This window comes from Peromyscus leucopus, chromosome 16_21 (genome assembly GCF_004664715.2).
Source record: "Peromyscus leucopus breed LL Stock chromosome 16_21, UCI_PerLeu_2.1, whole genome shotgun sequence".
Lineage (NCBI taxonomy): Eukaryota > Metazoa > Chordata > Mammalia > Rodentia > Cricetidae > Peromyscus > Peromyscus leucopus.
In genome coordinates, this window is record NC_051084.1 from 25,603,030 (window position 1) to 26,179,745 (window position 576,716).

Sequence of the window (576,716 nt, forward strand, 5' to 3'; positions counted from 1 at the left end):
ATTCAAAACCACTTTTGCTTACAAAGAAAGTTCAAGGCCAGCCTGGGCTACATGAGACCCGCCTTTGAATGAATGAAAAGCTATTTGGCCCCTTACTGAGGATGCTTGTCAGGATCCACTCTCTAATTTTTGTTTTAGGAAACAGGGCACCAATGAAAATAAAGACGCCACGCCGTTTGTCTCTTATTAAACGGACTTTTAAAAAAATGCCTCAGATACCAACCTTGGAAATGTTGACTTCTCAATGATTTAACCATCTGTTCATGTCAGAGAAGCAATGCCACATGGTTAGGAAATGGTACATCTTTTAATATGCCAGGGCCCGGCCAACAAGACAAATACCCAGATTCACCTGGAGGAGGCATGAGATTCTACGCTGTGGCTCTGCCAGGGGCTGTCAGCAGTTGCTAGTCCTGTAGCTTCCATCTGGGCTCTGCACAGTCAAATGTGAGCTGGTGCTTTGAATAAAAGGCGAGCAAACCACATTTTCCTTTGCTGTTTATTTACCATGGAGAGAAACTTCCAGTGAATCACCCCCAAGGTGATGCTAAAAAGAACACGGTGGAATGCTGGAATTACCAAGACAGCGGCTGCTTGAGTGGCCAGTGAGGAGAATCCCTCCTAGAAGCAACCCATCACTTGGTAATGCACTCAGTAACACCTTTCAGGTTAACAAACGTAAGAGTTTGGTAAAAATATAAAAAAAAAAAAAGAAAACTGGCCCATCTCAGGATTTTATCAGTCACAGTTCATGTTTTTTCCCCTCTTCCTTTTTACAGAAATGTCAAAAGAAAAACTTAAATACATTTGAATGAGCTGGCAGGTCAGACTATACTAGAAATACAAACATATGCTCCACTCAGTGCATGTCAATACATAAGTTAGAGATGCAAATAAAATCTATCATCGTTTCAGAGGCTTCTGAGTCACTTCATGGCTTTGGCATCATATGAACCCCTCTACCTGTTTCTGCAGTCAGGTTTCCAAGCATGTACCCTAATTCCTTCTTCTCTAGTAAGTTTCTAGATCAGAAAAATCTCTAGCAAGGCCAGGGGGCAAGAATTCATAGCTCTTAAATGCTAGATTAAGATTCTTACATCCTGATTTTAGTTTTACAGGAGCTTTGAGGGCAGTTTTAAAAACCTTTCGGGAGTGGCAGCCTGTCTGTAAAGATGATTCTGATAAGGGGAGGGGACATCATACAAATGACATGCAAATGTACTCTCCGCTTCCTTGTCTGGAGTGGCTTCTCTAGACCAAACAGACTCTCTGCAAACCTGCCTGGTACCGCATCCGTTCTGGAGAGCATTCACCCACTTGACAGCCACCTTCAATGGACAGACACTGATAGCCTTGAATGGCATTAAGCACTCACTTAATTCTAAATGGTGCCTGTGACGATCAAACTTAGTACCTGACTCACACAGTGGTTGTAAGAGCTGAGTCAATGAATGGAATGTATTTAGAAGTTACATAGTGTGTACCTGAAATTTAAGGATGGTGACGGATGCCACCCCTACTGCACCGTGCCAGGCTGCGGGCTGGGGTAAAAGTTGGAATGGCATGGCATCTTTCCCTATGGAACTCAGAATCATGAAGTGAATGGGCCCCAAATTCCAAGTGCCTATCAGGCTAAAGTAAGACATGGGGCTGGTACATGGGGGACCACACATCTGGCTGGGGAGAGCAGGGATCACGGCTTCAGTGTCTTTTGGAATAGAGGCCCGCTGCCGCCAAATGTGGCTTCTCAAGAGAAGTCATGTCCAGCCGAGGGGCACAGGCCTGTTCGTTGGTAAGCAGAAGGCTGGCCAGGTCAAGGCCAGCTGGGACACGTTAGCGAGGCCCTGTCTCAAAAATATCAACGGGCGGCAGATGGCACCGCCCCGTGGTAGTTCACTCATTTAGTGTGCAAGAGGCCTTAGGGTCACTGTCCAGTACCAAATAAAATAAAACTTCTCAATTTGTAAGCTCCGACAACAGATGTCACTTAAACTAAACAGACATTTGAGATTTTTATCTCAAATACAACAACAAAAACCCAAACCACCAAAAAACCCAAAAGCAGTGGACACAAAAACTAAACAAATGTTTTCTGGGCTAAAAGCCCGTGCAGGTGGATGCTTCCTGAGAGCGTGGATCAACGACTTCTCGACACATTGGCTGTATAAACCCCAACTTCTTTTGTGGGGTGGGGCAGCCTGAAGAGATGTGAACAGAGATGACTCCATCTTTAATTTTTGGCTCCCCCACAAAATGAACAGTTTATGCAGCACAGTTTATCCAAAGGTGGGTGTTCTCGGGGCGAGAACAGAATGGTCCAGACTATTGCTTTAGTGACCAGGGGCACAGACAGGGCCCCTGTGACTAGGGAGGAGACAGCTGCGCTTTGCCAGAGGACACAAGGACACTGTAGAGCCCAGGTAGTTGAAGAGTTGAACACAATTTATTTTATGCTTAAATTATTGTCTAGGGTATCCAGCGTCTGCTTCTCTCATACATGTCATTTAGAGCTAGGTGTCCATCGAGGCCGATTTCAAGTGAAGATAATGAATGTAGGAACCTCACCGAAACCCAAAGAAAAATGCCCTATAAAACGCAGCCTTACTAACCTAATAGGACACTGCTGGGTGGTTACAAGTGATCGGCTTACTGAAAGGGATCTACATCTCAGAGCCAGTACACAATACAGTGATTTTTTTTTTTTTTTTTTACAGTGTGCTGCCATTCTCCTAGATACAGGTTTCCGGTCAGTCCATTTTTAAATACCCACAGCTGGGGCCTCTTGTGAGCACCATCCACCTCTACAGTGGCAAGCATTCCCCCTGTAAGCACTAACAGCTCCCCACCTCCCACCCCCAAGCAACTACTGTATAGTTTTATGTGGTGGTTTTTTTTTTTTTTCTTTTTTTTTTTTCTTTTTTGGTCATTTCATTGAAAAATTGGCAATAGCAACAAATATTAGATGAAGGGCTTTGTGTTTACAGATAAAATCTCCTGTGTTGCAGGAGACTGTAGTGTTTGCAAAATTGGAAAAGGTTTAATCAAAATAAGGTGATATGCATGCATCAAAATATTAGTATTCTGAAGAAAAAAAATTTTTTTTTCACAGAACTACAGAATTCCTCATTTTGGGAATTATTTAAATTTGCAGCAGTTTTTTTTTTTTTAAAGATTTGCATTTTCTTTTTAAAATCAAGCTAGCAGTTTTGCGTGTACAAACATTGTAATTGCTAATATACAAGAATCAGTGAAGAGTCCTCCCACACCCCAGAACCTCCTCCTTGTCCAGGGTGAAGTCACTTGGGACTCCTATTGTTAGATGCATTTTGTGATACCTTGTTTGTGTTCTATGAGGCAGGTACCTATCAACATTTATTCTATTTTTTTCTGTTAGAATTTACAGTGTTATTATTTACAGCAAAACTATTGATGTTTTTTTTTTCTTCAATTTTTTTTCTTTAAAAAAAGAAACAAATAGTGTTTATACCCTGACAGTTTGGGTCCAAGAAAAATAAGGCGAGCTGTTGTGGATTTAGTAATTTTAGAGTTTCTTCCTGGTTTGATCATCCCATCTTCTGTCCTTCCTGGTGCACAGTTTTTTTTTCTTCTTCCTTGAAAATGACACCAAATTACTCGAGATCAAGTCTGAACAACATGGCTTCTTGTATCTTACAGTACACATGTGTCAATCCTGGGAATGAGAGTGAGTTTCCATGCTCTGTAAAATGGCTCATGCTAAATAAAAAATGTGAGTAATTTTCTTCTTCTTCTTTTTTCCTTTTGCATTAAAAAAAATCATGTCCTTGATGTGTGGAAGCAGCAGACCCCCACTCCCTTCTTGGTAAATATTTTCCTTCCGGCTGATTCTCTGGTGAATTTCTCAATACTGGCAGTACGAACACGTGGTCCTGTGGAAAGTGAAACGGCAGGCAGTGAGTTTAGTTTTCATTTCATTTTTTTTTTTGTTGTTTTATTTGAGACAGGGTCTCATGCAGCCTAGGTTGGCCTTGAACTTGCTAAGTAACCTAGGATGACCTTGAACTCTTGATCATCCTGCCCCATCCTCTCCTAATCACAGTACCTACGTTATGTGGTGTGGGGTCTGAAACCTGAGCCTACCTGCATGGTAGGCAAGTCCATCACCAACGGAGACACATTCCTCACTTTATTTTTGTATATAGAGGAGAACTCATCTAGGACTTCCTTGCTGTCCATCATAAAGGGTTCAGAAAACAAGGGCGCAGTTCCTGTTCGTAGGGTGGGCTTAAGCTGCCTGGACAACAACTCAGAGGACCAGACTCTAGACCATAGGTTCCCAAACTGCTGCAACCCACACAGGGGTCGAATATCAAGTATTTACATTACGGTTCATAACAGTAGCAAAATTACAGTTCTGAAGTAACAACAAAATGGTTGGGGCCAGGGTGGGGTGGTCACCACAACATGAGGAACTGTATTAAAGGGCCGCAGCGTTAGGAAGGTTGAGAGCCACAGTCCAAGGGTATCTCAGGAAACACTCGGAAGTCAAGGTGAGAAGCTGACAGGCTGGAATTCCAGCACCAGGTAGTAAGGAGTGGAAGCAAAAACCTGTTTGCTCACAAAAACCAGCCAACTCTCTTCTGTGGCTCACAGAGAGCCTTTAGAATCTATCTGCCTTCTGCCAGGAACAGAGGTGTCCTGGTGACCTTGAGCTTGTTTACCCAGACTTGTTTCTTTCTCTCTGGGTGGATCACCCATGACATCCTGCCCTGTGTAAACACCCTCAACAACTCTTCCCCGGCTGTCTCCCTTCTGGGTCTGGCTGCCTTTTTCGTGTGCCTTGGCTACTGACCTCCCTGGCCCAGGTCACCCGAGATCAGAGCCAAGAACACCAAAGTACCCACTCCTCTGAGATTTCAACGCTTGCCCTGATCCGGGAAGGAAAGTGACTGGCTTCAGTAGCTCCGATTACAGACGGTAGGCAAACCCTGTCCATCAGGATTCTCACACCTTGGTTTCTGTCATTAAATCCGTATCTTCCAGGCACCAGGCTGCTTACATGGCTCTGGGATCACATCACCCTCTTCACCCAGGGAGAGGGAGTTCCCAGCACTATTCTGTAAACTTGCCCTTGTGTGTCCCAGCTTCATCAGTATGGAAAGTTTTAACGTACCATACTTCTATGACGTAGAGTTTAATAATCTCTAGTAAGTGTCTATAAACAAGAGACCACTAAAAAACTGAGTGAACTCCCATCTGTTTGCTTTACATTTTTTAATAACCAACTTATCTTCCCAAGTTAATTTTGGATTAAAAATACAAAACAAAGCCTTTGTCTTCTCAATATAAGCCAACATTGTCTCTCTAGATAGAGTGGGTTTGTTTTTACTACTTTTTAAAGTTCAGTTAATTATGTCCTTCTGTACTGTGGGTATTTTTTTTTTTTAAAGCAGTAGTTAACCTTCAAGTCTTTCTGGTTCTCAGGCAGCCAGAATGTGGGTTCCAACCCCATGGCTATAGGAATGCTAGTGGATGGATAACCCTGTATATAAACATCTTATACCAAGGGCAGTGTCAAAGAGGATGAGAACCCTGGCTAAGCAATTAGAAAATGAACTGTGGTGAGAGCGCCCTCTAGTGGCTGGGATGTTGTGAGGCCAGAGGCCATGGTGATGACAGCAGAAATAGAATTGGGAATCCCCACCTCCTCCAACCCCCCCTTCTCCCCCCTCCCTCGTGTAGAAAACGAAGGGAAAGGACTTAAGACACATTCAGAGGAGGGGCATTTCCATGGGTTTGGCCTATCCTTTCATATGTGAACGTGGGAGAAATTTGCAGCCATGCCCATGCTTTTAGATTAATTTATTTTCATTGTAAGAAACATTTTAGCAGATGCTTAGAGACCACAGCTCCAGGTCCAGTATAGGCTTGGGGGTAGAACTCAGAGTCCCTTTAGAGGCCTCTGGAAATACTCAGGTTTTTTATTTATTTTTTTATTTTTTCCACACCTGTAGCCCTCATCAATCCAGCCCAGTGCACAACTGGGAACTTATTTCCCAATATCCTCCACTGAAGTCACATTCTCCCCCAGTTCTCAAACTGGGCTGTGCGGTGGGATTTAATAAGTCCCAGTGCCCAGTCCACACCTACAGGGGACGGGGTTGAAAACACCCCCCCAACAGTATTGGATCAAGCCTGAGTGTCAACGATGGGTCCTGGAGGCGGGCTTCCTAAGGTTTAATGTGCACATGGCCGTCTGGGGTGACCTACACTCGAGGCTTCTGGTTTTCAAGATCAAGGGTAAGCCTAGACATTGGTTTCTGAGGCCACAGGTGCTGCTGGCACTGCTCCTTGCCTCTAGTCCTACTTAGAGAATGCAGGCAGCATGTCCATCAGCTACGCGCAGCATTGCACACGACCTTCGGTTGCCCCTCAGTTTCTATCCACTTGGACGTTCCTTCTCTAGTCAACATGGATGGAATTCCTCTCCATCCCTCCTTTTAAATCCGTCTCTTTCAAAGTGCAGACTCCAGGGCTCTAAAGAGACAGATCCTCCTTTGCAGGTGACCTCTCACCTGACAGCTTCCACGGGCTCTGCTCTGGGCACACAGAGAACTGCTCGGATCTTCTGTTCACTCCCCACCTATCTCCCCCACCCCTCCTCCTTTTCTCATATGGCTAAGAATGTTTTCCCTTTTAATCTTTTCTTTTTTTTTCTTTTTATTATTAAGAGATTTTCTATTCATTTTACATACCAACCACAGGCCCCCCTTTCCTCCCTCCTCCCGCCCCTTTGTGTTATGTTTTAGTTTAACCTGTGTGTGCATATGCATGTAGTACCTTGTACACCATATGTGTGGAGGTCAGAAGTCAACTTGTGGGAGCCGATTCTGCCCTTCTATCATGTGGGGCCTGAGGACTGAAATTCAGGTTATCAGGTGTCTTAAATTGCTGCGCTAAGACACCGTGACCAAAGCAATTTATAGAGGAGTTTATTGGGGCTTCAAGCTTCAGAGGGTGAGCCCAAGACCATCATGGCAGGGAGCATGGCAACAGGCAGGCTCTCAGATAGACTGAGAGCTTACATCTTGATCAAGAGCATGAGGCAGAGAGCTAAGTGGGAATGGTGTGGGTTTTGAAGTATGACACACTTCCTCTGACAAGGCCACACCTCCTAATCCTTCCTAAACAGTTCTATCAATGGGGGACCAAGCCTCCAAATACGAGCCTACAAGGCCATTCTCATTCACGCCTCCACATAGGGAGTGGTGGCAGGCACCTTTTCTTGTGGGCCACCTTGCTGGCTCATATTTCTTTTTTAAAAGCAGTAATTTTCACTATAAAAGGCAACTATAATCTAAAATTAAGGTTTGCTTTTCCTTTAGTTTTTGTTTGGTTTCTTTTTGGAGACTGAGTCTCGCGTAGCCAAGGCTGGCCTTGAACTCTTGATCTTCCTGCCTCTGTCTTCCCAAGTGCTAGAATTAATAGACGTGCACTAGCACACTTGGCTGAGAACTTAGTTTAAAACAGCTCCCAACTCAGAACAGATTTCCTCTTCAACTAATAGCAATAAATAAGGCCTTTTTGCATTGGCTCTTTCCTAGCGGCTTGAGGTAAAAACAGCCAAAGCTTCAGAGCCGGCAGGAAAAAGCAAACACACCAGGAACAGACCGGTGCATATTTTTAAAGCAAAAGAAAATGCATTTCTTTCGTTTTTACTGAGTGGTTATTACCTATCTGGCACTGTCCTGAAGTGAGTTGCATCAATCCTAATAACGGGGCAGTATTATGTCCCCTCCAGCACAGGTAATTAAAACAACAAGGGCGTCAGGAAGGGCCAACAGCCACACTCCCTGGCTTCAATTCTGTCTCCGCCATGTATCAGGAAAACAGACAGAAAACTGTCTGTACCTTGGACACATTCTGGGAAAAGGTCCCAGAGACAGGGGCCGGAGTGGGATGAACTGCCTCAGTCTGTGAAAGGGAGAGGGGTGGCCATCACCTCCTCTGGCTTTGTCTGGGTCTCTGCTTCATTCCTTGGTAAAAAAGGAACAGGCACCCGAGGCTTTACTCACGGCCTCAGTTTACTGTGGGAACCACTGATAGTGAATGTAGTAAACCACCTTCACCTGGGGAGGGGGCTGGGTGGCTCGGCGGCTGCTGTGACTTCTGCTGGCTGCCGCCGTTATGCCTGCCTTGGCAAGCTGCTCGTCTTGTTTCCTGCCTGCTTCTCCTAATACTTTTATAACAGTGCCTTCTAACGGGGGCTTCTAGGGGCTCAGCAGCCATGGCTATGAAGCAGTTTACACGTCTGAACGGACTGGATTCTAAAACAGCTCTGAGACCTGTTACCCTTATCCTTCTGCAGGGGGTTATTGTCGCTCCTCCAGGCTTCATTTCAACCACTCCCTGTTCCACCAAGGAAATGACAACATGCATTAGGTAGCTTGACCAAACCCATATAGTTGGTAAAAAACTTGGTGCCCCTATTTATTCCCACCCCCTGTGCCACCAACGGCCACAATGAACGACTGCCATTGGGAATCACTGATCGCCACTGTCCCCTAAACCTTGCGATAGTCCTGCCTCAGCTGCTAAAGAACTAGGGTGACCTGCATGCACTTCCCAGCTCTCAGGGAAGGATACATGAGTATGTGAGTATGTTGCTGGGGACCGAATCCAGACAGAGCCTCGTGCATGCTGGGTAAGTACTCTACCACTGAGCCTAGCGCTGAGTGGTTAGGCTCTTGCAAGGTTTGGGTTAGCCTGGACTACAAAATAAGAGCTCTCCAAAGGCCATGGGCTATGCAAGTCAGCTCAGCGGTGGAGCTGTTGCCTTGCACATCGAATCACTTCCTTTTGGCTTTAGGGTGAAGACCAGAATCCCCACAAATGAGTAACTCGGGCTCATTAAAGCTCAGCTGACTTGAGTCTTTGGGGACCCTCCCATCCCTGCCAGGTCAGGTCTACAGTGAGCCCCAAGGATGAGCATCCGTGGTAGCCTGTTAGGGTTCTTTCCTAGTTCTACCGCTTTTATAGGACTGTGGGCAATCTTCTTAACCTCTTAGGGCCTGTTCCTTATGTTAACTAGGGATGCCAATGGCACTGATCCAAGAGGAGAGGCTGTGAGAACTGAAGAGCCACACAGAAACACACAGAGAATTCTGTTTCCAGAACATCTGGGGCTCCTCTTCTTCTTTTTCAACCTCATCAATGGTCACAACATGACGACGGGCTCCCACCCAGAGTCCACAGCATGAGTTTAGTGCAGCAGGCATCATGGGATTGCTAAATCCACTGTGCACCTCACAGAAGGCCAAGGAAAGATACTGTAGAGCAAATACTGAGAGGACATTTGTCGGGCAGAATGAAGGATCTACCTGGGAGGGTGGAGATGGAGCTCAGACATAAATCGCTTCTCTGACATGCATGAAGCCCTGGGTTTGATTCCCAATACTGCATAAACTGCGCATGGCATGCTGCTGGACTGGAATCTAAGCAGTCCGGAGGGGAGGCAGGAGGATCAGGAGTTTAGGGTCATCCTCAGGTACATAGGAAGTACAAGTCCTGCCTAGGCTCCAAAAGACCCCATCTCAAAAATAAAATTCTATCTGAGCCTTAGATACCTTAAATGAGATTATTTCCCAATTCCTTATTTCTGCACGCAAATATCAGGGTTCCTTGTTGGCAGGGGAGGACAGATAAGAAAATGAGACTAGAATTCCCACTCTTTGTCAATTTGACCCAGGGGACTGAAAGGACAGAGAGAAGACGCCCCGAGGACACAACTTTCCAAAACTGTTTTCTCAGACCCAAATTATCTTTCTGATTGTATCTGTATTAAAAAAAAGAACAATGTGAAATCCAGAAATATAATGTTAAGGGAAACAAAGTCCAAACAAATATAAACACAGCTCACTTATTAAATATTTAACTTCTAAAAAGCCCATATGACTCAACCTCTTAATTGTGTTTAGGTTTACAAAAAAAGTTGATGTATCAGATTCTATTTATTTAACTCAGACTTGGTGACAGTTCTGTATTGACCCAAACTCCTGGGGTTGAACACAGTCCATTGGAACTGGCTTGACAATCTTCCCACTGGAAATGGCTGCTGCCTGTTAATGGGGAGCCTCATGGTAAGAGAACAGGAGACTTGAATATATTTTTATCTGTTCCTGCAGATGCCATGTACACATGGAGGATTTTTGTAGACCCGGTGTGCATATGTGAATGTACATATACATGTGTAGATACACACACACACATACATATATACACATACACATAGACATCTATATTCATATGCAGAAAAAGAGCAGGGATGACTTCATAGTTTGTCCCAGTGGAAAAAAAAAGAGAAAGATGTGCGTCACCTATTTAGGGAATCTAGAAAATTCTTGAGACTTTTAAGTTTCACTGTTGACATAAGTACATCTCCCACCTGGACTGACGTCACTGTCACTAGTGGGTCTTTTTCTCCACATTCCGAATTTCTTTCTTCGTCTTCACTTTATAGCCTTCCCCCTGCTAAAGGAGAGCACACGTTACATTTCTGCGGAGGAAGAGTTTGGGAGCAGTTCCCACGCTGGACCCCGGAGGCTGCAGGAGGAAGGAGAAGTGGTGAGGCCCACGGGACATCCTCGGACACAGACGATCTGCTTGGCTCGCCTGCACAGACCAGCTCACCACGGCCACAGCATGCCACAGCACATTCAAGGTAACCACAACAAAATGAGGCGTCATAGCACAGAGGGTTAATGATTCCAGAGAGCCGCCAGCCCGTTTCCTAAGGGCTGGAAGAAATCGTCCTTGATATTCACAAGGCACCTGAACCCCAACTGTTAGAATCGTGATCGATGATTTTTGTCAGCCAGCAAAACCATAACTAGTCTGTTGTAGTATGACGGGGACTTCTTAAACAAGCACCAAGCCAGAATTAAATGCCAGGGCTGGTCCGACTGCTTCTCTTTATTTAGTTTATGGAATTACCAACACTGTCCCCTCTCCACCATGGTCCAAGACAGCACCAGTTTCTACAGATTGGGACTGTCTTTCCTGGCTATCAGGTACACACTTCTCTGAGACTGAGGCACATTTAGTTTTTCCTTCAACAGAAAGCGTGGTGGGGAGGGGAAGGGGTCTGGTCTTTATTCTTTTCTCACCTGGTCCTCAGTACTTTTCAGTTTGCTTTTTTTTGTATGTAAACATAATATTTAATACTTAACTTCCTACCTTTAAATATGATAAAGATTTGGGAAACAGCAAAGCGTAATAGCAAGAGTTTGTCTTTGGCAGGAAAGGGTTCATTGGGTCAGTCACACTCACAGTTCCAAGTTGGTTCTGTGTTAGCACGTTGGACATGGGGCTACACAAAGCATGATGTGACGGCGAAGTTTAGATTTTTCTACAGAATATGATGGGCAGGAAAGTTGTGAGCCAAACTCTGTTACCCTAACAGTGTCCTCCTCCCTCAGTGTCCTAGACAGGCACCGACTGAATGCCAAGTGTGGGCCCTCTCAAGGGGGCTGTTGATGGTCACGGATTCTACCTTCTCTTTCTCCTTCCAGCTGGAACATTTTGTCTCTAACAAATGAACTTATCTCTGTGATGATTCTGACCGCAGTAAGTACGTCACATTCAGATGTGGCATGAAGAAACGTGGTTGGTTGGACCCTGTACAAAGCCTACGTCAGAAGACGCCAACCCAGCATTCCAAGCTTCCACACTGTAGCAGTCACTCTGTTAGTAAGGCTTCCCAGGGGACTCACAGAAGATGCTACCCTCTACTTCCTCCTTGGCAACCACGCTACATTACCACTTCATCCTGCTTTCTCTCCTGTGGGCCAATCCGTCTTATTACTTTCCGAGTGATCTGTTGGAAGCAACAGAGAGATGTAGGGACTATTCTGTGTCACGAGGGGGCGCTATAACCTATCGCAAACAATGGTGCTTCTCATGCAGAGCATTTCAACTCCAGAAGCATGAAATCTCAATGGTGATTACTTTTCTGGTGATGAGGTTGCCTTCTTCATCAGTAAACTGTTCTTCTGTGACAGATTCACCAGGGATGGTTTTGGCTTCCTCCCCCTAAAGGATGTGGCAGAGAGATGAGAGAGGGGAGTGTGGGTGGGTATCGATCCAGGTCCACAGCACACCACACGGCATACCGCACAGGCTCTGGAACTGCAGAGAAGTCACAGACTGCGTTTCCCTCTCCAGAGAAAGCGAAGATTGACTTCATAGCTGGTTAGCGAACGGTTCACAACCCTCGATCTTACACCTCAAGCATGTATTCAGGCATGTATGGTAGTTGGCAGCAAATTCCAAAAAAATCCATAAGTTTAAGATGCAGTTAGCCACAGAGAAGCCAAGAGGCTTCATTGGTTGAAACAAATATTAGTCAATCATTAGTAGTAAGAATAGAGAACTCACTCAAGCACAGCACTACGTCATCAGTCACACCGTAGGTTGAGGGATTTTATGGAGCGAGCTCTATCTAATTTGAGTAAAGACAGTTTCTGAGCTGAGAAGATACTTAAGAAATCATGTACTAAGGGCAAAACACTTTAAAAAATGATGATGAGCAAAGTTCAGGGTAGAGAAAGTCTTATTTGCAGGGGAGGGGAGGGGAAGGGGTGCTGACGTTTTCACAGATTGTACGTGAGAGTAACTGGGGTGGTGTGCCTGACCACCCTCACTACCATCGGCCAACCGGGTGGAAAGCTCAGCCGACGTTTCTGGAAACTGCCACAGGTCTTCTGAGTTCGCCCTTAGTCCCGCCCACTTCTGTCCAGTTTCTGTTGACTCAAATGGGGAGGAAAGGGTATAGAGGTTGCACATCCCAACACTCTGAAATGTGCAGCAAGTGTTTCACAGGGGAGCTAGTCTTATTTCCTATGTTTGGTTTCACATATTTTGCAAAAATCCCATTTTATTTTAAAGATAAAGGCATAGAGACAGCAAAAGTATCAATAAAAGGTGATGGGAGGTTTTTCCTGTAGTTAGGGCGTGAATGATGTATTTGAGGTAATTCTTCTGAGCACCCAGCTTTCTGAGTGGTACACAAGGAAAGACCTTAGGAGACTCCAGCAAGACAGAAATCCATTTACTGTGCTCTGAGTAAGCCCTTCTGTGTGAAGATGCTAATTGTGAAATTGTTTAAAGAACCCTGGGAAGGAATGGGAGAAGTAGGCATGGACGTAAGCACAAGGGACATATATATACAAGTGAATTGCTGACTTAGATTAATACCTTCAGAAGACTCAAAGCCCTACTTATCAATAACGAGCCACATTGCTTCTTGCAAATGTTCCGGAAGGTGAGCCCTTCCTTTGTCCCATTACTGAAATGTACTCTTTACATGCAGTCAATGCAGATGGCTCTCTTTAAGACCAAAACAAGTTGTCTAATGATGGAGCTCCTCACTACACTAAAGGAGTAGATTGTACTAGAAGGTCAGTAAAGATTTATGGACTAGGTACTTTAAAAATCTGTCTCTTTACCTCTCTGTCAATTATGTTAGAGGTCAAATGTTTTCAAGGAAAGATCTCTGGAACCTCTCTAATGGGAGCGAGACAATCATTAATTAGCTTTTGAAGACTACTGTACTTTTACATAAACAAAACCCCCTCTCCAGTCTTCCTTACAACAGAATTTCTGGCACCCCCCTATTTCAAAGGGACATCATGGTGCTTATGTTTTGGGGGTCTTCATCTCTGGTAGTCTCTTTAAGGATGGCACAATGGAATTTCCTCTTGCACCTCTTTGAGAGCATTACTTTTTCTTTCCTTTCCTAGACTTCTCTGAGTATCAGGAATGACAGTATAAGGTGTGCTGGTTTGCTTTGATGTACATGATAAAATATGAACTTCCCAGACCAGATGGATGTTACATATTTTGCAAACATCAACAACCTGTCTAGGTGGCAACCGATTGTGCTGGTTAGTTTTATGTCAACTTGACACAAGCTATAGTCATCTGAGAGGAGGGAATCTTAATTGAGAAATTGTCTCCGTAAGATTGGGCTGTAGACCTTGTGTAGAGCCTTTTCTTAATTAGTGATTGATGTGGGGGTGCAGTACATTATGGGTGGCACCACCCTGGGCCAGTGGTCCTGGGTTCTATAAGAATGCAGGTCGAACAAGCCAGGAAGCAGCACCCTCCATAGCTTCTACATCAGCTCCTGCCTTGCCTGAGCTCCTGCGCTGACTGCCTTCAGGACTGGACTGTAATCTGGAATTATAAGCAAGACACCCTTTCCTTTCCAAGTGGTTTTTGGTTATGATGTTTCACCACAGCAATAGAAACCTTAAGACATATACTCTAAAAGACCTGTTATACATCTCTGTGTGTGCAAGTGTGCATATATAATCTGTGTTGAAACAGTCTGAAATTTGTGAAGCAGAAGTGATGGACATAATTTTACATTGTTTTGAATTCCTTGGTTATGGGGAAGCATATACACAAACTCTTTGAATTCCACCAAAAATGGTGAAAATGAATACATTTGTATTGCACAGATAGGCCAGGCTTACCAAACTTGATGACAGTTTGGCTGTGAGTTGATTTAAAGATTTTACCTTTGTAGTCACTGGATTTGCTAAGCAAATATACTCACAGAACTGAACAACCCAGCTGAGCCCCTGTGGGCATTTGAGACTGCGCGATTATCAAACTATATACAAAAGAATGAATATGGGGATAAATCTTCACTTACAAATGGAAGGGTCCCCATGTGGACATGAAGAGGCCAATCCCTAAATCATACTGGCAATGGATTGACTGTGTGAGCGGAGCTGCTTACACTGTGCCGTGGAATCCTGAACACAGCAATTCCATATGGAGATGCTTCCCAGGCAAAGCTACCAGGTGGGGCTAGAACAGCCCTGCATGGCTCCCAGTGCTGACATGAGGACCCGAGGGCTTCCCGTGGCCCGCAGTGTAACAGGCCAGTGCAGTCCCGTGCTGCTCAGCCTCTGGGTAGCAGGTCAGATTCCCACCCTCTTCTGTGTCACGGGGAAGCCTGAATGGCCAAATGCCTGACTTAGTTTAGCAAAAGACCCTCTTGTATGTCTTCTGTGGGACAAACCCTTCACCACCAGGTCAAGGGCTGCGCTCTGCTCCCAGAGCTGTTGCTGCCTAGCCGCCTGGTTTTAAAATACATCAGTTCATCTCCAAGCATCCCTCGGGTCATCTGCACAGTGCAGTGGCTTCTGGGTCAATGACCTTTTAGGTCTGAGCAGTCTCACTTTACGGTTTGGATGGCGAAGATTCTCATGCTATGTCTGCCACACACTGCCACCATCCCTGGACTCTGCTAGACACCCACACACAAACTAAAGAGAAAACAGAGGCGGGACCCTTCCCGCCTGCCGTTGCTATCCCAACAGAAAAATACTGACCAGAAAGCATCCTCTGTATGTCGGGTTTGTGGAGCTGTAATATCCCGTACAGTTCAGGCTACTTAGCTTTTGGTTTCTCTGTCATAGCGAAAGGCATCGCTCAAAACTGCTCTGTAGTGATTTCACTCTGAGGACGATGCCTCTTCCCAGCTCCAAGACCATCCATCCTCTGATGCTGCTGCTTATTCACTTTCTCTAAGTGGAGCCCAACTTCAAGGGGGTGGGCATTTGGGTAGATTGTAGATTCACGTCTCACAAAACCTACAGCCTTCGAGTTTATTTTAGGGTTGTCAACATACGCTCTTAAAAATACATGAAAGCTGTGTATCGTTATTCCTATGTTAAGCTCAAATGCCCATGTTACTCACTCTAATAAAACTACTTAGAGGCTGACCTGCTGATACATGTCCAGAAGGTCAGGGGACCAAAGGAAGAATCTTCATCAGCCCAGAGGTGTGGCTATTGCTGTGTGAGTCCTTTGTTCACTCCCGCGGGCCTTGTTGTGTCTGTATTTTTAGGAGGGTTCAGCTAGCCCTTATATGAGGCAGCTGTGGACAAGATTGGGGTGAAGCAAGAGAAGCCTTGCTGCACGTGCAGCATGGAAAACAAGTTGCCTCACGGTACCTTCAATGTTTCTCTAGATGTTTCACTGTATCATTCATGGGCGTGAGCAACGAGACTAGATAAACCCGAGTCCTTGCTCTGCCATCTCGGAGAGCATGTGAGCAGTGACTGACTGTGCCGATTTTACAGACAGCACACCAGAAAATACTCTGTCGACATCACTAAATGGGCGTGCCCGTTAGGATTTCCACAGAAGTGACTCATGGTGTGAACAGCATCTGAGGCACTCACTCGCTGTCCAGTTGGGGGAGAGCTCACAACGCAGAAAACCACTTAATGGCAAATGTTTTTAGAATCTTTGAAAATTTGTATTTGAGCAGATCTGACGGTCCCCCTCCCCCCTTTCATCTAGTCTTCATGAAAAAGTACAAAGAAGAGGATTAAGAAATGTAGGGAGCTGGGCAGTGGTAGTGCATGCCTTTAATTCGGGTGGATCTCTAAGTTCGAGGGCAGCCTGGTCTATAGAGCTAGTTCCAGGGTGGCCAAAACTTATACAAAGAAACCCTGTCTCAAAAAAATAAAACAAACAAAACTAAAAACAAACAAGAAAGAAGAAGAAGAAGAAGAAGAAGAAGAAGAAGAAGAAGAAGAAGAAGAAGAAGAAGAAGAAGAAGAAGAAGAAGAAGAAGAAATGTAGGGAACCTAGTTAAGGAGCTTCTTAGCTCTTGGCCAAGTCTTGTGACATTGGGATTGTACACCATTCTCATGTCAAGAATTGAAGGTGAGTGGTGGGCTGCAGGGAGGTTCATGTGGACTTTGCCATGCAGAGGTGAGTACTCGCACAGACCATCCTGGGGGAGGTAATGCAGATGGACAGTGTTTTCAGCTAGCTGTCTGAAGGTGGAATTTTCATTTCTAGCAAAAACTGCTTCCTAGACTTTGAAATTCAGCTCCATTTTTGGCACGTGTTAGTATAATTAGAACCCGTTTCTAAAGTTTTCCTCTGACACACATATCCATGCCAGGTGTGACCTAAAATTCTCAGTCACTGCCTAATAATGAGAAATGTGTTTTCATTTCCAAGACTAGGCAGCGGGATTCTCCTTGGTGTTCCTCTCTCTTCCTCAGTTAGATTCTGGGGTATTAACTGAGCACTGTGTTCACTACGAACTACCTTCTCACCATACAGAATCCTTGCTTTCCGAGAAAGGCAAGCTACAAATGCCAAGAGTTCTCAGACAGAATCGCAGCTGTCTCGTGGCCAACAGGCCTGCGCAGAACTCACACTAACATACAACACGGCTTTCTTTGGGGCGGTTCTTTGACAAGCTTCCAAACAGAGCGCCAGCTGGTTATCAAACATGCTGAACTTCCCAGAGTGCGCCGCAGCCTCTAGACACAGCAGCAACCCGCCGCTTCTACCTGCTGGTACCTTTATAATCACACGCCGGCGGATGACTCGGGTCGTGACCCTCCGCTCCTCCTCGGAACTTGAACCACTCCCGCTGGAGCTCAAGTCCTGATAAATGCATTTTTAGTATAATTTTATCATCATATTGAAAACAAAAGACATTCTGAGAAGGGAAATCAAGAAAGAATTATATTTACTTATTTTCTTCCCCCCTAAGGAATAGCAAGATACATATTTAAGAGAATCCTGAAAAGGGAGAGGGAGCTCTGTGTGTGTGTGTGTGTGTGTGTGTGTGTGTGTGTGTGTGTGTGTGAGAGAGAGAGAGAGTGAGTATGTCTCTGCATGTTCATGAATGTATGTGTGTATACAGGCATGAACACACATGTTCATGTGGATATGTATGACTGGGTGTGTTTGTGTGTGTGCATGTGTGTGCATATGTGGTGTCTGTGTGTACAGTGAAACAATAAGGTAATTAACTGGATGCTGGTGGCACACCACTTTGATCCCAGCATTCAGGAGGCAGAGACAGGTGGATCTCTGTGAGTTCAAGGCCAGCAGCCTGGTCTACAGAGTGAGTTCCGAGGCAACCAAAGCTACACGGAGAAACCCTGTCTCGAAAAACCAAGAAAATAAAGGTAATTATAATCCGTTAATAATACAGCATTTTGGCTTTAAAAACTAAATGTTAATAGCTTGATGAGGTCTTTGTATTCCTGTTTAAAATAGTTTTTAAATCTGCCTTTGTTTGATTTGAACTTAGGATCTTATCATTTAGGCCATATTTGACTTGCTCTCTACAGAAAGAGGCATATGCAACTTTTGTGGAATTTTGATTGAATTTGTTAACTTTATTGAAAGCTGTCTTTGAGGTGGACACACCAGACTTGTCTGTACCAGGAGATTATCGTCCACACAAGGTGTTCAGTAAGAGCTTTTGCCAATGAGTGAGGGGGTAAAGACGTGTGAGCACCTGAGGGCTTTTTAAGGACCCAGAATGAAATGACCATGTAATATGGAACATTGCTGGGACTACAGGATCATAAGTTCAAGGCCAGCCTGGGCAACTTAATGAGACCCTGTCTCAAAATTGTGTGTGTATGTGTGTGTATGGTAGACACAGCTCAGTAGTAGAGAACTTGCATGTGTAAGGCTTAATAGTTTACTCCCCAGGTCCCGAGAGAGACAGACAGATGAACAGAGAAAGAGAGACACAGTAATTCAGCAATTCAGGAGTCTGAAGAAACTATATGGTGGCAAATAGTTTATCATTCAAGTGGGAAAATACTGTTACTCAGTAAACATTCTTCATCACCATGGTTAATTGCAATGATAAAATTATACAAATGAACTCTAATGGTCAGGAAGCCAGGGACTGTGTAGTTAATACCATTAGAAAAAGTTATGTCTGTACTGTGAAAATAGTGTGTGTGGGTGGAGTCGGGAGACTAGTGAAATCCCTACAGGAGGAACAGGCAGTAGGTAAAATGAGTGTAAAACGGTAGCTGAGTGGGTAACACACTAGGTTACAGTGTTCACCAACAGTCCACTGACAAGTAGTTGAAGTGTTAAAGGTCATGTTAATCTTGAGTTCATATGAAGTCCCACTGGAGAACACGGTTCTCAAAGTAAATCCCAGCCAGTATCTGTGCAAGGAACAGAACTTAAATCACATTCCCTATTGTATTCTTCAAGTTTCACAACAGGACAGCGAGTGAAAATGATTTAAGGAACATATTAGAAAAGTACGCAAAGTTAAGAGAAAGTCAAATTCACAAGAGGACAGAATCACCCAGCACGAGTCCAGGATGAACAGCCTGGGGGAGGCGGAAGGGGAAGTCTGAGTTATTCATACACGGACTGTAAGCCGGCAGAGTCAGAAGCAGGGCACAGGTTAATGCGAACACTAACCGAGGGCTCACATGCCCGTCAGACAGGTGACCCTTGCAAGACCCCCAGAGCGCCCTCACAGACAGAGGTGGCTGGTGGGACCAGTGTTTCAGCGTCCCCTCTCTCCCCCGAGACTCAATCTGCTTAGCCTTAGGTGAAGGGGGAGAGCAGTGTAGAACCCCAGGCTTCCTTTTAAGAGAGTTCTCTGGAAACCAGGAGAGGACCGAGCTTTGGGAGAACATGTGGGATTTTCCCAGCATTCCTTGCTTCACGGGAAGAGGAAAGAGCAGGGCTTTACCTTGTAACAGCAGGCGGTCATCCGCGTCAACGCCGCACCTGGACTTTTGACCTGCTTTTTCAGGGGACAAAAAGGGGTCTGTGGTCTGAAGTAGACATCAGATGGCCTTGCTGGTTGCTACTGTCCTTAGGCTGGGCCACTGAAGACATGACCGGGGCATCTTGGGATGTCCTGTGAGATCTAACTCACACTCCCCAGAAACTGTGACTGTCCACGGACATTCATGGACAGGAAGTCTTTATGCATTGGGTGACTCAATGAGAGGTTTGGTTTCCACTCAGCTGAGATCTACTGAGGCTTACAACCACTGCGGCCTTCTTCATGTCCACATCTGAGTGGCTCTCCAGTGACCCACAACTACACACCCATCTACACACACAGTGTGTCACATGTCTATGCTGGTTTCTAATAACTGGTTGGTTTTCTTCTTCAGGATAAACCTTCCTAGGTAAAAACGTCACCGTGTTACTGCTTCTCCCTGTTTTTTTTTTTTTTTGTTTTTTTTAGATTTGTTTTAAAAGGAACATACTTAACTGTATGGCATTTTAAAAGGCAAGATTCCACTCAAACTCATCCTGCTTAAATATACCGAGGAACAAATGAAAAGCAAAAATATGGAACATGACACTTTCTGAGAAGTGTGTGGGGGGATCCTCAGAATAGCGTACGAGAAAAAGGAAAGAATCGTTTCAAGTCTTAGTTATTGGTGATGGTAATCATTTGCATAAATGGTCATCTATTGAAATTGTATTTCCTCTCTTTCCCCTTCCTAACACTTCAGAAAATGACCAAAAGAGTATGAACAGCGGAAGACAGGTACAGGGTTTGTTGATGGCAGTGGTTAGCTTCTGAGTGCCTGGGCGTTTTTGTAAACTTAAAGCATTGCTTTATAAAATACTGTGTCTTCTCCAAAATGCTGGTCTTAAGTGAACGAGGCATGTCTCAGGGCAGGCCACAGAGCCTGCACGTCAAAGGCAGAGAACTGTTGTTTACTACGTAGTGGACAGAAAGACAGAAGGATAGAGAGAAGACAACAGTTTTTTTTAAAAAAAAAGCTGGCAGTGGTGACATACAACTTTAATCCCGGCAGAGGCAGAGGCAGGTGGATCTCTGTGAGTTTGAAGCCAGCTCCTATATCAAAAAGCAGGAACAATGCATTTTAATTTTATTTCATTGGTGAAAGATAATTTCATTAAAAAATACTTTTGTTTTAGATGTTAAAGATAAAAAATCTATTAGGTGGTATACAAAAACATATCGTTATAAAGAGCAAACCATTGATTCTATTACATTCAGAGTCTACATGCCGATGATCAACTGAAATATAAAAAGGCTGTTTCTAAGTACAAACTTAAGCCTGCCGTTGAGTTGCCTTATCTTGGAAATTGCATCTTTTCAATTTTTCAACTACACTGAGACGTAAGTCGCTACAGAATAGTATGTATTGATGGGTCCGATACTATAGTTTTAAACTCTATGAAAGAACCAGAAAGTGTGTAAATTACTCCCCTTTCTCCTAAGAACGAAGGCTGGATTTGCAATCAGGGAACCTTAATCGCAGGCAGAATTGGTACTGGACCCAAAAACCTAATGTCTCTTTGCTTCTTTTCATCCTTGGCGATGGCCGGAGATACTTTTATTTCCTTGATGACTGAAGGTGCTAACCCACGGTGTACATCCTCCCCAGGGCTTTCTTTGGTGGCCACCCCCATCCCCATCATCATTTAGAAATCATAAAGAACCTTGTGTCCAATGCTACAGGACTAGTAGTAACCGCGGGTGTTTGTAATAATGAGAGCATGCTGATTGTGTGGATGACCTACCTTAGGCTCGGACCCGCTGGACCCCTCTTCTTCGTGGAGGTTGAGCCTGGCCTTGCCGTCAGCAGAAGTCCTAGTCATCTTTTTCATGCTGACAGGCACGCAGGGTTTAGGTGCATCTTCTATGACAAACTTGCTGGTGTCTTCCAGAGATTTCTGATAGGCTGCGAGGGGTGACGCTGGTTCCTCAGTGCGACCAGAGCCGTGTAGTTTTGGTTTCAGGTTCTCCTTAATGCTCTGTTTTCCTATATCATTTTGGGATTCCGGAAAGTAGGACTTTGCCTTTGCTTCTGGAGTGACTTCTGCGTGATTTCCATTTGCTTCAAATTTCCCAGGCTCTCCTTTGAGATATGAGGTAATGGAATCTCGAACCTGATCAGAGCTGTAAAAGACACAATATGCAAAATCACCATGGCGATACGTGACTGCACATGGCTTCAGGATGTGGTTTCAGGGCCCAGGTTGCCAAACTACTTCTTTTTAAAAAATTTTTAAATTTATTTTTATTTTATTGGTGTTTTGCCTGTATGCATGTATGTATGAGAGTGTTGGATCCTGGAGTTACAGACATTCGTGAGTTGCCATGTGGGTGCTGGGAATTGAACCTGGGTCCCCTGAAAGAGCAGTCAGAGCTCTTAACCATTGAGTCATCTCTCCATCCCTGCCAAACTACTTCTAAAGGCATAAAATAGGCATGAAAATGTTAGTGAGTGAGTGGATTTAAAATGTGAGGGCCTATCACAGGTGGGCCAGTGAGGTATGCCAGGCTGTAGGCATCCCCAATACCCCAGCTCTCAACATGGCTATGTAGACTGTCACTTTAAAAATAATCATTTTCCATAGCTATATTTTACACCTTAAAAAAATGTTGATGGACATATAGTTCCAACCTCACCAATTTTAAAGGGAAGGCTAGTGTGAGACACTATTATGTCTATTAGTAGAGACACACTAATTAAAAACAAACTCCAGGCCTGGTGGTGCATGCCTTTAATCCCAGCACTCAGGAGGCAGAGGCAAGCAAATCTCTGAGTTGGAGGCCAGCTTTGAGTTCCAGGACTGTTATACAGAGAAACTCTCTGTTGAAAAACAAACAAAAGAATTAAAAAAAACCAAACAAAAAAAAAAAAAACAAAAAACAAACAAACCAACAAACAAACAAAAAAAAAAAACTACAACCAAAACCAATTACTTCCTGAAAAAAATAAAAAGGAATTTCTGAGTGGAAGTTGCATTTTCAGGAATCCTGACTTGAATTCTTTTTAAGTTTTCATCTGTGTGTATGTTCGCCACACTTTGTCAACCAAGATGCCCTTATTGAACCCCTCTGTCCACTCCAGCCTCCACTACCTTCACTGACCAACATGGCTTCTGTTTACCACGGGGACACCCTTCATAACTGAGTCTTTTTTGAATGACTTTTAATCTTTTACTAGGTTCAACATAAACCACTGGTTTTATTTTGTAGCTTACACTACCAACTTTTAGTCATTTTTAGTGTTGTGCTCATGTCCCAGAAAAGGCAGTGACTAGGACATTACCCTTCATGTTAATGTGGAAGAGTGGACACAGATGCTCGCTTATCCTGTGTGTACAAGAATAATCTACTGGAGGCTGAAGAGATGGCTCAGCAATTAAGAGCACTGGCTGCTCTTCCAAAGGACCAGGATTCAATTCCCAGCACCCACATGGCTGCTCACAATTGTCTATAACTCCAGTCACAGGGGAATCTGCATCCTCACACAGACATGCATGCAGGCAAAACCCTAGTGTACATTAAGGGGGGAAAAAGAATCTACTACTGTTAAGATCCGACAACACAGTGTGTATGTCCTACTCCACATGGTTTATCTATCTCACTTTCCTTGCTCCTGATGCTTACACCAGGGGTATCACTATATAAGGTCCCTGGAGGTCACTATTATTTTCTTACTTTCCAGGCGCAGGTAGATGCAGTATATTTTCTGTATATCCAAGGGCAGGGTCTCTATTCAACAAGTCTGGCCAGTTCAATAGCAATGCACAGCTTTCCTAGACTATGTGTTTTCTGATGATCAGCTGTAGACTCTGCCATCCTAGGGGAACATGGGGTTGGATGTGGATGTGCTCTGTCTTCTCTGCAGTCGCTAATAGAGACAAGTTATTGATGCTTTCAAGAGAGGTTTTGTGATCTCTGATATGCCTCGTTTTGGAGTTGTGATTGAAACACAAAGTTGAACAGCAAAATGAAACACATGTGGTTAGGAAGTTAAGATTGTCTTGTGTGCAACTGGGGTTTATCACCAGTTACCATTAAAGTAAATTTATTTCTATTTCAGTCTGACGTGTTACTAGAGGTTACTGTCTATCTCAGTATCTGGTAGGGAAGCAGCTTTTCTTGTTTGGTCTACAAACCTGCTTGAGAGCCACAGTATTATAAAGATGATAAAAACAACCTTCTTAGAATTTAGAAATTCAACCAAGTGGTGAGGAGTGTCCCATGTCCAGGGGCTCTAGACTTACTTTCTAGAGCAGGACTAGCATAAAGAACCAAACACACACCAACAGAATTACCGTAGTTATACATTGATGCCTGTTTTGGTTGTATAGAAGTGTCTATCATATTTCTGCATAAAAGCCTATGTATATAAATATGGAAGAAGAAGGCTGGGTGTTGGGGTGCATGCCCAGCACTTGGGAGGCAGAGGCAGGTGGATCTCTGAGTTCAGGAACATCTTGATCTACAGAGTGAGTTCCAGAATAGCCAGGACAACAAAGATAAACCCTGTCTCCAAAAAGAAAAAAAGAAAAATGGAAGAATAATGTGTGTTTTTCTGAGTATAGTGAGTGCGTTTTCTTTGTTTCTGCTTTCCTAGATGAAGACAGAAAATGTACACCTGCCTCATTCCTCTTTTGGGGGTGGGGTGCTGGAGATGACATGCAGAGCCATGCGTATTTGGCTTTCATTTATTCTGCCTGCCGCTAAAGCACACCTCCAAATCTCAGAATTTTCCTGGTGATTATTGCTAGATGGCAGGACTGGGTCGAGTTTTTAATTCTTAATATCTTGTATCATCTATGTCTGTAGTTATGAAATAAGACAAATGGTAATAATATTCATAAAAGATGTGGGCTTTCACATATGAAATGACTTCAACTGAACACTGCTGACTTTGAAGACAGACTAATAGAGGAAACCAGCCAAGTGTCTTCTAATTAAACCAACTTCTACATCTTTGGCATGTAAGTGTGCTTTGGTTTTTTACTTCAGTGCTTTTGAGAATTATAGTTGGATTGAAATTCACCTTTCTCTAGGGAGTCTAACATACTGAACCAATCTATAAGCAAGGTCTATCCCAGAACAGGTCTAACCACTGAGACAAGGAGTCACTGCCCCAAAGCATCCGTTTAAAAAGAAGTGTGGGTAGGACACCCGCTTTTCACGTGTATTTCTGGGGATGGAGTCGTACCTGTCATCCAGGCGGTCTAGTAACCCACCAGTTAATCTTCGGGCTTGGGCCGGGGACTCTAGGCTTCCACTTGACGTCTCGTTCTGCCAACCTGCAAGTGAAGACATTGCCAGTTCTGCTCGCTGAACACGACTAAGAATAGCCTGCACCTTTTCTTCTGTCATCTCCTCAGACTCTACTCCTTCTTCAAGCTGAATGTCCTCAAACAGAGATTTGAGCTTTTCTTCCGCCATCTCCTCACCAGGACCAGACGTTCCTTTCTCCTGCTGCTCAGAGCTCATGCCTACTTTTCTAGTCTGTGGTTTCGGTGGATCTGCCGGCGTACCATCTTTTGGGACCCCAGCCACACTTCCGAGGTACTGAGGACACTCCCTCAGACACGTGTCCTTCAACTGGCTCTTGTCTACATCCCGTGGGTTGGCCATTTCTGTGACAGTGACTGAATCTTCCAGCTTGCTGTCTTCTAAGGAAGTGTCTTCTGCAGTTACCACTGGAGGTCCACCTGCTGAATGCTCTATATTTCCCTGGGAAGGCATTAGCCCATCACTCAGTCTACTGGGGGTTCTAAAGGGAGAATCTATGCTAGATATATCACTAAAATGGTCATCTTGCTGGAAAGGGGTAGGTGGTGTGCAGTACAACCCCATGGGGGTCTCCAGCTCCACTTGAAGGGAAGGGTGACCTATGGAAGACAGTACATTTGGACTGACTGGAATGAGCTAGAACACATTGGACACAAACACATGGGATGACACAAATTATATCAGGGATGACAATGCATGATGGATTACAGAACAATGTACACGATTTCATGGTTTAGTTCATGTCATTTAATGAAATAAAACAACGGCATTCTGTCAGCTTTAATACGGCATCCTAACTCTGCAGATGAAATTAATGCAGTATAAAGTTAGTTGTCATATCCAGAAGACATGTGACTCATGGCTAATGCATCTTTCTCATCTTAGCATGCAAAAACCTCTACTGTGGTAGACTGAATATAACAAGCCGGCCATAAGAAGCCCATTCTGTAATTAATTCCCTCTTGCTCTGGTTACAAACACAATCCAACTCTAATTCTTACTCATTTACGTGAAATTTGCGGGAGGAAATAAGGAATGAATTTACACTCTGGAAAGATGATCAATGGATTTTGAGAGCTATGGTAGTGATGGCTGATGTTAGATGGGATAAATGACTCAGTGTGTATGATTAGGTGATTTAATGTCACAGAGATGAGAGAGTTAGGGTGTGTATGGAGGTCTGGGTGAAGCTGGTGGATGGGAATCAGCTTAGAATCATGAGGCAAATAAAGAGGGAAGATAAATGATACACAATGGAGCCAGGAGGAGGGTCTAAGGCCAGAGTATCCGGGTCTTAGGACAGTGCTGTGCTAGCTTGCTCAGTAGGGGAGGAGGGGGCTGACCCCTGATTCTGAGCACTCTATGTGGACTCCAGAAGAATTTCCTTGACCTAACAGTGAGAAAGTCAATAGTGGTCTGGTCGTGGTGAGGGAAGGGGGTTTTCCCAAAGCTCAACAAAGAGGAAAGACATTTAAAAAAAAACAGCAATGCATTCTCTCAATTCATTGGTCTGCAGAACCAAAGACTGGTTTTTCCATCAGTTCAAGGCAAACAGCTATGGTTATAGGTTCAAATTGCCATTGGTTTGTGGACACTTGTTGGTTACAGCTGCCTGTAAATGAGCCTCTTGCTAAAATCTGGCTACGATACGATTTATAGTTTGCATAAGTAAACATATTTCATGCTTAAATTTCCCTGTAGAAATTGTAATAAAAAGAACTACACAATACTGAGATGACAAAAAGCCCTGGTGAGCTTATTTTAATGATATTCAAAATTTACAATGTTAAAACAAATGAACCAAGAATACCACACTTGTGATTTCTTTTCCCAATAAAGAGCAGAACAAGCTATAGCTGTAACTTGCCAGTAATCCTTAATTTGTTCTATTTCTCCAGTACAAAAGGAATTTATCGAGACACAGCCTCCCACCTAAGACAAGGTGCACAAGAGTGCGTGTGTTCCAAGGATCCATGGTATTGATGCTCTGTGGATTACAGGTGCACTTTACCTTTAGTAAATAGGCACTTTCTAAGAGTCTATAACCTTTTCCAATGTGACACATGCAGAAGTTTAAAAGTTCCTGACTCTTGTTAGTTTAAGTTTGCCAGTTAAAAAACGGAAGGAGAAAATGACCCTATTTCTTGATCTTTGAATTAACAGGACAATATCCCTGACTACTCTTATCCATGGCAGGTCAGTATTTTCCATTCACTGTGGGGATGGATTTCCACTTGTTAAGTAAGGCAGGAGTAGCTTTGAAAGCCTGGCTGTCTGTTTTGTTTTATTCTGATGCTCTGATGAGATGGACTATTAATGAATGGGGGAGGGGACTGTTAAATTAAGCTAAACGAAAAGCTTATCAGTGATTTTGTGTGTGTGTGTGTGTGTGTGTGTGTGTGTGTGTGTGTGTGTGTGTGTGTGTGCGCGCACGCTCACCGAATTAGAAAGAATGCTGTCTTTTATGCACAACACACCAAATACTGCCCTCCACCCCAGGAATTACTGGCAGAATGTTGGTTCCTATGTTAAGTAACTAAACCACTTGGAATGATGGGGGATTCTCCAGTACACTTCCACATGCTTGGTCCCACAACAGTGATTCACTGTTCACCCCAGCCACTGTTTACTGCAAACTGGGCTCAGCACATCACCTGCTTGGCTAAAACTGGGCTCACGGTTTTATTTCACTTACATATGAAAAGAGATCACCAGTTTTTAAGTTTAAAAAAAAAAACAATTAATTTTAAATGCCAAAGCATTGCATTTTGTGGGTATTAAGTTTTCTTCCATTTGGGTGCACAGAATGCTAGAAGTAACAGCTCTTTCAGATAATGTGCTTTCACATTTCATCCTCTGTGTTGCAGAGAGACATTTACCGAGTCTGCTCTGATATTAGCGTGCTCATTTGCAGACTCGGGCAGAACAAAAATGCTGTGAAAACGAGAAGGTAAGTCAAGCAGATCATGGTGCCCGTGGTGATGAGTGGTTGCCTTGATTGACAGCACTTTCAGATTCTATCGAACAATCAAATATGAACACTAAATGCAATTACCATCAACTGGGTCATGGAAAACATTGTTTTCATCTGCAAAGCTTCTGGTGCCTGAAATATTCCCATAATCGAAAATTGGTCCTTCTAGCAGAGTCACTATGTCTATTCGATTAATTTTTGTCAAGACCGAAGTTAAGGCATCAGCTGAAAAGGAGAGAAAAAAGGTTGAGAACCCAGTGGCATTATTTCCTGCAAGTCAGCACAACATCCAACAAAAAAGCATGGCTTCTGCAGCTTGGCTAGCATTCCAGCTCCCCACTGCAGCCCCGCCAGATTCACGTCCAGGACTCAGCTGCCCCAGGGAAGAAGCCTACTTTAAAGCTATCTGTGGCGGTCACGGTATTCGCTCCACTGTGACAGGGCAGATGGTCTCCAAACACCTGGACTCCTGTAGGGGGCCTAATACAGCTTCAAGCTTCCTTGACTCTCAGAATGTCAATGTCCTTCTACTCGATGCCTAACATTTTATAAACTACCAAAGTCAGGTTGACCAGGCAAACCGACAATAACGTACCCCACATTGCAGTGGGTGAGTGCTGGGTCCTTTGAACTTATCACCGCCACCGACCCAAATCCAGTCACAGCAGAGGAATCTCCACTGCCCCAGATGGGATACAACTGGCTGGCTCCCCTAATCATATCTCACCCTCCTCTGTACTTCCCTCCACACCTGCCCCTGGATGCAGTGGTAATTTCAAAGCATTTTTGATGACCCTCCCATGATGGAAGAGTTAGTATTATTTTTTCTTCCATTTTGAGTAGATATATGAAGAAGGCCTTCCTTACAAAATACAAACTATTTTCTGCCACTTGCTTTCCAGAAAGCTTAAGCACAGGACTCTAGGACAGCAGCACTTATAAACAAGCATCACTCTAGATTCTCACTAACTCCTTCCTGCTGCTACATAAAATTACAGAACACTGAAAATCTTCCAATGAGCCCACTAGCTGATTTCTCTAAGATATTGACCCTGTGTGGTTTTGAAAATTAAAAAAAAAATAATTTTAAGCATACTTGTGGCATTCTTTCCGTCTCTGGTAACCCACTTTTTTAATAACATGAAGCTTTGAGAGATTAAAGAATTGGGATTTTCCACACGTATCTGATTGATTTCATCCACTGAAAAATTCAGTTCCCTTGCCAGCTCTGTGAAAAGAAAGAGAGTTAGAAAGTGTATATTTCATTTTACACACACTTCATCAAAGTCATATTCAACTCCGAACATCCCACTCAAAAAAAAAACAACAACAACAACAACAAAAACCCAGAAAAAGGAAATGAATTGTAAAGAAAAGCTTTTTGTCTAGAGTTGGACATTCTGGTGCTTGATTTTATACACAGGCTGTGACCAGGCTTTCCTTAGATAACTACTTACAATCAAATTCCCATTAAAAATCTTTTGTTTTTCTGAGACAGAGTTTCTCAGCCTTGGCTGTCCTAGAACTAGCTCGGTTGACCAGGCTGGTCTTGAACTCACAGAGATCCACCTGCCTCTGTCTTCTGAGTGCTGGGATTAAAGGTGTGTTGCCACCACATCTGACTACAAATCATTTTTAAAGATTCTTGGGATTTACAGAGAGGATGTTGCTGGTTTCTTTAGATTCAGCCTCATCTCTGCAGATTGAACACGAGATAGGGAGGAGCATACCACTCCTGAGCATGCGCAGGGACAGCATGAGGGTTGCTCTGAGCAGTCCCATTGAAGCACACCTCTTACTCATTTGCTAATGTAGTGACTAAGCCTTTGAGTTTTGTGATCTCTATGTGAGAGGTTAAGTGTTAACTCGAGGGAAAATCATACATGTGATATGCAGGCAGCCATTTGTGTGAAAAAAAAAAAAAGGAGTGCTTTATGCCCAAGTATATACTCAATCTTATAAACACAGAGGTGTCTCTGCAAAGATTAAGGATGAACTCATCATGGGGCCATCAAGATGGCTTGGCATGAAAAGACACCTGCTGCCAAGGCTGATGACCTGGGTTCAACCCCTGGGACCCACCTGGTAGGAGAAAATCAAATGAACTCAGTGTGAATGGAGACCTTGAGAAAGGAGACATCTTCTCATCACCTATCTCTCTAAAAAATATGTATCAAGTATGTGTTACCTTAATTACTCTAAAGTAAGAAATATGAAGAATTGCTTCCATGGAAAAGTGATTGGCCAAGATTCTGTTCCTGTCAAACATTTCCAAAAACTCAGCAAAATGAATTCAAGATATCGTCATGTTTTGAGCAAGTATGGTGCTTCTACAAGTCTCTCTTGTGGTACACAGGGGTTTATAAAAATGATTTGCACACACCTGAGTGTCCACTGTAGACTTGAACTTCTGTAAACTTGACAATTGTTCCTTTGTCGATGTGATATTGAGTTTTTAGTCTTGGGATCATGGTGGACATTTAGAAGGATATTGTATAAAACAGTGTTTATTTATGTGAACCAGCTTACCTCAGCACAAAATTTAGCCTTAATATGTGTGTACACAGACACTTTCTTTTCCATTCCATTTAACAAGACCAAAAGGTTACATTCACTTCCTGACTCTTAAGCATTTTGGGTTAGGAAAAAACACCATCCCAAATATAGACTTGTTACCCATCAAAGCCAAGATCAGCAAATCCTCATTTTGTAGGGAACTACACAGTTTGTATTAGTTGCAAACAAAACAAGAATATTTTAAAAACCAAAGCTCCTTAATGATGGGTTCAAGAGACACATGCACATTTTGTATGATTAAATATTGAAATTTTTCTAATAGTCTTCATTGATCACACAGGAGTTCTAATTCCAGAGGTTAATTCCAGTTTGAATTCTTCCATCTGTATACATTTTGGATGACAACAATCCTACCATCCAAGAAATCCTTGAGAACGAACATTTATTGCTTGGAAGACCTGGAGAAAAGCACATTGACCCTGAAGAATTGAGAGCTGGAAAACCTCACTCCATTTCTTCTTTTCTAGTCCTAGGGATGAACTGAGGGGCTGAGCATGCCAAGCCACTGACTCTGTGCCCAGCTCATCTCCTGTGCCACATCTCCAAACACCTACTCTGGGAAAGTAAGGACTGCCTATGTTAGGGGAATGAAAATCTGCTTGTTAGTCACTAATAATGTAAAAAATCAGCATACATTCGGTGTATTTTTCAGGGAAATGACCTATGTTAAAACAGAACTGGTGTTAAGATAGACTTTGAAGGGAACTATTTTCCCATGTAAACCACCACTAACTCCTCTCAACCTGCAGGGTGTCACTGAGACACCAGACATACCAGAGTTCCAGGAAGCCCCTGGCCATTAGCAGGTCACCTAGAGCAGAGGTTAGAGACCAGGGAAGGAGGGCTTTGTAATTGGTGGCTCTGAGGCGTACAAAGGAAAAATATAGATGAATTTGTTTCCTATGGCCTAGTTTTCCCTTTTCCCTTGAACAGATAATGGGATGGCATGAGAATGGATGCACTAACTAATATACAAGATGATTTCAGAGAGGTGATAATGAATACTTATTTTTTTTCTACTAGTTATGTACGGTCTACAGTCATAAAAGAAATCAAGCATTTGCTCTAGTGTTCCAGTATATTTTCAGAGGAATGTCCAAAGTCTTTAGATGAGCATTTAAAAAGGTATATTCAACCTGGGAAACATCACATTTCTTATAGTGGCACGTGTCGGGACATGGGGGCCTTGTAAGGATCAACACTACAAAGCTAAATTGTCTGGGTGACACATTTGACTTTACTGATGTAAAACAAAGCTGGACATTTCCTTTCCATCACCCTGGCTGTGAAGGGTTTCAGAGAACTCAAGTACCTTTGTTAACTGAATCTATTTTATTTACTTACATCCTTTTCCAAAAATTAACTTACGATCAAAGCTTTCACTCCCTTTTCTCGGTCACAGAAATATTAAAATAATTTTTTGTTCTTTATTGTCAAAGTAAGACAAGATTTTCCATTTAAAATAATCCTAAGGCATAACAGTAAGTTCATTTAAAAGCATTAGTCCAATAGGGTAAATAATGTAATCTTGGAAGGCTAAGTATCATGTGTCTATTGGCTATTGCAGGACATGGGGCAATTAAACCACTGGCTAAGAGTGCTGTTTTAACAACAGAGTTCATGTCAATCATGTACTCATAGTCTTAGATGTTTTTTTTTTTTTTTTTTTTTTTTTTTTATGCTCCTAAGGCATGTGCCCTCAGATACAAGACTACTACTCCCTTATAGAAAAGGCTGTATGAAGAAAGCATTTAAAGTAATATAAGGTCTAACTTTGTTTATATACAGAGAAAACTAAGGGTGTAGAGTTGCTACCAGTAATGATCAGGGTAGGTAGAATTATGGATAACGGTTTAGTGTTTGCTTGTTTGCGTGTTTAAAGATGTACAGGATGGTTTTTGCACATGACGAAGACAAGGACACTGGGGAAGGATACCTGCTTCATTCAGGAGCACATGTACTTACCTGTCCAACTCAGTCCCAGGTGATCGGCTACTATTGCCATCCTGATATCTGTCCGCTCACAAGGACTCTGTGGACCTACGATTTACAATTTCTCAATTAAAACAATCGCCAAGGAAGCCACGACACTGGAAAATTGCTTTTCGCAGTACTCAGATTTTACAGAGACTGACACTAGCACTGTGTACTTAGATGTGTCCTAGTCACCTACACAAATACTCCTTGTCTGTCACCCGCATCAGGCCAAATGCCAGATTACATGGATGCTCGGAATGTAATGAGATTGAACATGCTGGCGAGCTGGCCACTTCACAACGGTCACAGAGTCGCGTGGGTGGCCAACAGCCTGGGATGGAATCTGAACATCTGTGCCTCGGCTCTGACAAGAGTCATCTCCACGAGCACATTAGAAAAAAAAGAAAACCGTTCACGTCTTGAATGACACCGGTGTAGCATGCTTTCCCTAGCTCTCTACAGTGTAGCTGGATTAGAAGAGGAGAGAAGAGCGTCTAGGACAGCACACACAGATGACAATGACAGAATGAGAAGCTACGGTTAGACCACTCCACAAGCAATCACGACAGGTCATGCACTAGGGTCTACGCGTCGGAAAGTGTTTACGGACTATGCTGTGTCTCCAGGTCGGGAGCAGAGAGCGCTCGAGAAACCTGACTGCCTTTGGTTCTCACCAGTCCTCCTACTGCCGGCCTTTCCACTCTTTGATTTTAAAGGCGCTGCCTCTGTTCTCTTATCTCTAGCGGACTTCGTGGGAACTGAAGGCTGGCCACCCCGCGAAGTCTCGGACAACGACGTGTTTCTGGAGGTACTCTCTTCCTCATCAGACAACTCCGACTGCATCTTTTTGTCTTCTTCAGTGAGGCGGTCCACAAGCTTTAGGGTCTCACCACTAATGGCCTTAAAATATTCAATGGGATGTTTACATACCGCCTTAAGCTGACTTTCTCTAACTTTAACGGTGGTGGTGGTGGTGGTATTGGTGGTGGTGGTGGTATTGGTGGTGGTATTGGTGGTGGTGACGGTGACACAGGTGGATCTTACCTTTACTGGCAACTTGGATGGAGGCGGTTTGGCCTTGCCTTTCTCTGGCTGCCCTCGCTTTTGTGTGGCGCATGCTTTTCTGACTGCAACTAGGTTCTCCCTGTGTGTGTTTTTGACTGGAATTCGGGACTTGGCGTCTACACATGAAGAAGTAGGGAGGGTTTTGTTTTTTTCAGATGGACCAACCTGCCTCAGTTTACCTGCTTTACTGTCTGGCTTATGGTTTGGCGGGAAGACATCTTTTGGTGCAGTGGCCTTTATGGGAAGCTTGGATTTCCGCCTAACCCCTATTGGATCCTTCCGCGAATCTCTGGTGCAGGGTCCTTGTGTCCCTGGACTCTTTCCTGAGCCTTTCACTGGATTTGCTTTCTCTGTGGTACAAGTGGGTGCGGCGCATCCTGTCAGAACTACGTGATTTGTGGTGTTATCTGTCTGCATGGTGGAGGAATCCAGATTATTGTTGTTATTGAAGTTATCTTTTTGAAAATCGTGTTTCTCCTGGGGCCTATCGCCCACCTGGCTATGGGGTGCACTTGAGATTGCTGTCAATGTTTCGTTTTCTAACCCCTGGCAACTGGTCACCACAGCCTCTATCTTATCTGTCACTTCTCCAGAGCCTTCTTTCTTCATGGTCATGGTAGATGCGGAAATTCCCATTTTTATAGGCGTGCGTGACTTGGGGTCAACTTTTGAGGCATTAGCCGCGGCTGCTGACTTCTCCAGAGGGCCGCTGCAGCCCGTGCCTTCCTGACCCTCTCCGCTGGTCGGGATGCTGGGGTTGGGTTCGGCTGCTGGTGCCTCTACATCTCTCTCTAGATGGGTGTCTACCGAGGTGTCCCCTGACTGTGGCTGTGGGGTGTCAGTGACCATCCTGCTATCCCCTTCCCCCTGGGCCCCTGACTTCCCTTCAGGAGTATGCTCACCAATCTGGAAAAATTGTAGCCTCTCTTCCACAAAATCTCTCTTGCTCATGTCAATTGCACCACTGCGGGTCATCTCAAACATTTTTCCTTCGTGAAATGGGAAGGGGTTAGGCTCACTAGTTGGGGTACTTTCATCGGTTGGCGTTCTGGCTGGCGTTGTGTCAGGGGTGGTGGCCGGAGAGCGGTCGTCCACCGCCAGACCAAAGGGCTTAGTGTCATCTTCCCGAGATTTCCCATCAAAGACTTCATTGTCCCCTCGGTTATTGGGCCACGGGTCAAAATCTAGACCTTTGGTCGCTACGGTTTTAAAAGGAGTGGCGAACTCTTCATCCACTTTGTAACTGAAGTAAGTATCTGGAAACACCGATCGGTCTGGGTGTCTGCCTTCCAGGGTGAAAAACTGGGCCCCTGACTTGGGATCCGTCTTCTCCGGGGTTCTGTCGGATGAAGAGCTTTTGGAAGAGGATGGCTTCTCGTCCTCCAGTCCCACTTTCCCCTCCTCCTCAATGACTTCCAGTTTACTCTGGCTGAAAGAGCGGTCGGCCGGCTTCAGGATGCCCTCCGTCCAGACATCCTTCTTGGGGTCCACGGTCTGACTGGGGAGTTTAGAGTCACTCTCCGTGAGGCCATCGTCCTCATCCTGCAGGTCATAGCCGTCCAGGGAGTCAATCTCGGTGGCATCTGTGTCATGGGAAAACTCGGCCGTGGTTGCGATGGAACACTCGGTGACAGACTGGTCATTGTTTCCGTTCTGAGCTGTCTCGTTCTGAGGTGAGTCAAGGCCGGACTCACTCTCTCTCCCGTTACTCTCCACCTCTTTCTGGGTGGAAGCCTTCGTGGCAGCAGTTTTGGATTTGGCCACATCTTTCTGTCCTTCATCAACTTCCTTCAGCTTGAAGGTGTATTTTTTAACCGGGACCGGTTGATACATGGACTCATCATCGCTGGAGTCGCTGGCCTCGGCGCCAGGGGGGACCGGTGATGGGGGCTGCACTCGGATGACAGGTTCAGCCAACTGGTACTTGTCACACTCATCCTGAAGGTTGACCTCAATCATGTCAACCTCCCTTTCGGGGCGATACTGATGCTTCTTATCAGATTCCATCTGGTCGGCATCCAGGGGGGGAGGAGGGGGAAATTCAATATAGGCAACTCTGTTACATTTGGGTCTTTGGATAGAGTCTTTGCTCACATCACGCTCTGTTTCCGGCTCCACAGTCACCTGCTTCAGGGGGGCTGATTTGGGCTCCTCCGACTCAGACTCCTCAGAAACCTCGGGAATCGGGCTGGGTTGTCCTGGGATAAAAGCTATGAGGGAGTCTGGTGTCTTAGACGTGAACTCGTAACTCACTTCCTCTGAGCTGGGAGTTTCCGGGGTCAAAGGGCTCTTCCCAGAGCTATCTAGAAAGGACACTTGCTCTAGAGTATCATCTTCTGGACTGCCCTGGGGAGAAGGAGGCTGCTTTTGCTGTCTAGCTGTATAGAAGGTCCCCCTGGCTTCCTGCACCGTCTTACACTCCTGACTGATGATTTTTTTTACGCTTCCTTGTTGGAGCTCCTTTTCATACTGTTTTCCCACTTGTACGAAGCTGACATACACGGGTAGGGTTTTGATTTCCTTCCCCCCCTCTGTCTGGGCTAGTGGAGCAAGCTTCTCCAAGCCCTCCATGGAACCGTGGTCAAACACATCACTAGAGGGAGAGTCCTTTCCTGGGCTAAACTCTAACGAATCAGGAGATCTGGTGGGAGAGGTCTCGGTTTCATCGAGAGCTGGGCATAGGCCTACGTAACTCTGCTTGGAAACTTTGCTGATTTCGGAATAGGTAACTTTTTCATCATCTATGGAATTAAAGTGCTGGCTCTCAACTATCTCTTTGCTCATACTTGACCGGGACACTTTTTGGGATAGTTCATGTTTTGGAAATGTTGACTGCTCACAAAACCCATCAGGCATGTTAGAAGATGGCGTCTTCCTCTCGTCTGTGACCCTGATGGGAATATGGGATAGCGCTGAGCTCTCGCTTCTCCTGGGGGGATGCTCGAGAGCGCCGCTGGGGTGGTCCCCTTCTTTAACAATATACTCCCTGTATAACACTTTCTTGGAGGGAGATTTTACACTCATTTCCTTAATTTCTGAGAGAGAGCCGTTCGTTAACAATTTGTGTTCTCTCTCAGTCACACACATAAATTCATTCTTTGGATCGGCATTCTCGCTCCCATCAGGGCGACCGGCGTGATTATCTCGGATATCGTGAACAAGCACATGCGAGACTTTCTCTTTCTGAGCCTTGTTGTTATTGGCCCCAGAACTTTCCCACGTTCTAAAGACCTTTCTGTCCCACGGTCCCTTGGCCGCTAGGTCTGATGTCATGGGGCAGGCTGAGTCTTCTTCAGCCTGCTGCTCAGGAAAGAAGTCGGCCACTGCCCTACTTAACATCTCAGTTCGGGGTCTTTTGGCATCATCAGAGCCCGATTCGTTCACAACGACGTCGTTGCTTTTGGCACGCTCAGCTTTGAACATCGTGACATCGTTTTGTACCGGTGCTCCCTCCTCCGAGAGGTCTACAGCCTTCTGCTGTTTTTCTCTAGGAAAACCTGGGTGTGTGGGCAGCTTGTTGTCTTGAGCTTTCTTAACTGGGATTCGGGATGGGCCGTCCAGATTTTTCTCTTCTTGAGACGGGTCCTTACTTTTTGCGCGTGCGCCTTGTTCAAATTTTAATCGGATGGAACTGAGTTTAGATTGTTTGAGCTGGAATCCAGACTGGGGCCCTTCTGGTCCCCTGCTCTGAGCAGTGACAGTTCTTTTGGCTTCCTCTGTAGGCTGGCCATCCTCACTCTGTTGGGAAGGGACCCTCTTCTCTGGGCTGCTGGACCCACCGGGTATCTTCCTGTCCTCAGCCTGAGGGACACCTTGTCCATCTGGGCCACGCTGCCTGGACTTAACCCATTCGTCATTGGATGCCAATAGCTCTGTTAAGACCTTCTCGGGACTGCTGCTGGTGGAACTCTGGGAAGAGTATTCTTTGCCATTTTTGGGGCGTGGCTTTTTCTCCGGGGACTGCAGTTCATCATTTAGCTTCTCGGTTTTGTCACGAAAGAACTGTGACACTTGGGTCAATTTCTCTTCAGCCTCCTTCACGGTCCTGTCCACCCTGTCTTCATATATCAACTTCTCTCTACCCCTCTCTAGTCTGTCCTCGGACAAGTGCATCCACATGGCATGTTTTGGACCACTGACATTACCCGCATAGTGCAACACCGTCACTTTATCAAAATGCTCATCTTTAGACACTCTCCCTACCCCATTTTCAGACACATCTTTATAGACTTTGGAGAGGATTTCTTTTGGGGGGGCAGTGGCTACTTTATCTCTGGAGCGCTTATCAGACCTCTGTAACTCTGAGCTAGGGGCTCCTGTAGGGTCTGTCACCGATTCCTCGGTATCAGAGTGAGAAACATCTAGCTTCTCGGACAGAAGCATTTTCTCAGCAAACCTGTAAGACTCCCCTCTCAGGTCTGACAGCTCGTCATCATGGTACTCTACGGAGTGCTGACTCAAGAGCTTCAGGGTTTTATAAGAGTCATCGGACAGGAGCTGTGCGGAGCTAGGACGGCTATCTTCTTCTTGGGACACTGGAGTGTTTACTCTGGAAGATTCCAGATAGGAAGGCAAGGACTCTTCCGCGGCAAGCTCTTCTTCTTCCTGCTGACCCTGCTCCTCGGGGCAGGGAAAGGCATCGTGTTTCTCTGGCAGAAAATCTTTTAAGTTAATATTTCCCCGGGATAAGTCTCTCTGACACACAGATACTTCCTTCTCGGGATGCTTTTTGGTCTCTCTAATAATGACTTCAGTGGGCTCAGCTTGGTTACCTTTTTCGATGTGGACTTCTATTATACGCTCCAGTTTGGGTTTCAATTGGTTGTCCTCTGCGTGCTGGGCTGAGGTCTCAGCAGCAGACTTGGCAACGTCTGGAGACATGGCCGACTTGTGTTCAAACAGCCCTGCCAGCTCTTTGGAAGGGTCTCGCCCGGACTGAAAGGCTTTCATGATGTCGTGGACTGACATGGTCTCCTCAATTCTTTCTGAGGCACACTCGCTGCCGGGAGGGGAGTGATACACCATCCTGGTGGTCGTGGTGATATGAGTCTCTTCTTTGACACGCATGCCTTTACTTAAGACCCGGCTATGGTCCTCTTCCTCGCTACTGGCTTTCATTTGAAATGCTTTTACTTTTTCCTTAATGCTACAGGTGGTAGGCTTTGGCTCCAACTCCATAAATGTAGGCGAAGGCTTGGGGGACATGGGGTCTTCCGGCTGGGACTGGGGGATCTCCCCAGCAGAGGGCTCATAGCTCCTGATCACATGGACCACTTCAGTTCTTGTCTCTGTGATGACAGGAGGGATGGGGACTTCATGGAAAAGGGGCTTCGGGCCAGTGCTCTCGGCACTCTGTGGGGCTGATGGCGTCTTCTCGCTTCTGGTCTCAAAGCCACTGTCAGACAAGGGACTTTTATCTTGGTCATGTTGAGAAAAGTCATCAGGGGACTCTAAGATGGCATCCGATCCGAAAAAAGAGTCCGCCATCTTGCACAGTTCCTTCTCAGAGGTGGAAGGCCTCATGGAGGCCGGTGGCATCTTGAGTTTGTGCTCCTGCAAGGCCATGGCTGGCTTTAAAATCCTCTTCTGCCTCTCCTCTCCGTCCTTCTTTACATCTTCGAACTTGTACTTTAAGTTGGTCAATGTACTGCTGCCGCCAATGTCGTTCGTCAGGTAGTCTATGACTCTCGTCAGGTTGGCCTTCCCATGCACTTTCTCGGGCAGAGATGGGGTGTGGCTGGCCGCAGCCTGCCTGGCTTCTCGTATTTCCTCGGAGCTAAATTCTGTCCAGTCATCCTCTGGGGAATGTCCTTTGTCACTCTTGGGGGATTTGGGGGGCCCTTTACTGTCGACGCATACGTCCTTTTTGAGGATCTCGCTGACTTTGACCAGGTCTTCCTTCACTTTCTCGACGATCTTGAAAGGCTCTTCGTCGTCTATCCTCCCTTCTTTGGGAAGGTCGGGTTGGAATGGCTTCTCCTCAGGCACGTCTGTCTGCAGTATGGCGGTCATTCTCATGAGGTCCTCCTTCATTTCAGCCACGTCCTTTAAGATCTCCTGACTGGAGGACAGAGAGGATGGCGCCGACAGCTTAAGGGCCGAGGGCGTGAGGAACAGAGATGACTTAACGGGAGATGATGACGTGCGATTGAAATGGGGCTGGGGGCGTGGCTCCGTCGTCAACGTTTTAATGGGTGACAGCAAAGCGGCTGCCGATTTGGTGAGCGAATTAGAGTCCGGAAGCTTCTTCAATGCTGGTTCGGACAAAACGTTGACTACCGAGTACACTGGCACTGTGATGACTGATGAAGTTACGGATGAGGTAGTAGCAGATATTGAAGACCCGAGGGAGGTGTAGAGTGCACTTGCGGAGGGAGTTCTAAGAGACTGAAAAGCCGAGGGGGCTGAGGGGGCTGCAGGAATGTACGACCTGAGTGGGGAAAAGGGCATGGCTGTGGCGGTCGAGAGCGCTTTCTCCACCGTGTCAGTGGCCGCGCTCACCACCGAGCTCACCGCATTGGTGGCTGTGGAAACTTTGTCCTGGAACGTGGCAGTGGCTTTGCATCCGTTAATTAAAGCTAAGGAGGAAGGGTACTTCAGAGGAGAAACAGACCCATTGACTAGCGCTACCTCTGCATGTCCAGACATCTGCTTTAAGGGGGAGGAGAGGGATGATGCCATCGTAGCTTTAGCTGATGACATGACATCAGCGGCAGACTTGGCTGGAGACACCACTGACTTTAAAGGTGAAGAGCTCAGGGGTGCTGCTGATGTGATAATCGACTTAAACGGCAAGCTGGAGGAATACATAGTAATGTTTGATTTGGGGGAGGCAGGAGGAGTCATAGTAATGGATGACCTCTCCAAAAGAGACCCTGCGGTCGTCACAGGGGAAGTTCGAGAGGAAAAGGTCGAGTTGGGTGCCAGCCCCTTTAAGGGCGTAGCAGCCTCGGTAACTGGGGGAGCTCTCCCCAGGGTACCGGAGGCCACTTGGATATTGTATGGAGATGGTGACACCACTGTTTTTATTGGCGAGGAAATTGTCCGAAAAGACCTAATAGGAGATGCCACGTCACTAATGGATTTGACTGAAGATGTAGTTGATGCGCCTAACGTGGATTTGATTGGAGAAGGAGTCGAAACGGACCATATGGATTTTAACGGAGAAGCTGATGGTGTGTTAGAGGAAGAGCTGGATAAGGAGGCGAAGCCTGACTTGACCGGCCCGGGCACTGTGATTGGAGCTGTGGTCCAGGACTGGTATGGTCTTGTAGAAAAGAATGGCTTGTATGAGTAAGTGGTGGGGAGGGATCTTGCTGTTCCTGAACTCCGTTCAACTGTTTCTTAAATTTTAAAATGAAAATCAAACACAAAAAAAAAATCAACGAAAATGGTTGAGAAACAGAGAAGAGACCAGAGAAAAAAAATTGGTCAGTAAACTTGGAAATATTGCAGAAGCAAGTACAACTGTTTGCATGATTTGGGATGGGAGAGGCAAAAAAAGAGGAATGATTTGAAGCAAAAGAGGAAAAATAAACGTGAATGAACACGAAAAATCTGAAGTTTAAAAAAAAAAAAGGTAACGGAGGAGGTGACTAGAACCAGCGGACATGGGAGGAAGCATGAGGGAAACACACACAGCAGCCACAGAGGTCAATGATGAAATGGAGACACACAGGCAAAGGAGACAAGGACGAAAATGGACACCATGGAAAACGGCCTCCTTACTTCCTATTGACTTTCTCGTGTGCTGGGTTAGAAATAGCAGCAGCCATTCTGCTTTGCCTGCATACATACATATGTCTGTTTTGTGCAACCACAGAAAGTGTCTTAAGACTCTCGAGTGTTTCCTCTGCTACAGCTTGTCCACCATAAATTGCACCTAGTTAGAACCATTTCAATATGTGAATCCACACATTAAATAATATTTGAAACTCTTTTTTTTTTCTCCTTTTCAGAAAAACCACTCAAGCTTGATCATGCAGAGTCCAAAATAACTAGTAAAAGACAGGCAACTGGTGTGCAAACTGTGAAGCCACTGGATTTTTAAGTCTGTTTCTTCCATGCAGGATTGGTTATATCTCACACCCATAAAAAGCCAATAAGAGCAAGAAATTGCCTGAATCAGAGCTGTCAACCAAAAACTTAAAAACAAGGAAGAGGAATGTTTGCATCGATCCTTTTTCCATGCAGTATATTCCTTTTGATGAGGGGGAAAAGAAAAGGTGATATGAAATGATTTAAAAAAATGCATGTGTACATACACACATACAAAAGGGGGAGGGAACAGAAAATACGGTTCATGGTTACCAGAGCAAGCAAAGCAACTGAAAACATTTGATCATGCGGCGGCGGTTTATCATGGCAAACAAGCCAATGAGGTAATAGTTTCAAAGCAGTATTATGCATGGTATATATAATCTTTAAAAATACTTTCTCAAGAACATTTGCAAAGAAGAGTACACTTTTTCCATGAGATGTGAAGTCTTGGTACCTTTTGAGATTTTAGGAAGCTTTGAGACACATTATTAAATATATCTGCAAGAAAAGAACTCCATATCTAGAGCTTGCTTCATTATAGGGAGAACATAATTTGTATCTTTCCCCCCATAATCTGGCCTACTTTTAACTCTCAAAAGGTATCGTGGGGGAAATCCAAAAGCACAAATATATTTTGAAGACCCCATATATCAAGTACCTACAGCGGCATATGGTACAAACATATATGTTTATCAAATGCAAAGGTACCAATTCTGGTACCTTTCTAGAATATTCCTCATACTTTTGGTTACTCCAAACACTGCAATGGCCCATGAGGAAAGATGGGTCCAATAATACCAACATTCTTCTCAAAACAGGCAAGAAACCCCTCACATGAGGCGGGTACATATTGAGGACAACAAATCCAAGCATAGCATCTCTGCTTCCATAACTCTTAAAGCCAACTGGTCACGAGTTGGGAATACCCGCCAAGGGCTCACTAATGTCCCACGCCAGAGATGAGTACAGTCTTGGTCCAAAATGGCAACAGTTTACAGTAACAATGAGATGTGCAGAGGACATGAGGACCTCCTTCGTCGTTTATGCTCTCTCTCACACTGTGCCCAGGCCCCTGTGTCAATCCTCTCGGTGGGTTAGCAGCTGCTCTCACAAGGGTGAAGATTTCCATTCCTAGTGTGCATTTAAAGGCAGATATTTAGAGCGTGCCTTTTTTCCAGCGCTATGCATTAGCCTTACTAAAGTGGAAGAGGAGCTAAGGAAACGTCACTCAGACACAACTCCATCTGGGCATTAGTGCTTAACCTGTGGGAAAGGCCATACTGTAGACACATGGCTTGGAGATTCCTTTGATTCAATGATTTGGGCTCAGTGTGTGTTTTGAGAGTTAGTCTTTTATTTTATTTTATTTATTTACTTATTTTAAACTACCAGAAACTGGGAAGGCCTCTAGTGTTTGGGTTGATAAAGAAAATAAGTATTGTTTTTAAGATTTATTTATTTATTTATGTGTGTGTGTGTGTGTGTGTGTGTGTGTATACACATGCATGTGCACGTGCACATGAATGCAGGTGCTGTGGAGGCCAGAAAAGGATGTTGGATTTCCCTGGAGCTGGAGTCATAGGCTATTGTGAACTGCCTGACGTTGAGTACTGGGAGCTGAACTGGGGTCCTTTGTAAGCCGTAATCACTCTTAATTACTCAGTCATCTCTCTAACCCTTCACAAAAATGTCCTTTGAGGTACACCTATGATTTCTAACTTTGAAAGGAGCCACCACATTACCGCTTGGCTATGTATCTTCTGTTTTAGGGACACCCACTTCATGACACCCTTTGTGAGCATGGCCAGTTCTTGACGTTGGGCAGTTAACAACAGACAGACACCCTGGGCAGCAGAGGAGTAGGGGAAGTATAATTTATTTGGAGTCTAACACCTTCAGGGGCTTGGGACACTTCCCTTGTGTTCTTAGTCCCTTCTCCTTCTTCTGTTGGACATGCCTATGTGCCTTGTCACAAAACAGACAGGAAGAAAAAAACAAAACACAAACCAAAGGACCCTTTCCTTCTGCCGAAAGTCAATGACAAGCTGAATAGATCCAGATCCAGCCCAACAGCCACACTTTAGTGCGAAAGGAAAACTCACTCGGCACACCGGGCCTTTGATTTCAGGTGGCCCCAACAACTAACACCTTGGAGACAGAGTAAGGGAAATCTGCCCAGTGTCATGGTGTCTCTGATCTAAAGCAGTTGCCCCAGCAAGGCTTTCCAAAGTCTAACATTGCTGCCGCAAGGATCCCAACAATGATCTAGTGAGAGTCTCAAAAGAAAAAGAACACCTGAGAGTTACGCCCAATTAATTTGACCGAAAAACCAAATAGCCACAGGCACGTCCCACTTCCCTGTGCCATCACGACAATAATTAGCTTCAGACCTCTGGTTCCGGAAGGCTAGAGCTGTGTCTGGCAGAGGAGAAAAGTCAGGTCTGAGGGAATGTTTAAGGACACGGTAGGTTTGCTATCTATATCCCTCTAACAAAGTTAGTCAGATGTACTGTGCTATACGTAGTGGGGCCATTTCCTGCTAGTGTGTCTTATGTGTGCTCAGAAGAGGTGGGGGAAAAAGACCCAGGGCTTTTACTGTGATCTCTCCAGGCCTCTGGGAACCGAAGTGTGAACAGCAAGGAATCAATGACCAAGTCTTTTCATCTACATTTGCTTTAAGCTACGGCTCTCCACTGGTGATGGTGACGGGACCCAGTGGTGATCAAACAGGATCAAGAACTGCATTCTGTACTCACAGTTACCTTTGGGGTTGGGGCTCGCTCTAGGGCTATGGTGAGCATGGGATAGGATCACTGCAACCACGAGGGAAGAGAAGGTAGTCAGTGAGAGAGAAAGACAGAATCTGACCAGAGAAACTTAACAACCACATTGCAAGCCAATTATGACCTAACGCATCCGCCAGGACCAAAGAGCTTTGCCAGTGTAGTTCAAGAACAGCCTTAGAACTGAGATCTTGACGAAAGTCAGAAGAGATGGGAGATGGGATGAGAAATCCACACACTAGTGTTACCCCCAGAGAGGGTGTATGTGTCTTACAAAGGGAAAAGACCCGGAAACACGTGCCACAGTGTAGCTCTATTAAGACAGCTGAGATGACAAAGTGACCTAGCCGTCCCTTGTGCCACCATAAATATCCATAAGTAAATACACACCTTCCCTTTTACAAACAGATTTAAAGGAACACCACTGGTACTTCTCTCCGAGCATATTAACAACCACCAAAGTAAAACCAAGGCTTTAAGAGGGAAAAAAAAAACAGCTTATAAATAAAATAATTAGTGACTAGCTTCAAGAACAGCAATCTTTTTCAGCTATGACCTGGATATCTATGTCTTCAACGATGTATGGAACATTAAATTTCATAATAGGGTTATGAAATTTCTCTGTAGGCAATTGTTTCAGGTTATTCATTTTCCAAATGACATCAAAATTTAGTGTGTATAGAAAAAATGTCTCTTCTTCTAAAAACCGACATCGATTAGTGAATGCGTTAGGAGACTCACTCATGGCAGGCTCAGTCAGGTAGCTGTAGCGCTTACGTAAAGCTAGAGATGCAAAGCTCTGACGTCTGTCTGCCTTCTCAGCCTGAAAAAGAAGAGAAGAAACCATTTCCACCTTCCCTGGGACACCTTTCCACTTTGAAACATTTCACTGGATGGGAGGGTCATGTCTTGTCCACCCTTGGGCATTATTTCCCCTTTGGGAGTCTATGACCCCTGCCCTCAACTCTCAACATAACCATGATGTAGCAGGCAAAAAAATCGCACCCACACAAGCAGACTTACAGGGGACTCGAAAGGTTGAACGGTGAGTTTTCCACCCGTACATTATACTGAAAGCACACGTCACAAAATACGCTATGTGCATACATTCAAGGGGAAATGGGACAAAAAGCATCATCCCAGGATCCCACCGTGGGTACATAGTAGAGATGAGATTACAAATAGGTGGATGGACTCATCAGTGGTTCTGTGGCTTGGGCTGCCATTGTTATTATTGACAATTAGTGTGGGTTCTTAAAAATCCAATTATCACAAAGCTTACAGAAATACATAGAACTTAGGAAAAACTCTTGCAAAACTGCACAGTGGCATTCTTAAAAAATGGCCAAGATAGGGCTGGATCCATGGGGCAGATTCAGTGTGGACACTGCTCTTGCAAAGGACCTGAGTTTAGGTTCCAGCCGCCACATCAGGAAGCTCACAATCCCCCAGGGGGATCTCATGTTCTTTTCTGGCCTCCAGGGGCACTGCATTCAGGTATACACACCCACACAGAAACACATATACACATAAGTTAAAAAAAAAAAAAAGAATCTTCTTAAAAATGTCCAAGATCAAGTCTTTAGCTGGAATGGCAAACATTTCTCAGCAGTCGGTGAGAAAATACTTTACATTACATACAACATAGTTGATTGTACAACACAACTCCATACAATAACCAAGGTCTTGAGTTAGAAGTGATAGCACGTCAGATAGGCAGAGGGCCGTGGGGAGTAAAATACACCTGTGAAACTTAGGGTTAAGTTTATGCAAGGCAATCTGTCACGTTGAAAGATGCTTACGTGACTCCGGGTCTTTCATTGACTAGTTTATTGTTTTTGCAGAATGCACTGAAGCACTCCTATGTTGATGGGAAGAGTGAGCCACTTTAAGGAAAAACAGCTAACTCTACCTCCCACAGGCTAAGACGTACAATAGCATTTAGACTGTTCCCCGCTGCAGGCTTTTTCACACAATATCCAATATCTATTTTACCTCGGGTAGAATAAAAACAGAAGTGTTCATATTACCTCATCATCTTGATCTGACTCTGTCTCCTTTTGGTCCCAAGATGCATTGCAGAGACAAGGAATATTATAATGGACAAGCAGGGAAAAGAGTTGTCAGGATATGAAAAGGACTGAGTAGGGCGCACACAATGCAAGCTGGTTTAGAAAGCAAAGCAAATCAAAAGAAGCCAATAAAAACAGTATCACGGACCATACATCCACGGCAAATTAAACGTGTGACAATCATTTGGAAGCATCAAGATCTACAAACTACCAGCGGAAGCAATCAACAGAGGACTTCACCATACAGACTTGTCAGCACAGGACACCACGGGAACAGGACGTCATCTACACACGGAGACTAACACAACTCAAGTTTCAGGGGCTTTCAGAGAGTCACAAAGCATTCCTTCATTACATACCAAGGACCCATTGCCTCAAGACCAGGTCGGGGTGTGTGTGTGGAAATAAACCAGGTTTAAAAGATACCTTTTTATGTGCAGGTAGAGTAATGTTTAAGTTGCAAACGGCTGTTTGGGGTAATCCCTTTGTTGTCTTGGGCTCTTTCAGGAAAGACAGACGTCCGCAGGGCTCTTGGCTGGTATCTCTAACCTAGAAGAATTTAGGTAATGGATGAATACACAAAGAGACAGATTCCTTTCCATGAAAAGGTAAGACATGTTTGTTTTATCAAGTGCCCAGAGAGGGAAAGGATGGTAACCCAGGATGAACATGGGGATGAACCTGGCAAGGTACCAGAAGCTCAGCTCCTGGCTTAAACAATGGGATGGCCACCACCCACTTGTCTCATGTGATAAGCCATTCTGGGCTATGTGCATTATCTGTCTTCCTACTAATTTAAAGTTTCAGGCTTTGAAACATGGACCAGCAGACAGTGTGAGCCTCCCTACTGTGCCTGAACTCCCGTGGAAACACAAATCAGAGTTAACTAAAAATGGTCCATTCTGCCCTAGGTTGTTTCATTTTATCAACACTTCCTTGAATTATTTAATGTTTCATTTGGTATATTTTGAGACAGGGTCTCACTACGTAGACTTGACTTGGCCTGGAACTCACTACTGTAGAGCAGGCTGGCAAACTCACAGAGATCTATTTGCCTCTGCCTCTGCCTTTGCCTCCTCAAGTGTTGGGATAAAAAGTGTACAACTCTATAAATGGGTTCCATTTCCTTACATTTAAATAACACATATATGAATGTTCATTTACCAATAATAAAGTTTTATTAGCTTGAAAATTTACCCTGGTAGAATTAGAACAAAATCTGACTTTGTTCTTAAGTCATACTGGGTGGGATAATTCAAACTAAATAAGCCATTTAATATTTTTTTTTATTCTCTCAGAACTTTAAAAATAATTGCAGAGTGGATGTTAAAGATGATTTACCTTGATGGAAAATGGCAGTCTGTTTTCTTTAAAAGAATAGAAGTTAAAAACAAGCTGCTGAACTCCTTTGGTAAGAGGGGCCAGGTTTCCATAGCAATCAACGAATATGGGCTTTCCTTCCAGGACCTTCCAGAATAAAAAAAATACACAATTTAATGTTAACTTGACCTAAAAGAATATTGAGAGTTTTAAGTCAAATAACATCAAAAGACCAACATAATGACATCACTATGAGATAATTATTTTATGGAGTTGTTTGCTTTAAAAATACTTCTGGGTGCTTACAATTCAACAGCCATAATTAGTAGCTATTATTACAGACAGGTATACAACAGAATTATGTTTCTCTTCCAACAATTTTAAATATGTCAGATAAAATGCCTGATATCATTTCCTTAAGTAAACTGAGAACTTTCATTTCTTGGCTGGCTGATATTCACATGATGTCTGGGTTTGAAACATGAAAATCACGATAATGTGTGGGGAAAGTGACTACACACACACACACACACACACACACACACACACACACACAAATTCAGACGGCCACAGGACAATGGAGACTAGTTTAGATTCATTTGCATTCTATTGCAAAGCCCTTCAATGATTTGATGTTGAACCCATTTCAAAGTTTTAAAATAAAACATGAATGCCCTTGATATTTCTGTATAGTATGTGCTGCTATGATCCCCAAATAGGTCCCTGTCTGGGGAATGCGGTGACAGATACTCATTCTTGTGACCCCAGTACCTCAATGTCTTTGCTCCGGGCCACCTCCTCGAAGTTCTCCTGCTGCTCCAGGGTTTTGTCCACCCTGTCGTCCGTCATGCAGAAGCATCGCAGGGAAGACTCCACCGGGTCATTTGTTTTGGCAAAAACAACAAACTTGGCCATGTAGGGGACACATATCAACTCTCTGTACAGTTGTGAGGCTAGCCCTACGGTTTCTAAAACCTGATGGCAGTCTGCAAGCCAAAATCTGAGAAAAACAAAACACATAATGAAAAAAAAAAAAAAACAACAGAAAAACAAAACCCAATAATAGCAAAAGATGCAAAAATAAACCCAAAAGAACTCACAACGAAGAAAATCTGGGACTAAGGGTATGACCCCCAGGTAGAGCAAATATTTTTAGCATGTTTATCCCCGACATCAAAAAAAAAAAAAAAATCAAATTATGAAATACAATGAAAAAAAATCAGAGTCTAACAGATCCCAAATCAAGCATTATAAACTTGTTCATTTAAATGGCAAAGGTATTTATTCAAGCAAAAAGCAGTTTATTCCCCAATAATAATTTCTTTCTGGAAATAACATTAAGGGCCTTCTATTCTCTCCCATGAATTTAAAAGTAGTTATACTGTATTGACAATAACATTTTTTTACTTCCCCAAAAAGTGAGACAATGAATTCCATGGCGCTCTTCGAACTTTCACTTCCATACCTGGCTGAAACATTGGTTGTGAAAGACACACAATCCTTTATGAAGGTCAGAGGGGTGGTTCCTGTGATGTCTTCCCATTGAGCCGGCGAGGTGCCCCCTGGGGACAGCACAGACAGAGTGACTTTATCATAAAGTGGCTCCCTGCAGACTAACTGCCCATCACCTGGCTGTTCTTCCGGCAGCCACTAAGAGGCTGGCTACAGCGCTTCCGGTTCAGCGCTTCCGGTTCTGCGGTGCAGTACAGGCGACTGCCTCTGCTCGCCTTCATCCTCTTACCTGCTAACGGGGCGTTCACTGGAATTCACAAGTACATATATTATTTCCTCTTTGTCTGGATCACAAGGGATAGTTTCAACTTGGGATAATTTGTTAAATGTATCATCTTTGCAGTTTTCAGAGGTGTGTGTGTGTGTGTGTGTGTGTGTGTGTGTGTGTGTGTGTATGTGTATGTGTGTGTGCGCGCGCGTGCACATATGTATATGGATGCGGGTGCCTGAATGTCCACATGTGTTCACAGGCCAGAGATTTACATTGGGTATCTTCCTTCATTGTCTACCTTATTCTTTGAAACAAAGTCTCTCACTGAATCTGGAGCACACTGATTCAGCTAGGCTGGTCTGCTAATGAGCTCAGAGATCGCCTGCCTTCCTCCCCAACCCCCTGGGCTGGCGTTGTAGACAAGTGGATCCTGTGTGTGGATCATGCTTAAGCAGCAGGCGCGTCAACTGAGCCCTTTCCCTAGCCTCCCAAGTAGGCTTTTGGTTTTGGTTTTTTAAAGTGGGGTGGGGAATCATCAGGAAAGTTTGGGTAGCTGCTCATTTTGTCCTTGGCTGAAATACCACTTTTCTGGGCTAAAAGGAAGAATTGGACATCAAAGAACAGGGTGAAACCTTGACTTGGTTCATCTTTGACTTGAGCTCAGTGACCAATCAGGGAAAAAAATCAAAGGGTCAACTGAAGTCTGGATTCTAAAGTTCTTTTTGCATTTGTGTGTGTCTCTGTGTGTGTGTGTGTTTAGGTCAGAATTTACTGGACTCAGTTCTTCCACCACGTGAGTTCTGGGTATTGAACTCGGGCTTGCCCGCAAATGCCATTTCTTGCTGAGCTGTCTTCTGGGCCTGAGGTCTGGATGCTAGGTACTTAAAACGAAATGTGTTCTCGGGCCTGGGTGACGCTGATGAGCACAGCTGGGTGGCACCGAAGGCATCATCCTCAACACTTCCCATTCAGGCCCTGGGAGATCTTCCCCCCCAGAGCTCATTCATTTCCCTTGTCCAAAAGATGCTACTTGGTTGCTTACCTCTGTCATGGTTCCCTAAGCACTTCAGTTGAGTCAGTAACACCTCAACAACGCTAAAAGGGCTTGATTTCTAATATGCGTATTTTAAAAAAACCTGAATTTTAAATATACCAGGAGCCTTGTTCCTGGTGGAAATTTTCCCATTGAGAGGATTGAAGAGAACGAATACAGGACTCATTCCTTGTTTTCTACTCTTTGTACCTCCACACACAGTCGAGGCAGACAGACAGGAGTCACTATGGGGGGGATCCATACCTGTAATGCTGCAGAGGAGCCGAAGGTTGGGCGTGGTGTCCCCCTTATACCCATTGGACACGCCTTCTCCTGAGGGTGGGGGCACCGGAATGGTCATGGTGATTGGCTTATGGAATTTCCTCCTCCTTGGTTCCACAGTCACAATGGGGCTAAATGTTGCTTTGTTTCCAAGGATCTTTTTCACAATCTCCTCTGGAACAGGCTGAGCCTACAGCAGAGGGAAACACACAAAAACAAAACCTTAAATAAAAGTAGACTTAAATAAATCTTTTTTAAAAAAAAGCTTTAAAAAATTTAGTTAGTATGTATACAGTGTCCCGTCTGAATATATGCCTGCAGGCCAGAAGAGGGCACCAGATCTCATTACGGATGCTTGTGAGCCACCAGGTGGTTGCTGGGAATTAAACTCAGGCCCTCTGGAAGAGCAGCCAGTGCCCTTAACTGCTGAGCCATCGCTCCAGCCCCCCCCCCCTTTTTTTTAATCTGAAGATGTAGTTTTTAATAGAGAATGGTGGGAGGATACTGATAACAAAATCCATGTCTATCTTTACCCCTTTTCCTCACTGCTTTGGGAAGGCAGAGAAATGAAATGACCCTAACCCAAGCAGAGCGGTTTTCTCAGGGGGAGCAGACCATACTGGCTTGCTGGGAGGGGAGGGAGCCAAATCTCAGAGCAAAGAGGAGGTAAGCAAGCACAACCTCAGTATATGTTAACCCTGTGCAGGACGCGCCCTGAAGCCTCACAAAATTACCCTCTACAAGAAATAAGCTGTGAGGCTCTCGGAGGCAAGGAGCAACCTCTAATTTAGAAGGGATGAGTTATAGTCAGCCAGGCCTAACTTACTGCTTTTGGTGTCTCTACTGTCTGGAGAAGTGCTTCAATATGAGGGGGCAGATGAAGGGAACCCCACTAACACATAGGGTCTGCCTATCACCCCTCTCCCCAACAACGCCTCAGAATGAGAGTCGAGCCTCACAAAGAAAAGCTGGTGGTCAGTTCAACTTTTAATCACTGGATTAACAACAAAAAATGATCATTACATCATTTTCTATTTTTCCTTCTGCAATAAAGAAAAATAAAGAGCTCAAGACTAAACTAATTGGAGTGAATAAATATAAGAAAGATCATTTTTGCCAAGATTTCCAGTCAGCCTTCTAAACCCAACCAAGTTCCAACTGGATTGGACAAAGCCCAGCATTTATGAAGTCCTATAAGCCCAAATGTGAGCGCTTGCAAAATTTGGCAACATGTTATAGACTAAGCTCTAGTATGCTGCTCTATACAGAGGCCAAGGACCCACAATGAGAAGGGTATTTTCTAAAGGAAACCAATGGAGATGATGCATATCACTCTATACAGAGGCCAGAGGTCATGAGGTATCTTTCTCAAATGCTCTCCGCCTTATTTTCTGAGACAAGGTCTTCCATGGAACTTGGAACTACCAGTTTGTCAAGACTGGCTGGGATCCTCCTACTCTGCTCTTCCCCCACCCCCAGCGCATGCTGCCACATCTGGCTCTTTTAAAATGCGACTCTTTTTAAATCGAACTTTTGGTTCTCATGCTTGCTTAGAATGCATTTGCCAACTGAGCCACCTCCCCAGCCCCAGCTGAGTCTTTTAAACAGAAAACTGCTAAAAATACATAACCATGTTTGACCAGTCAGTAAGCTAGCTTTACACTTAAACACTCTCCATTTGAGATTAATTCCCCAAACGCTCTAATTATCAATAGCCCAAAGGATGAATGACTATAATGCTTCCGGAGCAAGATGGGCTCATGAGTTCTTCACATGTACAGAGGACTTGCAAAGTCCAGGCTTTGTGATCAGTACCTGGAGACCCACTCGGATCCTTTTGGTTAAGGCACCCTCTGGGAAAGCCGCCTGAACGAGGGGCACTGTAGTGCTGCTCAGAATCCCACCTTCAGGACCAATCTGGTTGCTTTCCTGCTTAATCCGGGAAACTACCGCAAAATACTGGGGGAAGTCCTTCGTGATGATCCTGCAAATGCGCTTCGTCCCCAGCTCTTCTGGGCTGTCAAGTTCTGGAAGACAGCAAGGATGAGAAGCCATGAACAGGTGCCTTTGCACAAAGCACCTTGACACCAATTGGTATTTAAGACAATTTTAAAAATTATTATTATTTTTTTTGATACAAGTTCTCATGTAGCCCAGGCTGGCCACAAACTCACTAGATAGCCAAGGATGAACTTGAATTTTTGATCCTTCTGGTCCTCCTAACTACCTCTCAGGTGCTAAGATTATAGGCATGTGCCATCCATTACATCTAGTTTTCTGGGGTGCTGAGGATTGAACCCAGGACTCTATGCATTCTGCACAAGCACTCTGATAGCTGAGTCATAGCCCCAACCCAGGAAGGTAATTTTTTTTTTAATTTGAATTGATACTCTAAAACATGCTAATTGAACGTCCAAGGTCCCATGAGATATTTCAGCTCATATATACCATGTAATGCATGAACCAGTTTCCATACAACGATCTTCTCAAATATTTCCTTTGTAGCTTTTTGAAATGTACAGTATATCCCTGTCATTGCGCTCACCCACCTTACTGTATAGCAGAACACTTTGCTCCTATCCACAGTAACTTTGAACCAATGTTCAACCTCTCCCCAGCCTTTCCTACCCACCATTCTACCTTCAATTAGTATAAGACCAACTGCGTTACTCCATGCCTGTAAGATCATGCAGTATTTGTCTTTTGTGCCTGCTTCAACTCCCAATCTTATACAGTTGGTCATCTTTCTATTTAGTAGCTATAACACACACACACACACACACACACACACACACACACACACACACACACGTAGAGAAAACTACAGGGATCATAAAATATCAAGCTTTGCAAAGATACTGTAAAGCTATTAATAAATTCTGCTTGGGAGGAACAAACATCTTTAAACACTGGAATCTTAGTGGGCTGTGGTGGCACACCTCTAGTTGGGGTTTAGGGCAAACCTTCCTGTCCAAGATTGGAAACCCAGAGCTTTAGTAAAAGGCTGGGGGTAGGGGCTGGAGAGATGACTCCATGGTTAAAAGTGTTTCTTGCTCATCCAGAGGATACCAGTCCAGTTCCTAGGACCCAGGTTGGGTAGCTCACAACTACCTATAACTCCAGGTCTAGAAGATCCAACACCTTCTTCTGGCCTGTGTGGGTACCCATATGCACAACACACACACATGCACACACACAACAAACTTAAATTTTAAATAAATGGGCAGTGGTTTTGCACGTCTTTAATCTTAGCACTCGGGAGGCAGAGGCAGGCAGATCTCTGTGATTTCGAGGCCAGCCTGGTCTACAGAGTGAGTTCCAGGACAGCCAGAGCTGTTACATAGAAAAACCATGTCTGGGGTGGTGGTGGGGGGCATCTTGTTGGTCTGGGGGTAATTTTTAGATTATTTATTTATATGTGCATGGGTGTATGTGTGTGTGAACACATATGGAGGTCAGAGAGCAACTGTGGGATCAAACTCAGGTTATCAGGCTTGGCGGCAAGTGTCTTTAACCACTCCATCATCTTGGTGACCCCCAAAGACTATTTTATGGATAAAAGTGTGATGCTTTCCATGACAAAACAGTAAACTTGAGAGAGGTACGGCTGGAAGGTTAACAGTCTCAGCTGACACGAGCACCTGCTGATGTGCTGGACACGCATGCAGGCTGTGATGTGACAAGAGACACATGAGGAGGTCACAGAAAAATGTTAAGATGTTTCCCTGAAGCTGGAAAATGGTCAGTCGACATACAATGTTCAAATCCAACACTTTACAGGGAAATCATAAAAAACAATAATAATCTCCGCCTCCCCGTCCACCTCTTCAGGCAGCTAAGAGTAAGTTCCCCATTTTTGAAGAATCAGGAAATGATGAGAAAAGGTGTGTGCTCCTAGTAACCACAGCTAGGTGTCAATGGGAATGATCTCCTGAGAATGACATTGACGTCCTGTGAGATGGCTCAGCAGGGGAAGGTGTGCGCTGCTGATGGACCTGAGTGTGACCCCAGGAACCCACAGAGGAAGGAGAACCAACTCCTGAAAGTTGTCCTTTGAACGCCACATGTGTGCCACAGCACCCACAATCTTCCTCCAATAATAAATAAAATTGAAATCGAAGAGAATTGGGGACCACCCATTCAAAATGAAATTCCTTGGACCTAGAAATCCTATTTCCTTACAGTTTTTTTTTTTTTTCCCATGAACCCATGCAAAGCTTTGTTGACCGACAGATGAGCACTGGACAACCAAGTGCCCATCAATAAGACATGCCCCACACCCACATTCCACACAGCCCTGTGGGTGCACAGAAAGCTTTGGATTCATTCATCTACCAAGTGTTTACTGAAGGCCAGCCGTATACATCCCTTAGTTATTGGGTATACGCAGGAGTTAATGTTACCACATACACGGAACTTACAGTCTAATAGAGAGGTTGGGGGTGGGGGTGTGCAGCAGAAACCACACTGAGAAGAAAGTAGAACCAAGAGAGGAATCGGAGGTGACCAGAGAACGGGGGCAGGGAGGAAGGTCTCACTTAGATGTAGTGTCTGGAAAAAGAGATATTAGAAGAGGCAACATGGAAGGAGGGAGCCCAAGGAGTGACCCACGGAGCAGAGAAGATGTGAGCCACGTGCTAAGCAGAAACCCTTCTAGGAACACCATGTCATCGGAACGTGTTTGTGCATCTATGAGCGAGTCGTAGAAGGAACCTTCAAGTCGAGCAATGGTTACTTCACAGGAACAAGGGATGCTCCTGGGGGTGGGAAGGAGTGGGAGGACATCATCCAGGGATAAAGGAACAACTCCCAAACTTCAGGGGGGTGGACCACTGCTATTTTCAGGGTTTACTGTTCATTGGAGCCTCACCCTCTCCACACATCTCACTGCCCATCCATGAGGACAATTTTTGCCTCGGGCTGAAATCAGGACTCATCCCAAATAAAAAATATACTGAATGGCGAAACGGGTCATGGCAGCGGCGCGTTTTACAGATCAACCCCTGAACACGGAGTTGGGGAAATCAAACCAGTTGTCCACGAGGGGAAATTAAAACTGGCCTCACCCGGGACAGAAAGTGGAGTTGGAAGTTTGCTCTTGTCTGTTTCAGCGGCATTGACTCTCAAAACCTAAACACTGGAGGAAAAAGGTAGGGCGATGGTGCCCAGAACATCGACAAAGTAAGGATTCAGGAAAAATACTGCAAGGGAGTTTGCAACTGAGAGCCAAGTTCCCCGGCAGGGGTCGTTTAGTTTACACAGGAGAGTAAATTCCCAGAGTTCATAGCGCCTGTGGCCACCGGAGAAAGTCCAGATCATCTGTGTCAATGGCTGTATCACATCACCACCAACTAAATGGGTATCTTCTGCTGTGACCACCAATTTGTCACTAGGTGGTCCTGCAAAGTGGCTCAGCTGTTCATGCAGACTGTCATGAAATGGCATTCGAATAGGTGAGTTTTCCCTAATTCTGCTAGAAGGACCTGTGTCCTGAGAGTATGAGACTGCTCAAGGGCATTCTGGACCGACTGACCACATTTTTATATAACCACGTACCTATCCATGTAATGTGTGTAGAAACAGAGAGAGGGGGAAGAGACCAACTATAAGATGTCGCACCAAGAGTGTATGTAGGGAGGCAGGGGGCTGGGGAGAGGGCTCTGCTCAAGAGCGTTCTCTGCTCTTGCAGAGGACCTGGGTGCTGTGCCGAGGATCCTCATCAGGTGGCTCACGATCACCTGTAATTCCAGCTGCATGGTATACGATGCCCACTTCCAGGACACCCCCCCAATAAAACTTATAAAAACAAAATACCTAATGAATATTTATGGGCTACTACATGCGTAACAGTAAATATATAACTATGTAATAAATAATAATAATAATAAAACTACATTTTGCTACAGATTGCTCTTTAAAAAGGAGCTGAAATAACAATAAAATGATGTAGATGAATGTTTGAAAACAGGTAACTCGCCGGGCGGTGGTGGCGCACGCCTTTAATCCCAGCACTCGGGAGGCAGAGCCAGGCGGATCTCCGTGAGTTCGAGGCCAGCCTGGGCTACCAAGTGAGTTCCAGGAAAGGCGCAAAGCTACACAGAGAAACCCTGTCTCGAAAAAAAAAAAAAAAAAAAAAAAAAAAAAAAAAAAAAAGAAAAAAAAAACAGGTAACTTCTCAGTGAATTGTTTGAAAAAGAGGGAAAAAAAGGCATTAAGTTAGGACAAGGTGGGAGGTAGGGGGTAGATCTAGAAAGAATTTGAGGGAGGAGCTATATGAAATTCTCAAAGAACTAATTAAAATATTATATTAAAAAGAAAAAGAAAATCAGATAGTGAAGACCCAGCTGCGGGGGGGTGGGGGTGGGGATGGAGGGGAGGAGGTGGGGGGAGGCTACGAGTGGGAATAAAACGAACTCTCGATGCTTGGCTTCAACTTGGGCCACAACCACTAGCCCAAGTAGCTTCTCTCAACGCTTTTGACTCTGAAGTTGGTATGCACTAAGAGTTAGGTTGTCTTTTCCCAAAAGATGAAGTAACCGTGAAATCACGTTAAAACAAGCATTGTTTGGCACTGACGGGCTGGCATATTTTAGTTGCTTAACCAAGAATTCAATCAGCAATGATTGAAGTGTGAACGATTTCCGCTCTGGAGAACCGGCAAGCCTTTAGATCACACTTTGATAATATAGGTAGCAGGAAGTTGCTGTTGTGTGCTCTTTTTTAAAATAATTTTTATAAAGAGTTCCATGTGAGGGCCAGTGAGATGGCTTATTAGTGAATACCAGTGATTGCTGTACAAGTCCGATGACCCAAGTTAGGTCCATGGAACCCACTTTTGAAAGTTGTCTTCTGGTCTCTACAGACATGCCCACAGTCACGCAAAAATTAAAAAAGATTTTTAAAACATTTCTGTATGAAAAAGTGGTTTTAGTCTTCCTGGTTCTTAAATCCCCAGTGAGGTCTGTTCCTGCCATGTGTTTTAAATTCAAGTTACTGTTTAGGGGATGGTCTAAGGGAATTAAAAACTCATGAGAATATACAACCCCTCTCAACATTTTGTATTGCAGAATATAAAAAATCCATTAGATGAGTCAGACGGCCAGACAACCAGTAATAAGCCTGACAATACTGGTATCTTTTGGGGGAAATGCATTTATATACATTGAGATTTTTAAATGGTCCACTATTTAGAACAGAGAAGTAGGAATATATGACCAAGAATTTTTGCTTAGCTTTCCTTCCTGGCACAGAGAAAATGCCCAGAAGGTAATCCATACCATAAATGAGGTGCCTGCATGGAGTCCCTAGTACAGTGGTTCTCAACCTTCCTTATGTTGGGACTCTTTAATACAATTCCTCAGGTTGTAGTGACTCCCAACCATAGAATGGTTTCATTGCTACTTCGTAATTGTAATTGTGCTACTGTTATGGATTGGTGTTGCTTGTTAACAGTATAGACCCCCAGTTCCACACTGGGTACTTGGACCTGACTGTCCCAGACTGCTTCTCCCACAATTAGCTCAGAAGACCTTAGACTTGCCATGTCTTAGTGCACTCATCCTGTCTATAGCTGGCCTTCCAAATGGAGAACTCAGGAGCTGGAGAGATGGCTCAGGAGTTAAGAGCACTTCCTGCTCTTCCAGAGGACCCGTGTTCAGTTCCCAGCAACCATGTTCATCTAATGCCTTTGTTCTCAAAGGCTGTTTACAACTTGGTTGGTATGAGTGTGACCAGGTCAGTGTGAATGTGAAGTCTAAGGAAAGAAATACAGATGCCTCAACATTCCACAAATGACAATTTCTGTGCTAGGGTTTAATTTCTGCTCAATTACATGCTCTGCTCAGCCTGCTTACCCATTGTGCAGATAGAAACACCGTTTTTGGGGGAAATGATCCCATCATGCCTCTCTTTAAACCTTTACACCACTACCACTACATTTGAGGAGAAAAACAATCAATATAATCCTATCTCGAAACCAGATCATGGAAAATGCCTTGAAGTTAAATGCCATCCACCAGGTGCCCATCATATGCATCACATCCAGGAGTTAAAGCATAGACCTGCTATGCTGGGCACACTGGCCTCTGCAGGCATGCCACACTGAAGGTGGTTAATTTGATGCCCAGCTTGGGCTAATGTGCTGTGTCTGACCCATGGAGCAACATATCTGAGGTCCTTACTCTGACCCACTGATGGTCATAACATCTACTTGCTGGCAAATCCATATACACAGAACATATGAAAGTAGGAATGATTGGGCTGGAGAGGTGGCTCAGAGGTTAAGAGCACTGGCTGTTTTTCTCAGAGGACCTGGGTTCAGTTCTCAGCAGCCACATGGTGGTTCACAACCATTTATAATGAGATCTGGTGCCCTCTTCTGGCCTGCAGGCAGAACACTGTATACATGAGAGAGAGAGAGAGAGAGAGAGAGAGAGAGAGAGAGAGAGAGAGAGAGAGAGAGAGAGAGAGAGAGAGAGACACGGAGAGACGGAGAGAGGGAGAGAGGGAGGGAGGGAGGAGGGGAGGGAGGAAGGGAGGAAGGAAGGGAGGGAGGGAGGGAGGGAGGAAGGAAGGAAGGAAGGAAGGAAGGAAGGAAGGAAGGAAGGAATTTGCTTTGGCTCAATTTTCGTTTTCAAAGTCTCTGGTTTCAGAGACTATTTTGAAGCATTTTTCCTTTTGACATGCAGCAGTCTTCCTTCAGCTGGTTTAAAATACCAGTTTATGGGAACAGATTGAAAATACGTAAACATTTTGTTGTTATTTGTTTTGAGATTTTGAAGCAAACTGTTATTTATTTATTGGGTGCTTCAAATGCCATCTTGAGTTAGGAAGCTGGAAAGTTGGAAAAATTTTCAAAATGGTCACTACCAGATGATTCCAGCAGGTGGTGCTGATGTACCATGTACATAATGTAAAGCGCCATATTTTGTCCCTGCTCATCAATGACGTGGCACTTTTAAAATTACTATTTGTCTCAAGCTTGATGACGTTAAAATACCTGGAACTGAAGTGCCAATTTTGAACCTAGAAATTTACTTCTAATATACCATTGACACAAATATAGTTAGAAGTGGGTGTATTCTCTCTAGCATGGGTTACATTTGTATCACATTTTCTTTTTTATCAGGCACTTGCATCCACTGGCTACTGCAGTGAAGAACCCACAGCCCTCTGAGTTGATTTGTACGTCAGGGACCACTGAGGAGGCAGGGGCCTTTTAGCGCAGGCTCCCAGGTTTGACAGAACTACAAACAGCCCTTAGGACTTTGGAGGCTCTGCGTTTAATTAAGGTTTTCATTAAACTGACAGCATGGATTCAGTTTGGTGCACTGCTTGGTGATGGTATGCGTGCCTGTGAATTTTGTTAACTCATCTGCAGCGTGTTTCCTTCTGCAAGGACATAGATAAAATCTCTGTCTGCTGCCAGAGATTTAAAAACTGCCTTTGCCACCTGAAACCTGAGTTGGTAAGGGCAGGTTCTTCACACCCAGACAAACACTGTGTTATCCCAGCAGTATACCTCGGCCCAGCTTGGCTAACACGCTTGCCTAACTAACTGGCCTAACCACTGATGCTCTGGCTTGTTTAACAATAACAGGAGTGGGAGCCGGGGAAGGCGGCTTGGTGCAAACAGGACCACCTGAACTGGGATCCCCGATACCCACTTACAAAGCCTGGCATGGCCAGGCTTGCCTGTGTAATCCCAGTACTGGAGTCAGGAGGTGGGGTGGGGTGGGGGTGGAGACAGGAGAGGAGTTGGGGATTGCTGGTCACTTAGCCAAGGGGAAAAAAGCGAGAGAGACCCTGTCTCAAGGCAATAAGGTGTAGAGTAATAGAGCTGCACAACCAAAGGCCTTGTCTGAGATGAAAACACACACACACACACACACACACACACACACACACACACACACACACACACGGGTTTATTTTGGTTTACAGTTTCAGGGTAGAGGTTATCATAAGGGTAGAGTAAATTCATAGTAACAGGAGCTTAAGGCAGCCTTATCCACCCAGGAAGCTGGAATGGTGAATATTTATGCTCAGCTAGCTTCCTCCCTTGTTACAATCCAAGACCCCAATCCAGGCAATGCTGCCACTCACTTGGAGGGCACCTCAGTTAACCTCAGGGGGTGGGGGTTGGTTCTCTCACAGGCAAGCCCAAAGCCTAAAAATAATAATATTTCCCAGGTGTGCCTGAGTGCTCATCTCCTTGGGTGAGTCCCAGTCCTCTCAGGACAAGAATTCATAGCGGCCATCACAAGGAGCATGCTTCATTTGAGACTATACAGAGGTGAATGTGTACAATACAGAAGGCAACCGGTGTTTGGAAATCCACATCTGTTTACCACTTCTTGACTGGGTAGTGGTGTGTGCTTGACCTTGTCTGCGTATCTGGAACTGGGGCTCACTTGGAAGATAGACAGAAAGAACTCCCACAGGCAGATCGCGCGACCTGCAAATGGTAGCGCCGAGCAAACGGGGGAAATGCCCCTTTGTCCTTAGGCCAGTGCCAGACTGCAGTTAGTTGTCTATATATAGCTTGTGCAGTGGCTGTGACCATGAGCATGATCACATGAGTGAGTGGTTCTGTGCAGCAGGCATTTCTGTAGGAACTCTACATGTACTAGCTCACCCATTGCCCGGGAGCTACCCGCAAGGCATCCTCGCAAGGTGCACTCAGATGAATGTTAAAGAGATCGGTTCCAGCCACATAACAGTAAGTGTGAGGCCCGGATGGGAATTCTGGCCTCGATGACTTCTACAGACCATGATGCCAATGTCAGTATCACACTGGGAAAATTGTCCCCTTACTTGGACCTGTGGCTCCTTGAAGTTGTTCTAGCAATTAACTTTTGTATGCATGGAAAAACTCTGCATATGTTAAAACAATAAAGCCTATCTGATCCTTACAACTCTTTTATTTTTCTTTTGGCATGTGTATGTGTTTGCCACATGTTTGTGCATGTAGAGGCCTGAAGTTGAGGCCAGGTATCCTCCTTGAAGGAAGGGTTTCTTGAAGGAGGAGGGTGTCTTGCTAAATCTGGAGCTAGCCAATTCTGGCTAGTCGAGCTAGCCATTTTGCCCCTGGGACTCCCTCTCTTTGCCTCTTGAGTGCTGGGATTGCGGGCAGCTTTTCGGGAGCTCTAGGGATCCCAACACTGGCCCTTATGTTTACATGGCAAGCGCTTCATCCACTGAGCATCCCCTCAGCCCCAACACCTGCCTTGCTTAGTAAAAACTGGAGACCGGAATATTATTGACTAAGATGGTATTAAACATGTGGGTATTAATAGTTTTAGACAATTGCATGGAGGTAGACTGATTATTGAAATATAGACTAAAATACTACATGAAATGCACTTATGGAGAAGGGATTAAAAGAAGACATTTAAAGTAAGCATGTGTTAGGGGGTAGCAGATGTCACTTGCCATAGACAATGTATGACACCTAATTGTTATGAGAGAAACTCTCAGGTTGAGTACAGTAACAGTAGACTGATTTAGTTCTTGAAGGAAATCTTGAGTGATTGGTCTGTTTCATGGGTTGCTTTTTTAGCTATCTAACAAGAATTGGGAGGAACACAGGGTGAAGCCTTGCTTTTGACTCTTGAGTGTGGGGCCCTGAGGATATTTCTCTCTCACCAGGGGAATCACCTGGCTCATGCCAGGTACCCAGTATCTAATTATGCAGCATTGCTTTCTCAGGAGGGTTTGGATGAGGTTTTTTCTGAACATGGACCTCCTGCCATGGCCTGGCTCCCCTTCCTGGGAGAACTTAGTCTACAGTTGAATATTCAAGGAAAAGAACTTGTGGCTTTTAAAAAAACAAAAAACCAGAATGATTTCCACTTTTAAGTAGCTTTGGGTATAGGGATGTTCTAGAGATAACGAAGTATCTTTGGGGATCAGGACAGCGGTGGGAAGTGGGACTTGAGGTTGGTATGAAATCAGATTAACTGATAACTGAGCCTCAGTTATAAATATGTTGTTCTCCCTTCATTCTTTGTTTTTTGGTTTTTTCGAGACGGGGTTTCTCTGTGTAGCTTTGTGCCTTTCCTGGAACCCACTCTGTAGCCCAGGCTGGCTTCGAACTCGCAGAGATCCACCTGCCTGCCTCCCAAATGCTGGGATTAAAGGCATGTGCCACCACCGCCCGGCTCACTCCCTTCATTCTTATTAACTGTTATATTTAATGTGTGACCAAAACATTTTGCTCTAATGGGCTCTAGTACTGGACTCATTAAACGTGGAAGTATCTACACTTCCTTTTCATCGTGTAAAATGGAACCAAAGTTTTACCTGGTCTTTAAAAACATAGTTAAGAAACTATTTTCCCAGCAGCATTTGCACACACCTTGGATAATCTATACTCACTGAATGTATCACTCACAAGGACTATTTTGGATTTAATCTTGACCAAATCTCATCTGGACCAAATGTAGAGGTTTCTAGAATTTTCCACCTGTCTTCTTTCTCATAGGACATGCATTTCGAAAACAAGTGGGATATAGCTGTAACTCTTTGAAAACAGGCACAATTAGATTGCAGCCCTATCCCTTCCACTTCGCAAGGCAAGCTGCATAAGTCACTTGGGTTCAATGAAATGTCTGCTTTGTGGTCTGTTAAGTAAGAATAAGACTTGGCTGAAGAGTTGGCTCAGTAGTTAAGGGCACTTGTTGCCATTGTGAAAGACCCGGGTTCGATTCCCAGCACCCACTGGAGGCTCACCAACTCCTCAGACACCAAGCACACATGTGATGCACAGACGCATATGCAAGCAAGATACTCATATACATAAAATGATAATAATATTAAAGAATAAGATTCCTGAGCTTATGAGCTATGCTTTCTTTTCGAACTTCCACATGAAAAGGAATTTTTTTTTCAGTGCAGATGAGACAGTTTCTTTCTGCCTTAGTGTATAGGCATCTTGAAATTGCATGGTTGATGGTGACTCCAGCCTATACCAAATTTTTGGTATGGCACTTTTTTTTCCTATAGATGAAAACAATTGTGACAATAACTGGTATTCAATTAAAAACTTAAGGAGTCTATTTCCTAAGGGCTTCACATAATTACTTATTCATCTTAATGGTAACCCTGTACAAATAAAGAGAACAATTTCTATTTCTAGGCTCACAGGGGTTCAGGGACTTGCTCATTCATTCTTTAAACATCCCAAATCTGTCTACCCCCATAATCCACAGTCTGAACCCACAAGAGGCCCCGGTAGATGAATTCCAAACACAGTGAATAAAACGATAAAAGAACCGATTCCATGGAACAGATCGCCACTGTGACATAAAACAGCTGTGAATCTACACCAGTTAGGAGGGAGAGTCGCTGTCACAGTCAGCTGGGATTCCTTTCCACAGCACCATTTCACGAGCCAGGTTTCTAACTTGCCTTGTGTTGCATCTCAAGGAAGATGGCATTACATGTGTACTCTTCAAGCCGGTTGGTACCCACCATTTACTAAGAAAAACTGATACAGTTCTAAGCATCACACAACCACAAGGAGTGTGAACTGGGCACAGGCAGCACACAACTGTAATCTTAGCTCTGAGACATCAAAGGCAGGAGGATCACGTGTTCAAGGTCATCCGCTACTACCTGGGCTACGTGAAATCCTATCTTAACACCTCCAGACACCCACGCCCCCCCAAAAGGAATGTATGTGAAAGAGACCTGTAGTCACACACTAGCTTCACTAGCTCAAAGAATAAGATATCAAAACACACAGACTCCAATAAGTTTTGACAGTTATTTTAAAAAAAAAAAAATTGTGGCTCAAGAGACAGTAAAAAATCATGAAAGATGTTGAAATAAGTTAAGAGAAAAATGGAATGAAAATTCCAAAAACATATTGTAAATGCTCATGCTGTAGGTAAATACTATATACTCCCATTGGATCCCCCACCCGCACCCCCTCATGTTACTCTTTTAACTAAAAAAAAGCCTTCTCGGGTCTTGGAAAGACTGATGAATTTGATCAAAAAATGACAGAACAATGAGGGTGTTTGTCCATATGAACTGCGCTGGTGCTGGGAGCGTAGGCATGGAAAACAGCAGTACATGTGCGAGGCCCTGGATTCTGCATCAGGGAATGTTCGAGGAGCACGTCACTCACTCTGCACAGTCCCCTGCATTCTGCCTGTCCGCACCCACAGACTCGAGGGGCATCATTACCTTCATCCATGCCGTTCAGGAGCTCGGTGAGGTCTTCGTTTTTGCTGTCAAACTGATGCTCCTTCCAGGTCTCACCATTTTCACTGCGGAGAACAATAAGTTCCCTCTCCTTTCCTCTCATGGACCCGAAATGAGGGATCTCCACGATGACAGGGCTAGAAAACAAAAAGCCACATGATTTTTGGACCAAATTAAATGTATCAATGGTAGAATTAAAAAAAAAAAAAAGGTCTCATTAACAGTACTGAGTTGGAAATCAGAGGTGCCATTTGGGTTGGGTCTCAAAGCTGCAGAATCATTGCTAAGTAAATAATACTTCAAGCCCAATAACATGCCATCATTCATTCACAAATAGTTCTTGAAGGCCTACTGTGTGTTAGGCGTCAAACTGAATGGGAGGGGAATTAAACACATATAAATAGGCAATCTCAGTGAAGGAATTAAGCATGACTAAAATAGGCCCTAAAGAAAGAAAGCTGGTCCATTTTTTAAAAAATAAAAAAACATAATAGGTACATTATATATACAAGATGCTAATGAGTTAAAAGGACACAGTCATCTCTTTAACAAAGAAATTTACTCCAATTGTGAAGAACATTTCTCTATTTTTTTCCTCTCAGGAATAAAGCAGACGCCGTCATAATCTAGTCCCTTCAACAGTTTGCATGATTTTGCAGTTAAACCGGTTTCTCTGATTGTTCCATTTGTGAATAGGTGACGGGGAGCTTCTCTGCCTGACCTGACCACCACCTATCCGGGGATACTGGAACGTTCTGGAAGAGCACACATCAGCTTGAAATTGTCACAGGAAGACGTTAACTTTTGACAGTGACAGTGTCCTTTCACAAATGAATGAAGGAGAATGGCTGCGTATTGAAGATTGCCAATCCAATCGTGGGAAATTGTTTTGCTAACTTTTACAGAATCATGGATAAAAAGATGGATGGAAGTAAGCAGACCACAATCACACACAGTTTATGTAGTTGGATTGTGCAGCTTTATCGGGTGATGCTTAATAGACAGTATCATTGTTCTCTAGAGAGGTTGTATGTAACCTGTCTTAACCTAGCTGTTTCTATACACATGATAGCAACAAATATAGGCTTTAGTAGGCAGAGCATAAAGAGAGATTGTTGTAAAGATCAAAACCACAAATAACATGAGTATCCGACTACTTATAAAAGCATTCATTTTGAAATGAGACTGATTAAATAATCATGATTTTACTTTTGGCCAAAATCATTATAAATTTTTATAATGCCTTTATTCTTTAACAAGCAAAAATAAGAGCAATTATTCCTATCAGTGTTATTAAGAAATTTCCCATAATTTTAAACCATACTTCAGACATTAGGCATCATTTTATTTTTTGAGAACAAGATACGATCTTTGCAGGTCAATGTGTCCAATACTGTCTCTGTGGCTTTGTGTAGGACACTCGACAATGCTGGAGAGAAGGTATGAGCAGGGTCTTTGACCAAAGGGACAGCCAAGCAGGACAATTCATAACAGGCTTTTCATGCAAACTGCCAAGGCAGACACAGTCAGACAAGCAAACGAGGACACATTTCAGCTTAAACAGGACAAAAGACTTCGGACAACTCAACAGAACATCCCGGCTGCCCCCAGTCCCATTTCTTTAGACATCTTGTGTTCTTGACACATTCAAAGTTATCTTACTCATTGGTTGATTTCTTTTGCTTCCCAAAGCTCATAAAGATTACACCATGCCATAAGTGCTTTCTAAGTCTAATCATACACACAAACAGACACACGCGCGCGCGCGCGCACACACACACATACACAGCATTTGTGGCAAACATTGATCCAAAGCCTGCAAATACCTTCTCTTACACTGGTTAAAATGAGACGGTCAGTCTAGCTTTAATAAGTACACAGAGAAGAAACATTTCAAATTAAAGGTGGGTCGACGGATGCACAACGTCAGCGGAATGCTTGCAGTGAATCCCACATGCTTCGAAAGCACAAGGAGCGGGTGATGCCAAACTAAGTCAAGCCACTATGGGTGTGTTCTTTCAGCGACACACATCGACTGAAAGCGTGTAAAAAAGAAAACCAGTAAAAGAAGAACAAACTGAAGACAAGAAGACGACCATGGGTGTGACAGAAAAAAAAATTGAAAATGGAAAGGAAAAAAAAATTGTAGACATTCTGATCTTGTCTATGAAGATCCTACCCAATAAATTTTGTTCCTTGAGGCCCAAGCTGCAGGATTCGGCTAACCAAGCTCTCGCCCTCATTTACAGGGGGAGGATGGGTAGGAAGGTGCAGTTTACTGAGTAACATCCATGCAGCAGGAAGAAAAACAAGAAGGGGAGATGGTGAACACACTGTCCATCACGACAGAGCCTGCCTGCCTTGCCAAGTGCCACCTCAGACAACGGAGCAAAATTCAGTTTTCCTTCTTGTAAAATACCCTACACCCCAGTGGGTTATGTCTCTCAGAGTTATTTTGAAAGAGACGTGCCCGCAAGGTAGCCATTTATGCAGTGAGGTGCTATCATCCCACCTGTAATATTTTCTAAGGATGGTGCCTTGACTTCCGTGGGTGGCCGCAGGGATCCAACGCACCCGTGGTGGGGGTGGGGGTGGGGCAGAAAGCATGCTTCTTGGTTAGTAAGTGCCTTGGCCAGTAACTGAGTTAAGAACCCACGGCCTATTAATGCAGCTCGGTGACCTGTGACACCACACCCAAGTCCCCAGTGAGGTTCATGAAGCCGTTTTCAGAGGTAATGTCTTGAGTGAGCAAGGAAGGACTAAAGGAAAAAAATCAAAGACGCGGTGAGAGGGCCAAAGTAAAAACTGGAGAAACTTACCCTAAAAATTGTGCCCCCGCGGGACCCATTTCTACCAGCCTACTGGCTAATCCCTCTCCTTCCACCATGGGGGGTGGGTTGGCCAGTTTATGTCTCTTTACCAGGCGGCAGGTGATGCGGGTGGGGGCCGTACACTTGCGTGGAGGGATGATGATGCGCATCCCGTGGTGGCGGCTGCCTCGCATGGAGCCCCCTCTCGCGTCTACCATAAAGCTAACCAGAAACCTGCGGGAAGAAGATCAGATGCCGTCAAGGACAGAAGTAACCCCAGCACGGGGTTCGAAACGCAAACGTAAAATGTACAGTAGGAGAAGGCAGCTGCCGTGCCTTCTCGAAAACAACGGTTGGAAGTCACTACTGTGGAGTCACATCAGACATGCACGGAACTCAGACTCGGGGCAAAGATGGAAAGACGACCGGGTTTCGGTGGGAGGAAGCGCCCTCCCAGGAGGCAAGCAAGTCACCATAGGCACAAAGAAGGAACAGTGATATTCTTCCATTGGAATTAAAATTATCTATGAAAGGGATGCAGATTAAAAAAAAAAGGTCCCCACCATTTTCTGTAGCCTTTGAGGATGGCTTAGGGGACAGTCGAGGGTCATTTTCATTCTCTCTAGTTTCTCCCCTAACCTGTCTATGGGACCTCACTCCAGTACACATAAGATGAGACTCCACAGCATAGTATAAAACACACAACTTGTGACACAAAGGGACAATTCACTCATACCCACACTCAATTTTTACTAAGATGAAATAGAAAAATAAAAGCAGGTAGCTAGATTTGCTAAGATTTTGATGGAAAGGGATTAAATCTTGCAATAACCATTTAAACAATAGAGGCTAAAAAGCTATTAAAATCCCCTATATTTGAATATGCCCTGTGGTAATGAAGTAGAACCGAAACATTATTTCTGAGAGTGTCTGTTAGTCAACAGGCTTTTTTTTGTGGGTTTTTTTTTGTTTTTTTTTTTTTTTTTTTATTTTTCGAGACAGGGTTTCTCTGTGTAGCTTTGCGCCTTTCCTGGGACTCACTTGGTAGCCCAGGCTGGCCTCGAACTCACAGAGATCCACCTGGCTCTGCCTCCCGAGTGCTGGGATTAAAGGCGTGCGCCACCACCGCCTGGCTGTCATCAGGCTTTATTGTCAAAGCTAATAAGGAAAATAGTTTTCCTGTATGTAGCTAGATCGGTGGAAAGCCTTCTCCGTCAGCGATGGGCGCTTCGGTAAACGCAAAACCAATAGACAGATGGCAACACAAACATATCCTTACATGATGATTTTTAGAGCTGAAATAGACACATGATTCAAGTAGCACCAGAGAGTGATCCTCTGCAAATGTTATGGCTCCCTATAGTATTAAGAAAATAATCCTATCCATCAAAATTCCTTTCTATGTAATTATCTAAGCATGGCGCTAACATCCTGCCAAAAGGTCTGAAGCCCCTATGTAGCAGTGGGTTTCCTGGCAAGGAAGACTTCCTCAGCAAACTGGCCTGCCATCTCCCACAGAGCGCCCCAGCGGGGTGGAGAGAGCCCTTCAGCTGAGCATGTTTCCATTATCAACTGCTCACCAGTGAAGGGGACTCACCTTTTGCTTAGGGTTTGGATTTAACTAGTTTTCTCTCTCTGTTGCTTCGTATGCTTGCTAGGATGCTATCTTGAGAGACTTTTGCCTCTAGAATATGCAAGTCAGGAAAGGGAAAAGCTGTCTTAAAAGTAAGGAGACAATAAAAGAAAAGTCTCCCTTCTCCACCAAAGAAAATGGGTATCTGCTTCCATTCACCAACATGAATTGTGTCAAATGCAGAATGGCCTGCAGCTCCTATGAAAGTGTTCTGAAGTGCTGAGTTTTCTTAGATACACATGTATTATATAGTGTGTGCGTGCACACATGAGCATCATTGGCTGATGTCGTTCAATAACAAAGGCACTACTATAGCAAGGTAATAGGACAAAAGTCTCAGTTTTCTCTGTAATTAGTGGTGAAGTGCGATTATCACTAGGTGTGCGAAGAAGGACCCAGCACAAACCCTGGACTTGAAATCGTGGTTGTGCTAGTGCAAATGCACACTGGAGTGTGTGCCTGGGCAACAGGTGAGCCTCAACGATACAGGCAGCATTTCAGATTGGGTTGGCATATTCACCACCTGACCCGCACGGCCCAGCAGAGTCCCCATACAGCAAACACATGGCCAGTGTCAGCTGAATCAATCTATGAGCAAAATTTTGCTTCGTGAGCTCAGAAACGGCACAGGTGAGATTTGGCTACTAAGCCTAACACGTGGACGGGCAAACAGAGATGTAGGGTGACGTTAGCTGAGTGGTCTGAAGGTAGCATAGGGAGGTTTTGGGGGGCAGCAATCTAAGACTGTGCCAGCTACAAAGACTATCAGAATCGATGGAGCGAATAAGAGGATGTGCATGACAATCTGGAAGAACCTCCTCCTGGACGCTCTACAGAGTACATGGCACATGGTCGGTGCTTGCAGCCATTTATCGTTCCAAAATCTTTAATTTCATAGAGCTAACAGAAGGAGGAAAGGTATGAGTGGGTTAGGTAGGCCATGGGTGTGAAACACAGTGATTTGTTTTCCAAACTCATTCTGTACAAGACCTGAGCAAAAACCCAAAGGACATGCAGCACGGGTTGCAGAAACAACGAGAAACACACAAAGGTGATCCTTCAAAATCTCTATCATGTTGCCGTTCAGATTGCATCATGAGTGCCACGCACGACCCTATAACTGCTAGGCGGAGGCGTCTCGTTTCACAAACGGCCGGGTGACGAGTGCGGACATTGTACAGACACTGACGCCATCTAACTGAGGGATGTCACATAAATGAAAAAAAAAAATACACAGAGGACACGGTTATCACCTTGAGTCATACTGAGGCAGCGGAGACGAGTAGCTGCAAAATAATTTAGAAAGCAAATGGGAGAAATTAATGTACGGTCATTAGAAGCAAGCAACAGACAATGTCAATGACAAGCAAAAGGAAAAACTCAGAAAATGAAACCACGGCACTGAGCATTTGTGGGACAGCCTGGAATACACGTTTGCCCTAGCTGCTCTGGAGCACAGTCCTCAGACCTGGTATCAGTGCTTTGAACTCCAAGTGGGACTTCTCTGACTGTCCTGACATTGGCTGTGTTCGAGAGAAATTAAAGAAATATACCCTGATACATTTATTATTTTAATGTGTGTACATGCTGTGCCTGTGTATAGCATACATATATGGTTCCTCTGTGTGTGCATGTGCGTGCGCGCCTGTGCCACAGTGCACATATAGAAGTCAGAGGACAGTCTTAGCTGCTGGTCCTCAGTTTCCACCTGGTTGAAGTCTGTTGTTACTGCTGCAAACAGGAGGCGAGCTGGCCAGCTGGCTTCCAGCGATTCTAGCTCTGCCCCATCTCTCTTTAGGAATGCTGGGAATATAGTTGCTGCCGCCGCATCAGGCTTTAGGGTCGGGTGGATATTTGCCCAAGTGTTTTATCCACTCACTGGCCTAGTATTTATTATCTTAGCAAACATTTTCCCTCCCATTTATATGGCGATCAGGGATCTCATCAGTGAATTACCTACTAAAGGATCCAGCATCTGAAAGCACACTGGTGACCATTTCAATGACTGCAGCAGGTCACTGTTCAGTTTTCTGCCATGAGACAGGGACGAGGAACCCTTTAATGTGGTTCTTATCAGCACTTCGGGGGTACATGCATTGGTATTGTGTCATTTTAAAGGGAGATTTCTATTTTCTTTCAAGATTCATTTCTTTTTTTTTTTTTTCCTAATTATAACTTCATTGGCAATTTTATTTCAGGAATGTAGAAGGTGCCAAAGTCAATTGGAAGTGTTCAAGTTTACAGCTTCTTTTGGAAAACGGCAACTGCACAAAACAAATCATCAATTAAAATGACCTGATATCAAATGAGGGAACTGAAGACAGAGTGCGCTGCTTACAGGGACACTGGCTCAGTGAGTGAAGCGAATCAATAATACATTTGATGTTTGTGTGCACATATGTGCACATTTGTGTGTGTGTAGACGAATGTGGTCATAGGTGGCTGGGCATGCTCCTCTGTGTATGTACATGTGGCTGGGCATGCTCCTCTGTGTATATACATGTGGTTAGGGGTGCTCCTGTGTGTATTTACATGTGGTTAGGGGTGCTCCTGTGTACATGTGCATGTGGTTAGGGGTGCTCCTGTGTACATGTGCATGTGGAAACTAGAGGTCAACTTGGGGTGCTGTTCCTCAGGCCATGTTTACCTTGCTTTTTGAGACAGCGTCTCTCATTGACTCGGAACTCAGCCATCAGGCGAGGGCAGTGAGGCCTGCAGATCCCAGTGGTCTGCCTGTCTCCAGTGTCTCTCCCTCCCTGGGAGGACAGATGGGAGCCACCATGCCAAGTTTCTTATGGGGGTTCTGGGGAGTCAAACCCAGGGCCTCATACTCGTGTGGCAGGCCCTTTGTTGACTGAACTGTCGCCCAGCTCTATACTTCATATTTTTATAGGGTAGAATGATCAGATATATATATATATATATTTAAAAAGCTTCATTTTAGAAAAAAAAATTTAAGAAAAATAACTTGGTTTTAAATCTTTTTCATTGAAAAGGAATTTTAAAGATTTCTAGAAGACCATAATGGTCAGGAAATTTTGCTCTATCAATAATCGATTTTTTTTTTGATACTCTGCTTTTAGGAATAAACACAGACAGACTTGTCCCCCAAAGTACTTATTAAATGATTTACAAATGCAAACCACACACTCTCACGAATGAGCATGTATTTCAAAGGTGAATATATCCACAGATATGGAGGTTTTCAATATGCATGGGTAACGCTAAATAATAAATGCAATGTGAGTGTAATGGAATAAGGAGAGATGACATGCGGGCACTTACCCAGAATGCACGGGGCTCGAGACCAGGTTCACATTGTCTAAGGTGTCTGCTGCCCAGCTATAGTGTCTGAGAGAATCTGAATCAAACTCCCTTGTGAATGTCAGGTGCTGAAAAATAAAACAGAGAGCGCCATCAACCACCCACATGAGACACCAGCTTTTTCTCTACATACAAAATATAGCTATATTTCTTTAGAAGCCTGGAGAAGCTAACATTCAATATAGAGAATTTGCAAATCCTGTTCATAGGGTCTACATTAGGGTCTGTATAGAAGAACGTTTAAAAAATAAATAAAGTGTAATGACAAAATATATTTCATGTGGAAATCCTAAGAAAGCACCCTGGCATTATCTGTATGGTAACTGAGAAATTAATTTGCATGCTTTTCAGCAGTTCACGTCTGGTCCAAATGAATCCTACAACTTTAAAAAAAATCTCTCCCCATTGTCAAAATACAGATTCAATCCTGATGACTCTAATACCCATGGGTCACTGTGGCCGACAACAGTCTTGTCTCCCACCAAGAAAGCCTGATGAAAATATAGGAATTCGGAAGTAGCAGAGGGCAAGTTGAAATGCCTGAGAGTGGAACATCTGGAAGCCAGGGGTTCACTTTCTGTCATTTCTAAATTGGGAACGTTTGTCCATGGTCAACATAGATAGAATAGGTGTTTGTGTCTACAAAGATGGCTGTTGAAGAAGAAGAAGCCCAAGAAGGTTCTGATGGAGAGCTGGCTAGCCTCAAGCATGCTATAGTCTTGTCAGGACATGAGCTAAACGGTGGGGCTATGAAAACATACCAAGGAAAATCCCACCAAGCATGTGAGCGTTCGTCAGCAGTTTCATGAGAAAGTAGATGGAGACGTAGAACTTATAAAGGAAATGGACCCAAAGATCACACCAGGGCTGCAAAACTAAGGATTCAGGAGGCTCCAAAGTACTTGCCTCATTGTAACGAAGACTTGATTGAATTAAAGTGGCCACCCAGGGCAGAAGGGATAACTTAGCAGGAAAAGTACTTCTATGAAAACCTGCTGAGCTGGGTTCAACCTCTGGAAGCCACATTAAAAGCCAGATGTAGTACAAGTATCTGCAATGCCAGCACTCCCACAGAGATGGGAAGCGGAGACAGGAGACTTGAGCACACACACAGTCAGTCTCTCTCTCTCTCTCTCTCTCTCTCTCTCTCTCTCTCTCTCTCTCTCTATTAAATTAAAAGGGGGAGAAAATGTAAGAAATCAAAGAACACCACAAGAGGTTCAAATCCTCCTCCACAAATGGGTCATCAGACTGTTCTGGAAGCAGAAAGAGTGAAAGAACAGATTACGTGGGAACTCCAGGCTCTTCCCCAATCTGAAGCCTGTGTTCTCAGAGGATCCACTGTGTGCCAGTGGGAGTGTGGGAGAGGGAAGACACCACTGTGCCCACTCGGGTGCATCAGCATGAAATTTCAGAACCCAGAGCCGGAGATGACCACAGACTTCAAACCTCCACCCTGCTGCAAACAGCAAAAACATGGCCAAGATGATGGAGCCATCCCTCAAGTGTTCTAAGAGGAAATGAGTTTTCAGCTCCCAGCTCCCTGACTAGGCAAACCAAGTTCATAAACAGGTATGTCCGGATACTTAAAAACCTAAAAAAAAAAATAAATGGATGAATCATATAGTCCCCAAGGGTAATACTGCAAAGCATACTCCAACCAAATGGAGGACTAAGTCAAAATTTAGAGAAAAGACTAACAGCACAGGGACAAGGCATGGACACACTCAGAGAAGGTTTGGACCATGTGGGGAAGCCCTATGGGATGGGTGACCGGAATGTACAGAAAAAAAGTAAATACAAATTCTAGGGAATTTTCTTTAAAGAGTGAAATTGAAATTCAAGTTTAATAAACAACACATTTAAGGTAGTACTTTTTTTTTTTTTTTTTTTTTTTTTTGAGACAGGGTTTGTTTGTAACCCTGGCTGTCTTGGAACTAGCTCTACAGACCAGGCTGGCCTTGAACTCACAGAGATCTGTCTACCTCTGCCTCCTGAGTGCTGGGATTAAGGGCGTACACCACCACTGCCTGGCTTTCAAGGGTAGTTCTTTAAGAGGTATAAAAATATAAATACTAGCCGGGTAGGGTGGCATCTGCCTGTAATCCTAGCACTTGGGAGACAGAAAGCAAGATGACCTAGACAAGCTGGGAATGACATGAGATTCTATATTCAAAAAACAAAACTTATTTTGTCCATACGAAATACATGTCTACATATGAAATACAGACAGAACCCCACATGAAGTACAACTCCTTGGGAAAGAGCAGGTCAGAAGCACACACGGTTGAGGAAGGGAGACAGACACAAACATTAAAGCTTCCTTTCCAATTGGGGAAACCAATAAAGTCATTTCCCCAATGGAGAAAATCTACCAAGAAATAACACACATTTCTTATTTGAAGACCTGGAAGCAAATACAAAAAGTGCAACCAGAAAAGTACAACCAGCAAAGTACAACCAGCAACAGTCCCTGGGAGGAAAAATCAGGGCGCAACATACATGCAGAGGCTGCCTTTTCTCCCAACGAGTCTAGCTTGTACGACAGCCTGATGTTGGACTTCAGTTGTACGGCTTTGGCAATACAGTCAGAATTCGCCAGGGATGCAGGTCAGTTGGCCGAGGGATTGCCTAGCATGTAGGAGGCCCTATGCTGGATCAGTGCTCAGTGGGGTGCATCTGTAATCCTGGGACTCTAGAGGATGGGTGGCGGCTCAAGGTCATCTTTTGCTATATAGCGAGCGATTTGTAGTCTAGCCTAGGCTACACGAGAACATGTCTCAAAAAACAAAACAAACTAAACCAACCAGCCAACAAACAACAACAAAAAAACCCTGAACTTGCAAATACACCCCGAATGACTCAGATTATTTATTTTGTGTGTGTACATGTAGGTGCATAGTTTATGAGTGTGTGTGTGTGTGTGTGTGTGTGTGTGTGTGTGTGTGTGTGATGGGTATCATACTTCAAGAGTTGTTTATACCTTGGGTTTTGAGAGAAAAGGTCTCTCACTGGCTTGGAGTTTACCAATTGGTTAGGCTGGCTGGTCAGCAAGCCTTAGGGATCGTCCGACTTCCTCAGCACTGGGATTATAGCATGCTGCCAAACCTTACTTTTTACAAGGGTCTGGGGCCAGGAATCATGTCTTCACACTTGCGTGGCAAGTCCTTCAACGATTGAACTATCTCCTCAGCCTTAAAAACATAACAGCTCTGACATTTGAAAAATAATCTGTAGAACAATTATATGTAGGTTACTGTCTAGGTCTTAGGAACATTAAAAAATGAATGAGAAATGGGTATCACTGCATTCAACAAAGAGAAAATGTAGTCAGAGTGTGTGTGTGTGTGTGTGTGTGTGTGGTGTGTGCATGTGGGGAGTGTGTATGGTGTGTGTGTGTGGTATGTGTGCATGTGGTGTGTGTGTGTGTGTGTGTGTGTGTGTGTGTGTGTGTGTAATTAAGAATTTAGTGCTGGGACTACAGCGATGGCTCAGTGGTTCAGAGCACTGGCTGTTCACGCAGAGGACCCATGTTTGGTTCCTAACACCCATACAGCAGCTTACGACTATCTGTAACTCCAGTTCCAGAGGATCCAACACCCTCTTCTGGCCTCCACAGACTCTGTTTACACTTGGTGCAGATATATACACGCAGGAACATACACCTAACAGAAACTTCACAAACAAACAACAAAAAGAATCTAATACCATTGGGTAGAACCTGGATCTTAACCTTAGACAGCAGCAAACCACCTCAGAAACTCACCCTCAGCCTGGCCAGATCTACTAACTACTTAGACCAGCTCTTATCGATGTCAGCAGCCAGCTGTCAGGGTAGGGTCCGGGACTGAACGCAAAGCTACTCAATATTTTTGGTGGTGGTGGTTGGGGGTTGTGGGGACAAATTACAATTTGAATGTGTGAGGCCCTGGGGTTATTTTCCACTTGGACCATTATTTTTTGTTTTTTAAGTCTGATAAATTAATAATCTTCCACCTCTTTGTTAATTACAGTAAATTATTTACCTCCAGCACTCCGAGAAACGTCCTGGTGACATGAATTATTGAAACCATGAGTTGTACCACACAGAAAGGTATCCTGCCATTATGTAATATTTACTAGAGAGGATGTGCCAACTTGCCAGGATCCCACACCCCTCCTTAGATTTGCTTCCTCTCCTCATCTCTTGTAGCTCTTGGCCACCCTCAGAGCCCAGTCACAACACAGCTGAGCAGCTGGTAGACCTGACCACACTAGGGAGCTAGAATGTTCTGATGTACCCCCAAAAGGCAGCATTTCAATCCAATATTAGGTGCTGGAGTAATCTCTCCTCGGAGTTCGTTTTTCTCTTTCCTGGAGGTTGGTTCAGGTTTACGAGTGGCCCTAAATGAGTCTGAAGAACTTAAATATGAGCTACCAGAGTGTTCTTCCTACAGGCAAGCTTTCTAAAACAAAATAAGGGCAACTCAATGGGACCTACAGTTCTCCAGGCAGACCATGAATTGGTAATTTCCTTTCCCACTGTCTCCGGATACACTGTACAGTCTAGAGTTCAGGTAAAACCGAACTGTGGCATACCAGCATCTACTTAACTTTAGAAAACAATATTAATTTCGAAATGTCCCGACCGCCACTGCACAAGCCACCTGGCTCCAAAGCTTAGCCTTAGCTCTACCAATAACCATTCAAAAGGGTAAGCATGGCACTCTGTTGGATGACCATGGGTCTGATCTTCAGCACCACATACTTGGGGAGAGTAGCACACACCCATAATCTCAGCATTTGGAATGTGAAGGCAGGAGGGGCAGGAGTTCAAGGTCACCCTCAGGTAGGTAGTGAGTTCCAGGCCAGCATGGGCTACGTGAGACCCAGCTCCCAGGTCTCACGGCGTGAAAGTAGAGCCTAGTGAAGACGTTCAGCTTTGGGGCCGAGACGCATAGCTGAACCGGGCAACTCCTTTTCTCACTTCCTATGGGTGACCCTTGCTGCGGGTTACTGACTGGAGCCCATGCAAAGGTGATGGTGGGCCTCTCCATGCCCAATTTTCCCATCAACTCTAGAAATGTGGGGCAATCATTTGAGCCGTTGATTCAGGGAAGCAGCTAGAAGGGCTGGCCGAGGTCCAACATCCATGTTCCTGTGTCAAGGCCTGCTCCTGGGCATAGTGACAGCCAACAGCTTTTCTCTCCCCAGCTTCTATGGCTACAAGTGTGCTGACTACCCTCCAGACTCTTCTGGCCATGGGTAAGGGAGTGCGTGTATTTAGGGGATTAGTTCGAAGACCCATTTGGTACAGACAAAGACAACTTTCAACAACTGGCTTCCCCATGGAAGCTTGGCTCTACTACTGTTTCCCTGGTAACATCTGCCGGCCTGTGATCCTTGGCATGTTTCACAGCGTCTTTGTCTTTCGCTCATTGATAAAAGTATTGCTGAGACTGTAGAGAACATCCTGGCACCAAAGCCATATTGGCGAGAAGTTGTAATACTGTATCTTTAAATGGAAAAAGACTTCCACACTCTCCAGAGAACTCTGGCTTAGGTTAGGTTATTTGTTAAAATAAGATGATTTTATTGGGGGAAAGAGCAAACCCCCAAATGTTCCAGTGTCAGGCCAAACCCTGGGACTTCACAGATAGTCACACAGGATGCTTGTATCAACTGACCACTCCCATTCAATTACAACATGACAGCTTACAAAAACCTAAGTCCGATTTATTCACTCAAAAAGAGCTTAATCCTTTGAAATTTTATTTTGTGCTTGAGACAGGTGCCTGACTGCTGTTCAGCTCTGCTACTTTGTCTCGAATTTACTGTGGAGTCCAAGGTGCTGGGGTAACCCGGGTGGGGTGTGGGGGTGTGGGGGTGTGGGGTGGGTTGGTGACCGCCTTGGCTTTCAATTCCTCTTAACAGTGCAAAAACAATCTACAGTGTAGTAATTCAGTGGTAAAGACTGCCTTAGGTTCTCGGAGTCACCAGAACCTTTTAGATCTCGGAGTGAGATTACACCCACTTTACAGTTAAGGAAATGGAGGCCCAGAAAGACTTACAAAATCTGGCAACGCAAAGACACCAGCTGGCACACAGTGGCTTCAACGCGACAGTATATTAAAAACGGTTCACACTGACTTCCTAGGGTCTTTCACTCCCATGTCAAAGGGAATATCGACATTCTTATCGTTTTCATCATGGAAGTGACAGCGGCGGCTGGGGTGGGGGGGCGCATTATTACAATCAAACTGCACACTAGTTAGCGGAGCCCAAAGCCTGACTAATGATGAGGTCACTGTCTCCAAGAGCTTAATATTTTCCCAAAATAGCATCTTAGCGGCTCTACGCATCGGAGGAAAGGAGAGAGTAAGAACACACTGGCCTCATTAAGCGGGACACACCCTGAAGTCCAGGTCTGGAAATAAATAGAACACATTGGTCTTACAAACCAGGGCACGCCCAGGAGCCCAGATCTGGGAATAAACACTTAAGTGCAGAAGAAGCGGTCAGGAAGGGAGAGGGGAATGGAGAGAGGGAAGAAAGGAAGACATGAGTGAAGAGGAGGAGGGAAGGGAGAGAGGGAGAGAACAAGAAAGGAAAGTGGAGAACGGGAGAGAGATCTAGCTGGCGCTATTGTTGGGTCACTCTGGACTGCTGTTAGCCCCTCAGTGCCAAAAGTTAGGGTCAAGACCCAGGGTGGATCTGGAGCCCCCCACCTCTCCTAGACTGTCCGCTCTGCTGCCCTGGAGAGACTGGGGAGTGTGGACCTGCCACCTGTGCCCAACAGGTCACCTAGCAACAGGTTACGCACAAAAACCTCAGGGCATCTAGTCTGAAGAAAAGCAAATGTGATTTTCTGGAGCAGCCGCTGGATGGGGCGACCAAACCAATGTGTCAAGTGAGAACTTCATCCCCAAAGCAGACAGGACAGGGCAAGCTACGTGCTTGTCCCTTTCCTCAGTCAACAAACCTGAGGAGGAGGCCTTGAGTGAGGCCATATACTCCACTGCACAGAGAGATCCAAGTCGAAATCTCGCTGGGCCTCTGAGTGTACGGTAGGGTGGGGAGTAGGTAATATTAACATCCCAACGCCCTGTGGTCACGGGATGACACCAGTAATGCTTGCAGGAGTCTGTCTTGCAAACTGTGAACAAAGCTCGTCCTGGAGTTGGCTCTCAGAGGCTGGGCCTAGGTTAGTCAGCTCTCTCTTCATCCCGTCTAGTGCCTTCCCAAAGTTGCCAAGCTCCTAGGATGTAACCGATCCAAGGCAGGTAGGCAGTAGGATTAGTGTCCTACATTACGGTCTGATATCTTGTCTAGTACCTTCACTAATCTGCTGAGACCCTTTCTCCCTATGCTTGGGAGTGGAGGGTAGGGGTGAAGGGTGGAGGGGCGGGAGGGAGTGCTACCCTCTCAAGCAGTGGTTCTCCCCCTTCCTAATCACTACAACCCTTCCACACAGTTCCTCATGTTCCGGTGACCCTCAAGCATGAAGTTATTTTCCTTGCTACTTCACAGCTGTAATTTTGCTACTGTTGTGAATCATCAGATAAATATCTGATATGCAGGATATCGGATATGTGACTCGCGAAGGGGTTGGGACTTACAGGTTGAGAACCACTGCCCTCAAAAGGCTGCAAATGTAAGGATTTTTTTTTTCCTGTGCTACAGGCTGCTCCTAAGATCTCCACCTCCTTTCAGGCTTCCTGCTTCCAGGAGCTGGCCCTTGATTACAGAACCTGATGGGGCTGCAGAGATAGCTCAGAGGCCAAGCGTGAGTGCTGCTCTTGGAGGGGACCCGAGTTCAGTTCCCAGCACCCACATGGGTGGCACACAACTGCCTGTAGCACCAATTTTAGGGAATCAGAGGCCTATAGCCTCTGTAGGTGCCTACATGCATGCCCATATACTTCCAGAGAGAGAGAGACTGAATTAAAAAATAAACCTTTAAAGGCCCAGATTGATTACCTGCTATCTGTTTCAGCTCATCTCCCTTTTAAACTTGGAACGAATCTTCACCACATTAAATACATGGTAGCCTAATTCATCAAGGCAAAAACAGCTGAAGGGCAAGGCTTCTTACATTCCTTGCGTCTCTCCATGCACTCTTCAGACCATGGGGAGAAGAAGAGGGAGCAACCACTGGATTGAAAGACATCAACTGAGCTGAATTTGAGAGTGCCAAGAGTGCTCGGCATAGAGCACTTGCCTTCCAAGGAACAAGATGACCGGGGGACACACCAAAGTACGCACACCAAAGCGAGCGAGTCAGTAAATGACGGTACCGAGTCATAGGGGGTGTAAGGCTTTGAATGAGAAATGTCCCCTATGGGCTCAGGTATCTGAACACTTGGTCTCCAGGCATCAGGGCTGTTTGGGCAGGGTGGAGAGTCGGGGGATGGGGATACATCTTTGCTGGAAAAGTACAACACTGGGGGTGGGCTTTGAGAGGTGACGGCCTGTATCACTTCCGGTTTGCTCTTTTATGTTTGTGGCTAGAGATGTGATCTCTCAGCTTTTAGTTCCTGCCAACGTGCCTGCTGCTTGTGGCCATGTCTTCTCTATGCTCACTGCTTGTGGCCATGTCTTCTCTATGCTCACTGCTTGTGGCCATGTCTTCTCTATGCTCACTGCTTGTGGCCATGTCTTCTCTATGCTCACAGCTTGTGGCCATGTCTTCCCCAATGCCCGATGCTTGTGGCCATGTCTTCCCCTGCCACAGTGGACTCTTAGTCTCTGAAACTGTGGGAAAGCCAAAATAATCTCTTCCATATCTTGCTTTTGGTCACTGTGTTTTATCACAGCAACTGAAAAGACACTACCATGGGTGGCTTGGAGGCATCCAAGGAGACAGCAAGTACAAATGGCGTGAAATCTTTTAAGAAATAGAATCCATTAGGGATGGTGGAACATGCTATAATGCCAGTCCTTGAAAGGTTGAGGCAGGAGGATCAGAAGTTCAAGGTCACCCTTGGCTACGTAGTGAGTTTATCTCGGCTATGTAAGATCCTCCTTTTAAAAACCAAACCAAGCCAATGCCCCCCCGCCCCCCCCCAAAAAAAAAACCTGGAAAAATGGACTCCATAAAAGTAGACCTGATTCAAGCCAAGTATGGTGGTATATTTCTCTTACCCCAGCCTCAGGAGGCAGAGGCAGGAGGATTTGAAATTCAAGGCCATGCTCAGGTACCCAGTGATTTTGAGCCCAGCCCGCACCACGTGAGAAACAAGAATCGACTCAAGCAGTAACGTAACAATCAAAGCAGGCCTTCCCTTCCCCCTCAAGTACTACTTTTCTTGAGACTGACCACTAGTGCCTCAGAAGGCATTTTGTTTCTTCCTCCCTTCTCTGGTATCGACATTGAACGTAGGGTCTCACACATGCTAGGGAAATCCTTTATCATTGAGCTAAACCTCCAGCCTCTTTTTCCTTGTGGTTTTAAAGGGCATGCTGGCCTCGAACTCCTAATCCTCCTGCCTCAGCCTCCCTAGTAGTTGGGGTGGCAAGTGTGCACTACCACACACAGTGAAAACGTACGTCGAGATTAGGATTTAAGCTATAATGAAGCATAGTTCTTTACGATTTCTCAATTTGATTGATTTACATCTAATTTAGCTCTGTTCGATGGAAGGTTAACTGAGGCTGAGCCTGTGGGCACATCACCACCAACTAACCCCCACGACTTAAGAAACTCACAATAACCAGCTTCTCTGCCTTCACACAGACCCGGAATCTTGCTGAGCCATCTTTGTGAGGTGTTGAATGAATTCCCCGAGGTCTGCTGGCCAAGCACTTCCAGGAGGAAGGCAACATATTAAATGTCACCAGGCCAGGTGCTTATCTCCCGGGGGACTGTCCAGCAAATCGCTCATGTGAAGCTGGCTGTCTTCTGCCACTGCGCTCCTTTCTGGGCCCTGCTTCACGAGTTGCATGAGCAGGAGGAACAGCAAAGTTAGCAGAGTGGGGAGTCAGTGCAGTGAGACTCGGAAGAGGGAAGCCTATCAGCATAGGGACCTTCTGCATTACACAAGCTTTCCCTCTTATTGCTGAGATGATCGGCAATGCTAAGATCTTGAGAAAGCACGCATACAGATTCTGCTGAAGGACCCTCCAGTGTGCATTTTATGGGCTAAGGCCTGTGGAATAATCCTTCTGTACACTGGGAATATGTATTACTCTCATTGGTTAATAAAGAATGGACTGGTCTACAGCTGGGCAGGAAGAGATTGGGTGGGAAAGCCAGACTAGGAAGATGCTGGGAAGAAGGAGGGCGGAGTCCAGACTAGGGTTCAGATGCAGAGAGAAGCAACGTGGGCATGGCATACTTAGAGAAGGTACCAAGCCACATGGCAAAGCATAGGCAAGAAATTTGGGCTGATTTAAAATGTTATCAGTTAGCTAGTAGCAAGCCTGAGCTATTGGCTGAGCATTTATATTTAATATTAAGCCTCTGTGTTGGCTATTTGGGAGTGACTGGTGGGACAGAAACTTCTGCCTACAGCTAAGATATCAAATAGGCTAACAGCTCACAGCACATTGCATGATCACAAACACACAAAGTCATAATAGCCCCTAAAAGGACCAAGTTTAATTCAAAGGAACTAGAATCTTAGGCTGTAACTCTCCCTGAGGAAAGTGACAGGTCTGAAGATGTGACCAATGCCTGCACATCTGTGATAGCCTCCAACAATGTCTGCCAAATTATCTCCACAGTCAGCCTTTGGGCAGACAGATTTAAAAACACTTTAGTTAGACCTGGAAAATAGGTCACTATTGGAAGTCCTGCCTTGCAACCTCAGGCAAAAATCATGAGGGCAAAACTCGGACTAAAAGGAAGTCTGCAATAGGTTCACAATGTCCCTAAGTGAGCGGAAGTGCAAGGAACGCAGGCCACTGTTCATCTTCTAGTTGGAAGGGGCAAGAGATTCCTTTTAAAAAACAAATGGGGTATGTGTGTGCTTGGGAACACCGAGGTTTATAGCTATATTCTTGAAGGATTGGTAGGTCATCTTACTTTTATTATTTTGTTGGGGATAGATTAGTCTATTCCTAGATAGAGAGCCGGAAATAATAGAGTCTAGCCCTTCAAGATGCCGGAAGCCTTCTAGTGTGGCTGTGAACATCACATTCCACCTGCAGCTAGAACGTTAGTAAAGACAGAGACCCAGGTTCAACTGGGACAGGGGAAGGTTGGAATTAGATTACTGGTTTAAATATAAGTCTCAGTGGTGCTGGCTGCAGGGGCAGCTCCCCGGGCCGCACGTTCTACCCCCAGAAACATCAGTGCTAGTCATCTTTATGGGTTAGCTTCTTTCCCCAAAGATGTGATGTGTAAGATGGTTCAGTGGGTAAAGACACTCGCAACCACGCCTCCTGACAACCTGAGTTGCTCTGTGCATGCCCACAACACACATACACACACACACACACACACACACACACACACACACACACACACATACACACACACACACTTCTGTTTGTTTTTTAAAAGTCTAGGCTAATTTGAGTCTTACAAGGTTGTCTCCAATTTGCTTTGTTGTTGTTGTTAAGACTTTGTTGTGATCCCTGCAGGAGGAGGAATGCCCTAAATAGCCACATTCGGGTCTCATCCTTGGAGGAGAGGAGGGGATTCCACCCTCTATAAAGTGATCGGACGGAAAAGTGAGTCGGGCAGGCAGAACCTGCCCATCAGATACTGGCTCTGCCGCTCATGGGTGTGTAAGCAGAAAGCCAGGCAAAGGTCAAATACTTCCATTCCTTTCGAAACAATGCACGTGACCTACATCTTGGCTCTTCATATTTCGTGGCTGAGTGTTATAAGCTTATTCATTGTCAATGCACTAAGCTAAAAATCGTGAGAAATAAGAATCATGACAATTACTGTGTCTAAATATAATAATCTTGTATGCTGCAAAACAGTGCACCAGAGACACACGCACTACAATCATGAAAATGACGGCCAGGTATAAGACTTGGAGACCAGGTGTCAAATCCCTGGGCTCCTTACCGGCTCCCCCCACCCCCCCCCACCCCCGCACTGAGCAAAACTGATGGATAGATACTGCAGCCACTAAATGGAGGCAGTCTGGAAACTGGATAGCCAATGATTCTGCCACTTCAAGCTGTGCCTTCCACCCCCCATGTGGAATGATTTAGTCCAGTCTTGTGGACTTCGCCTTTAAAGAGGCCAGGAAATCATCTCCTAAGGTTGATGTGAAGTAATGCTAGAGAGATGCTTGGATTAAGTCCAGGTACTCCAGTGTGCCACGTTTACCGTCGCTGTAAGCATCCTTACCGCTTAAGGCACACAATGAATGCCATTCTTTGTACGAGTCAGGGACTTGCTGCTGTGGACCATGCACTGTCATTTCATAAGCCACACTAGAGCGCTGCTCTCAATAATTCTATCAGAAGACATAGTGCTACCTATTGATGTCACTCAAGACAGCCAGCCTTCCCTTGAGATCTTCCTCCCTTCTTTTCATTAATATCTATCTAGAAAGGTAGGATTCCAAATATAGTTGATAGTCTTTTATTTTTCTTTCTTTTTTTGGTTTTTCAAGATTTCTCTGTGTAGTTTTGGTGCTTGTCCTGAATCTGGCTCTACAGACCAGGCTGGCCTCAAACTCACAGAGATCCGCCTGCCTCCGCCTCCCAAGTGCTGGGATTAAAGGCGTGCGCCACCACCGCCTGGCCAGTTGATAGTCTTTTTTAAAAATTACATTTTAGGGGCTGGAGAGATGGGTCAGTGGTTAGGAGCACTTACTGCTCCCCGAAGGGCCAAGGGTTTCAATCCCTAGCACCCATGTGATGGCTCACAACCAGCCGTAACTACTGTTCCCGAGGATCTGACACTCTCTTCTGGCTTTGTAGCAAAACACCCATATACATAAAATAAATTAAAAATAAATAAAATTTCTAAATTACATTTAAATTTGTGTGTGTGTGTGTATGTACATGTACATGTATGAGCACATATGCCAAGTGGTATGTGTGGAGGCCAGAAGGCAACTTGTAGGAGGAGCCCATTTTCTACTTCTGAGGGACTGAACTCAGGTCGGCAGACCTGGCGGCAAGAGCTTTTAGCTCTTCCTCTTTGGCTGGTTTGAGATAGGCTGTCATGGACCAGGCTGGCCTCGAACTCCCTATTGTAGTAAAGGATGTCCTTGAATTCCTGCCTCCACCTCTCAGGGGTTTTGCCACCATGTCTGGGTTTATGTAGTACTGGGGACCAAACCCCTGGCTTCATGTATGCTAGCCAGGCAAGAATTCAACCAACTGAGCTGCATCCCTAGCCTGGAACACAGACGACCCTCTAAAAGACAACCTGACACACAGACATCTGAACTTAAAAAAAAAACAAATACATTAGATGATGACTGATGGGTATATAGCTGTCCATAGGAGATATTCCAGGATCCCCACCCCGGCCAATATTCTCATCTTCAGGTGCCCAAGTCCATTACATAAGATTGTAGAATTATCATAAAATCTCTACACGGTATGTATAATACCTACTGCGATGTAATTGTTATGGTTACATTGCCTTGCATAGGGAGTAATGACAGAAGTCTGTACACGCAAACGTCCTGATGTAATCTGAGTCAGTGGGTGTGGAGGAGCTGGGGGCAGAAACACAGAATGCAGTCAAAGATGTCATGACCAGTGTTTCCTAGCTGGACAGACATGTGACAATCACCTTTGACGCTTCAGAAACCACCCGCATCTAGAATCCAGACACAGAGTGTCTCTCTGTAGGCATCGTGTTTTGAAAAGCGGCACAAGGGACTCCCTTGTGCACCTGCAGTTAAGAGCTCTGAGTCAGCAGTACTCAACTCCTTCAGCCTGGAGGGATGCTGAAATTCCTGGGCCTGGTCCCTTCCAGGCCAACTGAGTCAGGGCCTGAGCAATCGTGGTGTTAAAAGTTCTCTTGACGATTCTCATGGGCAGGGACATTATCTAGGATGTGCTGACAGATGAATCCATCATTCGACTCCCACGTCCAAAGCAGGACTCATGGATGGCATGGCTGAAAGGAACTACTCCTCTGGAGAAGGAATGAGCTGGTTCACAGACTAGCCAGGACTGAGGCCTAAGAGAGATAAGGGATGCTTACCTCTCTCCTGCCCCCTCGGGCTCTGGCATTCACACCTGTCTTTAGCCAGCATGAGATCCTGGGATGGCACAGTGCGATTGTCAGTGTTAAATGTCAGCCCGACAGATCTAGAGTCATCGGGAAGATGAGTCTCTAGGAAGGACTGGGAGGCAAAGTGTATCTTGATTCAATTAATTGATGTGGGAAGATGCATCTTAATTGTGGCGAGGACCACTTCACAGAGCAGGGATCCAAGACTGTCTGTGGAGAACGTGAGCCGAGTGCTAGCATGCACCCATTCGTGGCTTTCTCTTACTGACTGTGGAAGCAACGTGACCAGCTGCTTCAGAAGCCTTGACTGTCCCACTAGGACAGACAGACTATACCCTGAACTGTGAGATACAATTGACCCTTAAGTTGCTGTTGTCAAGAGTATTTCATGAAAGCAACAGGAAGAGAAGCTAAAATCCTGGGGTTTTGGGGGTGGTCACTTTGTATCTCAACTGTACTTTAACTGTGGTTAATGTGCAAACATGTTAGTCAGCGGGATGATTAGGACGGAGGCTGTTCTCAGCCTGGGCAGGGCCTGTTCTTCAGGAGAAAGTTCACACAGAGTTAATTTGTGTCCATTCTCTGCCCTGACCTGACAGACAAATTCTAACTAGATAGTGCTATGTAGCTTTGAACCTGGAAGGAAGCCAGGGATCTGTGGTTTGGGAATGCTAAGTGTTTCAAACTTGCATCATGCTTCCCGGCTCCACAGTACCCTAGAGAAGCAGAGCTAGAGGCGAGAGACAGACCACTCCTTTTCTCTTCTATAATCTATGTGTACGGGTGTTTTAGCTGCATACACGGGCACCACGGGTGTGGCACAGGCACCACAGGTGTGGCAAGTGCCTGTGGAAGGCCTGAAGAGGGTGATGGATGCCCTGGAACTGGAGTTACAGGGGGTTGGGATGCCCTGTGGGTGCTAGAAATTGAACCTGGGTCCTCTGGAAAAGTAGTCAGTACCCTTAACCTCTGAGCCTCCTTTCCAACTCCAAACTATTCATTTCTGATCATTTGGTTTTGATTCAAATGCACCCCCTGAATGTAAACATCGTTGTAAGACTTGCACAGTGCAATAGCAGTTTTCTTTCTGACAGTAATTCCTCCCAGAACCAGCCATTTCCTATCGTCCACAGTTAACACACCTCTTTCAGAATTATCCACCCCTCTTAAAGGTTATTTTGAAGATGTCCATACAAATAAAGTTAAAAAAAAAAAAAAAAGCTACAAAGAATATCTTCATGCCCTTGCACCCAAATCCAGCACTTAGCATTTGAAAAACATAAAAAGAGGGGGAAGGGGTTAGGTATAGGGCTCTGCGGATAAATACTTGCTGTAGAAGTGTGAGGACCAGAGTTCAGATCCCCAGTCAGGCAGGCTTGTGACGCCCTGCAATGCCAGCACGAAGAAGGCAGAGACAAGGGTCCCTGGAGCAAGTAGACAAGCCAGACTCGTCATATCAAAGCACTCTGGTTCAGTGAGAGACTCTGCCTCAAGGAATAAGGAGGAGAGCAATCACGGAGGAGACCCGATAGCATCAGCTCCCGGCTTCAGCAAGCACGCGTACATACACACTGTGGAGAATGGAGCGAGAATGCCCCTCGTAGGCTCATATATTTGAATGCTTGGTCCACAGACGGTGACTGGGGTTGGGCTCTGAGGTTTCAAAAGCCCATGCCAGGCCCAGTCACTCTCTCTGCCACCTGTTTGTGGATCAGAGTCAAGCTCTCAGTTACTTCTCCAGCACCATGCCTGCCTGCCTGCCTGCCTCCATGCTCCCTACCATGATGGGCATGGACTCACCCCTTGAAACTGTAAGCAAATCTCCATTTAAATACTTTCTTTTGTAAGTTGCCTTGGTCATGGTGTCTCTTCTAGTACACATGCATCCACACCCACAAAAAACACTCCACACATACTCTGTCAAATTTGTTTCACTTGCCCTAGAGATGAACCATTGGGAAATAAGTAGCCGGCTTAGTTCATTCCTGAAAACTTGATGACACATTCCTCCCCCTCCCCAACACAGACTCTGCTGCATAACCTTAACCCCAAGACCACAGTGATCAAACTAATGTCTTTGTGCACATCTCTATCCAATACCTTTACAGGTGTTCCCAAGCATTCCTAAAATATTTTTATGACTCACATCCCTCCCCCCCCCCATATTGGTTATGAACTTGAGTGGTCCTCACTGAACAAGGCTGGTCAGTAAAGAAATCAACTTGTGGTTTCTACAATTCTTGAGATTTTGTTGGCTTTTTTTCCCCTTAAAGTCTCCTGGTGGGCTGTGGTCTCTTTGGCTGATTGGAGAATGATAGGGATGGCCATAAAGGTGAGCGGTTCTCAACCTGTGGGTCACGACCTTCTAAAGACCCTTCCACAGGGGTTGCCTTAGACCACTGGAAAACATAGATATTTATAATATGATTTATAATGATAACAAAATGACAGTCATGAAAGCAGCAACAGAAATAACTTCATGGTTGGAGGTCACCACAGCATGAGGAACTGTATTAAAGGGTCACAGCGTTAGGAAGGTTGAGGACCCTGACACAGCTGTTTCTGAGACTGAAGCTGCCAGCCGATTCCAAGAGCACCAGCTTCATCCTGAAGCTTCTGACCTTGCCTTTCTTTTCACAGATCCTTAGTTCCGAGTCTACGCTGCCCCTCCATCCTACCTGAGCGCATCTTGGAAGCAGCAACCCTCAGAAGCGAGGAGCATGGGGAGCATTGATTTTGGCTTTATAGTTGGATTCTGACGTGGTCGGCAGTAATAGTGGCGCTGGTGCTGATGGGGGAAAACCAGCTGGGTTTCAGACTCTCGCTCTGAAACCAATAGCCAGCGAGAAATGTAGGCCATGGCTCTATTCAACGAGACGTCCACTTTGTGTCTTGTATGAGTGGGAAGCGGTCTGGTCCCTCTACAGTGTTTCCTATAAGCTGTAATACTGAACCGTTTTGTGGGGTTCCCTAAAGGCACTGAGAATAATATCAATATATTTAACACCTCCTTTAACAGGGAATAGCAGGATGAGACTAAGTTCCTCAGAAAATCCCTACCAACATCTGGCAACACCAGGCACCCAAGAGCCTAGCTTTATTACTGAGACAAGGACTCTCTCTTGAATTTACACCCACCTAAAACCCATGACCTATGCTGCACCTACAATCATTTTACAAAGGTTATTTTTCTTTAAGATCTGACACTGCCTGCCTCTCTATTTTCCTCTGTAAGGCCAGCTCCTTGAGAATGTTCTAGATAACGTAATAACATTCCCCGCAGGTCATCGTGAAGTACAATGCACATCTGTGGGCCTGACGTCAGCATCTCCAGACACGTGGGAGTTCCAAAGGGCTGACCACCTATCACTGAACTCTAGCTTGGGTGTGTCATTCATCACCTTGCGCAATGAGTAGGTGTGGCAAACTTTCACCAATGAGTCACAGTGTTCAAATATCATAAGCTACCTTTAGGTTCATTTATAGTCTATTCAGATTCATCCATCACTGGGTCCCTACTGTGAACATTCAAAATCAGGCACAGGTATGTAGCTGTATATTTTTCTAGAACCATCCAATCTTGGTCCGTGTGCAGCAGGACTGTGCTCCTAGGCCTTCTCACATCATACACTGTCTAACTGACCATAAGCACCAGAGAGAAGAAACGGCACACACATTGGATGAATCCAACAGAGATTCTGGGGAAATAGAAAATGGCACTATGCCTCAGGGAACCCTGAAAAGAACAGATCAAAAGCACGTCCGAGCTGATCTATAAATGCCTGTTACACACTTTCAATAGACACACACACTTCACTTAGAAAACGTTCATGTGAATAATGTCAGCAAATTGAACAGCAAATACTTTTGACCCAGACACAAGAAAGGTATAGGTGCCCTATCTAGAATGCCCCAAGTCCCCCTCTGTGGGATATGGGGGTGGGGGTGGGGAGGAATTGCTTCGAAAAGAGAGAGACATTTCTGACTATGGTATAGTTGACGCTTTTCTTTAATGGGCGAGTCCCCCCTGATTTACAAATACAACATCAAATATTCCTTACATAGGTAGGTCTGCTATCGTTATGGGATCAAGAGCTCGCTGGGGCAAAGCGCGGGAAGAGGGCGACTGAATGAGCGAAGGACAATGAGGACACATACCTGCTCTTTGGAGGGTCCGAGAAGTTCCTCGATCATCATGCTGTCCCGCGCATAGGAGCTTCTGTTCAAGGTGTATGACCTATCCGAACTGAAGGAGCGGAGGCTGTTGTGTTTACAGTTACCCATTCAACAGTGGGAGATGGCGGTGGGATGGATGGGATGGAAGAAAATAAACGCATGCAACTTTAAGAACAGGCAAGATGGCTAAAAATACCAACAAATGTGCTTTTCTTTTTTCTTTTTTTCTTTTTTTAAGATACCCAAAATTAAATTTTTTAGACGTACTCAATTTCATGACTGAGATTTTTGAATTTGGCCAATTTTGCGTCAGTTCTGTGAGAGGAGATGCATGGTGACTTTTGATACTCCACTATGGCGCTGAACCAGCATGGCATTGAAAAGAACCCTCTACCTGATAATGCAAGTGTTTCTTTTTCCTTTTTTGTTTTAAAAAAATTGTTTATTTATTTATTTATCTAATGTGCATTGGTGTTTTGCCTGCATGTATATCTGTGTGAGGATGATGGATCTCTTGGAACTGGAGTTACAGACAGTTGTGAGCTGCCACGTGAGTGCTGGGAATTGAACTCAGGTCCTCTGGAAGAGCAGCCAGTGCTCTTAACCACTGAGTCATCGCTCCAGCCCCAGCACAAGTGTTTCCTAAGAGGAAGACTTGATGTTCGAGGTACCTCTTTCAGTCCAACTGCACTGCCTTTCACGCTTGGATGGAACTGTGTCTGCTGTGGCGGGGTCTTTGGGCGAATCTTTGGACACCAGCTATGGGTTTGCATACTAAGAGCTCTGGTGAGGAGCTGACCCTCAGGGACATTTCAGGAAGGAAAATGGAAACACAGCTATGTGCACCTCTTGGTCACGTTTCTAGGAGACATTCACATGCTCTATCTTCAAATCCTGTTTTTCCTAGGCTCTTTTTTCTTCCTTCTTCTTAACTCTTATCCTTTCTAGACTCTCCCATAGACGACCCCTGAATATTTCCAGGTGCCCCCACACTCTGCCTATATGGACTCTTAAACTACAAGCCAGTAGATTAAGGGACAGTGGGAAGATGATTCTAAAAGGTTACCTTGGCGAAGGCTGCATCTATCCATGTAAGTCATGTGATGACCAGGGTTATCAGTAATCTGAGTCTTGAGTTAATGGCTTTGTTATGATCCTCTGGGGACAAGGAGGATGGTGGCTGTGAAGAACCACTCCCGTGTCATTTTCCACTCACCCCCCCACCCTTACTTAACTGGCAGGCTGTCAGAAAAGAGTGTTCTGTCACCTCATTGTGACGAGATTTCCCATCTGACCTTTCTTGAAGCAGAGCTTCAAGATGGGAAAGAGCTGAGGGGAAGCCTAGACATGACTCCCCAGCCATGAAAACATCTCTAACTAGCATTATATGGACTGACTCCTTTTATCTCGGAGTCCTCATGGGTATAGGGAATCCTCATGCGTACCATGGAAAGTTAGTGTTTTTCTTTGTAATATGTCCACTTAACTGATAAAGCGGGTCTAAGTAGGACTTACGGTATTGCCACCAGTTGAATCAGTCAGATGGTGGCAATTGTCGTGTGCGTGTGCGTGTGCGTGTGTGTGTATGGGAGGAAAGCAAAGAAGAGAACAAGGAACACGTGCCCCTTTGCACAGAGGGATTTCTCTCCCCACTGTCTACTAGCTGAAACATTACCTGCTTTTGCACACATTAGTCAAAAAGTGCAGGGCACGGGAGGGGGGTCAGTCGTACTTTTCGGACTGGAGGAGTCTCAGCTTTCTCCGAATCTCCTGCTCATCGCTCTGACTCAGAACTACCCTTCATCCCAAGGTCACTATCAAACATGCTCAGCAAATATTTACTGACTGTGACGAGCGTGATCCAGGCACATCGGTGCCTCCCAGCGAGCCATAGGGCTGCAGAGTCAGGCCAGTCATGTGATCCTCAGGCTTCCTTTCTCCCTGTTGCAGTTGCATGTCCTCCCTTCCTCCTCTTTCTAGGCCCTTACCTCCTCTTTGACACAGCCAAAGCTTCCTTGACCGCTCTCTTTCAACACTGTCCAGTTCTGTCCAGGGATGGTAACGGGCTGGGGCAGGATCGGTGGCCCCTGGCCACATGCAATGCCTGACCACTTGGGCTGTGGCCAGCCCAGCTGAAGATCAGGTCTTTAACTTGGACCACATGTAACACATTTGAATTGAAAGAGCCCCAGGTAACAGGTGGCTACAATATTTGCGAGTGTCTTTTCTGGACACACGGCTTCACTGACATGATTTGAGAAGCCCTGGGAGGCCCCATTCCCTTACACTTTCTAAGCCACACATTTCCTCACATCAGGACCGGCATTGCATGATACGTTAAAGTTAAGCTGTAATCGGACTGTATATAGGCAGACAATGAAAAGCTTTCGGAGAGAGGCTACATATCCGTGATCCTCTCGGTTTTCAAATCTAAGATGTGTGGATCCTTCTCAGCATCTCCTCCTTCTTGTTTGTCTGTGAGTGACAGCTGCCCAACAGAGCTCAGACCTGGTGCTAGCCGCAGAAATGCTTAAAGCTGTGACTGCTAAGGACCGTTCCAGACCAGACCGGCCTCCATTAGACAGACAGACAGACGAACCCAGGAAATCTCCCGGGCATCACTTCGACTCCCTGGTTCATTGCAGTCCACTCAGGACCAGAGAGTGTTGATTATTTACCTAAGGGAGTCTAGAAAGCCTTAAGCTGGCTTTCCGCTAAGGTCGGAGAGATTATTTGTAGCCATCATTGAAACCTAAGCGTTAGAGGCAGGGCCTGTTAGGAAAACATGCTTCCTTGCGCTAACTCATTACTAGGGTGTCTAGGTCAGCTCAAACACGTAGCCGCCAGCAAACAAACCAGACTGCTTCTTTAGATCCAACAAAACCTTTCCAGTTTTGCCATGCAGCTCTACAAAATTGGTTAAGAGAGAGGAATTCCTTAAGTATCCATATAGGTAAGTATCCATATAGGTAAGGTTCCTTTTCATAGATTTTTTTCCCCTTTCCGTATTATGATTGATTTACTAAAGCTAAGCAGGAAAATGAAATAAAAATTCTTTTTTAAAAAAGCACATTGCAGGCCAGCACAGCACAGCACAGCACAAATGCTGAGGAAAATAAAAATGGGGACATGGGTCAGGGACAGGCAGAGGAACACCACAAAAGCGCCACATCTTCTTACCTTATCTTGGGACTATTTTAAAGTATTTTTAGAAAAAAGGTAAAATCAAGAGAAACAGAATGTAAAAGGAAAAAAAAATCAGACAGGGAAAAAAAGAAAAAAACAAATGTTATGGTTGAATGAGTCATACACTGAATGTCCCTTTAAATGTTACACTCAGAATAACTGACTTGATAAGACTCTAATGATACGCTGCAGAAACATTAAAATATTAGTTATTTTAAAATATAGCTATAAAGTATGCCTTGAGAAATATTTGCCTCTGAGCATAACATCAGTCTCCAATATGGGAAAGATGACTTACACAGAACAGCAACATATAACGGCATAGTCAAAATCAGAGACAAGAAATCCTTAAAATTATCTTAAGACAAAAAAAAAAAAATCACAAGAGGTGATACTTAGATTTCACAGCTTACTGGAAGCAAGTGGCTAGAATTTTCTACAAAGGATATATTCATAAACTGTGAGGAAGGAGAAAGCAGCTCACCGTGAGAGGATAACTAACTCTACAAAAGACAAAATCAAGACCCTTGAAGGGCCCAGACATTTTAGTTTTAACTTCTTAGAATCTGTGATGGAAATAGTGCACATTTTAAAAGTCTCTCTTCTTCTTGCTGACACCTGCTCCTATCAGGTTTGTAAGCCTTTTAGGGACTGTTTATAAAGAAAAAAGGTCTACTAAGTTATCTGAGGTTCTATTTTTAAAAGGCGGACTCGAAGACAAGGCAACGCAGTGTCCAAACTGTTCTCACGAACCACACTGGGAACAAAACCCCAAGGTTTACACTGTGGGAAGTGCCATTTACTATTAGACAATGAAACTTTTTACAGCGGATTCCTACACTATAGGAAAATGTCCTCGGGGCTCTCACTTAGAAGGTTTAATTATTAGCTTTAAAATAACTTGACAGTCAGCAAACACGCCACTGAGCCACACCAGGGGAAAAGAATTCCCAGCCTTCTGGACAAGGTCCTGCTTCCTTCACACAGTGAGTGACTTGGGAGTCCAGGCTTCCCCCCTTCGGCGGTAAGGACTGAATTAGCTGTCTGTGACTTTTGGTAAGTCACTGTTCTGTTCCCAATAGGCCCCTTGACCAACATACTCATGGCCTATGCATGCAGACAGTTTTAATAGCTTTTTTTTTTTTAAATCATCAAGGGTGCTGCCGATCAACCGTCAATTAATTTTTCACTAACAAAGTCTAGCAAATAATCCACCTACAATTTTTTTTTTACATATGCATTAACTAGCCATTTCTTCCAGGATGGAGCAAAACTCCTTCTGAAACATGACCCCCCCTTCCCCCCGCCCAGACTGATTTTCCCATTTATCAGGGCGCTCCTCCGGTAGCATGCTGGCCGCAGGCTGCTAAGTGCCAGGAGGAGAGGGCAAACGTGTTCTGCCACACGAGACTAAAGCACAGCAAACGACAAGGAAATAGCAGAGCAGGTGTGTGTGTGGTGTGCATCGAGAACATTCCACGACATCCACACTGCGTCCCAAGAGCGTGTTCTGGAATCATGAGGAAGATGGAAATGATGCTGGCTCGTGATAGATCATGGTTGTCATACGTGAACTCCGGAAAATAAATAAATAAATAAAAGGAATAATAAAGTACCTGGCAGAGCGGGCTCCGAGACTGAAACCCACATAACCCTCCGCTGGCAGGGAGTCATCGCCCAGTTCCTTAAGGTCCTGCGGCCCCAGATACTTGTCAGTGTCCCCTGTGATGGCATCTTCACCTGCAGGGGGAGAGCAAGGCACAGTCAGAAGCCCTCCCTCTTGACTAGGTAGCAGTTATGGAGAAAACCACTGCTCATTATCTGATCACCTTCCCGGGTGCCCCTGGAGGTTTTCGTTTTTGTTTGTTTGTTTGTTGTTTGTTTTTAATGCCACCCAGAAAGAAAGAGTGGGGAAAGAAGTTAGTTCACCCGGCTAGTGTTAATGATCAATGGTAAGCATGACCCCTGACCGCCCCCCACCCCGCCCCCCACCCCGGTTCAGTTAATTACAGACACGGAGCTTATCGATCAGGTGAGTTTTCCTCATACCACCCATGATGATTAGCAGCTTGTTTGAATGGACACCGTGTGCAAAATAAGGCCGCGTCTCTAAGACTGTCCTTCAAAATGAGAGAAGGAAATGGCTGTATTTAGTTATTTCTTCATTTGCTTAGTGTATTTGGTACACACAGGCCACCGTGCACCTGTGGAGTTCAGAGGACAACCTGTGGGAGTGAGTTCTTTCCTTCTACTATGTGGGTTCTGGGGATCAGACTCAGCCAGGCTTGGCAAGTGTTTTCACCAGCTGAGTTACCTCGCCTGCCTGGGAAAGAGGTTGTTGTTGTTGTTGTTGTTGTTGTTGAAACCAGTTTCCTCTCGGGATTTCGATTTGGGGCATATCTACTCTGAGTTTTGTGAGTTCATGGTGGAGGCTGTAGCTGCTTGCCTGGGAGGCCTCGGAGCCCATTCATTTTGAACTGTTTCTAAACCTATCAGATTAACAAATCAGCCCAGCTTTTCCCACCCCTGGAAGGCTACTTGCAAAGCAACTGCTGCCTTCTTTACAGAGGTGAGGTTGGCGGGGCTCCTGCAGGCGGAAAGGGGGACCCTAGGAACTGCACTCTGACGAGCCACACAAAGGGTTAATGCATGCAAACTGCTCCTACAAGCTGTGTGTGCCTAGTGAGCTCACACGGAAAACCACATTCCAAGAGCAACAGGGCAGGTTTTTCAATGGTCTTTTTGCCCTCTGGGATGTTTCCCATCCCTCCCAAAGCATAGCCCAGGCGGCAGAAAGTTCCCTCTACGTGGGTAAACCCAGTCTCTTTTTAAAATCACTTCCCTTTCATGATACAAGCTGGCCGGCCCAAAGAAATTCCAAATGTGTATATACTAGGTTTTCTCAAAGGTAAGCGATTCACCGCCCCGATTCTTCATTCAATACTTCTTACAATTTCCATTCATTTCAACTACAGGAGCTCAACTTTTTAGCAACCAATCAGGTCTTGAAACACACTGGCAATGATTTTTTTTTTTCTCAAACGTGAAAACTAAACAGATCGTCTTTCTGCTGCTACTCAATGCCACACTCCTTTTAAGTAAATATTCGCAGGGGGATATTTGCAATATTTCTCCGTCAGAAACAAAACCAGCACGCGCCAAACACGTATTAAAGAAAGAGCTTACTGTGTGGCAAAGCCATTTCCACCACGCTGGGTTGAGGAGTACTCTCCTGAGGCTTCCAGGAATTCCTTAAGCAGAAGTTTAGCGTGAGCCGTCCACACCAGCCCCAAATCCACACCAGTCTGAACAAACCCTTCCCTGGTCAGATCTGTCTTCACCGGGACCTCGGAGTTCCCCTCAGCATGTCCGTCTCCTCACAGGCGACTGAGCAACTGTACATCTTTCCTCACTTTTTAGACTCCGAAGATATTTTTTTAAAAAAAAAATATCAGAAACATTCAAAAAATTTCGTGTGGCAACACTTCATAGCGACGAACATCCTTCTGATCACTCTGCAGACATCCTTTCAAAGTGCCTTCTGATTGGATTAAGAACGCGCTGGCAAGCCTCTGGCAGGACCCAATAGTGACAGCAAAGCGAGCCCAGGAGTTATTTGTATGTAAATACGAGGACTGCCCGGGTGTAGACTTTCAGTAACTTGATACCAGAGCCGGCCCAGAGTGACTGGGACCCTCACAAGAGGTTGAGGGAGCGAGCCCAGGACACTCTGTGTAACTGGGAGAGTCGGAGATGGTTCTCCTTAAATATGAATGAAGAAACAGCCAAGCCAGGTACAGAGAAAAACAAACACTGGAGGAAAACAAAAGCCTGGGGCCGGAGCAGGAGTGGCTGGGAGCTGCAGGCAAACTTTCAACTTTGTTCTCTCTCAGCTGGGAACACGGGAGCCTCTGTTATTTATGGTCCCTGTCAGGTGGAAGGAGGGCAGGAAAGAAGGGAGGGCCGGCCGGCCTGCCCTTGGGTGGAGGTTGGGAAACTGTGGGGCCGGGGAAGCAGCTGTGACCCCAGGGTTCGCAGGGACACCACAGATCAAACACACGGACACAGATCAACAGGGCAGCGCCCAGAGAGAGAACGAGACAGAGAAGGGGCTGCGGGGGGGGGGGGGGATCAGGCTGGGGAAGCAACTGCGATCCTGCGGAGTTCCTGCAGTTCTTGAATACATTCAGAGGGTCTCGGTTTACTGGTTCTCACTCCTGGGGGGGGGGTCCCAGGAGAGCACGGTGTGAGTGTGTGTGTGTGTGTGTGTGTGTGAGAGAGAGAGAGAGAGAGAGAGAGAGAGAGAGAGAAGAGAAGTCTATGCAATCAGGAGGAGAAGACTGAGCCCAGGAGGCGACTACCACCTTCCTAAGAAGATGTCTCTCCTTTGATATGCAGGGTCTCTCTCCTAGGGGGAAGCATCCTGTTTATGTGGTCGGTGAGAAGACAGCCAGGCCTCTGCAGCTTCCACTGGGGTACGCAGCTGGAGAAGGCCATTTCAATGGCACCCCCTAACACACACCCCAGAATAGCTAGTTAGTCTAGGAAGTTAGCAGTGGTCTTTGAAACCTGAGCCAGCTGTGCTGAGCACGCCTTTATTCATTTATGTAAGGTTTATTTATTTATTTCTTAAGGATTTTATACACGTGTCCAATGCAATATGATCATATCCACCGCCACACACACCCCCCATTCCGGCACCTCCCTGTCCTGCTCACAGCTTTGTGTCTTCCCTTTTTTTCTTTCAATCCACCGAGTCCCATCAGAGCTGCCCATAGCCACAAGGGTATGCAACCACCCAGTGGGGCAAGAGCAGCCTACCTGTGGCCACACCCCCAGAGGCTCTCCCTCCACCCGCTGTTATCTCCGGCCAATAGTTCCTCAGTTAGGGGTGGGGCCTCACGAGCCCGCCCCCATCCGTGCAGCCACCCTCTTAGCCTGTAACCTAAAGACAGATAGGAATCTGCAGGGGTGGTAGTGGTGGTGGGGGCGGGGGGGGGAAGAGTGAGGAAGAAAGCTCTCTCGGGATCTTGACCGAGCCAAAGAATATGACTCGTCAATGTTAAGATGATTTGTTCTAATCTGTTCAGCCCGGTTGCAATCAACGCGGTACCTACGGAAGGGGGGGGGGGGGGAAGCCATTTACAGTGTCCACATGCTGAAAACGGGAGGAGAGAAGAGGCTTTGGGATGAGAGGTGTCTGAATGCCAGGCTGTTTTTTCTTTTTTCTTTTCTTTTTTCTTTTCTTTTCTTTTCTTTTCTTTTCTGTCTTTCTTTCCTTTCTTTTTGTTTTTGTTTTTTCCGAGAGGGGTTTCTCTGTGTTGTTTTGGGGCCTGTCCTGGAGCTTGCTCTGTAGCCCAGGCTGGCCTCGAACTCACAGAGATCCGTCTGCCTCTGCCTCCCAAGTGCTGGGATTAAAGGTGTAAGCTACCACCACTCAGTGTAAAACTATTATTTTATATCAGTTTGTACAGTAGGTGTTCTGGGTACAGATTCAAACTCCAGCATTTATGAACAGAAAGCCTTTACAATGTCATTCAATTGCTCTGAGTCACAGTTTGAGCCATCACAAAAGGTGACTCTACCTAGAGCTTTGTTACAACTTCCTGGACAGCTGGCTAAAAGTCTGGGTGAAGTGAGTGCTGAACCTGCTGGGATTTGTGTCTTTAATAGGTTCTTCCCCGGGACCCAGATATCTGTGCCCATGATTTTATAAAGTTATCATTTAAATAGCTCCTATTTACACTGGTCCAGGCAAAATCAACAGGCTCAGCACAGGCGTGACATGTGCACCACATGGAATAAATGATTAAACAATAACAACAAAATGAATCCTCCCACCTTTCCATGCCAAACATTCTATAGTAATCTGGCACAGCGCACCGTTATACTGAGGTTAGGATGAGATGCAGTGCGTTAAATGATGTGACTGATTCTAATCCTCTTTATGATCAAAGAAAATTGGTTATCAGCGGCTGCTTACCAACAGGTCCAAGTATTTATAAGCCAGCAGAGGTCATGGATGATGTGGTGGTATTGTGTTCCCCAAAATATTGTGTACTCTAATAAATTTATCTGGGGTCAGAGAACAGACAGCCACTAGATACAAAGGCTAGAAAATGGTGGCACTCACACCTTTAATCCTAGCATTCCAGAGATAGAAATCCATCTGGATCTCTGTGAGTTCAAGGCCACATTGGAAATAGCCAAGCATGGTGACACACGCCTTTAATCCCAGAAAGCCAGTCTTTAATCCCAGGGAGTGGTGGTAGAAAGCAAAAAGATATATAAGGCGTGAGGACGAGAAACTAGGAGCATTTTGGCTGGTTAAGCATTCAGGCTTCTAGCAGCAATCAGCTGAGAGCCATTGGGATGAGGACACAGAAGCTTCCAGTCTGAGGAAACAGGACCAGCTGAGGAATTGGCAAGGTGAGATAGCTGTGGCTTGTTCTGTCTCTCTGATCTACCAGCATGGACCCCAATAACTTGCCTCGGGTTTCATTTTATTAATAAGAACTTTTAAGATTCCTGCTACAGGATGATACTCTTAGTTTGATATTTACGTATTATCATCAGTATTTATATGCTATAAAAACTAAATATTTCTGACATGAAAACACTGTTGTAAATATGTATAAAACACCAAGGGCCCTAAATGTTCACTTCCCAAGAAGTAAAACGTGCATGGGTCCACAATGATTGATAGCTTGATAGTGGTGGACAGATAGGTTGGATGGTTGGGCAGTCCTGTTAGTGTCTTGACTATGTTTTGGCAGGGAGGCTGTTCGTCTCTCCAGATGCCCTCCCTACCCGACCTTCAGTAAACTCTGCTGTCCTCCGTCCAAGCCCATGTGTAGGGCCCTTACTTGAATCTGATTGGCTCGCGCTTTGAATAGCAAAGTCCAGGGAAAGCGATTTTCCAGGGTCTCCAGGTTGTAGGTGAAGAAACCCTATAGGTTCTCAGTGAGCCTCTTGGAAATGCTTCTCTGTCCCTGGCCAGTCTGGTGTAAGAAATGTGGTTGACTCTAAGCCAACATAGTATAAAGAGGCTTGAGGTTTATGTATAGCGAGACAGGGCTTGTGGGGAGGGAGGGACGGAGAAGGGAGGGGCAGAGAAAGGAAGAGAGAAAAGGAGAGAGGCAGAGAAGGAGAATGAGAGGGAGAGAGACAAAGACAAGGAAGGAGAGAGAAGAAGGCAGGGAGGCGGAGCTTGCAATCTTGCTGGTGTTCTAGATATCCTCGCTGAAGAACCAGACTCTGAATGACACAGCCTCGCACACCTGGTCATGTGACTCCAGCTTCAGGCTGCTCTCTGATGCCACCCCATAAAAGTTGGCAAACCCCCAGAACGATTGAGATCATGCGTTAAGACACTGAGTGTAGAGATAGATGATTTATTCTGTAATAGGTGACCAAAATGGAAACAAGAGTCAAGGTCCAGAGGTCACATGCTGCTTGCCCAACGTGGCCCTGGCCAGCTCCATAGTTCTGTGTCTCAGCAGTGCTCACAGGATGAGAACAGACAAAGATCTCAAACAAGTGAGGTGGCCGATTGCATCGGGTGAGCTCCCATCATGGACTACAGGCTCTACGCCTTTCTAAGCTTTGATATTTGGGCGCCATTGTATTTACTGCTAATCCCTTTGTGTTGGTAATCTACCAGAACCCAGGGAATGTTTTCAATACAACCCAAACCTCAAAGCAACTGTAATCCCTCAAGTCACCGCGCCACAGAATAAAAAAGTCACTGGGCGGCATTTCACTAGATTCCCAGCTATCCCCCCATCTCACTGTGCCTGAACGGAGAGTAGATTCCTCATGCTACAGAGGACCACACTTAGAGTCGTGAACCTCTGTCTACCTGGAAAACAAGACAGACTAGCTTCAGCGACAGGGAGAGAAAGAAAACAGATGTGTTAGATGATATTCAGGGCTGCGCAGGAACAACCAGACACATCCTTATCTCCTGGGGTTTCCGGTCGGTGGTCCGCGCTTAGCCTAACCTCCATCCTGTCTTCATCATGCCTTCAGTGCCCGTCTCTACACCACAGACAGAAACAGTTCTTGGCCTAATGTGGGAATGAATTTTCTCGCCCTAGGCTTGGCCTCTGCTCCCCCTTCCCCTCCCTTTTCGTCTCTTCTTTCTTCTCCTTTCCTCTCTTTCCCCTCCCCCTTCTCCTCTCCTCTCCCCCTGCCCCCCATCCCCTCCCCTCCTCTCTTTTTTCTTTTTTCTCCTCTCCCCCACCACCCCCTCCCCTCCCCTCCTCTCCTCTTTTTTCTTTCCTCTCCTCTTCCCCCCACCCCTTCCCCTCCTCTCCTCTCCTTTTTTCTTTCCTCTCCTCTCCCCTCCCTCCCTCTCCTCTCCTCTCCTCTCCTCCTCTCCTCTCCTCTCCTCTCTCCTCTCCTCCCTTTGGCTTTCCTTTCTCTTCCCTCTTCTTCCCTGTCCTCTTCCCAGGCTTCCCTCTGTATGTAACTTTCTTGTAATCTTAAGCTCACCACCACAAAACCCATTTGTTGCTTTTCTAGGGACTCAGAGTTCTTTTTCTATCTGCTTAGAGACCCAAATCCTGGAGATACTGACTCACGGTAGCTAAACCAAACTATAGGTAGATATTTTGCTCACATAGACTTACTTCTTGTCCTGCGAAGTGTAGAATGCCCCACCCCTCACATACACACACAAGAGGATGTGTTTTGTAACATTAAAAGGTGAAATAGCACAAAACCCCTCCAAGTAAATAATAGGCCCCAGCCTCCAAATGACACGAGATTGAAAGCAGCCAGATGAGAAATCAAGAGGGGTGTAATTTGCACAGCCCACTGATTAGCCAGGAGCGGACTGCTCTACACACAGGCACTTCCCAGTCAACCTTGGACAGCTTCAGTTGACTGGAAGGCTTTAAAATGTGTTTTTCCATCACAGCCAAGAGAGACAATGAAAACTGCTGAACAGTGAACCTTTCACCATTATCAGTCTTCACCGCAGGCTGGAAGGGTACAGTTGGATCACTAGAATCAACACTTCTATTTATTGAGCATTGACTGTGTTCTGGGCTCAGGGTTTGGTGCTTTGTATATTATCTCATTTAATTCTCTCTGCCTACTATCTCTTCTTCAGGGTCAAGGACAGCAATAAGTAATCCAAGGCCACTGAGGACTTGAGAAAGATGGGGTATCACAGGCTGGAGACTGGGCTGGGGAGCCTTTGTTCCGACTGCTCCAGTGTGCTGTGGAAACTCAAAGTCCACTGAGAACGGACTGCTGACGGTGGTGATGAGCCGAGCTCGCTGAGGGCAGTGGGTGTCTGCCGGGTTCCCTCTGAGGTTCCCAGAACCCTGCCCAGCACGGCATGGGTGCTCAATAAATGTCTGGAATGACTGAGAGATAGATCACTTATAACCTCGGAAGAAGGCACTACCAGAGTGAAGAGGGAGGAGACTTACTTTTCACCAAAAACGCCTGTACTTTGGGAATTTTGAACCATGTGCATTTACCACCTAGTCAAAGAAATGAACAAAGTCAACAAGATGAAACAGAACCCAGGGAATGCAGGTCAATCCTATAGGCTCCATGGTCCATCCATCACAAACACATACATGACATACACAAGCCTGCCAGATGGGCATCAGGGTGGACCCTCATGGGGACCATGTAGTTACCACCCAGTAAACATGGAGAGGAAGCTCCTTTCCTTACTCGCTTCTGTAAGAAATGGGACACACAGAGGAAGAACAACACAGGAAGAAGGAGACGCACATCCACATGCCACTTTGAAAGCAGCGGCTTTCCACATGCAGCGTGCGTCACGGGGATTTGAAGGTTTACGCTGGTAGCAAACCTCAAGTGACTCTGATGTGGTGGGCCCAGAACTCAAGGTGTGAACCATTAAGGAATTTTACCAGTAAATATAGCCATTTGCCAGGCCTGCGGACTATACAAAATTAAGTCTCTTTCCTAGGTGGGGATTCTAGAATCACAGTCATACTAACTTCAGAAACAGCGTTCACACAAGCGCAGCGTTTCTTACTGTTTAGACACCAAGTTTCCGCATATATATATACAGCAGGCTCTTTGGACTGGCTGCAGTGTTGCTGGTCTGAGAACCACACTGAATCTCCAGGTGGCAGGGCCAACTGTTGTCTCCAATAGTCAGTCTCCAATAAGAAAGGACCAAGACACGAATCATGGTACAAATATCACACTCTAGTGTTTAGTGTTGTCCACCTGACAAAACCGAACACACTTCACATCATGTGTGCTTCATCTAATCCCCTACCCCTTTCTAATAAAAAGACTTGTCTTTATTTACATGTGTATGTCACAGGCATTGAGGATTTTTTTGGAATCAAAAAGAAGGCACTAGATCCCCCAAAATTGGCAAATCAGGTGGGTGTGAGACACATGATGTGAGTGGTGGGAACTGAATTCAGGTCCTGTGGTGGTCCGAAAGAAAATGGCCCCCAAAGTGAGCAGCACTCTAAGGAGGTGTGGCTTTGTTGGAGTAGGTGTGGTCTTGTTGGAGGAAGTGTGTCACTGTGGGGGTGGGATTTGAGGTCTCCTTTGCTCAAGCTTTGCTCAGTTTGATACTCGGACCACTTCCTGTTGCCTGCGAGTCAGGACATAAGAACTCTCAGCTCCTTCTCCAGCACCATGTCTGTCTGCATGCTGCCTTGCTTCCCACCATGATGATAATGGACTGACCCTCTGAACTGAAGGCGAGCCACCCCAGTGAAATGTTTTCCTTTATAAAAGTTGCCCTGGTCATGGTGTCTCTTCACAGCAAAGAAACATTAATTAACACAGGTCCTTTGGAAGAGCAGAAAGCATTCTTAATCATGGAGCCATCTCTCCAGCCCCAGCCCCTCCCCTTTTATAGGTGACATACAAAAATATTAGCTTACTCCCTAAAACTCTCTTGTCAAGTCGGGGGCAGGGTCTATGCTGGTACATACAATTATCCAATCCTTAACACAATACCATGGTGACGGAAAGTGAACAAGAGAATTGCAGATTAACCCCAGATGCTCAAAGGGAGGGCCACCTTTCCCTGACAGAATTTCCAGGGTTAAATAGAGGGTGTATGCATGAAGATGGTAATGAGGAGGGCGATAAGATGGGGAAGTCGAGGACTCCTTGCTAGAGAACCTGGCGCAGAAGGGTAAGGGAAGTATGGGAATGTCCTGAGGACCTTGGGCTGCAAGCCTGATGGAAGCCACAGGCAACTGGACAGGAAAACACTGCTTGAGACATAGTTTAGGGTCCCCGGAATTAGGCTTTAGAGTAAATATTGCCAGCAAGCATCCTCTGTCCTGCTCTTTTGGACCAATTCTAACCTTAAGGCAGAAGCAGGATGGATGCTGCTGAGGCTATTTGACAGGAAGAGGACCGGAAGTACCACACGTTGGGAAGTTGCTCAGTGCTAGCATGTTCTATCACTACATGAGATGTTAGTAAGCTCTCAGACATAAGGTCTGTTGGCCAGTGAGAAGGCTCAGTGGGTAATGGTACTTGCCACCAAGCCTGACCACCTGAGTTCCATCTCACAGACCCTCATGGTGGGAAGAGAGAACTGACTTCTGCAAGTTGTCCTCTGATATCCACACTTGTACATGCATGCACACGTGTGTGCCACACACACACATACACATACACACAATTTTTAAAAAATGGGACAAGAAATAAGATCTGCTATATGCTTTTTTAGCTGAAGATTTAAATAAGGGGCATAAAATATAATTATTTTTAACATTTTTTAAAAATCAAATCAAGCCTCGTCTAAGAGATTTACGATCTCATCTAACTTTTAGAGAGGGCATTTCAGCCTAGGGATCAGGATGCAGTTCAGTTAGTGTAGTGCTTTCTTCGTATACATGAAACCCTGAGGTCCGTCCCCCACCTCCCTGCACCACATAAACTGGGTGTCATAGCACAAGGCTGTAATTGCAGAACTCAGTGGGCTAAGGCAGGAGGATCAGAAGTTCCAAGTCATCCTTAACTACACAGTGAGTTCAAAACTGGCCTGGAGGGAGGGGCTGGAGAGATGGGCCCAGCAGTAAAGAGCACTGGCTGCTTTTCCAGAGGGCCTGGGTTTGATTCCTAGCATCCACATAGTAGCTGACAACCATCTGTAACTCCAGTTTCAGGGGATCTTATGCCCCCTCCTAGAACACCAGGCATGCATGTGCACAGACATACATGCAGGGAAAAACACCCATATATGTAAAATAAAAATAAATCTATCTCAAAAAAAAAATTGGGCTGGGTTACATAAGACCCTGTCTCAATATTTAAATGTGAGTAATTAATTTATTGCCTAGACAATAGATGCTCATGTGATGCTTCCCTTTATCCTCTGTTACTTTCATTCTTAATAATCAAGAAAGTAAGAGTAGGAAAGAAGCCTAGTGTGTTGGGACACACCTTTAATCCCAGCACTCGAAGGCAGAGGTAGGCAGATCTCTGTGAGTTCAACATCAGCCTGATCTATAAAGTTCCAGACCAACCAAATAGATATAGCAAGATCTTGTTGCAAAACAAAACAAGCAAGCAAATAAACCCAAACATACACACACAGAGAGAGAGAGAGAGAGAGAGAGAGAGAGAGAGAGAGAGAGAGAGAGAGAGAGGGAGAGGGGGGGAGAGAGAGAGAGAGAGAGAGAGAGAGAGAGAGAGAGAGAGAGAGAGAGAGAGAGAACAGGAAATGGAAGATAGGAAAACAGGACCCGGATGCATCCAATTCTATTGTAGCTATGTGACAGCAAATGAGAAGTTACTTAGACTCCAGCTCCATCTTTCCCTTTTTGTTCTTCAGTTGGAAGCTAGAACCCATGTTCACTCATGCAAGGTTACTGCATTCAGAGAGGAGGGAAAGAACAGGAGGTGAAGGGGGGGTGGGTGGAGTTCGTACTTCCTGCTTTAGGTGGTGTCTGTGTGTTCCAAACCCTTCTGGAAGTCGATGCCACAAGCACACTATTTGAGGACCCTGTGACAAAGGTCAGAGGCACAGCTAGAAGCTGCAGGTGGGGAGCCTGAGTGTCTCTGCCTGCCTCTGTTTCCTCAATTGTCCCCTCTAATACAGATGAGCAAATGGTAGGGACTTTCTTTGAATCCATGGCTTCCATCCTCTCTTAGCAGCCAGACTCGGCCATTGAAAGCATAAACCAAGCAATGGAATACAGTACTCTCTCACTGTCTGTCCCAGAACAGGGGACAATTATTGGCTGAATGAGTGGTGGACTTAATAGGTGATTTCAGAAGCTTGAAGAACTGTGTCATCATTAGGGATTCCTGGACCCTTGGAGGGAAGGCCATCTGTTACACTTTTCCCTGGAACTTGGCTTAAGATTCTGGCTTAGCAGGTGGCCAGAGAGGAAGAATGGGGTTTGACTGGCCAAGTTCACACCCCTCTGAAACAATAAATTGCCATTACCTCATGGAACAAATGATTCTGTTCAGGTGATCATTTTTTTTAAGAGCTCAAAGTCAACTCAATTCTTTGCTTGTAAGAATTCTGTTCCTTGTAGCTGGGGTGTGTTTCTTTAAAAAAAAAAAAAAAAAAAAAAAAACCACACACACACACACACAACCATGCAGCAGTCCACTGTTCCCTAATCCAGGCCGTAGAGTGTCTAAAGTCAGCACACATGACTCAGCCCTGGAAGCTTTCCAGGTGGAGCAGTGAGAATGTCCCTGTGATCTTGCTTGGGTTAATAAACAAACCTATCCCAGAAGGGAAAAAAAGGACTCAGTGTCTCTCCTACAGAGACATCGAGAGAGAAAGTGGAGGCAGACGCTGTCGTTTTCTCATGGTTTCAATGCTTAAGCTTGATGTAGAAATTCCCCCTTGGTTACCTTAGTCAGGACTAGATGTTACACACTGACTGGGGCATAAATTCCTAAGTTGAAGATAGAACGCAGATAGCAGGGAGTATGAGGTCACTTCCCCACTCCCATGACGTCAAATCTCTGCCACTCGTAAAGATGACTGGACAATGAGGTAGCTGCCAGCTACAAATTCACTCTTCAACATCAGGACCGGAATGCTGCCTGTTACTTGCTAAATTACACATAGCAGCATCATGCCAACTCGTGTGTGTGTGTGTGTGTGTGTGTGTGTGTGTGTGTGTGTGTGTGTGTGTGTATCCTCAAGAGTACAAGTGCCTGTTTGTGTGCAGGTGTACAGACAACCCAGAAGACAGGTGCCGGTATCATTCCTCAGATGCTGTCCACCATTTTTTTCCTTTTCCTGTTAGGATGAAGGGTCTGTCACTGACCCAAAACTTACTGATTCAGCTCGATTGGCTGGCCAGCAAGCCCTAAGGAGCGATCTTGTCCCTGCCTACACAATGTGATTTCAAGTACAACACCATCATGTCTGGGTGGGTTTTTTTTTTTTTTTCCTTTTTTTTTTAAATATGGCTTCTGGGTATCAAACACAGGTCCGCTTTAAGTGAGTGATCTCTCCAACCTTGTGTCCGTGTGTGTTCTTTCTTAGCCATTCATTCCACATCAAACCCAGTCTAGCTCTCCTTCACCTCAGCTCTTCATTATCTGGGTGCCTAAAGACTGTGTATAGAGCATTGGAACTCTTCGCCCAGTAAGGGAGTGCCAGGCATACTGCCCACAAAGTACCTATTGTGTGGCCAAAACCTGTGATCTCTTCTTGTGCCTAACCAGTCACCACCAAACCAGGTGAAAACCACTCATCTGTCGGTTTGTGTCTAGCATATTCCTCGAAGGCGTATACATACAGGGCCACACCATGTGGGGCCTCTTCTCATTCTTACCTATGCCCAGCCCAGGGGAAGTCAGAGTGCCCTCTCTATTAGCAACATCACTGTCTGGTTTCTCGCACTGGTCCTTGCTTTCAGATGCTCACCACTCTGGTCTCCCCTGGCCCATTCATTCATGCTGTTCCCTGTGTTCACAGTCCAACAGCTCTGTCATAAGGATGCTAACAGTGGAAGAGGCTAAGAGTGGCCAGCCTGGGCCCTGCTATGGTAGGAGTCATTGGGACAGGATGCTCAGGCAGACAGGCAGTGAAGGAGAAATAAAAATGGAGAAGGAAAAAAGAGTGTCTAAAGTTAGAGTCGATTTGGGTCAATAATTAACTGTATGGAGTGTGCAAGCACACGTAGCTCCGGGCTATCTGTCTATCAGATGGTGGGTGCATGGGTGGCTCCAGCTCCTCATTCTAACTCGCTTCACAGGGAGAAACACGCTGTGTGGCTTTCCTCTCCTACATTACAGCTCTGTGCTCAGTTCTACACCTCTCTCCTCAGCATCGTGGGTGGGTGTGGCTGCTGCTGAGCTAGCTCCCCATTACTTGTGCTCATCTGACTTGTGTTTTCAGAGAAAGTTTCTCCAAGGGCTTCTACCAGAACCCGGCTCTTTCTAGGTTCTTCCCTCCATCCCTCACCACACCCTAGCATTCTTCTTCCTCTCTAAGTCAGTATGCATAGAATGTTCAAGAATCGAGTTTCTCTCTGCGCGCTGTCCTGAGGACCTCATCTGGCATCACCACCATGCTGCCATTTCTGGATGCCGGCCTCTCAGCACAGTGGAAAGTAATTTGGGGACTTGGAATATCTGTCTCCTATCCCTCTCCTTGCACATCCCCCATAACCTCTGCTTGTCCAAATTCTGTTCATTCTTTGACATGTTTTTCAAGGTCCTTTGGAGGCTGTTAGCAATCTCTAGAATTTCCTCACCAACCCTGTGATCTCCTCTTCTATGACACCTATGACCACGAAGTCTCGACCAAGAGACCTCAGTTCAAATGCCAGCTTTCTGGACCGTGTGGAGCTGCAGGAATATCATACACCTTCTGAGCGAGATGCTGAAGAGAAATTAGAAGTCATAACACTTTCCGTGCAGGCTCTAATTGTGACTAAATATAACTTGGGAGAATAACAGTAATAAGAATCATACCCTGAAGTTACTTTGAGAGAATGAAACATGATAAAGTCAGTAACGGACACTCAAAGAGATTTTATTACTTGTAAATTCTAGCCTACAACCCTTGGTTTGCGATTGCATTGAAAACCTAAGTGATCTATGCACTCCTCAGGGGGCTCTAGATATATGACCACAGCAGAGCCACATTGGAGGCGGAGTGCAAAGGCTTTGGATATCAGCCAGACTTGTGTGCTTTTAATCAAAGTGTCTCTCAATTGGAGCCTGGACAGGGGCTGACACACAGCCATGTGAAGCTAAGGCAGCCGATGCCTTTCATCACAAACACGGGCAGCTGTGATGAGGCCCTCAGACAGCGACAGTGGCCAGCACAGGTCTACTCCTGTAGAGTAGGCTGTCCAGTTAAAAAGAAATAAACAAAACAGATCACATGTTAGAAAATGACAGGCTGTGGGTGAAATCTAGCCTCTTGCCTATTTCTATAAATACTTTCAGTCACACTGCCACGCCTGGGTGTGCGGGCTAAGTTTCAGGCTGTTTGTGTGCATGGAGGTAAATGGGATGGAGCCCAGACAGCCGAACTCTGAAAATATTTATCACTGACCGCTGACAGAACTACTCTACTGTGCCCCAGAAACAAATGACTGATAACAGGAGATTAGAACCACGAAGGGCCCAAAAGACACAACATGTAGGAGGGCACGTAGAGAGATGCCTCTGTAGACCATGGTTAGGGACTGGGGTGAGTCTGAGCACAAGGGAGTGCTGGGAAGCTTGTGTTATCTGTTGGTGTCTGCATTCTCTTTGGGGATACGTCTGCATTATGAGGAAGGTACAGCACCGTACAGGTGGGTTCATAAGACACAAAAGTGTGTATCAGCACACTGCTGTAAAATCAAACCACCCGGGTGAAGAAACAATCCTTAATCTCTCCTTCCTTCTTCCACCCCCACCCACACCCCTCACCCGATCCCAGCCCATCCTCCCTCGTCATGGAGACCATCTGCTTCAAAACAGCCTCTCCCTTGGTTGTTTTCTTTTTTGTGGTTGTTTTGACTTTTAATTTGAGATAGGATTTTGCTAGGTAGCCCAGGCTGGCCAGGAACTCAGGGTCCTCCTGCCCCTGTCTTCTGAGCGCCGGAATTATAGCTGTATAAGTGTGTATTGCCATATTTAGCATTTTCTTGCCTTCTTTTTTTAATTATTATTATCTCACTGTGTAATTTTTTTTTACAATACTAGCATATTGCCGGGCGATGGTGGCACACGCCTTTAATCCCAGCACTTGGGAGGCAGAGGCAGGCGGATCTCTGTGAGTTCGAGGCCAGCCTGGGCTACCAAGTGAGTTCCAGGAAAGGCGCAAAGCTACACAGAGAAACCCTGTCTCGAAAAACAAAAACAAAAACAAAAACAAAAACAAAAACAAAAAAAAACAATACTAGCATATTGTCACCTGTTTGTTTTTTTGTTTTGTTTGTGAATTCCATTACCTTTGTATAGCCTACAACTCCACAGCTGTAACCATAGATCTATACTCTACTGTGGTATATACACATGGATACACCTTCACAGAAACTTTCTCTGCAATAGCTTCAAGCTGGGAAGAATCCACATTGCCGTCAACAGGAGAGCAGAGAACTTCGCTGTGGTGATGATAAGTACTTTGTGGAGTATTACACAAGCATGAAAATGAACAAACTACAATTATCCAACAACAGGAATGGAGGCAAAGCCCACTGTAAGCACAGGAGTGTGCGGGTGGGGGCAGGGCAATGGAATGAATGATGTGAAGTTGTAAGGACTTTTCTAGAAGCTGGGCAGACAGCTGAGTCTCAGGGGTAAGAATGCAAATGGACAGCTACACAAGAGACCCTGCTGGATCCCACCAGAGAGATGCTAGTGGGATGGTGATGACGGAGAGGAGAAGACGGACTCGAGCGGCACCATGGATGCGGAAGTAGAGCTGGTGTTGAGTTGCTGGTGGATTGGGTATGCTGAGAAAAGGGAGCCGACACGCAACTCACAAGCTTCGGTGTGGGTGAGGGGCGATCTGGTAGGTGGAGAAGGGTAGAAGAGATGCTGTTCTGGGGGTGGGTACACTGAGGGTGTGATGGATTAAATTATCTGTGAGGGTCTAAGTGGGAACGGACAGAGTTGGAAGAACAGATAGGATAGGTAAAAGTCAACCAACCATTCTAGTTCTAAGACAGGACTCTGGGGCTGGAGAGCTGGCTCGGAGGGTAAGGGTACTGGCTGCTCTTGCACAGGACCCAGCTTTGGTTTCCAGCACCCACAGTAGGCAGTCTACAGTCTCCTGTAACTCCAGCTCCAGGGGATCAAAGCTCTCTTATGGCCACTGTGGGTTCATGCTCTCTTTCTGTCTCTGTCTCTGTCTGTCTGTCTGTCTGTCTGTCTCTCTCTCTCTCTCTCACACACACACACACACATATAAAATAAAACTAAATAAATCTTTAAAAGAATGGCGAACAGCTGAGCACTGGTATGCTTGTGTGCACTGCACTGTTCTGACTTCTGAAGTCATGGGGCCAGCTGCTTCAGGCTCCCGATGGCTTGACCTAGTGGACTGGCACCCGGAACGGCCAGCTAAAGAAAACCTTCTCACCCTTAAGGTGCTTTTATCAGAATGTTTTTTACCACAGCCACAGAAATGAAGCCAAGACAGGATCTTTCCTTCCAGCATGTCAAAGTTACCATTCTGAGCTTATCTCCGGGAGATGCAAGCAGCTAATGAATTGCCTGTTTGAAAGGTAAGCAGAGAACCCCAGGAAAAGGGCTGAGAGACACTACCCACAAGGTATCCTAAAAGGCTTCCATTCTGGGTAGGAACAGCTCCTGCTGCTCCTCTCGACGGTGACATCATAACCACCACCACCTTGCTTCCCTGCAGCTAGCTAATCTTCACGGCTTCCTCCCAGGCTCAGAAAGCCACTCACATTATAGTTCTGTGTCTTCATCAGGATTTTCAGGAAGATTAGGCAAGCATGACCATTCCCAGTAGGCTTCTGAGGGCCAGCTTCACACTCCCCAGACCGATTCTCTGAATTCCCTTTGATTTTTGGTTATGCCAAGTCAAATTATATTTACTCTCCCCTAACTGAGACTACTAGGGTAGGTTTATGAAACTTCCTTGCTCTGAGGGCCAGAAATATGGCTCGGTGGGTAAAGGAGCTTGTTGCCAAGCTCCAAGGACCTGAGTTCAATCCCTGATATACACATGGAAGGAAAGAACTGGCTTCCAAAAGTTGTCCTCTGGCCTACACATACATGCATACATACATACATACACATACACACACACACTCTCTCTCTCTCTTATATAATTTTTTAAAAATTCCTTGCTTGAGTTCTTAAAATCTATCTAAAACTAAGTCTATACTTATGGTTATTGACCATGTACCTTGGTCTGCATGGTTCTTATACTAATACAGTTTCAAGGAGGTTTATTTCTATAGTAATGTCATTACATTTTTTAAGAATATGATTGCCTTGTGATATTATGACCTTTGTCACAGGTGTGTATGGGAGGTGTGTGGATGTGTGTGTGAAGGAGGAGGCACTCAGGAGTCTTCCTGCTCACTGTCCACTTACTCACTGATGTAAGTTGGCTCTTTTGAACCCAGAGCTCACCAGTACGGTTAGTCCAGCTGTCCAGTTGACTCAGGGAATCCCTTGTCTGCTTTCTAGGAATTACAAGTGGGCCATCATACCTACTTGGCATTTCTGTGGGCTCTGGATATCTAAACTTGGCACATTCTTAGGCACAGGGGTGAGTGATCTAACTGATAAGCCATCTCCCTGGTCCATATTATTCCCACCTTTTGAAGAGCCTGATTTGTTCTTTTTCTTAAATACATACTTGGTTTAGCACAAATTTGTGTGTGTGATGTGTGTTCCCAAAAAAGTGTGTGAGCGTGAGGGGTTCACATGTGCGTATGTAGATCTGAGGATGACATTAGAAGTCTTCTGGGTTGGTCTCTACCTTATTCACCAAGGCAAGGTCTCTCAACAGAAACGCGAGGTCTTTGCCATGTCTGGTATAGCTAGGCAGATAATACCCTGTCTTTGACTCCTTAGCCAGGGCTGGAATTATAGGGAACTACCATGCCCACCTGGCATTTACAGGGTTCCAGGTCCTCACGTTTACACGCCCTGGATTTAGCTCTGGCTGTCCTGGAAGTCTATATAGACCAGGCTGGCCTCAAATTTGAATTCACAGAGATCCACCTGCCTGTGCCTCTTAAGTATTGCAATTAGCTTAATTGTACCTTAATCTTGGTAACTACTTCTACCACATATGCACTTAACTTTTAATTTTTTTCTTTCAATATTTAATGTCTGCATTCAATCCTGGCAGAGATTTGATAGCTCACTCAAAAAAATTTTTTTTCTGTTTTTTTTTTGTTGTTGTTGTTGTTTGTTTGTTTGTTTTGAGTCAGGATTTCTCTGTATAGCCTTGACTGTCCTGGAACTCTCTCTGTAGACCAGGCTGGCCATAAACTCACAGAGATCCGCCTGCCTCTGCTTCCTGAGTGCTAGGATCAAAGGTGTGCACCACCACCGCCCAGCTAGCTCACTCGAAATTTAAGGGACTTCAGGTCAGATCATCTTCCCTCACAGGGCTGTGGCCTCCTGACCTGGATCCGTCCCTCTGCACACTGCTGTCTGGTTTCTGTTTTGCACGGCTTCATTCCATTCCCCCATTGTGTGCCGTCTATTGTTCTCTAAATGTCAGGAGACTCCAACCCACTAGAATTCTGCAAGCTAAAATAACATTTGCACTTTGTTCTTCCAATTTATAAAAATACCCACATTAAAGGGATTTACAATTAGGGTCCAAGCTGAGCCAGAACACTACGGAGTTCCACCCCAACCCCACATCACCCCCTGTGACCACTCCACCCCCACCCAAGCTAGAAAGCACCTTGGACCTTGATCTTGACCTCAACTCTTTTTCCTTCCTTCTACCCTGCCCCCATCTCCCTGTCCTCCTCCCTCCCTGCCATTCCCTTCTGCTTTTCCCCAGATAGTTCTTTTTTTCTCTTCCTCTGGTCTCTTTCTCTCCTCATGCCTTTCTTTTCAATTACAGACTCATTTGTAAAATGTAAGCATCCGAGGAGCAATAGAATAAAGATTGTGATTTGTGTGCACACGAAGAGTCTATGTACACAATAGATTTGGGGGAGGGGTGTAGAGCGCAGGTGACCACTGCCATGTCCATGGCCCCTTTGAGCCTCTGCAGGGCTCACTGAGGTCTCATTGCTCTGGTTAAGGCCACCCTGGCTCCTGCTTAGCGATGGTTCTGCTCATGCTTCCGTCTTTGCTCTCTGCATCTCTGCCCCACTGTTCTCCTGGGACACTACAGCCCTGTCTAGACTTCTTTTCTTTTTCTCTCTTTCTTGAGGAATCAACTGAGCATTAAGCAAACATGTCTCACCTATAATTAATTTCTCAAAGGAGACCAAAAGGAAGAGAAGGGAGAAGCAAAGTAGAAAATTGTGGAGAGAGAGAGAGACTTCCTGGCATTGACCAGTTACTATCTATTCTTTCCTAATTTAGTGTTTCTGCTATTTCCCGTTTTACAGACTCATCCTTTTCTTTCTTGAGGTAGGCTGCCCTTATGTGTTGCTTATAGATGATGGTGCTGAGAATTCTCAACAGCCCAGAGTGGGCTGTCAGTCATTTCCTCTCTCCCCTCCCCTGCCTCCCCTTCCCCTCTCCCCTTCTCTCGTCACACAGACAGACTGTCATGCAGTCCAGGCCCACCTAGCCCTAACTCACTGTGCTGCTTTACCTCTGCCTCCTCCTCCCTCCACATCCTGACACCACAGCACACACGTGTCTGGCGCTTGCTAATTCCGGTACAGCGATGCATTCACAAGCCTTTCGGTTCACAGAAATGAACACTTGCCACCGCCACAGAACTCACTCAAACGTGCAGGCCCAAAGCCAACTATAGAGACAATTAAAGGACTGGAGAGACTATCAGAAAAGTGAGTTAGAAGTCAACATTATCATTCAAGTTGGAGGGGATATTTTAAAATGAAAATTTCATAGCAACTCATTTTAGGATAATTTTTGGTAATACAAAAATGCTATTTTATATAATAGAGAAGACTATACATACTTGATTGGGAAAATGGTGGTTGGCAGAGCTCAAGTTAGGAAAATTTAGGGACCTTCACCAACAGTAATATTTATTTATTTATTTTTGGTTTTTCAAGGCAGGGTTTCTCTGTGTAGCTCTGGCTGTCCTGGAACTTGGCTCTGTAGAGCAGTCTGGCCTTGAACTCAAAGATCCACCTGCCTCTGCCTCCCAAGTGCTGGGATTAAAGGTGTGCACCGCCACAATCTGGCTAACAGTAATATTTATATAAATCGACTTAGATGGTAACTGCACACAAAGCTGAATCGTCTTTGGTTTGCTTTTATTTTGAAACAGGGTCTACTGTGTGTCTTGCCTAGCCTGGAACTCTGAAACTCACTATGTAGACCAGGCTGGCCTCAAACTCCCAGAGACTGAAGTCAGGCATACTATACCCAGCAATAGCTGAATCATCAACAACACATTTTCTTCTTTTTGTTTTTTTCTTCTCTCTTCCTTTTTTTTTTTTTTTTTTTTTTTTCTTGTTTTGAGACAGGGGTAGTTTCTCTATATAACAGCTCTAGCTGTCCTGGAACTATCTTTGTAAACCAGGCTGGCCTTGAACTCACAGAGATCCGCCTGGCTCTGCCTCCCGAGTGCTAGCCTGACTCAATGACACATTCTCAATGTCTTCCAGGGAGAAAGCAATCACACTGCTTTGTTATATGGTTCTGTGTGGATCAGACTACAACTCCAGCCTTTGGGCTCCATTTTAGACACTTGAATTCTCGGCAGACATATAAGACTGGAAATGGACCCAGGAGAAAGACCATGCTGAGTCGGGGAGCAGGAAGAGGAAGTGACTGGGATGGGCCTGAAGTGGAATTGAAGATGACAGAGCAGGAGAAACACATTCAAACACCCAAAGAAAAGAAGCCTTGGTAAGTGAAGATGCCTGCTACCAAACCTGGTGCCTGAGTTTGATCCCCTGGGCCCTACAAGGTGGAAGGACAGAACTGACTGACAGATCGTCCTCTGACCCCTGTACACCCTCAATGGCATGTGTGCAGTCACCCCCCCCCCCACATACAATAAGTGAATATAATTTTAAAAATATTTAAAATACTTGAAAGACTGGGACATGGGAGAGTAGATTCTATTCTAAATTATCATTGGAACCTGAATGCTCATCATTCTGGCCCAAATAGATCAGAACCCAAATCACCAGCTAGAAGTGAGAAGGAGTTCAAGGAGGTAGGGGACTTTTGAAGATTATTCAAACTGGATCAGACAATTTGAGGCATTTGGGCAAAGAATGTTCTAGCAAAAGAGATTCCAGCTCTAGGGGTGTTCAAGTGGACTGACCTTCAGGACCTACCCTACCCGCTACCCCGGTATCTAATTCTATGACATTATAAAATCATAAGCCAAATGACTCTGATAGCCCATTAACACACCCACAGAGGAAAAAACAAAACTCAATGAACGACAAAAATGATAACTATAAGCCACTCTGAATTTCAGGTTTGCAAATATAAAGAAGTGATTGCCATTTCCACTTCATTAAGTGAATTCGACTCAAGTTTAAAGATTCAATTTTCTCTTGTTTTGAAATCATTTGATAACTGATCCACATAAACAAAGCTATTACACAGTCCATTCAAACCTGGCCTCTCATCAGGGTGGTAGCCTTGGCTATTATGTTAAAAGGGCAGAAAAATGGCTGGTAGTGACTGTCCTACTGTATTTCATGCTAACTTAACTTGGAAAACAGTCTTTGAATCCTGGTTTGTTTATGCACACACAGGGAAGCACATCACCTTTTTAAATAAAAACATGTGCACACGAGAAATTGCTCTGGAGTGTGGCAAGAGAATGCGCTGTATTAGCAGATGACAGTGAGACACATGACCTCTCACGAGGATGCGACCAAAATCCAGTGGGAGATAAAAGAGAGGTGGACACACAACTGATGGAAGAGCCTGTATCAAAAAGTATTAAATCCAGCCGGGTGGCAGCAGTGGCACACGCCTTTAATCTCAGCACTCGGGAGGCAGAGCCAGGCGGATTTCCGTGAGTTCGAGGCCAGCCTGGGCTACAGAGTGAACTCCAGGACAGGCACCAAAACTACACAGAGAAACCCTGTCTCAAAAAAAACAAAACAAAACAAAACAAAAAACCAAAAACAAACAAAAAGTATTAAATTCAATAATCATAGACAATCAAGACAACCAACTTCAGGGTTGCATTCCCGTGAGTGTGCCATCCAGCCACCGGCCTCTCTGTGTGTCAGTCTAAACAACCAAAGGTGACAGCCACTTTGTGTCAGGTAGATTTTCCCACTACTTATGCTCCCAGTGAATTTGAATTAAAATATGTAAAGGGGTGGGGTCAGGGAGCAGTAAGGAAGAAAGTGATTTGGAGGATAAACTGATTCAAGGAAAAAAAAAAAGAAAGTCAGGGGAATGGTGGCGCACGCCTTTAGCCCCAGCACGCGGGAGGCAGAGGCAGGTTGATCTCTTTGAGTTGAGGCCAGCCTGGTCCACATAGAGAGTTCAAGGACAGCCAAGGCTATATAGTGATCCTGTCTCAAATTAAAAAAAATAATAATAAATATACATCCAATACAGTAAATATTTCATTATTTCAGTGAAGTTCCAAAATGTGCCACCTTTACAATATTTATTTACTTAGACAATGGTGCTTTTCCAACAGACCTTTCAAACATGTCATGTATATGTATACCGACACACATATATATGTATGTGAATGACATGGTCAAGAGTATCGTTCTTTTAAGTAAAGCAGAAAACGAGTAGCTGTATTGAGCACACGAAATACAGCCTTAATATATCTCAATCTTCTTATCAAGCCACTGTTGAATGTCTACAGTTCAAAAGTGGTTTTACTCAGGTTGAGTTTCCAGGCTAAGTCCCAAGTCCAAAGGTGATTTTTCCTGCAGAACTGCAGAGGATACTGCAGACCGGACATTCGGCCTGGGACCTGTAAGGATGCCATTTACACTAAGGGAAAAAAACAACTAAAAACAGTTAAGTTGCCCCTTTTCAGATTTCAGACACAAACAATAAAACTATCCGTTTTCTGCTTGACGGAAAGGACAGAAAGAGAGGAATCCTGATCAGTAGTGACATTTTTTTTTTCTACTTAAAGGCGGGAAATGGGCTCGAGAAATCAAGTCTGAAAAGGGATAGGACGAAGGCAAGGCTTTAAAGGACCCCAAGATTAATTCTCAAAATTTCCGTGAGAAGTTAGTAACGTGAGGGAGTGTTACTGTTGAGAGCCAAGAAATGAAAGCTGAGGTTGGGGGTTAAGTCTCATCACAGGAGAGAGGTGTAAATACCTTCTTCAACATCTGAGATATACTCCCCATCACTGAGCTTTTCGGGGGCGTTGGCTTTACGAACTGCATGATTTAAGTGATAATAGAAGTGTATGAAAATACTCATTCCCAACACCGAGACCCACCATTTAAACATCCCCCCAAACACGTTGGTAAAGGCCTTTCTCCCGGAAGCAACAGATACCCAGCTACTCATTACCATGACGACTCCCCCTGCCCCCAGACATTGCCATACCTTCATCATCTGACATATCTAGAACTTCATTCATCGTTTCTGGAACATTCATTTTGTGCTTCTCAGTGATGGTCTAGGAACAAAAAAAGAAGCTGCTTCAGTATGAATGGACTTGGCATTTCTACGGAGACGATTTCTTTCTTTCTGAATTGATTGATTGATATCCTATGGGACTTCAAGGTCGAGGACCTAGAATACTTTACACACAACATGCTCTCTCCCTTGAGCAGCACGTGGGTGGGGGTGGGGGTGGGATCCTTAGAAATGCCCCTCAGAAGAGCACAAGGTGGAAGTCGTCCAGGGACATAGCAGATGACAGATTGTGGTCCCCAATAAGGCTTTTTCAGAGGAAGCAAAGAAAGCATTGCTGTGCTTGTCCCTGCCAGAAGAGCCAAATCTCACATCCCACTCCAGGTCATGGAAGGAGATGGCCCAGAATAACAGCAAGGAATTTGTCATTATCATTCTCACCAAGCCTCTTACTTCCTTTGTGTTCCTCACTACGCGTCCATTTCATGGATAGGATACAGCAAAAATACTAACGTTATATAAGTTATGCATATTTTATAATGATGTGCATTAAAGCCATTTCAGAGGCAACACATTTGCAGGATCCTTTTAGCTTCCAAAAAACTTCACCAAGAACACCAAGGGACGGGTGCGCGCCCTTCTGACTCTTGCTTACTCTTTCGGTAACGTTCTAACTTCATAATCTATATCCATTCAAAAGACAGCAGCAGCAGCAGCATGTCAGTTAAAAAACTGAAAGCAGGGGCTGGAGGGATGGCTCAGTGGTTAAGAGCACTGGCTGCTCTGGCAGAGGACCTGGGTTAGGTTCACAGCACCCAAATGGCAGCTAGCAACAATCTGTAACTCCAGTTCCAGGGGATCAGAAGCTCTCCTGACTTCTGAATTCATGTTGTACACAGATATGCATTCAGGTAAAGCACCTATACACATAAAATAAAAATAAATAAATCTTAAGCTGGGTGGTGGTGGCTCATGCCTTTAATCCCAGCACTCAGGAGGCAGAGGCAGGAGGATCTCTGAGTTCAAGGCCAGCCTGGTCAACAGAGTGAGTTCCAGGACAGCCAAGGCTGCACAGAGAAACCCTGTCTCGAAAAACAAAAACAACAACAAATTTTGAGAAATGAAAACCGAGGGCTGGGAGAGATGGCTCAGCAGTTAATAGCTCTGGCTGCTCTTCCAGAGGTCCTGAGTTCAATCCCCAGCAACCACATAATGGCTCACAACCATCTGCAAGGGGATCAGATTCCTTCTTCTGGTATACATGAAGATGGAGCACTCATATACATAAAATATATGAATAAATAATTCTTTAAAAAAAGAAAATGGAAAAGCACCCACAAGTTGAAACTGAGGAAGGCTATCAATTCAGTTTCTTATTGATTTTTTTTTTTTTTGGTAAATTATTCTCCTATGCTCAAATGTTATATGGAAACAAAATTGTGCCTCTTTCAGTATACAATACTGAAATTGATCACTTCTTTAAAATAAATTTTCAATTAGTTTTATAGTCTCTGAAATTGTATAGAAAATTCCTATATGCTCCATACTAAGTCCTTCATCATAAACTCTTACGTTAGTACAGTGCATTTGTCATAGCATACCAATATTGACACATCACCATCAAAGTTTGTGTTACACTGGCATTTCCTTGATTCTGGTCCCACATTGCACACATTTGATGTAGCTGCAATGGCTCTCTGGACTTTTCTTGACTTACAATTCTCAACTTTCTTTGGTGCTGAGTACCTTGAGAGTCTTGAGCTGTATCAGTCAGTTGTTTAAAGAAACATCTGTCTCATTTGTTTGTTTTCTTTTGTGATTAATCTAGAGAAGGAAGACTACAGAGGTAACAGATCTTTATCTTCTTTATATCATCCCATGTCATAGCAAATGTGGTCTTTGAGTTTCTAGCTGAGGCAGTATTTGTCAGAGTTCTCGCCTGTAAAACTTATTCTGTTCTCTTTTGCTTGTATACTGATCTTGTTTGTTTGTGTTTTAGAAGGAGAACACTATGTTCAGCCCATATTTAGGCTGTAGGTAATTATGTTTGATGCTTCCTTGAGAGTGAAGGATTTTCACAAGTTATTTGGAATCCTTTGCCAGGGGATATTTTTCAGCCACATTTTTCAAGACTGAAGAAAGCCTTGAGGCCAGTATTCTGACAATGAACAGAATGCCCTGTACTTTTTGTAATTCTTTTCCCTCAGGTACCTGCACATTCTTTCCCACACATTTAGTTCTTCGCTTACACCAGTACGGGCTCAGATATATTTGCTTCATGCTTTGAACTATGCTCTAATATTGTTTTATTTATATTGTTTCGGTTAAAGTGTTCTGGCCTTGGTCATCATGATTTCTATTGATTTGTGTATGACTGCCCACATCATTGTATTCACGTATTTTATTTAACTTTGGTAGTGATGGCAGTGTGCTTCCTTGATGCGCTGGTTAATTTTTGTCAACCTGATACAAACTAGGGTCACCTGGAAAGAGGGATTAACTAGAGAATTACCTCTATCAGCTTAGCCTATAGGTAGGTATGTGTGTAAGGAACTCCTGATCAATGATTGATGTGGGAGGGCCCAGCCCACTGCAGAAGGTGCCACTCCATGCAGGTGGTTCAGGGTTGTGCAAAAGTAATACCTGAGCAAGCCATGGGGAGCGAGCCAATAGGCAGTGTTCCTCCACGGCCCGTGTTTCAGTCCCTGGCTCCAGGCTCCTGCTGTAATTTCCTGTCCTGGCTTTTCTCAGTGATGGACTGTAGCCTGTCCATAGAATAACCTGTAAGTGTAGATAACTGGCCCTGCTTCCAAAGCTGCTTCTGGTCAGCGTTTTACCACCACAGCAGAAAGCAAAGTCAGTACAGGTACTTTGGAGCAATCCTTCTCTAGTCCTACAGCTAGCTCTTTCTCCCAGGAGTCCTGGCTCCTTTATGCCGTGAACGGTGTTAGCAACTCACAGCTGGATGCTAGATGTTCTCTGATCGTGGCTTCTGGAGGAAAAAAAGGAAGAGTCTTTCCTCTGAAGCTCGGCATTTGGTTCCTCATGCTGCCGTGACAATGAAGGCATTTACTAACTTTCCTTCTCAGGATTTCCACATCACACACTGTCTCTATGTGGCAGAGTTTGTTAGTAGAAAGAACAGCTGCTGAGGGAGATCCCAGGAACTTGCTAGGGCAAGGTGGTCAGTGTGGTGGGGGCCGAGCTATGCTAATTAATTTAAGATGACAGATACCAACTCAAAATCACATCACTGCCATCTAAGGGAATTCATACACAGGCACCACAGCAGAACTGAGAAGGTGGTGTCTGAGTTTATGACAGTCTCAAGTGCCAGAAGGGTGGAATAATTCCTCAGGACGGGCTTTCTTGCTGGCCACCATGAGCGCTTACAGTATTTGGAGGCCATATTCTCTTTGGGGGGGGGGGCAGTCTGGACCTTGCTTTTAGCGTGCATTATCTTCCTCCCTTTGGAAGAAAGTCGCCACCCAAGCTTAATAATGTCATACATGTGGAATGGCTCTACTGCCATAGACTCAGGTGGGAGCCTGGTCCTGTCCCGAAGATGCAGTATTGCTTTCTCATTTCTGTAACTGCAGACTGGTAGTTACTGTGATGTATTGAAAATCCAACTCAGAGCCTTGTCCATGCTTTACCAATCAACAGTCAGCCTTCTAGTGTATATTAATGCTTTTCGTGTTTCACTTTTAAAAAATATTTTATTTATATGCCTGTGTGTTTTCATGCGTGCATGCGTGCGTGCATGTGTGTGTGTGTGCGCACATGCACAGGTAGCTATGGAGGCCAGAAGAGGGCACTAAATCCCCTAAGACAAAGTTACCAGCTCTTGTGAGCCACCAGTGTGGGTTCTGGGAACGGAACATGAGTCTTCTGGAAGAGTAGCTGGAGTGCCCAACTGCTGAGTTGTCTCTCTAGGCCAAGGCTTTTATTTTTATTTCATATAAACATTGTGAAATTGCCCAATGGGTGAAGAATTCAACTGTGACTTGTATTTTGAACTAGACAAGGTTTGTCCTGTAACACTAAAGTAGCCATCTGATGTATTAACTATAATGACTCAAACAGCTGTAGCATCATGACCCTTGGTTACTGTTAAATAGCTTGTTTCTCTCCTTCTCCTTCCTCCCCTAGAGAGAGCTATATGGGAAATCCAGAACATTAAGGCTAGAAAATGTTATTTGCTTAACTTTTCTCTCAGACTTTAATAATAGTCAGGCATGGTAGTGCACGCCTGTACTCTAGGGTCAGAAGCAGGCTACTCTCTGTGGGTTTGATGCCGACCCAGTCCACATAGGGTGACTCTGTCTCGAAACAAAACAAAACACACACTAACAAAAACATCCAAAAGAACTCAGTAACAGATTTTAGATTTTTTTAAAAGCTGTATGAATTGATGGATGCAATTTCTGTCCTAACCTCTATGGTGATGACAGAAATAGATCCTGGTTAGTGAGCATTTTCTGTCTTGTAAATCATACAGTTTCTCTCTTCTACTCAGCAGATTCATTTTCTGGTTTCGAAAGCCTGCGAATTGCCAAATAACTCAGCTGGCAGGTAGCTGCAGACGGCCTTAGCCCACGGTTTTCTATATAAAGCACTGCGTAGACAGAGTAAGTTACACACTGTAGTCATGTCTACCTTCGGATTGAGAGGCAGTGAAAGGAAAAACAATGGCAATAACCCCAAATTCCACTCTCCTAACTGCCCTTCATCCCAAAGTTGCCAAACCTAGTTCAAAGGCATTAGACAGGATTAAAATGATTTATTAATTTTTTTCCTTTTTTTGTGTGTTCAGTGCTGGGAAGGTGGCTCAGTGTGGAAGGACACTCACTACCAAGCCTGAGAGATGACCCCGGTTTAATCCCCAGAGCCTCCATAGTGGGAAGAGAAAACTGACTCCCATAAGTTATCCTCTGACTTCTACACACGTCATGGCTTGTGTATAGTCCCAACGCACACAAAAAATGTAATAAAAAATTTAAATGTATCTAATGCAATAGAGTCATTTAGTAAATGTTTACTTTAAAATTTAAGAAAAACATTGGTTTCCCTATGAAAACCCCAACAGGTATTCCAAAAAATAAGGTTGACAATTAAAGCCAATTTTTATCTACCCATAACTCTAATAAAACATTATTTTGCAAAAATGACAAACATTTTAAAGAGCTTATATGAAATTTTCAAAGTCTTTACAATGCCAAGATTAAAACAAGCAAACAAAAACTTATTTGGTAGCATATGGAATCAAAAACTCGTTATCCACTTAAATAACTAATTTTTTCTAAGATTTATTAGTTATTTGTGTGTCTGTGTATCTGTGTCTGAGCATGTGAGTACAGTGCTCACAGAGGCCAGAGGAGGGCGCTGGATCCCCTGGAGCTGGAGTTACTGGCGTTGAGCACTGCCCGAGGCAGGTGCTGGGCAGGTCCTCACACTGAGCCATCTTTTTAGCTCCATAGGCAACTTTATATATATATATATATATATATATATATATATATATATATATATATATATATATATATATATTGTTTCAAATTTTGTTCATATCAGAAATGAGGGTTTTGCTACACTGACTGCCAACAATAAGGTGACAATATTTCAAAATATGGCACTTAGTCTATGAATGGAGGAAGAAGGAACATTCTAGAAAAGCCTAGGAAACTGCCACCTGGGAACTGGGCTTTCAGAGTAAGAGAGTTCTATATCCATTACTCACAGTGGTGGTCATAGTTTCCTCCGTCACGACCTTCAGCGTGTCAACCACTGAGATGTAGCCAAGGCGCCGGGCAATGGCCAGGGCTGTGTTCCCATTCTGGAAACAGGAAAATGTGGACAAGGTTACTCAGCCTGGTATGGAATATTCCTTTACACTGTGTGAATATATGTCGCTGTGATTGGTTTAATAAAGAAGCTGACTGGCCAATATCTGAACAGGATAAGGTTAGGCAGGAGAACCATACTAAGGACACTGGGAAGAAGAAGGGCAGAATCTGAGGAGTCGTGAGAGATGCAGAGAGAAGCAAGATGTGCCATGTTGAAAGAAGTTACTGCCACGTGGCAGAGGGTAGATAAGAAATTTGGGTTAATTTAAAATGTAAGAGTGAGCTAGTAACAAGCCTGAGCTATGGCCAAACATTTATAATTAATAATGAGTCTCTGAGGGGTTATTTGGGAGCGGTTGCCAGGATGCAGAGAAACTCTCTCTACAGCCTGCAACCAATGCAAGACCAGTGTCTCATCCTACCAACTCAACTGTCATATAAAAAAAATGTAAATGTTACATTGGAGATACAATTTTATAGTTTGGATCCTAAATATCATAAAGGCCATGTATTTGAAGATGATAGTGCTACTGGCATGTTGGGAGTCATGGAGGGAAATTATGCCGTTTGGGGTGTGTCCCTATAGGGTGTATTGGAGCTCCAGACTCCCTTTTTCTCTCTGTGCTTCCTGGTGGCCACGATAGGAGTTTCAGCAAGCACTCCCTGCCATAATGTCCAATCTCACTACAGACTCACTATGATGAGGACAAGTGATCATGATTGACATCTGTGCAACTGCCAGCCAAAGAAAGACTTTCCTTCTATTAAGTTGCTTGCCTCAGGGATTTTGTCATAGTGATAGAAAGATAACTAACAAACTTTGTAAAAGCCCAGCTCACCTCTTCCTACCCATGCATCAAAGTCTGGGTAGCTACACCTGGTTCCATGTCAACAATCAATGGGGCATAAACACCATTTTTCTTTAATATGTGCTTCTATAAGTGGCGATGATGTGAGCATTTTTTAGAGTGGGAAACACTGGTCTACTGCTCTTTGGACAGCTCATGACCTGGTCCCCACTGAGGGCTTTGTGTAACTTACCACTGAGATTTAGAAAAGCAACCAGTGTATGAGCAAAATTTGAGAAGATTTCAGAGCCCCTCTGTCTCCTCCAGCCCCACGGCGTTGGTCCCACGGCTTACCACAGTGAGTTCATTGGGGGAGGCATTGTTCTGAAGCAAGACGTTGATGATGTGTGTGTGGCCCTGCTGAGCTGCCTGGTGCAAAGGTGTGTATCCGTTCTGCAGAAGGAAGAACGAGAAATGACATGAGCTTCCTTGAATATGAAACCCAGGATTTTGCTGGAAAGAAAGGGGGAAGGCGCCTACCTTTGTTTTGGCATTAACTTTTGCAGAATGCTGCAGCAGAAAATTGACTATTTTGATGTTTCCATAGTGACAGCCCACATGGAGTGGCGTGTAGCCCATCTGTAATTATATTTTATAAAAAGAGAAACATTGTAAGTACACTTTTAGTAACAGCAATCCTAAACGGAAGTAAAAGTTATTATTCAACCTTCCATTTGAGCTGGAAAATAGATTTTTTTTTTTAGATTCTTCCCGATAACAAAAATTGCCCTTTTCAGAGTTAGTCTTAATATATCTGATTGAACATAAAAATAGGTATTTAACTTTCCCTTACGTCAGCTCTTTACTCTCTAGATACTGTTGAGGACAGGCAGGAAACATGGACCAATCAGCCCCTAGACAGGTGGACTCTTAACTGGTTGGTGGCATTAGAGAGTGTTGTAGGGACAGACTAGACTAGGGTTGACTGAATGCTCTGTCCTCTAACAAAATGGCTAAGTGATAAGCTTGGGGGGCCAGGGCAGGGGTGGTGGTGGCACATTCCTTTAATCCCAGGACTCCGGAGGCAGAGGCAGGCGGATCTCTGTGAGTTCGAGGACGGCCAGGTTTGCACAGTGAGAGCCTGAAAGAGTAAACAACTTAGAGCCCACTGTAGGTAGGCAGGGACACGGACACAGTCAAGTGTCAGTTCTTGCTGTCTAAGTATGAACTTGACCTTGATAGAGATGCTCTAGTTCAGGGAGGTTCTCAACCTGTGAGTCACGACCCCTGGGGGTGGGGGTCAAACGACCCTTTCACAAGGGTTCACCTAACACTATCAGCAAACCCAGCTACTTGCGTTACCATTCATAACAGCAGCAAAATAACAGTTATGAAGTAGCAACCAAAACAGTGTCATGGCTGGGGATCACCGCAGCATGTGGACCGGGATTAAAGGGTCGTACACTAGAAAAGTCGAGAACCACTGCTCTAATTAAAGAACGCCTACCCACTTCTTCGCCGGAGCCCATGACTGACACAAAGCGACCCATCTTTTCTTGGACTGGCAGCCAGTGACTCTCAGGGGCTGTCCACTCGTTCTTATTTTGTTTTGTTTTGTCCCCCACCCCCATCTATTCTTCTCTCTAAATATATATATATATATATATATATATATATATATATATATATGTATAAATATATATATACACACACATATATATATGCATATGTATATATATATACATAAAATTTATATTATTACTCTGGAGATGGCAGATGGCTCAGCCAATAAAAGGGTTGCTTTGCAAACAGGAGGACTTGAATTTAATCCCTGAAAGTGTACCAAACATACACACAAACTAGGTGGCAGCAGCACACACCTTTAATCCAAGCACCCAGAGACAGGAAGATCTTTGAGTTCAAGGCCAGCCTGGGCTACACATAGATACCCAGTCTCAAAAAACCAAAACCAACCAAACAACCCCCACAAAAAATAAATCTCTCTCTCTCTCTCTCTCTCTCTCTCTCTCTCTCTCTCTCTCTCTCTCTCTCTCTCACACACACACACACACACACACACACACACACACACACACACACACAAAGTACACCTGAATAAACACAAATATGCAACACACACAGAATACTGTAGATCTTTCTTAAGAAGGTGACCACTTTCAGGGGCTCTGTCCTGTCTCTGTTGATGACAACCCAGGCATTTACGAGGCAGACAGCACTGACCCAATTCACAGTGTCTCTAGAGAGACACGGAAGAGACTCCCCCTGTTCGTCAGGGTCGGATTCTCCCGCCGAAGACATGCACGTGTCATTAGGGTGGCCCCAGCACACTGTCTTCTTTCATTTTGAAAAGGGGGTGCCCAATGGCCACAGAGATGGCGCAGAGGAGAAAAGAGCTAGCTGCTCTTCTAGAGCACCCACATGGTAGCTCCCCCCTGTCTGTAACGCTCCCTCATGGGGGATCTGATGCTCTCCTCTGGCCTCCACTGGCACCAGGTACATGCACAGACATACATATAAGCAAAACACCCGTACATATGAAAAGGGAATGCCTAGGCCACAGTTGACAGTGGATGGTGGAAACATATTTTGATGGACGTACCGACTGGCTCTGGTCACACTTTGCTCCACAAACTGTCAGAGACCCCAGCCACACTGATGAGACTCTCTTGGCACAGTTACTAGAATCATTGACCTTCTGCTAGCTCTGGACCCCTTCCTGAGTGATGGTAGATCTTCCTACGTGGTACTCAGAATATATTGACCTGCTTGATGGGGTTCCTCCTCCTTAGTGCTGGCACCCATGGTCAGAATGTTGTATGTACGGGAGGCTTGAGTGTAGAGTACACTCAGTTCTTATCACCGTCGATTTAGCTGTCTAAAAAAACCTTTATTCCAAGTTCGGTGGTAAAGAGGTCAAGATGGTATAGGTATTTCACTAATATTCATATTAAAATGTTCTTCATGGTTTTGTTTTTGAAGACAGGGTTTGTTTAGTGTTGGCTATCTTAGAACTGGCTCTGTAGACCAGGCTGGCCTCAACTCAGAGATCCACCTGCTTCTGCTTCTGAATGCTGGAATTAAAGACGTGTGCTGCCCCCACCACCTGGCTTGTTCTTTGTGTTTTTAGCTTGCATAACAACACAACATTCTCCAGTGGCTCTTGTGCCAAATGTAGTAGGTTTAGAGAGTGAGTCACTTTGAATAATCAAACATGCCATTTAAATGTTTAGTTTTCCACCCACTCTGGGTGAGATGCTAAGCTGTCATAATGGACTGATGAGCTTATGTGACTGTGGTCTTTCCCTGCCGTCTACAAACTGAGGTCATCTCTACTATTCTGTCCTCTGAGACACTAGCCTTCTCGCTGTCCCAAGGCATTTGTTAAAAATACATGTGCATGGGGGCCAGTGAGAGGGTTCACCAGGTGTGTGAATGGTTGCTGCCAAGCCTGATGACCTGAGTTCAAGTTGCATCTCTGGAATTCCTGATAGAAGGAGAAAACTGACTCCCAAAAGCCTTCTGATGTCCACACGTGTGCCGTGGCAAGTGTCTTGCACTCACGCATACATCACACGCACAGTAATAATAAATAATATTTTAACGCGTGCACAGCCAAGAAGAGTCACATTGTACCCACAGAGATGGGCTCTTTCATTCCCAGGATGCCCAGACAAAATGGCATCATGCAAAGACATGCCTAGAGACAGGCAACTTGAGAAAGTCTTCCCAGCTAGTAGTAAGAAACCGTGGGAAGTGCTCGGCGCACAGTGCTCGCTATCATCATCCCATGCACATCACAGGTGCTCAGGAAATACTTGAAATCTTTGGTAAATAAGGGGTTGGAAGAGGAAAGTAAGAAACAAGAGAGGGTTGGCTGTCATACTCGCGAAACTGGACAGATGTCTTTGTATAAGAAGAGGTGACAGAAGCCAGGCATGGCCACCTGTGCTTGGAATCCCAGTGTTAGGTGGCAGGGAAAGGTAGATCCTGGGAAATTGCTGACCAGCCAGTCTAGCCGAGAGGGCAAGCTTCACGTTTAGGGTGAGACCCCTTCTCAGAAACGAAATAAGGTGGGGAGCAGGTAGAGAAGATCCCTGACCTTCTCCTTGGCCTCCACACATGTACACATACGCATGCCCACCCACGCGCAGGCATACACCACACACGAACACACCTCCCAAATACACGCACGGGGGAGAAGTGACAGGCTCAGGTGGAAGGCTCTGGCTGGCATTTCTGAGGTACTTCATCCAAGATTTTCTTTTAATATAACCATGCGCCTTCTGTGTGGCATGACTCAATCACAGAATGAAACCTTCACTTTCTCTTCCACATCTTAAGATCAGCGGCTCTCCAGCTCAATCCTAGGCTTCGTTAGCACTGAGCACAGTCTTCCTCAGGGACACCTCCACCCAAAGCTACAGCCTCTGCCCCGCTCAAGGACTATTTGCTTGCAAAGAACGTTTGCTAATTTACTAGGTGTTGAAGGGTCTTTTAATATTCACATGACTAGCTGCTTATAATACTATTACTCAAGGGGCTAGTTCCATGGTAGTGTGCTTACCTAGCATGTATAAGGTACTGGGTTTGATTCTCAGCACTCCAAAATAAATAAATGAATAAGTAAAAGAATGTTATTAGGTAATATGGTTCATAAAGATCCATAGAATACTGAAAAATATTTTTATAAATAGCCTTTTAAATAAAAAATTACATTTATTTATTTACTTATTTAGTGTGTGTGTGTGTGTGTGTGTGTGTGTGTGTGTGTTTGCCAACACTGTGTACAGGGCAGTGAGCTGCTCTTACCTCAGATCTACCCCTGATCCTCTTCAGAACTAATCCATGTATGTACAGGAATGTTTGTATGCAGAACATGACATTTAACAGGCATTCGTGTCTTTGAAATGGGGCTTTACATGCTGAAAACTCAGCATACAACTCACTATACAGTGCAGGCCATCCTTGACTGTGTGGCAACTCTCCTGCCTCAGCTTACCAAGTGCTGAGATTCCAGGGATGAGCTACCATGCCGAGCTCAGCCTTGTTTCCTCGTAGTAAACTGACACGTATTAGGAAAGAATGGTGTAGTAGAGCACATCTTTAATCCTAGCCTTTGGGAAGGAGAGGCAGGTGGATCTCTGTGAGTTTGAGGCCAGCCTGGTCTACACAGTGAGTTTCAGGCAGCCAGAGCAACATAGAGAGACCCTTTCTCAAATGTTCAGAGAAAAGAGATACACATGAAATTCTATCTTTTATGGTAACACCGAATACCCGTTTTCTTATCTGTGCTTGTCCTGTGGCATTGTATGATACTAGTCAGCATTTCACTTCTTTTTGGAAACAGCATTTTACCAGAGGGGAAGGGAGGAAAACAGAGAGAGGAAATTAAAAAGAGAGAAATCACGGGAACAATGCACAGACAATAAGGGATTCATAAAGTGAACAAATGAATATTCCTGCATCGCTCTTTCATGAATCACACAGAATAAACTTCAATTGCCACCAAGTTTTCCTTTTTCTGTCTTTTTTTTTAAAGTCACTCACAAAACCTACAGCATTTGCACACTGCCCCTAAAGCATATTTGTGACAGGATTCCCGGTAATAATATAGAATCTTGACATGCAGCCAAAGAAGAACTCGGGCCAATAAAGTTGAGAGTGTCTGAAATGCCATGACCAGAGATTGGCCCTTGAACAGAAGTCTACGGCTGCCAGGGTCAGGGCAGCTTCCTGTCCAGGCCATGGCTGCAGCTTTCCTGCTGAGGTCGGTCACTCCAGGGCACTTGGTAGGGCTCCTTCCTTGCTGAATGGGAAAGGAGATTACCTTTGTCTGTGCATCCACGTGGGCCCCTTGGTTGACGAGAACTTCAGCCACATTCACTCTGTCTTCTTGCGCAGCCAGATGGAGTGGGGTGAGGCCATTCTGCAAGAGATTCCAAGGGTGTGGTTGTCAGTCAGAGAGAGGGGTGAGTGCATGCATGTGGCTGGGTTTGAGATTTGGCATGTGAATTCTAGGAGAGTAGCCTTGACTCTTAAAAATAAAAGTATCGGGCTGGAGAGATGGTTCAGAGGATAAGAGCATTGACTGTTCTTCCAGAGGTCCTGAATTCAATTCCCAGCAACCACATGGTGGCTCACAACCATCTGTAATGAGATCTGGTGCCCTCTTCTGGCCTGCAGTCATACATGCAGTATACATAATAAACAAATAAATCTAAAAAGAAAAAAAAAAGTATCTACAGAGGAAGGACGTGGACCACTGTGTTTATGAATCCCATGTCAGCAATGCAGATCATAGGCTTTATACAAAATTATCAGGGTACCCCAGAGTGGCAGAGGATGCCCCCCACAGACTCAATATTGCTTAGGGCTGTGACATTGATCCATCTGGGGCCCCCCTTCCTTCTCATTCACTTCTCTGTAGTGGTATTTTTAAAGCAAAGATAAGCGAGCATACTGCCTTCCTCCAATGTATGTGGGTGCTCACCACTACACATCAGAGACTCTTAAAAACAAAACCACACTGGAGTTTTAACACATGATCAGTGGTGTTAACATCAGCAAAACGTCAATGGTCCTTATTAAAATACTGTATTATTCCATAAGGTATGGTGTTACGTGATGGTAATGTTCTTGCTCTATTAACGAACCTGTGTGAGTCGATTCTCTCCTTCCACCGTGTAGGTTCCGGGATCGAACTCAGGTCATCAGGCTTGTCAACACATGTCTTACCCTGCTGAGCCATCTTGCCAGCCTTGCAAATTCTATCTGACTCCAACATTTTGATCAACCTTTAGACTTTTCTGAGGACTTAATTTCTATTGTGTTGTATGCTTTGTGGAAGGACAAGAAGAGAGTTACCTTATTGCTCAGGTTCACGTTCGCGTTGCGACTGAGGAGCAGCGATACCATGTCCACATGTCCTTCCTGAGCTGCGAGATGGACGGAAGCAATCCCTTGCCGGGTAACGGCATTCGCATCAGCGCCATACTCCAGCAGAGAAGTCGCAATGTCCATCTGGTTCTTCTTGGCAGCGATGTGCAGCGGTGTATAACCATTCTGTCAAAACCAACCACTCGTCATGTCTACTACCAACCAAGAAAAAAAATGCACGCGGTCCATTTTCAAACACTATGCTTCCTTGTCTAGTGCCTCTCTCCAACACTCTGACCAAGTAAAGAAATGGCGCTAAACCAAACAGTATCATGAGTGCAGTTTTGAGTAGGGAAAACTGCCATTTAAAATAACAGAGTTGGCACACTATTAGTTTTCAGAAAGGAAATCTATAGTAGTAGGTGCTCAATAAATATTACTGTGTTTCAACTGGGGTTAGAGGAGCAAGTCATATGCTATCACGGGGCATGCGCAGATCCATTCAAAGTTCTGTTCTTCAAATCAGCTTAGTGTCTACTGTGGTTTGAAAGGTGTCCCTTGCATTCATGTGGTGGAAACCCTGCACTCAATGCAATGGTTCTGGGAGGTGGAACCTGTGGGAGGTGGCGAGGCTGCAGGATGCCCTTGAAGCTGAGATGGAGAAAGGGGGCTATGGGGAGTGTGGTTTGTCAAGGGTGTGGCCTATGGGGTGAGTGGTTTATGGAGGGGGGCGGGCTGTAGAGAGACTAATCTTCTCAGAAGATGAGGTTAGCTCCCTGCCACTCTCTCTCTCTCTCTGCCCTTCCACTTTGTGCCGCGGAATGACCCAGCAACAAGCCCCGTGCTGGATGGATGAGAACGCCTCAGTCTTGGCCTTCCCAGCCTCCAGGACAGTGAGAAATCCCTGCTCTTTATCAGTGTGATGCCAGAGCCGCCCCCAAAGGACGAAGACACCATGTACTGCCCTCAAACTTGCAGTCTTTAATCTTCAAGGGAGTTGTTTTTTCTCGTTGATTTCTGGTGGTCTGTCTGTCTATGCTTGATAGCCAGACCTGTCACCCTGCGGGTGTCCAGAGATGTTATCGTTTCAGGTTTTCCTGGCTTGCCTCACTCTCCCAAGAATGCTTTGCCACAGCCTGTCTATGAAGATGGCATGTAGCAGTTGGAAATTCAACTCAGCGGCCACACCCTCAGTGAAGCAGGCTGCCTCTTTTCTGCGATCAACTTCCAACACTCAGAAACCACTCTGTCTTTAACCCCAGCACTGGACATTTAGTGGCGTGCTCTTATTTACGTATTTATTACTTCTCACTGTACTCTGAAGCTATTGAGGGCACCGGCTGTGGGGCCCTTACAGCACAATGTTTCAATGTAATAGGCACAAGTAGATTACACGAAGAAAGGAGCCTTCAGAGTCAGACTCAGATGCACTAACCCTATCAGAATACTTGGCTGTTCTTCCCTCAGTTGGCCCCGGATGCTCAGCTATAGACAAAGTTCCCTGTTGATCAGTTGGGCCTCAGGAGCCTGGAGTGTCTGACCTGAGAAAGTGCCTTCTGGGACTTTGTCATGCATAAGAAGTGCAAGACTGCCCTAGGATACAGACATGAACTTGACCATAGCAAGTGGAAGTGCAGAGTGGAAATGTCACCTCTAGAGTCCTCAAGCTGGCGGAGCCAGGGCAGGAGGAGGTTTTATATTCCTATTTTTAGTCTTGACCTATGCCATGTGGAAACACCAGCTACCCTGAGAAACACTTGGCCCTCTGACCGAATGCTCTGACACACCCTTCAGAGATTTATGCCTCCGCAGCCCAGCAGAGCACTGGACTGTGTCCAAGGCTACAGTGTAAGACGTGAGAGCGGGAGACAGCTAGCTACCTTCCATCCCTCTATAAAAGAGAAAACTCACAAAGCAGTACTAACAGAGGAAGCAGGATCAGTCAATATGCTTAACACTAACAGTACGGGAGGTAAAGGCATGTCCTTATCAGCTATGGTCTGTGGCTTTACTTTTACAAGGGACAGAACATTCAGCTGAGCTGGGTATGGTGTTGCATGCCTACAATTCCAGCCTTTGGGAAGCTGAGGCCAGCCTGGGCTACATGGTGAAACCCTGTCTCAAAAACAAACAAACAAACAAACAAACAAACAAACAGCATCAATAAGAGAGGAAAGAAAAGATCATGAATCAGTCACTTTCCAGCTCCAACTAGTGTAGGGTAGTTTGCTATCCTTTCAGACATGACAATCTTGCTATCTTCTAACACAACCCACAAATTCCAGGTCCTAAGAAACAACTCTCTAAAGAGCTCTAGCAATTCTGTATAACGTGTGCCAGGTCTAGACAAGATACACTTTTGTTTGCTTGTTTGTTGAGACAGGGTTTCTCTGTGTAGCCCTGGCTGTCCTGGAACTTGCTCTGTAGACCAGGCTGGCCCCTGTCTCCCAAGTGCTGGAATTAAAGGTGTGTGCCACCATTGCCTGGTTGATACATATTATTCTTTATGGTTCTCAACCTTCCCAATGCTGCGACCTTTAATACAGTCCCGTATGTTATGCTGACCCCCAACCATACAATTACTTTAATACAACTATACAATTACTTTAATACAGTCCCGTATGTTATGCTGACCCCCAACCATACAATTACTTTCGCTGCTGCTGCTTCGTAACTGCGATTTTGGTACTGTTATGAATTTTAATGTAAATACCTGTGTTTTCAGATGGTCTTAGGCAACCATGTGAAAGGGTCATTCAGCACTCCCTCCTCCCCCCAAAAGGGGTCATGACCCACAGATAAAGAACCACTTCTTTAGAGGCTCATCCTGGCTCCTTCTGAGGTACAAATGATAGTCTAAAGTAAGAAAACCAAGATCTCAGACACTCTCGGGAAATACTTTGAATCAGAGGTAAAGAATTTATCCAGAGACTCACAATACAATTCTAAGTTTCCTAAGCTCGATTTTGAAGAAAGCAAAATGATACTCGAGGAAGATGTATCTATTTGATAAACCAATCAGGGGGAGTCAATTATCTTTTCAAATAGAATAATCTTTTCAAAGATTTTTTCTTTTCAAAAAAGATTTTAGTTATGTGTCTGTGTGAGTGAAGGTACCCACAGAGACGAGAGGGTGTCTTAGGATCTGCTGGTACTAGAGTTACAAGGGGTTGTGAGCTTCCTGGTGTGGGTGCCGGGACCCAAACTCTGGCCTCTGCGAGAGCAGCATGCTTTTAACCATTGAGGTATCTCTCCAGCCCAGTCATAGGATAATCTTACATCTTGCCCTTCTCACACTATTTTTATTTTATTTCTCACATATTTATTTTTATTTTACGTGTATCAATGTTTTCTAGCACGTATGTATGTGTACCATGTGCATGCCTGGTGCCTTCAGAGGCCAGAAGAGGGCATCAATCCCTGAAACCAGTTATGGATAGCTGTAAGCTGCCATGTGGGTGCTGGGAGTTGAACCCAGGTCCTCAGCAAGAGAACAAAGTGTTCCAGATTGCTAAGCTATCTCTAGTTCTACCTCCCCATATTCTTGCTGAAGACAAAATATCTGTCATGTGAACCTATGCACACCACACTAAAAACAGTTATCAAAAACAATGGATGGTATTTATATCCCAATGACATCGTCCCCTCCCCAAAGCCTGTATACACACATGCACACACACACACACACACACACACACACACACACACACACACACACACACTGATATATATAAAGTAAGGAGGATGCTTTACACTTTACAGAAGCATGACCAGTTAGTCCAGGCTCAGTGTTGCTTTCTAGTCAGCATCTTGAGTTTGTCAGCAACCAAGCCAAGCTCCTTTTTAGCAAAGCACCCTGTCTTGGGGGAAAAAAAATCTGGTAAAAATGGATCTTAGTATTCCATTATCCCTTAGCATATGTACTTTTTAGCAACCCAGTCACCTAAAGTCATACATCATTATTCTAGGATGTGTGTTTCTGTGCTGGCTATTTTGAAATGGGGTCAAGAAGAAGGGTGTGCCTAGAGGGTGCAGCTGTGGCACTAATGGCGTCCTCTGAAGCTCTGCTGACTGGAATTCAGGAACTGAACTTCCAGGAGCAAAAACAGTAGAGGGTGGTGTATGCATTCTTTTTATTGAAAGAATACCGTGTCCGGTTGAAAACTACATTTCCCAGCATCACTTGCGCTTAAAAGTAGCCAATGAGGTATCAAGAGCAGAGGTGGGTGGAGCTTCTGGGACTTGATACTTTAAAGAGGCACAAGCTCTATGTTCACTGTCTGGGGGGCTGGAGAAAGAGTTCAGCTATTCAAACCACTGTATGGAGGATTGTTTCCATAGCAGATAAAGCCAGCCTGTAACTGAGATAACTGGTCTGCTCAGGATCAAAGTGTACAAAGTCCCTGTTCTGAAGATGGTGTTACCAGGATATCAGGACCCAAGCACTGGCTTAGGCAATGTGCCGCGATACTGAGGATCAACGTCCCATTAGAAAAGTTGGGGCTTAATTGACTGTGGCCTCAGGCTAAGGGGACATAACAGAGTTATTACTTACTGGGCCTGCTCTTTAACTCCTGTTCAATGATACTTTGTAAATTTGGAAACATTCATCCTAAATGTTGTTTGGTAGATGCAAGGCTGGATACCGACTGCCCGTTTGTTTATTTATTTTATTGAAATAGGGTCTCAGGTAGTCCAGGCTTGTACCCAAGGGGAGGGGAACCTTGAACTCATCCTCCTGCCTCCAACTCCAGAGTGACGGGATTACGGGTGTACACTACTGCACTTGGTTTATGCAGTGCTTGATACCGAACCCAGGGCTGTGTGCGTACTAGGCAAGAACTCTACGCAGAGCCACACCCTGAGTCTCTGACGTGTTTGTTTATGAATAAAGGTGGTGGCACACGCCTTTAATCCCAGCACTGGGGAGGCAGAGGCAGGCAGATCTCTGTGAGTTGGAGGCCAGCCTGGTCTACAGGGCAAATTCCAGGACAGGATCCAAAGCTACACATGGAAACCCTGCCTCAAAAAAGAAACACAAACAAACAAAAATGGACCAGGCTCTTTTTTCCATACATAATCCATTCCATAACTACTGTTACTTCTAGCTTGCAATCAAGCTAGGTGCCAGCATTCTTACATCCATGTAAGAACAACTCGATCACCTATTCACTGTGCACTCATTGCCTACCTACCAAGACTCTGGGACTACTTAGAAACACAACCCTGGGGGGCTGGAGAGATGGCTCAGTGGCTAAATGCACTGACGGCTCTTCCAGAGGACCTGGGTTCCCCCCTACTACCACCTACATGGCAGCTCACAACTGTCTGTAACTCCAGTTTCAGGGGGCCTGACACCCATGGCAAAACACCAATGCACATAAAATATAAACAAACAAACAAACAAACAAATAAATAAATAGCTGACAGGTATGGTGGCCCAAGCCTTTAGAAGACAAGCAAACAAACACAGGACTATGAGTACAAGGACAGTGTCTTAGTTATTTTTCTATTGCTGTGAAGAGACACCACGGCGAAGGCAACTTAGAATAGAAAACATTTAATTGGGGCCTTGCTTACAGGTTCAGTGGGTTAGAGATCATGGTTATCATGGGGGGGGGGGATGGCATCAGGCCAGCAGATAGACTTGTCACCAGAGCAGTAGCTAAGAGCTTCCATCTTATCAGCAAGTTGAAGGCAGAGAGAGAGAGAAAAGAAAGACACTGGTCCTGCATGGACTTTTGAAACTTCAAAGCCTACCTCCAGTGACACACCTCCTCCACACCGAGACCACACCTCCTAATCTGTCCCAAAACAGTTCCACCAACCAGGAACCAAGCATTTAAATATATGAGCCTATGGAGCCATTCGCCTTCAGTCTACTATAGATATTAACATGCAACAAAGTGAAAACGGATGGACATTAATTTCCACTACTTTTGTGGTGGTTTGAAAGAAAATGGTCCCAAAGGGTGTGGCACTATTAGGAGGTGTGGCCTTGTTGGAGTAGGTATGGCCTTGTTGGAGGAAGTGTGTCATGGTGGGGATGGGCTTTGAGGTCTCCCATGCTCAAGCTATACCCAGTGTCACAGTCCATTGCCTGTTGCCTGCAGATTAAGATGTAAGCACTCTCAGCTCCTTCTCCTGCACCACGCCTGTCTGCATGCTCCCATGCTCCCTGCCATGATGACAATGGACTAAACCTCTGAAACTGTAAGCTAGCCACCAAAATTAAATGCTTTCCTTTATAAAAGTTGCTATGGCCACGGTGTCTCTTCACAGAAATTGAAACCCTAACCAAGACAACCATGCAGTAAAATATACACTAGACTTTCCTATTTCAAGTGTTTTTTTAAGGGTGATGGTCAACAGCATGAAGTCAGCCACACGTTGCCCAAATGTCACCATCTCCCATCCCTGCCAGCGCCTCCTCTTCCTCAGCTGAACCCTGTGCCCATTAACCTAGTTCTCCACTTCTCTCCACCCCTAATCCCTTCTTTACCCATCTCTGAAGATGATGTCATCATTCTACGTGGGTAGTGCATGTTTGTCTGTGACTGGCTGATGACGGTCAGCATACAGCCTTAAGCATCTTCCATGCAGGAAGTGTCAGAATCTCTCTCCTTAAAGTGCAGTAGGACTGACAGACTCAGAAAGACGGATATCCCAAGATCAATATGAAGGGGACTGTGGTATTGTGTTCCCCCGAATATTGTGCATGCTAATAAACTTATCTGGGGTCAGAGACAGAGCAGCCATAATATTAAACATAAAGGATAGGCAGTGGTAGCACATGCCTTTAATACTAGCATTCCAGAGGCAGAAATCCATGTGTTCAAGGATACAGCCAGGCATGGTGACTCATCACGCCTTTAAGCCCAGAAAGCAAGCCTTTAATCCCAAGGAGTGAGGCAGAAAGCAGAAAGGTATATAAGGCGTGAGGACCAGAAACTAGCAGCATTTGGCTGCTTAAACTTCAGGCTTTTGAGCAGCAGTTCAGCTGAGATTCATTCTGGATGAGGACTCAGAGGCTTCCAGTCTGAGGAAGCAAGACCAGCTGAGGAATTGGCAAGGTGAGATAGCTGTGGCTTGTTCTGTCTCTCTGATCTACCAGCATTGACCTCAATAACTGGCCTCAGGTTTGATTTTATTAATAAGAACTGTTAAGATTCCTGCTACAGGGGACAGAGGATAAAAAAGAGTCATGGGCAAGTGACTCTGGCCAAAGTTCTTATATACATGTATAGAAACTTCGTAATTGTTACAAGCACAGGCTTGTACCTGTAGGACAGATTCCACAGCCTGAATCAGGCCACACCTCTCTGCAGCTCTCTCTGGGACAGAGTTAAGAAGGTGTTGGTGCTGTGGACTAATTGCTGCCCACGCCTGATTTAGGACCCTATCCTGTACCCGCTCCTCTCTGCGCCTTGTCATATACACGGTGCCGAACCAAATCACAGGATGGGAAACTTCCTGCCGCCCCAAAAAGGTTACAAACAGTCAGATGTTTCCTTTGCTCTTGGGAATGCTCTGGAGGCTCCGACTGGAGATTTTGCTGAGAAATCTCTCTGAAGAAGCTCCCCTGGTTCCCTTCATCATCCCTCTCATGTCTGCTCTCTCTCTCTCTCTCTCCTTCTTCTTCTCTCTTTCATTTTTTGTTTTTGTTTTTGTTGTTGTTTTGTTTTCCAAGGCAGGATTTCTCGGTGTAGCTCTGCTGTCCTGGAACTTGATCAGTAGACCAGGCTGGCCTCGAACTCAGAGATCCGCCTGCCAAGTGCTGGGATTAAAGGCGTGCGCCACCACTGCCTGGCCATTCTCTGTCTTAATGAAGCTTCTTTCCAGGTTGTAAAAAGATCCTCTCCTTGCCCGTTAAGGCCTCATCATGTTCAGCTCTCCATGTAATATCCTGTCCCTCCTACCTCAGTGCCCAATCACTTGTCCTCTAATAAACATCATTGCCTTAAAGGGAACTATGTGTCCCTGGTCAGCTCCCTTTCTATATCAACTTCTTCTGTTTTTCAGGCAGGACAGCACCAACACTGGTTATTTTGTATAATTTATGTGTAAAAAATTGCAATAAAGCCGGGCGGCGGTGGCACACGCCTTTAATCCCAGCACTTGGGAGGCAGAGGCAGGTGGATCTCTGTGAGTTTGAGGCCAGCTTGGTCTACAGAGTGAATCCCAGGACAGCCAGGACTACACAGAGAAATCCTGCCTTGGAAAACAAACAAACAAACAAAAACAAAAAATTGCAATAAAAAAAGGCTACCTTTCCTTTTCAAGGCTGAACAACCCTCCCTGCATGCATACAGCTTACGTTTTCTTTAATCATGCATACATTGATAGATACTGGACGGCTTCACTCTTTGGGGCTGTCCTGACTAGTGGTCCTTTCTATTCTTGAATTTTTTTTCTTCTAAAGTCTTCTTTTCTTCTAAAAGGTTTTTACTTTATTTTATTTTATTTTTCTTGTTAGAACATGGTCCAAGAATGGAGTCCTGTGAGGGGAATTCTAAGTGCATCTGAGAAAACTCCAAGAAAACAAAAGTCTGGTGACCTCAGTTCCTCCAGAAACATGTAATTGTTCTTGGAATGTGCTTTCATGTCCCTCCCAGGTATAGCAAATAGGAGTGAGTTTGCTTTAGATTATTCATTACAACCGGCTATTGTTAATACTTCATATGCCTCTATGGAAAAGCGTGTTCTTGCCCTATGAGGCTTGTCTAGCACATGGGGCTGATCCTTGTGATACTCATGTGACTCTTAGCCCTCAAAGTATAAATCGTCTGAGGTGCTGCATAGAGTCGGCTCTTGCATGCAATTTAGTCTGCCTCACTTTTAGCTTCCGATCTCCCAGGGTCACACTGCCAACTAAAGCAGTAAACAGTGCTGCTGTTGTTTGCCAAAGGCTTAGGTGCGACAGCTTTCCTCATGACAGAGCCAATGCCGAGGTGGACACTCTCGGCTAAAGTGTTTAGAATTTGATTTTTGAGCATATTTCACTGAGCAGAAGAAATGGATTAAGAATACAGAAGGGAGGTTCTGTGGATGAACCTGCACCCTTGGGTGAGGAGAGATAATGTCAGGTAAAGACATTGGGTGCCGAACCTATGACTCTGGAACCTTCATGGAAGGAAGAGAAAACCAACTCCTGCAAGTTTTCCTCTGACTACCACATGTGTATACACACACACACATATACACACACACACACACATACATACATACACAAACAAACAACAAACAATCAACAATAACAACAAAAACCTACCATAACAATAGCAACATCCTCTCTAATGGAAGAAGTATCCAGAACCTTCTCTCTTACAATATTGCCACCTAGAACAGACCAGGCTCATTGACCTGAGATGTGATGGGCATAAAAATGAAGAACACTCAAGGCACGGCTCAAAAGCATTCGGGACCCAGAGGGTCCTTCAACCAATTAAACACATTAAACGAATTTAAAAAAAAGTTTCAGAATCTGGTTTGTACTGGTTCAGCATCATGTCACAGGCACCTAGTCAGCGATCAAACACACCTTCAGCCAGCAGCTGTCTTAAGAATGCATCCTTAAGGAAGCTGCATTATGGCATGCCAGGTCAGAATAATGAGGCAACACAAGAGCGGAATACACTACATTTTGTGTTTTCTTCCCAGAAGTCTAAGATATCTATTAATCAAAAATCTCCTAACAAGACAACTAACAGTCCCCTCAACAGTAATAAAAATCTGCATAGAAACTCTTTATGCTGTTCTGTGAAACACCAAGCACATGCAGGCAGTGTTTTTCTGGCCAGGAAAATGCAATGTGTGTTTTTATAAATTTTGATAAGTCAGAACTTTGTGTGTGTGTGTGTGTGTGTGTGTGTGTGTGTGTGTGTGTGTGTGTGCCAGAGACTGATGCTGGGTATCTTCCTCAATTGCTTTTCCACTTGATTCTTTTGAACCAGGGTCTCTCACTGACTCTGCAGCCTGATGATTGGACTAGATGCCAGCCAACCCCACTGGTCCTTTGGTCTGTCTCCACAGCTCTGGGACTGCAGGCTGTGTGCCTCCATGCCCGGCTTCTTACATGGATGCTGGGGATCTGGACTCAGGTACCTAAGAGCATGGAGTAAGCACTTTTGCTGTGGGATGGTCTGTATGTCAAATTATTCTGATTGGTCAATAAATAAAATACTGATTGGCCAGTGGCTAGGCAGGAAGTATAGGCGAGACTAACAGAGAGGAGAATTGAGAGAACAGGAAGGTGGGAGGAGACACTGCCAGCCACCGCCATGACAAACAGGATGTGAAGATGCTGGTAAGCCACGAGCCATGTGGCAAGGTATAGATTTATGGAAATGGATTAATTTAAGCTATAAGAACAGTTAGCAAGAAGCCTGCCATGGTCATATAATTTGTAAGCAATATAAGTTTCTGTGTTTACTTGGTTGGGTCTGAGTGGCTGTGGGACTGGCGGGTGACAAAGATTTGTCCTGACTGTGGGCAAGGCAGAAAAACTCTAGCTACACACTTTACCAAACTCAGACATCTCTCGTTCTCACAAGTCAGAGTCTCTTATTCCCTTAGGCTCTGCTTATGTTTTCAAGCTGGCTGAGGAGTATTCCAGCTCTCTTCTTATCCCATGTTCCAGGATGTCCTGGATAGCCCAAAGAAAAAATCAACTGATACATATTTATTGAGCATCTACCACATGAGGTGACTACATAGTGTAAGGCATATAGATTCCTGGCAATTCTGTCTGCAAATTTTATAAGCCAGGTCTAAACAATGGGGACACTACAGAATTCGTAAGAGGAGATCCTTGTATAGAGACAGATGGATGATGCACACTCAGTTCTTAGGCTGTGAATTACAAGTACCTTTGCAGCTGCGTGAGGTGAGGCTCCCTGGTCCAAAAGCAGAAGGGCCACTTTCTGATTATCATAATGCGCTGCTACGTGCAGTGGAGTTAGCCCGCTCTGAAAACACGTGCAGAGACAACAACCAGGGTCAAAAGGGTCTTAGTAGGAGATTCCTAGATGTAGGAAGTGGGATTAGACTGCATACAACAGACAACAGCATTCACATTCAGGTTCCATTGTATGCGGACCTGGCGTTCACCTGATCCCAAGTATAGTCTTCACCCTAGTGAGACTTCAATATGACTTAGGTACCATCAAAGAGGCTGGGAGGGTGGGTGGGGTTATTATCAAGTGTTGGTTTGTTAGGGTGGAAGTGGCCTGCTACAGGGTGGTTGATGACATCATACCTTCCCAGCAGCATCTGGAGATGCACTCTTCTGAAGCAGGAGATTGGCTACTTCAAGCTTTCCATATTTCGCAGCCACGTGGAGAGGAGTGAATCCCTTCTGAGGAAAGAAATGGAAGAACATCCTGAATGGAGGTGACACTGGGCAGGACTTCTTGGGGCTGATGGCTTATTCTAGCAATGAAGATGAGTTCTGCGTATGTGTAAAGACCCAGTTAGCAGATAACAACTGAAGGCTCCTCTTGTCCATAGGGACGAACAAGCAGACTAGACCTATGGGTGTGTCTAACCTGCAACCTGTGGGGCCATAGATGTCTCAAGATAGCTGTGATTGTTGCCTAGCACAGTTGTAGACATCAGGGCTGTGTAACAGTGTCAAAAGGTTGGACACCTCTGAAGACAAAGAGAATATTTCCCCCTCTGCTGACTGAATTATGACATTCGCTGATGTGGGAACTCATCAGGTGTGTCTGAGAAGCCGGATCTGGTAATTATTCCAGGGCTCTTTGGGGATGTCATACTATGGGAAGAAAGGCTTACACAGGCCCCCACTTCAGGCCCATGTTGGTGTCCTTGGGAAACCCCATATTAAGTCTGGAACCTTTGCGGGCTCACATCAGCAGAGGGCACATCCCTGTCCCCTTTCCCTGCTTCCCCATGAATACACACAAGGTCTTCATGTATGCTCCTGCCTCCAGGAGCAGTTAGAAGACCTTTCTTCTTTGCTCCCTGAGGTGGAATGAGTAAGGACATGTGCAAGAGTTGGACACTCCCAGTTCCTAGCTGTTCTCCCACGATTCCAGACCCCCGCAAGGACCTAGACATCAACTAGTCAGTCAACACACAACATTAGAGAGGATTTCATCAGAGATGGGAACATGACCAACATAGACCATCTTATAAGACTACTGCTAACTAGAGCCAGTGAACAGCTGGGATGGAGAAGGGCCGGGGGAGGGGGGTGCCCTGGGACGTCCATCAGCCATTATTCTGCTACACATTTTAAGGACATCCAGGAACCTGTGATGTGTGACTCAACTTTCCTAAAGAGCCCAGGGAATCATGGGAGATGAAGTTTGGGTAGTCACTATTTATTCAAGTGTTTCTCCTGTAAGTATTTATAATCATGCTTATATCAATTATACACTGGTCCCTCTGTAGCCATAAAAGAGACCACAGGACCCATCCCTCTCCTCTCAGGACATGTCATAGACCATGCAGTTATGCCCATACAATTCTCATCAATATCATATAAATAAACAAACCAAACCAATTTTGCATTCTGTGTGCAATTACAGCCATAGGAAGATATTACTTGAAGACACCATGATGCCCAAACATAAGTCAAACAACTATAACAAAATAGAGGCATTAACAAACAGAAACAAAGCCGGGCGTTGGTGGCGCACGCCTTTAATCCCAGCACTCGGGAGGCAGAGCCAGGCGGATCTCTGTGAGTTCGAGGCCAGCCTGGGCTACCAAGTGAGCTCCAGGAAAGGCGCAAAGCTACACAGAGAAACCCTGTCTCAAAAAAAAAAAAAAAAAAAAAAAAAAAAAAAAAAAAAAAAAAAAAAAAAAAAAAAAACAAACAGAAACAAGAGAAACCTCTCCCTGTTTGAAAGTCGTATAGAAGCCAGGTGATGGTGATGATGTGCACCTGTAATCCCAGCGCTCAAGAGGCAGAGGCAGGTGGATCTCTGTGAGTTTGAGGCCAGCTTCCTTGATCTACAGCCAGAGCTACACAGAGAAACCCTGTCTCAAAAACAAAACAAAACAAAACAAAACAAAAACAATAACCAAAACAAAGGAAAGGAAGTTGTAAAAAAGCACCAATGGACTGAGTTTGTAGTGGTTTTGATCCCAGCGAAGGAAATCGGCAGGTGGGTTCCAAACTGCCATTTAAACCTCTCAAGTAATTTGCAAACCAAAATGAAACAAACAAACAAAAAAAATCCGCTCTGATTCTAGAGGTCATTAAGGTATCCTTAGAAGATGACATATTGAGAAACTTAAGAACTACAGAAAATTCCTCCAACCATGAAGAACTGCTTCCCTGCTATTCAAAGCTTCCCTGGCCATGTCCATGACTAGTCTAGGGGATCCACCGTAGACCTGGAACTACAACCACTTAACCCATCACTGTTCAGGAGACCCCAAGAAGGGTGTGCTTCGGGAGCCAAGTCCTCATACCTTTGTGGTTATGGATAAAGACGCTCCGTGGTCCAGAAGGAACGCAGCGACGTCCTCATGCCCCTCTCGGGCCGAAAGGTGAAGGGGGGTGTACCCGGAAGTTGTTGCGGCATTGGGCGATGCCCCCTGCTGTAACAGTTGCTGCACTATATCCGCCTTCCCCAGTCGGGCCGAAATGTGGAGTGGCGTCTGGTCATCCTAAAAGCAAGGTAGACACAGAAGGTTTGTGAGCTCGCAAGGCAATGGTGAGGTGTGAAAACTGCAGGGCACGTTAGCTGCCCCGTGTCTGAGGTACACACAACTCCAATTCAATGCTAAGAGGAACGTCATTTCTTCTTTTCTACAAGATGCGAGGATGGAGGATCTTAAAGGCCCTCGGACTTTCTGTATGAGAGTATGAAAGGTGGTTCTACCTGTACGTTATCTCTTCACTACCTGCCACAAAACATCGGTTTTAATCTAGAGTGACTCTTTTTGGGGGTGGAGTGGGGGGCAGGGGGGGATGAGAACAAATCTGAATAAAACTCGCATGCCTGGGAGTTATACCTACTTCTGCAAGCCATCTCAACATGACTTTAGTGCTTTATTGCCTGATTGGTGCCACCCTTTGCCCACAAGTCCAAAGCTAAGGAAGGCAAAATAGGGCCATGCAGGGGTCCTGCTTCTGGGGTTTGTCCAGTTGTGCATTCTGGCCGCAAGGGCTGCGTCTGCCTACAAGGAAGGGCTAGCTTATTATAGTTCACCCAAAGGCATGAAGCATGCACTGAGTCCTACACCCAAGGGGACTTGAGACATGTGGGAGAGCCCTCTCTTCCTAATCTGTCCAGATTAAGTACCCCCTAAATGTCCCATATCATTTCTCCAAGTGAAATACCCACTGAAACAGAGCAGTTTCTTTAGGCCTCTCTGGCAGGAGAGGCAGAGAGAAGAGTAGAACTGACTATGGGTACTTCTTTGCATGAAGGTAGCGAGCAATGACAGAGAGACCACACAACCAGTAGAAAGCAGAGGAGGACAGTTGTGGGTTGGCTGTGAAGTGTCCCCTACAGGCTCACGGGCTTCAGCACTTGCTCCTTGGCTGGTGGCACTGTCTGGGAAGGTTATGGGACCCTGAGGAACTAAAGCCTCATGGGGGAGAAGTGGGCCACTGAGGTTGGGCCCTGAGGTTTGATGGCCCAGCCCCATTTCCTCTTCATTTTCTGCTTTCCTGCCGGCAGATGTGTGACCAGCTGACCTTCAGCTGACAGGCTGTGTCTTTTCCATCAATAAGGAATGGCCCCCCTTGAACCGTATGTCAGAATAAACTATTGCTTCCTTAAATGGTTTCTTTTCAAATATCTGGGTACAGCAACGAGGAAGGTAACTAATACAACCAATAAGAGGGGACACCAAGACGCCACGACAAGCAGGAGGCATCCTGAGGACAGAAAAACCAAAGGAGAAGTTCACAGCCCTCTGTCATGGCTGCCTCAGCCCCGGAACTTTGCTGCCATCCATTTCTCGGGCTTTGTTTGGAGTATTCCACCTGTATTTCTCAGCTGTCTTCACAGAAGTCATTACTCTATGTTTCTTTTTCCAGAACTTTTGACGGTGCGTCACATCCTCATATGAGGTTACTAACTCAACGCGGGGCCACGGATCGATAGTAACCAAAAATTAATTCAAAACCCACACGTCTATGAAGGGTTTCTGTCAGCGCTTGCCCGTGTCTCTTTTAGAGCTTTATTGCATCTTTGGTTCTGGATTCGAAACATGAGCACTTTGTACTGCCCGTGTGGCCCCGCCATGCATCGCCCAACAAACACTGCTTAAATACTCTGGTTCAGTTTCCACGCTCTTGTACGATATGAACCACAGCGCTTCTCACCACACATACAATGTTTCCTGCTCTTACAAAAAACATCATAGTTTAATTGCTGAGTGCAAAGACTTTTAACATTTTCCTTTTGACATTCCTAAGCATGTAAGTATCCTATTAATAAATCTATGGATTGGAAGGTGACAGAGTGTTGGTTTTTAAAATTACTGTTTGAGTTGCTGATTTGAGTTTCACAAACAATCATTAAATTGTTTTGGCTCCGTTAGGATGGAATGTCTAACAATTTCTGAAATGGCCCTCAACATCCTATAGCATGTATTTATGCAAAGCAGTGGACTCAAGCATTGACAATTATGAAATCAAAGTATGGGTGAACTCTGAAAAGCTTTGAAGATGTTCTACATCCTGGAATAGCAACTATTCAGGCAAGATTTAATTATTTATGAAAAAATAAACTAGCACATCCATCATTAGTATGCAAAATCACTTTCAACTTTAATAAATGCTAAGGTTCTATGTGTATCACAGAGTTGATATAAAGAACATTTATGATTTATGGTTAGTAAAGACTGGTTTTATGTCCTACTTTATATAACTTTATATCTAGGATAACAAGAAGGAACATTTAAAAAGTTCTATTCTAGATTAAAAAAAAAAATGCAACACAGAGACATCAATTAACTTGCCCAGTGTAACTCAGCCGCTCAATGGTGGATCAAGATTCAACTTCAGGCAGTCAGCTGAGGAGATTGGTCTTAGCCATCATACCTCCCTCATGACATTCAGAGTATGAACGTCATCTGCAATATCAACTAGACATGCTGTTTGTAGTCAACACGCATGAATACAAGGCTCTTACTATCAGTAAGAGGATACTGCCTCCCTGGTCATTCCATTTTACTAAATTGGAAGCACGGCTGTGATCTTCTAGACCAGGGTCTTCAAGCTATGCTTCAGGAACCCCACCCGGCTGCCACCGAAGGAAAATCAAAAAGTTAAGAAATTATTCCACTGGGTGTGGTAGTTCAGAATGCTTGGACTTCTGGTATGAACCAGTCTTTCTCAGCCCTCATCGACGTCTAGGGCACTATGGTCTCATTTTTATAGAAGGGGAAGAAAACCACATCCCTTTTCCTCTTGAGGCTGTGCCAACTGACATATAAGTCAACCCAAAATGTGGACTCATGTTTACAGGCTGTGATTCTTCTAGAAACTTCCTCCCTAGGATCGTCTCAGTATGAAGAGCTCTGGACCTGCCTAGATCCGGTTCCTACCCCGTTAGGGGTTTGTAACGTGCCCGGGGCAGCTCCTTATTTTGCGTAGCTGTGCCACACAGCTGAATGGCTATGGCGGCAGATAATTTTTTATATGATTCTTCACACAGGAAGGTCTTATGAATAGAACCTGTTTGTGAGAGGCAGCAAGCATTCACCCGGGGGCTTACTGAACCCCAGGCTTCCGCCTCCGTTTCAGTTTCAAGGGTCTGCGTCTCGCCTTACCTTAGCTTTCGCTTCTACCTGAGCTCCGTCTTGTACCAGATACCGCACCACTTCGGCTTGGCCCGACCGGGCCGCCATGTGCAATGCTGTTTCTCCTCTCTGGGGAAGAGAAGCCAAAGTCAATGAATGGCGACTCTCAAAATGAAGGCTTTGTTGACATGAAGTTATAGTGACTGTTTATTATACACACACACACACACACACACACACACACACACACACACACACATGCCCCAGCACTTCCTTGCTGGAGATACAGGAAAATAAACACATAAAAAATTTCCCAGGAAGCTGTGCCAGGATGTCCAAGACATGGTGTGACCTCGAGGAGCCCAGCCGCTGATGCTGTCAGAAGCACAGCTCAGGGGTCCACAGCAGGGCCTCCTTAAGGTAGAAAAGGTACCAAGGCTCACAGCATGAGGAAGAGGCACACGCAACCAAGTACGGCAGGTGAGCAAGCTTATGGGGAGAGGCCCATGCCTACCTAATCTGCACTCACAGTCAAACTGTGCCGGATGCCAGCCTCCCTGTGGCACGACATCCTATTTTCAAAGAACTGGCAGTCTGGATATCAGTGTCAATTTATCAGTTCTTAAATTCTGTCTCTCGGGATTAAACATAAACACTGTACAGGGGCACCAAAACCACACTGAGGGTCAGATATGGCCTGCCTCCAGTGACCTAAAGAGATAAAAATCGCCTGTTTCTCTCCTGTCTGCCGGTTTCCAAATAACCGACTCAGGGGCATTTCTTGGTACCACCACGAGGGGCATTGGCCCACGCCTACCCTACCCTTTCACTCCATAGTCTCTAACTCAGATTATTCATTCAACAAAAATGACAATATGACACAGAGCATACCCCGACACATAAACAATAATAAAAAACCAAACACATTTGCTCACATGAGCAAAACCCACACTGAACTGACTTTGATAAGATAAGCTTTGCTCAACAGGTCATCTTTCTGAATGGACAGACAGGAAGGTGTCCTCACAGGAGACATGCCATGTGCTAACTGGAAAGGAGCTGAGGATGTTGTTTGCTTTGTTACACACTGTTCTTTATGAAGGAAAATAACATCTGGACTTAACCCTACACAAGTGTGTGTCCAAGACCTCTGTGATGACTATTGCTTATTTTCACTTCTTTATTGCTTGTGAGTTAAATGGGTGGCCCTGTGCCTGCAGTCCATTGTGCTAAAAGGATGATGCTAAATTTGAAAGCCTGTAAAACAACGTCGGATGGTGCAGCATGCTCAGGGTGGGCAGTTACTGCTCAGGTAATGACTCCAAATCATCTCATGGGTTTGATGGTGATGCCCAGTGTGGGGAAACATTGCCTGTTCACTCAGATTTCCATGGGATTGCTACAATATGGTAGAACCCTTCTAAAGCAAATTGACTTTGAAGTTATGTGTAATTATGTCTTCACATGTATGATGACACTGTGTGAATCATACCCTCAACGTGCAGTACTTTGATGGATTCTCTCAAAGAATACTACAGTACTGCAATTCTGCTCTACTATCCAGTAGTAATGCCCTTGCAATGTTAATGGACACATTTCTTAAATCTTCACAATTTTTAGTCAAGTGAATATTAACAGGATCTTGCCTTTAAAGTTAAGGAAATCAAAGATGTTTTCAAACTCTATATCTGAAGTAATAAGTTCATTATTACTAAATAATTATTACTAAATAATAATGAACTTACTTATAGTAAATATATAAGTACATAAAAGCCACTTTTTTTTAGCATCTTAAAAACTCACAACTGAACTTCTTTGTTAAGGGTACTTACCACATTGGTGGTGTTTGGGGAGGCTCCATGATGCATTAGCTGTGATACAATATTTACATGTCCCATGAAGGCAGCAACATGGATTGGGGTAAGGCCCGACTAGAGGAAGGAAGACAAAGGTGGTTGTTGGCTTATCATGTAAGGGGCTTGATCATGTGCTTGCCTGCCTGTTTGCCTGCTTCCATCCACCTACCTATACATTTACCCACATGTCCACTCATCCATTTATCCATCTATCTACCCACTCATCCATCCATCCATCCATCCATCCATCCATCCATCCATCCATCCATCCATCCATCCACTCATTCACTCCATCTACCCATTCATTCCTTCATCCACTCACCCACAATCCATGCATCCATCTTAACCAGCACAGGGGGCAAATGGAAAGACATTAAGATAGTCACTGTATGTCACAGGTTCTATGAGGTGAATATATCAGCACAACTGTCGCTTCCCTAAAGTAAGATCTGTGATTATGAAAGACTTAACATCGTCTCTATTAAAGAAAGAAACATTTATTTTATAATTTTGATAGAGACTTAAGAAAAAGTCTAAAGAGAAATAAAATTTCTTACTATAGAACTTTTATTGTCCATATGTGTGTTTGTATGTGGGGCATGGTGATAACATACACATTAGTAAAATGGTGGCTACTAATTCAATACTATTCTGAACTTGGAATTCCCATGAACTCTGAATAAATGGAGCCTATGATACATAAAGTAGCCAATGTAAACCATCCCTCTAACAAAGAGAAAACCAATGGCGGGCCTCCCTATCATTCGATATGTTAACTCTACAAGCAAGTGAATGAAAGGCTCATGGAGAGCAACAGGATGCTTGCTTCAAACTCTGTGGACATACACACCTCCTCCCCCGAACACTTGTCAATATATAGCAGAACTGACTGATTGTCGGGGTTTTTCTAGTGAATATGTCCACGGATAAGAAGGTATAAATAGAGAAATTAAGACAAGAATTAAAGTCTCGCGATAAGAATCACGAGAAGCACTCCGCTTTCCTTGTGCTGCTCATATAACTTGGTTCCATTTTTAATTTTCAGAATTTAATTAGCTTATAACATGAAACTGATACAAATAATCTGAATGGAAAAATTGGCTTCTATTTTTAAAGAGAGAGAAAGTATAGATAATCTCTCTAGAAATTTGAGATATGTCAAAAATATGTGACAGGGCTGGTTCTGAAGTGCAGTGGGAGAGTATTGCCTAGCATGGGTAAGGCTGTAGGTTCAAATATCTCTCTCTCTCTCTCTCTCTCTCTCTCTCTCTCTCTCTCTCTCCATATATATATAGTATATTAGTATATAACACTGATATATATGCATGCAATATACATACACACATATATACAATACACATATATACATGTACATATAAAAGTAAATGATGAAAGAAGGTAAAGTCTGCCTGCCTAGCCTCCAAATATCAAGGGCTTAAGAAGAGGAGGACAGGGGAGTTTTTGTTATAGTTTGGCATTCTTTTCCTGCAACAGGGGAGTCAGGTGTCAGGGAACTGCCCTCTCAAGTTCTCAGGCAGCTGGAGTCTGGTAGAGACTTCTCAGCACTAGCCAGCATCTCTGGACGCTAACACAACTCCAATCCAAGGTTTGTCTCGGAGTCAGTTCTGACCTCTAAAGGGTTTCCCTGCACTGAGATACAATCACTGTTGTGTACAAAAAAAAAAAAAAAAAAAAAAAAAAAAAAAAAAAAAAAAAAAAACCAGGGTACCTAACAAGCAGACACAAGTCTCATGAAAGTGTAGATTTGCACAGGGTTTTCCAACCACTGTGTGCTGAGAATTTAGAAGAATTTTCAAGGCAAGGTAAAAATGCCACATACAAGCAGCAGTTACAGGAGGTTCGTGTCCGGTCTCAAGCATTCAACAAGACTTTCTGAACTGTGGGCTTGTGAGGACAGGAAGGCTTGGTCTGAAGGCTCTGGAGTCATGGGGGCCACGGGGTCACACATGTGACAAATGGATAAGAAACAGGCACATGACTGTCCCACAGAGAGCACCCAGGGCTAGGCAGGCAGTAAGGGCAGATTTCCTGGGAAAAGTGGCCCAGAGAGGCAGGACCAGCCTGGCAAATGAGTGTTATACACAGACCCGCTGTAGGAGAAAAGCCAAGGCTAGAATTTGCAGCTGAGTTCCTTGGAGATGGGAAGCTGGAGAGGTGGGGTGGGGGTGGGGCAGTTCTGGAGAGGGCGACACAGGCCTGTTTGCCATGTGGAGATAGAGGCAGTGCTGACTCACAAAGGACGGGGCCTCTGGGTGGGTTCAGAGGAAAGACACACAGGGCTTCTCCGCTCCCAACGGCAGCACTTCCGTCCTCCATTCACTGTAAACCTCCACACAGAACTATCTTTCCGCTCTCACAGCACAGGAACGGGTTTCTCAGCCTAGGTACACTGACATTTTCAGCCAGCCAGCTGCAGGCAAGGGTGCATCATTGGTGGCACAGCCAGCCTCTACCCAAGAGGTGACGATTGAGATGCCCCTTAGGAGACAAACCGGCCTCCACTAGAGAAATAGTGTGCGCCAGATTGATCTCAGATCACATGTGCACAGTGGAGCCCGCACTTTGTGTGTTCTGAACTACACTTCTGTCCTGGGGTACATTGACATCATCTCCTTACACACTCACTCACACCCGTGTCTCTTCCTGCCTCAATCTTGAGAGCCTTCCCAGCGAAGAGTAAAGAATGTGGCTTGTGACAGGTAACACAAGCAGAACTAGGTACTTCCCTGAAGGGGACACTCTCCGCTCACTGCTGAAGCGATACCCTCTTGTCCCCTGAACCCCCCAAAACGCCCACCTCTCACCTCGGTTACAGCTTGTATAGATGCACCGTGCTTCAAAAGGAGTTCCATCACTCTGATCCGGTTCTTTTTGCAGGCGATGTGGAGAGGGGTGAAGCCGTTCTGTAAAGGGACAAACGCAGAGATCTACTTAGCTCCATTCCGCGGAAGTCAGTTCCACTGTGGGCAGCAAAAGGCATCAAGGAAAATGAGGTGCCCTGCAGACTTCAAAACCACAAGAGGTTAGACACATGGCTCTTCTTTCCTGGGAGGAAAAGGAGTCTGGACTGGTTCCTATTAAGGTTCCCAGGTGGTCATAGGCGGGAAGTATAAGTTGGTGATAAGTTCCTGGTAGGAAAAGGCAAACCATTGATACACTTCCTTATTTTGGAGTTCACTGTTTCAAATGATTTTTTTAAATCTTTTTTAATTTTTTAAAAATATATATTAATGATTTATTTATTTTTATTTCATGTTCATTGAAGTTTTGCCTATATGAGGGTATTGAATCCCCTGGAACTGGAGTTACAGACAGTTGTGAATTGTCACGTGGGTGCCGAGAATTGAACCCGGGTCCTTTGGAAGAGCAGTCAGTGCTCTTAACCACTGAGCCATCTCTCCAGCCCCTTACTTGGATTTTTGACTCAGAGTCTCATGATGTAGGCCAGGCTAGATTCAGACCTATGTCTTCTGATTGTTTTCATTTTTACATTATTATTTTATGTGTATGGGTGCTGCATGTATGTTTGTGTACCGGGTGCACACAATGCCCTGTGGAGGCCAGAGTCCCCTGGAACTGGAGCTACAAACAGTTCTAAGCTGCTGTGTGGCTGCTGGGAATTGAACCTGAGTCCTCTGGAAGAGCAGCTAGTATTCTTAACCAATGAACCATCATCTCTCCAGCCCTCCTACTTTCTTCAGATGGTTGGGATTTTAACCATGTGCCATCACACTAGCTAATGTCCTTTTGTCTTGCTCTTTTTTTTTTTTTTGGCGGGGGGGGGGGGGGCAGGGGGCGGAGGGGTGTCTTTAATTGCCCATGCCACACCTGAACGGCCTGGCCTCACTCTAGCCAGTTAGTCCTTCATATTAACCTTGATTGACTTTACTATGACTCTCAAGTGTCCACTCTCTTCCTCCCTGTGGGCAACTCTCCAAGAATCCCAAGCCTTACAAAAATCACCACTGCCCAGATTTGTAAACTTAGACCATCAAAATCATATATTCTGGGAGGATGGATTTGTCTCTGAGAGAGACATTAGTGTCCTGCCTCTTACCTGGACCCCACAAGCGTTAGATCTGAAGTTGGACCTCCTGAGACTCAGTAGCTAGGGACCAGGGTATGTTCACTGAGCACTTGTTATTCTTCTATTGAGTTATGGAGCTAATGGTTCCCTCTTCTGCCTCAGTACAAATACAAAACCAGCTTGGAAAAAACACCAGCACAATGAGCAGAAGTTTGTTTGCACAGCCAGGCTTTGCCAGGGCCTGTTCTGACTTGTCCCCTGGGTGACAGGACATTGCTATTTGCCAGAGTTTCGTTTATTCTGCTGCCTTAAGACGCAAGCACAAGGCTGGTCTGCGGTGGGGCAGCCTTTAATCCCAGCACGCAGGAGGCAGAGACAGGGGGATTTCTGAGTTTGAAGCCAACATGGTCTACAGGGTGAGCTGCAGGATAGCCAGGGCCATAGAGAGAGACCCTGTCTTGAAAAACAAAACAAAACTTGAGCACAAGCTTACTCTAAAGACACCGGAACTTAGATGACTCAATAATACTTAGCTCATTTGCTCGAATGTTTCATCTCATAAAAGAATTGGCTTCTCAACAAATTACCCACCAGACTGTTCTGCCCAACAGCTGGGACAGGGCCGCCCATTTCAGCTGTTGGTAAGGAAGTGTACAATACCAAGGTCCACCAGACAGGCTGAGGTCAAAGCCACAGCAGGTGCCGCCACGGAGGTTCCTGGGACCATTTCTTTGGCCACAGTTCATCCCAGGGTAACTGTCTACAATGCCACTGTGTTGGGAAAAGTTTAGTCATCGGAAAATGAGAGTGAGGCACACGCCCTGCTTTAAGGGTCCCCTCTTTTTTTTCTCATATGGAAAAATGAGTGAGTCATGGTCACTCAGGGCTCCCCTCCCTTCTCAGAATGCAGAGGCTTTTGACACACCGGGCAGGTCAAACAGCTCCCGGGGTGGTTGAGATTATAATACAAAGGAGCTGCCTGCTGTGTATGGAATTCCAACCTCCCCCTTCCCTACCCTGAATTTCAGGCACCTGAAGGAGGGCAGAGGCCAGAGTCTCTAGAGCTCTGAAGGACAATACAGCATTGGAGGGAAGCAGAAACCTGCCTGCAAGGGTTAGGCCAGATGCAGTTACAACTTTTACCTCAAAATTACCAGTAAATTCATGGTTTCTCTAACGCTGGGCATTTTCATCCTTTCCCTGAGCACAAAGTGCTCATTCTGAATGAAATATCAACACCTTACTAAGGATTATTTATTTTAATAATAACATTGTCTTACTGAGAAAAATCGAAGGTTAACACCATTTCAGCTCACAAATTCTTAGACAAATATTATTATTATTTTTAAGACAGGGTCTCACTGTGTAGCTCTTGCTGGCCTGGAACTTACTATATAGACCTGGTTGTCCTTAAACTCAGATCTCTTCTGCTATTATATATATATATATATATACATATATACATATATATAATATATAATGTAATATTATATATATAATATATAATGTATATTGTATAATGTAATATATATATATACACACACACACACACACATACATATTTTCCCCCCAAAACAAAGTCTCACTCTATAAATCAGGCTGGTTTTGAACTCACAGTAATCCTCCTGCCTCAGCCTTACAAGTGCTGGGATAAGAGGTTTAAGCCTGGTTTGCTTAAAGATTTTATGTGTCAGAAAAGCAACAACAAAATCACTCAGTGTCTAACTCTGGTAACTTTTCCACGGTGAGGTCATGTCAGTCTTTTTGCAACTGTGTAGCGTCAGGCTTTCACGAGTGAGGAACACGAGTGAGGAACAGGAGTGAGACCCTGAAGAGCTCGGTAGGCTTTGTTCCTGTCGGCACAGGAGGCTCTGTCCACTCCCAAGGACATTTGCAAAGACGAACAAGTACACCGATTCCAGGCACACTGTCTTATCTTTATCTCTGGAAGGGCGATCCCTCCACATGCAAGGCGCCATGTGCCCTCAGTGAGGCACTCGGGCTGGACGGCTGGACAACTCACCAGGGCTTTGGCGTTGGGGTTAGCTTTCTTATCCAAAAGAACCTTGGCAACTTTGTAATGGCCACAGTGGGCCGCCACGTGGAGGGCTGTCAGGTAGTCGTTGGTGACATCGTCCACGGGCACATTGTGCTGCAGGAGGAGTTGGACGCAGTTTAAATGGTCTCCTTGTGTGGCCATGTGCAATGGAGACAGTCCATTCTGGAACACATAAGGAAAAGAGGACTCAATTGTTTTGCCTTTTTAACTCAAAGGAGCCAAACACAGAACAAACATGAACATGTTAAAAACTCTAATTGTTCAGTTTTAACAGGGGTTGACAATTGCTTTGAATGGCACCTGCTTTGAAAAATCTTCCCTTTTTTATATTTTTGGTTGTGAGCCTAGCCTTTAACGCTGAGCCATCTCTCCAGCCCAAATCTTCCCTTTCTTACATCAATGAAAAGCAAACGGTCAAGGGTAATTTCTTTCCCCAATTTAAAACGTATATGGGATTGTACTGGAGCCCAGAAAGTCACTGCATTCTTAGTAGGATTTTTTACCCTTTGAAACTACAAATCAATCAATCAATCAATCAATCAATCAGTCAGTCAATCAAAGGGAGATCTGATCAGCAGCCACTGGTTTATTATTGGTTTTACCCTTGCAGATGTCTAGAAAAGTACAGCGCTCCAGATATAACAGCTCATTATTTCATCTCACAGGCCAGCAGGGAAACCCTCATCCATTTCTAGCAATCTGGTGCCCCCGTGTGTCAACAGTGAGTAAAAGGAGGCCACTGACCACAGGCCCAGCAATGTGACCTCAGCTTAAATCAACTCGGCTTTAGTCACAGTCACGTGCTGGGTGAAGACGCTGAAGATTTATTTCAAGAAGAAACGAAGAGAGGCGGCCTTAGGTTCAGTCCACAGAACCAAAGGGGAAAATGTCTGGAATGCCATTCACTGTCCAGTGGATGTTTTTCCAAAGAAAGGGAAGCAAGGAGGGTGTTGGGTCAATGTCAAGTCTTTAAAGCTTCAGGTGAGTAGAGAAGCGAAGTGGGCCAGCCTGGGAGCTTTTCAGCAGGCCCATTTACCACGAGGAGTTCTAAAACTACTAATAATATAATTTAGCACATCAACTAAGCCGAACAAACTCATTCCTCTCTCATAACAGCAAATACAGTTGAAAAAAATAAGTTATCAATAGTTTTTAAAGACGTGGTAAGCATCCCTGGGGAACCAGGTACATCTGAATTCTCCGAGATCAGTTATTAACTCTGCATTTTATTGCATTTATGAAAAACTTCAAGACAAAGCAATGTGAAATCACTTAGCCATCCCCACACTACTAGGTATTTGTACTCCTTATAGGCAAGAAATGTATGATAATATTTTCCCAAACTGCCTAGCAGAGAGTTCTGTGGATTAAAAAAAAAAAAGGCTCAATAAATATTGATATGACTTCAAATACTTGGGCCACTACTGGGGAATTAGGATGTTCTGGCCTCAAGTATTCCCCTCCAACATTCTGAACCGAAGTAGACACTAAAGGTGTCGCCCAGGCCTGGGACATTTCCCATCTGACACTGCCACCCACAGACATCTGTGCTCCCTCACGGCTGCCAAATCCTCCTTTGCTGTATGTTTTCTGTCGTCTTCGAGGGAGGGCTGAGTAAACAAATCGGAGAGAACACGTGACTTCCTGGAGACTGTGAGTGGGAAGCAGTGTCAGAAACAGACAGAGGGCTCTATCCCAGGGAGATTTAACCACTGACTCAACATACTTAGAGTCTCCTGGGCGGCAAGTCTCAATTGTGGGAGTGCCCAAATCAGACCAGCCTGGGGCCTGTCTACAGGGGCTTGTATTGACTGGCAACCGATGTAGGAAGGACCAGCCTGGGCAGCAAGTATGTGCCAACTGCACCGGAGAGGTTCTTTCTAAACAGTGTAAAGAGTGCCAGCAGGAAAAGGAAGCCTGCTCAGATGATACTGACTGTCTGACCGATGAGCACAGGTAGGTCAGACGGTCAAAAAGGTCTCTTTGGTGGGTCAGGGAGATGGCACAGTTGGCCAAATGCTTGCTGCACCATGCTGAGGCTCTGAGTTCGATCCCCTGGAAGCCACATAAAAAGCCAGGCATGGCAGCACGCGCCTGTTACTGCAGTACTAGGGCAGACAAGGGGCTCCCCAAAGCCTGCTTGCTAGCCTAGCCTCAGTGACCAGCTTTTCTCGCTGAGAGATCCTGAGCATGCTCACACCTGCACATGGACGTGCTGGCCAAGGCTTAGCAGCCAGCCCTCTAAAACGACGGAGCTCTCAACGCCTCCCAGGTCCCAAAGACTAGGGTGGGTAGGTTCCCTGCTGTGACCAATTTCAAGTGGCCCTCATGATTGCCAAACACGGAAACAGGGAGAGAGGTGCACATTTGGTTTTGTGAGGTGACATGGGGGTTCCAGTAGACTGCTGGGAATGAAAAGGGCAGGCAGGCTTACTGGTCAAATCCCACACAGTGTGTATGCGTGTGGGGGGTGGACAAATAGAATTTTAATGTTTTTAATGTGCATGGAACTGAGGACCCAGTATATGACAGGCAAAGGCTCTGAATCCCCCAGCCCCAGCCTATAAACTCTCAAGAAATAAACTGGGGGGTGGGGATGTATAAAAAGACTCAAAACCCAGCCAGAAAGTAGATCTTTGAGTCTGTTTAAAGCAGCAGTCAGCCAAGCTCTGAAAGTCTCATTGTGTAACATGAAGTAGTAAGCATAACAGACCAAAAATAACAAATGAAAAAAAAAATGGCTTTGCTGTAGAACACATTATACAGAAAGGCTTCATAAGCCTAAACATATTTGTGTGTGTGTGTGTGTGTGTGTGTGTGTGTGTGTGTGTGTGTGTGTGTGTGTAGGTATGTATGCCCTTGTGCATGCATGTAGATGCCTGGGGTCGACTGTAGACAGTCTGCCTCGATCAATCACCTTCCACTTGGTTTGTGGAGAGAGTGTCTCTTGCTGAACCCAATTCATACCAGTTCTGGCTAGTCTAGCTAGCAAGCTTGCAGGGAGGTTTTTCTGTCTCTGCCCTCTTGAATGCTGGGATGGCAGGTGGCCCACACACCTGACTGGTTTATGTAGCTTTTCCGTGGGTGCTGGTGACCTGAAGCATAGTCCTCATGATGGCAGGGCAAGCCTTTGTCCTCTGAGCCATCTCCCCAGTCCCCAAACTGATTTCGAGCTCCTCTAAAAATCTGGCGAACTTACACTCTATTTAATAGTTACTGTACCCATGCTTTCCTCTCATTCCAAAGGCTCAGGTAAAAAGAATCAGATCCGAGTACAGTACTGTTCAGAAACCGAAGACCTTACCTTGGTTTTTGAAAGGATGGGCGCGGCCCTGTCAAGCAACATCTCTACCACCTGCTCATGGCCACTTCGTGCCCCACAGTGCAGCGGCGTCAGACCGTCCTGTGGAACAAAGGCAAACACCACGTTAATGTCCTCAAGGACGCCTCAGAGACGCAGTGTATTGTGTATGACCCGTCACGGTATAAACCATTTAGGATGCTGTAGGCCATGGGTATCAAAGATTAGCCCATGGATTCCATACACTCATTTTCTATTTAAAACTGAGAATTACACTTTCGTAAATTTAAGCCCCAGAGATTGGACTATTGCCACCTTCCCATGGCAGGGGTTACAAGTGTAAGTCCTGTGTTTTCCGTGGGTTCTGGGGACTGGAATCAGGCCCTGCCAACTGAGTGTCCCCCCAGGACCTAAACGTTCAAAGAGGGTTCATAAGAGGAATTTTATACTGTTCAGCCTTCCTCTGAGATATCTGTGCACCCCACTCCCGGGATACTTTTTCTTGATGTAATTGTGCTGGAGTATGTACTAATCACTGTATCATATCCTCTAGCATGGACATAAGTAAACTTAATTTTAAGATAGCTTCATTGATTTTTTTTGAGAACACGGCCTCTGAATATCAAAAATAGATCTGATTAAGATGATTAATTCAACTGTTCAAACATGACTGATCAAAATACAAAAAAAACCTATACCAACAATGTTGTGCCTATTAAACGACTTGTTAAAAATCCTTTTAATGAATTGTGTGTCCTCACGATCAGTTCATATATCGCTGCTAAGTGTGGCATTGTTAGGAGACAGGCTGCAGACTATAAAATCCATCTCTAATTTTTGCTTCTACAGATGGTGGTGATAAATTTTGTTTTTGGAGTAGACTGATTTGCAACAGCTGCCGAACAAGCTTTCGGAATGCACATCTAAGCACACTCAATATTTGACTCAAAATTGTTTGTTTCATGGGCTCCTTTTTCTTTCCTTTTTGTTTTTCACAATTTATTTTATTTTTATTTATGTGTCTGTGTGCGTGTTCGCCATGTGTATATGGGTGCCCTTGGAGGCCAGCAGAGGATGTCGTAGTTCCTGGAATCAGAGTTACAGGAGGTTGTGAGCCCTCCAACATGTGTGCTGGGACTCAAAGGTGAGTTCTTTTCTTAGCTTCTGAGCCCTCCCCTCTAGGGCTCAACCTGTGGGTCATGACTTTTTGGGGGTCAAATCACCCTTTCACAGGGATCACCTAAGACCATCTGAAAACACAGATATTTACATTAAGATTCATAATACTAGCAAAATTACAGCTATGAAGTAGTAATGAAAATAATTTTAGGCTTGGGGGGGGTCACACCCTGAAGAACTGTACTAAAGGGTCGCAGCATGAGGAAGGCTGAGAACCACTGCTCTAGCTCCTCCGTCTGTCATTGTCATTTTTATCAGCAGCAATGGATTTATGACCCATTTTGGCGACTCTTCTGGTAGGCATAAGAATTTATTTTCCATCCATGTGAGTTACACAGCTCTCAACAGGACACTGCTACATCATCATCTTCCCTTCATCTCTCCCCTCTCAGAGCTTTGCACCCCTGGACCTGTGGACCTTCCTTCAATTCTCACAGCAAGGACCAGCTGCTAAGGGATAATTAGGAACGAAGACTCAGCAGGGAGCTGGGTGAGTAGAAAGTCACTCAGCTAAAGTTGTCCCAGTGTCCCCAATCTCCTGGAGAAGTTTTCATAGACAAGCTGGCTTCTGTGCTCTTCAGACAATAAACCCACCTAAAGGTAATCGTGTCTACCAATACACCAGTGTCTGATTCAGCATGCCGGATTCACTTTCTAACTGGCTGGGCTGCTCTGAGAAGCAAGGCTGATTACTAGTATGCACAAGCAAGCAGGTACCACCATATGTATAAACGACTACAACTCTAAGTGGCATCGATGTTCATTCATTTTGGTTTTTCGAGACAGGGTTTCTCTGTGTAACAGCCCTGGCTGTCCTGGAACTCACTTTGTAGACCAGGCTGGCCTCAAATTCAGAGATCTACCTGCCTCTGCTTCCCGAGTGCTGGGATTAAAGGCATGTGCCACCACCACCCGGCTTGTGGTCATTTTTTTTTTTTTTTTTTTGAGTCTACCTTAAAAAATAACTTTTTATTCTGAAACAGTGTGAAAGTATTTCAGACTTCAGGAAGCCAGTATTTTTTGCCTCACAGTCAAGTACAATTCATCTCTATGTAGACCTTTCCCACCTCTGTAGATTTTTCTGAAGATGCCATATAACTTTATTCTCACAATCATTCCTACAAGGAAAATATAATCTTCGCTGAAAAAATGAAAACTCTAGGGAGGGCCAGAGTGATGGTACACAGTGAATAAAGGTACTTTCCATGTAAACACAGAGATGTGAGGTTAATCCCCAGAACCCATGCATGGGTGGGAGGAGACAAGTGACCCCACAAAATTGTCCTTTGATACGTGCACTGTGACATGAGCACCCACATGTATATCATATACACACCCAAAACAATTAATTAAAAAAATTAAACCCTCATGGTTTAAAGAGGTTTAAAGATTGCTCTCCCAAGGATGCACACACAGGCTGAATTCAGAAGGAGGCCAGAGGAATGTGGGCACAGCTCAGGCCCTGAGCCTGGTAGCCGTGAGGCCCTGGGTTTATCCCCAGCACTACAAGGCATTTGCCAGGCCAAGCTCGGGTTATTAGTGATGACTTAGGCATGACAACCAAGGGGCAATGAAGACCAAGTCCCCAAGCTCAGATTTCAATCTCTGTCACCCTTCTTTCTGCTACAGTCTTACGCTTGGATCTCTGCTGTCTACTGCACAGAGGTGGAGCTGACGGACAAAGGATTTGAAGATTCTCTCATCAGTGGGAGAGGCCTGCTCCGCCACTGTTACAGCCTCTGTTCGCTCAATCACTTTGCTTCAATGGTACATACAGTCAGCTGTTTCCAAGGTCAGATTCATCAGTTCCCCCTAAACTTCAAAAAACAACCGACAGGAGAGTCCTTGTAATGCTTTTAATGCGGCTTCTTCACATCAGCTCCAAATGTGATCTGGCACTTTTCGAATCACTTGACTCTTCAAGGAGAGTCCCAGCAGGAGAGTCACCCCACAAGGAAGCTGGGCAGCCTGTCATGAAGGCCAGCTGTACAGGTGGGGCTGGCAGAGCTTTGGGGACGTTGGTAGGTCATCTGTACAGTGGTCGCTAGCAGCCCAGTTTTTTTTTAATAATCAAGGACACTGAGGTTGCCCAGCTCCTCGGAAGACTTAAAGTGTGTACACTCCAAAAGCCCTACTTGATTCAGTCAAAAGGGGTATGGAAAATTAGGACTCACTATATTTTATATCTTTTGGACAAAAATAAAATAAACAGCATGAACTTTGAACTTCTTTGGCTTTAAAGCTCCATGGCAGCTTACCTTTCCCAGCACAGATCTCTGTTTAGGAGGGATTCTGCTAACTGCCATTGACTTCTCTGCGAAAGTATAAATTCTTTAGGGTGGTGCTGGGGAGGAGGCTGAGTGAGTCGGAGTACTGGTGAGCAAGTATGAGGACCTTAGTTCGGATACCCGGCACCCAAGTTAAAACAACAACAACAACAACAACAAAAACTGGTCACAGTCAAGCCTAGTGCCTCAGCACAGCTGCTGGTGAGAAAGGCATGCTGGGATGTGGGTCAGGAAGACGGCCGGAGCCTGCAGCCTAGTCTAAAATCAGCAAGCTCTGAGTTCAGGGAGAGACCCCATCTCAAGAGAACATGGCGGAGACTAATGGAGGATCACACTTGACCATCCACTGGCCTCCACACGGGAACACACTCCCGCACATGCCAACACATACATGCACAAAATTAAGCTAATTCTTCAGGGTGGCATTCCAGGTCTTTTAACATCTATCCTGGCTTCACCCTAGCTTTCTCTGTTTCCTTCCCTTTCCAGTGAACACACTTCTGGCTGCCCCTGCCCAACACGAGTACTCTTTTGAGAGACACTTATTCTGGGACCCAAATCCTTGCTGTTTAACACTACAGCATCTCAGCATCTCTCTCTCTCTCTCTCTCTCTCTCTCTCTCTCTCTCTCTCTCTCTCTCTCTCTCTCTCTCTCTCTCTGCTGCAAGCCGCAGATACATGAAGTAGGAATTCAGCTGACAGCGGCAAAAGCTTTTACCTGGAAGAGTCAAGAACTCTTCCAGAGGATAAAGCCAAAAACTCAAGGAGTCTTGGTGATCTGAGGGTCCAGGGTTCGTGTCCCTGTTCAGGTGCCAGGTTTTGAAATCTCCCCAGGTACCTGCCCTGAGAGGAATACTCCCAGAGTTCCAGAAGAGATGCTACCAGCAGCAAAGAATTAATCTGAGGAATGTCGAATGATGCTAAGTACCCTGAGCTCTTTGGTCCATACTTTATTCTTCTCAGTCAAATTCCACCAGTGCTGTGGGGGTACTGGTATTATATACGCTTACAAGCAGTAATACTCTGACAACGCAATGAGAGGCTTTCAGGGTCATAAACAAGAGGTGATAAGATTGAGACAAAGAGCAGTGATTGTCAGCTTCATTTATAACCCCCCAAAAGGGTTGATTAAAGGAGATGGGGTCAACTAAGGGCTGAAATGGGTGAAGAGGGAATTGATGTGCTCAAACTATATTCTTAGAAGTGGTTAGGTAAAATGTTAGGAGTCTATAAGTCACTATAAGTCATGAGTAAACTAACACTGCCTTTGTTTTCTTTTGGCACTGTATCTGTCTCAGCTTATCTCAGCTGTGCCGTTTTCTGGCTGGGTGAGGGAAGTGTACTCGGTAGCTAGGTAGCCCGCAGCACATCTTGATGCACCTGGTCTGTGAAAGCCCTTTTGTTCTGAGTTAAGTGTTAAAGGGGAAATCTTTTAGAACTAGAGATACCATTTGGGCTATGGAAGAAAGAGTTTAAGCTTAATTTGCACAAGAAACAAATCTTTGTACCTAACATCTGCCTGGCCTTGGCGGTTGTCTCAGTATGGATATTACTGTATTTCAGGAAACTAGCAGGATATTTACCTTATCTGCAGTCTGTCCTTAGATGTTTGAGAAATATCTCAGATAAAAATGCTTTTGTCTGGAGATGGCCCTGGCGGGATACTTGCTAATGGAGATAATTACAGAAAGGCAGACTTCTGAGTCTAATGCTAAAAAAGGAACAAAAGCCTGATAAAAAGAGGTCTTGACTGTGTGACTGTTGTCAACACAGTTGGGGGATGTTATCCAAATACCCCAATCATATAGGGGAAACTGTGCCCAATGGATGATCAACCACACTGTTAGAAGTTGTTGGGAAAAGAATCAAACAGGAAAGCTACACAAGAAATTTGCTGCAGGAAACAGCTAATACATTCAAAAGCCGGTGTCACCAAGACTCCTTGAGTTTTGGCTTTATCCTCTGGAAGAGTTCTTGACTCTTCCAGGTAAAAGCTTTTGCCGCTGTCAGCTGAATTCCTGCTTCATATATCTGCAGCTCACAGCATCTCTCTGTCTCTGTCTCTATCTCTGTGTCTCTCCTCCCTGTCTCCCCATCTCTCTTTCTTCCTTGAGACATCATTTTATGTAGGCCAGGCCTTCCTCAAACTCACTGTATAGCCCTAGGATGATCTTGAACCCCCCAATTCTCCTGCCTTTACCTTCTGCGTGCTGGGACCACAGTGCAGGTGTGCATCCCCCTAACTACCTTACCCACTGCTAGTGACTGAACCCAGCTTCCTGCTACATCATCAGAAACCACCCACGCTTATTCATAACTGTCATTTGGCTGCTGTTATGAATCGTAGCGTAAATATCTAAAATGCAGACCCAAAGGAGTCGCACCCCACATGTTGAGAACCACTTCACTAGAGTTTATCTTTGAAGACTCTCCAAAAATGACACGTAACTTTCTTACCCTCCCACATTTTTGTCTTTTTTTTTTTCTGCACCTCCCTTGGGGAATGGGTACCTTGTACTCTCCCCTACAGCTGACTTCTATCGGGATCCTAACTTTGGGGCTTCCGCTGTTCATTTCTGCTTCCTTTGGTATGGGAACCTTGCGAGGTCAGCTTAGATAGATGACCCAGCCCATGATTGATCCAATCCCTTATGCCCACCACCATCTTAGGACCCGAGTCTACCTGCAGAAATGATTCTGTCATGTCACTCTGGCCGCAGTTCCTCTAACCCACGACGACACTCCCTCTGAGTAATTTTCCCAGCTCTGCCCCACATTTACACCTTTGCTTTCCTTGTTGTATTCTGATGTGAGTTGGGGTCTCTCTTGCCTTGGGGCTGTACGGTGAGGATTTGTAGTAGAAAAGTCTGCTTACCTCATCAACTTTTTTTTTTTTTTTTTTTTTTTTTGAGACGGAGTTTCTCTGTGTAGCTTTGTGCCTTTCCAGGATCTCACTCTGTAGACCAGGCTGGCCTTGAACTCACAGAGATCCGCCTGGCTCTGCCTCCCGAGAGCTGCTATTAAAGGCGTGCGCCACCACCACCCGGCCCTCATCAACTTTTTAAAGGCTTATTATTATTTTTTTTATTGTTACATGTGTGAGTGTGTGCTACATGTGTGCAGGTATTCATGGAGGCCAGAAGAGAATGTCAGGTCCCCTGTACCTGTAGATTTAGGTGGTTATGGGTGCTGGGAATCAAGCATGGGTCCTCTGGAAGAGCAGCAAGTGCTCTTAGCCACTGAGCCATCTCTCGATTCCCTGCCTTATCATTCTTTGATAAGTTTCATAAATAATTTTTTTCTTCAACAATGGTCTAGCCTTCCCTAATCATAAAGATAATGTAAATGATGAAGGGGTATCTGAATCTAACAAGGAATGATCGGACCCTCTGCTTGTTACCAGGGAGACTGAAGCAGGGGGGGAGCCTGAACTACAATTCCAGTTTGAGGCTATCCTGGACTACACAGTAAGACCCTATATCAGAAAAACAAAAGGAAAAACAATTACTAAGTTAATTAACAGAGTGGGTGAACGTCTTTTAAAGCTTGTTTGTTTGTTTTTGAGACGGAGTATTGGATAGCCCAACCTGGCTTCTAATTTGGGATGAGGCCAAGGAATGACTTTGAACTTCTAATATTCATATCCCCCCTGTCTCAGTACTGGGGTTATCATGTCACTATGCCCCATTCATCTGATGCTGGGGATCAAACTTAGGGCTTCATAAATGCTAGGCAAGCATTCTATCAACTGAGCTATATCCCCAAACCTTGAGCTAATCTTAAAACAAGTATTTTCTAGTTCAATGATTAAAAAGAAAAATCCTGTTGTAGTTTTTTTTAGTAAAAAAATTTTTATACACTTTTCATTCATTCATTTATTTGTGTGTGCATGCATGCTTGTGTTATGGCAGATGTGTGGAGGTCAGAAGACAACTTCAGAGGTCAATTTCCTCCTACTCTGTGGGTCCTGGGACCCAAGTACAGGTTGCTGGGCTTGGTAGTAAGCCCCTCCACCTGATGAACCATCTTGCTGGTCCTGTTGTCTTTCTTGTTTTGAACTCACTGTATCTATCGCCAGAGCACTATTGAAATATCTCATCTCTAAAAACAAACAAACAAACAAAACCCAGAAAACAAAGCAAAAGCTAAACCCCGAAATTCTCATGAGAGTGAGCTATTTGTCAAGGGCAATTAGATTGAGCATGCCTCAACCCCTTAACTCTCAGAATTTGTTCTAATAAGATTTTCCTTTCTTGTAAATCAGGATATTGCAAGCTTATAAAAGAGTTTTTTATGGATATTGTGCTTGGCAATGTAATACTGACAGGCATATTACTGTCTCTCAAATTACACAAATGTTTGGGGTTTTTTTTTTGAAACTTAACAAGATTTTTTTTTTTGTTACCAACACCACCACATGCAAACTTACAATGTATGTACAATGTCACTGACAATGAACAGGTCCTGGACCAAAAAAAGCTGTTCTTCAACCTTATATAACATTAACTCCCAGCTGAAAATTTCTTGGCAAAGGCTATTTTGGGGGAGGCAAGGGAGCCTGCTTCAATACCACAATGTATGTAGTTGACTACAGAGGATCGAGAGGGATGCTGAGTTGCCATGACGACGTTATGGGAGGGAAATGGAATTGCAAGCGGTTGGCAATTTTCTTTCCAATCCCTGAGATTTTTTTAAAGCACTCCCATAATGAATGGGTTTCCCTTGGGCAGACTTTTGAATTGCCCACACTGGCTGGTCTAGGGCTTATATTTCATTTCTGTGACAGTAATCTTATTAGTGAGGTGAGAACTGTGTGCTGCCAGCTGAACAGAATGCTCTCTTCTGTTAGCCAGAGAGCCAACCCCTATCTGCACAAAGGCTAAAAAGACCTTCCTTCAGTCTGACGTTTGTGAGGAGCACAGAACAGAACCTGGACCAGAAAGCTGGGGACAGTAGGGTGTCACACTGTAGAATATTACATGGAACAGATCCTTGCCATGAGGGACACACATTCATGACTGGGAGAGGCTTTTCTAGAAGTAGCATGTTTATTTTAGTTTGTGTCTTCTAGGTTCGTCTCTTTCTTTCCGTCCTAAGCAAAAACCCCTCATTCTAGAGATGGAGAAGGAAGCCAGGCCATGAGAACTCTGTGGGATACTGTGACTGTAAAGTAGAACGTGATCTTGAAAGACTGGAAAACAATAAAGTAATATGCAGTAGTGCACCCGAGAATCAGGACAGCAGTCGAGACAAACCAGTGACTAGCGACCAGCGTTTAACAGAAAACCCCATCTTCTGCTGGAATTTCCACCCACTCAAAATTTGTCTGACTCATATTTAAATGTTAGGCAGTTGTAGAGTTAATCTAAGAGAAAACGGAGTGTCATTTTTAATGTCCTCTGTTACAGGAACTTTATACTTGGGGTCTTATTTTGACAACTGCTCCATGGGAAAGGCATTAGGGGTACTATTTATAGACCAGAAAGCTGTTCCAGGGCCTTGATGTAACTATCCAAGGTCACACAAGAAGCCAAGGGTTGCAATGAGAGTTCACGCGCAGACTTGCCTCTGAAACACCGGGTTTCTTCTGCTATGTCAAATATTAGTACGAGCATCCAGTATTCTCTCCTAATCAAGAATTCATTTCTGCCATTTATGTATGGACACAGAGACTCTGAATTCTCTTCCTTATTGACATGCTATTCATTCTGTATGCTTAACATGAAAACTGGGGCTGATGAGATGTCTCAACATGTAAAGGTGCACTTGTTCTCTGACCTCACACACATGCTGTATGTAGCACGTGTGTCAGAGAGAACACAACACCCTATATAATTCGTGTTTCTACCCTGTTTTTGTGGGTGTTGTGTCTCTTGTCTGGATTTAGGTTGAGTGTTATTTGGAATGCTAAGCCATAAGTATGCTCATCTGTCCATCCATCATTATCTACCTTTCAGCCATCTCTATATTCTTTCTCTCTCTCTTTAGTCTTCTCCCATGGCCTTTTAGCTAAATCTTTGCATGGTTTACCTGCACACGCATATATACAATGTGCCCACATTGACTGGAAGAAGGTGTTCATTCTCTTGGAACAGGGGTCATAGGTAGAGACTCCCCTAGAGATTATAAGATACATTCTACATGACCATGATCCAAGTATCATTGTGCTACACAGCACTATTAATCTTATGAATGTCATGTGTTGAAGTAATATTATATATCCCTAACTTCATATATGAGAATTCTGTATGTAATTCCATTTATACTATTTGGGTTTATTTGGGGGTTATAAATATGACATGATTTTCATATATTATAAATCTCACAATGAATTGATTTGTTAAGTGCTGACTCGAGGAGAATGTTATGTATGATTATAAATTTCAAAAAATTAGACATTTGATACATGCAAATACTTCTCAAGAGAACGCTCTATGTTTAAAATTCACATTAAGGCTCAGCATGAAATCCAGCAGTGGGTTATTTGTTTGCTGTAACTTTGTTTTAAGAAAAGTGACACAATCAAGATGATTATAGTAGATGACTGGGGAGTACTTCGGTGTCTAATTTGTTTGAGTGACTTCAAAGAAGTTGGACATCGGTGTCGACAAGATACACGAGGGGAAACAGAAGTGGATGAGTGGGTAAAGTGGAGTGCCCGTACCTGTGAATGAACAGCAATGAGCTAAAACAGTAACTAGCCTGAGCAGGCTCTTTAGATTCTTCCGGAGAACCAGGCACGTGATATTTACCCATGACATTGCATTCCCTCTGGAGTAAGGCAAATGGTCTTTCCAGTGTGGCATCAAAATGTCAGGAGAAAGAAAGAGATTCCCCTGTCTCCTGTGGCCTCTTCTGCAGCTGTGGAATTCTTTCCTCCCAAGTGAAGTCCCCAGGGCCTTTCATCATTACATCTCTGCATTTATTCATTTATTTATTTATTTATTGGTTTTTTTGAGACCTGGTTTCTCTGTGTAGCTTTGCACCTTTCCTGGAACACACTCTGTTCCCTGCCCAGCTACATCTCTGAATAAAAACAAATGCTCCCAAGGTTTCATACTTAAGATTCATTTTATGTGTATGAGTGTTTTGCCTGCATGCACATATATATGACATATATATGGGCTGACAATGTGGGCTGGTTCCCACATTGATTAGAAGAGGGTGTTCGCTCCTTTGGAACTGGAGTTGTAGGTAGTTGAGCCGCCATATTGGAGCTGGAAATGAACTAGGGTCCACAGCATGCATTCTTAACCACTGCGACATATGTCCAGCTCCCATCAATATTTGGGTTTTTGTTGCTGTTCCTGGTCTGTTGTGATGAGAAGGTGGGTGGGGTCTCATGTAGCCCAGTCTGACCAGAACTCACTGACCTTGAACTCCTGACCTTCCTCTCTCTTCTTCCCAAGCGCTGAGATTAGAGGTGTGCATCATCGCACTGGCCTAAGTTCCCAATATTTGTGACAGAAAATGAAAGCCATCAGTACATTCTGTATGGCATGAAGAAATACTTTCAGTTAGTCCTGATTTATGTGTAGACCTGGAACCTTTTGGCTGCCTAATGTTTGTGTCAACCATCTGAACTCTGAAGAGGAAGTTGTATTTTAAAATCTCTCTAAGAGAGGCCGTTCTATGACTTTGCTTCTGGCAAGAATTTGTTTTTAAGGAGGACAACCACACTCCTGAGAATGTATGGGAAAGCAGAAATTTGGCTTTCTTTTTCTTAGTTTTAAACTGAGAAATGCAACCAGTTACATTCTGGGGTGGGGGTGGAGTGTAGGGTAAATATATAAGGTTCTCTGGCAGACATCTCAGGGTAGTAGGTTAGGAAATATCAAGACACCCCTCTTCCCAATCTATCTGTGCACAAATATCTTCTCATTCTTACATGAGAGCTGGATCCATCAATGAAGGACCAGTCCCCAGGCTAGTCTGTGAAGGCCTTTTGACAATGAAACATTAGGAGTCGAATTTCAGTTCTGGTGAGTCCTTTTGTAGTGTATGCAAAGTGCTATGGTTACTGAGAGGATGCGTGTGTCCTCCCTGGCCAGGCGTGGCTCTGAGTGCAATGCGGCACAATGAGGTGTGTGAGGATCTGGTGCTGGGCGCCTTGCTCGGGAGGCTGGATGGGCAGGGCAGGCTTACAGGGTTGGAACCAGCATTCCAGGAACCAACACATCGCCTCAGGGACTGCAAGCCTGCAGCCTGATGATTTTTCATTTTTGTTCTTCTAAACAGGGTTTCTCTGCATAGCCCTAGCTGTCCTGGAACTTACTATGCACACCAGGCTGGCCCTGAACTCAGAGATCCACCTGCCTCTGCCTCCTGAGTGCTGGGATTAAAAGCGTGCGCCACCACGGCTCAGCTCAGCCTTATTATGAAATGGTGAGGAGTTAGTGAAGAGAGGAAACTCGACATTTAGAACTGTTCTAGAATAAGGACTATATTGAGTTTCTGACTGGGCTGGGAACTGACGCAAGAGAAATAAAAATGGTATGAGACCATCTGTCACAGAGTGTCTTCCCTCAACAAGTACCAAACATTCATGCTGGCTTGGGAGAGAGTGAGACTTCAGTGCAGAGAACAGCAGGTGGTCCCCAGCAAAGTATCGTAGGCTATAAAGAAAACAAAGCCGTGAAGATCTTGTTGGAAAATAGCAACTGCCATAAAGCCCTTGAATCAAGAGCCGCGTGTAGACTGGGTCTAAAATGCTGCCTTGGTGAGTGCTCACCCCACCCCCCCCATCATCACAGAAGCACTCTGCATGCCCCGTCGCCAGGTCAGCAAGAGATAGAATGAGCCACAGACGAGGCGATATCAGTTCAGCATGATGGCACTGGAGATTTGGGAAAAAGCTTTCTGGCAATCAAATAAACAGAGACCTAAAGACTCGGGAATATCAGGTCCTCCTAAACTCCAGCATATTGAATCTTCTCGTAAACCTTTTCTTTTTATATTCCTATAGTGCTGGAGACTGAATCCAGAAACTGTTGCTGGGCAACAGTTCTATCATTGAGTTATATTTCAGCCCTAATTACTCTTTGAGTGTGTGTGTGTGTGTGTGTGTGTGTGGGTTCATGTGTGTGGGGATACATGTGTATGTGTGTTGTGGAGGGAGAGGTTGATGCTGAGTGTATTCTCAGATCACTCTTCATCTTTTGCATTGAGGCAGGGCTTCTCAGTTGAACCCAGAGGTCACGGATTCGGTGAGTATAGTTAGCGAGCATGCGCTAAGGTTCCCTGCCTCTGCCTTCATGTTCTGGAATTACAGGAGAGATGCTATGTCCATCTGTCCATATGTACATGGGGACTGGGGTACCGTCCCATTTCCTGACCACACTCAGCTTCCTGTGCTTTCAAGATCTCACACTTGTGTGATAAGGGCTCTACCCACTGAGTCAACATCCCCAGCCCTAATTATTAAAGTTACAGTATCTACAGCTCTTCTTGCTGAGGAGTGTGTAAGATGGTAAGGAAGGTTACTGTCTGTACTTTGTAAGAAAGGAGGTAGCTCACAAATTTGGGGGGTCTACTTCACTGCCTTCCAATCTTTTAGGCAGGAATTGGTCTGCACAGAACTAGAGTTGTCCCTCAACCCATTCAAAAGTGGAAAACAAGAAAGCCAAGACATGCTTTTCTATCCTGAGTCCTCCTATTCAGTTGTTCTCAGCCAGTGCGTTGTGACACTTTGTGTGTGTGTGTGTCACACATCATATCTCCTGCATATCAGATATTGTCATTATGATGTAAATTACAGTAGCAAAATTACAGTTATGAAGTAGCAATGGAAATAATGTTATGGTTGGGGGGGGGGTCACCGCAACGTGAGGAACTGTACTAAAGGGTCACAGCATGAGGAAGGTTGAGAACCACTGCTCTAGCTCCTCGGTCTGTCATTGTCATTTTTATCAGCAGCAATGGATTTATGACCCATTTTGGTGACTCTTCTGGAATTTATTTCCCATCCGTGTTAGGAAGGCTGAGAACCACTGCTCTAGCTCCTCCTACATAGCCACACGTCTTCTCAACAGAACTGAAGGCATGCACATCTGAGTTAACACCGAACAGGAAGTAATGAGGGGTTCTCCTTTATTGACAGAAGCCAGGCGGCCAGGGGCATGGAAATAAGCTGCCTACCATGCTGTCCCCATGTCACTTTGTTCAGCTGCTGTTGTTCATCTGAACTCTGACGTTTGTCTCCAGGTCCTTCCCGTGAATGACACTCTGCATCCCTCATTGTTGTTTGAATGTACAATGTCCCCAGGGGCTCATGTGTTCCAATCCTTGGTCCCCACGGAGTGGTGCTGTTTGGGAAGGTTGGGGAGCCTTTAGGAAGAGGAGGAGCCTCCCTTAAGGAAGCGGGTCACTGGGAGAGGAATTGAAGTTTTGGGGTACCGTCCCATTTCCTGACCACACTCAGCTTCCTGTGCTTTCAAGGTCAGAGGAAGTGTGAAGTCTCAGTCACATACCCTCCCCTCACACAATGGAGCCACTACAATCATGCATTCCCTGCCATGATACAACTTGAGGTTGTATCCCCTCAAATCTAAATGAACTCTTTGTAGTGATATATTGTGTACCCCCATTAAAGCTTGTCTGGGGATCAGAGGATAGAGCCAGCCACCAGATTAGACATAGAGGTCAGGCAATGGTAGCACACATCCTTAATCCTATCACCTGGGAGGCAGAGATTCGTCTGGATCTCTGTGAGTTCAAGGCCACCCTGGAAACAGAGGCAGGCAGTGGCGGCACATGCCTTTAATCCCAGGAAGTGATGTCTGGGCAGAGAAAGGTATATAAGGCCTGAGAAAATAGGAAGTCACTCTCCTGAGGCTGAAGATTTCGTAGAGGTAAGAACTAGTGGCTGGCTGTTCTGCTTCTCTGATCTTCAGACAAGTTTGTTAGGGTACACAATATAGCACCACAGCTCTTCCTCCACGTAGCTGCTGCTTGTCAGACATTTGGTCACAGTAATGAGAAAACGGATTGTCCCTCTATCTGAACTCCCTCTGGGTTTGAATAGGATGCAAAATAAAAAACAATTTATCCTTTTGGTGACCGCAGACTGCATCAAAAGAGAGAGAGAGAGAGAGAGAGAGAGAGAGAGAGAGAGAGATAGGTCATCTTCAACCAACTGAAGTCCCAGAGGATGGCCAGGCACCGTCATGATCTTTCTCTGTGTGTCTCCTGCTCTCTTGATTTCCCCCTCTCACAGATGCCTGGCACCCACAAACGATCCCCCACCCGCCTCTGACCCAATGGCAAGAACAGTCAATGCCCCGCCATTGTCCTCTGCAACTCCATCCCGCAGCTCAGGCTTAGCAGAGACACTGTGGTTGACAGCGATGGCTCTGGCACTCTTGGCATGCTGACAGTTTCTTAGTGGAATGTGGAACAGTCAACTCGTAAGATCCAGCACAATTGTTCTCTACTGAGAAGGTCCTTCGGGGGTACCCCTTCTCATTCTTCATCTCTCTCTCTCTACTATGATTGTTCCTTGTAGGATACAGCTGTTCCTTCCAGGTTCAAGAGTCAGTATGTCAGTCTACTAACCACAAGGCTGGGCTGGATTAGACACAGAGCACAGAAAACAAATGAGCCCATGGCCTCACGGTGTTAGGAAAAGCGCCGTCTATTTTCCTCTCTCGCCACTTCTCTGCGCTGAGCAGATGCTCAGTGGTCACTTATTTGAGTGAATAAATGTCACTAATAGTAAGGTAAAGCAGTAGATTGAAGCAGGGCAGGAATACGCTTAGTTTGCCAGGCTGGGTTTAGATACATGGCGAGAAGGATTCTTGGAAGTTGGGGCCTGGGCTATGATTACAAGCCAGGGAGCCCATCTGAAAGGCTTTAGTAGACAAGTGACGACACTGTTTTTTATTAGACTGTCTCTGGTCCAGATCTTGCAATAAACATGTGAAACTCAGAAAAAGAAAAGTCTTGGTTTGGGATTTTTTTTTTTTTTTAAAGCTAAGACTTCTAAGTTTATTTGGTCAGTTCTTCCCCCTCCCCCCAATACAGTATATTCTGATCATGGTTCCTCTCCTCCAACGTCTCCCAGATCCTCCTCACCTTCCTGCCCATCCAACTCCAGGCCTTCTTTCCCACTTTCTTTAGAAAATAAACAAATAAGCAAACAAATAATAATAATAACAAAATAAAGAAAAGTAACAAAGAGAAGGCACGAGAAACACCTAGACACAAACCCATAAAAGCACAAAATCGGAAACCATAATATACGAGCAAAAGACCAGGAAGACAGAAAATGCCCACACAAAGTGATATGAGACCAAAGGTCTACAAAATCCCACTGAGTTCATTCTGTGTTGGCCATTGATAGCTGTCATGGGGTCTGCCCTTAGCTGTGGTTAATATGCTCAGGGAGACTCCACTTTTTCCTTTGTAAGCAGATGACAATTGGAGATGGCTTTTTGGTTAGGAGTGGCAGCTCCTGTCCACTTCTTGCTCTCAGCAACAGGATTTCTGGCCTATGTGAGGCTGGCACAGTTGACAAACACTGGGTCACTGTGGGCACTTAGTTCTTTTATTTTTGTTGTTGTTGTTTTTTTCAAGACAGGGTTTTTCTGTGCAACTTGCTTTGTAGGCCAGGCTGGTCTTGAACTCACAAAGATCTGCCTGCCTCTGCCTCCTGAGTGCTGGGATTAAGGTGTGCACTACTGCACCTGGCTTGTTCTTTTAATTTTAGATGACAAAGGTCTAAAGAGAAAGGTTGACTAGCCTACCTAAGTCAAGGGCTAATTGAGAAGCTCTCACACTGTGTGTTATACCCATAAACAGCACAAGATGGCATACACAATGGCTGGGCTCAGTCTCCACCACCAGTCCCATTTCCACAAAAACAAAAACAACATATCATATGCATCATTCTAGACATATTGATGCATTTTGAAAACTTTTAATAAACATTTTAACTGTGATAAGATACATACGTTATACCCTCAAAGTCATCTTTAAAACTGTATTAATAACTATATTTGCATTGTGGTCCGACGGGTCCTTGGGCCTTTTGTTATCTTGATTTTGTTTCTTAATCTGATACTCCATTTCCAAGCAACACTTCATTTTCCTCTCTGCCCTGGCAACTGCCACTCTATTTTCTATTCCTATGGTCCATTTTCCTTGGTGCTGGGGTTGAACCCAGACATTCAGGCAGGCCAAGGCCGTACTTCAGCAGGGAACTACACGGCCAGTCCCTTAGAATCATATGTATTTGTCCTTTAGTAACTGGTTGATTTTATTCAATGTTATGACCTCAAGGCTCAGCTATGTTGTAGTAAATTGCTCTCTCTCTCCGTGTGTGTGTGTGTGTGTGTGTGTGTGTGTGTGTGTGTGTGTGTGTCTGTATGTCTGTGTGTACTTGTTTATAGAGGCCAAAGGCTGGCATTGTGTCTTCAAGTCACTCTCCACCTTATTTTATGAGACAAGATTTCTCACTGAACCTGAAGGTCATCCATTTGACTAGTCTGGCTGAGCACAAGCTCCAAGGAGCCTCCTGTCTTTACCTCCACAGCAGGAGATTACAGGCAGGTGACACCATGCTCAGGTTTGGGGGCTGGGGATCTGAACTCAGGTCTTTATGTTTTCCTGACCGGGCCATCTTCATCTATCAGTAGACACTTGGGTTGCCTCTAGATCTTGACAATTATAAAACTAGTTCAGCAAGCACAAGAGTGGAGATGCCTTTGGATTCCTCTCCATGTATACCTAGAAGTGCCCATCCTGTTTTTAATTTCTGGTGGGAAGTCCATGCTATATGCCATTTTAGATTTCCATCAAGTATCAGAGAAGTCCAAATAAAATTTTCAGCAGAAAAGCTGTCAGATTTCACATCAAACGGACAAGAGTTCAACTTTGAATGTCGAGTAATTCTTGAAGGTTTAACTCGGTGAAACCAATAGACTTGAGCCCTCGCTCTTTAGTTAAAGCCAGAGGCCATGGGAACACACACAAGCAGTATATAAATGGGAATCATTTTCTAAGAGATGACAACAACAAATCAATCAGAAATAAAGCATTATCATCCCCCCCCCCCCCCCCCACAGTGCAGGCACCAGCTGAAGATCTCTCCTTCCGGAAGAGTCACACAGGCCTGTGCCAGGCAGGACGCTTACCCTGGTCTTGGCATCGATCTTCGCACCCCGGTCCAGCAACAGCTTCACCATATTCGCGTTTCCTCGTTTCGAGGCCACATGTAAAGGAGTGATGTCATTCTGCGGGGGAGCAGAGAAGAGGTCACCTGGCTGGACACACACAGCTTAAGCAGAACACTGATTCCCGAGTCTCACCAACGCTAGCCTTGTTCTGTTCCCCTTTCTCCTTTCTCCGAGTATAGATAGTCTACTTTCCAACCTTTCTCACTAACAGCATTCCCCTCCCGCCAGATGAGACTCAAGAATTGGAAGGGAGGCAGTCTATGAGATGAGGTGAAACTTTATTCATTTCATTGCTGGTGGTGACTGACGGGTGAAGTGAAATTTTGTCTACCCAAATAGTATTTATTTATTGTTCTATTATATTCCATTTCCTTTTAATTGAGACAGGGTCTCGCCACATAGCTTTGGCTAACCTCAAACTTGCAGAGATCTGCCTGCCTTGGCCTTCTGGGTGCTGGGATTAAAGACATGCACCACCACGCCCGGTCCAAATCTTACATCTTTCAATCAATATGTTTTCTTATGTTTTTTTTTTTTTTTTTTTTTTTTTTTTTTTTTTTGCATTGCTGAGCAGAATGATAATAGTGAGTTTGCCATAGATTGAGCTGAAGGGATGTCCAGGGACTCATAGCTTTCTCAGAGTCTTGGGTTGTAAATGAGAGACCATATTCATTGAGATGGAGACACCTGTCCCCTGCTTTGGCCTCCCATGCTCCTGGTGCCTATGTGTTTTACACACATTGTCAGCAATTCCTTTACCCATGCATTGACTGTTGTTTCCAAACCACCAAGGAAGCATACGCGTACACTGGAAACAATCCCCAATGTCGGTTTCTTATTCCTGGGTGACTGCAGTACGAGCTTACAGCCTGCTGTTCATAAGGATCCCATGAGATCACATGTTAACCAGGCTCACAGCAATGCCATGGCTACCAGGTACTGACCACTTCCTGTTCATGAGGAACTGGACTGATCCCCTCTTGGTTTGGTTGGCGATGTAGACTCCAGGCCTTGTGCTGGGCAAGGCAGTCATGACTCCAGGCTCCAAATTCTTTTAGTGTAGAATCTCAGTCAGTTTTCACAATGCTACTTACAACCTGCCTTGCAGTTCTTACAAGCAGAAATGCCTGCCAGAACCAGGGTTTAATTTCTTCACATTTTTATTTTTCCCTTAAAAATTTTTATTTTTTTACAATTTTAAGCTTGTGTGTGTGTGTGTGTGTGTGTGTGCGCGCGTGCGCGCGCGCACACACACACACACACACACACACACACACACACACACACACACGCACACAATGCATTTTGATCATATTCGTCACCCCCCCAATCCCTGTTCTATTTCCTGTGAATCCTTCTTCCTAACAAGGCCCCCTCTACTTTCAGGTCTTTTTTGTGTAACCCATGCATTTATTTGTGACCCAAGGGTTTCTTGCATGAACATGAGTGGAGGATATATAAATGATGGGGGAAAAGGGTAGACGATTGAATCCACTTTAATCCGAAAAACAACTGTTAATCTCAAAATATTTTACATTGGTATGGATTTTAGTTTATTGCTTCAAATTTAAAGTTAACTTCATTATACTGTATGTATATTTCTATTCTTGCTTAAGGTATTGTGTTTATACTTTCTAAGGAGAGACAGAAAGGCCGTGGATGAGGATGGGCAGAGAGGTGGGGAGGAACTGGGAGGAGTGGAGGGAGGGGGAACCATAATCAGAACACACTGTGTGAAAAAAATTCTATTTGCAATAAAGGAAAAAATACCTTTGGAAAAAAAGAAGCAGGTAAAACTGGTGTGTGTGTGTGTGTGTGTGTGTGTGTGTGTGTGTGTGTGTGTGTGTGATATTAATTCCAAGGCCTTGTACATGCCTGGTAAGCAGTCTATTACTGGTCTACACCCCAAATCCCCACAAGGTAAACAGTCTATTACTGGTCTACACCCCAAATACCCACAAGGTAAGCAGTCTATTACTGGTCTACACCCCAAATACCCACAAGGTAAACAGTCTATTACTGGTCTACACCCCAAATACCCACAAGGTAAGCAGTCTATTACTGGTCTACACCCCAAATCCCAAGGTATGCAGTCTATTACTCGTCTACACCCCAAATCCCCATAAGGTATGCAGTCTATTAGTGGTCTACACCCCAAATCCCCACAAGGTAAGCAGTCTGTTACTGGTCTATACCCCAAATCCCCCCAAGGTATGCAGTCTATTACTCATCTACACCCCAAATCCCCATAAGGTATGCAGTCTATTACTGGTCTACACCCCAAATCCCCATAAGGTATGCAGTCTATTACTGGTCTACACCCCAAATCCCCACAAGGTAAACAGTCTATTACTGGTCTACACCCCAAATCCCCCCAAGGTATGCAGTTTATTACTGGTCTACACCCCCAGTTCCCAGGTGCAGAGCCAGATGGCAGAATCTTGTACTTTGCAGGCTACACCACACCTCACCTGAAGTACCTGCTCACCTCTGCCACTACAGCACAAAGCAGCCACACACAATTTACAAACAAGAATGGCTGGGTTTTTTTATTTTTTTATTTTTATTTTTTTTCTTTTTTTTTTTTTTTTTTTTTTTTTTTTTTTGGTTTTTTTCGAGACAGGGTTTCTCTGTGTAGCTTTGCGCCTTTCCTGGAGCTCACTTGGTAGCCCAGGCTGACCTCGAACTCACAGAGATCCGCCTGGCTCTGCCTCCCGAGTGCTGGGATTAAAGGCGTGCGCCACCAACGCCCGGCCATTTTTTTATTTTTTTAAGTTATTTGCAAAAGCAGCATCAGTTTTGATATGGCCGAGGGCGTTCATTCGCTTGGCTCGGTAGTAGATCTATGGCTTGGGATTGAAGGTTCCTGCTGGGAGGGAGGGATGGGTTGTAGGAGGATGGGAAGCTGTGTCACAAGCCTGGGGTAGGCTTTGGTCTTGGCTGAGAGCGACAGCAGGGAGAGGGAAGTATGCCCTGCTGATGTGTAGACTCCTCTGGTCTGTCTGCTGAGTCCAGCCAGCGGCACCAAGTGAATGAGTCTAGTACTGAGCCAGCAAGAGGAGCACTGAGCTAGTAGCAATCCATGAACTAGTTAAACTGGGCTCAGTGAGTCCCCGCCCCGACTCCAACTCTGGTGCTACCGTTGGAACGGGCTTTCCCAGGGTCGAGGCTTTCATTAGCCTTTGTCACACAGGCTGATTGGCAGGGTGAAGACCCGAATCTTTTTCCCATACTCTCTTCCGTATTCTGTTTTCCCCTGCACAGATGAGTAGATGGCAGAAGGGGACTTGAATCCTAATGCCCTGGACTTTTGCTAGAGGCAGGCTTTACGTTTCTAAAACTCTTCAAAGGTATTTATTATAAAGGGAACCAAGGACCTAGCTCAGGTGCTTGCAAGAGGACCCGAACCCCTGTAAAAAAGCTGGGTGCAGTGGCACACACTTTAATCCCAGCACTGGGAGGCAGAGACAGACAGACTTGGGGCTAGCTGGCCAGCCAGTCTAGCCCAATTTGCAATTCTCAGGTCTCAGTGAGAGACTCTGCCTCAAACAAACAAGGAGGATGAAACTTGAGGTTGACCTCTGGCCTTGAGATTGTTCGGCACAGTGCACATGTACACTGTATGTGCACATACACAAACACACATCAAATGCATGCATGTGCATGGACACACACACACACACACACACTCACACACAGCTTGCAAATCTATAGCTCCATTTTAATCCTTGCCACAATCTGCTGGATAGCACAAAAGTAACTCCACTCAGGTAAAGATGAGACAAGGACCTGCACGGTCATTTGCCAATTAAGAAATAGTTCACTGGTGGCAGGGTTGGGAATTAACAATTCTTTCCACAGATCCTTTTTCTGTGGAATTCTGAGGTAGGGATCAGAATGCTTCTGCTTCTCAAGTGTCAAAAACCTCCCAGTTGACAGGCACCAGGTCACTTGTTATTCCTAGATCCTATAGTAGCTGCTCCTGAAAACCGGACAAATCAAGAGGGAAGGAACTCCCATGGAGGAGTCAATGGGCATTTGCCTATCGATTCTTCAGTTGAGGAGGTCTCACACCTTCCCATGAGCAGGGCAGGAACTGTGTTTCTACTGTGAACCAACAGCAACACACTGAAAGAACCAGATGATGTCTGAGGCTGAAAGCCTTGTTTCTAGGAGCCCATGCTTGCTACCGGGGCACAAGTCCTGGGGGCAGTTGGTACAAGCTTGCTGGGATGCGAGCCGGCATGAAGAGCCGCCATACTGCTGCTGATAGAAGGAGAGTTTGAATGCTGTAGTAGAAAAACCCCAGATGTGCCAGCCTCGAGGCAGGACATCCTCCTGACCACAGCCTGGACCACAGGGAATGACCCCCCACCTCGGTCTCAGCAGAGCGTAGCACAGAGCGACAAGCAACAGCAGCCAACAGAGTGAGAGAATTCTACTGCACTGCTGGTGTCCCGAGACAGTTGAGCCGGAGGGCTGACCACAAGTGGAGTGCTTTTGAGTCTAAGCAAAAGGCAAATAAAGTCTCCATTGGAGGAATCTGAGGACCAGGTCAAGTGGAAGCTCTGCTCCATCCCTGAGGACCTGGCTGTTTCTCCCATCTGCTCTTAAACTCTGGAGTCATCTCTCCAGCTCCGTGTTCAACATTCTTAGCCCAGCAGGGAAAATTCAAACTGCTTTGAGACTCTATCTCAACCCATTCAGACGGGCTGTCTTTACTGAATGAATAACAATGAACACCAGGAAGGAAGAGGAACCCTTATGTACTGTTAGGGGGAGTGTAAGGTTGTCTATCAACTATGGAAATCAGTTTGGAGGTTTCTCGAAAATCAAAAGCCAGAACTACCATATGGTCCAGGTGCCCCATGTGGGATTCAGCCAAAGGACTGAAGTCAACACACCACAGAGATGCTTGCACAGCTCTGTTCATAGCTGCCCTCACGACAGCCACATTGAGGAATAAGCCCAGGTGTCCATCAGCAGAGGAAGAGCTTAAGAGAATGAAGTACAGGCACACAGTGGAATCTGTGTGTGTCTGTGAGTGTGCGGTGTGCGCTTGTTCATCTCTGTGGATTCAAGAGTGCGTTACCGCATAGGTGCACGCACATGTGTGTGTGTGTGTGTGTGTGTGTGTGTGTGCAAGTGCATGCATGTATGTGTGTTGTGTGTGCATTCAAGCATGTGTGTGTATGCTCGTGTGTGTGTGTGTGTGTGTGTGTGTGTGTGCGCGCGCGCGCATGTGGTTGTTTAAAGGACAACATTCAGGTATTGGGCCTCTCCCTTTCTGCCTTGTTTGAGATAGTTCCCCCCCCCCCTCCGTGTGAGCTCACACATAGCCTGTGAGCTTCTGGGGAGTCTTCTGCTTCTGTCTCTGTCTCCCTGTAGGGGTACACTAGATTAGAGATGCAGGAGTACTGTGTCTGGCTTTTAGGTAGGTACTGAGGATCAAAAGTCAGCACTTTTACCCCCTGACATCTCCTCAACCCCCACAATGGAATTTTATACAGCAATTAAAAAAAAATAAAAAAAAAGGAAATCAGGGCAATTTCAGGAAAATGAATGCAACTTGCTAAACAAAAGAAGCCAGATTCAGAAAGACAAACACCTCACGTTCTCTGATGCTCAGGACCTAAATTTAAAAATGTGCATATGTGTCTACTGTATACGTGTAGTTCATGAACTCAGAAGGGGGATCATCGAAGGTGGGGGAGAGACCTTAGTGGAGTGGACAATAGAGAAGGTCGTGGCATACAGGCAATAGGAAAGTGGAAGCAGGGACCATAAGAAAGGGAACCAGCTGGAGAGGAGAGGATACGTGGGGAGGGGCTAGAGGAAAACAGATGAAAACAAGGTATAAAGACACATACGTACGAAGATGTCATGACGAAACCCAACACCTGGTACGCTAACTTAAAACATTAATTAAGGGAGACAGATGGGATTTCAGCCAAGAGATGGAAATATTTGATAAGCAAAATACCATCTCAGAAATGAAAAATGCCTTTGATTAAGCTCATGAGGAGATGTCATACAGCAGGGCAGAGAACCAGGGAAGTTAAAAGATGTGTCAATTAATAAAATTTTCACATTAAACTATAATGAGAAGGGAGTGCCAGGAGCCACAGAAGAAGAGGCAGGGTCAGACGCAAGAAATGTAAGAAAACTCAAAGGCGGAGAACGTGCCCATAGTCACAAGAAATGAAACCACAAACTCTAGAAGCACAAGGGCCACTGAGCACCCCAACAACAACAGATTGTAGGGTGAGACCCAGTCAGAGTGCTGAAAATGAAAGTGAATTGTGGGCCATCAGAGAGCAAAGGACATCACTATTACTAACAGACCTCAAACAGGGAAACAGAAGAGGATGTCTCCAAGACAATAAGAGCATGGGTACCCCCACGGAAAATTAGACCCCTATGAAGTGAGGAGGGGCTCTGGAAATGGCAAGAATGGAGGTAAATGCAAGAAGCATGTTATCATAGAAAGTAAAAACAACAAGAGTGATTGTGGGCTTTATGGTGTACACAAGAATGTAGGACACAAACCCACAGAGTCAGAGGCATCAGCGCTAACCTGCTATTGGACTCTTACATCCTATGGAAAGTGATAAGATATTTGAAAGGATACCGAGAAACTGATAACATGGGAAGTAGGCTACATAATTACATAATATGTAAGATATAGAAGGAGTACAAAAAGCCCCTGTACATGTGTATATGCACATACATGCATTTCCAAAGGGCCCCACACATGCTGGCCCAAGGATTTACTTGTCACTCAGGTAAAGACTGCAAATGCCTTATGCACCCTTTCTAAAAATAGCCTTGGGCATTGGCACAGGGCACAGCGGAAAAGCAGGGACATTTTAATACACCCTAATCTGCCCCACCAACACCCCCTCTGTCTCAGCTGCCACCATCTGTGTTCTTTACTCGGTCGGGCATACTTCAGTTTTACCTGGTCAGCAACATCCTTCATACCTGAGCTTTGAGGGAAACTGCTAGCCCAGGAATCTACTGAACCTGAATGTGTATTGCTATTTTTTTCCTTTAATGCATAAAATTCACAGTGGCTGAAGATCTATGTTACCTATGGTAAGAAATCTAGACGGAAATACAGAGAAACAAACTCAAGAGAGCTAGAGTTTTTGATCTGATGGGATTTGTCTTTGAGACAGTGATTTCCCATGTAGCTGAGGATGACTTTGAACTCTTTAACCTCCTACCCAAGTGCTGCGATTACAGGAGTGGCCTGCAAAGCCAGCTTGATAGGAATTTTGTACAAACCAAAGCAGATTTTGCTTAAGTGTGAATTAGCATATTAATAGAATGCTTTTTGGCTTTTACCAAGGAATCTTTTTTTTTTTTTTTTTTTTTGTAGATTCAAAATGTTACAGAATACATTAGCATTTGACAATGTGTTTTAACAGACAAGGGCATCAGAATTCATTCCGTCTAATGGCCAGGTGAGAAAAAACTTAGGGTGGTTAAGTCATTTACGGAACTCTGTCCTGGCCAAGATCTACATCTCCCAATTCTCAGTATTGCCCTTTCCATCGCCAAAACCCTCTGGGCTTCCTTAAAAGACATACTTTCATCACTAGCACAATAGTACCTTATTATTTAACTTTTCCATGTCATTATTCAATGTAATCACTACTCAACCTGAAAAGGAAAGCATAAAGAACCCTATCTAATGCCTCCCTTTCTCTGTCATTTACTTCCCAATCATTTCTACATATGGTGGCTACATACACACACAAAAAAATCAAACTCATATACACACACAGGCCTTACACACAATCAAGAGAATTGGCTATATAAATATTTAAAATACTAACAGGATCTGGATGACTTATGGTATGAGCAAGCTTCATTATTTCAAATTTCTGGGTCTATTATCTGGCCAAATGCTTAACAAAACACAGAGCATGCCCATTGCCCTGTTGGGAAGGTCTGCAGTTGATGATGGAGGAAATGTACCTTGTCCTGTGGGACCTTATGTGCACATCCATGTGACAGACAGATACCTCTCCTATCTCCATCACAGGGCTGGCAAGAAGATACAATTTGTGGAGGTGCATACCTTTAATTCTGGCACTTGGGAGGGAAAGGAAGGCAGGCCTCTATGGCCCAAGAATAGCTTTGTTTATAGAATGAATTTAGGCTACAGAGTGAAACACTGCCTGCCCCCCCGCCCCCGCCCAAATAAAAAGGAAGGAAGGAAGAAAGAAAAAGGAGATTCATGTAAAAAAGGAGGAAGGAAATGAAAAGACATTCATTTTTTTGTCTGATTTAATACAAGATGACCATAAAAAGAGATATACCAAGTTTATCCTCATTTTGTAAATGATCTCTTAAACTCAGACTAATTTGTCAGTTTGCCTGACCCCAGGTTCATACTTCCTTCACTAGACCACAAATTGTCTTCTGACTTCCACATGTGCCTGCAGCATGCATGAGCGCATGAGCACATGCACAGGCGAGCACGTGCATACACACACTACACACATACACACAGGTATGCATGCGCTTGCAAACATGCACACAATTAAATGTAATAAAAGAAATAAAAAAGAATGGTGCTTGGCATTTAAGAAGCATACAAGTGCTAGGTAGGGCACTTTTCATTATTTTCTAGACAGTAAACAAAGCATATGAAATTGTTGTTCCTCTCAAGGATGTTATGAAATATTTTGGATAGAAAAACTTCAGGTAATGCAGGCATGAAGTCACCTGGTAAAATCAGAAGGTTCTAGATGAGGTAGCTCTCAAGATGAATGCGGAAGTATTGGAAAAGAATGTTTAGGGTCACAGCAAGACTCTGCTGTTGTGAACGAAGCAGAGAAGCCTGGGACACCCGGGCTGAGGGGTGACAGACACCACACCCGGAGACACATATGGTAACCAATGGAATGCACGTGCTGTTCCTTGGTAGCAAGGTGTGGTATCCAGGCTGTTGATATCAGAGATCGGCAAGAAAGAGCCCCCTTTGCTGAGGAATGCCTAGCTACTTCTCTCTCAACTTTCCCACAAAAACCCAATGGAGGAGGCAGCTAAACCCATTTCAGAGCATCTCCAAGCAAGTTCCTTTCTACCTATCCTTAGAGCAAGAGCAGGTGATTTCCAACCTTGCCATGACAATACAGAATTTACATATAATTTAAATTAAAATGGATGAGGATTGATGACTGGGGGATGAAAATGCATGAGACAGGTTATCACTAAGGGAGATGATGCTATTGTCATTCCAAGTCCCCCTCCTCCCTAACTTCACCGCCTGCTGGACTTCTGTGTCGCTAGCTGAGTGACTTTCAATATACTCATAGTGGTAAATTACATAGTTGAGCAGCCTTAGGTGGTTCCCACCGTGGTACAATCAATCTCCAGAACTCTTTGCATCTTGAAAAGCGGAGCTGTACCTAAGAAGAAACCCTTCATGGTTCATTCTGCCCCTGCCTCTGTATCTGTTCTAGGGATTTCATGGAAGTGATGGCTCAGTGCTTGCTTTACTCGGACGGCTCATTTCACTGAGCGGAGGTGCTCCCCTGTATTACATCTAGGGTGTAGTTAAGTTTTTTTTTTAAACTTTTTTTTTTGAGGCTGAGTGACAGTCTAAATGCACATATGTATCACCTCATGCTGATCCACCTACCTGTCGCTAGACACCAGGGTCTTCAGCCTCTGGGTTTTCCTGAATAATGTTGCTAGAAATCCAGGTGGACAATCTCCCCTGATAATGCTTTCCTTTGCAGGGTGGGGGTAGACATATACCCAGAAGTGGAATTAACGGTGCCTACAATAATTCTGCTAAGCAAACACTGCTGTGGGATGTTCTGTATGGCAAATGTGTTGCTCTGATTGGTTAGTAAATAAAACACTGATTGGCTAGTAGTCAGGCAGGAGGAAGTATAGGTGGGACAAGGAAGAGAAGAATTCTGGGAAGTGGAAGACTAAGTCAGAGACACTGCCAGCCGCCACCATGACAAGCCGCATGTGAAGATGCCAGTAAGCCACGAGCCACGTGGCAAGGTATAGATTTATAGAAATGGGTTAATTTAAGATATAAGAACAGTTAGCTAGAAGCCTGCCACAGCCATACAGTTTGTAAGCAATATAAGTCTCCGTGTTTACTTGGTTGGGTCTGAGCGGCTGTGGGACTGGTGGGTGAGAGAGATTTGTCCTGACTGTGGGCTAGGCAGGAAAACTCTAGCTATAAAACACTCTTTTATAGCCAGATGATTTTACTTTCCTATTGTGTATACAAGAGCTCACTGGTCTCCAAACGTGTACAAACACGTGTCTTATCTAACAGCTGCCACTTTAATAGACATTCAACACACAATTTCAAGTCTTTGTCATTCTTGTTGTTTTGAGTAGTGGTTCCCAACCTTTCTAATGCTGTGACCTTTGAATACAGTTCCTCATGCTGTGGTGACCCTCCCCAAACTATAAAGTTATTTTCATTGCTACTTAGTAACTGTAATTTTGATACTGTTATGAATTGTAAACATCTGATATATGGGATATCTGATATACAATCCCTGTGAAAGGGTCATTTGACTCCCAAAGAGGTTGAAAACCACTGTTTTAGAGGCAGGCTCCCATTCTCTGTAGACTAAGCTGGCCTGGAACTCATGGTGATTTTCTTATCTTCCTTCCAGGTGCTAGGATTACAGGTGCCAGCCACCCTGCCTCCCTCGATGCTTTTTAAATGTATATAGTTCAAACTGCATTTCCAGTTATTCTATAAAAAATGAGCAATTGGGGGGAGAGGGGCTCATGAGTTCTTACCCCCAGCTAAGAGCTATTGGCAGTTAGTGGTTGCTAGGGAGGGAGTGTTCATTTTCTTCAGGGGTGTGGACTCTTATAGGTTGCCCATGCTCCAGTGGGTGCCCCTATGCCCATGCACACACAGGCAGCTTTAACTGGACTCAGTGTGGTAGGAGAAGAAACAAACAAAACAAACAAATGAGGATGTGAAACTGGAGTTGGGAGGAGGATGTGGGGGCACAGTATGGGGGAAACTGGAGGGGATGGGGAGCATACAGTCAAAATACATTGTACGATTATAAAGGAACCTAAGGAACAGAGACATGAAGGCTTTTAACTCAGGAAAACGTGAGGTCGGGAGGACGCTGAAGAATGAAACAGTAGAGTGGGGCTGGAGAGATAGCCCGGCATTTCTGAACGCTGGCTGCTCTCCCAGAGGACCCAGGCTTGAGTCCCAGTTTCCCCATAGCGGCTCACAACCATTTCTAACGCCAGTTCTAGAGGATCTGACGCTCTCTTCTGGTTTCCATAGACACTAGGCACACAGGTGGTACAGACATGTACGTGGGCACCACACTCACGCACATAAAATAGTAAAATTTAAAAAGTTTAAAACTCCATTAAAATCAATTTGCTTTCTGTATATTGAAGAAAGTCATCTCAGAATTTAAGTGAAGTTGCCTAAAGATGTTAGATTTCCAGTGATGCTCCTCATAAACACAGTGGTTTCAATAAAGCATTTAACCTACTTTTCTAACATTGGGCCACTCCAGCTGGAAAAACAAAACACAGAGGGCCATCAGAATGGTAAAGTTTTCTTACTACTCAGTCAACATTAATAAATCTGGAGCTTATTTCCATGTGGGATTTTTTTGCTTCCTTTCTCCCTACAAAGTAAATCATCTCTTGCAGATTTCCAGGATCCCAGCTCATTGGAAACTTAGTGGGTTTTTTTTTTTGGGGGGGGCGGGAGGTAATTTACCTCCATCAGTCTTTGGATAAATGGGACACTTGCTAATGTCTTCGATACATGCAGGAATGAAAATGGTGCCTCTGAGGCTCCTACCGAAACATGGCTAGGAAAAGATGCCTCTGCAAGTTTGCAGAGTCCTCCCCATCCTAAGGACTTCATCCTCCTCATCCTGCAAGTGTGTAGAGCCCTCCTCATCCTTAGGAGCTGATATGTTCTCCTAAGGACCAAGATGCAGTTACCGCCAATAGCCAGACCCTCCTCCTCAGCTTCCAGGCATGGCTGCAGCACACTGTGTCCTGTGCTGACTCTCCTCCAGCCCAAAGGATGCCCTAGCTCTGATGGTCCAGAACTGAGGTCATGTGACTTGAGAAAGACAGCGTGAGTTCAGATCCCCGCCCTGCCACTTTACTCTTGGTAGGAAATAGGATCAGCGACTCATTGGTGACTTCAATTGGTTCCTCAGTAAAAATGTTTGTTCTTGTGGATTTCAAAGGGGATGCTACATATGCACGCCCTTTGTAAGCTGTAAAATACAGTATAAGCCGGGCGGTGGTGGCGCACGCCTTTAATCCCAGCACTCGGGAGGCAGAGGCAGGCGGATCTCTGTGAGTTTGAGGCCAGCCTGGGCTACCAAGTGAGTTCCAGGAAAGGCGCAAAGCTACACAGAGAAACCCTGTCTCGAAAAACCAAAAAAACAAAACAAAACAAAAAAAAAACCAGTATAAACCTAGGTTGCTATTAAAGTGCTATAAGCATTAAGGTAATGGTTAAGAGCCAGTAGTTTTTGTTTTGTTTTTTTTTAAAGGAGATCTTAAAAGATTTCTATGATGCAATTTTGGGCAACTTGTAGATAAAGACTCTACCAGCCTGACCCTGGTAAATATTTCCTAATCCTGCCTTATCAGAAGAGTCGTGGGACATGTTTATTAAAAATGTGGATGGCGAAGTGCCCGCTGCAGCCTTCGTGAATCAGCGAGAGACCTTTAATTATGAACTATGGGGAAATTCAATTTCACTCTCAAGACTTACTGGGCCTCTCCCCTTGTAGCGACAGGCTCGTCTTGTATGTCTTGCCAAAAATGTGTGTTCCATGTCTTTGTTATGAGGTCATCAGATTTCTGGTTATGGAGAGTTCATTCCGAAACATGATTTACCAAAGAATAAGGGATGGATTTAATTCATCTGGCAGAGAACAAACTGCCAGTCATCAGGAGAGAATGCTTTCTTTGGGATGGCCTGAAGCATGCATCAAGTCTATACTCAGGCACACATGGGGTCTCTAGTGTCAGAATCTTCCAAGTTCATTGCTACCTCTGTGTGTGTGTGTGTGTGTGTGTGTGTGTGTGTGTGTGTGTGTGTACACATGCAGAGGCTGGAGGTTGACATCAGGTATCTTCCTCAATTGTTTTCCAATTTACTTTTGAGCCAGGGTCTTTTCCTGAATATAGATTTGGATCAGATTTCACTGATTCGGCTAGGCTGGCTGGTTGGCTATTGAGTTCCTAAGCTCTTCCGATTTCTCCAGTGTCAGGGCTGTAGATAAGTGTTGCCATGCCTGGCTTTTTATATGTGTTCTGGGATCCAAACTCATGTCCTCAGGCTTGCACATCAGGCACTTTCCTGGCTAAGTCATCTCCCCAGCCCCCTAGTTTACTGTTTCTTATCCCAAAGAACTTCAGCATCATTCGCCCACAGTTACTTCCTAGCTTCCTGGTGTAAATTGGAAATCATCGTCATCACTCACGGCTTCATGAAGAGCTGTAAGTGGAGTACTATGTGGCACACTCACTACTGCACCTGCTTTTCAACAACAGAGGAACTGAGATGGTTAGAATTCAGTATGAGTTTCTTCCACCTCTTGGTAAAGTCCCTGTAGTGGGAGAACTTAGAGATGCTCTCGGGGGCTGTTTGGTGTCCCAAAAGGAGCAATCTCATGGTGAGCACCAACTTCTAGACCCTCCCTCTGCCCATCCTGGGATGTGGCCCCACTCCACGGCATGGCTGTACATAGGTGGTTGGCGCAGTGTGTTGGAGCAGTTGTGTTGTGGATACTGGACTGCTGGGTGTGTCATCTGTAGGGGACCCTCCTATGCACAGAGGCTGAGCCACTCAGGAGCTCTGTCATCACACGCTAGGCATTATGAAAACCAAAACTGCCTCCAGGGTGCAAAAGATCAGAGTACATTATACATAAATATGGAAATGCCATAACGAAGCCCCTTGTTTTGTATAATATATAGTATAATAATTTGCTAATAATGAACAAAAGTCCTAACCTTCCGAGGAGAATGGTGCTCCCTCATCCCTTGAGAGGCTCTGGGAGGATTGCAGAGAGGAAAATGCACCCAGCGTCAGTCATGCCTCACCCACAACCCTTTTCCACAGGTGACCGGGGACAGCAAGAGCTCCCATCCAAGCCTAGCATCCCTTCCGCACACCTTACAATGCTCAAGAACATGTCTATCGTAGCTTCTCCATACAGACCAGCAATGCCCCCCTTCCATCTGTGGGCCCCAGGCCAGTGCCCTCAGGCTGGCCGCCACTGCTCTGATTGGCCCTACCACTCTTCTCCAGCCTCATTCACACTTGCGTCTGAGCTGCAGACTCCACTGCTTTTCCCCTTTAGGTTTTGAATCCTGTGTGCTGCTGTGCCTCCAACTGTCTATGCTAGAATGTGCTCCACCTCAGAGCTCTTTCATATCCTGGCTGACTCCAATAACGGTGTTTCTACTGGAGTGTCACATCACCAGGCTCTCCTACTATATTAATCTGTGCAGATCTCCCTCCTGAACCTGTCTTCATAGATCCTCTTGCTTCAAAGTGGGAGAGCCGAGTCAATGACCATGCATGGGCCCAGAGACACTTACCCTGTGATTCAGGCTTTTGCAACGTGCTAACGTATTCCCTTTATGGGCCTCTCTGCCCGTCTATATTCCTCAAATCACTAAAGGAAGGGTCCATTTCCCCCCAATTTCCAGGGGGTCACCTGTAGTAGCAGAGAAGAGGATGAGGGCACATCTGAGCAAAAGTACGATCTGAGGACAGCCAGTGTGGAAAATGTGCTGGAATGTTCAGCAGGAGGTCAGGCCAGGGCATGGCAGCCCAGTACAGCTCCTCGAGCTAACTGGTAGGAAGGAAATTTCTATAGCTAGAGAATAATTCTTTTTTTTTTTTTTTAAGTGCAAATGAGGAAAGCTAAGCTCTGCTGACTCCGACCTTAATAGAATTTTTGATTTGCAGGATTTCAAAATAGGATTTATTCAGGTCATCGAGAAACACTCTCCACAAATGGACTGAACTTCTAGGGGAAATGGGAGAGGAATGCCTTTCAATTTCTGTCACTTTTTTTGTTCATTATTGGAGTTCTTCCTTCCCCAAGCTATGACATATGACTAACTTTTTTTTTTTATTGAAGATTTGTTTTATTTTTTTTATCACGTGTGCATCTCTGTATATGTGGGTGCTGGGGCCAGAAGGGGGCATCAGATCCCCTGGAGCCTCAGTCGTGAGCTGCCTGACTTGGGTATTCTCCAGGTCCTCTGTTAGAGCAGCAAGTGTGCTACACTGTTGAGCCATCTCTCCCGCTCCCTGAATCACCTCTTGGAGGTTGACCTTGTATTGACCTAGGCCACAGCAAACTGTACCCTAGTACATTCTGGAAGTGACATTTCTGACTATTAGAAGTGCTTTCAGAGAGCTGCCACCAGGCTACCTACTGGACATGTGCCATGCTCTTGAGGGAAGTCTATGTTAGAACGAGTGCATTCTCCCCTGATGACAGAGACGGCCACCACCACCAAGCTGTGAGGAGCTCCTGTCGTGGTGCTGGCCACACATCTCAAGCATGATGAACATGGACATGTCATGACGTCACCATGTATTACGAACTCTTAGTGAACTCACTGTGTGTATGACAATGTTGCCACTGGCAAGAGCACCAAGGGTAAACTGCAAGGCCTTATGGGAATCTAGCAGTGCGACTTCAGTCGGCTTAGTCTTGAAACTCTATGCTCTGTGGTGAAAGGAGGAAGGGAAGCCCAAAGCCATCTCCATCAGTGCCAGACAAGATGGCTGGCAGTGTGGAAGGGGCTATGTTTGATAGACAAGTTCTCTATTAGTTGTTTAGAAAAACTAATTAGCTGGATATGGTGGTGCATGCCTTTAATCCCAGCATTTGGGAGAAAAAGATGGGCAGATCTCTGTGAGTTTAAGGCCAGTCTGATCTGTATAGTGAGATCCAGGCTAGCCAGAACTCCACAGTAAGACCCTGTCTCAAAACAAAGCGCAATATAACAAACAAACAAAAACAAAACAAAACCCCCAAAATTGTAGGTCAGGCGAGGAAGAGTGGTACATGTCATTGATTCAACTTCTTGGGAAGCTGAGACAGGAGAATCACAAGTTTGAGGGCAGCCTGGAACATGCAGGGAATCCTTGTCTCCAAAAATAAAAAAGGCCTGGTGATGAAGGGACCCACCCCAGACTATAACAGTGACCAATGGCACAGTGAAGGGCAATCTGCCCAAGGTTACATGTTTCCTCTTTCTGCTTCACATTGCCTGCTAAGAAACTCACCTCTTGGGGTGAGGAGCAAATAAATCCTACACCATATGGAAAGATAGCAAAAGTGTGAATAAATCTACAATCAATATATTTCTAAAAAGAAAGCATGCAGAGATTCTCCAAGGATATGGGACTTAGAAAGGTTGAGATGGCGTGCAAGTTTTAAGAATAATCTACACAAGGGTAGATTCCTCGGCCTGCCTGGCAAAAATTCACTTATTTTGTCCCTTCCAAAATAGAAATGCTAACACAACCATGGCAACAAGGGTATGGTGGATGTAGGGACTATGTGCAGTGGCCATGTTCCTATAACTCACATTCTTTTACTAATGTTCTCAAATCCTCATTTCCATTTTAATGTTTTTCAACATTTTGATGTAGTAGAGCCTACATTTGGAGATAAATCTATTTTAAGAACAGGCATGTCTATGAGGATAAACATGCAAATAAGTAGAAGTTACAGGTGGCTTTTTACTTCCTTTTATTTGATCACAAAATGAACTCTTATTTTGAGGGAAACACATGCATGTAAAGATTCTGTTCAAAGTCCAGTCTCCTTAATCCTGAACCCCTAAAACAAACATTAGGGGTTCAGCTACACTCCTAATTGGGGTATGCTGATGTCCCTTTACACACCCTCTGGAAGTTGTCTAAACTGTGCCCTTACATCCTGAGTCTGAGGTCCTGATGCCAGCACCCATGGCTTGGTAGTCCGATCTTCCAAGGTCATCTATTGTGTGATGCTCAGAGAACCTCGTCTTTCACCAATCCCATTCTTGGGGGGATTCCACTGACTCTCATGGCATCCTTTCTCCCTCAGTGCAGCTGACCTTGGTTGGGGAGCAGCTCCTAAGTCTAAACATGTTTCAGGCTGAAGCAATGGGAGTTTGGTGAGCTGGGAAAGAACAGGGCTTGAGAACAAGATCCACCCAGATGTAACGGGTAAGGAAACTCAGAAGTAATGTCTTCATTCTTTCTGGAATTTTCTAAGTTTATCCTGGTGCTGAGTTATCAACTCCATAGACTCCACGATGTATAAACAAGACATAGACTTGACCTTGAGGAATTCAAAATCTCACATGTGTACAGCAGGGCATGGGAGGGTGCTCTCCATGTATTTTTACTACACTTCAGTCCTCCCGTATTTTTTGAGATATTAAGCATACAAGCCTAATGTGGAAGAAGGAATTTAGTACATGCTTAATTAATTATAGCTTTAAAATCATTGTTGCCATAAATTCTACCTGAGAGGAAAGGAAGGAAATGGAGGATTTCTTGATGCTGCTCACACTTATAGCCTGCCCTCGGTTGAACGGAATGCTGCAGAACCTTCTGGTGACTCCACTGGTATGCTGGTATGCCAAAGGTGCCTTGTCACAGCGGGGAGACAAAGGGCTCTCTGGCCACAGAAAGATCCTGCCTTCTTGTTTCCAGAACAGTGAGGAATGGTTTGTGGGAACAAATGGCTTTTCATCTCCGAAAAGCTGCAGCCATAAGCAGCACACTCCCTGTGCACAGTGAGTTCTGCCCTGGAAGGCGGAGAGGGTGAAACTCTTGCCAAAGTCAACGGCATGGAGGCCAGTGTGGAGAGAAGTCTGGGAAGCCAAGAGAAGCTCCGGACAGCGCCGTGGAAGCTAAGCACAGGGCTGTAGATAACGCACAGCGTAGACAGCCAGCAGAATGTGCAAAATGGACAAAATCACGGTTAACATGACTTTCCAAGACTAGTGAAGAGTGGAAACCTACACGTCAGGGAGCAAACACCTTCCTGGAGAGGCAGGTGACATTCAGAGATCACTGTGTCACAGTAGGGAAGGCAGGCCTCTGATGTGGGGGTGAGGGGTGGGCGTGGGGGTGGGGGCTTTGCCCTCATCTTTTCTGTCAGCCCCAAAGTGTTACATATCTGTTCTGGGTACTATTACACAAGCCTCTTGGCCTAGGCAAGTGTTGAACACCTGGAATGTTCTTGAGAAGCAGGACATGAAATGTTAAGAGAAGGTCTCGCACTGTAGCCCCGACTGGCTGGAACTGGTTACATACATCACCCTGACTTCAAACTCGCAGAGATCTGCCTGGCTCTTCCTGCTGCGTGTAGTACCATGCTCAGCCCAAGGGATATGCATTTTAACTTCAGTTTAAATTATAATCAGCCATACTCATGAATGGCTCTGGCAGTCCAGGTGTGGAGTAAACAGCTCTGGATTCTTGCTTGGGCTCCAAGGGTCTTCAAAATATGAAAAGTAGATCTATCACATGACCCAGCTATACCACTGCTGGTATTTATGAGCAGGACTCAGCATATCAGAGAGATCCTTACATACCAATGTTTACTGCCAATATTTACAATATATTATATACATGTATATATATATGTGTGTGTATATGTATGAAATTGTCCAATAACTGAATTAGTAAAATGTGTAAAATGAAAGTACTTATGTATTTATATATCCATATTCCATGTACAAACCTGCGTATATTAAAGGTTTGACGTCTACCTTTGTTATATTATATTATTCCCCAATTCATCGCAGTCACCTGGCAACAAACACGTTCCTTTTCTATTGCATCCCTCTAGAGCTACTCTGTCTGTTTTAATCTGTAAACCACATGGAATCTTCTAGAGCCAATCTCTAACCCTTTCAGGGGTCAGACCAGGAAGTGCTCCTTCAATCAATGGGAGGGACTTGACAACTATCCACTTAATGCGAATTGCCCTTTCATCATCACCCCAGGGCGTAAGTGTCCCTTCCTGGAATGACAATCAGTGGGGCCTCTGGAGTGGCTCAGTTACCATCTCTTCCCCAAGAGAGGGAGGATTTGCTACAAGAGCAAGGGTCACGCATCAATTCCAATGGGTGTCAAAGCTGTCATAGCTGACTCAGTTCAGGCTGCAGAAGGCTGATGCTGCGCTGCAGCGGTTAGCAGTCAACCCGTGGAGGACCCAGGGGTGGTGTGGGTGAGCTGCGTAGATAATATCAGAAGAAGTGCTGATGGCGTCACAGTTTATAAACACAGGGCAAAGGCACAGTGCAGAAATCAAAACTGATAAAACGCAAGTCTGGGGAACGTGATGCTGGAATATGGGCACGTCCTGCCTGTGAGTTGTCGGAACTGCTGCTGGGGTGGACATTTGCTTCTCCTTGGTCATACTGCTTTGTTTCTGTCCTTCGTCTGTTTCAGAAACATCTACACCTGCAGGTGCCGCCTGGCTCCTATTTGGCAGCATTTTTACTAGGTTACATCTGCTCTCTGTGTCCCTCCCTAGCCTACGGTGCTGCCAATGGGTTCCAGCCTAAATCTTCAACAGTTCAAGCCTCTACCATGCTCAGTCACAGTAAGAAAACAGAACCCTAATCTCCTCCCCAAAGGACAAAGGGAGCTTTCTGTGGTTTGGTATTTTACCTCTAAATATCTCCTACACCACCATCCACACCTGCTTCTCAATCTGTGATCTTTGGTTATAATTCGCAGCCAGTTCCTAGCCAATGAAACCAAAATCTTCCCCTTTACCACTCTGAGCAGAGTGGAGGTAACCCTAATTGCCACTTTTACCTGCTCCGTTCCAGAGGGAGCCATGACGGAAGACACCTCTGAATTTAGGCAGGGAGAGACCTTAGTAAAAATGACAGTCTGCTAATGATGCCGTCACGAGGAACTTGGGATGTAAGATGGGCAAGCTCTTTCTAAAGAGGCTTCTCTGGCACTACAAAGCCAGTCATCCATCACAGCCAACAAAGAGAATCAGAGGCTGCCGGGAGTAAGCAAGAGTGCAGGGCTCCTAACATAATATACAGCCCAACTTCATCACAGCCTTTTCCATGTGGTGTTGGGAAGCCTCATCAATTGGGATAGGCTACGGAGGATGGTTTTTGGATTCAGCAAAAAGCAGCAGGTGTGGCCTATTTTACACCAACGCAAGTGTAATTATTTTACATCACTTCGGGGATGCTTGTGAGGCTAACACACAGGTCTGAGGTTTCCATGCATCTTTAATCAATAAAGGATCATGGCTCATAATGAGCACAGCCATTGCTGGGAGGGGAATGGATACACTGGAGTTGCCTAAAGGGGTGTGACAATACTGCCATTTTTCTCTTCATTTGCTTAAGCATTCCCTCACATCTAAACTTATTTTCAGCAGCAGTGGACAATTTCTCAATGATTGCAGAGGCCAACTTCAAAGCCATTCTGACTTGGATTTTCTAAATGTCCTAATTAGAAGATGTGGCTTAATGAGGTTTTGACTATGCTGTGAATTATGCAAATAAAAGCAGAAATGGTCTTTGGTGTTAGCTTTGGCTGAAGGAAGTACTCGGAAGTCCTTCAGAGAGTCGAAGTTGGCCTTGGAGCAAAATGGGGGCACTAGCAGGACTCCAAGTGACAAGTGGCAACTTTCTCCAACCACTCAAACCAACAGAGATTTTCAATAAATGGATGGCCAGAGTGGAAATCTATGTTGGCACCACCTGAATGCTCATGAATTTTTCTGAAACTAATGAACCATAAGAAGACTGGCCAACTGTTGGGGGTGGTGCTGCACGCCTTTAATCCCAGCACTTGGGAGGCAGAGGCAGAGAACTCACTTTGTGAGTTCAAGGCCAGCCTGGTCTACAAATTGAGTTCTAGGACAGCCAAGGCTGTTACACAAAAAAAATCCTGCCTTAAGTTAGATGAGGGAGACGAAGTAAGCGATTTAGTTTTCTGGGTCTGAAGTCCTGCCTGCTCTAAACACTAGCTCAAGGATCAGGGCTAAGCCTACCTGGCCTGTAAAACAGGGATGAATTAAGCTTTTCTTCTTGAGGTCTAAGGCTTGGCCTGGCACTGCTTACCTAGAACTCTTTCAAAGGTAATTTTACTTTTAGTGCTATACAGCTAGTACTGGCCTTACATTCCCATCTCACCTCACCCCATCCTTCTAGAAGATGAGCTCACTGCAAAGAAAATGCCTCAGATGTGGTGTGCTGCTACGTGGCCGTGTTCTGGCCAGAACTTTCTATGACTCCACAGTGAGCTGATATCACTTTATTATGGCTCTTACTTCATGATTTCATTGAATTCATCTTACAGATAGTAAACTTACAACAAACACAGGGAATTTCATTCATGTATACAATATATTATGATCAGAACCACCCTCTCACTTCCCCCTCCAACTTATTTGAACCACCCTAACACACCCCTCCACCAACTTCATACACCCTTTAAGGATATTGCATTCAGTTGAATTAGTGCTACCTGCGCGCATGGGTTTGAGGCCATCCACTGGAACATGGGTAACCCTACAGTGGCCCCAGTCTCAGAGAAAAATGTCTCTCCTTCCCCCAGTCACCATCAACTGCCAATAGCAATCCCCTCAGGGGACTAGTGGGCCTAGGGAGTTCCTCCCATATCCACACAATTGCACAGTTTCTAACACTTCTAGAATATTTCACATGGAGAACTGCCCATAGTTCTCAGCTGTGGGAATTTCAATTATATGTATTTCCTCTGTCAGAGTTCATTATTTGTGACCCATCCCATCGACATATACTCCCATTCTTTGTATATCTTCCCTCCAGGAAACAAGCATGTCTATGTAATAACAAGAAATACGTTAGGTGAGGTAATAAGTCCAATTTCTCAACGATGGGCGGGCCATGCCCCCGCCTACTCCCGAGCCTGGGAAATGAGACGTCAATGTCCTTTGAGATGCTCTGAAGATGCGGTACTCTGCCATGTACTCACCCTCGCGGTGAAGTCCACAGCAGCCGCTCGGTTTAACAGCAACGTGGCCACGTTAATGTTCCCATAGTGAGCAGCTATGTGGAGCGGGGTGAAGCCACTCTGCGAAGAAAACACAACAAATGGTCAGTTGATCCCTTCCAGCTCCTCTTTTGCTCAAATAAAAATGAGGGAACAAAATATGCTGGGTCCACATTCCATTCTGCGCTAGGCTTCCGTCAGGGTCAATGGCTCATCGGGTTTCTAAGGAAACCCAAATTCACTGGCAGAGGGAGAGCCAGGGAAAACCCAGGGATGGAGACTGATCAGTTTAAGGGATCTGCTAGCAGAATTGTGCAGAAGCCAACATCTCAAAAACCCTCATAGTTCACAGCTATGTGGCTTCACTACTACCGCTGTTTTAGGGAGGTAAGAGAATTGGCCATGGAAACTCATGAAAACAAATTCTATTAGTTTTACACAACATAAATGCAGATTAACCAATAGTAAAGGTCAGTTTTAAGGACTAAAGCAATTTGGGGGTGGGCAGAGGTATTATACCATCGAGGTGATTCTTAAACTGAGGAAGAGCACGTTCTACAGAGAATTGAGATGCTCATCTGTTCCTTAGCATGGGCCTCCTCAGCAACACAATTTTATGGATGCTTTTCTACCAAGTTATTTTACTTCCTTAAAAAATGCCAAACATGCAGCGATTCACTTATTTTCCCTCCCCCCAAAAAACTGTAACCTTAGAAGAGGTGATGCGTGTCTAGATTGTTAGCAAGCTTCTTAGCCATGCTAGCCGTCATTGCCTCTCATGGGAGGTGGGGTCGGATTGCACCATTCTGAGTAACTCTCCTGTTGCTGACACCATGGAGGGTAAGTGTCATGCAGAACCCTAACGACTGAGTCCCGGAGGAGTGGAGCGACAGGGGTGTCTGCAGCTTCAAGTACAGCCGATAAGCATCAAAAGTATCAGAGGGCTTCATCTCTGTTACAATACTCATAAGGTATTTCGAGGATTCCTACGATCTTCCTTCCCAATGCCACGTTCAGCTGCAGAAAGCCCTGGCAATTAACCTGCTGTCTGCTCTGGCACATGCTCCTTTCGAGGGGTAGGGGGTGGGTGAAGCGGGAATCTAGCCTACAAAAGGCAATGCAGAGAAGGAGGGGGGTGGGGGGGGAGGGGATGAGGCAGCAAACCTAGGAAATGGAAAGCAATGAAGCAGATCCCGATTACACAGATACGGAGACAGATACATATATATACCTCGGTTGCTCTATTCACCACCATCTAGGTTAACACATTGGGAGGCAAAGAGGAGGAAAAAATGAACGGTTAGTTCACTCGGTGACATGGACTGCAGAAAGCTCATGGCGGCTACGGGATGAAGATGGAAGCTAGGATGGAAGGGAATTGGGTGCGGGAGGAAAGCTGGACTCAACGAAGGACGGCCACACAGAGACCTCGTCCACTGCCCCGTTGCCCCCATAAAGACTTCCAAGCAAGACAGTTCGGAGTCTTCGGCTGCAGCTCTTTCCCTGCGGCATGCTTTCCACAGCTCATCATCTCTCCTGACTGTGCAGCCCGCCTATCACCGGAAAGGTCCACCCCTCAGGTTCGCACACATTATCACTCGCATTTTGTAACTTGGCCCCGACGGTCGAGCTGCACTGTTCAATACATTGCTTTGTGATATGAAAAGGAAGGAAACTGTAAATGCATGGAAATCCTTTTCTTTGGAGGTGGCCTCCCCTTTCAGCATGCATAAGGCGACATGAACAGCATTCTCTGGTTTCTCAGGTTGAGGCAGGGGAGTAACTGCATTGGCTGGCACGGACACACGTTCTCATTCTTTTTAATGACATCCTATTTTTTTTTTTTTTTGGCACAAGCTTGCCAAACGGGAGACCACGTGTTCCTGGAGGTCGCCCGTCTGACTCAGGACAGGGCTGTGAAAGGCTGGGGCGACCCGGGCCCTACCTTTGACTCCACGTCCGCGTTGTTGTCGTTCTGCAGGAGCAGAGCCGCCGCCTTGGTGTCATCCTTCCGGGCCGCGATGTGGAGGGCTGGGAGACGCACTTTTCCCTTCGTGTCATTTTCCAGCAGGAGGGACACAACCTGGTCATGACCTTGTTGCAGAGCTACAGCCAATGGTGTGAAGCCGTCCTGTGAACACAAGGACGGGTCAAGGTCGGCCAAGTAGCTACTACTGCTCTGTGATTCAAATGACCAAATCAGGGGGCAATGAAAGGGATGACTGAGGATCAGCTTTTGTTTAGGATTTTTGACGCTAACATAGATTTAAGAGCACATAAGCATGCACCATTTACTTATATACTTCTATAATTACATATGTATATATATTCAAATTAAAAAAAACAAGAGATTTCTGTTTGTGAATTTTTCTTCTAAATGGCTACTAATCATACATTCATTGGAAAACATTGAAAGTATGTAAAAGTGCTACATAAAAAAAATGATGCCCAAATGTCAGTACACACAAAACAATCTTTATGAAACAATATTGTCAAGTGGAATCTAGGCAAAATTTCCAACGGAGATTTTAAATGGGTTGTAAGCTTTCTCACTGGTACTTTAAAGATGGGGTAAGTACTCATTATGACTTAGTCTATGTCTGGGGAGGGACAGTGAATGGAGCATAGTCATTACCACTCAAGAAAAGCCTACACTATAGGCTCCTGGCTTCTCCAACCAGTGAGGGGAAATAACACAGCAATCATGCAGAATCGGACCTCATGGTTAGTTATCCCAACTGTGTGTATTTATAGGGACAATATGATGTCGTGATTTATGAACACAATGGAATGATGAAGTTACTAAGCATCACCCCATCTCAAATGCCTGATATTTTTATGATGAGAATAGAAATTTATTCTTCCAGCAATTACGATTAACTACAGTCACCATGCTATGCGACAGATCCCCACGAGCCTTAATCCTTCAGTGTGACACCTTGACCCTTTGCCCAACACTTCCCAGTGCTCCCCACTGCTGAGCTGAGGGTGCCTCTGCTTCCAGGAGTTCAGTGAAATGGAATTTCAGAATACATCTGGATGTGTGCGTACATTCTACACATTGCGTGTCCGCCCTTGGGAGTTCCCTGGGATGTAACAAAGAGGAGTCAGCTATAAACTCCACAGAGGTTCATTAAATCATGTCTGGTGTAGTGTTGCTTACTGGAGAATAAACAACACAAGACAAAACACCCAAGATTGGAGCACACGGCACTTCTACCATGGTCTCATTCCTGTATACCCAAAGGAAGACTAAAAATGATGGTTCCTAGTGAATAGACAGACAAGTTTCTCATCATTTTTACTGCGGTCATGATTAGTTCTGTAGTCCTCTGGTACAAACATTTCAATAAAGCATCAGTGAGGCTGAGGAGGAGACTAGGTACTTGAATGCTAATGGCCTGTTTGGTTTTCCAAAGAGATTGCTTTCATCATTTACTCCTTTGCTGGAAAATTGAGAAATGCCTCCTTCACTGCCAGACTGAGTACAAATCACCACATTCATATTCAAGGATGTGCAAAATATTGGACAAAGCCTGTGAGAGACAATTCTGCCCTGTTTGTTCCTATAGGGATCCCATCCACCAGTTTCCCCACTGTCTGTGGGTGTATATAGGAATTTTTACTATGACATCTCCCTTCCTGAGATGACCTCTCTCTCTCTTCTCTGCTTTCAAGTCTCATCTATGCTCCCTTCTATGGGATCTGGCTGGCTGTTTCTCTCAACTTTACTGTCTGAGAAAATAGGAAAGGAAAGGACACTCCTATCACTTTTAGTGAGACAACAAGCAAGACAGAAGCAAGATATAAGCAAGATGAAATCACAGCTTTATCCTTAGGCATATGGAGTATAGAATACAATACAATGTAATATAATTAAAAAAGATTACTTCCTGTATACATGAGTGCCAATGCAAGATTTGTTTTCATAAAGACGAACATTCGAGCACACTCATGTATACAAGGATATGATGAATGAACCAAGTATTATCTGTAGAGAAATTTTAGTGTTTTTTTTCTCTTTTCATTGTATTTTGTGATTGAAACAGCACAGGTGAATTAAACTTGAGGCCAGTGCAAGAAAAGCAAGGACCCTACCACTTAGTTCTCCATCAAAAACCCCATGCACTTTTTGAAGATGAGAGTGATAACAGGGAATCTATATGAAGACTCAACTTTGCACCTCACTTAAAAACCTTCAGGCAGCCGGGGGGTGGTGGTGCACGCCTTTAATCCCAGCACTCGGGAGGCAGAACCAGGCCTCTGTGAGTTCGAGGCCAGCTTGGTCTCCAAAGCGAGTTCCAGGAAAGGCGCAAAGCTACACCGAGAAACCCTGTCTCGGAAAAACCAAAACAAACAAACCAAAAACAAAAAACCTTCAGGCAACAGGGTAAGGGCAGATATTGATCGTCTAGATCTGTTTGGAGTCATAACAAACCGCTCCATCTTCACTGCTACCAACAGTAAACTGCTGAGCCCATGCATCAAGAAGTACTTAGCACGAGAAAACTCATAGCAGATAATCGGATTAGTACCATTAAGAACATGCTCCCAGACTAAGCCAGTTAAGGATCCATTGACCCCGCTTTGAGTTGTTAATGTGGTCATGGTTTTATTCTTACGAGAAGTCAAGTCAGAAAGGAAATGTGGCCAAACTTCTTGAGAGAAGGGCTTGGCCCTGGTGGGTGCTGGGCACAGCATCACTGTCCTGTGGCAGAGGTGACGCACACCAGGGGTTTAAGGATTGTGGTAATCAATAAATTACCTTAAACAAATTTAACCTCATGCTCCAGAGAGGCAAAACACGAAAGGGAGCAATAACTGCAAAAAATACCGTACACAGAGCGTAGAAACGGGCACAAGGTTTTACAAGCCCAAGCCCAAGGCCTTGCTACAAGTGTGTCCTGCTTATTGAACACATACAGTGAGAGAAATGTGGCCCTGGGCATAGCTCAGCAGCAGAATGCATGTTTGACATGGAATCGGGCCCTGAGTTTCATCCTTAGCAACACCGAGAAGAGAGAAGAGAAAAAGACATTTGGCAGATCACTTAGTAATTTAAAAATCCTATTTAAAAATCTGCAATTTAACACATCCTTCAACTGACCTCCCTACATAGTCCTCAGTCTAAAGGACACCAGTAAGGTTGGCTAACAGACAATGCTGCCTTTTGGATAGCTTACCAACAAAATATTTTAATTTTTTAAGATTGATTTATTTATCTACTATGTATACAGTGTTCTGTCTGTGTACCAGGAGAGAGCACCAGATCTCATTACAGATAGTGTGAGCTGCCATGTGGGTGCTGGGAATTGAACTCAAGACCTCTGGAAGACCAGTCAGTGCTCTTAACTGCTGAGCCAGCCTCTTACCAGCCCCCAAAATATTTTATTTGTGTTGATTTTCTTTTGGTCTTTAATACTAAAATAAAAAAGTATAGAGAGAAACAATTCACCTGAAGAATCAACTATCTGTGGGGAATCAGATCTTATCTACGTAAAGTGTGATAGCGACCCACATAAAGACACAGTGTGATGTATTAAAAGATAGTGTCTCCCCCTCCCCACCTCTACTGACTATTCTACAAAACTAAAACATGGTAACATAAAATTTGTGCTGGTGTCTTTTTTTTTTTTTTTTAACTTGACATAAGCTATGATCGTCTGGGAAAAGGAGCTTCAGTTGAGAAATGCCTTCATCAGGCTGGCCTATAGGCGATTCTGTGAGAGCGTTTTCTTGATTAATGACTGATATGGGAAGATCCAGCCAACTGTGGGTGGTACTACTCCTGGGCAGGTGGGCCTGGGCTGTATAAGGAAGGTAGCTGAGCAAGCCATGGGGAGTAAGCCAGTAATTGGCTTCCCTCTGTGGCCTCTGATTCAGCTCCTGCCTCCAGGTTCCTGCCATGACTTCCCTCAAGGATGGATTGTAACCTGTGAGGTGAAATAAATCCTCTCCTTCCCACTTTGCTTTTGGCCATGGTCTTTATCACAGAAAGGAAAAAAATAACCAAAAACTAAAACAAAGTTAAATTACTAAAAGATAATACTTACTACCCCTTTATTGTTTCTTTTAAAAAGATTTATTTATTTATTTTTATATTCCCTGCTTTGTCTGCATATATGTATTATGTACCGTGTGCATACCATGCCCACAAAGGCCAGAGGAGGGCATCAGATCCCCTGAAACTGGAGTTACAGACAATGGTGAGCCACCATGTAGGTGCTGGGAACACAACGGTGGTCCTTTGAAAGAGCAGCCAGGTATATTGACTGCTCAGCCATCTCTCCAGTTCTCAGTAACTACTTCTTAACTAGACTTGAGAATATTCTCAGAGAGACAATAAATTCCCATGATGTCACCCCCAGCTGTACGGAAGGGAGCGAGACCGTGATGAGAATGCACCTTGGACACATTGCTCCATCAGTCCATGTCGTCTCACTCACTTTTCAATAATGTTGGGTAGCATGTTGTCAGATAGGCACACCGAGACTTACCGATGGGTGCTCCATCCGTTCCTGTTTAGGCACTGTTCAGTCTTTAGAAACCGTTACTACTAATTACACTAACAGTCCTGCACACTATTTTTATATTCTCCAATCTATCTGTAGCATAAAGTCTTACCAGCAAAAGACATAGCATTAACTTTCAAGAGGCCACCGGGTGCTGAGCACCCGTGTTGTGGTATTTATCAATTTCAACAATGTTGTAGGAAAATTCTGGTTTCTTCTCCCCAACAGTTTTAACTTTGAACTCAAGGCCTAAAGATTGGATTTTCTTCACCTGATTAAAAAGTTCACGCCCCATTGGTTATTGTCTGTCTTTCTGAATGAACTGTCTTTTCATTCATTTGCTGGGTCTTTCATTCATTGTGTCAGGAGGACATAATCTCAACAGCTGGGTGAGGACATAGCCTCCTACACTTCCTGTGCTACTGAACAGCCACACCAGCCTCCCCCTGGAGTGGTGGCTTGGTGCTGAGCTAGACAGACCAGCCACTAAAATTCATTGCTGAATTGAAAGTGAAGAATTTGCAAGTGTCCGTCCTTTAGTATTAGCAGCAGATTTCAAGTGGCATGCTTAAATGGCGGTGCTCATGGGCAGATCAAACAGCTCCATTTCCTAAGACAGCACCAAAGCTTAAATCACTTTTTGAAAGTAATTTTTCTATTCAAGAATGTAGAAGATATCCCCCCCCACAAACACCACTGTTATTTGGTATCTCAATGTGTATAATAGTTTTATTTGGAAGTATGGATTAAATCTAATTAGTTAACATATATATGTTCAACCATTGTAATTAGCCTAACACTAATTTGGGAAAAAAAAAACACATTTACCGTTAATGTTCACCAAAATGATATTTCAAAACAATGGTTGCCTTGGAGGCAAGATTATTAAGAGGCAAAATTTTTATTACTAAAATATATTAAAAATTAAAATGATAGCTTAATTACAGGGTAGACCAGGCACTTGAGCAGATAAAGAATATCTGTGCGCAATGAGAGAATTTTCAAGGATTAAAAATAGTTTCTAGGGAATCTTGTTAAAGAGTCCCCATGTTAAGTACACCACAGGCCTTGAAATCCTAGTGAGAACATTCTTAGCTCTAGGCTTACAAAAAGCCTTTTGAACCCATGAACTCAAGAAGAATGGCGAGTGTCTCACCTCTGTGGCCAGGCTTTGGCTGGCACCGTTGTCCAGAAGAAATCTGACCACTTCCAGGTGGTTCTCTTGGGCCGCCATATACAATGGTGTGAAGCCATTCTGCAAAAGAAGAAGCAAGAGTTGTGTGGACTGCTATGCCAAGCTGGTACTGAACATGTACATTCTGAGCAGTGCTCACATAAAATGACTTCTATAGTCCTTTATTGTAAATGTTCACAGTCATTAGAGACCAGCAGCCTACCATGTTCATAATTTAAGTGTAATTCATGATCATAACCGCAATTAGACTTCTGATCACACAAATGTAGAGTTAGTATTCATAGTTAGTAGTCTTAAACTTACAGCAATTAATGCACTGTAGGTAAACAAGCATATTCGTTTATCATTAACTATGTATGAGGTACTACCATGAATAAAATATTTTATTACAGAGAAAAATGCACTCAGTTGTCACATCTCTCAAGCATCAATAACTATTTCAAATAAAGATGTATTATTTTCATATAAAAGTAGGCATTTCAAATAGTTCCAGCTTGGGAAGGAAATTATTTTAACCTCAAATTACTTCAAATACATGACAGACATGAATACACAGATCAAAGGAAGGAAGACCCACATGCAAAATGGGATGGCTGAGTATAACTGCTTCCTGCCAGAGGCAAGGTCTCATGTACCCCAGGTTGGCCTAGATTCTACTACATAGCCAAGGCTAGCCTTAAACTACTGATCCTCTATCTCCTGAGTGCTGGGGGTCACAGGTGTGTAATCCCACCATTACAGGATCCCTCTTTTGTTGAGGGCTTACCTTCCTAGCATTAATACCCGAGACACTGGTCTTTTCCAAAAGTCACATTCCTGTTGACTTTCTGGTTCCTAAAAATGTTTATTGACACTTAATTCTCATTCCATAAAACTCACCTTTATATAATATACAGTTCAGTGGGGTTTGTGTACTCACAGAATTGGGACAATAGCCTTGCCAGACAAGAACCGATACAAGGAGCAATCCCACTAATCCACATCATCCCCTCACCCTGCACCTGTTGGTACCAATTTTCAGCATCTGCCTTTTTCTGTAACCTTGGTAACCACGCATCTCTGTTCTGCTTTTTTGGCTTTGTTTCCTTTGGACATTTCATACAAATGAGATCACACAGTGCGTAGCCCTGTAGGGTCTTATGATCTTCCTGCTATTCATGCTGACAAAACATATTTTGTGCCCCTTCTACCACAAGAATATTACAGTGTCAATACCAAATGTCCCCTCAGGGACTGTGGTTGAAGACTTGGTTCCATTTTAAATGTTCAGAGGGCTTTGGGAAGTGATTGGATCATGAGAGCTCTAATGTAATCAATGGATGAATCCATTACAGATCTGTATTTGATGGCATTCTTGGGAGGTGGTGGAAAGTACGAGGGTGGGGTGCCGGTGGGGGGGAGGAAGCAGATACTTATATTTATATTTTTATATTCATATTTAGCTCTTTCTAATTCCTTTCTGTTTTCTGACTACCTGGAGGTGAGCAGCTGGGTTCAGCCACACGTTGTCTTTCATGAGGCTTTGCCTAGTCTCAGGGCCCCTAAACAATACTCAAGTAATCCTGAGCCCAACCAAAAATCTCTGTTTTTCTCACACACAACATCATGGTAATGAAAATGGTAGTATCCTACCCAACGTGCATTTTGTTTTTAAAGTGAGCATTTTAGTATATGCATTTTAGTTCACTTTAGTGATGGTCAATAGCACCCACATCCATGTTTTCCCTCATCTGACAATGTCTTGTTCATTTTGTCCTGGGGAATTACTCTTCCCTGCTCTACAGGAAGGATTTGTCTTTGGCTGGATACTGAGAAAGATATGCCTGCTCCTCTCTGAGGACGGTGTAGATGTGTGGACAAGCTATTTTTGTTTGCCTTTTAGTCTTTTCTCCTGAGTCGAGTTCTCTCCAGTCTCTATCCCCAACCTCAAGCGATGTCATCAAAGGGCTCTCTTACTCTTTGGTTCTAGCTAGGTTTTCCTGCCCTCCACTCATCTATTTTCTAGAACTTTCTGACTCCTCTTTAGCCTCTTGTTCTCAGTGACCCCAATCCAAAGAAAATAAACTCTTTAGAAATTTCTTTTGTTGAAATCCATTTTTGCTCCTTCGACCCACATAACTCCAATTAATATACATATTATCTATCAATAAAGGATCTACAGGTATCTTTTGAAGAGACTGACTAAAAATCTTGCCACTAGACTAGAGCCTATAGCTATCCACTTGTTGGTGAAAAGACACTTGGACTCAGGATGGCCAGATTTGAGAAAGATGTTCCTTCTCCATTTTCATGTTCATTTCAAAACTTAGGAAATTTTCAAAACAAAGCTGGTTTAAGAAAAAAACAAAGGAACATGCTGGAGTCCAATTTACATTTTCTTCTCTATGGCAACAATAGATTTAAGTTCCCAGGGGAAGGGCTGCTAAAGATGCAGTCAGTGAGCTATTTAAAATCTGACTTTATCCACTATCTCCAATATCTTCTGCTCTCAATGTATACAGTGAGGCTATTATATGCATGCAACTCTGTAGACTAATCATTTCACAGAGCATGGAAGCATGCTCCATCATACTCAACCTGGCAGAGTTAAAAAAAAAAAAAAAAAAAAAAAAAACAAAAACCAAAGACCAAAAACCAAACCCCGTGACTGAGGTGACATCCCTTTCACCGATGGAGACCTCCTATGCATTCTTCATCATAGTCAACTACTACACACGATCAAGTATTTTGCTGAATCCTGTAAGGCACTAAGGCCTATGAAAGTCAGTTTATAGGTCAAAAGGCAGGGGGTATCTAGCCCAGACACCTACATGTCTGACTGTGAGGATCTGGCCCCTCTAACACAGAGGGCATCTGGATGTGGGGAAACCTTCAAGGGTACACAAGAATACAATTGACTTGAGATATTCTGCCTTTGTTAACACTAGTAAAAAAGAACATGTTCAGAAAAATATACATATACATTCATACATACACACACATACACACAGACAGACAGACAGACAAAATACTAGCAGAGACAGACCCTGCCTGAACAAACACAGTTAGCGATGCCTCTGGATGCAGCCATGGAGGGAGGGGAGCATTTTCACTGTCTTTGGTGGTAATCACTGTGTATTACTGTTCTATTGAGTGCCATAATGACAATTCAGTTAGCCAATGGGGGCTGTGTTGTTAGGCTAGTCCAGTTAACCAGCTTACGCTGGGCATTGGATGCCACCCTCCCCTGTGCTGGCACTCCAGGTAGGCTGCCATGTGGGTGCTGAGAATGTGAACTCTTTCCCTGCTGAGCCATGTCCCCAGCCTAGTTCCTTTCCTAAGGTATAGCAAAGAGGTTACAGGAATGTAAAGCCACTCAAGGAAGAGTTAAACGATTGTAAAGACAGGAGATCAAAGCAATGACCAAAACTCATCTAAAGTAAAACCCCCTAGACTTAGTTATAGCACCCAAATGCACAGGAACAGAATTCCAGTGCTGGGCTATGTCATTTTTATTAGGTTAAAGATGATTGTTATGTTCAAGGAAGGGAGTCTCAATGATTTCTTTTTTAAGATTTTAAGGATACATGCATTTATTATTATTATTATTATTATTATTATTATTATTAGCGTGTGTGTGTGCATGTGCGTGTGTGTGCGTGTGCGTGTGCGTGTGCGTGTGTGTGTGTGTGTGTGTCTGTATAAATGTTGGAGGACAACGTCTAAGAGTCAAGTTCTTTCCTTCTACCATGCGGGTCCTGGGGTTGAACAGAGTTCATCAGCTCAGTAGCAGTTGTCTTAATGAATCACCTCACTGGCCCACTCTTAACTATTTCTTACATTTTTAAGAAATGGCTTGTAGCTGAAATTTCTCTTAGAGACCCACATCCTCCCTCCTCAACCTAGAACTCGTGATCTTCTGGCTCACCTTTCAAGTGCTGAGATTATGGCTATGTGCCTGCACACCTGGCCCGTCTTCCTCGACTGTGAACATCTTCATGTTTTATGTGTTAGTGCATGGATAAAATCTCTGTTCAAAGAAACACTTATTTTTAAGACAGAGTTTTATGTAGCACAGACTGGCCTTGTACTTGCTGTATAGCCAAAGATGACCTTGAACTCTTGACCCTTCTGCCTCCATTTCCCAAATCATGATCAGAACCATGAACCATATGCAGTTTATGTGGTGCTGGGATCGAACACGGGGCTTCCTGTGTGCTAAACAAACACTCTACCCACTAAGCTACAGTGGCAGCTTGAATGTAATCTTTTTTTTTTTACAGCAGCGTTACCTTTGGATCTTTGTAAAGCTCCTACTCAAGGGCTGCCACAGGAAGTTGTCACACAAACATCTGGCTCTCCAGCAAGGCCACCTCACTGCCCCCTTGTAGCCACAGCATGGTGTAGTCGGGAGGCAAACAAGGCCAGGTTTTTGATGGAGGGGGAAGGAATTCTGTTGTGCAGTATGTGACGGTGATCCCTGAGCACAGCTGTGAGGAGCGGGAATTCACAGGCTGCGTTCTTCCCCTCATGGCCTCATCAGTGTGGAACGTGTACAAATTCAAATTTCAAACGGATTCGGGCATAGTGCTCCCACTTACGGCATAGCAGGTTTATAGCTGTGGCTGCCCTCGGACATAATCAGGAATGTGTGCAAGATCTGAAGGCGATGATGCTCTAATTGGAAATGGATTAAAAACTTTCCCCATGATCTCATAGCTCACTGCTCACCACTAGTTATTTCTCAGTAGACAAAATTACAGCAGTATTTTTTTGGGGGGGATATCAGTTTAAAAGTATGATGTAAGCCATTGAGATGGCTCAGCAGGTAAGTGTGTTTGCTGATAAGCCTGACTACCTGAGTTGGATCCCCGGGACCCACGTGGTGGGAGGAAAGAACTGACTTTGCCAGTTGTCCTCTGAGTTCCACATGTGTGCCCTAGCTCACACATGTCCCCGTCCCCCACATAAATAAATGTAACTTAACCATTTTAAAGCACACTGTTTTTCTTTTTCTTTTGTAGTTCACTTGTTCATACCTGAAAGTGTATTGGCTAAACTTGAATTTTCTATCATTACTTTCTGGAAAGGCAATACCATTCAAAGTGAACTCTCATAGACAATGTAACAAAAGGTCCAAGCCCAGGGAATTAGAAAGAAAGGAGTGCAAACGACCGAGGGACCCTGCGGCTGTCACTTCCCTGACACTGATGGTCACTAGGGCCGAAGCTCTCATAGTGATGTCATAAGTCATTGTAATTCTGCAGCTGTCCCAAGTAGAAGAGATTCATCAGCCAAAGATATCCAAAGTCAATGAACCAAGCAGAGTTAACACAGAGAGCAAAAGACCACAGAATAACTATTAAAAAAAAGTGTGCTTTGGGTCACTGTGATAACTCAGCGAGTAAAGACAATTGCCTTCAGGTCTGACAACCAGAGTTCAATCCTCAGGACCCACATGGTGGAAGTAGAGAACTGATTCCCCCAAGTTGTCCTCTGACCTCTCCCAGAGGGCACACGCGTGCGCACGTGCACACACAATAAATAAGTGTAATAAATTTGTTTTTAAGTGTGTTGACACTTTTTCTCAAAGGTCAAAGACAGACTTGTAAAAGTAAGCTTATGTGAATTGTCTAAAGGAAGGTAACAATAATCATGAGGGGTTTTCAGAATGCAAAAATGAAAGGCTGGGGTCATAGTTCATTGGCAGAGTACTTGCCAGGCATGCACAGGGTTTAATCCTCAAATACTAAATGAATGTGACTGTGTGGATAAAAAATTACCAAGTTTAACTTTTCCAATAAAATGTTGGTACCTTTATTTCCCTCACTTGCAAGAAACACATGAGAACTCAAAATCTCACCCTTTCCACTTCATCTTTTGATTTTCAGATTATTCTCACATCAAACACCCAACAGGAACCCAACCTAATTCTTCCCATGCTTCTGATCCCAAGGCTGAGAAATCCCATCTTCACAGCAAGAACCATAGGCCACATAATCTCCTACTATCACTAAATCCTGGGTTATAGGCAAAATGACAGGCTTGTTCTGTGATCAATATGCTCAATGCCCTTCACTCTGGTGGCACCACTGACAAGCGACAGATGCTGTAACTAGGAACAGGGCAAATAAGGCTACGTCCTCTGTGGATGCTGCTGCCTCAGGAGATGGTCGCTTTGCTACATGACCTCTGACGGAAGCTGTGCACGGATGCCGATGATTGGATGACGAGCACCCGTAATTTGAAACCAGTCAAGTAGAAACGCTAATTCTTTTAGATCCAAAGACAGAGATTAAGATGCTAGGCAATCTATGGTGCTCTTTGGAGGACATCTTATGAGTGTTTTCAGAAATGACATGGGGGCTTCTATTCAGCACAAATAGCCTGAACATTTTAAAGACTGGAGACGTTTAAAGTTTCTGGGTTGTTTTTATTTTATTTGTTTCAGTTAGCAACAATGCTGCCTTTATTCGCATAGAGGGAGGGATTAAGTAGTTTCCTCCAGTGTCCAACTAATAAAGCACCATGAGCTCTGAAAAATCCTGAAGCTTTTTCTGTAAAGTTTCTTCATTTTCCATGTAAAGTAGCAACACTGAGACTGGATTGAGGCTTGACAGCATCATAAAACAGTGTAAAGGACCCCATCTCGAAGATCTGCTGAGCGTTTGTATGTGACTGTCAACCACAGCCGTTCATAGGTGGATCTGTCAGTCATGGCCTTTCTGAGGTTGACCATGGTTGAAAATTCTACCCCTCACAACACAGATTGTAAATAAAGATACATATAAGTTCAATGAACTCTGATAACTACTTGAAAACAATTGAGCTTGCAAGTGATGTGCCCTTAGCCAATGTGCAACTCAAGCAAGTGCTTGATCTAGAAGCCATACAGGTAAGTGATGTTCAAAGTCCTTTGCAATACAGTTGTAGGTTTACCTGAGATTGTGCGTTGACGTTTGCTCCATTCGTAACCAAGACCTTGACCACCTCCGCTTGCCCAGCCAGAGATGCGATGTGTAAGGCTGTGTTTCCTTTCTGTGGAACGAGAGGCATGGTACATGAGTTCACAGCCTGCTCAATGCCTCTGTGATGCACAGACAACGGAGCTGATGAACAGCTCATGAGAGTGATAACCTTATTCTTGCTGAGGGTTGACCCTCTATAGAACTAGGCAGGTGACAAAAAGCTACGAGCCCATGACACTGACCTTTGTGGCCGCATCGACGTTGGCTTCCCTCTGTAGCAGCTCGGAGACCACTTCCACATGGCCTTCTTTGGAAGCAAGATGGAGTGCGTTCAACCCATTCTGATGGAAAGTGAAGGGAAAGCGAACTGAAAGCTGAGTACTCAACAGTCCACAGCCCACTGCATGCTCTTCAGATGACCCCCTACCAATGTCCCCTACATGTGTGCCACGTGGGAATGTGGAGCAGGAGTAAAATATGAAAACTAGGAAGAGGGGGCCATTACTTACTAAATATTGGGAATCATTAGTTGCTATATTCCTGCCTCTTCTGGCATCCCTTTGACAGGGCCTAATAATCTGACAACATCAGGTGGACAAAATTTAACATCTACGAAACCAGCCTCCTGACAAACAGAGAAAAATCTTGCCAGTATTTCAGGAGAGCTCTAAGGAACCGGAGAGTTTTGACTCAAATACCAAATGACAACCACAACCACAGCTGACCTGGTTGCAGATGTTGATGTCCACTCCATTTTTGATGTAGTCGAGGGCCTTTTCCAGGTGCCCCGCCCGAGCTGCTCTCAAGTAACTTGCATTGGCATCAGACTGAGGAGAAAGAAGAAAAAGCATTGTGGTGACCAAGGAGGCTAACACACCTATGGACGAGCACCCAGCTAGTGCCACAAAGCTGGAGGGAAGCCACTGGACTGTTCTATTGCCGGCATGGAAACACTGACAACATTCTCTAACAAGTCCAGAGAAATAGGGCGAACTCTTAGCCCAGAAGTCAAGCACACTGGCTACTCCTGCAGAGGACCCAGGCTCAATTGCCAGTACCTACACATAGTGACTCACAACCATCTTTGACTCTAGTTTCAGGGGATCCAATGCCCTTTTCGGGCCTCAGTGGGCACAGACTGACATGCAGGCAAACGCTCACACACATTAGTAAGAAAGTTCCAAGCACACAGATTTATTGCTTTTGAGATATCCAAACTTACTCTCAATCGAGAGAGATAATTTCCCAAGAAATGTGGCCATCCTAAAGCAATACACAATCTCCAGGGAAAATCCTACACTGTCTTGGGTACCACAGCTGCTCTGTACCAGAAGCTCACCGATTCCATTTCCTGTGTTTATCACAGCCGATTTTTCACCTGACGGCTTCCCAAAGCAAGACCTTTCTGTTGCTGCACGGCCTCAAGTAGGTATTTTCAGTTGCTAACTTCCCACTGTGGTGCTTAGGGGGACCCTTCCTGCATTAAGAACATGTTTTTCTACGTGAAGAGCATGCCGCAATACAATAAAATAAAAAGGAAAATAAAGAAAGAAAAGCATGCAGCGAAGACACAAAGTATGGAGTGAATTGTCGATGTTTCCAATCTGGCCGAAGCCACAGCCTGGAGTGCTCTCTGGGGAACAGCGTATGACATCTAAACACAAGAAAACGAGGCAGCCAGTTCACTCTCCGAATGCTGCTCATCTCTGACACCAACAAAGGCAGGGGAAACCCCTTCAGTGGAAGAGGACAATACACAATGGAAAGAGACCCCTGCAAAGATGGGCCCGCACACTGTAGGAAGGAGGCTGTTGGGCGCATCTCAACTCCAGAGCAGCATTTCCTGAGACTGGATCCAGAAACATCTCCCTGCCAGTTAGAAATGCATCATGCAGGGAAAGGCTTCTAAGAGGAGTATGTCCACTATCTGCCTCCTTGAAAGCCCCCTTGAATGTCTCTCCATCTTTAAAGCCCAGTTAATGCTCTTGCAGCTCCCAACACATCCATTCCATCTAGTGCTGGGCAGTTTACCACACGAAGACATAGGTGTAAAAACACCTGTTCTTCTCCCACAAGGAACCGTAAGCCTTCAGAACAAGCAAGGGTAGATCAGGAAGCACCTGTCTGGGAAGCCACCCAGATAATGGGAAGCCACCTAGATGGCAGTCTTTGAGGAACACCCATTCAGGCCTGGCCCCTTAGCCAAGATGAAGGAAGTTCTGGTCTGCCAAAAGGTCTTTGGTTCTATGGTGTAAATATAAGTGAGCACTGACTTGCGAGGGCCCTCCCAAGAGAGACCACTGCCCCCGGGATCCCTGTCACCTCCTCTGTGTCACATGGTGGAATATCCCTTATTCCTCACTACGATTAGCATTTTGATTTGAGTGGTCCTTCTCTGGGGCCCACTCTGCTCACTGTCCAATGCATACCACCTTCCGTGCCCAGTACCACTCACACCCCTTGGTGACAACTAAACATGTTCTCAGAATTGCCATCTGTCCGGAGGGCCAACTCTTCTCAGCAAAAGCAGCGGCCAATGCATAAAACTTCTTACTTCCAGACTATATAAGCTTAAGGAGGCATCAATCTCGGGCCTGGTTGGGTTGCCATATGCCTTGACCTAGTACAGGGAAGAGACCCTGTGTGTGGCACCCATCTTTCTATTTCCCTTGAACTAGGAGCAACCTTGATATATGGCAGGTGCCTGTGACGGTTTTGTGACTGAATCAATAACTACACACATTGGATAGAAATAACTAATAATCACATTTAGTTTGAGAACAATAGAGGAGCCTTCCATGGTAGTAACAGCTGCAGCCATACAATTTAGCTTGAGAATTTGCTTTGACTCAAAGATGAAGGCCAGAAATCAAACACTGTGTGTCAGAACCAGGGCATTCGGAGAATACTACAGTACTATCAGAGGGCTGGTTTCTCAAATGATGAGTGAAAGTTATAAGCTAATTTTCTTCTTTTAACTACCACACATAGTTGACCCTGATCATCCCAAGATATTTGGATCTGTCCTGTTTATCCACATATATAGACTCACTTAACTAGGAATCAAGAATACTTTAAAAAAATGTGGGGCCTGTACAGGTACACCAGGGTGGGCTTATTTATTTATTTTGTGCTGTCTTTATTTTTAAATAATACTATATAACAATTACTTCCATAGCATTTACTTGATACTAGTTGCTCTGTGACTAAAATCAAATCAAATCAGAATTTGCATTAGGCATGTAAGCCATTTATACAGGGTAGATAATGAGGGGTAGGCATGGAGAGAATATGTGTGTGTGTTAGAGTTCCCAGCAGTCAGTTTGCAGGAATTCAAGGAAAAACTGCAGTGTGTAAAGAGGCCTTCTCCTGAGGGAAGGTGGGTTTTTCAAGTTCAGACAGAGGGGTTGGGGATTTAGCTCAGTGGTAGAGCGCTTGCCTAGCAAGCGCAAAGTTCAATCCTCAGCACCGGCGTGGGGGGGGGGGCGGGGACGACAAACAAAATCAAGTTCAGATAGGGCCAGCTGTGCAAGGAGGGCTCACTGTGTGCTCACATATGACCCTTAGTCCTACTTGACTGTGGTTCAGTGCCTGTGCATGGAAAGGCTGTGTTGCTGTCCTGCAAACAGAGTGCTGCCAGTTTGTCTGCACATCTCCGAGGCCAGAGGCAGGAACTGTGAGCTGCACACACGGATTCTGACTCGGGTACCTAAAAACTGCAGCTAAGGAGGCTAAAAGGAGGTGTGATAATTCAAGGAAAAGAGCCTCTGAACTGCTTCCAGATTTAAAAAAGATCTGGCAGTTCTGTATGTGGCCCATTTTCCTCAAAAAAAAAAAGTCCTATCCAAGACTCTAAAAGCAAAACACACACAACTAGTTTGAGCTTGCATTTCTTCTTTCTTGTTTATTTTAACCTATCTAAGGCATGGGTCCTCATTAGAATAGTGAAAGTTACCAACTATGTTCTTTCCTTCAATTACTGCACGTGGTCAGCCTTTATCCTCGGGTTCCACACTACTTTAAACTATGTGTGCTGAATAGATACAGTGTTTGTGTTTTTCACGTATCATGACTTCCTAATATAAAACTTACACAGCATTTATGTGACCATAAGTAGTCTAAATAGAGCCATGTGTGTTCAATGCATGGGTTCTATGAAAATACTACACCATTTTATTTTATTTTATTTAAGATTTATTTATTTATTATGTATACAGTAATCTGCCTGCATGTGTCCCTGCATGCCAGAAGAGGGCACCAGATCTCATTACAGTTGGTTGTGAGCCACCATGTGGTTGCTGGGAATTGAACTCAGGACCTCTGGAAGAGCAGTCAGTGCTCTTAGCCACCGAGCCATCTCTCCAGCCCACTACACCATTTTATATAAGGCACTTGAGTACCCGTGGATCTTGGAATAGGTGGGGCTAGGGTATCCTGGAATTAATGTCTTTTAGACACCATGAAAGGGTTCCACATGCATGTACACCCCAAATCTGCATACATATGTGTTGTACATGCTGCACATGTATATGTAATTTGCACCCCATTTTAAGTATCTCAGGAGGCTAAGGTTTTGTTTTGATTTAAAAACTCCTGCTGCGTTGCTGACATACTCTCTAACAGGGCTGGTGAGATGGCTCAGTGGGTAAGGACGCTTTGCCTTCAAACCTGACAACATGAGTTCAATACCAGCTCCCTGGAGTTGTCCTCTGACTCCCACACATCAACAGTGGCATGTGCAATTCCACCTCAAATAGATACGTCAATAAATATAAAGCAAGCTTTTCTAGAGTACATCATCCAACTGCTTTTTTTTTTTTTTTTTTTTTTTTATCTAGAGACCCTGGTACTGAGTGGTTCCTTGAGGTCACTGATTTGCAGCCTCAGAACGTCAGGATCAGGAAGGGACGAGTTATCTTCACTGGCCTCAGCCCTTGGTCACTCACACACCATTGCCACTGTCACAGGAGAGCAAACCTGCTTCTGGATATTCTACCAGAAAATGGCGGAGGGGCTGGGTAACAAGAGAAAAAGCCAGAAAACATGAGCAAAGCCAGGCCTGTAGAAAAATGATAACTCCGAACATGATTTATTTAAGTTCAAGGAGTTGCTCATTTCCCCTGCTCAACCATCTGAAAGCAACGCAGTACATCGTCCTGTCTTGCTTACGTAGTAAGCACTGACTGCATCTGAGTGGCCACAGCACTACCCATGATGTACAAAGGAGGCTCCATCTACCTTCATCTCGGTATCTTTTGCTCTCTTCCAACTCTCCTGTGTACAGCAGGGCAAAAGAGCTGACCCTTAACCTGATGCCACAGCCCCATAAGCCCATCATGAGCTGCAAATAGTCTAAGTTGGAAATGATATATGTAGTCTACCATCCATCCTGGGTTTAGCAGCATGGTATCCTAGCAACACAGTATCCTAGCAACACAGTGTCCTAGAGAATACCAGTGGTTCACCCTTGTGATCAAGTGGCTGAGTGGGAGCTGTGGTTCATTGCCATTGTGTTATAAAAGTGCTACAGTGCAAGCGGCCAGCCCAGAAAAAGACCCCGACTCAACACTGTAACCATCATTTCTGCTGACTGCAGGCAGTTTTATCTACCCTCATAGACCTGAAAAATGTCATTAAGCTATTGTTAAGCCTGGGATCCTCTGACACACCTACATTTTATTATTTTCTTAACATTAAAAAGCTCTATAAAACACTCTGTAGTAGGCACACTATTCTATTTAAGCTCTTACCTCCTCAAATAACTAGGCTTATCTTTAACACGGGCTACACACTATTCCTTCCTTCCTTCCTTCCTTCCTTCCTTCCTTCCTTCCTTCCTTCCTTCCCCTCCTCTTTCTTTCTTTAAATCTTGGACATTCTATCTGAACAATGCCCCATTCACATGTTGTATTTAAATAGGCATCTAAAGATGGCAGCTGACAATGTCCATGGAGGGAAGTCAGGCACAAAGAGAAGCTGAAGTCTCTTGCACACTTAGCCACACAGAGGAGGCCACTGCTTATAGATACAGGGCTCAGGGATGAATGCAAACTGGCAGGCAGCATTGGCTTTCCCTCAGCCGCCCAAATCTAAGGGACAACGTAAATCTGAAAATCTCTTTTGACATAGTTGATGTCTTGTTTCCTTGGCCATCCTTTTAGCCAGGAAAGGAAGAGGAATCATGTGCCTTTTGTCAAGGAAACAGCTTCGGGGATAGAGCCACACACTAGTATGAATTAGTCTCACAGTTAGGCCTCGTCACCTGCGCCAGAATATTGATGGCATTGAGCAGAGTTCAGTGTCTGCAAAGAATAATCATTTGCTGAGTGGCAAGTCTCAGGACTGAGTGACACTTCCTATCTCTGATGATATGCTAAGCATTTGCAAGGGTTTATGCTAACTCAATTACATCACTGTAACTTACTGTAATATGCACTACTTGTATAAATAAGCACTTAATAATTGACCCAGCTCTTGTAATACTTCTGAGGTGTAAAGAAGCTAGAATGATGTCCTTCTAAGATTCAGGTCCATGTGTGTCCTCAGCATATGACCTTATTTGGAAGTAGGCTCTTTGGGGGTATGTCTGGTTTGATAAAGACACATCCAAAATGAGTCCTGCATCTTATTAGTGTCCTTGTACTATGACAGCACTCATGGATGAACAAGAAAGAGAGAGCCATGCAAGGACAGGGGCAGAAACGAGAGCCATGTGGCCTCTGGCAGAGGCCACCAGCAGTCCCCAGAAACTGGAAGAATCAAGGAAAACATCTTTCCTAACATCCTTCAGGAGAGGTCCAACTGTGCTAGCCCCTTGATGTCATAGAGATCGATTGTTGGTACCCTTGATTTTGGCCTTTGAACCCTCAGAACTTTGGGAGAACAAAGCCATATTTCTTTAAGCCACTCACTTAAAAATTTTATTTTGTCCATCCCGAAAGATGAGCACAGTAGGTACAATGACTAGTCCCACTTTACAGAGGCACTCAAGGGCCAAGGTAAGGACAGGTGACTTCTCATGGCATGTACTGTGTGAATGATGGGGGTGAAAGCCACTTAGATAATGTAGTCTAGGCTGTGGATCACTGTCCTAAGAATGGACTTCAAAATTATGAACGAAGTTACCAGTTTTGTGTGGTGGTTCATGCCATAGTCCCAGCACTTGGGAGGTAGAGATAGGAGGAACGTTGGGATTCTGAGTCAAGCTAAGGCTAAAGAGTGAGTCCTGTTGGCCAGTGGTGGTGCACGCCTTTAATCCTAGCACTCAGGAGACAGAGGCAAGCGGATCTCTGTGAGTTCGAGGCCAGCCTGGGCTACAGAGTTCCAGGAAAGGCGCAAAGCTACACAAAGAAACCATGTCTCGAAAAACCAAAAACCAAAAACCAAAAACCAAAACCAAAACAAAACAAAACAAAACAAAACAAAACAAAAAAAACAACTACAAGAGTGAGTACTTATTTCAAGGGGGAAAAAAAAGGAAAAGAAAGTCCAACAAAACAAAATTAAACAAACAAACAAGGCAAATATACCAATTTACAATTCTATGATTTGAGATCACTGACTGTGAGCCCATATTCTTTAGAAATGGCTCCTGGTGATGTTTCACCATCTCTAATGCTGCCCATAGTCCAAGAGGAACCTGAGCTCTTTTCTGCCAGGTTCGACCAACCCAAGGGTAGTTAGAAAACAAATGCTTGTCTTTGAGGACTGTTCACCTTCTGGGCTACACAGGTGAATTTCTGTCTCACACTGGCAATGCTCTGAGAGATTCCTGAGGGTTACAATCCTCAGGGGAGACTTCCTTTCCCCTGGGGCTTGTGTAAAATGGAGCCAGGAAGGCTCTTCTTGTATTTGCTCTTTGACAAGTTTATTTCCTGTCCACCTCGGCATTGCCATTCCGTATAAGAGCTGTGGGGCTCCACAATGGAGCAGGAGCCCTGGGCATCTCCTAGGCTTCACCCTTTGCATTCATAGTTGTTGTTTCCACGTTACCTTTGACCTCTGCAGTTCCTCTGCCTCAAAAGGCTGACCTTTGTTGTCTCCCCCAATGTCTGAGCCTGCTCTACAGCTGAAAACATACCCATCTCCTTCCTATCCTGCATTTACTCTGTTCCTTGGCTAGTTCAGGCCTTAGGTCTGGCCTTTTGACCAGCTCAAAAACCACCGCCACCACCACCGAACTAACAAAACACCAGTTGTCAATAATTTAATTTGTCAGAGGTGTGGAATAATCCTGGGCAGAAGTTTCATAAGTAGAGGTCTTGTCCAAGGAAACACAGCCAGGATCATAGGCCCATACTCTCCACACCAGTGGCTTTCAAACTGGGATCCCCATGGCTCTGAGTTTGGGAACTCGGTGCAACCAAGGCTCAGTAAGGCACTCTAAGTGCTCACCTTCAGTTTCATTCCAAGTGTGTGTGCCTCTATCTGCTTCAACATCAGGGCTGGAGGATACATTTCCTTTGAAAAAGGGTCTCTGCTTCTAACTCAGTATCTTCTAGCCATTTGCTTCTAACTCAGTGTCTCCTACCCATTTGCTGGAATGATTTCAAAGGTCCTTAAAAACCTGCTCAAACACATACTTCCAATCTGAGTTAAGACAGGGACACTCTTATTGAAGGCAATCTAGACAACTTATCATTCCTGGACTGGCCTTCACAGTCCCCTAACACTGTGGCCTCACCCACAACCATAACTCTGTTACTGGTGCTCATCAGTCCCCTGCATGCACCCTTCACAAGATGATCCTCCAACAGACTCACAATGAAAGCCTAGGTCCAGCTCAAAGAGTCCACATTTGTTATTTGATTAGATCCCTTCTCTTTCTGGGCCCCTACACAATTTTCTCTATTCTGTTTATGTACTAGTTGCTCCATAAGGAGAGATTGTAATCTTACTGAAGGCTGATCTTTACCCTCTAGCTTGAGGGTGCAGTCACCCACACAATGAGAATTCACAGATAAACCCACAGCAATGAATCAAGAAATTCATCGGGAAGAGCTATTTCCACAACTTGGGGGAGCAGCTAGGGAAAGTGGAGGAAGAAGCAGGACTTTGGAGGGATACTTGGTGAAGAGAGAAAAGAAAGGAGGACTATGGAGGGTCCAGAAGTAGAAAGGACAATCTTTCTGGAAAAGAAGAAATCCCTAGAGAGATGAAGAGCCGAGGGAGCTGTAGGGAAGAGCTTTGCCCCGGATACAGCAGATACAGCCTCGTCTCAAAGCTAGGAAGCCATGAGGGGCTCCGGGTCAGCACATAGCCTGTGTGTTATCCGAATTAACAGTATAAACAACAGAAGCCTTGCCACCAACCTTCCATGCTTCAAGAGCTGCCCCTCACCCCGAGTTCTCACCCCAGAGATGGAGACTCCATTTTTCTGAGATGGAATGTTCTGATGAAGACAGCTTAGGTGAGTCTAATACACATCCTAGGACAAGGGACCCTGAGTCAGGTTATCATTCAAATACTGCTTTGTCAATATTCTCAGTAGCCAAGAAATTAAAATCAACCTGAGTGTCCCTCGGTGGAGAAACCAATTAACATACACAATGGAATCCTACTCAACCATAAAAAGAAATGCAATGTAGGGACCTGGGTGAATCTGGGAGATGTTAAATGAAATATGACAGGCAGGGAAAAGCATATGCCATATGACCTCACTCACACATAGATTTGTTCAAAGGCGATCTTACCGAAGTTGGAAGCAAAATGCTCGTTAGGGGCAGGTGTCGAGTGTCGGAGGGTGACTGCACACAGAGAGGCTAACCAGTAGGTGCTATTTTAGCAGTTAGGAATATGTTAGCTACTGCACAGGCAGGTAACTGCAGCTAACAACACGGAACTGTGTGCCCCAAAAGGTTGAAGGAGAGGTCAGGGTGTGCTTTCACCACAGAGGTAATGAACGGTTAAGATGGTATCTATGACAGTGACCTTGACATATCATTGAGCACCAAATACATACACACAGACCTTAGACAAAAGTGTAAACCACGAGCCTACCAACAATTAAATAAAAATGTGGTTAGGTGTGCTAGCATGAACTGCAATTTTGGGAGAAAGCACCCAAATGGAAAAGTGAGGAATGTGAGAGGCGTTTTGAAGGTGTTTTAATTGATATAAAAGAACGTTAAGGTCTTAGCTAGATAGAGTAGCACACACTTCTAATCTCAGCACTTAGGCTCTGCCTCAACACACACACACACACACACACACACACACACACACACACACACACACACACATGAACGGGGATTAAATATTAAAGCCCAAATTAAAAATCTGGCTTTCAATAATCTTTCAATTTTTACATGCCACCACTTTCTCCCACTCTTTCATGCCCCACTTTCCAAAGACAAAATTTATATCCAGACACTGAGGATATGGGCCTTCCTTAGAGTGCCAAACTTTATTGATGAATACATTAACAGGTGTATAAATTATTCTCATTCAAGAAAAGCCTAACAGAGCAAGGCAGCCGACTTATCAACACTTCGTGTGTCATTTACGGCTTTGAAACATAACCAGAGCTGCTTGGCAGAGTTTTTCAAGATAACTAATGTGATCCAGGACTAAGTCACTAACGCCACTTAGAATGTGATGTCCTTCACCCAAAATAAGCTGAGTACCCCGAGACCTTGCTCTTCTGTGACCAAGGTTTTGGGGGTCAGGTATAGATCTGTGTCTCCTGACAAGCACATCAAACAAAGAATGGATTCCTCCCCTCCCCTTTTGCGGTGCCTGGCAACATACAATCTTATATTGTTGCATATAATTTTATATGATACCACCTATAACCTTATAGCCCCAGCACTTGGGAGACTGAAGCATGGTGCTTGGAAATTCAAGACTAGCCTGGGCTACATGGTGAGGTCTAAGACTCAAAAGAGCAAGAGCGACACCCAAATTCAACAATTATATTTTCCCCCCTGCTGGATGGGAGCTGAATCACACACTGGAAGACACAACCAGACAAAGTGACCACTCAGAGTCCCTAGAGGTCTGAGAGTAAATCACTGTATGCCGTTTTCCAGTTATTTCTCACAGTGGTCTCACTTTCCACCAAGCTCAAAAGAAGGCTGACACTGGTACCATCTCAACCAAGTGGGGCATGCGTGCTACAGTATGCTGCCTGTCAACAAAGCTCTGGTTTTCCAGCCTTTTGTTGGCCTTTCTGGTTGTTGTCCAACTCAAGGAGTCGACTCAATTGGCCTAGTTACGCATAGGTCAATTCTTCGTATGGCTTGTGTTTGGAAGCATGGCGGAGGTCTTCGGCACAAGAGGACGTTCTAAGCATCTGTACAGGCAAGGACTTGATGGAAACTTGAATGATCAGAGACACTTTCGCTCCTTCTGTTTAACTGCTATCTAGTAACTGGAAACAAGCCAGCGTTTTCTACCCATCAATCAGTCGGAAGTGGAAGGGAAGGAAGCGGGCAGTGACTTAATGAGTGTGAGCAAGGCTACCGAAGGGTCTCTATATCCTCAAGCGGTTCAAATCCAATGCTGCCTCCATGCATTTCCTCTGACAGCCACACGGCTGCCTAGAAATAACCTCAGTTCCTCCCCAAAATGAGGCCAGTGTCCCTGAACACATGTTAGGCATGGCTAGTATCCTCTCCCTGGGACCTCTGCCAGGCTGGCCCTGCTGTTGTATTTTCCAAACCTGCTGGGCGTCTGCACAGAGTGCCTCCCCTGAAACTGAATGCAAAACAACACCCCACCGTTATCTTTAAACGCAGGAGGCAGGGGTGGGGAACAGCTCAGAAACACACATGGCACTGCTAGGTTTCTGTTTTTTGCAAAGGCGGTGTTTTAAAGAGATTGCCCATGCAGCATTCTGATCAACTCCACTGTCCTTTGTCTGCCATGATCTGGTTTACCTCAGAGGAGGACCCAGAATCTCAGCCTGATGGGGGAGGTCTTGCCTCACCCAGCTTGCTGACATCTGAGCTTTTAACTGGAACCAGATTAGAAATAAAAATATAGGCATGATTTTTATTTTTTTTTCTACCATAGGAGTGTTGGTGGGGGTGGGTATTGGTGCAGGATGAGTTATTTCCAACGTTAAGTTGACACTGGCTAACAGAACAGGATACAAATTGATCTTAAAATTTCTGAGGCATTAAGAGCCAGTTTCAGCCTGGGCAGGAAGGCTCATACCTGTGATCACAGCTCTTTGAAGCTGAGGCAGGAGAATTACCCCAAGGTCAAGGTCAGAACATAGTGAGACCATGCCTCAAAACCAACAAATAATAATACATTTTTAAAAAAGGGGGTGGTTTGCTTACATTGCAAAGGAGAGGAAATTTAAAGGGAAAGAGTTGTGTATGTCTTAATCCTATGAGGTCAATACAGTGGCATTTTGTCTTGATTTAGGCTGGTGGAATTTCAAAGCATTTTGACTTAAAGCTTCTATCATCCTCATAATACAGAGGTTGTAAGACGCTGCAGTGGCCTTTTGCACAGTGGGCTTTATGTTAGTCAGATCCTTAAATAACATTTAGGAATTGATACAATGATGTGATTACACAACCAGATACCATCCTATGACTAAAGATGAGCTGTGACTTCCCCAAATTATCAAAGGCAGGAACAATGTTAACTAAAGTTCTATTGTGGCTAGGGTACTCAACATACATGAAAATGGGTGCAGCTATTCACCTAAGGTATCTGTGAACTCTTGCAAACAAAGTTCAACATTCACTTTATTCCATTCAAGGGGATTTTTGTACAGGACAAGCTTGCTTGTACTCGTGTAAGCATAACGGTCCTACAAAAGGGATGCACTAATCTTAAATCTCACACTCGATCTTTGGTCATTCTGATATGTAATGGGTTGTATCAATAGCCTGAAAAATAACCGCAGGCACAGAAATAATTTTTTGAGAAATATATTTGGTAGACATATTTATTATCTGACTTGTTTGAAACACCTGCTGCATTTGGGCATGTTTTATCTCCAGGGACAAAGAGCAGTGTTAACACACAGCCATGGGAGAGACACATCTTCCACAGACTTGTCACAGCTCAGCAGCCCTGACCTGTGGACAGTGCTGGTGTTCCATGTTACTTTCCCATTGCTGTGATAAGATACCCCATAAAAGCAACTTAAGGGACAAAGGATTTATTTTGGCTTAACATTTGAAGGGAAAGTCCATCACGGCGGGTGTCCTGGTTAACTCAGTCTACTTGATACAACTTAGAATTATCTGAAGAAAATCTCAGTTGGAGAACTGCCTGGGTCCCATTGGCTTATGGGTTAGATTGGTCTGTGGGGGATTGACTTGATGGTTAATTGAGGTTGGAGGGCCCACTGTAGGTGGTATAAGCCCTAGGCAGGTGGTGCTTCACTGAGAATAAGACAGCCTGTGAGCCAGCATCCTCCATGGTTTCTGCCATGCTTCTTTGCTGTGGGTTCCTCCATCAGAGGTAATGCTGTGTGGATGGCAAGCAGGGCTGCCTCCAGGTTCCTGCCTTGACTTCCCTCAATGATAGACGGTAACCTGGAATTTCAAGCTGGAAATTTTTTGTTGTTACGAAACTAGAACCCAGGGGAAGTCATGAACTTGAGGCAGCCGGTCAAATTGCATCCACCATCAGACAGCAGAGTAAAATGGATATTAGTCCTCAGCTCACTTTTTCCCTTTTATTCAGTCTAGGATCGCAGCCTATGGGATGGTGCTGCCCACAGTTGTGGTGGCTCTGTTCATCTCTATTCCCCCAGATCTGGGTAATCCCGTCATTGACCTGCCCAGAGCCTTGCCTCCTGCCTGATGCTAGATCCCTAGAGTTGACAGTTGATAGTAATGATCACAGATGGAGAATTTCCTTATCTAAACATGCAGATTAAGGAAAATGCAGTTCTTTTGGAAATTACGACCACATTTATTTCAGGTAATTTCTTTTCCCAAGTAAGAACAGAGTGGAAGTTGGAATGAGAAAGCGGCTCACATTGACATAGTCCATACATGAGGTGGATGATAGGTGTCCCCAGTTAATGTCAGACCCAAATTCTTTCCTGTCTGTTGGGAAGAGGGTGGGAGCACATCAAAACAGCAGAGCCACGGGACCTTCACCTTTCTCAGGGTCAGTCGCTTGATGCTTAATTCTTGCCATGCTTATCTGTTTGCCCCATCTCTGGTTTTCCTCACACAAACATGCCCTGTTCTCCTGTGAGTCAGGAGGCCTGAGAAATATTTAATACAGAATCTCTCCTTTCTTCGTCACCAGGAAATGGGGCCCCCTGGAGTAACCAGGCCCTGCCATCCCCGAAGGAACATTTGGCGTATCGCATGAAGCCTTCATTTACCATGTGACTATGGTACCAGGTACTTGTGTACCTGCCTTGACTCACCTTCATAATATTTATTAAATAGTCTCAAAGTTTAAAATTCGTAGATTCCACACACCAATGATTCCATATCAGCTAATAGCCTGCTGTTATTTGTTTTAACATATTTCATTTCTGGAGGTGAGTAAGGGTCACTGTGTCTCGTCTTTTGTATGAACAGAAAACCGAAGCAAAGGAAAACCACTGAAAACAGCCCTTGGGTTTCACGACACCACGATTTAAACAGGAAATGTCCCCTGTAGCCTTGTGTGTGACCTCTTAGTTCCCAGCCGGTGGTACTGTTCTGGAAGGTCACGGAACCCTTAGGAGGCAGAGTCTTGCTGAAGGAAGCGGGTATCTATGGGAGGAGGGCTGACCACACTGCTCCCACTGCTTCTGGACTACAGCTGCAGGGTGTGAGGCCACCTCAGACTCCTGCCACATCACATGCCTTTCCCAGCAAGTGTTTAGTCACAACAACAGGAAAGTAACTGGTAAACACAGGTTTATCTCTTATTGATGCTTGTATCCATCCCTCATGCTCTAAGAAGGCAACGTTACAGTGTGAGTTAGTGGGATGACTTGGCTGAACATTTTTTTTTTTTTTTTTCTGCTTTGGCCTGTAATTTGAATGCACTTTCCAAATTCCACTGATCCAACCTCCCTTTCCCCAAAGGACCATCCATGTGATGGTCATGTGGCCCACAGAAGACGGTCACTTCTCTAAATATGATCTACTTCTCACATGACAGTATGGCCATGGCCGACAGATCTTTGAAAGAGAAAATGAAATGGGATCGTATTACGTGATCAAAGCTTGGAAATTTTTATTAACAAAACAAATACGAATTCATTCCATGGATTAACTAAACAACAACAGAGGCCTCAGAAACACCCGTTATACTACTGAGATACTGCAGCCACCTAGGATCCATGTGGAAGCAACTTCTGGTGTTTTGTGTAGGGGATTACATAAATATGTCCACTGCTCGGGACTTTTCCATTTATTAGCATATTGTAAATCACAACCAGGATGAAAGCTAAAGCCTCAGGATCCTTATTATGTGGGAGGTTTTGGCGTTTGTCCTAAAATATTTAATCCAGGGAACAATTTGCATTTTAAATGTAGGAACTCAAAACAGTGATGAGCTAAATTTGGGCTAGGTAGGAGAAAAAAAAAACATTTCCTTGAGTAGATAAACACTTTCTTGGGTTCTTTAAAAATTTTTTTAGATCAGGGAATAACTTTGTTCCTGCATGTGGACAGGCTTAATATTGTGAACAAAAATACTGTCTTGCACTCCACAAATAACACTCTTTGTGGCAAGATCAGCCAGGAAATGACAGTATGCCGGACTTGGATTCCTAGTCAGATAATTAAAGGCCTGGAGAGCAAAGGCCAGGAGGAATTGAAGGGTGAGACACTCGGCACCAGAGGGTGGGGAAGCATTCGCCAGTGAGGGGAAGGGTTCTTGAATTGGTCATACTAAATTGCGCCCACCAGCTGGTGCAGCTGGAGTCTTACTGGAGTTGCTGGTAATGAAACCATGTACTTTTTCTGAGATTCTGGAAAGGATCACAAAAATGTGGCAGTTGTTCCGAGTTTGAATCATGTATGTATCAGGGGGATTAATATGATAATTCAACACACCTGCATGATGTCTAGTGATCAACTCAGGACATCTACAACACTTTCTGTTTCTATATCAGCCCAGGGTTGATAAGAGGATTCTGAAAGCTTGTGCTAAAACCCCATTGAATAAGTGGGGTTCTGTAGTTGTTTCAGCAGTGATGAGAATTGAACTCAGGACCTTGCCCGTGCCAGGAAAGCACTGGACTCCTGGGTTACATCTGCAGCCCTCAATCAATTCTCATTGGATGAGAATGTACTGAGTAAGGACTGCCAGGAAAAATGTATTCTAAAAAGTGATTAGTGAAGTCAGGCGAGAGTCTGACAGAGAGATGCAATGATTTGGGTACCTTAACTCATCTTCAAATGACATCCATGCTTTCCACGGTCAAAATTTGAAAAGGAAACATTACCAGGTTTACATTGCATACAATAACAAAACTAAAGAACATGAGGAATATATGGCTGATCAAGCTCTTTTTTAAGTCTAAGGAAAACATGGAGTAAAGATAGGTTGATGCTATTTATGTTTTGCTACAGAAAGTAAAACATTTAAGAGCAGACTTCATCCCATACTCAAGGTAACTGGAAAGGTGGTTGGAATCTGTAAGTATGGACAGTGGATGGGAGGTGACTTTGGGGTTACTGTAGTTTTTACAGTTAGTATGCTACAAACGGTACTTGGAGCCAAGACTAACATTCAGGAGTTGCGCTTGCATGAAAACAAATGTTCAGAGCTACACTATCGTATAGGGGAAGTTCTTGGTCAATCGGTCATTGACTTGCTTAGTCATTTTGGACTTTGCTCTCTGCACCCGTGATGCCTCAGTTCAAACCTGGCTCTGCAACTCACAAACGATGCGATCGTCAAAGACCCGGGTATTCACACAGTAACAGTTCCTCACTGTAATATGGAAGCAGCTGTAAGTTTCACCTCACAGGACTGCTAGCATCCAAGGATCTAGTACACGCGGCACAGTGAGTAAGGGCCCTCAATTACCATGACTCATTGAGCATTACTGTCCAGATGTCTCTTACAGTTAGTATTCTAAATGGTTTGGCAGTGACCATTCCAGTAAGTAGACAGCACTGTCCACACAGGGACTGAATCCACAACTTGACTTTATTTGCACAGCATGTTTTAGCAAGTAGGCTGAGCATCCAACCAGCCAATGCTGACCAGGCAATACGTCTATAACAGCACCTCTTGATTTTACTTGTCTCACAGAGCCCTGTCTGTTCTTAACTACCATTCCTGAAACCCAGGAGAATACAATGGAAAAAACTTTAATTATTTTTAAATAACAAAAGCAACTTTATTACATGGAACATAAGATGCATATTATAGGAAAATAATAATTATATTTTTCCTATTTTTCTGAAATAAAGAAGGCAAGAAGACTACTATTTTAAGGGTTTGTAAATGTCTTGTAGGAGAAGACAGCCGGATCCTCACACCTGCCTGGATATTCAATGCTCTGTGTTGTGTTGCTTTGGCAGAAGTATGAGAAGGATGAAGCTGTTGCCTCAAGTAGGAAAGGAGGGCCTTCCTCTTGAAGGGTCTTGGGGTCATCCATGGGTTCCAGGACCACATTTTGAAAGCTGTGGGGTCTACAGCACTGTTTCTCTAGGACTGACCTTACGATATCAAGCAGAACACCTCCTAAGGGAGCAGCTGTGGCAGCAGCCATGGCTGAGCGGGGAGCTGAAGCTTAAGCAGGAGTCACCATAGCTATCTCTGCACAGGGCAGACTACTACTTTCTGAATCCTTGCTCAAACGGGGCTTGTCTTTCTCCTTGATAGCCCATCCCTGTTCACATAGTCCCCATATTTGAACACGACCCATTTCCCCGGGAAGAACACTGTCTTCAGAATGTCGACTCAAAAGTTCCTGGAAAGGACATGGGAATAAACTCCAACCCTCACGTCATGAGAGCTGTGTCTGCAGAGGAACACATGGCAATTCTTCATGGACAATGCCATACCATGGCTGTGGAAACACAACTGTGATCACTAATCCCCCAGTTGGAAACTTCTAGACTGGAACTAACAGTCTGGCTTTGGTCACTGAGGTGGACCATTTTTCCTCGTCAAAGTATTTAAAAATATTTAAGTCTAGTCTCTTGTACTTGAAATGACAAGAGCGTGTGCTCTTCAAAGATGAGGCTGTGTTCAAATCCCAACAAGCATTTCCTGAGAACTTAATGTGAGTCTGCTGTGGCGATCAAGAGATGACCAAGATATAGTCTGTGTTTAACATTTATCTTAATAATCTATCCAAGTGTTCTCAGGACATAACAGGATTATAGAAATGTGCAAATCAATAAGATACTTGAATAATGAGCTCAAAATGCAAAACAATCTAGAATTCTAACCTGAATTTGAAAGCACATTCCAGTTTTGACTTTAATACTACTGACTGGCACTTTTCAAAGGCTACCACTACCCACGTATCTCTTGGCTAAAGGAAAAACAAAACAACTCCAAAATCGTGACATGACCAACAACCCAACATTATCCCCCCAAAACGAATTCGTCCACAGGTCCTTATCTCATACACGGGACTTATTCTCTATAAATTCTTATGCTTCATTGGTAGCTGTAGATATTTGCTTGCTAAACACTGAAATTGATGTTATATAATCTCATGACATCTGTTTATCCACCGTCTAATTAGATGGCATAGTTTAATGTTGATTTCCAGCTCTTGCTGGTAAGAAGAAAATATAAACATGAATATTTTGCATTTTAATAAAACGTTTGCAAGTGTATCTTTTGCCTTGTGACCAAAAATTAAAAAAAAAAAACTGTATAGAGAGGGTTCAAAATATATCATTTCAAATTCTTTTATTTTACAAATATTAGTTTAACTTGATTACTAAGCAAATCTATATCACCACCATAATGTCATAAAAATAAAAATAAACTTACTTGATAAATAAATAAATGTTGGACCTACTATGTAACTAAATGCTTTCATTTCAAAACAAGAAATTCTAGTCTCAGCAGCAAAAAGACAAGTTTTAGGTTCCTTCCTTGAAATGGGTCAAGGAAGGTCCTTGAAGACCTTATATGACTATATACATTATCCTATGAGTCTCTACTTTCCTGAAGTAAAAATCATTAACAATAAATTAAGAGATTCTCCCACGAGTTGAATGTGCATTTATTATTCTATGGATGACTGAAAATCAGACAAAAAACAGGAAAAAAAGTTGAAGACATGAAACCAAATAATCCTAAAACTTCCATTTGATACTAAAGGGTACCTCCCTAGGGTTTTGAAAGAATTCCTAAAAGGATTTTTACCGGCAGCTGCTTCAAAAGTCCCCACTACAAGTGATTTCCACTTGGGATTCCTTTCTTGCAGTTGGATTTCTTCTCGAGCCTTATTTGAGGTCTCAAGTTTAAGACTTCTTCCCATCAGTCTTTTATGGCAAAGCTAATTCTTCCACACGGATGTGATTAGAAGCAAGCCAGGAGAGGCTGTTTCTGAAGTTAGCAAGAGTGCTCACGTCTCCCTTCCTATGCCTGTGCCGGAAATGTCTCAATAAACATGTTATGAAATCACCCTCAGTATCTCCCCAACATAAACTCCATCCTGTTGGAGAAAACCCTCTCCCCACAGTGGAGGTCACATACCAAACAGAAGCAGAGATGAGCATCATCACAAACACCAAGTGTAATCATCTACTATACCCTCTTAGCAAGGACCTTCTCCATAGTTCAGCTCACGCCGACCAACTGCTCACACTTCCATTCCTATCAGACAAGAAGCCAGCCGGGAGAGGAAGGATTCCTTCTCATTTTCCAGCCGATCCGGGTCCAGCATCATCTGTGCTTTGCTGTGACAGGACTCCTCTGTGATCTGTGTCGGGTCAGTACCCTTCCAGAGACAACCGCTCAGGGCATGGTAACTGCAAATCCAACCTGTCATTTTATTATACATTTTTTAAAACAGCCAGCCTACCGAAACAGAAAACTCTGAGTACACAGGCTGGGGTCGAATGCTTTCAACGCTAACTTGATACCGTCTGACTCAAAACAGAACAGAGACGCTCCACTTTGACACAGCTTTCCTTTTGGATCTCAGATCTTTAAACTTCTAATGAACTCATAAAAGAGCAGGGTTTTTCAGCTCTGTTATTTGACAGTTGTGATATTTGTGCTTGACTCGAATATTTCATAGCATTTAGCTTTTCTCAAAGCCAGTGCTAAGTAACTTTTGATTGTACGTAAAGTTTTTGTTCCATAAATCACAGAGCAGAATATACATCGGAATTTAACAATATAGTTCATAATTTTTGATGAGTAAGATGATGACTCTTAGAGTCACGTGGTTTTGAGAACACTTGTCAATATGTCCCTGTTCCCAGGACATTACAATGTGCACAGCTATATAATAAATTTCAAAGCTTCCTTTGAAAAGGCCTTTTGTCTGGGGCACACGGAATGTTGGCGAAATCCCTCTGGGGTTAAAATTCCATCCATTAGCTGTAATGTAGTCACACTTCCCAAAGGTCACAGAGGGTTAATAATGAAAGAAAGAGAACCCAGATTTTAAGCCTATCAAGATGACACCTGAAGCCGCTCAATACTGGGGCAGAATTCTCTAGATTGCTTTTTTGAAACTTTGAAATGACAGTTCCTTTCTCAACACCACAGCATGCCTGGCTACCAGAGTTAGTAGCAATGTTCTCATTTTTATAATGTTTTTTTAATATAGTTGTTGTAACCAGCATGTCAGCCTGTGCCCAGGATGTGATGTGTTCATAATAAAGCACATTCCCTATGTTCAGAGCATGTATGTTCTTGAGTAAACTATTATGACCAGAAGGAACAGGTAGACACAAGACATCACGCACAGCCCAGAACCACATTGCTATTTAGCAATATTAGAAATCTCCCAGAAGCAAACACCTCAAAGTGGTATTCACATAAACCAAACATTCACTCCCCTCCCCCTTTTCAGAATAGCAACCTAAAAGGAGAAAATGGCTTAGATCCATTCTTGAAAGTCAGTCCACAACATGACTTACGTATATCTAGGTATTTATCAACGGGATTAGGGATGAAATACATCTCCAGCCTTCAATGCCGTCCTCCCCTTGCATTTATTTGGGTCCCACAGCTAAACTTTTATTCTCCAATGTTCTTTCCCCTAACCACAAAGTTTCAGAGTCCCCCCTTATTATTGTGGTAACACAAAAGCTGCATTCAAATGCCTTCGGGTTTATTTGGAGAGAAGTGTGACTTAAGGGGTCTTCTCACACTTGGCCTTCACCAGCTTTGCCCCGTCCGCCCACCACCCATCATCTTCTTACATCTTATGAGGTCCTCTAAAGTCGGAATCTCTCTGGAACATACTCCAAATTCCATTACAGCCAAAACATACCTCAAGTCCAGATCCCAGCAACACAGAACAGGCGTCTTACATGTCCTGAGCTCATGGCTGGTAGTAACAGGCCCATTTCTGTCCTCCCCAGTCACATACATATATTTTTCAGGACACAATCATTTAGAGCAAAGCAGCATTTCCATAAGGGGAAAAAAAAATCCCACCACTAATTTAGAAGTACTTAAATGCTTACTTCTTCTGGGAAGCCCTCTGGGTCTTCCACTGCCATTCTCTGAGGCCAAACACGAAATCCGATAACTCAATTAGTTAACACGGTCGTCGGGCAGAACATCCCATCTAAAAATATCTGCCTCGGGAAATGTAAAGATGTCTCCCAACCTCCTAGTAAGGAGACGGGAGCTGGTGAGGAGCGCTACTTAAATGGAGGGCGGGGTCGGACAAGAGCAGGGAGCTTTGCTAGCAGAGTAGTATCTCCCAGAATTCACTGAGGACTTACCCTATCTGTGGCCTCCCGCCAAGCCCTGAGTCCTTGGTCCTGATATGTGAAATTCTGAAAATAGCCGAGTAATCAGCTGGGGCCTGTGCCCTGGCCGCCTGGAGTCACTCAGGGAGCCAGCTTCTGTGGCCTGTTTATCTCCAGTTCTCTCTCTGCACTCAGCCTGCTCCGATGTCCCCTCCAGAGACAATGTCACCACGTTCTGTGGCTCCGGAATCCGGTTAGCCTGCATTGTATTATCAGCCCTCTTGAATTTCTGTTTTCTTTCCCTACACTAGCTGTACTGATGAGGGTTTTGTATGTGTATATGTGTACCAAAGGCTAAGAGTAAGGTTTTGATCATTTTTTTTTTGCGGGGGTGGGGGGTGGGTGGGTGGGGAACTTTGTCAACTACTGAATTCAGCTTTTTAGGTTTGGGGACACAATATGTGGGCAATGTTTTACTATTCACGCGCTTTGGTTCAAGAGGAACTCAAAAGTCTATTGTGATAGAGTGGCATTCATGTTTTATTTAGTTATAATTTGTTCCCCCCTGCCATCTTTGAGGCATGAAAAAAGAAAGGAAAGAAGGAAGGAAGGAAGAAAAGAAGAGAGGAAGAAAGGAAAGAAAGGAAGGAAAAGAAAGAAAGAAAGGAAGGAAGGAAGGAAGAAAGAAAGAAAGAAAGAAAGAAAGAAAGAAAGAAAGAAAGAAAGAAAGAAAGAAAGAAAGAAAGAAAGAAAGGAAAAAAATTCAGTTCGGTCAACGCCACTTGGTGGAGAGACTTCTCTCTTCTGCCAAATTAGTTGCCCAAAGATAAGAAGTTTATTTTGGGGTCTTCTGTTTTACTGTTTGCTGGTGATCTCCAATTCTGGGAATGCTCAGTGTAAACCTACCCATGAGAAACATTTTTACAAAGACCCTACTAAGTGCTGTCTAGACACTATTCCAGGTGGGTTAGAAGGAGATGGGAACAAAATAAAATGCACCTTGATGAAGCTCTCATATTAGTTGAACTCTGGGCAGGGTAATAATCACGGACTTACAGTTAATCAACGACTGTTCAATGCGACATACGCTATGCCAGAAAAGGTGCCAGAGAAGGGGTCCACAAGTGTGTGTTTAGAGGGAGGATCAACAGGTTTGAGGATTAATAGTGTTAAGTAATAGTACACCTAATAATCACATCAGTATCCATTAATATTAATGTTAGTTATTAATGAACAATTTAAACAAAATGGGATTTTATATTAAAAATATTACATGGAAACTGACATTTCCCCTTTTGTTTTTTCAAGACAAGGTCTTGCTGCGTAGCCCAGGCTGGCCTAAACCCTCCTACTCCCCTCCTGCTTCAGCTTCTCCAGGTAGTCGGGACTATAGGTAAATGCCACTATGCCCAGCGTGTTTCACATTTTTATAGGCTCCAACCAGGGCCTATAGTCTAGCAGCTTCATACGGTCCAACCTGACAAAGCCATAGTTATTAATTACCAAGACTCATCAGGCATGCAGAGTACTACACTAATTTCTTCTTGGCCGTTAAAACATTCTTTCCTTGTTTACCAATGTGAGGAGGGGGGGGGCACACATGGCACGGTGCACATGTGGAGGCCACAGGAGAGCCGGCAGGAGCCAATTTTCTCCTTCCACTACGTGGGTCTCAGAGGTCAAAGCTAGTCCATCTGTCTGGGCTGAAGTTTTTTTTTTTTTTTTCTTTCGAGACAGGGTTTCTCTGTGTAGCTTTGTGCCTGTCCTGGATCTCACTCTGTAGACCAGGCTGACCTCGAACTCACAGAGATCTGCCTGCCTCTGCCTCCCCAGTGCTGGGATTAAAGGTGTGCGCCACCACCGCCCGGTGCTCAAGATTCTTTACCCCCTGGTCCTCACTAGTCCTCTATTAATTTCTTCACATGCGCTGCATTAGCTTTCAAAGAAACTCTATGAAGAACTTCTTTCTGTATTTGCAGGTAAAACCAGAGATGAGAGAAGTTAGATGAGGCTCGAAGGTCAACAGCTACGAGTAAGGACCTGAATCTTGTTTTACGTGACTTTAAAGGTATAGTATTAGCACATACTTCTTAATTTTTCTTTTCTTTCTTTTTTTGGAAAAGGAAACATCAAGAGACTCGAGTGACATGAGCAAGGCTGAAGCCACAACAGTATTTGACCTCAGAAGTTGTTACAAAGCCACAATCATCAAAACAATATGACACCCGAATAAAAATAGTCTTGTTGACAAAACAGCAAAACAGAAGGCCCCAAACAAACCTTCTTATCTGCAGGCCACTAATTTGGCAGAAGAGAGAAGTCTCTCCACTGAATGGTGTTGACAGAACTGAATATCCACAGGAGGCTCAGGGCCTTGGGTATTCATACCTGAAAACTACTTCAAAAATGAACCCAAGTCTATAAAACGGAAGGAAGACAGCAGAGGACAAGCACATTGGATATTAATATTAATATATGTAGCTAGGCCAACCCTAGTTCAGGACACAAGTGCAAATATGAATAAATCAAAGGGACCATCCCAAACTTAACAGCTTCTACACAGTAAGAGAAACAATCATTGTAATGCCCTTGCAGTCAATGAGGCAACAGAAAAGTATTTTCAAGCCGGGCAGTGGTGGCGCAGCCTTAATCCCAGCACTCGGGAGGCAGAGGCAGGCAGATCTCTGCGAGTTCGAGGCCAGCCTGGGCTCCAAAGTGAGTTCCAGGAAAGGTGCAAAGCTACACAGAGAAACCTTGACTCGAAAAACTAAAAAAAAAAAAAAAGTATTTTCAAGTTCTACAGCTGTTAAGGAACAAACATCCAAAGCGCTTAAATGCATTTCATTGAATATAGTAGAAAACAAAACAATCCACCTAAAAAATGGGCAAAGGCTCTCAACAGGAATATCTCAAAAGAAGATATGCGAACGGTCCACAACAGCACTGAAAGGTACCGGCCATCACTAATCATCTGGAGGATGGAAATAAAGGCATGAGGTCCCTCGCATCTGTTAACGTAGTCTGTACCAAAAGGACAAAAGGTGACAGTGTTGGTGAAGACACAGAGAAGAGAGAACCTTGGTGCAACATTGGCAGAAATGTAGTCACTTATGAGTAGGCATGTGGAAGTCCCCCAGATAATTAAAAACAGGACCACTTGATTATCCAGCCATAGAAATGAAAGTCATATCTGGTTGATGTGTGCGCATATTCCGGCTCACTACAGCACTTTTCATAAGAGCCAAGTTATGGAGACAGCTGGAAGTTTTGTGGACAGATGAATGAATAAGTAAAATATGGTATACAGACTCATCAGCCACTAGCGGGAACCGCCTTCTCCCGTTTGACAACACGTGAAATCAAAAGGCAAATCCTGTATCAATCGTTCCTGGGTAAAACTTAGAAGGCTGAGCTCACTGAAATAGACATGCAGAGTTTAGAGGCTGAAGGGACTTCAGAGAGAGGTGCTCAAGGGGTACAAAGCTCCAGTTATACAAGATGGGTTCTGGGGACCTGGTAGTCAACACGCACGCGTGCGTGCGCACACACAGCTTACTGTACAGTTGGACTGTGCAAGAGGGTCAATGTGAAGTGTTCTTAGTGTGTGCACACATGGAGAAAAGAAAAATTACTGCTATGAAAAGTGGTAGATATGTTAATTAGCTAGGCTGAGAAGATCATTTTCTTTTTCACATTTTTTTTTTCAAGATTTATTTATTTATTATGCATACATTGTTCTGTCTGCACATATCCCTGCAGGCCAGCAGAGGGCACCAGATCTAATTACAGATGGTTGTGAGCCACCATGTGGTTGCTGGGAATTGAACTCAGGACCTTTGGAAGAGCAAGCAGTGCTCTTAACCTCTGAGCCATCTCTCCAGCCCGAGAAGATCATTTTCTTAATGCATACACACATTAAAGCATTAAATATCTACATTATAAATATATACAAATTTATTTGTCCAATTATACCTCAGTACAGACAGAGAATATTTTAATTAGCTGCCACCATGTGAAAATTGGGAGATTTTTATTCAATCTAGAGTTCAAGTTCCGGATTCCTTGTATATTGCTTCTTTCCCTGTGTCTTTCCCGGCCCCATTCATTAATTTATAAACCACTACACTAAAGTGAGCACACCACATGCTAGGAACAGTGGGAATACACCATCCTGTTTATTCTGAGTCTGCTTAAGAATTGGCACCCAAGCCAGCAGCCTCTATGGCAGTGGTCCTCAACCCCTTCGGGGATTGAATGACCCTTTCTCAGGGGTTGCCTAAGACCATCAGAAAACACAGGTATTTATATTACAATTCATATAAGTAGCAAAATTACAGTTATGAAGCAGCAGCGAAAATAATTTTGCAGTTGGGGGCAGCCACGACATGAGGAACTGTATTAAAGGGTCCCAACATTAGGAAAGTTGAGCATCACTACTCTGGGATACAGGAGACCTGACCTGCCAGCAGCTGGGATGAAGCTGGTAGGGAAGGGAGCTGAAAAGGGCTGATAGTGTCCTCTGTGGATGTTTAAGAAAGTTGAGTCTGGCCCAAAACTCCTCTGTATCCCCAGACTGGGCTCCTTCAATTGAGGATGGACTGCTTTTTTTTTTTTTTTTTTTTTTTTTTTTTTTTTAATTAAATCCCAGGACACACGCCCAAGCCCTGGGTTTGCCTACTGCTGCATTTTGTACTAATTACATCTTTGCTGCATGCTTCTGTCTTCTTCCCAGCTGTCCTTCACCTTTGTTCTAACTACCTACTTTAAATGTGGAGTCTAGGGGGTGACAGTGCTCGGGAATCCAGGCCTGGGGATTCCATTATAAACAGTCTTTAGTACCTGCAGTGGATATCTCCGAGTGAGAGGCAGGACACCCAAGCTCTATCCACAGAACGTTTCCTGGGGGGAACTCCCTCTGGAGGCCAGTGGAATGATCTGTAGCATCATCAAGCCTCTTAGCAGGTCATTGTTCTGCATTTCTCAGACCTCGCCTACCTGTGTCTTCATCTTCCATCTTCAGTGGAAGAAATGAGACAGGTTTTCATCCCCTAAACACTCAACATGGTTGTCCTCCTTCCTAACCTCCCACCCTCTCCTCCAGGCTTCTCTTCTCCAGGGTAAATAACTCCAACTGATTCAACCTTTCTCTGGAGCTCTGCAGAGAGAAGCACTCTGTAATTATTCTAAATAAGAGAAATAATAATTCCTATAATTGTGCCTTTAAACCCACACCCCTGACCGGGACGTTTTGTTTCCCAAACTCTGGTGGCTCATCGCGCAGATCTTGCAGCTGGAGAGCAAGAGTATGGGCAGAGAGGCTGATGTCCTTTAATGGTTGAGGTTTAGGCAGACCTTGGGGTTCTAGTCGAACACTGAGCACTCCACCACTGGTATAATAGTGACTTTTCTACCTCAATTTATGAGAATAAGTATTTCCCACCTGAGAAGGAAGTCCAAGACATAAAGTAATGCGGAAGAGAAATGCAAGTTCATCTTCCCACAATGCAATCTCTGATCGTGTCATTGAACCCCATCATTTTAATGATAAAGAAATGGAAGCCCCGGAACACTTCCATGATCAGTACTACTCCTGCGCCTAGAATGCAAAATGAGGTTCCTTATGTGAGCACAAAGAAACAAAGTCATTACAAAGAGATCGAATCTTCAAAATGAGATCCCTGTGGGATACTCAAAATCCACCCAGGCTGTTCAATAATGGGACATAATACACATAAAGAATGATGGCTCCATGAAAACTGTTTGGTGTCCTGAGTCACTCTAGCTTGAAAAGGGCAGGGACCTCATTTGATCAAGCAGAGGATGAGGTGTAGGTGGTGCTGAGGGCTGGTGCTGGGGACATAACAAACTGTCTCCCCTTCATAGCATCTGCTGGTCCAGAGCATTCTCTTCCACTCTTGTGTGTGTGTGTGTGTGTGTGTGTGTGTGTGTGTGTGTGTACTGACAGGTTTTGAGCATGCATGCACTGCCCTTGAATTCTTACCATTGACCTTTAACCAAGAGCATCCTATGCTGTACACTCATAAATGTTTCAGGAAGAGAGGAGGCGGTGGCAGAAGACCACAGGAGAGCTCATATACCAAATAGTTCCCTGGGTGTTGTCCAATGGCAGATATCACTTTAGGGGAGGGGAAGAGTGTTCTTCTCTATGTTCCTCCTGGACTTACACATCCCTAAGACCCAACCTGACAAATATCTAGAGCACTGTTCATATTTCCCTGCTGTCTATCCCAAGAAGGAACTCCGTTAGACCAACCTTTAACAACTGGAGGCTACCTTTTCTCAAGATGTCTGCCAACATCCAGCTCAAGCATTAGCCACCTGTGACCTCTGGAACAAGCTCAATCATCTGCTAGTTTTATTCTGTGCTGTGGGGTCTCACACGGTCTAGGTTGTCCTCAAACTTGCTACATAGCTCAGATAATCTTGAACTCCTGGTTCCTCTGTCTCTACCTTCCAAGTTCTGGAACTATAGGTATACACCATCACGCCAACCTTAGATTTTTACGTTTTTAATTAGTTGGGGGGGGAAACCCCCCACAAAAGAACAATGTTGTGGCCCCCGGAAATCTACATACTTTAAATGTCAATTCTACTTGGTCAAAAGTAGACTTTGACTGAATACCACTTTGGTCCTGTATCTTGGAATTGTCTGTGTCTGCTTTCACCCCATGTGGCAGTCAGTGCTTGGGAGAGATCACAAGGCCAACAGAATGCAAATCATGAGTTCCTATGTGTCCCTATCCAGCGAGACTTATTTGGGGGTGGCTGCTGTGTCTCCAGGAGGCACTTTTAAATGAAAGGTTGTGGATTCCTGATAATTCCAATATGTAAAAAAATAGCAGAAACCCCACATCCTTCCAGTAGGCTCTATCCATCTATGCATATTACATGGTAAAAAATTAAAAATAAAGATTTTAAAGGTCACTGTCTTCCCACACAATCATGCAAAATATTAATCTATTCTCTATCCTCTCAAACTGTTATCACAAACCAGGCTTTTTGCATGGGGTCTTACACACCACAGAATTTTCTTTGTTCATCATTCGGCCAAAACATGACATGTTTTTCCTAAAGTAGGAAAGAAAATTCCAGCAGCCTTCGCCTCACTGATGTGGCAACTGAAAAGTCCAGCAACAGAATGTGCTCTTTTCTGTGTTTTTTTCCTGGTTTCAGATAGAGGCTGTGGCTCGGGCATTACTCACAGGAACACATGGAAAAATCAGCTCACTGAACTTCATGTGGGCAGATGACTGCCTTCTACAAGGGAGCTTTTCAAATGGCACACAAAGCCAGACTGGCTGTCTTCAGACTGTTCCACAAGTTTCCTTCCAGCATATTCTAGTCTCCTTTAGCCACAGAAATCAGACAAAGTCAGAAATAAAAGCAGACTCCAGAAACCAAGTCTCATAGGAGACTCCTGACAGGAGACTCCCGACTCCAGAGGATTGGAAATGTCACCTATGGGAATGGTGGGGTCAGAGAGAGGAGAGGCAGGGAGACTATTTCCAGATGTTTCTGTCTAGTTTTTCATGTCCTCAGTCTCCCCTGTTCAAAACCTGCTGATACCCTGCCTGGGTGTGAGCACATGGGGTCATTTTTTTCTAATCTAATAAGGAACTACCTTTTCCAGGCTTGAAGGTAGAGCAGTCCTCAGGAAGCCTGGAATGCTGTGAACACAAGTCTCGTGGACCTGCTCCTATAAGTGCTGTTCCTGTTAGGGTCAGAGTTTCCTGTCCTCTGCATCAGCAGTCCTGACCTGGCTCTGCTCCTATGTCTTCTCTCTCTCTCTCTCTTTAAAAGCTTTTCATTTTTTACTTGTGTGTCTCTGTGTGGGGATGCACACATGTGTACAGAAAAGGAGGTTGGATGCTCTGGAGCTGGAGGCACAGATGCTTCTGAGCTGCCCTACCCAGATGCTGAGAACCGAAGTCAGGTCCTCCTAAGGAGCAGCGAATGCTCTCAACCACTGGGCCATCACCGCTCCAGCCTCTACCACAGAATTGAAAACTGTAGAGTCGACCCACCATGTTTCTTCCTGACTGCCATAAACCATCTACATGCGAGTGAGCTGACAGACAGAGACAGCACAAACATACAAATGGCCGGAAGGATAAAATCTGTAAGATTTCACATATGTGCCTTGTCAGCAACTGCACCTGTATTCTCACAGCTACCAAAAATATCAGATGTATGTTCCGCTCAGCATGATGTCACATGGCTTTTTTTTTTTATTAGCGTAGACAGCATCAGGAGAGGTGGGACATTTCTGAACTGCCAGGGCCAGTGTCAAACCGGAATGTCTAGTAGTTTCTCCCTCATTTCCCAGGCATAATTCAGAACTGATTACAAAGTGATCACTTCCCCCGTTTCCCGAGGGTCTCCAGTGAACGATGAGATCCTTAGCTGGCTGACATTGGCTCTGCTTCTGCTGGAGGGCCTAATCAGGGCTTGAGGGTTTCGAGGTGATGCTCTGGGGCTTTGATTAGGCCTACCACATGCTTTGACAGATGATGAGCTCAGCTCACTCACAGTTGTGTTTCTTACATCAACACGTGACTGCGGGAGAACAGCCTGAAAAACCACACCACCACCCATCTCTGAAGATGACTAGGAAGGCTGCAAAGACTTGTACCAGGTAACCCTGTCCACACCCGGAGTGCTAACACTCTGCCCTATGGTTACAGAAAAGGAAAGTCCACTGAGGATTCAATACCCATGTCTCTTAAAACTTTCTCTGCACTTCCAGCATCAGAGAGGATGAAGCCAGAGGGGAGGGAAAAGGGGAGGGAGTATAAAAGCAGAAGAGAAAGGGAAGAAAGATACCCCACAACTTTATTTTTTTTTTAAAAAAATCAATTCATTATCAACATCTGTAAGCAAAGCATAGAAAAATCTGAGCTTCTGCTTACTTTTTTCTTAGAAAAACAAAAACAGATGCCCATCATTTCTATGCAGCAGCAAAGGCTACTGTTGAGCCAAAGCTGTGACCCTGAGCCCAGCAAGACCTCTCTCCTCAGCTCACTTCTCCAGCCTGCCCTTGGAGATAGTGACTTCACAGCCTCCCCATCATCATCATCACCAGGAAAAGGTCTTACAGGTGGGTCCTTCCTAGGGGCAGGTCAGACGGGGAGGGTCAAGGTCAAGTTGGGAAGGTCACTCAGGTAACTATGTCCCATGCACCTTGGTACCTCCTTCACTCATCAGGATGCATTAGAGATGTCTGTTCAAGTGAGCAGAAGAGGACTGAATGTCTCTTGTTGGGCAATGGCCCTTACTTCCAGGATGCTGGCAACATCCCCGAAGCTTCCCCGGGGTCAAAACTGCACTTGAAGACGTGCCCTCAAGAGACTGGAGGTTCTGAGTCACAGTTACAGGAAGTCAGTGACTTCAGAGCAACCTGAGTCACAAGGAAAGGAGCAAGCATGGCCAGTGAAATGGCCATAGGCATTTGGTCCTGAAAGCTATAATAGGGATAAAAACTAATAAGCCTCCTGTTAGTCAGGTGGACAACTGTGTGGAGTAAGGGGCAAGTGGTGGCTGGCTTCATCAGCGTGTCTTCACCGTAGAGGAGGAGAATGTGAGCAGGAAGACAGCTTGCTCCACCGTGCTCAGCTTATCTCCACCTGTTTCCAGGTCCATTCATTTCTTCCTGAACATCGCCATCCATCACTACACTTCTTCAAGTGGTCTTTTTCTGACTTTGAGTCTTTCCCCAATGACCAGCACTTCCAGAAACTGTCCCTTCTTCCAGCTTAGAACCAGCCTCTTGATGTGTTCGCTATTTACAGGAAGGATTTAGCAAATAGAAAGAAGTCTCCAATGAAACCAAAAGAATAAATAATGTTACAGGTGACACTGGACGAAATTCACGTTTGACCAGAGCCTCTTAGATGTTACTCTGAGTCTTTTGATCTTTCTCGTGTGTGTGTGTGTGTGTGTGTGTGTGTGTGTGTGTGTGTGTGTGTGTGTGTAAGGAGAGGGAGGGAAGAAGGCAGGGGAGAGAGGGAGTAGAGGGAGAGAGAGAGAGAGGCTAGAGCATCTAGCAGGATTTGCCCTTTCAGCCTCTGACTCTGTTTCCCCTTCTGCAGTAGCTCTCTATCTGGGGTGATACTTATTTCAGTTATGTTAGTTCTATTTGCCTGCTCTGGAATGAGTCCTCTCAGGTCAACTTCCTGTTAGTGATAGGCGTGTCCCTTGTGTCTAAAAGAGTGTTCAATATGCTGTGAATATTTTTTGAGTGACTGAATAAGTAGCACTACAGCAGATTCTAACTAGGATGCTTTCAGAAAACCAAGTTTAAAATCCTCCAATTTTAAATGACACTCCTTCCATCTGTTGGTACCCACCTACCACGTTCAATATAAATGAAACTGTATAATATTGGTGATAGTAACTGGATACTGATAAGATTTTTCCAGTCACTCAGAAAAGCATGTTGCATTCTTTTCTCTAGTCAGTTTTCACAATACTATAAGAATTTGCTGTCATTCATTTTACAAGCAAACTGCCCAAGGCCTTGTTAGTATGCCATTACGTTTTCCTAAGAGAACCTATCAAACATTAACCCTCACAGAGGCTGACCAGATTTCCCCTCAATGGCAACCTTACACTTGTAGTATGTAAATAGAGCTAGATCTGGTCTAGGCAGGAAATGCAGATGAGGCACACTCCTGAGACTATGCATCTCAGAGTAAGCCTTTGATACTGGAAAAAGAGAAAGCATGTCCCCAAGGAACCGTATAAGATCCTTGGGATCAAAAACCTGAACCCTCCTCTTCAGGGCCCAAGACAATTTTATATAGAAGTGTAGCCTTGCAGAGTCTGAGCTGGCCAGGGTCTACCTGCACAAGGTGCACAAGGTGACAGCTGTAAGAAGGTAGATCTCCCAGTAGTTCAGAAGCGTAATACCCCACTCCATTAAAAAAAAAAAGTGTTGCCAACTCATTAGCAAACTGCCACTGTTTTAAGAAGAACAACCTCAAGGCAATACAGTAGGAATCAGGGGCCAGGGTCAAAATCAACACGACTTTGAATCTACAGTTCTTAGGCTCGACTTTCCCATAGGTACAGACAGATGCAGGGACAGTGACAGAATTCACCTTCACGGGATTTTGAATTAGCCAAGGGCTTTCTAGTTAACGACATCCATTTTGTACATGATCTGTCACTGTACAGTATGCTAGGTGGTTGGGGGAGATTTCGGAAACCTTCAGGATGGGGTGGGGGATGGGGTACTGGGTGAGTGCACACACACAGAAATTAATAGCAGCAAGGAGTTGTTATTATTATTATTATTTGAGATGGGGCCTTTCTTAGTTGAGTTTTTATTGCTGTGAAGAGACAGCATGAAGAGACACATGACAACTCTTATAAAGCAGGAAAACATTTAATTGGGTCTGGCTTATAGTTTCAGAGGTTTAGTCCATTGTCATAAGGATGGGACATGATGGTGTGCGGACAGAGGTGGTGCTGGAGAAGGAGCTGAGAGTTTTACGTTTGGATCCACAGGCAGCAGAAGGAAAAACTGCTACATTGGCCAGACTTGAACTTAAAAAACCTCAAAGCCCATCTCCACAGTGACACACTTCCTCCAACAAGGCCACACCTACTCCAACAAGGCCACACCTCCTAATAGTGCCACTCTCCATGGTCAAGCATTCACACACGAGTCTATGGGGACCATACCTATTCAGATCACCACAGGGCATTGCTATGTAGCCCTGGTTATCCTGAAACTCCCTATGTAGACCAAGATAACCTTAAACTTGTAGAAATTCTCCTGCCTCTGCCCAAGTTCAGGTATTATAAGCATGCACCATGATGCCCACTCTTGAGTTTTTGGTCTGAAACACAGAATGGACTTCCAACTTAACATTTTTGTTTTGGGCCCCCTTCCCACAAACAAATGCTATGTGTGCTCTGTTTCCTATATGGATTTAGAATTGCCCAATGACAAGGTCACTCCATCCATGTCCACAGGTTGAACTTTGCTGGATACTCAATACATGTCATTTCTGGTGCAGAGTCAGCGTGCTATCTTGCCTTTCTTCAGTCAACACTCCACTAGGGCACCCATCAATCACCTTCTACCATAAGGCATAACTCACATGTTGGTGCACAGTGCCTTTCAATGAACAGATGAAGTCTCCCTCAATACTGCCTTTCTAGGAAGTACCTCACTTGGGTCTTGGATGCCTCCCTGAAAGCCATCTGTTGAAGACTTGGTTAGCCTGTGTGCTGTTGTGAAGTGATCAGGAGGTGAGACATGAGGGAAGGAAACTGAGGCATTGACGATGTGGCCTTGAAGGGATGGTTGGGACCCCCTCCACCATGCCATGAGGCTCTGCTCTGCCAAGAAGCCCCATGAGCAGGGACGGAAACTCTGTCGTGAACAAAACCGAACTGTTCTTTCATTTCTTTATCTGCTCTGGGTATAGCATCGTAATGTCAGAAAGCTGATATAAAATAGGTTTTATAACTCCATCTGACAATGGAGTAAAGCGAAACCAGAAAAACGGTACGAAACACATCCTCAGCCACATGGCGACTCAAAGCCGTAAAACAACACACAAATGCTTCTCCATGTGCTGTTTACAGGAATATTTGTACTCATTTCATACTTTTAAATACTATTTTTTCATGTTATGTATTGAACACTCAATTTTTAAAAGCATTCACGAAAACACCTTTCTTTAAGTTCACATGGGATTTTTTTCTTAGGTTACAGTTCCTGCAGTATTTCCTCAGAGACATTTGACAGCTTGAATGTGCACTGCCCAGGTCTGTCTGACCCTCCGACCAATGGCTGGGAATGAGACTGACTTTGTTTTCTGAGCTAAAAGTGTCACAGCTTCGAGTCACTTTGGGCAAAACAACACTCAAACCAACTCAAAGAAAAACAGTCTAAAATATACCTGAGTATGACATTTCCAACCCTAGGTCTTCATGTATCTCTGAACACAGGACAAGGACTACAAATTATTATGTGTGTGCATGGCAGCCTGAGATACAGAAGCAGGACTCACCACTCCAAAAATCCAGACCTGAAACTCTTGAACCCCGGCCACTTTTTCCCACGCTAACGCCTTTCAAAACTGTTTTTTAAATGCTAATCCTGATCAGATATTTAAATGTACAGTTTTGAAATTTACCCACTACCAGGATAGGTTAGAGAAAACAGTGCCCATCCATCTAAAAACCTCGCTGATTACCCCCAGGACCTGTGGCATTTCAGGTCAGCATGAGTCCGGGTAGGAAGCCATGTGACGTCACTGTATTCTGAAGAACAATTCACTGATCAGCAGCCTGGTCCCACGTGTGTGGTAATCAGGGCTTCCCCCTGTCTTCACAGGGGACAGGTAGGTTGGCGAGCTGGCATTCTTAATGCAAATGATTGCCAGTGGCTGCAGATTGTCACGGGATTGTGTGGCCCATTATTTTTCTTTAGCAAACACGGCACAGATACTTAACTATGGGCGGATGTCTGCAAGGGGGTGGGGGGGTTGTGGTTACTAGGGCCCTGTCGCTTTATTACTTAATTTGACCACTGAAGACTTTAAACACCACAGCACACACTGTTCTAACTGGCAGGCGTTGGCAAGGAGACGGGCCTAGTTTCTGGGGCTGCTCTGCTTTGTTGAATGTGAATGTCAGGACAATACCATCACTCCCGTCTGGGATGCAGGAGTTCTCTGTGTACTGTCATGTTCCTTTAACAGATAGGTAAACCCAAGTTCAGAGAGCATGAAGGTCTTTCCCCCGTCAGTGGACGGATGAGAACAGCAAAGATGTTTGATCTGGGAAAAAGTACACTCTATGCTCTCTGCCATTTTGCATACTGCTCTATCATCCCTAACATTTCCATTAACTAGATGATACTCATTTGTGCACCTATTCAACTCCTTTAGTGAGGGCTCCCTGAGAGCTTACTGTGTGCAGAGTATCTTGTAAGGGTAAGCTTGTTGACAGGCAAATTTCCCTGTCCCGGCTTGCTGCTGGCTCTCTTCTCTGGCCTAGAAGTGTACACAGTAGGGGCTTCATAAATATTCAGTGTATTTTGAAAGGAGGCTCTTCCCAGCAGCCCCTCAGCCCAGATGGATGGTTTTGTTATTTAAGGGAGAACCCCTGGGCTGCTTTGTTCACAGTATCCCAATTTTCTTTTAGTTTAACCTTCGTCCCAGGATAACAGAAGGCATTTGAACCTAAGTGGACTCATCGCCACCAGGCTCCCGTGTACTGGAATGGGAGGACAGGGGTGGGTGGACGCTCTGAGTGTGGTGTGGCTTCATCTCTCCCAGCAGAAATGCCCACAGGAGACCATGCATAATGGTTCTCTTTCAATGCACACAGACTTGTATCACTTCTGAATGCTTATCCACACGTCCGTTTTTCCGCTTTCTGTCCTAGTTGGAAGATTAGAGATCCCTGTGGCTTGGAGTAGACAAATGAACAATTTTTGGCCAGTGGCTCAACGATGAAAGATGTCATTTCCCAGGTAGAAGCATTTGCTTGCTGGTGTACAACCCTGCAGGTGTGTGCCCAACTGGTGGCCCTGGGCTACACTGGCTTTATAAAGCTGAGAACTATGAGCCTAGACCAACATAAAGTCATAAATTACTAAAAACAAACAAACAAACAAACAAAAACACAAACCTCCAGTTTCGTCTCCTAACTCACCTGCAGTTCTTGAGTTTGAGTGTTTTAGGTGACACCTATGGAATATCACAATGTCAGGAGGTGGTGCACACCTACAAGAAGTCAAGGGCTTTCTTGTCCTGCAGAATGGCCACAGCGGTAACAACAGAGATCAAACTATGAGGAGTGTTTCAGGCACTCATCCACCTCTGATAAGCCTATGAGCAATATACACTTCGACACTCTCCGCTGCTTTCCAAACCTGGTTTCCTGTTTCCTCTTAGAAGCTCCTGCTGTGTCTTTTAGTTTGCTTAAGAAAGATAAAGTTGACGTGACCTGAGGACACAAAAGATTAGGGGTAAATTTCCAAAGAACTGTCTTAAAACGTTGCCGGCAGAAGCCTACACTTTTTAACTTCCGCTTATGTGTGTGTCTGGGCTCTGACATTGATGTCCGCTCTCATTTGATCCCCCTCTCTACATCTAAGTGTGCAGTTTTCCAGACATACCCACTCTGGAGTCAACTCTCTCTCTCCTTTAGGTCACGAACCAGTTTGCCCTGGAAGTGTTTCCTGACCATCATGCCAGCAGCGCAAGTCGGCAACATAACCACATTTCCTCTCCAGGCTCACCTACTAGTGTAGTTCAGCTATATGGAATGCTAGCTAGATACGGACTTCAGGACCCTTCTCCTTTTAGAGAGTAGCCTAACAAGGTGGGGAACGTGTTCATTAACCAGCTGAACATTTATTTTTATCTGAGCGTTCAGCTTTGAGTCCAATATTCATGGGGGGGGGTAGACAATGGGGAAGAGTGAGTGGATCTATTCAATGACAATTCTGATGGAATGAGGTATCAACTGTGATCACTCTGCCTTCTATGCCTGTCCTTCAGAAGGTTCTAGAACTGCCAAAACTCAGACCGTATTGTGGGACGAGGCAGATACAATTTTTCTGCTTTGTTAATATAGCAGGCTTAGCTTTTGTTTCTTTTCTAAGTAGACAGATACAATACGTATTAGTGTGTAAATTTAGAACAAGATGCTGCTGCTAAATACTGCCTTATGCAAGCTTTCTACCCTTCTGCACCGACTCCCACATTCTACTAATCTTTCCCTTTCCTTACACCAAAGCAAAACAGTCCATAACAATGACATCATCTTCCAGATCCAAAGTCCCTCATTATCCCCTTTGATGATCTGTGAAAGAATGAGGATGGGCAGATGAGGCAGTGCTGTGGGGATACTTGAACCCCAAGAAAAGAACTTAAGTGTTGTGTAGCCTGAACTGATAAAGTCCGTCGGCCCCTCCACACCCTCTCAGTATCACAGGATAAAAGTATAGAGACTCCTGGAGCTCTCCAGTCCCCAACTGAAGGATCATGGTAATCAACCAGATGGATGAAAACCCATCAGCTTTCTAGGAGCAGGCCTTTAGGGTTCTGACTTCCAGGGTCTTCTAAAGTGTATTTTAAGACAGGACAATCACCAATCTAACTCTTCATTGAATCTTTCCTGTGGAGGAATCCATCTTAAAAGGGCTGAAAATTAAAAAAAAAAAAAAAAGGGACTAAAAAATCATCATCAAATATGTCTTGTTCTATTTACTCAAATTTAAGGTTGAGTCACCTAAAGACACAAGGACCTAGAACCTATTAGTGGTAACTGTCCCTAGAGGGAACTGAAAAACTAATACAACCAGAAAGGGGAGCTTTACTGTATTGTCTATCAAGTCTATAGAATTATGGAGGTTCATGACATCTTTTTATGTGGTTGAGTGTGTGTGTGTGTGTGCCTGAGTGAATATATGTACACTATGTGCTTGCAGTGCCTGTGCAGGCCAGAAGAGGGCATCAGATCTCCTGGGACTGGAGTTACAGACAGTTGTGAGCTTTCACCTGGGTACTAGGGCCCATTCCAGGGTCCTGTGCAAGAGCAGCAAGTGCTCTTAACCCCCGAGTCATCTCTCCAGCCCCTAATCTTTTATACAGTGAATGTTGATATTAGGTGATGAACAAATACGAAGTTACAGGTGCTGATGCTAAAGACATGTTGAGCGTGGACAAAAGTTTCCCAGAGAATGCTCACCGCATGTTTATTATTGGAGGGAGGTAACACTAGCAGAACAGAGGATAAAAGCAACTCTGCCCCTAAGGTAGAATTCCCTGCAGGCATTATGTCAATATTTATATATTTTTTAAAAGATTGCATGTTCTCACAAAACACTTAAATGCAACGTTAAGTAAACAAAAAGATCTGAATTAATATTACAGATTTGTGTGTCTCATTATTATGCACAGAAAGCAAAAGATTAAACAGCACAGCAAATGAAATTCTGCTTGGCCAGCAGATCATGCGTGTGTGGTGTGTGCGCGTGCGTGCGTGCGTGCGTGCGTGCGTGCGTGCGTGCGTGTGTGTGTGTGTGTGTGTATGTGTGTGTGTGTGTGTGTGTGTATGCAGGTGCATGCACCTGTGCATCTGCTTGTGTGTGGGAAGGCCAGAGCTTGAGGGCAGCTGTCTTCCTCTATCTCTGTCCATTTTAGTTCTGAACCACTTTCCCTCCCTGAACCCAGAGCTTACTGACTCAGCCAGTCTAGCTGGTCAGCAAGCCCCAAGGATTGATCTGCCTTTGCACGGCCTCCCCAGGTCTAGGATTACAGGTGGGTGACAAAATGCCCAGCATGGAAATGTGGTGTGGGTGGAGGGGATCCAAGCTCAGCCCTCATGCTGTGCAGCAAACCCTTGACTGCAGGAACCCCAGATGACTTTGTTTATTTTAAAATCTCCTCAATGAGAGCAACTGGTTTTACAACATTTTTTCAAAGTTAGGAAGGAAATAAGGAGGCAGAAAACACTCCAACATGAAATGACGTGTATTAAAAACACAGAGACCTAAAGCACGGCCTTGGTAGCCTACATGCTTATCACTTGTCAACATTGCATGGGGATCAGAATCTACTCTCTGCCCCTCCCTCTGCACCGCAAACCCAACAATCAGCCTCCCCTCCACACATTCGCCTCTCCTCCTGCTAAACTCTGGCAACAAACCAAGCTGATTTTTCCAGATTTAAAAATATGAAGAGCCGCCTTTTCACACTAAGGCACACAATTTACACCAAGTAGCAATCAGTTAGTTAGGACTGAGGACCTAGCTTCATTCATAAAGAATATCAGGTATCATTTACTGCTTCAGAGAAACCATTTGAAAGATCAAAACCACTGTTTTCCTCTCCCTTTCCAGCAGGGAGGGTCACTACTTCTTTTTTCTCTCTCTCAATTTAAGCACAGACTTAGCATCTTATGTGTGTGTACGCAGGGATGCTCACATTGCATATGTGTGCCCCTGCACACAGGGGCCAGAGGTCATCAAGGAGGCTTGGTTGACTGACCAGCCAGCCCTAAGGATCTCCTCCTCTCGCCTCTTAGTACCTAGCCTTCAGTACCTCACAGCATCAGGAAATGTACCCATGTGGGGAACTCAATTTCTTTTTGTTCACTTTATACTTGCTTTGCATTGTGCTGAGCTCAGCACACGGGAACACCAGTGAGTTACCATTCTCCTCCTGATTAAAACCAATTAAGATATCCCCCATTACCAGCACACATAAACGAGCACATTTCCTTTAATGTTCTGTTTTTAAATTGAGAAGGGTAGAAAGAAGCCATTCCGGGCTTTCCTCGGAATGATATTTCCTGCTGAAAACACATGCAGCTTATTTATATGCAAAATATCTGAATCCGATATATAGAGAAAAAAATGGGACCAGACGTTCAAGTTCATGCTCATCCAGGGCGGTGTGAGCTCCGCCAGGGCTGAGCTCGGATGCATTATCTCCCTTGGTCTCATGTCAGCACCAATCACATAGATATCCTCTTCAATATTTCTTAATTTCTGGTAGTTGTCACCCTTGGAAGTCACCTCACAGTTGGCCCCGTTTGGGGACACATGGAGGGGACAGCAGGGGCTGCTTCTGCACAGCAACTGTCAGTATGACGACACATTGGCTTGGCAGTCGCTACCAAAAGAGACAAAATGGAACAAAGGCAGACGCGCAGGGAAGGCCAAAATCAACACATGTGCTAGCACTAGGCTCAGAGATCCAAGCCCTACAGAAAACAAAGGCACCGGGATACCTTGATAGCTGTCTCCAGTGACAAGCTCTGGCAGATGCTCTGGGCCACCGCTGGGGTTTCTAAGACTGACTTCATTTTGACCATTCAAAGACTCAAACCTTTCAGATGGGACCAGAGATCCCGTGAACGGGGGTGCGTGGCTGTAACACAGAGGGAGTGGCTAGGAGGATCACGGAGGAGAGAAGCATGCGACAACAGTCACAAACTACGTGACCCCAGGCAGATGGAACTCGGGTAAAAATAAATTCTCTCTCAGGATACAAAATGTACAACTTTAGACACGGTTTTATTTTGATATACAGTGTAGACGTATTTATCTTTTGGATTGCCGGCTCCCCAATAATGACACAGAGACTTATTATTAAAGATGAAAGCCTGGCTTTAGCTGTTATAACTTAATCCATTTCTATTCACCTATGTGTTGCCATATGGCTCGTGCCTTTACCTCTCCTCGCTTCTGTTTCCTCTGCATCCATCGGTGTGGCCGCCCTTCTTCTTCCCAGCATCCTCTCTGCTTGGAAATCCTGCCTGGCTATGGGCTGTTCAGCTTTTTATTAAACCAATCAGAGTGACACATCTTCACAGTGTACAAAAAGATGATTCCACAACAATAGAGTCTCGTGTATCCTAGGCTGGCCCCGAACACCTGGTATTCCTGCCTCCACCTCCAGGGTGCTAGGACTACACATGCACGGCACCATACGCCTTTATGCCATGCTGAAGATGGAACCCAGGGCTTCGAGCATGGGAAGAAAGTACTCTACTTACTCAGTTACATCTCTACCCCTAACTTCATAGGTGTTTAAATAAGGTTCCTTGAAACTTCTAAATTCTGATTAAGAATTTTAAAATTGGACTTAGGGATATGTATCTGATGTCCCCAAATTTCCATAGTGATTTTAAAGTAAATTTTCTTTCTTTCTTTCTTTCTTTCTTTCTTTCTTTCTTTCTTTCTTTCTTTTCTTTTTTTTTTTTTTTTACAAAAGGCTCCATTAAACCACACATTATGCTATCTTTGACTGTGACTATTGTTTTATTTATTTATTTATTTATTTATTTATTTATTTATTTATTTATTTATTATGTGTAGTGTTCTGTCTGCCTGTATGCCTGCACACCAGAAGAGGGCACCAGATCTCATTACGGATGGTTGTGAGCCACCATGTGGTTGCTGGGAATTGAACTCAGGACCTCTGGAAGAGCAGCAAGTGCTCTTAACCTCTGAGCCATCTCTCCAGCCCCGTGACTATTGTTTAATAATATTATTCTGTCTATTTCTGTCAGCTGTCCAAAAAGGACACATACATCCATTGTTTAGTAATGTTTCTTAGTGCTCACAGGCTTTTCACAGGGGAGAAATTAACAATAAAGAATAAAGGTTAAACAAGAGCAGGTGACGGCAATTCCAGCAATTTTGGTTAGTGTTTGTGACTGATGTATTGTCTTAGAAGTCTTGGATATGTTGGGCACTAATTACCCCATATTTTTTTCAGCTAATAAAGATTTACACTCAACACAATTAACATGGGCTTCATGCGTTTATAGCTTGGCCACACTTAATACTTTTTCCCTGTTTATTTAATTTGAAAGCAGACTTACGGAAAATACACTTCCTCCGATCAACACGGTCCAGGCTAGTAGCACACAAACCCCACGACAGCCCTCTCCTCCCCCTGCACTTCCGAAAGCATTTACTACTGTAGTTAAACTTTTTCTTCTTAGCTATCCCATCACCCACCTCCACACCGTTAGATGTAGACGGTCACGATGAGGAGCAGCTCAGCCAGCATCACCAAGTAGACAGCCACAGGGTTTGCTGCTAAGTTTTCTAGCTTGTTCAAAGTTGTAGGGAGGTGCTAAAGGAAGCCTTGGGTAACTTAGCAACAGCTTACATTTTTATACTGATTTGTGTGTGCACGTGTGTGCAGAGGCACCTGAGTCGAGGTCAGAAGACAACTTTGTGGAGTCAGTCCTTTCCTTCTCCATGTGGGTGCAAGGAACTGAATGCAGGTCAGGCTTGGGGGCAAGCTCCAGCTGAGCAATTTCACTGGCCCATTTCTTTAATATGAAAGAGTCCTTATTGTCATTGGCACGCGTGTCTACATATCTGTGTGAGTGCATGCCACATGTATGCCAGTACCCGAGGAGGCCAGAAGAGGGTGTCAGATTCCATGGAGCCAGGGTTACAAGCAATTACCTTGAGTGCTTAGCTGAGAGCTGCAAACTGCTCCCAGGGCCTTTGTAAGATCAGAAAGGGTTCCTGAATGCCGAACCATCTCTCCAGCTTCCTGGCTCATGTTTGTATGCAAGATGAAGGGTGTCTGGGGTCTTCTTCAATGGGGTAAACTTTTACTGCACTAAGGACAGTGGGAGCTGCTTTATTCTAAAGTGAGATTAAAAGCCAAGGATAGACCCTTTTAACGTGAAGAATCTCCACATAATAGGCATAGGTGTTGTGGGACATTGTTTTAAGGTGTGTTACATTTGTCTATGCTGTGGAACATTTGTTTAATGATGCAAAGATGTGTGGCATTCTTTCATGTTGCATTTGTTTAACTCTGTGAAGCTGTGTTACTGTGTCTGTCTAAAACACCTGATGATCTAATAAAGAACTGAATGGCCAATAGCAAGGCAGGAGAAAGGACAGGCCAGGCTGGCATGTAGAGAGAATAAATAGAAGAACTCTGGGAGAAAAAGAAGACAGAGCAAGAGAACAAGGAGATGGGGACTCTAGGGGCCACACAGGCAGCCACAGAGTAAGAGTGAAAGTGAGATATACAGAATTAAGAGAACGGAAAAAGCCCAGAGACGAAAGGTAGACGGAATCATTTAAAGATAAGGAAAGCTGGCTAGAAACAAACCAAGCTAAGGCTGGACATTTATAATTAAGAATAAGCCTCCATGTCTGATTTATCTGGGAGCTGGGTGGCAGGCCCAAAAAAGCAAAGAGCAAAAACAACCAACAACACATAGGAAGAGTCATTTGAACCCAGCCGGACGCATTAGTTTGAACTTGATGGACCAAATCCAAGAGATCCCAGAAATGCCCATCCCTTTGATGTACCTCTGTCTCCCTGGGGCTATAGTTTTGGAGTGAATAGTTTCATATTTTCAGGGTATGATGTTTTGGCTTTATGTGGCATTAAATTCATATTACCACAGCCTGGGGCACAGTGTCTCTCAAAAGCCAGTGAGAGTGTCTGGGTGGCCAGGGATGAGTTTCTGTAGGGAGAATTACAAATAGGCCTTTCAAGGTAAACTCTGATACTTTGAATTCATCATCTCAGAGCTCAGAAAACGGCTTGTCATTTCAAAGAAATAATGGCACTCCAGGACACGGCAATTCGATGTAACACACACACGCACTTACACATGCATACACACATGCACACTCATATACATACACATATGCACATGCACACATACACATATGCATGTACACATACACTGCATAATAAATTCTTATTTTATAGATATGCATGCATATATGCACTGCATAATAAATTTTTATTTTATAACAGATAGGCTGAAACTATTCTTTCCCAGACCAGCTACACAAGTCCTGCCATCCTCAAACCAGACATACCAGTCTAGACATTGTGGCTGTTGGTAGAGTGAAAAAAGCACGCCCGCCTGCATTTCAGCCATGATATATAACTAGAGAACAGCAAGAAAGTGCCAAGGACCAAGCTACAGACCCACAGTGAAGGTATTTCTTCAAAGTTGGAATTTTGCACAACTGAAGCAGGAGTGAACAGGTCAGATTTTTAATGAGCGTATCAAACACATCACAGAAAGAGTGTGACACTGTCCACAGCTGCACAGCTGCTCGGGTGGCCACGAGAGAACCAATCTTGGCTTACAGGAATTGCAGAACTAGAATTTTTTTTTTTTTTAAGGTTCAATAACAGTTAATGGCCAATGACAATGAAAAGCCAAGTAAGAAAAGCCAACAACCAAAGTAGGATCTTTGGGTTTTGAAGTGTTGTGGTCACTGGCGGTTTACTGAAAACATTTTAAATCCAGTTGTCGGGGAGGGGAGCCCCATAGTGTGGAAGACAAAAGCCACCCTAGGGGCAAGTTAAACAGGAAAGGCTGAAACTAAGATATTCCTTAATTTTGGATGTGTGTGTGTGTGTGTGTGTGTGTGTGTGTGTGTGTGTGTGTGTGTGTACACATGCCACAGTGCACATGTAGCAGTCAGAGACAACCCTGGAGAGTGTGTTTCTCTCCTTCGACCTTTTACATGTGTTCCAGGGATCCAACACTGGTTGCCAGGTTTACACAGGCTGTAAGGTTTTTTGCAAAGAGCAAAAGCAGAGCGCAATCTCCAGTGGGGAGCCTGGGCCACCAAGACTGTGACGGGGCTGGCTGAGAAGCAAGCGTGCTTGCAGCAGAACATGAAAAGGTTGGGAAGGAGCAAGAGCTTAAGAGACAAGTGTGAGCCGGGCGGTGGCGGCGCACGCCTTTAATCCCAGCACTCGGGAGGCAGAGGCAGGCGGATCTCTGTGAGTTCGAGGCCAGCCTGGTCTACAGAGCGAGATCCAGGAACCAAAACTACACAGAGAAACCCTGTCTCAAAAAGACAAACAAACAACAAAAAAAAACCAGAGGCAAGTGGGAGCGAATGATGAGATTCAGGCCTCCTACACTCCCGAAGCCTCTGTCCACTCAACAAATCATAGCACTCCATTGCTCCACCCCAGGGATGTGTGGGTGGGCTGTGGGTGGGTTCTAAGTTCTAAGCCCACCTTGCCAACCTTCCAAAACATTAATGTTGAAGGAATCTGTCTCCTGGGAGGGCATAGGCACTACCACAGGCCACATAAAGACATCTTGGTTCATGCTGGACCTATGTGTGATAGAGGTTCCAGAACATTCTACTTCCTAGTGACATCCTGGCATTGTGGTTTACCTCTGTCTGTGGTGTTCTCACGATGACCTCACCTAACCATGCCTCTCTTAGAACCTATCCCTGGTATTCCTGACTCCTGAAGATGTCCACACACTGGAAAGGAAACTGGCGATAAGATTTATCTCCCGCCAGGTGGGATGTGGAGATTTTTTTTTTTTTATGTTGCCTGTTTTAGTTTGCTGACTTCTATTTTCCTAAGGGTTTGAGAGAAAAATGGTTTTATTAGTGAAGAAGTTAAAATGCATTTCACTTAATGGCTGTGTGATTTTATTACATTTTGTATATAATATGTATATTGTATATTTAGACAGCACCTGTGCCTTTGACCCTTTGACCCCAGAGCTCATGCCCAGCTGGACCGGCCGACAGCAGGGCCGGAGCACAGGACCCCAGGCTGCAACAGAGAAGCTCCATTCCTGGCAGGTTTCTGCTGTACACCATCAGCTCCTTTCCGGGGTCGGGTGGGTGAGGGCTGGCCAAGGCATGGTCAGCTAACCCAGGAGGCCCCTGACCTCTCTCGCCCTTCAGGCTGTAGAAGGAACAGATGCTCAGCAGCTATCATCAGAGAGGAGGCCTGGAGACCCAGTGGCAGAGGACAGAAAGTGTGGCCAAGGACCAAAACAGGCAGCGGTGGCTCTCGGAGAAGGAGGGGTGTGTGTGTGTGTGTGCTTCTGAAGACACAAAGCTAGTCACTGTAGTCAGAACTTTTCTTTGATGCTAAAATGATAACACAACAATGGGCCTTAGAGCCCTTCCATCCAGCCAATCAAATCAAATGTTAGGTGCCGCCCCACCCCCTGGGCCTTAGAGCCCTTCCATCCAGCCAATCAAATCAAATGTTAGGTGCCGCCCCACCCCCTTCTTTTTATATTATCTCCCAGCCCACGGCATTCTCTTTCATTCTGTCTTTGTTGGCCCTGTCTTGATCCTCCAGTCCTGTTGAACCCTACAATTGATGCTCTCCTCTTTTATACACGGCCCTTTTTGTCTTCTTCCACACACCCATCCCTCATTCCCACCATTTCCTTTCTCCCTTCAGCCACAGCGTTTTTCTCACTGAGCATTTGCCCTCCTAAATTCCGGGCTTTCTCCCAGCCCCGCCATCTCCTCGGCTTTTCGTGAGTGGGTCCTCTCTGTGTAGCTCCCTTCACCCTCGGGGATAGCCCTGTTACCTTTTTAAGTGGCAAGGCCAACAGGTACCCCCAAACCAGAAGTGTGGAATTTGGCAAACGGGTGCATGGGCCGCTCTGAAGTGCTGGGTGTGAACTAAAGCATCCTGAAAGTGGGTGAAGTGTGGACTCCCTGCAACCAGAGAGGGATGAGTGCAAGCCAGTAGATGGCCTTTGTGCGTCATGGTGAGGGACACCACCCAAGTCTCTATCTTGGACTGATGTGTTAGAAGTTGATTGCGGCCCTGGTTTACTCCATCATTTAACTTTTACATTTGCCTTTCCAACATTTTGTCTAACCCCATTTTTAACTACATCCCTTTAGTTAAAATAACAACAACAACAACAACCCACATGAAATGCGAATCAGGAAGCAATCTGAGGCCTGAGTGTCTCACCTGTACTGAGACCACACACCTAGACTCTTATTTCTTGCTTTCTCTTTGATTTCCTTCTGAGTCATGGGCCCCATTTCTCTGTCCACACAGAGGTTCAGCACAGCGGGAGCTGGAGCATAGGGTGACTTAAAGTGAAATAGGGGACCAGCAGAGAGGGTGAGCAGTGTACTACGAGGAACCTCAATATCCAGGATACAAAACTGATCAGAGTTGATTCGATATCTAGTCCGGTACCTAGACTAGTGGTCATTAACAGGTATCAGCAACAGGGCTTGTTTCATCCACAGGTTGCTGGGCTCCACCTGCAGAGGTGGGTATGCCTTGGGGCCACAGCATGTACCATTCTAACAAGTACTCAGAAGTTGTGGCTCTCCCCCAAGGACCTCACCTACAGAACAGCTATGGATAGAACAATCGTGCAATACAAGGGTTCATTTCTCATGCCTAAGTTCTAATCATGCCCAACTCTGCTTAGCTTCCAAGGTTGGATGTTCAGGGCGGTATGGCCACAAACAAAAGCTCATTTCTCAAGATGGACAGAATAGAGACTCTCGGGTACACCAGTGCCTACCTGTGATCACAGACAATAGTAACAACAACAACAACAACACAACCCAGAATCTTTTCCCCCGTTTTCAGCAGAATGTGGCCCTGGATGGCCTGGAACCCACTTAAGTAGACCAAGTTGGCCTCAAACTCATAGAGATCTACTTGCCTCTGTTTCCTAAGTACTGGGATTAAAGATGTGTGCCACCATGCCTGGTTAGAATGTCTGTCAAACAACTATTGTTTTATAATGTCCGTAACACACTCACGACATGTTAACACAGGCCAAGCAATAGGAACACAATAGGGTGTATGACAGACAGTTATAGCCAATGTGGAGATTATGCAACTCTGGGTAGCTAACGTGTAGGTAAGGCTTATAAGATGGCCACCCATTTCTAAGAGGAGGCTGCCTGTCCCAGGCACTGTGAAAGCTATTGCCACTTCCATTCTTTCCTATGCTGACTAAGACGGAGAGGAGGGGATGTGGAAGAAACAGCCCCTTAGTCTCCTAAAATCATTGTTTACTTTCTAAATAAATGCCCGATAGTCTTACTTGAATTTAGAGAAAAAAAATTCATCCTAGAATTATGATCTTCTTCATTAAAGATAAATGAAAACTTTTATTTCCTTGAAGGTTTTGCTCAGTTTTTCCCCCCCCATCCAGCAAGTGGGAGCCACATTTGAGTTGAGAAGCCATCGGGTGCAAAGGAAGCCCTTACAGATATTTGGTGGATGTCCAAAAACAGGATCTGAATATACTCTAGAAGCTGAGTAAAGCAGAATGGGTGCTTGTTGATTTCTTTGTTAGTCCCAAAATAGATCTGTGTTTATTCGCTTAAAAAAAAAAGTTCTAGCATGATTCAAAGGCTCAGACACTAAGTGGTACATTTTCAAAGCGCTGTGGAGATCCATGGCTTCCATTAACATCTGTGGGAGTTTAACCCTTCACACTGCTAGGAAAATACCATCTGCTCAGAGGCCAGGACTATTTTGGCATTGTGGGATAAAATGGAAACACCAGCACAGAGACAAAGAGCACTGAGTCTTTTTAGGCTCTCCTCTGAGGAGGGGAAGAATGCCTTGCCATCCCTACTGATAAGTGCTAATGGGAATTTCTCGGTGGCTCCAATTACTCATGAACACGCCATTAACCGTAAACTGCCCCCCCCCCAACTTGGCCTGTGAGTCAGTTCTCCCTGTCATTTGAAACAATAGTGGACATTTTGTCTGATGAACTGTACGTATTGATTTTAAGAAAAATTGGATCACCGGGTGGTGGCCACATAGGCCTGGAACCACAGAGCTGTTGGGGCAGAGCCAGGAGGGCTGTTGTGTCTTATTGACCATCAGCCCAGCTCTGGATTCAGTGAGAGACCCTGCTCAATGGAAGAAGGAAAGTGATGGAGTAAGGGACCAAATGTCCTCTGACACACAGGCACATACACAAGTACATGCACCTGTACACAAGCATGTATATATACTATACTATACTATACTATACATACACACACACACACACACACACACACAATATTCTGTGTGTCTATCTAATCTATCTCTCTGTCTATATTTATATTTCATCACTCAGGCCAAGTGCTGAGTCTTTTCTCTCACAGATACAAAGCACATTATTTATCTTACAGCATTTTTGATAATATAAAATGAATAATAGCAGACTAGGTCTCCCGACTTACACAGAAAACTCTCTCCTTGCAGAGCTGGCCTGAGGCCTTTGGGCATGGGTAAAAAAGGAACAGAGGGAAAGTCCAAGGAGTCCAGAAGGGTCAGAGTGGTGTAAACATCCTACTTACTACTGAGGTGCTTAGAGTAACATAGATCCCATGACTAGATATGGTGACATGCCCTGCCCCCCAAGGCAGTGTTTCTCATGACTATGACTGGGAGAGGATTGATGCCCACCTGGAAATGTCCAAGACTTAAGAATTACATAGTAATTAAGGCAACCTTTTTGAATGCTTTCTTTCATTTAATTCCTACAAAAAAAAAAAAAAGGCCAGCAGAGGTATTGTTTTTCCATTTCTGGATCAGAGAAAAGGCGATGGACACAATTTTGAATGGCTAGCTTATACAGCCTTAATCTCCATAAGCCTTTCCCTAAGGACCTCACACGCATAATTCCACTTGTCTTCATAATCCTACAAAATCGACAGTGATTCCCCTTTGACTGGTGAGAACACTGAAGGTTATAGAGATAAGGAAAGTTCTGTATCACATAGTCAACACGATGCACTAGACCTGAAACTTACACCCAGGGTTTTTCGGCTAGAAAGCAGAAAACCTCAGCTCTTACCCTGCATTGTCCCCCTTTCATCCCTTCTCACACTGCTCTTGTTTCATTCTGTTGCCATGTCAAGCACCATGACTCAAAGCAACTCAGGTGAGGAGAGTATTTATTTAGCTTATGCTTCCAAGTCACTGACCATCACTGAGGGAAGTCTGGAGCAAGACCTTGAAGCAGACACCATGGAGGAATGCTAACTGCTGGCTCATTATTAGGATCATGCTTAGCCTTCTTATATAGCCCAAGACCTCTGCCTAGGGACGGTGCTGCCCGCAGTGGGCTGGGCCCTCCTACGTCAATTAACCATCAAGACCGTCTCTTACAGACATGTCCACGGGCCAATCTAATGCAGGTGGTCCCTCAAGTGAGACTTCTCCTCTCAAATGACTTCATCAAGTTGACAATGAGACTACCAAAGACATGGACCCGCTCATCCAGGTCACCAAAACTCTTCCTTAGATACCAGGGCTGCAGCTGAGAACTGGGACCTCCCTCTTCTCTCCAGCCTCAACATGGGCTGCTCAGCTCCGTATCCTGTCACTGACATTCAGGACATTTCTACTTCTTGATGAAGTCTAAGACATCAGGGGATGCCATTAGGAAGGATGTGTTTTAGAAATGACAATATAATTATCTGGTGATAGTCACATTCTGCCCTGTGATGGTGCATATATCTCTTGCTTAGAACTTTTGCATTTTTTTTTTTTTCGAGACAGGGTTTCTCTGTGTAGCTTTGCGCCTTTCCTGGAACTCACTTGGTAGCCCAGGCTGGCCTCGAACTCACAGAGATCCGCCTGGCTCTGCCTCCCGAGTGCTGGGATTAAAGGCGTGCGCTACCACCGCCCGGCAACTTTTGCATCTTTTAATATAATCTGAATATTTTTACTCATGTCTGTAGCAGGGATCTTAGAGAGTCTTATTAATAAAATCAAACCTGAGGCCAGTTATTGAGGTGAACTCTGGAAGATCAGAGAGATAGAACAAGTCACAGCTAACCTCACCTGGTCAACTTCTCAGCTGGTCTTGTTTCCTAAGACTGGAAGCCTCTGTGTCCTCATATCCAAATGGCTCTCAGCTGAACTGTGTTGCTCAAAACCTAAAAGCTTAACCAGCCAAATGCTGCTAGTTCCTGGTCCTCCTGCCTTATATATCTTTCTGCCTTCTACCATCACTCCCTAGGATTAAAGGCTCGCTCTCTGGGATTAAAGGTGTGTGTCACCATGCCTGGCTGTTTCCAATGTGGCCTTGAACTCACAGAAATCCCAGATGGATTTCTGCCTCTGGAATGCTAGGATTAAAGGTGTGAGTGCCACCATTTTCTAGCCTTTGTATCTAGTGGCTGTTCTGTCTCTGACCCCAGATAAGTTTATTAGGGTACACAATATTTTGGGGAACACAATACCACCACACATGTCTAGCATCATGTTCAGGATTTCAAGGGCACATGCCAGGTATCACAGATCCCAGAATCTACCAATTAGAATTCACAATTACAGGCATGTGTAGATACTATCAGAGGTTCCATTTGAATAATCCAAACACCATTATTTTTATTTAGAGGACTCCAAAATAATTATATTCTTAGCTCCGTCATGGGCATGATGGTCTTTGTACCTTACACACTTCATGCTACCAACATGTTACATTCTCCCAAAGAGTGGGCACGTAGGTGTGGTTACACCATGTTCCTTCCTGTGCTTTCTGAGCATCACAGAGTACTTTAAATAGACAAGGCTCTAATTGGCTGTGACCAGGGTGGGGTGGGGTTACAGTGTGCATGTGTGCGTCGGTGCACACACACTCTGAATGTGCATGGTAGTGAAGACCCAGCAACCCTTCTCTCTTTATCCCCCACAGCACTGGGGTTATAGGCACACAAGTGTGGCCGCAGTCAGCTTTTTACATAGGTGCCAGGAATCTGAACCCAGGTCCTCATGCCTGCCCAGCAAACTGTCTTACATACTGCTAAGACTGCGCCATCTTTCCCACTCCAGGGCTGGATTTTGAGTAAATGATTACACAAAAACATGATTTAGTTCAAGGAAACAGGAAGTTCTAATTTTAAGTTTGTAGTATCTAGGTTGGTTTACGTGTCCCATGAGTGCATCTATCCACATGAGACACAGGTTTCGTTTCAAGGTCACACTATTGGTGTGGTGGCCATTCTTATAAACGAGAGTGTCTCAGAGGTGGCTCAGGTGGGAATAATGTCCAGAAAGGTAAATGTGGACCTGTTTCCTTCAAGCTGCCAAATCAAAGATTCCTGAGACAGGGAGGGAGGGGCAGGAGCAGGAAGCACAATTTTGAGGATGAAAGGAAGGTAATTTTCCCTTTCTCAAAATGAACTAATAAATATTTTTGTTAGTCTTTGTCTCTATGTTCATATACAGAGCCTGCTACATTCTGTACTAGGTTGTGATATGATACTTCATCCTTAAGAATGCAATGTTTAGGCTGGGGTGTAGCGTGAGACCCTGGGTTCAGTCTCTAGCCCAAAGAAGAGGGTACAGGTGGAGCATAATTGATTTCTAAGAAATAGCCATCACAGTGAAATCAAACATTTCTCTACAATATAGTATTTCAAAGCCAATTACCTCCAAATGGGCTTTTTATTTCGGCAGATACAGATCTGGATGCTAAATCATGAGTTGTAATGATCAGGAGTGTATTTCTGGTGTTTTCTCTCATTATTAAAAGAGTCTGTATTTTAAAAATATTAGACAGCTTATTTTTTTTTCTGAACGAAAGTATCATCAGATACTACATTAGCTAAGGTCATGAAGTCAGAACAGTGAGCCAGATCACTTAAGGAACCGGCTAGGAGCAGAATGGAGGTAGGCTGAGGTCATCTGGGACCCCACAGGATGGCATTCCCCAACGTTGTGTTCTGTGTATGACAAACTCTGAGAAAGATCTTATGTGACGGAAGTCTCCTGGCCCAGTGCCCCAGAAAACCCTGGGTCCTCATCCTTCAGTTGGAGAGCAATGTCTTTCAGGACATGAAGCATCCCATAGCGTCTTAGATTCCAGCGACCCCAGAATTTCCATCACCACATGTCCCCTTAACACAAACATAAAAATTCTTCGGAGAACTCATCATGCAACATTGAGACCATGGACCAAGCCCAGACAAGCAATCATGGTTTGGGATAAACATCATGGCAGCCATTGAGGCACACGTCAGTCACGTCCTTCATCAACAACTACCCTGTTAGAGTCTGCATCCAACATTAAGAGGCAACATGTTATCATGTGACTTATCAGAGGACAGCGACAACATTGATGATCCAAATTTGGGGGAGAGGGGTGAAATACAAATGCTCAAGGAATTAAAATACACATTTAAAAGGTAGGAATAACTACTTTCAGGGTGTGTGTGTGCGTGGGGAGGGGGGCTGGCGGGGTGAGAGAAACAGAGTCTTACTATGTAGCCCTGGCTGACCTGGAGCTCACAATGAAGACAAGGCTAGTTCCTGATTCATACAGATTCATCTGCCTCTGCCTCCCAGAACCTGGAATTAAAGCTGCACTTCTTGAATATTTTGCCTGTATATATGTCTGTGTACCACATGTGTGCTTGGTACCCATGGAAGCCAGAGCCAGTGTCTGGTAGTTACAATTGGCTGTGAGCCGCCATGTGGGTGCTGGGAATTGGACCTGGGTCCTCTGGAAGAATAGCCAGTGCTGTTAACCATCTCTCCAGCTCTCTCTGATAAATATTTTTAGAGGAGGGAATAGCTACCAATGTATCTAAAACCAGAAATGCTTCTAAATCTAAAATTGAGTTTATGCATCATGCAGAGAGAGAAAGGGGGGGAGAGAATAATGTTCACACACGTGTAAGTATCATATAATCACAAAGGAGGGAGATGATGCTGATGCTGGCACCTGTCCTTCTAAATACAGATATACAAATGCTCTCCGTTGATGTTAATGCAGCCATCCCAAGGACCCCATTGTGAGACCCCCTCATTCTAGTCAGCATTAAACCTGCTCTGCACAGGCAGATGCTGAGTGGCCATCACTGCCATTTCTACCTAAATCACATGTTTCCAACATCCAAATCCAATAGGTAACAAGGAAGACGAGGCATTGAAAGTCACCTGAGATCTAATTAGGGGCATTTAATGTCTACAGACACTTCCCGTCCAGCAAGGAAGCCAAGACAAATGCCGTCTAGAAAGATATTTTCATTGCTCCAGAAAACTCCAAGACTGTGATTAAGCCAGTTTATTAAGTGCCAGAGGTCCAGACAGTACCAAGACTATTATTATATTAATATTTTAGACAGGGTCTTGCTTCTAAATATATCCCAGGCTGGCTTCAACCTCACTAAGTAGCTGAGGATGACCATGAACTTCTGATCATCTGTTTTGCTTCTCTCAAGTGCTGGGGACTGGTGGGTGGCATCTCACTCTCCTAACCATGCTGTATCCCCAGCCCAAGCATTCCTAGATGTCAGGTGAGCTAGAGGAACAAAGACTTACAGAACTATAAAGAGAGACAAAGGACTCCACACCCCATCAGATCCCCATGGATATAGTTCACTCTAAAGAATGCTTCCCTCAGATGCTGCCACTAACCACCCTGAAAACATCTTTCAGCAAAATCGGAGAACCTTAAAAAAGCCTTAAAAATTTCAATAACGAATATGTTGCTACAAAATTGCATTTAACAATACTGAAAACGGAGCTATGAATGAACATATTTTCATGGCAGGGCCATGGCGAAACCCATGGCTTTGGATGCTAACTTAAATAATCAATGAAAAACACTTTGAAAGCAACGCTCATATTGCTCCTCATTTTGCTGACATAGAAGGACCCACAGACAGACACTTGATGAACTGGAAGAGGGGGAAAGGAATTCAAGAAATGGGTCATGTTTGCTCAAAGAGACTAGAAAATAGACACAGGTGTGGATTTTCTCTTTCTCCAAGGCCAGCAGAACCTCTGAGGCCTTTGAAGGCCTCTGCTACAAAGCAGCCTGCTGATGTCACTGTTTTGTCCCCTCCCTGCATGGTGCTCAAAATACTGACTCAGCAGCCGATCCCAGGACACAGTTCTCCCATCAGGGCTGCTCTGCACAAACCTGCCTCAAAGCGGGTATTACATTAGATTTATGGTGTGATTTATTTTATTATCACAGAAGCAGAAAGCTATCATAACCAACAACCCAAAAAGAAGAATCCAAAAACATCCCAGCTCAGCTTTTCTTTCATGCAATTTATTCTGTTTTTTTCTCCCCAAGAATGTACACACATAGATGGACATGGACACACACACACACACACACACACACACACACACACACACACACACACACGTTGACATACAGCATTACTAATTCCTGTATTTTCCTTGTAAGTTGCTTTCTAGCAATTCATCTTCCTGGTTCTTAATGTTACTTGTCACTGACATCTCACTGATGCATACGTGCTATAACTGGAATGTTTACACACTCGACGTTCCCTCTTTTGCTTAGTTTCCTTGGGTAGATTCTTAGGGCTTGACTTAGGTTTTATTTTGAATCTCTCACTTCAAAATAGTTGCCTTATATACACTTATGTGTATGACTTCCTTATTTGAATAAGATATATTAACATTTTTGAGACTGAAAAGCCATAATATATGAATGAATTCATCTAATCCATATTTACTAGTAACTTCTCTTCCCTAGTCCCCTATAGAATTTAAACACTTTGTGAATGCATCATTGAAAGCAACAAATGATATACACAGAATAAATGCATATCTGCACACATACTATATGGCACGTGATATATTGTGTTCATATATGTCACATATATGTGCAGTTTTGCGTATTGGAGACTTTTGATTTGTTTGTTTTCTGTTTTGTTTTGAGACAGGGTCTTACTCTGGGCTGGCTTGGAACTCACTATGTAAACCTAGCTGGCTTCAAAACCACAGTGATGCCCCTGCCTCTGCCCCTGCCCATCCCCAGAGTGTTGGGATTAAAGGGCTGTACTATCATATGCTGCCCTGTGCTGAGGATGGAATCCAGGTCCTTGAGCTTGCAAGTCAAACCCTCCCCCTCTGAGCTCTCTCCCAGATCACCTCCTGTTCTTGACAAAATATCTTTCCCAGATGAATTTCACACCTTCCCTATAAAGAGTGCAATAGTTGTTGTTCATGGGCAGATGTTTTGAGAAACAGTAATCTCTTACTGCGTGAACTGATCAGGGGAAATGGCAAGAGGTCTAATCCTTAGTTGAGAAACAACTGAATCACCAAATTGAGAGTTTATTAGGTGACAGAACTAGCATTTGTAGTCAGAGGGATGAGAGGAGTCACCAGCAAACCTTGTGCCTGTAATGTGTGACTGCCTGTGGCCACCCCACATGAGGAAGGAAGCTATGTGGGGGACCGGTGAGACAGCCCAGTGGGGAAAGGCACTTACCACCCAATCTACAGACCTGAGTTTGATTCCCAGGGTCCATAAGAAAGAGAGAGTGAACTCCACAGAATTATCACTTAACTTCCACACACATGCTGTAGCATGTGTGGGTACACACACATCATGCATACACACAATGACACAAATAATTAATTTTTAAGAATTGAGTACAAAATAAAACCAGAAATCCTATTCATGAAGACAAGGATGGACATTTCCATAGTTTTGAATTAGGGAATTCTTTTTTGTTTTTAACTCATTTATTTTTACTTTAGGTGCATTGGTGTTTTGCCTTCATGTGTGTCTTTGTGAGGGTGTTAGATCTCCTGGAACTGGAGCCACAGATAATTCTGAACTGCCGTGTAGGTGCCTGGCATTGAACCTGGGTCCTCTGGAAGAGCAGCCAGGGCTCTAAACCACTAAGCCATCTCTCCAGCCCTGAATCAGGGAATTCTAATGGGGGCCAAATCCTAAATTCATACGGAATACAGTTATAGTTTTGTGTATGTAAAAATATGATATTCTTATATAGCTTACAGAAAAGGTTAAGAGAGAACAGACAGGAAAAAAAATACATGCAACGCATAACAAAAGGCTGCAATCTACACAGTACAGTATCTTCTCACAAACAGATCATTCAAGGCAAAGTAACAGGGGAAGGATGGAAATGAGTGAGGCGTGAAATTTTTCTTATATATGAAATGGTTAAATCAAAACCTATGGGATAGTTTCCCCCAGTGGACTAGTAGAGGTTAATATATTGATAATCACCAAGAAAGAGATGACTGTGTCTTATTATAAGAAATATGAACCTATCTGCTAAGCAATTATGACCAAAAATTCACATGCACTGAACAACTCACAATTTGGAAATATGTACATAAAGATGTGTACACGTGCGTGCATGTGCACACACACACACACACACACACACACACGCACGCACGCACGCACGCACGCACGCACGCACGCACGCACAGAGTGAGCTGAGTCTCATGTTTCTTGCTCTAGGCCAGAGGAACTAACTCCACTTACTTGTTATAGAGGCTTATTCACCTGGAAAATGCTGAGGAGTGTAATTGCAGAGAATTTATCCTCTGACCCTCAGGGGCCTCCCCCTCGACTCCGTCCCTACTGCATCAAGCTCCTTAGCCCTGCTGCCCAGCTTCTCTTGTTTTCTCATAGTTTCACAATGACTGTTCTTTTGAACAACATGAGACCATCTATTATTTTTTGCTTCCTCCCAACAACAAATGCAGCACTCCGCACACATGACAAATATGGTTCCCAAGTTCCCTGCGCGCGAACAGGTGCTCAAATGTCTCATGGATTTCAGGTAGAGCCACTAATGCGCTGTCCCATGGCCACCACTCTGCACAGGATACATGTTTAGTCTCTGCAACTGCCTCCAGTATAGAAAGGTTTGTGTAAATACTTCTCAAAGGAAATGTCAGTTTGGTTGAGTTTTCATGAAGATAAGTATGAACATAGGCAGGAGGAGGGGTATTCAATTTAGAGAGGAAAAATTAAATTTGCCTGAAAAGAAGGCTGTGTTCTCTTTGCTTGGTTAACTGTCCTCATTGACCGTGAGCAGTGTTTTGGGACTGGATATCTTGTCTAATTCTTAGAGTGTGTCCCCCGAAACATGGATCAGACCCTAAGGGAGGTGTGATGGTTCCTTTTTTTGTCAACTTGACACAGCTTGAGTCTCAGTAGGAGGGATTCTCAATTGAGAAAAACGCCTCCATCATATTGCTTGTGCGCAAGCCAGTGAGGACATTTTCTTAATTAATGATGGATGCGGGAGGGCTCAGTCCACTGGGGGTGGTGCTACCCCCTACGCAGGTGGTCCAGGTATATATAAAACAGCAAGGTGAGCAAGCTACAAAGAACAAGCTAGTCAGTAGTATTCTTTTCATGGTCTCTGCTTCATCCTTGCATCCAGGGTCCTGCCTTGAGGATCTGTCCTGACTTCTCTCAATGAAGGTCAGGAGTTGTCAGCCTAACATTCCATTCTTCCTCAAGTTGCTTCGGTCCTAGTGTTTTATTACCGTCAGTAGAAACCCTAACTAGAACAATAGGTATTCATTCTGCATTGTTAGAGGAGCCACCAACAGCTCCTGGACTTCTCTTCCTGTGTCTATGAAAGGACGACAAGATTATCCTGCACAATTCTGGTATTCATGAGATAGATGAAAGCCATAACCCTCAGTAAATGCTGAATGAATAGACAGTTTATTCAGTTTCAGAAAGGTGAGTTGGTACAAGCATAAACTGGCTGCTTTTGCTTGTCTCTCTCCATCTGTTAGTAATTCCTAAATAATGATGGTGTTCCCTAAACCAGTGGCTGTCATCCTTTCCCACACACTGGGGTTCCCTCGGTAAAACATGGATTGGGCATTTTTATTCCCAGGTGGTGGCGACCTGCTGGTGAGGTGCTGTCAGGAACTACCACCGTAAGCATTTGGCAAGGTTCACCTCCTTCCAACTACAGCTTCTTTTCAGGCATCCTGAGCGTGTCCAGGTGGGTTCTGAGGTGGCTGAGGTGGCCTCGAACACCACCACGTTTTCCTTTGCTTCTTTGCCCTGTGCTAGAAAGGCCGCCTGGGGCACAGCCATGTTTCCCACTTGGATTTAGGGGTCAATATTCTCTCCAGCCTCCTTCACATTGGGCTGAAGATGTATTACAACATCTCGGAGGAGCTGAAGGAGGCTCTTCCATCTTGCTTGCACGGATTCCCAAGCAAACTCAAACATGAGTCTCACATCTTACATTCCACGAAGCGCATTACAAGTCCGGGTCATGGGGTGAGTTTGAAACAAAGATGTGGCGGAAACCTGGGGCCCTGGCTGGCAGTTTATTCTTGCTCCTGTTTTACCTGTTACCCGAAACAAAAACCCAGAAGTAATTTTTAAAAGTCATTAACTGGGGGCTGGAGAGAGAGCTCACTGGGAGAATAGTACTGGTTGCTTTTCCATAGGACCTGGGTTCAATTCCCAGCATCCACACGGCAGCTCAACCATCTGCAACTCCAGTAACAGGGACTCCAGTGTCATCTTCTGGTCTCCATGTGCAACAGGCATACATGTGGTGCACAGATATATGTGCAGGCAAGATATCCAGACACATAATTGTGTGTATGTGTGTGTGAGAGAGAGACTTTTTGACACAGGATTTCGCTGTATAGCCTTGGCTGTCCTGGAACTCACTCTGCAGGGCAAGCTAGCCTCCAACTTATAGAGATCTACCTGCCCCTGTCTCCTGAGTACTGGGATTAAAGGAGTGCACCACAATGCCTGGCCATACACACACACACACACACACACACACACACACACACACACGTCATTAAGTGGGCTGGAAGATGGCTAGGTGGGTAGAGGTGTTTGATATAGCAGTGTGAGAACCTGAGTTTGAATCCTGAGAGCCCATATACAAAGGCAGGACATTAACAAGAGAGTCGAGAATCTCTCTCTCTCTCTCTCTCTCTCTCTCTCTCTCTCTCTCTCTGTGTGTGTGTGTGTGTGTGTCTGTCTGTCTGTCTGTCTGTCTGTCTGTCTCTCCGTGTCTCTCACACACACAGGAAAAAAGTTATTAACTGTCTGTTTCTGGAAGTACTGGCATTTGCCAGCCAAGGGAGAAAGTGAGGAAGGACACCCTGGATCCAGACAGCCATGGGTTCGCACTCTAGTGTAGAAACACATTAACAAATTACTCAGGACTAGGGATTTCATGTTTCAGAGCCTCAGGCTTTTCAACAGTTGCACATATTTCTTCCGGTTTGTTCTTTTTTTAACCTTACTTTTTGGTCTGCCATGTAGAAGTGCTACATTTGATGTTAAATAAGAACATGTTACTCACGTCAGAGGGCTGAGTCACTTCCATAGGATGTTATGCTCAAAGGGCTTCGTACAGAACAGAGACCCTGCATCTAGAAGCTTCCAGGCCACAGCAGAAAGGGACTGGTGTAAAATTTTTTACCCACAGGAGATGTTATCTTTTTTATTTTACAAGAAAGTTACTTCATAAAGAAGATGGGCAGACTTCAAAAGCCACACAAGAAACTAATCCACATCAGACTCATCCAGGGCACACAGACGCAATGTGCCTGGTCCACAGACAGGCATAGGACGGGTCCATAGTGATGAGAGCGGAAAGTGAGATATTCATTACCTGTGAAAGATGGCAAATTGGTGGACACTAGCTTAAAAAGACAGGAGGGCTGGAGAGGTGGCTCAGGGGGTAAGAGCACTTGCTGTGCAAGCCTGAGGACCCCGGTTCAAAGCCCCAGCATCTACACCAAAAGCTGGGTGTGGCTGCGCATTTGGTTATGTGAGCTGGAGACAAGAGGATCACTGGGCCTTGCTCCCAACCAGCCTGGCCAAAAGACCTGTAAATTTCAGGTACAGTGAAAGACAAGGTTATCAAAGGAATAAGGCCTAAATGAAGTGATTATAAAGCAGGACACCCAATGTCTCATGCCCATACAACTAATTCTCTCTCTCTCTCTCTCTCTCTCTCTCTCTCTCTCTCTCTCTCTCTCTCTCTCTCTCTCTCTCACACACACACACACACAGACACAAAGAGAGAAACACACATACAAACACACACACACATATACAGACATACACACACTCGTGCACTTATACACACACACAGACATACATACAGACAAACACACAAAGACACACACACACATACACACACACAGACACATACACACTCAGGCACTGTACACATCTCCCCCATAGATTCCCATCTCTCTCCTGCCCCAGCATAAACTTGAACTTGTGGAAGGCATGCTCTGGGACCACTGAGCAAGTGCTAAGAAGATGCCTCATGAGAGAAGCACATGAGCAGGGTAAACAGCGCCCCTCACAGCTGAGCCTCGCAATCGCTTCCTGAAGGCAAGAAGAGCAGGGCATGATGGGTACAGATTGCTCACTGTTCCACAGGGCTTCTCACTTCTACTTGAACTTCGCCCTTTCCTTCAAGCCGTGATCTCATGAACTCAACCAGAAAAACTGGAAAAACAGATTGCATTCTGCAAGATGTCTATCCATGCAGACAGACTTGATCCCATCAACTCTGGGAGGGGTACAAAGGCCTCCAGTGTTGGGGCTCTGGCAGGCAGCTCTTGACTGAAAGAAATACTCACGATAGTAATGAGCAAAGGTTAATCAGGGAGAGCTGTTTGACGTCCTAAAGACAACAGCCCAGGAAACACATCCACGGGGGAGAGCATCTACAACCACCGTTTTTTGCAGCACCGAAAAAATCCTTCACGTTACATAAAATCTCAGCCCTTATCTCTTGGCTCACCATCAGTGCTTCTCATAAAGACAGACTCAAAATAACTCCTCTCTGAATGCCAGTGGCTGCTAAAAAGCCACCTTCATTCTTCCCAAATACAGAGAAATAGAGGAAAAGCTATAAAAATAGCTGGAGTGGGGACGAGGGTAGAAGTGGAATGCTTACCAATACTGTTCCGCCTCCGATTGCACTGATATTATATGAGGAACTTCCGAACAGCGAGGGTCTCTAGACAAGCCTCATGTTCAGAGCTAAGTGGAGAATTGGAGGGTAAAGGGAGCAAGAAAACACCAGGTAAGAAAGAGGAAGAGGGAAAGAGGCGTGGTCTAGTCCCAGAGCATCTTCCTAGGAATGAATGGAAGAGAACACCACAGTGCGGAGACTACGCGGTTGACAGCTAAGAGATTTACTATTGACGTGTTTCAAATGTGAGCGGCACCCAAAGGGCTAGATGTAGGGTTCACTACAAAAGTATTTCATATACAAAATACTATGGTAAAGAGGGTCAAAGGTGGCTTATGCTTTGTCATTGATGATTAGGAATGGACAAGGCAAGAGGGGGATGGTGTACATACCTAGCTATATATGCAAACAGGGAACATGTCAACATGTGTGACTGTAGGCTGTTAACGCTGGGCTCAGAGGATGGCTGGATGCAGGCTTGTGAGAATGGCCCCATGATCTGGGTGCAGTGTGCTGGTAGATTGTCAGCTTGACACAAGCCAGAGTCATCTGGGAAGAGGACACCTCAATTGAGAGATTGCCTCTGGGGAAATGTGTGGAGCATTTTCTTGACTAAGGGCATCACCCTGGGCAGATGGTCCAGGGTGGTGTAAGTAAGCAAGCCGAGTAAGCCACGGAGAGCAAACCAGTAAGCCGGGTTCCTCCATGGTCTCTGCTTCAGTGCCTGCCTCCAGGTTCCTGCCCTGCTTGAGTTCCTGCCTTGGCCTCCCCTCCATGATGGACTGTGACCCTTTTCTCCAAATGTTGCTTTTGTCATGGTCTTTATCATAGCAACAGACTAGAAACAGAAATAGAAAGCGAGCTAGGACAAGCAGGGACAGGGTGTATGAGACCAAGACCAACAGAAGGAAGGACAACCACATGGCCATGAACAGCCATGGCTTCCCAGGACTGAGCTGTAGCCTCCAGACCATGCACAGCTGCTCACGGCTCCCTGCACCAGCAACATGGGAGACACCTGGTATTATGAATGAGGGGCGATGGGAAGGAAGGTGGTGTGACCACATGTCGGTCTTTTGTTTGTTTGTTTGTTTGTTTTAGGTCCCCCCCCCCCCCGCCAGACAGAGTTTCTCTGTGTAGTTTTGGTGCCTGTCCTGGATCTCGCTCTGTAGACCAGGCTGGTCTTGAACTCACAGAGATCCGCCTGCCTCTGCCTCCTAAGAGCTGGGATTAAAGGCGTGCACCACCACTGCCCGGCCACACGTCAGTCTAACTATGATCAAAGATACAGAAAGGCAGGCACAAAGGAAGGGAAACTTCAGTGTGAGCTATCCAGGTGAGGTACAAGCATGGTCTCCAGAGTGGCCATGGCAGACAAGAGACATGGACTTCTGCAGTTTCCTGAGGTCTAAGCGGTCCCCTTTTTCACCATCCAGACAAGCATAAGGATGATGATGATGATATGGTATCCCAACCCCCATTTGGGTTCCCTGTGCCCTTCCATGCTTACCAGGGCTATTGACCTGGCTGGGTTCCAGGAAGAATAATTTAGCTCCAATTTCTTAAGCTGCTTTCTGTGTTTCAGAGAGAAAAATCCCCAAAGTCACCTGTATAAAACCAGACAATGCCACACAGAGGGCACAGAAGCCTGACCTCAACCATGTTCCTACAAGCCTTTTGAATTTCTATAATGGTTAAGGCAGAGTCCACATCTCCTGGCTCAGATGAAAAGCAGGACCACAAACATTTCTATCTGGAAGATCCACAGAAGGGTTCACATTGAGAAGGTTCTGTCCCGGGACAATCGTCAGAAAGAGAAACAGAAGAAGAGCCCTTGGCTGCCCAATCTTCACCATTCCCCTTCGCCAAATCTGCCAATAACCAGTAACTAACTCCCCAGATGCACACTGGTGGCAGCCACCCAGAATGTACATCTGCTGTGTTCATGGGACTCGTTTTGACATAGGATTGCCAAATATAGAATTATTCACCCCGGTGCAGTCATACAGCGCTCCATCCAGGGGCAGAAGTGTGTGGGAAGGTCCCTCTGTGAGGTGCAAAAATAAAAAAGCACTTTGTTTGCATATTCGAGTCCAGGTTCCCTTACCAAGACACGAAACACTACAAGTCAGGGCAAAGTGCTCAGCTCAGTTCTGGGTGACCCTCAATGCCTCAGGCTCCAGGAAGAAACTGAATGCTGAGATCAGGGGGATGGCTACTGACCACTGAAGTCCTGAAAGGAGATGGATGAGACCCAGGGAACTTAAAGGGGACTGAGTAGCCACAGAGGGCAGAGGACAAGCTGTTAGGGTACCCAGGGTCACACAGGATGGTCCTGGAGTGTGGGTGGATGTGTGGAAAGGCATGTTTCTAGCCTTTTAAAAGTTTCTGATAAGGGTTAGGAAACCAAAAACCCAATTAACAACACATTAAAGATCTTCCAAAAATGCATCTAGAATGCAAAGTGTACCATTTAAAGGTAAAATATAGGTACATAGGAGCATTTCCCCGCCTCCTGCTCGTTTGAATTGTGAATTAAAATTAGTAGCATGTTTTAAAAGTAGTCTGAAAAAGACATTTCTCATAATAATGTTCCACCTAAAGCTTTGGTTTTGGAAGGAATAAAGGAGCAGAGAGGAAGGAACAGGAGTGGAGAGAACAAAGATGGGAAGGGAGAGGGAGGAATGGAAAGAAAGAGGAAAAGTCAAAGGCGGAAGACAGAGACGATGTGCCAAGTGGCACCCCTGGACCGGGTAAGGAAGATTTCACATGTGGGTGAAAGTCTAGGCCGAGTTCTCAGTAAGGACAGGACTCCGAGGTCATTAGTGAGCGGCACACTGATGAGGTGACTCCACTCTTGGAGGGTGCCTTCTTCCTCTCCTCATCATAGCTCCAAAAGAAGAGCACGTGGGACTGATTGACAAGCAGGATGCATAAGCCAACGAACCATTTACTTTTCTGAGTCTAGTGAGATCTCTAAGACCCCAGGATGGTCAGGACTGTGCTGTTCTGTGCATACGTGAATGGCGAGTTAAACCGTGCTTTTGTTAGAGTAATCCTACTGGGCTCTCTTGGTAGAGAAAGAAGGAAAGATGGGGGAAGGGGAGGGGAGAGAAAAAGAATATGAACAAATGAGTCAAACATGGTAACTTCCCGTCTCAGATCTTAAGTCCATGGTCCTGTATCTCTTAGACAATTTGCTTTAAGAAGCACGAGTAAAGTTCCTTGCCCATATCATTGTCTTTCTTTGGATTCTGATATTACTTAGTATCCAGAAGACCTCGTGACAGAGCATCATCCCGTCATTTTGTTAAGCGACTGATACACACGGAGGCCACTGGGTTGTCTGAGAGTCTGTGTGGGACAAAGATCTGTGGCCCATTGCACCAGTCTGGCAGACTGAGATGAGAATCATACCTCTCAGAAGATGGGGTGGTGGTGAGGAGCAGTCAGCAACCACTGAACATAAAGGTCAGGGAGACAGAGATTCAGAAGGAAGTTAACTTCAGAAACCGGGGGTCCCACCCCATGAACCTCTGCTCTAGCACTGAAGCCGTGTTCCCAACGTGGGTGAGTAAAGCAGGCATAGTCATTGTCCCCTATAGGTAGGTATCAGCCATCACACCAGGAAAGCTATGTGGATAGAAACCACCCTGCGTTCTGCTGGTGACCGGCACCAAAGAGCTGTGCTTGGCTTCTGTGGCTCCATGGCCACGTGCAGCCCATGATGTCATGGAGGCAGGGTTGTCTCCACAGAGCACGGTCACCATGTAGCAAGGTCTGGAACAGCCGCTTTTACAGCCCCATCCACCTCCTATGATACAGTCAGTTCATATGCGTCCCCAGCGTGTGCTGTCAATTGTTAATTGTCCCATGACTATTAAAACACAGGCTCGAGGGTGGAGCTCTTCTCGCTTCCCCCAAGACAGAGGATGTGCTTGTTGCAAGAAATGAGAGAGAAGAATGGAGAATTCTGGAGGGCTGAGGACTTCAGGCCCCGTGGATAACTCCCTGGAATTGTAGCTGTCTCGAAAAGACACACGATAGATCTTTTTATTCTCCCTTGCTCTTCTGGGTAGCAAATTGTTTTTTTTTTTTTTTTTTTTTTTTTTTTTTTTTTTTTTTTTTAATCACCATGAAACTCCAATGGTATTACCTTCAAACACAAATCTTTGTGAGATTGGATTTATTTGATACGATTTGATAAGTTCTTAAAAGGAAATAACTAGAATCAATATTATTTTTTCGCACCACTTTCCAAATCAAGTAGAATTAACAACCGCGGCAGGAAAATCTTCGCACCATTTTGCTTGCAAATCCCCCAAATAAAGAACTTAAAATATGCCTTAAAAATAGCCCTTGCCCTAGTTTTCTTGGCTCTTGCCTAGACACTGCTTAAAGAAGAGGCCTGGAATACAAGCAGAGTGTCTCATGTTATTTTCTTGCTCTTATCCTAGCTAAAAAGAGGCCCCTCAGCATGGCCTCGAAAATGTGGTAGTATAAAAAAAAAGTAGGAATTTGTGGCCATGAATAATCTTAGTTTATGGATCTGAGTTATAACCTAGTATGCTGATAGTTTTTGTGTTTTCTGAAAAAAAAAATTCCACCTTCAATATCTCTATTAAGGAAAGAGGCCTGAATCTGAAATTCTTCATGACTGATTCTAGAAGAATAGCTCTTCTGGCTTCATGTGCAGAGAATTCAGCAGCAGTGCAGGGGGCTGCAGTCATGGTCAAGGCCATGGAGCTAGCAGAGGCTTCAGGGCATGTGGAGATAAAGCTGAAATTGGAGTGGATCCCCATCACCAAGCTGGGCCACCTGGCCAACAACATGAAGATCAAGTCCCTGGAGGAGATCTATCTGTTCTCTCTGTCCAATAAATAATTCTAGATTGTTGACATTTCCCTAGGAGCATCCCTAAAGGATGAGGTTCTAAAGACCTTGCCAGTGCACAAGCAGACTCAGGCTGACCAACAGATCAAGTTCAAGGCTTTTGTCACTACTGGGAACTGCTGTTAAGTGCTCCATGGAGGTAGCCACTGCCGTCCTGCAGGCCATCATCTTGACAAAGCTTCCCATCATCCCTGTGTAGAGAAGCTACTGGGAGAAAAAGATTGGCAAGCCCCACACTGTTCCATGAAAGGTGGCAGGTTGCTATGACTCTGTGATAGTGAATCGTCTCTGCTCCTGTACTCAAGATGCTGGTGCTGATGGCCAGTACTGATGACTGCTATACATCAGCCAGGGTCTGCACTACCACCCTGGGCAACTTTGCCAAGGCTACCTTTGATGCTATCTCCAAGCCCTACAGCTACTTGACTTCTGACCTCTGGAAAGAGACCATGTTCACCAAGCCTCCTTGTTAGGGACTCACTGACTAACCGTCTCATAAAAACCCACAGCAAGAGTCCCAGTTCAGAGGACACAGGCTCCAGCTGTAGCTACCACATAAGGGTTTTTAAAACTGAAAAATAAAATGATGGAATTTCTTTTATCACGTGTAATGCTCATAATTCTTAAAGGAACATGATTTTCAAGGAATTATAGAAGTGAAAACCAAATGCTCTACGCAAGAAGTTCAGTTGAAGAAGAATCTTGACAAGAAGTCGACATCACGGGCTTCTCTCCACAACTCAGTGGTAGAGCATTTGCCTGACATGGAGGCCTTCACTTCTGACCCCACCAGCACAAATAGACAGCTATTTTTATTTTTAAAAATATTTATTTTAAATTATGCATAGGGGGAGTTATGTGCCCATGAGTGCAGAGGTCCACAGATGCCAGAAGAGGGTATCAGATCCCCTGGAACTTGATTGCTGAGCCGCCAGGTGGATAACCCTTGCCTGGTTTTCAGGAAGGACGCAGGGTAGGACGGAGCGTGGGCGTGAGTACCACAGGGCCCTTTCCACAGCCTCTTTATTTTTTTAGTCTCTGGGAGGGACCTGAAGTCAAGACCATAGTGAGGATAAGACAAGTGGCTAAAACACTGAAGGCTCCATCCTCAACATTTCTGAACACATTAAAGCCCTAGACCACTACCAAGGTGCACATGCAACATTCCTCTGAGCACGGATGACAGGGATGCTCCAAACCACTCCAGACACCTGCCTCTCCACTCCTTTCTGAATGTGACTAAACTTCGCACCTCCTTGTTGTCTGGAAACCTCAAAGAAAGTCTTACATTTCAGACAGAAGCATCAAAATGAGGACAGTGTAGTTCCCTTCCTCGTCCTCTTTTTTCCCTTCGTCTTCTCCTACTTCTCCCCAAAGGGACATGGAACACACAGAAACCAGCATTTCAAGATGCTTTTCAGAATAACTTAAAGTGGACGTTGAGACAGGACCTGGACATAGCCCAGCCTTTAAAGATTTCATAACCCAATGTCCAGCAATATTGACAGAAAAAACTAAAAATTAAGAAGAGGGAAACATGCTTGGCCTCTAGTGTGGAAGCCCATGAAGGAGAAGTGAGAGGCATACACTGCCAACAGAAATTGTCAGAAGGATGATACAGACCACAGTCTCTGCTGACTTTTGGGTCATCCATTGTCACGTGCACTTTCCAGACAAAATGTTGCTGTTTCCAAACCATTTAGCATTCATCCCTCTTTAAAAAGCAGCAGACCACCACTCATTACTATTTTTTATTTGGTTCATTCATAGGCATCTTCATTCCCACCATTGGTAACTGGTGATGGCAGCCCTTGGAGCAAAGTCTTTCTTTAGGTCATGGCTGATGTCTTCAAGGGTCCTTCCTCTTACGTCTTTGACTTCTTTCACTTCTACACTTTCCCCGATCCACTTCAGTCACACAATCCAAGAGTTATCTCAGCACCTCAAAGGTAGACATTATGAGCCTATTAGATAGCAACCCCAATTTCTATCTCTTGGTTCATGTGTTATCATTCTTTACACAGATCTTCAAGCATATAGTCACCCCCGTCATTTCACTTCTATTATATCTTCAGTTTCCTCCTTGTTGGACCTCTGTTCTACCTTCTAGCACATCACTCCTTTTATATAGTTTCCCCTTAGTCATTAATCATACCACCTTGGGGAAAAAATCTCCTGAATATGTTCAAGCAAATCTACTTGGATCTGGCCAGTTGGAAAATCTCAGAGAAAAGTAGGTGGTCAAAGACACTTCCAATTATTTACCATAAATCTTGAATGGGCACTCAACAGTGTTAGAAGGTTTTATGAAAATTCCCCAGTGAACTTGCCTTCCAGTGCAAAGAAGACAATGTTATCATGTCCAACTCCCTCTTCACTCTCCACAGCCTCCATCACTCACTGTCATCTGCCTCCCACTCATCATGGGAGAGACACATGGGATGGGATGAGTTCTACTTCATCTCCTGACCAGTCAACAACTCCTAGAATCTGCTTTCGGGACTCTGCTCTTTCTTCAATGGAAGGCATGTCCCTGCTTTCACTGACAATCACTCTTCCGTGTAAGCATCAGTTGCTTGCACCATCCAGACTTCTCCTACCTCAGGAACTTCCTTCTCCCATTATCCTTTCTCTCCTTCACATCATCAATTTCTCTATCTTTAAATACCTTTCCCATCAAAGAGATGCCTTACCCATCTTTGTTCTGCTTAGAAAACATCTCTCAAGTGAATCCTCTTTCTTGACATCACTGCAGTTCCTTGCTCATTCATCTGTTCTCCTTTGTCATAAAATGTTGCAGCATGGGTCTGTAGAGATGGCTCAGCAGTTAAGAACATCAGCTGCTCTCTTTTGCAGAAGACCCAGGTTCAGCTCCCCACATCCATATGGCAGTTCACAACCATTTAAACTCCAGTTCCAAGGGATACAACACTCTATCTAGGCCCCCTATGGGCACTGGGCATGTATGTGGTGCACAGATAGAGAGCTGGAGAAAACAGTCACATACAGAAAATAGGAAAAGAATGCCATCATGCTGTCTTGTAATTCTTTCCCACTCTCTTCTCTCACAGCAGGCCAGTAAGATCTCTAGCAACCCATGATTTCTAAACTCAGTATTTGACATTTTATTGATACCACAGAGCATTGCATGAAACTACACATACCCCTTCTTCCCCACACCCATCCCTTCCTCCCTAAAAAAAAAAAGTCCTCCTTCTCCATCACAGTATGATGCCTCCCTTTGGCTAGGTTACATTTAGCAATACCACTCCCCTCCTAGACCCCTGGGTCCTTCTGAGCCTAGGGCATTCTTGTCTCAACCCATCCCAAGGGTCTTTGCCCTGACTACTCCCTCTGCTTGATAAGATGTTAGAAATACTGTCCTCCAGTTAGTAACCCAGATCACAATGGAAATGCCATCTCTTCTGGAAGGAAAGCTGTTCTCCTGGTCAAACTCTCCTCACCTTAGGCACACAGGGCCACCTCCACAACACTCATTTGTTCCCAGATGTATCTCATTGGCTTGTTGTTCTCCACTAGAAGTAAGTCTCATCCTTACAGGCCTCAGTCTATTGCTCACTGCTGCATCTTTGGGCCTCTGACAAGGAAGGTGCTTAACAAAATATCTGATGATTGAAGGCTTGTTGGATCAACGTGATTGGTCATGAGGAGGGACACTGGTTACTAGCGCTCTTCAGACTACTCTTGTTTTTTTCACAAGCACCATCTGCTTGTCAAGTTTGATGGAGCCATGGTAACATCAGAAGCCTCAGCAGTTGGAAAGCTTGGACAACCTCTAACGAGAACAATGGTCAGAATGACTCCTGTGTGACAAGCTCTAACTGCAAATATGTACCAAACCACATCTTGGCCTGTATTCTTTCTTCTTTTTTCTGAGGGAGGGAGGGAGACAGAGACAGAGAGAAAGAGAGAGAGACAGATACACACACACACACACACACACACACACACACACACACACACACACAGAGAGAGAGAGAGAGAGAGAGAGAGAGAGAGAGAGAGAGAGAGAGAGAGAATTTTCTTGTGTGTGGGTATGCATATGTGCTTATGTGGAGACCCAAGGTTGCTGTTGGGAATTTTCCTCAGCTTCTCTTCCACCTTCCACTTTATTCAATGAAGCAGGGCCTATCAAACCCAGATGTCACCAATATAGCTAGTGTTTCTAGCCAACCCCAGGGATCTTGTCTCCTCATCCCAGGCTGGAATTGTGGGTTAGCTGCCACTTCCACCCAGAATTTACATGGGTGGTAGAGAGTCTAACTCCAGTCCTTTGGCTTGTGCTGAGCCATCTCCCCAGACAACGACCTGCATTCTTAACCTCTGGGTTTCATTTTATTATGCTTTCCTGGCTCTGGAGTTAAATAGGACTTGAGTACTTTTTTCTAAAACTCTGATCTAACATCAGTAATTCATTCCAAACTTTTTAGCTCTGACAATGGAATAATAAATTGGCTACTTCTGAAAAAGTCAAAGATTCCTAAGTTGTCCAACCCAAGAAGTAGCTCAGACAGAGGGCTTTGACATCACAGTTTCAAATCTCAGTGCACCACTTTCTGCATGCATGCATGTGTGGGAGGGGAATATGACTGTTGCATTCATGTTCTGACGAAGATCTTAAGGGATTTAATGTTGGTCCAACTTCACCCACAACTACTGCTTTATTCTAGAGCGCTGGATGAACCAGAGTACTCTACTAAGGCAGTGAGAAACTTAACTAAGGCTGTGACGTTTGTTTCATTCTGTTTATAATAAAATAGGTGTGAAATACATCTCACCATGTGGGGGGAAAAATGAAGCATTCTACCTACAATATCCTTGACTCCTTTTTTTAGCGGCAAGAGATCCAAGGAGACAAGACCCAGAGTTACTGCAAGTTCAATAGAACTGCCTTTCGAATGGAAACCACTTCAATATTCCAGTCTACTATGGCAGGGCCTTTATCTAAAAAGAAATTAATTATGTTTTGCAGTTTCTAGGTATGATATATCCATTTCTCAGAAGCTGGGATTTGTATAAAATTATCAATGGTTCTTTCTAGGCAAGATTAGTGAGAATGGAAAATGTTCCCATATAAACTAGTAAGAACTAGAGCCCAGACAGATCTAACTTTTGCACTAACACATATCTAAATCTTTATTTAAGTCTGAAAACTCCTTTACCTGAGGCTTCTATCAACAGGATGAGTGATATGGGCATATTTGACAGGCAAACCACAAGGCTGATTTGGTGTTTTACAATCTTCCTTGTGGGGCCCTCTTTACCTATATAGGAAGCTATGCAGTATTTCGTAGAACTGGGGTCTGACCTTATGTTTTCTGATATATTTTGCGCTTGAGTCCATTAGAATTGCACTACTCACAATCATGTTACCCACAGGAAAACAGAGCAAAACCCCATGTCATGACTGTCTCTCCAGGGTATACCCATATCTGTGTCTGTCATACTCATTCTTTGAAATCAGAAATTCAAAGAAGAATTTTTTTTTTCTTCTTTTTTTTTTTTTTCCCTTGAGACAGGGTTTCTCTGTGTAGCTTTGGCTATCCTGGAGCATGTTCTATAGACCAGGCTGGCCTTGAACTCTTAAAAAAAAATCAATTCTTCCAGATTTCTGTACTAAATGCTTTATTCACTAGACTGTTCAGGGAATCGACTTGTGAATTCAATTTTTAGTTACACTCAAGACTTTGCAGAAAATACCTTTTGCTTAGCCTTTGAGGTTGAAAGCATTTCCTAAACACATCTATCAGCCTGCGGACCACACAGCTCCCTTTACTCAGTAGGAAGAAGGGTGCCAGGAGTTCACACTCTTGACTGTCATTCACTGTAGTGGGCTAAGGTTTCAGGGAACAATGAGACACACACTGGAGCGTAAGTCTGAAGATTGTTAGTTACAATTCGTTCCCCACTACCGTTTATCCTTCTGATTTCTCACTCCCTTGAACACAATGTCAGGAGGACAAGGCAGATCACTCAGGTTCTAGTAGCTGAGGTTTCACACGGGATTCCCCATTCTATTCTCCCATGAGCCCAAAGCATACATCTGTACAACCGATCTCATGAAAATGGTTTTTCTTCTGAATATAAAATGAATATACACACATGGGTTAAAACATCAAACAACATCGAGAAATGAGGAAAGAAAAGAATCAAGTGATAGCCACGCTCTACTATTTTGGTAAGCATTTCTGTGCACATGCATCATTCCATCTTTGCCAACCGGAAGGTAGCAAAGAGGACCCATGCAGGGTCCCCCTGACACCCCAATAACATTTCTGTGCCAACATGATGTCTGGTGTGATCATTTTTTGTGCTCCCATAGTGTCCTGTTCCCTTATTCAACCCAACTCCTAGGAAAGAGTAGAATTTTTTTTTAAATGAAACATGGCTCTTAAAGTTTCCCATATACCTCTTCTCATACTCATTTAAATGTCTTCTTAGGCTAAAGCCCCGGAAGTATGAGTTGTGTTTTAAATTGAGTTTTCAGCCATGCACAACCAAGAAAAATGCCTCTGAAGGAATGCTTTGCTTGCTCTAAGAATTGCATATATTAAGATGGGTGGTAGTGGTGGCGGTGGCGGCGGTGGTACACACCTTTAATCCCAGCACTTGGGAGACAGAGGCAGGTGGATCTCTGATTTTGAGGCCAGCCTGGTCTACAGTGTGCTTTCCAGGACAGCCAGGGCTACATAGAGAAACCCTGTCTCAAAATAAAATAAAATGAAATGAAATAAAATGAAAGAGAGAGAGAGAGAGAGAGAAAGAGAGAGAAAAGAATTATACATATTATTATACTGAGCTGAGAGCGGCAGCAATAATGACCGAATGGTTGTGACTATTCAAAAGTACACATGCCAATCTTAAGAAGACAGAAAGCCAAGCACCCCAAACCCACATCTTCCTAGCACAGGTGAGACAGCAGGGCTTTGGCACAAAGCTCCCCACTGTGCTTTAATGAATCCAAGTGGTCAGGGCTGTGGTTTCACATTTCACCAGGGGAATGCCCCTGGATGGGAACAGGGTGCCAGGTGGACAGGAGACTGCCTCGTTCAGCACTCTCCACTTCCCTCCAGCAGCTGGCTTCTGGCAATCTTCACAAGAGGCACAGCCACACATCCATTCATCCTTTCAGCAAGCCCGAACTGACCCATGTGCCTTGGGTACGGAGGCACGTGTCTAGTTGACTGTGACTCCATGATCATTATGGTCCCGATGGAGAACTCCATGTAAACTTTTTCAGAAGGTTCCACAGAAGGGTTATCAAACTGGTCCCGGGAAGGCAGGATGAAAGGGGCATCTTGGACCTAACCTCTAATGATGCACTGGTTATTCCCGATACCCAATAGGAAATTTTTGCACGAAAGGATGACTTATTACTAAATTTTTCCAGTTTCTCTTGTGGTGGGGATGAGTTATCAGATACAGTTCTGGCCAGTGGAACAAAAACACAGCAGATTGGCTATTAGCTTCTGGGAGGCCTCCCCACCTTTGGATAAAGGCAATGAGGTAGAGAGTCCTGGGCTTTACTTCTATCTGAAATGTAGATTGAGACATGGAGCCAGACAACTAAGGGATGATGTCAGCTTCAAGGAACTCCCTCCCCTTGGTCAGCAGCTGTCTACCTTCACTCTGCCTGCTTGCTGGGAAAAAGACGTGCCTTGGTTTACCCCCTGTCAGCCCAATGTACTACCTCACATATAGCCAAAGACATGCCTCATAGGGCACCACTTTTCTGACCAAGGTGGGGCCTGAAGAAAGGTAAGAAAATGAGAAGGGAGTAAGAGACCAAGGCAGGGGGTGCGGGGGGGAAGGATTGCTCTAGAGTTCCAACTGCCAGCCTAAATATCTATTGCATACTCTCACCATATGGCAAGGTCAAGGGTATAAGGAAGTCTTTATTCCTGGTGTGAAAGCTTAAAGGACCTATGAGTAAATTTATAGTAGAAAGAAATGTGTTGACCCTGACCAGTAATGAATAGGAGACAGTATCATTCCTTAAGATGTAACCACCTCAAGAGAGCCCAACCCCGAACAACTGAAAACATAACATGAATCATATGATTAAAGAGTGAGTATAACATAGGTGTCACAAACGACAGTCATGCAGGCAGAAAGACCACACGAAGGGGATGGAGAGTTTATGTGAAAATAACAGATCCGTTTCTAAAACTGTTACTAACCTACTAGATCCAAAGGAAAGGGAAGCATTCCCTTTGAGAGAGGGATTAGAAAACAGGTGTCTCCAACCTGTGTCCAGAGGGCCACATGCACCGTAGGATAGAGATGAATGTGACCCAATATAAAACAGTAAACTTCCCAACCCATTTTGAGGGCTGGGAGAATGGCTCCATGGGTAAAAGCACTTACTATACAAATGTGAGGATCTGAGTTGGAAGCCACTGAAGCCATGCCAAAGCTGGATGCAGCACCTCTGGAGAGCAGAGGCTGAGACAGGAAGTCGTTCTTGAAAGCTTGTGAGCAAGCCAGCCTGGAATTGCAGTGGCAAACAGCAAGAGACCCTGTCTCGGACAAGGTGGCAGGTAAGGACCAATGCCATTTTAGGTTGTTTCTCCACCAGTCGGCCTTCCAACAACGTGTAATGTGTGATGAGTGTTATGTGTGTCACCTAATATATTTATACACAGCACGAGTCACACCAAAGCCACGGTAGACAGCCTATTCAAGCTTCTTCACCTCTTCGTTCTCTCTCGTCTGCTCTGCGTAAATTAATATGCTATAGCGGCGAGTCTATCTTTACGCTGTGGGAAATAGAATTGCACTAGTTTATACGCACCACGATGATGATCGTGTTAGCAATTGTTGCACAAGTGCTGTCTCTATCCATACTACTGTGTGATATGCACGACATGTCACTAGTATTTATTCTCTAGTGTGGTAAAGCTTGCACGTGAATTGGATGACTGTCTGTGTATAGATGAACAGAACTTCCTCACAGACCTTACTCCAGTTATGACTACAAATTATTCTCCAACGATGCCTTTCACTCTCAAATTTTAACTGTTATGTATCATGGGGTCTTCGGATCCCGTGTTTGATTGCCTCTGTCTCGACTCTTAATGAATTGTCTCTCATGCCTCTTGATTTTTTCTAAAATATTATTGAGGCAACCATATGTATTACATGTTTCTCCCCTTTCTTCCCACTGGGCCTCCCTATTTTTTGATTCTATCCCACCTTCTTTCTTTACCTAGTAGTCACTGGTTAAGTATTGAGCTGATATTTTTAGTATTTGGAACCGAGAGAACAATTAGGTCCTTGTTACAGTTTATTGAATGGTCTGGTTTGTATACTTCATATAACCAATTACTAAGGTAAACAACTGTCTTCTTTGGGAACAGTATTTTCAGGGATGGATTTTATGGAGACATTAGCAATTACTTAGGTTATATCTCCATGTTCGAACCCATTGAGTGGCTACACAAGCCAGTGGCTGATTAAGAACATGCCACCACGATAATCTAGGGAAGGAATTTGATTAGTGATGCTACACTATTCTATTAAGCACCTATGGCTCGACGTCACGTTGGACACTCATAAGCGCATAGGTTCACTATAGATTGATCGGCAGCCATGTCTTTACGCTATGGACGAAATACAACATGGAGATGAATTACATGAGAAATAATAAGAGTTGTGTACGCAACTAAGTGGTTAGGGACCACATAAGCAAGCAGTCCCACGAGGGTGACCATTGCAAGACAAGTGATACTAAAAACCTCTAAAACACATAGAGCAGCGAGGAGTAGGATGGTAGCCACTCTTACACAGACCATATAACAATACGCGACACGAAGCAAGACCAAGTCCTGTGGCAGTTATCCAGACGACGTAGTTTTGGGGCACAACAGAATCAGTACAGCTGTTGCAGGTTATGCCTCATAGCCATGATGAGCTGGAAAGAGCCTGAACAGACCTTCTCCGTGTTCAGCAAGTGGTCGTGCTTAAAATAGATACAACAGCCGACATAAGACGCAAATTGGTTGAACAAACTTTGAGACTCAGCTCACTGGTATTGAGATTTAGTCAACTCAAGGTGACGCAAGATGAGCAGGTTCTTCGTGTATAAACTGCCAAGATGGGAGGACTACAGTGGGAATGAACTCTGCCACACTGAAGCTAGCTCCCTCATCCCTAATCATTCTCGACTGGTCGCCCATAATCCAGGAAGGTGTCGGACAATGGAGGTGGTCTGGCTTACAGAAGGCGATGAACGCTAAAAACACGAGTTTGCTTGAGAAGACTGTAAGGATCACAAAGTGGAAAGAAATGGATCGTGTTTCTACATTCGTGAGCCATACCATTTTCCATTCAGAAAAAGAGACCCCAGACTGAGCTTCTAGACACTGATCACCGTTGAATAGGCATATATGTAAATTAACCTCCATCATTACGTTTTGTAAAATTGTGCCCAGGAAGCCTTAAGTGATGTTATAAGTATATATTCGCTTGATATACTCAATGAAGAGATGACGTACTAACGCTGATAGGAGTTCGGTTTCCACATAAATTGTCTGTTAGAAAGGATGCCACATCCTCTTACATCCTATGTATGATGATTGTACGTGAGTTCTAAAGACACTTTAGTAAAAAACACCACACATGCACTAGTTTCAACCGAGTACTCAACTGGGTTCCGAAAACAGTAAATTATTCTGTTGCAAGAAAATGTCACTCTTCTCGAGCAGCAAATGAGGCAGGATATGATCAATATACTTGAAGAGCAAAACCAACTAGCTTGGTCAAGTAAAATTGTTAATAAGGTTACACCACAGTAAATATGTACACTCTTGTGTCCCTTACAATCATTCTTTTATGTCATGCTTGCACCTCAAAATTTTAACATTATTTTCTCTTTGAACTAGTGCTCCTTTGTATCATTCCGTTACTGTCATTTCTCTCCTTCTTACTCCACTTGGCATGTCCAGCGTCAGGTCGCAGAATCCATCTCTTTTTGCGTTAAAGTCCAACAAAGCTTCCGAGTCTTTAACTTGTAATGCTTAGTGTCGGCAGTCACATGATTCTTCTGCTGTTCCAAAATACCAGAAACCACAACAATACCCAAACACCTAATACCCAACACAGCATCAATCTTCAAACATAAATAATATTAGAACTTTCAGCTATGAACCTCTCAGGGTTAGTAAAGAAAGTATTCAGCCGGGCGGTGGTGGCGCACGCCGTTTAATCCCATCACTCGGGAGCAGAGCCAGGCGGGAGTCGTCATGTGAGAGTTGCGGGAGCGCCAGCTGCCGCTACCTAAGTGCAGTCCCAGGAAAAAAAGAGAACAGGATAGAATATAAAAAAGAACAAAAGAAAAAAGTAAGAAAAAGAATCCACAACAAAAAAAAATACAAAAAAACAAAAAAAAAAAAAACGGCAATAAAATAAAAACAAAACACTGTTAATAAAAATCAATAACAAAAAAATCAAAACCGTATTATTAAGATGAAAAAGAGTATACACCACATTGAATGAAATATACGGAAAAAAATAAAATAAAAGGAAAGACCGGATAAACAAAAAGAAAAAAAAAAAAGCAAAAAATGAATGAAAAAATAAAAAACAAAATAAACAAAAAAACAAAGAAAAAAAATGATTAAAAAAAAAAAGAAAAAAAATATATAAAAAACCACATAGAAGGGATAACAAAATAAACACAAAAGAATAACATGATGACCAAAAAGAAATCAGGAAGAAGATTTAGTTTCCCATAGAAATTCTATAATAGCTTGTGGGATAAAAAAAAAAACAAGAATCAAAACATAGTGAACAATAGTGTAGTAAACTGCCAAATTTATAAACATGATTCAGAAGAAACAAGTTAAATTTAAAATAAATAATTATAAAGATATAATATATATAGATAAGAAAAAAACAATAGAAATTAAAAAACAACAAATTAAACGAAAGAAGAAAACATAGATAGAGAAACAAAAAAGGAAGAGAAAAACACCATCAAACAATATGTAGTGATTAATAGAGTTAGTGTGTTGTGATAAAAAAAAAAAAAAAAAAAAAAAAAAAAAAAAAAAAAAATAAGTGTGTGAATGATATAAGGATAGTAAATAGGAAAAATACAAGGATATATGAAAAAATAAGAAACACACCCGGACATATGGAAGCGGAAATGAGGCACCTCTTCAAATGTGCTCTGACAGGCTTTTATGCTGTGACACACCCTGTCTGTGAAGACACGGAAAAAGAAAAAAATATGATAAGCACACTCTTTGCAAAAGACTTAGCAGCCACAGTAGGAACTTCTGGGAATACTTTTCATCATAGTCCTTTTGCTATCACACATTCGCTTGCTGCTACCGACGCCAACTGAATACAGTTGACCAAATAGACACTCTCCGAACATATGCTCTTTTGCATGGTGACAATCAGAGATCAACTTTCCAAGTCCTTTATTACGTGGCTCTGGAGCCGATTTCATGAACTCAAGACTCGGGCCCCGAGTCATTGAGGTACGAGGCGGTTGAAAGAATTATGATGTTTATATCGTTGGCTTGATAATATGCAGTACCGCTTGGACTGGGCAATACTCTCTAGCCCCCGTAGTCTTTTCTGAAACATAGAACAGAGGAGTAGTCCACCCGTATATGATCTATTGCGTAGAGAACAGTGGACTGGTGAACGTATTTGCATGCTCGAGAAGGGTCAGGAGACCTTGACCCAAACCAACTGACCCTGCGAGAACCTAGTGACGATTTCAATTGACCTACTCTCAACAACGCCTTAGGACCTGATGATTTTAGATAAGCGTAAACTTGATGTCTCACTTAGGTAACAGTACTTTCGTGAGTTACTATATTTAAAGAAACACGGCACACAAAGATGCACTAGGCGAAGACATGGCTTGATGTGTGTTTGTTCTACGTGTCAAGGTGAGACAAACACGGACTTACTCGTGGAAAGGCAGGACTTGTCCTTGACTTTCGCAGAGCCGACTTGGTGTTTCCACGACTGTTATTAAGCAAACTAGGTTCGCTGGCCACTTCGGTGTCGAGATTCTGTCGAGGGGAGCTAGAATCTCCTACATCGTTAGACCACAGTGTTGTGTGCCTGCGCACTTCATTACATGGAGAAAGCGTGGCAGGAGTGCACTCGGGCGGTCAGGACATCAGCTTTCAGCTAGTGGCTTGCTGCTCAGTGTGTGATCATTTGCCATGAATCACACGTTACCCAGACATGATATTTACTATTTCAGCAAACAACGGCACACTAACACGACCCCACACAATGTTTACCACTACACCAGAAAACAAATGTGCCATTAACGACCATCTCTGCTCTGTCGATTAATTATCAGCTAAAATAAGTGGGTACTACATCACTGTACTTGACTATTGAACATATACATTTCCTAATGTACCAGATATGCCCTCTGGACAGAGAAACTCTAGTACACTGCTACAAGAGAGATAGATTGCTTGAGTACCATAACTATTTCTGACTAGCATACTTGAAATGCTAGTTTTTTTTAAATCAAAGAGTTGTGAAATTTTATATCGCCAGAGCTGCTCCCTTACCGTTCCTCCCCTGCCTAAGAGGGCGACATTTAGCATTTTCTTGGCCGTTGATAATTGGGACATAAGTATGAGAATTAATCATTGAATTGACCCAGGGTGTTTAGTAGACCACTAGCACTGTCGCACACAGACCATGCCCAAGTTTCTCATCTTTGTTTCTCAACCCTCTCCACTTAAACGTGTGGTCCCTTGTCTATACACCTCACCCTCTGCACAGGTAGCGGAGCTCGCAAGTGTGGGAGCTCTCCTCTGCTCCCTCCCCACTGGGGAAGGACTCAGGCTCGAGTTTCTGTAGGATCTGAGCGTTCACTTTAGAATGATATATGTTGCCTCCCAGAAGAGATTGGTTTTAAATTGCTCACAGCTGACGGTAGGATCACACTTAGGCCTTGCTGCCTGGAGCAAGGAGCTTTGGATTTTAAGAGGAATACATAAGGTTTCAGAAGTACTGAACCTTTTCACGAGGGTTGACTGATTGGTTAATGGAGCGTCAGGAGCGAATTTCATACTGATGGATCGAAGTTTGATCCCTAGAAGGCTTGCTTCAAGCGAAAAAGCTAGGTGCAGAGGAGGAGAGAAAGACCACCCAGATTGCAGGCAGCATGAGCAGTAACTGACCTGAGCTAGAAGTGTTTAACTTCTGATGAGAGTCTGAAAGATCCTACCGTACAGGTTATAAGACCCAATTGTATAGTATACCCCAACGTCCTCTTGTATTGTAACTGTTAGGTGTTTACCATCTCTCATTAGCGAAACTAATTATACTCCATTGTGAAGCTTTTTATTTTGCCACACCCCACAAGGGCACCCATTTCATTCTTCCTCAGTGATTCAAAAGGTAACATCGGCCTAACATTTCATATCACTCTTAAGTTATTCTGTCAGAAAAAAAATTCACCAACAGGGAAGTTCTCACAGAGAAGGAGTATGTAAGGACTGCTTATGAACAGATGAGCACACAGGACCTTACATTAACTTCCTACTAAAGCAGACCTCACATTGACATTCTACAGAAGACTGCTCTAAAAGAGTTGTTTAAATTTTTATCAGACGCCTTTATAAAAAAAATAAACACAGAATAGTATTTCTCAAGTAGAGGAATAGCTTATAAAAATGAGCCAAGGACTTTGCAATTACTTCTGAAGCATCTTTATGGAACTAGGTGCTAATTGATTCTACTCCTCACTCAGCATCGTTCTCCTAGACATACCAAAACAAAGAGTAGGTTTAGTGTGAGAATGGACGCGGGAGAAGGGAGAGAGCGCAGTCGAATTCTTTCTGTGTACTGTGACGAGTCTGGGTTAGTTCTATAGTCTAAACCAAATCACTTTCAGGGAGTGCATATTCAGATGAGTTACCCTGTTCAACAAAATAAGATGATAAAATGTATCACGTGATTGAAGAACCTCATTTGTGATTTAGAGATATGTGATTAGAGAAAATGTCAGCACGGAATTGCTACCTGTTTTGGCAATGAGCCTTCATGACATTTACAATCTGTTCTGTAACTGTACCATACATTATGCAAAAAATGGGGCTACTTTGTTTCCTATATCAACAATAGCGTGAACCATCAGTTTCTGAGAACACACAGGTATGACAAACGCGTAATACTTAAGAAAAGATCAGTCATGGATGTCAGTTTCATTTCACATGAGCATGCAGGAAATCTGACTATTCCTTCCTCCACTAAAGTGCCCAGTGTTACTGCACCAAGGTTGCGCTCAAGACACGCCACGCACTCTCTTCGTGTTTTCACCGTACCTTCGCTTACCCACTTTAAAAAAACTAAGAGGCAGGCCTGGCCTTGCCCCCATTCCAGCCTTCGGTACCTGGCAATCCTCGAAAAGATTCCCAGCCATCACGGAGCAGGTGAGAGCAGCGTCAGATCGCTGTTGTCAAATTGTCAAACTCACTCTTTACACATATTCCAGATAGTACACGGAGGTTCTCCCTGTGCCTCCAGATTGCGCATGCCCATAGAATACATCAGGATGATAGAACAGCTCCTTCTGGTGTATTTACTCATGGAGACACAGGAGGCGCACTGAAGTGTGTCTAGTCCTTGCTTCTCTGCACATGTGCACGAGTGTTGTGCGCGAGTACAGTTAGTAGAATTGATATGCTTTTTTCCTTCTTTGCTTAAGCTGTGTGTAGTTAGACCCCTTAAGCTGGAGCCACACAATGCCAGAGGGAGCCCCGGAAGACTCCACGTTTATTTCAACTTGAGCACATTGGGATGGGATGAAATCACATGCTGTTGTAATTATTTTTTCATTAAATAGAAAAAGCATTCGACAAGCCATTAAATCATCTGTCTCCCGGCAGCTCTTCACCATCTGCAAGCACACAGGGGCCTTCCCTCCTTGCCTGAAAACCCGAGGTATCATTTTAGGTTATTTATGGGTGGCAGATCCTAATTAGTTTAGAATTTGCAAAACATGGCCTTCTTCACGCCTCGTGAGTGGCTCTTCTACCGACCGAACGACGGAGATATAGAAATGCTTTTCTATTTTAATGAAGAGAATAAATTACAACAGCAGTGTGATTTCATTCCCTATCCCATGTGCTGCAGTAATGAAATCAACGGAGCCCTCTGTCCCGGGCTCCCCTCTCTGCATTGTGTGGCTGACTCCAAGCTTAATGGTGGTTTCTCAAGAACATCACACCAGCTCTAAAGCAAGAAGGGAAAAGTCTCTAACTGCAAACATGGAATGCAGAGAGAAGAGAGACACAGTGTCCTCTGGTTATCATGAGTTCAAGGACAGAGTCTACCGTTTTCTGCAGCAGTCTGGAGGCACAGGGAGACCTCCGTGTACTTGGATATGTAAAGAGGGTTTGACTGATGTCCGTTACCCCAGGGAGGCTGATGGGGGCCCAGGCAGGCCCTGCTCCTCTGACCTTGGGAGAGTCCTAAGACATGGCTTTAGCCATGACTGTTATTGATCATTCTTATTAAACTGACATTAACTGATTCTTTTCTAAATATACTTTTATGTGTGTATGAATGTGTAGTACGTGTATATACATGTTTGTATGTGCACATCTACATACGTGTAGGTTTGAGGCTCATGCTAGATGTCTTCAATCTCTTTTCATGTTTTAGTGTTTTATTTATTTGTTGAGACAGGGTAACTCATTGAATATGGCACTCACTGATTGGCTAGACTGGCTAACCAGCAAACTGGAAAGCCCCTCCTGTCTCCGTCTCCTACCTCCTCCTAAGAGTGCTGGGTTATAGATGCATGCCACCGCACCTAGCTTTTGTGAGCAGGTTCTAGGGATCAAACTTCGATCATCAGATTGACACATTCGCCTCCTGAGCCATCTCACAGCCTCCATGTGTACTTCTGAATTATTCTTAATATCCTTCACAGGGATACCCAGATGTAAACATCCTTCTGGGAGGCGGCTTTCCAACATATCATCACTTCTAAGAGTGAACGCTCAGATCCTAACTAAAGCTGAAACCCTCGACGGCTGCTTCCCATCGAGGCGAGACTCCACACTGGCAGGGAGGGAAAAGGAAACTTTAAGGGGGTTGAGACATTATGCAGTGTGTTCTGGTGGCACATCTGTCACCACTGATTAATTTCACATTTAGAACCAGCCTATTGGAGAGCACGTAAATTACTCTTTGATTTAAAAAAAAACTCTCCACATTAATAATACTCTAAGGACAGTCCTGGTCCAGGCCTTCTGGACATGGAAATGTAAGTCAAGCAAGCACAGGAAAGGAGCCCACTTTTAGCTGAACACCACACAGAGCAGAGAGGTCCTTAATGGCACATTTTCTAGAACATTGGGCTGTATTCTTGTGAAAGTAAATATTGCTGGGATGTGATTAGCAAAGTAGTAGACTGCAAGTTCAAGCTGAAAGCACCTAGCTAGGCATTCCTGCCACGCTCTTCTCCATGGCGCACCAGGGGACAGGGGACTTCCCTCACATCTGAAGCTCAGGGCCTAGCTGTTGTCTACGGTGGAAAAGGCTGAGTCAAGAAATCCTGCTTTCCAGAGAATCCGTGTTTGTCTCCTGAAGGACAACAGAACATCTGGCCTCGATTGTATAAAATCCACAATAGTTATAATTGAAATAATTTATTTAAATCATCAGGTGCCATCTTAATATGTCATAATCCTTCCACCTGCAGGACTTCCTCCCCAACCAAACTATGTTCTGCAATACGTGGTACTTCTCTGTCTTAAAAATGAACTACGGGGCTAGAGAGATGGCTCAGCAGATAAAGCGTTCACCGCGCATGCGACTCTGAGTTCAAATCCGCAGAACCCATGTATAGCCAGATGTGGTCATGGGTCTCTGTATTCCCAGTGTGCTGTTACAGAGCGATGGGAGGCAGGAGGATTCCCAGAAGTTCTAGGGCCTGCAAGCCTGGCACAGGAAGTGGGGAACATCCTGTCTCAAACAGGGTGGAAGCAAAACCCAGCACATGAAGTTGTCATCCGGCTTCCACGTATGCCGTGGCATGCACATACCTGTACTTTCCTATAACACACACACACACACACACACACACACACACACACACACACACACACATTGTGAGTGTGTTCTCTCATTTGTGTCCACTATGACTCTCTCCGTTAAGTGTTTTTACCAGGCCACAGAACTATTAACTACAAATGATACTGAAAACAGTTCTCATGTCAATGGATTAAATCGTGGGCAGACACACAAGCACATGTATGACAGACCCACAGCAGGAAGAACTGGGAAAGCAATCAGTCTCCTGAAGTCTGGGTCACAGCATTCCTTACTGAGGATTAGGACCTCAGTGGTATATATTACTTCAACTTTTTTTTCTTGTTGGTTAAAGTACTAGGGATACTTGCCTAAAAATGTTTTATATAAATGTCTACTAAGCATATATTAATATTTTTGGTTGGAATCCCTAAAGTGCAGCTTTGAACTTAAAATAGTCTTTCCGAATGCACAGTGAATTTCACAAGAGCTTGGTGTGATGAGGATGATTGACAGTGGCCTTGGTGAATTCTCAGAGCACGGGCTATCTCTTGTGTGCTCACACCCACTTCTGTCAACAGATTTATAAGGGACTCTGTACTATTAAATTGTTTTTCTAACTCTTATCCTTTCTTTTCACCTCTGTCAGCTTTGGAAAAATAAGCAACACTGCTAAAAGAGTAGAAATTGTGTGTGGTGGTGCACACCTTCGATCCCAGCTCTTGGGAGGCAACATTGGTGAGTCTCTGGGAGTACCAGGTTAACTGGGTCTATATATGGCAAAGTCCAGGCCAGCCAAAGTTACAAGTAAGAAGTGAGACCTTGTTTCAAAGAAAAAGAGGAGGATGAGGACGAGGAAGAAGAAGGAGAAGAAAGAGAAGAAAGAAGAAGAAAGAAGGGCAAGATGAAGAGGAGGAAGAAGGAGGAGGAGAAAGATGGTGGACAATGGACTGACCAATGATGCAATTTCTGTGGATTGTTTGTTACTTGTGTGTTCTTTAATAAGTTCAGGCATACTGCTCTCCAAGTGGACAGTACACTGGCACTGTCTCAATGGATTTATGGTAAATACAGTCCTTAACTACATGGAGAACGTGAACATGTTTTGAAGAATATCATAACCAGACTTTGAATCAGCCTTATCATGTCATTCGTTCATCATGCCCAATGAGTGATAGCTGAGTCAAACATGGATGGGTTGAATATGCCTCAGATCAACTGAGTCATTGCTCTTTAGGTTACTAGTTAACTACTTGGAAAGACTTCTGGTCGTTATTCCAACTGCCAAGCACTGGCTGGCATCTGAGAAGTAACAAAACTGAAAAGTTAACTGTCACCACTTAGAACCACAGAGTACTTCCTTCTTACTTTCCAAAACCTTACTTGTAACTGCCACAAACAGGAGAGAGCAGAAAGATGGCCAGCCAAACCTCTGCAGTTCTTCCCCATGCAGGGTCTGGTCCTCTGACCCCCAATCCATCCCCTGACCTTTCTCCTCCTCCTCACATACAGGGAGCTGGAATGCCAACCACTTTCTATCCCTGTTCTCTATGACTCTGTCCCACACTTCTAGCCTGGAGGGTCCCTTCAGTCTCTAAGCAGTCCTCTGTCCTGCTACATGCCTACCATGGGCCCTCCTCTGACTTCCTCTACGTGTTGTTAATCACAAACGCTGCCTTTGGTTTTCTACACTTGTCTGACTCCCTTCCAGAGCTGCCAGTTCTCAAATGACTGCACACATTTCATTTCTCTCTGAATCCCCAGGGCACAGAAAGATCTGCCTCGATGAAATGTTGCAGAGTCAAAGCAGCATGTGTTTCATATTAGCTTCATCTCAGCAAATTATTCCTTTCTGTCCCTGTCATCCCTGCTTGTTTTGTCAAAAATAGTCCCCTACACATGCTAGTTCCTAAAGATTCATCCCTAGAATCTTGTTCCCAAGAAGACAGTTGTTTACCTAGTAAATTGGTTAGTATGAAGTATATCACAACCAGCCTTCATAAACTGTAACACAGGACCTAATCTGTTCCTCTCTGGTATCCAACAGATACTAAAATATGCCCATCTGTTCCAGTGACTACTCCTATGGTAAAGAAGGCAAGGGGTGGGAATGAATCAAAAATGGGAGGCCCAGTGGGAAGAGAAAGGGGGAGAACAATGTAATACATATGGCTTGCCTCAATAATTGTTTAGAAAAATCATTTCTACAAGTGAGAAAAAAAAAGGGAGACATAACAACAGAAAATGAGATGACAAGGCACTTGGATAGAGTAAAGCTTTCACACAGGGATAACTGTGCAAGCTTTCCCACAGGGATAACTGTGCAAGCTTTCACACAGGGGGATAACTGTGCAAGCTTTCACACAGGGGGATAACTGTGCAAGCTTTCCCACAGGGATAACTGTGCAAGCTTTCCCACAGGGATAACTGTGCAAGCTTTCACACGGGGGATAACTGTGCAAGCTTTCACACAGGGGGATAACTGTGCAAGCTTTCCCACAGGGATAACTGTGCAAGCTTTCACACAGGGATAACTGTGCAAGCTTTCACACGGGGGGATAACTGTGCAAGCTTTCACACAGGGATAACTGTGCAAGCTTTCACACAGGGATAACTGTGCAAGCTTTCACACAGGGATAACTGTGCAAGCTTTCACACGGGGGATAACTGTGCAAGCTTTCACACGGGGGATAACTGTGCAAGCTTTCACACAGGGATAACTGTGCAAGCTTTCACACAGGGATAACTGTGCAAGCTTTCACACAGGGGGATAACTGTGCAAGCTTTCCCACAGGGATAACTGTGCAAGCTTTCACACAGGGATAACTGTGCAAGCTTTCACACGGGGGGATAACTGTGCAAGCTTTCACACAGGGATAACTGTGCAAGCTTTCACACAGGGATAACTGTGCAAGCTTTCACACAGGGATAACTGAGCAAGCTTTCACACAGGGATAACTGTGCAAGCTTTCCCACAGGGATAACTGTGCAAGCTTTCACACGGGGGGATAACTGTGCAAGCTTTCACACGGGGGATAACTGTGCAAGCTTTCCCACAGGGATAACTGTGCAAGCTTTCCCACAGGGATAACTGTGCAAGCTTTCACACAGGGATAACTGTGCAAGCTTTCACACGGGGATAACTGTGCAAGCTTTCCCACAGGGATAACTGTGCAAGCTTTCACACAGGGGGATAACTGTGCAAGCTTTCACACAGGGATAACTGTGCAAGCTTTCACACAGGGATAACTGTGCAAGCTTTCACACAGGGATAACTGAGCAAGCTTTCACACAGGGATAACTGTGCAAGCTTTCACACAGGGATAACTGTGCAAGCTTTCCCACAGGGATAACTGTGCAAGCTTTCCCACAGGGATAACTGAGCAAGCTTTCACACAGGGATAACTGTGCAAGCTTTCCCACAGGGATAACTGTGCAAGCTTTCACACAGGGGGATAACTGTGCAAGCTTTCACACAGGGGGATAACTGTGCAAGCTTTCACACAGGGGGATAACTGTGCAAGCTTTCACACAGGGGGGGGGAACTGTGCTGGCAAATGTTCCTGTCTAGTCACAAAGGTATGACTGTCAACACCAAATGTAGGATAAATTTAAACTTTAAAGGGGGGGTAAAACCCACATGCCAAACAGAAACATTATTTCATGCGAAAGTGGACTGAATGGGCTCTTGATTGTCTTTCCCACAAAGGACTGGGTCCTTGGGTCCCCTTTATCCAAATCAGCCATCACGAAGACAGTCCAGCCCCAATATATCATAGGGTGTACAATTGCATGCGAACTATTCAGTTCGATGGATTACACAATGGCTGGACAGGGTTACAGAGGAAGGAAGGGTCTTGTGACTATGTCTAAAGAAGTGAGGAATGTTCAGCTTGGAGAGGCAGCGGCACCCATATATTTCTGCCTTGCGCTATATGCGTAGGAGCATATGGGTGGACATAATTAAGTCCTTGGTTTAGTCTTTAGTAAGAGAGCATGCTAGACCAATGAATTGCTCAGAGGTGAATTGTGTTAGAGGTGGGACACTTCCGTACACGGAAAATTCAGATGCAGAAACTGATGAGAGATTGCCCCAGCCTTTGTCCAGGAACAGCTCTGGTTGTGTGACCCTGAAGTTCTCTCCCCTCTGCCACTCTTTGACTGCAGAGACTGGGGAATTTTCCATGCAATTCTGCCCTTCACAGCAGATGCATCTGTCCTTTGTGTGACTCCCGTACAATTAATTCTACGCTATCCCCTTTCCTCCACATAAAATAAAGGAAATTATTCATTTGCTCACACTAATGAAGTAACTGAACAATAGATTGTAATCTGCAGTCCATGGAAACCATCAGGAATACATTAAATAGCATTTGAGGGATGCCTGCTGTGGAGATTTAAAACCCAGTATTCGCTGTAAAAACAGGCTGGATTCATGTTTGTTGTCTCCGGATGTAAATGTTATTCACTTTCACATATAACACTGAAGTCACAGAACACAGTGGTGATCCCAGCACAGGACTTCCCCAATGGTCAGCAGTCAATGCTCTCTGGCTAGACTTAAAAAAATTAAAGCAGAAGTATATGGAAAAGTATTGACCACTCAGGATTTGATCACCTATCAAGGGGTTCATCCCTGGCATGAAACTCTGGGGGGGGGGGAAAGAAAAAAAAACAAGTCAAAACAAATTTAAATTCACCCTTTCCCAATAATTAAATCTGAAAGTGCCAATGAATCAATTTACCTCATGGATGAGTAGAAAGTGCCAGCCAGGCCTTGGATCGCTAAGGCTGTGAGTTTAGGAGGTTTAAGTGTCCTTCTAGTAGCTTAGGTGAGGTTGGTAGGAGGAAGGCCAAAGTTCAAAACAATCAAAATGGGAGGGCAGGAGAGTCAGACACCTGACCCGAGGAGATGCAGAGTCGGGGTAAAAGCAAAGGCAGAGAGGGTCGGGGAGGATCGTTTGTGTATGAAAGATCGAGGGTTGGTAGAAAATTTAGGAAGAAGAAATAATACTCAGTGTCAACACTAGGGATTTGAAAACAAGAACTAGACTCCCAAAGGGGAGGGGGGACAGCAGCCTGTGTCACAGACAGAAGTGGAGGCTGTCACCGGGGCAGAGCCGAGAGGGATGCAGCGGCAGGCAGCTGGGTACCTGCCACTCGGCTCTGTAGCTCATCCCCGTGTATCTGGCAGGTCTGGTCTTTGCACTTCCCGTTGCCTGTCGTCAGTCACAAGCCAAAGTAACACTAAATGGGAAACTGCAGAAATAAACATCCCATATACTGTAAATTGAGAGCAGCTCTGAGTAGTGTGAGGACATCTCAGATTGCCCTGCTCCAGATGAGGACCATGCCAGGTGCTGCTTGGCTGGAGAGGAGACTCATTCCTGGTGGATCATGCACACACTGTATAAACTACCTGCTGTGGTCACAACCCCCTTCTCAGGCATCAGGACAACTGCTGCGCTCTTAGCTCCTGCAGTGTTTGTGTTTAAGGAGCCCTTGTTTTAATTAAAAATGGCTCCAAAGTGCAAGGGTGGGGATACTGACCCACTTACATTGTGGCATTCTGTTACATTTGCTATCCGTTGTTAGTCTTACTATACTTAAACTACGAATTAAATCTTATTATAGGTATGTGTATATTGGAACACCATGGTACACATGTGGTTGAATATCATTTATGGTTTTAGCCATCCACTGCGGATCTTGGAATATCCCCTCCCCAGACAAGGGGGACTGCTATATATTCTTGGGAGGAAGGCATGGCCATCATGGTATTGTCACAAATTCCTATAGCATGGGAAAGTTAGTCCTGGGCAGGCCAGGCTAGGCTGTCACACCCCTTCAGGAAGTGCAGCCTCTTCTGTCTCCAGCAGAGTCACTGTTTTTAAGGATCCTACCTGAGCTGATGAGAACAGGAGGGTAACCCCAGCCTCTGGCAAACAGCAATGACACTCCATCCTTTAGCCACTCAACCTGATCGTGCCAGGTAGGTTTTGGAAAGGGCCATGGCCCTGCCCAAGGCATGTGTAGTACACCATGGAGATGTGGCCCATTGGAACTGGTTAAGGATGCTGGGACCATTGGGCCTGGGTCCTCAATGTTAAGTTGGTAAGGAAAAAGGGCTCCGGGCACACTGAGGGGCCTCGCCAAGATTCGAAACGAAGGGAGGAGTTTTTCATTGAGGCGTCTTCTCAGAAAACTGTAATTCCTTAAAGAATATCCTAAGTTTCCTGGGAAACATGAACAATCGTATAACAGCTAAGGTGAAGATAAGTACTGACAGATGTATAAAGTCCATTTCGGAAGATGGGATTCTAGATGGATGCCAAGACCTGGAACAGTGAACACACAGAGCGTGGGGAAGGAGGGGGGCTGCGGCGAAGCATATGGGGCAGCTGGGGGCGTTCGGACCATTGGTGGATGTGTGGAGATGAGGCCATCAGTGCCAGGTCTGGCTTCAGAATTCAGCCTTGACCATCCGCAAAGTATCGGCAGGAAGCCAGGAAAGTAGCGTGATAGGGCCCCTGACTTAAGGAAAAGATGAAATGGTATTGTCCTGGCTGGTATATTTCGTACTTACAAAAATAGAATCTGTTAAGTACAGAGGAGGAGGAGGAGGAGAAGGAGGAAGAGGTGGGAGAGAAGGAGGAGGAAGAGGAGGGAGAGAAGGAAAAGGAAGAGGAGGAAGAGGAAGTGAACTGGATACATTTTTGTACATTAGTAAAGTGGGATGCTATAGATCCATTAACAATTTAGAGAAAAGCATTCACTGAAATGAATATATGTTCACGGAATCTGTTCAAGAGAGATTCTCAGCAGAAACAGAACGCCGGATGCCAGTGTTACTGCACCCCAAGTTAGTTGAGTCGGGAGAGGGAAGATGAAGAAAGGGAGGGGCAGAGCTTGGGCAGGGATGCACTGACAGTACACACTTGCCACATAAGCGTCAAGACTTGAGTTCCATCCTGGAACCCACATTTTAAAAAGCCAGGAATAACAGCGCCTGCGTCCAATCCCAGCACTGGGGAGCCCAAGGAAGGAGAACCTCTGGGCTTCACTGGCCACCCAGGCTAGCTCAATCAGCAAGCTTCAGGCCAATGAGAGAGACCCTGTCTCAAAACACAAGGTGGACAATACCTAAGAAGGAAAGCAAGGTTGACTTCCAGTCTCCGTGTGCATGTACTTGTACCCACGCACAAGCACGCGCACACACACACACACCCACAAGATATTCACATTGATAATAATTAACAGCCATGTTCCTGTTACTTCTCCATTGCATATCTGATACCTGTCGAGAATAAATGAGATAGAAGAACACAAAGAAAGATCTCACAAATCATCATGAATTGAGCAGAAAAAAAAAAAAATGGCCCAACAGGTATTAGAGACTGTTAAGCATTCCACAGAAGTTTTCTTTGAGGATTGCATTTGTCTCTTGAATGGTCCCTGGAAGCTGCATATGAGATACAAGCTCTAAAGCTCCACTGGGAAATAATAGATCTAAACAGGTGCTGATGCATTTCCTGCAAGCGGATTTTACTGAGTCCTGTCACAGTGGACATGGGGAGGGCTTCGAGGACGAGGCCCACAGTAACCCCCAGTGGTCTGCAGAAGACAAGGGGCATTGGGACGATCCACCAAGCTGGGGGAGGTACCTCTGATGAAGGCTGGCATTGCAGAAGGAGCCACAGCTGTGCTTGAGGTCGTGGAGTCAATAACCTCTTTGGAACCAGAGTAGACATCTCCACAATGCCACCCTGCTTCTACTGCTTAAACTGCTCAATGTGGAATAGTCCCCCAACGGTGACACACACAGGTTCTTCTCAGTTACTATTTATTGGCCTCCTGCTCTAATTCTCTCCAGAAAATGTACTCTCCCACTCTAACAGATAACCCCCACTAAATATGCTTAGTAGAAAACAAGATCTCATCTCTTTGATGCTCATCAGGGGGAAAAAAGGCAAGAGTGGACGTGGGAGGGATTAGCATTCGGTGAGTCACCACCTTGTGCTGGCCACTTCAGGTTCAACTTTGTTTAGTCTTCTCTAACATCTCTGTGTGGTAGGTGTTAGGTTGGCAGAGGGCACAGAGGCTGAGAAAGGTTAACTGCTGACCTCAGATGTCACAGAGGAGGGACGGGAATAAGTTGAAATTCCAGGACTAGATCCCTAAGTCCTCTCAGGCCCCTTTCTCATCCCACACAGCCTCCAAAAATTACTTCTCTTATTATTACAGAGATTCTCAGCAGCACTTAAAAAAAAAAAAAAAAAAAAACAGGGCAGATTAAGCCGTCTGAACAGGCACAGCCCAGATCGTATTAATAATTTAGGTTCCACTAAAGCTGAAATGAAGCTTCAGGAAAACAGGTCAGAGCCGAGAATGCCAAATGGATGCAAGAGTACTCTACCCGTCTCTGACACAAGCCAAATCCTGACTAATCCACCAGAAAGGAAATAAAAACAGAACGCCCATCACACGCCAGGCAGATGTGTGCATCGTTATTCCATCTTATTGTGTGGGAAATGCACGGGGCGGTGTTGTAGAAAATCTAATCATCAGCCTCTGAAAGACAAGGCCTTCCACAGGAAGCTTGACAATGACAAAGATCTGGGCTAACACACCTGGCAGCGGGAGGAAGTCACGCTGAGTTTGTGGCAGGATTGTGAGAAATGAAGACCATGGCTCCTGTTGGTCCTCACACAGTAACACAGACAGCAGGGAGTCAAGGGACACACACACACACACACACACACACACACACACACACACAGAGAGAGAGAGAGAGAGAGAGAGAGAGAGAGAGAGAGAGAGAGAGAGAGAGTTCATGGGATCAAACCCAGGGCCTTGTGCATGGTAAGCACGTGTTCTACCATTGAACCACATCTCTAGCCCAAAACACATCTTAAAGATGTATTCCTGATCCAAGATCCAATTTCAGACAAGGCAAGGCACATTCAAAGCCCTTTGAACTGAATTACTGAGCAGAACCGAGGGAGATTATCCGGATCACCAATTCTCCAGTAATGAAGACAAGTAACTATATGAACCTCGTGAGCCCAGGTTCCCGGCATTAACATATCAGCGCTATTTGGAATAAATGTGCATAACGGGAGCATTTATTTTATGATACCAGAGGGTGACTCCAGCTGAACGGGCATGGTAAGTAGGGGTCCTTAATGAAGGTCATGCTTCAAAGGACAGGTATTAATTACATTCAGCAATTTCCAACATTGATATGGCTCTCCTCCTGCTCTTTAAAGGCAGGCAACTGTGTGGACCGCGTTAAGCCGATACACTCACAGTGTTATTGAATCAGACTGCGGTGGCTGGGCCACTGCACCTGGGAGCAGTAGGGGAGGTCCTCACGGAGAAGCCCGGAGTACTGCACACTGAGGAGGCTCAGTGACTTCTGAAGCTGTGCTCACTTCTAGCACATTCCATCTCCTCACCTCTGACCCAGTAATGAGATGATGTGGCCAAAAGGAGAAAGAATAGAAATCCAGGAATTTATTAAGAACCACCTGCTTTCTTTGAAGGTATGGATTTACTCACGGTGTCTCCTCGACCGGGAATTCACAGTTCTGACTTCAACTGGCATTTTTATGGTCCCTGATTCAAATTGCTCTGTGTTTTGCAATAATGCTTAATGTCCCTCGCACATCTGCTGCGGATTGAAAACCGAAAGCTCAAGCCATGCACCATTACTTAAAAAGCACCTTTTAAGCTATTTACTGGGTAATGAGTATCACTGATGCTAAGAGGCATATGAATGACATGGAATTGATTAGAAAATAAAATGCTGAACACCAAAGTGAATGATTTCTCCGGGTGTAAAGCCCCCTATGTTGGTGAGGACCTTGTCACCAGAATTATGACATAGAGCTGGGAGGGAAGCCCTTTAGTCTCATGGTCATGGGTTTGAATTCGGCCACGGTTTTTGTCTACCACTGATAAATTCAGTATCCAAGTCTTAGGTCCCTCCCCCCCTTTCTCATCCATTGGTAAAATGGGAATAGCTCCAGCTTTCTCAGAAGATTTAGTCAAGCATTAATGGAAACAACAGCCTTTGGTACCTGTCAATCATATCACTGTAAATGGAACCTCACATTTGCTAGTGGGTTTCCTAAGATTTCAAACTGAGTTCGCTAACAAAACGTAAAAACATTTAATTTTGAATATTTACATATACTGTTTTAGCTAATCTCCTCCCTCAAATTAAACATTGTGTCCACTGTCCTCACAACTAAGGGGAAGTTAAGGCCCAGGAGATGTTTCTGCGCTGAAAATCTGGAATGATTCTGGCAAACCCCACTGGGACTATTGGAACATTCTGTCATTATCTCAAATAGCTTTCTGAAGCTGAAGTCGGCTTCTTACCTTTCCATACATTGCATTTTGATTCCCACTCTCTGAAAAAAATCGCCTGTGTTGAGTGAGCTATTAAAAGTCAGATTCTTCTACAGTCTTTTCATCAAATGATTAGGATAAAATGGAAGACTGTGGAAAACACGGAAATAGACTTACTAAGAAAGAACTAGAAAAGTCAATCAACTACAAAAAAAATTACTACTCTTCTTAAAAACTACAAACATTTTAGGAATTTATTATATGCTTAGTTCTTTATCGTTGACAGGAATATGGTCTTCTTAAGGTAAGATGGATTTCAATAAAATAAAGTGAAAATGATTGACAGCAAATCAGCTTGTCACCCTTCATAGCGTTTCGGTCTGTCATGTTCTTCCAGGAGAAGGGGAGAAAAGGCAAGCGGAGTCCCAGGCAAGGGTCCCCAGCATGGCACTCCACAGCACTTCTGTATTCTGGGAAGATGTTCTAAGGGGTGATTCGGAGGCTACTTGAGGTGCATAATGTTGGGAAAGTCAAACAATGGGAGAAGGGGCTGACCTGGGTTTGAATTTTCCCTTTACACCAACAAATTATGGCACATTAGGTAATATGCCAGAACTTTCTGAGCACAATTTTCCTAGCCAGGAAATTGTAAACATCATACCCTTGCATGGGAACTCAACACATGGATCCGCTTCACACATTCAACTGAGTGGCTGGTCCCCTTAGTTCGATGGCTTAGGGCTCACCTAATAAAGGAGTGGGCAAATCCTGCTCTACACATTCTTGCTGGGCTCTTTATAAATACAAACAAAAGGGTGTGTGGTGAAAAGATTATGCTGAGATGTCCGACTCTGTTCTGTTGGGTTTAAGGCAAATGGGGACATAGGAACACTGGCCAGTCTAGGTGGCAATAATGAGCATGAGGCAGGGTGAGCAGGTGTACAGCATGATAACTTGCTGTGTGGAGCGGGAACCTTTTTAGTCTATGCTGGTTGTTTTTTTTGTCAACTAGATACAAACCTACACATATCTGGCAAGAGAGATTCTTGATTCTTAACTGATAAAGTGTCTACATAAGACTGACCTGTCATCAAATCTTTGGGGCATTGTCTTGATTAACGATTGATATGGGAGGGCCCAAGCCACTGTGAGTGGCACCACTCCTGGGCAGGTAGTCCCTGGTTGTATCAGGAAGATGGCTAAGAAAGCCATGAGGAGCAAGCCAGTAGGCAGTATTCCTCCAGGGCCTCTGCTTCAGTTCCTGCCTCCAGCTTCCTACCCTGACTTCCCTCACTGATAGACTGTGACCTGAGAGTTGTAAGAAGAAATAAACCTTTTCTTCCTTGGGTTGCTTTTGGCTATGTAGCAGCAGAAACTTAACTAAAACAGAGGTACTAGAATACAGTATCTTAGACATTCATGATTAGGGATTGTGCCAGTGAAAATAGCCAATGGATCACGGTGAGTTCTGGGGGTAGGCATGATATATTGGTTACATCATTCATTCCCCCGTAAGTTCCCAGTGAGCACAAAACTGTTACATTACCTCTATTGTAGCCAATGTACAGGGGGTGAAAAACATGTATGTACACACACACACACACACACACACACACACACACACACACACACACACACACATGCATGACATCTTGTAGACAGTGAAAGGTCACAGAGCCCAAGGAACTACCTTTTGCCCAATAAATACTTCAAGATTTCTGGCACAATTTTCAAAATGAAATTACTTGCCTGCGAACATGGTTCTTAAAATTTTGTTATGTTTACCTACTTCTGTGTAGGGAGTGTGCCACGGCACATGTATATAGGTCAAAGGGCAACTTGAGGGAGTCGGTTTTCTCTTCCTCCATCATGTAGGCCCCAAGGATTGAACCTAAGCTGTCAGGCTTGGAGGCAAGTGCCTTCCTCTGCTGATCCATCTTGGCAGTCCCTATGAACATGGTTCTTGAGCACTCTTGAATATCTGTGTAGGTGATCATCCAGAAATCGAGAAACTAATTAACAATGGTGTTAATGAGTGCAAAGTGTAGTTAACACAGGAGTCTTGGAGAGCAGTTCTCAGAGTGATGGATTTAATTCCTCAAGGGCTGAGGGAAAGTGGCCGAAGAGCTAAAGCGTGGGACTCGAATGCTATGGGGGGTCAGTGATGTAGTCCTAAGATTTCTTTCATCAGTCAGTTCAGTGAGTAATGACTAGTGCCCATGAGCCGCAAAAGTGGTCAAAAATATTCTCCAGTTTTCTTATAGCTCCTCACCTCCTTTCTGGCTGTAGCTGTTCCAGTCCATTTGAGACCATGTGACAGGAAAGGGGGCCGGGAACCTTGCTAAGTAACTCCCTGGATTCCAGGAAGCTGGCAAGATGAGCCGCTTTACCGCGTCTCTACTAAACAATAAATATCCCTGTTGATCAATATGGGAGCTGACACCCAAAGAAATGCATCTCGAGGCTCCCTCCCCAATCAATAGCCGCTTCGCTGTGAGCTGACACCCGGCCTCTGTCACAGACTCTGATACTCTTCCCCAGCCCCACACCTTTCTCCACACCACCTGCTTACCTGCCTTATTGATGTCTTGGTCCTCTTAAAATTTACCATGCTTTTATACTTCCTTCAACTGGACAGGCTTCTTTATCTTTGCGTGTGATGTGTATGGTGTGTGTGTGTGTGTGTGTGTATGTATGATGTGTGTGTGTATGTATGATGTGTGTGTGTGTGTGTGTGTGTGTGTATGTGTGAAAGAGAGTATGTAGCCCCTCGCTCTAGCGAGGTAAACACTTTGCTCACTAAGCCATCCCCCCAGCCCTGTATAGACTTTTTACAAAACTGTATTTCACTAGGCTATTACTGTTTGTGTGACTGAAGTCACGAGGGTCTGTAGAGATATCTCCACATGGATGACACATATGTCCGTATCGCTACCTTCAGTACCAAGTGTACCCTGGACTAACTTCCTTCCTAATCCCCCCATCTCTCTCCCATTCTTTACTATGTGGTCCACACACGAGAAAGGAGAGCTACATATGGGTCAGATGAGAATGGTAGAACCTGATCCACCCTGATTATTTAGAAGGACACTGGTGATTGAGAAGTACTAGACAAGGACCAGTTAAATCAAAGCAGAAACTGCACATATGACAGGCAGGTCCTGTTCTGGATGCTGATGACTGTCCTCTTTCATGATGCTTCTGTTCCTCGACAGCCCAGCATCTTCAGAGAATCCGACAGGGGCCAGAGTGTTGTTGAACCCTGACTGTGCGTTAAACATTCATACTGGGTTTCCACTGCTTTGTTCTCTTTTAATTTATACAAACCAGAACACTAATTTGGGCGAAACTACAGGGGGCTGTTGGTCTTCAGGTGTGTGTCTCTACACAAATATTTCTTTAGAATACAATTAGGATGGTACCACAACGTATACAGCATTTGCCTTCAGTGTTAAATCTATATATCAATATCTATAAATAAGCACTTTTCAGTGACTGGATTCCACTTAAAAAACTATTTGAAAGCCGGGCGTTGGTGGCGCACGCCTTTAATCCCAGCACTTGGGAGGCAGAGCCAGGCGGATCTCTGTGAGTTCGAGGCCAGCCTGGGCTACCAAGTGAGCTCCAGGAAAGGCGCAAAGCTACACAGAGAAACCCTGTCTCGAAAAACCAAAAAAAAAAAAAAAAAAAAAAAAAAAACTATTTGAAATGTATAACTACATTATCTGAAGTGCAATTATTTACACTATTTTAGGCTTTTGCATCCAAACATAAACGACTAATAAAAACTCCAACTCTGAAGTCATTTAACTTTAAAGATCTCAAAAAAAGGGATCATTCTTCTCTTGACATAAGGTTGACCATGGGCACCCATTAATAAAGACCCTAAGAAAACCTCACAGAGATTGTGACTGACTTAACTTAGGGTGTGAGAATGGCCCAGGCCCAAGGCAGACTTCTGCCAATGGAGCCTGAGACGTGCTGATCTCTGAACACTCTGGATCCCACTGTGTTCTTGCAGCATGACACAGACATGGAGACTATGAAAAATGCAAAAAGGCCCCCAGCACACAGGAAATCCACCAAAATAGTGATTTGTTTGTTTGCTTATATATCTTTTATCCATCTGTGTAGAGCAAGGCACCCTCTATCTAAATGGGGCCAGGGGAGGGCCCTATGAGTCCCTCCTTTGTATTACCAATACCAAACCCAAGGTATCACTATGTAGCCCTGGCTGCCCTGGAACTCACTATAGAGACTAGGGTGGCTTTTAACTCACGGATTGGACTCACAGACATCTGCCTGCCTCTGCCTCCTGAGTGTGGGTGTTAAAGAAGTAGGCCACCATATCCCACTGATAAGGTTTTGTTAACGTGGATAGACGCAGGTAGAATGCAATAAGGTCGAAACACACCTTACCTACTGCTGAACTCTGCTTTCTTTTTCCTAAGAAAATTTATGAAAAGTGGATAGACATTTTCTGCGTTGAGATTCCAGAAAACAAACTACACAGATCATAGATGCATCATCTTGTAAAAGTAAAATTAGCCTACAAAAAAGATCCTGGGCCTGAAGAGTAATGAAGATGAAGTTTACTCTTTAGAGGAGCAGTTATCAACAACTACAGTAGGACCCAACAACTACAATAACACTGGCCTTGGCAAGACACACCCACTGGCGCAATATTGGCATGAACATCTTGGGAGTAACCAACCACTTTCTGATTGGACTTAGGTCCCATTCCACAGGATGAAACCCATACCTGGCACCATTGTTGGGCCAGGAATCCATAGCTAAATAAGCCTTAGGTCCTAGGGAGAACCTATTAGCATTATTCTAAGGAGACATAGTATTAAAATTACTCCTAATGACTCATTGTTATACCCATAGATGAATGTATCACTCCATCAGAGAAGCCTCTTTTTGCTGTAGATGGTAATTAACACAAAGATCCAAAGCTGGCAAAGGTGCAGAGAATAAGAGACATCAGATTGCTCAGCCCCAACTTAACCATTTATGCTGTACCCCCTAAGACTCAGAGATCATTGCAAAAAGGGGTGGGGGTGGGGGGCGGCAGGCAGAAAGACTGTAAGAGGCAGAGGCAGTGAATACACACAAGGAAACAGTGTTCTCAGGACACAACAGGGCAGCTACACATTATTTCTTACAAAATCACAACCATGTGCAAGCTCAAGCCGGACCAAATCCCAGCATGGAGAGGGGAGGTCCCACCCCTAGCCAAGGAGCTATTGGCAATTGAGAGCCGCTGAGAAGGGAGAGTCAGTTTTCTTTAAGAGTGTGGCCAATGGTGGGTCGACCACATTCCAGTGGAAGGCCACACATCCATGAAAGTATGGGCAGCACACATTGGACTTGATGGGTAGAGAGGAAAAAAAAAAGAAGATACCAAGTTGGGCAGATGGAGAGAGTAGATAGGGGAGAAGTTGGGGGAGAGGGTGAATGGTCAACACTCAAATTCCCAAAGAACTAATGAGAAGTATCTTAATAAAAATAACTATGATACAGAGGGACCTAAACCTCTAAATTTAATTAACACATTCCAACACTAATAAATCTATCATTTATATCTAATATGATTTTGTATTGTTCACCATATTAACTGGTCAATAGCAAAAAAGGACTTGGTATTTTTAATGAACAGGTGAGAAAATTATGGAAGAAAAACAGTAGCAGGCCAGGAAGAGAAAGGTGGGCAAGTGGCCTGCTGCCAAGTCTTATTCAAATGCCTTCCCTGTCCCTGCAGTTAATGGTGGGACAGTCAAGGGCAAAGGCTTGCAGGCTCTCTACGTGTGAACTAAGCACTCTTCCGCCCTCTGGAAGGCTGCATCGAGATGTTCCTCAGGAGCTGACCTGTGGGGTTCTGGAAGTTAATTGGTCTAATTCCTGAAGGTGCAGGGAAAGCTACATTCTTCATTTTGCTCTTCATTCTCAACAGTAGCAACCGTCAACGCTATCTGGTTCTTCCTCTGTGCCAACCTTCTCTGCAAGGAGTTCACTGAATCTCGCCATGGCTTATGACTAAACACACACTGCAATGACAGTCTTGCTGCAGATGAAGAGGCCGAGGGACACAAGGGTCACATAACTCTCCCAAGATCATGCCGTCAAGTGATAATGCCAGCATTCAATCTCAGACAACCTTACCCTCCATTCCATATCATAATCATTACACAGGACTACCTTTCATCTACCTACTCAGCCCTCCATCTGCCCATGAAGCCCATCCTCTGATGCAGCAAGATTGAGTTCATGTTTAGCCAATAATTATGACCTGGCCTCAGGGAGCTTAGTCTCCTAGATGAACCAGGCATGAAAATATATCAGTACAGCTCAGCCTTTCGAGGACGGTAGTAGAGAGAACAGGCTCCCAGAGACCCGAGATCACTCTTCTTGATACACAAGGAAACAGAACAAGGGTCTGAAAAACAATTACACTCCATAAAAGCCCATGGGCAGTCTGCATGCACAGCCTGGCATCTTATGACATAAATACCTGGGTGACTAGGTATGAGCAAAACCTGCAAAATGTCAAGACACATGAAACACCACAGCCAGAGCCACGGTCAGAGTTCGTGTCTTCTCAGTTCTGCTCTCAGCCCTACATTGCTTTGACCTTAAACAAGACTGCTAGACTTTCAATGAACTCAGGGCTCACATAGATCTCAAGGCCCTACCACCCAAGCAGAAGTTTACATCCATCACTGACGAGTTACAGGACGCTAGGCCAGTTCTTTCCTGTACACCTTTGTTTTCTCTATTGAAAAAAAAATGAAGATGAAAATAATCCTCATGCCACAGAGAAGAGAGAGAAAGCAATAGCCTCTTGGAATTCCTCTGACTTATTAGCAGACAGCCACACACTCCTGAGATACCACTGTCCTAGCTTGTCTTTGAAGTCCTAGTGAGAATAATTTTCTTTTTTTTTTTTCTTTGAGACAGGGTTTCTCTGTGTAGCTTTGTGCCTTTCCTGGGACTCACTTGGTAGCCCAGGCTGGCCTCAAACTCACAGAGATCCGCCTGGCTCTGCCTCTCGAGTGCTGGGATTGAAGGCGTGTGCCACCACCGCCCGGCGAGAATAATTTTCATTTGTAGCATTCAAAACTTTTTAAGGACACAGAACTTGGGGCTCAGCAGGTATGAGGCCTGGCTGCTCTTCCACAGGACGCTGACTTGATTCTCAGCACCTACGTGGCAGCTTACAACTTTCCATAACTCCAGTTACAGGGGACCCAAGGCCGTCTTTTGACCTCAGTTGTGGGATGCGGACATACATGCAGGCCAAACATCCATGCACCTCAAAGTTAACACTGGAAGACAGAACTTTGAAGTAAAACCTTACAATACATTTACACAGAGGATGAGAAAGACAGACACACCGCGATACAGAATTGCTCTGAGAAGCCAACGGTATGAACTGCAATTTCTGATGGAAAAGGAAAAATTCTCCCGTACAAAACATTCTAAAAGAAGTCCAGTTGTGATTTTTTTAAAAAATTTTCTCTGTTGTGTTTGTATGTGTTCATATGGGTGTACATGTGTATATATACACACACATGTATATGTATATATACATATATATACATATACACACACATATATGTATGTATGTATGTATGTATGTATGTCAGAGGTCAACCTTTGGCTTCTTTTGTTCTTTTCAAAGTCTCTCCCTAGTATGGAAGGCACCTTCAACTAGGCTAGCCGGCCAGTGAACCCTAGGGATCTGCCTGGCCCCACCTTGCCAGCATTAGGGTTACAGGTGCACTCTACCATGTTCATTTTTTTTTTTTTATGCCGGCGTTGGGGATCTAATTTGGGTTATCACACTTACACAACAGGCACTTTCCCAAGGGAGCCACCTCCCAGTTCAACAAGTCTATTGGGTATAGGGCAGCAACAGAACAGATGTCATTCTACCCATGAAGTAGGACATGAAGAATGCAGTCAAGAGAGCTGGACAGCCCAGTCCATACGGGACCTTCATGAGCTCCAGCCATGGGAACTCCAGAAATCAGTTTACTGCCTCATGACTCAGTTTCTTCAGTTGCGATATGGGGATACTAAAAATACACTCTGACCGGCTATTGTGAATGTTAGATGAGCCTGCACCCACAAGGCAATGCAAAGAAAGCCCCGCCTGGTGCACGGTACCTGGTCAGCAAATAGATCTGGAAGAGGAGACTAGAATCCAGGAAATGGGATTCTTTACTTCTCCCTTCGAGCCAGGAACTTGGCAGCCTCCCTAGAATCTGATTTCTTCTCACTTCCCACCTACAATCCATTGCCAAGTTCCACTGCATCTTCCCTTAAATATCTTCCCTACGCCACACCCCCTCTCCGTTGGCAGATCCCCACCCTCCCCCAGTTTGGGCTCCCAGCATCTCCTGCCTGGATCACCATCCGGGCTTCCTGACTGCTCTGCTGCTGCTGCTGTCTACAACGCTGACGAGCAATGCATTGCTCCCAAACAGGCATCCTGCCACCCTGGAGCAGGAACCTTGCCAATCCCTGTAGAATGGCACGCACAGGTCTTCATATTCTGGTCCCTCCTGACTTTTCCTGCCGTGTGCTCAGACTTCCTTCCCCCAAAGCATTCCAAATGACCATCTGCTCTCCATGCAGCCCAGTGGTTTCTTCTGCTGTCTCCATTCCAGCCATGCGGGTCCTGTCATTCCTGTCTTCTTCGTCCCTGCCTTGTCCTCCGAGGCTCAGATCCTTTTCTAAACCCATTCTAACCAACTAGGGTGGTGGGGGAGGGGGGATCTCTGTACAGGCTCTTGGAATGGCTTTTTCTGCCCTGTTGGAGGATAATGGAGGCGGGTTTATCTTTCTCCTCATCTCTCTTGGGAGTTATCTTTCCGTTACACTATTTGTTTATGTTTGTTTATATCCAACATCCGATAGGAAAGCTGGTTGTAGAACCCACCTCACACATGATTATTGAATGAATGCATGCATATACAAATGAAACAATGAGGATTTACTCCTGCTTTGTTATTGATCATTCAGATTCAATGGCAGTAATCAGAAATAATTTTACTCACAGAATGGAATTACTCTTAGGATTTCCAGTGTATTTCAGGACCCAGCACCAGGTCAGCGATGCACAGAGAGATAAAGGAACTCCATAGTGCCCGAGTGTGGGGTTGCCTCAGGCAGTCTTCAAGGTTTTTTATGGTTTATATTATTATTATTATTATTTACCAGAGATTACAAATATAAGCAAACAGATATTCATACATCTAAAGACAATTTACTGTTTAAAATAGATTTGATGTTCTTGATATTTCTCAGTGCAGAAATGCATTAACGTGCATTTCATGGGGGAAAGGGCTGAACATGCAGAGAGCATGAATCCATGGATAATGGCAGCAAGGGGCATGCAGGGACCACAGAGGCACTGCCAGAAGGTAGCGCGTGCCTCCCTGGGTCTGTGGCAGGTTGAGCTATCTACTGACACACACCTATGGGCTGGTGACATAGTTTCTCTCTGCAAGCTGCCAAGAACAGAGACCTAGCATCACTTAGCCAGGGCATTGTGCCCACCTTGGCTTGCTGTCCTTTGCTGTAAAGCTAAGCAGCCTATTAGGAAAGGAGTGTGTGGAGGGGCATGGAACTATGACAGGAAGGTCCATGGGGAAGCGTGGGATGAACTATCGGTCTTTAATGCAATATCCATTGAAGCCTTGCTTGTACCCCCTTCCAACAGAACCAAGGGCCTGGAGAGATCTCAGCAGGAGAGTATGAACTGAACATGTGCAGGGACCTGGGGTCCTTCTCCTGTAGCTCTCACTTTGAACCCCCATGAAAGCCTTTAACCAGTTCTTAGATGCATTTCTTTCTTAACCCACTTAAAACTACTTAAGGTATGCCAAGAATAAAACATCTTTGTTAAAATTCAACATATTAAAAATCCATTAGCATTTTTGGTTTGTGTGTGTGACAGGCAGTCCATGCTCCTAGTTAACATATCTAAAATAGAATTAAGGCGCAGCTCACTGGCCTTCAGGAAACCTGGTGGAGTGGCAGCCTGGTATTCCAGTTCCTATGCATCCTGTAATATATACTATACTGTTTAGTCATAGTCCAGGATGCTTGCTGCTGTGTCATAGAGTCAAGACAGGGTCATCTCAGGCTTGCTTAAACCTGCACTGCAAAGTCTCCCATGTATAAGTCACAGGCTCTTTTACGTAATGGCAGCTCAGATATTTCCTAAGCTTCTCGACATGGGTTGTCTGAGAGTATTCGCTATTACTTTTATGTAATTAGGAGATCCTAAGGGATAATTCTGCCTTATGAACAACTATCCCACAAATACCCACAAAGCAATGTTTAAAAGCAGCTCTCCCCCACCTCATTGGCATAGGGTCTGTCTTATAGAACAAAGTAGTCCACTCGCCTTGATCAGGATTCTAGAAAAAGGTTGAGAAGAGGCTCAAAGTCAAACAATTCAGGGGACAAAAGTTACATTTGCCATATGAAATGGATGGAGAGTATGTCTTCAAAGTAACTGAACCTTAACTCCATACATTAAGAGCCATCCATGGAAAGTATGACCATGGGGACTATCTTCCACAGTACATTGTCCTTTCGGTAATACATCTGAGATGCTGGGACAGTGTCAGTCCTCAGCCACTTTCTGCAGCTCCCCTCCGAGTGTCCTGAGAACAATGTATATACATCAGCTTGTCTGTCCACAATGGCGGTATTGATATTGCGCTATGTGGCCCTCTGGTTGCTAAGAGATTTACATGGGGCGGACTGTCGCACTTCTAACAAAGCATTCTGGTCCACAAAGCTTTTGCTTCAGCTCAGTGAATCCTGAAGCAGCTCTACCTCACCCTTCCCTGTGTGGTTACCTAGTCAAACAGGGACCCAGGTCAGTGACTGCTGCTACAAGGTCCTGCCTGTCATCAACCTTCAGGAGGACACTGGGCCTTCACAAAAATGTATGTCCCTGCACCCCTGTGTCTTGGAAGCCCATTTAGCATCAGGGAATGGAGGCAGGGATATTTGGCAAGGGGCCATCCATAGTGACCTTCTCCGAGCCAGAGCTCATGTAATAAAACAAGACTAGAACCTTGTAAAATACCATCATTTCCTAACTCTGCTATATAAGGTTTTGAAACAAGCCAAGGCAGAAGTCCTCACCCCAAGTTTTTGCTTTTATGAAAAGAGATCCAAGGAGTTTATTTACAAGAATACCCAAAGGAGAGGTATGCACATGCAACATCTTGCCGCAAAATTGCCGTAACCCTCCAAATGCCATCTCCTTCGGCAAAAGGCAGAGGGCCTACTCTTGCAGAGTCTAACCCTGAAGGAACCTGGGGAGGTACCCAAAATAGCCACCTCCCTCTTGAAGAAAGGTAGATTCCATGGATGGAATTGGCATGTCATTTGCAAAGCAGATACATCAAGGCTGAGAATTCATGAAGAACCTTTTCCCCTTGGGGCATTCCCAGACACATCAAAAATGTTTTATGACTGGCTTCCATATTCAGATGGCAGGTTTTTAGTCTAAATGTTCTTAATTGTCACGCAGGGAAAGTCCTTTGGACCATCCGGTCCCCAGGAGTCATCTTAAAGGGCAAAGCCATCAAATAGTAAGAACTCTCGAGCTTCAAGGAAACACCACTGGCCTAGAATCTCTCTCTTGTGTGTCCTCTCCAGCCCTGGACATCAGAATTGGGTACCTAGTGCCGCATCGGGCTTTGATCTCAGGCTATCAGTGCTGAAGGCTGCAGGGCTCTCTCCTCCATCCCCCAGGCCACAGGAATTCCTGTGTTTAGGATCACTCTCACCCAGCAGGTAAGACTCAAACGTCTGCGATCTCAGCTCTATTTAACCACAAAAAGTTATTTCTAGTAGCTGATTTCCATTGCAGAATCCTAGCTCAAAAATACCTCCTAGAGCTAAGAGACCCAAGGACAGCAAGAAGGCAGAGCAGGAGCCGGCTTGAGGTCACAAAGCTGCCCAAGACAGGCACACATGTGACACACTTCCAACCCCAAAGCGGCTTTTCCACACACCAGACCTCTAAGAAGTACAAAGGCCGGCCCTCCGGCACACCAGAGTCACCTGCAGTCTATTTAACCTTGACCCAGCTGCAAAGAAAGTAACTTTAACTCCTTGGCAACACCCTTGCGTGTTGTGCAAACGTGCCGGTAGCCCCTGGAAAGTGAGGCGCACCTTCTGCAGAGCCCCGCAATCACCCTCCCCAGACTCAGGAGGAAGCCTTCCCTGGCCCAAGCCCAGCCTGTGACCATGCTTTACCAGCAGCCCCCCATCTCCACTCCCAATTTCCACTCCATGCTGCACGTGAAAAAAAAAAAAAAAAAAGCCCTCCATGCTTGTCTCGGATGCCGGGAGGAAATCCAGACACAAAGATGAGAGCCCCGTGGCACACATAGCTACTACCTTCTTCTTGCGATCCCGGGACCGTTTGCGGTGCTTCTTTTTTTTCTCAGTCTCTTCCTCAGCATTGATTTCTAAATCCCGGTTCTTCTTTAACTGGGAGGCGGCATGAGCCATAATGCATCGAAAAAGACCCTGTCGAGCACGCCAAGCTTTCTCCGCGAAAAGGTGATCTCCTTGGGCACCTCTAATTAGGCAGGGAGAGCAGCATAGCCCTCGCCCGGAAAGGAGCCTGGGCTGAAAGGCAGGGAAGCATCCAAGAGGCAGAGAGGCAGAGAGATGCTAAAGAGACTGCAGCTTTCAAAACCCACCACAGCGGGGTCCGGATTTCACCCTACACCTTGCTGCGCCTGCCCCTCTCCCGGAAAGCGCAGCCATCCTGCTGCAGAGGCTGTAGTGGAGGCAGCTGGGACCAAGGAGCTGTGTTATGGCCGCATCCCCTGCCACCAGCTGGAAGTGTCTAAGTGATTCCTCCGAAGGGGGAACGCTGCTGCAAAGGGTGCTCTTCCGAAGGGGAAGGATCCGGAGTCACCACACAGGCGGCGGCGGCGGCGGCGGCAGCCGAAAGCCAGCACGGATCCTGAAAAAAACCGACTTCAGAATCCTCCACCACACGAGAAAGGGCTGCAATTTATCCATCAGCCTAGGTCTGCACCAAGTGGAAATTAACCCATCGGAGAACGGAGCCGCTTGAGTTCAACTGCTGATGGCGGCAAAATATATAAAATAAATTAGCTGCATTTTCCCAGGGAGATGCTGACTCCATTTTCAGGCAAACAATGCGTGCATTGCTGGGCTCAACAGGGCATCCTTTATGCCCAGTTAGTCCTGATGCATTTGGTGGAGAGGACTAAAGAAGGGTCTGTTGTCTTTTTAAAACAACACGCTCATGACAACACATTATCCAGGAAGGCGTGAGCCCACTGTTGGGAGGGACAGATGCCCGATTCAGAGGTTCCCCAGGACTCTCCTCTCATGTGCTGTGGGGGTGCAGAGGAGAGGGCAGCAGGACTCTCAGCAGTGTTGCAGAGTGGCTTTCGTTCTAGGGTTCATTGTAATCACGCTACTATGTGCACCACCTGAGTCCTCCGCGACTGCAGCCTCTGAATATTCATTAGGAGAAGTGAAGCAGCGTGGCTCAAAGATGCCGGCATCTTCTGGGAGCGTGCCCTGGAAGAGAGCTAAGCAGGGAATCTCACCCACCACCACCACCACCACCACCACCACCACCACCACCACCACCACCACCACCACCACCACCGACATTGACAGCTTTAGCAAGAAGTCCCTGACATGCTAGACTGGGCCCAAAGCCTGTGGGCTCCAGCTAACACCTCTCAATTTCACCAAGAAAATCAAATAAAGGAATCAAAAGGAGAGGCTCATGTGGCCTGAGCACCGTGGGCCTTAACTTGGGAGGTGGACATCCTGGGCTCTGCAGAGGGAGCTTCCTAAAGGATGGATCCCAACGCCCAGGGCATTGTGGGGATTGGGTTGTGGATCTACAGAGCAGTTTCTCATCTGGTGTATGTCTAGAGCACTGAGTGGGATTCTTACCAGCAACATCTACAGACTGATTCTGCTGTGGCTATCAAAGGTCCCCTCTCTCCCACTGAAGGTCTTCCAGTGATAAAGGTCAGCAGTGATAAAGAATTGAAAGATGCAAGGCCCCCAGCCTGTCGTTCTTATTATATGCAGATGGCACATGTCACTGAGACCAAATGAAAAGCACGCTGATCACACAGTTGATGAGGGTCTACTATGTGTACCCATTCACACGGGCTCGCTTTCCACAGAAGTACCCTCGCAAGGAAATGGCGTGTCCTAAGAACTTGGTTATGGTCTCTGAAAACAAAATGCATAGGTGTGATGGCTTGCACTTGCACGTGCTGGGGAGGCAGAGAGCAGATCCCAGAGGCTCATTGGCCAACCAGCTCAGTGTCCTTGGTCAGCTCCAGGCCAGTGAGACACACCGCCCCACAAAAGGGTAGAGGTAGTGCCTAAGGAATGACAGATGAGATCGTCAGGTGGGCGCCACAGGCACGCGCGCGCACACACACACACGTACACGAATGTCCTCATGTGCACCCGCATACCCACATGTGTACATGTGCACACACACACACATGCACATGTGTGTATGTGTGTCTGTTATTAGACTGTCTTATCTAACAAGAAGCAGGCAAAGGTCATGGAGGTATAGACCGTTCTAACTCAAATTCAAAAGCAGACGAGCTCTAATGGGATTGGTAGGGAAAATGAGTGGCTTTATGCTTTCCCACCAGGATTTTTCCCCCATAAGACGTAAGTGGGACAGAGGAAAGGATGACATGTGACACTTTCGTATGGCATCTAAGTCCTACACTTTTGAGGAATATTCGCACAGTTTCAGCCAGCTGAAGAGGGCAGCCAGCTACAGAACTGGCAACTTTCCCACTGGCTTCGGAATCTTTTTCTCCTCCCTTTGTAGACACTAATGATACTTCCAAATGCAGCACATTTATAAGCACCCTTGATCAAGGCAAAGGCTGGCAAAGCAATCCACTTCCATTGATCGCCACCAGTAATAATTAGGAAAAACAAAAAACAAGCCACAGGTACTCCTCTCTAGAAGTTGTTGCTGCTCCAAAATGGCCAGAACTTGAGAATGTAGAATGACTTTCATAACAATCGTAATGAGAAAAATTCTATCCATTGGCTACTTCCTTGTATTAGTAAGTCAGGAACACATTGAAAATAAATTCTAAGGCACAGCCTACTGAGTTTCTTTCTTAGAAGAAATGTGCAGGTTTCTTCTTAGCCTTTAGACCTGAACTCCAAACCGTGACTCTACCAAGGAAGGCATCCCTATAGGTCCTACATTTTTATTGTTTTACTGAAGAGTTAGCCTCTTGCTCGACTAAAACTTGACTGAACTATTTTCTGCTCCCATGGAGGTTAGAGATGACCGGTCGGGTTGGCCAAGATGACATACTTCTGGAGCGTGCAGTGGGTCCCCAACAGGAACAAAAATGGGATGCAGATGCAGGATGCTACGGAGAAAGGTGGAGCATCCCAAAGCCAGCTCCGTGGCCATTCACATCTAGAGCAACCTCTCCAGTCCCGCTCCTAACAGACAGGGTCGTGGCCAGGGTGAAGAATGCCAAAGCTATGAAAAAGTACAACATCCCAACCCTCAAAGGACTTCCCTACAAGGATTCCTAGATCGTCCTTTCAACATATAGGGCAAGAGTGATTGTTCAAACGTTCACTAACCGATGAGGCTTTTGTTTTCACTAAGTCCAATGGAGGTGTCATGGGTGCAAAACTCGAGGAACTTGGCAGATTTCAGAGAGGAGGCAGGGAGCACCATCCCCTGAGTCCCCTCCACCACCCTCTGGAAGTCAGAATTGATGTGCTGCCCCCAAAGCAAGCATGCTGCGGCCAAGCATCCTGCTCTTTCCCTTGCATGGAACATGTCACCACACCTGAGGTCGGGGAGTGGCTCCTACTAACGAGGTAACTCTTGATTTCTTACCAGAGTGAACGGGCTTCCTTCAGAATAATTCCTCTATGTGCAGCCTTAGACCATGAGGCGGCGACTAAATAAAAGTGCTAATTGCTTTCTTCATTGGTAAATGGAGCAATCGTTCTTCCTTAAGTAATATTCAACTAGGACTCAAAACAATTGTGAGTAAATATTCTCCTAAAAGAGACCAAGTCAATTCATACCAGGATTTCCAGACTTGAGATATCATGGCCAAGGACTTTCCCCTCTTCTTCCCACTCTGGTCTACCTTCACCATTATCTCAAGGCAAGCTCTGATTATCTTATTAGTTCAGCCAATTGACAATTTGCCTACTCTCAGTTGGCCTTCATTCCATACTCTGTCTGCATCGCTGAGCTGAGGTGACAGAGAGATGACGATGTATGTGATTTCTATGGAGATGACATGGCCACTTGGGTGACTGAAGGTAGAATAGCTCTGTGTTCCCCTCCCCCCCATTTTAAAATCATTTCTTTGAGAATTTCATACAATGTATTTTGATCACAACCACTTCCCCAATTCCTCCCAGATCCACCCACGAATGAGATATTACACGGTGGAGGTACGGAAGCTGGGCAGTGTGTGGACTCTCTACACTACTCTATCCTATAGAGTAGTGGAAAAAGCAACAGACCAAATTCAAAACATAGCACTGCTTGGAAGCTGTGTTGTCCTGGCTTCATGTCAGGTTGTCAGCAGTGAGTGAAGTGTCTACTCCGATGGCATGAAAACTATTTCCTGATACCTCCACTTCCCTCCTCTCAGAACACCAGGACAGTCTCACCAGGACAGAGTCAAAACATTTTTCCCCTCACAAGGAAAAATGGATCCATTTTTGTCTCATTAATTTTAGCATCCCAGATAGAGACACCATCACGGGTTCCTGAGCAATCTCCCAACGATGTAGATAAAGAAGAAAGACAATAAGCATTGAGGAAGCACCCTGGCAAATTTCAAACAGAGTCACGCTCATTCTTCATTTTCAGATGCTTTAAAAGGGCTTGGGAGGCGTGGCTGGCTATCCCTGAAGGACTCTGCGGCCGCGTCCCTCCTGGGGTGTGACACCTGTGGTCCATGAGCACTGGCCTTGGTGCCATCTGTCTTAGCCCTGGCTCTGCCCTCCTTCCCTTGAGAAGACCGTCCATTCAACTAACTGGGCTGACCTCAGCGCTGCAGAGAGAGCCAGCTGTCCCAAGCACGCCAGCTGCGTCAGTGACCTCACACTTTGAGCAGATGGGGACAGACACACGGGGATGGCTTCCCCAGAGTCTGCCCATCAAAGCCACACAGGCCAGCATAGAGATGGGAGATCTTATCGCAGGAAGAAGGCACCACAGCCACACCCCTGGTGTCTGCCTGCTTGAAAGGGGACACTGGTAGTGCCAGGCAGAGCCATGAATGCGCAGCGGGTGAGCGGGATGGTGTGCAAACAAAGCCGACCTGACAGCCTTTTCTTCTCTGGGTTCCCACAGGAGAAGGAAGTAGACCAGATGACTTCAAAGACACCCTCTCACTACTCCTGTATGCTCTGTATTTAGGTGACAGAAGTCACTGGGTGAAATAAAGAAAGCTATCTAGGGATGGTCTATTTAAGCAGACGTTATCATCTGTACTCATCAGCTGCTGCACTCATAGGTGGCTGTTGGGCCTGAAATGCGGCTAATGCAGCCAGAGAAGGCAAATTTTAACTGAATTGAAAAGTGCAAATTGACAACCAATTCTCAACTGAGATACTAGAACACAGTCAAGCGTACTTGGAACAATTTTTACATGTCAACCTACTCTGTTCAAGTTTCATGAACTAAAATATAAATTCATATTTTAAGACAAATTTAATAAAGCGTAAATCATCAAAATAATTTTCCCCACTGATTTATGCTGCCACCACAATACTTTGAGTTAGTCCAGTTAAATCAAGTGTAGTTTCCTCCTTTAAAAATGCATCATTAAGAAATGACATGTATGGGATAATCTATTTCTGTTGACAGGAGTAGTTTACATAAACCGTTCATTTGTATTTACAAAGAGAGGATCCGATTTGTCACAAATTGTCCTCCTAAAAGTAGATATTACCCCAAACAAGCATCAAAGGACACACCCAGCTGCCATAATTCACTCTGTCTCTCAAGAAAGGAAACTTAAGGCTCACCCTATAGAATGGTATTATTCCAGCACTCAGGAGGCAGAGGTAGGAGGGTCCTGAGTATGATGCAGCCTCTTCTAAAACACAAATAAGCATCAGTGCACCTTGAGGAATAGCAAAGGACGCGAAGGTGGATACTATGAAGGTCTTGAGTCAAATGTATGCACTGGTTTTCAGGCACTCGGCTAAAAGTAGCAACCACGTTCTACTCACACACTGGTCACGTGCTCTCCCAGTCACAGTCTGTGCTGGCCCTGGTTCCTGGGTCATGTATACAAATGAGACTTGGTCCCCCAGTGGGAGAGAAAGATGAAGTAAATAAATAGGAATTAGCAAAGGTAGCACACAGTGGAAGCAGAGGAAGGGTGGGTAGGACAGAGCCACAGGTCAGACCCCAGGAAAATACTTTCTAGGTCAGGAATGTAGGCTCTCCCCCATTCACAACGCTATGAGTTAACCCTTCACACTCCAGTCAACTTAGCCAAAGCACTCACGGGCTAAACAGGTGACAGGAAGCATCATTTATGCCCTCCATGAAGATGTTACAATGGTGGATAAGATAGATAAAGTCCACCCTTAGAACATTCCAGTCTTGAGAGTAAGGGGTAGGGGTGGGGGCCATAAACAAGTAAGTGATGAGACAATGTTAGATAGATAGTAAAAAAATGTGCTGAAGAAATGCGGCACCGGAAGTGCTCAGGCAGAGGACTGTTCATAGACCCGCCTTTTGCCTTCTTTAGATTCCCAACAGAAATAAATCAAGGTGGCGAGAGCCAATTTACCAAGGCATTCTACTCCACTCCGGTGGTAATTCACCAGAAAATCATCCCACCGAGAAAATTATTTGATAGTTACTCGATGGCTTCTCAGGTCACGGGTTCAATCCTGATGCAATTACAGAAGATGGACATCCGACATGCTTTTCCATCTCTTGTCTGCTAACCCCCCTGAACAGTAGGAGCCCGTCGCTCTCATTCACTGATGCTTTAGTGACAATTTCAAGGACATTGACAGAGTAGGACCATCGAGTCATGCAATAGATTCCCTGTGTCCTTGTGGAAATGTGTCTCCTTTTTAAGCCAAATGTGACATAGTCTGGGATTTCTTTGTTTGTTTGTTTTTTCCCTAAGTTCTTGTTCTTTAATGTTTAACCTATCCAAGGTGGCCCAAAGGAAAGGTCATGCATATAACCAGCACAACACACCTCCTCACTTCGTTCCTAGTGACTATGAGAAGTAAGGGAACCCTCTGCACACCTTACTTCCTGCCTTAGCTGTTAAATGGAAGGCACAGTGAAGTTTCTTAACCATCATGCACTTGGTGATGATGAAATGGAGTTGGAAGGAAGATTCGAAAATTGACTGTGTGTCCTTTCCCGGTTGTTTTCGGATCAAGAAGCAGGCAAGCTGAGCTGACTTTCAAAGGACTTATTTAGAGAAGTGGCTGACAGCGGAGGTGTGAAGGGACAAATGTGAAGAGTCAGAAAGCTGGTGGCCTGCCAGGTGTATTGGCCTGTGCCTTTAAGCCCAGCACTGGGGTGGCAGAGGCAGAAGGATGTGAGTGTAAGGCCGGCCTGGACAAAACAGGGAAATCTTGTATTGAAACAAAAACAAACCAATGATCATTTCCCAACCCTGTATAGGAGAGAGGGTGACATACTACAAGAAAGGAGTTCTGCTTTCAGACAGTAAAATGTTGAATCATTTGATTGACAAGGCCATAGGTATAGTGCTAGGTGAGAGCGAGCAAGAGAGAGAAAGAGAGAGAGAGAGAGAGAGAGAGAGAGAGAGAGAGAGAGAGAGAGAGAGAGAGAGACTATGCCAGATCATATAAAGACAGTCAGTCAAATGTCACACTAAAACCCAGGCACAAGCTTTTATCAAAATATGGGACACATGCACTTGTGTCTTATAAAAATGCTGAGGTTGGGGATGTAGTTAGGTTGGTAGAGTGCTTGCCTCGCATTCATAAGGTCCTGGGTTTGATCCCCAGCACCACACAAACTAAATGTGGTGGCATATACCCGCCATCCCAGTACTCAGGGGGTGAAGGTCAGAGGATCAGGAGTTCAAAGCCATCCCTAGCTATATAACACATTTCAGGTCAGCCTGTAGCACGTAAGACTCTCTCTAAACCAACAAACAAATCTTCCTGTTTTCTTTATTATCACACTCATGGCCATAGGAAGCACTATCCACAGAATTTAGAGCTTTGTCTTTCTACAGTGTGGAAACTCATGTCTTTCCTCTCCTACCGGCATGCTTCAGTAGCTGATGTCTAGAAACACGAGTATCATAGAAAGCAAAGACGGCACAGAGAAGCATGGGCTGATGCTGATACAGACTGGCACTTGGGTCCCTAGCAAACTTGGAGTACCCCTTGGCTCCTATGCATCTTGTGAACTAGTAAATCTCAGAAGGCTTTTTATCCCATGTTACTTCAGGAGGCTCATCGTCAACCAGTGCAATGAAGACTCATATGATGGGGCTAGACATGGCTCCCTGGTTAAGAACACTGGTTGCTCTTGCAGAGGACCAGAGTTCAGTTCCCAGCATCCATGTGGCAACTCACAACCTCTTGTACTCCAGATCCAGGGAATCTGATGCTATCTTTTGAACACTCTCTCTCTCTCTCTCTCTCTCTCTCTCTCTCTCTCTCTCTCTCTCTCTCTCTCACACACACACACACACACACACACAATTAAAAAATAATAAAAATAGATATTTAAGATTCATATGACATGTTCTATGGCTTTATAACTTTTTCCTTGCCTTTCTGTGACATCATGTCAGCACAGAGCTACAAATTCCTAAAGTTTGAATATTCAAAACATCTTGGAGTTGGACATTAGATTATGTGGTCTGAGAGGAAAAAGTTATGAAGACAATTATTAGAGACCTTTCCTTGAGGCAGGATTTCACGTAGCCGAAGACACTTGCTCTCTAGCTGGGAACGACTCTGAACTCCTGCTCTCCCTGCCTGGGATTACAGACATGCACCACCAGGCTTGGTGTATGAAAGATAAAATTTAAGATGGAGTTCCTCGTTCTTAATTTCTCTGTGAAGAGTTCAAATGAAAGGAACCCCTCCTTTTCAACCAGGAGGGGCCCTTGCCTGGTTCCAGCAGATTTTTGTAGTATTTAATGTTCGACTTTTTTTTTTTTTTATTAAAGGAGAGGGTCAGCAAACACATTTTCAAAGGGGCAGGCAGCAAACATCCTCAGCCCTGCTGGCCAGATGGACTTGGAGCCCCTGCTGGACTTTGCTGTCGACGCCAAAGTAGCCGGAGATGGTAAGCCATGGATGTGACCCTGACCCAATAAAATCCCATGAACACAAATTAAAGTTTCATGGGCCACCACTCTTGTCGTCTGTTCTTAACCATTGATAAATACGAGTCTTATTCTTCCTGTTCAGATTATATTGAAAAAATAAAAAAGGCAGAAGTTGGCTCAGGGCCCATAGCCTACTGAGCTCTCAGCCTTCTCGAGGTTACTGACAAACCATTCTCTGAGAAAGGAGGAAGGGACATTAAGGTCTAACCTGATGTATGCAGTATTTCTACATACATAAATGTTTATCTATGTACATATGATAAGGCACAGGTATGCATATGTGTAAGTATACATATATGTGGCCATACGTGGGCACGACACACAGAATTTAACTATGGATTTAAGTATGAAAATTGCTGTGGAGTAATAGAAAAATACGTGTGTTTTCTAAGCTATATACACACAGAGATAAAATCTCACAACTTCTTTGCTAAATGTACATTTATTAGACACGTCCTTTGATAAAGCAGAACAATTCATGTGTGTGTTGAAGATACCCACATTCACCAAATGCTCAGGGCCCCTGTATTACTATGATATTCTGTACATGCCTTATTAGGTGACTTCAATTACTTGGTGTGGAGTAAGGTAAGCAATATTAAGAAGAGTCTTTCCCATGTGATACTGCATTAAACAAAATAGAAAATTAAAGAAAAACACATTTTAAAAATCATAATTATGCTCCTTTGGAACATTATTTTAATAAGGGAACTAATGCTGGAAACATGCCCACGCTTCCCTAACAGGGCAAGCTCCAAGCAAATATCTTGCAACAAAAGACAAAACTATGGAAAGAACAAACTTAGGCTTATATTCGAAGTCTAATTGTCTCCAAACCACTTCCAACACCAGTGGATTGCCCTTTAGGACGTGTGGGCAGGTCTGCTTGCCCAGCCCCAGCCAGCGCCCCTTCCATACGTGCACTAGAGTGTATTCAGAGAAAAGAGGCCAGATGGTTTTGTGGATTAGCTACGGGGAAAGGACAGAGTTTCACCTCAAGGTTGATATTAAACTCTGGTGCAGACTGGCAGAGACACAGAAGCAGGGCCATCTGAGAGCCCTTGGGAGTCTTGGTCCAGTTCCTAATGAGCAGGTGTTGACGTGGAAAAAGCTGCCTGCACCATGGAGTTACAGGCAGGAGCTCCTAAGGGGTGTAGATGTGCTAAACCTGCCCCAGGAAAGCACAGTTCAGCTCTATGCACCTAACTGTCATGTTCTATGTGCTATTCTAGGGCAAAGAAAATTAAATGCAAATTTAAAATTGAGGGGCTATTCTGCATGCATGACCATTTCATCACATGCTCTTCTGCTTTAATTGTGATCTGTACAGGGTTCTAACTTCACACTCCGTCTGATGTGTGGTCCCACATGCATAGGTACCCACATGTAGGCTTTCAGCACACTGGACACTGTGTTATTCATTTACTGTACAGAACATGGTTGGGACAACAGAGCCAATAAGAGTAAACTAGATATGTTAAAATCTGCAGTTTGGTTTGGTTGGTTTGGGTAGTACCACTGCCTAATAGGTTTGGCTAAAGTTCTACAGTCTACCAACAAGAGCAGTGGAACTACCAGGCAGAAGAATCACTTTAGTACAGACTAAAACGAGAGACTCTGTCCATGTGTATGCCCCTTAGACTAGGTAGATAAGCCCCAAGAATCACATCCAACACTGCATCAACTTGTAAGGATAATTTTTCAGCCAACTCAATTTCATAGACTTCGGACTCTGTGACTACTGAGCTACAACATAAAATTAATTGTGTGTGTGTGTGTGTGTGTGTGTGTGTAACGCCGTATGTATATGAGAGTGCAGTGCTGGAAGAAGCCAGAAGATGGCACCAGATACCCTTGAAGCTAACGTTACAGGTGGTTGAGAGGTACCAGACATGGTGCTAGGAACAGAACTCAGATGCTTCAGAAGATAGCTATCTCTCCAGACCCGCGACAATGGCTTTTTAAAACATAAAAACATTACACTTGTTAGGTAGGAGTTGTGTTGATCTTTTCAAGTAATTGTGAGTATTAACAGCAAATATGAAAGCCCTACATGAAGCACTGGGTTCCACTAAACAGTAATCGGTGCCCTATATCGGTACTGCATGAGTGACTCTGGAGGCTTGACAAGACTCAAGAAATCTCATCTGGAGAATGGCAACTGAAAGTACCAACAATCCTGGAAAACAGGACTGTGTAAGCTTTTTTTTTTGTAAAAAAAAAAAAATTTCAAAAGCATTCTTGTCTTTAACACACGTTAACTCTAAGAATTTCAATGAGTGGATAAATTCAGAAAAATCTCATGAGGGCTGAGAAGACGGCTCCATGAGTATAGGGTTTACTGCACAGCCATGAGGACCTGGGTTTAAATCCTCAGAGCACAGGTAAAGTCAGATACAGAAGCTCACATCTGTCATCTCAGTGCTTCCAAGAGAGACAGGAGGTAGAGAAAGTGAATCCTCGGGAGCTCCGTGGCTACTGCTCTGGAGTACACAGTGGTGATCAACAAAACAGAGACCATCTCAAACTATGAGGAAGGTGAGGACCAACACCCAACATTGGCCTCTGGCCTCTGTGCATGCTTATGCTCATACATACATTATACCTGCACACATAAACCGAATTAAAAAAACATACACTACATAAAATAATTCTGCACGAGTCACCATATAAAGTATCTACAACAATGAACTTCAAAGACCCGAAGAGTAGAATTGTGGTTGCCTAGGACCAGGGGACGTAGAAATGATTGCTTACTAGTCAAGTAAGAAGTCTGTAGTCAATAATAACAATGTGGTATGCATTTTAAATTTTATTCATAGGGTAGATGTCATATTAGTTATCATAAGAAAATAAATAAACAAGGGAAAATTGCCATTCAAGAGACATAAGATAAACACAAATTTCAAATAGAAGGGAATTAAAAATAAAACCATACCATCACCGTTCAGAAACAGCCACCATTACCAGTGTGTGGATTCTCTCAAGCCTTTGCATTAAATGTAATTAATGTATGTAATTGCTTTGCCAAAATATAATCACATGAATAGTTGTACATTATTATTTCTTAACATTTATCTACCTGAAATTATGTTTATTATGTGTATATGTGTGTGTCTGTCTGAGGGTATGCACATGAGTGCAGTGCCTGTAGAGGCCAGAAGGGGGTGCCAGATTCCTTGAAGGTAGATACATAGGCTTTTTTGAGTAGCCTGACAGAGCTGCGGGGATTTTAACTCAGATCCTCTGCAAGACCAACAAGTACTCTTTAACTGCTATGCCATCTCTCTATCCTCTCTCCTGTAACTTTTAAGTGGTTATTCCACATGAATGTGCAGTATTTCTAGCCAGCCTCCTATGTGTTGTTCAGATTGCCTCCAAGTTTTTCTCAAAAAGCTCAGTGCTACAACCAGTGACACCTCACCCGATGACTTCACATGCCTGTAAAGTAACAGGACATTTCTAAATTCAAATCCTGAAAAGCGAAGCCGACTGAGTAGTCATTGGCCATATATGGAGGAAATCAGTGAGATTTAACTGCATCTCTATCATCGCGTTCCCAACGCCATATGCTTATTTTTTGCGTACATATGTAGTTCTTGTAGTGCTGAGGCTTGAGCCTAGAGTGTTGCTTCTGCCATGAAAGCCCTCTGCTACGAAGTCACATCCCAGCCTGCATCACTACCTGCATTTTCTGGGTAAAAAAAAAGGCTCATTTGGGAAACGGAACCAGAATCTAGTTGGATCTACAACCTGTGCGGAGGTTGATTGCTCATTTTCTATGTTGCCTACAGTTTATCAACAGTTCTAAATCATTAAAGTCCTGAATGTAGGGTCTGGAGATCTATCTCAGCAGTGAAGAGCACTTTTGTTCTTGCAGAAGACCCGGGTTCAGTTCCCAGACCCAACATGGTGGTTCTCAACCGTCCATATAATTCCAGTCCTTGAGGACCATCTTCTGGCCTCTATGTGGTGCACATGCGTACATGCAAGAAAAACAGCTGTACACATAAAATAAATCTTTAAAAAAATTTAAAGCCCTAAACTCTAAATTATTTTTTGTTTTGTTTTAAGCCCAAGGTCAGTATTTTCATGACCACAGCTGCCAATGCTGCATTCTGGATTTTTTTTTTTTTGGTAGGTATCATAGAGGGTAAACAGACCAAAAACTTCCTTGGAATTTGACTAATGAGGTTGCATGGATATTTGGAACATGTAATGATTTATAAAACAAAAACTTTGACAACTAAAGTTTCTTCATAGATTAGGGGGTGATGGCTCCTTTTGAAGAGATGCCATAGAGTCTCATACTCAATAAATATTGGGACCCACATGGTAGACAGAGACAGAGACAGACAGAGACAGAGAGAACTGAATCCCACAAGTTGGCCTCTCCCCTCCATATGTCTGCTGTGGCAGGTGTAGTGAGCAAATGCATACACACATACACACACACACATGCACACGCACACACACACACACACACACACACACACACATGCACACGCGCGCACGCACACATACACACTAAACAAACAAATATAATAAAAATTATTTCATCAAAATTTAAAGTTTCTGCTTTTCAAAAGTTTGAATTACTATCCAAAGTATATATGGAACTCAACTCTACAGAAAGCTAATAACCTAAAGAAGTGGATAAGAGATTCCACTAAGCATTTCCTATGCAGAATTTACAACCGAGTCATAGCGGCAGAGACTATGGCGGGCAGTGAGGGGACAAAGGTGAGACAGTGTATTAGCGACTTTCCTCCTCGCTGTGAGGTGATGCCTGAGTACAACAACGTAAGCGAGAGAAGATGGATTCGGGTTCCTGGTTTGAACAGACAAAGCCCATCGTGGAGGGATGGCATGGTGCAGGAGCATGTGGTGGCCGCTCTGTCTGTGCCTGCAGGAAGGAAGCAGGGTGGTTTGGATGCTCTTGTTCACCCAGATCTCTCTTTTCCCCCATTTTAATTCAGTCTGTATTCCCAGCCCATGGAACGGTGCAACCTGCATTAAGGGCGGGTCTTCCCTTCTCATTAAACCTCCGGAATCTCCCTTGAAGACACACTCAGAGATGACTCTCTCTCCTGGGTGACGGCAAGCCCAGCCAAGCTGGCAAGCTGGCGGTGAAGAAGAATGTCGCTGACAGTCGGAGGGTTTAAAGTGTCAGATGGGAGCAGCCACTTCACTGTTTCACTTTGTTTTTCTTTTTACTTTTAATTTTTAAGATCAACTATACAGCCAGTGAATATGGGACACAATTCAGAATCATATATTCACTTTTGATAAGAGTGGGGGCTGGGGCTGGAGTTCAGTGGGACACTTTCATGAACGCCAAGGCCCTAGATCTAAGCCCCAGCGCCTCAGAAGAAAGAGAGGAAGAAATAAAGGAAGGAGGAAAGGAAGATTTTAAAAGACATACACAGAGGCTAGCAAGACAGCTCAGTCAATCAGGTCCTGAACATGTAAACACGAGGACCCGAGTTCAGGTCCCCAGCACTTGTATTAGATGCCAGGCATCTTGTAGCCAAGCACACAGCAATTCTAGTCCTGGGGATGGGCAGAAAGAACAGGGGCACCCTTGGGGCTCACTGGACCGGTCTAGCTGAACGGGTGATCTCCAGGTTCAGTGAGAGAACCCATGCCATTTGAGAGTGAACAAATGAAGACACTTGACATGAACTTCTGTCCTCTACATGCACGTGCACATATGTGCACATACACATGAACATGTGCCCAGACGCATGAACATGTCCACACACACATAAGCCACACAAACACAAAGTTAAGAAACATGCATGAACAAAACACGCTAAGGGACTAAATTTGAAACGTTCACGGTAAGTATTAAAAACCTGCAGTTATGGATATAATTATAATAATTAGCTTCATCCAATTGGTTTCTATTACATCAAACTGATACTACTTCATATCCTATAACTCAGGATAACTGTAGTTAATAAAAGATGCGGTTGAAAGCGCACAGGCCACAACTGTGAAAGAATATTTCCAAAGCTCCACCAGACAAATGATCAGTGTCAATAAAATACAAATGAGTCCAATAAAGCAAACACGTCCAGGGTAAGGAACTCAATGGAAATGGTGCAGGGCAGGGGGGGCGGAGGGGGGGGGATTGAGGCAGGGTTTGCACACATGCACAGAGGCCTCAGCTGCATCCCAGCACTGCAGAGACAAAAGCTGCTTGGACACCTGCAAACTGCCAATGCATGAAAGTCTGCCCCTCGTTACTAGTGATAAGGGCGAATGCAAGTGATATGACGAAATATCACCATGCACCAGAAAGATAAGGATAAATAGTGAGGATAGGAGAACAGAGAGATGGCTCAGGGGTAAGAGTGCTCAGTGCTCTTCTAGAGTACCTGAGTTTGGTTCCTGGCACATACCTCGGGCAGCTCACAACTGCCTGTCACTTTAGCCTCAGGGAATTTGATGCCTTTGGCCTCTGAAGGCACTTGGACTCAAGCACACATACCCCCACACAGACACATAGTTAAAAATAAAATCTGCTGGGCGGTGGTGGCGCACGCCTTTAATCCCAGCACTCGGGAGGCAGAGCCAGGCGGATCTCTGTGAGTTCGAGGCCAGCTTAGGCTACCAAGTGAGTTCCAGGAAAAGGCGCAAAGCTACACAGAGAAACCTTGTCTCGAAAAACCAAAAAAAAAAAAATAAATGTCAGACTTCTCTTCAGGTTCTGTAGCCTGGGAGCCAGCAGAGAGCAGGTGAAAAAATGCTTGTGGAAAACAATTATGTTTCCTGAATGTGTGCTGACTGAATATGTATAAGTGTGGGACTGCCTGTCTCTGCGATGTTAGAGTGGGTGTTGGGGATCTGAACTCAGGTCCTCATGTTTGAGGGGCAGCCTGGAACCATTTATTGGTCGATTTACAAGGGTAATCCCCCGTTTTAGTTTACAAGACAAAAGGCATTACTGATCTTCCTGAATGGCTTCAAAACCAATACCACAACAAAAGACATCTTTAGTGAGCAGCTACTAGGTGGCAGGCACTAGGCTAGGTAATTCACACATCTGGCTCACTCACTCATTAATATGGAATATCTGCTAAGCACTGGGATTTACATAAATTATCCTTTGAATGTGTGCCCAAATCCTGTGAGGTAGGCATTAGAAATCCTGTCTTACAGTGCATAAATTGAGACTCAGACGTGATTAAACGCCTGCAAAGGTCATATTGCTCAGAAGTGGCACACTAGATCGAGAAAATTACCCTGAAGACTTTGAATAAATGTGGGGTATGCATATGTCACCTTTGAAAATCATTTCTGCGTGGCTTTGCTTTCATAGGTACACTGGCCCTGCCTCTGTCACCTGGTTATTGCTGGTGAAGGAGAGGACCAGGAGGCGCTCTCCCTCAGACCGCCCCTCATGCTGCATTGCAGAGGCAAACCGATGGCTTTGCCTGCTTGTTCTTGCCCCTACCCCCACGGCCATCTGTTCAGGCAACTTAGATCTTAGCACATCCAGCCACACGATGTTTCCCATTTTATTCCTGGGTTCTCTGGAATAAATCTGTGGGAGGCAATAAAATCAGGCACTCCCTGTCCTTGGAAACACCCTCTCCACTTTGGACCTGGGAACCATGCATTAACAGTTCTGCTCTCCGCTGCTGATGGCTTCTGTGACTTCAAGATAAATGACGACAAGAGACGCAGAGAGAAAATAGAAAGCACCAACCGCTCAACTCCATGGGGAAATAACATGCAATGTGAGGGAGAGACACATATTCCCAGTATGTTTATCACACACACACACACACACACACACACACACACACACACACACACACACGGCACCCACTGGACGCATTCTACAGCAATCCCTTCCCTGCCAGCACCCCCTCCCCACCCCGCTTCTGTGTATTCCGAACTAACTCACATCCTCCCAATAAAGACGAGCATCTGAGATGGGCTAATAACACTGGCGCGTTAACTAATTAGTGAGAGTAAGGCATTCAGAAAACAAACAGGCACGCCACTACGCTATCATTACGTGGCTTCTGCCTGACTGGGCTGTCCTCAGCAGTACTGCGGATGCATCCAGAGACTGCAGGGAGCGGACCCTGTGGGGAGCCACCTGCTGAGGTGGATTGACTCCCACAGAGAAGGTGAATCCTGGTTTCTATTTTTTTATTTGCTTAAAACACAAGAATCTTCTTGCAGAGTTCTTACACGGCATCCTTCGGCAGCACTTGAGAGTTTGGTCAGTGAAACTTGCCTCCTGAGCCAACCATTAACTTTTTCCTATTGAGACACACAGAAAGGAATAGCGGCTTTATCATGATTTTTCTCATCACTCGTCATCAGTGGTTCTATTCTGAAATGAGGATGCTGAGGGATTCCTGTCATCTTCCACAGTGGACAGCATCAATGGACCTTGCGTGCTGGTTTTTCTGTGAAGGCGAAGAGCTTTCCTGGGAAATCAAATGTCAATGTTTTTTTATTTGTACAGGAACTGAAGTGAGAAGACTGGGGTTTTGGCTCAGCTTTAGATGCTTTCAAAGCATGACAAGGCCATATAAACCAGGCACGGGGCACACTCCTGTGATCCCAGCATCGGGGAAGTGTAGGCAGTAGGATCAGTTCAAGGTCATCCGTGACTATACATCAATATAGAGACCAGCCTGGGACATGTGGGACCTCTGCTATAACACAAAACAGGACCAAAGCAAACAAGTGAAGCAGAACCACAACAGCAAAAATAAAAAACAAAAACAAATAAACAGAGTTCAGAAAGCAGCGTCGCTGAGGACCTGGCCGAGGAAGTCGCTGAGGGCCCCACTGAGGACTCCACCTGGACAGAGGTTGGCGAGTATCATCTACTTCTTTCCCAGATGCAGCCTGCCATCGCATGGACCGCAAAAAGCCAGTCTCCATCTTGAGCCTTTTCTTCCCACCCAGTTCTCTCCAAGCTGAAGCCACCTCATCCACACCCACAGTGTCAATTATCACCCACTTGGGATGACTCACAGCCCGGACCCCTCTTCTGAGCTCCTGACCTAGAAATTCGACTGCCTGTTTGATGTCTCCTTTTGGATAGATCAAACTCAGTATCCAAAAATATTCAGAAGACATACCTCCTACTCGTCTACCACTGTCCCCCGACTCCGGGGAAACATCTCCTGCTACCTCCCTTTCACTATGAGCCCTGTGATGTGACCCCAGCGTCCTTCAGGGTCACCCAGCATACAATCACCTGTCCACACATGCTCCAGCCACCCTGGTCTGTGCTAGAGCCTCCCTCCTGCCTCCACAGGACGTCACTGCAACCTTCGAGAGCTAGCTCAAGGACTGTACTTGGGTACCCTGCTTTGGTAACTTGGTAACTCTCGATGCTGTGGATTCTGCCAAATCACATCATGTCTTTGAAAGCACAAGACAGGGTTGCAGTCCTCCATGGCTCATACCCCACTCTTCAGCACCTGATTTCCTTGCAGGATTTCAGGTCCCAGGTAGAAGGCGCTTCATGTTTGGATTTGTTCTCAAATATACCCCATAGAACTTAGACGACACTTAACAAATGGTTCTTACTAAACACAAGATGGCAACCATCCACAGAGACAGTGAAACCCAGGTTTGTTTGTTTGTTTTCCTAAAATATGAGTCTGCCTTCAGAACTCTAACCACACAACATCCTTTTGCAATGCTTGAGAGTTTGATCAGTGAAACTCCTGACCCAAATATCAACTTTTCCAGTTTGAGTCACACAGATAGGAAATAACATCTTTATTGTAATTTTCTCATCACTTATTATTAATGTCTCATCACAGGGCTTCCAGGAAAGGAAGGAGTAGAGGACGAAAGACATTAGTAGGCAAACTACATAGGTATTCTCCATGCACCATCCCCATGCCTATTGGGTGCACACCTTCATGGCCTTTCCCTGCCTCCTCGTTTGTGGCTGAAGCCATGTGACTGAGGATGGAAAGGTAGGTAGGTGGATATGATGTGTGACATCCCAAGGGTTGGCCCTTAGGCCCCCCTCCTTCCCCTCTTTCCTCCTGTTGACCAGCTACCAAAGATCAACTAGGTACTGGTGCTATCCTAAAGTAGAAGGGCCATGGTCTCCAAATATGTGCCCAACCTCCCCCGCCACGCCATACCAGACTGTGAAGTAAACTAGTTATAAACCATCTGGGGTTAGATTTACTTGTTTTTACATTTAGTATATACTCAAAGAACTGGGACAATAAAGGATAAATCATTTATGGTCCTCTGTGAATATTTTTATATGGAATATTTTCTTTTTCTCAGTTGGAATACAGAAATAGAAATTATGCTGGCTAATAAGTATGTTCCCATCTGAAAGCTGTAATGGGCAGGTAGTTGCCATGTTTTCTGATCAAAAATCCTAAGCTGCTGGGTGGTGGTGGCGGCGGCGGCGGCGGCGGCGGCGGCGGCGGCGGCGGCGGCGGCGGCGGCGGCGGCGCACGCCTTTAATCCCAACACTTGGGAGGCAGAGCCAGGCGGAACTCTGTGAGTTTGAGGCAAGCCTGGTCCACAGAGCAAGATTCAGGACAGACACCAAAGCTACACAGAGAAACACTGTCTTGAAAAACCAAAAAATAAATAAATAAATAAATAAATAAATAAATAAAGAAAGAAAGAAAGAAAGAAAGAAAGAAAGAAAGAAAGAAAGAAACCTAAGCTAATAAATGCTAAACATCTCTAAGTTAGATGAATTATTCTGTTGTGATATTTAAGCAGCTCCTGAATTTTTTTTTTTTTTTTTTGTGTGTGTGTGTGTGTGTTTGTGTTTTAGGTTTTTTTTAATTTGTTTTTTTTGGTATGGAGATAATGAGAATAACCCCCTGTCCCCCAAAACAAATCCACAGCACTTCCAACAGTTCAGTCCCAGTGAGAAGACACTGGGGGCAAAGGCCATCTGCTTCCCAGCCCAGCACCTGATGCCCTCTTAGCAACCCTGAAGATGTACCAGCACATATAAACTACAGTGTACTGCACTACACTAGAGAAGAGCCTGGAATCTTGAGTGAGCCTGCACAGATCTAAAATCCAGTGCAGCCACTGGGCATTGGGGAATGACTTCATCATTGACCTAGCCTGGCTGTGCCTTAGTTTCCACATTTTTAAAGTATGGAAATGAGGAAAGAGAAGAAACCCTTCATCCTGTTCTTTCAGAGATAAAATGATCATTTGAAAGGTGCTCAGACTAGTTTTTGCTACCTGTCTAATAATGATAGTATGATTGTCACCAGCAAGACGTGCCCACAGGTATAATAGTGGCATGAATGTTATGGGGGGTAACCAACTGCCTTCTGATTGGATTTAAGAGCTGCTCCACGGAGAGAGACTCATGTCAGGTACTGTAATCTAGTCAAGAACTTGTGGTCAGTGGGGTCAGGGACCCTAGAGGAGAACCTGTTGCTTTTATTTTGCTAAATGGACATGGTATCAAGATGTCTTCTAAATATGTACCTCTGTACCCACAGGTTAGTGTAGGTCTCAGTCCTCATCAGAGAAGGGTCTTTGTGTGGTAGACTGAAGTCGACACAGAGGCTCACCACTGGTCAGAGTGCAAAGTATCAGCGACGTGCTCAGCCCTAAATGGGACATTTATACCACAGCCCCTCCTTCCCAACTCAAGGCTCAGGAAAAGTCATGGAAGGGGCGGGAAAGACTGTAAGAGATAGAAGTTAGGAAGGCCTGGGTGAAACACTGTCTTCTGGGTACGACAGGAACACTGAATGCATGCACTCACAGCAGCTGTGGTTGCTTGCACAAAACCTGGGCAAGGCCAAGTCACTTGGCAGTCTAGCCTGGGTGTGGGAGGGGCATGCAAGCTCCCCCTCTCAGCTGATGGCTGGTAGGGGAGGAAGAATTAGATTTCTTCATAGATGTGGCCTCTGTAGGTTGGTCACATGCCCTGACATAATAACCAAATCATGAAATGTACAACAAAGCAGTAATAGTAAAAGCGGCAAGGGAAAAATTCCAAGTAACATCCAAAGGGAAGTCCATTAGAACAATACTCAACTTCTCAATGGAAAAGCCAGAGAACCTGGATGGATGTGCTACGAGCTATGAGAGATCACAGATGCTGGCAAAACTATCAACCACAGTTAAAGGGGAAATGAAAAAACTTTTCACAATAACCACAAATTTAAACAATTTCTGTCTACCATTCCAGCTTTACAGAGAGCACAAGAGAGCATGCTCAAAATCTGTGCAAATTAAAGCCAGATAAAACCCCAGCACAGAGAAGCAGAAGTGAAAACAAAATCCCACCCCTAACCAAGAAGCTATCAGCAATTGATACCTACAGGGAGAAGGAAAGTCAGCTTTCTTCAGTGGAGTATCACTGGGTCTATTGGCCACCCTCCAGGTCTCCTCTACACCCAGGAGGAGCTGGCTAGCACAAAACAGACACCGGGTTTTTTTTGTTGTGTGTTTCTTTATGGTTTGTGCTTCTGGGTCTTGTCTACCTACCTTCCTTCCTTCCTTCCTCCCTCCTTCCCTTCCTTCTTTCCTTTCTTTTTTTGAGAGAAGGAGAGAAAGGACATGAAGTTAGGTGGGTGGGGAGGTGGAGAGGATCTGAGAGGACTCAGTGGAGGGGAAAGAGTATGATAAAATATATACTGCATGAAAAATTTTAAAGTTCAAAAAGTCTAAAAACAAACATGAACTAAGAGAGACACATCAGTGGCTTGCATTAGTCCTAAACGTTTTCTCAAAGAGAAAGTTTTATTATCTTCTAGTAAGTTTCTAAGCACCATAGGTTAAAAAAACAAACAGAAAAACAAATGAGACAAGAGTGATATTTCCTGAGAGCGGTTAGTAGAAGGCATGTGAGGAAGGAGTTGCTGACCCTCACTGGGTACTATAAGGCATCATCTAAGGAGGTGTTTGCAGCCAGCAGGCAGGCTGTGGGCCCCCCGCCTGCACATTCCTTGCCCAGGCTCCGTGCTACTCTGCATTTGACTTCAGGGTGCTTGCAGATGTTAGCATTTCAGCTGTTAGACTCAGTTCTCCCAACCACGGACTTACCATAAAACACCTATTAATAAGTTTATGAACACTTGAGTGGTAGTTGGAGTGCTGTTTTAGGTGGGTATGAAACCATGAGGAGGTAGAGCCTTGCTGGAGGAATCGGGCAGCTAGGAGAGCAGGTCTTGAGATTTTTAAAAATTACTTTATTATTTGTGTATGTGTGTGTGTGTGTGTGTGTGTGTGTGTGTGTGTGTGTGTGTGTTTTGCCTGCATGTGTGTATGTGCACCACATGCATCCAGTGTCCATGGAGGCCAGAGGAGCGCATCGGATCTCCTGGAATTGGAGTCATAAACATTTGTGAGCTGCTATGCAGGTGGTGGGAATCAGGTGATGGGAATCAAACCTGAGTCCTCTAGAGGAGCAGCCAGTGCTCTTAACCACTGAGCCATCTCTCTAGAGCAAAGGTTTTAAGGATTACAGCTCACCCTGTTTCTTGTCTCAAGTCACTTTCCTGTTCCACTGAGATATGAAGACGTGAGGAGTCCCAGCAACAGGCCTGCTCTACCATGAGTTCCCTACCATGAGGGACTGTGTCCTCTTTAACTGTGAGCCATGATAAGTCCTTCCCCCCTTCAGTTGCTTCTTGTTTGGTATTCGGTCACAGCAGTAATGAAAGTAAGGGATATAATGGGCCTCATCAAATCCCTGAGACCCAGTAGCAACAAAGGTATTTGCTGCTCCCAGACTACCTGCTGGAACTGGCATAGTATTGCCCAGCTTAGTTCCCGGCTATCAGATCCTACTAACAAAAACACTGGCTCCCTGGTTTTCAAGCCTTTGGATGCTAAGCACCTGCAACATGGCTTCCCTGGGGTTCTCAGGCCTTTGGATTGAATGGCATTGCTAATTATTTAGCAGACAGATACAGATGCTTTGCAACCTTAATTGAGGAAATTTCTGATGTATTGTATTCTCTCTCTTTCTCTCTCTCTCTCTCTCTCTCTCTCTCTCTCTCTCTCTCTCTCACACACACACACACACACACACTTGTTCTGTTTCTCTAGAAAACAGAGACCAATGTACTAGGCAAACCTTTAAAGAAATCTCATTGTCCATTACCAGCTAGTGGGAAGGCTGAAGGAAGGCAGCACCCGAGAGCTGACACTGCCTACCTTGACTACTGTGCCAGCCACACTGTTCACTGCATCCAGCCACACTGTTCACTGCATCCAGCCACACTGTTCACTGCATCCAGCCACACTGTTCACTGCATCCAGCCACACTGTTCAATGCATCCAGCCACACTGTTCACTGCATCCAGCCACACTGTTCACTGCATCCAGCCACACTGTTCAATGCATCCAGCCACACTGTTCACTGTATCCAGCCACACTGTTCACCGCATCCAGCCACACTGTTCACTGCATCCAGTCACACTGTTCACCACATCCAGCCCATAGACAAAGTGTAAATATTTGGGGGGCTGATTTTTACCTCCCTAGTTAGGGGACTGCCTACTTAGGATCCCGCTTCCTTTGGGGTCCATCTTCCATCTCTCTCCAAGCCACTTGAGAGCAGATGCCATGTCTCCTTATCTTTTTTTATTCTTACCCAATGTGCTATCTTGTGCATAACCAAGATTTAATAAACAATTGAGAGAGTTAATGAATTGATGAAAGAATAGATTGCAGTCTAAATCCGCTCATTAATAATCCTTCTTCTCCAATTTGTAAAACAGTAAAATCTGACTCTACAGAACTGAGCTGTGCAGTACAAAGTAATTATCACCTTCCTAGGTAGGACACTAATCGAGAGCCCTTTCATTAGAGGGTATTGTTAGCAAAAATCGGTCTTTCCTCTCTCAAGTTTTACGATCTTGGATGAAGACTTCATTTCAGCTAATATGCTAAGGGGAACAATGAGCTCATAAAAGAAGTCTGCTTTCCCCTCTAATGTTCTGGAGCTTAGCATGCCATGGAAGAACTTCCACGAGGTGAAGGAGAAGGTGCATAAAACTAGCAGCACCTGGTCAGGTGACGTCACTATCTGTAACGCTTCTGTGCCAAGTGCCTCAACCGAAACTCTGCAGAGGAAGCAGCGCCTGAAAGGGTGATAAGATGTGGTGCCGGCATTCTTCTTCAGACTCCCAGGGTGGAAATCTCCTGTGCGCCATCTCTTGAACCCCAAAGCATTATCATTCATGTCACAGATCCTATTACCCTTTGGAAAATTGCGGTGAGCCTGTCAAAGCAAGTGTGTGATCCTGCAGATGTGTAGAAGACAAGTACTTTACCTCAGTCAAAAGGGACTTGGAAACAGTCCCTTTGGAAGCCTTCTGGGAATTCAATAAATATGCAGTTACAAAGTATGCTTTAGTTTATTTAAGATTTTTGAAAACTTGTGTGTGTGTGTGTGTGTGTGTGTGTGTGTGTAAATGTGTGTGTATGACACAGGAGTGCACATGTTTGTAGAGTCAGAAGAAGGCATCAGAGTCCTTGGAGCTGGAGGTCCAGGTAACTATGAGCCACTCAAGATGGCCTCTGGGAACAGACTCTGGCCCTCTCCAAGAGCAGTACATGCTCTTTACCATCTAAAACTTCAGCTCCTAAAACTAGAACATACTCCCCGATGCTGTGAGCACACAATGAGAACTGAACACAAAAGGAATGTTGGTATTATGGGTCAGACATAAGTTTGTCTTCTGTTCTTAAGATATCTGTGACTGTAAGACATGGTTTCCATTATTCCCACTACCCTGAAATACTGGCATTTTCATTTAGGAACATTTACAGGTTAATGTCCATGGTCACAGGGGAGCTGCTCTCCTCAGTGACTTCAGTCCTGTCCACTGAGGGCAGCATGGCCTGGAGGCCTCTTAAGCCATTTGCTGCCTTCCGTTAGTGCCAGTGGAATAGACTCCAGAAGGTAACAGAAATACACAGAACGCAGGAATATTGCTCTGAAACCCTCAGGGTTGTTTGGACCTAATCAGATCTATCTTCAATGAAAGGCGACAAACAATAGGTGTCTCCACAGACATCTGCAGCAGTAACCCAGAGGTAGGGCAAAAGAAGGCCTACCTATGTCCGAGGACCACATCTGCTGGGTGTTGGGCTAGGAAAAAAGAACCACAAAGCTTATTTTCCCCCCACTCTTTGAGGGGCTAGCTCACAAATAAATATGTGGCGACTTATTCTTATTTATAAATGCCCAGCCTTAGCTTGACTTGTTTCTAGCCAGCTTTTCTTAACTTAAATTATCCTGTCTACCTTTTGCCTCTGGGCTTTTACCTTTCTCTATTTCTTTGCTTCTTATTCCCTGTCTGGCTGTGTGGCTGGGTGAGGGAGCAACGAGAAAAGGTGATTTTTACCTCTGCAAGTTCTGTGCAGTGTTTTCGTTTGTTTTGTGCTTTGTTTATCCAGAGGTTACAGCCCTAGTCCTGAGTCATCACTTCTGAACGGGAAGATTACCGGAGTCTCCAAGCGGACTTCTCTACCTCTAATCCAGTGGCTCTCAACCTTTCCAATGCTGTGACCCCTTAATACAGTTCCTCATGTTGTGGTGACCCTCCCCCCCCAACAACCGTAAAATTATTTTGTTGCTACTTCACAACATACTTCATAATTTTGCTACTGTTCTGAATCATAATGTAAATACCTGATATGCAGGCTGACTGATATGTGACTCCCAGAGGGGTTTCGAACCTCAGGATGACAGCTACTGCATCACTTCCCTTTGAAATGCACTGGACAGGTCACTGCCAGCCTGGCTCATCTGAACCGTGCTTAAAAAGCCTTTCCCGTGCCAGATCTCTGCAGGATCTCAGCGAGCACCGGCCATATGCTGATTCACACATCTGAGCCTTCACAGTTGCGCCCGCTCTGTCTGGACCCTGTATTTCTCTCTCATTAGTTAATGTGCCCTCATGCATTACACCTCGGCCCGCATAGCAATCCCGTGGGAGCACCCCCACCCTGACCCCGCACGCCAGTATCTCGCGGCTCACAAATTCTTGCTCTTTCTCTCTGGTTTTTATTTTTGTGTGTTTGCTGCACTGACCAGAGTCTCAATGTCACCTGCCCAAGCCTGATCTCTGGCCGTGAAGGAAAGTCAGGTTTTATATTATTTCGTACCAATCATTCCTAGCACCCAAATTCTTGACGAATTAAACGTAAAATATATATGTTGCCAAAAAATGGTGAGTAAAAAGGAAATTGGGGTGTCAGGTTTAGAAAAAAAATATTCAGGATTCTCAATTAAATCTATGTAAGAAGTAAGTGGGGGAATTTTTATTATTTATCTTGGAATGTGTGTGTGTGCACGAGCTCTTGAGTGTATATATCCCTATGCACCACGGGAGTGCAGGGGCCCATGGGAGTGAAGAGAAGACGTCAGATCCCCTGGAACTGGAGCTATCAGCAGTTGTGAGCTGCCATGTGGACGCTAGGAGCCGAAGCCAGATCTGCAAGAACTGTACTGCTCATAACCTCGGAACCATTTCTCCAGTCCTGTGAATGAGTCTTTTACAGTTTTAATTGGAAAGAAACAGTGCACATTTTACACTAGAAAAAAGTCGTATTTGTCTGAAATTCTGACAATAATTATTATTTAACTGAGTGTCTTACATGTTGCCTGGCAATCCCAAACAGAAATGTTCAGGTAACTTAAGATGATTGACATGCTCTATTTGCTGACTTCCCCAAAGGTCTGAAGAGGTCTGGCTATTGTGATGTTCCTCTCAACGAAACATATGACAACTCATATTCTAAATTTGTTTTTTTTTTTCCCCTTAATTCTTTCAAGGAAAAACTTTTAAAGCTGCCTTTATTATTTTACAATGTCTATCAGAAAAAAAAATGCTCCTCTCCCAGTGTTTTCAATCAGGAAAGTAAATCACAAGTTTTTATCTCAGTTTTTAACATTGGTTCTATTTACTGTATGGGTAAATGGACATGCCTGCCATGGTGCACGTGTGTGGGTCAGAGAACAACCTTCAGAAGTTGGTTCTTTCCTTCTACCGTGTGGATGCCGGGGATCGAACTCAGGGAGTCGGGCTTGGCAGCAGGTGGCTCCGACTCTCTGAGCTATGTCATCGGCCCTGAAAATGACAAGTTTTAGATTGAAATAAAAATTAGCCTGGGGTAGTGGCACAGGCCTTTAATCCCAGCACCCAGGAGGCAGAAGCAGGTGGATCTCTATGAGTTCAAGGCCTCTGGTCTACATAGTGAGTTCCAGGCTAGCCAGGGTTACAGAGTAAGATCCTGCCTTAAAAAGGGGAGGGGGAACCCATAAAAATTGATAGTCTGAGAGTGATAATGTGAATTCAGTCTTATAAATTATAAACGGGTGAGATTTTAAATGAAGTTTAAAGTTTTGGAAACATAATTGTCTCATCAGAAAATGAATCTACTGAACAGAAACAAATTGAATACAGAAATAAGATGAGGCCAGAGTTTGTGAGCCTTGTTTCAATCTCTCTTCCATGATTCGCTTACAGTGAGAACTTGGGCACAGCACATAACTCATCCTTCACATTTATAATGTGAGGAGAGATTCTTAGAAGTTCATAGAGGCCCCTTCTCTTATTCTAGAAGTCCTTAACTTTGTAAAGCAAAGATCTGGATTCCTGACTTAGGGATGAGCATAGGCTCTGAGTCAGCCAGCTTGGCTCTGCTCCCCTGTCTGCTGGGAAACTTGCATGAAATGCAACTCCCCTGTCTTCTGGGAAACTTGCATGAAATGCAACCAGCCTCTAGGGCTGGTGCCAAGTGTCCATGTGGCCACTCCTGAGACTCTGAATCTCAGCTCCCCCATGGAAGTTCCCCCCGGAAGTTCACTTCACTGTGACTGAAGTAAGAAGAACCATGAGAGCTTGCATCAAGGAGTAGGATGAAGTCTGCATCTGTCCTGTGAAGAAGGAACCCATGTCTATTCTTCTGACTGGCCGAGTCTACCTCATAATGTCTGCTCCAGGAATCTGCCTTCCCACTGTTTCCCTTCTCTTCCTTTCGTTTGGGTATGAACACTGGGCATGAACTGCTACCTTTCTGTTAAGGACACACTGTCACATGGACATCGTCCTTAGTAAAATAAATTCCAGAACACAACAGAGTAACTGCTGTGCTTGGCTGTGTGAGTTTCTTTCACTGGCCTCTCCAGGCCTCACTTTCCTTCCTCTGCATCTTCTAGAATGCCTCCCAGCAGTTTCAACACCAACTGCCATCAAATTGTTAACAACTTTCAGTAAATAACAATGAATGACTGGAACTAATGGGTCCAACTCTGTCATTCCAGGTGGACATAAACAAACGGAGCCCTGAGCACAGTAGGGACCACTGGAAGAATGTTTTCAGAAGATCACCCGAGGTCTCCATGTTTGAACAGCTGCCCCACAGTAAGTGGCACTGCTGTTCAGGGACATGAAGGAACCTTTAGGAGATGGAGCCCTGCTGGAGGAAGTACATCACTTGGGGGAGTGCTTTGAGGCTTTGTAGCCTGGCCCTACTTCCTGTTCTTGCTCTTTCTGCTTCCTGTGTGTGGACAAAATGTGATCACTCTGCTTCCTGCCTACTGGGCCAGCCTCACACTCCTGCAATCATGTCTTAGCCTTCTGAAATGAAAAACTAAATCAAATCCTTTCTTCCCTAGATGGCTTTTTGTCAGGGCATTTTATCAGCAACAGAAAAATAGCTAATATACTTGGCTACTAACAAACCACAAGGAATATTCATTCACTTATTCATTCATTCATTCATTCATTCATTCTAATATACTTGGCTACTAACAAACCACAGGGAATATTAATTCATTCATTCACTTTTTCATTCATTCATTCTTCCATTTATTTATCCATTCATACAACTGCAAGATATCTGCTGAGCATTGTCTAGTCTGAGACAAAAATACTCCACATTCACAGGTGAATGTAAGTTATCATTGATGAAAGACTCCTCCAAACTTTGTCAGTAGTCCCAAGCCCCTAACTAATACATCAGTTGGCTCAAATAATCATAAATATTTACCCCAAATACTAAAATTGAAATTTCTAGGGAAAAGGGCTTGTTAAACAAAGTTCTTATCTGGCTTTCGGCTTAATTTGGATTCAGCGGTTCATTTATTCATTTCTGGACCACAAAGCTTGCGCAATTCTCCCTCCTCTTGCCTTTCATGGGTCCACTTTGTCAATGACCGCCTGCTCACCCCCAGCTCCCACCCATACTGGTTAGTCTTTTGTGTGACTGCTGGAGCAGAGGGAGACTTTCGGATGCAAATTGGTGGCAGGTAGACTGCACAAGCTAATGAGGAGAGATCTCCCAAGTCACTTTTATAAATCATTCTCCGTCCAATGATCACACTGATGAACAGGGCGAAAAGGCACACGCACGAATGAATTTCGGTAGCTTTGAACGTGAAGGTTTTCCTCTGTATTTCATCGCAGGGCACCCCTGATGATTGGGAAGGAATCATCCTCTCTCTCTCCCCCTCTCTCCCTCCCCCCCTCTCTCTCTCCTTTTCTGAGACAGGGTTTTTTTCTGTGTATCCCTGGCTGTCTTGAACTCATTCTGTAGACCAGGCTGCCTTTGAACTCACAGAGATCCATCTGCCTCTGCCTCCCGACTGTTGGGATTAAAGGTGGGAAGGGACAATTGTAACAAGGGAAAGGCTCACTACTGTTCCTCACTGCGACCTGCGAATACCAAATGAGCCACGTCAGTCACTGTGACAACCATCTCCACATAATTCCAGAAGCCTCCCGAAGAGGAAGGACGGGTCCAGGTGAAAATTGGTCTAGTAAAATTCTCCCAGATCATCTCCCAGGTGTATTTGTAGGGCAAGAAGGGAAACAAAGACGACAAAAGTAATTGCTTCAAAAAAAAAATGCCTTGACTTTGGTCTATTTCAACCTCAATTATCTCTTTATAACTTTTTTTTATTGTTACTGTGGTTAAGAAAGCAGGGGACAGGATGAATGGAAAGGAAGAGAAAGGAAGGAAGGGAGGGAGAAAGGGATGGAGGGAAGAAAGAGAAAAGCAAAGGAAAAGAGAAAAAGTTGCTTTTAAGTTGAAAAAAAAAAAAAACATCCTAGGCCAGTCATGACATTCAATCCATTGTTCTTCACGGCACATGGTTTTACTGTATTTAATATAGGACCATTTAGTGATCAGACTATAAGGACCTATCAACTCTGGGCATCTCCAAACGTCCATAGCTGTTGCTGTCTGTGTGTCTGCCCTTCAGGTCCACAACTTGTTTAGGACAATTGCCTGGGCTGCATCTTTCATGTAGTTCTTGAATCTCAGCAAAAACCACTGTGCCCACCAGGAACATCTGGTGGCTCTAATGTAACTCTGAGGAACAAATTGTCCTCACTCTCCAGTGCATTTCACACTAAGCCAGGATGGACATCTCAGACAGGCATCCTGCTAACAGCAGGAAGACCTAGAATGTAGTAAACATTACACACAGACCCCGTGTTTACAGTAACTTACTGTACCCAAGGTACACTTAATGTGGACAGCTCTCCTCCCATTCTTCCATAAAAATGACCTTTAATGGTAACTTCAAAGAAAAAGAAAATAGGCCTAGTGACTTAGAAATGTATTCCAGCTATTCAAAAGGCTGGTGCAGTACGGCCACAAGCTTAAACCTGCCTGGGCTACAGGGTAAATATCTTAGTTAGAGTTTCTACAGTGAAGAGAAACCATGACCACGGCAACTCTCATAAAGGAAAAACATTTAATTGGGGTGGCTTCCAGTTTCAGAGGTTCAGTCCATTGTCATCATGGTGTAACGAGGTGGTATGCAGGCAGGCATGGTGCTGGAGAAGCTAGGAGTTCTACATCTTGCAGGCGACAGGAAGTGAACTGAGATACCGGGTGTGGCTTGAGCATATATGAGACCTCAAACCCTGCTTTCGCAGTGACACACTTCCTCCAACAAGACCATCCCTATGCCAACAAGGCCACACCTCCCAATAGTGCCATTCCCTTCGGGGCCATTTTCTTTCAAACCACCATAGCGAGTTCAGGACCATCCTAGGGACTCAGTGAGACAGTCTCAAATTTTAAACTAAAAAGGAATAACAGAGCTGCAGATGTGGGTTAGTGGTAGAGCATTTGCTTAGCAAGCATAAGGCCCTGGGCTTGATCTTCAGTCACACACACACACACACACACATACACACACACACACACACACACACACACACACACACGCACACGCACACGCACACGCACACGCACACACTGTGTGTGTGTGGGAGATTCACGTAAGCATGTTAGTATCAACAAGTACATATTCTTTGGAAATTTGGTATTTTGTCTAGGCATTTTCTGGTTTGGAAAGGTATGGTGGACTCAGTGTATCACTACTACAGGGATAGAAGACAAGGTAAATTTAATGGATGGGCTGGACTCATAGCACCAGGTTAGATCCTGCCTGCAAGATGCTGTCTTTAGAGTGACACACATTCCAGTCCTGTGTTCTGGGCACACCTGTCCTCTCCATGTAACATTCACAGACATGCCTTCCATTCTCAGACATCCCACAGTGTGACAGATCACACGGTGACCCATGTCACTCTCAGAGTCCCTAGGAGACGATTGACAAGTTTACTGATAAAGGGTCTAGAAAATTAATTCAAGGAAAAAAAGAGATCTAGCTTGTTTTAAAATTTCTGTCAACTGTATAATCATATGAATAGTGAGTGATTCTTCAATGGGTATCCAAAAGGGAAAATGCCGTAAGACCCTGGGTCTCATCTCAGCACTTAGAAAAAAGTAAAGATAGACTCTAGAGGGAAATAAATAATAATAATAATAATAATAATAATAATAATAATAATAATAAAAATAGGGGGAATATCCAGAAGAAATCTGGGCAAGTACCTACAGGATCACACCAGCCTCTTCAGGAACTCTGTAGACATTATCATGCTAATTTCTATTTCCACCCTTACAATTTGGTGAAAAGAATAGAAATTGAAGCATAATTTGTTTTATTCACTGGGTATAGTAATAAGCTTCCCTCATACCTCCTTTTAAATCTTTGACGTGTTAATGAATTGCTATGGAACTCTGTTTTATCATATGAAGGATCTGTATGCTAAGATGTCTCAGATAGACTCTAGTCTACCCTTATGACCTCAGGAATTTCACGTATGAGTAGGATTAAATGATGTGAACACAAGGATTCCACAGTAGAAATAAGAAATTCAAGACTTCACTTGAATAATAATAATAATAACAATAATAAATAACCCATGTGTTATGTCAATTAAAGTACACACCAAGGGCTGTACAGCTTAGGCCAACCAGAAAGGGGTGGAGGTACCCTTCGGTCTGAAACGAACCTCACCCTCTGAGGAGCAGTTGTGCAGGTTAATGATAGAGAAGAAAGAGACGCAGGCAGAGGGGAAAGGAGCAGGAAAGGGAGGAGGGTGACATTCCTAGGGTGCCTGTGGGTATACAAGGGAGGTGGTGACACATTTCACAGGAGGAAAGTGGGGGATCTGGGAGGAAGCCATGGGGGATCTCTATGTATCTAGAGAAGACTGCTGGGTAATTCCTTTTGACCAATGGGAGCTACTAAAGGGTCATACAGTCAGACTGGTTTATTCCAACTCTGATATCACTTGAGAGATGAACCTGAGTCTAGAGGATAAAGGCAAAGTCAGGAAAGAGGTCATTTGGAGGTCATTACATCCCGGATGCCATAAGGAAGCACTGGGCACACTATGGTAAACAGAAGAGTGATTCTGTTTCTCCTTCTATTTGCAATACCTGTGTTTAAACAGTGGAGTCTTGGCGGCAGGTGGAACCTTAAGGAAGTGGGGAATGCTGTCCTTGGTTTAACCTCTAAACGCCAAGTTCAGTTATCAATTCATTTTTGCATCACATGCCTTTCATGCTGGCCAAAGACTTTCCTTGAATAAACAACCACCTGACAATACAGCCACACACTACGAGTTTTTCCCAAGACAGGAATGGGTAGCAGATTGAAAAAGACAGAGAAGTGAAGACAGGCCCTTCTGACATGCAATGGCTGAGGCATGCAAAGCTCCATAGCAGAGCGGGCCTGGGATTTTTGTTCAAGAGACTCTCAAAGGCACAAAACGGGGAAGGCAGGAAGGAAAATGAGAAGCTAGTTTGAATGATGCAGGTTCATGTAGGTTTCCCACCCCTATTTACCGTGTGTTTTTCTCTCTTGGCTCCTGTTAAAATGGCAGAACACTAGTCCCTCTCCATTCCTATGTAGAAGGGCAGGGAAAGAGAAGAGGACAGGGAGTGTTAGATAAGAATAAACTGGAGGCCCCAGGGAGTTTATCCTCAAGCACAAGGGCCTGAGAACCATCTCTGAATTCTTGTCAAAAAAGTCAGGCATGGTGGCTCATGTTTGCAGATCCTTCATTTGATAAGACAGAGGTGGGGGAGGGGGATCCCCAGCCCTCTCTGGCCAGGAACCTTGGCCTTTCTGGTGAGTTCCAGTCACGTGAGTGGAAGAAGTGATGGCAGCTTAAGAATGGTACCCAACATTGTCCCTGGGTCCCGTATGGATAGTCACCCCCTACCCTCCACCACGTAAATAAAGAACAAATTTTAACAAGCCTCCTTAGGTAAACCAGATGTCATTTTTAATAAACCCAATTCTCTCCTAGCCTGTCTATTTCCTGCTTGCAGAACTCTGTGCCCTGCCCACTTGCTCTCACGGCCTTTTGCTTCTATGTGTAGTTTTGCGTCAAGTTGTGATTTCCCATCTCCTGCGTCTTACACTTTATTGAGTGGTCCAAACTTTCACTATTTCACAGAAAGACAGCTCAGCAGAAGCCCAGACTGTCTTATTAATCCTTTAATCCCCAGAATTTAGAGTTAGCTCATGGGCAGGACACACATCAGGCCATCGAGGGAGCCCTTGTTCAAAGTTCTGTGGAATCATCCAGAGATCCACCGTGAGCCCGCAGCTCTGTGGGGATGCCGAGGGCAAGCAGGCGAATATGGGAGAAGGGCTTTTAGCTCTTGTGCAAAGAAAACCCTATTAATCCAAGAGATTATTATTCCACTCCAAAGGCCATCAAGCACCATCCCCCAATTACTTATTTATAGTGCTAGAAGCTTTTAGCACAGCAAAAAGGCACTATCCTTAATCACCCAAGTTCTGGGAGTTCGAAGCATGGAAGTCAACATGGCAAGGATAAAAGGTGGCAGAAGTATCTGTGAAAACAACATAAGCACATCCTATAACTGTCTTCAGGAAGGGGTCAAAGTTCAAGCAAAAATCATAAAGACTGATCCTGGCAAAATGAACTTGAGGCATCCGTTATATCTTGTCTGAAAAGATGTGTCGAATCTGCGGCTCTGAATTCCCTCCCTGCTCTCACACTCCATGCTAGGGGACTGGTGAAGTGACGTGTGATGAAACATGTGTTACAACATGGAAAACTAGCTGAGAACCGAATGCTGGTCTTCAAAATCACAGCAAGACGTATCGCCAACATTCCAATCCCAGTCAGCCGGCCCATCAAACGCTGTGTGAAAAATCAAAATAAGCAACGGAAGGCATCAGGGACAGCAGTCGGCAACACCCCTTCTCCCGTGAGCTGACTAAGGGCACTGGGGTAGATGGGGAGAGACACACAGACACATACTATCATCAGCATACATATATGAAGGAATCAGATGGGAAGGTTCAGGTCAGTTCAGACCCTCAAAAAATTGAGAGTCAAGTGGGCAGTCTTGACTTCCTTGTTGGTGAACCACAAAAATAAAAGAAAACCAGAAAGTGTTTTTTTCTAAGGGTCGTTTTGGCACCAATCAGTCTCATGACTCAGGATGGAGGGTGTGAAAGGCCCAGGAAACCATAAGAATGCAGACTAAGAAAGTGAAGGAATGATGTGTCAGTGTTGTCCCGTCCCGTCCTGTCCCGTGTGTCCCGCCCCCCACCCCCTGTCAGGCTTCTCTGCAGCGCAAAAGTCCATATTGTGGGGCAGTGGGGCAGGGGGATGACTCAGTGAGTTAAGCCCCCCTCATTAAAGTGGGGCAGACAAGGAATAATCCCAGCACTCAGGAGGCAGATGCAGATCGCAGGGCAAGCTGGCTAACTAAACCAGAGACCCTGTCCGTAAATAAAGTGGAGAGCTAGCTATTGAGGAAAGCACATGATGTCAACTTCCAGTTTCCATATGCACAGATATTCACACATGCCCACATGTGTGATGCTCGCCCATGGAAACACACACACACACACACACACACACACACACACACACACACACACACACATACACACACACACACACACCAAATACACAAGACAAAGAATCAATATCAAGATTATTATGGTTGCTACCACGGACTCCCTGAAAATTCTGAAATCAGTACTGAAGGGCGTGAAATTGCATATTGCTAAAGAATTGGTAGACTAATAAAGAAAAAACTCTGGAGAGATACTGGCAATTTCCAGGCTTTGTGCCCTAAAAGATACAGTGATTTCACCGGATCACCAGGTGAGTTGGAGGCTCAACTAGAGGCCGAGGACAACTCTGATTTGGCGGTGTAGAGGATGGGTGGTACTTTGCACCCATGTCTGTCTGGGGAGAGTACACGTAGGAGGCAGTTAAATCATGATGGGCTCCTGCTGGACACCCGACACCCTGGCTCTTCTAGACATCACTCCCTTTTTCTTTGAGGTGATCAGCATTTGGTGCAGAAGCAGAGTGGGCTGCTGTGTCGCGTCCTCTCAAGAGAAGCCCCAACCAACTATAACTGCTGACATCTTTCTCCGAAGGCTGCATTTCCTCCAATATCCAATTAAATATGGCTAATTAAATTACCTTTTCATATAGTAAGTCTAGACAGTGAATGCTTCCTAGTTGTTTATCGAGACCCTCAAAAACCCATTTGTAGGTCTATTCATTAGAATGCTTGCCAAACAAGTGGAGGTTGCTGAATTTAGGGCACCACAACAAAGAAAGAAAGAAAGAAAGAAAGAAAGAAAGAAAGGAAGGAAGGAAGGAAGGAAGGAAGGAAGGAAGGAAGAAAGAAAGAAAGAAAGAAAGAAAGAAAGAAAGAAAGAAAGAAAGAAAGAAAGAAAGAAAGAAAGAAAGAGAAAGAAAGGAGGGAGGGAGGGAGGGAGGGAAGGAGAGAGGGAGGGAGGAAGAAAAGCTTGGTAGACAGCTGAAGGAGGGAGGCAGGGGGACAGGATGATTTCTGGAGCTGGCTGACCAGACAGTCTAGCTAATCGGTGAGCACAAGGTCCAGTGAGATGCTGTATCTTAAAACTAAGATGAGGGTCAATTGAAAAAGACACCCATCATCAAACTCTGACTGCCATAGGCACACACCCTACATACGTACATGCATATACACAAACATGTATATCCATAGAACATACACAATCAAAATGAAAACACTGTTTGGATCATCACTGAATTTAATAAGCCCACCAAGAAGTGAAAAGCAAGCCATGGGGTAGTCTGGAACACAGCCAAGCCCAGGGACAGAAGAGTCCAACAAATTCTAGAAAGAAGGAGCCGTTGCTAGACTCAAGATCATTGACAGTGGGACACACATAGCTAGTTCTTAATCCAATGTGTGTTGCATCTTGCTTTTGTGCTAAGAAAACTGAGTTGTAAAAGGCCAGTTATCTAAGACAGTGGTTCTCTATCTGTGAGCCTTGACTCCTTCAGGGGTCAAATGACCCTTTCTCTGGAGTTGCATATCAGATATCCTGCATATCAGGTATTTACAGTGCATCACAGTAGCAAAGTTAATTATAAAGTAGCAATGAAGATGATTTTATGGTCGGGGTCACCACAACACGAGGAACTGTATTAAAGGGTCGCAGCGTTAGGAAGGTTGAGAAGCCCTGGCCCAAGATATGACAACATGAGCTGTTCCCGTGCTGCTGAGGGTGCCTTCGCTGCTCTCTCGGACACCACTTCCTCAAGTGTCACAGCGGGAAGAACGACATCACCGGGAGGACAATGTCTTCCTCCAAACTCCACAAGACCCTCGTTTCCCAAACCGCCATTGCTATTGGAATCACCCAAGACTTGAAGGGCTCCGTACCGATTATGCTGACTTGCTACGTCATCTTGCCACAGTCTATAATCACATGAAGAGAGAGTCTCAATTGAGGAGTCACCTAGATCAGGTGGGCCAGTGGACATGTCTGTGGGAGACGGTCGTGGTTGCTAATTGATAGAAGGAGTCTCAACTTGTTAGCAGCACCGTTTCCTAGGCAGGGGGTCCTGAACTGGAGAGCAAAGGTAAAACAGAGTGGTGGGAGAAAGCCAGAATCGAGTGAATAAGTGAGTGAATGAGTGAGTGAATGAGTGAGGCCCTTCCTCTGTCTTTGATTGGGGGTGTCACGTGTGCTTGATCCCCACCTTGACTTCCTTTCAGTGATGGACTGCAACCTAGAAGTGTAAGCCAAAACAACCCCCTTCCCTCCCGCTATGGGTTTTTTTTTTTTAATGCTAGAATATTTTAACCACAGTAACAGAAATGAAACAAGAATGCCATGACTGAATTAACCCCATTGCTTTCCTCTGGAAGTTCAAAGGAGAGAGCTGAATGATCTTCCACAGACAGAGAATGGGCTACGACCTCTTGGAAACCAGATCTAATTAGTCAAACACGCACAAACAAGCAGGAAAATCCGTCAGGGAGCTCTCCTTATTGGGTAGAAGAGCTGCCTTAATTTGCCTTGTGTGTAGTGAGAAAGCCAATGCACAGATGATTTTAGAGAGAAATATCAATTCTGACCTAGTCCCAAGGCCCGTTCTTTTTGAGACATCAATGTTTCGCTGGACAAAAATCATCACTAACGTACTTGGCAGTCCCGCAAGTTCATGTTGGAAATCTGGCTTTCATTCATTTGCTAAAATCAATGCAACACAGGACCCAAGGTTCCATTCCCAGGTGTTTTACTACAGGCAGAAACCCAAATGGCGTCCATGGCCTTTGAGTATGAAAGCTTCGTGGTTCTGGAGCTGTGTTCTCGAATCTCTAACTCATCAGGAACGACTGACTGAGAACCAGCGGGTCATTTGTAAATAACATACTTCCACAGCGGTCTACTGTCCTATCTGCTCACCTGTAAGGTGGGGAGGAAGTAAAGAGGAAGAAGGTGGACAGGAAATGGGGAGGGAAGAAGGGAGAGAGAGAGGCTGGGAGGAAGAGGGAGAGGGAGATGACTCGCTTATTTAAGGCCATATTGAACATGAGGAGAGAAAGATGGATGTGGGACAGCCCAGGCCCCCTCCTCACCCCCACCTCTGCCCCAGGGTGCTCTCATCCCAAAGAGAATAAATGCCTTTCCTCTCCCCAGGTTCCCACAACCTCTTAGGGGTTCATGTAGGCTGGGACCAGCCTTGAACATGTGCCATTGGGGGCTATTGCAGACCTAATTTACAACACAACACATCAATCAAGGATGCTAGGCAGGCACATTGGTCAGAAAAACTTAAATGATCTTGCTAATGAACATTATATATATATATATATATATATATATATATATATATATATATATATATATATATGGACCAGAGCAAATAGTCCGATAAAACTTCCCCAAATGTGATTTTGTAGGATTGTTTGATCTTTCTGCACACTCAGGCTGAGGCCTGGGAGGAAGCCAGCCCAGAGTTCAGGAGGGACAGGTTCCTTAGCACCTTGTCAGGATCTTACGTGAAAAGAGCTTGACATGTTCTCATCAGATGAAATTATTCCAGGTGACTCTGTGCCACCCTCAAAAAGTCATTCCTGGAAAAAAGAATGGTGACCTCATAAGAACCTGCTCCAGACCTCTTTATGCTCAGCGACCCCCTTTGTCCATGTTTGATGGACAGGGAGCCACCGGGGTGGATAGGGTTCCTTAGAGACCAAGTCAGTGTGACCATAGCGACAGTGACCGTTCAGTGTTCTTTTTAAAGCTTTGTTGTGGTTAAGATGAAGTCTTATGCACCCAAAGCTGACCTCCAACTCCCCGTTTTCCTGTCTTAGCCTCCCCAGTGCGTAGTACGGGATTCAAGTCACAATGCCTGGCCTAGTGTTCTTTAAAAATATCCCATTGTTGATAACAACCAAGTCTTAAGACTGCTCAGCCAAACAAAACAAAGCAAAAATCCACCCAAATCCAATGAATAATAGGATACTGAAAAGTATCCTTTTAGTATGAAAACATGCACAGTAGAAACCAACCCTTGAGTACCTGGGGATGTGAGGTAGGTAGGGGTCAGAAGGCGTGTGGTGAGGGTGGGTAGGGTGAGCGTACGAAGGGTGAGTGGGAGTGAGGACACATAGTGAGGGTGTGTAGTGAGGGTGGGTGGGTCTGGGGGTGTGAAGGGCGGGAATGGTGTGTGGGTGTGTAGTGAGGGTGGGTGTAGGTGGTGCTGAGGGTGGGAAGTGAAGGGTACAGAAGGAATCAGGACCAGAAGAAACACCCTCCTGATACATCACGGCCATAGCACCAGAGTACACTCAGGTTCCCAACGGGCTTAGGTCCTAGGCGTACGCATCAAATGCAGAGTAAACACGTGGTGCTTTCCTGAGGAGTCCTGGCAGCAAGATGTGCAGAGCCTGCTGGGTAATTCCGAAATCTCTATTATTACACATTATCTCCAGCTGCTGAAACTTCCCATACGCGGCATGTTTCAAAAGGGATTCACAATTATCAGTGGCACTTATTTATCAGTTTCCTAAAGCCAATTGTGCGGCAGAAGTAGGACAAATAGAATGGAGAAGGAAGGAATTAAGAAATACTTTAGATACAATGTGCCAAGTCAGGGTAAGGCAGCTCAGAATGGTAAGGTGTGAAAATACATGAGTGTGCTCCAGTTTCCCTTATCAATTAATTACTAACTGATGCTTTATGTGCATGAATGTTTGCCTGCATGTATGTATGTGCACCATATGAATGCCTAGTGTCCTCAGAGGTCCGAGGTGGGTGTTGGATCCCCTGGAACTGGACTCACAGGTGGTTGTGAGCTGTCACGTGAGTGCTGGGACTCAAACCCAGGTCCTCTCTAAGAGCAATACACACTCCTTACTGCTGGGTTGCCTCTCCAGCCCACCCTTATATTTCATGAAGAGACAAAAAATATTTTTTTCTTTATTCATGAATATTTGTCCTGATGTCAGCACTCTATAGGTAAACTATGAGTTAATTAAATAATTGAAACAAGAAACACGAATTAGGTTTTCTTTTCTTTTCTTTTTTTTTTTTTTTGAGACAGGGTTTCTCTGTGTAACAGCCCAGGCTGTCCTGGAACTCACTCTGTAGACCAGGCTGGCCTCGAACTCACAGAGATCCACCTGATTCTACCTCCAGAGTGCTGGGATTAAAGGCATCTACTTCTACCACCTGGCTGAATTCGGTTTTCCTATGCATATAAAAGCCTGGACCACAGACTGTATTTGTAATATTTTCATATGTATGTTCATATATATGTATATATATATATATATATATATATATATATATATATTTTCATTCCACAGCCTATATATGCAGTATGAAGGCAACTATCTAGTTACAGTGTTGGTTAGATACAGTATGTATTGCTCTTTGAACAGTGCACAGAAAACTCCCTGGTCAAGGAGTACCGTGAATAAAAATAAAGCAAAAACTCATTGCAATCGCCTTCCATATTGTGCTTATTTCTTAAAAACTTATTCAGCTTATCCTCCATCGGGAGACAACCTTTTCTAGAAAAGAGAGAGCCGCCCGCGCGCACACACAATCTCCTTTGGAAAGCCGCCTCAGAACAGTTGCCGGCTCTCCTGCACTGCCCCCTTGTGGAATACTTGAGCACAACAGCCAGACTGCTAGGAAAGCGAGTTGGGACTGTGGCCACCCTGCTCCCAAAGCACTAACGCTATACACATTTACAGGACAGCTTTTGTGTAGAGGTCTGTTTTCTCAGGAGTGTATCTCGGAGTAGACCCGATGGGCCACATGGCAGCCACGTTTAAGCATTTGAGGAATTGCCACACTGTTTTCTGAAGTGGCTGTACCAAGAGATTTCTTCCATCACGGTGCGATGGTTCAATGCCGCTGCCGATCCTGGGATAGGTAGTGATACTTCCTCATGCGTCTTACCAGACTTTATTGATGGCCCATCAGTCTAGGAATCTTTCTAGTCCTCTTTAGCCACTTGTAAATCCTCTAAAAGACCAGCCATTCTGACGTTTGACCTACACACCTTTCACAATGCTGGGCGTGGAACCCGGAGACTCCAGCCTGGTGGGTGAGCATTCTAACACAGACTCAGACCCCCGGCTCTGCTTTATCTATTTTAAATTTGATGATCCTCTTGTCCCTGCCTTCTCGGCATTGGGATTGCAGGCACATTGTGGCCAGGCCCAGCTTTTCACACGGGGGCCGAGGATCCACACTCAGGGCCTCACGCTATGCAGCAAGCACTTTCTTTACCCACTGAGTTATCTCTGCAGAACTATCTTGTGACCTGGAAGTGTAAGCCTAAGGTGCTTTTGGTCATGGTGCCTGTCACAGCAACAGAAAGAAAATATGAACAGCTAATATTTTAAAAAGAAGATTCGAAATGAAAGTCCTTTGCCGGACAGATGATTTCCAGATAGGTCTCTTACCCTAGATGGTCTCTTCACTTGAGAGCGGCCCTGGGTACACATGGTTTTAAATCTTAATGACCCATATTTTTGGTGTCACGTCAGCACACACCACAGTGTGCAACCACTGTGTGGATAAAGCATTATTTTGCCTCCTGTCTCAGCTCCATCCAGACAGGTGCAGCCGCACTGGGCACAGCATGCATCGGCGACAGGTGCATTTCTCTCCTGGGACAGGCTCTGCACACGGTTTCCTTTCCCTCCCCCGAACACTTTCTCCCCTGACAAAACCTCTATTTCACAGAGCTAAAATGACTCCATAGCATCTACACCAGTTGTCACAGCTGTCAGAATCCACCATCATTCCATGCAGGTAGCTGAACGCAAACAACCCCAATTCGTGTCCCTCCGAGCAGACATCCCTAAAGGGACTCGGATTCCTAGAGAATCTGGCACTGCCCAGGTAACCAATGGGATCGAGCGCTGTGTTTCAGGAGAAGATTGAAAACTGAAATCCACTGACAGTGGTGGCCAGGGCAGTGGCCAGGACAGCGTGACTGAAGGGAATTCTTCAAACAGAAGGCAAGAGGTGACAGGAGGGTTGTCATTACGGAGCTAAAGGGCTGCTTGCCCAAAACACCAGAGTTGCTCCCGAGGGTGGAGGGGGACACGAGCAACAGAGATTGGACTCAAGTGTGAGAGGAAGATATCAAGAACAGAGCTTTGCCCTAAGGAGAGACTCAGTAACTACTTTTGCAAAAAAAAAAAAAAAAAGAACACAAGTATGGCTTGATGCTTCCAGATGCAGGTGACTGTCCAGAGCAGTGGTTCTCAACCCATGGGTCATGACCCCTTTGCCAACCCTCTTATCTCCAAAAATATTTACATTATGATTCAAATCAATAGTGAAATTACAGTTGTGAAGTAGCAATGAAAATAATTTTATGATTGTAAGGGTCACCACAACACGAAGAACTGTATTAAAGGGTCACAGCGTTAGGAAGGTGATGTGTCTAAGCTAAGAGCCATGTCTGGTCCAAGGCTTGGATGCCCTGACAAGAAAACTTCTCAGAACTCTACTCTCTCAAAGTATAGGACCCCAACCCCTGTCTGCCTTTTGCTCGTATTTCAAGGACCAGATATGAAGCTTAGACTGAAATTCCCTCACCAAATCCCCTCCCTTCTGCTACCTCATCCCTGTAAAATCCACTACAGACAGTTCCTGCAGCCCCAACATCTGGTACCCCAGTTCTTGAGCTAAAGCTATAAAGGGCCTTGCTTAAAATGCAGAGGATGGAAGGAACATGAAAATGTGAAGCTACAAACCAATTTGAGCTGTGAAGAACCTCACAATGATGGCTGACAGGGTGTTAGATGTGGGAGAGGAGAAGGGGGGGAAATCAAGACAAAATCCAAAATGGCTTCTCTATAAGCGAGGAAGACAGAGTGAGAGATCCAACAAATGTCTACGGCACCTCGGATGGCCAGGAATAAATGCACCAGGAAGGAAGACTGAGCGCTCTGTAATTCAGAAGCTGGGAAAATGCAGCAGGGCTGAGAGAGTCTTTGCTCTGCTGCCCTTAAAGTCCAGAGCAAGGGAGCTCATCCATCATTGGCTGCTGGGAAGGAGCGAAGAAGTATGAATAAGAGGCACGTAACTTTTATGCTGGGAAAAATCACTTCAGCTATTCCACAGAACGGATGTGCCTTCCAAGATCCCCCAGAACAACGTGAGTGGAGTTTACCATCCTCCCAGAAGATTCCAGAATCTCTAGGATGTGGAAGGCACCATGGTTGCCATGATTATTCTTTTATCACAGGATTCTCATACACACAGAGACCAACACGACTTGAGACTGGTGGAAAGGTCCGTGTTACAGAGATGGGAGAAAACACACTTGACAGACTTTTGTTTTTGTCTTTGGAGAGCTTTCATTTGGGGTTCTTTAGCAATGGAACCTGGTACCATGGGGGCCCATGGGAGCCTCAAGGATGTCATCCAGTCTGGGGACAAAAATAAATTCTGGACAAAGCTGGTGCTCTAGCAAGGCATGGCACCTCATGTTTGTAATCCCAGAACTTGGGAGGCTGAGGCAGGAGGATTGCTGCGAGTTCTAGGCCAGCCTGAGCTAAGGGTGAGACCCTGTCTCAAAACGGAACAAAGTGAAGCAAAACAAAAAATTCACAAATAAACAAAGACAGCGTCTGCAGAGATGCCATGAGTTTGGATCCTCGGCACCTGTGTGAAAAGCTGGACTTGGCCACAATGTGCCTGTGATCCCAATGCCCAGAAGGCATGGACAAAAGGATCCTGGGGTTCACTGGTCAGGTCTAGCTGAAACTCAAACTCCAGGTGCAGTGAGAGGTCCAGTCTCAAAAATACCCCTGAGGTTAGCCTCTGGCCTCCATCCATGGGTCAGCACACCTCCCTGCCACATGTGCATATACATGCATGTAACATACACACGCACACAATAAACTTATATTAAAAGGTAAAGATGGAGTCAGTTCTCTAAGAGGAGTTGGTTCTTGGGGTGATGGTATGATTGACTGGTTTAGGGCAATGTTCTCTCTCGTAACTTCTATTCTCCGCTGCAGAAAGTGCCCACTTCCAGTGACCTCCACTAAAGTCCTGATGTTTCCCAACTGGACTTAAATTTCTTCCTAACCACCTTAGCTGGACATCCTTCCTCCCCAGAGCTGAACAACGCTTTGTTGAGACTCTAATAGACGGCAGTAATTTTCACTTTGCAGAAAGAAATCAGCGAATTAACACATGGCACACGCAGTTTTCCAGTCTGTACAGAATATATTTCAATATGTCCTTCCCTGCTGGGTCCCCCAGGAACCTTCCACGGTACACAGGACACTCAGGCTGTCGGGAGCCTTCACGAACCTCCTCGCTCCAAAGGCTTATGGGAAATAAATAAACACTATCAGTCAGCTCAGGTGAGAGGCAGAGGCCCAAATCAGGAAGAGTGATTTCATTAATGTTCACCTCCTTGTCCTTGAGGATGAGTGGAGTCTCAGGAGTCAGAACAAGAAGCCAGGGGACAAGGGCTGGTGTGGGGAGCAATGTGGGTTCTGGAAAGGCCATGAGGAGCCTTGGTGAGTTGGGAGCGCCAGGAGGTGGGGGATCAGGGATGTGTACTCCTGCCAGACTCCCTGGGGGATCCCAGGGTCTCACAGATCATGCGGGACTCCTTCCTATAATCCGTGAGACCCTGATGCTGAGATTGGATAGGAAGAAAACTTACATCATTTCTCCTCCATTTAAATTAATGTAGGGGAATCGCTGGCCTGCAGACCCTGAGTTACAGGCAGTGCCAATGGAAATGTAGTAATTTAAAAGAAAAGTGTGTGTGTGTGTGTGTGTGTGTGTGTGTGTGTGTGTGTGTGTGTATGTGTGTATATGTGCATTTGGGTCTATTTGTGTATGCGGATAAGGGGCTGACCCAAATGTTTTCCTCAACTGATCTTTACATTATTGTTTTTCTAAGATTTATTTTGGGGCAGAGCAAAATAAAAATAAATCCAAACAGTTTTTTAAAAGATTTATGTTTGCTTTATGTGTGTGAATGTTTTTTGCCTGTGTGTATTTTGGTGCATCACATGCATGCAATCCCCACAAAAGCCAGCAGAGGGCTTTGGGCCTCATGGAAGTGGAGTTTCAGGTGATCGTGAGCCACTATGTGGGTGCTGGAAACACAATCCGAGTCCTCTCCAAGAGCTGCAGGTTCTCTCAGAGGCTGAGCCTCTCTCCACCCACCCCAGCACATATTTTGAGCCAGGGTCTGCCCCTGAACCTGAGATCTGCGATCCTGCTTGACAGGCCAGACAGTGAGCACCAGAGAAAAGCCTGCTTCGACCTTCCCGGCTCTGCGGCTGCAGGTCCTCGCAGTTTAAATAGCGGTCTGGGGAGCCGATGGTGCATAAAAAGGACACCGAGGAATGACGAGAGCTGGAGAAGTTAATTCAGACAGAAGGAAAGGCCCGAAATGGGAGAAGTAGGAAACAGAGGTGGGAAGGAGTTCAAAAGCTGTGCCGTTAACCGTGGTTGTGTCAGGTGAGGGGTGGATGGTGGGAGTTTCTGCTTTTTCTCGTTTGTACTCAGGCGCTTTATCCACTGCGCCCGCAGCTCGCCATTTCCACCTCCTTTACGCAGCCATTCCTGCTGCCGAGTTCCAGTTTTCTTTTCAGTGAGTATTACCGTTTCTACCATGGACCCAAACTCCGTTCCACTTCCAGAATCAGGCTTGAGGAAGACTTTTAAAAGACCTGGGAGCAGAGAACGCCTAGGATGGTTGTACTGATGCACGTCTAAGTTCTTTTGCCTGTGCGTTGTAATGCATGGGTTTCATAACGCACAATGGGACTCTGAATTCGCACGATCCAAACGGAGCTTCTCCCTCTGGCTCTATGCTAAAAGGTAGAGTTTCCGAAGTATGACCCCGATTCCTGTAGCTGGCATTTCTCTCTGTGTGTGTGGTCACACACACACACACACACACACACACACACACACACACATACACACACACACACTCAATCACTCACTCACATACCAGCAACTCCCTGAAAAGAACTCCCATTGAAGTATATTCACTGCTGAACAGTGTGTACTCAGGTCTAGAAAATACTGGGAGCTCATAGAAGTAAACAGAACATAAACCCAAGTAAGTGTTTGTAAGCGCAGTAAGAAATCTTAATTCTTAACCCAGTCTAGTTTCCCTGCTGGTTGTAACACTGCCCCCTGGTGTTTGCAAAGGTACATGACTAAACCAGTGACTGGCTGGCTCTGAACTGGTAAACTTAAAATTCTAAGCATTTATGACAGACAATACACTCAGTTCTGCTTTCTCTATCATCCAAGATTTATTCTCCTTTCTTATGCTTTGTGGCCATTGGTTATTTCTCACTCAGCAAAATCTTAAGAGATATGTGTCTAAAGCACATTAATTAGAACGTTTCAACTTACATGATTTTCTAGACCTGAGAACACCATTTTAAGCAATAATCACATTTTAACAGAGAGCTGCTGTTGACATTCTGTTAGGTATCACTTTTTAAAAGAACCTAAAAAACATCTGCAGGATTGGCTGGGAAGATGGCCCCATCAGTAAAGTGCTTGTCATAAAAGCGTGGGTCTCAAGTTCAGTCCCTAGCCCCTAGGAAAGGAGCCTAGCACATGATTCAGACACCTAGGCAGCCCTGTGGAGGCAGAGAAAGTGGATCTCTGGAGCTCAGCTGGCCTGTCAGTGTGATCAATCCATGAGCCCCAGGTCAGTGAGAGCCACACCTCAAAAATCAAGACAGCAGCTCTTAAAGAATACAGCACTTAACGCTGGCTTCTGGCATGTGCACATAAGCACAAATGTCACAAGATGAACACACATGCATGCCCTAGGGGGAGGGAAGGAGGGGGAAGAGAGAGAGAGAGGGAGAGGGTCAGGGAGAGGGAGAGGGAGAGGGAGAGGGAGAGGGAGAGGGAGAGGGTCAGGGAGAGGGAGAGGGAGAGGGAGAGGGAGAGGGTCAGGGAGAGGGAGAGGGAGAGGGAGAGGGAGGGAGAGAGGGAGAGAGAGAGAGAGAGAGAGAGAGAGAGAGAGAGAGAGAGAGAGAGAGAGAGATTAACAGGCCTGATTTCCTAGGAATAATACATATGATACATTATCTGTTTGGTGATTATTCATTTTCTATTATCACGTGCTAAGTTTCTTACATGGAAGATAGCATTCAGTTCTCACATGCTCTCATTTTGCAGATGGGAGATTCAATTCTAAGGAATCTGAATAATTTGCCCACCACTCCCACATTATGAGGAAATTATTCAAATTTGCAACCCCTCTGCCTCCTGCAGCCACCCCCTCCCCCAAGCCTCGCCAGTAGCAAAACCCTAAACACAGAACCTTTGAGGCGAGTGCCACATTCTTAGGCGTGTATACTGACAGAAAAGACAATTTCATATCCATGCTTTGGTGCTGTGAGAATGAAACACATCAAATAGTTCATCCTGCCCAAACTGAAATTCTAATGCAGCTTCAAGAATTTGCAAGCTGTTGGGACTGGCAAGATGGCTCAGTGGTTTGAAGGCACCTGCTGTCATGTCTGATGACCAGAGTTTGGTCCCCTGGACCCATATGGTAGAAGGAGAAAACTGCTGACCTCCATGTTACAACATCTGTGCAACTCTCTCTCTCTCTCTCTCTCTCTCTCTCTCTCTCTCTCTCTCTCTCTCTCACACACACACACACACACACACACACACACACACACACACACACACACATACACACACACACAAGTGTTTAAAATGAAGCATTTACAAGATGCTGATGTTTAGATGTGTAAGGCCCATATAAGATTTGCTCCCCAGGGTTGCAGTACCTGAAGCTATTTCTATCTTTAGGAGGCAGGGCATGGGGGCGGGGTGGGGGTGTTCAGGTCATTGGGAATGTGCCCTGGGAGTAGACTGTTGTTACTCTATTTTGCCTCTTGGGATGCTCTGTTCTGCACCCCCACTGTGAGGTACCACCTCCAAACAGGCCCCAAACACCAGGGGTCCAATGGCCATAGACTCAGTTCTCCAGGACTGTAAAGTGGAAGCCACCACCTTCGACCAGTTGAGTGTCTCATCTGTCGATCACAGTGACAGACAAGAACACACTCGGTGTTTCTCTTCGGACTCATAAAGTCTGCTGGCCCTTGGGTTCTTTATCTTAAACTGAGGATACCGTCTTTCCTGCCTCTACATCATCTATCTGTTGTGCTCCAAGAGCATGGAGACTCCCCCCAGCCAAAGTATCATAAGGAAAATATGCAACCTTGCTCAATGCAAGTTTAAAAATCCAAAGAACTTGAAATCACCCACAAGCTTGTGCATTGGGACTAACATGTATGACCTAACACTTCAAAAAGAAGGAGAAGCAGGTTGGGCAAGAATTGCTTAGAAATACACAAAGGTATAAAGTCTGTTTCCCGTGGCCTACAAGCTCAGCTATGGGTCCTAGCCTTAGATTGTATTTCATCTGGAACCAAGGGCTTTCCTTCTTCTGTGTTTGGAATTTTAATGGCATTTCTTTTGTTGTTAATTTACAAAGGGCCACTAGAGGGAGCAGTTGTTCTTTTACTCTGAGCATGCTAAGAAAAAGTATTCTTGGATTCTCTTTAATAGGCTTAATGTAACATAAATTTGAAAAGTAAATGTCTAAAGGTCGTGGGCATTGGTGGAGCATTTGGAAGTCCTAATTCCATGTTATTTTAGTCAGTCAAATGGCTTTTCTGCAGAAACTCAGAATAATTTTATGGCCATAAATTAAATTTCTGATGACTTGGATATAGATAGATATGTGCGTGCGCACACGCACGCGCGCGCGCACGCACACACACACACACACACACACACACACACCACACACACATTTTTGTATTTTAACTGTTTTAAAAATGAGCGTCTGCCATCACCGTAACCATGTAACTGTGAAAGTAAAATTGCTGCTGGCAATGTTCCAGAGCTGGTTTTATCCTGTAACAAGCTTTGATTCGGAAGCGGATCGGAAGACCCAGATTTATGTAATATTTTAAATCATAAGCAAGCTTGCATCTGAAACTCTGCATTTAAGGGAAGGCAGAACACAGCGCTCTGTACCTATAGGGCTGCAGGAAGTACTCCAGCCCAGAACAAGGATTTAAAAACTCTAGCAAAGCAGGGCCAGTCCATCCTACATCGTCCGTCTCTCATGCCTATGACCTCACTGAGAAACTAAAACTAGAATTCAGATGGAAACTCCTATCCTATCCCTACAAGAGCTATCCTCTCAGGCAGGTGTCGCACATCAACAGGGATCCCCAAATCGCTTCAGTCATGCCCCGAAGCAGGAACTTCTGTGAGGAAACCTCAATGGAGGGGCATGGTGCTCATGCTTTTTACCTCGGCTGAGTCACGAGGGAAGTTGGGCAGGGAATCCAGGAAGGGGTCGGTCAGGTCTCCTGGGTCTGTCACCAGCCCATCAGTCAACGACAGAACACAGACACTGGAGATGGATAGAGGAGGGTCTCTGGTGTCATCACCGACTAGAAGACTAGGAAACACAGGAAGTGGACGTGCTTTCAACACACCCAGTGCGATCACTGGCGTTTACCAGCAGCAATTGCCTCCATTAGCATTTCTCTCAAAAGGACAACCTGTTTGTTCAGAGGAACAATGGGAAGGGATGGTCAGGCAGCCTGGGACCCGCTGGGGACGCACTCTGACAGGGCAGCAAAACCAGGGCCTGGGTGTTTTTATTTCTGGGTACTTTCTACACTGGCTACTCATTTGGGGGTTTTAAAACATGAGGAGTTTTTCTGCCTCTCAGCCATAAAGGCTTTTTTTTTTTTCCCCACCTTCTCCTCCTCCTCCTCCTTTTTCCCCTTCTTCCTCTTCTCTTCCTCTTTTCTTCTCTTCCTCCTCCTTCTCTTCCTCTCCTTCTTTCTTAAAGAATAGGAAAACACTTCTCAAGCAGAAAATTATCTCGTCCATCAGAAGGGAACATAGCCAATGGGTTTGGGGGGAAAAAAAGCCACTTCTGAGGGAAGACTCCATCATGCCCTGGGGCCGCATTCCTCACCATGGACGGGGCAGCCCCCGCTGGGGCTAGCTTAGCATCCATCTGGAGCAGCTGGTATTTTTCGTGAATGCCCCCCTCCTTCTATCTCTACATACATTTCTATGATTAGTGTGGATTTACATGAGTCTCAGATTGAAGATGGACCACAGGTTCAGAGACATTTTGGCAACAACTGTCAGTTGAAAAGGACACCCAGTGATGCAATTGTTGATGCCCCGCCCCCCCAAACACACACCAATTGCTCTTTTGAGTTCTTCCCAGGCAGCTGTGGGCAGCTGCATACAGACCTTGGAGCTGGCTGAGTCTCTCAAAAAGCATTGTCAAGAATGTTTTCAAGGCAGACCCAACCGAAAGCTGGATTCAGGGGTTAACTAGGGGAAGAGATCAGGAGATCCTGCTGTCGCCACCGGCAACGCTGCTAAGAACATCTTTTTAAGAGGTGAGATGGAAGCCAGCAAGTACCAGGAAGTCAAGTGCCACTTAGATGCACTTACTTCGGCATTGAGCAATTCTGCTTGATCCTTGGGTGGCGCGGAGTCTTGCATATGAGAAGTGTTTCGGAAGCAGGGAGTTATCTGCCTAAAATACAAACCTTTACCCATTAGTCAAGGTAATCGGAAACAACCCTACCAAATGGCAGGAAATACCACAGGCGTGAGAGGCCGGGCATTCTCCCAGGGCCCACAGCTCTGCCAGACTCCACACAGGCAACCTCAACCGCCATTTCTACTTGACATGAAAGGGTGCCTTGGATGTTCAAAGACTACAGGGCTTCCCCCCAAATAGGGGGGAGAAAGCCACAGGAGGAGCAGGCTTTTCATTTTAAAGCCTTCTAAAAACATCAGCCAGTGACATGGGGGGCCTGAGGACAAATGGAGAGCCCAGCCTCTGCAGGAGATGCAAAAATAGAAGCTTTTCTATGACCGCTTTAGATAGAAGCATTCTTCCCGAGGAGACGGACTTCTAAAAGATATCAAAGTTCCTCTATTTGTCCCTGGTTAGCTAAAACCTTGTGCCATTCCAGTCAAAGCATGCCATCTCTGGACATCGACGGAAGCCAATGATGCCCCCGTGTACAAAGGACTAAACAGGGATTTCCAAGGTCATTGCACGCCGAGGTGTTCCCAGGACAAGATGCACCGTGCTCGGATTCCCCTAACGCCAGAAAGGGACACCCACTCCTGATCTCAACAGAAAATTAGGCCCCGTCACCTTTGCTCCTAGGAATGAAATGAAGGGACAGGAAATCACTCAGTGGAACAAGCTGAAAAGGAGGCTAAAGTGGATGCTGTACACTTAAGAGGAAGGAACCTATCTTACAGATGTGTGTGTGCTCATGTATAGAAGGTGCACATGTATGTGGAGGTCAGGGGTCAACCCTCAGTCTCGTTCCTTAATTACTGTCCACCTTGTTTTTGGTTTTTTTTTTTTGTTTTGTTTTGTTTTGTTTGAGACAGGGTCTCTCACCAGCCAGGATGATTGGCCTTGTTTCGCCTCCTAGACACTTGAGAGTGCCAAACCTCCATTACTGCACCTGAAACTTCTGGAGCTCTACCAGACTATTTTCAGAACCTTTTCCCAGCTCAAAAGCCATGTGGTTTTCTTCCCTTCAGAACAGGAATTGTGGCAATAGGAAGCCTGACATTCACGTTGCACTCAGGAGACTCAGCGGTAGGTAGAGCCGGCTCGGCTCCCCAGTGCATCCTGCACCAAGCCCATTCATTTCCATCACCGTAGAGAGACTCTAGAGAGCACCCAGGTGCACGCAGCTGGGAGAGAGCTCATGCCGCATTTGGAAATGGCGACAGGAGCTGCCCATCATGATCCCGTCTTGGAGGCAGAAGAGAGGGCCCGGTCATTCCTGGGACTCACACACAGAATGTGAAAAGTGGCTACTGGGAGTCGTGCTTGGGCCTCCAAACACTCTCTGTGGCATCCGAGAGCCCCTCCCCCAAAAAGAAATACGTACATAAATATATTTTAAAACAAGACCCCATCTTGGGTGCCAATGTCGCTGTCCACCGGCTCCAAAATGAAGGCAATCATGACGCTACAGGGAACTGAGGACTAGAGAGAGCTAGAGAACCAAAGGATGACAGGAAGCCACAGTACGGTGGAGAGACACATAAGAAGACACCAGCAAACACTGAGAATTTATTTCCTCCTTAAACAAGTCAGAAGGCTTATGGCTTCCACGGCCTTCCTTTCCCTCCGGTTGGCAGGAACAGTGTGCCTGAGAACCACCCTGGCACTACAAAGCAGACCAGGGAGGCTAGAAGATGTTTTTACTGGCGTTTATTAGTTTTCCATTTCATGAGAGGTTCGACCTATTTCCTAAGCTGCAATTCTTCCTTCCCGTGACTGCCCGGCAGGGGCAGTGATTTTGTGACCTGTGCATTTTCTCTGATCTATTGGGAGGCCGCTTCTGCCTCCTGTGACCTCGGCCCAGTGAGCTGCAGAGAGCTGCGGGGTTCCTGCATGGCCTACTTTGTATTTACTGGAAGCAGCTTCCGGCCCTAGAGGAAGAGAATAATTGATTACCTATTCCTTTGAAAACTCTCCTTTTAGGCCAAGGTGCCTCTTCAACTGAGCACATGTGTACTCAGTGTAACCCATAGTCACAGTTTATTTGGAGTTAAAATTTTGGCTAGCGGCTGGCTCCCACCTTGTTCCATGATGCTGTGGGTGACCAATTGGACCAAAGAGCTCATCTTTATCTGTGCTGGGCCTCAGAGTTGGTGCCGATGGGAAGCCAGAGACTTTGGGAAGAGTCTGACTTTCCATGCTATCCCCATAGGAGGCTATGGGTAGATGCCATCGGATGCATACACAAGGCTCCTGGGACAGGAGGACAAGAGGACAGGGTCCCGTTACTTGTCCCGTGGCTCTGACAGAAGGAACTTAAGAAGGGCCATATTTGCTTTGGCTCACAGTTCACAGATGCGGCCTGTCACGGCATGGAAGATGTGGCAGGTAGAACAGGAGAGGCGAACATACGGCACCCACAGTCAGCAAACAGACCCACACCCCCTTTTTCATTCAGGGCTGCTCATATTCCAGGTCGGTCTTCCCTCCTCAGTTTATTCTTTAAGAAGACACCCCCAACTAATCCACACCCAGAAGTGTGTCTTCTAGGTGATTCTAAGTCCCATCGAGTAGAAAAATCTGTTACGGTAGACTAGTGGTTTCAAGTGTAAAGAAGCGTGGCCATTTCCTAGAACGCAGCTTCCAAAAGCAAAACTAAATTTTAATGACAGACCTATCAGAATAGAGAGCCTGTTACAGTGACATTTAACACCAGTTTTTGAAATACGGTGCATGTTCTATGCTGCTTCATCAAGCAAGCTTTATTTTATGTGTGAGTGCAATGTATATGTGTGTATAATGTGTATGTATGGTACAGCGCATGCAAGTGTGTGCCTATGCACATACATACACTGAGGTCAAAGGACACCTTTGTGAGCTTGTTTCTGTCCTTCTATGCCTTTATGTGTGTTTTGGGACTCAAATTCAGGTCTCCAGGGTTGTATGTCCCAAGCATCTTGAGCCATCTTGCCAGCCCTTCAAGGCTTATCTCAAACACTCAATAGGGCCATGCTGCAGCGGCAGCTTTACTAGATGGCAGACATCTGGGGTAGAAGATTTCATGCAGTGTTTAAGAGTTCAGGTTACAGAGACAGGTTCTTGGAATCCACCCACTAGCTCCGTGGCTTGGAGAAAGCTATTAGCCTTTTGAAGCTCTGTTACCCTCGGTAAAATGGCTCTATAGCACACCTGTTGGTGCTGAGTAGGCTCAGTAAATGTGAGTTATCACGTTTCTCTCCTTTTCCCGACAACAAGCATCCCTTAATGTCTTCTGTGAGGTCAGTACCATGAGTAACAAGGCAGCTCTGTGTCCTTGAACTGATGCACAAGGGCCCTTTCGCTTCACTTGGCTTCAAGGGACTCAAAACACAGCACAAGTCACGGCTACATTCACAACTAAATTCAACAGAGAGTGGTTGAGTTATTAAAGAGGGGAGGGGAGAGGGAGGGAGGGAGAGAGAGAGAGAGAGAGAGAGAGAGAGAGAGAGAGAGGGGGGGGGGGTACTGTCTTCTGAGAGTAGAGAAGGAAGGAAAATTTGAAGGGAGAGGAAAAGAGGGAGGAGGAGAAGAGGGGAGACTGTTTGTAGTGCTCGTTAGTGTCCAGGTTGTATCTAATGTCATAGAAGGTTTCAGACTGCCTGGGGTATTAGTGAATATGTGACAGCAGTCAGTTCCACCTAGCCAGTGTGAGCTAGCTTCAGCACACCCTGGGAAAATATCAACTCATCTGAAGACTACTCAGCCAGGGTGGGCTATCCTCAGCCTTGAGAGGTAAGTGGGAGAGGAAAGAGTGCTTAAGTGAGGCAGGAGGGTGGGTAGGTAGAAGCACACAATCAGACACAAGCCGTGACCTCTGTGGCTACAGCAATCCATACCTCGGGGGATACACTAGGAAACATCTGGAAAGATGGATGGGGCTCAGAACATAGTGGGATTCAAGGGTAGCAGAGGGACTTAAAAAAAGAAATGGAACAGATATTCAACGCCCTCTGAGTTGGAAAGCAATAGGAATATAAAAGCGTTGCACATCCTATTTCACAAAACATTTGCGTGTGCAGATTTTTTTTCTCCCTTTATTCTGGTATAGACCTGTGTGGTAGAGAGGCATTACCAACCTTCCGAAAGGTCTCAGGATGGAATCTGATTGGAACAAGAGTCAGTCTCTCTCTCCTTTTCTTCCTTTTCATGTATGTTTGTGTATAATATATGGGTGTATACATGGGTGCATGTACATGTGCATGCCTAAGGCTGACATCAGAAATCTTCAATTATTCATTCACCTTATTATTATTAATTTTTTTTAGATGGGGACTCGCAATGAAACTCATAATGCCTCAGCGAGGCTAGTCTTCCCTGGCCAACTTGCTCTGTCCTCCCCCTTGAAAGAATAGAATTACAGGCAGGCTATTGTGCAAACCCAGTATTTATGAGTTCTAGGGAATTTGGTCCTTTCATATGGCAAGAGTTTTAAGCATTAAGCCATCTTCCCAGGCCTTGGGACAAAAGTGACCCCTGAGTGAACTGATGAATGTCCCTTTGTGTCATGGAGACATGGCCTGTAGTGATACATCTGAGATCCATGGAACACTGGAGACTGTAACCTCCACAAGCTAGGTGACATTCAGGGAAGAGACTCTGTGGAGCGCCTTCACAGGTAACCAGACCGGCCAGCTCGTCCAGGACCACGGGGCAATCAATCCATTTCTATTGTTTAGGCCACTCGACTTGGGGTTCACTGTAACATTTCCCAGCAAATGCATATGACTGCTAAGCAAAGTCAGGTAGGGGAGCATCGAGGATGGAGTGCCTTCCCAAAGTCATTGTTCTAGAATTCGGTCACACTAGAACGGGAATTCAAGTCACCTCGCCGGTGTTCCATCTATGGCTGCAGAAGATGTCTTTCAGAAACACTTGGTGGCTAGGTACCACGGAAGCTGCATTAGTGCTGCAGAACATCACAGGGCAGGAGCAAAGTAGAAGCTCCCCACCCCTACATGTGCGTCTATGCCGACAGACAGACAGACAGACAGACAGACAGACAGACAGACACACACACACACACACACACCAGAGAGAGTGCTGTCTCCTGCCTCTTATCATGTCTTCCCACTCCCATAAACACCAATACCAAACCATTGCCATCCGCTGGTGCCTGAGTCACGTTCACTGGCATGCTGGCATCGCATGGCCTTTGCGCACCTCCAAGTGCTTGACTGTATCTGTAGGCTGTTTGCTCCGATGGCCGGCTGATGGCTGATGTGTCTGACGTCCCCCTTCAGCCTTGCCCCAAAAAAGAAAAGTCACTTGAGAAACTGAGTGCGTTTTGCCAACACTGAAGGACTTGACAAGCATATCCCTAAGGTTTCTACCATCTTTCACAGCGCTGAGAAGCCACCGAAGTGCCTACAGCAAGGTCATGTCTAAACACACAGTGGTGTCGCCTCAGTGCGCCCTGGAAGCTTTTGCTCCATGAATTCTGCAGAAGGACTTGCATTCGGAGGAGAATAAAAGGAAGAAACAAAACAAGGTTCTGCGAAAACCATTTACAACGTCATCTTTGGACCTGCTGAATTTCCGTTGCTTTGCGGAAGTAAGGAGGTGATGTTTATCCCCAGCATCGAGGACAGAGCTAAGTGGAGTAGATCCGCCAGCTCTGGAGCACACTTCTGCCATCCTTTCCCAGGGGCAGACTTCAGGGTACTGTCCCTCTGCTATCCACACCCCATCCCAAAGGAGCCTTATTGATTCTGGTTAAACCGCACAGCGTGCAACCCTTGGCACTACTGGTTCTGGGTGTTGTGGTTTCCTCAAAGCAACTGACATTGCTCCTTGGGGCGGAGGGTCTGGCAAGTAAGAGCACAGTGGCTGAGTTTCAAGCGCAGCCAGGAGCTAGGATCAGTCACTTCCAAAGAGTTCTTTTTTTGTTTTTTGTTTGTTTGTTTCTCAAGCCAGTTTCTGGAACTCACTCTGTAGACCAGGCTGGACTTGAACTCACAGAGATCCACCTGCCTCTGCCTCCCAAGCACTGACATTAAACCAACGCTGGGCTCCAAAGAGTTCTTCAGCAGTGGGAATAATCTCAGGCAGCCCAGGGTGTCCTTTCCATGGATCTGTGTTCTAATAGAAGAGCCGATAAAGGGTGCAATCTAACAGTGGCAGAGAGGAGCTGCAGAGATATCAAAGCCACGGCCAAAGAACAAAGCAATGCTCAAGGATTCCCAGGCTCCTCTGCTAGATTGTCCCCATGGAAAACAGCTCGTTCTACACACTCAGCATTCTTGATACACTAGCCCAAGTGAACTGAAGAGGCAACAGAGAGACCATTCCCTTTTTGTAGTAAATGTCTTAAAAAACCCCCAAGGAATAAGGGGTAAAGAGAGACTTGTGGTTGGTTTGCTTAGCCCCGAAGACGAAGACGATGAATTCCCAATGAAGTTTTCACAGATTATTATCCTAAAAACTTCAGCCAGGCTGGGCGGTGGTGGCGCACGCCTTTAATCCCAGCACTTGGGAGGCAGAGGCAGGCTGATCTTTGTGAGTTCGAGGCCAGCCTGGTCTACAGAGTGAGATCCAGGAAAGGCGCAAAGCTATACAGAGAAACCCTGTCTCGAAAAATAAAATAAATAAACAAATAAATTAAAAAACTTCAGCCAGTCTATCTCGACACCCAGAGAATTCAAACTTACTCCAATTATACAAGGTCTTATATGTATACCGTTATTTCTAAAGATTTTGCCATTCATTTAAACTGCAGGCAGGTTGCCGATAGACTTGGGAGGCTGGAGGTTCTTAATTTATTGTTCTTCCTACTCATTTTGTAAGAAAGGGCTGTCAGCAAATTTCCCGTGAGCCGGGTTCAGGATGAGGAGCCATTCAGAGGTTTTGAGGGAGCATGTTGTCACACCCATCTGGATAAATCATTTTGAGATATCCCCTAGGATCCCCATGGCACTGTCTACCCCAGGTCCTCACAGCAGAGCGCCTCACACGAACTCCTCTATAAGCCAGTTACTGCTTGCTTCAAAGAAAACTCATCAAAATGAAGTCCAGGGGAAGTGCCAATTACACAGGGGGGCGTGTTCAGAAAGGGAACAATCATCATTTGAATCTCGGTTTCAACGTGAACTCATTACGAATGCGCCAGCCAGCTGTTCCACTCAGAGCACACTTCATTCCTGAATCAGGTATTATTAATAATAATAACAGGCGGCCACAATGTGCTTGTGAAGGACTGGCTGCACAGAGTAGGTCTCTTCTCCCTGTCATCACTCTAGATGGATGTTCGCTAGAGAATGTGACCTCTGGCCCTCTTCCCTAACAACCTAACTCTCCCAAGTTCAGATTCAGTATTTCACTCAAGAACATTTTCTAGCCATTAAAAATCTCACCATAGTACTCTGTTCTCAAAGGACACTGAAGCAAAGCCTCTGGTTGATCTGTGTATTCTCTCACATACTGGGTATTGAAAATGTCAAGGTGAAACAGCAAGGACTTTGGGCCTTGGTAGGTTCTAGAAGATGGTCTGGGACAGACAGCTAAGGGACCTTCCCCTGACGCTAGATCAACGAAATTGGAAACTAAAGAAAATACTGTTAAACAGGAATGGAATTTCTGACTGTGATTGTTGCTGGAATATAGTAACATCGCTATTTATACAATTAGCATGGCCACATATTCTGAATGATGCTGGATAGCCCCATCAGTATTGATATATGCAACCCTGGACACTGTTTGGTAACAGTAAAGAAAGAAAACAAGAGAGAAATAGAAATACATTCAGGCTGAATGGGACTGCTTTATGGGTTTACATCTTTGTGGGGTGTGTGCATCCACGCAGAGGTCAGAGAACTGCCCCACGCATCACTCCATCCTAGGTACCTTCAGGTTTTGAGACAGTGTCTTTCACTGCGTACTGAGGCTTGCCTGTTTGGTTGGACTGGCTAGCCAGGGAGCACCAGGAATCCTCAGGTCTCCGCCTCCTCTGCATTGGGATCGCAAGTGTTCATCACCACCTCTGGCTTTTCACATAGAGGCTGGGGTTCAGACTCAGGTCCTCACGCTTGTATGGCGAGTCTTTTCCTGACGAAGCCTTCTTCCCGATGGCGGCCTTAGTTTCTCATCCTTTCGAGCCCAGCAACATCACACAGCTGCTCTGCAAATGAGGTCTATTTAAAATCATTCCTACCCACCACTCTCTTCCCTGCTCTGAAAGCACGTACATGGAGCTGACTGCCTCTGATGTATTTTTGTCCCATCTCAAATCATAATAGCAGTTGGATGATAACAGCCGAACTGTGGTGCTGACATGGGAGCAGAAACTGCATCTTCTGGAAAATGCTGCTCTCCATCTTGTAGGACATTCATATGGATTCTTTCATAGCCACAGGAAGGCAAGGCTGGGAGAAAAAGCATAACCCCCAGAAAGGAAGCAAGAAGTGGAGAGAGGCTAGCATGGCACCTTTCTCATCCTGCAGACCGGCCCTTCAGTTCCTATGAATGCCAGCCTCACCAGCCTGGTGAGGATCCTGCCTGTGTTTGGGTGGCCTCCTAGAGCCTTGTGAAATCGGAATCCAGCATCAATAAGGACAGGAAGAACATTTCCTTTACAACAGGGAGGAAATCCAGGGAGGTCAGCTTACAGGGCAGTCCCTGTCAGAGAGAAGGGCCATTCAAAGCACTGGGACAAAAATAGGTCACCTTTTGGCTCTGCCGGAAGTAGGGCATCCTGGATGATGCTTTCATGAGACAGACAAAAGGCTGCCTCTGTACACTTGAACTTGACCTGGCCGTCCAGGAGAAGAAATCTTTCTCCTTATTTGAAGTTGCTGGCGTTCACACACAGAGTGTCTGTGCCTAAAGCACAAATTGAAGGAGTAATTACCAAATAATAATAATAAAATAAATGAACTAAAAAAAAATCAGCCACAGAAGGAGCTGATGGTGTTATTAAAACTTATACCACAAGTAATGACATCATGTCATGGAGCAGGTTTTTAAATTGTTTGTCAAAATGAGCAAGTCAGGGAAATGTGACCATATTCTTACACAGAAAATATTTACATATTAACATCAAGCTACATTTCTCCAACAACACAACAAGGAGGAGCTTCCTTGGGGTTGATGTGTACAAATGTTTGAGTTTTGTTGTTGCTGCTGCTGTTTAACTATTTTCCAGCTAGATCTTAATAAGAAAGCCCAGCTCAGGGCTAGAGAGGTGACTCTGTTGTAGAACATTAGTTGAAGAGGTGTTACATTTGTCTATGCTGTGAAATATTTGTTTAAGGATGCAAAGATGTGTTGCGTTCTTTTATGTTGCATTTGTTTAACTCTGTGAAGCTCTGTTACTGCACCTGTCTAAAACACCTGATTGGTCTAATAAAGAGCTGAACAGCCAATAGCAAGGCAGGAGAAAGGACAGGTGGGGCTGGCAGGCAGAGAGAATAAATAGGAGGAGAAATCTGGGAGGAGAAGATCGAGGAGCAAGAAAAGAAGGGGCCAACCACCCAGCCACCCAGCCAGACATGAAATAAGAAGGAAAGAAAAGATATATATAGGAATAGAGAAAGGTAGAAGGCCAGAGGCAAAAGATAGATGGGATAATTTAAGTTAAGGAAAGCTGGCTAGAAACAAGCCAAGCTAAGGCTGGGCATTTATAAGTAAGAATAAGATTCCATGTGATTTATTTGGGAACTGGGTGGTGGGCCCCCCAAAAGAACAAAGAGCCAAAAGAGTAACAAACAAAAAAAACCCAGCTATATGGCTCAGCAGTTAAGAGCACTGGTTGGTCTTGCAGAGGACCGGGGTTCATGTCCACAAACCCACATGGTGGCTCACAAGTACCTGTAACTCCAGTTCCAAGGTACCTGACTTCCTCTTCTGGTTTCCTTGAATGCTGTACACATGTACACAGATATACACACAGGAGAAAGAAATACCCATATAAATAAAATAAAACTTTAAAAAATGAAATAAAAGAGAGCCCAATACATAAAACCGGAATAAAAAGCGAATTTTCATTATTAAAAATACCACATACAACCCAATTATCCTAGTGAGCCTACTCACTATAAAACTAATTAATGAGAATAATAGTTGCTTTAATTCACCCCATAATTTCAAACTGAACATTGCACATAGTAATTGTCTCATATTTTGCCCTTTCTTTCTGCTTTGGCTACAGAGAATTGAAAAATCCCCAATACAGACAAGCAGTTGTGAAGAGTAACTGTTCATTTCTCACCCCACTGCATCAGGAGACCCTTCAATTCACCACAGATGCTGAAACAAGCCTAATTTAAACCCAGAGGCAATCGGGCAGCCAACAAGAGTTGATGCCTGAGGGGTTTTTTAGCATGATTAACATTTGTATTTTATTAGCGTTTATATAATAGCTTATAAAAGACCACTTTAAAGCCATGGAAACACGTCTCACCTTGGTTATCTGTTGGTCTCCTTGCTGGGAGTCCCCACCATAGAGGGACTGTCACCATTAGGGCAATCCAGTACCAACCAGTTCCTGCGACACCCTGACCTTCATTAGCCAACATCATGTCTCTTATGTTGTCCTCTGTCCAAGTTTCTCTGGAGCTCATGTCCTGTCCTAAAGACTCAACCCAAGGATTGTCACCATCCGCCCAAGTCCCATCTCCTCAGATTGACTCTGTGCTTTCTGCTGCCAGGCTTGATGAACACTGCTGTGCTATCTGATGGCACCCCCTCTACCACAGACTAGAGTTCCTCTCTCTGCTGCCCTTGACTCCAGGCCTGGGCCTTGTGCCGATTTGCCTGCTCCAGTCTTTGTTTATGAGCTATAGCTCAGAGCTCTCTATTTTTCTAGCCAAAGGGCAGGCCATTGGTTAGTATCCTTTCTTGAGGCCGACCACTCAAGAAAGCAGCAGAACTCTTAAAAGTTCATCCTATAAGCCCCTGGGGAAGCCGGGCTCTCTCTACCAAAGCAGCTTTGGCTGTGGCTTGTCATAAATACTCTGCCAGGGTGAGAATGCTGTCTCCTCAAGACAGAAGATGAGATAGGCAAAGTCAGTGCCAAGCTGCACATACAGGAAAAGGGCTGAAGCAAAGACTACCGAGATCTCAGAGGGATGAAAAATTTACACATGCAACAGATGTGGTCTCCACACAAAGGCAGTAGAGGGATTCTGTACTGGAAAGGACCATGCATGCTCACCATGCTAACACATAGGCGTCGGAGGAAATGGGGGAACAAAGGGGTTTGAGAGTACTCAAGCCTGGAATGCAGCTAGGTTGCTAATGTTCAAGCGTTGCTTATTTCGCTTCAGTCTGCCCTTGGAATTTAACAAGTTCCAACTGGTCTTGTTAATGTGACCCTGAGGGAGACGCCCTCCCCGTGACAACCTTTATGTCAGTGTTGTCTTGGAACAGTGAAGGCCGAAGAATGGGAGAAAAGTTGCAGAGGAAGAAGGAGCCAGAACGGAAGAGGTGCAGGCTGGTGGATTCTTCCCCAGGGCTCTGGCGCTAGGCTGTGAGTTCTGTTTCAGGGTGGACAGGAAGTGCATTTCTGCTATGGCTGCATCATTTCCGTTCCCCACTGCTCCTAGTCTGCTGTTTCTACCAGCAACCAGCTAAGTCTCGTGAGCTTCAGTCCAACTGTGGGCTGGAAAGAAGATGTGGGTGGCCAAACATGGTCCCACAGGACTCTGGGTGCCAATTCCCAAATGGCCTTGGTGGTCTTGTGAGACCAAAATGAGCCTTCTTAGGAATAAGCCCAAAATGCTTTCACACTAAAACTAAGGCCTAAGATTTCTCCTTTTAGGTACAGGCCATGAGTTACTGAAACCAGTCAGTCCAGATTCCAGAAACCAGGAAATGTAAAAGTACAGAGTCACAAGGTAGTCGCGAGGTAATGACTGCCGGACTATGGAATGTCCTCTCCCTGGCTCCCTAGGTAACTGTTTGACCAAAGAATGTTCCAATCTTGGTTTCCAGGGTAACTGACCATAAAAATGTCCCCACCTGAGGGCAGCCAATGAGAAATGGTGGCAGGCAAGCACCCCCTTAGAAATAAAATTAAGGCATGATTTCTAGAAAGTCCCTAGAAGTGAGCCAATCAGAATTGTACCCGTACTAGCACCCCTAAATGATGTAACCTTGTAGTTTTTTGCCTTTAAAAACTGAGCTTGCAGAGAGGTGGGCACTTCCTCCAGCCTCCACTGCGTTGGATCTGTTGGACAAAGTCCCTGCCTAGGCTTGTATTGCTTTTGGATATCCAGAATTAAACCTTGCTTTTGCATTCTGGCAAGCTCATCTTCAGTGGTCTCTCTGGGGGGTTGCAATCTGGGCACAACAGTCTATTTAACCTGTGTTCACATATAGGGAAAAAAAGGCTGTGGGATCCTTTTTTTTTAATTTCAATTATTTGATTTTTTATTTCTTATGCATATGGATGTTTTCCCTGCATGTATATTTATATATCACAAATATGCAGTGCTCACAGAGGCCAGAAGGGGGCATTGGATCCCTTGTGACTGGTGTTACAAATGGTTGTGAGCTGCCATATGGGTGCTGGGAACCAAACCTGAGTTCTCTATGAGAGCAGCTGGTGCTCCTAACTCTGAGCCTTCTTCCTGGGCCCCGTGTGAACCTGTGGCTAGGGCAGTTGTAAGGATGTAAAGAGAGAACCATTGGAAAGTGGTGTCAGCATTGGCCAGCACATTCCCAGGAACAGAACATGTTGGCTGCTGCTACCTTCTGTACAGAAAGATTTCCGGGCAAGTTGTGATGCAATCAAAACCTCTGAGTTGGCATCATCCAATGCACCAGGGGGGGAAGTTGCTGGGAAACAGAAATTGCTGTGTTTTTCCACTGGCAACTAGCGGCTTCGGAAGGGCCTGCATTACCATCGAAGCAACTCAGAGAACAAAGTCGACCAGAAGCTCAGGGGTGCCATAACTCTAAAATTATGTTTCAATCATTTTCCTTTTTAAAAAGCTACACCTGGATCTGACACCCTCTTCTGGCTTCTATGGGTACTGCATGCATGCATACAGACCCCCCCACCCCCACCCCCAGACAAATACACATACTTATAATTAAGAATAAATCTTTAACAACAAGAATCAACCTATGGGAGTATTAGATTCCACTTTCAAAAGACAGATGCATGACATAAACAACACCAAGGTCTGTTTCTGTGGCCTTTCAAAGCTCTTAGCCTCTTAGTCCGAGAGTTAAAAGCTTGGCCATTATTTGCAGGGCTGTCTTTACCTGAAAGGCATCCACATCTGTAATAAACTGCACACCTGTCTATGCTTTCACCACATTCTTTCCAAATCCTCTGAGACAATCTGACAGGGAAGAAGGCAATCTCTCCGGGTCCTGCACTAACTAGAAACTTCCACCTGACAGGCAAACGCTTAGGTGAGTCACAGTGGACCTTGCAGATCTCACCACCACAGCTGCGTTCTGTGCCTGCTGGGGACCCTCCTCGACTTCATCAACATCATTTGATTCCAGCTCGAGCCGTCATCCGAGGTCTCCCCTCTTGAAGGACTGCTTCCTCCATCAGCACTAATGAATGATACATGATGGTATTTCACACTGTTTCCGGAAAGCTTTCTCGCCCGGCAACTGTAATGCATCCACTTTATGGAGGCTGACCTTAATTAACCAAAGAGACCTCACTCCAAGAGCCGGCACTGCCTGCCTCCCTGAGTACACGATTCCTTTGGAAACCAACCCTTGTCTCTTAGGCACATCTGTGATGAGTCTCTATAAAACTCCTTGGGCTTGTCTTTCTGACATAGATAACTTCTCTGGGGCAAAAGCTTCTAAGGCGGCCTCGAGAGTGTGGGACACGAGCCAGAAGAAGCTGAAATCCCAGCTCAGAAACATCAAGGGTGGATGGCTTCATCCTAAAACATCACCCAACACATAGACAGCCTCCCAATTTCTCCCGGCAGACCCATTATGAAAGTCCCTGCTCACGGGCTTAGCTGCACACTTCCTCTGCAAATATGGGGGTTTATCTAAAAAAGCCAACCCACGGAACACCTAAGCTCCTAATGCATAAGTAATCACTTGTCTCTAGGAGCAAACCCTTGGGAAGGAATGGCAGGCCTCCCAGGGGCAGAGGCAATGATTCAGCAAGCTGAAGATGTCAAGAGCGGCATTTAAGATGGCAGACACCCTTGAAACCCAGACGGGAAAAGAAAAACCACTCTTCTTGGTCCTGCTCTATGTGATTTAAGGCACAAGATGATGATTACCAGGGGGTGCCAGACAGAAAAACAAAACAAAACAACCAAACCTACCTAATCTAAAAAGGTAATGTCTTCAGGATTGCTTTGCAATAGTAGTTGACAATGAGCATCAAGACCCATTTTGTCCGGGGTAGATGCGACCAAGGCGAATGTTGAGCTGGTTTGCCACTGAGTTAAAAGTGACCTTTTGGAGGGGCCTGCTGCTCAAGGCACAATGGTGTCCAGGAGTCCTGCTTATAGCACAGGCAGGTTTTCTCTTCCCGAGTCTCGACTATCTCTCAGAGAAGTGACATGCTGTCTTTTTTGAGATTGAAGTTAGACAGGCGGGTATTTCTGGAGGGTGCTATGTAGAATTTATCCTGCTGTTATAGTCCAGTGTTTTGAACGTCTAGACAATGGGGAAGGGAAAGATTAATCCTCCTGTTTAAGAAAGAGGGACCTGCATTAGTTAGCAGTGTTGTGGCAGTGACGAAATACCCCAACACAAGCAACTCAGGGAAGAAGGGACTCATTTTGACTCAACAGTTCAAGGGTGTCGTCCATCATGAGCAGGAAAGACACCTCAGCAGGAGCTGGAGGAAGCTGGCCACATTGCATCCACACCAGGAAGCAAAAGGTTACATACAGCAGCTAGATCTCTATTGCCTTTTCCCATTTCATTCTGTCTCGGACTCCAGCCCATGCAATCCTGTTGTCCATAGATAAGAGTTAAGGTTGAGCCAGGCGGTGGTGGCGCAGGCCTTTAATCCCAGCTCTCGGGAGGCAGAGGCAGGCGAATCTCTGTGAGTTCGAGGCCAGCCTGGGCTACAGAGCGAGATCCAGGACAGGCACCAAAACTACGTAGAGAAACCCTGTCTCGACAAAACAAACAAACAAACAAAAAACCAGCAACAATAAAGAGTTAGGGTTGGTCTTCTAGATGACTCCCTCATAGGCATGTCCAGGGTTTGTCTTCTAACCATCGCAGCACCTCATGGTCCTTATGGTCTGTAACCTTAAGACTTCGTTATATTCTTGAATTTTCCATGGGAGGACACCATCCACACAGTGCAGGCAGAATCGCAAGGCTTGCAGGGTCAATGGATATGGACATGTCGGCTCAGTTTTATGAAACTATATATATGCACCTGAAAGTATTGTATACTCGGCAGCGATTGTGGCTTTTAAACCCGCATGATTCCACAGAGGACCCGACGGGGACTTGTACAGTTATCTTACAGTTGTTCCCGGTAAATACTCTGCAAGACCACAGGAGGAAACACTGGAGTCTAGTCAGCCCAGGGCTCCTTGTAGCCACTGGTCAAAGCAGGGATGAGACTGACGTACAGGGTCCAGAACCCACGAGGCAGGTCCAAAGTCAAGAGAGTATGAGTCAACCCCGAATGGGCCAAGGCTTGTTGTCCAGCTTCTCCTACACTCACAGCCTCTCTGTGTGAGTGACTGAATATATCTGAATACACTGAGTTCATATGAAGACTTCAGCTTTTGACCTTTTTTCTCCTAGGGTAAACATCCTTTCCAAAATACCAGGTCTGAGCCGGGCGGTGGTAGTGCATGCCTTTTATCCCAGCACTAGGGAGGCGAGGCAGGAGGATTCCTGTGAATTCGAAGGCAGCCTGGTCTACAGGGTGAGTTCTAGGAAGGCTCGGAAGCTACACAGAGAAACCCTGTCTCCAAAAAACGAAACAAAACAGACAAACAAACAAGCAAAACTTAAAATACCAGGTCTGAAGGGAGCTGCTTCCAAAACTCAAACGTCCGCAGTGGCTGCCATATTTCCCATTTCATTGTCCTACCAGACCACGACTAAAGTAACGTTTCCAATAATGCTTTATAATGATCAAAACAGTCACCTAAGCACATCTGGGGGAAGATGCTATTTTCAGTGCACAGGCTGAGATTGTTGATAGGTAAGAAGATGCATACATCTGCTGGGGAGTGTTCTATGTGGTTTTCATGACACAGCATTCACCGTGGAGACAGTACATGCATTCAAGGCTGCCAGACATCAGAGGCAGGAAAGGGTGGATAAGGTGAGCACAGAGATTGGAGGGGACTAGAGAAGCTGTCAGTATGACACTGCCAGGCTACATACATGTCATTAGTCCTAATGCCAGCCATGGGCTTCAGGGATAAAGGTGTGTCAAAGCAGACACACCAACAGGACAGAGGTAGGGACTCTGCCCCACGTGTTTAATTTAAACCCAGTGCATCTAAGACAGGATTTGTCCTGCTTCCCAGTCTGAATGTATACCCTGACATCAGTATCCCATCAAAAAAAAAAAAAAAAAAAAAAAACCACAGCAGAACTGTTCTCAAGAAAGGCCATCTGTGACTCCGAGACAGGTTAATAACACGCTGAGTCTCACTATTCCACCAGCTGGGACCAGGGGAAGTGTTTGAAATGACTCCCTTGCAGGCAGGGATGGGGCAAGGTCGAGAATCGCACAATCAAATATAAATTCACACATCCGACTCCCGACGGAGGAGAGGGATGGATGTGAAAATAACCTGTTCTCATACAATTCCCTCTTGTCTGATCACCAAGCCGGCCCAGCTAAGAGACAGAGGAGAAAGGAGACCTCTTCAGGATGCTGCTCCTTGGGTGGCAAGGATGTGGTCTAGGTGCTCAGGGAGACAGGGAAGAAGTGTGGGACGGCAGGGGGATAGGTGTGCATGGTGCTGGGACTGAGTAGGCATCGGAGGTTGACAACACTGTTTAACAAGGGGCATCATGGGTCAATTTAGCCAAGGACAGATGCTTTCCCACAGTTGGGAGGCCAACACACATTTTTCCAGGCACTTTTGTTGACATTTCAACAAAAATACCACACACACACACACACACACACACACACACACACACACACACACACCAAAACAAACAGAAAAAGACAAGGTTGGTGTTTATAGCTTGACATATATATACATATATATACATATATATGGCACATATATATGCCCCATGCACACACACACCATATATATGCATATATATACATATGTATATGTACACACACACACACACACACACACACACACACACACACACACACACACATATATTATATATATGCCTGTCTGTCAGGCTCCTTTCAAGGAGGCCATTGCCTCTCTCAGAAAGGACTGGTGATATTTGAACTCACAGGAGACAATCACAACTACCATTTAGCAGAACCCCCTGAGGCTTTCCTCTGAAAAGCTGTGAACACACCCTCTGCATGCAAAGCCCTGCTCCCTGAGGACATTTGCTGCTTTGTGTCCACACATTTCCCCAAGAGCCTCAGAAGAGACCCCAAATCACTTCACACCTTTAATCTTATTCTTCCCCAATTTCTATTCCCCCTTACACAAGATACCCTAAAAAGAAAGATGAAGCTTCGTGGCTGCTGTGGCTCATGTTGGAATGCAACCTGGGGTCTCAATCATGCCAGGCAAGCGACCCACCCCGGTCCACCCCTGAACCTCCTCCCCAGTCTGCTCTTGGCTGCCGGTTTCTGATCAGGTTGATAATTGATCTACAAAACAAAATCAGTGGGGTTTCTGCCTCGGATGCCCAAAGGAATCCCATGGGGGAGAGTTTTTCAACATACCAAGCCTGAGCCTCTGCCCCCCAGAGACTCCGATTTAATTGGCTGGCACTGTGCCTAGGTGGGAGCATTTTTAAAAAGCTCCCCAGGTGCCCACCAGCTGATACTAATGTAGAAACTGAGCCAAAAAAAAAAAAAAAGTCTGTTCTGTACTTGGCCCTCTGTTCCACAGCGAGGCCTCTTTTTCTCCTTCCGAACTTGCTCTCTCTGTCTTCCACACCTTACACTGCTTCTCACTCACAGAGCTGCCCTTCCCTGGCTCGCCTTTCTAATCTCGTTAAGGGACTAAGGGACATCTTGACAGTGCACAGCTGTCTGCTTGGAAGTGAAGGAATGTGTGTCTTCAAGGCAGTGGTTCTCAAAACCTATGGGTCATGACCCCTCTGGGGTCGCACATCAGATATTTACAATTCATAACAGTGGCAAAATTACAGCTATGAAGTAGCAAGGAAATAATTTTATGGTGGCGGGGGTGTGTGTCTCATTACAACATGAGGAACTGTATTAAAGAATCTCAGCATCAGGATGGTTGAGAAACACTGGTCAAAAGCATCTCTCCCATAATCCATCTCGGTCACCGACAGTAGTGGTGTTTTGTTCAGGGCCCAGGACAGAGTACCTTGACTTAAAAAAAACCAACCAAACAAACAAACAAAACCCATAATGCTCCCTGCCATCTGCTGGTTGAACATCCAACCATTTAACATTTTTCCCCCTCTTCCTAGTATTTCCATCCTGCTCAAAAGAACATCAAGAGTGATCTTGGGGTTGGAGGGATGGCCCAGCAGGCCACAGTGTCTGTTGCTCTTGCAAAGGACCCAGGCTCCATTCCCAGCACTCTTGGATCTGACGCCCTCTTCTGGCTGCTCTGAGCACTGCAATACAAAACACCCATAGACAATAAAAACTTGAAAAAGAAAGATGGCAAATATGTTTGAATTCCTTCACCTACCTGGTCACCCTGTCAAAACAGCAGTAAAAAAGAGGCTATAAAGCCTTTACATTTCCTTCTTAACTCGATGTGCCTTATCATCTTGCTTTTAAAAAAACCTTCAAAACTAAGAACTTTATAAGGGAGGGGCTGTGCCTTTGAGATAGACAATACAATTTCCTTTACAATCACTTTTATTTATTTATTTGTTTGTTTTGGTGGTTTTTCGAGACAGGGTTTCTCTATGCATAGCCTTGCCTATCCTGGAACTCCCTCTGCACACCAGGCTGGCCTCGAACTCACAGAGATCCACCTGCCTCTGCCTCCCGAGTGCTGAAATTAAAGGTGTGCGCACCACACCCAGTTACAGTCACTTTTTATTTCCTTTTCCCCCATTTTATTCACATTTTTGTCAGCCTAAAGTTAATGAACAAACAATAAAACAGGCTTAATTTTTCCTTCTCTACAAAGGCGGTGCGTGTTTGGAGGAGAGGAGCTGTGTGGATCCGAGGCTCCCTTGGGAAAGGTCTGATTAGCATCCCTCCATTAGGAAGACATCGATGCTCTGTGGAGGGGCGGGAGCCTCAGGAAACCCACTCCGCTAAAACGCTGACAAGTCCCAGAGGCAGAGACGACACCCAGAGCATGTCTGCACAGGCCTTCCAACTCTGCATTTCCCTTGTAGAACTACACATGCGCATGCCAATGAAGAAACAGCTGAAAATCCCCCAGAACACAATTCTTAAGACCCAGGATACTAAGTGGAACTTTATCACTACTCATTAGAATTGCTGGCTCTTGATGCAGGGGGGAGGGGCTGGTCCTGCCTCAACTGAATGCCCCCCTGGGAGGACTTACCCTTTTGGAGGAAGGGATGGGGGTGGGTGGGTGGGTGGATGGGGAGGGTGGCAGTGGGGAGTGGGAGGAGGGATGAGAGGGGGATCTGTGGTTGGTAGGTAAATGAATAAATTTTTTTTAATAAAAAAGAATTACTGATATCAATAGCTAAGCAAAAGCTGATCAAAATGTTAATTATTTTTATTTATATACATATTATATAATTATATGTTAAATAATTAAATATAAATATTAAATAATAATTTATAATTATTTTATTTAATATAAATTAGTTATTTATTCAGGGAAGAACGAATTCCATGTGAGGGTTTATTTTGTCATTAAACTTTTTTTTTAATAAGAATTCGTCTGTGTATGTGTGCGTGCAAACGCGTACATGTGCATGCAAGAGCAAACGTATGGAGCTCAGAGGACAAGAAGCTGGTTCTCTCCTTCTATCGTGTGGGCTGTTGAGCCTGGCAGCAAACCCCTTTACCTGCCAAGCCAATAGCCCATCATTTTTACATTTTGAACTATAAAAAAGTTCACTCACTTCTTGCTTTCCATGCACTTCCTTTAAGTATTTGGGAGACATCATTGGCAAGTAATTTGTAGTTTATATACAGGGAAATAGGCAGTCTTTCCATGAGGGTCAAACATGCTGCCTTTCATGAGAGGGACAAACCTGAATGATTTGCTAAGTATACACACAGGGAACTATGCTGCCTTTCCAGAAACCTGGCAAACCACAGCACACATCATCTAACTCAAGAGTGATCTCCAGAACGCGGGACCCTGGCGTAACACACTCAATGACTCCACATGAATTGTCTGTTTCTTCTTTCCTTGGTGCTGAAACCAAACCATGTCTTCTCCATTTCTTGTCTTTAAAAACTTAGTACACTATGGTTAGGTCTACTTGGTGTCCCCTAAATATCTCACTGTTCTAGAAGATTGGAACATAATCGTTACTTTTAACTTGGTTATAATGTGTGCAATAGGGGTGTGTGTGTGTGTGTGTGTGTGTGTGTGTGTGTGTGTGTGTGAGAGAGAGAGAGAGAGAGAGAGAGAGAGAGAGAGAGAGAGAGAGAGAGAGAGAGAGAACAGGTGGGCACATGCCTGTGGAGGCCAGAGGACAGCTTTGGATGTTGTTCCTCAAGCGCTATCCACCGTTTTTGTTTATTTTCTGAAACATGGTCTCCCACTGACCTGGGACATGTCCAGTAGGCCCAGGAGGCTGGTCAGTGAACCCTAGGATTTTCTTGTCTCGGACTCCTCCTCATTGGGATTACAAACAGCCTCTGCTACATGTGTCTTTTCAAATTTATGCTGGATTATACTGAGATCTTCATCGCGTATGTCCAGGCTATCTATTTCCCTAGCCTGGAAGAACTAATTTTATACCTATGTCACAAATGCAGAATGTCGCTCCTAAATTTAAAAGCCATAATGCTGTTAAGAACATTTCCTTTGCCTGGTCCAGCTTATTCTGTATCACTAAGCCAGACGCTATATGTCTGTCTGGCTTTCCAAAGCAACCTCGCCAAAGCTCTATTTTGTTTTCTTACTGCGTTTCTATGGTAAAAGAAAATTCTCATGCATTTCTTTTTTAAATTTACCTCTGAGACCTGTGTGAAAATTTTACTAGTGAGCTAAAGATTCCAGGAAATAATCTGAAAGAATATTACCCGTGGGTCTATCCAGGGAACAAACTCAGAATTCCTGAACCCCGTGGAGGCTCTGAAAATGCTTATGTACACTGCACAGCACAGCAAAGCACTATTGCATCTAGCTGCTTGGAACAAGGGATAGATCAATCTACGCATGCGCATTCAGTGATGAGCTCGAGAGAATCTGTTCCCCACCAGCCACCACTCACCGTGGCTATAGGGCAACAAAGTGCTGCAAGAGATGAGAGAGAGACTCCATTTCCCTAGAAGAGGAGAGGGTCTCGGAGCACAGCGGTGTGGGGAGATGTAGACTGGGAGCCTGGACCATCTGGGCCACCCAGGCCAAACACTCCTCCAATCTCTCCTTCATCAGGAGAGAGTAAAATCCCCTAAAGGGATTCCCAGGAATTTTAGACGTCAATGGTGAAACTTGACAAACTGTTTTAATAACAGAAGAGCTCCTGATGGGAACTAACATAAAATGAAAGAGGACTTGGGAGAGGATTGGGCCATCTGTCAGGGAGATTGGTGAATTCAATCATTTTGTTGGCTCTAATGGAATCAACCATTAAGGAGAGCTGGAGCCATCCCAGAGACTTCTCACCCAGCACTTACGTTATGGAGGCATTAAGTGACTATTCGATAACTAAGATGGAGGGTATTAAAGCCGAGAGCTCTTTCTCCTCCCTCACATCATGGGTCACACCCTTCAGCCTCTGGTTTCCTTGACCACTTCTCTAATTATATATTAAAAGGGCCTATTTCTGCTGAAGGCATAAAGCTAAGTAGACGTAGATTGAGCCAGTTGGAGGATGACCAAAAGACCATCACAATTATTTTCATACTGGAAGGGCTAGCTTGGGGGTCCTAGGGGATGGGTAGTAGATTTATCTTGTCTGACTGAGTCCGATTGTGATGGCTCAAGATTCTGGCTCAAGACATTTTCCCCAATATTGGCCAAGAAAAAAAAGACAACACTTGCTTATCCCTTTGCATAGCAGGACTCCTCTCCCACCACTGGCATTTGTACCATCCACATTCACTTGTGCATCAACAACTGAAGTGCCACACCAGACAATCACAGAGCAAAATAATGTGCTGGGACCACAAGGACAACTCGAGATAACCCTCCTGTGCTTGGATAATGACTTCTCTAAGTCGGAAGTTCAGGAAATGGTGATTTAATAAACCAACTGGACATTTGTTTAGTTTTCTGTGTGTGTGGCGTGTATGTGGGTGTGTGTGTGTGCAGGTTTTCTTTTCTCTCCTGCAGGGCTTCTGAGCACCCTGTCTCTAAGAATGAGATAGTCCCTCCCATCCTACAAACATCAAAATAATGACTGTGTCTTCCCCTAAAATGCTATTCACACTGTACGGAGCTCTCCTATTACACTCAACAGATCAGGGGAGGAAACAGCCCTTGTGTCAAAGGCCGTCACCTTGAGTCTTTCCTGCTGTGCATGGCAGAAACACCACAGATTTGGTAAGTGGATAACCCACTGGATAAAATAAAATAAAAAAATCCCGTCATAGATTTACACCACATTTAAAAATACTTAGCACTCATTTTAGATAAAAGCAACCTCTTGTATACTGAGCTCACAGCTTCACAATGTATAAAGCCAGAGCATCAACCTGCAGTGCCCCCTCCTCCCCATACACAGCTGTTGAGGAGACATAATTCAATGTACCATAAGGAACAGAACCCACAACCCAAGACACTTTTAATACCACTGAATGTTTAATGACATGAAAGGAGGCATGCAGAATAATATCAAGGAGCGAAAATGGCAAACCGGATTCCAGTTTTGCAATGCCTACAGCTGGGTGTATGCATACCCACAAACATCCACACTCCTATTCTCTGAATGGAAAAAAGTTCTAGAATGAAAAAAACCCCAAATCTCTCTTAAGAGCAATTTCTGTCTAAAGATGAAACTACCAATGTTTAATATTTTATTTTTATGCAGACAGACTAAGTAAACCCACTTTCCCAAAGCATCCATTTCCCCAGATATTTATGTGTTCTTTGTGTATTTTAAGTTGAAATGCAAATGTGTGTCTTCAAAGCTTCTGCATTCACTATCATGGCCCAGGACACCTAATCGATGCTATGACATGACGATCTCAGATGGGACCCAATCCTGATGATAACAACTAAAAATGTGAAGGTCCTTTAAGTATGGGTGTGACATTCCCATGATGTTCACCTGGGGGCACTGAGCCAGGAGCTTCACTGAATGGATGACTTTGGTGACTTCCTGAACTCAGGTTCATTTGGCGAGAACAAGAAGTTTCGAGTGTAAAAAGCCATGGATTGATGTGGATATCTTCCTCGAGTCATCGGTGAATCGGGAAAGGTGAAAGACAATAGCACGCTACATTTCCCTTCTGTGAAAATAGAGCTGTGTGATACACACGACACAGAATGCTAAGTTTAAATGAACTTTAAAATGAATGTTCCACGTAGTTTCCACCCTGCTATCCTTGGGAACAGATAGAAATTCAGTACTCTTTGGCAGTTTTCAAAGAGCCTGCAGGAAGGGTTGGAGAGATGGCTCAGAGTGCTTCTTGATCTCCCAAGGGACCTGAGCTCTGTTCCCAGCACCCTTGTTGGGTGGTTGACGGCTGCCTGGACTGGAGTCTGTGGGCACATGCGCACATGTTGTATACACACACATACACACGAATGTAAATAAAAAGAGGGGAAGCCCCACATAGCAGAGACAGGGGTTGGGGGCAGGTACAGTCCTTTTGGGAGAACAGAGGTAGTGCTCTCTGATGCCCTTACAGGCACCAAGTCTTCATGGCATGCTAATGTCTGAGGGTAGGACCAACATTCCTTTATATTACTTATGTTCCTTGGAAAAGGACGTGGCCAAGGAAAGATAGTGAGTAAAAGGTGGAAACTATCCACCTGAAAGCTAGTATGGAAGAGATGGGAACAGTGGACATAATTGAAAGAAAAAAAAAACATTTCTCAGCTTCATTTGTGCAACTTCAGGGATGTGTGACTGGGACAGGTGAATGGTTGATCTCAAGATCTGCGTGTTCCTGCTTTGGCCTTTGGCACTTAACATTCAAAGGGCTTCATTTTTAATGAGTAACCTTTTTTAAATGAATAACAACCCCGAATAAGAATCTCTGTATATTATACATGATGAGGCATCTAGTATAAATTTAAAATCTATAAATATGCAATTATATTTTTAAAGATGCCATGTTCACCTTGGGGGGAAAAACACCTCTTTCTACTCTTCCCTCTTCCCCTCTCCCTTTCACTCCTTTCTCTAATATTCTTCCTACTTATTATATATACAAATGTAATTAGGCCCTATTTCTAACCATATGATATGTGAGGGTGCCCCCACATATTTTATCTCCAAACTTTTTATAACTGAAACTATCTGAGAGAGAAACTGTCTCTGGTATTAGCTAGCTCCAAACATTCAGTCTTAGCTATTGGAGGTATGCCCTCAGGAGCTACCACTGAAGTGTACTCAAAAATTCAAATAAAAACACTCAGGCAACTAGTGGCAGTGTTGAAAGAAGCAGGGCTGGAGAGATGACTCAGTGGTGAGGAGCACTCACTGGCTGCTCTTCCAGAGGACCAGGGTTCAATTCCCAGGACCCACATGACAACTCACAACTGCCTGTAACTCCAGTTTTAGGGTTATCTGACACCTTCATATAGACATATATGCAAGCTAAACTCCTCCAATACATATGAAATAAAAAAAAAACATAGAAAAAAGAAAATAGCAAAGCAGCCATGTGTCATATGCCAAGGGACAGTGACACCCAAGTGACCTCAGCCTCAATCATGTTCCTATGAAAGCAAATGGCCACCTACCAACCAGAATCCTTTGGGAAAGATAAACACGTGACTAACTACAGCAAACCAAGCTTTGTTGTGTGGCCACTTTATGTAAGTCCAAGCTGAAAATATTAACCACTGTAACCATGGTTACCAATTGGAGATAAGCGCTGTTCTCTCTCTCTCTCTCTCTCTCTCTCTCTCTCTCTCTCTCTCTCTCTCTCTCTCTCCCTCCCTCCCTCCCTCCCTCCCTCCCTCCCTCCCTCCCTCCCTCACCCCCCCCCCCCCCCCCGCCAGCTGTGCTCATACATTATGGCTTTGGTTTGTCACACCAGCTCTCTAAACCCGTTCTGGCCTTGTTCTAGAATTAAGAAGAGACTCAGATTTCATCCATTTAAGACAGAAAGTGTCTTTATTTCTATATTACGTACATTTCCCCCCTCTTATCCCAAACAGATGCATCTGAACAAATCCCTCTGGAAAAGGGCGGCTGAGTAATTTACATTTGAAGCAATACAGCAGATCTGCAAATAAAACCCATTGTCAAGAAGAATTCTTCTCACTGAAGATAAAATGTCAGCAAGAGATAAATATTCCCAGTTCCATGTTGATAACATCTCCACTCCTCTGAGACTCTCCAGCCATTTGCCCCCAGAAGGCCCAGGCCCATCTTGTCTCCACTTCCCAGGCTGTCTCATTGCAGGAATTACTTTTGCTAAGATTGGGTTCCATAGCAACCAAGAAGGCACCAGGCCTGCAGCTCAGCCCAGAAATAGCCATCTTTGAAGTTAGAGTTTTATGAGACCAAGACTATCTCTCAACAGCATACAGTAAAGAAAGGTAAAAAGGCATTCATTGGTCAATACAAGAAGATGCAAAAGTATCGTCTTCATGCTGTGGGCTTGGAGTTCTGTGCTGAAGGCAAGGAGGTGAAGAGATGCTTGGATCTTTGCTGTGGATTTCATTACTAGGATCTCAGAAAGACGTGACTTTGTTAAAAAAGGACATTACCTGGGCCTCTGACTTTTGACTCCAGCGTGATTCCAGTAACACAAAAGCAAGGAGAGAATGGGATTGGCAGGACAGAGGGACAGCTTTGAGACTCAGCAAGGGTAAAATGGGTGGCAGTCGATACATCTTGGTGATGTCATCCATATTCGTAGAAGCTCGATAGCATTGTGATTTACATGGGCATCACTGCCTTCCCACTTGAAATAACTAGTTAGTTTGACTGATTTATCTAGAAGAATGATTAGCAATTAGAAATACATGGGAACTGTCCCAGGGAACAAGGAGTTTTCATTTAAAACGGCAAACTCCTACTAGTGGCCATCCTGCTATTTTTAACTAAATAATGTAGTGCCAGGAAGTATGTATAGGTTCTTGTCATATGTTTTCATAAAGCTTACAGAGGCGACTTCTAAATGTAGATCTGCCATGACAGTAAGACCATTGAATTTACAGCCAGGACTCCAGATACATATCACCTCGACAGCACAACTGGTATTTCTGTGGGCCCTATCAACCTGAGCTACTCAATGAAACTTCTGAGGATGTAGAAGAAATAGGAGACACAAAGAACAGGTAGTCACAACTTAATTCAAATCAATAATTTAAATGAACATATGCATACACACACATGCGCGTGCACATATACATGAGAACCATAAGGGGCTTTAACCACCAATAAGAACACTAAGATACCAAATTTAGCTCACATCTGGTCATTCGATCTAAAAGAATAAAAGCATATCCATTTAGAAAGCCCAAGAATTTCTCACACAAAAATTATCGAAATGAGGGGCTGGAGAGATGGCTCAGCAGGTAAGAGCACTGTCTGCTCTTCCAGAGAACTTGGGTTCAATTCCCAGCACCTAAATGGCAGCTCACAGCTGTCTGTATTTCTAGTTCCAGGGGATCTGACACCCCCATACAGACGTGCAGGCAGGCAAAACACCAATGCATACAAAATTAAAATAAACCAATAAAAAAATTGTCAAAATGAATCAAGTCAGCATTGGAAAACCTTTTAACAAAACTGTGTTTCCCTGTTTTGTTTTGTTTTTTTTTTCTTCACTGCACAGACGCTAAGATGAAGACAGGGTGACAGGAGAAGGGCTGAGACTTCTGAGGAAGGGACTCGTGAGAAGATAAAAGCAGGTGATCTGCGTGTCAGTCAGGACATAAACATGGAATCAGCTGTCATTAGTCACGGATAAGAATGTACGCTAATGAGACGGGAGATTCCAGTGGTCATTTCGGGAATGCAACCAGGGCAGAATGGATTCACTATCAAAGAAGTGGGCATCTTTCCTGTGAGGTGACATGAGGGGGACACTCAGAGAGGAGGGAGCTGCTAGCGCTCGACACTCTTAGGAAGCACACCGGAGCCTGTCTTTCGCCTGGCCCACTGGGGTCCTCCAGGCGATGATGGGGTCCAGACTGTAGACTTCGGAAAGTTGGCAGCTCTTGTTCTTTCTGATTGTGTTCCTAAGAGAGAGCTGCATTCTTTCAACAATGCTGAAAAAGATCTACGGATGTTTCAGTAGACATGGGAGGATTTTATGTCGTGGTAGAGATGAAAACTGAACAGACTGACTAATGAGACACCATGAAGTCACCATTATAATTTCATTTTAAAGCAGACATCGAAATTTTCAATTTACTTGAGATGGAATCATTGATAACCTTTCCAAGCATCCGCAGGTCATTTTAACAACAGGAGCAAATCACATCTGAGAACAAGGAAAGACAGTATCTGGATATACACCCCTGCTTCTTTAACCCACAACTCTGTTAGTCACTCAATACACATAAGGAAGATAAAAGGGATCAATGGTTTTGTGAGCTAATCACTTTCACTATCTTTTTTTTTTTTTTTTTTTGTCAAATTAGGTGAAACAAATATACCTTCGGGCAGATAATATGTAACAAAACCTCCAAATCTGCTCATACATCATCTTGTAAATTTTGCTTTGTTAGGGCTGGGTCCATTGGACCTGAATGACTGTAACAGATGCCACCAACAGCAATGTTGCCAAGATTCCAAAGCCAATGGCCTCTCTGAGATGTTGTCCCTTGGGTATTCTTATATCACTATGAAGTTTTCCTTAAGTTAAAGTGACCCTACTCACCTAGGCAACAGAGGGCACTGTCTGCCAAAAGCGAACAGGCAGGAATTTCCTTCAAAATATTGGTATTTCTATTTGCTATGTACAACCCGAGGGGCGAAGCCTTTGGGAACCTTCCTGAAGGGCTGGCACAAGGGAACGGTGAGCCTTTGTCCTAGCAGTGACATCATCAGCTATGGACGCTAGTCCTAGCAGTGACATCATCAGCTATGGACGCTAGTCCTAGCAGTGACATCATCAGCTATGGACGCTAGTCCTAGCAGTGACATCTTCAGCTATGGACCTTAGTCCTAACAGTGACATCATCAGCTATGGACCTTTGTCCTAGCAGTGACATCATCAGCCATGGACCCTAGTCCTAACAGTGATGTCATCAGACTCATCAGCATGGCAATACCCAGGCCTCTGACAAAGCAAAGTCCTATGTCTGCTGCCTGACTTTGGAGTGACATTCCAAGGATACACACACACACATACACACACACACACACACACACACACAGAGCATACTTGAATTTCCTACCACAAAGCCACCATGGAGTATCTTGGGTACAATGTGTACTGTTTCTTCTCCCATGACCTGCAAAACCTTAGGGTTTCCTCAGACTGTGGATTAATGGAACACAAACCCCTACAAGATGTTCCCTCCAACAAACTCATCCCAGAGGCAGGAGTGGATGCTGTGAAACCTTTGCGTTCTCCAAAAGCAAGAGTCGGGCTACCGTCCCGGCACCAACTCCCTCCCCTGTTCTTCAATGCTGATCTTGCCTCCCACTTCCCATATTGCCTCCTTGATTATGAAAAATGAGCCTTCTGTCATTCGCTTTCGTCCCCCAATTACCAACTCCAACCCAGAAGCCTGAGACTTTGAACTCTGCCTGCCCAAAGATGTGGGTCCCCAGTCATCTGTACAACTAGCTGTTCCAACATGTGAAGCTCCTGTTCAGAACATTTACACTGCCTGAAACCAGCAAAATACTTCCGTCATAACCCCGGTTTCCTGTTTCTCAAGCCAAAGGTACCCTCACACTTTAACTGAAACACACCCGCTAATCCTGAAGAATAAAGCCACCCACATAATGGTGATGGGTAAATGTCCTTTACTGTGTTTGTATGTGTGCTCAGATAGAGTGCATATAACCACACTACCATTTGCCAACACCTGTTTCTTTTAGTGAAGTAAAAGAAAAAATTTCTGAAGATTTTTATCTAAGAAATTTGGATCCTAAGGGGAAAAAAAAGAATGTTCAAGAGTGTCTACAGAGCTGAAATTATGAAGGAGAAAAAAAAAAGTGCAGCGTGTCATAGGAAGGACTTGGCACACTCACATCACAATCATAGTGAATAAGAATGCCTCTGCGCTTAGCCCTGTAAGTGACATCATTTAGTCCCCGGCATGGTTAAACCCCTCTGACTGCTTACAAGACATTGTCGCTTGAGTCTTGTAAATAAAGAAGCTGAAAGTTGGTAAGGTTGTTTATCTTGCTAGTTCTGAAAAACAGTCCATGCTGGTGATGCCCCTTCTTGTCAACACGACACCAAGTAGAGTCACCTGAGAAGATGGGCCTCTAACAAGGAAACACCTCCATCAGATTGGCCTATGGGCAAGCCCCTGTGGCATTTTCTTGGTTAGTAACTGATGTGGGAGGGCCCAGCCTATGGTGGGTGGTCTCACCCCTGGGCTGGTGGTCCTGGATTGTATAAGAGCAGCCTGAGTGAGCCATGAGAGAGAAGCGTGCCAGTAAGCATCATCCCTCCATGGTCTCTGCATCTGCTCCTGCCTCCCGGTTCCTGCCTTTAGTTCCTGCCCCGATTTCCCTCAATGATGAACCAGTGACATGGTAGTTTGAGAGAAATAAACGCTTTCTTCTCCTAGTTGTTTTTGGTCAATGTTTTCTCATGGTAACAGAAAACAAAGTAGGATAGTGGCTGAGCTGGGACTGAGATGAAATTCTGGTTGAAAACAAGCTTTCTATCACCAGAAAGTACCCTGTTTATTGAAACTAGTAACTGAAGAGTCACAGTAAGCCGATAAACCCCTGACTACCACATCTCTCTTACAAAAATTAATTCTAAACTAATGAAACACATTTCCCAAATATCTTTCCATGAAGTGTCTTGTGTGATCCTCGCTATGTAGGTGGACTTGGTATCCAAGGGCTGAGTTTGTAACTAGCACGGTGTCCCTCTGCTCCTCTTGGCCCACTCTCTCCTTCTTCGTGAACATATTCCCTCAAAGAGTGGGGCAAAGTGGGGCAAAGAACAAAGCAGAACACTGATCTGGGGGGCTTTGTTGGGCTCTTTTAGCTCGCCTATGCAAGTTATCTATTGCTTTTTCTTTTGATTTTTATAGCAATCTAAAAATAACACAGCTGATTTTGCAGGCCTGTGCCTTCGATGGCATGACGACATGATGGGTTACAGTTCTAGAAGCTGTCTCATGACCTCCTCCTTCAGCCTTCAAGAAGTCCCTCTGGATACCTTCTCACCATAGACCCAAGCAGGTGAAACCTCCTTATGCTTATTGACCCTAGTGTCTTAGTTAGGGTTTCTATGGCTGTCAAGAGACACCATGACCATGGCAACTCTTACAAAGCAAACATCTAATTGGGGTGGCTCACTTACAGTTTCAGAGGTTCAGTTCATGTTCATCATGGCACGGAGCATGGTGGTGTACAAGCAGACATTGTCCTGGAGAAGTAGCTGAGAGTCCTGCATCTTGTAGACAACAGGAAGTCAACTGACTCATTGGGCGGTATCCTGAGCATAGGAAACCTCAAAGCCCACTCCCACAGTGACACACTTCCACCAACAAGGCCATAACCACTCTAAAATAGTCACACCTCCTAATAGTGCTACTCCATATGAGATTACGGGGGCCAGTTACGTTCAAACTACCACACCTCAGGTGAAGACAAGGAGAGATTCGTAATTATACATGCCAAAGCTTGGGATCAAATTGACATTTCAAAAGATCCAAGGAGTTGCACATAAACAACGCCCAGGGACTGTCCACATATATTTTATGGATCGACTTATGGTAACTAAGTGGCTTATCCAAGTTCACACTGTTAGAGAGAATAAAAACAAAGACAGGGACCTCAAACTTTCACTTGCTAAATCCATGTGCGCGCATCCAAAGACGATTTGCCTCTTTGCTAGGTAATGTGGAGATAGGCCTTGCTGTACCTCACCACCACTGCCACTGGCTTAGGGAGATGCTGAAGGAGGACCAAGCTCTTTCAACAGACATCTAAGACGGGCGAACTCAGAAGAGAACTAAACAAAACAAAACAAGGGAAGGAGAAAAGGAGATGTTTGCCACAGCAAGGCTTACAAACCAGAGGCCCCAAGGACAGTTAATTAAATGACTAATTAACAAAAGACAGAGCCAGGCAAGCATATGCAGTATTCTAACTGAACCCCGGCTCTCCTGACTGGGAAATCTAGATGAGACGGAATTAGACAATAGTGAAGGATTTCTCAGAATAAATAATGGGGCCTCTGGAGGCTTCTACCTCCAGACCTTAACTCGCATATTTATGCTCAAGTACTGGTGAGTGCCATGATGTCTGGGGCTTGCACTCAAGTACTTATAGGAAGAGACAGATAAAAAGATAAATGTGGTGAGCAACACAAGAAACTGGGCGTGGCACTGACTTAGCACAGACGTTAGGGAGCAGCGCTTCCTTATCAAAGAGTAATGGGAATCAAATGTTGGAAGGGCTGGCGTCCTTTCCCAACAGTAGACCTGACTGCGCAAGTCAATTCCACACACACAGAAGTTAAGAAATTTTCAACAGTCACACCATCGTTCACAGAGTTGAGAATTCCAGTTTCTGGTGGAATGGGGCCTTAAAAAGAAGTCTCATTTATATTTCGGCACCAACTTGGAGAGAACCCACTCTGCTGGTCTCCTTCCTTCCATATCATGTAAAATACTGATTTTGAACCTAGACATCCTTACATACACCTCTTTTCCTTTGCTTTTTTTTTTTTTATTTTTAAATCCCCGGTGTGTGTCGAGGATGGAACTGGAGTCTCCCAAGCCCTCACATGCATGCGTGTGAGCACACATTTTTATATTTCTAAACCTGACATTTAATGTAACTGTATCATTAATGTAACTGATTCTTGTGACAGGACCCATGAGAGATCAAAGCAAACTTAATAACCATCATGCGTTTTACAGTAGAGCTCACACCACACTACATGAAGAGCATGGAGGTCGCTGTAATGCTCTGAGGTGAACTTCTAGCTGTGCAAACCCTGGCCATCAGGTGGAAGTCCCAGCTCTCAGCACTCTGGATTCTGTCCTGTGCCACCTGAGGTTCCATGCTCCTAAAGCCCCAGAGGTTAAAATCTGTTGCTCCCCACATTGACACCTGTTCCGGAACCCAGTGCTGACCACTGATTATGACACCTCCAAGTTTAGGAAGGTTCCGGGTCTCCGCAAGTCTGACTGACGGATCAGCAAAGAGAAGTCTATTTCTGGCCTTTCTCATCGGATGTGAGGGAAGGCAACCAGGCAGGGAATTTCAGAGTCATGCCCAGTCATGTGGAAGGGACTGTCCTCAGGGCAGAGTTTAACAATGTGGTCAGGCTATAAATGATTATTACATTAGATCCCGGGGCCAGCAACCTGGGACACAGATTCTCTAGGGGAGAGGGAGTCAGGACATGTCCTGATAATTCCCTAGGAGCAGAGCTCTCTGGGATGGGTTCAGCGTAGATTTCTTACTGTCCTTGAAATGAGTCTCTGCTCTGATTTATAATTAGCCAAGTTGAGCCAGGGGCTTCCTGACTCACAGTATACTCCAGCTTCCCCAGACAGTGTTGGGGACACTCGGTATGTTTGCTGAGCACCAATGACAACGTGGGATAGTATGAAAATGTGCACACATATGGTACATGGGGACATGCTTGTCTCTGCAGCTATGGATGTTAAAGTAGTTCCTTGAGGAACCAAGCTTCGGTGAACTAATCGGAGGACAGGGGAACACCAAGAGCAGAAAATAAAGAAAAACGAAGGAAGAGTAAACCAGGGAACTGGAAGAGGATCCAGCGGAATAAGGACCTATTTAGGAACTGAAAAGCCTCAAGGGATGAGGTTCCCTCTCTCATCAGCCCATGCTTCTGCAGCACCAACTGGCGGGAGGATTAGCCACATCCTCCTGAGTACTTTCCAACAGGAGTTCCTGGCCGAGAGGAAAAAGCAAGTGGAGAGGAACAGACAATCCTTTCCTTAGATTCCAGGCCTGCCTGAACAATGTAAAGAGCAGTCCGCCCCGACCGGGTGCCTGTTAATGTAAACTCAAACATTAATAAGCCTCCATGAAGAGTGTGGTTATCGGTATAACAACGTGACGGCCAGACTTTATAAACCCATTCAGCTTGAAAACGTAGATTATATTCAAAGCCACCCACAGTTAATATTTGGTTCTTTAAAATATCCACCAATCCAAGACCTAAGAACGTCATCAGAGAGAGCATCTTGGGCCCATAAAACAAGCTCTCCCCATCTTGCTGCGCCTGCCTCTCTGGTGTACTCACCAACGTGTTTTAAAGTTGCCTTGACTCATGACTTCCTTTGTTCTGTAAAACTATAGAAACCCTGTGGCACTGCTTCCACACTGGCACATGGACTTTGAGGTAACCCAAATCTGTGTTCCCAGGCCACGGTCACTCAGAATGGCTCCGGAATAAACTATTTCTTATCCCCTATAGAATGATAGCTGTTTTTGTTGTTTTGGTTTTTGGTTGTTGTTTTTTTTTTCCACATTGACAGGTATCAACAGAGCTTTATTAATCCTGATGTACTCAGAATATCTAGTACCTTGCATATTATCTATAATCATCCTGTCTAGTTTATTGGGAAAAAAAGAGAAGCAAGAAAGCTATGTATGAAGTAAGTGAAGAAGATACCATACTGAAGAACAGCCATCAGATGGAAACAACACTTCTTGTTTTGGCCAGTGTGTCCCTAAAGCAGAGGAGAAGCCTAATTCTAGGAAGAATAAACCAAAGGAGACAGAAGACAGGAAGTTAGGCACAAGAGCAGAGTGCAGCAGTGAACAGAGCTGTGACGCGCATGAGCTGACGGTGGTACTCAGTATCGGCACATGAAGGATTCACAGAGTACTTAGTAAAGTACTTGTCTCCAGACGCTGGCTGAGAAATGCCAACTCCCTGGAAATGGGCCCTTACCAACACACCTTTACACATAAACACCCTGCATCCTTCTGATGTCCTCTATGCCTGATTTTGGAATTCCTGGGCATCCAAGGGGGAAAAAAATTATACTCACAAATAGAATTCAGCCTCAGTGCTTTCTCTACCATCCCCAAAGTCAAATACAGGAGAAAGAGGCCTGGGTAGACCAGAGAACTGGAGATCGCTTTTGGAAAGTTCAATTGCAGGAGACAGATACCATCTGGATTCCTCTTCCACATCAGTTAATTACTTTCCTCGAAGTATTTCAATTTAAGCTAATCCCCAAAGCCAGGTTTTCCCTCACTTCAAAGTATAAGTGCTCAAGCCAGGCATGGTGAAGCAGGCCTGTAAACCCAACATTCGGGAGGCAGGGCCAGCCAACTTCGAGTTCCAAGCCAGCCTGGGCTAAAGAGGAAGATTCGGTCTCAAGGAATAGACAAGTAAATATGAACACTTAGGCACATTCATGGGTGCCCAGGAAGAGGAGCAAGAAGTGCTACCCATGCCACATAGTGCAAGTAAAGTGGACCCAGAAAGATCCCCAAAGTGGGAAAAAAGCTAGGCATGATGGTGGCACACCCCTTTGATCCCAGCCGTCAGTTGGCAGAGGCAGGTGGATCTTTGGGTTGGAAGCTAGCCAGGGTGATGTAGTGAGACCCTACCTCAAAAAAACAAAAACAAAACAATACTGAGAAGTGTTTTAGTTGTGTTAACAGGCTTACAGCATAAATTCACACATCCTACAGTTTGCCAACTGCATACAGTGCATGAGTTCTAGTATATTTTAGGGTTGTGAAACACTCACCACAATTAATTTGAAAAATCTCATCACCCCTAAAGTCTCATTCCTGTTAGCATTAGTAATCACTCCCAGTTCTCTTGGCTTCCGGGCCTAGGTGATTATGAACGCTGCTTTGCCTTCTTGCGTGTCTGGCTTTTTTTCTCTTAGCGTGATGTTTTTGAAGTTGATCCACTCCTGAGCACATCAACACTTCATTTGCCCACTGCAGAGTGTATCTGTCAATTGTGTTTTAAAAAGACGACTACAAAAATCTGCATTTCTTCCCTTGTCAGACACATGCACCGTGGACTGGAGGCTCTCTTAGTCATTTAAAGAGAACAACTGATGTTTCTTTGATGTGATTTTTGACCCTGATGGTTTTTGCTTGCAACTATGAAGACTCCCGACAGAAATGAATATTATTATGTGTTATTTTTTATACTGATGAAATCAATTTAATGAGTCATTCCAGGCAAAGTTTCAGTACTTTATAACAGCTACTTTAGAAATGAATGAACACTTTCACAGTGTCCAGACTCCAGAATATCAAGAGATGTATAATCCTTAGATAACAAAAACAACAGAAACACGAGTAACAGCCAGAGTCCAAACAAGTGTGAAGTTACCCGAAACATCCAAGAGTGGACCAAGAGGGTCTTAGAGGCAACTTGATAATAAGCTTTGGTGTCCTGTGCCAAACAAACACAAATCCTGGCTCTACTTTGTTCCCATAGAGCCGGGCAGGATAAACCAATGTGACCCTGACAACAAGATGCTTGTTAGGAATCTCACGGTCCCCTCTCTTCAGTTCTTCCCTCCCAGCACCCACCCCTTACTTGTCCTCTGACATGGTCACTTCTGGAGACTTCCCTTACATTGGTCAGAGTCTGTGGGCTCAGCCCTCGCTGGGAGGAAGCAGCTGAGCACAGATCTGTGAGCTCTGCCGGATCCCTGTGTCACACAAGGCGTGGCTGTCCCCACCGCAAGAGTGAGAGTGCTCCACCAGTGTCTCAGAGTCTCATCTAGATCAGCATCCGCTAAGAACTTGTTGGCACAGTCTCAGGGTTTTCCCAGTCCTACTCAACCAGAAACTCTGGGATGAGGTCCAGAAAATCTGTTTGATCATGGAACATTCTTTGGATGCAGGAAACATCTTGGCAATCACAGCTCTACAACTTCCTCTGGCCTTCTAAACTTCCTCCACCCTCACCTTGGGGTGTTGTTCTGGCTTCCCGCTTCTGATAAAAACTTCCACCCAGAGGGCTTGTGCTCACTCTGAGCACAGTCACCAGCCCTCCCTCATTCCCACCCGCGTACCCCGCTGGCTCATGGCCTGTCTGAAGGTGCCCCCTCTATCATGGATCCAACCCTTATGACTGCCCTGGAGAGGAGTCTAGCCTCACTGTTTCTGCCTTCTCTTAGTCTGAATTTTCCATCTTCTGTTATTAATCAGCCTATAGACTGTTAGTTTTCCATCTTAAAAAAAAAAAGATTCCTATTACAGAGACATCTAAACAACTATGCTTCTAGCTGTTCACAGCAAGGACATGAAATTAGCCTAGATGTTCACCAAGGATGAATGAAAAATAAAAGGTGGTACACACACACAAAGGAATTTCATTGAGCCATAAAAAATGAATTATGAGATCTGCAGAAAAATTAATGGAACTGGAAAATATTATATTACATGAGGTAACCCAGGCTCACAAAGACCAACACTATACTATGACTACTCTTTCATACATATATTCTAACTTCTGATTTTTATAAATATGTATTTATGTGAGAGTGAGTGTGTGTAGGGGCCAGAAACGCATAAAAAGGAGGGGGTGGGCTTTATTGGAGAGGGGGTGGGAAGGGGAGTGGAATGTGGTTGACATAAAAGTGGGAATACTCAGGGTGAAGGGTACAAGAGGGGATGGGGAGCAGGAGATGAGCCAGAGGAGGGGGATTGTCACCCAAAACTTGGCATATATGAAAATACCAAAAAGGGGGGCTGGAGAGATGGCTCAACGGTTAAGAGCACTGACTGCTCTTACAGAGGTCCTGAGTTCAATTCCCAGCAACCACATGGTGGCTCACAACCACCTGTAATGAGATCTGGTGCCCTCTTCTGGCCTGCAGTCATACATGCTGTGTACATAATAAATAAATAAATCTTAAAAAAAAAAAAGAAGAAAAGAAAAGAAAATACCAAAAAGGAACCTGCTACTTTGTAAATGCAAAATTTAAGTTAAAAAAATTAAAATAGGGGCTGAAGAGATGGTTCAGCAGTTAAAAGCACTTGATGGTCTTGCAGAGGACCCGAGTTCAGTTCCCTGCATCCACATTGTAGTTTATAACCATCCATAATGCCAGTTCTAGTGGATCCAATGTCCTCTCCTGGCCTCTTCAGGCACCAGACAGACAGGTTGATCACATATATACATGCAGACAAGATACTCATGCACATAAAATAAGTACAACTGAAAAGGTTACTTTGAAAAGATGCCTCTTGGCCTCCATGTTCTTTGTTAGCTGATGTCACTATTTTTTTTTTTTTTAAATTGAGATCTGACTGGCATCAGAAAAAACATAGATTCTAAGTGGTCCAGTTAATGGTAATCAAAACATCATGGAAACACCACCTGGTATAAAACAGAAAGCGTTACCAGCTGATGTTCCTGTCTGCCTGGTTCTGGTCAGTTTCTCCTCACACATTGAGGCCTTCAACTATCTGACCAGAAGAACCAAGACCGATTGAGGCAACTCGGGACGCACAGCTATCTAGTGTTCTATGCCGCCTGATGCTTTAACTCAACAGGATGTACTTGGCATTGATTTAGGTTGGTTCACGGTAGTGGTTGAGTTCTGCTCCCCACCTTTCTTGCTAAGTCGTGCTCTCCGATCAAACTACACAGTGTTTATCTATTCATTTGCGAATGGATACTTGGATGAGTTCCCATTTTTTAAAATATGATGCAGTGAACTAAGAATGCAGTGAACATTTGAGGGAGAAAATGTTGTTTTGTAAACTGACTTAATTGATGAAAGAAAGAAGGGAAGGAAGGAAGGAAGAGAGGGAGGGAGGGAGGGAGGAAGGAAGGAAGGAAGGAAGGAAGGAAGGAAGGAAGGAAGGAAGGAAGGAAGGGAGATTACACAGTGAGGATCAACCTGAGTGGGTTATTCTTTGTTCCTAAATCTTAGACTCAGTAAAATACAAGAAGAGCATCTTCCTCGGATACCAGCCTGCTTAATCAACACTCCTCTATGAATGCGAAGCTTAACTGCGTAGAAACCTTTGAGAGAAACATATGACTCACTCCCTTATCTGTAAATACTCCAATCAAATGATGCTTCCATTCTCCTCTCTCCTTGCTCAACCAAAACTTGTGCCTACTGCGTTTCCCAGAGGATCTGAGGAGGAAGAGTAGTCTTCAAGCCGCTATTGGCTCAGCGAACTTGGACTCAGGGTGCCAGCAAAACTCAAAGTGTGACCATGGCTCCACACTGCCCAGAAAAGACCACCAAGAGATGGTGTCATACTAAGTCATGGTGGCTAAGAGCAGGAATCCAGGAGCCTAGCTGCATGGGTCAAATTCCTGCTTCATTCTATACATTCATGACAAGATTCATTCTTTACACTCATTACCAGCTTCATTCATTGCATCCATTACCAGCTTCATTCATTAATTCCTTACCAGCTTCATTCATTACTATCTTTCAGGACTTTGTTCCTGTGCCTTAACTTCCTCGTCTGTGTACTAAGAATATTACAGTGCCCACTCTCATAGTGTTGTCCATATCTCACTATGAGTAGGACACTGCCTAGCACTACATGTTAGTGACCACTAACATGTCAAGTCAGCAAGCTGGACATAGTTCTCTGGAAGACAGGATGGAAGCGTCTGGAGATCCCTAAAAGGCCACCATGACAGTGTTGTGACACAGGAGGTCAGTGACCCTGACAGTATGGGCACAGGTGGGAAACGCCACTGCATGTCAAGAGCAAAAACGGGAGTGAAAGTTCACCAAAATAAACATTTTAAAGGTGACCAGGAAAGACAGAAGACAAGGGACAGAAGGTCCTCTTGCATCATGGTTAAAAAAAAAATCACCCAGCAGGAACTGTTGACAGACACAGGAAGTGTTTATGGCAAGCAAGCATAGCTTTGGAAAGTTTCCTTAGGAAAGGTGGAAAGGAAATTGTAAGGTAAGAGAAGCACGGAAGAGAGACAGAGCGGTTCGAAGCCACCAGAAACTCAAGCCCAAGGTGACCAGGGTACAATATGAGAGAATCAGAGGAGATGCCACAGAACACGGGGACCAGTTCAACAGCGAAGGCAGCCCTTGGGGCTTGAGTTCAAATGACTCGTAGATACGGAGGTATTGGAGTTGGGATTTTGAAGTCAAGATATGAAACTCAACTTTGGCCCTGAGTGTGAGATTTGGCTGGCAGTCTGGAGCTTTCCAGGGAGAAACTGAGGCACAGCTATGAAATTCTACAGAAAACAAAGGAGACTAACTAGACAGATCACACACAACAGTGTGAAATGTGACAAACATCACCCAGCCAGCGTGTTCAGAGATTGTCAAACACGGTCTTTGGGAATCTCAGCACGGTCAAGTTCATGGAGACACAGCAGACGTTGAAGTCCCTGCCAAATGTCTATTCCTTCTTACTCCAAGTTAGGAGAACCCAGCAAGCAGGGCATTCTTTCCCTCTGCTTCTAACTACACAGGCTCAGACCCAAAAGCTGCCAAAACAAGTCTGATGGGACTTCTGGGGAGGGCTGTCTGTTTACAGTCCATGGAAAGAGTGTGAGTGTCCTGAAGATGCTAGACTAATGTCCAGAGCAGATCTGCAGCCCACTTTCCTTCACGACCATTAGACGAGATCATAATGGTCTTTTAATATTCGAGCCACTCTGAATAGGGGACCACAGCACCTGGAGCATTTGTTATAGCCTAAGAAAAGACTAAGAAATTATTAGATAACAAATGAGAGAAGAATGCTGTTGAAACTGGAAAAAAAAACCCTTTGGAATACGAAGATAAGCACAAGACACTATCTGGTAAGTGTATTCATGCCTACATTTGTCTTAGTGAGATTCTCTGTTGTTGGGACGAAACACTGACCATGTGTGGGGGAAAGAGTTTCTTTCTTTTCTTTTTTTTTTGGGGGGGGGTTTCGAGACAGGGTTTCTCTACGTAGCTTTACGCCTTTCCTGGAACTCCCTTGGTAGCCCAGGCTGGCCTCGAACTCACAGAGATCCGCCCGCCTCTGCCTCCCAAGTGCTGGGATTAAAGGCGTGCGCCACCACCGCCCGGCGGAAAGAGTTTCTTTTATCTTATAGGATGCAGCCCATCATGGAGGGAAGGCAGGGCAGGCGCTCGGGTTGAGCAACACGAAGGTAGGACCTGAAGCAGAAGCCTGAAGGAATGGTGCTGACTCCCTCAGCTCTCTCTTGTACACAGCTCAGGAGCACGTGCCCAAGGGGCGGCACCACCCACAGTGGGCTGGGCCCTCCCCCTCCCCCTCCCCTTCCCCTTCCCCCTCCCCCTCACATCAATCGGCGATCAAGAAAATTGCATGTGATCTTGCCTACAGGCCTATCGATATGCTGGAGGCAAATCCTAAGATGAGGTTCCCTCTTCCCAGGTATGTCTAGGTTCGTCTCAAGTTGACAAAAACTATGACAGAGGCTCTCAACCTTCCTAGTGCTGCGACCCTTTAATACAGTTCCTCATGTTGTGGTGACCCCGACCATAACATTATTTTCATTGCTACTTCATAACTGTAACTTTGCTGTTATGAATTTTAATGTAAATATCTGTGTTTTCCGAATGTCTTGGGTGATCTCTGCAAAAGGGACGGTTGACCTCCAAAGGGATCGTAACCCACAGGCTGAGAACTGCTGAACTGGGACAATGTCCATTTACCTAAACCCATTCTTTATGCTGATAAATGTCACACATCTCAACTTACGTGTTGGATCTATCTACAATTGTATTAAAAATTCGTGATTAAGAATAATACTAAAGGCTTCCCATTCTTACTCTCCCATCCACCCTGATGCTTGATGTCTGGTTTGCAGAAGACAGATGTTTTTAAATGAGTGAAAACCGTCCCTAACCATGTAAAACTGTTTTATTTCTGACCATATTAGGAAAAATTAAAGCAATCAGTTTTTAATGAATAATTAATTGTGGGTGGATGTACATGTGTACACACATGTGCCCCATGAAGCATGTAGAGAGCTCAGAGGATAACTTCAGGAAGTCCAGTCTCTCCTCCCACTTGTGAGTTCCATGGATTAAACTCAGGTCAGCAGACTTAATGGCAAGCACATTTATGGACTGAGCCATCTCATCAGCTGTGAAGGTTTTATTTCTTAGTTATTTTGGAACATGCCCTCGATTGTATTCAATAAACATGCACCTTACAATGAAGGAACCTCCACACTTTCCTGGGAGCATGACTTTTTAAGTGCCACTACATAAAACTATAACCATGGATGGTAGAGGGATTGGACAATCTATATGACACTACGGCAGGTGATGGCTTTTAAAAATCATTCAAAGGCATCATCATGGAATCTGATGGATTCCAGCTGGATTAGCAAGGATTTGCCTGCATCATTGCAACAAAGCCCAAGAAGCCTAATGATGCACTCTCCATGAAAGCAAGCAGAAATGTGCAAATCCTTGTTGCTCATTCTTTGAAAAGGACAGAGCCCCCCCATCACCCCCACAAAAGGTGCCCACAAAGTCACAAGGCTCAGGTCAGTGGCAAACAACACTACAGGAGTGTGGAAGGACAGGATAATTCTAAGGTCCTCTCCTGTGTTTACCAAAGCAACACCTCAATGCCCATGTCCTCCAAACTAAACGTGGGTATGGCATTCAGGCTCGTGCCCATTGTTGTGGGATTTTTCACTTCATGGGAGAAGTGCTGCCATCACCAGGGAATGTTCTGGAAAGCTGATTCTCAAGCTCCACACAGAGCTGCATGCTGGAAGACATGGAGGTGCTTAGCAAACACATGAGTTTGAGAAGCAGCTTCCACAACAGCCTCCATTTTGCACATGTGCACTGAGATAGTCCAGGGCCTATGTTTCTTACTAAGGGGCCTCTGAGTTCCAGTACCCTGCAAAGCTTTTCAGCATGCTCCTGCTGAGGCCACAGATGCAGTCATACTCAAGCCCAGTAATGTTGACATGGGGTCTTCCATTCGATTGCTAAATTCAAGACGGCTCCGATAAGAAACTCCTATAACCTTACTAAAAATTCCAGCCTAAGGGGTGTGGAGGGAGGTTTGTAAAAAGGAGAAAATACACCTGCAATCATATAATTACACCATGAAGTGGAGCAGACAAGAGCTCAGAGTTGAGCCTCCAGCATGGAGGCAACCCTTATTTGTGAGTTCCTTGGACCCCCCCCCCCCCCGGGCTAGTCTTTAATAATTAACTTGCAAATCCCTTTTCCAAAAAGCATTTCATAGGTGCACTTATCACTGCTGTCATCAAATTAAGGACAATCCCCCGGCGTGCCTAGCTTTCTTTTTTCTTTTCATTTTCGCCCTCTGTTTTCAAGAGCACCAACACTGCTTGCTGCTAATTTGTATTTCCAGGGCCAACAGTGACTGGTTTGCCAGGGAGTTCAGTGTGGAATGAATGAGTGAATGCAGGATAGCTTTCTGCTCCTGCTGATGGTGGTACCCGGGAGGGGCAACAGCGCCAGCATTCAGCCTGGAACTCCACCCGCTACAGTCACCTTGTCACCAGTGGAGCCCAAGGGACTCCCAAGATAAAGTCCCAGGTAGTATCTGCCAACTCAGACAGGTACTAGGGCATAATATGGGCATTGCTTGAGTGTGAACCCCCCCCCCAACCCCAGGTTCACATGTGGCAGTTAATCTCTATTAGAAGGTGATGAGGAGTGGGTCAGGCTGTGAGGGTGGAGCCCAAAGGATCAAATGTGGGTGGCTTTTTAGAAGAAGGGAAAGAGAACAGAACACACAGATAGACACAGTGGTCCCTGTCTCTGGTCATGTCAAGTCTTGAAGAACACAGGGGTCCTGTTGGTAAAAAGACAACACCAGACGTAGCATGTCGATCTCACTTCTCAAGAACCAGGAATCAGAATAAATCCTTTCTTCATAAAACATCTTGCCACAAGTATTTCATCGTGGTAATAATCAATGGACTAACACAGGGCAGAGGGAAATTTTCCTTGTGTTAAGCCTACATAATCAGACTGTAGAATTCAAGACAGCAGAATTGTGAATGAAGCCCTTCTTGATATTTGGAGTGATTGATTGGGACTAATCAACTGAAGAAAACTAAAAAAAATCCATTGTTAAGACAAGTAGGGAAAATTAAACACATTCTTCCCACTTCTTCATATATATATTCACCTTTCCTCATAATTGAAACCTTCAGCATGGCCCATCTCTGGGGAAATCTAATCTGCTCGCTATTCTGCAGAAGGACTACCAAATGGAAATCCTTGATAATAACAGTAGCTTTCCCTTTTATTATTATGGCTCAATTTATTCAACTTTAATTACTTTAAAGGCAGGAGCACCTTCTGTCCAAGATAAGAGACACATTGGATTCCCATTCGGTACTCCGAATGCAGCCTCGGATTCAAAGACTTATTAGCTCATCCTAATTTACAAAGTAGAGAGGCATGAGGCATGCCAGGAGGGGGAAAGCCTCGGCTCAGAGGCAGTTTGAGGGCAGATGGATGGAGAAGGCTCCAGTCTCCCTGTCCCACCCATTCTTACTATTGGATCTTTGTCTTTATATATAATTTACCAAAATTTAGACCAGCACTACCATTTAGTCCTGAGAGGGACATGGTCCAGGAAGAATTTGCTCTTTTTTTTAATACAATACAGACTTAAAAAACCTAATAATAATAATAAAAAAAAAACCACACTGCTCAAGTAGTTATAATAAAAATGCGTCTGACAAAATTCCTCCCAATGACATGGTCAAATCCCGTGCCTGTGGTTGTACTGGTACGTACAGAATTATATCAAAAGACCTTTGATTCCTAAAGCCATTAGTAGAATACACAGGCCATGCATTCACAGTTCTCTCTTCTGAGGTGACAAGCATGTACAAAGCAGAAATGCTGACTGCCATTCAGCCTGGTCATGCATGCCACTATGCTGCGGTCCTCATAGTGACCTTGCTGGACATGGCTCCACGAAGCCCTTTCCACAGGGAACAATAAGGGTCTTTTGAAGAGCAATAGCCACATCCCAAAGAAGTCATTTGATTGCACAGTGGCTGTCTACTTTAAGCCAGGCTTCTCTGGTCTTCTCCACAACCTTAACAAACTACCTAGAAGAATTTTTTTTTCTTTTCCAAAGTTTGAAATGTGTGTTATTAAACGATAACCCCAAGAGCTACATCCATCAACGAGGGCACAGTGTGCTCAGAAGAACAAAACAGTCTCCATAAATCATCCATGAAAGTTCACCCCTGCATCTCTGCAAACATGGTTCTTTCGGCATCTCTTAGAGAAAGAAAATATTTTTAGAGTTTTTTTCCCCCTCTGCCGTTGTGGCTTTCCCTGTGGGAGCATCCATTATCACCATCAGACTCCTGACAATCCACCCACAATCTTCGTCTCCAAATCGCTTCTCTGCCTCTCTTCCCCAGAGCTCTGTTCTAAATTGCTCCCTCCAATTTCCACCTCTCCATCCCCCGACCTTTTCTCCTCTCTGTCCTTCAATCAGAGGGCAGATCGAACTTTCTGTGTGGGATTACAACAATTGCTCTTCGCATCCTCAGAAGCTCTTACAGACCAAAGAATTTAATAAAACCAAACAAACCTGCAACCGGGGAGACAGTTTTATGCACCTTGTCAAAGAGACTCAACCCTGAGCATTACTGGTTCTTAACAAAAGAATGCTTTAAAGTAAAATTGCATATGTATGGTCCACCCATTTAAAAATCATGTGTGGCATGTGTACATAGGTGTGTGCGAGTTCATAGACCCACACATTCAGAGGACAATGTGGTGTGCCCTGTTCTGTCATTCTCCACCTTATTTCCTTGGGACAGCATCTCTCACTGAACCTGGAGCTAGACTGGCATCCAACAGGCTCCAGAGAGTCTCCTCTCTCCACCCATCAGACAGCACACTCACTAGAGTAGCCCACTCAGCCATTTACGTGAGTGCTCAGGAGTCAAACTGAGGTCTTCATGCTTGGGCCCCAAGCATTCTTGCCTACAGAGGCATCTCTCCAGTCCCATTTCAAAAATTTAGGGTAAAAAAAAAAAAATCTCAAAACCCTGATTCTGTTAGATAGAACATCATCCTCATACTTTCCACGGAATGTCATCCAAACTCCAAGCAGTGAAATCTACATGCCATGAAAACACCCAAGTGACGGAGGAAGATTTCATAAGCACTTCATAGTAACTCGGTGATAGATTTCTGTGGCTATCTACTTGTCACTGTAGATGGTTTAATTGAAAGTCCAGCCACATTAGGGTCTTAGTCACAGTGTGTAAAGTTCTTTCAATCACTGCTCATTTCTTTATTGACACCAAGTTCCCATTAACACTGTCTTCTAGGACACTGCAGAGGAGAATAGATAGAGTGAGACATGGCTGCGACTTCAGAGCCTAGATGTAGTCTTCCAAATTAATTGGGTGGGTGTGCAGGAGTGGGGGGTGGGGGAGGGAGAATATGTCACAGTAAATTTTATGAAATTCTTAAAAAAAATGAAATATTTTTTAAAGAATCAGAATACAAAAAAGAGACATTTAAACGTTTGTCTTTGGTATCTTTCAGAATCCCTGAGGTGGACTAATTGGTAACCTGTCACCAAGATAGTCAACTGTGGTCCTGATGAGACCAGGGTGCCTATGTCCTTAGGTGCTGTGACTGAATGGAAACAGCAGCCATCTTGGCCTGGCTTACTGGCCAACAACTTAACATGACGGAGAATGAAGTCTGTGGTGACCTCCTTCGCGAGAGTGTGGTCCCAGAATTTGGAAGAGTAACCCTTGCCCAAGTCATTCCTGTGCCCCACGCTCACCCACAAGGCAGGTCTGATACCGAGTTTGCCCCGGTTATTCATCTCATTTGCAAGTTAATCTTTTTGGAAGAGGTGACATATTCAGCAGCTGTCAATCAGGTACACTTTCCTCAAATTAGGTTTCTGGGTTTTAAAAGAAAGAACTAACTAAGCATGACAGAGAAATAAGAGTTTCAATCTGGGGGTGGAAGAGGTGGGAATGGGAAAGTGCCAGATACTTTGTGCAGGAAAAACTACATATATGTAAGGTGGTTCTGAGTCTGCTCAGATGCTCTGCACATCCCAGACTCTACCCTATGGTAAGCCCATAAGGAGGTAGAGAGGCACAAACTAAGGTAATGAAAAAAAACTCCTCCAAGGCATTGATGTTCTAGGCTTTGTAGAATCCCTCACACAGAAGCAACTGGGATGTTTTTGTAAAATAGTTTTATTTCTTCTTTGAGAATGTCATGCACATATACGATGAATTCTTTTTTATCATAGTAAAATTCATCCTCATTCTTCCCCTATGCCCTTCTTACTTTTGTGGTTTTTTTTTTTTTTTTAATAACCCACTGAGTCAAATTAGTGTGGCCCATATATGCATGGGTGTGGGTCATCCACTAATGGTCAACATACCAAGAACAACTTTTCCCTGAAACAAAAAACAACAATAACAAATCCAAACAACCCGTCTCTTCTTCTCCAACAGCCATCAATTATCAACAGCAACTCAGCTGTGGGTGGGGCATCCTAAGTCCTCCTCCATCCACGCTGGGATGCTGGCTGCCCTGGTCTTGCCTAGGCAACCTCAGCAGCTATGGAGGTCCTGCCCTGTCAGGAAGACCCTGATTCACAACTTTCCTTCCCATCCTCTCATTCTTACCATCAGTCTTTGGGTTCCTAAGTCAGTCACCATGGTCTGCATCTCTACGCTGAGGTCTAGAACATCTTTCTAAGAAGAGCTGAAGGTCTTCCTTTGACATAATACTACAGTTCTTAATGACGGAGCCAGGTGTGCTCATCTTAGCCTTTATTGAGCACAGATTACTATTTTGCATGATGCTGCCCCCCCCATCATGCAAATAATTTAAAATTTCTGCCTTTCAAGGCCTTATGCACTAATCATGCAATTCATTGGCAGCCAAGAAAGGTGCCATCAAATCCCAAAAGGGCTGATACCAAGTGTTCTTTCCCAACAACTGAAACTTCTCCACACTCAAATTGACACATTCATGAGAGCTTGGGATGCGATCACCAGAGGAGGGCTGGGTGGAGAGGCCAGAGGTCTGTGACTGGAGGGAGAGGTGAGGAGTGAGGGGCAGCTCAGGCAGGGCAGAGAAGATGGGGTGAAGATACCAAGAGCTCCTCTCGGACACCAGGGGGCAAGGGACTCTCCGCCTAAAGGGACATACCCTTTTGACATGTGACAGACCATGGTGTGGTTTCCTCATGTAAGGGACAATGCTTAGCAAATGAAACTTGGTCCTTTAGTTATTTATTTTTTATTATTTCATTTTACTCTTTGGTGCTGCAGCCTGAAGCCAAGGACTTGAGCATACTAGGAAAAGTGCCCTCTACACTGAGATACACTTCCAATCCTAAAATCAGTTAAATGAGGACACAATCATTTTCTAAATGTCTATGGAATATTCCAGCCTTGATCAAAATAATACTATTTTTTTAAACTTTTGGCCACCTGAATAATTCTTAGCTCAAGTGACAAAGCACTCTGAGCCATCAAGGATGAGCCAGGGCTTCAGGGACAGTTCACATGGCCACAGACCGAACAGAAATTTCGGCCACTGACACAGACACGGACACCTCCCCACGGTCACAGAGTCTATTAGCAAACAGGAGTTCTCTGACTAGAGATAGGTTCCAAGGACATTATATAGTAGATATAGAGGGGCCCCAGAGCCACACAGACCCAAGTCACATTCTGGATCATTTTTCTAGCAGGGTGACACTTGCTATCAGTTTTTATATCTGTAAACAGGAAGTGTCATTAACTTTCTTATTCATCTAACTCATAGAGGCATCTATGTTGAACTCTTGGCTGGACATATGGCTTGAAAGAAAGTTATCTTGGGTAATATTTATGAGTACCATCATCATTACATATGCTCATTACAGAAAAGAAAAATCAGTGACACATGGAGGCTTAACTACCAAAGTTCATGCTACCATATATATACACACATATATGTATATACACATATATACATACACATGCAATGTGTATATATACACACACACGTACATCTATTTCAATATATATGTGGATATATGTATGTACACAAACAAGAAACAAACATGGGTGATTGTGCTTCTGTTGCTATTCTGCTGTGTGATGATTAAAAAGCACATTGAAAAAGTTGCCAGTCATGGTGGTCACATGCCTGCCTACGTTCTAATACTTGGGATGCCGCAGTAGAAGGATGTCTATATATTTGTTTAAGGTCAACCTAGACAACATACCAATACTTTGTCTCAAAAAACAAGTTTTAGAGGATTTTGGCATAAAAAAACTATTTGCTAAATTATATACTCATTATTAGCTCAAGTAACCTAAATATTAAGGGAATGTCACTTATGAATGTGTTTATCAGCTAGAATTTTTAACGGTGTTCTTCATAAAAGGAAGTGACGGTAGCTGTCATCAACAATAAACAGAAGAGATGACAATTAAGGCAAAGGAGATGCCACTTCGGAAGTGTCACAACTGTGGGGCCTTCGGCAGGATGCTCTCACTTATCCTCCTAGGACAGCGGGTCTCTACCTTCCTAACGCTGAGACCCTTTAACACAGTTCCTCATGCTGCAGTGACCCCGACCATAAAGTTATTCCATTGCTACTTGATAACTGTCATTTTGCTATGAATCATAACATATATATATATATATATATATATATATATATATATATATATGATGGTCTTGGGCAACCCTTGTGAAAGGGTCATTTGACCCTCAAGGGGTCGAGACACACAGGTTGAAAACATTGTCCTAAACACTTCACAAGGCCAAGGTCTGTTGCCATCACCACTCCAAAGATCAGGGAAACTGAGGTTTCTTAGAAAGGCAAGGGGAATTTCCCGAGATCACACGTGAAAGGAGAACCATTTGCCCGGACTTACTTGGCACCCAAAGCAGTGGTTCTCAACCTGTGGGTCCCAACCCCTTTGACAAACCTCTGTCTCCAAAAATATTTACATTACAATCCATAGCAGGAACAAAGTTATGAAGGGGCAACAAAAATAATTTTATGGGTGGGTGTCACCACGACATGAGGAACTGTGTTAAAGGGTCACGTCACAGCATTAGGAAGGGTGAGATCCACTGTTCGGAAGACGGCACTTCTGACTTCCGCATTATGCTGCCTGGAACTTGTATTTGAAATGAAGATGCAGCTTTACGAGTACACAGACCCAGTCTTCGTGCCGTCACCCCTAAACTCACACTTCTTTTTCATCCCAGGAAACTGTAAATGGGCACATTCACACGGTTGCACTGACAGTGACCGTGGCCTCACGCCTGTGAGATCTCACATGCTCCTCCAACAACCCTCATCCCTTCCATCAATTAGATCAACACTATTTGCTTCTCAGGGTGGCCAGAGTCCCGGGTACTTTCTTCTCCTAAGTTGCCATCCGCCCAAGTCCAGGTGCCCACTGAGATTACCAACTCGGTTAGGTGACAGGATCTAAAATGCATGTTACAAATGCATGCACATACATACATCCGGTGAGCAAGTGGAGACAGGCCTACTTGAAAGGAAGCAGGGGACAGGGGAGGTAGAGGGATAATAAGAGTGTAATAGAGACGTGAGTATGACCAAAGTACACTGACATATATGTGCGCAAATGTCATAATGTAATATAATACTATATATATACTAATTAAAAAGGTAATATAAAAAAATTGAAAAATAGCACTACGGGAGATACTTCTTTGCTGAAGTCAGAGATAAAGCCATAATTTCTTAACAAAATAATAACTGAATCATTAGGAAATAGTTACCCTGCAACTTGCACAAATGCATGCACACACGTAAGCATGTGACACACCCGTGGGGGAGGAAAGGCAAACTGTGCTGTCCCTTCTTCCTAAATAACACACTACCCTAATTCCACTTTAACACACCCCTCCAAGACAGCCTATCAGGATGCCAAGCTTGCTGCTTTCAGAGGACCCAGGTTCAGTTCCTAATACCCACAACCCCATGTGACTCCAGCTCCAGGGGATCAGATGCCCTCCCTGGCCTTTGAGGATACTGCGTATATTTCATGTACACACAGACAAGTAGGCACACACACACATATACACAAAAACAATTTTAATATTTTAAAAGAATGATTCTAAGGGTGAGGAATTCAAGCTCAGGAAGTAAAAGTAGGTGACACTGAATTAAAACCTAAAAATATAAGGGGAACATGACAGATGTGACAAGGTATTAAGCAATCCATATTAATGTATAACAGTGTGGTCTACTTTACTCAAAATATCTATTATGTGTTTATCCAAAACCTAAAAGAGGAAGAAAGAAAGGAAGGAAGGAAGGAAGGAAGGAAGGAAGGAAGGAAGGAAGGAAGGAAGGAAGGAAGGAAGGAAGGAAGGAAGAAAAGAAGGAAGGAAAGAGAAAAAAAGAGCCTTTGATATGGAGATGACAGGGAATGTCTTGGTGGTTCATCTCAGGTGGATGCCCGTATAGCAGGAGGCACCTGCTCACACCAGGGCAGGCTGAGGGCAGCATGTGGACAGCAGGTTTGATCTAACAGGCCTCTGAAAGCTTATGATGGATGTATGACAGCAGCTTGCTTTGGGCATGACCAAAGAGAGACTGAGCGTCCCCTCTGCTTCTGGCATGCTATGCTCTAAGTAATTGAAGTCAGTGTCTCTCTCTCTGAAGGTTTAATTATAATGAATGCTTAATGGGCAACAAAAGGCATTTTGAAAGTAATGACTTTTGACGCTCCCAGCAAGAAGCCCGTTTGAAGAGTGGAATGAGGTTACCAGACAAATGCGTTTGGGGTGATCCTAAGAGCATCTGTCAGAGCCTTATCTGTGCAGCACAGCTGGGGATTCTAAAATAGTACAATCCATCCTTCAGACTTCAACTCTGGGTTGCAGGACTATAGGGGCCAGAGGAAGGAACTCAAGGATCCAGTGGGATGAAAGTGGAAAAACAGAAAATGACCATCCTGTATGATACTGGGACAAGTTTTATCCCTAGATCAGGAAAGCATGGGGAGGGGGAAGAGAGCCAGAGTTGCTCTGAACTTAAGTCTTAAGAGACAAAAACAAATATTGTCACTACAAATTGATCTGGACACCAATTCAAAGTTCAGTACGTTTTGTGCTACTTAAAGAAAGGTGAATATAGACTAAGTGTCGGTGAGGACAAAGGGAGAATGACCAATCTTCTGTGATATTACTGAGTTATGTAAGGACACACCCCCTTCCAGACACATAGAGCAAAGCCTACAGAAGCAAATGCTATTACATCTGACATTTATTTAGAAATAACTTCAGTATCTCCCCTCCCAAAGGTAACAATTATGGCCAAATGTTGACTATTGTTCAATCACAGCAGATGGGATTAATTAGGGCACTTTCTTTTCTACATTTGTGGTGTAATAAAATTATAATAAAGGTAGAGAGAAAATCTTGAATTCTGAATTTACAAAACTATTGTACACAGTGGATTAAATGATTATAAAATATGTGTTTTTTTTAAAAAAAAAGTATAAGACAGACACATGAAATCAAGCATTTGAAAGAATTGGCATTGAAATAGACTGATTTTTTTCATTTCATTGCCCCATAACTTCATATAGAAAATAATCTCTCATTTTTAAATACTAGGAATTATTTGAATTTTAATACATTTATTCTTGGTCAATTTTTTTGTTCAAATTAAGCATTAGCTCTTAGAATGTTATAGGACTTATATATCAGGAAGTGGATCTATTAATCAGTCATAATTCAGCATTCACCCTTATGTTAACTGATGTTTTTGAAGCTGTCTGAAAGGTAATGTAGCCACATTGTCATGATGGCAACTGCTGAAGCAGAGGCTGGATCCACAGACCAGGGGATGCTCTCAAAATCCTTATTTTATCCTCATTTCATTTCCTAACGTTCATGTTCCCTTAGGACTCCTGGATTTCCAGAACTCACCATTTTAGAAAATGCTAACTCTGTCATTCTGACTTGCAAAGACCTACGTGCATCAAGTTATGATCCCAAACAAATCACGTCATTGATCATGGCGCAAGTGAATAACTGAATGTGGCTGCATGCAGCAAGTCCTCCAAACAACTGTTTCTCCTGCATTCTAGATCAAGTTTCTTCGCTCAACGAAGCCATCGTTCACAGTAAACAGCAATAATCCACTCCCTCAGAGGAGCACAGCGGAGGCGAGGAGCTGAGCGGTTTCCACTTTTGTCCAATGTAAGCAATCAAACTGATGAGAATGCCCGTTGGCATGGGACAATGTGCCAATTCAGTTCTCCCCATCTAGTAGCATTACTTAAAAGATAAAGGAGATACAGTCACATCGCAAAGGCTGGTGACCTCTGTCAGCTACCACAAGGGAGGGGAGGCCATAGCTGAGCAGTTACCATCAGCCCCCTTGAAAGAATCCCACAGATGGGACTGGAGAGAGAGCTCAATGAAGAAAAGCTCTTGCTGCTCTTCAGAGGACTGAGGACTGGAGTTCAGGTCCCAAAATCCACATTGGGTTGCTCCCAACTACCTGTAACTCCAGCTCCAAGGCATCCCAGGCCCTCTTCTGGTCTCCATGGTACCAGGACACAAGGTGTGCAGGGGTGTGTGTGTGCACATGCATACACACACAACATAAAAAAAATAAATCTTTAAAAACAGCAATAACACTGGGCACATACACTCAAGGGGTTCCAGAGAAGCTTTGCAAGCACCCCCTAGAACCAACGTGCTCTATGCGAGAATCTATCAGACAAATATGGCTGGACAATCTTCCAAAACTTCTAGAACTTGAAAGGAAGACTGAGAACCACATGATCCAAGCAGGGAGTATTCTAAGTTATCTTTAAAAGCTCTTCAGAAGGTTCTAGAACACTTGATCTTCCATCCCAGATCAAAAGCTGTGGGTTTCTGTATGGCAATGCTGCAGACACAACTTCGCTTCTAATCAGAATTAAATATATGGGACCGAGAGAAGTCAAGTAAAAGCCACGGCATTAGCACCTGATGCAATGATGCTTATGGGGTCAAAGCGCAGTGTTCAGATCCGTGTCTCCAACAAATACATCAGTAACACAAAATACCAAATTCAGGAATTCAGAGAAATGAGAACTGAAGGGCTCGTGGGTCTGGCTTCATGATTAATCCCACCAATACCCCATTTGAATGCCTAGGTCTATGTTCACATTTTTCAAAGGCTATTCCCCTAAGCAGAAAAGGTCTCACTGTAGATAATGAATAGGAAAAAAGATTTTAATTTTTTTATTAACAGCACCTCCAATTGTGAAAATATAAAATATTTGAAATTGATAACTACTGATAAATGAAAGCATGTATTCACACTTGTGTCTAGTGCTTAGGAATGAAGGAACTGAAAGCTTAAGGGGCTGTGGAACAGTATTCACTTTCTGTTACAATGGCCAGCCCCAGGATAACAGCCTAACAATTAAGAGTTCAAAGAACCAGATCATCTGGACACAGTCTCTCCAAAGCGGGGGAAAAAAAAATCCCTTTGAGATAGGTCATCAGCTGGAATACTGACCCATGAACGTCTAGAAATATGGTCACTAAATTCTTAAAGGTCATGACGGTATCTATACAAACATCCCTTCGAGGTGAAGCCCTAAGGAACAAGAAACAAACATGCATGGGTTCTTTCTATGTATGACCACCTGAAAATATGTATTTCAATAAACACTTATGTGCCATATGTTTCCCATCAACACGCGCAAACAATGAAAATCTCACCAAGAACTTAAATTTACCTTCTCAATGCCAATTATTCAGAGTGAATGATTCTAAACTTAGATGGTAAACCAATAGGTTGGACTCCAAATCATGCTTTTTGTTGTTATTGTTGTTTGCTTGGTTGTTTTTTTGTAGGTAACTAGCAACAGTGGAAATAAAGACTTCAAATCTCACACTTGTGTCGCATTTTTAAACCACTTAATTTTTAAAGTCTTTGACAATGACTGTGAACTCAATAGCACCTCATATTCCCTTGGAACAAGTGCCTTTACATTTCCTTCGAAATAGAGGGCTAATATTCGAGCATGTACACGAACCTCACTCCATTCTCTTGCAGCCAAATCACGACCTTCTCTTTAAGCTGAGAAGATGCCATCTCTGTGTGGTGATACCACGTTCTGTTCCAAACGGGCCAGATGCAACATGTAACACACCACAACACATATGGGTCTAAACCGCTGACCAGCCAAAGAAAATCCAACTTTTGAGGCCAGGTGTCCTCCACAACAAATCTCACTTCTCACCCTTCCAGCTGCGTCACCTAGAGACGCTCACTAAACCAAACCAACTGAGCCACCAGTTTGATAGCTCCAATATGGGGAATCAGAAAACAAACACTTACCAACTCTCTAAGCACACACACACACACTGATAGCATTATGATACCTACTCGAATATTCAACCACCTTGGTCCTTAGTCCACACCATGGGCACACAAGCAAGAGCCAGACAGGAAGAGAGCAAGGACTGTCCAATGTCAGGTTCACTTACCTGTAAAAGAAAAAAAAAAACAAAGGTTTTAAGTTCTGTAATCATAAAAGCAAAATTATCTCCTCACTGCTCTCTACTAATGAACTTTGAGATAAAATATATCATGAGATCAAAAGACAAACTGAATTGTGCAGACTTTGTTGACAGAGAAATTCCCCTTCCTCACCTACACACTATGGTTCTTTTGACAGGAATGGGTTAACTGAGCACAAAATTGGGGGAGTTGCTGGTGAGTTTGTAATAAACAACTATTCTTCAGTTTATTGATGAGCAGATAGACCAGCGGGAAGGGAAGGGCAGGGAAGGGCCGAGAAATCTATGAAGATGTTTCCCTGAGCAGTGTTTACTGACTGCCACTGGATCAGCCACAGCCCTTTCTTCATAGGATGAAACCGTGCTAGTGATCGCTGGAATTTTGCCAGTGATCTCCTAGGCAACTGACAGGGAGAAGAGCCAAAAATAGAAGCAAATCCCATCCTCGCTTCCTTCCCTGAAGTGCTTTCCCCCTATCCAGTTCAGACACGCATCCTCAAAGGAAGGGTTCAACAGGGACACTGTCCTTGACCTAAAGTGTGGCATGGTGGGGACACACGGTGAGCAGGAAGGAAAGAGAGATGCAGATGGAAACCATCACCGTGCGCACACCTGCCCCTGCATCTAAAACCCGTACAGCCAGAGTCTGCGTTCTTCTCATGCACCAAGTCCCAAAGCACTTTCCATACACACATTCATGGAGTATTTGAAGCAACTCTAAGGTATGAGCGAGAGTTCACCTCATTTCCTCTAAATGAGGAAGCAGTTAAAACTCACTCAGAGCCACAGGACCACAGGGGACAATGCTGGAATCGAAACATAAATTTTCCTTGAATCATTACCAACTCAGATTTCGGATTCAAGAGTCAAGACATCACTTTTCTTCCTGAGACTAACTTTGTTCTGACATTTCACTGAAAGTCTGAGGAAGATTTGGTAATTGAATGTTTTAGAAAAATATCAAAAATGACAATATCCTGGCTGTACAGCTGCTTCCTATAGGATAGAGGACACTGTTCCCTCAGAATAAACTTTTTATTATATATTAAAATTTATTATATTATAAACTACCATCTTTCAGCTACTTCTGGAACACACCCTATACCAATCTCACCACAGTAGCATATTGTGTGTGTGTTTGCGTGTGTGTGTGTGTGTGTGTGTGTGTGTGTGTGTGTGTGTGTGTGGTGTGTGTGTGAATCATGTGCAGGTACAGGAGGAGGCTGGAAGAGGGCACCTGTTCCTCTGAAACTGGATTTTAGGTGACTGTGAGCAGCTCAGCAGGTGCTGGGACCTGAACAGGATCCTCTCCAAGAGCAGCAAGTGCCCTTAACCACGTAGGCATCTCTCCGGCCACTTATGGGAACACACCAATTCAAACCATGTTACTGCGGGGGGGGGGGGGGGGGGAGCCATGTTTCTTGCAACAAATAGCTCATTATTTTCCAGAGTCACATCCTCCCCTTAAGGACTCCTTGCAGCAGTTGGACGGGAGTTTTCTATACCACTATGAGCACTCAAGTCTCTCTCACATACGCATAACCCTTTCCAGAGTCAAAACTTTGAACATTGCTTGGATGTTTCTGCTGCTTGTGTGTTTTGTGGTTGGTGCACAGATAATCTCACTGTTGTGGTTAATCACATATGACTGTAGTAACGTAACAGATTACCTGTCCTGTGCAGCATTAAGCATTTCACAAGTGTTAGCTGACCTCACTTTAGGAAAGATGCTTTTTTTTTTTTTTTTAAAGATTTATTCATTGAATGTACATTGAGGTTTTGCCTGAATGTATATCTGTGTGAGGGTGTCAGATCCCCTGAACTGGAGTTTACAGACAGTTGTGAACTGCCACATGGGTGCGGAGAATTGAACCCAGGTCCTTGGGAAAAGCAGCCACCAGTGCTTTTAACCATTTGAGCCATCTCTCAAGCCCTGGAAAGATACTTTTTAAGAGATAGGATGGTCTCCATTTCCCAAACAAGGATATGGAGAGTTGGAAATGTACCAGAAGAACTGACTTCTCTGAGGCAGTTAATTGAGATTCTGGGCCAGGCCCCCAAATCAAGACATTCTCGGGCAACCTGCTTCTGACTGAATGACAAGGCCCCTTTGCTCCAGGAGATGTGTTCCCAGGTGAGAAAGCCTCTTTTGGAAAGGGAGAAATCATGCACGAGGCCCAGTCACCTGCTTGTTAGGATTTCCTATTCTATATCCTGTCTTAGTCAGGGTTACTATTGCTGTGATGAAACACCATGACCAACAGCAACCTGGGGAGGAAAGGGTTTATTTCACTCACAGTTCCACATAGCAGTTCATTATCAAAAGCAGTGAGGGCAGGAACTCAAACAGTACAAGGACCTGGAGGCAGGAGCTGATGCAGAGGCCATCGAGGAGAGCTGCTTAATGGCTTGCTCAGCCTGCTTGCTTACAGAACTCAGGACCACCAGCCCAGGGATGGCACCACCCATAATGGGCTGGATCCTTCCAAATTAATCACTAAAAACATGCTCTACAGGCTTGCCTTCAGCAGGGTCTTATGGAGGTATTAACTTAATTGAGACTCCCTTCTCTCGAATGACTCTAGCTTGTGTCAAGTTGACATAAAACTATCCAGTACATACTCTTTCCCACATTACTGGCTTCTCCTAGAACCACTTGAACTGAATACTGGTGAAGAGTGAAACAAGTGTCTTTAAGAGCGTCTTAGTTAGGTTTCTATTTCTGTGAAAAAATACCACAAACAAGAGCAACATGGAGAGGAAGAGATTTAGTTCAGCTTACAGCTCCTTATCACAGTCTATCCCTGAGGGAAGTCAGAGGAGAAACTCAAGGCAGGACCCTGAAGGCAGGAAACAATGCAGAGGCCATGGATGGGGTGCTGCTTACTCGCTTGCTCTCTGTGGCTTGCTCAGTCTGCTTTCTTATAGCATCTAGGACCATCTTCCCAGGGATGGTACTGCCCACAGTGAGCTGGACCCTCCAACATCAATCATCAGTTGAAAAAATGTGCCACAGGGTTGCCCACGGGCCAATCTGGTGGGGTCATTCTCAAGTGAAATTCACTCTTCTAAGCTGGGCAGTGGTGGTATATGCCTTTAATTGTAGCACTGGTGAGTGAGAGGCAGGCGGATCTCTAAGGTTGAGGTCAGCCTGGTCTACAGAGAGAGTACCAGGACAGCCAGGGCTACACAGAGAAACCCTGTTTAGATAGATAGATAGATAGATAGATAGATAGATAGATAGATAGATAGATAGATAGATGATAGAGAGATAGAGAGATGATAGATTAGATAGATAGGTAGATAGATGATAGAGAGATCATAGAGAGATTAGATAGATAGATAGATAGATAGATAGATAGATAGAGATGAATAGAGATCCCCTCTTCTAAAAGGACCCTAGCTTGTGTCAAGTTAACAGAAAACCACCCAGCACAATGAGGAATTTCCAAATCAGAGCTTGAACATGATTTTTTCACTTTTCTGCCCTTCAAGAATATACCAGCCAACAAGAAGGTGTCCAGAGCTTTTTGTTACTGTGGCTGTAATTCTTAGCTAAAGAGAGATTTAAGCAGGAGATATGACCAGAGAAGGAATCAAGATTAAGATTAAAAATAGGAGGGTAGGGAAGCTACTGCTGGTTTTGTTTTCAACGAATTCCACAAGATTATAGGGCGATCGATTGCTACAGAAAACCAAGTTATCTAAAGTCTGTGTTTTGTCCTATGCAGAAAGTCCATTGCAAAGTTACAGAGCAAAAGCTGTTAGCAGCTAGAGATAAATGCTTAATGCATATTTGAGAGTATTTTTAATGCAGGTTTTATTATATGTAAATAGTTTGTGTCTCTGAATACTGTTTTCAAAACATTTGCAGAAAACTGTGCATGGACACTGGCCTCAGCGTACAGATTCACTCCGTGGCAAGCCATCAACTCCCTATAAAGTACTAGGGTGGTGAATGCTGCCCTTTTCCCTTGCCCAGTACCAAGGTCCCTCCTGCTTTGTAACAAGCCCTACCCTCAGCCTACTCAACCGCCATCAGGACACAACGGATAGGTTCTTTTTCGTGAGATGATACCGTCTTCACTGATTAGTACACGGAGTACTCTCCTTTTTAGAGAGATCCATGACAGAAAGGGAAACTGGGAGATTAAAAGATCTCAAACCTCAAAAGGACCACATCAAAAGAAAAGAAAGAATTGAGGGGCAGAGATTAAAGAAAAGAGGAGAGGAGAAGGGAGAGAGGAGAAGACAAATACATCTATCCGTCTTGGGCTATTTTCATCCCTACATCAACCCATGACGATATTCTTTGGAAGGTTTATTTATTTATTTTTTTTATAGTCAAGAAGAAACAATTTTAAAATGAAACAGTCATCCAATTAGTGGAGAAAACCCTACTGTTTTTAAATGTTAAAGTTACCACGAAGCGCTAGAGTGGCATGCTGTATATGCCAGGGGCAATTTTCACACTGAGAAAGAGGGAGAAAGATCTCCCTATAGAAGGACATTGTTTGCCCTAATCAATTATTCAGTGAGAATGAAAGAAACAGACTTTGCTGCTACCTAGGATGCTATCAATAATTGCTTGGCTTTTGGCATTCATAGTCTCTGAATTTAATGGGAGGATAGATATGCTTTCAAGGATTTCTGTCAATCTGAAAATTCATCTTTGAGAGAATAGCATGTTACTTCATTACTAACTCTGGTTAATCACTACGGGTCTTCAGAACCCGAGCTTTGCGTAATAATTTGGATTATGAATATGCTAATGAATACACAGCATTTAAAACTGAACAGTTGGTGTACTGGAAGATGGCTCAGCTAGCAAGAGTTCTGGCTGCTCTTCCAGAGGACCTGGGTTCGATTCCCAGCACCCACATGACAGCTCACAACTGTCTGTAACTCCACAGGCATCAGGTACGTACACGGTGCACAGACATACAGGCAGGCAAAATCTTATACACATAAAATAAATAAGCAAACAAAGAAATAATGGGGGACTACCAATGAAATCCAGAGAATTTACCTAAGAAAACATAAACTAGAAACAATGAGAAGGAACATTATTTTTCCTAATTTATTTTTAACAGTTTTTTTTTTGAGTGTGTACAAGTGTCGGCCTGCACATATGTCTGTGCTGTGTAACACATGTATGCAGTGCCCACAAAGCCAGAAGAGAGCACGGGAACCACTGGGAATGGGGTTACAGAGTTGTAAGCAGCCACATGGGTGCTGGGAATTAAACCTGGGTCCTCTGGAAAAGCAGCCACGTCTCCGGAGGCTCCATTGATCCTAATTTACATGATTCATACTTCATTTCCATTGAGCACCTTCACTAAAGAACTTTCTAGCCAGAAGCAACTTTAACTGTAAAACAGCGTCTCTGTCTTAATCACCAAGAAACAATGAGAAACTGGCACAGGAATCTGACTCTGTTTCAAGAGGTGCCAAGTTGTGAGAACCCAGCTGGGAGACGGGCTCCCACATTTTACCCCAGGGCACTCTTGAGGAGTGAGGGATAAGAGATTTAGATAGAAGGGTAGGGGAGAGTAACAGAAACACAGGACAGCCTCGGGAGGACCTGGATCATTATCCACTGGCCCCTTCTGTCTCTTCTAAAGGGCTATTTATAGGAATGCCAAGGGGTGGAGCAAAAAACCTCCCCCAAGCACAGCCAAGTGCAGACCCTTCCAATCACCAGGTAACCACGCACATGGTCAAGCCATCCTCTAACGCAGCTCTGCTGAGTAAAGCAAGCTCAGATCTCACTAGGAAACTTTTGTGGGCTCCCACACCAATTATCTGTTTTTCCATCCACACTGTGTCTTCCTGTCTATATCAGGAATAGTCAGGGGTAGTGGCTAGGGTTTCTGTTGTTGTTTGTTTTTTTGTTTTTTTAGTGAGTTCAGGTAGCAGAGTTGCATGCCTAGCATGTAGAGGCCCTGGGTCCAAGCCCAGCACTGCATACATCAGGCTTGGTGGTGACATCCACACTTCTAGTGCTGAGGGGTGAGGAGGGAGGGGGAGTTGGGGGGGATCAGAAGTCCAAAGTTATCCTCATTTGCATAGTGAGCGTGAGGTCAGCCTAGAATACATGAGACCCCCATCTCCAAATGAGATGGCCCATAGATCCTCTTTAGTATGACTCTGAATGAACGACACCACACAGAGGCTGAGCTGGTGGGGTGAATACAGAGATCAGATGTGGCCACTCTTCTCCGAGACATGACCAAGCAGCTAGGAGTGCTTAAACACAGATACCCCGTCAAGACATTGTTTGCTTGTGGGTAACTAGTTGTTCCAATGGTCAGAGCCATCTGTTCAGACAAGGGAGAGCACACTGGAGGCTGTCAGGAGAATGCGGGCAAGCTATCCTGATCAAGAGAAATGGCTCTGAGCTGAAAAAGAATGAGCCTTGATGTAGACGTTTATCGTAAATAAGATGTTCACGTTGGGGACATAAAAATCAAATAGGCAAATGGGCCACAGGTCCAGACTTGAAAGTCAAATGACTTCAAATGAGCATGCCATCTCCTCTCTAAATATGTATTTTCATTCACTTTCTATATGCTATGAAAACTTAGTAAGTGTATCCTTGGGCTGGCGAGATGGGTCAGCAGGTGAAGGAGCTTGCCACCAAGGCTGGTGAACTGAGTTTGATCCCCAGAACACACACAGTGGAAGGAGAAAACTGACTCCGAAAATCCTTTGACTTCCACATGCACTCACTCTTATGCATACATAGACACACACACACACACACATACACACAATAAAGTAAAAAAATAAAGTCTCACTATATAGCCCTGGTTGGCCTGGAACTCATTATATAAACCAAGCTGACATCAAATTCACAAAGATCTGCCTACCTCTGCCTCTGGAGTACTGGATCAAAGATGTGCACCACTCCACCCATCAAGTACTTGTGTTTTAATAGACATTCCTATGTCCAACACCATCTCAGCTAGTAGAAAGAAGTGGTATTTGGGGGAGATTTTTTTTTCTTACAAAATTAACCCCAAGTGTATACACCTGTGAGCAAGTGGATTAATGAAAATAAAAGTTCTAAAAAAAAAAAAAAGAGTAAAACACTATAATGAGAGTGATATCTCAAAGTTAGCACCCACTAAGGCTCAGACATTGAGCAATCAAAATTGTACACAGCCTATGAGAAGGGGCCTGGACTTTACCCAGGTGATTTCCAGCCATGATGCTCACATTTCTTTAAAGTTACCTGCTATGACATGATAAGGTGGGTTTATTAAACCCTTAAAGGACCACTTGAAAGCCACCATGGATGTGTCTATCAACATGGAATGACACCTCTCTGAAGTGGAACAGCCAATCAGAAGCAAACCACGGTCCTTTGGCCTCCCCTGCACTGAATGGCCGCATCAGGCTGTGATGGTCCATTCTCTTTGAGAGTGGTTGTAACAAAGTTTCCCAAGCAAGGAAGTAAATAGAGCTCCCAGGGGACCAAGCACAACGACTTCCTTCTGGTCAATTCCAGCGTTGCCAGCTGGACTTCAGGACATTGACAGAGGTACAGTGTGTGGAGATCAGCTCAGCTGTGGCTCAGATGTGTGACGTGATGTGCCGAAACATACTGCGAAGCATCGTGTAACGTGTGTACACAATAGGGCTTTATTCAGCTATGGACGAGGAAACTGTGCCATTTTCAGGATATGGGCAGACATGAAGATCAGGATGTTAAGCCACACTCAACACTCAGACGAATATTGCCTTGTGAAACACTCTCTCTCTCTCTCTCTCTCTCTCTCTCTCTCTCTCTCTCTCTCTCTCTCTCTCTCTTTCTGGAAGTAGAGGAACAAGAAAATAATGAATGGGGAGGGTTAAACATGAGCAAATTCCATGATTATTCAAGTGTAAAAAAATATCATAATTAATAAAACGAAACCCATGCTAGTTTAAAAATTACTCCAGTTAGGAAATCACAAAGGTTTTTTAAATAGAATATGTATGAATTGTATCCTTGGTTGGCGACCCTAAGTTGTCTCTCAAAGGATGACTGCTAAATGCTTTAAAGAGACAAAAGTACTTTTCCACTAGACATTCTCCCTGTTTGGGGCCTAAAGCTACTTGGGGTTAATAAGGAAGCTAGAGCTGTGCAATTCACTCATTAGCAACATTCTGACCAGGAGTCTAGAATAGGTAATAACTTATGTTAGATACTTTGGGAGTACTGGGGATAAGATGTTTCCGGAAAGCCGGTGACATCACAGGCCAAGCCAGGACAGAAAATGTCAAATCAACTTAGCCAGCACTGCCCGGCCTTATTATTTTAGAATTAAAGAGCCCTGCAGGGACACTGGCCAGAGACGCTGCCCGGCAGATCCAGCCCTGCACATTCAGCCAGGCCTGGCCTGGCTGAGAGTGAACAGTCTCCGGGCAGAGGCAAGACAGGACAGAAAAAGACCCTTCCAGTAGCAAGAGGCTGATCTTATGGGGCGTCTGGCCCACCAGAGGAAAGTAATTGTTCTAAATACAGCTGTCAGGTGAGGCCAGCGTAGCAGCCGATTAGTGCATCGTGATTAGAGGCTCTGATGTCATTATCATAAGTACTTGTGCCTTGGTGCCCAGGATTACATGAGCGTGAGGTGTGTGTCCTCAAAACTTACTCCAGGAGGTCCTTGAAATACACCTGCCAAGGCCAAGTTTAATCCCAAAGAAATGGCCGTGGGACCCCAGAACTACAGCGCAGGGACATGAGATGCAGCTCTTTCCTCAACACCCTACCTGGTCAGGGGTCAAAGTAGCTGAATGGAGAAGGCTCGAACCAACAGATCAGGAAAACATGAAGTATTGAGGTGTCTGACACAGCAAAACCCGGTGCCCCCCCCCCCAACCAAATGCCAGGCACTGGGAAAGGTGCTGGCTAGACACCAATTGGGCCCTCCTAGGACCCACGGCTGACAGGCTCCTGGATGACCTCAAGTGAATAAACAAGTAGACGTGAGAACTGTGGTCAGTGCTCAGGACGGAGTTTATAACGGCAAGAGGGACGCTGTGGATGAAGAGCTGTGGTGGAGACGATGAACGACACTCACCTAAGGTGACTCCGGGAGTAGTGCCCAGGTTCGGTTCCCACCAGCAGAAAGAAGGGAGAGACAAGGAGAGAGATGGAGAGAGACAGGGATATGGAGGTAAGGGGGGATCAAAGAGGGGGAGACTCAAAGGGGAACAGAGAGGGAGAAACCAAGAGAGAGGAACTGGGACAAAGGAAGAGAGCCACAGTGAAGGAAGAGGTGATTTGCCAGTCACCTCACTCACACGGTGGTCTGAGGACCGGGTTCCACAGCAAAGACGACACAGAGCCTGGCTCTGGGCTCTCCTAATTCACCAAGGGTGGGTTTGGAAGGCAGCACTTAAAGGAGAAATACGGAGAAGAAAAGCCCGTTTCTCACTCATTTTCCTGAGTGAGAAGCAGGTGTTAGGGGACAGACTCTGCTCTGCAGAATGTCACCAGCTTCCCTGTCCCCCAGACAGCTCTCTAGGAGGGCAGAGCCAAGGGGCAGGGAAAAGCCACAGGCTGGCTCTGCAGCACTGGCTTCCTGCCTGGCTCTACCTGGCAGGTCCTACTTCAGTTAGTCTTGTGAATGGCGAGCCTTGGCATTCCTGTAGCTCAAACAACATGGCTCCTTGTTTCAGCCAGTCTGCTCCCCACTTCTTTCCACCCCACCACACAGCATTCCAAACCTGCAGGTTCAACTGGTACTGCAGAGGCCTGGGGGAGAGCTTCCCCTACAGGATAGAGGGTTGAAAGGGTCTGTGAAAAGGAGAGACCTTTGTAACCAGGGCTGAGGAAACAATTCTAGACTCACACCTTCTGGCTTTCACCCCGGAAAGCCACAGAATGGAGATCTCTCAAGGCTCTGAATCCTGCTTCGGAGTTATTACCTGCAGGTGACCATGGGCAGGACATCCGACCCATTCCCATCTCCACTTTGTGACCTAAAGGCATCTGCATGCTTGAAAAGGTAAACGGAGGCCACCCAGAATGAGCTCTCCAAAGGTCCTTTGTATATGGGAAACTTTGGGGTACCATGATTATTCGATACCCAGAGATCTTAGTTAAATGCCTTTTTTAAAAAAATAAACTTAACAGAAGTAATGAACACACAGTTTTCTCATCTACAGAATGAAGACAGAACTTATCTCCTGAGATTATTTCTGGTCCGGACCTCAGAACCTCATAGAACTTTACATTGCAAAAGCCTTTTGTCAACTGAAATACTGAGTTCCATGTAAGATAACATTAGCCATATATACATACATATACATATATACATATACATATACACATATATACATATACATATACATATATATATATATAGAGAGAGAGAGGGAGGCTACTACACACTGGGTAGATGACCTCTGTGAATAGACCCAGGTCTCTTGTTGAGGACCCCCACACCTACAGCTGATGGGTAACTAGGCGACAGCAAGTCGTTGGGACCACGAAACCAAAAAGTGGAGTCCAGTCTCTTACAGCTGAGAGGAGCTCTTGGACAGAACCAAGGCTCTAGGGAGTCACTGAGGAACGACAAGTCCTAGCAAAGAGGCGAGCAAAGTTGCTTGCTTGCCTGGCAGCACTTTTAGGGGGAAAAACAACAACAACAACAACAACAAAAAAAAAAAAAAAAAAAAAAAAAAAAAAAAAAAAAAAAAAACCACAAAAAAACAACGATGAGCTCTGTGGTCTAGAGATTTTTTGTGGAGTGTTTTGAAGGCACTGGGCAGGTGCTGGAAGAATTAGCTCCTGGTTAGGAACACCCAGTCCTGGAGGCATCTGCTGGTCAGTCAGAGCCTGGACTCGACACAAAGCAGAGGCTGGGAGGGTAGAGAAATGGTTATCTAGTAAAGGGACCGCAGACATCTCCACAGTAGGAAGGTAACCATTGTCCCTGAATTCCCATGGCTGCGTTCTCAGAGAAGACCTAAGAGGCTGGAAAAGGAGACAGAGCCCTCAGCCTTCATCCTACCTTTCCAACTCCAAAGAGGTCTGTAAGTGTCTGGTCACCACCTACCACTGTACACACTGTTTTATACTGGGGAGTCGGTGACCAGCGATGTGGGCTAGGCCCTGAGGAAGGCAGGGGGTAGGAAGGGGACTAAAAGAAAGATAAGGACAATGAACTATCATGACTTAAGTACAAAAAAAAAAAAAAAACCTGCCACAGTGGAACCCACCTCTGCTCACCAAAATGATTAATAAAAAAAAAAAACCACAGGTGTTAGCAACAACTGGCTCTTTGCCCTCAAAGAGCTTGTGTTCTTCTGTTTGATTTTATTATACTTCTGCACAGTGTCCTAAAGATTCACATGCGACAGTATGGATGACATCAGAGATTAGCATCCACCGCAAGCCAAGCACAAGAATGAGTTCGCGACATTTGAAAAGCACCAGATCGTGAGGAAGGTGTCTCGGTCCAGAGGCCTTCGAAGCAACCTGACCAGTTCACTCACAATCCCCAGCTTATTGGCAGCTCCATAGTTTCTCTTTCCTTACACCTTTTGTGTTTACTTATTTCCCTTCCATCCAGGTCATGAACTCTGCTAGGAAGGAAGGAAAGGGGGAGGGAGGAAAGAAAGAGAGGCAGGCAGGCACAGCTTTTCTGGATTTTGTTTTTGTTTAGACTCCCCAGAGCATTCACTATGCTGTTCCTGCCTGCTGCCATGCAGATCATATTGCTTGAGTGCCTCCCTGTCTTTCTGAAGAATGGATGTTAGGACCCCTGGGTGAAAGTCAAATGCAGACAGGCTTAAGACGTGACTAGGCCAGTTACTCAGCGACACTTTCTGAATCCTCTGGATTTGGGCTCCACCCAGCAGCGATCATCCTTTTCCCATTCTGCAGTGTTTGCTGACTTGACTTATTTTTTTCACAATCTGATTCCCAGGCCAGCCTAACACTGGATTACGGACACTAGATTTCAGCAGTCAAGGTTTTTCTATGAAAGAGAGAATCTATTTTTGAAAAGAAAATTGGTTCTAAGCTGGCTGAGCACAGCCAAGCTAAGGTCAGTATCTGATTACAAAAATAGCTAGCAAGTTCATGACATGCTCGGTTCAAGTTTGCTTGTAGTCGTGATGCGTGAGCCACACGGCCCTACAGGAAAGACCAGCGCCATCATCCAGATGTGGTTGTGCGGTCAGATAACTAAAGGTGTGGAACAAAACACCCAAACCATTTTAACCCTTTATATTTCCAACCTCATTTGTGGTTTCTTCTGAGTCAAGGGAGGCCAAACCTGGAATCGATTTTTCTTTTGTCCTTAATTGATTAAAGCTGTGAATGGGGGTTACTCGAGCCTAAAGATAGTTCTGTTTCAAGGATCAATTACTTAAAAAAAAAAAAAATCCACTTTTTCTAAATCCTTCCCAAACTCCCTGGCTTTGTGGTGGACAGTGACAGCTGTATTCCATCCTTGTTCCTGACGGGGACAGCGGCACCTCAGGAATGATGTGCACATGGGTGGGGGTAGGGATGGCGACAGGGGTATGGATGGAGGCTGAAGGACAGGTCACCTTGCTGTCATTTTATAATCTAAGCATTGCTTGGCCAAATTCACTCTCTCTCCCCTCCTCTTTCTTTCTTTTTTTTTTCTTTTTCCACTTTGAACAGAACCTGATTAATCACAGTGCAAGAAAATGTCAGCTCCGTGGGGACTTGGGGAGGTGTGTGTAGTTTTCTGAAATAAACCACATGGCTGAAATCGATGCCATTCCTGCAGCTGAGCCCGGCTGAAGGCCATTGTCCTTATCTAGTTATCTGGAGCCGCTGTGTGCCTCCAGTCCACCCGCTCCCCCATTCTACCAGGTGTTTCCAATTTTATGCTCGGTTGAAAAGCCTCTAACTGCGGCTGTTTCCTGCTGACACGGGGGCCTCGTAATGGCTTAGACACAAAAGGACAGCTAAGGCCCCTGACGCAGACATTTTGTGTGAGCAGTACGTGCTTTGGGGCTGGATGTCTGCGTGGGTCACTGGCCTCTTGTGGTCTATTCCCTCTGCGAAATTCAAAAATGTCAACTTCTGCCCTGTGTCCCACAACTGCTGCTTGTTCGATTCTGTGACACTTGGCTTTCCCTTTCACCTTTGACCCTGGCTTTGAACGTGCACCCACAGCCTGGCTTTGAGCCATTTGTACTTTATGGCCTGAACTGCCAGGTCCAGGGTCACACAAGCCTCCTAAGTCCTCGCCTGTACTAACTGGTCCCTGGTCCCAGCTGCTGTCTGCATTCTGCTCATCTGCCTCATGTAGATAGAAGATGAACTGCACAACCCCCCTAAGGCTCTATTGTGATGATGTGGCCCAAGAGAAAACTTGGCAAACATCTGGGTGGTGATTCTTACATGGATCTATATATATATATCCAGTGTGTCTCCAAGAACTGATGGAAATCATTACAGTAACGATGAGGACACATCTATGTGGAAATCAGTGCAAAACATCGCAATCTGGAAGGCTGAAACAAATGAAAAGTCCCAAAGCCTCTTGTATAAGGAAGGTGGGTGTTGGCAATTGAATCCCATGGCGAGCACAATGTATTTGGCTCTCAATTTTCTGCAACTGATGTAAACAATGAAAGTGCAAGCCACTAAGAGAATCAGGCAGGAGGACTTCAAATTCCTTTGAAATAAGACTCATGCTTTTCCGCCCGTTTCAAAAAAAAATTGTTTTTTGCAATGTTTTCTGGTGTGAACAGAATAGATTTGTGCAAAAGGGCTTTGTGGACGACAGCATTGATGCCCCAAGGGGAATGCGCCTACAACTTATCTTTTTCTGTTGATAAAATAGAAGGATGTGGTCATATGTGCATTCCATACGTACCGTCACTTTCACAAGTTCCCTCTTGTATGTGTTAAATGGGTGTGTGTGTGTGTGTGTGTGTGTGTGTGTGTGCGCGCGCGCGCGCGCGCGCGCGCATGCACATGCTCCTGCCACCAGGGGTGGGAGTGTCACAGAAAGACATGGAAGTGTTTTGGCTTGGGGAGAAGAGTTTTGATGGAAGAGGAAGGAGGGATGAGAGAGAGAGATGGGGATGAAAATGACTGAAATTCATTGTATACATGTACAAAAGTGCCAGTGAGTACACAGATTAACAAACCAAATCATGTGATACTCAGTATCAAAATATAACTTAAATACTTTATTTTCCCCTCTGGTAATCTTGTCTAACACTAATCCCTCTGTGTAAGCCTCTACCCAGTAAGCCACTCTCACTTGGGAAATTATAGAGGGGACTGGCTGTCTAAATTAAGGCAGATTTACATGTAAAGACTCCTTGTTGGACCAAAAATCTAAGAAGACTCTATTATCATTGCCAAACGTTCATCCTGAAGAGAGATAGATGGCTTAACATTTTTCTCTATCAGAAACCACTTTAAAGTTTCAACTGAGATTCTCAATATTAATGACCACAGCTATGATTTAGGGGCTCAGGGAAGAAGAGAAAAAAAAAAAAAAGCCATGGACAGTCTCTGCACTGGCGGGAAGAAGCAATGCACTATGGGAAATTACTACAGCAGCTCTCTCAGTCACAGAGAAAACCTGTTGGGGTAGAGAGAAACTGCCTTTACTGTGGTGTGCATGTTCATGAGTGCTCCCACTATGTGGCCAACTTTGATATGGAGTCTGGGGATTTGAACTCAAATTCTCCACGTCTTCATGACAAGCGCTTCTACCCACAGGCATCCTAGAAAGAAGATGTGCAGCACATGTGACCCTACTATGTGCCCCAAGCGGAAGCAGTTACCAAAGGAGTTAGAACCTGGCTCTGTCCTTTATAATCGCCATTCTTCTGAGATAAAGACATAGCCAGACTTTGTCAGCCATCACCATAAAAGGGTTTTCCTCCTACTGCAAGTCTGGACAGTCATTTAACTGCCCCACCTCCTGGGAAATGTAGCATTCCTACATCCCAGGTGGCGTGATGGGAGCCCAGAGAAGCAGAGCTAGGGAATGCATTCTGTGAGTTCAATGACTCCGCACAGATGTGAAACCTCTACCTCAGCATCAAGGGGAACGAGGCCAGACTGCCAGGTGGGGCGGGTCAAGGAAAACAGGCCAAACTGATTAAACTCCTTTAGATATTGTATATATAGAGAGAGTATTTGAATCTCACAAGTTAAGGAAATAAAATGTCATGTGAGCTGGCCAGAACCATCTAGAATCTTCTAGGAACTCTGCTCCAGCATAATATGTGAAGGAAGGAATTCTCTAACCTTTATTCATAGAAAATATCTGGTTAACAGAGTCCTGAGGAGATCAAATATGCTCTTCCATGTGCCATGGCAGAAAAATTAGAGGGACTTTGAATCTATTTCCTTCAGTCTACGATGGGCATATTCCATCTGTTTTTGTCACAATACTGTCCCAGGGCTCCCGATGAGGGACTTCGTCACATTGCTGGCACCCTGAACCCAGTAGCCACTTGAAGAAACCGCATCCATCTCCACCGAGGCGACCAGAACAGTCTCCCTGGCAGCCTCCCTCTGTACATCGGGTCCCTTCGGTGGTGCGCTTCAGCAGGCATTCTTTGAATTCTGCAGTGACTCATGAAAATGTCAGGGGCGATTGCTCCAGATTGCGGTGACAACACAGCTCCTGTCTAACGCGCTCACCCACAAAGAGCTGCCAACAGGAAGGCATTGTTGGGAGCAGGGCGGGCTCCCTCTGAAGAGCCCGAGAGATGGATTACCCAGCTCCGTCCCCATGCCCGTGAATACCGGCAACAGTGGATTTCCAAGAGAAACGTTAACAGGGGGAAAGAAATGAGAGCTCCATCCAGGAGGGAGGGGGAGGGGGAGAGGGAGAGGGAGAGAGAGACAGAGAGAGACAGAGAGAGAGAGAGAGAGAGAGAGAGAGAGAGAGAGAGAGAGAGAGAGGCACCACTATGAGAAAGGAAGAAGAGACAACTCAGGAAGAGGGTACAGGACCTGTACCCTCTGCTTGTTCTTTCTCTTTGGAAAGCATGTTTATGGGAGACGTTGCAAACGGGAGAACCTAGGGGTTTCCTTTACCCCCCCCCCACTGCACATCTCCCCCCTAGAGATGAGTGTTAGCAATTTCAGTGTTAGTGCTCCAATTGTTTTATGAATGTCTGCGTGTGTGTTCACGGTGGGTCTGTTATGGTGGTGGTGACAGCAGCCGTTTAAGATAGGGCCTCATACTGTAGCCCAGGCTGCCCTGTGTCTCAAATTAGGAAACTGACCTTGTGAGGGATTTGCCCACATTCACACTTACAAATGCTGGCATTACCAACCTGAGTTACCATGCTTGGTTAGTGTGTGCGATGCATTTGCACTCGTGTGTGTGTGTGTGTGTGTGTGTGTGTGTGTGTGTGTGTGTGTGTGCGCGCGCGCGCTATACATATGACATGACAATATATAAACATAACATATACAACACTTGTATATACAGACAGACATATACCTATTTAGCTCTTTCTGGTCGCCTTTCATGTAAGCACGTAGACACTGGAGACTGTTGATACAATGTGACTGCTGAGCAGTTGTATTTACAAAGAAGTGGTAGGAAACAAATGCTAATTACTTTGTAAATCAATGACTGTCAGCTCCAACTGGAAGCTGGAACCACCTGTTTCAAGACCCTGACCGGCTTAAAAACTTTTTTGAACATTTTTTTAAAAGCCAGGTGAGGTGTGGAGTCCAGCGTCCATCAGTCGCTTTAGTTCTAAGGTAAAACCCCAGAATCCCCTCCAAGTGCTTCTTCAGAACTGTGACGTCCCATTATACGTTCGTGTTCGTGTTGTTGAAAGCACCTTCGTGCTTAACCAACGGACACAAAACCTGCAAACAGCTGCTGAGCGGCTTCTGACCAGGAACCTCTCAGTCTGGGCATGCTGTGCGGCCACCTGCAGGCGACAGCTTCCGATTTTAGAAATCTGGATGAACTGCACAAAAGCCTCACCACCATTGCCACATTAGACCCGATGATTCTTTGTTTGGCACTGATATCATCCCAGGCAATTTAGAAGTTCCCAGACTTCCGCTGCTGCCTGTCTCCAGTGTCTCTCCTCACTTCCTCTTCCCAACCCTTGCCACACGCCGATTGTCCCCAGATCTTCCCTATTGTCCACAATGTTAAGGCAGCTGCCAGCTCTTCACTCAGTGTGTACTGAGCTGTAACTAATGAAGTAAGTGGTTAAGACAGTGTGGAGACCACTGCCCACGCGATAGTGTTACCATGGCCACTTACGATACTCAGAAATACTCATCTAGCAGGACACGGCATGTGAGCATCATGATCAATCAGCCACCTGCTAAAGGCAGAATAGCATGCACACTGTGATCTACCAGTGCTCAGAGGCCATCCACGGTAACGTCATGCCACACGCAGACAGCATCTGAGAACCATGAGCTAGGGCATGCCAAAGCAGCTGCTCTCCTGAGCCGAATTGGGGGTGGACAACGGGGTGACGGAAAACACATACCAAGGCCCTAGAAACAGCATCACACAGAGACCAGACTGGCATGCTGTCACCAGGCCTGGTGATGCTTTTCCCAGGCAGAGGCTTCCAGAAAGCTCTGGAACATCGGATCACAAAATGTTCCCAAATGCCGAGTCACAAGCGTGACGCTCGTGGCAGCTGAGAGCTGAAGGATTGATTATCTTCCCAGGTGCTCACGGTGGGTGAGACCGCTAGTCACTAACACACCCATGCAGCACCCCTTGCATGTCCACAGATGCCCAGGTAATGCAACGTCTCTTAGAAGATTAAGAGCGATGATAAATGACCTGCTGATGACCTTTGTGTGTGCACACACACCAGACTGTGCAGACGTTGACCAAGCACCGACTGAGCCCTGCCAGTCTGATGGTACCTCCTTTCTTTTCCATTTTAGACAGGGTCTCATGTATCCCAAATCAGGCCTTGAACTTACTATGCACCATAGGATGATCCGAACTTCCAATCCTCCTGCCTCCACCTCCCTGTGCTGGGATAGAAGCTTGCATTACCACACCCTGTTTATATGGTGCTAGAGATGGAGGCCAGCTCTTCATGGAAGCTAGGCGAGGACTCTACCAACTGAGCTGTATCCCAACATCTTCATTTTAAACAAGAAAGAAAAAAAAAAAAACCCCAACAACCCTGCAGAACACATCAGTTGAAAAGTTTCTACTCATGTATGTGTCGGTCTTAGTCTCAGTGAGGTACTGGCACATTTTAACATTATCTACAGACAAACACTGGCCCCTTGCTTTCCAAACAAATACATCTAGAAAAGTGACAGACATTTCTGAAGTGCTTAACAGCCTCAGAATTCACCCTCTGTTGCAGGCATTAATATTTTTGGATATGGAGTAGGTGGAAGCGTGGGACGGAGGGAATTCTCAAAGGGAGGTAAATTGAAGCTGGCATTTAAGAGGAATTGGGATTCCCCCATCCCACCTCCTGCCTCTGAAGAGAGAAGAAAACAACACTGGTCTCCTAAGAAAGCCTCCCATGTGTCTGACCTTTGGGACCGGCCACCCTCCAGCCACCCACACCAGGACAGAAACCAGTTTTGATGTCCAGACTGTGGTCTCCGCACAGTGGAGTGTTCAGTGCCGATTACTTGAGGGTGTTAGCAGGATCTGCATGTTTAAATCGGTCCATGAAAGGAGGCTCCAAATGCGGCATCTGTGTCTCTCACTCTGGGGCCAAGGGAAGGACCGTGGGAGCCAAAGGATGGGGATGGGGGAGAGCGCTATGGGTAGGTTTTTCAGGAGATGAGATCATGAGCACACAGCAGCAGTAAATGCCTTCATGAAAAAATCAGTTTCTTACCCCGCTGGTTTTAGGGCACGATAAAATTGTTATGAACTGGGCTGAATTATGTCTACAAAATAATTGTTTTACCTTTTTTCCTCCAACATTTTGTTTTGTACATAGGTCAAAGGCCAACATATAGGAGAATTATAGCTCCAATCCAATTTCCCCTAGAGTGACGATATTTGTAAGAGATCTAGAGATTTCTAGGGCTCCCCAAATTTGGGGTTCCTTTACCACACAGTTCCTTCCCCGCGAGCAAAGAAATAATAACAGAATTTGGGTGCAGTGGGCAGACACTCTGGAGCAGTTGACAAGGGAGGCTGGCCAATCACTTCTGCCCAACAGCCTTCCAGAAGGCCACACGTATTCACATCTCTGTAGAATGACAAACCGGTTTGGAACACTCCGGGGACGCTGGGATGGTGGTGTAGATCAGCAAATATCTAGTGTCAACTGCACGGTTCACAACAAACAGCTGTTATAAGTTGCAATAAGTCAAAGAAGCCATGTGTGAGAAAATGTGTGTGTGTGTGTGTGTGTCTTTTAGTTTATTAAGAGTCCTATGCCTAAAACATGTCAGCACTCAAGGAAAATGATGCTCTCCTGTAATGAAGGTCAGTCCATTAAAGGAGCACCAACCTAAGTCTCCTTAGGTTTTTACAAAGTTCCCAATCTTCAGAAGTTGGCCAGCTCTACCTGAGAATGTGGTTATTTAAAAAAAAAAAATGTAAACAAAAGCCATTCCCATGTGTGAGAAAACTGTAATCAAGTGAATCACAGCCATGAGCCAGCCATAACAGTTCAGTGACAGCTTTCGCTCTCCGAGTATGTGGGGAAAAAAGGCAAGTTGCTTTGAAGTGCTACCTTGTGCCAAAAGTCCCCATTCTGGAGGAGAGACAGTTTCCCTAGCCCTTCAAGTGGCAACAGTCCCACAAAGCCGTCAGCGGGATGGTCCAATCTCCGGCAGCCTCCACTGGGAAGCCGGCATAGATGCTCAAAATCAAACCCGATCTATCACAGCGGGTCAACCCTCTCTCTCCCTGCAGCTCTAGCTAGCTGAGCCCAGCAGTCCAAACTCCGGGGCTGCTCCCCTGAGATGAGGTTCACTAATCTAGTGAGCAGGTCACCACATGTTAGTAGTAGTAAATCAGAATTTGGGGGAAGGTTTAAAGACATCAATCCTTTGTTGGGCTCCCATGCTTGATGTTCCTCCATCATTTGGCATCAGTGAACTATGAGTATGAGATTCAGCCTGGATATTAAAGCCAGGAGGTATAGGGGCCCAATTCAGACAGGGAAGACCTGGATTCTTTGTGTCTCTATTTCAGCAACGGTAAACTAAATAAACACATTTATCTGAAATTCTCCATTTGACAATTTCAGCAGATTCAGCGGTTTTTCCTGTCGAAGCTTCCAGAAACCACATTTACCCACGGGCCATCCCTGGTCCATTGAATAAATTGCAGATACTGATTAGCCGCACGCAGTGGGAATAGCAGAGCAAGAAAGGCCATTGTTACAGCTGCGCCCTCCACACTACTTAGTGATAATAAGAGGGACTGTAATTGCCTAGCTGGCTGTTGTTTGCGTCTCTGCTAGGCAGAATGTTTTCTATTTTACATCAGACATTCTCAGGTGTGGGAGAGATAGGAATCGTACCTCAGAGCGCCAATACTGGTCCTGGGGTGGAGGTAACCCTACAATGCCATATATTTTTTTTATATAAAGTACAAAACTAATATAATGCACAGTCATGCAGTTTTACATTTTCTTTGTTGTTTGTTTGTTTCCCCAAGACAGGGGGTAGCCTGGCTGTCCTGGAACTCACTCTGTAGACCCAGACTGGCCTTAAACTAAGCGATCCACCTGCCTCTGTCTCCCGAGTTCTGGGATTAGCCACAACCACCACCAGGCTCAGTTTTTCATGTCCTTTGAGGTAGGAGAGGAGGTGATTATGGGGAAGAGTCTAGGACAGAGGTGTAGCTCATTTGGGAAAGTGCTTGCAAGCCTGCATGAAGTCCTCTACTCAATCCCCACGCTCTTAAGCCAGGCTCTGTGGCACATACCTCTAAATCCAGCACTGGAAAGGTGGTGTCAGGAGGAACAGACATTTAGAGTCAGCCTCCGCTACTCACAAAGTTCAAGGACAGCCTGGGAAACTACATGAGACCCTGCCCCGCCCCCCAAGAAAGGGAAAGTGTTCTAATAGGTGAGGAACAGAAGAGCTGGTCCACACTTTGGTGCAGACACTGAAAGAAACCTCCAGCTAAAGCGATCACAGTTAGTGCTTTGGAAATAGCATTAGCTGCTTAACTTCAAGCTTTCAGATCTTCTTTGTGGGGGACAACGACTGTAAGTCACACGATTTGGAACAGTGTGATGCGGTTAGAAATAGTTTCCCTAAATGCTTTGGGGCCTGTTGAGGAAAGCAAATGTTACTCTCAGAGAGTTGATCTTGTTATTCTGCCTCCCACCCCCACCCCAAATTCCCACACTATTTCTTTCTCTTGTGAAACTTAGTAAAGGATGTAGAATTATCAAAGTCCTGATCGCTGGGCCTTTTTTTTTTTTCTTTGTTTTTTTCTTTGCTGATGGCAATGTAGGCAATTTCGTTTGAAAGGTGAAAGGTGTTAACCCTGGGTGACGTCTCAGCGTCTGTTTTGCATACATATTTTAAAAAGCACGCACATAACATTGAACAAGCCATGAGCCCTTAGGGTGACGTAATTACAAAAATGGAAACATGGGTCATGTATGACTCATCTGCCTGCCCTTCCCAAAGTCCTATCAAATAAAATCACGCATCGAAGCAATTCCCTCATTTTAAAAGCTAAAAACCCTGTATGTTCCAGAGCCATTTAAAGGAGGGAATGTTGCTGCACAAATCTGAAACGCACCCTGTTTGTTCACATACAAGGTCCTCGTGTCTAGGGTCCCTTCGAGCCACTTCAGAAAAGGTGAGTTATATAAACAACCCAAACTGGCCGCTTCTGCGGCTGCACTGTCCCCCCAGCTGACAGGGGTGAGCCTGGCAACACCTCCCACAATCGGGCCTGACTCATGCCTAATGATAAGTCTCGGCCTTTCTCTCTCCTCTCTTCTTTTGTAAGTAATTGTGCACTCAAGATTCTGCCGGCCAACAAGACAGATCTGATGTCCATAAAAACTTTTAATCTGATTTATGTGCGAATAAATCATGCTCGCAGAGAGGGGCTGGCACTTTCCTAAATTAAAGTAACCCCAATCATTGCCGTCAAAGTTCCTCAGTCAGCTGAAAGAAAGCCAAGGGAAGCATTAACCTAACTGGCGGCCTCGGTGAGCGCCAGAGAGGACCCACGCGGGCATCCAGCCTCAAGAAAATCACACAGAAAAAAAGACAAAATAAAAAGACTAACAATTTCACATCTTGAGGGCAGGACATATCACAAATAGAAATCTGGAAAAGGGAATTTTAAATTTCCCTTTGCAGCTAAGTATGGGTTCCTGGTCATTGTCAGGCCATTGTTTTAGGTGATAAAAGATGGACATTTTTCTGAAAATGAATTGTTGACAGGAGATCTTACAGAGAAAATATGGAAGGTCGAGGGTCAGGCCACCCACAAATCAATGTGTCACACATGAACTTTTAGACATTCCATGTATGTCTAGAATGTACCAATTATTCTATGATCATGATGCAAAAATGGTTTCATGTTAACAATGATCATTCTCACTAGAGAACTTCCGTATTGTGAGTATCACCCACACAAGTCCCAGAGGTGCGGACAGGATTGAGCCAGAAAGATTCCTACCTACTTATCAGAGGTCGGTATCTGTCATGCGTAGTCACAATAGCCCACGACATAGATCTTTGTGTGTGTGTTCATGTTTGAAATTCATGAAGCAAAACGGGCATCCATATGTGTAGAAACAAACAAACAATCATCACTTCCTACTTAATGAAAAGATGTGGTCCCAATGGAAGGAACATGAGAAGGGAAATGTCACAAACAAGTACGTAATGACCTGAAAAAAACAAAACACCTGACTTTGGAGCCGTATTTACATTGTAGAACAGACAGGGTGATGGTTGTTTTCTTCTGTGTGTCCCATGCAGTGATAGACGATGGCAAAAATGATCCTCAAAAGGTGACTCAGGATGAGTCATCCTGATAAAGAGATTTTTAAGTAAATTAAAATAATGGAGAAATCCTAATTTTCCCCAAACTCTCCATAAGGACTCTGAACTCATGAAAAGTAATCTCACGGGAGTGCCGTTTCACCCTGAGGAAGCCAAACTGAGGTTGTACCTAATTTTACGTTATGCTGTAACCTCGGGCCACTGTTCCCGGTCTTGTATTTTGGCTGGGTCACGTGTCCTTGGTCAGCTGTTTTCAAAAGTAGAATGAATATTTCAGGATAATGAGTTAATTGAGTGAGGTGAAGAGAAAGATTCAGTAGTGAGTAGGATTATCAGATAATAGGGCATTTATTCGTGCTAAAATTCCAAATTAAAACAACCTATGTTCTACCATGGGAAGTCTTGAAACAACTTTCCTCTAGCCATGGCTGCAGAATTCTTACCAGCCATTGTGTCCCAGTGTTCAGTGGGTCAGCCTCCATTTGCCACTATATATATATATATATATATATATATATATATAGTCTCTTGCTTCTGCAGAAATTCCGTATGTCTGGATATTCACCCAGGTGCCTATGAATATCCTATCCCTTCAGCAGCTTTGTACATTTATTTATCATCCATTCAGTCATTCAGCCCATATTCACACATTCATTCAATGTGCTGTACCATCCACCTCACATGGGGACAGAGATGGACACATTTAATATCCCTTTGTGATGGTTTTGCAGTGATTTAAAAAAAAAAAATAACTTCACGATCTGCCAAGGAGACTTCTCAAGGCAGCAACTGTCTTCTCTCCCACACAAAAAGTAGCAAATCCACGTTTACTGCTGGAGAGGTCCTGCCCAAAATTCCCACCCTAACCACTTTATGCCTCAAAATAAAGTCAGCTTGAGGCTAGCACTGTTGGGCTACAGTCATTGAAACAGAAACTTGTTTTAAGACAGACTCTCTTGTAGTCCAGGCTGACCTCAAACTCACTATGTAGCCAGCAATGACCTTGAACTTCTGATTCTATTGCCTCCTCCTGAGAGCTGGGATTACAGGTATGGGTCACCATGCCTGTTTTGTGTGGGACTGGGGGATTGAATTTAGGGCTTCCTGTATGTAAGGCAGGCATTCTACCAACCCAGCTCTGCCCACCCCCAGCTCAGAAACAATAATTTCTCATAGAAATACTTATGATGTACATTTTAAATTTTATTTGGGGTGGAGTTATGCTGGGATTTGAACTTTGGGCATCCTGTACGAGATCGACCGTTGAGTACTCCCCAGCACAGTTTGACTTTCGTTAGTTTTATACATTCCACTGGCCCAAGTTGTTTTCACAAACTTCTTTATATATACCACGTGCTAATCCCACTGTTAGCAGCAGGTAGATGAGCAGCAATGGAGTCCTGCAGCATTTGTTCCCAGGCACTACGTCACCAGAGATCCCTTACCAAGGCAAGCCTACAACTGGTTCTAGAGACTAAAAGAAGCTCAGAGTTCACACCTGAAATGCCACAATTACACTGACACCGTAGTAAAAATAGACAAGGATGAAACTCACTACTTACCATTAGGAACTACACGTATAGAACAATCCATAGGAAATGCGTTAATTCAGGCTATGCTATAGTACCACTGACTGCTTCCGACCCTCAGCCCTGTCTGCTCGTTCTTAAGAGGCACTAACTTTGGATTTGATCCAAAGCATCCTTGTTGGCACAAAACAATGAATCCTCAGAGCCAGGGATTCCTCAGCAAGGCATCAGCAGACGAGGGGCTCCGCAGAAGCTCCATAGGCAAGTTCTTCAGTGCATCTATTAGAGAACCTGGTACTGAACTTGCTCACCCAATGTGGTTGCCATGGGACTCAACACAATGGAAGAAGATTAAAAGCCAGGAGTGCCAGATTTCAAGCAAGAAGTAGTGATATACAGTAGTTCTGCACCAGGAGAGGCAGTCAAACATATATGTAGCCTCCCCCCGCCCCTCTGTTTCCATTAAAGCAGAGACGTACAATTTCACTAGCCCCTAATAATCTTCAAGGGACAGCATCCCCAAGACACAGAGGCGCCTTCCAGATCTGTTCACCTGCACCTCCACTCAGCATGTGTTGAAATGCCTCCTGTTGAGTAGTGGGGCATGCCTTTAATCCCAGGCAGAGGGAGGCAGATCTCCATGAGTTCAAGGACAGCCTGGCCTACAGAGCGAGTTCTAGGAAAGAAACTCAGAAAAAATAATGTCTACTGTGAACCCAGCACTATTTACAACAGGCTTCTGAGAATGTTCAATGGGTGTTCCCTGATGCCATGAGGGTCACACTCTGGAAGAGATAAGGGTCACCAAAGAAGAGTGGGCACAAGGGCCATAAAATAATGTAAGGTCTCAAGGAGAGAATCATGGACACAGGGTACATTTAGAGGAGGGGATGGGAGGGGCCTTCTCTAAGACGATCACTTCCAGGTAGAAGGAAAAAAGTACCATGGACCCTGATCCCTGTGGTTCTTTGATTATGAGGAAGCCATCGCTAAGCTGGCCAATACAGCATTTTATCCTACAAAATGTGGAATCAGAACTCGGGTTCAGTGCTTGAAACAGACACTTAGTAAGGATGCCGAAGGCTGGCTTGTTTCTGGACAAGCCTTGGGGAAGAAAGGAGTAGACAGACATAGAGAAGAGGAGTCATAGGGATCTAGGGAGTAGAGGAGCCCAGTTCCTGGTCTGGTCTCTTCTGAGATACGACTGTGTTTCAAATGCAGGTGGAATGAGGTCTGTCTGGATCCTCCAGATAAAGCTCCCTCTTTAGTATAATGCAATTCAACGGTTATGACAACTGGGTTAAGTCGCCCAGTCTACAGGAATCGCATTAAGACTTCATTCATCAATGAATCCTAAATAAGAGTTCCCTCAAGAAGACCCGGTGTGATGGGAAAAGGACGTGGGATAGCGATATGATGTCAGTGAGACGGGGGACCACAGATGGGTGCACCACAAAACAACACAAAGAGCATCTCCTCTGCACTCGGGGACCGGGCAGACTCCTGCGTAAGGGGACACTTGATGACACCCACCCCTGAAGCAGCCAAGGGCTTCACGCTTTACCCTGTTTACTAAAATGACTCTACTTTGGAAAAGCCTGTCCACTATAGTGCCCGTTTTCTCAGTTCAACATATTCAATTCATTACTATGTGTACCCCAATTTCACTCCACCAAGACTACAGAAACATTTACACGAGGGTAATTTTTTTTTTAAAAAATGTGTATGTGTGTTTGCATGTGCGGGGGTGTGTGTGGGGGGGATGGGAATCTTTCTCAATCATTTTTGTACCTTATTCTCTGAGGCAGGGTCTCCCAGTTAAGCCCAGCGTGTGCTAGCATGGATAGTCTTACCAGCCAGCTGCAAACATCAGCAGATAATAAGATAGACTAACACTAAAGAAAAAAAAAGTGTCAGGATTAGGCTAAAAATTAAACACATAGTGCACATATTAATTCACACAAATAATCCAAAATCACAAAGAAGGGCTGGTGAGATGTCTCAGTGAGTAAGGATACTTGCTGCCATGACTGAACTATCTATGTTGAACTCTGGAGACCCACATGGCCGAAGAAGAGAAGAAAGTTGCTGCAAATTGTCCTAGGACTTCCACATGGCATCAAGGATGTGTGTGTGTGTGTGTGTGTGTGTGTGTGTGTGTGTGTGTGTGTGTGTATGCGCATGCACATGTTTACAAAAAATTAATACAGTAAAAGCTAAAGAATCGATATGAAGGAATATCTATCTGACCCAGGTGCTGAGGTTCACCCCTGCAACCCAGCACTGGGGAGGTGGAGGCAGGAGGATCATAAAGCCAAGGCTAACCTGGGCTATATGGAAAGCTCTGGGCAAGCCTCAACTATGTCATGAGAGCTCAAAGAAGTGAAAATAAAACAGAATGAAGTCTGTAGATTTCTGCTCCAAACTGTCCATGGAGGCGACGTCATCATCTGGGGACTAAAGAGCCTTTTCATTTCCTGACTTACTGATCTCTCTGTGTGTTGCCGTATCTCAGAAATATGTGCCATTTTTCTAATCAGTGGCCCAATGAGGGCTCAGTCCCTGGCTGCGCAGAACACCACCAACTCACAGACCTAGGAACAGATGGGAATATCAAATATCACTTCTTCCTCTCCTTTCCAGACTGTGCCACCTTCGTATCAACAAAGAATCCCAGTGCTTTTACATCTTGCTCATAGAAGCTGGTGGTTTGGGGAAAGCACAGCGTGCGGAAAGTGCTAAAAATAACCCCTAAACACCACAGCACCCGCTTCCCCTCAGCTCCGTTTGCTATTAATATCCTCAGGATAATATCCAGGCTCCCTGTCGTACTCCTCAAAGTGTGGCTGGAGAGGAAATGTCACTCGTACTAGACTAGACAGAGCTTCTGTGAAGGGGGACTGGAAGGCCAGGCAGCCTGAGGACCCTGCAGGCTCTCCCCTGAAGCTACCCTGGAAGATGGCCTCCCCCAGCAGAACAGAAGCAGAGAATTGTCCTCAGAAAAGGCTGGCTTGAATTTGCTTTCTCTGGGAGAATGCCTCTACCTTGTGTAGCAGGAGAGAGGTTTCTTACACAAATCAGCCAGTTTTAAACTCAAAACCCCAAATCGCCTTCCTACACTGTCTGCCTGGGTTGTGAGGTCTTACTTTGTAAACACACATGTGATCTCGTTAAGCATTGGACAGTGGGGCAGGAAATAGCCTTCTACACGGCTCACGTTTGTGAGCCCCCCAACACCAATTACCAACTGTTGGGCTGCAATCTATTGTTGTATCCTGTCTCCCCTTCCTGTGACTTCTGGATTCATTTGTTGGTGCTTCCCAAAACGAGAGTCTCCACTCCAGGAACCGTCTGACACTTTGATTTGGTCTGGTGACCTGCGTGTTCGCTACCGAAGCAGGCTTTTTAACAAACCCCACCCTAATGCCTTGAGACACCAGCCCACAGCAGAAATGATCTTGACACCATTTGGGGTGGGCAGCTACTGCAGGGGTGTTTCTGTTTTGTGTTTTTATGATGACATAAGAGGCCCCTGACAGGTATAGACACAGAGAAAGGGAGAAGGAAACATGTAGAAAAATGGAGCCATTTTGTCTGTAAAGTACAGGACATAAGATCTCAGGACATGGACATGATACAATGCACACTCCTTTATCCTGTCCATGAGTGGCTTTGGAGCAGAGGTAAGATAATCAGATGACCAGAAAGAGAGGTTGTTGCTCATTCCAGCCTTTGAAACTACAGCTTTCAGGAAGGTTAACATTCTTGTTTGTTCACTGACTTAAGCTGAGAGCCCACCCACCACCAGACTGACATCTGAAACATGACAGTTCCATTATTAAATGCTGTTTAAAACTATAATAGCAAGGAAAATGTAGGGTAGAAACACAAAGGTTATATATACCCCTACATGCCCAGCATGATTCAGCCTGCTCTTACCATGGCTTTCAAGGAATCCCAGAAACTAGTAAGGTAGCCTTCCAAAGAGATGTCCTGTTTCAAACAGCCCCCCAGGGGACTGTGCTGTTCACATGTTTTAAATCTGAGGCTAGAGAGATGGCTCAGCATTTAAGAGCACTGGCTGCTCTTCTAGAGGACCTGGGTTCAATTCCCAGCACCCACATGGCAGCTCACAGTTGTCTGTACCTCCAGTTCCAAGGGATCTAACACCCTTATACAGACATACATGCAGGCAAAACACCAATGCACATTTACAAATCATTTTTAAAAAAAATCAAAAATCTCATGAAACAACGAAAAAAAAAAGTGACCTGGAGTATGAAAGACTGTTCACATTGACAGTGACAGAGTCTGAGACCATTGCATGATGGGAGGGCTCTAGAGACAGTCTCCTCTGCACGGCCAACAGAAAGGTGGGGTTTTTGAGTGTGTAGTGTATACATCTTTCCCCCCAGATTCCCATGTCTAGGATGCATGATGGGTAATCTTGTCAACGTGAGGACGTAGAATCAACCAGGACACAAATCTCCGGGCAGGACCTGTGAGGAAGTTTCTAGACTGGGTTAATGGAGCTGGGAAGAACCTGTCTATATGTACAAGGCACCATTCAATGGCTGCAGTTCTGACTGAATAAAAGGAGAAAGCAAGGTGAACAACAGCGTTCTTGTACCTCAGCTTCCTGACTGCGAATATCACGTGACATTGATGGCTGACTCTCCTGTGGCCATGTCTTTCCTGTCATGGTAGACGGTACCCTCAAACTGTAAGCCAAAATAAATCCCCCTTAAGCAGCTTTGCCAGAGACTTTGTCTCAGTGATGAAACAAGAAATAAAGAAACTACCCCACAGATGAGCAGCCACCTGTGCATACATCACATTAAAATATTTACTACATGGGACAGTTGTGTAGCTTGATCTCTCTGTGGGACTCCTGGCAATGGGAGCAGAGGCTGTTCCTGGTGCTTTGGCTGGCTCTTGGGAACCCAGTCCTCACGCTGGATTGCCTTGCCCAGCCTGAATACAGGCAGAGGCACTCAGTCTTATGACAGCTTGGTATGCTATGCTATGCTTTGCTGATGCCCAGGGGAGGCCTGCCCCTTTCTAAGTGAAATTGGAGGAGGGGTGGATTGAGGGGGTGTGGCAGAAGGGAGACAGGGGAAGGGAGTGGGGGGAAGAGGAAAGAGGGGAGGCTGTGTTCGGGATGTAAAATAAATAAATTAATTAACAAAAAATATTTACTACAATGCTGGATATGAGTGTGTGCCCTGCTCAGAGACACAGGTCCTGGCCAGCACTGCATGGAAGAACAAGGCCTTGCCATGTGGAAAAAGTCAGAACCAAGAGAAACAGCCTGGCATCACTCTGGCTTCCCGTTGTACATCCCACTGACCTTGAGTCAATACCACTGCGGATAAAGCCTTGTCATAGTTCAGCCCTCTTTGGGATAACACCCTTTTCAATGGTCAGTCTGGCTGTGGTGCCCTATCTTAAGAATTTAAAATCAGAACGCCATGATGATTTCCAAGACGTAAAAGAAAAGGAATGAATGGCGATTATGAAACCCAAAATGTATTAATTTTCTTTTGTTGAGACAGGGTCTCATATCCCAGGCTGTGGTCCAACTAGCTACAGAGCTGGGGCCAAGCGTGGACTTCTGATCCTCCTGCCGCCATATCCTGAGTACTGAGGTTACAGACGAGCAACAGCAAGCCCAGTTGGAAGAGGCGCTGGGGACTGGAGCCAGGGCTCTGGGCATAGATAAGTGCTCCACCAGCTGAGCCAAAGCCTCGGCCCCTAAAATAATTTCACATTTCCATCTTTCACCCCTGTGACAGTTCTGCTTTCTTTGGGACTTGGGCTAAAACTGTGCTTTGCCATCTTCTCCAGGATTCAGTTATCATTAAGAACCTCCCACCGGGCGGTGGTGGCGCACGCCTTTAATCCCAGCACTCGGGAGGCAGAGGCAGGCGGATCTCTGTGAGTTCGAGGCCAGCCTGGGCTACCAAGTGAGTCCCAGGAAAGGCGCAAAGCTACACAGAGAAACCCTGTCTCGAAAATCCAAAAAAAAAAAAAAAAAAAAAAAAAAAAAAAAGAACCTCCAACTCTGGCCTGTTAACAATGTCTTCTCTTAGAAGTTACCACCTTTACATCGAATATGAGGTTGTTTGTAAAGGGCAGTTACAAACGTGGAAATATGACTAGGCAGTTTCCTGAAGAAAAAAAAATGACACTGAGATTTTAATACATAAGAGTGTGTGAAGATAATAAATCAGTGCAAAATCAGTAAGTTCTGGTCATTTTTTATCATTCCCAAACCTGTCTTGATCATCTTTATCTTAATGCACAGTGCTGCTTAACCTAGGATATTTTTAAAAGTCAAAATGTTCACTACCAGTGTTTATACATTTATGTTTTGATCGGTTAGTCTGAAAAATAGCACAAATCCACTTAAACCCCTCAGGGCATCAGCAGGAAGTCTCTAACATCGGATCTGTGGCTGAACTGAGCACTATAGGAAGCAGGTAATATTTGCACACATATCCCTCGAGTCACCTTGCACTACTGCCACACCCTTTTTTTCGGTTCATTTACCATGTATTGTTGGCATGCCCTTTATTGAGTTCTAGCTTCCTAACCACGGCTGCATTTCCTGACTTCCGTGCTTACACTGGAAAGTAAGAGGGTCCTCAGAGATATTAATCATGGCCCATTTAAAGTTTCCTCCTGGATTTTTTAATATAGCTTCCGTTGCCATGGAAATAACTTTTCTGCCAACGATATGGGGTGAAAGGGATGGTTCAGTAGGTAAAGTGCATGCTGGGAAACATGGGGAGCTGAGTTTAGATGCCCAAATCTCACAGTGAAGTCAGACAGGAGAGGGTGCAGCAGGGCTGAGGGGTGGAGACAGGCAGATCTCAGGGGCCCCCTTGTCAGCTCCGTTAACTGAAATGGTGAGCTTCCGGCTCAGAAGAGACCTTGTCTCAAAAAGGAAGGTAGGAGGACAACCAAGGAAAGAAGTGCCAACATCAAGCTTCTCTCTCTCTCATGCACACACACACACACACACACACACACACACACAACGCATGTATGCATCCCACACACAAAGAATTAAGACACATACAAGAAGACTTGTGGAACTTGAGGGCAAAATTTCATATTCCAATATGTGCTGTTCTGATTAGGATTTCTCAATAGCTCACGGTCCCGTTCCAATGTCTTATCTACCCCCGTTTTGGTCTGTTCCCTTCAAGGCACATGACCAGCCAATGAGCCTAAATGTCTGAGAGGTGACAAGCACAGAATCCAAGAGGAGGAGGACAGTAACCCTATCACTGACATGGCAAGGAATAATAAACATTCATGTGAGAAAAGCTCATGTGTGCTGGCTGGTTTTATGTCAACTTGGTATAAACTAGAGTCCTCTGAGAGGAGGGAATCTCAATTGAGAAACTTAAGGTTCATTCTGCAGGCAAGCCTGTTCTTAACTAGTGATTGATGTGAAAGGGTCCAGCCCATGGCGGGTGGTGCCATCCCTGGGGGGGGGGGTCGGGTCCTGGGTTCCACAAGAAAGCAGGTTGAGCAAGCCATGGGGAGCAAGCCAGTAAGCAGTACTCCTCCATGCTTTCTGCATCAGCTCCTGCCTCCAGATACCTGCCCTGTTTGAGTTTCTGTCCTGATGTCCTTCAGGGATGGACTACAATACTGAAGTGTACCCCTAATCAACCCTTTCCTCCCCGACTTGCTTTTGGTCATGGTGTTTCATCCTATCAACAGAAACCCTAACTAAGACATTATGAAAGGGTTCAAAAAATGGCCGCTCTGTTCCACAGACCCTCACAGCTTCCTAAAGCTGAGTCAAGCTTGGACTCTTTTTTGTTTGTTTGTTTGTTTTTTTGTTTTGTTTTTTTTCGAGACAGGGTTTCTCTGTGTAGCTTTGCGCCTTCCCTGGCACTCATTTTGGAGACCAGGCTGGCCTCGAACTCATAGAGATCCGCCTGGCTCTGCCTCCCGAGTGCTGGGATTAAAGGCGTGTGCCGCCGCCACCGCCGCCGCCGCCGCCGCCGCCGCCGCCCAGCGCCAAGCTTGGACTCTTAAACCTCACAATATCCACGGAAGGCAGACGACAGGGGCTCTTTCCCACAGGATAATGCCAAGACACAGAGCGGTGCGGGGGCAGAGTTGGGTCCGTGGCTGGACTGGACCCCATGCCACCTTCACCCCTCCTGCTGGCTCTTTGCCATCTTCCCCTTCGGTTCCTTCCAGAAATTTCTGAACAGCTTTTGAGTTTAACCAGAAAAGGGAGTCGAACTCCTTAGTCAATCAAAATGTGGTGACCAAGGCAAGGGGCTGCTTAACGCCAGGAGTTCAAAGTCTGTCTCAGCAACAATAGTGAGACCTCCTTTCAAACAAAAAAATTGAAGTTCTTAAAAAAAGGAGCGGGCAGTGGAAACACATCCTTTAATCCCAGCACTCGGGAGGCAGAGACAGGTGGATCTCTGTGAGTTTGAGGGCAGCCTGGTCTACAGAGGGAGTTCTGGGACAGACAGTCAAGGCTACACAGAGAAACTCCATCTTGAAAAACAAAAGCAAAAGCCTATGTATAAGATAGTGTAAGAAGCACAAGGCAAGCACTTATATTTTGAAACTTTAAAACATTTTACAAAATTCTGTTTCTGGAATTACAGGCAATTTGGATGAGTGAGGTCACTAGCTTTTATTTAATTTTTAAGAAAATAGCCATCAGACTAGTTTTCCTTTAGTAGAAATAACCAGTTAGGTTGCAAGGCTCTCCCAAGAGAACACACAACAAATTTAAAATTACATAAGGAGTACTATTCACCTTGAGGGAAATTCTTATTTTTCTTCAGAGAGAGAGAGACAAATTTCCCAAAGTACACATTCGAAAGCATTCAATGAGGGTGTTTGTAATAGCTAATAATATGTGCTCTCAGAAAAATACCAATCTGTTTTATATAACCAATTAATCCCAAGTCTATTTTTGTATGTATCTCTCCAATTCAAAGTCTGATAGTTCACGAAAGACCCAGGTCTTCAGAAATCAACTTCCTTTACTTACAGACTTCAGTTAAATAACTACATTCAAGCCTATTGGCTGTAATCATTTATCACTCAATGTCTCAAGTACAACTCACTCTTAGAATAATTATTATAATAACTTACAACAATACTGAGTGTCCTAGTTAGGTTTCTGTACTGCTATGACAAACACTATGACCAAAAGTGACTTGGAGATGAAAGAGTTTATCAGCTTAGGACTCCCAGGTTGCATCACTGAGGGAAATCAGGGCAGGAACTCAAGGCAGGAACCTGGAGACAGGAGCTGATGCAGAGGCCATAGAGGCGTACTGCTTACTGGCTTGCTCAACTTGTTTTCTTATGCAACCCCAAACCACCAGGCCAGGGTGGCACAGCACACAGAGGGCTAGGACCTCCCACATCACTCATCAATCAAGAAAATGCAACATAGTCATGCCCACCAACCAAGAGACAATTTCTCAATTGACACTCCTTTGTTCCAAATACATGCAGATTTATGTCAAGTGGACAAAATCTAACCAGCACTCTCGTATACAACAGCTTCCAACCAGCAGGCATGTTCACATTTATAGCTTCATTTCAACCTTGTAATACTTTCCGATGTACATGAAACACATCATCTTATTCACCGCTTTTTGCATGGGTTTGTCCATGTGGTGCAGGTCCCTGTGTGTGGAAGTTTTGCATACCTGCTTTCATTTGTCAGCAACTCAACTTGTAAGCCAAGCTGGCTGGCCAGCGAGCCCCAGCTTTCCTTCCATCTCTCTGCCTCACCAGCACCACAATACTACAATCACAAGTGTGCATCACTATGTCCAGCTGCAGCTACGTTCTAGGCACAAAGAATATTTTAATATTCCCAGAATTCTCATCAATTTGGGCGTTGACATTGGATTCCACTGGGGATAATCACACTTCCTATTAGTTTAGGAAGAATGGAAATTACAGGTGGAACAATTTTCCATATCAACTCTAAGTATTTTTATCACGAATGACATTTAGACATATGAATAAAAAGAAAACAGTACAGACAGAGGTTTCATCAGAAGGCATCTTGATAAAGATCTCCCCAGTGACAAGCCTCAAGACAGGCTGGGCTGTGGGATCTAAATGAACACTAGGGGGTGTCTCACTGGGGACTGACTGCACAGGCTCTGTGGGGAGCCAATGACCAAGAAGGACAACATGGACCCTCACCCACAAGAAATAAGCAAGAACCCTTCCCATGACAAAGCTTTGCTATGTGGAATTACTCAGCAGGACAGCAGAGCTATTCAGTGATCCACCATCCCACAACAAACAAACTCATCTACCTGAAGAGCCAACAGAATATCATGAGGGAAGCACATCATAGTGTCCATTTTTTCTCATCGTAAGATTACAAAATATTACAAGTATATCCATAGATACAAAATACATCCATGTTTTTTAGAAATAAATAGACTGGGTTAAAGAAGATGCTTAAGTGGCTTTAAATTGTATCGTTAGTGTCTCCTTAAGAATTTTCTATGCACAGAACTTAAACATTTCTGATTTATTCAATTATATATTTTACCAATATTATAATATGGATTATAATTACAGGATAAAGAGAAAAGTACGTGGTCTTTGTGTGTGTGCGTGTGCACATGTGTGTAATAATTAACCTGTGAACTGAAAAACTAAAATATTCAAGGATGCCTATGGTTTCTGAAGTTTTATTTTTCTTTATTAGATATTGTTTGGCAGTTCTAGAACTCTAACTCAGGGCTCCACATAATATTTTTTTTACTCAAAGTTTAAGTAATTAATGTGTTTTCACTGTGTGTGAGGAGCAGTGTGAAACTGCACGTCCATAACTCCCAATATTTTTCATTATTTTTTGTTCTAAATAACTGCTTCCAGCTATTCTTAAATATAAACATTAATATTAACTATAGATCACAATGCCATACAACTGAACACTCACGCTTACTCAGCCTAACTGTATCAACACTAAAATATTTTTTCTTTTATTGAAAACAGATTTATTTTACACAATATATTCTGATTACAGTTACCCCTCCCCGAGTTTCACTCGGTTCCTCCCCACTTGCCCTCGTCCAGATCCACATCCTTTGTGTCTTTCCTTAGAAAACAATTAGGCATCTAAGAAATAATAGTAAAAATGAAACACAAAAACAAGCAAGTCAGAAAGTCAGAATAGGACAAAACACACACACACACACACACACAGAGAGAGAGAGAGAGAGAGAGAGAGAGAGAGAGAGAGAGAGAGAGAGAGAGAGAGAGAGAGGCATGATTGCACACACAGGAATCTCATCAAAGTGTAACACCAGAAGCCATAACATATATACAAAGGGCCTACTTGTGAGGCTTTTAAAGAAATGTCCGGACATAACATTACGAGACAAGGAAACTCCAAAGATGCTAATAAGTTCACTTTGTGTTGGCCACATCTACTGCTGGGCATGGGGCCTAACCTTAAGAATGGTTCGTTTTCCCAGGGAGACTCCCCAGAGAAAACTAATTTTTGATTTGCAAGTGGTTATCAATTGAAGATATCTTCTGGGTTAGGGATAGAGACATGTGTCCACTTCTCCTCTTAGCTCTAGGACCCCATCTGGAGGACACCTATGCAGACCCTGAGCATGTTGCCTCAGTCTCTGTGAGTTCATAGGCACATTGGCCGTGCCATGTTTAGAAGGCCTTGTTTCCTTGGTGTCCTCCACCTTTCTGGCTCTTACACTCCCCACACCTCCTCTTCCACAGGGTTCCCCCCAAGCCTTGAGGAGCGGGGAAGGATTTGATGGAGATATCCCATATAGGACTGAGTGTTTCAAGGTCTTTCACATACTACATGTTGTCTCACTCTGGTTCTCTGTATTTGTTACCATCAGCAGCAGAAGGAAGCTTCTCTGACGGTGACTAAGCAAGGCCCTGATGTATGGGTCTAGAGGAATGTTGCTACTGATGTTCATTTAGCAGAAGAGTAGCATTTGGTTTTCCTGAAGGTCCCTGACGAGTCGAGTCTCAGGTTCTTGGCCTCACAAGCAGTGTTGGGGATGGGTTCCGTCTCATGGAGTGGGCCTTAAATCCAGTTAGATCTTGCTCGGTTGCTGCCACAACTGCCCTCGGATAGCACGCAGGCAGGGCGCGTTACAGCTCGAAGGATCTGTAGCTGGGTTGGCGTTTACCTTTCTCCTCTGGTAGCCTGCAGAGTACCTTCCAGTACATTGAACACTAGTCAGTAAGGGTGAAGGCTGTAGGAAGGCACTGACTCCACTCCTCCACGTTCAGTGAGTTGTGTGTTGTCTTCAGCAATACTTCAGGGCCTTACCACCAGTTTGTGGAGAGCAACCAATACCCTTGGCACTAGCCTGGGTTGTTTGGGGGCTCCCTGGAGACCTCTTTGCCAACAACTCGATTAGATACAACCCATTCCAGATACTAGAAGCTTTATTCGGTGATGAGAGCTGTCAAGTTTTAATATTATAATATTTTTTTAATGCAGACTGAAATGAAGGTGTTTGGCCAACTTATCTAATATAGACTTAAAATCTGTCTGTTTTAAAAACTCTGTGACTACACTGGGAGAAAAGGAATTATTAAGGGTAAAACATATTTATACAAGGAATAAGTTGTAGACAACTAATTTTTAAATTATTCAGTTATTGTTGGACTTTGGAATTTTGTCCATGGTGCTGACCTGAGGGCTGTCATTGAAATAGTAAACTGAAAATGAAAGAACAAAATATACAAAGAAAGGAAGGACAGAAGGAAGATATATCTAGTTCATGATTTCTTTTGACTTCGTTTAACCTTGAAGAAAAACATCTTCCAGAATAAGTAAAAGTTTTCAAATTATAGTTATGCAGTACAGGATTATTGTAGCAGATAGCTGAAATTAAATACTAATAAGTTACTCTTTGGGGCCACGAAAATAATAAGCCATGAGTTTTTAAATTTCAATTTGAAAAATTAAAATTATTCATTCCTATGCTTAATCACATTCCAGATGCAGTTCTTATGAAACATACCATTTTAAATCTAACATAAAGGATTAAGAATACCATTACATTATAATGTCATTATGTCATAACAGAAGAACAAATCCATCAGTTTTGAGGGTTTTTTTTTTTTTTTTTTTTTTTTTTTTTTTGGCTGATTTACACTTAGACTTTACATCATACATGACCTTGGTACACACATTTGACCAAAAAATTAAAGTGAAATAACCAGCAACCTTATCTTAGACCATCCCATTCGGGATCTTGCTCTTCCAGGTCATTGGCGCTTGACTTCGGCTGTCACGGCCTGCTTTGGTTCTGTTTCACCAAGAGAGGGGATGACATCATGACATCGAATCTCTTGACAGGATATGCAACTGGCTGCAGAATTTCCTTCCGCTGTCTGTAAATTCTGCTTGCGAAGGACCCTTAGTGTACTGACTGACATTCTGAGGCAGTTCAGTCTTGCTACTGGGATTGACACTCAAGGTTGCATGCAGGCAAGCAGTGAAAGCCTCCTAAACACTCTGCGGCTGCATCTTGCAATAGTGAGGATAAGATGTGGATTGGAAGATGCAGCTCAGCCTCGGAAACATCAACATGTGGAAGGGATTCTGCTGAGAGCTGAGGACATCCAACTTTTCATATTCATTCCTCGCTAATCTACAATTAGGAATACGAGTCTTTTCATATCTCATGTCCTATAATTATGAAATGTAAGTTAATTTTTGTGCTCTCAACTAAGTATTTAATGAGACGGAATGCAAAAACACTTTGTAAATATCCACGTCTGAGATTTCACAACTAACGAAACTATACATATGTTAGGTCTCAACAAATGCCTTTATTACAACAATAAATATAAACACCGTCAGTTTTAAAGTCATCCATATAATTACCAAATACAAGCATATGTTTTTTGCGAGGGATCTTGGGCACTTTGTGAATCTGCTGTGGCATTTCAACAAACAGATTTACTCACTACAACCATCCAATCATAAACTTGGAATGTGTGACAGCTGGGGTATTTTTAAGAACATAGTTCTAATATCCTGGAAGTTTGACAAATGTAATAAAATGTAAGGACTGAATTATTTTGCTAAGTCCACTAAAGCAGGCATTTCTCTTACCTTTGCTTCACTGTAATACCAACTAACAAATTACAAAGGTTGAAATTGAACTGCACTGCCTAACGGCAAACTTCCTCAATCTGGAAAAGGTGAAGAGGCCAGAGAAGAGCAAGCTTTGAATTCCAACAGGTAGAAAGGCTGGGCCATCCACACAGCCCCTGGCTGAGCGCAGACTTGGTCATTAGTGAATCCAGGAGGACAATGCTTCAGTGTTTTAAAAATAGTACTTGAGGCCGGGCGGTGGTGGTGCACGCCTTTAATCCCAGCACTTGGGAGGCAGAGCCAGGTGGATCTCTGTGTGTTTGAGGCAAGCCTGGTCTACAGAGCAAGATCCAGGAAAGGCACCAAAACTACACAGAGAATCCCTGTCTCGAAAAACAAAACAAAAAAAAAAAAAAAAAAAAAGTGCTTAATAAAAAAGTGGAATAAGGAACACAAATCTCAGACTATACCTGACACATATCAGGGATTCAAAATATATTAATTTTGCTTTCTATTTTTATGAACTCATTTATCCACAATATATATTTAATAAGACCAACACATATCTGATACGTTCTGATTTGGAAACCCAAACTTTCAGGGTCCCTGTCAAGCTCCTGAGTCCCTCAAACATTACCCATACTGCCCTGTGCCAGCCCCTCTCTATTCCTTGGTACGAAAAGCATTTAGTGCCATTAGGAACATGATGTGTGTTGCCAGCCATCAAATCACTTTTCTCACGGGCCTTGGTAAGGGGTGTGTAGAGAGGGTATGAGTGAAACCTGCAATTACCATTTCAACAATCAAAAGAGTATGAAAAAAAAAAAACATGAAAAGATAGATGACAATTTCTAGATAGGTTATAGACATGGGTAGATAGGTGATAGAAAAAAGATTGATAGATGATTGCTATCAATTGAAAGAACGATGATAGACAGAACAGATGGGCAGACATATAAATGACAGATACTGGAAAGACATACAGACAATTGATAGGCAGTTTTTCAGTATTAGTACAGAGCTTCCTGATGTTGGACTCAGGCCTGATGTTCCACGCAATCCTGACTTAAGCACAACCTCTCAGAACTCAGCTCAAAACAGAGAAAGGAACTAGAGTGCAGGAGACTGTGCCGATTGCCTGTCTCTTTGCTTATTCTCAGCCACAAGATGTTTACTTAAGAATATTAATAGTCGCAACATCAAGAGATTTCAAGGGGAAATGTAGAGTTTGGATTTTCCTTGCATAATCATCAAATCTAACAGCATCAACCCCAGTTAGGACACAATGGCTGTCACCTCTTCTGCTGTGTTTCTGTCAACTCGTCACACAGTTCAAGAGGAGCCTTCTTCAGAGAGCCTTGTCAACTGAACAACAGCCCGCATGCATTGGCACTATTCTGTAAGCCAGAGTCTTATGGATCTTGGGTTAGTTCCTCCATTTTTATGTCCTTTCCTCTTCAAATTGCAGTAACTGGAGCCCTTTCCGTAAGCACAATTCAAAAGCAGCTGACCTAGAAGACTCCATTGGGTTTCACCCTTGACGTTACATCCTTAGCATCGTGTGTGTGTGTGTGTGTGTGTGTGTGTGTGTGTGTGTGTGTGTGTGTGTCTGTGTGTGTCTGTGTCTGCATGTATGTGTATGCATGTGAGAGGTCAGAGGACAACGTCTGCTGCCATTCTTCAGGTATTGTCCAACATGTTTTTAAAACAGGATGTCTCTTTAGCTGGAGCTCACCAAATAAGAGTATGCTGGCTGGCTGCTGAGCCCCAGGAGCCTTTTGTCTCTGCATTCCCAAGGCTGGGATTATAAACTTATGCCACATGGGGTGCTGGAGATGGAACTCAAGTCCTCATGGCAAAGTCTTTATCTACTGAGCTACATCCCAAGCTCAAACATTACTCTTTGTTTACAGGGATATCCGCTTACTGCTGACCAGCTTCAAGACATTGAAGCCAGACACTGCCACAACATGGGATGTTCTAGTCCATGCTTAAACATAGTTACATTTTCTAATGTATGACACGCCAAAAGCCATGGTCAACTTCACGTGAAAAGCAAAGCCACTCTTGAGTGGTAGTGCATGCCTGGAAGCTCAGCACAGAGTGGGCAGAGGTAGGAGGGCTCTAAGTCTGAAGCCAGTTGAGAGTGTACCACAAAGGCAAGGCCACGAGGAACTACACGGTGACATAGTGTCTCAGTAGAACCAGAGAGCTAGGGCTATAACTCAGTGGTAAAGTCCTTGCCTGGATGGTCCAGTCTTTGTGTTCGGTCCCTAAGACCACACACAAAACTCCCCTCAAGGGATACAGGCACATCAACACTTCATTTAAATGTTTCAAGGTGCATTTAGGTTAAGGCTTTTTCTGCATCTGTGAGTACGTACTTTCCTAATAAGATCTGCCATTCATTTGTTATGCTAGCTTGATAAACCACAATCCTCCTAATTATTAAATACATTATAGGAAACACGTGTGATGATATTTTAATACCATGACTCTATATATTTATCATTAAAGACTCTTAAAAAATGGGGAAAATAATTTGGAAATGGAAATATGAACAGCTTCCACCTTGAGTTTTCTCAAAAAGGAACACACTTTTCAGCTGGATTATTTCTTTCATTTGAAAACAGGGTTTGGGTAAAAACACTCCTATGAAAGTAATGAGAAATAAAGGGAAAACAGTAAGAAAGAAAATTATAATTTTTTTTGTAACAAATACATTTAGAACAAGGCTCTTCAGGAAAAGAATTGGGTACAGAGTCTATACTGTAATTAAACACACTCTGCTAGAATTAAAACCACAGAAGCTCCCACTTACAAATACATGTAAAATGAACATCTAAAAAGCACTCAGGGAGGAAGGCTATGGTGTGTTTTGTATCTGAAATTGAGACAGATCTTGAATGGCTCGTCTTGTAACGTACGTCAAAAACAGCAAGTTCTCTGTGGTGAACACTGACTTCTTCCGGTGGACTGTGGCGTTATTTGCACCTACTGAACGTTTTCATGAAATTGAACACCACTGAACAGGGAAGGGAACTTAAACAATACCTAAGTCATCAGGTCTAAGGACCTGAGATTTTGGGGACAGCCCTGCGTCCTAGGAAAAGAGCACAAATCTACAAGCAAATGTGTTTCCAACACGGTCTTCTCTCTGTCCACATCTTTTCAACAGCGGGCAAGTTAATAATTGCTTGTTTGGAGGATAGTCTTCTCCCTGCTACAATTACAGATTCAGTAGCTTGTAATGGAAATTCCCAGGAATGTAACTTATCTGGTTTGGGCTCCAAGAAGAATGGACCAAAGGAGTGACTAGTAACTGCCGATCACACCGCAGATGGTTCAGAAAGCTCTTTGTAAAACTGCTGAAGGGCTTTCCGTCATTCCACAGTCTAAGTGATTAATAACTAAGACTAAGGCTACCTTAGGAGAGCTCACTCTGTGCAGCAAACGTAACTGGCAGCCAGCATGCACGTGTTATTGTAAGCATCCAATTAGCTCTCCCTGCAAGAAATCTTAAGCCAGATGTGAAGACACCACCGTCTCGCTTTGAGTCAGATGTCAGCTTCTCTTCACTGGACCACTGTTCAGGATCTCTGTTCCAGATTGTCTGGTGCTTTGGCTTGAGAGGTGTCACCTCAGGTCTGGCACGGGTGGGAACTTGTGTACCAAGTACACAGTCCCCCTCAGGAACTCTGCTGGAACATATGGCCCAGCTCTGGTGCTCTGGGGTACACCAGGTACTGTTTGCTAACATTTCAGGAGGGGCTCCTGTTGCTATTCATGTTACCCTAGTATCTTGGTTTCCACCACACATTCCTCCCTCTACTCCCATCTATGATAATCATATACACAGGCCTGTGATTATTTTTACCCAGCAAACTTCCAAAAAAGTAATGTATCAAGTGACCAGAAGAGTAATAAGACACTAAAACATTTAACATAACAGAAATCAAACTATAGGCCAGGCAGTAGTGGTGCACACCTTTAGTTCTAGCACTTGGGAGGCAGAGGTCAGTGGATCTCTGAGTTCGAGGCCAGCCTGGTCTACAGAGTGAGTTTCAAGATAGCCTACACAGAGAATCTGTCTTAAAACAAAACAAAACAAAACAAAAAAAAAAAAAAAAAAAAAAAAAAACAACCCTAAATTATAAAAGCCTATCAGAGAAGAACAGCTAGTTGACTATTAATCATCTGAACCTAGAATTATTACATGGCCAGCAATCTCACTCCTAGGGGTTTTACCTGAGAGAAGAGACAGGTGTCTGAAGAAACCCACTCAGGAATGTTCCCTGCCTCTCCACTCACAACAGCCAGGGGGAAGAAAGGACCCAGACACACATCAATGGATGACTAGGTTGGCAAAGTGAAGATTACTTATGCAATGGGTGGGAATTTATTCCAATAAAACAAGGAAGTACAAGGACAAAACATTCCAAAGGCAAGAAGCCAAACTCAGGACTTCCAGACCACATAGCTCCGGTCATAGGAACTATCCAGAGCAGGTAACACCATGGAGAAAGAAAGAAGAGTGCTGGTCACCAGAGCCTGCAGGATGAAGGAAACTGAGCTCTGCTATGGGCAAGTGTTTGGAGAATGGGGGATGTAACCAGCCAGAGATAGCTACACTTGGTGAATAGAGTTAAGGTACCTGAATTATTCAGGTTGAAACGGTGGCCACAGTAAATCTTATGCCATTTGTCACAATGAGAAAAGTCAGAAGGGAAACTTTAATTGACTTGCTGCAAATAACATTCCTATTACTTCCTGGGGACGTGAAGGCTGACCTTCATTGCCAACTGGACTGGATTTAGAATCACTGGAGTTTAACTCAGGGAGAAAGGCCCACCTTAAAATGTAGGTAAGGATGCTCAGAGTAGACAAAATTGGGGACAGGGGCAGGAGAGCTAGTGAGCACAAGTATTTATGCTCCTGCCTCAGAGCAGGATGTGAGCAGACACCTCACATCCTTGTCATCATGCCTTCCTACCTCCCACCCCTAAGATGAACTATGACAGCTCCTGAAAGCACAGGGCAGAATAAACCCACCTTTCCTTCCTTCAGCTGATTTTTGTGTTTGGGCATTTTGTCATAGCAACAAGTAACTTAGACTGAGGCCATCTATGAAAGGACCCAATGATTTTTGTCACTACATGGGGGGCTCTTCGTACAACTACATGAGGGCTTATATTTTTAAATCCAAGACAATTCTTCGTGTTGTTGATAAAGAGAATTATAGACAACTGACATCCTACTTGAAAGGTACAAAGACTAGCAAACTGACATCCTACTTGAAAGGTACAAAGACTAGCAAACATTCTTTGTTTTCTTTGCACCTCCACTATAAAAATATCCAACCTCTAAGATGAGTTTTGGTGCATCTGTTAGAGATAACACAGCATCGGAGATGTCAAACGGGAGATAAGCATGCTGAAGACATCCTCTCAGGCCTCCTCACTTCCATCCACAAGCACACCAAATATCTTATATCCTGTCTATTACCCTCCTACTTTGAAATTATGGCTTCAGTTTCTCTTGGAAGTCCACAAGGGGCCAAAGGATCCAGTGAACTTCCAGGTGAGATGTTAGAAAATGGAATGTCAGTCCAATGTCATTCAAGAAAATCCAACGGGCATTGCCAGGCTTTCTCAGGCCTTATCTTACAATCCCTAACATGGTGACAAATTAACTGTACGTCCTTGTAACATGGTGCTAGGCACTCCTGGGGTTTGCATAGGGTCACACAATTTGTAAATAAATAAATGGCACCGGGGAATTCCCCATCACCTGACTTTTCATCTCAGGTTCCTCCACCCTCCCTCTCCATACTGTGACACCAGAGCCAAGCTGAAACCCAAGCTCTGGGAGCTCCGTGCCCCACATGCCCCTGGCTCCTTCTTTTTGACTATTAAATACAGTCTGAAGACAGAGGGCCCAGGGAAGTGTAAAATTCACATCCAGGGCCTAACTTACCAATTATTCTAAAGCTGACACATATTACCAGAAGTTAATGTCACAAATATCTATTCTCGCTGCCAATTTTTATGATTATACAAGGCAATATGTCTTATAAATGTGTTCCAAAAATCAGATTTTTCCCCCCTCTGGGGATACAGTAAATGCATAATCTTCTAAAACAACTAAAAATGATGTTTTTTTTTTTTTTTTTAACAGATTGGAAAACAAATTTCTGATTTTATTATAAAGGAAAGAACCCAACAGAGAAAATTACTGTTACCAAAGTGGAGCAAGCTATTCTGATTTACAAGGCAAACAAGACAGTAGGCTGTAGGGGTGGGGCTGGAGAGTTGGCTCAGTAGGTAAAGCATGCTGGGAAAGCAAGAGGACCAGAGTCTGGATCTCTGGAACTCAGGCAAATAGTGAGTAGATGTGCTACCCATCCATGATTCCAGCCTCGAAAGTCAGAGGTGGGGGATTTCCCCCAGCAAACCCGCTAGTGAGACTAGCCATATCTTCGAGCTCTGGGTTTGATTGAGAGACCCTGCCTCAAAGAATAAGCTAGAGGAGCCGTTCAGGAAGATTCCTGTTGCCAACCTTGGAACTCTGCAAGTTCACACACGCAAGTGTGCCCCCCCCCACACACACACAGAGAAACTTGCAGGCTCTCATGCACACTTATACACATGCTCGTGAAAAGGAGAACACGGTAGAAAGGCTTAAAATCAAACAAAAGGGTCTCATTTGGGGGGGCGGGGGGAGGTCAGAACTGCACCTCCAGATCTGACTACCTTCTAGCCATCTTCTAACACTATGGCTAAGATCTAGTCCTTGCTCTGCTTACTTCTGGCCGAGAACTAAGGGAGGCATTTGACATTCAGGCCCCTAGGGGAGCAAAGTGGCCCCACTTCACAGAAACGTAGGCTTGCCTGTCCTTGAACAGCTACTCACTGGAGACACAAGAACTAAGGCTCACACGTGTGGGTCTCTCTTCTGCTCCTGCTAGTGCACAGTCATGGATTTGCTTTCCCATGCTTTCCAAAGAACCTTCCCTTTAGAGGTGATGAGCTTCCAAAGGAGCAGATAAAGATACATATCGATGTTCAGTATAATCATAACAGTACAGCTGTCTGCTTTCCAAACACAAACAAATTACTAAACAAGCCTAAGAGTCACTTACATACAATATCTAATAGATTTAGGATAATTCTGATATCTAATATCAGAAGCCTTGTCATCAGGTGGGCTACTGAGCAGAAATCTGTCAGAAACTAGACAATTAAAATTAACGTTTGGTAGTTCTTACATTCATAACATAGAGGACACTGTATTCTGAGCTTTGTTCTAGAGACGCCCTAAAATAGCAAAATTCCATGAACAATAGTGAAAACTTCTCCGTTAAGGACTGATGTGCTGATGAAGGCTACCGACGTACTTAAAGCACACTGATATGCCTGAAGTCGTCAACAGCCAAGTCTTGCGAGGATTCCCAACAGCTGGAGTCCTAAAACTTAGCACTGCCCTTCTAGCTTCATAAACATCCTGTTCAATTTTTTTTTTCTAATGTTAAGACAGAGAGAACAGTTGTAGAGATGAGCCTTGTTCAATGGGTCAGAACAGGGAACTTCAAATATCTGCCGCCAAGCTGTTTCCTCAGCCTCCCTGTTTGTCAAAAACAACAGATTGAGGGACACAACCCCACTGGTAGCAGGAGGCAATCCACTTCATTTTTGATAAACATCTTTGAGAGGGAGTGGAGTGGGAGCTGGTAAAATCAGAACTACAAGCGTTCTGGCTTTTCAGAACCAACTTTCATGCTATTGAGGCATATTTATGTGGATACACTGGTTTGGCTCACTTACCTACCTGTAATTCCAAACAAAATCTTTCCCACAAACATTCAGACAACCATGGATCCATTTCTGTATTTTTCGCCGTCCTTTCTACATTAAAATGGAGTGGCTAGTTTGCTTCCATTAGTGCTTAATTTTTCAGGAAATAGAAACAAAATGCTAGCATTAAATGTGACAAGGATGCCCTGAGCAGGGACACTCATGATCTACAGCGATGAAAACACCTTTTGAGAAAATGATCAATTTCTGGCGTATGTATTTATTTGTGTTTTGGTTTTATTGAAAAGTCTATACACCAAGAGAAAGGTAATTGCTAAGTGGAGGTTGGCGAGCTATGGTTTTCTACATGAAAGTCCTTGCCAAACTTGGCCAATGGCAGCTCGCAGTGAATAGTCAAGAAGGAAACACACTCCCCAGGCTAGAGGCCCACCACCCACTCCCTCATCAAAAGCTCATTGGATGGTCTCCTACTCAGGTGTTGGGTCTTCCTAGCTGACTCCCGAAAATATGAGTCTTTACCTTTAAAATCCTGACAATCCTGGTTGAATCCCAAGAGTAAGAGGCACATTTTTTTTTCCACTGTGGGAAGAAATCCTCAAGGTTCATGCCTACAGGGAGAGTCAATGCTGAGGCCAAATGCTATCCTTCCTTGGCACCAAACATCCCAGGGCCTTCTCCAAGAAATCCCTTCCTCTCAACATGTCATCTGTCCACAAGTGACCAACTCCCTCTCATGGTGGGGCACATCCACCATTCAAGGACCAACTCCTTAGTTAGGTCCTCCTTAGCGATACCAGCTCTATGAGTTATGTCCTCTGTGGTCCCCAGTGTTTTTCCATTTGTGGCAGTTGCTGCTATCATGTGTATGTATACTCATGTGTTTAGGTATACATGCATTCATGAGTGTGCAGGTATGGACTATGTGTGCGTGCATGTAACTGACTGTGTATCTATAGGCCATGTCAACCTTGGATGTTACTCCTCAGGTGTTATACACATACACACACACACACACACACACACACACACACACACACACACACACACCTTTTTATTGTAAAAAGAGGATCTCATATCAGCCAGAAAGGCTGGCCAGTGAAATCTGGAGACCCAGCTGCCTTCACCTTCCCTGTGATGGAATTACAGGCATAAGACATGACATCTGTGGGAGTCTGTTGGAGTTCAGCTCCAATCTGCTCCCACCTTTCAAAGGGCTCTTGGGTGCAGGAGAGAGAAGTGAGGAAATGTTAGGAAGAAAGATAGAATGAGATGATAAGAAAGACAGGGATGCAGGATAGCTTTGGGAGGGCCCTGGGTCAATACCCAGCCACCCAGAGCTTTATTCAAAAGGGCTTTTTATAATATGCCAAGGGTAGAGGCAAAAGACCTCCCCCTTGCAAGATCAAAACACACCATACAGCCAAGTGTAGACCCTTCCAAACACCTGGTAAACATGCCCCTGGCCAAATCATCCTACTATGCAGCTCTGCTGGGTAAAGCAAACTCAGATTCTCTGACCCTGAGTAAGGTCTCACTAGGAAGCCTCTGTGAGCCATCACACGCATCCAGGTTGTTCAATGAGTTACGGACTTTGAACTCAGGTCCTCGTGATTGTACTACCTGAACTTCACCAGTGAGTCACCTCCCAGGCCCTCATTTTTGCAAATTAGCTTATCACTAGTTGTCTAATTTGTACGTCCATTTTCTGTCTTTCCTCCCATGTGTTCCTTATACCTAGCATGGTAATTTACTCGAAGAATAATTGTTGAGAGTGGTTGGCACAAAGGCAGAACCAAACAATGCACTAGGGCTACAAAGAACTCCTCACTGTGAGACCTCATTTAAGACACGCATGGTGGAAACAGCAGACAACCACAGCTTTCAGGGTGGGTAGGTTAAGATGAGCAAGTTAAAAGTAAAACATCTACACCAGCAGCCTACATCCAGCAACCTGTTCACATGCACTCTGAGTTCCACATTAGATGCTCCTCTTGTGCTAAACGCCATTGCTGACTTAGAGTTTTGTTTTCCCTTGTAACACTACTAAAGTGACCCTGTCCATTGGCATCTGCCAGGAAGACATCAGGAATGCAACCAACGGAAGCATGCACTGTTTACGTTATTTCCCTGAAATGGGAGGACCCGCTGGGCTTCAGCGGCTGCACTGGAAAATTAATAGAGAAGCAAGGAATTGAAAGAATTGCCTAGATTTTACATCGTTAACACGGCTATGGAATATCATCTTTTCAGTGAAGTCTCAGACAAGGAAACACAAGATAAAAACTTAAAAATCAAGCTGTGCAGAAAAACAGGAAACCTCATCGAAGACAGATGACAGAAAACACCGTTGTGTGTGCTAATTACAGAAAATTAATTCACCTGTCCTGGATTAACATTATTTTCTTGGCAAGTAGGCGCAATGATTCAATCAAACAGTAACTTCCTCTCAAAGTCTGTATCCTTTCCTTCCGGAAATATGTATCAGGTTATTTATGATGACCTCATGAAGTGGCAAGGAATGACAAAAATGTGAGAAGTTTCAAAACCTGGGCTGGCAAGAAGGCCCAATGTGTGTGAGTGATTCCTGCTCAAGCGTGATGGTCCCCAGAACTCACGTAAGAACGGTGGGAGGCAGAGACAGGAGAACCATCCAGAAGGTCATGGGCCAGCTGTCCTGGAGTGCGCAGAGTGGCAGAGACAAGAGAACCTGCTTCCACAGAGGCTCACGGAGAGAGCCATCTCTCAAAGGTTAGCCTCTGACCTTCACATGTGTACGCTGTGAGAGGCACACGCCTGCAAATAGTGTGCATGCATGTGTGTGAGCATACACACACAATCACCACCACCACCATTTAAAAAAAAAAAAAAAGCTCAGAACAGTATTTAGGATCATTTTTTTCTTATCATTAGCATTATTGTTAAAAGACCAACCTTTATAATACCATCTTCACAACCGACCCGTCCATATGCTCAGATTTATTATGAAGCAAGCAATAATCTACTAAAACATTCCTGAGAATAATTTTCCCTACAGGACTGAATTCAGTTGCTTCACGGACCTCTGACATGGTATCTGGTAGCACGGAGCCCAACGTTGTCGGCTTGTCCCAAGGAAACAGCCCCCTCCCTCTCACTCAAAGCCAACCAAAGCCACACTAGCTTGTGACCTGTCTCAAGTCAGAGCTCCAGAGCGCTCGGCCATCCACTCACTGAAGCACTCACAAGCTCCTAAGTACAGAGCTTCCCAGGTCATTAGAGGGTACGTGCGGATAGTGTGGATGTCTCCAGACATGTCTCAGAGCAGCATAAGCAAGTACGTTCCACAGGAAAACACACAAATATTCACACTATGTAGGATAAACATGGACTATAAATAGCTTCCCATAAGGTCAGACGGGGTTTTGACACCAAATGAGTTCAGGTCAGGTCAGAATTGGCCACCAAGTTCAAAGAAAAAAGAAATTCCATTCTGCCTTCTGGCCTTTCCAGATGTAGAGAAGGGGCCATGGGCTGGCACCACACCAGGACTGCATGCACAGTCTCTGCCCCCAAGCTGCTCCGTGGAAAATAATTTATATCAAGTTTCTTCTGTTTTCTTATTTAAAAAAAAAAAAAATCTCCCGGAAAAATCTCACTTTGAGATTTGATTTGGAAAAAAAAAAAAAAAAAAAAAAAAAGCAGGAACTATGCGGATGGCTTGCTATTTTGTGAAATTTTGAATTCAAGAAGAGGTAGTTCAGGCTATCTTAATCCATTGCGCCCTTCCTTAGAACAACAACAGCAAAAGCTGTGAATGCAGGATTACCATAGACAGGGACAGCATTGAAACCTATGCGCTCAGATGAACAGGCGTCAGAAAGATAGCTCAGCGGGCCAAAGTGCTTACGGTATAACTCTAGGAATCTGAGTTCGATCCTGAGGATCCATGTAAAGGTGGAAGGAGGGAACCAATTCCACGAACTGCCCTCTGATGTCCGCATGCTTGCTATGGCACATGTGCCCCGCCCCCAGTATGCCCACCCGCCCCCACAATGCCCCGCCTCCACAATGCCCCGCCCACACAATGCCTGCCCCGCCCCCACAATGCCCATCCCCCCACCCCCCACCCAGGATGATAACAAAATAAAATATTAAATAAAACAAAACAAACTCAAATGTTAAGTTCAAGAAAATACCATCCTAAATTAAAGGCTCGGAGGAAAAGGAGTCAAAACGCCTGCTTCCACCGGCATGGGTTTATAAGACACGGATTCATCGAGTGCTGATTGACTATGAAATTGATGGCATTTGTCAAAGTAAGATGACCAAAGAAGGATAATAGGAAGTGTGGGGGGAAGAAAAAAAAACATTTAAAATTGTCCCGCAATATAAAAGCAAAAGCTCTTGGCAGGGATGCGCATCCATAAGTGGAAAGGCCATGAACAGCTCGCTCTTCCTGCGGATAAACCGCCGGTCCCTCCTCCAGTGTAACAAAGCACAGAATGTGTGATGGCACTCAGTGAACCACTTCTCAGATCACCTCTCCCACCAACAAAGGCCTCTCAGAGGTGATTTGCCGGAAGACGAGGAGCGACTAAATAAGCCAATATCCCAACACGGAAGGAAATGACAATTCAATTCAATGGCCACATGCTCGGGACACACCGGCCTCCCCCTCGCCTCAGTAAACGGCACGGAGCCTCCCAGGGACACAACCACAGACCTGGAGCAGAAACTACACAGTGTTTGTTAAACTAGCGGTGTTAAGAACATGGGGAGACCATCAGATACCGACACTCTTCACTCTCCCTCCAAAGACTGCATACACGTCTGAGCACGTTAGTTGATCCTCCTCGGAGAAGAAACATACTTCTCACGCATAAGGTATTCAGCCCATTGCAATCAGGGAAATAAAGGGTGAGGGGAAGCATGGGAGGAGCCATAAGAACTAGCTTAAATCCAGTAAATTATAAGGTGTCCTTAGGATGGAAAGGTCACTGATAGCAGAGAGAAAAATCCCTTTTCTGAAGTTCCATAAAAAATAAATGTACTCGCTGGAATGGGACTCATGAGCTGATCGAATTGTAAGTATGTACCTATTGTTCTCCAATCTGATGCTTCAAGAAGAAAAAAACAGGGCCTTTCCTGAGCATCACTGACAATGGACAACATGACCCAATTCCAATGACACGCAGATTACCAAGAGACACAGCCATGAACAAAGAGAGACCTTGTCTTAGAGTATCTACTGCTACAACAAAACACCATGACCAAAAAGCAAGTTGAAGCAGAAAGGGTTGATTTGGCTTACACTTCCATATTCCTGTTCATCATCAAAGGAAGTCAGGACAGGAACTCAAGCAGGGCAGGAACCTGGAGGCAGGAGCTGATGCCGAGGTCATAGAGGATTGCTTCATGTGGCTTACTGGGTTGCTTTATATGGCTTGCTCAGTCTGCTTTCTTATAGAACCCAGGACCACCAGCCCAGGGATGACCCCACCCACACTGTGTTAGGCCCTCCCCCATCAATCACTATGGCCCCACCCACAATGGGTTGGGCCCTCCCCCATCAATCACTAATTAAGAAAATGCCTTATATCTGTGTCTTATGAAGGCATTTTTCTCGGTTGAGGTTCCCTCCTTTCATGTAACTCTAGTTTGTGTGCCAAGTTGACATAAGATTAGCCAGTACAGGCCTGGTTGGTTTTCTAACCAACATAATAACCCACATATTTTTATACTGCAGCCTGTTTTATCCCCAGAATCCACATTGAAAACAAAAACAAACAACAAACAGAAATTAACAACAAACAAAATAAAAACGACAGTGGGTTATGGTTGCTTGCATTTGTCACCCCAGCACCGAGGAAATGGAGACAGGTGGCATTCTAAGGCTCCTTGGCCAATAGCCTCATTGGCAAGGTCCAGCCAAGTGAAAGGACCTGTCTCCACAAAACAAAGGTGTAGGCTGGCAAGATGGCTTAGCAGTAAAGGTGCTTGCCATCAAACCCAGAACCCCCCCCCACACACACACACACACACATCACATATCACATACACACACACACACACACACACACACACACACAGAGAGAGACAGAGAGAGAGACAGAGAGAGAGAGAGAGACAGAGAGAGAGAGAGAGAGATTTTGAAAACTAATTTAAAAATTTAAATGAGGCAGGAAGCTAAATTGGCCTCTCTACATGTATGCACACAGACACACACATGTACACAGCCACTTTTAGTTACGTTTGCTGTCTTTTCCTTCATTGTCATACCTGGCCACAATCCATTCCTGGGGATCCTTTCCCCAAACACATAAGCAAATGCTTAGATCCCTAAAGACACCAGGACATTCCAAACCTCTCCTCATCTCTCATGGTCTCTGGAAGGCTCTCACCTCTTAGGAAACATGACATTTCCTAAGACCGATCTAGACTGGGCTTTTCTCCTTCTCCACCTATCCTTTCCTGACTTCCTCCTCCAACTAGAATTTGCTACCCTACCCTTCTGCCACCAGACAACCTGCATTCACCTGTCTCTGGTACCCTTAAACACCCATCCTCATCGCCACTCCACATTACATCTGCTCCATGAAGCACACGAATAGACAGTCCATCAGCCATCATTATGTGTCCTGTGACAAGTACCTAAGGTTGGAACCGGGATCATACACTTCCACTTGGATACTCTTGTGGACTTGGGTAGTCCTATCTACTACCCAAATTCATACACTGACCTCCTAAATACCCACTGTGACTGTGCTACATGTGGAAATATAAGCTCTCAAGAGAAGGTTTTGTTTAAAAATGATCATGAGGGGATAACCTGAATTGGCAAGGCTGCTGGTCTTCTTAGAAGAAGACAGAGACCTAGCCAGGGCTACGTGCGAAGAGAAGGACGTGTGAGCATCGTGAGAAGTCTGCAAGTTGGAAAGATCCTGAACTCGAGTGGACGGCACCTGACCTCAGACTTGCAGCTGATGGCACCATGAGAAGGTAACATTGTGCTGTCTAAGTCATGGAGGGTATGCTATTTTGTTACATCTCCCTGAGCTGACTACACGGATGCCAAGGAACCAGTCACGAAAGGCCATTTTTTGCATTCTCTCTTTGGGGGCTTAGTTCAACCAAACTAGCCTGCTGCTTACCATGAGGTGGGAGAGAACACTTGCCTGGCAGCTCCTCTCCCAGGCAAGCCTGAAATTCCACCATGAAGATGACTTAGGTGATGCCAGTCAAACACTCCAGAAAATATAATCCTGTTGATTATTTTGTATTTTACTTTCCTAATCTCTCTGGTGACGATGCCCTTTGATGGCTCTCCCCCAAGACACTGTACCCAGTTACAAGCAGGGGTAGATGAGCACTCAGGCTCCTGTATACTAGGAAATTATCTTGTTCTCGAACAGAGAGAGAGAAAAATCTTTGGGAAACAGATACCTGTATACATGCGCACACACAGCTTTTTCAAGGTCAACAAAATAGAGACATTATTAGAAAAAAGAATTGACTCTCTATGTCCCCAAGCAAAATGGGAATCATTGATTGACTCCATTACACTGGTCCGGCTTTCTCACTATTAAATTCACCTCCCGAAACACTGGACCCAAATGCCCTAAGCATGCCCTAAACTGAGCCGGAGCACAGTCCATACCAACACAAAATCTCCACAGCCATCTTGCCAATTACTTCTACACACAGATGGAGTTAATACAAAATTTGAGGCCAAAGTAACTCAGTACTTGAGGTAGGAAATACTGGAAAGGCCTGGGGAGGTTAAGTCAATACCACTGAGAGGGCGGGTTGAACGCAGGCCCATCTGAGACGTTGCATGTGGCCACACCCACCACCACCACCACTGCAGTGCAGGTCACTTAGGCCACTCAGAAGCCTCCTGGGCTACTCAGTGATTTAAAAGCCACTCATAAGAAAAAAAAAAACTATATTCCATTTCATCCTGAACCAAATAGTTAAAAATAAATGCACTGTCATTTAAAAATTGAAGTATTTGCTGATTTCAGTAGTCATATTAATTTACTCTAAAATCAACATTAAATATAATATCTCTGAGCTGGAAAGTAGTACGAGGAGACAAGGCTTCCTCATTGAAAAGCTATGGCAGGTTTGTGCATGGCAAATTTGGGATGAATTCGGATCAATCACCAAGCTGCTAGAGACTATTTATTTATCGCCAACTGCATACCAGGCAGCATGTGAAGACATCCTAGAGTGACCAGCAGGGCGTCCATGTGCCTAAGAGGACAGGGCTGTAGCTCTGCTAAACTCGCTGAGCCTACCATATGAGGGGAGTGCCATTCTAGAGGACCCGAGGTCTGTGCACCAAGGTGAATCAAGGCATGGACCAGTAAGGCAAGCTCTTCATTCGACCTTCAAGAGTGGGTGGGATATACCGCTGCACCACTCGGTACTGAGAGGCTTTCTCAGGGCACAAAGGCGGCAGCATGAGAAGAAAACGGTTTAACTGGGGGTGGGGGGGTGGGGGGTGGGCTGGTAAGAACTCCGCTGCACACAGTCAGGACAGGCATGAAGGAAAACGTTGGCATGTGGGTGCAGTGTTTTGAAGGACTCGAGTCTGGGTGGTCTGGGATTTGGAGATCACGGAGGCAAGAGTACGGAGTTTAGAAGGGGAGAGGGGAAGAGAATGATGGAGGCTTTGGTAGAGACCATCCTGGCAGCAGGTGGGACCCGGTGGCCTGCAGGGGGGATGGGCTGGAGGCAGTCTAACGCATTGTGTGCTCCAAGCAGGGTAACCTCCTAGGAGACATGAGATCATGCCAGAAAATTTTCAAGGTAAAGAGAGAGAGAAAAAAAAAATAATCCATGTCCAAAGAGTCCCTATGATTTACAGCCATCCCCAAGCCACTGCTCCTTTTCATCTAGATTGTCCTGTCAGGGTTCATGTGTCTGGCTGGCTTCTCTGTGACACTCCGTGTTCAGAATCATGGTAGAGCCTGTCAGACACTTGAGGCTATAGCTCATAAACATGAGCAGAGCTGACAGTGGTCCCCGAGAACAGCGCCACTCTCTCTGCTAGGCAGTAAGCAAATCATTTGTGCAGTGCAGCTGTGACCTGCTCCCCGGGGAAATCTCCCTAGCACCTCCCCAATACCATCAACCCCTATGGAGCCAGGGACCAAGAAGTCAAGGCTGACTTCAAAGCAGTCTGTACAGCTTCGCTCTGGAGGGTGTTGAACCACTGCCCAAGAATGTTGGCATGTCCCAGAACATGCCTCAGCTGAGCCTGCTGATAGCAGCTCCTTTAAAGTACATCTAATTCAAATGAGCCTTTTTCATAGATCATAAGTGGACCATGAACATTTTCTAAATGCCTGATGTATTCAAGCACTAGTTGCAATCGTTCATCTTCTCTACTGTACCCAATCATTCCCTGGGCGTCCCCTGCCAGAGCATACATCACATTGAGGCAAGGAATCATTTTAAAGAGACATCACCAGACACACCAGTCCTGGGAATTAAAACAGACAAATCTAAGAATTGGAAATTGAAGATTCAAAAAGGCAGCACCCATTTTTCTTAAACAACCATGACCCACAATCCAGTTTCAGGGACCTGTTTTCCTTTGTTACAGATGTATCTAGCCTCTCCTTTGGTGGCACACCCTAAATCTGAGACAGTTTATGAACCGCAGTGGGTCAAAAATCACAGTCCAGACCCAAGAATTACTGTTCTTCCCCATTTCAAAACGTACTGAAAAGTTCAGGGCATATCTTAAGATGACACGCGCATTCGGGAAAGCCAGAATGAATCTACAGGTTTGCTGCAATCATCCCTTGCTCTTTTGACAATTCATGTGGAAAGCAAAATTCATCTTATGAACCGAATGGATCCTTGAGGCATATGGCTGTCCGGCAGCAGAGCTGAATACAGACCTAAGATTTGTCAGCCATAAAAATGAATCAATAATTAAAATGGAGTTCACCTCCATGCTGTGATCTTAAGGTCTAACTACAGGTTTCCCCAAGTTTGCCTGAAATATGCATTAAAGCTGAATATCCATACCATAATAATATTCATTAGTAATCATACCCTACTGATTAGCAAGCATCAGGGAAATTTCAGGGGTAGGGGAAACACACCCACTCACATAATTAGGACACATGTTTACTTAGTGTTCCTATTATCGCTATGAAAAAGAACACTAGCTTGGCAAATCTAAATCACCATGTTTTAACTGTTGTATTTAAATATTGTAGCAATGGCCCCCAGTCGTGATGTTTGTCTCCGACCCAGAACACACCCATTAAGAGAGGAGAAAAAACAAAGCATTTTGCTTCTAGCAGCTTCTTTGCCGTCTCAAGCCAATCTCTCAGAAACGCAGCCTCCCGATGACTTCCTCCCGGAGCCCGAGAACAATGAGGGAACATGTTGATTCTGCCTCTTACCTTTTTCCCTTTCCTCTTCCGATGAGCAGGCTTGGTGGTTTTCTCCTTCGGCTCCTCACTCATCTTTCCTTAGAGCAGGTGAGTTAAGACGAAAGCGGAGATCACCTTCCGTGTTCCCACATCCAAACCCACGACAAAGAGTCACAGCATTGAGACCAAAGTCCATTTAGGGAGCTCCCCCGGGCAGAGCGGCTGCTTCAAGCCAGCCCTGGCTGCTGTCACAGGCAACTCGGGGCTGCTCAGCTTGCCTCGGGAAGAAACTCAGTGTTCTCTACAGCAAAGCCCTGGTTATTCCTCTGAAGAAAAATCAATATTTCAGCCCTTCATTGTTTTCCTTTTTCTTTCTTTCTTTTTTCCCCCTCTTAGCTAGTCGTTATTCCGAGATAAAATCTTGACAGGAATTCAGGGCTTGCTTCTCCACGGTGATTCTAGCTTGGAAATGGTGAGAGAGAGAGAGGAAGAGGGAGGCATACGCGCGTGTGCGCTGCACACACACACACACACACACACACACACACACACACACACACAGGAATAAGCTAGACTGCTGACGAGTCCCTGAAGCTTTCCCAGGGGCTGGCTCACTGCAGTTTGCAGGCTGGGAAGGCAAGCCGAATGTAAATGCTCCCTGAGATCAAGCCTCCAGAGGACACATGTGTGGAAAGCATTGGGCATACCCAGGAGGCAGCAACGGTGGGGGTGGTGAGAAGAGATCAGGTTACCGGTTTGTGAAAACACACACACACACACACACACACACACACACACACACACACACTCACTCACTCACTCCAATACAAACAATAAAGAGATCTGTTACTATAGGAGAAGAACAAGCTGGGTTCTTACCATGATGAGTTTTTGTTTTTACTTTTTATTTAAATGTCATTAGCAAAAAAAAAAAAAAAGATTCACAAATTGCCTATCCAAAGCCCCATTCCTAAATTGCCATGACCACATTCCAACCTTTGGTGTCCTTCTGTGAATACTGCAAACCAATCCACAGAAAATAAGCCCTCCAGGATAGTCAATAAATCCTAAGGACTCAGCTACTGGCTCTCTCTGTGACAGAAACACCCTGTACCCCTTGGACAGTCCTCAGGGCAATGCAGGGCTCTGGCCATGTTACAGACTCCACAGCTGCCCCCGAGCACACACCAGGCTCACGATCTGCGGCCGCCAAGGTTTTGAGAGGTTTTCCGGTAGACTTCACAGCTAGTTGGAAAGTCCCTGAGACATCCCACCTCTGTGAACACGGCAGAGTGACTGTAGGGTGTGGTCACTTCGGCATCTTTCCAAGTGCGCCTGATACATTCTTTTGGGGGAAGACTAAGGTTCTGGGTGCTACCGAGCCACCGCAGAGATGGAAGCAGATCCCTTGAGCAGACAGTGGAAACAAGTATGAAGTGGGAAGAAAGGGACAAGTTGAGAGGGAGAGCGGCTTGGAGGAGTGGATTTTAACAGTGTGAGCACAGACTTGGGAATAAAGGAGACTCAGAAGGCTAATTTTCAGTTAGACACACGGAACGATGCCATACTGGAGACGTGATGCTAAAATACCAAACCAAGAAGTTCACCTCTTTGTGCTGAAATGATCATGTCTCACCTATTATTTCAAGCAGGGCTGTATCTCTATTTAACAACCTTGACTCCTCAAACACCAGCCCCCTAAAAAAGAGTGAGCATGACTTTTCTCCCTGGCGCATGAGCAGGCTTTGGGGAGCCCACTACCCATGGTGGGACACCTCACACAGGCTTGAGGCGGGGGAGGGGCTTGGGCCTGCCTCTACCGGGCTCTGCTGACTCTCCATGGGAGGGAGGCCTTACTTTCTTGTAGGAGGGAATGGGGGCTGGGTTGGGGGAGGGGAGGCTGGAGGGGCGGTAGGAGGAAAGAGGAAGATCTGTGATTGGTATGTGAAATGAATGAAAATTTTTTTCTTAATATTAAATAAAAAAAAAGAAAAAAGAGTGAGGATGAGAGAAGATTGAGGGGCCTTTGTCACGGCTGTCAGGGTCACAAACACCCACTGCAGTAACCCATGCAGACCCTATACACCCTGGCTCCAATCTAATGGCCCTGCTGCGGCGTGAGGCTGCCTGCTGGAGAGAGACATTGATGCTCTACTCAAAAGCTGGTGTGGAGTACTGATGGCTGTTGGCCTGCCCCCTCCACATCCTAGGGGTTCCTTCAGCTTTGAGCAGCTGCTAACCTGTCCCTCCTGTTTTTAGCTGCTGTTCTGGAACATTCTTTTCACATGCAATACAAGGTAAAAAAAAAAAAAAAAAAAAAAAAAAAAAAACAACAACAACAACAAAAAACACATATCACAGTAGGATGGATCCTTCAAGTTCTTCACTGATTCAAAGCTTGCTCATCTTCAGAACAGGGCGGTCTGGGTAATGGTAGTATCTTTCTGTGTTGATCAATCCCTGACTGCAGTGGGGTGAACGTGGGCCTATCTGTACTATGCTCTAGGGGAGAAAATAGGAAGTTAGTGCTTTGGATGAATTCTCCATAAGCTGAACTGTCCATGCCGGCAGATTCAAGTCTAAATATCCCATCTAAATGTTCCCTTCTTCACGAGGAAGGCCACAGACATAGACCACCTACCTGTCATTTTACCATAATAGAGTTTCAGCATTAAAAAATTTTGTTTAGAGAGTTAGTTTGTATGAATGTTTACCTGAACGTGTCTGTGTACTACATGCATGCAGTGCATAAGGAGGCCAGAAGAGGGCGCCAGATCCCCTAGAGCTTCAGTTATTACAGGTTGTGAGCCACCAGGAGGGTGCTGGGAATTGAACCCTGGTCTTCTGGAAGAACAGTCCGTGCTCTTAACAGCTGAGTCCTTTCTTCAGCCCCAGTTCTGACATTTTCATTCAACACCTTCCCTTCCAAGAAAAGCTTTTGCTTATAAGTAGGTCCTAAGTATAGGGTATGAGAAAAAAAAAAAAAAAAAATGGGAAGCAGAGGGCTTCTGAGGAAGCTGATAAGGTAATCCACAAACAAGGAATTTTGTTCCAGGTTCCTAGCTGCATCAATTCTTTGAGTCCCTTGTGCAGAAGCATTTTCCCAAGTAGGGCATCAGTGCAAACCTCAGGATGGGATTTATTTTCTCTGCAGGCTGGCACTGGTGTCCCATTTTCTGTTATTAGTTGCCTTTTGAAGGGTTCCATAAAAGAGACTTTTAAAAACATTTATTCTACCATTGCAAAACTGCCCACACTAAGCTACGCTATCAGGGAATCCTAGCAAAAGGAAGATAATGGTTATGTTCTCTTATTTACCTTGATTGAGCAGACTGGAGGAACACAAATGCTTTAATGACCAATTAAAAGAATTCACCTTGATGAGAGTATTCTTTCACAATACACATTTTTAAACTAGGGCGGGGGAGGGGATAAGCCTCAACTTTATTCTGTTCACTCGGGGACAAATTTCACGTTTTCTCCCATATAAAGAAACCAGGGGTGTGTGTGTGTGTGTGTGTGTGTGTGTGTGTGTGTGTGTGTGTGTGTAGAGAGAGAGAGAGCACATATGTGTGCAAGAGAGACAGACACCATGTCTATGTAAGAGAATGTGTGTGACAGAGTATATGTATATGTATGTGACAGAGACAGTGTATATATGAGAAAGAGAGACCATGTGTGTATGTGAGAGACAGTTTGTGTGAGAGAGAGAGACAGACAGACAGAGAGACTGTGTGTGTATGAGAGAGAGATAGAGAAACAGCCAGAGAGGGGGGGGGGAGATGGACCTTCAGGGACGGGGAGAAGGGAAAGAGATGGCCACGGAATTCACACACAATGGAACAGAATGGGGCACTGTTTGGCGGATGGAAGGGGACCAGGCTGAGGGTAGGAGAAGGCAGGCAGGGGGTGGTTAGAATAAAGTACAATGGTGTACGCATGTATGGCAACACCATAATGAAGCCCATCACTCTGTATGCTAACTTACAAAATTAATTTTAAAACATTTAAAAAAATTAGTCCGTTCATATACAAGTATGTAAATACATTACTAATTGTCCATTATTAAACTGTACAAAATAAGAGAAACAGAAAAGTGTCCGGTCAAGGGCACAATGCAAGACTATGTTGGTGGAAAAAAATCGATCACAACATTTTTGAAATATAAAAACGTTTTTAAATTGATGCAAAATTTAGGAGATTGATGGACTAGACTTCTGTTGCAGTACAAACTTTACTGTACCTGTTTATATACACAACGCTTCTATTGCAAGTTAAAGTTGATTGAACAAAAAAAGAAAAAAAAGAAAACCCAGGACCTCTTAAAGTAACATGACACAGTAAAATTCTACAAGAGCCCCTCTGAGGAAGAACCACTTTTCATGAGGAAGAACCCACAAATCTGGCTGCCTATAATCAGATCTGACAGAACACCCGATTCCCAGAAATGAATGAAATGTGTCGAATTATTGAAGTAATAAAATGTCACCGTCTTAAGTCCTACTATAGTAAGTGTAGCTCACTTATCACATAATTCCTTTCCCTGGAAAATGATGAGTGCCAAGCATTTTAAAAGGAAAAAAAAAATATCCATGTGGAATGCCTCACGCCTTTAATCCCAACACTCGGGAGGCAGAGGCAGGTGGATCTCTGTGAGTTCAAGGCCAGCCTGGTCTACAGAGCGAGTTCCAGGACACCCAGAGCTATGTAGTGAAACCCTGTCGCAAAAACCCCAAATTATTATTATTATTATTATTATTATTATTATTATTATTATTAATAGTTAATTTCCAAAAATCTGTAAAGCTCTTGAGTTGCAGCCTTGGCTGTTGAACAACACAGTCTCTCTCATGATTTTATTCCCAACAATGTGAAACACATCTTCACTCCGTAAGACCAAATTTCAGTTAAAGGTTGCAAAAGTCAAACAACTTAAACTTGATGCATGGCGAGTTTATTAGGTCTTGCCCTCTCTCCTTTCTGCCCACCTGTGCTCCTGAAACACACAGCCGTGGATGTAATAAGGGCTTTACTATACCCAAAGGCCTACGAGCGTATTTTAAACCATAATTGTTCCAAATAAAAGAGTAATTTGATTGATCTAAAAACAGTCTCCAGGTGATTACTTAGTCTAAAAAATGTTAACTACTTTCCAATGGCAATCTCTCTCTTTTTTTTTTCCTCCCAAATTAGAAAATTGCCTGGCCCTTAGAGAAGTTAAATATAACCTATGAAAATACTTTAAGCTAAGTGCAATGAAATTATCTACAGGGCTCTAGGAGTTCACCGAGGAGGAAAGGCAACCCCAGAGACGGGCTGCTTTCTTGTCCAGCACCCCACGATAGACGGCCACAGGTATTTGATACCAATCTGAGATGGTTCTATTTTTAAATTAAATAACTCGCATAAGAGGACACAGACCGGGTCAACTGTCCTGGAACAGGTTTATTTTTAAAATGAAAGTCGCTTACCGTGGGGAAAGAATGGGCAGGGGTTGTCAGCAAAGCACGTTTTTAAAGTTGCCATCTCTATAACATTCATCTGAAAACTCTAATGTGGTGGTTTCTTGGGCAAGGCTCAACTACAAAAACCAAAAAAGGCAAAAAAAACAAAACAAAACAAAAAACCTTGTTAATGAAATTGGAGAGACATACCGTGCGGTTACGCTGATTTTATTTCCCAGACCAGGCTATTGCTGATTTCTGCTGCTGGCTGGTGAACTAACACAGTTGCTAAACCTTAGAAATAACGTTGCTTTGACACTCTCCATTTCTCCTGGCCATTAAAATACCTGGACAGAACTAGAGGGAGGCTGTTTGGCTGGAATCCCTGGAATGTGCACTCTGACCTTCTGAGGTCACCCTGCCAGTTGCTGGCAGAGCTGGGGCTAGAACAGCTCCATGCACTGCCCTTCTGCACCTGCCTTACTCCACACCAGAATCTCCCAGAGCTTAACATCAAACTGAAGTGAGATTTGAGATGGCGGTTACTGGTTAAACAAGCTGGCCCTTGTTAAGCATCCCCTCCATATCTCTCTCTCTCTCTCTCTCTCTCTCTCTCTCTCTCTCTCTCTCTCTCTCTCTCTCTCTCTCTCTCTCCCCCTCCCTCCCTCCCTCCCTCCTCGCCCTCCCTCCCCCCCTCTCTCCCTTTCTCCCTCCTTCCCTTCCTCATTGCATTTGTGAGACAAGGTTTCTGGTAGTACCAGGGTGGTCCTGAACTTGCTATCTAACCAAGGATAGCTGATCCTCTTGCCTCCTGCCTCCTGATTGCTGGAACTGCAGGCTTGAGCCAACATGACCAGCTTATACAGAGCTAGGGAACAAACTCAGAGCTTTGGTGTGTGCTAGGCAGGCTCTCTACCAATTGAATCACATCCTCATCCCCTGAAGGTTTACTTTAAGTTAGAAAAACTCGCCATGGTGGTTCTTTGGGTACAGCTGAGGAGACCTTCTCTGTGGGGTTTTAGTATTGACTTTGCCCCACACTGTGTGAATGACAACAGACAAGAAAAGAGAGGAGAGTGACGGGCAATGTAGGTGGCCACGGTATAGTCAAAGCAGCTATTCTTCATCTTTAATTTAGGCTAAGGATGATCTTGGTTTATTTCTGCCACAACCACTGTTAACCCCACAGGCAGAGAATGAGACCGCTACCACAATTTTTGAGCCAAACTTGAAGCAAGCTTTATTAAATACTGGCCAGGTCCATAGACTTTGGCCAGGTCCATACTTGGGATTCCCAGAGTATGCCACCAAATTACACTAGACAGGGACTTGTAAAGGCAAACCCCACAAAGGTATGAACTTACCACTTTCGTCCAATCAGAAACAAGCATACATCCTGATGGACTTCTTGGCAACGTACCTCCCACCTACATGTGATCAAGTGTATCCTAAACAATTGGTGCAACAACGCTTGTCCACAAAAATGAAAACATTGGGCTCGTTCTCTTACATGAATAGCCCCCAGCATTCTAGAAGCTTTCTATTCTTGGGCATGTGGCGCTTACACGTTAGAGGCATTTTTGTCTCATAGATCTCTTAAACAAAATAATTTAAAACTTAAAACATAACGTCAACCATTACACCACAATACTGTTTCCTTCCACTCTGTGCCCAACACTTCAAAAGATGGGTTGGGAGCCTCACTGGCCAGGCCACAATGGAAGCAGATAGATACAAAAAAGCATCCCGAGTGTAATGCATATGTCAAAGTCACATGATGTCTAGCCTGTTGTCGAGTCCTGTAGTGCAAACAGTTAAGAAAATATACTCTATCCCTTTGAACTCCTTGATTCTTCTCATTGCAAAATAGCACATTGACATTTGCAAATCTCCTTAATGTGCCTGAAGATTCAGGCAGGCACGGGCATGAACTGCAAGAATTTAAGTCTGACATGTCCATCTACACCACGGTTTTAAAACCCAGCTTAGCTGTAAGCACGGCTCTCTCTCAAAGGACGGTTTTGATGCCCCTGTTCCATGTCTGAGTGTGTTGGAAGCTTCGGACAGGTGCGTAGCCAGACTTTCCAGCTCGGCTGAGTGCTCCTTCCTTCCTTCTCGATTATTCAGCCTCGTGCCCATTAAAATATAATGATATAATCAAAGTGGATTAGTAAAGCAGGGAGAGACAGGATGTTCAAAGAGGCTAGCGAGGAAGTGGGCGGGCTGCTTTTTGTTTACTTCCTTCCCTGAACCTCTACCAGTTCTGGGGAGGGTGATTTTTCTTCCACGAGACTAACAATTCTCTTCAGAGGCCAGTGAGATTGGCAGGACTTTTCACAGATGAGGGACTAATGAGTCATGCCTTTGATCTTCCCCAAATCCCTGCGTTTACTTAACAACAATAAGGGCCCTAAATGATTTTAGAAAAAAACTACAGTGGCCCACTCGGAAGACAGCGGTTGTTCGTCAAAGAATCCTAACAATGCCAATACGAAAATGGATGAGAACTGTGGTTGCTTCTATTTGGCCCACACCCAAGTGAGATGAGTATGCCTGCTTGGTTTTCTTTTGTTGCCATGGAAAACTTTCATGAAAATTAGATAGCCACAGCTCTACCGGAGACCAGAGAAGTTCTCAACGGTCCATAGTTCAGCTGACGTATTATTTCTGATGACCCTATTCTCACAGCTACTGAAATAAAAGAGATCGGAGAAGGAATTAACCCTTTAAAACCAACTTAAAAGCCAGGCATGGTGGCTCACACCTTTAATACCAGCACTCCAGAGGCAGAGGCAAGGGGAACTCTGTGAGTTCAAGGCCAGCCTGATCTACAGAGTGAGTTCCAGGACAGCCAGGGCTACACAGGAAACCCTGTTATGAAAAACTAAAACCAACTTGAACCATATTTCATGGAATCTTACTCCTTTATACTAAAGTTGGTAGGAATGCAAATAAGAATTCCATGTCATAACCTGCATATCTGTTAACCAATTACTTGATGCTGCTTAGGAATGCCTTAAATGAATCTCACTCATGTGACTGGATACATTTGGGTCAAGGGCCATGACAAATCCAGAGGATGATGTAACGATCGAACTAAACATCCATCAATTGCCTGACCCAGAAGCAAGTCAGCCAGTGAAAGCAGGTAGGAGAACTTTAGATGATCTTCACTCTCACTCCTCTCCTCCAAATCCAATCCCCGAGTCTTAACACCCATCAGAATGGCTAAGATCAAAAAAACAAATGACAGCTCACTCTGGCAAGGACATGGAGTAAGGGGAACACCCATCCACTGCTGTTAGGACCACAAACTTGTACAGCAACTATGAAAAGAAGTGTAATGGTTCCTCAGGAACATGGAGACTGATCTACCTGAAGATCCAGCTATACCACTCCTGGGCATGTACCCAAAGGACATTTCATCCTACCACGGAGTCTCTTACTTATTCATGTTCATTGCTGCTCTAGTAGTAATAGCCAGAAATTGAGAACAACCCAGAGGTCCCTCAACAAATAAATGGATAATGAAAATGTGGTACATTTACCCAATGGGTTATTTACTACTCAGCCATTTTAAAAAATGAAATTATAAAATTTGCAGGCAAATGGATGGAACTAGGAAAAAAATATCTTGAGTGAAGTAACCCAGAAAGACAAATATGATATGTATTGGTTTATAAGTGGATATTAGCTATTGAGTCAATGGTAAGCAAGCTACAATCCACAGAATCACACAGGTTAGTCATAGAGTAAGGGACTAGTGGGGGACAGAGAACTCTCCCCAGGAAAAGGAAATAGAATAGACAGTTATGGATGGAAGATGCATATTGGAATGGGAAGGTCAAGTGGGGATGAGAATGGAAGAGGTGGTAGCCGGGCGGTGGTGGTGCACGCCTTTAATCCCAGCACTCAGGGGGCAGAGGCAGGTGGATCTCTGTGAGTTCAAGGCCAGCCTGGTCTACAGAGCGAGATCCAGGAAAGGTGCAAAGCTACACAGAGAAACCCTATCTCGAAAAACCAAGAAAGGGAGAGAGAGAGAGAGAATATGGAAGAAGAGAGTGAAGAAAGTGAATACAGGGATAAACAGCTAAAATTAATAGACTTTTGAGGCAAAGGATGAAAACCTAATATAGTAGAAGCTTCCAAAAATATATACATATATGAAGGCAATCTAAATGAAATAGCCAAATAATAGGGGAGAGAGAGCCCAACTGGATGTCTCTTATAGTCAAATGAAGCTTCTGGTACCGGGATTGGCTTACACTGAATTGTGTTGTTGGTCAAAGGGGTTCCATGGGAATCCCCAAACAACCCAGACTGTTGCCAAGACTACAGGTTGCTCTCCACAAACTGGTGACAAGGGGCTCTGTTGTTGAAGGTGACAACGACACAAGTCATTGAACATGGAGAAGCAGAGCTGGTCCTACATCGAGCCTTCACCCCTACATGCTAGTATCTTAGGTACAGGAAGGCACTCTGCACACTACCAAAGGAAAAAGGTAAACACCAACCCAGCTACAAAACCTTCGATCTACCAATGGGGTCCTGGCTGTAAGGTATGCTAGTGTGACGGTGGCACAAAGTTTGAGGGAGAAGCCAACCAATATCTGATCTGACTTGAGGCCCATTCCACCAGATGGAACCCATACCAGACACTGCTTGGGTGACCAAGAACCTGAGACTTGATATCCCAGGGGCCACATAAAAATCAATCTGCTCTTCTGCTAAAAGAACATAGCAATAAAATGCCTCCTAAGAACATTCTGCTTTACTCATAGATCAATGTCTTGTTCAGCAGCAGAAGGGCACAAATATGGAGACCCACGCCAGACATTACACAGAAAACCGAGAGATCTTGGAACACTCAGCACTAAATGGGATGTCTCCATCAAAGCCCTCCTCTCAGGGTTCAGGGAACTCCGCAGAAGAGGAGGCAGAAAGAGTGTAAGAGCCAGAGGGGATGGAGGACACCAAGGAAATAAGGGCCTTCAAATCAACAAGATGAACACACATACGAACTCACCAAGACTGAGGCAGCATGCACAGAGCCTCGTGAGTCTGCGCCAGATGGGGTCCTAGAGCTGAAAGAAGTGACCACACACACCCATCCCTAACCCTGAATCTATCTTCAATTGGTAACCACTGGCAAACGAAAAATTAGTTTTCTCCAAGGGAGGCTCACTGGGGAAACAAACCACTCTTAGGGGTAGGCCACAGGCCCGGCAGTAGATGGCCAACAGGAAAGAAACTCAGTGGCACCTTTGGAGGTTCTTTGTCTCCTAATGTCGTGTCAGCCACCTCTCTGCCCCTGTGTTTTACCCTGTAGGTCCTCTGTGTATATTTTAGCTTCCAGCTTTGTGTTTTTATGGGATTCCTGAGTGTGCAAAATTCCTGAGTCTGTTTGTTTCTTGTGCCTTTTCTTGGGGTCTTTTTCTTCTATTTGTTTTGTCCTATTCAGATGTACCAGTTTTTAGTCTATCCTATCCTATTAATTAATCTCTTAGAAGCCCAATTGTTTTCTAATAAGACAGAAAGGGGTTGCATTACAGAACATTATTTTAAGATGTTACATTCATTTATGCTGTGGAACATTTGCTTTAACGATACAAAGATGTGTTGCATTCTTTTATGTTGCATCTGTTTAACTCTATGAAGTTGTGTTACTGTGCCTGTCTAAAACACCTGATTGGTCTAATAAAGAGCTGAATGGCCAATAGCAAGGCAAAAGAAAGGATAGATGGGGCTGGCAGGTAGAGAGAATATATGGGAGAAATATGGGAGGAAAAGATCAAGGAGGGAGCAAGAAAAGAAGGGGCCAGCCACCCAGCAACACATCCAGACACAGAATAAGAAGGAAAAAAAGATATACAGAAATAGAGAAAGGTAAAAGCCCAGAGGCAAAAGATAATGGGATAATTTAAGTTAAGAAAAGCTGGCTAGAGACAAGCCAGGCTAAGGCTGGGCATTTATATGTAATAATAAGTCTCCATATGTGAATTTATTTGAGAGCTGGGTGGTGGGGCCCCCCCAAAAGAGTCAAAGAAAAAAAGAGTTAAAAAATATCCCAACAACATTTTAAAACAGGTTGGATTCCAATTGGATGGGAATTGGGGAGAAACTAAGAGGAATACATGGAGGAGAAACTGTAATTAGGATATATTATATGAGAAAAAGAAAAAAAGCATATATTGAAAATAAAGGTGCTGCCATAACTTCATAATTAGCACTTGCAATCAATGTGAGGATTAATAATTACATACCGAAACTCCATTAGATGAGTCTGTACCTAGCTTGAGTCCCAGAGTCATCTGGAATCACAGTGTTCAATGTGGCAACATTGTCATGTTAGGACAGGTGTGGTGACAGGTGAGTCATCTGCCTAAGACAACTCTCATGACCTCATTCCAGACTGTCCACTCCAACCACCAATTCCTCATCCACTGTACTTTCTCCTTTAACTTTTATAGTTTTTGTCATTAAATCTATTATCTTAAGCTCATGTTTCTCCTTTGCCTTAACAAAATGACTTCAGGCATCTGAACCAACAATTCTTGTTTTTTTATATGGATATGTAAGTGTGGGTACATGCACAACATGCATGCAGTACCCACCGAGGCCAAGAGAGGACACAGGACCTCTTGGAGCTGTCAGTTTTGAGTCAGTTTGAGAACAGAACCCAGGTCATTGGAAATCACAAGTGTTCTTAACTGTGGAACTGTCTTGATAGTACTTAATACCAACATTTTTATAGACAACTATGCCTCTAGTTTTAAATGGTTATAAATTTAAGACATGGTAAGACAATTCAGAAAAAAATGGAAGTGACCGTCCTCAGAGTTGTATCATCTACCATCTAATCGTTGAGTGCTATAAAATGATAAAGACTTATATATACTGTCTTCAGTTAAGATAACCTCAATCTCTAATAGCTGCCAAAGTTAACAAGAGGAAAATATTATTCTCTTGTTTTTGTTTATATTTCTTTGGTAGAGTTAAAAACCTCCTCAAGTTTATTAAAGTTTCATTCTTTTTTTTGGGGGGGGGGGTTCAAACAGGGTTTCTCTGTAAACCCCCCTGGCTGTCTTGGATATCACTCTGTTGACCAGGCTGGCCTCAAATTCATGGAGATCTGTCTGCCTCTGCTTCCCAAGTGCTGGAATTAAAGGCATGGATCACTATGCCCAGCTAATCTCTTTCATTTCTTATGCTATGAATTTTATTTTCAGAACCATAATCAATCAGGATAATGAGGAGAGATTAATGTATAGTTGAGCCTATAAAACAGAATACTAAAGAATGCAGACTTGGCTGCTTTCAGTGGGTTCTCCAAGGGAAAAAAAAAAAAAAGAATGCAGACTTGCTGGCCAGTGGTGGTCCATGCCTCTAATCCCAGCACTTGGGAGGCAGAGGCAGGCAGATCTCTGTGAGTTCAAGGCCAACCTGGTCAACAAAGAGAGTTCTAGGACAGCCAGACCTGTTACACAGAGAAATCTTGTCTCAAAAAAAACAAAACCAAAACAAACAAACAAACAAATACCAAAAACAAAACTAAGAATGCAGACTCTGCCCTAATCAAAATGAGGAATCAATAACTGGTTGGGGACCACACGGCCATGAATTGATGGGACACCACCTCAGGAAGCCGCCAGCATACAAACACCATTTTTTTTTTTTTTTTTTTTTGGCATGCCATTTTTAGTTAACACAAACCCAGCATGGCTGCTATAAACATGTGGTTTCTGAACTACCTCTTAAATGTATTTTGAAAATATTAAGACTTTTTCCATGTAGACTGAAGTCAGCATAAAAATCTACTTTGTTCCAGGACAGTGCATGAACCTTGATCCTCTGGCTTGATGGACGATAAAATCTTATAAAGTTACAAGGAAGCTTTTTTTGTCCTGGAGAGATGGCTCTGCAGTTAGGAACGGGGGCCACTCTTCCCAGGGTTCTGATCTTCCCTGTCAGGTGACTTACAACTGGCTGTAACTTCAGTTCCAGGAGATCCAATGCCCCCTTCTGGCCTCTGAAGGCAACACACACACACACACACACACACACACACACACACACACACACACACACACAGTTTTAATGAAAACTTTTTTATTAAAATAAATCCAACATTTCAACTGACGATGATTTACAAGGTAAAGGTATGCCCACCCAGAAACTGAAGATGTCCCTAAATGATAGAAAAGGACATGTTCACAAGGATCCGAGTTTTGCTCTTCTGTTCAGATATTTTTCAGGTTTGGAAGGTAGAAGAAAGTTCACAAAGAAAGTGATTTCAAGATACTCTTCTATGTGGGAGACAGTATTTAGGGGGACCCACATCCACGGCCAGGCAAATTCTTATCATCTTTGAAAATGCAGTCCCCTCTCATGCCCAGATTCTGGCGCAGGATAATATTCTGAAGCCCAAGAAATGTTTCTCCTTAAGTAGAAAGCAGGAAAAGGAGATTTACTCAATGTGGACACATTGGGGAGAGGGACAGAGAGTGACTCCCCCAAATCCTTCTTAGGAGTCTTGAGGTGAGACTGAACTTCAAGTGGAGAGCCAAGCATCTAAGCAGTTTCCACCCAAGGGGTGTGGTTCCCACCCACTGCCCCAGTGAAGTTGTGTGACGCGTGTGTGAAATCTCTTCCAGAGAGACAAGTTCCCACTCTGGTGGGAGCTCCTTCCTTCTCCCAACATGAGATTCCTAACTCTTTGGGGTCCATGGTCTGATGGTCAGGTTTAGAGACACAGCGTGTCTCCTTGGCTGTCTTCATATCTCTCAGGCCTGTTACAACTCGCCAATTTCTGCTCAAGCACGCCAATCTTGAAGTGCAATGTTTATGTCTGAAACAAATATGATCAACAGAATGTGAATCAGGGCCAAGGTCAGAACATGATTAGTGCGTACCAGGTAGCCACGCATAAGGACATTTTTCATGACCTCTTAGCTTTTGATTACTTTTTTGGGGACTGAGACAAGTGGTTTTAGACAGAGTCTCATGAAGCTTAGGCTGGCTTCAAACTAATGATCCTCCTGTTACAGCTTCTCAAGTGCTGGGATTACTGGCAAGCACTACCATGCCCAGAGTAAAGCCAGAGAAACCTAATCAATGTGTGCAGCCTGTAAGATCTGGGCCCAAATCCTTTATCTCCTGGATCATCTTTATGTGCATTTCTTTGGTGACACCAGATCTGGTATAGTACATATTCCTTTGTAAGTACCACAAGTTAGGCATCTCATTATGAAAATCCAAAATCATAAACTGGTGGAACGTCAGCTTGAGGTCAAAAGGGGAAAATTTAAAATGTAGGTAAAAAGCAAAATAAATAAATAAATAAATAAATAAAAATAAAAAACAAACAAAGCAAAATTACCTCCAGGCTATGTGTATAAGGTGAATATGAAACACGAACCTATATTTAGATGCAGGTGCCAGCTCCAAATGTATCATTATATATGCAAATATTTCAAAACTAAATCACTTCTGACCCCCAGAATTTCAGATAAAGAATACGTAGCTAGAGGCTGAGAGATGCTCAATGGTTAAGAGCACTGGCTGCTCTTCCACGGGACCCAGGTTCAGTTCCCAGCACCCACTTTGCAGTTCACAACCACCTGTAATTATATTTTCAAAGGATCTGACACCTTCTTTTGGCCTCTGCAGGCTGCAGCCATGCATTTGTACATAGACATACATGCAGCCAAACCACTCATACACACCAAATAATATTTTTAAATCTGAATATTAAAAAAGGAATTCAGTTTATTGAATTGAATTGACAAACTAGAGTTATGAAAGTCCGCTGTCAAGTTTCTACCTAAAGAGAGGATGCTTGTCCTTCCCTTTTTCTGTGGTAGAAGTAGGCACTAACACAGACATCTCATCAGGGGGCTTCCCACACATCCAAATATAAAGACAGTGGCTCGTATTTCCTTAATCCACCCATTTCTAAACTCTGGACAATCTCAGCCCAGGAATGACCTGCTTCCCCCATCACTGCCCTTCCACGAAAACTCAAAGATGGGTGAGATGATGACTGGGAATTAGAAATTAGACCAATTAGTTGGTTGTTTTTCAAGCTAAATAGCAAATGGCTCATTATTAAGATGATGTCAAAACAATGTTCCCAAAACTCAGCAAAATGTTCTTACCATTTCGTTGAAGATTAAGAGCATGAAAATGTCAAAAAAAAAAAAAAAAAAAAAAAAAAAAAAAAAAAAAAAAAAAAAAAAAAAAAACACATACTGAGTCAGAAGGGTCTTCATTCATAATTCCTCTGAAGTTATGCCTTTCTCATGAGGTCCCGCCTGTCTCTAAAATTTCCCTTCTATCTTCTGGATTGGCCTGATGCCCAGTGAGGCTCTACATAACAGAGTTATAGATAAGAGCTGAAGCAGCCATGATGGCCATGGTCCTACAGATCCTGAGATCACAGTGCAGCTCTGGCATGGGCCCTTAACATAAGGGACAGAGGCCGGGCGGATCTCTAGCCCAGGACTCAGGAAGCAGAGCCGGGAGGATCTCTAGCAGTTTGAGGCCAGCCTGGTCTACAAAGCAAGATCCAGGACAGGCACCAAAAGCTACACAGAAAAACTCTGTCTCAAATAAATGAATAAATGAATGAATGAATGAATGAATGAATGAATGAATGAATGAATAATAAGGGACAGAGGATAAAGGTCCTCTTTTATGTCTAAAATTCTCTAGTTTGGAGAGTCTCTACTGAAGATTATGACCATTATGCTGATGGATATGGAAGTTAGTCCCTTCAGGCCAGAACAGATCCTGATACTTGGCCCAGCTGTCAAAAAAGCTGGCCTGGAGAGAGCTGGAGGGTGTGGTATATACAGTCTAGAAACACTTAGAATATCTGGCCCAGAGCAGAAAGGCAGACTTTTTGCTTCCTCCGCCTACACGCTTTGTGTGGTTTGGCTTAAACTCGTGTTATTTAGCAATGTTTTAAAGAGATGAGCTTCGTAAAAATCAGAGAAAAACAAACAAACCAACAAACAAAAAGAATGGGACAGGAAATGCAGAAGTCTGATAACTTGGCTGAGTTGTTGAAGCTGAGGACCTCAAACCTAAACTGTAAAAGAAAACCTTGGAAGTGACTTTGAGGGACAGAGGCTCAGCAAGAGCCAATAGCGGAGAAAGAGCTTTGAATTTCCCACATTCCCCCCACACTTCCAGGATTAGGAACCAGAATGGCCCTGGGCCCCTGAGCTAATGCCTGGAAGGGACTTGTCACTGTATTAAGTAGAGAGGAATGAATGAGTTAGGTAGAATGAGCCTGCCTTAGGATTACAGTGAAATGCTGGTGTTGGGGTGGATTTCAGCAGTTTCTCTAATTAATGGAGACTCCAAACTGAAGAGTCCTGAAGCTAAAATCGAGGTGGCTAGGTATGGACTCTGAAGGCCCGTTCTTCACTGAACCAGAAGAGCAGGTGTAGGAGAAGGGGTTGTTGGAAGTTTCAAGCAGAGAAATCTAAGATGAGCCCAGAAAAATCTTGCTAACTAAAGAGCAAGGAAGCCATCAAAGTCCACTACAGTCATGTTAGAGGACATGGAGTAAACTCCAAGAGGCTTCTGGGAACTAGACTAGAATGAGCGGGGGGAGACAGAGAGAGAGGAGGGGGACAAAGAGAGAGAGAGAGAGAGAGAGAGAGAGAGAGAGAGAGAGAGAGAGAGGATAGACTGAAATATATCAAACATGTTTATATCAGGAACTATAATGATACAGAAACAAACAAACAAACAAACAAAAATCCCTAAAACAAAATAAAACAACAAAAACCCCACTCAGACACTGACCTATGGCAGACACCTCAGGGCACCAACTCAATCTGAAAATTACTAGAAAAAGATCAGATATTAATCCTGCCCTGGACTGTCCTGGCTGTACAGACTGAATCTCCAAGGGACCAAATTGGTGACAAGATGTGCCATTTCCTCCATTTTACAGATGTGGAGACAGTTACGGATCTGAACTACTCCTCAGGGGTCACACAGGACAGAGCAGCTCATAAGGCGGTCTGCTCAATGCATAGCCACGGGCCCTGAGTGTGCTGAGGAGAGGCAAAGGGAATAACGAACTCATGCCACCCGGGTTCATCTTAGAAGAACCGTCAAGGACTCATCATTGAATAGTATGGGACTTTCACTTCTCCTCACTTCTGCTTCTTATTCACTGACCAGAATACAGAGGACCACCTCCCCAGAGAGGAAATGCCACCCACCTACATGGCAGAGGAGAAGAAAGAAGAACATTCCTTTCTGTTTCTTCCAGGCCAGAGCAAAGACAATCCACATTAAGAACTACTTGATAATATTTGTCAACATAAATGTAAATGCCAATAAGTTCCCCCAAATAAGAAGCAAATAGTTCCGATTTAGTGGTTCCATGTTTGCCTTATTTGCAAAGTCAAGTTTACAGAGATAACAGTAAGAAAAGCCTACATATCTTGAGTAATGTCATGAGCACAGCTCACAGACCTTAGTAGCGTCAGATCAGTGGCTTGGTTCTGAGCACCGGAGTTCCTTGGGAAAGGAAACTCCTTTATGCCACTCTCAGGGTTTCAGCACAAAATGAATGAAAAATAAAATAAAAAGGAAAGGAAAGGACATGACTGCTCCTAGGTATAGTGGGAGAGAAGGGTTATGGTAAATATGTGGGAGAGAAGAGCCAGAGGCAGGGACATCTGGGGGAGTCCAGAGTGGACAGGACCAGATTGAGCTGGGCCATGTGAGGAAGAGGAGGGAGGGGAACAAAGAGGGGAGAGAGGGAACAGAGGGGAGCCAAGTGTAGTAACCAGGAAGCCCAAAAGAAAACAGACAAAGAGACCAGGTTACCAAACTGGTTGGATTACATAGGGAAGAGCAGCTGGGACAAGGGCAGCCAGGGTAGGGGGTGGGGATGCCATCCAGGAGGGCCCTGCCACAGGTCGGGGCTGAGGGATGCAGGAAGAACCTGGGGGCCAAGTCTGCTTTGATGTTAAATAGGCACCTCAGCTGTTTGTCCCAGGTTTGAGACCTCACAACAGTATGTTTCCAAACCTTTCCAACCCTCTATCACTTAACAAGCCTAAGTATTCTGCTCAACTCTCCCGGTATTTACTTTAAAAAATGAATACAGTTTTCAATGAAAGACTTGATGAACCTCCTTTTCCAAGTCTAGACTTCTAAATATAAACATTCCTACCTGGTTCTTCTTAGAGTTATTCTTTCAAAAATATTTCCATTTCTTATTCACACAATGTGACTGAAAACAATGTGATTAACTCACTGACTTTCATGCTTTTTACATCCTACCCACGGAGTTAAGGATGCACAGTCTTTCAATGCAGATTTACATATGTACAAAAATGGGAATGATGACAGAGAACCGTTATAAATCCTTTATAGGTCTCTACCATATATTATCTATAATTATTTGAAAGAAAACTTACATGGATAGGATGCCTCTGTGCGACAGCCTCTCCCTTCCCTTCCCGTGTTGTGTGGGCATGTGTAGGTACAAGCATACACACACAGGGGTGTGTGTGTGTGTGTATGTGTATGTGTGTGTGTGCATATTCACGTGTGTGCTGGTGCATGTGGCCATGATTGTGCACTTGCATATAGAAGGCAAAGGAAAACTTGGGGTGCAATTCTCCCTCGGGTGCTATCCACCTTGCTTTTTGACGCAGGTCTCTCTCTGGGATCTGGCACTCGCCAAATAGGAGCTCCCCAGGAATCTGCCTATCTCTGTTTCCCTGGTGCTAGGATCACACACTTACTACATCACACAGTATGCACTTTGCTGACTGGGCCATCTCCCCCAGACTAAGGATGCCCCTTTTATTCCAGGAATTCTTTTGTTTAAAATGGAAGGATCAGGGCTGCCGACTTAGTTTAGTGTGTGAGGAGTGCTTCCTGCTCTCCTGGAGGACTTCAGCTCAGTCCCCAGCACCCACATTGGGAGGCTCCCAACCACTGCCTGTAGCTCTATCTTCAGGGGGATCTGATATTCTCTTCTGGCCTCCAAGGCTACCAGCACCCACATGGAAAACACTCAACCAGGCACACTCATACACATGAATAACAAGAAAAACAGAATGATAGGGCACTACCTCATTATGATGCAGTCTTCAATGCTGAAAAGGACTGAATCCTGCTGGTTTCACCTAAGCATGCGTGTGGTCCAGTTTCTGCATCACCATCACCATCACCACCACCACCACCACCATCACCACCACCTCCACCACCACCACCACCACCACCACCACCACCACCACCACCACCACCACCACCATACAGGGAACAGAATCCTTTCTCTGTGAGCAACCCTTAGCAGCAGTAGGCTGCTTTCAGCCTCATGGCACCCTCTAGAATGTGGCTGCTTCCAAGCAAAGAAGGAGCTGTTTAAATCTGTGCAGTATGCAGACATGAGGCTTATGAAGAGAAGAACATATTCATCCCTTGACATCAAGCAGGGTGCCTGCAACCCAAATCCTTAGATGATTCATTTTTTTTAACTGATGAATAGTAAATAGCAAAGTTTGTGTTTCTCCCAAGACTCTGCCAACGAGGAAATCAGGGAAGGTAAATACCAAGGCAGATTGACAGTTCCCATTGGATCCCTTCTTTCCAGATAATTTTTCAGCTTGAGGCCCTTAACCTTTTTAATATTCCCAACAGCATGCATTCAGTATCACACCCGGCATTCCTGCTAAGACACTCAGAAAGGAAGAGGGAAAAAAAGACATTGATAGAAGTCCATGGATTTTTACTGGCATGCGGATGCCTGATGCAAATAAGACGTCACGCTTCTGCTGTTTTCTGTCTTGCACGTGGGGGTGTGTCCTACACACTGTGCACTCACTTAATAATTATACATGGAGAATTCTCTCAGAATAAAAAACAAAATAAACCCAAAGGCTTGAAATAGATCTTTAATAACCTGGGAAATGGCTGACTACTCTAGGATAATGAAACACCAAAATGAAAATACACTCCGAGTAGTTCACTGTTACGGTTAGTGAGAAGAACAATATCACACATGAAAAAAATGGCTGCCTTAACCACACAGGCAAACCCAGCCCTGTGTCCACCTCTGTCACTAACTGTCTGTGCATTACATTATGGCAAACTCATTATGAAGACCTCAAAGTAACTTTCCTTACTAACCCTTCTCTAAATCTGGTAGTTTTAGAACAAATAGTAAGAGGTAGCCATTGGTCTTCCCATTTGATATTCTAATGGTCTTTTTTTAAAAAAAATAAAGGTTTATTTATTTTTATCTTATGTATAAGAAGTTCAGAAGAGGGTATAGGGTCTCCTGGAACTGAAATTACAAGTGGTTGTGAGTCACCGTGTGGGTCCTGGGAATCGAACCCGGGTTCTCTGGAAGAGCAACCAGTGCTCTTAACCTCTGAGCCATCTCTCCAGCCCCTCTAAGGGTCTTAAAATGAAGTCAACTGGGCATTAGACCTGTAATACCTTAAGCAAATATTGTATATAAATGTTCAACATTGACCCAAGCATGGCGGCTCACACCTGGACTGTCAACACTTGAGAGGCTGAGTCAGCAGGGGTTCGAGTCACAAGCCAGCCTGAGCTACATAATTTGTTCAAAGCAGCTGGGCTGTATAATGAGTTTAAGGACAACCTAGGCTACACAGTGAGTTTGGGGTAAACCTGAGCTATATAACAAGACCCTGTCTCCATAAATGCATGCGTGTGCGCGTATACAGATCCATACATACTTAACAGATAAGACAGGTGAAGACATATGAAGTGAGAATGAAAATTATTTTCACATTCACTTATTTTCTTTTCAATGTGTACAAGTGTTTGGCCGTGTATGCCTGGTGCCCTGGGCGGTGAGAAGATGACACTGGATTCCCTGGAACTTGAGTTATGGGATGCCGTGACTTACCATGTGGATGCTGGAATCGAACCCAGGTCCTCTGCAAGAGCAGCAAGTGCTCCTATCTCCTGAGCCATATCTCCATCTCTTAAAATACACATTTTTTGAAGTTGTATATTATAGAAAGACCCTTTAATCTTTAACAGTTCATCCACATTGCATAAAAAAAACATTCAATCTAAAGAGTGAAAAATTCTGACCTAAATGTCAGGCAGTGGTGGTGCACACCTTTAATCCCAGCACTTGGGAGGCAGAGGCAGGCGGATCTCTGTGAGTTCGAGGCCAGCCTGGTATACAGAGTGAGTTCCAGGAAAGGCACAAAACTACATAGAGAAACCCTGTCTCGAAAAACAAATATGTGTGTGTGTGTGTGTGTGTGTGTGTGTGTGTGTGTGTATGTGTGTGTGTGTGTGTGTATGTGTGTGTGTGTGTGTGTGTGTGTGTGTAAAGAGAGAGATTTGAATCTATTCATTAAATCTGTTATTAGATAATTGAGGGTAAATATGATCAAAATACATTGTATTCATTAATGAAATTGTCAAAATTAAAATCAGCAAAGACAAACAACAACAAAACACCTCTCAGTAGGCTTCCTAGCTCCTAAGTGTATCCTGAAAACATATCACTGCATAGACTGTTGCTCTACAGACCCCCTGGTAGACCAGAAGGTTTGAGACTCAAATTTTATACAGGATTTATATTAAAATAAAATCTGAGTTTTTTTAAAATCAGTAAATTATAAAAAGATTATTTACATAAAACATTGACTCCATATCATATAAAAAGATTCACACTGAATATAGAACTTTTTTCTGATTTAAAAAAATGCTGCTATTTAAGTGCATTCTTTAAAATTTTTTAGCATTTCCATCCACTAAAGATAGCCCGCAAATGTGGAAAGACAGAATCATTAAAGCCAACTGTTCTTTTTCAGACTTGTAGGCCAGGGGCCTGGGAACCAGAAACTCCTGAGGAGGAGACGGCTAGAACCACCTTGCTGGGAAACCCTTGTGAATTCTTCCTCCTGACAAGCATTTCCTTCTCCTCCTGACTAGGAGGCTCTAAGATTAGAAATCCCAAACAAGATTGGAAAGCAAATCCCAGTGGCTGCCAAGCTGTCATACAAAGAGCACAGGGTGGAGATCCCGTGGCCTCGTTTGATTCAAGTACACATTAGGAATCTGTAAACTGCCAATGCATGAATGTGCTGAGCATCCTTGCAGCTGTACTTAGCAACGTCTCTGTTCAGGGGACTCAACAAGATGCACAGAGGCCAAGACAGAAGCCAGCATTAAGCTCAGGCTAATATACCCATATTGGAACGACATGGATATTCATTGCCTCAGTGCCATATCCCAGGGACCCACAGGTTGAGGCAGGAAGATTACCATGTGTACAAGACAGTCTGGGCTATACAGGTTAAGGGTGGGGTAGGGAGAATGGACCCTGGTTAGTACAGAGAAGCTAGGTCAAGGGCTGTCATTTCCCATCTCTGCCATTACCATACCCACCGTTCCCCCACACCCTGGCATTTCTCTCATTGAAATTCTACACACAGGCTTGATGCTATCATTCAGTTAGTAGAATGCTTGCATGAATGCGTGAAGCCCTGGGTTCAATCCCTACTACCACATAAAGCCCACACCTGTAATTGCAGCACTTAGGAGGTAGAAGAGGCAGAAGAATTATCGGCTGCTACCTAATGAGTGTAAGGACAGTATAGGAAACATGAAACCCCATGTAAAAGAGGAAGGGAGGAAGGAAGGAAGGAAGGGAGGGAGGGAGGGAGGGAGGGAGGGAGGGAGGGAGGGAGGAAGGAAAGAAGAAAAGAAAGAAAGAAAGAAAGAAAGAAAGAAAGAAAGAAAGAAAGAAAGAGAGAAAGAAAACCTGTACACCCCTCAAAACCCAGCCTAAAGCTGAATTCCATGTGATACGTAGTTGTACAAGCTACTCAAACACTGGATTCTATCTCCCATCACATGATCATGTGATGTAAGCATACAAGATAAATCATGACTAGGACTCTCATTCCAAAACCAGAGTTCAGTTCTTGGGAAAAGGACAATGCCATAGTCATGTCTGCATCCCCTGCCAGTCTGAAGGAATCCTCTGTACAAGGAAGTCCAGGCGAAGAACCACAGGATACAGAGGGGCAGCTTTGCTTGGTTTCACTGTCTATTGGAACTTCATTCTGCTAAAAATGAAATCTCTGAACTTGTCTTTTCTTTTCAAAAACAACAAGGAAAAAATGCTGCCATGCTCTTTTCCTATAAGAACTGAAGCAACTTTCTGTATTTCCTCTTTTTTCCCCTAACTCCTACTAAAGTCCCTGGAACACTGTCCTTATTTCTAGATTTTTACTCAGCAAGACATTCCCAGTAGCATCTGTGAGATAAAGCTTGCAAACCCGGGACAGAAAGCTAATCACATTCCTGATGGTGATTTAGAGAATTCTTTGTTTGAAACTCAAATGCTAGGATCTACATAAAAAGCCAGGCAGGGATGTGCACAGCTCATATCCCAATCTTGGGGAGGCAAAGGCAGTGGTGGGGGAGGGTGAGGTAAGGTTCCCTAGGGCAGCAGCCTAGCCTACTTGGGAAGTTCCAAGCCAGTAAAAGACCCTGTCTCTAAAGATGATGTGGGGCTGATGAGATGGACTGGCAGGTAGGGACACTGACTACCAAGCTTGACAACTGAATTCCATCTCCAGAATTCACATGACCCAAACCCACATGACCAAAGGGGAAAACTCACTCCCACAAGATATCCCTGACTTTCAACATGTATACTATGGCACACACACACACAGTGGTAGGCACATGCATGCACACATATATGGGCACATACATGACACACACATGCAAACATAAATAAATACATGTATATAACACAATTTTTAAAAAGATAGATGGTTTCTCAGGGACCAAACCTGAGCTTGTGTAGTGACAGCCAAAGATGTCCTCTGACCTCCACAAGCGTGTTCACACACATGTGCATCTGAAAATACAAACATGCATCTGCACCCCTAAGAATATAAAGGCACAGGAACATTTGACACGTTAGGACAGACTATCAACTCACTTAGTATTGTGCAGTTAAAATGTAGCCTAGTAAATGTAGCCTAGTCTGCCATCATAGCATGACAGACATCTCATCAGCAATATCCTTAATTTGGGCAATTTTCATAAACTCATGGGGTGTCCTTTTTTTTTTTTAAAGCTTTTCTTCTTAAAGTAAATGTTTCTCTTCTCGTCATCAATTACTTGGCAAACTCTTACTTCTATAACCCAAAAAATATTCAATGAAGCATGACAAATGGATCTTTCATTGTATTAATGTTTCTTTAGAGAAGGGACAAAATGCCACTGTTGAAATTTAAAATGAATCAATTGTTATAATGTTAAATTCCAAGTCCTTGCAAAATGAATTGGTATATTTGACTTAACTCAAAACATCAAAGTAGTAACTGGGTCTATTCATTCCAAAGAAAACCTTGTAAAGTCTTTTATCCAATAGCATTTTTTATATAAAAGTGTTTCCTAGAAAAGCAGATGTTTTCTCAGTGATTCAAAGTTTAAACATCAATACATGGTTGAAGGTTCTGCCCCACCAAATGTTACAATCATTATGATATAGAAATAGATTTCCGTGACTCATGTCAGAAATATTGTTCCTAAGACGACAACTTCCTAAGCATTAATGGCAAATAAATAGGATGACTAACTGCCTGCTTTGTTCTTAACCCCTAAAGACACATCAGTAAGGTTGTGTGCCGAGCAATCATGGCAGACTTGATAAATGATTAAAAATCCAGGCTCCAGCCGGGCGTTGGTGGCGCACGCCTTTAATCCCAGCACTTGGGAGGCAGAGCCAGGCGGATCTCTGTGAGTTCGAGGCCAGCCTGGGCTACCAAGTGAGCTCCAGGAAAGGCGCAAAGCTACACAGAGAAACCCTGTCTCGAAAAACCAAAAAAAAAAAAAAAAAAAAAAATCCAGGCTCCATTAATTTGCTAAGCACATTGCTCACAGATCCTGCTGCTATGACAAAATGCTGAAGCAAATTAAGGAAGGAGGGTCCATTTGGGCTCACAATGTTAACCTACAGTCAGTCCATCATGGTGATGAAGTCACGGACTGGAGCATCAAGTAGCTGGTCCATGACATCCACAGTCGGAAGCAGAGGAGGATGCGTTCAGGCTTGTGCTCACCTCGTTTTCTCCAGTTTCTTCGGGACAGAGCCCCAGCCCACAGAACACCACCACCCGTAGTTAATGTGGGACCTCCCACCTTAATTAACCTAAACTAGATACTCCCACAGACTTGCCCAGGAGCCGGTTTCCCTTGTGATTCTAGAAGCTGTCCAAGTTGAAAATCAGGTTAAACCTTCACAGTAAAGAAGAGTTCGCTTCTCTTGATGGGTGGGTGAGTGAAGTTATGGAGGGCATGGCCACCACCTGACTGCCTCCTAGAGTGTGAGTGTGGGCATTCGCCACGGCTCTTCTTTAAAGCACCACTGAGAATATCAACAGACAATAGTTTTCACAGGGTGAGTCCCTGCTGGCCCCTCCCAGCTGTAATAATTTAAAATTTCTCCTCTATAAACTCTGATCATTCGTACAACAAAAATATTTGCCTGTCTCCTTTTGTCCACCCCCCGATGCTCCTTTCATCTAAGACATTGCCTGTCTTACCATAGCCTCCTGTCTCATCATCCTGTTTCTTCTTGTCTCCCCTATGATGACTTTGACACAGTAGCCAGAAGATTCTTTTAGAACACACACATCAAAACACACCACTCCTTCCCTCCAAGCCCTCTAGACATTTCCATGAAATTCAGCTCAGCCATCAGAGCCCTGCAAAGCCTATGCCAACGGCTCCAGGCCTCACTCTCACTGACTCCTCAGCTCTCTATCCCTAGAACTCACTACACCCACTGCCCACTCCAGAGTTTTAATGTCCCCCCTCCTTTTCACATCTAATATTCCTGCTCGCTCATCTGTCATCTCCCCTCAGAACTTCTCTGGCCCCTGACTGACCATCCTAGCCAAGCCATTTGCTCAGACTTCATGCTGGCTATCATCAGGAAAGCATTACCACCCTCTAAACTGATGTGTTCCATTCATCTCCAACGTGTTTGTAGTCTGTGCTTTTCACTAGGAACACATATAGCTTCACAACAGGCAAGTGAACCGTCTTCCTCTAGTCAACCACAACCAAAGCCCAGGAGAAGCTCAATCATCTGCTAATTGAATAAAGAGCTGTAAAAGGTGTAAACACATATGAAGTCTCATGCTGTCATGTTACAGAATGGCAGCCTCCTTACATATTAATAAAACACAACCGCATGAATGACTGGGCCACCAGGCCAAATGAACAATACCATAACTCCTTTCTATTAAAATCAACGAAGCCAAAAAGTAGCATACTGTTTAATTTTCAATTCAGCTAGTTTTACAAAGCATGAATATCTACCAGCACTAAAGAAAAGGAACCTAGACATTTATTTGAGTGAGAGAGAGAGAGAGAGACAGAGAGACAGAGACAGAGACACAGGGAGAGAGGGAGAGAGAGAGAGAGAGAGAGAGAGAGAGAGAGAGAGAGAGAGAGAGAGAGATCTTGAGAAGTAGAGAGAGATCTCAAAACAAGAATATAAGTGGGGGCTCAGAGGTTAGGAGCACTGGCTGCTCTTCCAGAGGTCATAAGTTCAATTCTCTACAACCACATGGTGGCTCACAACCATCTATAATGCCTTCTGGTGTTCTCTTCTGCAGTGCAGGCAGAACACTGTACACATAATAAATAAATAAATAAATAAATAAATAAATAAATAAATAAATAAATAAATAAATAAATAAATATTTTTTAAAAAGAAAGAATATATGCAGAAGGAAGGCTTTATTTGGGTATTCATCTTCTAGACCTCAAGATCTGATCTTTACTCTGAGAAAAGGAAATCAAAACAGACAACATTCTTGTATCACATAGAGTTCAGTGGAGTTTAACAAAGCATCCAAACATGCATGCGCACACATAGACACAGCAGCTCTCTACTCAGGGAAGCAGAACTTGTCCTCTTGGGTATGAGTGACAGGTGGTGATCTATTCCCCAAACTCAGAGAGTGGAAAGGAAGGAGGAAATAATTTGGCATTGCAAAGCCCAGAAAGCACTCCTTTGTTCGGTGGCCAAGGTCTGCATCACTATGGATAGGCATGTTCACTGCAGCTACCCTGATACAGGATGAGAATAGGCTACAGGAAAAGCCTTTGCAGTCAGCTTCCAAAACCTATTGCCCCAGTACAAAGCTCAGGCTGCAGGGTGTTGGGGAATATTATTGTACAGTGTATTGCTTTTGTTTATGTTGTATTTGTCTAAGTCTGCCAAGTTGTGTTACTGTGCCTGTCTAAAACATCTGATGAGTCTAATAAAGAAGTGAATGGCCAATAGCAAGGCAGAAGAAAGGATAGGCAGGGCTGGTAGGCAGAGAGAGAAAATTAATAGGAGAATCTAGGTGGAAGAGAAAGAAGTAGCCAGAGAAGGAGGAGGACACCAGGGGTCAGCCACCCAACTGCACAGCAAGTCACAAAATAAGAAACAAAGAAGGGTATACAGAAATAGAGAGATAAAAGCCCAGAGGCAAAAGATAGACGGTATAATTTAAGGAAAGCGAGATAGCAAAAAGCCAAGCTAAGTCCGAGCATTTATAATTAAGAATAAGCCTCTGTGTGTGGTTTATGTGGGAGCTGGGTGGTGGGCCCCCAAAAAGAGCAAAAAATAAACAAGAGCAGGGCATCCCATTGAGGACTCAGGCGGCACACCTTGGAACAAAGGGGTTACCAGCAGCAGATAAACCCGAGGAACAATGGCACAGTAGAGAAGTCACGGGGCTACGTGACTGAATGCAACACAAATCCTGGATCAGAAAAGAGGCACTGGGGCAATGCTAGTGTAATATGAGCCTAGTATGGAGTTCAGCCCCTTAGTTTTGACACGTGACCATGGAAATGCCAGATGCTCACAACAGGGAAAACAGGCCTGGTGTTTGCAACTTTTCAGCAAAGCTATCATTACTCTAAAACAAAGTTGGGTAATTGGTAAAAACATATGTGTATGTCTGTATATCTGCGTGGGTGTGCCAGGTATGTGGGGGGGCCCTAGGAGCCAGAAGAGAGCATCAGATCCCCTGGAACTGGAGTCACAGGTGGGTGTGATTCCTCCGACTTGGGTGCAGGAACCAAACTCGGGACTTTTGGAAGACTAGCAAGTGCTTTTAATTACTGAGCCATCTCTCAAAGCCCAGTGGTTGATGACTGAACAGAAGTGGGGGAAAGGCCCTTAACCTTCCTGGCTCCCACCTGTGATACCGGCACTCAAGTGGCTAAGGCAAGAGGATGGCCATGCGTTCCAAGCCATCCTGGGCTACAGAGTCAGAACCCTACCCCAAAAAGAGGGGGCGGGGCTATGGAGATGGTTCAGTTGGCTAAGTGCATGCTCACTCAAGAATGGGATCTGAGTTCAGATCCCCATAACCCACATGAAAAGGAGGGTGTGGTGGTACAAGCATGGACCTCCAATTTTGGGGGTGGAGGTGGGAAGGTGATGAAACAGGGGGCTCCCTGGTGCGTACTGGCCAGCCAGTCTAGCCAATCAGGGAGCTCCAGGTTCAGCAAGAAACTATCTCAACAACAACAACAACAACAACAACAACAAAAACAGTAGGGGCTAAAGAAATGGTTCAGCAGTTAAGAATGCCTGCTGCCCCCCCCCCCGAAAAAATGAGTTCGGCTCCCAGAACCTGTGTTGGGTGGCTCACTACAACCTGTAACACCAGCTCTAGGGGACCTACTGCCCTCTTCTGACCTCCATGGGAATCTACACGCGTGGCAGATACTCACACAGACACATGGACTCATACACAGACACACGCATACATATGGGTAGAAGTTGAAAAATATTTTTAAAAATAACAAAACAGAGAGAAAGACAGCAACATCATCCTCTTTGCCTTCACATGCAAATACATTGGCCTGCATATCTGCCATATCTGCACATACAAGTACACATACACACACACACACACACACACACACACACACACACACACACCTCCCATAATGTTAAATAAGTATTATTCATTGGTATGCTCAGGGTGAAACATAGTGTACACCCCATGCTATTATTTATGTATTAAGACTGTGCATGAGCATGCACATGATTGCACATGTATATAACCACCCTTTGGGCATGGACCAGAGGAGACTGTAAAGCCTTACTGTAAAGTTTTACGTTGGCATAGCAATGGCACTAACATGTGCTTGTGTGACAGTGTCATGTGCATACTACATCATGTATGTCACAAGCATCCGTGAAATCAGACCCACGATAGTCTCAAGGTTTCTGAATGTTAATGGTGTTATTTACTAATGAGAGGGGCCTTTCTTTCCCTTGGGTTCCTTACTGGCTGTTTGGATGCAATTTCTCCACTTGAGCTACAGCTTCATCTCTCTGTGTCCCTGGACAATGCAATGGAAACCTGGCGAAGGGCCCAGACATCCTGCCATTGTATCCTTCTAACGATTAGGTCACATGAAAATATGCATGTTCGTCTGGTAGGCGGTGGCGCACACCTTTAGTCCCAGCACTCAGGAAACAGAGGCAAGCGATTCTCTGTGAGTTTGAGGCCAGTCTGTTTAAATAGAACGAGTTCCAGGACAGGCAGGACTGTTACACAGAGAAACCCTGTCTCAAAAAAACAAAAAAACAAAAACAAAAACAAAAACAAAATGTGTGTGATAGAAAACACAGCAATATTAACAATATGGTCACAGCTAGAAATATTAAATACAGGGGCAGACTTGAATAGCTGATAAAGCAAAACATTTTCTGATCAGAGACCAAAGGAGGATAGGAAGAGTCAAATATTAGAGTTTGTATAAAAATATTATATCCCTAGGTTTAAAAACAATCCTGTTTTCACACTCTGCTTCATTGCCTTAAATAATTTCCATAGCCATTTGCAGGGAAAAGACCCAAAGAGGTACTCCCCAAGCTGCAGAGTAGGGCTGTGATGATGAAAGTTGACTATCTGAAGAAATCCTGTCAAGCATGTTGCTGAAATCCACATCCAATAGTGACAGCGCTCCTGGAACCCAGGCCCAGGTGAGTCATGCCGAGAAAAATGGGTTACATGTGCCATAAAAGTTTTTCCCTAATGAAATTCTTTTGGCTCTTCAGGCATCAAGAGCCACCAGCTGCATTGTATGAGCTGTGGCATCAGGGTCCCTGAGATGAGTCCCCACCGCCTAGGCTTCCTCATTTGGGACAGCAGAACGAGCCCCATGCTGTTCCTGTATCCTGTCTCCTCCTCTCCATCACTAAGTCCTGTGAACAGCTGGGGCACACCCTGAGCCGCACGCACAATGGATGCATCCAGAAAGGGAGCTGGGGAGACGGCCCTGTGTGCGGTAGCACTGGCTGAGTAAGCATGAGTATTGATGCCAGCACCCACTTCCAAAGAGGGATCATTCCTGTGCCATGGGGCAGAGACAGGAGGGTCAGTGGGGCTTGCTGGATGCCAGGCTCACTCTGGGGTCAGTGAGAGATCCTGCCTCCAAGGAAGAAATAGAGATGACTAGAGGACACCTGACATTCTCCTCTTGTCTCTGGAGTGGCACCCTCCAGAGTATGCACCTGCACACACAGGCATGTATATGCTACATACACAACATACATACACACACACACACACACACACACAGAGAGAGAGAGAGAGAGAGAGAGAGAGAGAGAGAGAGAGAAACATACCACACAGACACACTAACTATACACACATATATCATGCACAGAAATATCACATACAACACACACGAATCAATTTTTTAATTAAAAAAAAAGTAAATTGAAAAAAGAATGAGGGTGGTAGATAACAAAATGGAGTCTTGGTTGTAGGACTTCTGAAAACATCTGCCAAGGGCTGCTCCATTACCATCTGAAAGAAAAAGGGCTCCCCAAGCCAGTATGAATTTATTCCAAAAGGAGACTCCACAGAATTTAGTCAGAAGGCTCTACCTACCAAGGGTCCAAGCATTTCCTCCAAAAAGACAGTCAAAAGCAGGGGACAGGAAGGCATGGTCCCTGATTTATGCCAGAGAATGCAGAGTAAATAGCAGGAAGAAGTCTATGTGTATTTCTGTAATGAGAAAGATGAGCAACGTCTCATAAGAACCAGCTAACCTGCTCCTGGGTCTCATTGAACACATACCACTGTTGACGTTCAGGCTCACATTTTTATGTAGCAAAGATCAACCCAGAACCCCTTTAACAAATAAAGAGTCTAAACAAAAGGTATTGCTACAAATTAAAAAAGAGAGAGACCTCAAAGTCTGTAAACACACTATACCAAAGAGAGAGAGCTAAGCAAAATAATAATAATAATAATAATAATAATAATAATAATAATAATCAGAAGAAAATGCTGCCTCTGTGATGATTGCTGGCTCATGGCAAAGCCTGTGAACTCCTCTCCCGGTTGCCTAGCAACCAACCTAAGCACAGCTCTAACAGGTAAGAAATTTCTATGCCACAGCGTCGGAAATAGAATCTAAGTACTTAGGTTGTTTTTTCAAGGTTACCTAAATTTACAGGCAAGGATGTGGGGGATAGAAGAATGCTCTCAATATTTCTAGAACCAGAGATCTGGAAGGAAGTTCTACAATGCTTTAAACTCATCTAAAACATCTCCAGTTAGTTCACTAGGCAGACATCCCCCAAACAGGAAAGGCTCCAAAGCCCACCGAAAGTGCATCTCACCCCTGAAACCAGAGGCCCAAGCTCCTCAAACCTAAAGAATCAAGTTCAGGGCTCAGAAGGCAGAGCAGTAGGTGCCCTTTGCTCCAGAAGCAACCAACGTCTGTGTTGTTCACCACACTGCTTGGAGTGCTGTCCTCAAACTTCCTGTAAGTGACTTTGTGTAGAATTGTTTATCTCCCACCATCCTTACAGATGGCCCATCACAGCAATGAGCCAAGCCCCCGAAAGGGGCACTGAATTCCCACAGAGGCTTCTTCTCTAAGGAAGCCCAGCAAACTTCACTGGCCCCGGTACAGCCCACAGGCCCTGCCCAGCTTTCATCTATCTTCCCATCAGTTCCACAGCGGATGGACCCTATGACCAGATGGAGGAGCCCGCAGGCTTGGTTGCTCAAGCATGCAGAGGGTGCCTTGGCTCATCTACTCCCATTCTCGGTGTTGATCAGTCCCCAGGTAAGGTCTAGGCGCTCTGTCTGTCTTCCTCTTGATTCCACAGAGGACGCATCAGCAAAACGCCTAGCACATGTGCTCTTAAGAGAAAGGACTAATTTCATAAGCATGCACAGAGATAATACATGAGTACACAATGGATAGATAGCATGTAAGCATGTACTACTCGCAGCCACTGTGTCTATCAATCATCAGTGGCCAGCCAAGGCATGAGAAACAAAGCCTTTCTTTCCTTACAAGGAAACCATGTCAATGGGGCATATGGTCCCATAGTGACTGGGATGGTGGAGAGAGTGTTGTGTCTACAGTAACTGGCATGGAGGAGAGAGCACTGTGTCTACAGTGACTGGGATGGTGGAGAGAGCGCTGTGTGTCTACTGTGACTGGCATGGTAGAGAGAGCACTATGTCTACAGTGACTGGCATGGTAGAGAGAGTGCTGTGTCTACAGTGACTGGGATGAAGGAGAGAGTGCTGGGATAAAGCTGATCTCTGTCTGCAAAGACATCAACTCTGTGCTCTCTTGCAAATCATGTAAAGGGAGCATCGTGTCTTTATCTACAAAACCGCATCAGTAGGGTAGCTCTGCCCATTTCATATGACACTCCTAAAGATCCAGGAACGTCAACTACCAGAACATATGCACAAGCCTCTACGTAAGTCTGTGACCAGCAAATGCTGCCTGTCACTGCAGCCATGACATAGGAGCACGTGGATCTTTCTAGGACTTCAGATGATTAGCTGACAGTGACAACTTTCATGTCATTTCTGCCCAGGAAGACATGCTTGGGAAGAAAACATGCAGCTCAACCATGACACTATTAACACTGACCTTCAACCTGACAGGATCTAGATTCCCCTTGGAAACACACTTACGTGCATTTCTATGATCAGGTTCTAGACTAGGTGAACTGAGGGAGAATGATTCATCCTGAATGTAGGTAGCACCATCCCATGGGCTGGGGTCCTGGACTGAATATAAAGACAGCATGAGCTGTGTACCAGCACTCAGTTCTCTCTGCTTCCCGACTGGGATTTCATAACAAAAACAAAAGAAAATTAAAAAAAGAAAAGAAAAGAAAGAAAAACAGAAAAATCACAATTATAAATTGGGTTGGGGAGTATTTTTTTTTTGGTACAATGATAACAATCTGACTCTAAAAATAATTTATATTTTTTTCATTAATCAAATTAACTGCTCTCATGGGGTGGTTTAGAAGACAGTACATAGAATGCTTTCTAACCTACGCTTCTCTGCAGAGGTTAAAATATTTACCTTTCCAGACCAGCAAGATAGTAAAGACGATTTCTGATGACCCTGATGCCCTGAATTCGCTTCCCACCCCTACATGGTGGGAGGAAAGAACTATTTCCCACAGGCTGACCTCTGACAGCCACACAATGCTCCCATGGACACACATAAAATAAATAAATAAATAAATAAATAAATAAATAAATAAATAAATAAATAAATGTAATAATGCCATTAAAACATTTACTGTTGCCATAAAAGGCACACTTTGTATTTAAAAGACTTAGGTTTGCTATCCATTTGAGGCTGCCTAGCGTGTCTAATCGCTCAGTGAGGTAAAGCCTTGCTGTGCTCATCTTCTTCGGGCTCATGTGACATCACTGTAGGAAATCCTGGGTTGACATGAGAAGGCAGGCATCTGAGATAAACCAGCCTAGGGGGGTCTAGCAAGATGGCTCATCGGCTAAAAGCACTTGCTGTACGAACCCACCCACCTGAGTTTGAGCCCCAGAATCCAGAGCAGAACTGGGGAACGGATTCCTGAAAGCTGTCCTTGGACCTCCACGTGTGTACCTTGGCACGCATGTGCACACAGTCAAACATGTGCATCACACATACAGTAACAATAACAAACAAAAACTTGAACAAAATTTTAAGTAAAGGAAGGCCAGCCCTCTCTAGGAGCAGAGAATTCAGTGGAGAAGAGGAATGGAGACTAGCCAAGAAACACTCTCCTTCCACAGCAGCCAGCCTCGACCTGCCCTGTGAGTCACTGTGCCTCTGCCTCCCGAGCACCCTCTACGTCACACAAATGTCACCATCGAATCATCAATAGCTAAGTCTGCTGGCAAAACTGTGACTTTGCGCTGAGTCCCAGATCCGGGAGGAAGAACACTCGCACACAGCAGATGTATGGACTGTGCCCAACAAGCTGCTGAATCCAACAAGCTGCCGAATACTGAGTTCAAGTCTATCTTGGGTAGAGGTGTCCAGGAAATGAGGGAGCTTAACCCTTTGTTTGAATGGGAACAGATTTAGGACTCTTAAAGAAAAATACAGCCTTTATATGCTAGCGCGGGGGAGCGGTCACTTAAGTCGGTCTTTCTCCAAAGTTATGCACATTCATTGAAGACAAAAACTGAAAAACACATTATCTCCCAGGCCCAGGTGTAGAGAACCAGTAACCAGTCAGTGGTGCTGTGTGCTGGACATGGTTCTAGGGGCTACCAATGACCCAGAAAGAAGTAATTGCATGTTTCACAGACAGACCCAGGGCTCACAGGGAATGTAACAAGGACACTCAGGACTAAAATTCAACTTTCTGTCAATATGATATATACACACACGTGACGTGTGTGTGTGTGTGTGTGTGTGTGTGTGTGTGTGTGTGTGTGTGTGTGTGGAGGGGGTGCTAAATTCAGTTCAGAGGAACAAAATCATTGCCAGAGTCCGCCTATTAGATTATTGGGTGCTGGGAATATTCTGTCTAAAGTCAAGCAGAAGTTTCTCCTATCTATTCCACCAGTATCAGCTCCAAGGACCTATCAGCTCAGGAACACTAACAGGGCTGACCAACATCTTAGTTGCTGATAGTTTTGTCAAAAAGGCTGGACACATTCCAAATTACTGCTACATATTCAAAACACTGGGTCCAAGTTGAAATAAATAAATGCTGCCGTCGGTACGGCTTTACTAGTTACAGCGCAAATCTAGCAAACAGAAACCTGGTTAAGAGATAGGACCGAAGTCAGAGAGAGGAGATGTGGCACAGAGACAGGCTCTACCTTGAAGCCACAAAATGGGAACAGGAGGAAGTTATGGCGAAAGGGAAAAATCTGTCCTTGCCATGGTCGGCATTACACGCCCACTCAGTATTTCAAAAGTCACAACTGGGAGAGCTTCAGCAACTTCCCTTGGGTTCCCAGAGAGCAGGATTTGGGGAGTCAATAGCCTCAGGGTTTTGGCCAGAGCTCTGCTATGAACCAGCTCTTTGGTGTCAGTATTTCCTACCCATAAGTCACAGGTAACCCAGCCAAAGTCATAGCAACACACAGTGGCCATTCAGTGTATTCTAGGTCCGTGCTTTGCTTTCATTTGAAGTCATTAAGTAAAGGTCGATGGTATGTACCCAGTCAGCTTTCAAGAACTCTTGTTATGTTTTGTGAACCAGAGGACAAATACATACGTACCCTCTTCTGTGAATGGCCTCAGACAGAATAAATTTTTACCCTGGAGTCTTGGGTTCTGCACTGAGCAGCAGCTGTGAGGTGCAGAGCCCCACTGGGAAGATGGAAACAGCCCAGATGCTTAGAGTAAACAGAGCTTAAAGGAAAACAACACACAGGAACTTACGAAGCCAAGCTATCCCATTGGAGGCCGATACAGCCTCTACCTGTTTGTTGGTTTAGTTTTGAAACTGAGTCTTAACATGTAGAGCAGCCTGGCCTTGAACTTTCAATGGCATGGTTCTATTCCCAAGAGTAAACAGTATTTACCATGTGGAAGCTGTATGCTCAGGATCGTTCCACCCCCTAGTTCCTGTCAAGGGCTCAGCAGGGAGCTAGAGTCCCAGACACCACAAATATAAAAGAGTATTTTATATGCACGCCTGTGTTAATGTGTGCACCCATATCTGCCTATTATATGTAGTAATATCTGCACTACATACTTCAGTGACAGTGTATATTAGATAGACCCTGGCAAACAGGCACATACCATCCAATGCCAAAATGAACCGATGCCCTCAAGTCCTGCTCATCTATTTTGGATTTAACTTATGGAATGACTGTGGAAGAGTGAGATATAGAGAGGTGGACATAATCAGAAGTTCAGTCCATCTTGATGGCGGGTTGTCTATCAAGGTCTTGTCTACAGCTGTGTTATTAGACTGAGATTTTTAGATTCCTTACTTCTGAGGGTTTGGCACACCTTACTGTGTGGAAAATTCTCTGAGAATGCCAGCAACAGAGGAAAGGGAAGAGGAAGGGGAGTCTGAATGTTAATTCTGGTGATATTTAAAATTCATCAAGCACATCCTGTGTGCCAAGAGCCTTCTGGAAAATGGTGCACTCACATTCAATTCTTGATGCAACCCTCCAGAAAGCAGTCGGTTAGGGGACAAGATGGACAGAGAGTTTGCTCATGGCCCTCACCAAGCATCTAGAAGTCAGTCAACTTTTTCTTGTTGTCAGGAAAAAAAATTACCCAACAGAAGCAACATAAGGAAAGGGCGGATTATTTTGGCTCATGATTTTTTTCTTTTAACTATTAAACTTAATTTTATGTGCATTGGCCTGAAGGTTTCAGACCCCTGGAACTGGAGTTACAAACAGTTGTGAGCTGCCATGTGGGTGCTGGGAATTGAACCCAGGTCCTCTGGAAGAGCAGCCAGTGCTTTTAACCACTGAGCCATCTCTCCAGCCCCTTGGCTCATGCTTTAAGAAGGGATATATAGCCAACCTCAGCATGAAAGCTTGGTGGCAAGAATGTGGAGCTGCCTATCACATTGCATCCACAGTCAGGAAGTAGAGAGACCTGAGCACAGGTGCTCCACTGGCCTTACAGGTTTTCCATTGTCATGCAGCCTGAGACTCCAGCCTATGGAGTGGCACCACCTATGTTGGGAGTGGATCTTCCATCCTCAGTTAAATCTCTCTGGAAACACCCTCACCAACGACCCAGAGGTGTGCCTCCTAGCTGGTTTCAAATCTCAGCAAGTTAACAAGGAAAACTAACCAATGTTCTCAGAACAGGGTTCTCACACTAAGCCGACTTGTCACACTGCTCTCTTGCTGGAGATGTGGGAGGGTCAGGAGTTGGTGCATTACACAAGCTAGGACAACACACTCCTTATCACAGAGATGGGGTGCAAGAACCAGAAATCACCTTAGAGGCTCAGGGTCCTCATTTACATGCTAGCTGCTGAGTTATGATGTCTTCACATAGGCTTTGAGATGTGATGGTGAATTTAGATGTGACATGAATTTACATGTGACATTAAATGTTATTGCCAACAGACTTTTCTGAGAGTTGGGGATTTTTATTTGTTATTTTGGTTTTCGGTTTTTCAGTTTTTTAGTAACATGATATATGCAGATAGCCTGGAATCCACTTTACTCCCTCAGAGAAATTAAAATTTATGTATACCTTACCACAGCACAGTCTATAATTCTATCCAACTTAATATGGGACGCATCAACTCCAGCTTAACTCCTAACATAGAAGTCAATGTCCTCAAGATAAATTCAGCCTATCTTTTCAGCTACACTACCCAAAAATAAAATCCTAGACTGTGCCCAGACATAAACTCTAAAGACACACATATTGGAAAAAAATTCTGCAACCAGCAATTCTTCTGTGGTCGGGAAACAATTGTTTATTTATTTAATTTTTAGGTGGATTTTGAGGATTATTCAGAGTACAATGAAAATGCAAAGTGTGGAAAAATATTTGCAATGAAAGGAAAGCTAGAGGATTTGTAGTGTTGTAAGCATACATATAAAAATTCATGCAAAGTAATAATACTCGATAAAATAATTCCTGCAGATATGTAGCCAAGTTACAAGTGAAGCTGACCTACAGACTAGGGAAAAGAGGGAATTCACCCCAAGAAGCTTAACAGCTAAATAACAAGTAATCCTATTTAAAAATGGACAGTATCTGCAGAGACATTTCTCTAAAGGAGAAATAAAAACGGCCCAAAATACATGAAAATGTTCAACATTTTTAGCCATCAGGAAAATGCAAATCCAGACTACAGTGAGATTCCATCTCACCCCAGTTAGAACGGCTGTGAGCAAAATCACAGAAAATAGATGCTAGAGAGCATGTGAGGAACTTTTATACACTGATAGTGGAAATGTAAATTAGCCAAACCATAAGGGAGAATGAAATGAAGATTCCTCCAAAACGCAAAAAACAGATCTGCCTATGATTGAGCTATCCCTTTGAGTGTGCATCCAAAGAGAACCATTTCATCATTTAGAAGAGACACCTGCACGCCGCCATTAGCTAAGAAATGGATTCGGCCCACATGCTTAATAGCTGGACATTTTTTTTAATGTTGTATATAATATACACAAAGGAGTATTATTTAGCCACAAGGAAGAATGAAATCCACGCATTTTCAGCAAGATGGATGGGACTGGAAGACATCGTGTTAAATGAGGTCAGCCAGACACAGGAAGCATCTTGTACCATAGCTGGAAGTTCCACACCATCAACATGGAAGTACAGGAGTGCATATTACAGATTGAAACTGCTTCTGGACTGGGACGAGGCAGAAAAAAAAAGGATTGGATTTGAGATATGCATGCAGTACGTATGTGTGAAGATATTACACCAAGCCTCATTAAATGTATAATTACAGTATATTCATTAAAAAAAATCAAAATAGCTAGATGTAGTGGCCCACCTTTAATCCCAGCACTTGGGAGGCAGAGGCAGGTAGATCTTTGCGAGTTCAAGACCAGCCTGCTCCATGTATTGAGTTCTAGGCCAGCCAAGTAGCCCCTACATAGTGAGACCTTGTCTCAAAATCAATAAATGGAAGCCAAACCTTTACTAAGCAGAAAAGTATGCCCTATCCTTTAATGACCAAAGAAAGATAAATAGGGCTGGAGAGATGATTCAGCCCTTAAGAGCTCTTACTGCTCTCCCAGAGGACCCAAGCTCTGTTCCCAGCACCTTCACCAAGTGGATCACAACCACCTATAAGTACAGCTCCAGAGGACCCAACATCCTCTCCTCATGTCCAAGGGTACCCACACACATGTCCATGCTCACACACATTCATACACACACACACACACACACACACACACACACACACACACACACACACTTGAAAATGAAAATCAAAAACAAATCTACTTTAAAAGAAAAGAGAAGAAAAACCAGGGCAGGGCCCTTGTATAGCGAAAGTTCTCTCGTGGGTGTTTTACTAAGCACGGCATTTTCAGAAATGAAACTTTAATCAGTGTCAGAAATCTCGACTCTAAAACACCCACTCGAGCTAAAGGTGTCACCAGCACATTGTTAAGAGATTTTTCAAGGGCAAATGTAACATCCTCAGCACGGATTCGAGCGAAGCATAATGAACCTGCAGGGAAAGTGACTGTCTTACATCTTCGGGGACACAGGAGCCAGACAGCATCAATGTCTGGGATAAAACACTGATGTCAGATTTCATTTCTGAAGTCCTTAGCAACTTTGAAGTACTTCTGGATGACGGGGGTGGGGGGGGGCCGCAATCAGAAAATTCAAAGTTCTCGGGGCAGAAGATACCAGACAGTATCTCTGTGTGTGCCTGGCAGACTCAGGTTAGCTCCTGGGTCTCTTAGCCTTGAAGCCAGAACTGCAGTCAAGGGGTGCTACACTGGGAGCAATTACAGCCATGATATAACTCAGCAATGAAGAGCTGAGGTTTATAAGATGACTTCTTTGGTTATGATGGTTTTTTTGTTTTGTTTTGTTTTGTTTTTAAGCAGTCTCAGTTTTTAAGCTAGTTTTTAAGCTAGCCTAGGCTAGCCACTTTATCTAAGGACGACCTTGAATTCCTCATTCTCCTATATCTACCTCCCTGGTAGTACATTACAGATTATTTGCTGCCATGAGCCATTTACCAGGGTTGGGGATCAACCCTTAGGCTGCATGCATGCTAGGTAAGTCAGTGACTAACTGAACTGTGTTCCCAGGCCCTTATAAAAAGAGTTGTGTGTGACTCAACTGTGCACTGTAAAAAAATGATTCAGATTAAAGGTATCCAATCTTCCATTTTCCCCATGCATACATTTGCCTCACTGACCCCTTTGCTAAAGGACCCACTTTATAGTCAATGACACTGTATGCATCCCCCCTTAGTTGTCACAGGTAAGTGCTTAGGGACTAGGATTCCTCGGTGAAAGGGGAAAGATTTTCCTCCTACTGACCACAAATATTCAAGAAGAATCCATTCATATCAGCTTATGCACACATACTTTCACTTGTTCCTATGTGTGCATGTGATTGTGCGTGTGTGTGTGTGTGTGTGTGTGTGTGTGTGTGTGTGAGAGAGAGAGAGAGAGAGAGAGGGAGAGAGAGAGAGAGAGAGAGAGAGAGAGAGAGGTGGGGTGAAGGGAGAGAGGGAGAAAGAGAGAGGGAGAAGGAGAGAGGGAGAAGGAGAAAGGGAAAGGAAAGGGAGGGGAAAAAGAGGGGAGGGGAGGGGGGAAGCAAGAGAGAGAGGAGGAGCGAAGGAAGAGTGTCTTGTGTACCCCAGGTTGGTATGGAACTCTATATTGTTGAGGATGGCCTTGAACTTGTGATCCTTCTCCCTCCCAATACCTGAGTACCGTGATTACAGATTACAGGCATGGACCACCATGCCTGGTTCATGCAGTGCTGGAGATCAAACTCAGGACCTCATGCATGCTAGGCAAGCACTCTACCAACTGAGCTCTGCCCCCAGCCCTTCTCTGTCACTTCTGGGCCTCATATAAAGTCCCTGTCTCCAGAAGGACGTTTAGAGCAGCTGGCACCCGCACGATGGTGGCCCTGCTGTACCCACTGGAGACTGAAAACAAACCTTCACAGGCATGCTAGGTATGCGCTAAATTGAAATCACTCCGGCAATTTTCCTTGAGCTCATCGTAACCCACACCTTTAAAGCGGGTGCAAATCAAAGCTGACAGCTCCGAGAACCGCATCCCTGGGATGCAGAGTCAGCTTGGCACGATGCACATTGTTCTCTGTTACTCATGGCTCACCAGCCACGGAGAATGCCACCAGGGAAGCTGGCATTTGCCTGTGGCTTCCTTCAGTCTTTCTCTGAAACACACAACACTCGGACAGCATTTTAATCTCCAGACAGCCTGTTCACATTTAAAGACATCTAAATCATAAGATTTATGAGGAGACCCTGGAACTTAAATGTTGCCTTGATAGTCACAGACTACAACCACAGAACCACAGTTACTCTTCAATTTTGGGGGTCAGGCACCATGACCAAGGTAAGTTATGGAACAGTGGCTCTCAACCTCCCTAACAATGCAACCCTTTAATACAAATAGTTCCTCATGTTGTGGTGACCCCCGCCCAACTGTAAAATTATTTTCATTGCTACTTCACAACCGTAATTTTACTAATATTATGGATTGTAATGTAAATATCTGTGTTTTCTGATGGTCTTAGACAACCCCTGTAAAAGAGTCACTCAATCCCCCAAAGAGGTTGTGACCCACAGGTTGAGAACCATTGGTTTATGGCATCTAACAGCTTTTGTACAGAGGCCATCTGGTTACATTCCCCAAGTTTGCTGCTAGGGCTCTGTGATGGCTATTCTTAATTGTCAACTTGACTACATCTGGACCCACAGGTTGAGAACTACGGTTATAGAAGAACAGATTTTACTGGGGGCTGGATTATAGTTTCAGAGGGTGGTTTAGAGTCCCATGACCATTATGGCATGGAGCAAAGCAGCAGGTAGACAGGAATGGCACTGAAGTAATAGTTGAGAGCTTATATTCGGATCCACAAACAGAGAAAACTAACTGGGAATGGGATGAAACTCAAAGCCCGCCCCTGGTAACACCTCCAACAACAAGGCCACACCTCCTAATCCTTCCCAAACATTTTCACCAACCAGAGACTAAGCATCTAAATATATGAACCTTTGAGGGCTGTTCGCATTCAAACCACCTGGGATTGGAGGAACCCCAGGAAAGCAGCAGATAGTGCACCTAACAAATGAGGATCCCATCCATTTATTATGGCTTTCATTTCATTGATCTCAGCATCCAACTCAGTTGACCTATAAATAGATGGACTATGGCCTCCTGCCTCCTCCATCCTATGGTGTCATCTGTTACTGCAGAAGGAGATGTCTATCATACCTATATGAGGTGATTCCAGAACAAGTTTGAGGAGGAGATTCCAAGTGACCCTATGCACAATTACCATGTTCTATAAAAATAATTAGAGATGATATTTAAAGAGTGAAAATGAAATAAATTATTTTAGACAGGTTCAATGAGTAGTTTCTTAGTGTCTCTCAACAATATTGGTACAAAGTCAGTTCTTCAGTGAGACAGCAGGAAACCAAACATAAAAGCTTGCTTTGAAAGTTGGCTTAGCCATGCATTACCTCCAAGAACTGTCAAAATGTCCAGGCCAGAGCAAATGAAACTAGATCATGCACAAAGATGTTTGTAGAGCAGAACAAATCCAAGTCATACATAAAGACTTGTAGACTCCTCAAAGTTTGAAGACAAACTAAAATACTATAATCTTGAACAATGATGACCTATATCTTACTCATTATGTATGAGTAATTGGTCGAATTCATGTTCTATTCATTCTATAAATCATATTCATCATCAATGACACTAGGTCTTAAATTCTAAAGCAAAAAAAAGAGAAAGCTTTTGAAAAACAGTCTTAGGAATACAACAGGGTTTTGGGGAAACTGGTAGACACTCACGTCTCTTCTGAGTATGCCACTTAAAAATTTTATATGTTCAATGATAGGAGGTAAGAGTTCTGGATGTGACCCATAAAACCAGCCTGAGCGCCGGGCGGTGGTGGTGCACGCCTTTAATCCCAGCACTCGGGAGGCAGAGACAGGCGGATCTCTGTGAGTTCAAGGCCAGCCTGGTCTACCAAGTGAGTTCCAGGAAAGGCGCAAAGCTACACAAAGAAGCGCAAAGCTACACAAAGAAACTCTGTCTGGGGGGGGGGGGGGGGGGGGACACAGCCTGAGCTAAAAGTGATGGCATTTTTGTTCAACTCTGGATTGTCACCAACAAGGTCAGCGTCTTGGGTATCACATTTTGGAGTCTGACTCAATTTGTTATTCTTAAAGGATTTCATATGCTTATCCTTATGGTGGCTGATCTTGATCATCTACTTGATATGGTTTAGAATCATGGGAGCAAACCTCCGGGCAGGTCTGTGAAGGATTTTAAGATTGTGTTAATCGAGAAGGGAGGACCCACCCTGAATGTGGGCAATGCCAACCAATGGGCTGGGGACCTAGACTGAACACAAAAGAGAAAAATTAGCTGAGCGCCAGCATTCATGCTCCTCTGCTTCCTGACTGCACTTGGCAATGTGACCAGCCGCCTCAAGCTCCCGCCACCATGCCTTTCTCACCGTGATGGACCAAACTGTATGCGAAAATAAAACCTTCCTTAAGTAATTTTTTTGTCGTGTATTACATCACATAACAAGAAAAATAACTAACACACTTTTTAAAATCACTAAGGAATAATACACAAAAACAATGCACAAGTACTTCAAAGAGTAGAACTTATTTATGGAGATAGTATTTACACGGTGAGGCAAATCTAACTTTCTCTTGTCACTAGAGACAGTAATGACACTAGCCAGCCACAGTGTGACAGCCTGCCAAGTTAAATCCTTCGGTCCTATGACAAAGCTAAGGAACAAATAGAAACATTTTCATAGACTGCATTGCCATTCTTGAATGATGTACTGCCCAACCAAGAAGAAGGTATCATTTCAGGAAGGCAGATCAAATGTACCTGCCTTTTAAAAGGCATGGTGGAAAATCTGTTACAGAAGCATCATCCATTGTCCATGGACAGGAAATAGAATTACTTATAGGATTACTTAACTACACGGATTACTAATATGATTATTTTTTAACTACCAGAATGGTCACTTCACGTGGTTCATTCTAACCATTCACAAACATATGAATGCAGACGTCATCCCAGAAAAGGCACTGACCACAATTTTCTAACTCACCTGTTTACATGTACTGAGTTACAATGCTGAGTTCAATGTTTAAGACAATAAAATATCGAGAAAGGGCATGATAATGAATCTTGTTTTGGTGTGAAGAGGATTCAGTACATAGAGCTGGCATGCAAATGGAGTCCATATTTACCGTCACTCTATTCCACTGGTGGAGAAGAGTAAATACCTCCCACACGGCAGACAGAAAGACCAGGGAATGGAATGAGTATTAGAAAAGATTCATGCTGAAGAGCTTAGGAGGAGAATCAGTTGATGAGGAGGAGAGTGGAAATTTAGTCTTTACCAAGGGTGGAGGAAGTGACTGCCAATACCCTTCCATGTGAGGTATGTGCTTCAGATCACTACCACTAACACCACATAGCAACTTTCTGCTTTGGTGCTGGGTCTAGAAACAAACACTTGATCATGCATGGACTTCTGGTCATTTTTCATGTGTATATGTATGTTACGCACATGTATATACATGTTCACATGTATGTGCAGGTGCATATGTATGTGCATAGGGATGAAGGCTCGAGGTTGATCCACCTTATCCATCAAAGCAGGGTCTTTCAGTCAAACCAACAGCTCCAAAGATGGCTACTCTCCCTAGCCACCTTGATCTGGAGGATCCTCTATTCCTGCCTTTCAAGGCTGGAACTATTAGCAGATTACCATGCCTGTCCATCAGTGACGCGGGTTCTAGGAATCTGAATTATGGACCATGCTTGCAGAGAATCACATTCCCCATTGAGCCATCTCTCTCCAGCCCCCATGTAGACTTTTCAAACAGAACAGAAGTTAGGGCACTAAGCCAAACATTGTATCATTGCAGATCTATTGCCAACTGACAGGATTACTCTTCACATGCTACCAAGTAGAGCTTCAACGTGTCCCACTGAAGACCAGATGGGGTAGACAGGAAAGGACCCCACAGTGCAGTCTTAACATGAGCACATGACTAGTTGACCAAAAGACCCCCTAAGTAAACCCATAAAGCCTTGAGAGGCTAGATACAGTGGTAAGATGCTTCCTTAGTGTTCACAATGCCCTGGGTTTGATCTCTGCTTTGTGTAGCAATTGCCTCTGAGATTACCAAAAAAAAAAAAAAAAAAAAAAAAAAAAAAAAAAAAAAAAAAAAAAACCTTTCTTCTTCCAGGGAAGCTCACTAAGACACAGGATGGTCTAATGGGAGGTAAAAATATTCCATCCTATAGGGAAACTCATTAAGCTCAGGAGGTAAACAACACAAATGCATCAGAAAGTCCCTGAAACCGACCAGATTCACTAGGCCCTACCCTTCCCAAATGTATGCAAGCGGTAAGGACAGCTGACAGATGCTCTCAGACCATTTGAGCTGCTTGAAAGAGGCTCAGACCAACAGAGCTAGCTCTGAAAAGGATACCCTAAACTGTTGAGCTGCCTGTAGGCTATGCAGTGTGCTCCAAATTTCCAGCTTTTGTGAGCTTTCACCCATGCTGGGGTGGGCTTTGGTGATGTAGCTGACTGAGTCATTTCTGTTTCTGTAAGTAACCCCTCATCCAAACTCTTTTAAGTAACCCTGATAAAACCCACCAGTTTCCCCAGTTGAACTTTGATTGTATCATTGCTTGGATCTATTGTCAATTCCTTTTCTGAAGTAAATAGATGTTTGCTCACCTATCCCCAGGAATATTGTCAAACGACACCCCAACATTACAATAAAATGGTAAGACTTCAATTTGTTTTCCATATGTAAATAAATTCAGATCTAGGTTTATAGCTACCTTGAAGAAAAGAAGTTTGTACACATAAAACAAAATATTTGTGGAGTTTAAGGATTAATTTTCATTACCTTTTGAGAGCTTCTTGAATCACAGGATCCAAAGTCACCCTACAAACAAACAAACAAACAAACAGACAAACGTTTAACAAGAATGAAGGAATCTCTCCCTTATATTTACCTTGGCAATAGTTAAAAACACACATTATCAGTGCACTCAAAAGCAGAAACATTGGCACCGACTTAGGAGACTATAATAAAATGCATTAGAAAAGAACACAGCTTCAGAGAATGCTTAGATAAATATAGAATATAGGAAAACTCACACCAAATCAGAGGAATAACACAGCCTTGATATGGTACTTAAAAATGAACTTTTAAGGGGCTGGAGAGATGGCTCAGTGGTTAACTGCTCATGTTTCACTACCCCAAAGACCTGAGTTTAGATCCCACACCCACCTAACAGGCAGGGTATGAACTTACACTGTGTGGGGCAGAGATAGGAGGGTTATTAGTATTTGCTGATTACAGCCTCGCTGAAAAACACAAGCTATAGGTTCAACGAGAGACCCTGCCTCAAAGAAATAAGGTGGCAAGTGATAGAGTAGGATGTCTTTCCTCTGGGCTTCTCCTGCATGCACAGGAGATGTAAATATATAAAACACACACACAAAATGAACTTGTACAAAAATATTTTAAAACGTATGATCTGGAATTCAAAATGATTGTGCTCAAGAGATAGAAATGAGCAGTTGTAATGAAGCTGATTTTTAAATATATATTTAAAACACCTGTGTTTGAAAACACAGGCACAGGAATCCATCCTCGGAATCCATATTCATCCACAGCTCTCATGATGAATTCATTATCTTCTTTCAAGGTTCATTACTGTCAGTACCATTTGCCAAGGGCCATAGCATCCAGGCACATACAAGCTGAAAGCCTAATTATGCATGAGATACCATGAGATGATGTCTGTAACAGCATCAGCCCCTCAAAATAGACAGCTCCAGATCCTCTCTGCGTTTGGCACATCAAGAGGAAGGTGCAGGTTGACTATGCTTTCATAAAATGCTATTATATCCCACCAGGTACCAAACACATTTCCTATTCAAAGACAGTAATATGTATAGAACCCAAAGCATTCCAATCAGAACAGTTTATTCACAGAGAATGTAAATAAAGAGTGGACTTCACAGTTAGTTCTCACTATGCTTGACAAACACAAGGAACTTTGCTCCATTAAAAGCTATACAGATTGATGTTGGAAAGATCATTTTCATCAGTCTTGAAAACCCATTCTCAAGTCATAAGGAAGTCAATCTTTTATTTCTTTTGGCTGCACAAGCAATTGAACCTGGGACCTCACAAGTAATAGGCAAACACTCTACCACTGAGTCATACATAGCCCAAGCCCTAATAATTTAATCTGCAATTTCAAGCCTCAATTCGGTGTTCTAAAAAGAAAATAGAAGGAAATTAACATTTGTTAAACCTTTATATTAACTTTGGTGTCTCCGCTACATTTTCTCATTGAATCTTCTAAATAAGTTTAATACTATGAGTGTTCACAGTAGAAAATGTGTAAAAGATAATACTACAACCCAATTACTTACAGAGAACTTAAAATGTGGGTTGAGTGTTTTCTTTCAATACACTCAACCACACACATCTCTGGAAACAAGGTTAGGATTGGACCATGGACATAGTCTATACTGCCTGTATTCCTTAAACATGGAATCATCTTTTCATACACTGACACTGGAAGACACAGTCTTAACATCTTCAGTGTAATCTCCACATTTTCACAAGAAAATCTGTTCAAACACTTATTTTTTTAAAGATGTATTTTATTTTTACTTATGTGTGTATAAATGCATGTGCATGAAGATATCTTTGGAGGCCAGAAGAAGGTATCAGATTCCCCTGAAGTTGGAGTTACAGGCATTGTAGACTGCCTGACCTGGGTGCTGGGAACCGAACTTGAGTCCTCTTCATCAGCAGTGCCTGGGCTCTTAAGCACTAAGCCAACTCTCCAGTTCCCAACTGATTTTTGAAAGTTCTAAGTTGCTTTCTGCTTTTCAGGTACACCTAACCTTTCAATAGTACCCTGGCATAAAAGTCTTGACATTTATAACTGCTCATTTCCTTAAGTGAAAGTCAGCAAAATAAATATCTAAGGAAGAGACATCTTCTTCATGGTACTTACCCATCTCTCTGCTATGAGGGCAAAAATAGATATAGCTCATCAAAAAATAATTAACCATATAGTTAATGTAAGTGCCTCTTTCTCTAACACTGACAAATGTATCTTGGCATTTGTGTGTGTGTGTGTGTGTGTGTGTGTGTGTGTGTGTGTGTGCACAGGCACACATGCATGCGCTTTTGTGCATGCATACATACACAGCCTCCCTGGGGATCAAACTCAGAGCATGCTGGGCAGCAGGTGCCCTGCCGCTGAGATATTCCTGCAGCCCCCTAACCCTATTCATAGTGAGAACAGTATCTATTTTCTCTTCTATTTCTTCTGCTGCTGAGCAATTTAAAAATTTAAAGTGATTCGTATTCACTTAGGAGATGTGTGGTTTTCTTATTGATCTGTGAGGGCTCTCTAATCAATAGAGACATTAATCACTCATCTATGGTAATTATAGAATATTCCCTTGCATCTTCACAGTCTCTTACTTGTACTTCAGCTGGGTTCATAATGGCTTCTGATGCACAGAAATTTACACTTGATGCAGTCAAACTATAGATTATTTATTTTGTGGTGTTTCTTGGGCCTCCCGGGCTTTGAAAGGTCTTCCAAATACCAATTAAATGGCTGGTACTTGTCTTCCGAGTCCTGGCACCATTCAGCCTGGCTTGTTTGTTAACTCCCATGGTGTTCAGTGTGGATGTGGCAGAGCTCACACACAAGGCTGTATCTTCCCTCATTTCTAGAGGGTATCCAGGAGCAATGGCAATACCCTGTAATGTCCGGGGAGCCTATGGGACCTCCCTAGCCAACAACTCCAAAAGAACTCCCCCATTCCTGGCACTGGGCCTTTTATTTGTTAGCCTATAATTCTGGTAGGGGCTTTGTCCCTCTTTTATAGGACAACTACATTTTAAACACATGTGCTCGCACATGCGCGCGCGCACACACACACTCTTCTTCTTTTTCTTCTTCTTCTTCTTCTTCTTCTTCTTCTTCTTCTTCTTCTTCTTCTTCTTCTTCTTCTTCTTCTTCTTCTTCTTCTTCTATTTTTTTGTTTTTTTGAGACAGGGTTTCCCTGTATAGCTTTGCGCCTTTTCCTGGAACTAACTCGGTAACCCAGGCTGGCCTCAAACTAACAGAGATCCGCCTGGCTCTGCCTCCCGAGTGCTGGGATTACAGGCATGCGCCACCACCGCCCGGCATACACACACACTTCTACAATAAATTCTAATACAGTTTTTTGAAAATTATTTAGCTTTACTTATTCCTCTTCTGCTCTTCCATCCCCCACAGCCCAACTTAACCCTTCCTGTTCCATTATTTCCCCATAACCCTTTAAAACACTGCTTTCTGTCTCCCCTCCATGGCCTCTTACTAATTTTCTGACCCTCCAGGTATTCCTCATGGAACACAAATATCTGAAGAGTCTAGGCTGATATCCACACATGAGAGAAAGGGTGGTGTCTGTCTTTCTGGGTCTGGGTTACTTTATTCCGGATGATTGCTTCTCGCTTTATCCACTCACCTGTAACTGTCATAAATTTGTTTTTCTTAACAGCTGAATGATATTTCATGGTGTAAATATATAGGAGTATAATCAAAGCACACTTGATTAAAAACCCGTTGGGTCTGAGATCATTTTCATACCTGAGCAAACCAACGTTAATGTTGCTTCCTCACTGACTTGTTGTTAGACAGTGAACAAATGTTCTTACTTGAGTACCGAGCTTAGGGCATGTGTTCAGCAAGACAACTGGACACAACTTGGGCCTCTCCATCTCTTTCCTCGGACCCACCCATCAGTTCCTGTGAAACCGGAAGTACTCACCAAGAGCAAAGGCAACAGCCTGTAATGCCTGGGTGAATCACTAATAGTGAAACTTAATAAAATGTGTAACATTGGGAAGGATCAATATCTAACTCCAGCTTCGTTTTCAAACTTTTCTTAGGTTTCGTCATCTACTTCTTAGCTAGTTAGTGCCATGTCACTTCTCAACACAGTGGTTCTTAGGATGTCCTTTGCTCACAGTAAACACTCTTACTTTTTAAAATTAATTTTGTGCACTGACATGTCATACATATATAATGCATTCTGAACACACACACACACACACACACACACACCCCTTTCAGCCTCCCTTCTTTATAATTGTGTTGCTCACATTCATGTCTTTTTGTTTTGTGACCCACTGAGTTTAACCAGCCCCATCTGGTTAGGAACTGTCCATTGGAATCTGGTGGGTTCAGCAGTGAGTACGCAATTGAAGACAATGATTCCCCTGTCCCAGAATCTATCAGTAGCCCACAGTTCAGCAGGGAAGGGTAGGACCATAGGAGCCCTTCTCCCATCCATGACTGACAGTTGGCTGAGCCAATCGCATGCAGGCACAGAGCTAGTAACTATGGGGACCTTATCACTCTCATTTTTTTTACACGCTTTATTGCATAAGTCACACCTTCCAAGCAGTGCTTTCTGATAATGATGAACAAAGACAGCTTCATTTGCAACTCAGTAAAGGTCTGATGTCTGCCAGAGCTTGAAGCAACCAGTCTTTATAATGTTACAGATGCATCCTTCCCATCTCGTCTTTTGAGGGTAAGTATTTTTACCTCCACTTCACACAGAAAATTTTTTTAAAATTAGAATTGCCCCCAAATCATCCAGATACAACAGGGCAAAGCCCCAAAGTACAGTTTAGTTAGCTGTTCAGTTCCTTTTACATTGTGAAGATTCTGTTACTGGACAAGTCAGCCAGGCTCCATCACAGTGCATGTTTCTACCCAAACACAGTCATATACATGTTTAGACTTTATAACGCAGTCTCTTTCCAAAGTAAAGCAACACACGGTAGCTATTTTCTCAGCTCACCTTAGAGGACACAGATCTACCGTTAGCCTCCACTGAAACACTTATGCATATTTCTATAGAAAAGGGACTCTGTAGGAGAGTCCATGGCTGGGACTTCTTCTAAGTCATCCTGAGGAAGAGAGGACAAGGTCCTTCAGTGCTGTGGCCATGGACAGCATTGACACCAAGTCAGCAAAGGGCAAGAAGTGGAGAGAAGCTTCTGGAAGAAGGTGGCCAACAGCAGCGGGGAAGATGGAGGTGACGACGGGAGCAGAACAGGAGGAAAAAGCCAGAGTCGGATGCTAGTGGTCCCTTCCTGTCCTCCTCCTTCCCCAGACAGCCATTAGAGCTGAGGTATCTGTGGGCATGTACATCCCATACAAGGCCTTTATAGTTGCTGTCCTTTATGGTTACCAGCCAGGCTTTGTTCCATATCTCCCTCCCTCTAATGCTCCACAGCATGCAAACACAAGTCTGTTTCTACCCACCTAACCCTGAGTAGATGTATGTCATCTGCTCTGTTCTAGAATGCTTTTGCTTGAGCAATTGCTGCAAAAAGACTATAGGAAATAAAAGATAGGAATAAGAAAGGAAAAAAAAAAAAACCCTACAAGCTCCAGTTTAAGAAGCCTTCTAGGAGAAGCTGACCTTCCTGCTCCCAGGAGAAGCTGCCATTTTGTTCTGTCTGTAGGTCAGTTCGACCTCTTCTAAGAGAACAACCTTAGAACCTCCTGTGCTTTCTCCCTGTACCCTGACAAGAGTTTCAAATCCTGTCCATCCCAAACCTCTCTAAACTTCAAAAAGATATAGATCCTACACACTTCTCCATTCCATGTCCCAGGAGAGGCCTAAGGGTCCCCTGGAAGTGACCTCCAAAACAAAGGCTTCACAAAACTCACCCAACATCCATCCTCCCTAATCACCAGCTTTACTGAAACCTTCCCCCACTCACTCCCAGAGTCCTGCCTTTAACCAAATTTGCCTTTCCCTAATCTGATTCTGCCAGCCAGTTCAAAGTCATATGCTTGTGATAAACGGACGTATTTAAATAGAATAAATTAAACAGGATGAAATTAGTTATAATTCATTTTAGTACAATAGACTTTACATAGAAAATATCCCCCCTCCCCATGTCTTTTTCATACACCAGATTTTGTATCCAAGGTTCCCAGAGAAACAAGCATGCGTGATTCTTCACCCTGATCATGGTGCTACTGAAAATGGAAGGCACAGTGTGGAGCCAAGACCTCATATTTTATCTGTTGGTCTGCAAAACAATCAGGGAACAGTAGAAGAGACATAAGGATTTTTGTTAAATAAATAGATAGGTAAATAAATAAATATAAATAAATAAATAAATAAATAAATAAATAAATAAATAAATAAAACAACGAGCAAAGAGCTCCTCAACTTGCCCAGAGTTACCACACAGTTCGATCAGGAGCAGCAGAGGCTCTGAGCAGAACTTCTGGAACTGAGCCAGAGTGCTTTCAAGTTCCAGACACTGACTGACGCCTCCAGAACCAGTAGTTTCTAAACTCTGGTGTCTGTAAGACTCACAGAGGCAAATGGGCTCATTTCCCAGCTATTACTCTCCAATAAGATCATCCTGAGGTCCAGAGCAATCATCCTAAGACTGTCTCACACAACCCCCATGTCTTTCTTAACTGAATCATCTCTTCAAGTAATGGTCAGGAAAGTGTGGATCAAATCACATCTGAGTTTATTTAAAGAGACAGCAACACCAGCAACCTTACTATAAATGCTAAATAAAAAGACTGAATGCACATCATAACTACATCCAGTGTTATGAATGGATGATTTTCATAATGGTTTATGTCTTAGTCACAGTTCTATTGCTGTGAAAAGACGCCATGACCAAGGAGACACTTATGCAAGAAAGCATTTAATTGGGGCTGGCTTACAGTTTCAGCGTTGAATTCATTATCATCGTGGTGGGGGCAGGACATGTTGGCACACTGGCAAGTGCTGGAGCAAGAGCTGAGAGCTACATCCTGATCCGTAGGCAGAGGGAAAGAGAGGGAGGGGGAGGGAGGGAGAGAGAAAAAAAGAGAGAGAGAGAGAGAGCACTTGGGCCTGGCATGCACTTCTGAAACCTCAAAACCCTTCCCCAGTGACACACTTCTTCCAAGGCCACATCTACTCCAACCAGGCCACGCCTCCCAATCCTTCTAATTCTTTCAAACAGCTCCACTCCCTGGTGATCGTGCATTCAAATATATGAGCCTATGGGGGCCATTCCTACTCAAACCACCACAGCTAGTTTCCAAAGAGATCTTGAATCTATGCTGTTTCCAAGTCTGATACACACATCTGATATTCAGCTACTTGTTGCCAATGATAATAAAGAATGATTCTACACATTCTATCCATTATATCAAAAATGCACCACTACCAAGGTGTTCACTCTGTCTGTGAAAAATCGAGGTTAGTTGTGTAAAGACCATGAATTGTTAAATGCAGATTCAGTCCTTGCATGTGTTAGGGCTGCCACCAAGGCCTTTCAGATGTAATGAGTCTGTCTCTGTCCCATCCACCAGCTCCCAAGTGATGACACAGAGACTTCTTATTAATTATGAAAGCTTGGCCTATAGCTTAGGCTTATTCTTAACTAGCTCTTATCACTTAAATTAACCCATGCTGTGGGATAATGCTCTTGTACACTGGTTTAAAAAAAATCCAATTGGTCAGTAGCCAGGCAGGAAGTATAGGTGGGGCAAACAGACAAGGAGAATGCTGGGAAGAGGGAGGGCAGAATGAGGAGTCCCCAGCCAGACACAGAGGAAGCAAGGTGACGAGGTAGAACCAAAAAAAGGTACCAAGCCAGGTGGCTAAACAGAGATAAGAATTGTGGGATAATTTAAGTGTAAGAGCTAGTCAATAATAAGCCTGAGCTAATGGCTGAGCAGTTATAATTAATATAAGCTTCTAAGTGATTATTATATAAGTGGCTGTGGGACTGCGTGGGGCCAGGCAGGACTGGAAGAAACATTCCAACTACAAACTCATTTATATTAATCTACATTCTATCATGTGGCATTACCTCTCTTCCATCTTATACCTCCTGTTTCCACTCCATGTCTCCTGGTGTCCTGACCACCTAGATTCTCCTGTTTCCATCCTCTTTCTGGAAATCTCACCTATAGCATCTGTGAGCTATTGGCCATTCAGCTCTTATTACACCAATCACAGCAAATACATCTTCACACAGTGCACAAATGTCCCACAACACTCAGATATTTCCTTCATCTTCTTGAAACAGCTCTGTGGATGAGGTACCTTCATTATCTCCACACCAGGTACATGGAAACTGAGGCACACAGAGGCTGGTACCTTCCCTTAAGTTCCAGCTAAGAAGAGACAGAGGCCTCAGTTCAAGACCAGGTTTAGTCTTTCCATGGCCCAAAGAATTTCAGCATCATAGTGTCTGAGGACTTCCATCTGCTACCAAGAGCTCAGGGTGAATTAAACCTTCCATGTGGCCATCACCAAAACCAAGCAAGGCACTTGCAAACCACTCCGAGAGGGGTTGTTATTATTTGTATTGTTCTATTTTGTTTTGCTTTGCAGTGATTTTTTTTAATTTAACAATAACATTAATTATGGAGATCACTGGCTGCTCTAAAGTGGTGATTTTCTTTAATGAATAAAGAGAACAGAAACGGATGCTGTATTAGCAACGGAAGAAGAGGAGCAGCCTCCTCAAACAACTGTACATTTACTATGCAACGGGGATGAACCACATCTAGAGAGAGGAATGCCCGTTTATCTCATTTTTACAAATTAAGAACCTGGCACTAACAAAACCCACAGATACTTTTTTGCCTAGCCTTATTGCTCTCCTCCTGTTTATAGACAAGGATCCTAAGGCTCTCCTAGATACACACTTTCCACAGGCTTGACTTTACTATGTTGGCTTTTTGAGACAATGTTTCACTGTAACCCAGGCTAAGGTTGGCCTGGAACTCACTCCTTAGCCCAATCTACCATCAAATTTTTGCAGTGATCCTCCTGGGTAGGGGGATTACCGGTGTGCATCACCACAGCTGGCTTAGTTTTCATGTTTGTTTTGGGTTTTTTTGTTGTTGTTGATTTTTTTCAAGGCACAGTTTCTCTGTGTAGTGCTGGCTGTCCTGGAACTCATTCTGTAGACCAGGCTGGCCTTGAACTCAGAGATCCTCCTACTTCTGCCTCCCCGAGTACTGGGATTAAAGGAGTGCACCACCAGAGCTTGGAAGTTTTCATGGTTTTAATGTCCATTTGAAACAGTGGAAAAACTGCACAAGAAGGGATGGATTCTTTATGTTGTATGCTTCAACCTGAATTTTTGTTACAATGAAGATAATATGAAAAACTGAAATTCCACATGACAGCAAAATCAGTAAGAAAAAGTTGTTGTTAAAATGTAAAAGAAAAAAACATGACATCTAAAGAGATTAGCTAGACCAAATCAGAAGAGGCAGCTCACAAATCGAGTCTCAGCAGAGCACTAAGTTTCACGAGTGCTTCTAAGATGCCTTCAGCCAAGTAATACCACTTAAATCACAGCCAGCATCTGCCCCAACCCCCCTGTGCACACGAGTGTGACACAATGAGATGCCCTCCTCAGACCCATAAATTCGCCTGCCAGAGATCGTGAAGGAAGAGACTATTAGAAGTGCTCCACTCGAGACCTTCTCAGGAGGCTGTTCCAGAACAATCCAAAACTGCAAGGAGAAATACCACCTCCCTGACTCATTCACATGATTAAAATCCAGAACTGTTTTAGTCTGAATTTGATATTTCCATCTCCTTCAAGAGATGAGCCTATGTAAACCTCAAAACCCCGTGGACATACCATTTTGTAGGTATTTCAATAAAGAGACCAAGATCTTTAACATCTATCTGTGCTTGTTACTACAGAGCATGGAACCAATCCACCCCGACCATCTGGCAAACTAACAGGAGGCTTTTGGAACCATGTCTGAGGGGGAAACTGAGGAGAGGGCTAGTTCTTTCTTGTTCACCTATACCTGGCGTAGGGTCTGATATCACCAGCTCCCTAAAATACGCACAGATCATGTGGAGAATAGTAAGGGAAAAAAAAAAACCTCTTTTTGAGACCATCTCATACAGTAGCCTCAGATGACATGAAACTTGGAGCCATCTTCCTTAGTCTTCCAAATGCCAAGATCAGAGTTTGCCATACCATGCCCAGCTTACAAATGGAGAAGCTGAAGTTATTTTAGTGAAACATAGGCTGGAATCCTCATCGGAGGAGAAGGGGGAGATACGAGAGACAGGAAAGGGAGAGCTTGGTGCAAGGACGTCACGTGGAATCTATCACATCATTTTTAATGTGGAACCTAGCACATCATTTTTAACATTAGAGCAAGAGAGTCAAGCCTGGAGCCATTAGAATCTAAGATAACACTCATCTGCCTGTAAAGAGAACATAATATAGGAGTTTATCTGATCATCTGAATTCAAGGTTTTAAAAATACAGTTAAGTCCTCAAAAGAACATCCCCCAGGCACCAGATGACCAGACTCTATTCTAAGGTTTTGGCATTGGTACCATAGAGCATTCTCCGGTCATTCCCCAAAGTGTAGTATTGAATCTGCACATCCTATGAATGTCTTCATTCTAGGAATGATTGTGAGCTACAGAGCCTGTGAGCTGCCACAAACTGCAAAGGACAGCAAGACACCATCCTTATGCCAAGGGCAGCCTCTGCATGCTGAGGAAAAGAAATCAAATAACTTCAGTGCAAGGCAGATCCTGGTGAGGCACATACGGATACACAAAGGCACACACAGAGGAGCCACACTCATCTGCGTCAAGCAAATACAGCTCCTGAATCGAGAACACATAGCCAAAGCCACAGAGCTGAGCTTTGCAAGGGGAGGGCTCTGTGGTTCAGAAGATAGTGGGGGTGGGGGTGGGGGGTGGGGGTGGGTGGGAGGGGTTAAGGGCCCAAGAGGATACCATGGGGCGGCTAACCTGAGACACTTCAACATTTGTGCTGGCTTACGGCATTACAGCAGCCACTTTTCTCAAAACTGGGTGACCAAACATCCTGACAAGAAGCAACTTAAAGGAGGGCTTCTGATGTCTGAGCTGGACAGAGCATGGTCCCTTGTGGTGTGGAGTGGCTGCAGGCAGCATGTGATGCTGCTCAGTTGCTTCTGGGTCAGGAAGTAAGGAGAGAGAAGAAAGCAAACCCAGACTATAAATCCTAAGGGGACACCCCCCCCCTTCCCGTAAACCCACCCCTTCAGCCAGCTTCCACCTCTGAAAGATCCCGCCACTTCCAAAACATCGCCACCGGCTGCACACCAAGTGTTCAAACGCGTGAGCCCACATTTAACAAGTCGCTTGTTGTGGCCTAACAGACCCCAAGTGCCAGGGAGCGAATTCAGACGTATCATTTTCTCTAATTAATTTCTCTGTTTAGAACGTTTGCTATCATCTAGGACGAAGGTGATCAGAAGTAAGAACTAACTAAAGTCCACAGTGATCCAACAAGCTTTGTTTTCATGATGATAGTCTCATGATGAGTTTATTTATCAAATACCTAATTTATATGCAAGGAGCTGCTCAGGGTGATACTCTCAATCAGGTCTCTGATTGTACCTGGCATGCAATGCCCGCCTGCCTGCCCACCCACCCTCTTGTTCTGGCCTCTTTTTCCAGATTATTCTTATCCTTGTGTTATTTATACATGCCATCATAATGGAACACACACACACACACACACACACACACACACACACACACACACACACACACACGAGCATGCACACACGCACATGTACCATGTCTTAAGTTTCTCTAGCTATAATAAGTCTTTCATGATGTTTTAGTTTCTCAGAAGAACCTATGACTCCTACAAAATTGTAACATATTGATCCCCAAAACTGACAATGGCCAGATGTGGTGGCACACACCCATCAACTCAGCATTCAGGAGGTGAAGTACAGAGGCTCAGGAGTTCAAGGTCATCCTCAGTGACAGGGCAAGTTCAAAGCCAGATTGGGTCACCTGAGAACCTGCTCAAAAAACTAAATGGAGTAATAAAACCTGAAGGATTAGCTAAAATAATAGCTAGGACATTGTGTATTCCCCCTCCTTTACTTCCTCCCCTCTTCCTCCTCTTCCTTCCCTCTTCCTCCTCTTTCTTCCCTCCTCCTCCTCCTCTTCCTTCCTTCCTCCTTCCCTTCTTCTCTCCTTTTTTGGCTCTTTTGTCCTAAGGCTAAAACCCAGAGCTAGACACCCACTAATTCAGCGAAGTGCTTGCTGCCCAAGAATGTGGACCTGAGCTATACATTTTTAATACACTTTTTAAAAACGCCGAATGGATAAGAATGCCTGAGAAACAACACCTGAATCTTAGAGTGGCCCTCAATATTTAGAAACTGAATTGTTTTAATTTTTAATGATGCATGTGTGCATGTGCATGGAGGTCAGAGGACAACTTGCGTGCATCAATTCTTTCCTTCCACCATGTGTGTTCCAGAAGTTGAACTCAGGTCTTCAGGATTGGTGGCCCGTGGTGGCAAGGGTTCCTGCTGCCGTCATGAAACATGACTAAAAGCTAGCTGGGGAGAACAGGGTTGGTTTGACTCACACTTCCATATCACAGTTCATCACAAAGGAAGTCAGGGCAGGAACCTGGAGGCAGGAGCTGATGCAGAGGCTATGGAGGGGTGCTGCTTACTGGCTTGCTCCCCATGGCTTGATCAGCCTGCTTTCTTACAGAACCCAGGACCATCTGCACCAGGGGGTGTCCCCACTCACAAAGGGCTGGACCCTCCCACATCAATTACCAATTAAGAAAATTTTTTACAGGCTTCCCTACATCCCAGTCTTAGGGAGGCATTTTCTTAGTTGAGGTTTCCTCCTCTCAGATGACCCTAGTTTGTGTCAAGTTGACATAAAACTAGCCAACACATGTCCTTACCCATTGAATTATCTCCTTGACCCTCAAAATGGATTTAAGTGTAAAAAAGAAAACAAGATTGTAAAGGAAACATAATTATCAAAATATTTTCAAAACCATATTTATGATAACACATACTTCCACTTAACACATTAAATTGCATGGCATAGTGATAAATCTAATAACAGTAGCAGTGTTTAGATAGTGTGAAAATAAATGATATTTTGAAATACTTGAAACAGCTGCAATAAAATATAAAAATATTTGCAATTCCTACTGGCAAAAAAGTCACTGTATATTCCTACTGAGTTTCTTTTCTGTATTTGCTCTCAGTGACAAAGCTAATTTCCATTCAGAGATTACTGAAATCTGCCCGCTTTAAATTACAGTTACCTGCGTGCTGCCATCCAAGGGGAGCTTGGGATTTCTATTCACAGTCAGTTGATAAAAATCTCTAGCATTCAAGGAATAAATGAATTGACTGTTAATTACATTGAATTTACATTTTTTTTCCAAGGCATTGTACCTGATGCCTGGGAGACTTGAGCTGCCCTGACAGGATCCAAAAGATAAGGAGACTAGCTGAGTTTCCAGAAGGCTTTGAGAATGAGTGGGGTCGGGGAGGGAGGAGAGGGTCTCGGGGTTGGCGGGTAGGAAGGACGAGGGGCTACATGTCTATTTGAAGGTACAGCAGGTAGGTCAAGTGCAAACGGCAGCACACAGGGAGACAGCCAGCTGTGGAAAGGGCGAGAATGGGGACAGAGCCTTTTCCAGAGCGCACTTTCAAGGGAAAGTGGAATCATGGTGATGGGTGAAGGAAATGTCCCAAAGCTGCGGAAGAGCTGGTGAGGGGGCTCCGTTAGCAGAGTGCCTGCAGCTCAAGCAGCTGGACCTGAGCTGGATCCTCAGCACAGTGCAGGAAGCCAGGCTTAGGTGTGTGTCTGTAATCCTGGGGCTGAAAAGATGGAGGAAGGAAGACCCCCCCCCAGGGCTTGATGGACAGCCTGGATGACAGGTGACCTTCAGGTGCTGTGAAAGACCCCACATCAGGAAGTGGAGAGCAATAGAGAAAAGACAACCTACATCAACTTCTGGCCTCCACAAGCATGTGCACGCATGTGCAAACACACACACACATACACACACACACACACACACACACACACACACACACACACACCTGCAAAAGACAGGAGTGTGAAGGAGAATGGTGGGTTTGCTTTTACCATATTTGAAGAAATATGATGAGAGATTGAAGACAGAAATGTTTGGAAGTGGAGATAATACAAAACAGGGAAAGGCCACAGTATCAGGCCACGCCAGATAAGAAACAAGAGAGCTTGATATCTCAACAGCCTTGGACCTACTATACTATACCATACCATACTATACTATACTATATACTATGCTATATACTATATACTATACCATACTATATACTATATACTATACCATACTATATACTATTTATTATATACTATATACTATATATTATGCTATGCTATACTATATACTATATACTATGCCATACTATACTAAACTACATACTATATGCTATGCTATATACTATATACTATGCTATGTTATGCCATACTATACTATATACTACTATATACTATATTATACGTATTACCACTGGCAGAAGTTATAGCCAGAATTTATATATGAAGCCATAACTTCTACAAATAAGCTATCTTCTGTTTACCTTTTATATTAAACATTAAATATATCAAGGCCAAATAAAGCCAGGAAATGAGGGTTAAGATTCCATGAAAATAAATTTCATTAAATCTCATTACTTCTTGTTTTTCATAAAAATGCATCTGTAGTTGGCTGCCAGAAACATCCACACTAGGATTGACAATCAGAAAGATTAAGCCAGGAAGAGAGAGACCCGGGAGTAAATGGAGCTGTGTGTGTTAATGTCTTGTGTGCAATTTTAAATCCGACAAAAAAAAGTGAAATGTATTCATTACTTTGGGCATTAATTATCTGACCATTTTGAAATGATGAATCCTCACTTTGGATGAGAATTTGCCCTCTGAGCAGTCATAATCAGTGAGTGCTCCTGACCTCTGACCCTTCTACTTCTTTTCACTCTAATGAAGGTGGTACTTTCTATATATCAGGCCAGTTCCAAAGAGGGCAATGCAATCCTTTTAAGCACGTGAGACAGTAACTGTAAGTATCCCATCCTACAAATGAGGAAATGGGGGTCCAGAGAGGTCAGTTCAATTGCCCAACGTAATGCAGCCAATGGGAATCAAGGCAGGATTCACATCCACTTGACCCCACACTGCACGCTTCTGGCTGGAGCACTACTTCATCCGCTCCTCTGAGACACTGAGTGGCAGAGAAAATGTACACATTGATATTCGGATCACATCTCTTCCAATTAACCCTTGGTGTGCTAAGTGCCCAAGAGTTTGATGCTAAGCTTAAGACTGTCATACATCATTATACTGTATACAAATACATCATAGCTTAATACTATCAACCACATTACTAATCTTTTACGTATGAAACCACAAGGACCCTATGTCAATGCTGTAGAAAGTTGGCCATTGTTTGAGCAACCCAATGCTTGACAAGTTAGGTTAATTTACTGCTGATGTTTCTTGAAGCTCCCCCTTGTAAAAAGGCAAGCTGGTATCACGGCACTGTGGATTATAAAAGTCAGCTTTTTCTCTTCCTTTATTTTGTGTGTCTAGGTGTTTGCACACATGTGTGGTTGTGCATCATGTGTATACTGTGTTCACCGAGACTAGAAGAGGGTGCCACATATCCTGGAACTACTACAGATGGTTGTGAGTCACCGTGTGGGGGCTGGCACCTGACCTGGCTCCTCTAACCACTGCGCCACCTCTCCAGTCACCCGAAGTCAACTTTTCTAAACCCTCCTGTCATTCTAAGCACTCCTCTCCCATGAAAGCTGCGTTGGGTCATGTGCTATTTCCTTTGACATTTTCCTCTCAGGTCCCCTTGGGGTTATCCAAGAGCAAGGCAGCTGGCCCCCAGTCTCGGAAGCACCCATCCGTGACCCCTCGATCCTGTGCTCAGCACTGCTCTGCTGCAGCAGGGAATGGTTTTATGTGGCCCGGGAGACAACTCAAGCATCCGGGTAAGATGGGTGAAGAGTTGGCCTCTTCGCCTGGCCTCGAGAGAGAAAACGCAAGCAGTCTCTGAGCCAGCTGTCCCTGTAACTTCAGAGGCAGGCTCAGAGGCAGGATTTAAAAAAAAAAAAAAAAAATTAACACATCATAGGAACAAAAGCAGAAAACTTAAAACACACACTTTTTTTTTCAAACCTTCTCTCTCAGGAGATCTGATCGGCTCAATTGTTTTCCAGAGCTCTCTCTACTTACCCCCGAGACAAACTGTGGGTGTCACTCTGATATGGTAACCATAACGAAGGTTGTTAGCAGACAGCAGGCTAACCTGCCCAGCCTGTCTAGTGGGGCAGGAATTCCAAAATGATCCCTGCAGCATCTAATGCATCAAAATGCTTTCAAATAGCAGGTCAGGGGTTCTCTTCAACCCCGGGCTCTCTCTCTTGGTAAGAATAGCTCCCTGTTTGTTTTTGGTTTTGTTTTGTTTTGTTTTTTTTTCTTTTGCAAATCTGCATTGAACAATGAGTCACCAAGTGACTTCCCTCCCCTTCGTTATTTCCGAGTTCTACTTCAAAGACAAAAGCACTCTTTCTTGTCTTCCTCTCCTCCCATATACCTGAGCGACACCGTTCAAGGTCGCGAAGGCGAAGGTTAAAATGAGAATGTCCCTCGTCTGACATGGAGCTGCTCATATGCACGGGGAACATTTGCGGCAATTAAGAATTTTAGTATCTCCGGAGAATCAGGCAAAGGGCTGCTAAAACACAGTCTTTCAGGGAGCCTTCTTCTGGTGCTCCTTCATTTATTAGAATAAAGGGAAGCAAGCTTCCTATTTTAAACATCTGAGGGCAATAATTGGGGCACACAGGCTGCTGTTTGTTTTATCTGTCATCATTGGGCTCCCAAACAAATACCATTTGCATTCCCTGTCACCTCCAGCTAGCCGGTGCTGAAAAATACATAATGGCGGACTGTTGTCATGGCGACTCCTCTACAACCACACGATCTCCATGGCAACCCAAGCTCCCTGGAATACAAATGAAAAGCCATAGCAACAGAGAATCAAAGAGGTGATATCTGGAGACCAAAAAGCTCATGTAACATTTATTACCAATGTTATAGATGCTTCTGTGTATTTGACAAACAAAATCTGTATTCAAAAGCAGATTAGCTAGAACACTTAAGATATATTAAAGATCTTTTTCCCAAATTAAGAAAAAAACAGAATTTAAAATATCTATCGGTTATAATATACAAATAAATATGAGATATATGTAATTCAAGTCTTTAAAACAAGTTTTGTGAAAATGGACATACACTTCCCCAGCTACCAATAAACTGCATACAAAAAAAATATATATATGAACCCTGGACACAAAAAGATAATGACTTATGTTTAGGTCTTATTCTTTTTAATATTGTTATCCATCTGATTGTACTTATTTGTTGTCCCTCTGGTTTCTTTTTTCTTCAGTGGTGTAGCTATGAGGCTCAGCAACCCCCGCCCCCCAGCTCTTCTTTACAAAATGTCACATTTCAGGAGAGGAACGCTTCTGTGAACCCTTTGTGCCACTCAAATATGAATTGCACAAGTCATTTCTTCTGAGTGTCACTTTCTTATCCATCAAGGGACATGACATCTGCCTCCTCCTCGTTTCCAGCTTGCTACAAGGAGTACTGGATAACCCGCGAGCACGCTGGAAAGCCAAGCAGCACGCTGTCAGAGCTGAAGCAATCGAGCTTAAACGCTCCTCTTCATGCTTGCATTTTTTAAACACTGCCAGGTCCTGTCAAGTCCATGCACCCTGCGCGCTGCCTAATGGACAGCTGTGCACCGGGTACCAGCTCCGCTGCCAGCTGTTGGGGTGAAAATAAGATGACTCAGACCCGGTCGGCAGGTCTCTGCCTTCGTAGTGTTTATGTTTCAGCAGGAAACACTGGGCAAAGTGAGGACCCAGGAGGGCTCGGGACCACCGTGGAGGAAGTACCCCAGGGATGCAATGACACAGGCTGTGGGCTGACCCAGGCTGGCTGGGGCAGGTGGCAGGTCAGAGCTCCAGAAGGAATGAAGGGCAGGCATGTGACATGAGGCTTTCAGAATGAGACAGAGTCACCATGGGAAGAGACAGACGGCCAAGAGAAAGGGTGGCTGCCATCAGGCCCTGAAGTGGGAAATACTTCAGTCCGCTGGCAAGGGGACGAGGTGTAGAAGTTAGACTTACATGGTGTGAAAGCTCAGAGGGAGCCAGGCACAAATGGGGTCCTGGAAAGAACGGGACGGAGTGACCTGACTGTGTGGACAGTAGGTAGTCAGCAGGTCAGACACGAGCTGAAGACATTGTCCAGGTGAGAGACAATGGCCTGACGTACGGCAGGCAGTGGCCTTGCTGACAGAAAGTAGATGTAAATGAGCTAGCATTTGGTAGCAGAGCAAACAGGCTTGCTGGTGTGTGTAGGCAGAGCAGGCCAGAGTGAAAAGAAACCAAGTATCTCGCAAGTTTTTTGACACAAACAAGAGAGTTCACGCTATCATCTGTTACTATGAGGGGGGCAGGGAGGGTGCAGAGGTTTAGGGTAGCAGGAAGAAATCAGGGTTGGGAGACACTAGAAGGAGTCCTTGTAGTCGTCTCCACACCATCCCCCCAAAGCATCCCGATCTGAGTCTATCTACTTTCATCTCATTTTCACATGACCGTTTTCTGTTGAAGTTCACCTCACCTGAACACTGTCTGTTGTTCTTGACTAATTAGTGTTGCCAAGGCGGCCTGCCTGGGGACCAAACACAAAGGCGAGCGCATTCTGACACAGGAGCAAAGAAAGACAATATAAGCTACATGAAGCGCTAATGTTTTGATCATTGTAAGAGACATGCATCCCAATCTAAAAGAGTCGGCACTGAGTTCAGTTATATCCTGCTTGGGTGGTGCTGGCTGAAATGTATTTGCTTACTCTGTGTTGCTACCTACACTGATAAAAACGATGTAGCATGCTTCTGACTGCTTTGGAAGATGTTTTACCTTCCATTTCTATGTGGGTTCAGTTTGATGAGTCTGTGTGACTCGGGTGAAATCTCTGAAGCCGGACAACTGAAAGAAAAGAAGCAAAGTAAACCCACGGCTCGGGGAATGCCACCCAAGTGTGGGCAGAAAGAATGAAAGACCAGAGGGTGGGGAGGAGAGCTGGGAGATGTCCACTTCTGGAAGTGCGTGGCTGATGCACACAATGACTCCCAGCACCAAGTCAGTCAAAAGTTCAGCGTGGATGGCGTCGGTGGGGTTTCCAAACCACCACCCTTCACTGAGGAGCTGTTGACAGTCTATGGCTGTCGAGGGAGAGAGGGTCACTGTTCTCTGGTAGGCTGCCCACATCCCAGTTGGACAGCCCCACACCTATTCGCACATGGTCAGCACTAATGGACTTAGGGGGTTATTAATAACAATAACAACTCTGAAAGGGACATCAAGTCAGGTCGGGGATGGGATGACAGGTCCTGGGCTGGAGAAGTTAGAGGGATATACTTGGGGTGGTAAGATCAAAATGTGTGTGTGTGTGTGTGTGTGTGTGTGTGTGTGTGTGTGTGTGTGTGTGTGAGAGAGAGAGAGAGAGAGAGAGAGAGAGAGAGAGAGAGAGAGAAAGAAAAAGAAAGAGGGAATTAAGTTTAATTTTGTAAAAAATTGTCAAGTATTCTAATTCTCCCACAAACTCATTCTTATATGTGAGTAGAAAATTAACTAATAATAAATTTAGTAGAACACGCCTTTAATCCCAGAACTTGAGAGGCAGAGGCAGGTGGATTTCTGTGAGTTTGAGGCCAGCCCGTTCTACATATTGAGTTCTAGGCCAGACAGTGCTGGAAGGTGAGACCCTGCCTCAAACATAAGTGTGATTTCTGAATATCGAACAACGTCTGATCATTGCAGCTCTCGGTAACACAGAGCCCAGCTTGAGGCCCATCCCGTCTTCCCAAACACCCATCTTACTGTGTATCTGCAGACGGTTTTCATGGGGCAACTCTCATCACTTGAAGGTGGTTCCCCTAAATTTTGTTCATCTGTCCAGACAAGATGGCCTTTCAGAGATGTCCCAGCTACTAACTTGTTTGCAATGCAATTAAAGTCAACTAGCTGGTATCCACAGCACAAGTCACACCACAGTTTTATCACAGAGTGAACACAAGAAACAAGCCCCTGAGTAACTGGTGGACCTGGGCAGAATAGCCTAGAAGCATGCCTTGAAAAACTGGTCACAGTGGGCGGGTGGCGGCGGCGGCGGCGGCGGCGGCGGCGGCGGCGGCGGCGGCGCACGCCTTTAATCCCAACACTGGGGAGGCAGAGCCAGGTGGATCTCTGTGAGTTCGAGGCCAGCCTGGTCTACAGAGCGAGATCCAGGACAGGCACCCTATCTCGAAAAACCAAAAAAAAAAAAAAAAAAAAAAAAAAAAAAAAAAAAAAAAAAAAAAAAAACTGGTCACAGTAATTCTCACCATCTCAGTTTATGTGGGACGTCAGACCAATGGTCCCAAGTCACTCCTAGAACATTTCATATGTGCCCCCTCTCTGTACCAGCTGGCTCCAAAAGATGAGCAGGCATTTGCCCAACTCTCAAGCACAGCGTGCTACTCAGAACCCAGCATGTTCTTCGTCAATAGAGAAATTATTAGATTTTAAACTCAAAATATCACACTAAAAAGCTCTTTTGAAACAAAAATAATAAAGTATCATATTAATAATATTTTAACAGAAATGAAATACACATCCTTGGATGCCTTTTTCTCTTGTCTCCCATTTCAGGGCTGATAAAAGCCGTGAGATTACAGCATTAAGGAACCAGAGAGGGCCGGGCGGCGGTGGCTCACGCCTTTAATCCCAGCACTCGGGAGGCAGAGGCAGGCGGATCTCTGTGAGTTTGAGTCCAGCCTGGTCTACAGAGCGAGATCCAGGAAAGGCACCAAAGCTACATAGAGAAACCCTGTCTCAAAAAGCCAAAAAAAAAAAAAAAAGGATCTTTAGGCAGGACATTCAAGAATGCACTGCACAGTCTTTTAAGCACTTTAATTAAATGCATAATGAAACATCTCAAATGTAAATATCTGCTATGCATACAAGACAAATGCAAAATAACCTAATATTCCTTGCTGAAATTTTAAGATGCATCACAGTAGAAAGAGAATTAGCTAAACAACTAACTGTGCTTATTAAAGGCTTTATAGACCTGGAGAGTGAGATCATTACCTTAAATAGCTGAACGCTGCTGTTAATAATTAAAATACATTTGGAGATAAAGGAGTAAATACAATCAAACTACCTTTACCTATATGTGACATCACAATGAAAACCACTATTTTACATAATTCATATACACTACTGCAAACTGCTAAATGAGGATCAGAGAGATGGCTTGGGTGGGCAAGTACTTGAGTTTGATCCCCTGAGACCATATAAACATGCAGGTCACAGCAGGGCATGTCTGCAGTTCCAGCATCCTACAGTGAGATGGGGAGGCAAAGATGGAAGAATCACCCAGAAGCTTGCTGGTCAGCTAGTCTGGAGTTCACAGTACAGCCTCAGGCACAGTAAGAGGGGCCCTGCCTTGGAACAGAACTGCACTGTGCGCTGCTGAGAAGATAAGAGAGGATCAAAGCTACTGAATGCACAGTATGCACAAGGCCTCAACCTACTGTCTTCACAATGACAACTGCAACCAAAAAGGACAGTCGCAGTATTTAGCTGCAGACTGTAAGGTCTCAGATTAAATGAGGCCCATGAGAGGAACAAGGCCAGGGGTATGAGGTCGACTGTGATGGAGAAGGGGGTCTTCCTCCTCACCATGTATGGGAGACAGCGTGTGCACAAGGGTACACAGGGTTCTTCACTGTCAGCTTCCAAACTCACAATCTTCCTACTTCACACACACCCTTGTTAGCACCAACCAGCCCCAGTCATAAATGTGCCACGGAGTGCCACCCTTCAGACACCGTAAGCCGTCTCTCTGTCCAGCTGAACCATGTTCTCCTTAACCTTATCATAAACCACCATCTTTAAATGTGTCAAGACTACTCAGTGTCCCAAATGTGTCATCCTTCTGGTCACTTACCTGTGAGACATTAGGAGGAAGAGATGCTCTGATTTCTTCCTGGCAATGGACTTCCCAGAGTGACCGCTTTCAGTAGGCACTCACTCAAGAACAAAACGGAGAGGGCTATCGAGGGTGTACCAGGGGACCACTGGTGTGACCTACCCATCAAGCACTGAGGAGGATCTCAACACTCACAAATCTTCCAATTCACTAATTTCACTTCAGAAAGACATAAAGCAAAGATTGACATCAAGAATTCTAACACAGTTTTTGAAATAATAGAGAACTGAAAAGAAGTGTAACTTTCTTTTTTTTTTAATGTATGTATTTTATGTCTATGGATGCTTTGTCTGCATGCATATTTGCACACCAGAAGAGTGCATTGGATTCCATAGGACTACAGTTACATACAGCTGTGAGTCTATATGTGGGTGCTGGGAATTGAACTAAGGACCTCTGGAAGTGCTCTTAATAGCTGAGCCTTCTCTCCAGTCCAAGTGTAAAATTCTTAAAATAAGAAAGAGTTAAAGGAACTTTGACATAGATGGAGTAATAACATAGCTAACACAGGGGAATAACAATGACGTAATTGTAAATGAAACACAGGTAGAAAATGAGCTCAATGGGGCGGATTCCTCAAATCTCATGAGTTCAGCTTCATGTTTGGACGTTAGCATGGGACGAACGCACACCCACTCGTCACGCTGTATTAGTCACTTTAAATACATTCTTCTTCCCACAAGCTCCTGTGATAGCCAACATGTTAGTACAAGGCAGACTTTGTGACAGATGTTTTTGTCTGGGGGCATACACCTGTAACCCTAGCACTGACAAGAATCTCCAATGTGAGGCCAGCCAGGGCTATATGCCAAGAGGTCCTAGCTGATGGAGGGAGTGGTGGGGAGGAAGCAATGTAATGAAGAGAAAATTCTAGATCAGCCAGAAGTAAATGAAATTAAGTACCATCTCACACACACACACACACACACACACACACACGACCAAAGACTTTGCTTGGAAACTAAGTAAACTGCAATGTGATTACTGGCTTTCAACTTCTAAAATAGACCTCTGTGCTCAGCAAAAACGAAGATAAGATAAGGAAAGAAAAAAAGGCTACAAAATGTAAAGCCGCCAGACTTCTACCAAATAATAGGAACCTAGAGGGATGTAGCAAAGAAACAAAATATCTCTTTCACTGTTCTCCCTTTCTGTCTCTCCCGGAACTTGGCCATCTCAAACCCTCATGTTTCCCTCCCCCTCCACTCCCTCTTCGCAGTTTACCTAGGAGATCTTACCCCTTTCCCCTTCCTGGGGCGATTCGTGCATGTCCCTCTCAGAGTCCTCCTCTTTACCTAGATTCTCTGGAGTTGTGGGTTGTAGCCAGTTTATCCGTGCATGTCCCTCTCAGGGTCCTCCTCTTTACCTAGATTTTCTGGGGTTGTGAGTTGTAGCCAGTTTATTCTTTGCTTTGCATCTAATATTCACTTATGAGTGAGTATATACCGTTTTTGTCTTTCTGGGTCTGGGTTACACTCACTCAGGATATTTTCTAGTTCCATCCATTTACCTACAAATTTCCTAATAATATTGTTTTTTACCACTGCATAATACTCCAGTGTGTAAATGTACCATATTTTCTTTATCCATTTTTCAGTTGAGGGGCATCTAGAATGTTTCCAGGTTCTGGCTATTACAAATAGTGCTGCTATGAACATAGTCAAGCAAATGTCCTTGTGGTGTGGTTGAGCATCTTTTGGGTATATGACCAAGAGTGGTATTGCTAGGTCTTGAGGTAGGTTGATTCCCAATTTTCTGAAGTACTGCCAACTGACTTCCAGAGTGGCTGTACAAGACTGCACTCCCATTAACAGTGGAAGAGTGTTCCCCTTTCTCCACATCCTCTCCAACGTAAGACTTCATCAGTGTTTTTTACCTTAGCCATTCTGGCAGGTGTAAGATGGTATTAGGGAGAAATCTGGTGCTAGGGAAATCCCTAGGAACCTACAAGGATGTCCCCAACTAAGACTCACAGCAATGGTGGAGAGGGTGCCTGAACTAGCCTTCTCCTGTATTCAGATTGGTGACTGTCCTAATTGTCATCATAGAACCTACGTCCAGCAACTGACAGAAGCAGATGCAGAGACCCACAGCCAAGCACTTGGCCAAGCTCCTGGAGTTCAGTTGAAGAGAGGGAAGAGGGACTATAAGAGCAAGGGAGGATAGGATCATGATCAGAAAAACCACAGAAACAGCTGGCCCAAGCTAGTGGGAGCCCACAGACTCTGCACGAGGCCCCTTGAATGGGGATGACAGATGTGTGGCTTGATCTGTTAGTGAGTCCCCTGGCAATGAGACCAGGACTTATCACGAGTACATGAACTGGCTTTTTTAGAGCCTATTCCCTATGGTGCCATGCCTTACTCAGTCGATGCAGGGGGGAGGGGCTTGGGCCTGCCACAACTTAGTATGCCAGCCTGTGTTGAATACCCAAGGGAGGCCTTACCCCCTAGAGGAGTGGGTCGGGGTGGGATAGAAAGAGGTTGGGGGAGCAGGAGAAGGGGAGGGAGGGGGAACAGTGGGTGGTATATAAAATGAAAAAAAAAAACTTTAAATAAACAAGTAAACCTAAAAAAAAAAAAGAAACAAATAAAAAACAAAACAAAAAAAAATGCCTGAATGGTGAATAGGTGAAAAATATAAGAGGTATTGCTGGAAAACATTTAAAAAATGCAAAATATTCTGTATACATCTAACTTTGTAACATAAAATTATGACATATACAGTTTATAGCACATACATAAGTAAAAAGCTGCATGAGCAAACAAAACTGTAAGGTTCTCATAATGGCAATATGTTGTCTAAAGATATGACATTAAATGTGTAAATTTATAGCCATGATCTAATAAATGTGATTATATAAGATACAAAAATAGTCCAAAAGAAAGACAAAAATACTAATAAATATGTAAGGTGCCCAGGTGTGGATGCACACACTTATATTCCCAGAATTTGGGAGATGGAGGCAGGAGGACCAAGAGTTTAAGGTCATCTTTGAATACAAGAGACCCTGTCTCAAAAACAGAAAAGTAAGAGTGTGTGTGTGTGTGTGTGTGTGTGTGTGTGTGTGTGTGTGTGTGTGTAAATCAAATACTAAATAGATGACAAAATAATATATATGAACCAAGTCACATCAATAGTTTTATTTAACACAAATGTTTTCCATTTCAATTTTTAAAATGTAATTGTCAAGTTGGATAAAAATACAAGATCCAGGACTGTGACCTAGCTCTGTGGGGAAGCACATGTTTAGTATGCACAAAGCACTAGGTTTGATCCCTAACACCAAACAAAAGCAAAAATAAAAACAAAACAAGATGAGAACAACCCAGCAACAGGAGTCTGTGAGGATCCACTCCGAATGTAAAGACACCGTGAAAATTGAGGGACAGAAGGCAGAGACAGGGATGGAAGGAGACACCAAGAAAAGGCATGAGAGAGAGGCTTCAGAACACACCACGGAGGCTTCATTCCCTTGAGAAGAGTGGACTTGGAAACAGCCACTGTTATCATGGACAAAAACACACGTTTGTCAGCAGACAGTAATCCACAATATGTTCACACTCGGTAACACAGCATCCAAGCACACAACCACATTCCTTGATAGAACTCAAAAAAGGGCTGGGAAGGTGGCTCTATGGGCAAACGCATTTGCTGTGTAAGTATGTGATCCTGAGTTCAAATCTCAGGACCCACATAAAGCCAAGTGTGGTTTCACACTTTATAATCCCAGCCAGCCTCCTGTGAGATAGATATGAGTAGAGACAGGAGGATTCCTGGGAGCTCATGGGCCAGCTAGCCTGGCATGCTAGAACAGTGAACAACAAAGAGACCTACGTGGTCTCAAACAAGGTGGATGGTGAGGAACAACAGCTGAGGCTGACCTCTGACCTACATGCTCACATGCATATGTTTGCACTTGAAACACATACATACATCATTTGCATATATGTACATATACATCTATACACATATACACACCATACACATACATACATACATACATACATACATACATACATACATACATACATAAAGACCTTTAAAAAACTCAAAGGAGTCACAGAAAATTCACATATAATACATTAAATATTAAATATCATTTTATCCACATGGTGAGATTGGGGGTCAATTGGGGGAGTTACACTTTCCACTTGCCTATATTTTCAGAATTGTTCTCAGGTGGCTGTATACTTGTCTTGCCCAGTATGTGTGAGGACTTGGCTTCAACCTCTCAAACTGCAAAATAAATGAATAAATGGGATTTTCCCCCCTACTGGCCCATACTACTACTACTACTAACAGTGTCTATGCTCTGCCTTGTCTTGCCTACATGCAACAAGAGCCTACGGGAAGGAGAGATGTGCTGGAACCACAGGGAAAGAAACAGAGGTGTGGTAACAGTGAGGGTCACTATCCAGACCCATCGAAAAAGTCTTCACCTGTTAGGGCTCTCACTGGCTGAATGGGTGTGGCCTATCTCTGGATAGAAGCTTCTAGAGAAAGTTGTGGGTCTCCTCAAACAGTAAGTAGGCACAGAGGATGCTCTTGATCCTTGCCTTGTTTTAAGTTTCTTTCTATTCTTCTGTGGTTTTGAAGGCAGGGTCTCATGCAGCCCAGGCTGGTTTTGAACTCTCTATATAGTTGAGGTTGGCCTTGAACTCATAATCCTCAGAACACTTCCTTCAGAGTATTGCATTAGCAGCCTGTGCCACCACCCCTGTGCTGCCCATTTACTTCTTAAATGGCTTCTATATAGTGCACACACATACACACAAAAAGACTTTTCAGTAATTTCTACTGGATAGCCATGAAGATTTTTTCCCCCTCCATTTCCCAGTTTCTAAGCAGATGAATAAAGACATCTCTAAATCAGACCAAAAGGCTTTTGAAAATGCTCTTTGAGGCAAATTGAAGCATAATTATCTTTTAAAGCACCTCATTTTCTATTGGAGGAAAAAAAATGCAGCAGGGAGATTTATGAGAGTCATCCCAGGCCCAGCAGGGTCCTTCCAAATGCAGTCGGGGTTTTGCTTTTGGTGAGTAACTCTCCACACACAGGCTGACCCCCTTTGCTCAGCCATTTCCTCTTGTAGATTAGGTAAAGCAAGAGAAATGAGCATGTCTCTCATCAAGTGTAACGGCGAGTCAGGTACCCGGGAGGTGTTCAATACATCTTTCTGGGGAGAGACAGTTTTCCAATCAGTGAGAAAACTTACCCATGGATGTTGACTTAGAAGAATGTGTTGGAGTAGAGGCCCGGCTTAGACAGTTTTAGCTTGAAAAGTGGTGAGTCATTGCTGTTCTCTCGGGCTGCTCAAATTTAGACACAGAACTCAGGTATATTTTAGGAGTAATTGTGGTCTATGGGATTGATTAGGACTGCCATTTTAATTACTGGGAAAATGATAAGATTTTTTTTATCCCAGTATCCAAAATGTCTTTCATTGAATTTGAGGATATTTATAGAAACGTGGGATAACTATGTGTGTATCATCTTCTCCATCCAAATGAAAGGATGCCCAGAATTTGAAATTCTCTTTTATCATCTGTGTTAGTGACTTTTATTGCTGCTGTGATAAAATACACAACGATGCCAACTTAAGAGAAGGAAGGGTTTGTTCTGAGTGGCCATGTGAGGGGCCACAGTCCATCACTGTGGGGAAGGCCTGCGAAGTGACTGAGCAGCTGTCTGGGGTTCCAGATGCAGAGGAAGCAGCCATGCTGCCCATTCTGACCCCCCCCCCCTTTTTTTAGTTAGTCCTGGATGGTAGCCTGGGGGATGGTGCCGTCCATACTAAAGGTGGGTCCTCCTTCCTCGGTCACACCTCTCTGGAAACACCCTTATGAACACGCCCAATAGCATGTTACCATGGTGATTCTAAATCAAGTCAAGCTGACAATGAAAACCGGCCCACCACATCATCCAATTTATATTAGCCACCGACCGTTGCTGGGCCTCACCAAGAACAAAACGAATTTTAAAATTGGTACCCATTCTATGAAAAAAATCATCAATTTTAAACATTTTTAAGCTACTATTTATAGTTGGTATTCTTAAAAAAACTCATCTGCATGTGAATGATTTAATGATTTCAAACAAATCTCTCAGAACAGTACGTTTTGCCATTATTTACTTAAAAAAAAAATGAATTCCCAGTGAGATGCTAAGCTTCAGAAAAATGAACATCATCGCCCCTGACATGCCTGAGGCACTGGCTACCTGCAGTTCTCCATAAGTGAATGTCATCCCGGGCTGTCCCTGGAATGTCACTGGAAAGCAGAATAAAACAGAGAGCCAGGTGGTCAGTCTGCACCGTGTGGCCTCGGACACAGCAGAAACCAGGAGTGCACACAGAGCTGGGAAAACACGCTGAAACAGACGCGAGCTGAGAGGAGGGTGAGCCTGTCACAGAAGGAAGACCCCATGTCATCCGCAAGGACAGGGGAGGAGTCTGTGAGACACACAGCTAACAGTGAACCTGGATGGATGGGTGCAGGGCTGCAGGAGAACACCAGACGGAGAGGACGGTGTGTCCCTGGGTCTCCAGGCTGGCTGCCAAGAGCCTGTGGAGAAATATTGATAAAAAGCCTGCTCAGGCTGGAGTCTACCAGGTGAGGAAGGATGCCTAAGCTGGGGTCAGATTACTCAGGAGACGGTGTTGAAGCTTTAGGATTTATTGATCCATGAAAAACCCTGGGAGTATTCTAGGAAGTGAGTTCGCTTTTGAAAAAGCTTTTTTCTTCTGGGAGGAAAAATATGGAGAAGGGACTGGAAGAAAGTAAATCCAGAAAGAGGAAAACCAGTCAAAAGACAAGTTCCCTGGCCTGGGGTCTGTGGCGATGGCCAAGATGGAGACTCCCATGCACACCCCCCGAGATGGAGAAAGCCAATGGGTTGATTTGGGGAATGAAAGAAAACTGTTCGAGATGATTGCAACCCAAGGGACCTCAACACTTAGCTCTCAGCAAAGAAGGGAAGTGTTCCTTCTGGGAAAGGGAGGGGATGTGGGAAAGCACAGACTACCACAGCCAAGAAGTGCCGCCGAGGAGGAAGCCATGAAGAGCAAGGAAGAGGAGCCTAGCCTGTATCCTCTGGACATCCCCACTGACATTACCAAGAGACGCTGTGTGGGGTACTCAGAGCAAAGCCACACTGCAGTGGATGGCAAAGTGATAGCAGGCGGGAAGTGTAGAAGAGACCAGCGGGGGGGGGGGGGGGGGGGGGGGGCGGGGGGACGGGACACTTCCAGCAAGACTTCTTTTTTGTTTGCTTTATTCTTAGACATGGGATCTGGACTTCAACTAGGTAGCCAAGAAGGGCCTTGAACTTTTGATCCTCCTGCTTCTACTTCCCAAGTACTGGGATTATGGATGTGTATACTTACACCCAATTTTCTATGTGCTAGGAATAGAATCCGGGGCTTTCTTGCATGCTGGGCTGGCACACTACAACTTGAGCTACATCCCAGCCCTGGCATGTCAGACTTTCTAACGTCACAGTATACTATGCAACTGGGTCAATTGGAAATGTACAGAGGGCAGGGGATTGTGCATGTACACATACGTGCATGCATGTATCATCATCGACCACACAGAATTTTTAAAAACATGGATATACTTCTAAAGGAAGGAATAATAATAGTAAAACATTTGGATACTTGTAAACTGAAGTACTCGTGGTCAAGTAATTGACTTATACATGGAACAAGGTGAAAAGCAGACACAGAAACTGCCATTCTTAACCTCAGGTAAAGCTAAGACACCCAAGATGATGGAATACAGGATCCAAACAAGGAAAAAAAATGCTTGCTCAGAACTCAGTTAAAATCTATCTCCTTGTTTATTAAAATGTATTTTTCTAAATGAGCTATGAAGTCATTTTGCCTTAAACATGCCAGATTGCAGTAGAGACAGTCTCCGCCCCCCCCCCCAGCTTCACTTCAAGTACGAAGCCACACTGCCATCTACTGGCTGATGTGACATCTTTTTTGAGATATTCCATGTAGCCCAAGCTGGCCCCAAAACTCACTATTGTAGCTCACTAAGTCTGTGAACAAGAGGAAGAATGAATATAAAAAGAAAGTGAGAGAAATCCTTTAAAACTGACAATGTCTAGCATTAAATAAATTCATCTCAATGTGTCTTGATGAACACCATCTATTTATTTATTGAAACTGGAGCAAATGTAACCCAGGGTGGCCTCAAATGCCACGTAGCCAAAGTGTTACCCTGAACCTCCCACCTCTACCTCCTGAGTACTGGGGTCACAGACACATACTGCCCAGCTATTGGCTAAGCGTCTTTGACTCCTACAACTAGATATATTCATCTGGGGGCCACTGTGACTCCTTGGCTCAAAACATTTCTCCGCTGGTATCTACGGCAAACTGTCTCAAGTAATTCTACTGCACTGGCAGGCATAGGAAAGTTACACATATTACTAACAGTGGCAATGCTTTGTAGCAACAATGATACTGATTTGAATTTATCATATTATTACTATGTGTCCTTAGAGTAAACTTGCCCTACAGGAATTGTTTTTGGTTTGTCGAGATAGGGTTTCTCTCTGTTGTTTTGAAGCCTGTCCTGGAACTCGCTTTGTAGATCGGGCCAGCTTTAATCTCACAGAGATCCACCTGTCTCTGCCTCCCGAGTGCTGGGATTAAAGGCATGCGCCGCCACCACCCGGCGTCCTACATGCATTTTTTAAAGTATTTATTCTAACACCATATGTTGGGCTAACTCTGGCTCAGCCTCACATCTCATGTTTACCTTGTTTCTCAACTGCATCAAGAAGCTGGGTCAAGTGATCGCCCTACACAGCCCAGGTTTGTGTGAGTGCATACCACAGGTGTTTGCACAAGATGAAATCTCCCAAGGACTCACTTCTCAGGACACTTCCAGTCATTAGGCAATGCCTGCCTCTTCCGTTTCTTGTCTTCTAAGCTCATGAGAGGACTCAATCTCTCTGCTCCCTGTGCTGTTAGGTGTGACCTCTAGAGGGAGGCTTTAAGGCAGCAGTTCTCAACCTGTGGGTCATGATCATGTGGAGGTTGAACAACTCTCTCACAGGGGTCACCTAAAACCATCAAGAAGCACTACATCTACATTATGATTCATAGCAGTAGTAAAATTACAGTTATGTGGTGGTTGGGGGTCACCACAACATGAAGAACTATATTAAAGGGTCACAGCGTTAGGAAGGTTGAGAATCTCTAGTCTACAGTGTCTATGACGCTTACATGACTTACTCTCTGACCATTACAAAAACATCTGGCAATCCTTCCAAGTCCCATGCTAGCCAAGGACTTCCAAAGAAACCAGGACAACTAGAACAAGCGGTCTTAGGAAGCCCATGAAGCGGGTACAAATAAACATCAGAAAGATGTACCCCTGACATGAAATAGAATAGATGATGACTTGGCGCTCTTGGTGACCGTGATTCTAAGTATTTTCTGTCACCAGTTAGGGACACTGTGAAGGGTCTGGAATTTTACAGGGGCAATCCTTAGAATTACGGAGTGTGGGGTCTGTTCCATGGGAAAGGCGCCAACCTACTGTATGGCCTCACTAGACAGTTCAGCATTGTTAGCTCATCCCAACTTTATTTTTCTCTCGGCTTCAGAACTTCCAAAATGACTCTCAGGAATGATTAAAATATATATTATGAGCCAAGTGGTGGTGGCGATTGTCTATAATCCCAGCACTTAGGAGGCAGAGGTAGGTGGATCTCTGTGAGTTCCAGGCCAGCCTGGTCTACAGAGTGAGTTCCAGGACAGCCAGAGCTACAGAGAGAAACCCTGTTTCAAACCCTCCCAAAAAATACATGTATGTGTGTGTGTAGTGTATATTTATACATAACTATATAAATATATATGTGTATATATAGTTATATAAAATACATGTGTGTATTTACATACCTGAATTAAGGATTGGGGCTGCGACTCAGTTGATAGAATGCTTGCCTAGCACACAAAGCCCTGGGTTAGGTCTCCAGCACTGTATTCCCCAGGTGTGGTGGTACACAGCTATAATCCCAGCAGCCAGTATGTAGGAAAATTCAAAGTCATCTTCAGCCACACAGCAAGTTCCAGTCATTCTTGGGAATATAAGGAATATGAGGCCCAGTCTATTTATAGATAGATAGATAGATAGATTGATTGATAGATAGATAGATAGATAAAGACAGAGATACAGAAAATAGAGAAAGAGAATGTCTAGAATTAGAGATCATGCTAGACAAGTTCTCTACCACTGAGATACATCTGCAGAACCTAAACTGTGGGGGGGGAGGGGTTGCATGTGCATATGTGTATATGTGCATGTGTGCTTAGAAGCCAGAGGTCAAACAGAGGGTGAACTCCCCTGTTGTGATTTCAATATGAAATGTCTCCCATAGGTTCAGGTCCCTAGGTCATAGTGAAGTTGAGAGAGATTGGACATTAGGAGGTGGAGCCTTGCTGGAGGAAGTAGGTCACTGGGGGGAGGGCTTTGAGGTGTTACAACTTGGCCTCTCTTCCTGTGTACGGATGTAATGTGATCAGCCAGCTTCCTCCTCCTCCACATGGGTCCGCCTCCTGTTGCCCTGTCTCCCCTGCCATGTTGGCCTCTATCCCTCTGCAACTGTGGGCCAAAATAAACCCCTTCCCTCCACAGTGCTTTTGGTCAAGGTACCACAGCCACAGAACGGAAGCTAAGGCGTCCTTTATCTTTTGACACAGGGTCTTTCAGGGAACCTGAAACTCTGATTGACAGAGAAGCCAGACAGTAAGCTGTGGCAACCTCCCTGTCTCTGCCCAGCCCACTGGCATTACAGATACCAGCCCTGGAGCTCTTATGTGGCTGCTAGGGATCCAAACTCAGGTCGCCATGCACACACAAACACACTAAGCAATCTTTCCAGTCCCTGCATTATTTCTTATAAATCTGACAGATTGTTTGTGTTATCATTGAATTTAAAATATCTCATTTCCTCTCTGCCCCATGCTTGTTTAGAATCAGCTTATTTAATTTCTAAATATCTGGGGAGGGTTTTTTTTTCTTGCATGTTTTAATTTAGCTTAATTCCACTGTAGCGAGAGAATATAATCTGTAAGATATCTGGTTTTTGAAACCTGTTAAAATGTGCTTTCTTACACACAGTGTATCATGGGATACATTCCACATACACTTTAAAATAAGGAACATTCCACAGCTGTGTATAGGATTTTACAGTTAAAACAGTTGTAAGTGTTCTGAACTTTTACATCCTGACCAGCCTTTGGTGGAGACGGTGAAGGGTGTCTCTAACTTTCAGGTGATGGACATGCCTATTTATTCCTTTCATTTGATGCTTGGGTGTTTACTCTTGCTATTGTGCCTCATGAGCTCTCAATGTCCACAAAGTGCATATATTATTGTGGCAATGTTTTGATTCTGCCTAAAAAAATTTCCTGAATTTAGGTCAAATATTGTTTCTTTGTATGCTTAGTGGGATAATATACTGTACTGATTATTTTGATCATTTTTTTCCATCAAGATATCTTCCTTTTTCCGTCTACACTTGATCTTATCCTAAAAGCCTAGACATGGCCATCTTTACTACCTCTAATACTTCTCTTCATTTAAAAGTCTACAACTGCTCTTCCTTTACAGTTTATGTCTCTGGCAAGTCTTTTTGACATTGGGATTTATCCTGTCGTTAAAACTGTAGAGACCACGAGTTGGTCTTATCATTTCTTAGTCTGACATACTGTGCTTTTTAATTAAAGAGTTTATCCAATTAATATTAAATATAATCATTGATAGGACTATGTTCAGATCTCTCTTTTTTTGTTGTTGTTTTTTGTTTTTTCAAGACAGGGTTTCTCTGTGTAGTTTTGGTGCCTTTCCTGGATCTCTCTCTGTAGACCAGGCTAACCTCGAACTCACAGAGATCCACCTGCCTCTGCCTCCCCAGTGCTGGGATTAAAGGCGTGCGCCACCGCCCGGCTCAGATCTCTTTCAATGTGTCTTGTTTATCTAATTTTCATTCCTCTGTTCAAGTCTTCTTCACTTTTGTGTTGTTCTGCTTTCCATCTACACTGTATCGAGGACTACAGCCCCCAGGCATGCAGCTTGCTTTCTAATAATGAGATGTCGTCTTGAGATTTTATTTCTGCTATTAGCCTCAGAACTGTCTCTCTTTATGATTTTCAGTGGTGGCTCTCAAAATTGACATATCCACTTCACTTTTGTGCCTGTAATGACAACGGAGGCTTTCCTTTCAAATTCCCAAGCCAGGTAGTGGGGACTGGAGAGATGGCCCAGGGGTGAAGAGTGGTTACCACTCCTCCAGAAGATCTGGAACCCACATTGGGCAGCTTTCAACCACCTGAAACTCCAGCCCCAAATCTGATGCCTTCTTCTGGCCTCCACAGGCACTGCATGAACATACACACACACACACACACACACACACACACACACACACACACACACACGCACGCACGCACACACAGCATAAACACCTGGGCGGTGGCGGTGGCACACACCTTTAATCCCAGTACTCAGGAGGCAGAGGCAGGCAGATCTCTGGGAGTTCAGGAAAGGCGCAAAGCTATACAGAGAAACCCTGTCGCAAAAACAAAAACAAAAACAAACAAAAAACATAACCCAACACTAAATTTGCAAGTGTTTTTCCAACCATGATCTCCAGTCCCTAGTTCCTTCAGCCCCAGCTTGGCTTTGGGCCCCATAAGTATGCAGCAAGCAGGTGCCGCTGGGTCAGAACACATCAGTTCACATCCCCGACCCTTGGGTCACAGGTATGCTCTTTTAGAATAATCTCTACTTTTCATCTGTCCTGTGACTTCCAGGTATCTTTAAATAGCTGCAGGTTCTTACTTTGAATTTTTTTTAAATTCTCTTTTTTACCACTGTTATCTGTCATAAGGTTTGCATGTGACCTCATGACTTCTCTTGTCACACTAGAAGTATCTGGCAGTGGTACAGGTTTGAACTCTCCAAGTATGTAAAGGTCCTTTGGGCCTTTCTCAAACCCCACAACTGTTTAAGCTGAGTGCTTTCAACTGAACTTAAACCAAAAACATATAGACTCAGTTCACCATAAGGTAGTTCAAAGACAAGATAATTACTAAAGTGAATATGGGAAATGCTGATCCTTGCATGGAGGTGTCTTGTAATAGAAAGAGAAGTGATGGGAGAGGGTGGGCCAGAGAGTGGGAAGGTGTGTGTTTATGAGTACTGTATATGGTAGCCCTGTGTGAGTGTGCAAGCCACAGCTTTATGGACACTAGCCAAAATAATAAGCAAGCATATTAACAAATATTACTGAAAATATATGTGTGTATGTGTCTTTAAGTATAAAAGTATATATGTGTATATATGTGTGTGTAAATAGACACACACATATCCTTCTGTATCCTTAAGTATGAAGATTAAAGGTACATGTGGAGACCCACAGAGGTTTGCTAGTAAGACCTTACTCAAGGTCAGAGAACCTGAGCTTGCTTTACCCAACAGGACTGCATAATGAGATGTTTGGCCACAGGTGTGTTTACCAGGTGTTTGGAAGGGGCTACACTTGGCTGTGTGGTGTGCTTTGATCTTGCAAGGAGGAGGTCTTGCCTCTCCCCTTGGCATATTATAAAAAGTCCTTTTGAATAAAGCTCTGGGCAGCTGGGTACTGACCCAGGGCCCTCCCAAAGCTGTCCTGTGTCTCTTTCTATCTTTCTACCTAATATTTCCTCATTCCTCTCTCCTCCACCCAAGAACCATTTGAAAAGTGGGAGCAGGTCACAGCTGGACTCCCACAGACTCCCACAGGTATATTTTCTAGAGAGTAAAAGAACAAAAGCCAGAAATCTAACTTCTAAAATTTCTAAATACTTCTTTTTCCTTCTACCAAGATACGACTCCTGACAAAAAGTCTTTCCAATCAATAAATGGCACCATGCCCAGAGATACAGAATATGAGGACTTAATCATTGGCCCCTCTGATGATTTCCTTATTTATACCTGTGAAAAAAATCATTTCTTAAACCTATTCTACACCTTTTTTTATGAGCACCAACTCCAGGCAGATTCCACTCACCATCGCCCTACTTCATCCTTCCCTTCCACCTCCTCACTTTGGAATCTCACCTCCTTGCTTGGTACTGGCAGGCACTACATGCAGCCTTGTAGACTGAAGATACACAGCAGCCATTTTCCTCAGGACGCCCTGTCTCCAGCTGTAGCTGAGAGAAAAGGGTTCCCAGAACCACATCCACAAGAATAGGTGTCCTGCCACCCACTGCAAGCTCCTCGGCCTCCTCCTCTTCCACCCAACCCAATTAGGCCACAAAAGCATCATCACTTCTTCCGGGTTCAATTTTTGAAATGATTCCAACATGAGTGTACACTTTTATCTCAAACAATGTCAGATTAGGACTTGGACCAGGTCACCTGACCTCAGTCTCAGCTCTCTACCGCCTCAATATCAGGCTCTCAAGAGTAGATGCTGAAATCAATCAAATCAGTAAAAAAAAAAAAAAAAAAAAAAAAAAAAAGTGTATAAAATTAGCTGAAATGTACATTGCACATTTCAAAATCTATGACGATTACTGGCCTTTCTGAATTATTCTGAGAAACACACACACAAAAAAAAAACTAAACAGTCAAAATAATGCTGTATTCAGCCAGTTTGGGTGGTGGGAGTCCCCGAGATAAGAGGAAAATACAAAAAAGCTTCCGTGTGTCTCCTAATACATTTCTATTTAAATCACCATCACTTCCTGCCTTCCCTAATCCTTCCTCAAGACTAATCTATTAGCACATGATGCATGGACAGCTCCTATGGGCAAGCTGCAGTGAGGACAAACCCTGTCCCTGGAATCCGTTCACCAATGTTTTATGAACCACAACACAATGAGAAGAGCCCACGGAACAGAAGCCCGTTTTGTTTACTATGTTGCCCTGAGTCCCTAGAACTGAATCTAGCTATAATTGTATCAGGTGGAGGAACACATTTAGAGTTCAGTGACAAACATGGCCTTTAGGGTCGACTGTGAAACCACTCTGGGGCTCTGCCATGTTTTATTCATTAGGTCACTTGGTATTTACCCAACACCTGTGACGGACCCCGTGACCTACACAAACAGGCTTTGCGTAAGTCCTTCTAAAGTCCTTTAGAACATTTGACTTGGGAAACTCAAGAGTCCGTGGTGACCCCCAGGCTCTCTGGTCCCCTCCCTCTCTAAGAACCACCCCATCAAAGAAAAAGTCATTTGTTTGTTAGGCAAATGGCACATGCTCCCTGTACCTGTAGCCATGCATATTTTTGGTCAGTGGGAAGATTAAAATTCCAGCTGAAGAAGCCAGCGCGGGCAGTCTGGGGGAAGCTGTTCTAGTTCTCACAGGACAGCCAAAAGGAGAGGTTGGTTCTACCCAGATGGCTCATGGTTCAAGCTTTGGCGAAAAGAACCAGTCCTTCCGCCCTGGCCCTTTCCCTAACCCAAGCCCCACTTCCATTGGAAAGTAACACAGGACTAATTATGGCACGTCAACTCTGCCCCAGAATGTTCTCTTCCTGCACCGTGAACGGGAAAAAAAAGGTAGGAACAGTAATCCATGCCTCCAGAGTCTCAATTGTCCAGTCAGGGGCCCATCCCAGTTCCCTTATCCACAGAACAAACATGCTCAAATCCTCAAGTGAAACCTCAATGTAAAAAACCACTTTGAAGATGTAATAATGTCATTTTAGAGAACGATCTGAACCCCTGGCATTTTCAGCGGTTGACCTGGCGGACCATTTCTCAGGTTAATACTCAGGGAACTTTTGCTCAAGCTTCTAAAACTCCAGGAGCCTTTGCGAACCGCATCTTCCCATCCTCGAAACCCTAAGAAAGAGTTAGCTAGGACCAAGAGGAACCCTTCGTGTTGGTGAAGGAAAATGAAATGAGAAGAGCAAAGGCTCTCACAGATCAGGTGCCTTCTCAGGGCGCAGCTTCCTGCCCTCCACTCTGCCCGTCTCACAAGACAAAGTGAACAGCACTGGGGACCAAAGGCAGGCTGAGGCTTACCCGCCCAGGCATCTTCCGGCAGCCACATCAGAAAAAAGAGGAGGCAATGGACCCTTGAGCCAGCACAAACCCTGTCACTAACCAGCCTAAAATCCCACTGGCCTGTCTAAGAGTTTGCAACCCAGATGTCCCTGACTAGTAGTAAGAGAGAATTCACAGAGCCACATTGTTTACATCATTACCATCCATTTGCAGTGATGTCTAAGTGCTCCTTGCTTACAGTGGGATTTACAATTGTGGAAAAAAAAAAAAAAAAAAAAAAAAAAAAGGACGATTATCGCAATCTGTACGAGAAGGAGCCAGAGGCTGAGCAGCGGTGACCTTGACTTAATGCAAAGGTACAAAACATACACCAGATAAGGGTATCAATGTGTGGACAAAGATACCAGGAGAGGGGGAATAAATCACAGAAAGGAACATTCCATTAAATGAGTTGAGATGCGGTCACCTTGATACTCACCAGATGGTCCCAGTGCACGTTTTTCCTGCAAAGTTAGCCATTTAAAGTCTCAAGAGCACAGAGAGAAACCAAAATAAATTGGCTGGAAAGGAACTGCTGCAGGCCAAAATGTTAACAGAATGTTCGCAGGTTGCGACAGAACTAACGTCTTAAAAAGATCATTCTCCGAGGTGCGCTCAAAAGCAGATAACTTCAAATTCTAACGACGACCTCCACTGCATAAGTTACCCATAAGCCAGATTTTAAAAGTCTGTATACTTGCCTCATGTCGGATGAATAGTTGACATAATTAGAAATAATTATATTCATAAAATCAAAATATTTGCAAGCCCGTAGACTTCCAGTGTTGATCGAGAAGAATGTAAAAGGAGTAAACTATGAGGAATTTCAGTTGCCTTTATTCTCAATGTGAAATCCCCTTTAAAAGATTAAGTCTAGTTGAGCCTGAGGACGCAGACCTGACATCCCAATACTGCAGAGGATTGGATAGGAAGGTCCCATCTTCAAAGCCTGCTGGGGCTACAGGGTGAGTTCAAGGAGAGTCTGGGCAAACTTAGGGAGACCGTCCCAAACAGGAAATAGAGCTGGGGGTGTAGCTGGGTCGAGTTTGCCCAGCACACATGCAAGGGCCTGGGTTAGATCTGCCAGAACAGCAGGCACAGACAAGAAGAATAAGCCCCCAGACAACCATGCAATCAGTGATGAGTCTTTATGAGACCATATCAGAAGGTAGTATCAAGGGAAAATGCTTGGGCAGAATGGGACTCTGGCCCATGGTGGCTCTTTTCCTCTCTTAAGCCCCACCACGTGCTCAGACTATGTGTTCAAAGAATGTAGCAGCCCAGATCCCATTTCCTGTCAATAAGATGAGAGTAATGCCACTCCCTTAAGGACTGCCAGAGAGTGCAAACACCACAAGTTAATATTTAGTATATGAAACAAAAACAGCTAAGGTTGTCTTTCATTTTTCTGAAATAGTGAAAACAGCATAGTATGATAAAATAGCCAAGCCAGTTCCTACTTAAGAACCATTTTCTGGGCTGAGGAGCTGGTGGTGCAGCAGATAAAACACTTGGCATACACACATGAGGACTGAAGCATGGATCCCTGAAGCCCATGTAAATTAAAGGCAGGCAAAAATGGCAGCCACCTATAACACCAGCACTCAGAAGGAGAGACGCGGGTTCTTCTGGGCAAGTTGGCTAGTTAGAATAGCTGGAATTGGCCAGCTCTGGATTGAGAATGAGAGAAAGCCTATCAAAATAGATAAAATGAAGAGACTGAAGACGATAGCAGGCATTAACTTGTGATCGCCACACATGTATGCCCACGTATGCACTGATACATATACCCACACGTGTGAACACGCATCCACACACAAAATCAGTAACTAAGAGATTTTTAAAAAATGAAGCATTTTCGGAGACTGCTAAACACATTCCCTACAGTGCCTCAGGATCACTACACTGATTCACAAATGGCTGCTGTTTCTTCATGCCCTCCACATCAGACACAGTATCCGGTATCCAGAATGGAGCTCATGGAATACAGGAAGATGGATAAATCCTCTAGGGCACGGGTCCCATTCTTGAAGCCGCTGTGAAGTCCCATGGGAAGGGGGGTACAGGTGCTCATGACTTATGGGGCTACACCTTGATGAATACATGGGAAGATGAAAAGGTACCTAGCATCCTTCACCTACCAAGCATCCTGCCCGAGCAGCATGGGATGCTGCAGGGTATCACACATTTCCCCTGTTGATCAGAGGCTGGCTAGGCCCTGAGGCTTGCCTGGGAAAAGATCAAATTCCTTAATCCCAAGAGTATTTTCTACTGGATGTGTGTTGTACTGGCACCAGAAAAAAGTGACAAGCTCCCAAGTCAAATTCTTCAGAGAAGTCAGGGACAACTGACTTCTGACAACTGAGCTTCACTCACATTTCAGCATGGGCTATGCATTCAGAATCTGACTTAATGTAATTGGGTTGGCATTTTGGAAGTAGGGGGAAATTTTTTAAATTCTATTATATTAAGAGGCTGGGTGTGGTAGTGCATGCCTCTAATCTCAGCACTCTGGAGGCAGAGGCAGGTGAATCTCTGTGAGTTCAAGGCCAGCCTGGTCTACAGAGTGAGTTCCAGGACAGCCAGAGCTACACAGAGAAACTCTGTAAACAAACAAAGAGCATCAGGGTATTTTGGAGAAAGCATCCAGTCTCTACTAATTCTAGTATCCCTAAGCAGTCTAGTAGCACAAGACAGAAGGCCATTTAAATGATGTGAGGCCTTGGGCTTGGTGCTCTTTCCAGTACCAAAGTCTGAACCTTGTATCAGTTCCCAATTACACACATTACAGTAGCTATTATAAAAACAAAGAGAGACAAAACAAAATCCAGAAAAGAACAGGTATTGGTGCAGGTGTAGAGAAATTAGGATCCCTGCGCATGGTGGGTGAGGATATGAAATAGTGCAGCTGATGCAAAAACCAGGATGGAGTCAGTGAAGGTGCCGCGTCACGCGCCTTTAAAACCCCAGCACTCAGAAGGCAGAAGCAGGTGGATCGCTGAGAGTTTGGGTTTAAAGCCAGCTTGGTTTGTAGAGTGAGTTCCAAGCCAGTCAGGGCAGCATAGTGAGATCTCAACTCAAAATAAATTAAGTAAATACATACATACATATAAATAAATAATAAGTAGAGGGGGGAGGGGAGGGGAAGGGGAGAGGAAAAGTATGGAGGTTCATCAGAAAATTAAACAGACATTTAGCACACGAGTCAGCAAACCACCTCTGGATACAAGCCCCAACCCACTGAAACCAGGGTCTCAATGATAAATCTATCAACTCGGAATCATAGAATTCACAATAGCCGAAAACGAGAAGCAGCCCAAGATCCCACTGGTGACTGATGGATGAACAAGTACATGTAACTCTAGCTCCAGGGGGTCAGACTCCCTCTTCTGGACTCTGCTGGTCCATGCATGCACACGCACATGCGCGCGCGCGCGCGCGCGCGCGCGCACACACACACACACACACACACTCACACACACAAATTAAAAACAAAACAACAGAAACCCCAACACAATGACTTTGAAACTTGCATAAAAACCAGAACTGACAGTCCCTAAGGTGGTGTAGCGTGGACGAGCCTCTGGAGATGCCCATGATGGATGTTCTAATACATTCCACCCTCATCTGTGTAATTTACAGGCCATCTTCAGTTGTCTTCACCATCTCTAATTCCACGCTCATCACCATCCCCTCCCTCTTCCCTCCTCTTCTAGTGTGTCCATGGGTGGACAAGAGACATTTCCAGGGACCCTGGCAGTGGACTCAGCACCTGTAGGTGAGTCCGCACATGCAGCACCATCAGCCCTCAGCCCAGTTCTATCCTTAGGAATCAGGTTCGGTCTCCCCTGTACTCATGGTTCTGGCTAGAGCAACACTTCGCAATCCTTCGCTTGTAACAGAATCACCAAAGGGTTTCTAAAACAGACACTTCAGTACTGGGAGACAGCTCAGTTAGGACAGTGCTTTTCCTGTAAGCTGGAGGACCCAGGTTCTGATCCTGAGAACCCACATTAAAAAGCTGAGCATGGTAGCACACACCTATAATTGTAATGATGGTGAGATGGGGGCGACCCTAGAAGCTTGTCTGGCAAAAGTGGCAAAGTTCCAGACCAAGAGAGACTCAGTCTCAAAAGGTAGAAGGCTGACTTCCACACATGCACCATGCATGTGTACCCACACTCAGAAGTGATCTCTCTCTCTCTCTCTCTCTCTCTCTCTCTCTCTCTCTCTCTCTCTCTCTCTCTCTCTCTCTCTCTGCTTTTGTCTGTCTGTCTGTCTCTGTGTGTCTTCCTTGTCTCTGTCTCTGTCTTTATCTCTTAGTGTGCCTGTCTCTCTTTCTCTCTCTCTGCCTCTGTCTCTTTGTCTCTATCTCTCTGTGTGTCTGTTTCTCTCTGTAACTGTATGACTCTGTCTGTCTGTCTGTCTGTGTCTGTCTCTCTTTCTCCTGGGACCCACACTTTGGAGGAGGCACATCTAGGTCAAAGTGAAATACCAGTTGCATTTCTAGAACATCCTGAGTGTTCCGGTAGTGGTGGTGGCGCTGCTGGCCTGGAGACTACAGTTTAAAGTCAGCTCAATGAAGGAACTGGCATCGTCCTTCTCTGACCTATTCAAAATGAGCCCATTTCACTTCCTGGAAAGGAGGGGAGGGAGGAGCCTTGAAGATAAGCTGTTTGTCTTCTTTCACAGCAGGATGGACCATCTAGAGAAACTAGAAATAACTCATCCGATTAAGGGTCTGACTTCAGTCTGCTCTGCCCTCTCTCCCAATTACTCATCAGAAAATTAGGATTCTGAGGAGAGAAGGTGCCCGTGAGATGTTAAGAACTACTTGGGACAGAACTATTCATAGGACAAGGACCACGGTTGTGCCACACTGATTATAGCACTTAAAGGACACAGCAAACCACAGAGGCCACCAACTCACAGATATAAATAGGAACCAGCTCTACCACGGGATGATGGGCTGGACCATTTGTACATCCTTGACACCAGGGGGTGGGTGCTTCTCATCCCCGGGTGCCAGGCATTTCTTAATTACGGGGATATTACTCACTCTTGCTGAACAGAAGAAATGTCAAAAGAACATTGAGCACTTGCTCTTTCACGGGAAATCTAAAAGTCTTTAAAATAAGTCTTAGGCTGAGCTGGTAGCATGCTTTCTAAGCATGTATCAAAGTGTGATGTATTCGTCATCTTCTCCAGAGGAATAGAACTGACAGACAGATGAATATGTGTTTTACAAGAGGATGCATTAGATTGGCTTATATGATGAAGTCAGATTAGTACGGAAATTTCTGTCTCACACTGGAGAGATCAAGAACCCAGTAGTTGCTCCATCCATGAGGCAGGATGCCTTTAACAGTCCCAATCTGGCCCCCAAAGCCCATAGGACCCCTGGAGAGTCCCTGTTCTTCCATCTAGAGTGGAAGCCAGTTCTAATGTCACTGAAGGAAACACCAGCAGGATGGACAAACCAGCCAGCAAAAAAGGATAAATGAGCATAAAGCAAAACACCTTCCTTCTTCCGTGTCCTTTTATCTGGGATGTTACCAGAAGGTGTTGTCTCCACTGGGAGTGGGTTTTCTTACATCAGGAGTTCTCAACCTTCCTAATGCTGCGATAAATTTTGCTACTGTTATGAACTGTAATGTAAATGTTTGTGTTTTCCAATACTCTTAGGCCACCCCTGAGAAAGGGTCATTTGACCCACAAGGGGCGGGGAGAGACCCACAGGTTGAGAACCACCGTATCAATCAAGGCACTCAAGACAATGCCCCACAGGTCAACCTGATGTAGATACCTCACTGAGGCCCTCTATCCAGGTGATGCTAGAGTATGTCAAGTTGATAATTAAGCTATGGAAAACACCTGGGTTCATCCCCCAGCCCAGTATAAACTAGGTGTGGTGACTGACTCTCGCTATTCCCCACTTGGGAGCAGTATCAGTTCAAGATTATCCCTAGCCATATGGTGAGTTCGAGGCCAGCAAGGAAGCTGTCTCATAAATAAGTCTCCAACAGGTGCATGTCAGCCATGCTCAGCCCTTTCCAAGATGGTTGTAAAACTCTTCGAATGTGAGAGTTGATACTGCATTGGCTTTGGGTGTCGGCCCACTTTCTCCGGGATCTTCACGGTTTTGTGAAAGAGGCTAGCTGGCCAAAGCCCTGCTATCTCCACACACATGCCAAAC

General features: G+C 44.5%; 1 protein-coding gene and 2 long non-coding RNA genes across 40 annotated transcripts; 2 read left to right on the plus strand and 1 right to left on the minus strand.

The window, feature by feature from the left end:
* Positions 1-2,421: 2,421 nt before the first annotated feature.
* On the minus strand, positions 2,422-486,541 carry Ank3 (ankyrin 3). 38 transcript variants are annotated; one of them, XM_037199680.1, is made up of 52 exons: positions 485,890-486,541; positions 216,475-216,576; positions 215,992-216,090; positions 215,721-215,819; positions 208,764-208,862; positions 203,041-203,226; positions 202,327-202,350; positions 201,078-201,176; positions 178,997-179,095; positions 161,401-161,499; positions 158,061-158,258; positions 154,815-154,913; positions 151,966-152,064; positions 150,164-150,262; positions 146,846-147,043; positions 144,657-144,755; positions 144,268-144,366; positions 133,388-133,585; positions 132,351-132,449; positions 127,043-127,141; positions 126,857-126,955; positions 125,609-125,704; positions 119,839-119,911; positions 119,604-119,666; positions 95,841-95,964; positions 94,219-94,230; positions 91,021-91,123; positions 72,684-72,790; positions 70,652-70,684; positions 67,775-67,999; positions 67,135-67,233; positions 64,938-65,092; positions 52,560-52,771; positions 50,727-50,934; positions 49,172-49,268; positions 48,478-48,706; positions 47,728-47,853; positions 46,813-46,935; positions 46,345-46,371; positions 45,056-45,137; positions 34,394-40,834; positions 32,415-32,489; positions 28,969-29,100; positions 27,954-28,097; positions 24,816-25,497; positions 21,370-21,748; positions 19,547-19,597; positions 17,380-17,466; positions 11,986-12,069; positions 11,798-11,854; positions 10,424-10,509; positions 2,422-3,908 (listed from the first exon to the last, which is right to left on the minus strand). In XM_037199680.1, exons 1-51 carry the CDS (start codon positions 485,950-485,952, stop codon positions 10,444-10,446), a joined length of 12,747 nt encoding a protein of 4,248 aa, XP_037055575.1. In that variant the 5' UTR covers positions 485,953-486,541; the 3' UTR covers positions 2,422-3,908; positions 10,424-10,443. The 38 variants fall into 38 exon arrangements, with proteins under 38 accessions (XP_037055575.1, XP_028733074.1, XP_037055570.1 ...); XM_028877241.2 differs by lacking the exon at positions 485,890-486,541 and adding an exon at positions 323,306-324,457 and having other exon boundaries at positions 91,021-91,108; XM_037199675.1 differs by lacking the exon at positions 485,890-486,541 and adding an exon at positions 323,306-324,457.
* Positions 97,932-104,534, plus strand: LOC119086745. The gene is made up of 2 exons (XR_005090090.1): positions 97,932-98,018; positions 103,343-104,534. It is a non-coding gene; the product is annotated as an uncharacterized LOC119086745 (long non-coding RNA).
* Positions 162,439-164,801, plus strand: LOC119086746. The gene is made up of 3 exons (XR_005090091.1): positions 162,439-162,541; positions 162,969-163,066; positions 164,240-164,801. It is a non-coding gene; the product is annotated as an uncharacterized LOC119086746 (long non-coding RNA).
* Positions 486,542-576,716: the final 90,175 nt, after the last annotated feature.

What these genes read in the sequence shown, in the direction of transcription:
- Ank3 (XM_037199672.1), bottom strand. Translation starts at nt 323,419, where the DNA reads ATGGCTCATGCCGCCTCCCAGTTAAAGAAGAACCGGGATTTAGAAATC. An exon ending in AGTCAGATCAAGATGATGAG is followed by an intron (nt 45,138 to 46,344) that starts GTAATATGAACA and finishes CTTCTTTTTCAG; the next exon opens with GCTGAGAAGGCAGACAGACG. An exon ending in CCAGCGGGTCCGAGCCTAAG is followed by an intron (nt 19,598 to 21,369) that starts GTAGGTCATCCA and finishes CTGAAAAAGCAG; the next exon opens with GTCAAAAGTCCAGGTGCGGC.